Here is a 419062-nt window from a genome sequence, read left to right as displayed (position 1 = left end):
GGAAGAGAAGATGAGAGAGAGGAGGAGAAGAAGAAGAAGAAGTCCAGCCATATATATAGGGAAGAGAAAGGTATCGAGTGAAGAAAGACCATGAATCGAGACTGGGGAATGGGGAATGGGGAATGGGGAATGGCTCCTATAATTCATAGGGATAGAACTGTCACGGTGTGTGCAGCAATGATTCCAAATCACCTCTAGCACTTAGTGAAAGTACAAATCATAGTACATCCAGGGAATACTGGTATCAGAGCCTGTTCCCAAAGCGTTTCATAAGTGAGTCTTCCAGTCACTGCCTGATGGAGCTTGCCAGAAGGATTAGGGAACTACGAAAGGAAGAAACCGAGAATGCGTAAGGTAGTTAGGGTCTAAACGGATGATGACAGGTTAGAGGAGTAACTTGCCAGACACGTGGACTGCCATCACAGATGCTATAGAGTGGTAACGCTTCGATATTGATATTTACTACTTATACTATTCTGAGTCTGGATTTAGCTTTATACGTTGAGGGAAAGGAGACATAGTTGCGGAGAGCAGCATATATAGTGGCTGATTTTGACAATTGCTACTAGTACTAGTATATAACTAGCCAGCAGTAACAAGCAGAATAATGTATGAAAACAGAAGGGAGCATATACAAATACCACAAAACACCAATCCAAACCATCAACCCCGAGAATAAGTATTCAAACGGTCAGATCCCGTCCGACGCAGACAATGAACGCTTTTCCAGCATGTATATATGAACCAGACACACACAGCGTATAAACAATCAATTAACAATGCTTATGCAGAAATACTACGTACCCAAAATAAGCGAAAAGAAAACAATCATAACATAAACCCTATGCATGATACATAGATCCCATATCAAGCAACATCATGTTTCATGAACATTGAATCGTAAATGATGCGTAATAGTAATAGCTCAACAATAATCGCAGTGAGCTAAGCCGTTAAGTCGTCGAATCGATCAGATCAATCAATCGTAGTCTCGTAGTTTTCGTGACAGTATTGCTTCTAGGGAAGCGGTAGCTGGGCCAATGTCAAATTTTAAGCCTCCGCTTCACCACCACTTTCTTCATCGACTGCGCGTTTCCGGGAGTGCGCAATGCGGTTCTTCATCGTGTGAATGAAGTACCCTGCGATGGCGAGGATGATGAATAGGACGATGATGATGACAGCGATGGCGATGTTTTCTTGCATTTTGGTGGATTTTTCTTTGTCTTTTTAACTTTCAAGATTGGAGAATGAAGTATTGGCAGTCGCGATGCTCTCTTATGGAAAGAGATAGTATCTGTTGTGGTGTTGCTGATGATGGTGGAAATGCAGGTATAGATCCCCAATCACGTTATCGATAAGATGTGGATATGGATAGCCGACCGGAATGTAGATAGATAGTAAACAATGGGTGTGGAATTCCACCCTAACAGAGCTTGTAGTGTAAAGAGCCCTGAACAACCCCAATATAAGTAGGACGGGGAATGGAGGGGAAGGAAAAGAATGAAAAACCACGCAGCTCCCGGTTATAAAAGGGGAAATGGCGTGGACGTGGACGTTGGCCCAGCCATGTTGATTTTTGATCCCCTGTTGCGGGTGGCTGGGGATAAGAAACGGATCCATGATTGCTGAGCTTATTGGACGCTAACAGCGTTAGTGCACGGCTTGGGCGCAGTTGGAGTGATGCTTGCTTGTTCTGCCGTGTGGTGCCGCCTTGGTTGTTAGGAATAGCATCTTCACTATTATTGATCCTGACATGAAGTAATAGAATTGAGTGTACCAGGGGGATGGTGACTAAAAAAAGGATATTGATTTGGTTGTCTTTCATTTAAGGCCTAGTTCCCGGGATACCCTGACATTCGCGTTCCGCCTACTCAGTGAAAGTAAGCCGAGCCCTGTTTCTCCATCGACCGGCAGGCGAATCACCGGTAGTTCTTCCTTGGTCAACTAAGATGCTCAGTATATGCTCTCAAATAAACCCTCTGGCTTGTCTTTGACCGACTCTGAATGGCTCTATGTCTCTGGCTCCCCTCATCCAATCCATATGCTAGTGGTCATAAGCTCACTCAGGATAACCAGCGTCTTCACAGCTAGTAGTAGTGTAGGTTACACCAGGAAATGTAATACCAGCGGAGTATCTGATTCACAAAAACTGACCATTGCCTTTTGCTAAGACTCGGACAGTTCTTCTCGGGTGTCCATAATCAACTAGGCCGCTTACTTCAAAGACCTCAAGCTTCAATCTGGATATAGGCACTCAGCGAGGCAAGGCGCCCATACAGGCAGCCGAGAAATTAGTACTATAGCACCGAAAAGCAAACACCATGTATACTTCTAGTATATACCTCCCCTTTGCCCTGAACAACGCAACAAATTAGCCACTGCACCATCCAGACAAGAAACCAACCCGATCTTAGCAGCAAAACACACAATCTAGCCATGTTCACCACTCAAGCAATCCCTACTTCCTCGTCTCCACCACCTCCCCAATCATAGCAAAACTCAACATCTTCCGATCAAAGAATCGCTCCTCATCTTCCGCAATCTGCGCCGCCGCCTCAGGAGCCGTCACCTTAGCCATAAAAGCCTGGAAAGAAGGCTGATCAGCAAAGGTCAGCTCTGCCGTCGTATCAAAGTCAAAGTCCGACTGCTGGCCCTGAAGGATAGTCGCCGGGGTTGTGGCGTTGCGGGCCGTCGCCCCAGCAGGTGGGGTATCAACGGTTGTACGAGCTATATAGGTACGGCGGTGCGAGAGGGGGAAGTCTTCGCCGGAAATACGTCTCACGAGATCGATGTGTGCTTCGTAGCGCTCTCGGAAAGTGGACAGGGAGAGGCCGGGCTTGCGGTAGCCGTAGATGAAGACGCGGACGGTCATTGTGGTAGGGAAAGATGGTTACTATGGAGGAGGGAATGGGTTTGTTGCGGAGTTGAAGGGTATAGTTTGTGCTTGACTTTGGGTACATGAGTTGCATTGGAGGTGGGGTTGTCAGGCACGGATTATATCGGAAGTTGGTGCATGCTAAGTGCTGTTTCTTGGATTGGCATAGATGATGTAGTTCTCATTGCGGGGTTGTTGGGGCAGATGTCTTTGTCATTTTTCATTGTAGAGCTGAGATGGAATAGAGTAGCGGATAGTAAATACTACTGGATTGGGAGACTGGCATCCGGAAGGATGACCACTCATGGTGTGCGGAAGGATATCGATGTATAGTGATGGTTGGTGCAGGCAAATGTACATAGATGCGATAACTACAGATGAGGAGGTATACGGGTCTCCGGGAAGGATATAAGAACCACAGTATTTATTTCAGTTCATTAAAGTCAATAAAGACGAAAAGGAGAGGCAAAGAAGCATCTGTGTGTAGAAGAAAAAAATATATAAATAAAAATAGAATGACCAGTCTGGGGCTCGATCCCAGGACCTTATCGGTGTTAACGATACGTGATAACCAACTACACCAACCAGCCATTGTTGAATTTTTGGAGCAAATTATGTATTTATGTAGCTGTAAGGAGTCTCTACTCCTAAAACACGCTGGATAATCAAACGCGCTAACTCAAGGCCACCAATGAAACCTCCCTACTTCATAGTCGCATCGAACAAAGAGCGCCTCGTGAATGTCAGTTGTAATTAAAATTATGATCTGCGGTACCCGCAGCCGCTTACTCCCAACCGGCTTGGTATGCAGTTGGTCTGGGCTGTTCGGAACTTGACATTCCCCATCAACCACCGGATGTCACGGTCATAACATGGGAATGGCGTCACGACTTCCGCTTGAAGCTGGCATTCCGGCTCGACTGCAGGGGTTGACTTTGGGATTGAATAGTCAGGATGACTTAAATAATAGGTATTACGTCGAGGCGAGCAGTTACTTGGCCCCTCTCGCTTGCAGGCCAGACGGTTAGATATTTTAAGAACGACAAATATTGGTATCATCGCACATTAACCAGTCATATCACTCTGATGCGCACTACTGTGTACACCAACTGATGGCGCGGAGACCCGACGTTTCAGTGGTCGAACTAGGCGCCAACCCATGAGTTCCCCGGACCCTGGCTTCCGCGCGTCAGGGCTAGCACTAGGTGGACTAGCAACTGGCACTCACAGGAATTTAAGAATTCAGAACCGAAATACAACTCTAAAGTGACTCGAAGCCACTTACAAAGAGTCATCAAAGTGTCCAGACAAAATTCAGGCCAGACAGTCGAGCCCCGCCCGGCGCCGTTCCACTTCTTTAGCCCCAGATCTAGTAGACTAGCCACCTAGGCCTAGGCAGAGATTCAGGGGAATTGAAAGACTGGGGAGATTGCCTTGTCGCCTTTCACGATCCGGTCGGCTCTCAGTCTGGTCCAACTGATAATGTTTCTATTCACATCACAAAAACGGTTCGGCCGGCTGATTCTCTATGCGCTGGGGGTGCTCGGGATCATCCTCATTCTATGGCAGTTGCCCTATGCTCGGCCCACCGTGCGGATAGGAGCTAGAAGCGCCCGGTCTCAGCTCGAGGATATCAGGAACGAGACTTTGGGGGTACTTTTCTCCAATGAAGTTGACATTAGCCCCCACACTAATTTTGTATAGGTCCAGAAAATATTCGCGATCAATCTGCCTAGCAGGGTTGACAAGCGCGACAACCTTGTCCTTGGCTCTTCAGTCAGTGGGTTTAACATCGACTGGGTTAACGGCATTACTCCCGACGAGGTTGACCCCAGGACTTACCCTTATGTGAGTCCTTGACAACGCTATCCAATGGGATGCATGCCACTGACATTTCAGAACTGGAACTATGACCACAAACCTACCGAGTATGGAGCTCGACGGGCTCATGTGAATGCCATGCAACGGTATGCCATAAGCTGCCCCCTTCCTCATATATTTGGCTAAACATGCACCCCCAGAATTGTTCATGAAAGATTAGGAAGTGCCATGATCATGGAGGATGATGTCGACTGGGACGTAAACCTCAAGACCCAGCTACAAAGTTTTGCTCTCGGCGTACGGGCTCTCCAGGGTGCGGATAACAAGTTGACCGCTTCACCGTACGGTGACGACTGGGACATCATCTGGCTTGGTCACTGTGGAGTGTCATGTCGAGAAAACGATCCATATTACGTGAGCTCGAATGATACAACCGTCCTCCCGCCACATCACTTCCTGCCCTACTGGCGCGATCCACCCTCATTCGGGGTACCAGACTATAGCCGTCTAACCTGCGCCGTCGACGATGCAGTTTGCTCGATTGTCTATGCTGTGACCTACCGTGGTGCTCAGAAAATCCTGGCCGCTCTTTCCGTGAACCCGACAGGTCTCGCCGATAAAATCGACATTGGTGCTCAGTTCGACGTATCGCTCGGTCGCATGTGCGGCAATGGCTATCTCCGGTGCTTTGCAGTCTACCCATCCTTAACAGGTGGATATCATCCCGCTGGACCCTCCTCGAAGGAATCTGATATCCACGGCGGGAATGAGGACGTCCATCCCATATCCAGTCACGGGGTTATGTACAGTACGATGCTGAACATCAACCGCATACTGGCTGGAGAGGATACGGTTGTTTCCAATTGGGATGACGCCCCTGTTCCAGTGATTAATCCGGCGAATGTTTCAATGACTCGGGGATCAATGATCATTTCTGCAGAGAACGGCGAGTATAGCCCTTCAAATATCAACCCGTAATCAGAGGGAAACATATGCCGGCAGTTCCGAAAACCTTGCTCAATATTGTATATAGACTTGCTTTCCTTTAGAAGATACCTACAATAATCACATTTGACCTTTTGATTCCATCTATCCATCGACTTTGAGAAACCTCGATTCTCGCGTCACAAAAAAAAAAGATGAATCTAATAAAACAGGAGACTACGACCCAGCATCACGTTATTCTGTAGCACTTGCCTAACCAAGAACGCCATAGCCTCTGCTATATAGAAATAAAAACATAACCTCCAAACTAAACCCACCCACCCTCAACCTAGTATAACAATCATCATTATGGAATTCCACAACAGCATCCAAACCGTCCTCTCCGTCCGCACCATCTTAGAATACATCCTCCTCGAACTAGACATGCGCACAATCCTTACCTCAGCGTCCCGCGTCAATCGTTTCTGGAACTACACAATCAGTAATTCCCGTCCCATCCAACAAGCACTATTCATACAACCATTTAGACGCCGCAACCACAATTCCTCACAGGGAGTCCTCAACCCCCTACTAGCAGAAGCCTTCCCAGGGATCTTCCAGCGGAACAGTACCGTCTTCCCCGAGCACACAGAAAGCAAACTTACCTTCGACACTTTCCACATGGTCAGAGACCCCACCAGGACGGAAATATACATGCGAGAAAACGCAAGTTGGCGCCGGATGCTGGTCCAGCAGCCTCCTGCGCGTTCATTGGGGATCGTTAGCCATATTGGGGATGATACTGGGTTTCGAGAGAGGTGTGAGATACAGGTTAGTTAGTCAATCTGATCTATATCATTGGGTGGGTGGGGGTAGGTTTTAATGTGCGTTATTTGTTTTGTTAGAGAGTAAGCGAAACGGGACCAGGGCCGCGAGATGACGGTGTGCGCATGGAAATGCTTTTCGACATTCTGGTATTCCATGGCGAACTCCATGGCTTGATGGATTATGCTACTGTTTACTGGTGGGGAGATCGTTCGGGTTCTTGGGTATTGGAATATATGGAGGGCATGGGCTTGTGTAATGCCTCGACAGCGCCGGATCTTACATTGTATATCCCTCTGTTTTTACCAGGTCGTCGGGATATGGGTTCAGACATGGAGGTTAGTGGTCGTACACCGGCTTTGGATTACCTTCGTTCTTTTTATCAAGACAATGGGATAACTCCTAATTTGAATATAAGGGATGGGTGGGAAATTTTTGTCAAGAGACGGAGGAGGAGGTGGGCGTGATGCATGTATGCGGTATAGATACTATGTAGATAGGATCAGGCAATAGCATTCGTACGATATGTATGACAACGCAGTGGCAGGCCTTTGTCCAGACGCATTCCACTAGCCCTGGATATACGTGCGGAACAAATTCGCCAGTTCAAAGAAATTGGCCTTGTAGAAGCGCTCTTTTGTAGTCAAGTTGACATACTACAACGATGTTAGTATAAGCTTTTTTTGTACACAAGAAGTAAAACTCACCAGTATTCCAAATCTAACAGAATACCCAGCCCTCCACTCGAAATTATCAGCCAAACTTCAAGCCGAGCACCCCAGCAGTTTAACCCCTTCCTGAACAGCCATCAACATCGCCTACACATACTCATGATAATAGAGGGTCCTCAAAGGATCCGTTAGTATATCCTCGCGCAGATTCTCATACGCCTCAAACGGCTCCGAAAATCCCAACTCAGCAATGGCTATACAGTTCACGGGATTCCACGTATCTTGAATATAATGCAAGAACCTAGGCAGCCAATCAGTAGCCTCATAAGCCAGACCAATCCAGGGTCGGATGCTGGGCCAATAAGCCAACCACCTTCGAATTCAAGCAACGTGTAAGAGGTGTTATAGCATGAGGGGTGCAGGCTGTTTTTGGGGTCAACTAGACACCCCTCGATCCCTTCTCCAAAGATATTAGAGAGAAGTTGAGGAGGAGGTAACAAAGTTGATGGAGGACCGCGGGGAAAGAGGAGAGAAGAGAGTGAGGCGGAAAAGCAGAGGGGCGGCTTTTCTCTCTCTTCTGGATGCAGCCAAGCCATCTTCCTCCTCCTTCACCCCCCTTCATTCCATTACCCACAACTGCACCCCAGCAATGCTGTCAAAGGTGGAACAGACCATCCAACTGCGACATTGGAATTTGTCGCCTTGATGGAAGATCATCCAATTTAGGCTTATCTATAGAACAACCCAGACTCCTCTCCGAGTGGCTGATAGCTTCATACCTGGGCTGATTTTGTTTCAAGCAAAATGTGGGAAAGTACGCAAGCTGAGTCTCCCAGTTCTTGTCATCCTCCTTGCTTCAATTCTATGACCGTTACAATGCTTTGAGTCACTGAAGACAATGGAGGACTAATAGAAACCGCATCCGATTACCGATCTGGTCCAGATCCGCAGATGATGACCTCACCATGATCCACGGAAACTATCGACGACATCAAGCTTAAGCCATGGTTCATTCAGGGTCTTCTCCCACACCTTCTTCCATCATCCGAACTTATCTCATCACTTGATGCATGCTTATTCGATCCCCCGATCGGCATCTCGGTCGTCATGTTGTCCGATCCATACTTCACTCTGTTGGTCGAAAGCTAGAGCTCGGTGGTGAAGTTGCATCGGTCTTCAGCAAGCTCCGACAATGCCGGTACTTAACGCGGAATGTAGAGTGTAGAAAATAAGGGCACCCAGAAGCCCATTACATTCGCTCATCCCCCTGTTGTGTCTCTAGACTTCTATTTGAAGCCGACATCGGGTATTGTCTCCGCCGTTACTTTACTGATTGATATGTTATATTTCTGGTAGCTAGTGTCGCATCACTATCAACATGGACTCGGGACGCTCCCCTCCCAGCGAGCCACGCTTTGCTCCCAATGAAGACGAGAAAAAAGCTCCACTGGATTCTTCTTCCGATTCGAGCTCAAGCGCGTCGCGTAGCTCGGGCCTTTCGAGAAAGCAATCGGCTATACCTGTAGAGCATCAAGTCTCGAATGAAAATGTGATCCGACAGGAGTCCTCACTTCAGAGGCAGCTCACACAACAGGATATTGCTCGCGCCCTTTCTCAACGACGCAGCACTGGGGCCGCGGGGGCCGATGATACGGATCAGATAGCGAGATTGGTCTCGCGGATGTTTGGTCAGGAAAGGAAGGCCAACTCAGAAGAGGAAAAGACAAGACATCTTGGTGTGGTGTGGAAAGACCTGACTGTCAGAGGTGTTGGTCTAGGGGCGGCCCTCCAGCCCACAAACACTGACATCATCTTGGGTTTACCGAAATTGATCAAAGGCCTACTCACCGGCGGGAGGAAGAGCGCGCCACTGCGAACCATCCTGGATGACTTTAACGGATGTGTACGGCCGGGGGAAATGCTTCTGGTTCTTGGTCGTCCGGGGTCCGGTTGCTCTACGTTTCTAAAAGTCATTGGGAATCAAAGATCAGGCTACAAAAGTGTGGAAGGTGATGTTCGCTACGGAGGTGCAGACGCCGAAACCATGGCCAAGAACTACCGTTCGGAAGTTCTGTACAACCCCGAAGACGACCTCCACTATCCCACGCTCACCGTACGCGACACCTTGATGTTTGCTCTCAAGTCAAGAACCCCGGACAAAGCATCACGACTACCCGGTGAAAGTAGAAAGCACTACCAGGAGACATTCCTTTCTACCATCGCCAAGTTGTTCTGGATAGAGCATGCACTGGGGACTAAGGTCGGCAATGAACTCATTCGCGGAGTTTCTGGAGGAGAAAAGAAGCGTGTGTCTATTGGCGAAGCCCTGATCACGAAAGCCAGCACGCAATGCTGGGATAATTCCACCAAAGGCCTCGATGCTAGCACAGCTCTGGAGTACGTGGAAAGCTTGAGAAGCTCAACCGACATGGCACATGCCTCTACACTCGTGGCTCTTTACCAAGCCTCAGAAAATCTCTACAATCTCTTCGACAAAGTCATGCTGATCGAGGAAGGCAAATGCGCCTACTACGGGCGCACCGAAAATGCCAAGGCATACTTCGAGCGTCTGGGATTTGTGTGCCCTCCTCGATGGACCACACCTGATTTCTTGACGTCTGTCAGTGACCCATATGCGCGACGCATCAAGGAAGGCTGGGAGGATCGAGTTCCACGCTCTGGTGAAGACTTTCAGAGAGCATATCGAAAGAGTGATATATGCAAGGAGGCCAAGGCAGATATCGAAAACTTCGAAAAAGAGATCGAGTCGGAGCAGCAGGCGTGTGAGCAGGCCAGGGAAAAGAAGAAAAAGCAAAACTATACAGTGTCTTTCTATAAACAGGTTGTTATACTGACTCAACGGCAATTCCTCGTCATGTACGGGGATAAGCAGACGCTCATCGGGAAATGGGTGATGCTCACGTTCCAGGCTCTCATCATCGGTAGTCTCTTCTATGACCTGCCCCAGACTAGGTTAGCCCCAAGATCGATCACCCACGCCAATCGATAAGTAATATCTGACAACTTTATAGCGCTGGTGTCTTCACTAGAGGCGGTGTCATGTTTTATGTACTACTATTCAATTCCCTGCTGGCTATGGCAGAGCTTACGGCTCTCTATGGAAGTCGACCGGTCATACTGAAACATAAGAGTTTGTGAGTGGGACAAGGCATATATATTTTTGCAGTAAGCTAACTTTGCCAGCTCCTTCTATCGTCCAGCGGCATATGCCTTAGCTCAAGTGGTCGTCGATGTTCCCATTGTATTCGTTCAGATCACCATTTTCGAGTTGATTGTATACTTGTATGCAACTCTACCGCGTTTACTGCTGATTGAGACTAACCGATATACTCAGCATGTCCAACCTTTCACGGACTGCGTCTCAGTTCTTCATCAACTTCTTATTCGTTTTCATTCTGACCATGACCATGTACTCATTCTTCCGGACTATCGGAGCACTGAGTGCTTCTCTCGACGTTGGTATGTAAAGCTGAAGGCTATTCCTTGCGTGTGCTGACCGAGAATTTTAGCCACCCGTGTAACTGGAGTTTCTGTCCAGGCGCTGATAGTATACACTGGTAAGAGATATCAGCCACTTAATGAACATTCATACTGAAGATGCCCAGGATATCTCATTCCTCCATGGAAAATGCATCCGTGGCTCAAATGGTTAATCTGGATCAATCCATTGCAATACGCGTTTGAGGCGATCATGTCAAATGAATTCTATGATTTGAATCTGCAATGTGTCTCCCCGTCCATATTTCCTGATGGACCCAGTGCACAGCCTGGCAACCAAGTCTGTGCGATCCAAGGAAGTACGCCAAATCAGCTTGTTGTGCAGGGATCGAACTACATACAGACTGCCTTCACCTACACTCGATCCCATTTATGGCGAAACTTCGGTATTGTCATAGCTTGGTTTATCCTTTTCGTATGCTTGACAATGGTCGGAATGGAGCTCCAGAAGCCCAACAAAGGAGGCAGCACGGTTACAATCTTCAAAAAAGGCGAAGCGCCCGAGGCTGTGCAGGAGGCTGTCAAAAACAAGGAACTTCCAGGGGATGTGGAAACGGGAAGTGATGGAACAGGAACCACCAATGGGTTCCAAGAGAAGGATACAGATGGTTCCAGTGATGAGGTGCAAGGGATCGCGCGAAGCACGTCGATATTCACCTGGCAAGGTGTGAACTACACGATCCCTTACAAAGATGGCCACAGAAAGCTACTGCAAGACGTTCAAGGATATGTTAAGCCGGGCCGTCTTACTGCGCTAATGGGCGCCTCTGGGGCTGGGTAAGTGACGGTGTTCTAAGGTCTGTTGACAAATACTGATCATTGCCCAGCAAGACTACGCTTCTCAATACTCTCGCCCAGCGGATAAACTTTGGAGTCGTCACAGGTACCTTCCTTGTTGACGGAAAGTGAGTATCAGCTTGAAGACTGCTTTTCAAACAGCTGCTTACATTTGCAGGCCTCTTCCTAAAAGCTTCCAAAGAGCAACTGGCTTTGCTGAGCAAATGGATATTCACGAACCTACAGCAACTGTCAGAGAATCGCTCCAGTTCTCAGCCCTTCTTCGTCAGCCAAAGGAGGTACCAATCAAGGAGAAGTACGAATATTGCGAAAAGATAATCGATCTCCTCGAAATGCGGCCAATCGCAGGTGCTATAGTCGGCGAGGGAGGAGCTGGACTGAACGCCGAGCAGCGCAAAAGACTTACTATCGCAGTTGAGCTAGCAAGTAAGCCTCAATTACTGCTGTTTCTGGATGAGCCAACATCTGGATTGGACTCCCTCGCTGCTTACAATATTGTGCGTTTTCTTCGACGCCTTGCCGATGCCGGACAGGCCATTCTCTGCACGATCCACCAGCCGTCTGCCGTCCTTTTCGAGCAGTTTGATGAACTGCTATTGTTGCAAAGTGGGGGAAGGGTCGTCTACAACGATGAGCTCGGCACTGATTCCAAGAGGTTGATCGAGTACTTTGAGCAGAATGGGGCCAGAAAGTGCTCCCCTCATGAGAACCCCGCAGAGGTACTCTTTCATATACGTTTATCCATTAAATACGATGCTAACTTGTGGTAGTATATGCTCGATGTCATCGGTGCCGGTAACCCGGATTACAAAGGGCAGGACTGGGGCGATGTTTGGGCCAGATCTACCCAGCACAGTCAGCTTTCAGAGCAGATTGAGAAAATCATTCAGGAGCGACGCAACAAAGAGATTGAAGGAGGAAAGGATGACAATCGAGAATATGCTATGCCAATCTGGGTGCAGATATTGACTGTCTCAAAACGCAGCTTCGTAGCATACTGGCGAACTCCTCAATACGCTCTTGTATGTCCCAAAAGCTTACATTGCACCTATAACCAACCCTCTAACCACTCCACAGGGCAAATTCTTACTTCATGTTTTCACCGGGCTCTTCAACACCTTCACCTTCTGGCACCTAGGAAACAGTTACATTGACATGCAGTCTCGAATGTTCTCCATCTTCATGACTCTCACAATAGCGCCACCCCTGATACAGCAACTACAGCCACGATTTCTCCATTTCCGTAATCTATACCAGTCACGAGAAGCCGGCTCAAAGATTTACTCATGGACTGCATTTGTGACGAGCGCAATCTTGCCAGAGTTGCCCTACTCGGTCGTCGCAGGGTCGATATATTTCAATTGCTGGTAAGCATTTTCCCCTTCCGCTTCAATAGACGAATCCCCCTAACGCGCACCAGGTACTGGGGCGTCTGGTTCCCGCGAGATTCATTCACCTCCGGTTTTGTCTGGATGTTCTTGATGCTCTTCGAGCTGTTCTATGTCGGTCTCGGTCAATTCATCGCAGCCTTCTCTCCAAACCCACTCTTCGCCTCTCTCCTCGTGCCGACTTTCTTCACATTCGTCCTATCCTTCTGCGGTGTCGTCGTACCATACTCTAGCCTGAATGTTTTCTGGAGATCCTGGATGTACTGGCTCACGCCATTCCATTATCTTCTGGAAGGCTTCCTGAGCGTCGTCGTACACGGTGTTCCCGTCCGCTGTGTCCCCAGAGAGGAATCAGAGTTCAGCCCACCTTCAGGAATGACTTGCCAGGAGTATGCCGGTTCCTACGCAAGCCAGATAGGCGGATACGTCCAAGATGCTGGTAACGGTCTTTGTGCTTTCTGCCAGTACTCTGTTGGCGATGCCTTTGTATGTTTACCCTGTCTTATCTTGCTCTTTATATGAAGTCCGCAGACACTAATCATGCCTTGCTACCAGGCCCGAAACTTCAACGTTTACTACTCGCACAAGTGGCGTAACTATGTATGTTGTGTATCCCCCTCCTTCGAAAAATATGTGCTAACCTGAACCTCGATAGGGCATATTCTGGGCCTACGTGATATTCAACTTCATGGCCGTGTTCTTCTTCTCGTGGCTTTACCTTCACGGCGCAAGGAACATCAAGAGAAGTATCAGTGCACGGAAGTCGAAGAAAGCTGTCAAACAGTGATTGATTGTGTTGGTGTAATATGTTATGTTATCATTCCACTCCTATATCATCTACTAATACTATTTCATCTCTCCTCTCCCACACACACACACACACAAGTTCAGCAGCACCAGTTACCCTGCGAACCCAGTTGATTATACTATTGTCTACTTTCCAAGTAGTACTCAAGAATGTATAATGTTATCACATGTACCCTTACTAATATATATCAGTCCGGTGTGACCTAATGCTATAATCTGCACATTAAATAAGTAACTACTCTCTGCCAAGATTATTTTGTCTTTTTGCAATAGATGGAGAAAAGTGAACATGCAGCGGTGATGCCATTTTGGATATTTACATCCAGCAGAGAGTGTACGGTAGGGCCTCTCTCTCTTTCTCTTTCCCTCTCTCTCTCCTCCCAAAAGCTTGTATGGAACATAAGTTTGTATTGTTGTTCAATACCAATCTTCACAAATAAATTGGAGCCCTTGGTAGCTAGCTTGGTAGATCTCCAAGATCGTATGTAACAGCGACACATTTGATCGAATGAACACGCGCACACATGGCGGTACTCGCTCCTCTTTGTTTACGGGCTATACTCATACTCTGGAGCTGACTCCAAAGAGGATGTGATATGTCCAGTTGGACCCCAATGACAGTTCTTACCCGGAGCAAGACGGCGGAGGCGTGGGACCTGCAGGGTTGGCCGGGTTTGAGGGTATACCGGATGGTTGAGCACTAGTGCTAGTCCAGGAAGTAGTGGAGGGAGGAGCGGGAGCGGGTCCCTGGTTTGTAGCCGTTGTCGTGGTAGCAGTAGTAGAGGAGGAAGTAGGGCCAGTAGGAGCAGGTGCGCCGTCAGGAGCGTGCGGAGGGTTCTCGATGTGGTGGCCGTTCATCAGGCGAGGCCGTTTAGCTTGCGGGCCCTCATCGGGACTCCGGGTGCTGTCATGTTGGTGCATATAGGGCGAGGTCTGCTGGCTTGGAGGCGCGGAGGGTCCACCACTTGTGTTTGAGGGGGAAGGGCCGGGGCTCAGTGCCGAGGGGGGGTTCAACATCCTAGAGCGGGTAGGGTCATCGCTGGTGGTTGCGGGTGCGGTGGTGGTGGGTGGGTGTCTGGGTTCTGCGCTGCGATATTCATCCTGCATGCTGTTGGCGTAGCCAATTCCGACGCGGCCCATGCCTCTGTCGTGCATGACGACTCGTTTCCATTTCGCAACCACATTGTCGTAGTCCCAGCGAGAGGCCGTAGGGCTGATTTGGCTCTCCTTAGTGTCAAGTTCTCGGGCGACGTCTCGTGGGAGCGGGAGCGTGTCCGGGGGGAAGATCGCGAATTCCCTGGGCCATTGGCAGGAGCCTAGTCTTTCTACCTGGGCACGAAGTTGGTTTGCCTCCTGTTGGACGCGCGCGAGCTGGTCATCTAGCGACTTTCGTTTTTCCATTTCCCTTGCGAATGCGCGCGTGATCTCGAGCTGCCATGCGTCTCTCCTTGCATCTGTCGGCAGTGAGGCCCAATGCTTGAATGCCAGCTCCAAGTGCCGCAGACTTAGGTCTTCATGCTGCTGCGCGCTCCGGCTGATCATACTTGAGTCTAGACCTAAGCTTGGTCTCCCTGATTGAGAGTTGTTGTTGGACTCGGCCGTGCGCTGATCCGACTGCCATTGATCAATCTTCGCGCGAAGCGCTTGCCGGACAATGTCCAGATGTTCCACTCCCGGCGGCTGGAGTGGGAATGATGACGGAGACGGGAACGGGCTTGCTGCGAATAGACTAGGAGGGGGAGGCAGCAACTGCAGACAGAGGGAAGGGAAGGTTTGCGCCTGGATGTCGAAATCGAACGGGGAGAGTCTGGGACGCATTCTGGAACTATCAAGCATATCAAAATCAGCGTTCCAATCGCTCATAGACTAACAACGCTGTCGAATTCAAGCGCATAGTTAGCAATGCCAGGTGATGTACATACGTTGCAGCCTTGATATTATCCAGGACTTCGCGCAGAGCCAGCTCCAATGCCCTCATAGTATCCGGGTTATTCGAGCCACCTCTATCCGGAAAAGGGAGCGGCCCAGTGCGTGATTGCGAGGGCGCAATGCGCGAATGAGACGAGCTAGTATCCTGTGACTGGCTAGGATTGGGAATATCATTGATCACACCGGTCGCATGCCACGTAGGCGTGTTGAACATCATCCTATACGCGCCATCGCGTGACTTTGACCCCGAATCGCCAGGCGTGTAGGAGTCCTGCTGGCCTTTTCCTGTTGTTCTCTCGGGAGTATCGCGTCTGCCAGACGAGGTACGGGCCTGTCGGCGAGTGATACCGCTCCGAATGCGCCGGATTTCCTCGACATCATGAATACCGTCTGGTTTCTTCTTGAAAAGGAACTGATCCAGATGGCGACCGAGGGACGAAGAGGTGAACGCTTGATGGCAATACTGGCACTTCCGATCCTTCAAGGCCGGGTTCTTCGCGGCACTCGAGGCGGCATTGTGATCATCACCGCCGGCAGAGCCTTCGGGGGTATCTGTCGGACGAGAAGACGCGCCTTCTTCCATGTTTCACGGGGACGCGGGGGGTCGAGCCAGGAAAAGAGAGGCGTAGCGAATATGGTAACACTTAAAGGGACGCGTTCAATGGAGAGGGTAGTAGAAAGAGCATTCACTGGGTTACTGCAGCTCAATGCATGACCCTGGAAGATTGGAGAAGCTGCGTCAATCAAGAGGGATGACACAGTGGTATGGTAGGGCGTCGGGGACGCAGTAAGAGCTGCAGATGGACAGGCAAGGAAGAAGGGGAGGGTGGAAAGAATTACACGAGGGAAAAGTGAGGAGAGGAACGTGACGATCGAGCAAGAACCGCCAAGCTTCGGTCTTGTGGGGATTAAGAGCCTCTGGTTCTCGCCCGCCGATTTGACAGATTCACTTTCCCGATCCTATATAGAGCTTTTTTGATAGAGAGAAAGAGAGAGAGAGAGCTTTGAGAGCTTGAGCATTGACTTGTTTGTGACATGTTTCAGGTGTATGCTGAAAATCCAAGATCTGCTGTGTGGGGGGATTTATGGGTATTCACTACCACAACTATGAGTCCGACCAGCTTTCTATCTGTAGAGAATGTTGATCGTTTTTCCGCGGTTGGTGTATATTCTACAAAAAAGACGTAGGTAGTCTACGAAGGAGGGAGAGGTGGGATGTAGCATTGAAAAAGCAACAACAGACATTGGGACATGAAACACGATGCTCCAAAAGGTGTTGACTAGTACCTAGTTTTGTGGTGGCTTGTATAGCACATTTTACTCCTCCTCTCAACAAGTAATCCGATATGGTGTAGTGGCTAACATCGCCGTCTCTCACACGGCAGCCGGGGGTTCGATTCCCCCTATCGGAGCTCAAACATTTCCTTTTTGTTTTCTTCCTTTATAAATATTTGATACTATCCTGACTACATAGAAGAGTATCATGATGATGCATTCAATAAAGTAAAGTTCTGGGCTAATCTTTTTGCTTTTACATACTACTAGTTTATAAACATATATTTGGCAATCTCCCCCTTCCGTAAACACCTCAATACCGACCACAAATAACAATATCATAGCACAACTGCTTCAAGGCGGTGCAACTTGAAGTCGATCTGCTCAATAAATATATATTTGCGCTGAAAACTTCTCAACAGTTTAATTCCAGCTTTCTTTCTCGCCAATGTATATAATCCACCCTCGACTGCCAAATACTACACCCGAGCACAAACCCGAACCTAGGATCTGATATCGCCGAGTAAAGCTGGCGTAACCCCCGAATACTACCGATGCCAACCGTGCAAAATAATGCCCTACACTACCAAGTACTATCAATAAATGGAACAGACCCTCAACCCTGACCGCGCAACATTGTCAGTAGTTTGTTTCATCGCAACAGCATAACACTTCTTACTTGCTTTCAAGCGTACTGCATCCCCCATCGTAACCGGCTACATTAACCACCCATGGCAAAAAACACTTTCGTCACATCTACACAATGCATCCTATCTTGTCATCTGGCCATAGTAAAAGCGGCGAGGACAAATTCTTCGAACAAACATCTCCCCGCCTCGCTTGTCCCAGGGAACATGCTGAATCCTTCGTGTTCGGCGATCAGTCATTGGCGGAGGAAGCGGGACATGGATTGATTCCATCCTGTTGTAGTCTAGTAGGGAACAAGTCTCGGTTCCAACCTCGGGTTGAATATAGTTTTGCCGTGGCAAAGCTAGTATGGATAGATCGGCGGGCACATCGAGAGCTTATCGGGTATGACGGGGATGTCATTATATGATGGATGTAATTAGTCGCCTCTAGATCCCCGAGTAATTGCCGGCTGAGGTTTTCCTCCTGTATGAAGCAGTGTATGAACTGAGTTAAGTTTAAGGATATCACATTACACCTGTAAGATTTGCATGTTAATGTACAAGAAAAAATGAAAATACATCTCTGGAAGAACCGAAGATGAGTGCCGAGACGTCTCTTTTTTTGTTCGCCTCCGACAAAGCAGAAATACACAAGGATGCAAGGCTGTGCAATCCAAAATCGCCGGCAAAACCCTTTTTTTCTCAAAAACACATCTTTTAAGAGAAGGGATCGAAGCATGAATCGAAAACCTCTATACCATGCATCCTGAAATGATATGACCCAGCCAACACCAGAGAAGAGAGACACGAGGGAGGAATATAAATAATATGGCAATATTGCTGACAACGGCGGGGAAATCGTAGGTCTTAACGTGAAGCGATTGGTAAATTAAGCGACAGCCTTGTCGCCGGACGGAGGGGCAGGAGGAAGCTAAAGCAGTGGCAAGTCAGTGCTCAATAAGCTTCAGCGATGAGGTGTAGCCTTTGCAGGTCGAGTGGCCACACGACATCAGAGACAAATGCGGGGGATGATCTCACCTCTAGTTTTGTGTTGTCGGCCATCATTCTCTGGAAACCGATACCGACACCCTCAATGACAGCCAGGAAGACAGCGCACATGATGGCGGAGTTTCTGGCAGCCTTGACACCACCACGAACGGCCAAAGCACCACCAGTGAAGAAACCAGCAATGACTGCAAAGTGGATCGTTAGATATGACTCCCAATTCTAAGGCGCATAGAAACATCGTAGCCATCCCTCACGGATAGACCGGGAAACATACTAGCATTGTAAGGATCCTCCTTCTTTCTGATACCCTTGATCGCACAGTCGAACGTCGAGAACATACCACCCCAAACACCGAAGTTACCACCGAGAACCGGCGCACGAGCCTTGATGGCTGTGATGGCACCTATCCGACGCTCTCCGTAGGGGCTGTTTCTGAAACCCTTCACACCGTGCCAGACAGCACCACCAATTGCCTATAGAGACAGAGTATATTTAGCTTTTACCCTTTGGTGACAAGCACAATCGATTGGGAGAACCAGTGACGTACACCCATACAGAAAGCACCACCGAAGTCGCTAAGAGCAACCCAGGGGCAGGGATCTCTGGAGTGATCCATATCGAATATGAAGGAAGAAGAGAGGACCGGAGAAGAAGGAGGGAGGTGAGTGGAGTCGTAAGATCGAAGACCTGCTGTACTGGTCGAACTGCACGGATCAAAGGAAGTGTAGGTCGAAAGAAGGTGACTCCAAGCTTATCCGGACGAGGGTCGGAACGCTGGGAATGAGATAATCGATAGTCGGGTGATGAGCCTCAAGGGGCAATCGGGATAGGATGGAGGAGTTGAGGTCGGAGTGACAAGCTGGATGCTGTCTTTAAAGAACAGAGTCTGGGGTCCGGGACGGAGAGGATGGCGGATCGCGACAGTAAGTTTTTGGCTTTTTTCGCCGGGAAACGTGACTTCGGACGGGGGTCACAGTCACGTGCAGATAACCACCCGAAAAGTCCCATCCGGGCATCCAAACAGACCGCGCCCCGGTTTTCGTGGCTGTGGCAAGGACCTCTAGACGCCGGGATGACAATAGAAGAAAATCCAAGCAGGGATATGCAGGTTAAAGTTTTCCTGTGCTTTGTTTGGCGGAAATGACGCCCCGTGCATTGAGAAAAAAAAAGTGCTATTTTAATATCCAGAAGTGATCCCGCACTCCTTGATTTTGCTATTTACAAGAATGCTATGATGGCAGGTTCCAGATGAAGTTCAATGCTCCTCCTTCATATGCCGGAAATTGTCCACCAGTGCTGATACCGAAAGGTGCCATCGACGGATCAAACGGCAACGACAGCCAGTCGTCGGCGGCGATGCCGTTCAATGATGGTATGAAGTTCATGTCTGTCACATTCTGCGACACAGGGACGCCCATGATTGCGCCGTTGTCGTTTTCCATGCTGTGAGAAGGCATCATTGAGGGCTGCGTAGTTGCTCTATGGTTATGCTTCACCGATTTGGAAGAAGCCAACAGGTTGCGTCTTAAACGCGATACGTGCATCTCTAGTAGAGCAGCATACCGAGAGCTTAGATGAATGTCATCGAGCGCATTAGACTTAAGCGCCTGCACGCTGCGATCGAGAATGTCCAGCGATTCACGGAGCTTTGCAGGCCGGGTCCCTAAACTAAGAGCCTTCATCAGGAAAATGGAGGAGCTGGTGACCCGAAGGAATATTCGGACGGGGGAGAACCGCAGAGCCCCGGTTTCACCTAGTTGAGCCACTTTTTGTAGTATTTGACAGCAGCCTTCAATAACCTCTTGAATATACTCATAGTCGATCGGATCAATATTAGTGGCCCGGACGTCCTCCGCATTTGGTTCACTGTCTGCAACGGCACGTTCAACAACTGCCTGCATCCCTACCGAATGGGTATAGACGCGTACGAAATGGTACTCGATAAACAGAATATCGAAGAAGTGTTTGCTGAGTACTAAAAGATGTTAGCATTCATCGACGATGGTATGAGGGAGAAACCACTCGATTGAAAGTGACTATGCTTACCCTGTGGCCGGAGATGATCATCTTTCCACCTGACAAGTAGAGTACGGAAGTGATCCAACAAGTCGATGTACCTTCCACTATGGAACTGTTGTCGCGCAAACGATACGGAAGGAAAGAACGTATCAGTAACAGATTTTGCCAGCTTTGTAAGATCCATCCAGGAATCCATAAATGTTAGCCACTCGTCTCCCGGTTGGCTCAAAGCCCTGCTGATTTGTCGACCTGCAATAGCATGGCTTAGGCTTTGTGGCATAAGTGATACACAACCTATTCGCCAGGCTAGCTGGTTGATATATACGTATAGAAGCCGTTGTACGCGCTGCCTGCGGAGCTTGATTTGGTCATCAGATATAGACCCTTCATATACGGAAGTGTAGTCGCATTTCTTGTCATCCAGCTCGAAGATGCCAAGCTCATGCGCAAGCGATAAAGCAGAGCCAAGCAACATCCATGACATTTGATCTGATCTCTTGGCTGGCTCGATCATATCCTCGAGCCACCTGTCGGCTGATGAACCTTCCGATTCTTGGTGCTCTGGGGCCAGCACCAAGTCGGAATCCCATCCGTCGCTCTCGGGCGGAAAGTGGAGAGACCTAGGGTGCCATTCTGACATCAGTAAAAGAGCCTCGATCGTGCCTATGCTCCTTATCCGAGTGTGAGACGACTTCTCCTGGCCAAAAATTAGCCGCACCACCAGCTGCTGGCAATGCTGCCAGAGTCGATGGTGAATAAAGAAGTTTCTGGACTCGCCGCCAGCCCCTGGTAAGACATGGTATCGCGATGAAAGCATTAAAATTGTACAGCATAAGACAGGGTCCCGTGTCACGAGCCAGTGGTGATTATTGTGGTCCGCATAGAAGTTTGTTAAGATCGGGGATAGCGGTGTCATATTCTTGAAAAACCTGGCATTGTCAGTAATTTTCAAATGCGCGTCTACATATTTGCACTAACTGATCAATCAACGTGACTGCTTCTCTTGAAGTAAACCACCCCATCTTGACAAAGCGACAAGTCTCCCAAACACCGAGAACCTCTTTCGAGACAGGGGAAAGTTTGACTGGACGCTTTGCCTTGGCTATAGCCTCAGCAGCAAACATAGTCTGCGCATGATCACCAGAGTGATCCACGTCGCTGACTTGTGCCGTTGAAGTCTGTGTATTCCGTGAGTGTGTCTCGGATCTATTGGAGCTGTTCTCTTGGCTGTGAACTGCTGCTGCTTCGAAGAGAATATTAAGCGCATCGTTTCCACTTGAGACCACGGTACGCATCATGGAGTTTGCCAAGGTAGATGTGGAGTGATGACGGTCACGGCGTCTCTCGGGACTGTATGGCTGCTGCGGGCTGTTATAGCTATCCCCGCGTTTGCCATGATCACGAACCGGGCTGTCATCAACCACCTGAAGTACATCGTCCGGGATGTCTCTGCTACGTTTGGGAGTGGCTGATAGCCTTCGGCGTACACTTGAGGGTGGCGTGACGCCTTCTTCAGATGGTCCTACTCGGTGTCAATCATGCTGATAGTTATGCAGGAAGGGGTTGGCATCGCGCACCTCGCTTGTTTGTCCTCTCCCACGCCCTCTTCTCGCTAAAAACACACTCTCTCTGTTCTCTACGACATTTCGCACAGGGCGGTCCTAATGGGAGACCTTCCGAGTCTGTTCCAAGATCGCATTTTGCCTTTCTCTGACGACAGGAGAGACAGGCCTTGTAGGTCCGCTGGTATGCCCGGTTCAAGGCGTCTCCGCTGCGGGACGGCCCCCTAACTTCCATTACTGAACGCGTAGCGGCCCGGCCAATAGCATTTTCGTGATAAGATTGAGGTTGCAATAAAGAGACCCGGATATTTGGCTGGCTAGAAAAGGGCTAGATTAGGCGGGTATCAAAGGTTCGCTGGGAGCGGATATTGCAGGTGGGAAGGGGAAAAAGGGGGGTGCAGACTGGTGGGGAGCCGCAAAATACCCGCCGATTGCCGCGGGCGGAGGCCTGAAAATACCCGAGCCCTTTCACCAAAGCCGGGCAAAGGACAGAGATATGACAGCTGACCTCGTATACTCCTCCATAGATACGACCCATTGGACAGCCAGCCAAACACAGCTGGAATTCCAATCTCACTATCAAGGTCGAAATGGTGTCAAAGATGGTCGGTATTTGCTGCTCATGGTGTCATCGAGAATTGCTACGGCGAATTCCGTATACGCTGCATGTTATGTCATCGTCTGCACAAACCAGCACCATCTTGGTTATCAGACTTTATGCTGAATGCGACGCTGTATGCCAGGGGTATGCCAAACCTAAGAGTTTTGGCTCTCTGGGATCCAGATTTTAGCTCTTGTCTAGAACAGATCCTCGAACCAGGCAAACATGACTGCCGTGACGTCAACTAAGCCCAAGAAACGAGCAGCTCGAACTCGGGACCCGACAGCGCCCCCACTCCTTCATTCACAAAAAGAGGATTCTGAGTGAAAATCCAATTCACACCTATAATGCCCATGAATATCCTTGTCCAACCCGGCTGTCTGGACAAAGTGACTCCTCGGGAAGACGCGGCAACCCACGCGCGTAGCTCCCAGCCCGGGCCTCCATCCCTACGGAACGCTTCCGCAGTATACGACTAGCAGATGCATATGATTCCAACTACCACCACGAATATAATGGATATAGGCAATATCCCCCAAAGTAACACGGATATATTGTGTAAAAGAATGATCACACGCAGGTACTGTGCTACACACACCCCGCAGCGGTCCAAGCCCTCCGCACCTCCGCTGCAACCTAATACGTACATAGAATGGTAGCTGTAACCCATATAATCCACATACTAGCCTACTAGCTGCTACAACTACTGCTACTTGCTATACGCTACAAGCCTACAAAGCTACAAGCCTAAAACTACATTCTACATAGCCTACCCATCTACATCTCTACAAAACCAAAATGCCCGAACAAACCATAACCCTCCACACCTACTTCCGCTCCTCCTGCTCCGCGCGCCTCCGCATCGCCCTCAACCTAAAATCCATCCCTTACACCTCGATCCCCATCAACCTACTCAAAAACGAGCATCACAGTAACCAAAACACATCCCTAAACCCCTCCGCCAGCGTTCCAACCCTCATCATCGAGAACCCCGAACACACAAACGATGGAAAAACAATCATAATCCCCCAGTCCCTCGCGGCGCTGGAATACCTCGAAGAAACCCACCCAACAGCACACCCCCTCCTCCCACCCACTTCCGACCCCACCGCGCGCGCAACAGTCCGCACCCTAGCCAACATCATCGCCTGCGACGTGCAGCCGGTCACGAACATGCGGATCCTGAAGCGGGTGGCGCCGCTCGGCGTGGACAGGGAGACATGGTCGAAGGAATTAGTGGAGGATGGGTTCCGGGCGTACGAAGCTATTGCGGAGAAAACGGCGGGGAGGTATAGTGTTGGGGATGAGATTACCTTGGCGGATGTGTGTCTTTTGCCTGCTGTTTGGGGGGCGGAGAGAGTGGGTGTGGATTTGGGAGACTTTCCGGTTATTAAGGGGGTGAGGGAGAGGTTGGAGGAGGTGGAGGCTGTTAAGAGGGCGCATTGGAGGAGTCAGGATGATACACCGGAGGAGTTTAGGGTTGGTGATAAGCAGTGAGATAGGGAAAGGTTTTGGTTTGGAGGGGTGGGCTAGATAAGTGTGTTTGGGATTGAAGTGGTGGGTTTCATAGTTTTTCTTTTTCTTTCTCTTATCTATGTAGGTTTGGACTGACTTTTAAGTATATGTTCGGGTTTGGTGGGTCTGGATCTGGATCTTACGTCTACAGTTTGAATTGGCTCCGTGGCTCCGCGGACTATTAAGAGAAAACGGTCTGGACCAGGATTTTCTCTTTTGAATGCAACTTTGTCATTGTTGGGTCCACATTCACATCATGTCAATATCGAGGAATATAATAGGCAATGGGATTCATGACGTGCGATCGTGCGATAAGGGACTAAAAATTGCTAATTGCAGTCTAGAACTCCAGCTTCACCGCAGGGAGAATGGTGGCACTGCAGTCGCCAAATCCGACGTAGTTGCCCTCTGTGCCCGCCTTGCCTCTGAGGACGACGGTGTCTCCGTCTTCGAGGAATATCCGCTCCGAACCATCGGCCAGCTTGAGAGGCTCCTTGCCCTTGGTTTGCTCGAACAAGCTGCCCTGTGTCTGGGGCTCCGTGCCGGAGATGGTTCCACTACCGAGCAAGTCACCGGGCCGGAGGTTGCATCCCGTGATGGTGTGGTGGGCCAGCATCTGAGGGAAGGAGAACAAGAGGTTCTTGGCGTTGCTTCGCGAGACGGTGGTAGGCTGGCCGCCTTGGTTGGTGATCTCGAATTCGAGGGGAATGTCGAAGACGTTGTCGGTGCGCTTCTCGCGCAGGTAGGGCAGGACGTTTTCCCGGTTTTCGGGCTCCAGGCTGGGGACCCGGAAGGGTTCTAGAGCGTCGATCAGGACAACCCAGGGGGTGATGGTGGTTGCAAAGTTCTTGGCGTTGAACGGTCCCAGAGGAACGTATTCCCAGGCCTGGATGTCACGAGCGGACCAGTCGTTCATGAGCACCAAGCCGAAGATGTGGTCTTCGGCGTTGTTGACAGAGACGGGCTTGCCCATGTCATTAGGGGTGCTGACAAAAGCAGCCATCTCTAGTTCAATGTCGAGTCTCTTGCAAGGAGAGAAGGTAGGGACTTTGGGGGTTGCGGTAGGGTTGGCCAGGATTTGACCGTTGGGACGGTGAATGGGGGTGCCTGAGACCACGATGGACGAGGCGCGACCGTGGTATGCGACTGGCAGGTGCTTATAGTTGGGCTGCAGAGCATTGTCTGGTCCACGAAGCAAGACACCCAGGTTGTAGGCGTGGTTGAGGCCGGCATAGAAGTCTGTGTAGTCTCCGATTTGCATGGGAAGATGGTTGGTCACCTCCGATAGCGGCAGGAGGGCCAACTTTTGGAGGGAGTCATTGTCTTTCAAGACCTGAGGGAAAGGAGTATCTGCGCGGAAAACGGACTGAATGTATTCGCGGACTTGACGGTGAACTGGACGGCCCAGGGCTGCAAAGGCATTGAGGGTGGGTTGGCTGAACACGTTCAAATGGGGCTGGATCGCGGGCAGCTGGGAGAAGCCGCCGGATGAAGCAAAGGCGTTCAGGTTCAGCGCATAGTCACCGATAGCAATAGCTGCTACGCGCGAAGGAGCTTTCGCAGAGGTGATGATACCGAATGGAATGTTCGCCAACGAGAATGGCGAGTTCTTGGGGATCTGCAGCCAGGAAGCCATGATGAGAAGGGAGGCGGTTAAGGACGGGAGAAATGATGAAAAGAAGGGAAATGCAAGTAGTCAGTAGCTATCCAGCAGCAACACCGAGACAACTGCGATGCCGATGTTAAAAACGAATCCTGTAACAACTACCCCTCGAGGGGTTCCGATGGAGGAGAGGAGGGCAGCGGAATGGACTCCGCGCCCGCTTATTGCCGGCCGGCGCGGGCAGTTCAGCTTCCCCGCCGGCCCCAATTCCGCACCCCCGCAAATCCCCGGTTTTCCCAATTTGCTCCAGGAACACCGAATCCCGCGAATCTCCCGGAAATTGAATGGCTTTTGGTGGCCTTGCCGATGGCGCATTCCAATCCCGTGCTGCCCCCCGCCACCCATGCACATGACCAGGGGAGAGCGTGCGAGTTGTACAAGCTAATCCACTCTTATATAACCTCCTTGGCTCAGGAACGCTTTGTGTAGTGAAGCAGTCATAGAGACTGAACCACTGAACAGCTACCCACCATGCCCGTCACTAACTTCAAACACGCTGATCCATATTCCTACCAGAACGGCTTTGACTCGTACCATGAGTGAGTGCTAGGAAGCAGGGGTCTCTGGGTGGCGCTTGTCGATGTCAAGTCTGACTGATTCCTACTACTAGGTCGGAGGCTGTCAAGGGAGCTCTGCCTATAGGACAGAACTCGCCACAGAAGGTGCCTTATGGGCTCTATGCTGAGAAGCTCTCGGGGACAGCTTTTACTGCCCCTAGACATGAGAATAGACAGACTTGGGTGTACCGAATCCTCCCCGCGGCTGCTCACCAGAATTTTGTGGCCGAAGATGGCGACTCATACCACACCCACATGACCACCGAAACACAAAAGCTTCACCACATCCCAAACCAGCTTCGGTGGGATCCCTTCGACTTGGATGAGACTGTGGACTGGGTCCACGGTCTTCACCTTGTTGCTGGTGCTGGTGATCCAACTCTCAAACATGGCCTGGGCATAATTCTATACGCTGCGGGCAAAGACATGGGGAAGGAAGCCTTCTACTCTGCTGACGGCGATTTTTTGATCGTGCCGCAGCACGGTGTGCTAGATATCCAGACTGAATTGGGACGCCTCCTGGTTCGGCCCAATGAGATCTGCGTGATTCCTCGTGGTGTGAGGTGAGAACGGAGACTTACATGTCATTTTTGTAGAAGAACTTTTACTGATGCTCTACAGATACCGTGTGACTCTTCCGGCAGGACCGGTGAGGGGATACATCTGTGAGCTCTATCAGGGCCACTACCAGCTTCCCGAACTGGGACCCATCGGATCCAACTGCCTTGCCAACGCGCGAGACTTCCAAGCGCCGGTGGCCTACTTTGAAGACGAGGAAGAGCCATCTGAATTCCGTCTGTACAGCAAGTTCAACAATACGCTCTTCTCCGCCCGTCAGAACCACACCCCATTCGACATTGTTGCTTGGCACGGAAACTACTACCCTTACAAGTACGATTTGGGCCGTTTCAACACGATCGGTTCTATCTCTTTCGACCACCCGGACCCGTCCATCTTCACCGTCCTCACTGGCCCGTCCGACCACAACGGCACTGCCATTGCCGATTTTGTTATCTTCCCGCCCCGCTGGCTGGTGGCGGAGAACACATTCCGCCCGCCATGGTATCACCGCAACACCATGTCTGAATTTATGGGTTTGATCTGCGGTGCTTATGATGCCAAGACTGGTGGAGGCTTTCAACCGGCGGGCGCCAGTTTGCACAATGTGATGAGCGCCCACGGTCCGGACAAGGACGCCTTTGAAGGTGCTAGCAATGCTGATTTGAAGCCGCAAAAGGTCGGCGACGGCAGCATGGCCTTTATGTTTGAGAGGTAAGCAAACTTGTAGTTCAAGTCAACATCAGCTAATTCCTTAATAGCTGTCTCATGGTCGGCGTGTCTGAATGGGGCCTGAAGACCTGTCAGAAAGTGCAAGAACAATACAACGCACACAGCTGGCAACCGCTGCAGAGGCATTTCCGGAACCCGAACAATTCCGTGGACACAATGTGCAAGGACGACCATTAAGCACTGATTCGACGAAGTTACGAAAAGCGAAGGCATTTTTCAGATACCAGTGTAGTAGTAGTATTCAGTCATAGCCGAATGGAGAGTTTAAAACATCTATCCGCGTTCATCTGGGTATGTGAGACAAAATTGACGAATTGTAAGACACGACTGTAACAAGCATCCAAAACGAAACTGCACACCACCAAAGCACCCAAATCAGCTAATCTGAGCAAATAAATCAAATCTTCACCACATCATCACCCACAACCTCCTTCCTCAAAGCCTCCTTCACAATCGCCCCACACATCTTCGCATACGGATTCGTCTGCACTGCCAACTGCTGTGCAACCTTATTTCCATACCTGCCCCCAAAGAAGAAATCGCGACTAGCCATATCCTCCAACTGCTCCGGCTCCACGGCACGCAACTGTTCCGGGCCACCAATAATTTCCCCCTCCTTCCTCTCCTTCTTCACTCTCGCCGCTTTAAGTAGCAAATACCCGCGATGCGTATGCGCATCCGCCAACAAGCGCGCCTGGACCGTCGACACCGGATCAGCAGGCGACCGAGGCGTCGCTAGCGTAATGGCGTTCCCTAGGTCTGCTAGTAATGTGGATGCGGGCTCTGTGTTTTCGGGAGCAAAGATCTTGTCGTCGTCATTGTCTTGACCGCTGCTCTCAGTGGTAGTATTGGTCTTGTCAATTAGAATACGGAGAGTTTGAGCGCGGTTGACGTATGCGGATGGGTAAGTCGGATGTTGGGCGATAAGGGTATCGAGATCCTTAATCGCTTGTTGGATGGTTGAGATGTCCAGGGTGGTTTCGGATTGTAGGGTACGGATTATAGAGACCTCGCGAGATTGCAGGGTCTGGAGGAGTTCTGGGGTGATGTTGGGGTGGGCTGGATAGGCGGGGAGAGAAGAATTAATGGTGATAGAGTTGGAGGGGGAGGATTCAGCGTCGAAAAGAGCTTGGAGAACGGCGGAGTCGTTGGTGGTAAGGTTGGGTTTAGCCGTTGGGTTTGGGGTCATTTTGCTTATCGCCTTCGCGGGACTTTGGAATATTGAGTTATCTGTAGTTTTGGAATGTATATTGAGGTAAAGGGGATGTAGCTGATAATAAGGTATTGTTCGTAGCGAGGATGCTTGCTATCGGTGACACCGAAAATGGTGAACAATCGTTGGTATTTGAGTTAACCTACGCTCACCGATAGTCCGCGGAGCCATGTGGACGGAGCTTATCAAAGCCTATCTTATAACTAGATCCAAAACCAGGGACCGTGGCAATCACCGCATGCATCGGAGTGGATGTTCTCATGATGTAAACGAGGCAGCGGATGTTCCGTGGGAGTCGAAATACCCGCCGACAGCCGGGCTTCTCCGGGGTCAACCGACGACATCCGGCCCGGCTGGTTTACTATCCTGGCGTCCTGTAAGCTGCTACTGCTTGCCTATCCTCTACTCTTTCCCAAAACAATGTAATTATGATTCATGGCCGATTCTTTGAGTATTTCTTCTGGAAACGGACCCTCCCGATAACTATTGACTGTGTCAAGGGCCCGCTCTCATCCGGACTTATAAAGATGGTCCCGGGACCCCTTTCACCTCTCTGAAAGTAGACCCTAAGTAGCCAGGCGCATTCCTCTTCATGATACATAATATTTCCCTTTGATACCTCTCTCTTCTATACCCAAGTATTATAGAATCTCGTTGCTGTTCTTCATACAACATACACTCCCCATCACCATGGCACCCAGCGCAATCTCCTCTCCTCCCTCCCCCCAACCAGCTACCGCTACCACCTCCGATATCTCCAGCTATAAGGGGTATGACCACGTCCACTGGTACGTCGGCAACGCCAAAATCACCGCCTCATATTATGTCACTCGCATGGGCTTCAAGCGGGTCGCATATCGCGGCCTCGAAACCGGCAGCCGTGCCATCTGCTCTCACGTTGTCCGCAACGGCGACATCACCTTCGTCCTGACCTCTCCTCTCCGCTCCCTCGACCAAATGGAACTCCTCACTCCTGAAGAGCAGAAGCAGCTCCGCGAGATCCACGAGCACCTCGAACAGCACGGTGACGGCGTCAAGGACGTCTCCTTCGAAGTTGACTCCGTCGACGCAGTATATCAAGCAGCCGTGGCCAACGGTGCCAAGATTGTGTCTGCTCCACGCAGCCTCGAAGATAAGGACGGGTACGTTCGGGTTGCGACTATCCAGACGTATGGAGAGACTACCCACACCCTTCTGGAGCGCAAGTCATATTCTGGCGCGTTCCTGCCCGGGTATCGTGTTGAGGATGGGCCCGAGGACCCTATCACCAAGTATTTGCCCGGTGTATATTTGAACCGTGTCGACCACTGCGTCGGTAACCAAGACTGGGATGAGATGGACCGTGTCTGCCAATAGTAAGTTAACAACCTATTATTTCACGAGAGGGCGTGCTGACCATTATGCAACAGTTACGAGAAGGCCCTTGGCTTCCACCGTTTCTGGTCCGTCGACGACAAGGACATCTGCACGTGAGTGACCCCATACTATCCACATACTTTTCCTCTGAAACCGTAAACTCACGAGATGACAGCGAATACTCTGCACTCAAGTCCATCGTCATGGCCTCTCCTAACGAAGTCGTCAAGATGCCCATCAACGAGCCCGCCGTCGGCAAGAAGAAGTCCCAGATTGAAGAGTACGTGGACTACTACAACGGCGCCGGTGTGCAGCACATTGCACTCCTGACCGACGACATCATCCGGGACATCACCAACCTCAAGGCACGCGGAGTCGAATTTATCAAGGTCCCCGACACGTATTATGAGGACATCAAGATCCGTCTCAAGAAGACGGGCTTGGTTCTGCACGAGGACTTTGAGACCATCCGCAACCTTGACATTCTCATCGATTTCGATGAGGGCGGGTATTTGCTCCAGCTTTTCACTAAGGTATGTGCACCATTTTCCCACTTAAATAATTCAATGCAATATACCAATGAATATGATATAGCACCTAATGGACCGCCCAACCGTCTTCATCGAAATCATCCAACGCCACAACTTCAGCGGCTTCGGTGCTGGCAACTTCAAGTCGCTGTTTGAGGCACTTGAGAGGGAACAGGCTCTGCGTGGTAACCTCGTCTGATTCTTTTTATTTTTAATTCTTAGTACAAGAACTGCAAGACAGTTATTTGAAGGGGATGGTGTACAATTCGGCCAGGTTGCCAAGTACATTGATTGCTAGTTTTTATATTTTTCATGTTCTTTGGACTTACTAGTACTGTACTGGATTGAACTGGACTAGTTGAACCCAAACAACAAACAATACTTCAAGTAAAGAACGATTCGGGATACTGTGTAACCAATCCGTTATTTATTGAGTCTTTAATTTATTCTATCAATTAATGGGGTAGTTCGATTAATACGAGGTATATTGATAATAACAACAATTATCATGTAGTCGCTTTAAAACACATACAATATGTTCGGCAAGTGTGAAAGATTGTGGAATCTTTTAACTGTATGTATATGTGCCCTCGCACAAGTTTTTGTAGTAGTAACAGTTACTCCTCTTCTAGGCAAAGAAAGTGATATTCTTCAACAAGAATCCGATATGGTGTAGTGGCTAACATCGCCGTCTCTCACACGGCAGCCGGGGGTTCGATTCCCCCTATCGGAGCTTGATCATTTCTTTTTTGTTTTTCTTTTCTCTCCTCATGCCCGTAGCTTCTAGCTAAAGTACAGTAGTGGTTTTATTCATGTCTTTGATTTATTTTTATTTTTGGCTTGGTTGAAGAACTTGCTGTTTACTTCGTATGAGAACACAGATATCAAAGACTGGGATAGCGTGTCATTGAGACTCACTTCCAGGGCTCCTTTGGCCGATTCGTGGGTTATCTATCCATCTATCTATCTTATCAGATCGTTGACGGCTGTTTATGTGCTACTCCTGGGTTGTCAGCAGGCGATATTGTCTGGTCTACTGTGGTAAGGCTAAGTTGGGAAAGGTGCCTGCCTGAGCTTTCTGTGCAGTAGCATACACATTATCCTCTGGTTGTATGCGGCCTCTACAGGAGATATATGCATCTCCCACGTGGGAATATATTTTCATTCATCGTGTCGCTAGTATACTACTTCTTCGAGGAACTGGCACCGCCTGGTGTTGTTCCCCCACGACGCTTGTATTTACGTGGATCTATATCGATTGTCAGTCATCTGAAATGAACATAGATATGAATCCGAACATACCCTTCCGACTCATAAGTACTCTGTTTCTCGTTCCTTTTCCGCCCTCCCAGAATCCGCTACCGGCTTTGCCAATCAGCACAGCTCGGCATATTCCGCAATTTTCGGGACGGTAGATTTGCTCTCGTGAGCAGAAGCCGCTGTAGTCGTTAGGATCGCTTTGTAGACTATGTCAGGATTGAGGGCACATACCAAATCATACGGTTAGCATGCTCATTGGGATGGTCTGTAGCGGCATCGTGGCATCTGCTTATATTAGCTTTGACATGGGAAGCCAGCATGATTTCTCGTACTTATCGCAAGGGAAGACCTTCGCACAGCAGCTGAATCTATTTTATTGTTAGAGAATATCAATGAAGCACCTGCATGATGGGTATTACCTGAACCACCGATAACTCTTGCCGTAGTGCGTACAGCGGCCACGACGAGGCAATTCTTGACCAGCAACAATGCCGAGAACTTCCTTGGGCTGTCGATGACGATTAGCATAATTCAGAGGAAAGATATTATTGTAGCGGATTACCTTCTTCCGTGGAGGCTCGCGGAAACGAGATGAATCTGTCCGATAGCTGTCAGCATTCTGTCAACATTCATCTCATGGAGAACTCACATGCTGCCGACCCCACTTTCAGAAACTTGACTTCGGGAATTTTCATGACTGTAGTTGTAAGCGGTTGGTCTGTGTTTACGCGATCCAACACATACCCATTTTGCGGTGACATTGTCGGCAATTCGCCATGGCACTTTCGCCTCGAACTGCAACAACACCAGGCGCGGGAAACGCTGTTGAGCATTCTGCACAGGTCGGGATAAAGCTACTGCAGAGGTTGTCAGCGTTCTTAGTGGGCACAATGTCGAAGCTGTCATCCGATCCAACTTACCTAGGCAGAAGATCCACGACTGTGCACCCATCCAAGTCAAGATAGCCCGCACGAGTGGCGCTAGGATGCATAAGCTGTCGACGGAACCCTGGAGGCATGTTAACTCCCAATGATTCATACACTATATTGACGACATGTGGTGTACCTACCAAGACTCATGGTATTTGCGCATTTCTTGCAACTCTCGATCTTGGGAGACAATTCATCACTCTTGTCCTTGATCTGTGGAATATTTCTGACATCCAATTGCTCCTTGCATCGATCGCACTTAATGGTGATGTAGAGACCTACAAGCTCCAAAAGCTCGATTCCGTAGAGCTCCAGAAAAGGGAAAGAGAGGGCGACACCACGCTCGGTCGTCGTAGGCTCCGGAAGATCTGGAACGGGAGCCCCGCCTTCTTCCTCATCGTCGTCAGAAAACCCATCCTCAGACGGAGTCATCTCTGAGTCGTCAGTGTCATTACCGTTATCGCCCACTGCCCATTCAGGAGGGCGGGGCACAACGTGAACGTGTGGTTTATCTTCCAATGTCACTCCTTCTGCCTGAGATGGAGGCTCGCTGGGTACTATATCATCAGATACCACGGGCACAGGAGCTGGTTCAGGGGCTTTCAGCGGTGTTTTGGCGAATTTATGCATATTGCTGGTCAAGTAGTTCACTTGCGACACAAGATTCAACTGTTTGTTCCCTTCAAGCCACTGCGAGAAGCCAGCTTCCACAGCTCGTCCTTCTGGGCTATCAATGCCCTGCAAATGAACAGTGCTCGGTTCAAGAGGATACAAGCTAGGCACTAGGAGCTTCACTGTCTTGACGGAGCGAACAGAAATAGGCAGACGATCTAGCTTAGTCGGTTGGATTGGGATAACGAACGACAGACCGTCGCTGGACTTTTGAAAAAGAGGCAGCCTTCCCAGACGAGCGTCAAGTTGCTTCGTCTCAACTGTTCTTCTTTTCTCCGCCTGAGCCTTCTCTTCCGCGGTGTATACGGGTTTCGGAGGCTGAGGGCTCGCTGCTTCCACCTGAGTTGAGTTGGTCTCCTTCCCAGAAGACACAGCTAGAGAACTCATCTTTGACACTAGCTTCTGCTCCTCTGGCTTCCCTTTGCCGCCCACGTTAGGCACGAACTTCAACGTAGGCCCCCGTTCCGTAGTAGTGAGCAAACGCTCCAAATGCCGATCGAGACTGTTCATCCAGCTGAGCAAGGTCCCACGACTGCCACTTCTGATAGTGCTATCGACTATATCATCGAATCCTCTTGAGATATTTTCCTGAAACGCACTGCCCATTTCAGGATTGGTGACTTTGATAGACGGCCGTCCTTGCGCGGGATATGTCCCGGGAATATGCAAGATACACTGAAGCTTGTCCATATCAAACGGAAAGTCAGGATCCGAAGGAGCCAAGCCGAAACTCAATGTGGTTCCATCGTCATTGCTGGTTTCTGTCGGATTGAACCGTCTTCTGAGCTGGTTGAGCTGGAACTCTCGCGGGTTCGAAGCTTCTGCTTTGGACACTGGTCGTTGACCGGCAGCAGAGCTAGCACCCGCAGAGCTCCCTGTTTGTGCGTTGCTCATGTTGGAATGCCTTTAATTGAGCTGCTGTAGGATAAAACGAATAGACTGGTGAACTACAGAACTACATGGTAAGAAGCAGGTATCGGAGCGGATGTATATTTGCGGGCGGCGGGTGGAGCTCACGGGACAGCTAGTCCCAAAGGGGTAAGGCAGGCGAATGACTGTCTGGATTTGGCATTTTGAGTCAAAAGCTGGTCGCCATCATCATGACTCATCTTGAGTGGTGATGTCTAAAATCCAGTTGACTGTTTGATATCAAAGTGAACCGAGCAGAAAGCTCTCGAAAGCTAGGCAACCCACAGTTGAAGCCACATAGTGGCGATGCTGACGATAAAAGGGGTTAGTTTTGGAGACCCGGTCCAGGCAAGAAGGAATGGTCCAATGATGTGCGGGCGTATCCAATACGATGGCAACGATTGCCCCCAATCCACTAAATGCTCCAGACACAGCTGTGAGTGGCCAGAGTGACTGTCAACATCACTGGAGCCTTGCATGGTTCGACACTTTATCCAAAGGATCTCCAAGTGGTCTGATCCGGCTCAGGAACCACCGCGAGCAATGCCTCCTTCAATTGCTGACAGTATTTGCTAACCATTGCAGTGGAATGGACCGATGTAGCTCAGTGCCAGGGGTAAGATCTTGGGAGTGATATCTAATAGGTCGTGGCGCCTAAAGATGTTTACGTTAATCTTCAGACAGTCATGAGCCGACAACCACCTACTCCCTCGATGTCTTGCTCCTGAATTTCTTCTTTACAAACACCTTCCCCATCAATTGGTCCTTTTCTCTGCCTACGGTCGCTTCCAGGATGGCATATCTTGCTGTCGCAGGCGTCTACGCTTTCGCAGCGTTGCTCGTTGCGATAGTCTTGAATATCGCGCGCCAATTGCTCGTTCGCAACGAGAAAGAACCACCTGTTGTCTTTCATTGGATACCCTTCCTGGGAAGCACAATCAGCTATGGAATGGATCCCTATGCATTCTTCTTCTCCTGCAGGAAAAAGGTCAGTCACTGTGCATTATGCGATTGCCAATGATTACTGACCAAGGTGATTGAATAGTACGGAGACATCTTCACCTTCGTGCTGCTGGGCAAAAAAACCACCGTATACCTGGGCGTTCAAGGCAACGATTTCATCCTCAATGGCAAACTCAAGGACGTGAGCGCGGAAGAGGTCTACAGCCCTCTCACCACCCCAGTGTTCGGGTCCGACGTTGTGTACGACTGCCCTAATTCCAAGCTGATGGAACAAAAAAAATTCATCAAGTTTGGCCTCACGCAAGCGGCGCTCGAGTCACACGTCCAGCTGATTGAAAAGGAAACCCTCGACTATCTCCGGGACTCTCCACGGTTCAACGGCGCGAGTGGAGTTATTGATATTCCTGCTGCCATGGCTGAGATTACAATCTATACTGCTGCACGCGCGTTGCAGGGCGAGGAGGTCCGCAAGAAGCTTACTGCAGAGTTCGCTGAACTGTACCACGATCTAGACAAGGGGTTCAGCCCCATTAACTTTATGCTCCCTTGGGCTCCGTTGCCGCACAATCGGAAGCGTGATGCTGCTCATGCTCGGATGAGGGAGATTTACACGGACATCATCAACGAACGGCGCAAGAACCCAGACGAGGAGAAGTCCGACATGATCTGGAACCTGATGCATTGCACCTACAAGAATGGACAGCCAGTACCGGACAAAGAGATTGCCCACATGATGATCACTCTGTTGATGGCAGGGCAACACTCCTCTTCCTCAATCAGCTCTTGGATCATGTTGCGACTAGCCTCTGAGCCTCAAGTGCTTGAAGAGCTCTATCAAGAACAGTTGGCCAGCCTCAGCAACCGGAACGGGGTCTTCGAGCCGCTGCAGTACCAGGACCTTGACAAGCTGCCACTTCTCCAGAGTGTCATCAAGGAGACCCTACGGATCCACTCGTCCATCCACTCGATCATGCGCAAGGTGAAGAACCCACTACCAGTACCCGGCACATCTTACGTTATCCCCGAAGACCGTGTTCTACTCGCCTCACCAGGCGTAACAGCCCTTAGTGATGAATACTTCCCCAACGCAACCCGGTGGGATCCACACCGTTGGGAGAACCAACCCGACAAGGAGGAAGAAGGAGAGATGGTCGACTACGGATATGGCAGCGTGTCCAAGGGCACTGCCAGTCCCTACCTGCCTTTTGGCGCTGGCCGCCACCGCTGCATTGGAGAGAAGTTCGCCTACGTTAACCTGGGCGTCATTATCGCGACCATCGTGCGTCACCTGAAGCTATTCAATGTGGATGGCAGGAAAGGAGTGCCAGGAACCGATTACTCGACTCTCTTCTCCGGTCCCTTGAAGCCTGCTATCGTGGGCTGGGAGCGACGCGTCCAAGACAAGTCCAAGGGGTCCTTGAACTAAAGCCCGCTTCTCTGCAAGCTACCTTTCATCTCCAGTCTTTTCCAACTAGTACCTTTTAATAAGCATCCTGTATGATTAGAGCATCCAATCCATAGTCAAAAAAAGAGATATGACCGCTGCCCAGTCAGCACCAAGATCGAACACCCGAACCCTGAACCATGACCATAGTCCATAGTCCATAGTCCATAGTCCATAGTCCATAGTCCATAGTCCATAGTCCATAGTCCAAACCGAGGAAGAAAATGAACGAAGCACGTGAGGACCCTCGTGTCATTGTTCCACCACCTGTGAAACCCGCCCCCTATCCATCCGAGGGCTAACAATGCCCACCTACCCTGAAATGCGCATCAATACAGTGGCCATCCGCGTACCAGCAAAACCACGTATACGAAATACCAACCACAGGGCAAAAGAAAGAGCTGCATTGAGATAAGGCGCGCGCACATGCACACGGTGGCGCCTACAAAATCAACAAGGGGGAAAAGAAAAAGGCAAGTAGAACAGCGAGGATAAGGCTAGACCTCTCCCCCATCTCGCCACAAAGCAAAGCAGAGAGAGGCATTTGACCTGCTGTTCCGCGGATGAATGTACAGAATGCGACCCAGAGCCTGCTTTCGAACACTGAGGCTGAGCGCCAGCAAACACACACACTCACACATACAGCGCCACCTGCGGGAGAAGGGCCCGAGTATGTCAAAATAAGGATTACAACAATAATATGGGGAAGGAGGTTGAAAGGAGCGTGTGACTGAGCAAAAAAAAAAAAGAAAAGCTGCGGGCCGAAAGTGTCAGTCAGACCCAGTGATGTATTATGGATAGTTGTTGAAGGCCTGATAATAGAACAAGATAGAAGACCTAAATGGGATGAAATTGCGATCATAATGACATGAAAAAAGTACATGGGGGGTGGGTATTGGCGCTGATCGACAGGCCTGGACCTGGAATACGAAGCCCGGAGGAAGCATCCAGAAATGGATGAATCTGCACTATACCTAGTATACCTAATGTAGGGGACGGAGGCTCATGACTGACAGATTTGTGAATGTGAAAGGCTGACCTCATTGTCGAAACAGGACAGCAGTAAGTAGCTCTATCATCATCATCTCCATAATCTCCCAGGATTAGAATCCATTGACTGGGGCCCCGAGGACAAGGTATCCTGCTTGCTCCGGATCACGGGCGTGTGATGTGAAAAAATAATAAGGAGGGGGAGCATAAAATCGTAAAAGATCGGCGGGAAAGTCGCTAAGCAATATTAAGAAGTCACTGAATTGATGACTTGTCAGCGCGTAATCTCGGGATTCCAGGAGGAGCAAGGGCACATCCGCAATGTGATCGAATTGCCAACGCAGAGATCTGGTGACCCGGAGATCGACAGTCGCCAGGTCCTGGCCAACGGATGCTGGAGGGACAACACTAGAGACACAATCCTCCGGCTCTCATCACCGGCAGACATGGGGAGCAGATGAAAAGAGAGAGAAAAAAAAAGTACCTGATCTAGTAGAGGTTTGGATTCTCGTCGCGGGGCGTACAAATGATGCTGACTGTTGCAGTGATGCCAGCCGCCATGTGACCACGTGATGGAAGTCGGTCTGGCAGTGCTGAGTGTTTTTCAGGTCACCTTATTCGCACCTTTTTTTGGGCAGATGAACTGGATACGAATGCTAGGAGAGGCAATGCTCCCTCCCGTATTGTGCCGGCAGATGACGATCTTTGGGCATCGCGGGGAGAATCTGGGGAAACATCCACCTTCTGGATCTGTCAGAACCGACTGCAAGTATCGCCGGTTGTGGAATGGACATACTGTGCAATCTCTCGACTGTAACCATTTGACGTTGACCTTAACATGTCAGTGTGTCTATCTTTGCTTTTTCCCGGCCCCATGCTGGCATCTGGCGTCGTCTTGTGGCTTGTATGATGGGAGTGCGCATGTCCACTGATCTTCTTCACGTTGGCTTCCACCTACTGGACGTTATACTCTATGTGGACATTTACGTACCTCCCAAATAAGGCAGAACACCGACAGTTACGAGATAAGGAAGGTCAGTAGGTGGAACGGTTACCTAAAGTTCTAACCTAGTGTACCCAAGTTGTTGGAAGGGTCCTATATCAAGTCTTCGGCAGAGTTCCACCCAACAATGCCCACAGCACAGCTCCTGATAACCGGAAAATTGGCTCGCTGTTACCCTCCATGAAGAAAGGAAGTTAAACTTAATCGATCACATCGACACTTTGGATCCTCATTCACTGGGATTTGGCCAGCGATATTTGCCCGCGGTAAAGTCAAGCGGAGATAGCAGCCACAGATGATGCTATGATGATTCCAGACCAGGCGGTGATGATACGACTGTTGACTTGTTTTGCAAATGTACATTGGTTGCACAAAGCAGGTAAACTGAGGATTCTCCGGCTGGCATTCGCAATAGGAATATTCCCGGGGTAATGATGGACATGGGCATCCTGTTTCTCATCCACATCCTCCTAGAAAGCAAATGACAGCGAAGTGCAACGCTCCATCAGCCTCTCGAACCACTGTCAGCGACTTCATCTTCTAATTTACCCGTTTGGTAAAGAGCATAGGCCGGGCAATGCAAACGAGTCGAGTTGAATAAGCAAGCGAGTGGTACAGCACAAGTACCCCCGTATGTAAACGGGACTATTGATACCGACAAAAACCCCGTTGGAACCCGGGCAATACCACTAAGCCTAAACCCCCGCGGAATACCCGGTCACTTGGCTCCAAATCCCACCAACATTCCGATCTTGATATGCAGGGAGACACCGACGCCATTGTACCACACCATATGGTGACATTAATTTCCCAAGCCCTATGCGATCCCTGATCCTTCAACAAAGCCACAACTCAAATTATACCGGGCGTACGTTTGTCTGTGCTACGGTGATTGAATGGTGATAAGTCTCGCCGGGAGTGGGCAGAGAAAAGCCTCACTAAGAAACGCGTCCCCAACTTCCCCGCCAAATCATCGTCGTGACTAGGGCTTGCTCCCCGCGCCTCCCCCTCACTAACTAGGCGCACAGAGCGCTGCTTGTTCTGATTCGCAGGTGGCTTTTGCGGCTTAGGACGAATCGAGTAAGTTGAGCCCGGATGAATGTAACTTGGACCCACTGACGAGGATATTCAGGAGCGTGACTTGGGACCCTAATTTGAGGGTAATACAGCTAGCTGCCAGCTACGAGCCCCCCGGCTGCATAACACGGCATTCACAATGTGTGTGTTGGGTAATGGAACAAACCAAACAAGCGGTAGGCCTACATGTACGGATCGGGGTTTGGGAACGGTTGATCTACAACTGACTGCACCCAGCAAATCAAGCAATCGCCTGACTCTCAAGACGCCGTAGCTTCAAGTGTGAACCAGCAAATCGAAGTAACGTGAGACATATCATTGGTTGTGACCTCGGGATAGCGCGTATTCGAGGTACGCCGCACCAGAAAAAGTCATTGCCATCATGTGACTCCTAGCTCTTCCGGCTAGCTCAGAAAGGGATCAGTTTCTCCGTGATTACTCCGTCCATACGACCTGGCCCTGAGCCATCAGCACCAACAATACAGTAGTTCCTGAATCCAACAATCCATGCCTAATAGAGACTCATTTATACCTATTCTACTAAACCATTGAAATAAAGTCCCGATGCCCGGCAACCTTCAATGGTGTTTATTGAAACGACCAAACAGGTCACCTGGTATGCGGAATTCTGTGTGCTGGAATCCCGCATCCGACGGAATCTCGCCGCGCAAAGATACACGCTAGCCTCCTCCGGCAAGGCAGATACAACTAGTGCGGATCGTCTCGACCTTCGATGGACGGTTCCATGTTGTCTCTAGCGGGGTTCTACGCATAGCATGAACTCAATCGGAGCGACGTCCTCCGGGCCCGTAACTGACGTTAAACGGCTGCTCAGTCTTAATGCTGGGAGTGGCCTCGATGCACAAACAGCCACAGATGTGTTGTGTTGCTATACTTGGAAGGTGTTGATAACATGTTGTCCGCCTATCTCCATAATGACGACGAAGGTAGTGATGTGGCTTGTTTCACCCAAGGCCGAGATAGCAAGCTTTTCCTTCTCGTAAAAACAACAAGGAAAAAGCCCTTTTCCCAAGCTAACAAGTCAATTGGTATGCGCATGCATGTCAGGACGGCCACTAAGGTGAACAGGTTGGGCCAATCATCAAGTTACCCGAGGCGGTCTACACAATGTTCGGTATTCCCATGCACCCAGAATCCATATACATGGTCAGGTGAGAAGCACAATTTCAGTATCAACGAGCGGATACGAATGATCGTCCAAAAGATCCCTCTAGGCTACGACTATTCACCATCGGGCACCGATCTGGAGATCAAAATCTTCTTCCTCATAGCCCAATTATCCCCACTGTCATTGGCCTATACAGGAAAGAAAAGTCTGCTAGCCGCAACCTGAACCCATCGTCGCCTGTGTGTATACGCTAAAACAGACTAAGATATTCGATACAAGCTGATTACATACAACCCACCCCCGCCAAATACCGAAAATTACCAATACCAGCCCATCGGGCAAGTACACCGACAAATCCGTCCACACAAAACGAAAGTATAATACGGCTCTAAGCCAAATGCGTACTGCGATCCCCAAACCCCAAACCTCTTCTAGAAGACTTCTCGAAGGCGCACCACACCAAAATCGGCATCATCGGTTGCCTTGCGACCGTAAACGTGGTTAGCGCCAAACACTCACACATGGCATGTGATTGATTTTCGCCTCCCGATGGCATTTTTTCGCCTCTGGAAACAGCTGGTAGGTGGCTGATACTAGCGGTGGTTTGAGATTCTGGGTAGTCGAATCAGGATCTCGGGATGTCTGAAGGGGGCCAGCCGGTTGTCTGGGCCGTAAGAATGGATGTATTACTCTACATAATCCTTCCGCTAGTTACTCCGTGGTTAGTTCGCTTTACACAAGTCCTTTCTTTGTAAGACAACCAGAAGACAGACTTGATCCACAATTAATACAAATCACATTCAAATTATGAACACTCGTGCTGTTACGTATCCATCCACGCTTTGACCTGGACCTACCCACCTAGTAACCTCAAAAAGTGGCTGGTAATCGCTGCCAACGCCGCCCAAGTATTCTTTATCACGTGATCATCAGGGTTTGAGAAGCATAATCATATGCATTCAACAACACCTCTCTGATCAACCCAAGTATCTAACCAAAGATGTCATGGCCATCAGTATGGTAGCCAAGCTTTTGAATGATTGGCAGATCAATCTAGTCATAGTCAGCTTTGCCTGACTTCAGGCTTCAAATCATACCTCCAACTATGCCACTATCCAATTCAATAGTAACACTCTATCTTCGAACACGACTATGGCTAGGCAAAAAGCGCTATGGCACCTTCACGCCGAAGGTAGTAAGAGTCAGCGACACGCGACTAATCAAAGGACCATGTTTCCCCGCCGAACTAGAAGGCCTGCGATACGTCGCGCAACACACCACCATCCCCGTTCCCAAAGTCCACCGCACATACCCAGCCCCCGAGGGACGCGTCTACATCGAAATGGACTACATCAAGGGCGATACCCTCCAAGAAACATGGCGCAACCCCAATTTCACATCCACAAACAAACAAGCAGTGATCCAAGAAATTGCTAGCTACATCGATCAACTCCGACAACTCACACCACCACAGGAAGGCGTTGTAGCTTCCGCAGAACTAGGAGAATGTTATGACATCCGAGTGGGAAGCTGGCCGTTTGGGCCTTTCAAATCCATTAACGAATTTCATGAATTTCTGCGCGGGACGATTCCAATAGAAGATACTACGAAAGTATACGGCGAAGCTGTCACGAAGTGTCATGAACGATCTGGATCATCATACTATCGGACGTGTTTCACACATGCGGATATCGCTAAACGGAATATTATTGTTCGTGATGGGAAGGTTGCTGGGATAGTTGATTGGCAGTTTTCAGGATGGTTTCCGGAGTATTGGGAGTATACGAAGGCGTTTTATACGCTTTATGATGTTCCGGATTGGTATGGTGGGTTGAAGAAGGTGATGAGGAGGTATGATGATGAATTAGAGGCGGAGAGGGTGCTTTGGGAGAGGTTTGATCAGCCGGGGGATCTTCTTAGGACTAGGTATTATGGTGGTAGTAATTAATATGGGTAGGTGGATGTGTTCTCTCTTCCTTTATTCTCTTCGGTTTCTTTTCGTTCTTTTTGCTACGCTGGTTAATATTGTTGTAAGTTGTATAGATCTAAATGTTCTTAATCTGATATCATGTGACCGCCAAGTCTAGTAAGCGGGGGCCCTCCCCCGACCGGTCAACGGAGCAGACCAGTGCGGTAACTTACTTAACGACAGAGTGACAAACAAACAACCAAGCAAAATGAATACGTACCTAGCTCGGCATTTCCCCGATCAATGGATCCATGCACGCCCCAGTCAGCCTCAACGACCGTCGTCATACATACTCTACTGAGAAAAGAAACTAAATGAAAAATAATAATAGTTAGGCTGAAACAAACAACCTTTCTCTCTCCCTCTCTCCCCGCTCCGACCACGTGCCGAGGCATACTACTGCAATGTAAACTAAACTATCAAGTAGCAAGTAACAAGAAAAGAAGACAGAAAACAGGATAACAAGTTAACTAATTCTCCGAGTCTAGACAAGTAAATATAGCCAAGTCTAGATTCACCCACCCACCCACATAATTAGTGTGCATATGTTATATGCGGTCAAAAAAGTGAACACGTACATATGATGGGGCCGTGTGAAAAACGGTGAGCCAGCGAAGAAGGTAAAAAAGACAGTGTGCGGGAAAATAGAATTCAGAATGTTCTCGGAGAAATAGAAGAGCAAATGATATAATCAAGATAATTCGGTGTCTTAAGTTAGTTAAGTTTTTGTTTGGTATTGTTCCGAATATACCCCATTGTGTATGCAGGATGGAAGGAGAGGAAGTTTCGGCATGCCGAGCTGCATTGGGGAGTCGGGCCGGGTACTTAGTTGCCGGTTGCTGGTTGGCTCGCTCGTTGGTTGGTTGTTCAGTTGGCTCGGTCGGGCACCGTTGGTTATTGGTTGTTATTATTCATGGTACGTATTATTGTTTCAGGGCCTCGGTGTGTGTGTGTATCTCTCTACAGGGTAGGAAATAATGGAGAGAAATTTAGAACTATCTAGTAAGCAGGGTGTCGAGGGTTGATTGATTCAAGGTGATGTATGTAGTAGGTGTTACTGCTCCACTTCAAGCAGCCATCAAGGCAGTGAAACGAGCGTGAAGAAATCAAGATTATTAGGTTGATGGATGAATAGTCCGTATAGCGATCGATATGGAAGAGGGAGGCTGAAGGTGAGAATTAGTAAGGATGGATAGAATACAACCATCCCGAATCAGCCCGAGTACAGCACCTGTCACTCAGATACAGTGTCACTGTATAACAGCACTCACAGTACCGGTGAAGGCTACTTTGTTCCGGGGGGGAAACGAATCACTTGGCTGCCCGATCTCAAATTTCGCTCCACAAGAGAAAGAAGACCCGCAATTTGAAAAACTAAACTACTTAGCAACAAGGTAAGCTGGGAATTGACACAAGGGAAAGAGTGGAGAGAAACCACCCCCCCTCTCAGCTGACAAAAAACCACTCGCGCGGCGTCCACCCCGACTTTCTGTAGGGGCAGTAAACTCTTTTGGGCCAAGTTCCCCCTCAGCCGCTTTGCACTGGTGGTCGGGGTTGGATCCACCGCCGTGGTCTGGGTGTTTGAAAGAACCACGGGCTGGCTTTTGCTCCACGTTTTCGGGCAGACTCGGACGTCAGAGTTTGCAGGTTTGCCAGGGAACTCGAGTCGTCATTGGTGCAGGTGATCGGGAGATTCAGGGAGATATTGTGGAGAATTAAGAGGAAAATCAGGAGGGAAAAGCAAAAAAAAAAATAATGTAATTTCTCTTCTTACTTTCCTTACAGAGTACACAGTATGCTTTTCTTCCTTCCAATGGATCCGATCCGATCCTTTTTCGGGATTGTGCTTATGTTTGCTTTTTTGCGGGTTGAAATTCGGTTGGTTACCATTTGTGCGTGTTATTATTCTGGTGTCTACTTACTGCAGTGGTTAGTTACCCAGCTAATTTGATGACACCTAGTTAGTCTCAGCTAAGGAATGCGACCTGTTCGACATACATGAACGGATCACAGCGGTCCGAGGGATTCTGTTGAATGCAACAATCTACGGAGTAGTTAATTCACTAGTAAGAAGAGTCCACTCCATAGTACTACTTCAACTCCGGTTTTCCTGGGAGTACCCGCGTTACGTCATTGTGGTTGAAGCAATGAAGATGTCAGTGCGCACGAGACCAGGGCCAATGCAACTTATACCCAACTTTATACTGGGGATTAGTCCGCTATTCCGGTTGCATACCATTACACAATACCATATGCCAATGTGTCAACGAATATACCAAGTAGACAGAAGTAGACAGATACGAGATCCTACTATAGATAGTATTTGAATTCTTCTCGCCCAGTAAATCTGCAAGGCTTACGCAGATGACCTGCTTATTTCCAACGGCACTGCGCAATAGCCTCCACGGCAGTTCAATCGCATACGGCAGTTGTTGAGCTCGAGTCTTCACGGGAGAGCGAGAGAGAGTCTAGAACAGACAAGTTGAAGAATGCTTGCGACCGTTTTCCAACTCTAACAGGGGCTGATTACGAGCTGCTGCTGCACCTCATCCAGCTGAAGTTGATCTTGATACCTGACAAACAATATCTTTCACCAACTCATCATCCATCAAACTTCATCAAAAGCCATGCCATGCCATGCCAACTATAATAATACCTCGGACCAATATGCCTAACCCAAAACCAAAAAAAGCACATGGACAGAACAAAATAAATAGAATTAGAAAAAAAAAACAAAGTTAACCTTCCAAGACATGTACAAAGTTCCGACAAAAACCGCACGTCTAACTCAATCGAACAGCTTCCATCCAACAAGTGACGCAAATTCCCGACCGGGTTTTCTTGATCTAGCCGACCCCGATATACTTTCATGAACACATGCGCGCAAACACACACTCTCTCTCTCACACACACACACACACACACACTTTTCTCCCTGATCTGCATGTATCCATCCTTATTCCATCGAAAAAGCTAAATAGAACTAACTATACTAAGATCTCGTGGACCCAACACCACCAAGCTAATCGTAGTAATTTAAGCTAATCGTAGTAATTCGGTGAATCGAACTAGTTTAGATGATGATGTTATCTATCCAGCAACTATACTAGATGGGTTCAGACCATGATGTGAACCTGATGTGACCCTGGAGTAATAATCCCCATCCGAACCCGGTTCAGTCGGCTTTTCAGGCTTTTTTGTCCCCGTCATACCTAACCCCCCCCAATTCCCCTCTCCACACCCCCCTGTTTTCTCCAAGGGCGTAGCAGCAATCTGTCATCGAGTGTTGTTGTTGTTGTTGGTGGTTGGGGTATGACAAGGAGGTGAGTGGGGGAGGGGAGGGGACGGGAACCCCGAGATGTCTCTTTTTTGCCTTCCTTACCTTACTTACCTTCCATCATGCTTCTTCTTATCATCGTTGAAAACTCAACTTTGTAGTTAATATTGCGTAGATGGTTTTACAAACCATACAGAAATAGATACACCGATACACACACCCCGTCCATAGCTTCAAGCTTCAAGCTTCTATTTTCAGCTCCTTTTTCGCCTCCCCTCATTTCCATTTTTAATAATTTTGTTTTGAGTTCTTACTTTTCCTTTGTCACTATCCTATTCCCGTCCCGTCTCCTCATGGGGGGATCTTAATATCGGGCGCATGTGAAGGGTAAGGTAGGGTAGGGTAGGGAAGGGAAAGGGAAAGGGATCAGTGCGAGAGATTCTAGATCTCTGACCAGGTACGACTGGTGGTTCGAGGGTTGGGGGAGTTGGGAGTTCCCCTCACCTACTTACTTACTAAGTACTCTTCCCTACCCTCCTATTCAATTTTTATTATTTTTTTTATTATTATTATTTTGTGCTATTATTATTTTATTGTGATTTTTTTCTGCCCATGCTACGTGTCAGTGCGCCGTAGCCCAGGCCCGCCGGAGACCACCACCATGGTTTGAATAAATGGATGGATGGATGGATGGCTTCGGTGCAGAGTCGCGTCACCACACACACCACTTTCGCTATCTTCTCTATTTAGGGTTCTTCCTCATCGGTTTTACTTTACTGCTAGCTAAATCAAGGAATGTTGTATCTCATATCATATCCAAAGTGGATTTTCTATTTCGCTAGATTTCTTTTGGTTTGGGTTGGGGATGAGCAATCTCACTGTAGCATACATCGGTGATAACGTGCGCAAAAGATAGGCGGCGGAAAATGTGGAAAAAAAGACCCTGGAATGATATGGTCCGGATTTCAAGTCAAGCAACAAGTAGTGGTATCTGGTATCAAGAAGAGCTAAACTGGCTGTTCCCAAGATGCATGTTTGCAATGTTTTTCTGCCGCTTCAAAATAATCAAACGCAGGCTGTCTCACTCCCTGGCCCGATCACATCCATAATTAGAGAAAAACAATAAAACCCTCTTTTCTTTTCAGTATGTCCACCCATAAGAAGAAGTGAAAAAAAGAAAAAGAAAACAAGACAATGAAGACCGTATCCGACCATGCATCGCCAAAGAGGAAATTTCATCTGTACAAGTGAAATTAAGGATGTAATAAAAGGCGTTTGTCCCTCCCGTGGCCCATATATAATGACAGCAGACAGCCTCACAATGCAATGTTGAAAGATGGGGTAAGATGAAAGTAAAAGAAGAAAAGGGAAAAAAAGCAAAACAATGACCCGAAACGCATTAGGTCGGATATAACAGCCGTATGATCCCTAGGTGCGCCAATATGCAATGCAGTCGTGATGGTACGTGTCACAAGGATGATAATCAGTCGGCGGTCTTTACATGTTTTGGAAAAGAAAAGAAACGAGAAACAAGGAGTAGCCGTTCGAGTATCGGGTATCATAGTCAACAAACATTACCGATCCAGAAGAAAGGACATGCTTTGACGCAGATAATGGAAGGTGAAGACGGAAGTCGAATCATCAGTCAAGGGCTTCACCACCCCTTCACATGATATTCCCAAGGTCCAAAGTCGGTGTAATGAGTAAAGGATCCGGTTTTGTCCTTACCCTGACTGGTAGCCTTGGTTGCAGCACCACCGGCCTGGCCGGCTGGCTGTCCCTTAGATCCCTTCGGTCCAGGGTATTCTTGTAGATTGGCCATGTCATGTGCCGTATGTCTGCGCTTCAGGAACGCGTTGGCAGTCGCACTCTTCTGTTGACGTTCCCACAACAAGTGTCGGCGGAGAGACTCGGTCAATTCAGTAGCGAGCATGTTGCGACGAGTTGTCCGTGGGGAGTGGGCAACAGACTGCGGGGCGGGCTTCATGATGATGGGCTTCGAACGAGGCACGTCGGGACCACGCATCGTCAGGTTCTCATCATCGTCCTCAGGCGGCGATGCAGGGATCGAGGGACCGTTGGGGGAAGTGAGACGCGAGCGTTGGAGGGCTGGACTAGACCGGGTCGGAGCTCCCATCTTAGTAGGCTGATGCATCATCATGGTAAGAAGGGAGCGACGCGAAACAAGGTTGGGCCGGGAATCCACACGCTGGAAGAGTTCCTTCTCCTCAACACTGGATCGGCCGCTTTCCGTGATCGAATCTTCCCAGTCCGAATCCGAGTCCTCGATAGCACTCTCAGAAACCTCATCGTCCGTCTCGACGGCATCTTCGTTATCCATAGCACGTTCACGGATGGGCTTGATGATTTCATTCTGGTCCCTGAAGGAAGCCACCTTTTTCCTGAGATCCTGGCCACTAGCCGAAGGCTTGCTCAATTCATCAGAAAGAGAACTGCGATGGGGCCCTTGCATTGCCATGCGATCCTCGAAAGAGCTTTCATCGTCGTCACCCGACGAGCCTCCCAGAGTGAACATGCCGCCCTTCTTCTTGAAGGGAGTGGGCTTGAGCTGTGCTGGAGGTTTGGCCGGGCCAGGTTCGGCAGCCAATCTAGGTTGCGACCGGTATGACGAAGAGATGACAGAGGGAGAGAATCCGCGGACGATGCTTGGCGACTTGATCAATTCGGATCGGGTAAGAATGCCGGACGAAGAAACGCTAGTATCAGACCCGGCGGTATTGCCATTGTTATCGCTGTCATTGCATTCGGGCGCAGTAGTTGAGCAAGACTCAGTGGACTGATTAGGTTGTTGGCTGAGAGGGTACGGGGGCGGGGTTGGCGTCCGCCTCGCAGTAGAGACAGAAGGAGGGGTGGCGGGAGTAGGGGTCGAAGGACGTGGTGTGATATCGACGACAGGGGGCTCGACTGTCGACATGACGGTGGAGATGGGTTCAAGGTGTTTCTTCTCCTTAATGTTCAGCACCATCCGTTCCAAACCTAGAGATGTAATATGCTTTTCCTTTCCGCGAGCGAGGCTGGCCATAGAATCCTCACGCACCACCGCCGGCTTATAGTCCAAGCACTTCGGGCGTTTAATGTGATGCTCTATCCGCTCAGCCTGCTCCGACGCCGCCGATTCGACACTCGCGGAAAGTTCTGGCAAATCCCCAGCTTCGGAACGAAGAAGTGGCAAAACCGAGGTAGTGCTGGAGGTCTCCGGCTCCACACAGAAGGTCTCACGTGTCCAGAGTCGCCAGCTCAGGTTTTCTAGACGTCGGCCTTCCTCCATATAGTCGGCACATTTCGAAAAGACTAAATTCGGAGGTCAATTGTCAGCCACCAGACGCGACTGATACCCGCAACAAACTAGATGCACTTACCCATCCACATGCCATGAAGACTTTGCGCATTGGCTGTGTCGACCTTATGGATCTTGGCCGTATCCACCGTCAGAACGGGGGTTGAAAAACGCGAAGCCATTCTAACGACGCCACAATTTCGAATATGTTGAAGTTCCTCAAACGATTCTTTTCTTCCCCGTAGGAGTGTAGTTTCGGGGTCGCCGTCTCCCCCAAGCGTGGTCGTTCGGCGCGAGAAGTTGCGAAATAGACCTCTTCGATCCTCCAAGGTTACTGAGAGTAACGCCTCCAAGTTTGGGTTCTGCAGCGTGCTGCAGAAAGTCGATTGAGATTGAAAGTGGCGCCCAAGCTGCCTGTCAAGTGCAGCAGGTGTCGAGTTCAACAATTGCTGTGCGAGATGGAGGGTGGTATGGCGCAAGAGAGATCGATCCGGGGTAGGTCGATTGATCGAAGCCGGTTCCGTAAGCGGATCCTTCACACTTTCCAGTACTACCTATCCAAGAGAGAAACGACCGAAAACGAAAAACGGTCGGGGTGGGTGAAGATTGAACGAAGGTTCAGGCGTACTGGCGCGAAGTATGTAGATATGGCCGGTTCAGGGAGGTCGGGGATGGACGTGGGGATGAGGATTGAGGGTGATGGGCGAGAGGAATGAGTGAAGGAGGAAAGAAGGAAGGGAAAAAATCGAAGGGGAATATGGGGGAGGAGAACCTTAGTCTGGCTGGTGGAGCGGACGAAGAAAAGAGGAAAAGGCAAGATAGTTAACGGACGGGTCGGTGGAGAATTGGGGGGAAGAGGGAGGGAGGGTGGATGAGTGAGTGTCCGGTATGAACTGGTAACGGGTTCAGTACAAGGGGAAAAAAAGGGAAAAAGAGGCAGAAAATGGCAGAAAATGGGAATTTGACGGTGGCCACAAGAGAAAAGTCCGATGGGGGTACGTACCGAGGGAGAGGTACTGTGGTTGACCAGCGATGGGGGGGATGGCGGTAAGTACAAGGATGGGCTCCTAGCCGCGCCTCCTCCCCATCCGTGGTCCCGGATGTGTGATTAATCTTGGGATTATTTGCGTTCTTTTTTTTTTATTTTCCATTTTCCGATTTTTTATTTTTCTGAAATTCAAATTTCCCCTTTCGCAATGGTACATCCGGAGTACCCCCGTGGGTCTACTGGTATTTCATACATTGTTATAACACCGGTAATATTACCATCGGTCTGTTTCCGGAGTCCCACTTTGGAACAAAGTACGAAACTGGTATTGAAGAACAATACTACTAGTCAAGTAGGAAGGCAGGTACTTCACTAAACCCAGTAGGGCCAGCTATACATCGGTGAATGCGTCTACACCCACCGCCAACACTTGCAACCAGATGAAGCTTGACCCTGGATCTGGATAGATACATACTAATACCATCCAGGTATGGATAGCAGCCCCCGAAATGGATCACCTTTGAAAAAGCCTCAAAGTTTTTGTGACCTGATGCCTTGATTCACCCTGGTTCTCGCTTCATCTCGGACCGGCAGCACTATGTATGCATCACCGACAAAGCAAAACCCCTGGAGAGATAGCAATGACAACAACAGGGGGAGGGAGAAAAAAGGCCACAGGGGATCGTTCTAGACAAACATTCAAACAAAGATCAACCCGTCCTGTGACCATCGCCTCGGCTGACTAAGGACAAGGCATCTTTAACAGTTCACCAGTCAATCGATCGGGTCACTTGACTTCTCAAAAATGGGTCCCGAACGATTGGCCGAGGCGAAGTGCTGCTGATATCACTCCGCACTTGTCAATTCGCCAGGGCTGGCATACTGTAGGAATCGGGTTAATGATCACTACTATTGAAGACCTAACGATGATAGCCACTTCCATCATTGTACCCAGCATCCAGATCCATTTCCATCATTATTACTGTCAATCTAGGCACTGTGCCTAATCCCTCGCCTCGTCAGGGGCATTTGACACTTCACCCACCACCCACCGCTGGGCTATTATTGTTATGTCCTGCTGACTAGTGACTTATTGCTCGATTCAGTTCAACTGCTTTCGTCACGGACATGCTTAGTTTCGGGCAGATTCTTGATATCCAAATGTGACTAAGGAAACCATGGGTTTTACCGTCTACATTCTGGGCACCTCCCCAAGCCACGTTCCTGTTACCCGGTCTCTTGGACATCAACATCTTACACACAGACTACCCGACCTAGTTCTGAAACCGGGCATTCCGGCACTTGACCTCATCCCCAACTTATCGACCCTGATCCCCTTTTAGGCTCAAGCGTGTCTGATCGAAACTCTGACTTTCTACAACCATATGATATGTCGACGTGGATGGTTCAATCATCCCGGCTGAAATGGCCTGAGCACTGATCTTCCTTACTGTTTGTTCTTATTAGCCGGTGGTGGTATGTACCTTCGCAAAATGCCCCAGGCGGAGTCGCATACCGGGGAAAGAGCGCAGCGTTTCCGATCTGGATGATCATCTCACACCTACATAGTTCTCCTTCCTCTTATCAGTTCATTGCGCCCTTTGAAGTCTGCAGCAGTTATGTATGTATGTACCCTGAATCGCAAGTCTTCAATGCCCTTTTACCCTCCAAGCCACGATACCCCAAAGCACTTTTGATTTGAGAATTAAAGTACACATGTCCAATGACTATGTATCCCTTCCGAATACCGGTCTCAGGAGACTGGTATACCTAATCTGAGTGACCCAACAACAGAGTATTCGCGTTCGCTCATTCCTCACCCCGTCCATAGTCACAAGGCGAGAATCCTGCCAGCTGTCACTAAAGTACTTGTGATGCTATCTTTGCGAGAACGGTAGGTAGGTAGTAGTATATCCCCAAACAACATAATGTAAATAAAAAAATAACAATGGGAGGCAATACTACATACAGCACGTATGATACAATCGTTCACAAGGAGTAGTAGTTAGATACCTGGATTGATTACCCGCCTGTTCGGTTTAGCCCTTTCCTTCCCACCCTACCACCACACCCCCCCTTTTTTTTTCCTGTCACGGGGCCTTGCAAAAACTTCCCAAACGCCCCGTTGCGAATAATAACAATATCAATAATAGACTAAAACGCCACACTTGATCCTTCATCGCGGATCCCCGGGTGAGTGGTTCGGGGAACTAGGATTCAGAAGATCCGCCCGATTCACCATCACCACTGCCCTTTTGGAAACTGACAGCCAGTGCCAGCCAGTTCCCAAGCCGTCAGCCCACGTTTTACAATCATGTGATGTTCCACGTCAAAGGTCCAGGTTCACTACCCCGAACACCTGATGGATGAGTTGTAAACTGAAAATAAAAAGTTGCTGTTTCATCTTCGGAGTAAAAGCCGTCATCTGCTTGTACAGTAGTTAGTTGCTTCACTAAGGCGGGCTTCCCGTTGGTGTAGATTGTTTTTTCCATCTTCATCCAAACCATCTCCAAATTTTCTCCGATGTATGAAATACGGGAAGTTCAAAAGAAATTATCAAAAAAAAAAAAAAAAAAATAAAAATAAAAAAAAAATAGAAAAAGCAAAAGAAAAAGCAAAGGTAGAAGTTCAGGGGGCTGAATGTGGAGGGGTCGTGACCTCGTCGGCTTATTGGGGCCCAAAGGGAGTTTCCAAGCCTCACAAGGCCCTGTCGAGTTAGTACTGAGTAGTAGCGGCGACGTTGAACGATCTGCAAGGCGGTTCACATTGTGGTCACTTGCTGGTTAAAGTCGATCGCATTGCCGGATAGTAAACGTCTTACTACGGAATGCCCCGTAGCATGGGGAAGGTACTACTCTATACACCCTCATACACACTCTCCTATGTTAGGGAGGAGAAGTTAATATCGGGGGACGGATGGCCCAGGTAAACCCCGCAATGATATAAACTCTTACCAAGACTAGACAGGCGCTATTAATTAGACAGTGATAGTCAAGTACTAAGTCAAGATCGGCATTTGCGAACATAAGTAAGTAGATAGTAAGTAAAGCTCCATAGCTAATAATTGAGCCCACACCCGTCTTTCTTGCATATTCAATGCAGACAATAACCAGGAGCAGCATTATCTCCTAGGCACCAAAGCTCTGTTGGCAGGTGAAAATCAGGGAAACCCGTCAACATGGTGAGCTTATTCGCTTCGCTTGCAGCTGGGGGGCGGACACCTCCGCTTTCAATGATCCAAGTGCTCAGCTGCCATCTTTCATGCATGGAATCGTTCCACAGCGATGCTTCTAGAGGGAGCCACGTAGCTGCGCCCTAGCCCACTCGACCACACTCCGATTCATCAGGCGTACCTCTTGCAGGTGTGTGCCATGAAGAATAGAGGGAATTCCATGGATGACGCCCTTTTTCCAGAATTCTACGGAGCTACATTCTATCTGGGTACATTGCCTGGTTAAGCTTATGGGAAGTCCCAGTAATTCCCTAACAATGGGATGGGAAATGCTCCATACTCTCCGTGTTGTTGAGCCTATCCAGGTAAACTCTCCGGATGATGATGACGATGCTGCACGAGAGGTGAAATTATACCGTGGTTGGAACCCGCTATCTCATGATTCCATATGTAGGAAGGGCTTTACAAATTCTCGGGACATCAACCAACTGTTCATTGACAATTGGTTGTCATTGTTCGAGATGACCTCGATTGTTCGGGAGAATCCGTCAACCGATGAGGGCATCCGAGGGACTCCCGCGGTACACCAGTGGAAGGCAAGAAAAAGCAATCCACACTTGATCGAGGGAGCTGACGTCCATGCCGACAGAAAGTTGCCGAGGACCATTGACAGCATCAGGACGCCTACCTTGCTGGTAGAACAGGCAGAGGCGACTATTGCTCCGTGGCGTAGAAGCGAGTCGATGCAGATGCCACCTGCCAGAGTGCCAGTGTACAAAATACAGCTAGTTAGCTAGCTAGCTACAATAGTGACAGAGGACTGACTACTCCGTACTGACTGATGTTACCTCATCTCCCGCCCGCCCCCTTTAACGTGGGGGCAAAACTAAACAAACCCGCAGTGGCAAAGGCCCACCCCCGAGTCACAAGACAGCTCCTCCATCACATGATGTGGGGTCGTCCCGCGGCATTAATGCGCCACTGGTCGCGGCTGAAGGGGATTCCATGTCTATCTATCTCTCTCTACCATATCATGCTCAATCGAGATTGATACACCGAGTTGACTCGTTTACAATCACACACAGAATTGAACCGTACAGAAACAGTATCGCCCATACGGCCTTTACTCGGCCCCGCCATTGTCGACTGCTCTCCTGACCTGCGAAAGTGCCGACACACAATGATCGATTGCTGACTAGAAGCCAACGGGGATGGAAGGACGCTACTGGACGCAGCTGCATCACGTCAAACAGCGGCTTAGAAGCACCGGATAAGGCACCATGCATCAAGTGCAGCTTGCAGACAAAGAATGATAAACAGCAGGTGCCGCCGGTGTCTTACGGAGTACTCCCGCCCGACCTTAGTCACTACTAGAGATATCCGACAGGACGCGCAGGCTGGGAACAACAACAGGGACGGTGATGCTGTTGTGTGAACACAACGCCCGTTGCCTATTTCCTCTATAGGTAGTCTGCCATTCCTCCTTTGGGACTGGTCGAAGTAGGGCGTCAGCCAGGAACACAGTGGCCTCAACTTTACTGAGTACGGCACTGTAGATCATAGAACCGTCTGGATCTTGCACGACATGATCTACGGTATGTTGCTGTGGCTGGTGCCATACACTCAGGCATTCACCTGGAGTAGTAGTGGATTGGCCATCGACGTCTTCCATCCCATGAAGAAAGCTTACGACTTTGGGAACTTCTTACGATCGCCAAAATTTCCGAGAATGTTGTTGATACCATCCATAATCCCAGGGGTCACAAACTCATCTGTAAACCGTTTCACCAGGGCGATATTGCCTCATATTGGGATGGAATTGCCTCCTGAACTCTAGCCTTATTTTGAGACGATCTCAAAACTTTCTCTGGCCCTTGAATTCTTTATGCATAGCTTAAAGCTTGGATTGCGCACGGATATCGACTCCCGGGATTTGCATTTGGAAGGGATAACGACCCGGGCACACAGGGCAGCCGGGTACCACCAGTCACTAAGCCGGCCAGCACTAATGTATGGGTTGCTATGGAGCACAAAGCCCAATATACACACACGGTCTCTTTTTTTTCTTCAATCCCTCCCTCCTTCTCACTGTCTTTCACTGCTATTTCCTGCCTTCCCGTCAAATGCCATACGATGGGGAACCGACGTGGTACGTAGCACCGCCGTTTCTCCTGAACAAGTCACATTCCATAATTCCCGGGCCGCATCCCCCGGACCAGCCAAAACCCATGAACGATTCTTGTCATGTAACCCAGGAAAGGGCCAATCTACCAGGAACTGGTTAGCAAAATAGACCGGTTCAGAATCGGACCTTTGTTCGAGAACCCAGCCTAGCGGCTACCAGATCATGCAAATTCGCAGCTCTCGCTCGCTTTGACCTCCAGGGGAATGGTGGGTTCTCCACGTAAATGCAAGGGTTATAGCGCGGATCGCATTTCAAGGATCTGAGGAACAGGAAAGGAAAAAACAAATCAAGCCCACCCGCACACACACATCATTGATTGACTGAGTAAGTGCTCCGGGAAGCCTATTGCGGTAAATCTGAAATTTGCCCTTTCTTTCTTTCTTTTTTTCTCTTCCTTACTCCGTACCCTTCCCCTTCCCCCCCCCCCACCGAATCCTCAACACGCGATAAAACCAATATAAAACATAGCTTCAAACTCTCCCGACTGAAGAATGAGCAGTAACAACAGTAGTAGTCCTATTGGGCTGGAACACGGGGCCGGGACCTGGACTTGGACTTGGACCTCCTTTCCTTTTACTATTTCCATCTACCAGCCATCCATCGAAAAATTCCTCCCTTCTATCTCTCTCCTACCTAGCCACGTAAGCTATCCATCTATTCCTCATCTATCTGTCTTGAGAGCTCTTCCCCAATACTGCAAGGAAACCAACTGTGTATTCACCTACCTACCTACCTACTTGCCACCTCCTCTTCCATTCTCTCAAATCTGCAGCAATGAAAGGGCACGTTCACGGAATTACCCCGGATTGATCAACCTCCCCCCACCGAGGCGAAAACGAGGAACACAGTGTAACTGAAGTTGTGTGTGTGCTACAAAACAATACAGCTCAATACCTGAGTAGCTTACTATGTGCGATATTTAGGCATGATCCATGCATACATATGTTTGCCTTGGATTGATAGCAAGATAACAGTAACCTACGCCTTATCTATATTTACTACTACTAAGTACTCCGTACATAAATCACGCAAAGTTCTTTTCATTGACCGTAAGTAAAGTAGATTGGCCAGCGGGTTGTCTCTTTGGGTATGCCTTTGTCTTGCTGAAGAATAATAGTCAATTAGTTGGTTATTTAGTGGTAGTGGTTTATTCCTTGATTCAGGGACGGACGGACGTAATTCAAGTATGTATGTTTTGAAAGACAATAAATAATAGTAGATCATTAGTTATGTAAGTATGTATGTATGGACTTACATATTTTTCGATAATGTATTACTATACTATACTTAGGTGCTTGAATATACCCGCGCCTTTTATTTTCTATCGCTATACGAGTGGCTATGGCTTTAGATAGCCAAGTAGAAAAGTAAGTATTGTATTAGAAAAGTATGCTATGCTATCTCCGAAGAAGAATCAGAACCAGGATGAGGCAATAAGCCGAGCAGTAGAACAATCGTCATCGCATCTGCATGTCCCGGTATTTGGGTCAACAGGCATGTTCACAGATACCTTGTCCGGTTAGGATCGACCCCCACCCACCGCCGATTTGGACGTAAAACAACAACAACAACAACCAAATACTTACGGTAAGTGGCAGTGTGTTGCACCACCACACACCCACACCCCCCGCCACTCATGTAAGTACCCATCTAGGTACATATGTACATAACATACATGAACAGGTGTAGGGTCTAGAGTACTATCATGCAGAACTGTAAGTACGGAGTCCGTTGAGAAATCATCAGTTGCATGTGCAGTAAGTGACTAACTACTAGTTGTCTAGATGAGATTAGTTTTTCCGTTGTGCAACGTTTGCAGAATCCCGAGACCTGGTTCTAGGAAAAACAAATGAGGGGGAAAAGACTAAAACAGAAAAAAAGCAAATGGGGGTATTATAATTAGTAAGTTATTCCTTAATCGGGGTTGATGAGTGAGAGAGAGAGAGAGAAAAAATTCCTCGTGTCAGATGACAGGGCTGTATACTTCTTCCTTGCCTGATTTAGGGCGCTTTTGTTACACGTTGGCTGATACCGCCGTTGATGTGGGTTAATAGCTATCATAGTAACTGGTCCGGTCGCTGCAGGGTACAGGTGGGAGTCATCATTACGCATGGGCGTGTGTTGAATTGCTATGGTCGATCTATTATTCTAGGCCCTGTGGAGGTGAGACTCGTCTGTTTTTTGTTGAAAGTATGACTCTGTCTATATGCCGTGTCGTTCTGCTATAGATAGCTGTTGTTCGTGGATGATGAATGCGGCCAGTTGGCGGGCTGGGCCCATGGGGTTCAATAACTGGATCAGGGGTTTCCGGGGTTAGCAGTCCTTCCCCGCAATAGGCTGAGAGTTCGGATTAGGAACATCTAGTAGACTTGTCACATTGCTACTTGGGCGTGCTCTCATAACCGTCATCATCTGCCGATTGGGTATGGTCGGATAGCACACTCATAACAGAGAGTTCATGGGGCGGCCAAGTAAGTGTTGGTTAATAGCTGGAACCTTTCATGGCGATAAGCTGAAACAAAGACAAACTCGAGTTAGTGTAGCACGAAGAAGACATTGGTTCAAGTTTAGGCAGATCAGGCACCGATTCCGGCTGTCGCATGACCTTGCGATATAAGGTATCCCCGAAAGAGTCGGTAGAGTTAGGTTGACAGCCGCCATGTCCCATCCATGTGACTTGCACCTCGGATATGTTTCTCAGCTAATCGGCAGTTGCTGTGGGCTTCGTTTCATGTCAAAGGGGGTTACAAAGGCTATTGGCTTAGATCTAAGTGCTTTCAAATTAGAGCGAGATAAATTAGCCCGGGTTGGCTATCTCTATTGGTCCGGTATATAAGGTGTCGAGGGTGAACGGGCTAATCGGATCGCATAGCCAGGGGTGAGAGGTGTATATCTGGCGGTGCAGATGTGCCAATCAAAAAGGCCCCAGATGGTCTGGATCGGAGTTTGATGGTATAAATCGATATCCTCGTGAATGTTGAGATGTATGTCTTCACATGGCTGGTACCTGACTTAATGTAGTACTTTTGTGAGGTACCAAGAAATAGAGTGCATGGAAAAAGACAGAAAAACAGACCGACGGAAATTGTGTGAAATACTGTAAATACCCCAATTACGAGTTTCAACATAGTACAGTAAGGCTACAGAGAGACCAAAGAAAGAAAGGCACATACCAGAGGTGAGCATCATCAGATGCTAGGATCACCTCCTGCAGTCGTGTGATGCTGAAATTGCCCAAGTCCGAAGTAGCGGTATAGAAATAATGGGCGCCCAAGATATCGCTGTTAATATTGAAGCAGCGACAGGTGATTGCTTGACAGTGTTGTTGTAAGGCATCTCCTTGCAAACACGCCACGGCTTCTCGTTTGACGCCCTGATCGTCAGTTGCTGTCATGAGAAAAGGGGGAAGGATTATGCTCGGGTCCCACGAGACAGAATCATGGTGGACTTTGGCGCGAACGGAGGCCGGCCACGTCGATGCTCGCAGCCATGTGATGGCGGGTGGTAACCGCTGCGCATTGTCTCCTGGCGCTGCGTCGACTTTCTTTTTTCGGGACGTCGCCGCTTTAACCGAGGCCGGTTATTCATTCCTCTACACAATCGTGCATCTTTGACTTCGCTTCAGGGCTGTGCGCTTCCATCGGACATATCCTTGTCCGGGATCAGCATCATTCTAAGGAAGGTACTGTCTAGATACTTAGCAGTTTTCTGGTCACCTGCTGGGTAATCACCGAGGCTGTTACCATACACAAGCTACTAAGACAGTGTTCTGTTCATAGCACAAAGACGTCCTACGCTAGCCTTATTGCAGCTGATTCCAGATATGTTTGTTTCCCTTCGAGATGCCGTACCGCCAGAATACTCTCTTGTATGCACCATATCACATGATAAACAGCGGTGACAGATCGTAGATCGAAGTACCTTCCGAATGGAATCTTAGCCTTCCTACCTAGCTCTCGATATGCAAGATGCCACCCTGGCCGCGATCGAATAGGATTTCCATATCGAGTCCATGGAAGCCTGCAGTACCTGCAAAGTGAACTCATAAACTGCAAACGGCCCATGTCTGAGCAATAGTTCGGAAGGAAAGGTGAGTCAACAGCGGCCATGGATCATCCTCTAGAAGCGACATTATACTGACACTAACGATACTGATGCTGATTCAGTAAAGCCATGACTAGAAGTCATTGAGACAATAACCTCCGGACAGATCAAATGCTTCTGCATCTTCCTCTGGCCAGCCATAGGCGCAAGGGTGCTCCTTGCTCTAACATACAGCCTCTTCAAAATGATCGGATGAGGCGGCTTGAGGCACCAGACGAGTGTAACCCCATCGACATCCCATATACTTCTATCGAAAGGCAATTGGAAGTTTCGGCGCTTCCGTTCCCGCACACCGAATAGTATTGATGACTGAAAGTCATGGGACATCTGACAGAAATTCATATTCATTGATCGGGACTCTTTATCGAAGGATGGTTACTACAGACTGGCTTTAATGATTGGGATTCGAGAATCCCTTGCGGATACGCTCGACGTTTCTCATACAAAGCATGCCGGTCTACCAAGGCTTGGACGACCAAATCATACGAGATGCGTTACCTGCAGATGCAAGCCGCGGTTGCACATCAGTTCGTACGGTTTATTGCCCAGCCAAGTCCTCATGACTATGCTATGTCATGACCTTGAGAAAAAGTGTTTTGATCTTGGTTATATGAGCGATAACATGGCATCTGTATTTCCAACAACGACAGTATTGTCACGAGGACCGTTCAGAATGTGCAACCGATTGCCAGTGACAGTTCCCAAATTTACGGCAACTTGATCGGTGAATATACTCCTTCCTGGTTCCATGCCGTCGTCGAACTAGGCAGGATGAGATGTAGCTGGCTGCTCCGTTGTCCAATGTTGAAAAGATTGACACCAAGATTTTGCGATTACTGCATGCCTCCTGCCGAGTAATCAACTATGGCGGAGGTTGCTCATCGACGAGGCCCGATATACACAAGCGATAGAGGCTTAAGCAGTAGTGAGGGCGGATGTGGTGGACTAGAACCAGAAAAAATCCTTCGTTCCTTCGACAATGATGTCGTCTCAAGCAGCCTTGCGAATAGACGATGGACCCCTGTCGGGCGGCTATTCCTAAGCTCGTATGAGCAGAGCTTTCTACCGTTGTGCAGGGATCTCGAGGATTTTCCACGATAGCGACTCGATATTATTGGAGGGACCGGCTTCTGAACAAGGACCCCGGGAAGAAGCGCAGAAGCTGGCTTGTCCGGTAAAACATCAGCTGCATCGTGACGGCTGAATAGACGCGATCGACCGAGTCTAGAAGTCGGATTTGCTTCTTCTTGCGACGCATAGCTACGTTGCTATTTACGGGAGAGTTTCACTGCTGGTCATCTGAGCAAATGCATATTGCATCGGGCTTACCACGCCTGTGCGCTATCGATCATATCCTCCGCGACGGGTTGTGAGTGGATGTTGATGTGCAATGCCGTCTGTTCTTTTCTGAGTCGTCGACTAATGACAAAAAGTAGTCGCCCGGCCAATTGATGGTCGCGCTCCCCTCTCAGTCTAGACGAGGCAGCCGATTAACAATTGCATTATCGCCCGCTGATCAGACGACCGTCACCAGATCACTCTCACCCTCCTTCGTGGAAATCATTTCCACCCATTCTTATTGCCCCTATCAGATCGCATGGATAGCTCCAATTCATATGTTGTTTATAAAATGGTCTGATAAGGCTCAATCGACCAATGTTTTTGTCATCTTCTGGCCTTTTGCCGATCGTACTTTTATCACTCAATCACCGACTAACCCCATGCTGAGCTGTCAGCCCATTGTTCCTCTCCTTTTCCCGTCTCCACATCCCGCTGATCCATTTCTCCGTGTCTGAGCACACACAGCGCACATGGCCCTCTTCGCCCGAAATCGACCCTATCAACTTCACAGGTCATTTGGTTAGCAACCACGGAGCGCCATCACAGTCTTCGCCGAATCGGAACTCTGCACATTGTGAGGGGTTCGGCCAGTAGGATGGTATACTATGCATGGAATCTTTCATAACAGAACGAAAACAAAACTTCAATACTTCCAGGATCGGGCACATGGTCTGTCAATGCGGTGATGTGAAAGTCGCATTCGAGAAGGCCCCAAAAGGTTGCCCCGTACGTGTCACACTAACCCATAGTAGATAAATGCTATCAGCTGCTCAAGTACAATCTCAGATCATGATCACGCTAGATACAATACAACGCCAAAAGAAAGAACTCCTCCACCGGCGCGAAACTAATGCTGCGCCCCCCAAAACACACTAGCACGCCGCATGCTGTACTCAAATCCGAGGCTGAAATGAGCTAGTCTCTTGCTCCCCGACAACTACCCCGTTTCCTAGCTTCAAGCCGACTGGTAGCCCTCTGATGAACTTGTCTGTGTGCGGCAGCCCCCTTCGCACGGCGACAACTTCCTCGATGTCTCTGTGCATGTCATATCTGGTTTGATCGTCAGAGTCTGGACGTAGACAATGGCGCAAGAACAAAATCAGATGGGCCAAAAAAACTTACGCATTCATCTCCTCAATGGTCAGTTTCTTCTTCTCATCCTCAACCTTATAGGTGGCGGTGTCGGTATTGCTAGAGAAACCTGGATAGAGTAGTTAGGACCAGTATCTTCGCTACTTTAGCATCGTGGATCTCGCTTACCAATGCGCTCGTTGATATTATATGCTGCCTTCGCCGAAGCTGACTGAACCTTGGTGGCCCGGGGCAATCGGATTTCCTGGTAGATCGACAGCGCATCGGCGACATCGCCCTTGAAGTGCGCCCTGCTGAAGATAATCCCCAGGGCTGCAGCGTCTTCAATTGCCATGCAGGCACCCTGGCTCTGATGGGGCATCATCTGCAATGGGATGCGTTAATCAATACTGTCTATTGTTCAAATCCGTAGGTCAAAACATACCGGGTGCCCTGCGTCACCGAGAAGGCAAACCATGTTGCGGGAGATATATGGGTATGGTTGGCTGCCCACCGTTAGCGCAAACAACTTCCAAGCGACTGTGAGAGTGTATTAGTTGGGTACTCACTGCACCCAGAGACGCCATGGTCTGATTTCCTTGCCAATTGCCAGGTGCGAGAAGACCTGGCGATCGAGATGAGGATAAGGCGCGAGAAGTTCCTCGACGGGACGGTCTTCGCCACCCCAGGTCTGGCTTGCATAGTCTCCCATCTCGCGAGGGAAGAAACAATAGTACGACAGCAAGCGACCACCGTTACAAGGCGAGAGCACGATCTTATCCCATTTGCCTTCCTGGCCACCCCAGTACTCAAGCGCACTGTTCTTCGAGTAATCGACCAGACCCAGCCGAACAGCCTCCTCCGTCGTTACATTAGTATGCAGACAGCTGGAGGCTGCAGGCTTTCTTTCAGGATGAATACCAATAATACCACGGACAACCGAGCCGATTCCATCAGCACCAACGATCAAGTCATGCTGGGCAGTCTCCCCGTTGGCAAAGGTGATCACTCCGGAATTCAGATCAATATCTTTGCACTGTATAGTTCTCAACATTAGCATGCCAGCGATATAATCGGACCTTGCTCCAGAGAGCAAAAATAGCGTATGTCGCGACGAACCTGAAAATTGACCTTCAGCTTCGCAGGCGTTCCCTGGCCCTCCTCCTGCATAGCACAGTCCTTCAACATCGCATGCATGTATTGCCGATGGAACATGTTATAGACATAACCCCAACGCTTCTCATAGTCCCCCAAATCATACACACTAACAGGCTCTCCAGTCTTCCAGTCGCGGTTGATCAACTTGCGCAGAATAACCGGATCACCCTTAGCAACATCGACTCCCCATTCGTGCAACCAGCGAGTGCCATTCGCCGCGCACGAAATCGACGCTCCAACCTCACCCGCGAAATCATGACGCTCATAGATAGTCACATCATGACCTGCTCGACGGAGCGAGATGGCCGCAGCCATACCACCAATACCACCACCAACGATACCGACGCTCAGGCGGCGCCACGATGCTTCATCGTTTGATCCCATATTGATAGTAGTAGTAGTAGTAGTAGTAGTAGTAGACCGAAGTTATATATAGAAAGATGGGAAGTTTGAAGTAAGTAGTGGCAAGCAATATATATATGTAATCAAGGATATACTGATAACAAAGAAACTGAAGTTGAAGAATGAACAATCCAACACGATGTGACGTGGACGAACGCAGCTATTTAAACTCTCGTGATCTGAATAACCAATATGCAATACACTTTGACTCTCAAAGTTACCATTCTTTTCCTTATCTTGATTGAAGGCTTCCATCGGTTGGCACAGGCGGGCGGCTGGCTGGTTGGGGTGGCGGGCCGCGCACCTTCACTATGGGTGCAGGTGCATTATCCGCCTCGGGCGGATATGTTCCCTTCCTTTTTCCCACTTCCGCTCCGGGTTGTCTCTCTTGGCTAGATAACTACCTGTGATTAAGTGGATTAGATTAATCGGGGAAGACATATCTGATGTCTTGTGTTCGTTAATTGTGAGGTCTGATAAGGGAGTGATTATCGTATACGAAGTTGCGGTATCTTCCGACCTCGGGAGGCGGGGGAGGTGAGGGTAGGGGGGTTTGATGCTGAGAGTGACGGTTATAGTAGTCCATGTATGATTCACGAGTATGGAGGGAGTGGGTTTTGAGATACGGTGACTTCATAGTTCCATATAGTATAGAAGCTGAGCGCGTGATATTTGTCTGTCGGGTAAATTCCAACTACAATGCTAACTACATAGTAAGTAACTAATAGTATTATAAAGCCTAGTTAAGTGAAACTACTTATTAGTATTTTGTTACTTGGATAAGGACTACTAGAAGATGGTATTTTCAAAGTAGAGTTGAGATGTCCAGGATACTTTTATTCTATGATAAATGTCACTACAATCACAACTACTACTTTCGTCCACTCACTTCTATTTCAGCCTCATTTAGTAGCTAACCCATCATTCTTTGGTCCTTTGTTCTGTTTCTTAGGGCTTTGCTATCTCCTTCTCCTACATCTACTCCGGAACTGGTTGAATGTCATTTCTGTCATTTCACTGATTCTATGTAACTGCTATGTTTATCGTCCATAGCACCACCGAGACTGATTGATTACCTGCAAGAACTATATGTAGTATCATCGATTCCGCATGACTGCAACGCCAGTGTTTGTGTCACTTTTAGCCATCGAAACAAAAAAACCTGTATACAGAAGAAATCTAGAATTCCTGGTCCTCGTCGCCCGCAATGATGACGTTGTTGATCTGTTTCAGTTCGAGTTAGCTGCGTTTCCAGGACAAATAGGAGAAGACTGGTTGGACGACTCACCTTAAGGACCATACGGCAGAGCTGAGTAGCAAGCAACAGCTGCTGTTTCTTTCCGATCAGGGGATCAATGGCGAAGTGCTCTCTCATGTCTATAGATGGCTAATTAGCAAAAATGCCAGGGGTTTCAAGGAATGCCTTATACGAACCGTTGTTGCCGGTCATCATGCAGTCCACACCAAGGCGGGTGTTGTTCTCCTTGACCTGGCGAGACTTGATCGAAGCCAGGGTCTCAATGGGGCTGAGACCCGAGTTCTCAGCAAGTGCCATCGGGATGGCGTCCAAGGCGTCAGCGAAGGCACGCATGGCGTATTGTTCAATTCCGGGACTCTGTTGACATGATATTAGCATGTAATTAGACGCATATTCTAAGGACATCGACATACCTTGACAGCGGCATCCTCAACAGCGATGGAGCAAGCAATCTCAGCAGCACCACCACCGTAGACAACACGGTTGTCACGGACCAAGTTACGCACGACGCAGAGAGCATCGTGGAGCGAACGCTTGGCCTCATCAATGATCTAAGAGAGGGTCAGCATCCTGCACATGTCCCCTGATATCTCCTCGATATCTTCGAACTTACCATCTTGTTGCTTCCACGAACGAACACCGTCACAGCACGGCTGTTGGCGCAATCCTCAATGACGAGCATCTTCTCCCGAGTGGTACCGAAGGTCATCTCACGAACACGGCCTGCGGTTCCGAGTTTCTCCGAGCTCAGATCCTCGAAACGAGGAACGATACGACCGTTGGTCGCGATGGCAATCAGTTCGATCTCAGGGCCGCCGACCCAGCGAACGGCGGGGAGCTTGTTCTGGAGCAGAAGGTGGTTGGCCTCATCGTCGAAACCCCACTGGCAGATGACCAGGTTGGCGCCAGAGTCCTTCAGCTTCTGGATCATCTCTGTGAACTTCTCCCGCTCATACTCTTGCAACTTCTTGAACTCCTCAACCGACGTGATGTCGAGCTTGTGCTTGGTCTTGGGCTTCGGGGGCTCAAACGGGCAGGTCAGGATAGCCAATTTGGCATCCCGAACCTCGTCGGGCATCTGGGGGTGGGAGAAATCTTTGTCGACAATGACACCCTTCACGAGGAGGGAGTCCTCGAGGGCACCTCCAACCTTGCCGTCAACCTTGATCAGCTCGAAATCGACATCCTTGCGCTCGAGGTCGGCCACGGAGAGAACTGCATCGATAGCGATATTCGCAAACTGGTCGTGAGACTTGGAAACACTGTACAAGGGTCAGCATGCAGGGCCCAAGGGGCAAACGGAGAAATCCTCGTACATCTTGCTACCCAGACTGGTCTTGGCAACCTTGAGCAGGTTCGAAGTGTCCTCCTTGGTGAAGGGGATCACATCACTGATCTTGTCGAGTTCCGCAATGGCGATTTCGCAAGCCTGGTCGTAACCGTCTGCGATCCGAATAGGGTGGATGCCCTTGTCGATGAGTTCGGCCGCCTGTTCCAGCATAGCCGCAGCCAACACAACGACACCTGTCGTTCCATCACCGATTTCCTCATCTTGAGACTTCGACAGCTCAACAAGAAGCTTGGCGACGTTGTTCGTGATTTCCATCTTTCCAGCATCAACAGGTCAGATATATTCTCGAGTGTAGCGGCTGATGGTAAAGGACAAACCTGGCCGAGAATAGTGGCACCATCGTTCGTAACGGTAATATCTCCATCAGGGGAGATCAGAATCTTGTCGAGACCACGGGGACCCTATAAATCCATTAAATACTGCTTATTCTGCCAATCCGGTGACGGTCCGTACCAGGGAGGTCTTGACGATGCTGGCGACCGTCTTAGCGGCAACAATGTGTGACTTCACCGCATCCGTGCCATGCTGTCTCTTCTTCTTTCCTTGACTGTATTGTAGAACCGGATTAGCCACCTGCCCTGAAAGAAACCGTCCATTTGGTGTTGATATGAGTCGAAGATCGGAACGTACTCCCTAACGACGATGAATGGCCGACCCTGTTCATCCTTCATTACAGAAGCTGATGTAATGGTCAGCAACAGATATCAAAACCGAAGCAAGTCCGGAGCAACGAAAGGTCCCACCTTGAGAAAGATCAAGCTCTGCGAAAGAGGCCAAAGAACGTTAGTATAGTTGATGCCGAGTGAGGGGTATCTGCAACATACGCATCGCCATTTTGACGGTCTGCCACTTGGCAGAAATCCCACTTCAGAGAGTCGGAAAATAAAAGCCGGCAAGGGGGTCAATGATAGGAGTCAACGGATCGAGTAGACTCCCAGGACAGTTGATCGGAGCGATGGGGGGAAGGCAGAGGACCGGACGGCGGAGGGACTTGGAGGCACACTTGCAATTCGAAATTCTGGAGATGTCCAAAGCGGGCTAGTGAGCTGCTTTCTATATCGGGTATAGCGTGATTTTCCCACCGCGCGCCCGCGCGACTCGGCATTTCATCTGCGTCCAAAGCAACTTCACCATCAGCTACACTAATTGTCGCCTCATCGCTAATGTTTATTTCTTTGTCATTCACTCTGTGATCCTATTGATCCGTGGGCTAATCTCTCGCGAAATCCGCCAAGTTGTTTTCCCGACTTCTCAGCTTTGCTTCCTTCAGGACAATGCCCCGTAAGTAGCCGCAAACTGATGCATCTATGCTACCTTCGAGATCGACCGTCAAACTAACCATACTACAGCGCCGCTTCCTGACATTTCCGATGAAGAGTCGTCGAGTGGCGAGTCGATTCCCTTTAACGATGCTCGGTCAACAAAGAATGCCTCTAAGGATGACGATGAGGACGAGGACGAGGATGAGGAAGAAGAGGATGTGTAAGCTTGCGCGCGTGCGACCTTGTCGCAAGCAGGGATTGACATGAACAGATACGCTGTTGAAAAGATTATGAATCATGAATGGGCCAAGAAGGTGCGCGATTTTCTTTATATACACCTGTTCAATTGACACCGAGAGGACATGCTTTGGCTAATGATTTGGTAGGGCGACCTCCTTTTACAAGTCAAGTGGCAGGGCTACGATGACCCCGCTGACATGACATGGGAGCCAGAAGAGAATCTATTGTATGCTACTGGACGTCGCTCACTACAGCTTCAGCGATACTGATGGATCGTTTACAGAGAAGGCGCGAAGGATATAGTCGAGGAGTACTTTCGAGTCCTGGGAGGCCGTCCTGAAAAGCCACAACCGCAGACAAAGAAGCGCAAGTCGATGGGAAGACCTCCGAAGTCCGCCCCCGAGAAAACCCCCGAGCCCAAGAGACGCCGCAAGTCACGGGCTGAAACAACAACAGAGTCACCAGAAAAAGAGCAGGCCGATGAAGGTGAAAGCGACGACACATCCACGTGGGTTCCCTCATCTCGCAATTGGGAGAAAGAGGTCGACACCGTGGAAACAATCATACGGCAACCGGGAACGTCAAATCTGCTTGCGTTTATCAGCTGGAAGAATGGTAGAAAATCAAAGGTCAACATAGAGATGTGCTACGACAAGTGCCCGAAGAAGGTGAGTTATCTGGGATCCGTGGTTCTTTGTCGGCGCTAACTTGCAGGAAGATGCTTCAATTCTATGAATCACATCTGTAAGACATCCTCATTCATTGCCTTGTAATATGAGCATATGCTAAACTCTTTATTAGGGTCTTTAAGGAGGGCTGAACAATCCATTCGTTGAGGTTCGGGTTCTTTATCTATCATCGTCAAATTTACGACAGGCGCAATTGCAAAGTAGTCCTGAAGGAGCAAGCATATAGGGTGTTTTTGAAGTTTCAACTACTGGTTCAAGATAACCTAAGTGTAAGACAATGGCCTGGGCTAGTCTCGACATGGACCCCCATAGAGTTTTCCAGCTTGAAGAGAACCAACACCGGCATACAACGGAACTGGGCCAGCTGCACCAGGTCTTCGCGAACTCATTCGCACTACTGCTCTTTGGGTATCATGTGATTTCCGGATTTTTGTCTTTGTGTCTCTTTTGAGCGTTTCAGGATCCATGTACATTATTATTTATTAGTTCGCAGTTCCGGAATATTGAAATTGCGGCAGTCCTATTCATAGGGTATCCAGAAGACCGGCCTCTCTGACCATGCTGAGGTACTCCCAGCGATTGTTGAAGGCCTCCGTCCCATGCTTCTCCATGACTCGTTGGATGCCTCGAGTCTCATTTCCTTCTATGCATTTGTCATCTTCAGGTGTCCAAACACCGGGCATATCATCCGGTATAGGTTTCCCTTCTACTAGGATAGCCAGGACCCTGTCAGCTAATTCTGGATCCATGCTGGTGCACCGCAGTGCTTGGTGTATTTGTTCCTCATGCTGAGCCTTTCCAGTATGAAGTCGTTCATCGATCCATGCATCGATATCCTGCTCCATATCTTCGTCTTCAGGATCATCATCCGAAGGCAAGAATGGGAGCTCTAGAAACAAAGGGTCTGGCTGTGAAGGCTGGTGTGGCTCCTTAGCTGGGGCCTTTGATTCCTGAGTGGCCCCACGTTCTCTCGCCTCCGTTGCCCCAAGAGTTGGTCTCTGGCCGTTGGATGCTGTCGCTGAATGTGATACTGCAGCCACTTTTGTTTGAGGTTCGGAGATGAAAGGGTCTGGAAGGTTGATATTGACTTCGGTAGCTCGTTTCTTCAGACTGGGCTTGTTGGGATTGTCTACATTTCCTTCCTCAGGAGTATCCTCAGAAGCCCGTTTCCTCTTCTTGTCATTTGTTTGGATGGCAGTAGATGCAGCCCTTGGTGTAATTCCTCCTCGAGGCTCAGACTGGACTGCGCGAGTAGCTACATTGGAGGGCTCAGCAGGTGCAGGTTGTTCTGTTGATTCTGGCATGCCACCAGGGCGTGGATGCCCCTTGAGCCTTTTGAGGTACCGATCCCGATATGATTGATACGTGTGCCTTGGATGCTAGCAAATGACACTTAGTATGCTTGTATCTTCACAGCTCAGAGGTGGTTCTTGATACCTTCTCGGCTAGCTCTTGATAGATCTTATTTCCTCTAATGGAAGCCTTAGGGTTTCTCTCGTGGGGTTGCATCCAATCCCAGAGCAACTGGTCATCTTCAAGAGTATAGGGGATCTTGTGGCCTCTGGTGGGAATGTTGGTAGCCCCTACGGGGCGTGCTTCAGAAGGCCCAGCTCTATAATCATCTAGATTCTGTAGCTTTCCCCGGCGGTGTGAGTCTTCGACATACTTGAAAGAGTACCTATAGCTTGTAAGTGTCCACTGGATGATAGAAGCCTGAAATAGTATGCACTAGTTTCCAGCGATGCGATAACACAAGTGAGTCAAGGATGGAACAGGGAGGAAACCTCACGTGTCAGCGGGTAAATTCTTTCTCTTATGGTCAACCAATCTGATATCTGCATCCTTCTCTAGCAGCCGTATAGTACCGCCGTTTTTCCATAGATAAATCAGTCACGCGTTCATACTAGTGATGTATAGTTGTAGTACCTCAATCAATTCTTTGAACCATCTCCTTTGGGGGATGTTGTGAGACAACCAGAACTGCTTCCCTTGAAAAAGGGGCGTTGTTGCCTCTCCTGATACACCACTGTCTCCTGTAGTGCTCGTTTCAGTCATTATAATCGTCAGGTCAAAGGCGCGAACGTTTTTAGTTGTAGACCCGCAGGTATACAGAAACACGATATCACGTGTTCACGTGTCCGCGCGTCAAGGACCCTAAACCACAGATAAGGTGTGCATGTGAAGGTATCAATTATTCAGAAAGAGGACTAGCGTTATCGATATATATGAAACCCATGCAAAGAGTCAGGTCACAATTAGAGTTGAGGAAGAAAGTACAGGTAAGGTTAATTTGAATGGATTAAAATCATGATGTTCAGTAGTTACGCTCATTTTTTCCCCTTTGGGCAATTACGTCACGTGCTTGTTACTCGCAAATAAATACCCGGTGGACACTTGGGCGGCAGCTTCAGCAACATGGCAATAGTGGTTGCAAGCAGGCGCGCCAAAGCCTGTCAACTGATGATGCCAGCTCTGATCTAAGCGACAGGGTGGCATTATCCTCTTTTCATAGCTCTGGCCTGCATTACTGCTCCGACTACGATTTTGCCCCGTACTAACAAGGCGAGGGAGACAACAGACTAATCCAAAGAAATTCCCCAAAGATACGATCAAGAACCTATTAACGATGGGAGCCATAAGAACTATTGCACTTGTGATCCTCGGGATCTCTGGGTTTGTTTTCGTGGCGCTATTCGGGAGACTCCCTGCGTTTCGGTAGGCTGCAGCATTTCGTTGTAAGGGCCGTAACTGATAGATGCTTCCTGTAGCAAAACCCCCATTGGTTGGCTGTATAGAGCTCTCTGGATACACATCCCTAATGGGCTTCTTTACCTTGACAGTTGGCTACTCAATGGCTGGCTGTCTCACTGCTGGACTTGTTCTGGTAGTTACATTTTGCACGAAAATCACCCGTTGATCCTTGTTAGTCCATGTGTCTGATATCCAACGGCCTCCTCTAACTCTGAATATTAGATATTCTTCTCTTCCCTTATGATTGCAGGGCAATGTATGTTCATCCCAACTGCTTGGCCTAGGATTTCCACAGTCCACCATATATGGATTCCGATCCTTGCCACCATGCCCTACGTTTTGCTGTATGCAAGCGTTACGACCAAGTCATTCATCACCCCAAAGAATTACACAGTTGAAATGGAACGCTATCCATACGATAAGGTCATATTTCACCCAGGACAGCGTTGTCGCACATGTCATATTGTCAAGCCGGCACGAAGTAAACACTGCAGCATCTGCAAAGCATGCGTTGCACGGCATGACCATCACTGCGTTTGGCTCATGAACTGTGTCGGACTTCACAACTACCACTATTTTCTCTCCATGATCTTGTCACTATGTCTCATGCTGATCTACGGCTCATGTCTGGGATACACTCTCCTGTATCAAACATACGACAGACTGATACCACCGGGCTCACCTTTGCGGACGACTCGGCAAACCTGGACTGGATTTTGCAACATATGGGCTGTAGTTATCGCTGCCGATATTCGCATTGGTGCTATTACCCTGCTGATGACCATGACAGCCCCATTGGCGGCAGCCTTCCTCGTGTACCACACCTACTTGATCTGGGCTGGCATGACAACCAACGAAAGCTCAAAGTGGTCAGACTGGAAAGAAGAGGTTGCAGATGGCATGGCTTACAAATCTAGCAAGGCCGAAATCTATGGCAGCTCACCCTTGTTGGCCGAGTACCAGAGTGCCCAGTCCTTTTGGCCAGTGAGTAGTGACCAGGTACTCATACTGACCGATGGTGAGCCGCCTAAGGCAGGATGCTTGCTATCGCGGGATTCCAATGAGATCAAGCAGCCGAGCAACAGGGACGCACCAGTAGACCGGAGGTGGGTTCAGGTGCAAAGTATGAAGGAGATTGACAACATCTATGATCTGGGATTTTGGAACAATCTGCGTCATGTCTTGGGTTTAGCCGTTCGGCCGAAGGTGGTCTAAGTAAATAGTTTGCTAACATCACTTGAATGTACATAAATTATGACTTGCTAAATAAGAATGCTTCACATTCACTGGCCCTCGTGCATGTACCTTGTAAGATTACCCGAAAAGGCAGTTGCCGGGACGGAGCCGGAAAAATTCCCCTCGACGGTTCAATGATTCTTTCTCCACCGAGCGTCCCTCATTGTCGTTATTCCCACACCCCTCCCCGACTATAAATTGCGCGGTCAACGCTGGATAGCTGCTTGTGCTACGAACCTTCACAAGCATCGTCAAAAATGGCCGACCGCACGGCAGCGGAGATCAAGCCGAAATGCACCCCCGCGGAGCTCATGTTGAAGGTCATTTTGACGGGGACCTTGAGCCACTACGAAACCCGCGGGATGATTGACGACAAACGCTTAGAACACATGCTCTCTGCAGGGAAGCAGATTCTATACAAGACACACCAGGAGAGCGATGTCAGGTACGACGATGTTTTTCTCTTGTCTTGAATCGGAGTCACCGTCCAGTGGCCCACCGTCTCTCCGCCACCTACTTCCACTCCTGCATACTGACCATTTTCTCGTGTTACAGACATAACCTTGGCCTATCACCGGATATCTGGCAAGGCTTCACAGACGTACTGACGAAGGCGATCCCGGTCCTTGAATCCCAATCGTTTGCATGGAAGAGCCCCCCGACGGCAAATTACGATCACTCCTCTTCGAACCTAATAGCCTACAATTACTTTTCGCTAGTCAAGGACATTGAGCGCCTAAATGATCTCTGTACGATTGCCCGTAACCTCCTCGCCACCACGAAGAAGGCGCAGAACATGGCGGCGGAGAAAGGTTTCGATCAGAGAATCTTAGCCCTGGTAGATACTTGCGTTAGAGTAACCGCGCGAGGGTTTGACGGGGAGACGAATGCAAGGAACGAAGAGCGCTGGCAAAAGGTTGTCAACCTTTACAAGCGCCTTCTTATCACTTGCTTGCAGTTCTTGCATAATTTCATCATGCACAACGAACAACGCAAGATGGTGCTATGGTTAGATTTGTTTGGGTACCACTCAACGGGCGACTCGAACATTATCCAGCCCAGGGAGCCCCTTGACCCCGCTTGCAGTCAGCAGGAAGGAATGGCGCCTATCGTAAAGACCGGAGAGAGGATAGTAAATCCCCCGATAAGGGCTCTTTACGACCAAACCGCAGAGGATCTGCTCTTGGAAACCATCTCAAACTTCCCGAGAGAGCCTGCCACCATCAAGGAAGAGGCAGCCATGTTGCTTCTTGCTAACATCAAGGATCACATGGAAAAGCTGCTTGGACGCGATTTGACTGCCATACAGGAAATGGGGAAGGATCCAGAACAGGTGAAGGAGATTCGCGCCGCTCTTACCGCCATACTCGGTGCAAAGGTTGATGGATGGTCTGATCTCCAGGACAGGGCTAAGGACCTACCTCCTGCTCTGCCAGAAGATGAGCCGCCTCGCAAGAAAGCGATTGTCACGATTGATCGCAGCGCAACGGCTGGATTCCCACGTGTCTGCTGGACCGATCTTCCCGATCTTGGAGATTACGGTGCGCTTTCGGGTGGCGATGCGACTGTGATGGAGGAAGATATGAGCATGCCGCGTTCAGCACAGTCAGCGGCAGAAACCCTGCAGGAGGCTAAAGACGAGCTGATGGCCCGGTTGCAGGAGAGCTCGCAGATTGGCGACGGTGATCAGGACTACGACACTGGTGATGCAGGCACGGTCGGTGACGATGACTCGCGAAGCTTGGAGGCTGTTGCAGACGGAAGTATGGAGGAAGAAGAGGAAGAGGACGATGAGGATGACGACGACTATCGTGGCCGGCCAGGCGACCAACAGCGGGGTCTCCTGACTGATATTCCACTCGTACTGGGCCCGGCAGAGATCGAGGCACTGCCAATGATCATCCAGGCTGGTATCGTGGATAGTTTCGGCTTGAAGGGTGGGGAGAGAAGTGGTTCGAGGAATATGCAGGCCCTCAGATGTCACATTTTGCTCACTCAGGAGACGGGTAGGAACCTGCTTCGCGAGCTGTTGATCTTCATCGCTGCCTGGGATCTCCCTGACGACGAACTCTACTTCAAGATGATGGTTCAGATTATGGACGCGGTCTTGAGAAATGGTTTGATGTCTCATGCATACTCCGATTTCGGCCAACCCAAGGACATCATTTCGCCCGCGCAGGCAGTGGTTGTCAAGATTCTCACGCATATCTTCCGAGCCAAGTACTCCCCTGCATCGGTTACAGGATCAACCCAGCCCAACGGAACAGCGACTAAGAACCCGGCCCCGCTTTCTAGAGTTGACATCCTTACTGTCCGGTACATCTTCACGATCTTCCGCGGCAACATCATTCCCGAAACTTGCGCTTTGATCTACCTGCAGGGCCAGATCCGAGCTGGGCGGGCTTTGCCTGAGGACTTCCCGCTGAATCTGTGGGACATGGAGCGGGTCTATGAGGGTGTTTACCAGTTCCTCGAGTTCTTTGCTGTGCTCACAGAGAACAACGACTGGAAGAATCTGTTGGTCAAGTGGGAGATTGTCTACGACCTAGTCACGTTAATCAAGGAGCTCGAAGCCAGCATTCCCAAGGGTCAGCTGAGCGCGCTCAACCTGGGACACAACAACCCCTCCAAGGAGCCCCAGCACACGGCTCCCGCGCCGGTTGCAGTTGAGCGCCCATACGATCCCGGTGACCCGGACCCGATTGATGCCCCCGGCTCTCGGGCTGAATCACCGCCAATCACCGAAGATCCGTCCGAGTTTGAATGGCGCAACCTCAAGAAACTCGTCGTGCTTGTTCTGTCGTCTCTTGTATGGAAGTGCCCCGAGGTGCAAGACCAAATTCGTCGCTACGGTGGTGTCGAGACCATCCTGTCCTGCACCAACTTTGATGCGCACAACCCCTACATCAAGGAACACGCCGTCATGTGCCTGAAGTTCCTACTGGAGGGCAACCGCGAGAACCAGAAGATGGTCGAGGAGCTCGAAGCGCGGGAAGTGGTGAAGGATGATGCAGGGATGTTGGAACGTAGCGGACTGGAGGCAGTCATCGACAAGGCAGGCAAACTGGCCATCCGCACAAAGGATTGAGCAGACAAGCGGTAGCATCATCGCCATTCTTTCATAACGTGAACATGTACAAAAATATACACTACATACAGTAAATAGATATTACTATGCCATACCCAAAACTATATGCACGCATTTTGCTTCCCACCACACAACCCCAACTCCAACACCAACCACGTTTACCCCCAAACACAACCCCAGTAAACAAACGAGCCAGCGAATCAAGCATACATCCCATCCCACTCCTCCTCCTCATCCTCCTCCGCCAACTTCCTCCTCGCCTCAACCTTCTCCCTCTCCTGCTTGGCGAAATCCGTCCGATCAAGCGGACAAGTCCCCCTAAGCCTCAACCACGGCCTCACGCATTCCAAATCAAACAAATGCGTCGGATGACACGGCAACCGCACCACAAGCGGGTACTGATCCTCCAAAAACGGGTTATTGCATATCGGGCAGACCTGAGAAGAGTTCAATTGCGTGCGGGGGACGCGATCAAGCACTACACAACCCACCAAGTAAACAGTTAGCCAAACCAAAACCAATTTATACCAAACACCGAAGTTGTTGGGATAACGGATGGGGGAAAAAGAGGGGTATCCACGCACTATCACAAAACTCCTCACTCGCGCCTTCCACCTCCCTAGGAGGCATTTCCGCCGTGCTAAGCAGACTCTGAATCATCGTTGTGAGGAGGTCGTTCTCGTCGCCGCCTTCCACTTCTCCGATCGCGCTGGGGATAGCTGTTCCGCCGCCGCCGCCGTCGCGGCGCATCACGTCCAATGCCTCGGCTAGGGAATAGAATGCTGCGCTGACGTCTCGGGGAACGGGGACGGCATGGGGACGATGGCGCGCTTCGTCCGGGGTGATTTCTGAGAGGGCGGAGAAGAAGGTTGAGAGGTCGGGACGACGGTGGCGGTGCGGGTTGGAGGGGGTTGTGCTGGTGTTGTTGTTGTTGGGGGTTGTGGTGGAGGGGTCGGTGGTGTTGTGTTCCACTGTTTTGGTTTTATTTAGTTGTTAGCGTTGGGGTAGGAGAGGTTTTAAATGGGAGTGGTGGATTAGTACCTTCGTAGGTGGACATGGTGGTGGTGTTGGTGTTGGTATTGGTGTAGGCGCGGGGTGGGTGAGGGGTAGTAGTCAGTTATGTGTGGGTTGGATCCCGGTGGGAGGAGGTGGTGAGTTGTTGATGATGCAACGGGGGAATAAGATTGGTGTTGTTCGTGAGAATGTGGAAAAGGTACCAGGTGCAGGATGATGGAAGAGAGAGGAGTTCAAGTATCAAGGGCGATGCGGAGGCAGCAGCCCGATAACGCGTTTTTGCAGTTTCGGCTGCGGAGAAATCCTCGGGGACGGGGCTTATCACGCTACTGCTGATGGTGTGCTGACCGCTATGAATTTGGACTGCTAATGACTTAAGTCATAGTCAATATGATAAGAAAATAATTAATAATTTGTTCCAGGTCTATTCCAGGTGTATGTTAAGCATTGATGGGCTTTGGAATCATCCACGACCAAGCATCCACGAATTCATTGTACACGTTCTATAATACATTGATGGATATCCTATAATGTACAGCGTAGCAACCCACGCTTACCTGGACTATACAAGTGATATATAGCAAAGAAAAGTTCAGAATTATACACAGTGATCCAGCATCACCCACGTATCCGACGCAGATCGGTCTAGATGCGGTATGTGGAATTCGACGCCTCACCAGCTTGGCGGGGTCCTCGAGCGACCTTCGAGCAAGCAGTCGACAAGTGTCAACTAATGCGAGGCAAATGCAGGAGACAGCCCAATATGGGACCTGGCGAGAGATAGGGCAACATCGTGAATGCCATTCAAGCCCAGCTTCACTTCAACCCTGACGAACCTGACATAAGCAACCCGGCCCGTGTGCCAGTTCCAGTATTTTTTATTTTAAAAAGGGAAGAGATCCCCCCCCCTCCCTCCTCCAGCTTTGACCCCAGAATCTCGGTGCGGGACCCCCCAACCCGCCCAAGGTTCTCCGTCAAAGGACAAACACAAACATTCCCCCGTTCATGCATTGCACCACGGCTGCCCTCCCAAGTCCACAGAAAACGGTCCTAGTACCGTTCTGCGCGCAATCATGACAAAGCGCAAGGTGTATTTGGACATGGAGGACTTTCATAAAGGTAAGTTCTTCGCGGTGCTACCTCAGGGGCTAACGATCGTTTCTAATCCATAACGCGCTTCTAGCGTTGAGACTGTTGGATGCCAAACTCGGCACAGATCCCATGATCATGGCCTTCGCTCCCATCCGGATGATCGTGGCAGGGGGCTTTTTCTCTGTAATGTACCTGAAGAACAGAAAGACAACTACGGACATGGACTTCCTGCTTGACCCGGAGTGGGCCAACGATGAGGATATCAAGGTTCCGTTGCAAAAGTCCATCCGGGAAGTCGCCAATGAGGCTCACTACATGGAGGACTGGGCCAACGAAGATGTGGGAGTGTTCGTTACAGAGAAGACGCGGAAGATCCTGATGGAGGACGCCATCAAGCAAAATATTGTCCTCTGGGCCAGTGGCACCCTGCTCGTATTTGCAGCACCTGTGGAATGGGCGCTGGAGCGGAAGTTGCGCCGCATCTACTGTGCGGAGAGGGGGCGCAAAGCGGAGCTTGATCTGGCCGATGCCGTTGCAATGCTCAAGTTCATGAAAGAGAGGAAGGGGGGTAAGCTGGATAAGGAGTACTGTCGCACACTGAACAAGAATGGCTTTGACGTCATGCCAGACGTCGAGACCATGAACTGTGTGGCTGCTGCTTACAAGGCAACCTATGGCGAGGATGTGTTTCTTTGAAGCCATCTCAGTCCCTTGCAGGTGGGAGTTGAGTAATTGCTCCAAGTGCGGCATGATTCAGGTCCATGTAGTTTGAAAGGCTGTCGCCGACAGTCGGGTTGCGCAATGGGCTCGCTATGAACTCTCGACTGTACTTGGCAAGGAGTTACGTGCACACCGCCAGATGGTGAAGCGGATGGTCCCCTTACTTTCGAGACAAAAAACGTGGTAGCGTAGGGCTTGCGGTTCAGATCGTATAAAGCCAGCCAACATTCGTAATGATGTTGCGGCGCGCGAAGATTTTATTCAATCCGCCGTCCTCTAAGACGAGTTTTCCTTCCAATATGTAACGTCCGGGTAATCCGTCCAAGTCGCTGGCCGAGAGCGCCGGAACAGAGCCCGTCCATGCAGGACCTATCAGCGGTGTATACGGGGGCCACGGGTCGTCTTCCGTCTTTCGGATGATGTGCTTGCGGTTCCGACGCATTCCTAGACTTAGACGCCAATTAAACGCAACGACAAGTTCCTCAACGAGACATGCGATGATGGCATAGCGCACGGGATCTTCGTCCCTGGGGTCGCTGATCGACTGTAATGACCACCCCTTCTGATACCAAAAGTATTCAGTTTCGGTGCCTAAAACCTCGTATACACCAGATGCCATAGCTTCGTACATTCTATACAAACATCTCAAGGGGGTATCGCGAACGCGCCAAATCGGTATGCTCTCCAGGTCGATCATATTGTCGTGGCGAAGAAGAAGCAATTCTTCGTTTCCGATCATTTCCGCCGCCGGCATAACGTCGGACACGGGGAATTTCCACGAAGGAAACGGAATAAAAAGGCGTACCAGAGCCCAGACCGGGTGTCTCTCAAATGCCCGTAGTCTTGTCAGGCTGCCGCGTAGGTTTAATGGCGAGCGCCATGTGCGAAGCCGATGAATCCATTGTCGAATCCTTAGCGAAAGGGGCTTCTTGCGGCGGGGCGGCGGCATCTTCGTCTGTCTATCACGAGAAGCCGATTAAGAGTTAGAGATGATTGGTGTTGATGGGATAGACCCAGGATGGTTGAGGTTAACGAAGACACTCCATGCTTGTGAGGGTAATGTTCTGAAGACGAGGAGACGAAGAGTGAATTATAGAAAGTAAGGACATGTTTACTGCATCGGTTGGCGCCGACCGGCGAACAGGCGGTCAAGCATGGCACTACCGGTGCACGGACCATTCTGGGTGCCAGATGAGATCATCACATGCACCCTCCACTTCACCTGCAGCTGCTATAAAGCCCGTCTTATTGTTTCTTTGCTTCCCAATGCCAGATCCGCGCAAAGCGCCTAATGATTGCATGATGATATAGCCGGCATACAATGTAACTTCCTCATACCCCAATAGTACAGTGGACCAATCGAAATCGGACGGTTGAGAGAGGATGCCACGAATGTGTCACAAGACAGGGCCAAGATTGTATTCCCTGCGCTGTTTGATGCGTGCTTGAACCTCATGATCTAGTAGTATATATTTCGCCCAAAAGGACCGTCTCGAGTATATAACAGCGACAGACGGGGGTTTGAGTAAGAATGTAGAAGACCGTCAGTTTCAAAGGCGAGCTCTAGACCGTCTCTGTCACTCTGGACTGAAAAGAATCGCCCTTGAACTTGAGGAAAGCCTCGAGTATACCAGAGCGTCAAATCCACTTCCACCTTGACAATCGCCCCAGAAAATCTCCGCAAATGCCAGACAGCATACTCGGATGGCTAGCAGTTGAGCAAGTTTAGTGTAGGGACTGCCTCCATTGGCTCGCCCTAGATTGCGACACGTCTTCTCACTGTGGAAGCGAAACGTGTCTTAGTGTTCTGATGTTGCTCAATATGTCTAAGGTTTGACAAGACAGAATGGAGTTGACTTAACACCGTATGCATAGAAACAATCATTGCAGAATACTTCAGATCGATACGAATGCTGTATCCACGATGCTGTGAAGTGGCGGCATCCCGCAGGTGTGTATTGTGGGGGAGTACCTAAAAAGAATGACACGAAACAGCTAGATTAGAGCATCAACAGTTCTTTCAATAAATTTGGGAGCTACTGTTGGTAGCTTGATGTGGAGAGCTTCTCATTAGTATTGTTATCCCCAACTAGTAACCAAGAAACATACTAAGTGATTCATCAATGAGTTAAAAAACAAAACATCTTGCATCTATAAAGCTCTAGCATCCTGCTTTCATGAACAAGTGAATTCAAGATCACGCATGGTGTATTCATAGATAACATGGTGTAGTAAGTAGTAATAGTAGTAGTGAAGATGCCCACTGGGTTCCTGGGTGGATCCATGGACCAATTGGGCAGATGTCAGGCACGTGTCAACTGTCCTCCACAACCACACCAAAATGAACTCATACCAGGCTAACAATCTTTTAAAGGAGCATCAGCATCAGCATCAGCATCACTATCACGTTAGATTAACGGGTGGCCTGGGGGAGGCTGGAGAACAAGTTAAACTTCACACTGGCCCACAGGTGAGACGCCAACCGCGAGCCACGCACAGTTACCGGGGCAGATTCATCAGCAGCGGCGTCATCCTCCCCCGAACCGCTTCTTTCTTTAGCAACACCCGCAGTGGAGTCGCGATCGTCCACCACAGCGAGGCTTTGCTCTTTGCATGGCAACTCTCGTCCGTTTGCCTTTTGACTTTTCTCCTGTTTGTTGTCATCTCTCATTTTCCCTCACTTTCTGTTTCTCTTCCTTCCTCCATCCATTTGGTACATGAGAATATCTCAACATCTATCGCGCTGCAATCATATCGCAGCGGATCGACATCTTAATTGCTTATCGACGACTTGGATTCTCGATCTCATTCCACCCCACACCCACACCCGCCGCGATTGGGATAAGCTTCATCCCCAGCGCATCGCCAACATGCGGTCCAGAGCATCAGTCAAGCCATCCCAATACCCCCCGATTCCATTCCATACCATTCGCTTGTTCGGCCTGATTTCCACCTTCATTGTGGGCATTATCTTGGCCGTATTCATCAACCAACTGCATAGCAACAACTACAAGCTCCCGTGGGCTTTCCTAATCGTAAGGCAACCACATTACCCACCATCTATGCTATACACTTCACTAACACCCCATCTCAACTCATCAGCTCCTCATAGCCACCGTCTTCTCCCTCCTAAACTATATCCTCACCACCCTAACCCACTGCTGCTATGGCCTCTCTCCGCGCCTCAACCTCGTCACCAACAGCATCGTCCTTGTCCTCTGGCTCATCGCCCTCGGCCTCCTAAGCTGGAGCATGTCCCACACCATCCTAACGACCTGCAACGCAACCTACTGGGGCACTTCGACCGGCATCAGCGTCTGCAGGATCTACAAGGCCCTCTTCACCTTCACCATCGTCGCTGCGACATCCCACATCGCCGCCGCCACTCTGGACGTCATCGTCTACCGCCGCCAAACCCGCCTGGGCCAGTACGACCCCATGGCCAGCAGCACCGCTCTCAACGACTACAAGATGCACAACCGCGACAGCAGCATCATGTCCGGCGGCGTTGGTCCCTACCCGCCCGATGAGGCCGACCACCCCTATTACGCCAATCACCCCCAACAAGAACCCCTGTACCAGCACGCCCCGGAGCCGTTGTACCATCCCAGCCAGCGTATGCCGCCCCCTCCTGCGTATGGGGCTGGCTCGTTGGAGCAGCACCATGCCGATGAGGCGGAGGAGTACTCCGATGCGGCTCCGGTGCAGGGACGTCGGAAGCCAAGGGTGAGGTTTAGTGCTTACGGGGGTACTGCGGGTTATAGTCAGCCAACGGAGCAGACGAGTTATGATCCGGCTGCGTATCGGTGAATGGTTGTGTAGGGGTTGGGTGTACGCGTTCCACGAATGCAGAACGGTCACGCGACCCTGTTGGGACGATCATCTGCGTGTTGTCTCTGCGTGAGAGCCAAGTCAGCTTATCTTGGCTTTTTCATGCCCTTCAAACTGAACTGATGTGTTACGATCTTGCATTGTAAAATGGGTATAGTTCCTTGACTTCTGAATAGGCTCATATGCTGGCGGGCGTAATGCAGGAATTTTTTACTCTTCTTTTATTTGTCTTCAGCGATAATGCCATTTGTTCTGGTTGTTATATGACTTGGATAGCTTAGCATTAGATACCTGAATGCCTTATAGCAAGTACTTGGCCGATAATCCAGCTATGAACAGATATTAGCATATTATTTGGGAGATGTCCACGGACACATGATTAATTCATTCATGGTCCGTTTCTAGGTTGGAGCTAGATCTAAGCACGTAGTTTCGGCAATCCGACCGCCAACAAGGGCCTAGCCAGAATGGTCAAAGGGACCAAGGATAGAGGGAAAGAGAACAGATATCACATAATATGCATGTCACATCCAAAAACGTCACATGTTCCTTTTACATGATAACCTCGTTGGCGACGTCCTGGGAATATTGTTAGCCTCATGTTTCGAGATGATGTGGATGGATGGGGTTACATACGCGCTTCAATTCTTTAAACGGCAGGCACACACAGTTCTGTACCCGTACCTCGTCACCCACGGCACACTCCTTGCCCAGGATAGTGATGCTTTGGACCTTGATGCCGTGCTTGACAATGCTGGTCGAGTGGCTGCCCGTGGGGATCGGGGTACCCTCAACACGGGCCCAGGCACCAACGCGGCTGCTCCAGCCGATGATCGAATGCATCACGCATGCATCGTGCTTGATTTCGGCGTCTTCCAACACGATCGAGTCCTTGATACGAGCGCCTGCGCCCACGACCACACGGGGTCCAATGGAAACGTTGGGGCCCAACTTCGCTGTCGGGTCCACTGTTGCGGAGGGGTGGATGTAGACTGGGGGCACGATGGCAGCGGAAGGAGGGGTCAGTTCGTCAGATCCGGCCTGGAAGGCCTTCTGGAGGTAAAGGGCGTTGGCGGGGACGGCGGAACCGGCCGTCTTGATCTGGCGCCAGAAATCTTTCGTCTCGTGGACGAAGAAACGGTTGCTGTCGGCCAGATCGGAGAGGATATCCTGTTCCAGACGAAGGACTTCGCTCTTCTCTGCCTCGTCCTCCGCTGCGATGAAAGAGGACTCCAAGTTCTCGGACGAAGGGTATGACAGCAGGCGAGGGCGGGTGGTACGGCGCTTGATAGCACTGCGGATGGAGGGGAAAATGCACTCGGTGGCGAAGAGGTAGACACCGCAGTTGATGAGGTTGGAGATGTGCGACTCAGGCTTCTCAACGTAGTGCAGAACCCGTCTGGTATGGGAATCGGAAACAATGCAACCGAAGTTGGTGGCGGCATCGTTGTTGACTCTTGTTCCGAGGATGACGGCCTCCGCATCCTTCTCCTCGAACAGCTTGAGCATCTCGCCAAGGGGGAAGGAGCAGCAGACGTCAGCGTTGAGGACGAAGATGCGCTCGGGCTTGCCCTTCAGGATGGCATCGCGGAAATGGTAGAGACCGCCAGCGGTGCCCAGAGCCGTATATTCACGCAAGTATTGCATCTTGAACTGAGGGAACTCCTTGGCGGAGTCCTTAATGAAGTCGCGGAAGACAGTTTCATCGTAGTAGCCGACGAGGATGACCTCACGAATATCGGGGATCTTGGCGAGAGCTTTCAGGCAATGGTGGATTATAGGATGACCGGCGACTTCAAAGAGGGGCTAACAAGGAATCCAAGTTGTGAGTAGCGGCGACAAAGCTTGCGGGTGACGGAATCGAGGGTTGGTGCGGAGGGGTTCATGAATTGCGGGATAGCTAAGGCAGAGAGGGGCAACCAACCTTGGGCATGTCAAGGGACAGAGGCCTGAAGCGCGTTCCTCTAGACGGACCTCCGACCTAAGTAAGGCAAAATTCCGTCAGCAAGATTGATACAGGAGGCAGAAGTCACTAGCGTCACATACCAAGATCACAGCCTTGGTGGAGGCCACGTTGGTGTGCTCCCGCACTGGAACTTGAAGCATTGGAAAGGTGGGGGGTATATAAGTGGGGGTTGGTGTTCAGGAATGAAAACTGAGGCCAAATCTCGAGCACAGACAAATTGATAGATTAGAATCCGTAAAGATTTTGGGAAAAGGAACGAGGGGAAAAGACGCAGGACAAGGCCGAGGGGGAGCGAGCAGTAAGTTGTTGTCCAGGCCCACCGCCAGCTCTCCTTAAGTCTTAGCGCTCTCCGGAACAGGTCAGGAGAAAGAGAGAGCCTGAGAGAGTGACACGGGACTGAATTGATGGATTCAGGTGCCATTGGTTGGCTGGCGGCACCTGACTGGCTGACTCCTCTCCACCGCTTTCAGCCTGGGGTTTCCACTTTTCTCGGGACCATGATCTCTCTCCATCTATCTACTTACTTCCTCACCTTTGGTACTACGGTGTACGGAGTACTATCATATTACTTATAGCTTACTGGGTTGGGAGCGTAATTCATTGAAAAAGGATAGATCAACTCACTTGCAGCTCCGACATCATCACATACTTTTTTCAAACAGTGGCTGCTTCTCGATACTAACCCAGTCCTCCAATCATGTCCGACAACACAGCAAATTTTCCCGATTTGGCTTCGTTTCATGCTGCTGTCAGGGTTCCTGCAGATGTTAAATTGACCTCTCTGGCACAATCTTTCTATAGATCTCACTCTATTTTTGCCGTGTTTACACATCCATTCACTCTATATTTCTGTTGGTAAATTGATCATGGCCTGCATCTCTAGTTCTCGCTTGGACTCAAAACCTGCTTTGCCCCCTACCATTCACTGGAAAAGAAGTGCTTCATAACACTCCCCTCCCAACGTCAAATCTCTTCTTTCTTCTCAACTAAACTTTGTCTGTTCAAAACTTCTGTACTTCTATCACACAGCCAGGCTTTCAATAGCACAGTTTTCTCCATTAGTCTGAGATTCTTCTCGTCTCATTGTAACTCTCTGTTTCTCACTTCACTCACGCTCTTTCGATCCCATCAAGTCTCTAATCTCCTAGGCTCCTACGGACGGTTTATGTCATTACTCACCCTGGAGATACGACGGACCCCATTCAGCAACCAGACGGCTGAACGAGAAAGTATACCTCCCAGTGAGTCCTACTGACCGATTTAACTTTCAACCATCACTTACACCTTCTTAGCTGTCTCCCAGGCTAGCAAGATGGCTCCTCCCGAAGCCCTCGATGTGGACTCCATAGATCTGATTGCCAGCGACATGAAGGAGCTTGTCCGGAAAATCCAGGACCTACGCCACATCGGAATTGAGGACAAGATGATTGTGTTACCAAAAATCTGCGTCATTGGTGACCAGAGTGCCGGTAAAAGCTCTTTGATCGAGGGAATGAGCGAGATCAAGGTGCCACGAAGCGCGGGAACATGCACCAGATGTCCAATGGAGATCAATCTCTGTGAGGGGGAGCCTGACCAGCCCTGGACTTGCAAGGTCTTCTTGTCGCGGAAGTACATGTATGATGCCTCTAAGAAGATCGGTAAGATTTCGAAGAAGTCTCAGTCCCTCGGGCCTTGGCTGGAGCAAGAACAACAAGAAGACGAGCTTTTCACAACACTGACAGACAAGCTCGACCTCGTCGAAGTGATTAGATGGGCGCAGCTCGCCATTTTGAACCCAGGCAGACCTTCCAGCGAATATTTGCCCGGGCAAAACAGTGAAACAGATCCTGATTATTGTCAAGTGAAATTCTCACCCAACGTCGTGCGCTTGGACATTGCTGCGCCGGGTTTTCCTAACTTATCATTCTATGACTTGCCCGGTGTTATCAGCCAAGCTGAGCAGGAAGAAGAACGCTATCTTGTTCATCTGGTCGAGAACCTTGTCAAGCATTACATTTTGCAGAAGCACTGTATAGTTTTACTGACGTTGCCGATGACGAATGATGCCACAAATTCAAGCGCTGCAAGGATCGTACAAACCACCTCTGGAGCAAACGCAAGGGCAATGGGTGTTCTGACCAAGCCCGATCGCATTCAGACAGGAGAATCTTATGCTCAATGGATCGAAATACTCGAAGGAGACAAGTTCTCGCTTGGCCACGGTTACTTTGTTGTTCGTAACAACCCCGACCCCGCGGTCGAGCACTCCGTCGCTCGGGAAGAGGAAGAAGCCTTTTTTGCGGGAGAGCCCTGGGCCACTGATCTGGCTCTTTATCGAGACAAGTTTGGGACCCGAAATTTACAGGCGACACTCTCCTCTCTGCTTCTTGAGCAGATTCAAGGATGTCTACCGGACTTTATTGAGAAGATTAATGCCAAAGCAGAGAGAATTGAGGATGAGCTCCGGACTCTCCCAGACCCGCCCTCTGCGAATGTTCCATATATTATTTGTGGAAAGTTAAACCAGCTGAAGGAGCAAATTCGCGCTCATATTGATGGTGGGTCAGCAACTTACCGCATGCCGAAGTTATGGTCGCATATTGCCATGGATTTCAAACGAGCCCTGATTACGACTCGGCCCACTGTGAGAATGCTCTCTCCAAGTGATAAGTTCCCTGGCCCGACGGACCGCGATGCAGAGGGGAGCGATTCAGACTGTGAGATGACAACGGTCCCGCAGCCAGTCAAACGCAAGTCACCAGGGGAGCCTGGAAATATCTCAAGCGTACCAGAAGCGAGACAACAGCCAAATCCAGCTACAACCGGGATCAGAAATGGATTGTACTGGACAGACCATTTCGCCAAGTTCAACGCTCCGGCCCTGACGTTTACATGGGAGATGATTCGCGAAATAAACGAGGATTCGTATCGAGCTGGACTGCCGGATCAGACGGACCCGAAAGCCATTGAGATCATGAACCAGATGAGCGTGAAGCACTGGTACGACCCCCTGTCAGTGTTCCTGGTTGCCACCTATCGCCTTGTCCGGGAGATGCTGCACAGGCAGCTAAATGAAGTCTTTCTGCAATATCATCAGACGGGTCTCTATCGAGAACTCAAGCGAATCATTGAGAGCTTTTTGTATAAGCTACGAGCTGCTCATTTCGAGCATGCGCAGGAAAGCTTCAGCATTGAGTATAACAAACCATTTACCATGGCACTTTCGGCATTGGACCAGTCAATCAAGTCTGCTTACAGCTTTCTTGCGGAGAGGCGGCGTTTTGCTCGTGCTGGGTCCTACCTTGATGCTCAGGGAAAGTACCCTAGAGGAGACGCCCGACGGGAAGCTGAGCTTCGAAAGCTTACAGATGCCGAGCTGGGGCGCGACCAGTTCTCGCAGGAGCTGACCATGATGGCGGTAAGTTGATCCCATGCCAAAGCCTCGACTATAAACTAACTGCCCTGGCCAGACGAGTCGCGGGTACTACGACTTGGCGAGTTCGCGGTTCGTTGATTCAATATGCCAGAGCGTACACACTAAATTGTTCGCAAAATGCCGTGACGATCTCATCAAGGAGATCGAAAGAGAGCTTTGTATCTTCGATGAAAACGGTACGTTTCACTCATTCTATCAGGAGTTATATACTAAGATATTTTCTTGCCTTCAGCACTGGAACGTTGCCTAGAGCTGATGGAGGAGGACCCCGACCGCCAGAGACGCCGGCAATTCCTTCTCAGAGAAAAGGAGCGAATCGATAAAGCCCAGGAGTGGCTAAAGCTAGCGAGGAAAGAGGATGATCAGGAAGACCAATTCGAGAATGTGAGGATTAAATCCCAGCCTCCCGACGATTGGACTACTTGATTGCAGCTTGACGAGGTGTTGTGAGCATTTTCCTGTCCGCAGTGCGTGGTTACAACAGAATCTACTTTGGTGATCAAATGTATTAGGATGGTAACTGGACTAAGTGAGTGGGTATGCTGGAAAAAGATGCAGTTGAAGCTGGAATAGTGATGGATGATGGAGGGATTGACCGCAAGCATCGAGGCGGGGTATGGAACCCCACTTTGATGCCCTAAGCCCTAAACCCTGCTTGCGATAGACTCGAATGGTGTATGGCAGCGTGTACCCAATGGTAAAGGAGAGATGTCAGATAGAAAGATTAACAGCTCTAGAATGCAAAATAATGGGGAAACTCGGTACTTTTTGCTAGATTTCCGCAATGATGATAAACAGGAGGCCGAGTCCAAAGAACAGACGATTACTTAAGGACTGGCTGGGCGGGGGGGAAGCTGCCCCTCGCGGTGCCCAATGAGGATCGCGGGCGGCGACTCCCGCCCAAAATTCTCGCTCCCTCCGACTTCAGCCCACCATCTTGTGTGTCATCGATCGATCCCTCCACTTACCTTTCTTTCCCTTCTCATCGTCTTGTTCCCACGGTGATTGAGACTGAGCAATTACCCCCGTCCATCACCATGGCTGATAACAACGCTGTTAAGGAGGCCGAGGCCTCCATGGCCAACCTCCTCCTCGATGAGGTGACCGGCGAAAAGGTCTCCAAGTCCGAGTTGAAGAGACGCCAGAAGAACCGTGAGAAGGAGGCCAAGAAGAAGGAGAAGGAGGCCGCTGCTCCTCCCAAGGCCGAGAAGAAGACCTCCGCCGAGGATGAGGAGGCCAACCTCACCCCCAACGTGAGTCATTTTTTGCCCATTCGTAGCTGGGGGGCGCTTCTTTGTGTGGTGTCGGGGGATTCATTGTCGCATCTCTGCTAACATCCCCGCTCATTTCTGTACAGCAATACTTCGAGATCCGCAGCAAGAGAATCAACAAGCTGCGCGAGACCAAGAACCCCGACCCCTACCCCCACAAGTTCCAGGTCACCGACGATCTGCGCAAGTACCTCACTGATTATGAGGGTCTCGCCAAGGGCGAGCAGAAGCCTGAGGTCGCTGTCCGCATCGCCGGTCGTATCTACACCAAGCGTGCTTCCGGCGCCAAGCTGATCTTCTACGATATCCGCGCCGAGGGCGTCAAGGTCCAGGTCGTCGCTCAGGCTCAGCACGCCACTGGCGACGTGCCTTTCGAGGCTCAGCACGAGCACCTCCGCCGTGGTGACATCGTCGGTATCGTCGGTTTCCCCGGTCGTACCAGCCCCAAGAACCGTGCCGACGGCGAGCTGTCCATCTTCGCTACGGAGGTGGTCCTTCTTTCTCCTTGCTTGCACGCCATCCCGTCCGAGCACTTCGGTCTGCAGGACAAGGAGCAGCGCTTCCGCCAGCGCTACCTGGACTTGATCATGAACGACAGGTCCCGTAACGTCTTCGTCACCCGTTCAAAGATCGTGCGCTACGTCCGCAACTTCTTCGATAACCGCGACTTCGTCGAGGTTGAGACTCCCATGATGAACGCCATTGCTGGTGGTGCCACCGCCAAGCCCTTCGTTACTCACCACAACGACCTCGACATGAACCTGTTCATGCGTGTTGCTCCCGAGCTGTACCTGAAGATGCTGATCGTCGGTGGTCTCGAGCGTGTGTACGAGCTTGGTCGTCAGTTCCGTAACGAGGGTATCGACCTCACCCACAACCCCGAATTCACCACTTGCGAGTTCTACTGGGCTTATGCCGATGTTTACGATGTCATGAACCTGACCGAGGAGCTGGTTTCCGGTCTCGTGAAGCACATCACCGGTGGCTACGAGACCACCTTCCACACTCAGTCTGGCGAGACCTACAACGTCAACTGGAAGGCCCCCTGGCGCCGCGTGGAGATGATCCCCGCTCTTGAGGAGGCTACTGGCGAGAAGTTCCCTCCGGGTGACCAGCTCCACACCGCCGAGACCGGCGAGTTCCTCAAGCGTGTGCTTAAGAAGACCGGTGTTGAGTGCTCTCCCCCGATGACCAACGCTCGCATGCTCGACAAGCTGGTTGGTGAGTTCATCGAGGAGACTTGCGTCAACCCCACCTTCATCACCGGCCACCCCCAGATGATGTCTCCTCTGGCCAAGTACCACCGCAAGAACGTCGGTCTGTGCGAGCGTTTCGAGGCTTTCGTCTGCAAGAAGGAGATTGTCAACGCCTACACCGAGTTGAACGATCCGTTCGACCAGCGCCTGCGTTTCGAGGAGCAGGCCCGCCAGAAGGACCAGGGTGACGACGAGGCGCAGATCATCGACGAGAACTTCTGTACCAGCTTGGAGTACGGCCTGCCGCCCACTGGTGGTTGGGGTATGGGTATCGACCGCCTGGTCATGTTCTTGACGGACAACTACAGCATCAAGGAGGTTCTGGCCTTCCCCTTCATGAAGGAGGACAAGACTGCACATGATACCAAGCCCGCCGCGGAGGTGGTTGGCATTGAGCCTCAGGCTGAGGAGGGTATTGGTGAGTCCACCATTTTTATTTCTCCTGAGAAAAGAAACGAATAGCTAACGGACGATTACAGCCCACAAATAGATAAATGTGACGAACTGATTATTAGATGTTAGTATTTTCTGATGACTAGTTGCATGGTATTCGGATGTCAATGAAGAAATGCATAAAATGATTATAGATGCGAGATGTAGTAAATATCTTTTTTTTTCTCTTCTTATATGCCTACCTTATCCCTCTTATAGTATTTACCCCACTAAATATAGCAATGTCCCCCATGGAAGTCAATTAAAGAAAAAAAAAAAAAAAAAGAGAGAGAGAATGGCTTGTTGAAATCAGCCACAAGCAGGACAAGAGCGGTATCCCCTTTCGGGACCGCAGTCAAATGACCCTGGATAGCGGTGCCTTACCCCTCGGCCATCTTGTCTACTGTGAGAAAAGGACTAAAGTGTGCCTGGACGATTAGTTGCGGGGTCGGAACCTGTATTGCTGATGTAGGAGGATAATTGGTTGTTGTGTCGTCAGACTCAAATGGGTTGGATAGTATAGAAGTTGATGTAGAGTTAACGGGAGGGATGGGCAGATACAGACATGGGTACCGGATATGGTTTAGCGCCCGAGTCATGGAAACCCAGGACCCACTACGGCGGTATAAAGCGGTATACAAATCTGCCTTCACTCTCAGAACTAAGGCCACCAGAATCCTGCCACACCGCACCGGGATTTCAACAGAATTTCAGGTGAGTATTTGGGAACTGTATGTTTCCAAAACCCGCTAAATCCGAGATTTTTCGATCGAGGTTCGCTAGGTTCTGCCGCTTCTGGCGGTCAGTTAAGCGGTAAAGGGTATTTGCCATCAATCATTTTACCTCCCTCTATATGGATGCCTTAGGCAGATATGTATGGCATTTACTTCAATAACAGGAGAAGTAATGTAGAAGGAGCTTTAACTAATAAGTATGTGACTGCTACAAGTGTAAAGTTGTTATATGTGGCAGTTTCCGTAGAGGAATTATAGTGATGATGGTTCGGGATTTTCCTTGGGGGAAGTTCCCATTTAGACAGTAGAGAGATTTGATATCATGCTTGGTCTGTATATACTCCCTTTTTGCTAACTATAGCGAATTCTCTCTCTTACTAAGCTCACTACTTCAATTCATTTCCCCCGAGTGTCTTTCTTGTAACCTGGCGTATGTGTCCAGGGTTACTGGAGTCTTAGATCTACCTGCCGGTCACTTCTGCTCCGTACTGGAGCGAACGGGTCTATAAGATGTAGGATTATCTATAAGCAGATGCAGAAGAAGCAAATGTATGTGAAGCAGATTGTGTTCATTGTAATGATCTAAGTGTGTTTATGTAAGAGATATACAGATAATGATTGTTTGTCTGGTCTGTAACCGGAAGGGGTGTTTTGCCCGCTGTAGAATACTCCTTTCTCAGAAGGCGATGTCCCGACGCTGTTACTGCGCCTGGTCCGGGCGGGCGTTAGTATTCGGGTTGATGTTAGTATTCTGCGCGTTGGCATCCTGGTTTGTGTTGGTATTCTGCGCGTTGGCATTCTGGTTCGTGTTTGTATTCTGGTGGGCGTTGCGTTGAGCGATCGCGGTATGTATGGCCAGGCGAACCGCAGCGACACCATCCGGATTATCCGCGTGCTGAGCCAGTGCATGTATACAGACCTTTTTTAAGAGTATGAGTAGTTGTGGCCGATGCACCTCTCTTGCTAAAATCTCATAGTCACGAGACACGCGCGACATGCGGACTGCGATGTTATGGAGGTCCTGTTGTAGCCGACTACAGCGCTTGATTGTGCGGACCAAGGCCTCCGACCAGGTGCTGTCAAGTTGTAGTGGTGCCGCAGCCGTTCTAGCTGCAGGTGGAGCGGGTGGTGCTGGAGCAGGTGGTGTATGAAAATCATGCGCGGCCATGTTGGCCACGCGCACGGTTCTGGTAGCCACGTTCGGCGGCAGAGCATCGACATGCTACCATGTTTGCTCTGTACTGGAGCGAACGGGTCTATAGGATGTAGGATTATCTATAAGCAGATGTAGAAAAAGCAAACGTATGCGAAGCAGATTATGTTCATTGTAATGATCTAAGTATGTTCACGTAAGAGATATACAGATAATGATTATTCGTCTGGTCTGTAACTGGAAGGGGCGTCCTGCCCGCTGCAACTTCTCTACTAAATGAATGGTTGTTAGTAGTACTGGTTACTGTATTGATGAAGTAGTGGAACAACTGTAAGTTCCGTTAGAGTTGAAAGACAATGTTCAAATCCCAAATGGTTGGCAGGGGCTGTGTGGTTTTTTCCCAGTTCATGAGACATTGTAGGTGTTGGAATATCCCTCCAAGCCTAATAAGCCTAATCTTCATTTCCCTTCAATTATGATAAATAGACTATAAGCCCCAACGAGCATGTTGTGCATAACCCTCAAACTCCCCAAAGTACAACTCTATCACGTCGGCATTTCCCTGCGCAACAGCTGCGCGTCCCCACATTTTTCATTCCAGGACAAGTCTTCTAGAAGGCAGAGAAGAAGTATATATACTTCGGAGATTTATCTACAAATTGTACCTCAATTACACTTCGACCATTACAACTAGTAACACACGTGAGACATCTAGTATCATTACTCGTATCGCCATGGATCCCCAGTCCGCGAATCCTCCAAACGACACCGCCGCAGAGGCGAGCCCAGCCGCAGAAGTCCACACCGAGTTCCGATACATAGAAGCCTACGAAGACGTTTGCGACAGATGCGACCTCTTCAACATGCAGAATGCCATGTCGCAGTGTCGATCATGTGGATGGCGAGAATGTCGTGCATGCACCATCGAAACTGGTGGACGCCGAACCCATCGGGTCCAAGGCAGGACGCATTTCTCACCCGTTAATGTGACTGAGTTGATGGCCCAGGCGACTGATGATCATGAACAGAGAGTGGCGAGACTAGGGGGATGGATGGCAATGACTAGAGGGAGGAATCGTGCCAGAAGATGGATATATACTAGTAGAAGGAGGGAGGAAGAACAGCATAGAGGGAGGGGGAGGAGAAACCGACGAGGCCGCCGGGGAAATCGCCAACGTTGTCAAGCACCAGCACCAGCACCAACGCCTGAAGCTACCGCTGCTCCGTCCCCGGCAGCTGAGGGAGCAATATTGAATGATGCTCGAGCTCCCGAGACAGCAGAAGGTGCGGAGATGCTGTATGCTTTGGGGCTCGAAGACTCTGCTAGTCGCAGAAGTGAAAGTGGTAGGTGATAGACACTATGTAGGTCTGGAACGAAACTTCTTCTTACAGAGTTCATAGGATCCCCTGCCACTGAGGAAGAGAGACGAACTATACGTGCTCCTTTTCTCATCCTGGCCAAACGTGCCCGCGAAGAATTCGAAACCCAACAGACAGACAGGGCAAGTGAGGAGTGAACGTGCCACGTCAAACAGATAACTATCTGCTGATGTGCTGTTATTTGACTTTTGCCCCTGCAAGAAACTTATGCCTTTCGGCTTTTAATCGTGTGTCATGGTGGCGTGGCACAGATTCCCTTCAATCTCCTGAAGAATCGTTGGTTATTCCTTTCTCAAATGGCTTGCACACCGGGTGTGGAACACAGGCAAAAGAAAAGACATCCCGGTGAGAGAGATGAGAGCTGAATTTCATCAGAGGGAAAATACTCCAGAAAAGGTAGGCACCGATCCCCTCCGCCGTTCTCCAGGATGTCTGTCGCTCGACGCCAGCAGAAATTGGATTGTGGGTACTACTATGGCATGATTGAGCTAATACGCCAGAGGCAAATCCAGTGGTATGTGATCATATTATACAAATACGTGAAGTAGAGATTTTAGTAGACATACAGGGCCACTCCGTGGCAGTATAAAACATGTAGATGTAGTCCAGAACTCCTGCCTGTTCGTCATATTCCACGGTTGACCCTCAAACTCTCCGGGGAGCATGGGCCGCGGCATTAGCAAGAGCCTGTCCACGGGCCTTGGCTGCCATCTGAAGCAGCTTAGCCGTCCTAGACGGGTGCCAGACACGGCTTCCCAAGACAAGCACCCAGGTAAGAAGGAACAGACTGCCTGCCTGGTGGGCAGAGGCCAAAGGCGTGGGAACAAGGTAAAGAAGCGTCGAGATACCAAGACCAACCTGCATGCAGGCGAAAGCGACCACACCGTGAACACCCTTCTTTGCAGCGCGGGGTAAGAGGCGCTTCATGGTGGGAGATCTGCGAGTGTAGGCCCACAGAGCCATGATGCTCGTAAAGGTAGTCATGGCCAGGGTGCGGTGGTCCAGTTGCACCAGGGAGGGATTCTCCAGCATGTTCCTCCACCAAAGGTCCGACCGGTCCTCGTGGCGAGAGTAACGTTCATCAAACAGTTCAGACTTAGGAGGAGCCAGGCCATTACCCATGAACGGGAACTCGTTGTAGATGAGACCAGCATCCAGGCCAGCGACCAGGGCACCCGACATGGCAGTCACGAAAACCAGAGCAGCCAAAGCGGCAACGGAGCGACGGAAGATCTTGAGCTTAGGGTCACGAAGCGAGTCCAGAAGCTTAATTCCAGCTTCCGGGTCCGCGAGCAGACGGTGGGAGCGCAGAATGGCAAGTCCATTCCAGAGCATAGCAGTATAGCAGACGAAAGCTGCACCCAGATGCGCCGTCAGACGGTACTGGCTGACACGAGGGTGGCTACCGGGAGCAAACAGATCATCCTTCAAACCAGACTTGACCATCCACCAACCGATAAAACCTTGGAATCCAATCAAGCCCGCAATACCAGCGAGGCGCAGAGACATGGGCTTGCTGACCTTTTTCGTGGCAACGAAGTATACGGCCGGGAGCACGAACGACAGGCCGACAAAGCGGCCCCAAAGACGGTGGATCCATTCCATGTAGTAAATCGACTTGAATTCGGAGAGTGTCATATGCGGGTTCAGGAGTTGAAATTCGGGAGAGGCACGGTACTTGGAGAATTCCGACTCCCAGTCTTCGGCGTTCATTGGGGGGAGGGATCCGGTGACAGGGCGCCATTCGGTGATACTCAGACTACAACATGGCTGCGTTAGCATTGGTCTGCAACTTAGCAATGGAGGAGAAGATCCTACCCTGACTCAGTCAGTCTGGTAAGGCCGCCAAAAACGACAATGCCAAACACACTGGCCGCGCTGGCCAGCAGCCAGTAGGCCACTTTCTTATCGCTCACATCCGGAAAGCTAGACTTGGCTTTCGCGGCTCCTTCCTGGGCAGCAATTGCCTCCGGTGCTGCTGATCCGGAGACGTTTCTTCTCAGACTGGACGCAAAAAGCTTTCTCGCCCTGGACTGCAGGGCAGAGTTGGCTCTGCTGTTGGTGTTCTGGGCGAAGGGCAAGGCGGAGAATCGTCTGCGGAAGGCGGACTTAGTCGCGAAGTTCTGGGTACGGACCAAACATTGGCGGCAGGTGAAGAGCTCCCTCGACAGCCGGGGAGACAGGCTTCGCAGCAAGGGCACGGAAGGCCCAAAGGATGCCATGATGGGCGGATGAGGAGAGAATGAAGCTGTCCAAGGCTTGCCAGGCCAGAATTTCTGGTTGGAATTCGGCGAGTCTCGCGTTCGGAAGCCCGAAGGCCGAGACCTCGCCAACCAATCAGAGCACGTCAATTTGTTGCCGATCGATCAGCCCATACTACTAGTACACCTGGCCCTTTATACTTTCTAGGTATCTTACTTGGTAGCATCTTTACCTACTACTCAGCACCCTTGTCTATTACAGTGATGTGAAATTCTATCATATTAATTTACATTGAAGTTGTAATGTCACTCAGCCAATCTGGCTTGATATACAGAATGGTCAAGTCCCCTTGCTTGCTTCAAGCCGCCTGAAAAGTCCTAGCCTCGATGAATGATCACCAGTTGTTACGGTTCCTCTACGAGTGTGCAGATTCCACATTTCATTCTATCGCTGCATATAGGGCCGTTAAGACTCTCAGCGCGGTGTTGCTTCATCACTTTTAGTCCTGTGTCATGTCACAGACAGTTATTGGGTGAACTTGTGCATCGAGGCATATTTGAGTCACTTTCACACCCTGGAAGCCACAACTAGGCAAGCTTTAACCGATTTCTTCCAACAATAGTCTCTGTGACTTTCCATCATGCCACACGTTGCTTGAGGTTTTACCCATGGCTCCTTGAAAACAGCGAGGTTCAAGGTACCAGGTAAAAAGCGCCTGAAAAGCACAGCCACTCAACCGAAAGCTATTCCCCAAGTATTTAAGATACTGTTGCATGCATGTGAAGCCCCTTATATACTAATGGGCCATTTCTTGTCAAGAGGAAAAGCATCACCGTTGACTTGGCATGTGGACTCGGTCACAGGCGGGTCCGAAATTTCCCCGGTGCTGAAGATCATCACAAGTGTACATACACTGGACTTGCCCCCTCATTTGCTTTGGACTCCTCGCAAACTATTTGTGAAGTCGTGATAATATCGCTGCGGGGTCCTGCAGCATCAAGCCATCCTAGACTCCAGATGTTCCTCCTCTTTTTCTGTCGGAATGCCCGGGGCCCCGCACTAGTGGGGCCGAATGCAGGGTCTCCGACCCTAGATACTATTTCACCTCAGCTGTACGAATACGACTTCCTGTGATCGGCTACAATCAGACCGACCTGTATTTCTTTCATACGGCAGTGGAAAATGGTGAAACCTGCCACGCTCCTCGACTACTCAGCTCTCTGCAAAGACGACTCCCACTATCACACTGCAGTTCGATCCCCTCTTAAGCTCTATGCATTGCCGAGCAAGTCATCATCCAAAGATCTTCAGCATGACTCCTCAATTTCGGCTCAGCATTGCACCGAGCCAGCGTTCCCCTCATCAGATGCGGCAGAGTCGCACTGTGCGGACGGTCTATCAAAGGTATATCTACTAGTAGTATGATGTATAGTTTTCAGGTGCTGTGCCATCCACACCAGAGACAGGATTAGATCGCCAAAACCGAGGACTATGCATTTGCCATATCTTCTCATAAATACTGCTTTTCTTGCTCAGGCCGTGTGGACTATCGGGACTAATGATCAAGTCGAACCTGACATCGATTATGGCACCTTTCAGGATCCTTCATCCAACGTGAGACCACGATTCCGCTACTGGGTAAATGATGCGTCCTTAAACCTGAGCGTGGTGGCGGAGGATGTAAAGGCTATGGGTGAATCCGGGGTAGGGGGGCTTGAGTTACTCGGTTACTATCTTTATGGAGACACGCTGAATTATGGGGCACAAATGCAATGTCCTCTGCAGTCAGACTGGACTATATTCGGTTTTGGTAGCCCTGCCTGGAGTAAGTTTATCAACGCTATGTTCGGTGGTGATAATGCTAATATATCAGCCAGAGAGTCTGGCCGACACCATCTTGGTGACAGCAAAGAAATACGACTTACTCGTGGACTTGGCAATGGGACCAAACCAAGGCGCCGGTGTCCCAGCGCCATATAACGACGATGGCCTTCTTTGGGACTTACCCGGGTTCAATTCGACATTTCCCAGCGACAAAGGCTTCGATAGCATCATTCCAGGATGGGGTGCAGGGCCATTAATTGCAGCTGTTACCGCTCACGTTAGCTCGACTGGTTCGAGCAACGAAACATACAAAGTGCTTGCGGAAAGCTCTCTGTTAGATGTGACACATCTCGTCAAATCAAACGGCCATCTTCAGATACAGGCAAACAAGACTGCAGATAGTTCCGAGCAGCTCATCTTCGCTTACTATTTAGTGCATTCTGAGTATCGAGAGGTCGAGAGTCCTGCTAACCTTCCGACCGCTGTCCCCCAGTCACCCATCACCAGTTACGCACAGAACGGATCATGGGTGGTCGATCACTTCTCGCCCCAAGGCGCGTTGGTAGTTATAGACTTCTGGAAACAGTCATTGCTGGACAGTGAAACAGGCGCACTGATTCGTGAAGTGGGTAATTACCTCTGGGAAGACAGCCAGGAATACACCGTATCCACATTCTGGACCCCGCACCTCCAAGAGGTGTTCCAAACCAATCGAGGCTACAGTATCAACAGATTTATACCGATTCTGGTCGGCTCCGGCGGCGGGTCGACTCCTCAGATGACCTATGTTACTGATGAGCCTGATGCAGGCTCGAGCCATACAGTGGACTATCAGCAAACAGTTCGTGTGCCTCCTGTTATATGAGAAAGCGATTAGATGTTGACTTGCGTAGCTTACGGAACTGAACGCCGAGTATCTCACTTCTCTAACACAGTGGAGCAATGACCTTGGTATTCAGTTTTCAGCACAGGTGGTTTACAACTTGCCAATGGATATGCTTGCCAATGTTCCCTATGTCAACGGACCCGAGTGCGAAACCCTAGGATTCAGGGACAGCATCGACAGCTATAGGCAATTTTCAGGCCCCGCGCACCTTGCTGGGAAGCGCATCATTACCAACGAGGCTGGCGCAGAGATGGCGAAAGCATACCAGGAGCCTATACCCGAGCTTTTGTGGACACTGAAGCGTTCTTTTGCCGGCTCGGTCAATCAATTTGTGCTTCACGGATACCCTTACTCGGGTAATTATGGAAACACGACATGGCCTGGCTTTACAACCTTTTCATATGAATTTTCGGAGATGTATGGTCCACGTCAGCCGTCGTTTGCCTTTTACAGAGATTTCCTCGATTGGATATCTCGTACCCAGTTCGTGCAACAGACAGGTATTCCCAAGGCGGACATTGTCTTTTGGTCGAAATCCACCTCCTACAAGACCCTTCCAACTGTTTACAGTCCCGTTGATTTACAGAGTGCAGGTAAGGAGCTCTCTTTTGGACCGAAGTGTTGACGACGTTAAGCTAAGGTCTTAATGGTAGGCTATATATATGAATACCTTAGTCCCGACAACTTTGTCCTACCCGGAGCATATGTTTCCAACGGCACTTTTGCACCTGATCAACAGGCCTTCAGAGCGCTCGTGGTGCGAGCAAACGAAACTCTTACAGCGTCTGGAGTTGCTAAACTTGTCGAGTATGCTCATTCAAAGCTCCCGATTATTTTTTCCGGTGGACTGCCCGAGAGTTTCAGCGGGTACAATCCTAAAGCTGCGAGACAAGCTGTCAGTACGATTAAAAACCTAACTTCTTTGCATAACGTCCATACTGTGCCGTACGAGAACCTGGCGGCAACACTCAAATCTCTCAACATCCTGCCGCGTACATCTGTGGGCGCGAACCGCACCTGGTACACCACCTGGAGGCATGACACAAAGACGCTTACGGACTACGTCTATATTTACAATGATGCAGCCGGGGTCCCATATGGAGGTGGAATCTCTTCAGGAAGTATATCTTTTGAGACAACGGGAGCACCCTTCTTGTACGATGCCTGGTCAGGCGATATCATCGCCTTGTCTATCTACCAGAAGTCTGAGACCCATGTTACAATTCCTCTTACGCTGGCCGGAAACCAGTCCGTGATTATCGGCTTCCACAAGGACACCCAGCCAAGCCTCCACTTGCAAAATACAACAGACGGAGTTCTTTGGGCAACCAGTAATACGACACATCTCGCCGTTCTTAGATCTTTTGATCAGGAGTCTCGCGACGTCTACCTTTCAAACGAAAAGACCGTGACACTAGCCCCAATGCTAACGCCTGCATTTACGCCTGGGAACTGGACGTTGATAGTCGAGTCATGGACGGCGCCTTCGGACTTCTACAACGTTGAGTCGAGGCCGACGCGCACTAACCACACTTTTGCGCTTCCAAATCTATTGCCATGGAACCAGGTTTCAGCATCACTGACAAATGTTTCTGGAATTGGGTACTACTCGACAACATTCGACTGGCCTCCAGAGGCTAACAATGGCACGGTGTCTGGCGCAATAATCGACCTTGGGCCAATTGTGCACACGGCGCGGGTCACCGTGAATGGGCACGTGCTGCCCCCAGGAGAAATCACATGGGCAAAGTGGGACATTGGACAGTTGATCCGAAGGGGACGCAATTCTGTCGAGGTTGTTGTGAGTACTACACTCGGGAATGTTCTGCGGACATACTGGGATGAACTGGAGACTAGTGGGCAGCATGCATCAACGGTGGTTCCGTCCCCACCGGATGAGGCAGACTACGGATTGATTGTCCCGGTGAAGATTATTCCTTATCGTGAAGACCAGGTGGCTTAGATCTATCAGAGGACATACAATACTGTGCCAGCTGCGCACAAGAACTATGCCACGTCTGCTAAGTGCTTACCATGCCCATAGCAAGCAAACCAGATCTTCCATATTTCGCCTACTTCTGACAATATGCTCGTTGTCAAACATGATAGCAAGCAACCCATCTACACAACCACCAAGTCTACACACAACCCATCTTGTAAGCACACCCTCAAGCAGCACCACTCCTCAACCTCTCCGCCACCCCAACATACGACCCATACCTCACCTCCTCCACGATCCCAACCTTCTTCGGCACCCATCCCAGCACCCTCATCGCCTTCCCCCCAGAAGCCCTATTCTCCGTACTCAAAAACCTCGCAAAGAACTCCCCCCACACCCTCTTCGCCTCCTCAAACCCCACAACCTCAACCCCAACCCCCAAAACATCCGCCATTGCCCTCCCCAACTCCCCAAACGTCACCCCCCACTCCGAACACCCATTGAACACGTCCCCAGCGCCAGCCCTTTCCGCAGCAAGCAAATACAACTCGGCCGCATCCTCAACATGCACCGCGGATGTAACCACCCCCTCCGCCTCCCGAATAACCTTCACCTCCTTCTTCCCTCCATCGCCACCATTCCAAAACATCCCCATAAACAACCCCACCCCACTCCCTCCCCGTCCATACACAAAGGGCGGCAGCCGAATCACAATAACCTTCACCCCTTTCTCCCGCACCCACCTCAGATTCTTCCTCTCAGAAACAATCCGCTCATTCAGCGCCTTCCCTTCCTCCCATAACGCGGACTCCTCGTCCGTCTCCTTCCCCGTAGCAGCAACAACCAATGATCCGGAGGTCACTACAAGCGGCTTGTCGCTTCCAGCTAATCCCTCGGCGATGGCAGTGACTGCTTCGTCGTCGATGCGGATGCGTTCTTCGTACGGGAGAGAGTAGTTTCCTGCCATTGGGTCCGCTAGGTGGATGACTATATCTGCCTTTTGGCTTTGTTCAAGGAGCACGGAGAGGGTGGTGAGGTCGCCGCGGATGGGGATTGCACCGAGAGAGGTAATTTTGGCGTCGCTTTCGGGGCTGCGTGAGAGGGAGTGGATGGTGTAGTTCTTGGAGAGGGCGTGGGTCGTTATGGCTTGGCCGAGATAGCCGCTGCCGCCGGTTAGGAAGATCAGGGGCATGTTGATTGATTGATTGGAGATTGTAGTGTCGGTTTATTGGTAGTTGGGTCTGTGGTTGAGGTCTGGTGTTGTGGGATAATGTTATGGGTTTATATAGTATTTTCCTGCTTCTTGCTATGCGTGGTGTGTGAGATATGTCGGGGTTAAGGGATTTAAACTCCGGTGAGGATTCGGAGTTTAGGATATGATGTTATGGGATTGATTGGTTGGTTATGGGGTTATATGGGGTGTGGTGTACATACGGAATGTTGGATATCCGAGGGTGCTTATGCGGGAATGGAAGTATACTAGTATGTGTATATCTAGAGACTTGGGTGGAGGATGATAGGGCTTTTTGTGCGACAGATAGAGACTAAGCTCAACATTTCGTATGATAATGAAATTCAATATGGCACTCTACCAAACAGCGCAGCATGCAGCATTGTAGCAGCTTCATATACTAGTATACCTACCAATCAGAAAGGAACCTCGTCACCCCTCCAACTAATGAACCGGCCTCCAACTGTTTCTCTCGTGGCGCTTTCAATCTACTCCACTCAGTATCACGCCCCAATATATCAGACTCACACAAAGGAAAATACACTCACCAACTTCACCAAAGCCTCCGCACACTCCCTCGGCTCTGTAAAAGCCTCCTCTAACCCGATACTCTTCGCACACGAATTCCCCATCTCAGTCTTCACGAACCTACACACCACACATTAGTACCCCAAACTACCTCAAAGCAAAGATAATGATCTCACCCCGGATGAACCATAAAACAAACCATCCCCTCATTCTCAACATGCATCTTTCTCGTCACCCAATTCCCAGCAGCCTTGCTAACCCCATACGCTGCGCCGGGGAAAACCTCCTCCTCGAGACCGCCGATACTCCCCAGAAAGCTACTAACGGTGACAAACACCGGCTTCGTGCTCTTCTTCAGCAGGTCATATACTCCCTGAAACAGGCGGATTACGCCAAGTGTGTTCACATCGAAGTGCAACTGCACGGTGGAGAGGGGGATGTTGTCGACGCGGTGGGTGGCGTCGTTGTAGTAGCCTGCGTTGGAAATCACGGTGTCGATGTGCGTGATATTGTGGGTTGCTTTGAGAGTTTCGATGGCGTTGCTGATTGAGGTGGTGGATTGGATGTCGAGGGGGAGGAGGATAAGGGTGGAAGTTGGGGATGTTAGTGGGGGTTTAGTATAGAGAGAGTTGGTGGTGGGGTTGCGCATGGTGGCGATTACGGTGGTGTTTGGGCGGAGGAGGAGGGTTTGGGTGAGGGAGAGGCCGATTCCTAGGTAGTTTTGTGGGTGAGATGAACATGAGGGTGGGATCAGGAATGGTGGTGTGTACCTCTGCTGGCCCCGGTGATGAGGTAGATGGTTGGGGATGACATTGTGGGGGTGGGGGTGGGGGTTGCAGGGGGCTGGTGTTGCTTAGAGTAGACAGACCCTGAAAGAGAGATGTAGGAACTAAACGAATATCTGCGATGGGGTGTATAGAAGAGTATAATATGGTCCATCTTGGTGGAGGATAAGCGACGCTTTTATAGCCGTTTGTTTCTGGGTTAGCTAAGCTGAGACTAGGGCTGAAAAGAAGCTAACGGATTGTGGCTTGTGGTGGGATACGAATTTCGCAGTCTGGAGGCAAATTCAACTCTAGTTGAGGCATTACAGTCTCTCGTTGAAGCATCATTCGAGCCTTGGTCTACAGTGGACTGACTTGTACAAATTCAATTGCCCACTGTTTCTAGATCGCAGTTGTAAGTTTGCAGTCCCGCATATGAGCCTCATGCTATGAAGTTGAGTAGGGTAGCATTCGACTTCTATGTATAGTACATAAGATCATATTGGATCTGGCATTGTTTACTCTTAGTTGTTTATTGATCGTTTTCCATGAACTGATTATCAGACCTTCTGTATATCCTGCTGATGAATGCACAAGTCAGTTCAGCTACGATGAAGTCCACCTTCTGTACAATCTAGGATCTTGTTCGGTTGGGGACTAACGTGAGCCATATAAGAATAAGGTTACTTGCCCTCTTGGATATCTATCGAACGCTACAGTAGTAACAAAAGGGCTTGATTGAGGCGAAGGAAAATGTCATCGTCGTCGTAATGCCTCTGCTTTCTGTACGAGCGAAGCAGGGTAACTGCGGGAAGAGCTTCTATGGTCTGCTGGTGAGAGATCGTCTCTACACAGCACACATTCGCTTCAGTCCAATATCTTTCGGTGCCCAAATAAACAACAGAGCTTGTCGGGATCTTCACTGTATTCAGTACCTGCGCGGATAACATTTCTGCATAACATTCCCCCAGTCAGACAATGGTCCTATATAGGTACGATTGAACCCTTCCCAGCCCTGCCCATCGATGCCTGGGGTGAATCTGAAGCACTCCTTTGTGTCTCTATTGCTACCCGAGACTATAACCCACTCTTTCAGATGATTAAAACGTGACTGATGAGATTAGAAGAGGTATCGGCTCCAATGTAATGGGATCACATACCAGAAGAGGAGTAAGGAGCTTCTGAAAACAAGCCGTGGCGTGCTCCTCGGCGTCGGTGTCTGAGTAACAAGTCGAGGCGTACCGAATGGACGAAACGCGATTATCCTGGAATTTAATGTCTTCGAGATCAGGAAACTCCATTTTCCTCATGAAGATATCTACGTAACGTAATCTTGGGAACGGAACACTGTCCAGACCATCGGGTTTGCGGTTATGGTCTAGTAGTAGAGAAGCGCACTCAATGTATCTTGCATAGATATGCCGGCGTGCTTCTGGGATTTTGCCAAGCACGTCCAGAACATCATCAAAGCATTTTTCCCGGTAATAAAGAGGTCTGGGGTTGTGCCAGAGCCAACGGATTGCCTCCGAGAACCATAACTTGCTGACGAGGGCGCAAGAAAGAAGTGAACGCCCACCCCAACTACACGTGGACCGGCGGTGATGATAGAGGCACTCGAAAATGTGGCTTAAAACCTCGGGAATCGCCAGCGCACGCTGAACGGCTGAAAGAAGGGGTAGCTCATTGTTCAGAGCCATTTGCAGGTTGAACTATGTGACCAACTGTCAGCATGGCCAAGAGTAAGTATAGCTTCTTAGCGCTCTGTCGGTGATACCTTCTACTGTCACTTAGCTGATCTGATTATCTAGGGCCGGTGGAAACCATAGATACGCGAGTAAGTCCGGAAGATTTTGAAGGATCAGAACAAGTAGTCACAGATTAATGAGTTGCACGATTCTGGCCAGTTAAAAAACCACAATAGTCTTGATCAATAATGTTTGATGACAAGTATAAGTTTAAAAAAAGGATTGAGGTGTGGACAGACAATGACCTAAATAAGTTATAGGAACAACCCTGCAGTTAGGCATCTACCAGAACTGCGTTGTCTCTGCTGCCTGCAAGGCCCCCTTAGTTCTTCTTTGCTGAGGAGGCCCTTACTTATAGATATAGAGATCCAATCCAATGGATACTATCAGCCCTGTCCTGTGGGTCAATGCCCCTTTGGGAACATATCCATAGAACTGTAACGATGTTAATAAAGCTATCTGTTGTTGCTCAGATATAATGTTAGCAAACAAATTCACATAATAGTACACTGTAGTTCATGGCGATTTACCTGCAGGTCGAGCACCCCTCTCGTTGCCTCAGGCATGAACACGATAGCTCCATTTTGGGTCTAGCGCCACCAGCTCCGAGGCCATCCCCAAGATCCAGACTCCCTTATCTCAAAGACCACTTCAACTGCACAACACCATTACTTCCACGTGCTGGAAAATGTCCTACGCCGTTGAAACGAAGAAGCGCAAGTTTCATCGGGTTCTCGAGTCTCTAACCAAACCTACAACCTCCGAGTCCACAAAATCAGCTACCGCCGAAGCGCCTGCAACCATTCCAGACGCATCGAACAAAAAAGCCCGTCTAGATGCGCCCGGCTTCTCACTTGCACGAAACTCACTTCTAAAGGTCGCACGCCCTAGCTCCAGAGATTCGTCGTCATCGTCAACCTCGCGGCCCAGCTTTGTTCCTTGGGATCGCGAACGTTTCCTCGAGCGATTGGAAACCTTTCGTCGCGTCGACCGATGGGCACCCAAACCGTCAGCAATTAGTGAGGTGGAGTGGGCTAAGCGCGGCTGGATATGTACAGATGTGGCCCGGGTAACATGTGCTGGGAACTGTGGTGGGTCGGTTGTGGTCAAGCTCCCGGATGAGCTGGATGAGTTGGATGGGTTTGATGCCGAAAAGGTGCAGGAGAGGAAGGAAGTTCGTAAGTTTGTCAATTGCCGTGTCTGCTTCGTGTGCCTAATGGAGATCAGGAGCCAAACTTGTGGACGAGTACGCGGAAAGGCTGGTCAAGGGGCATGGGGAGACTTGTCCGTGGAGGAACAAGGGCTGTGATGGTGGGTTCTTTGATACTTGTGGTTGCCATTCGGGAGCTGACTGTTACAGCTACTATCCATCGATTGCCGCTAGCAAACCCCGAAATAGCTATATCCAGCCTGGAAAAACGATACTCGAACCTCGTGAAGATGGCCGATCAATTGCCGGCCGCAGACGTCATCCAAACGCCTCAGTCCTTCGATCTCGACATGCTAATTAAGATACTTCCAACAAGCTTCAACGGGTCCGAAGAAAGTACGCGCACGGAGAGCATTGAGAGCAATACTGAGGGTGAAGATGGGAAAGAGAACGCGCAGAACTCTGAGCCCGAGCCATCTGTTTTAAAGAACGCTTTCATACTAGCATTCTTCGGTTGGGACTCAGTCCCCGACGGGACAGCTGGTCTGGTCGGCTGTAGCGTGTGTTTCCGGAGATTGGGCCTGTGGATGTACAAACCAAAGCCCAACGGCGATGAAGCTCTCTACGAGTCATTGGAAGTGTTGAATGAGCACATGGACTATTGTCCTTGGGTGAACGGAAAGGCTCAGAGCGGAACGGGACGGGCCACCGAGAAATCAGAAGGCCTACGTTGTGGCTGGGAGCTGCTGGGCCAGGCGCTCAATGTGCGCCATCGTCGACTGAATCGTTCGACCATCTCGGGAGACAGTCGTGCTGTCTCCGAGGTACCATCCACGGATGAGCTTGTGGCGGACGATGTCAATCCCGAGGTCAAAAAGGCCAGTGACCGGGAATGGTGGGCCAAGTTACGCCGCATGCGACAGGTTTTGAATGTCGGTTCGCCTAGAAAGAAGCCGGCTTCGAAGTGATACTCTCTCATTATATTGTGTTTCTGCACATGATACTCCTCATTTGGTTGTTAATGCAGCGTGGCGTTCGGGCATTCTCATATCTATCTTCTCGATATCCTCATTACTACATTAGTTATGCTATAGCGAGCCTTTCCCTCCGCTTCGATAACTTAGAATACATCATACTAAATTAAAGAAAATTCGGAGAGCAGAAGTTATCATCTACTCAACGCATTGCTTTGGAGCCAGATGCTCAATCCACCAATCGTAAGTAAGGTGAGGATTATAAACACCCATTGCACCTGCCCTCTCTTCCCCTTCCGCTTGTACATCTCCCAGCCCGGTCCTGAGCGGCCTGGCAAAGGCAGAAAAGTAACAACCTCTGCATCTGCCATTACTTTTGATGCCAGGTCAGCAGGCAGGTTGCCAGCATATGGTGCCCAATATCGTCCAAAGACGGTGTTGAGGATGCCATCTCGGGCCTGAATTCGAGAGACTGAAGCCGCGGTGCGACACATGCCTACCATGCGAGTGTATCGAGTCTCCCGATACTGCTTGAGGAGATGCTGAATCTGGACATTTGATGGCTTGCAAACTCCGCGGGCGTTGACGAGATCATGTAGAAGGGAGGAGAGCGCGGCAGCATCCTCGATGGCAGAATTGGCTCCCTGGCCAAAGTTGGGCGTCATCTGGTTGCAACTGAGTAAGCCCAACGATCTCACTTCAATTTCCTAGCGACGTACCTTGTGAACGCTATCTCCAATCAAAACCATCCTATTATGGTGCCATGTCTCGAACACTCCCTCCTCCAGCGCTGTCATCGAGGACACCTCTCTGTTCTTCCACAAGTCCCCCACGCAGATGTTTTTCCAGAACCGCACGTGTTTGACCAGATCGAAGAGCTGTACGGCATCCTCGTCTGAGAATCGCGGGACATCAGGATAGACGTACTTCCTATCCAACTTCTGGATCACGAACCAGAACACCCGACCATGTCTGCCGTGGATTGTTAGAATGGATAGATGGTCGAAAATCCCGTTGATCTGTTCGCTTATCTCGAGCCCTGGGATGGCTGATGAGATCCCGAAAACGCAGACATATTCAACAGTCATGCCTGCTTCTATTAGTTCTCATTGCACCCAGCACAAAGAAGATGAGACTTTGTAGAAATATACTTCTTCTTTCACGTGTCGAAACCGATGCAGGCCGATTCTCCTCCGCCATCTTCCAAATTTCACTTCTCACCCGACTATGTACTCCATCAGCACCAACCACGAGATCGGCCTCATACTCTGTTCCATCAGCCACAGAAACAGCAGTTCCATGTTCCGTCTGTCGCACGCCGACTACCCTTTTTCGAGTGAGAACGTTCTGCTTCTTTCTAAGCCCTTCATACGCAATCTGCAGGAATTTCTGCCGGTCCAAGAATGCAACCGGGTATCCGAACCTATACCCTTAGTCACAACACCCTCCATCTTCTTCTGTCCGCAGGATAATTCAGAGACTGTTGACATACCTGTCGCCAAGAACCTTAGGATAGACGTTACTAAAGCAGAACCCATCTGGATAGCTGATATTCGCCTGATGCAACGGCTCGATCACACGCTCAATCTCCCCAAATAGGCCCAGTTGCTCGAGGATCCGTCCGCCATTTGGCATGATACCTATCGAGGCACCAACTTGCGGGGCAACATCTTCTCCTTTTTCGAGTATGAGGTACTCGATATTGGCGCGTTCGAGACAGTGCGCAAGGGTGAGGCCTGCGACAGAACCGCCCACAATAAGGACGCGAAAGGAGGGTTGCTGGGCATTGGCCATGCTTGCGAATCACGCCAGATACAAAGCCTAATTGAAGATAAGTCCTGCGTATGGTATATATATTGTGTCTCTTTGGTTGACTGGTTTTATATCAAGCCTGAGGCAGATGGATTTCAAACTGTACGGCAAGCCAAGTGTTTGCTATTCTCACTGCTGGAGCGAATGGACCTCAAGTGACAACCAGCACTGGCATTGTGGCATAACTGCGTAGTCAAGCTACTTCGGGCTTATGCAGGCCAGCCCCGTGGTACATGCGCTTGACCAGTAGTTGTTGTGTCACAAGCGTGGCTGTTCATCATGCCATCGTCTACTTGCAATCAAAAGTGGCAAAACAGTAGTATGCTTTACCTCTATTTCTACCCGAGGACAGCAATATATGTGAATACAGTATATCCACTGCGTTATTCTATCGTTGGGTGATGGTCTTTGTTGGCCCAAACATATTTACTATTACATGACAAGCAGAAACTCCGTTCTCATGAGAGCACCACAAAGAGTGGTACAACACCGTGAACTTTCTCCGCCATTCCGTCAGTATAAATCGCTGTTGTGTTACACACTCATCTATCTCCATGCCGTTCCTGGCTATCAACTTATCCCGGTGATATAGAATCTTCCCGCAGCTCATACTTGTCTGATGCATATACAACGCACAATAACTCAGGTAAGTATCTACCTCTCCTTGTGCTTGATTCCACACTGGGATCTTTCTTCTTGTCGCTTGACAGAATAGAATAACGCTCCATACAGAATTTCAAACAGAAAGAACATGACCACGGACCATAACACAAGCGGGCAGTTCAACCAAGAAAAAGCCTCCCACCAGCGAATATATCGAACAAGAGCAAAGCCAATGGCTGATGTTGATCCAAAAAACCTGGAGATCCTAGTGATTACTTAGCACAGCAAACAGCCTAAACAGATCAAACCAACGCTTACCATAGCGTCCATGACGCCCCTCGTGTGTTTCCCCGACTCAACAATTGAAACACATTCCCTATGCTGATAAAGAGCTGGCATGCAATTGCCCCCCACGTATAGGCTTGTGCGGGACCAACCTGGGAAGTAAGAGCCATGTGACCGCTCAGACAACAAATTGTCGTCGCTGCGAAGACGAGGGGCATATGGTCCCTCACCATTGCAGAGTGGTGCCACTCATTTGGGGCATTCTTGATTCCCGCGTAAATAACCCCAAGATCGAGAGAAATGCCCATGAGAAAGGCAACCCGCTCGACAAACCCTTTGGCAGGATACATTGTGCAGAATATGATTTCCCAGGCAAAATTGATGCAAAGGCCCCCGATGGTCATGCAGTATGTTTGGTCCTTGAACGATATGTGAATCATCTCCACATAGTGAGCAACCCAGCCAACAGCCATTCCGATGACGAAAATATCGGCGAGCCATTTTAGCTCGTTATATTCTGGTGGAGCAGTAGAATGGTCGAACCCATCCATTGAAGCGATACGAAGACACGATTCAATGCTTGTAGCGATTTTGTTGCCGTCAGGATCTGGGTCATTTGCGTTTTACGTGACATGAGCGTGCTTATATAGTGAGATGACTCGCGGTCACCCAGTGCTACGGCGCCCTGGTACTGTTCCGCTGACGATATGCCATGAAGGTCTGTCATTCCCTATGAGTGGACTGATGTCCGCACCAGGTAGGACCATCAGGAGTCTCGGTAATCATGTGTCACCGGTGTGCCATTCTCAAGCCGTTCAAAGACCTGCAAGTCAGCCAAGGGGAGTGCACCAGGTTTCAAAGGCTGTATCTCCTGTCGTGCCGCTAGAGGCATGTCGCCATACCCAACTGTCAGCTTCTCTCAAGAGCGAGAGTCAGGCAACAACCATTCTGGCCGGCTCGACCGCACTAAAAAGGAAATGGTGTAACTTGTGCGAAGCAACAGCTTACCCAGAGGGGACCCTGAGCTCTTGATGATGAGTGTACGGCTGAAGTATCCTACCCATAGCATACATATATAGACAGGACAGCGTCCCTTTGCGAGCTCATCGGGGTACCGCGCTGTCATCCGTTAACTTTCTCATCCTTGCACTTCGTCCCACTCAGGGAGGACCGAATCATGGCGGCACTTCCGGACGTTGCCTCCATTCCCATCCCTCTGGTGGCAACCCTAGGCATTGCCCCTCTAATTTTCTATCTCGTCCTTGATAGAATTGGTCCCTTGTGGCCAAATTCCAAAGCTTTCCTGATTGGCAAGAAGAAACCGGAGACGGTGACATCGTTCGAGTGCCCATATGCCTACATCCGTCAGATCTATGGGAAGTATCACTGGGAGCCATTCGTACAGAAGCTGTCTCCGAGGCTCAAGGATGAGGATCCGGCCAAATATAAGATGGTTCTGGAGATAATGGATGCAATCCATCTGTGTCTGATGCTAGTTGACGATGTACGTATACCTTGAATCTATATAAAAACACTCTAACATCAAGCAGATAACTGACAATAGCGACTATCGCAAAGGCAAGCCAGCAGCTCACCGGATATATGGCCCTTCAGAGACAGCAAATCGCGCTTACTACCGAGTCACCCAGATTCTCAACAAGACCGTGCAAAAGTTCCCCAAGCTGGCCAAGTTCCTGCTACAGAATCTGGAAGAAATTCTCGAAGGCCAAGACCTGTCACTAATCTGGCGACGGGATGGACTGGGTAGCCTTTCGACTGTTCCTGAGGAGCGAGTTTCAGCCTATCGTAAGATGGCGTCATTGAAAACTGGGGCGTTATTCCGGCTGCTGGGACAATTGGTGATGGAGGACCAATCGATGGACGGGACGATGACTACTCTTGCGTATGCCTCGTTTAATTCCTTACAAATCTACCATGTCTAGCAGGAACCAAAAGCTGACCCTGAGATAGGTGGTGCTCGCAGCTGCAGAATGACTGCAAAAATGTCTACTCATCCGAATATGCCAAGGCCAAAGGGGCGCTTGCCGAAGACCTGCGAAATCGAGAGCTCTCCTTTCCAATTATTCTCGCGCTGGAAGCTCCCGAAGGGTATTGGGTCGCCAGCGCTTTGGAGACCAGCTCACCGCGCAATATTCGCAAGGCGCTTGCTGTGATTCAGAGCGAGAGAGTGCGAAATGCTTGTTTCAAGGAGCTCAAGTCGGCGAGTGCTTCAGTCCAGGACTGGTTGGCTATCTGGGGACGGAACGAGAAAATGAATTTGAAGAGCCAGCAGACGTAGCCTTTTCTTATTTTGAGGTATACAGTTTCACTTCTCGTATGAGGGTCGAAGGATCATTCCCCTTAGGACACGTTCTGGGTTTAATTTGTGCCATACATACACGGTAGATCAAAACAGCATATATCAACATTTATACGTTGAGTTCGGTTGATTCATTGAGCTATGGACTGGTGTGTCGATGTTCCCACCAGCTTTGACACTTACATTGACCCTGGAGAACCGTACAGCCTGCTTCGGACGAAGTAAGGCCATAGATATAGTCCGAGCAGGTTGTGGTAGCATCGAGCAAGCCACAGAGGGGTACGTGCATGAACCATGTTACAGTTCGGACCACCATCAGCTGGAGTATACTATTCACCAACATTACTGCCCGATATTAGGGTAGTGCTGGCGCTGCGCTCACCCTAGCCATTATTCCTCCCACCCAGCCATTTTCGCGACAGTGTGATTCGTGTTCGTTGTCTATGTACAAGCTCTGTGGAGTGGTACATGCTCGCATGCTTAGTATATTGTGTCTATGCTTACTGCCCTGAAGCTAACAAACAGAGCTCATGCATGAACTGTCAGACCTGCCATGGTCTCTCCATACCTAATTTGCAATTCAACAACCAGGGTTTCTGACCTCCCCTATACTATACTCATCCCTCATACACGCCCCTACACTACAGATCATCCACCACATCCTCCCAAACACAACACAATGACTCCACCCCTCCTCCCAACAGCCCTCATCTCCGCCATTCTCGGCATCACCGCCCATCTAACCTACTTCATCCACGCCGACCTCGAAAAGCATGTCGTCTTCCTCGCCAACTGCCTCATCATCTGGCCGTTCCTCGGCTTACTAGCCCTCTTCATCCTCGGATATAAAGAGATATCCCAATGGATCGGACTAGCAATACTAACCTTCCACTCCTCGCTGCTAGCTTCTATAGCGATCTATCGATATTTCTTCCATGCGCTGGGCGGGTTTCCAGGTCCGAAGTTGGCAAGGGTCACAGCGTTGTGGGATTTCAGAAATACAGTGGTGGATGCGAAATGGTACCTTAAAGTGAAGGAGTTGCATGGGGTGTATGGGGATGTTGTTCGGATTAGTATTCTTCACTACCTTCGTTTCTCGTGTGATTTGTACGGTATCTGACGGACTAGATAGAACCTAGGGAGATCTCGATCAACGATCCATCTGCGATAAAAGATATATATGGTGTGGGTACGACATGCGTCAAGGGACCGTTCTACGATCTACATTACCCGCATCAATCATTGCAGATGGCGAGGGATAAGGCGTTTCATTCGAAGAGGAGGAGGTTATGGGATCGGGGGTTTACGTCGAAGGGTATGTCTCACACACATATCTGACAGATCGAGTAGCTGAGTGATATGACTAGCACTTGCCGGCTACGAACCATATCTCCTAGAGCACTGCAAAGATATAGTCCAGGTTATTGAATCCCGATCATCGCAAGCACAGGAGACCACAGCGCTAATTGATGGGTTTGCATGGGACTCGATGGGGATATTTGCGTTTGGGAAATCGTTCAATATGCTGCATGGGGAGCCGCCGAAGATGTTGCAGATGATGAGAATGATAGGGCGAGGGGCGAGCGCCTTGTTGAGCTCGATCTGGCTGGTTATATTTATGCGAGGGATGGTGGGTGTGAGGCGGTTTACGGATAGGTGGTTGGAGTGGTGTGCGCAGTGTGTGGAGGAGAGGAGTAGGGTATTGTTGCATTTACTGTCTCGTATCAGTTGTGGATGGTTTAGGCTGATGTGGTTCAGGTCGAAACTGATCGTCGGGATCTCTTCAGCTTTTTAATCGAGGAGTCAAGCTCGGAGGGAGACCGGTCTATAGGTGGCGTTGATGAGGATCTTGTTCGCGATTCAGAGCTCGCTATTACGGCTGGCAGCGACACGGCTGCCAGTACCCTCAATGCTTTGTTCTATCTCCTGGCACGACATCCGGAGAAGCTGCGCCGGCTGCAGGAGGAGATAGACTCTGCTGTGCCAGCTGGGGAGGAGCTGTGTCATGCGGCGTTGGTGAAGAAGCCGTACCTGGAGGGGTGTATCAATGAGAGTCTGCGTTTGTGTCCAGCTGTGTTGAGCGGATTGCAGCGTGAGACAGGGCCGGAAGGGCTTCGAACGGCGGGGGTGTATATACCTCCAGGGATGATAGTGTCTGTGCCGACGTATACGATTCAACGAGGTAGGCCATAGACCTTTTCCCTGAAGATAGTAGCTGACATCGTTTACGTCTAGACCCGCGCAACTTCCCCCGTCCAGACGAATTCATCCCAGAAAGATGGTCCACGCAGCCAGAGCTAGTCATCCACAAAGAAGCACTCAACGCATTCTCAAGCGGCACATATGCCTGTGCAGGAAAGGCATTCGCGATGATGGAGATGCGACTACTCGTTTCCACAATCGTAAGACACTTCGACATTGAGTTTCCCCCCGGGGAAGGACAAGAACCGCTAGATAGACTGGGAGGAACAGGTCCATTAGACTGTTTCACAACACATATTCCACAATATCGTCTCCTCTTCACAAAGAGATAGATAGATAGATAAATCCCAATACAGAACTGTGTCACACCACACTGAATAGTAGGATGTCATGTAGTAATTAATGATGGTAGGCATCTACCGTTACTGTTTCACTCCATTCACAGGCCGCATCCGGCCAGGCAGGAAACACGGTTCAAGGCAGGGGTTTCAACCAAGGAAACTCAACTTAAAGCAGCTTGGATTCCGTTCTGACTTCAACTTGCTTTATCCCTGCTACTAAGTCTACTACCCCTTTCATGGGAGGTATCATATAATTTATCCCTTTCACTTCCGTCTCACTTTGATCATGGCCTCTGAAGAGGAACAGCGCACAGGCCAACGGCCCAGCATCAGCATGTACGATCCCGCCCGAGACCGCTGGGAGGAGCAGCCTGTGGTTGCTGCTGAACCGGCGCCAGCTTCTGCTTCCATCGAAGCAACACCATCTCAGACGGATGAAGCGAAACCGGTGAGTTAGTCATTCCTTTAAGATTCATTACAGAGTTCTCTGCAGTGGAGAGAATAAGTGGAGTCCTGCAGTCTCTCATCCACTGCGAACTAAAGTGGCGCTTACGCTCGGCGGAGGCGGTGATTACTTATTCTTCCCGCAAATAAAAGACTCCGAAAAGAAAATGCTCCTGCGCGTCTGATTGTCTCGCGACATTCTCTTTTCAGTGTTCCATCTTTCTTTCTCCATTGCAGGATATCTGACGCTGATTGTGGATGTTCATTGGGTTTCTTCATTAGGTTCATGATCCTACTGTGATTTCTACGAGCGAATCTCTTCCTCTTCCCCAAACCACCGCTACCGATCCTTCTCAACAACCGGAGCAACAGCAGCAACAGCAACAGCAGCAGAAGCAGCCACCTATCCCAACACCTCCTTCCTCCCAATCACGTCGCAAACACAAGATAAACAAAATGGGTGACTACTCTCGCTCTGGCTCTGCCGATGTCTACGCCGAGCAGAGCTCTCCTGCGGCCGATAGCCACAAGCGCAAGCTCGAGGACGAGACATCGGAGCAGCAACCACCTGCCGACCAAGCGAACGACCGTCCCATTTCAAAGCGTAAGCGACTCGAAGAACGACACCAGAAGCTCCGGAAACGCGGGCAGGCACCTCCCTCGGCTTACTCGCGCCGCGATGGCGACGAGACAGCAGCACGCGCACCACCACAGCCCCGATCCCCCTCACCACCCCTTCCTCCGCGGTCTCCGTCGCCGGAAGTCCAAGCGCGTCAACGGAAACGACCCGGTGGCGGAGCGCGGCGAGGTCTCGTGGACCCGCAGACGCTGCGGCGGCGACAGGAGGAGCGGGAGCGCGCGCTGGAAGAAGATGCGATGCGCAACTCGCAGAGCCGGGGCGTGACGGATATCGTGAGACAGCATTACAATGCAGTTCCGCAGCGGGGGCGGGAGTGGCGCAAGACGGAGAGCAAGATTAAGGGGCTACGCAGTTTCAACAATTGGGTGAAGAGTACGTTGATTCAGAAGTTCTCGCCGGATGAGGAGTTTGTGGCGCGGGCGATTGGGACGAAGGATTGGGCGGATGGAACTGGGCCGCCGCCGATGGAGGAGAAGCGGTTGTTGGTGATTGATTTGGGATGTGGTAAGGGTGGTGATCTGGGCAAGTGGCAGCTTGCGCCGCAGCCGGTGGATCTGTACGTGGGATTGGATCCGGCGGAGGTGTCGATTATACAGGCGCGCGAGCGGTATGCGGGGATGCGTTCGGGCAGGGGACCGCGTGGTGGTGGGCGGAGGGGTGGCCCGCCCTTGTTTCATGGCGAGTTCAGGTCGAAGGATTGCTTTGGGGAGTGGTTGGGAGATATTGATATTGTTCAGCAGGTGGGAGTGGATCCGAATGTTGGACCGGGAGGGTCGATGATGGCGTCGCGATGGGGTGGGGGTGGGTTTGATGTGGTGGCGTCTATGTTTGCCATTCATTATGCGTTTGAGAGTGAAGAGAAGGCCCGACAGATGCTGCGCAATGTCGCGGGGTGTTTGAAGAAGGGTGGTCGGTTTATTGGCGTGTGTCCCAACTCGGACATTATCAGTGCGCGCGTGGCCGAGTTCAATGCCAAGCGCAAGGACCGCGAGGCGGCGAAGCAGGATGCTGAGCCGGAAGATGGTGAGGTAGAGGAGGAGGCCAAGGCAGAATGGGGGAACTCGATCTATCGGGTGAAATTCCCTGGAGATACGCCGGAGGATGGCATCTTCAGGCCGCCGTATGGATGGAAGTACAGCTACTTTATGGAGGAAGCGGTGGGCGAGATTCCGGAGTATGTGGTGCCGTGGGAGGCGTTCCGAGCGTGAGTCCATCCCATGACCACGAACTATGTATTACGATACTAATGAAGCAGGTTGACGGAGGAGTACAATCTGGAGTTGCAGTACCGCAAGCCGTTCATGGAGGTGTGGCGGGACGAGAAGGACGATCCAGAGCTGGGACCGTTGAGCGAGCGGATGGGCGTGAGAGATCGCACGACGGGCGAGTTGACGATGACGCCGGAGGAGCAGGAGGCAGTCAGTGAGTATTCCTTTACTGCAGCTGGAGAGGGTGTACGCTAACAGGACAGGTTTTTATCATGCGTTTTGCTTCTACAAGGTGTGATGGATACATAGTATTAGATGAGGGTAAATAGATGTAATGGACATGAAATGTATTTACTTCAAATTAACTATCATATAACTACGGAGTACTCCATACTCCAAATAAGTACGTAGTTGCAATGACACCGATAAGATAAAGAAACCCTCTTAAGACCATACTTCCCAAAACAGTCTAGCGCCACGCATCGCATCGCGTCGCGTCTTTCAACTTATCTTTATCCATCAGCCAATCTTTAGCATCAAAGAACATACAACAAAGAAACCCACACCTTATACCCCCCCTTCTTCATATCTTTACTGTCCTCCTTGCCTATACCCACCACCCACACCCATACCCACTTGAACTACACTCACCACACCACACCCCTCACTACCACTCAGCGAAAAGAAACCAAAATGCCCAAACGACCCACCAACACCCCCCGAAGAAGAGACCGAGAACGAGACCGAGACTCAACCCCCCCTCTCCCCCCCTACGAACCCCCGACCAGCACCCTAACAACCCTATCGCACCAACCCACCACCGCACCCGCCCTCTCCGCCCTCCTCGCAACACACACCTCCTCAACCCTGAAAACACATCTCCAGCACGCGCAGGAGAAACTCACCGATGCGGCGGGGGAGATCAACGAGCGGTTAACGGATGCGAAGGAACGGAGTAAGAAGGCCAAGGAGAGGAAAAGAAATCTACGCTCTCATACCTTCGGATATAATAATGGAGAGGGGGAGGAGGATGGAAGTGAGGAAGAGGAGGAGGAAGAGGAGGGTGGGATAGAAGAGTTCGAAGAGCGAGTGCAAGCGACGACGAAGATCCTGGAGGAGACGATCCGAGGGGTTATTGATAAGGAGGTTAGGGGGGAGGAAGTTGGACGGGTTATTGCGGGGTTGGAGGGGGGCGTTGTTGAGCGGATGAGGGTTCGGGGGGTGAGGAGGAGTCAGAGGGGGGTGCAGTTGAGGAGGAGGAGGAGGAGGGTGAGGGGTGATGAGGAGGATGGTAGTGAGGAGGAAGAAGAGGGTGGGGAAGAGGAGGGTGTGGATGTAGATGAGGATGAAGAGGGTGCGGTGCCGTTCCTGGCGCAGTTCGAGGGAGAATTACAGGGCAAGATGGAGGAGTATAATGGGATGAGTTTGACGAGACGGTATTTCCCCCCCATCTCCATAATACCATATCTTGCAAAGTTACTAACACTGCTTGTGGCGCAGCTACACAACCAACAACTCCTACATCGGCTTCTACAAAATCATCCACGAAGCGAAACACATCGGCGACGAGATCCCTCCTCCACCTCACCCATCAACATGGTTCTCTCATCTCGAAGATCATCATCCCCATTCACAACCTCCATCCCACCACCATCCATCTACCACATCCACTACCACCACCACCAATTCCAGAAAACCCACTCGCTCCCGCCCCCAACCATCTCCCTCTGCCTCGGAAGATAATGATGACGACGACGAAATCGCCATCCAAACCGAACGCATCTCCCTAAAATGTCCCCTCACCCTCCTCCCCTTCCGCGACCCCGTCAGCAGCACGAAATGCCCACACAGTTTCGAGCGCGAGGCGATATTCACCATGATCGGCGGGAGTAATCAGATGGTGCCTGATCCGCGGGGATCATCTGGATCAGGTTCTGGATCTGGAGGAGGTGGTGGTGGTGGAGGGAGAGCGAGGAAGCGCGTGCGCAGCGTCAAGTGTCCGGTGTGCGAGGTGCAGTTGACGGAGTTTGATCTGCGGAGTGATCCTGTGTTGGTGAGACGGGTGAAGAGGGCGGAGATGGCGGAGTTGAGGGAGAGGGAGAGGGAGATGTTGGGGGAGAGTCAGGATCAGGATGGTGATGGTGATCAGGATGAGGTGGGGGGTGGGGGTGGGGGGAAGAGGAAGAGGAGTGGGAGGAGGGGGAGTGCGGTTGAGGTTGATGATGGGGATGATGATGATGGTGAGAGTGGTGATGATGATGGGGAGGAGAGGATTAGAGTTAAGAGGGAGAGGGGGATGTCTGTTGCTGCGGCTGCTGCTGCTGCTAGGATTAAGCAGGAGAGGGCGGAGTCGATGGTCGATGTTGAGGAAGTTGATTTGGATGGAGAGGAAGAAGGGGAAGGGTATGATTCTATGTATGATGAGTGATTTAGTTACATACTATTGATTCTGCCATCAGAGTAGACTTTTATTGCCTATCTCTATTTAAATCACTAGGTAGCTGCAAAACACGGGTATAATAAATACAAACAGCCATTAAAACAACAACCATTCATCCATCGAAACACCATCCTCCATCCCATCCACAATCATTAAGGCATTTCGATCTTCTCCTGCATCTGTTCCAGACAGTGCAACCAGATCCGCACCTGTGCAATAATCATCAAACGACAGAAGCAGCGGCACGTTGTAATCAAATCAAGTCAAGTCAGGTCAAGTAGTTGAGGCAAGCAGCTGCACCCTACTTGGTAATCAAGTTCAGATAATCGGCCACGATAAGCGTCACCATCCTGTGGGTCTGGGGTTAGCCAACGGCACTAACTAACAGTAAAGGTGGAGACACTAACGCATGAGGAGCGATCCGCACATAGTACGTTCCGAAACCGCGGTAGAACCGCAACCAGCCCTCCTCCTGGACGACCTTGCGCGCACAATCCAAGACGCCCTTGTAAGGGAGCTGACCGGTCTTGGGATCCTTCTGCTGCTTCTGCAGACGGGTCTTGACAAAGTCGAAAGGCAGGGAGAGGAAACTGGCGAAGAATCCGGCAATAGCGGACGCGGCAAAGGTCTGGTTCTGAGTCGACAGGCCAGTATGCTTCTTCAGCTGCGCCTTGGACTCGGCAAAGAAGGTCAACTGGCCGACGTTGAGCGCCATGGCACGGATAACGGTGGGGAAAGCACCCGCCCACAGAGCTGGGACACCTTCGTGCTTGGAGATGCGGAAGAGCGCGTCCATGACGGAGCGGTAGTTGGCCCGCGCCTCGGGAGGCTTGAGACCGTCGGACTGCATACGCACCAGCGCCAGATCGGCCGGGTTGCCAATCATGGCGGCAATACCTCCGGCAGCGAGACCGGCTCCGGCACGTTCGGCGAAGGTGACGCTGCGGTTGGCGGCTTCGGCACGCTTGTTGAGAGTCTTGCTGAAGGTGTCGAAGAAGCCCAGACGGGCGGTAGTGTAGACGGCCTGGCGTAGCAGTCCAGCTGACAGACCGGTGTACAGATCGAGGGCCTTGCCTGAGGCAATAATGTCGCGGGCCACGCCAAAGGCAGACGGGCGAGGACCGGTGCGCACACCTTCACCAGCGAGCTGCAGACGGACTTTGATCATGTCGATGGGCTGGATCACGACCGTGGCGGTCATACCAGCGAGGCCACCGTTCACGAAGGGAAGAGCAGCGCGGGTGTAAGGGTGATGGAGGAAATCCATGGCCGGCTGGGGCTCTTTGGCCGCGGTGGGGGAGGCCATGTTGACGAGGAAGCAGGATTCACACCAGATCTAGAGAGGTGAACGAGGGTTAATGCGGAGATTTTTGAGGAGTGAGGGCGGATGAGACGCGCCGAACGAAGGATTTAAGAGGAGGAAGACAGATGAACGAAGGATGAAACGCGAATCAACAGATAACACGATACGCGGTGGGTGGGGGGGGCAGGGAGAAAAGACCATCTAGCCATAAGGATACGAAGTGCCTGGCGGAGCAAAGAAAAGACAGATTTTCTTTGCCAGGCACTCAGCATGACCGACCGTGACGTGAAAAGGGCGGGAGGGGAGATTCAACGTACCGTGGAAGCACAGTTGGGCAATGAGGGGAACCCGGTCGAAGTCACGAAAAGGCCCGACGAGAATGAGTAGGGAAGTGGTGAACCGGTTTTTGAGGAGGAGTAGAACAAGTTGGAACAGTCAGATGATGGGAAAGGAAGAAGTGAGGAGGCGAGAGAGAGAGAGAGAGTGTGTGTGTGTGTGTGTGCAGTGAATGGATTAATTTGTTGCGAAGGTTGTACAACTGGAAGCAAGCAAGCAAAGCAAAGCAAGTATCTTGGGTGGGTTGATTCTGAGATACTTATAATAACTTGATGCATGAGTCAAGGTAGCATTGACGGGGATTCGATGATGTATTTGTATACCATTGATTCATTCTATCCGAGAAGCCGACCAGCAATTACTTGACTGACAGTTGAGAATAATCTTCTCCAGACTGGGCAACTGTTTCCATCCCCACTTCTCTAGCCGATGCCAAACTTAAGGCCCGAGCGATCGATGAGGATTTAGTATATGATTCAGAGTAGTTGCTGCACGATGCCGCCAGCTGGAAAATGCGGGGTTGCCACGTCTGATGATGTTCCATTCATATGATTCTGTGTCTATGATGAAGTTGTTATTCTTGTCGCTACTGATAGATAACTCTCTCTCTCTCTTCTCATAACAGTATGATTTATTTCCAAACAGGCCGTGTATTGCAAATATTCAACAAAAAAAAAAGAAATAGATACAAAACAGCAAGCTAATACCAAAACGTCATGGCGGGGAATAATCATCCATCATACGTACATAAAGTAATTACCGTAATCTCCCCACACCCACACTAAACCCAATCGGGACTAACCACGAGAACGGTCCGGTTTGCGCTGCTTCTTGCCGCCTTCCCGAGGTTATCTCCTATCTCCTCTTTCCCCAGTTTGCCAAGTGGGTTAGTAATGTCGGTAGTAATAATACATCCTGAATAATAATATTATTATTTTTCCCCAAAGCTTGGTCTTCGTCGATCAGTCTAAGGTAGGTACTGTCTGTCACTTCGGAGATATCTGGTCGTATAACATATTCTTTTTTTCGACTTCACCAAACACTAGGATACTCATTAGCTACCGTTCAGAATACTAGTAGAGAAACAGCAATAGAAACACGGTATCACTCACAACATCATTTACAATAACAATAATGCACCCCCCGGAATAATCATATTCAGATCTCCTACTACATGCTGGATTATCTCCTTTCTCCCGATTCCTCCGACTTTCGGCCCTTCCCCCGTGCTGCCTGCCACTGTCAGCCGGAGAAGATCTCCTCCGTCCTCACTTCAGTGACAATGTGATGACTACACAACTATGATCGAATCGCAGGGTCCCAGTCAAGTAGCCGGCAAGGTGGATGACTCGGTTGGAAGGGTTTGTTGGCTGTATGCCGGAGCACTGATCTCCTAGCTCATTGCCTCTAGGAGTCAACAAGTTGTTGGGAATCTACATCTACCTGCAACAACAGACCCATCAAACCTAGCTAGTTAGTAGTAATACACGTCGTATCGGAATTACAATTCCAAAAAGGGTCCTCCCTATCCCCAACTATCCCAATAAGACTCAACTTTCTCCATACTGCATCTTCGATAGTGGATGAACTGGGGCGACGGATACCTTCGCGGCAACCACTCCCCCCTGGCGGCAGCACATCTCGGGATCCCGGAGCGGGTGAGGCGGGTATCGGTAGTCGCGCGCGGTGAGCTTCACTTCTATCCCTCGGGTACTCTCCCGGGACAGGACCCAGCAAGGAGTAATCAGCAACCTGCTGACTGGCTGGTTACCCTGTCAGGAGGCCCAGGCCCCCAGGCGGATTAGCTACTGGGGCTTAGACTACGATCCTGTCTGTGGGGACTACCTGCCACAAGCGAGCTGCAAAGAAAACAGCCGATTCTCGCTGGAATGCCCGTCTCATATCGGAGTATTGTCCTCTGCAGGCCATCATCTCTTCATCTGGCGGCCTATATTGCTCCTTGTATCCGGCGGAATAGCCGACTCGGTTTAGCTTCTGCTGTGTGTGCCCACGCGGCCGAAATTGAATGACCGGCCTTGTTCTTGCTGATGATCTGGTCGTAAAGTTGGAATTTCTGCGCGTTCGTTCGCCCAATGCCTGCCCCGCGTGCCCTGCCCCCATCATTGCGGCGGTCATGGCTGGCCGTCGCATGTCGTAGCTCTCCACATGATACTTGCCAACGCCATCTGGAGCTCCAGCTGCGCTAGGTGTCGCCCGATGCACGCGTGCCTTGCGAGAATGGCGCGTACTTCGCCGAGCTAACGCCGAGATTGATGTGTCTTTGACTCTGCTTTGTTGGGCAGCCATTGTTCCGGGGGGTACGTGTTTGGCGAGGGCAATGCAGCAGGCTGTGGATACTATTAATGCCCGTGCCGACGCTGCACCCGGCTATGATTTGATTGTGTCGTCTTCCTCGACCCGACGGTGCGGATTGAGATGCGTAGCTTCTCCCTGTTGCAGGCTTGAATGTACGTACATTGCTGCATCAATGGGCTGCTGCGGATATCACTGCCGTGGGAAATGCGTTCCGTATTTTGTACGCCAGTTTCTCGTATGCATGAGGTAGTTGCGAGGTAGATACTCGCGCATAGGCTGCCGGAAGTGGAATCCGAATCTGAGTATTGGCATCTACCGAGACAGGAGACCGAACAGCAACGGCGGGCCTTGGTCAACCGACTGAAGACGCGTATGGACATACTCGCCGCGTCTGCCATCATGCTATTGACCAGATGATAACGCGAGATATCGTACACCGTACATTGGGACTGCTGGCTGCAGAGCAAATTGCAAGCCTGCCGAATACAATATCGATGATTACGCCGAAAGCAAAGTAGCTGCACCAGTCTGACATGATCATGGGCGGTTCCCTGCCATCCGCATCTGTCTGCGCGAGATACAGGGTGTCGCGAAACCTATGAATATATATCGTAAAGAGGTAAGGGCGTTAGCTTGTTGACGATCTGATGTTTGCATTTACCCACCCCCACTGTCTGTCTAAATCGGAGGACCAGAGGTGAAAACACAGTTCTGATGACTCGGCACGTAGCATGTAATAAGTTTAAGAGAAGCAACTTAATTGTAGGCCAGTCATTGCAAAGTCCCTCTTCGGAGATTAAAGTACGTCGGTTGATGCAAGCCTACAGAGTCAACGTGGGCTTGCAACCAAATTTGCATGTTCAAGATTTAGATGGAAGGAGGTTGGCTGAGAAAACGCCTTGATGTGAAATTTGTTAGACTTGTTGGCTATAGCAGTTGCACATGGCATACAGATGGAGAGCAGCGTTGCAGAGAAGGAGAACAAGTCGAAGACGCTAAATGGCGATCACATGTGGAGTCAGAGATCGACCCCTGTTCATCCCCGTGACCCGCTGTGGATTCAAGGCTTGCTACGGTGATTCTCTTACAGTTCATTTTACGTGATAGATGTGATTGAAGGTATATTTTGAATTCAATTTCTAATTGTTACCGCGACTTCTAAAGAAGCCAAAACCCAAAAGGAAATGCCAATGGTATTTTCCCCGCCGGCCGGGGTAGGCCACACACATGGTAGTGGAAGATTCAAATGACCCATGATTGGAAACGCAGCACGCCATGCAAGATATCAAAAGCAGATAAAAGGAAATGGAAAAACAGAATGGGAAACAATTTACTGAGGCACCGGACCGGCCGCAATGACCTCGGGCGTCGCTTGGTCAGCGTACTTGCCGAAGTTGTCGTTGAACAGCTTGGCAAGCTTGTTGACCTCGTCGGAGAAGTTTGTCGAGGCGGTCCAGCTGTTCTTGGGGTTGAGGAGCTCGGAAGGAACACCGGGGCAGCTCTTGGGAACGTGCAGGTTGAACACATCGTAGGTCTCGTACTCAACCTGGTTGAGGGAGCCGTTGTGGATGGCGTCCAGGATGGCACGGGTGTACTTGAGAGGGCAACGCTTACCACCGGTGGTAGCGCCAGCACCAACCCAACCGGTGTTGAGCAGCCAGGCGTTAGCCTTGTGCTGCGAGATCTTGTCCGCCAGCATGCGAGCGTAGCGCATGGGGTGCAGGGCCAGGAAGGGCTGGGCGAAGCAGGAGGAGAAGGTAGCCTGGGGCTCGGTGACACCGTCCTCAGTACCAGCCATCTTGGAGGTGTAACCCGAGATGAAGTGGAACATGGTCTGCTCGGTGGTGAGCTTGGAGATCGGGGGAAGGACACCACGGGCGTCGCAGGTGAGGAGGATGATGTTCGAGGGGTGCTTGTCGGACAAGCAGGGGATCTTGGCGTTCTCAATGTACTCAATGGGGTAGGCACAGCGGGTGTTCTCAGTGAGGGTAGAGTCGTCGTAGTTGACAACACGGGAGATGGGGTCGAAGACAACGTTCTCGAGGACGGATCCGAAGCGGATGGCGTTGAAAATATCGGGCTCCTTCTCGGCGGAGAGGCCAATGCACTTGGCGTAGCAGCCACCCTCGATGTTGAAGACACCACGGTCGGTCCAGCAGTGCTCGTCGTCACCGATCAGGGCACGGTTGGGGTCGGCAGACAGAGTGGTCTTGCCAGTACCCGAGAGACCGAAGAAGACGGTCACGTCGCCATCCTTGCCCTCGTTGGCCGAAGAGTGGAGGGTCAGGACGTTGTGCTTGACGGGCATCTCGTAGAAGAGGACGGTGAAGACACCCTTCTTCATCTCACCAGCGTACTCGGTACCCAGGATGACCATCTCCTTCTCGGCGAAGTTGATGGCAACGGAGGTGGCGGAGGTCATACCCTCAGTGAAGCGGTTGGCGGGGAAAGAACCAGCGTTGTAGATAACATAGTCGGGGTGGAAGTGCTTCAGCTCCTCCTGGGAGGGGCGGATAAGCATGTTGCGCATGAAGAGAGCATGGTAGGCACGGGCGCAGACGACACGGACGCTGATGCGGTATCTCTCGTCCCAGCCGGCGAAACCATCGATAACGTAGATACGGTTACGGGTGTTGAGGTAGTCGACAGCACGCTCACGGTTGATGCGCCAGACCTGCAAATCGGGATGCCGTTAGCAACAGTCCGGATCATGGATGACGTCATCTGGAGAACCCCGACCAGGCGCAACCTGGTGAAACAAGCATTCTCAGGAACACAACCGGACAAAACCCAAACTTTTGTGTCGCACAGCAGTCGCAAGATTAAAAATGCCTCAAAAGTCTATAATGAGGCATTTCTTTCCTCCCGTTGTGCTGCCAGAAAAGCTTGGGTCCATGCCAGCTGCGGGTCCATGCAAGGGATGATCCTCATGCGCGATATATTGCACTTGCAGGAGAACCAAGAAAAAAGAAAACAACGGAAAGCACGTACATCAGGAGTCATGGGCTTGTTGACAGGTCCCCACCAGACATCGTTCTCGGAGGTCTCCTCCTTGACGATACGCTTGTCAGAGGGAGAGCGACCAGTCTTAGCACCAGAGTAGGCAGTCAGGGCACCGCTGGAGGTGATAGCGGTACCAGTCTCGTAGACCAGAGCATCTTCGTAGAGAGCAGGGACAGCAGGGTTGGCAATCTATCTTGGTTAGCAAGGGTCAAGAAACATTGCCATAGGTGAGCTTACAATAGCAACGCGGTCATAGTCAATGTGGGCGTGTTCGTGAAGCTCTTCCTCGAGCTCAGTGTGACCCTTGCCCGGCCTGGAAGGTCATGTTAGCATCGATCTATACCAGGCAAGGTCATGGCATGATATGCGACGCATTGCGCGAGTGGTTGAGGGTCACCCCGAGCAATGCGACAACATATTAAGAAAGGAACGGGTAGATAGAAGGAGAGGACAAGACATACTGAACACCACCAGGGTGCAGAGCAGTGCGATTCACCGAAGCAGCAACCATGTTTCTTAGTGAGGTAGAATGATAGTTATTATTTCTTTGTTTTGCGAGTTGCTGTTGGAAGAAATCTGAAGCAAGAGGACCAGGTTCGGCGGGGGAAACGGGGGGTATATGAATGTTTGTCGCAGGACTCATGATGGGAGATCCAATACGCCTGAATGTGTGGAATCGCAGCTGGAAATGTTTACTCCACCGTTCCACGGAAGATGTCGGGGCAGCAGACCGCGTCTCGACGGCGATGGTTATCGTGAAGAGTGGAAAAGGAAGACAAATGCCTCGAATCGAAGCCCGAAAAGTTCCGAACCCCAGATGTGGGCACGAGGTGGTCCCGGAAGGGATGACGGATGCACCAACTAGAGTTGAGCAAATAACACAAGCTTCGGAAACAGGATCAGAGATTTGAGGCGGTATCACGGATAGCGCGTCAGGGGATGATGAATTAATGTCTCATCAACGGCACTAGTGGGAGTTGGTACGCAGGTTTGGAGTGGTTTGGAGTACAGGGATAGACGCTTAAAGCTGCTAGTGATGCAGAGTGGGAATTCGTGGCCCCGGCGCTACGGGAACGAGGTATTTATTATTATGTGATGGTCTTGGAGCCTGCCGCGCGCAGCCACCACCGGATCATCGAGTGAATGGATGCTGCAAAGCGTTCATTCAATTACAATTTACTCAGTTCCAAGGACAAAAGGACCGTCTACTCTTTCTAGCTGGCCGAACAAATAACAATGGACGTAGGGAAACGGGTAGATGGAACGAGTTGGAGTGGTGACGTTGAATGAGCTCAATGCAAGAAGACGGAGTCTAGAGGCGATAACTAAAAACTCCCATAGCTAGACTAGGGAAATTGCGGGGGGGAAAAGCAGTTTTCTTCTTTTTTTTTCTTTTTCGGCTAGGAGGGCTGGACTATACCCGACCAGGCGACTCGTGTGTAATGCATTGCCAGGACTGGCTGCGAACTGACCCATAATGGAGACAGAGTTAGGACTGCATTCAAGTCTGGGCCCGACCAGAAAAGCAGAAGCAGCGATTGCGAATGGAATCTTTCCGAGTGACGAAATGCCGGGGGAGAATCTCGGGTTCCCCTCGTCCGCACTTTCCCGCTTCCGGTATCATCTTAGTCATCCCCTTCCCGAAACGTTCCTGCCAGCCACCAATCAGCATCAGCATGTGCGACCGATGGACAATCCAACGTCACTCTCATGGGCAGAAGATATTGCCGTCTTTTCGGGCTCGAGCATTATTTTCGGGTGAGCTGTAAATTGAGGCAGATGAGAGCTATCAGCTGGATCCGAGTCACATTTCTGGGATTCCATGTCATACCGATGCGGGTTTTTGCCATCGTTAACCCGCTACGTGGACCCTTGAAGGATGCCCGTCCGGTCTCCTTACTGCAGTAATATCCCTCATACATGAGTCTCAGTTCTTATCTACAGACGGTAGGTTTCAAATATGAGATGCATAGGAATTTGAAATTTCATTCTATTTTGCTCAGTAGATAAGAAAAGGGGGCTACCGACTTTGTAGCAACCACGATAATTGCACATGATAGATCAACTTGGCCCCTTTCCGAATTCCCAAGAATATCCGAGTTGCCGCCCCCGGCTTTGGTCAGGTGCCTGAAAGAACCCCCATTTTTGCCTCCCACGCGGACAATCAAAGGAATGGCGTATGACGACTTAGCCAAGAGCACCTAGCCCGGGATGTTATCACGGTAGATAGATGCGACGGAGAAATCGTGCCCTGGCATTGGAATCAGCCAAGATGTCATTGCGGTGTCTTTCCCCTATCGAGCCACAGCAACAATCTGTACCCCGCATCCGAGGAGTGCCGGGGCCACGCGGGCCTTTCCCCGGATGTTCTCGTCCCCTGGGGGTTGTCCGATTCTGGCTAGAGCGTAGTTAAACGCTTTTCCGGTTTGTGGATTCGGTAGTCTGATGGTTGGAGAGGGGTTTGTTCGAACTATTGACGGTGATGGATAGTCTATACGAGTGTTTCTGAACATTGTGGCCTCCCATCGCAAAAGAGTCACCTGTCCTACTCTGTGCTTATGTGTTACCTATCATTGGGTTTTCGTGTCGGATACGAACTGCAGTTCGGCTCCTCTAACGGGTTGTTAGCTTCCGTGCCTAATTCGATACATCTGCCTTCACCGACTTCTTTGCCACCACTTCATACATTGAGACCCTGCAATACATTTATCTGCAGTTTTTGTGTTATTTTGGAGTAGATGCTTTCAAGGTAGAAAAGAAATAGGGCCGCAATACTTCTAGTTTAGCCAGTAGCTTGGGTATCAAGTAGTCCATCTGTATCAGTACCCCATTATATATTTTCTCCTCCGCACTAAACACCCTTGGTCGTAGATGCGACAACATACTAGCTAGTCAATTCCATACAGTAGGGGTAGTACTTTTGATTGCAGGCAACAGAAACATGATTCAGTCGGATCTTCTAGTGGCCAAAACAGAAATTCCGTTTACAGCATAAAGTACAATTATCGAAAGCTAGCTCAAATAGTACGGCGGAGGAAGCGCAACCTGGCGAATTGAAACAGTCTTCTCCAATTCCCCCTGTGCACATGACATATTTCTATATTCGACATAGTGATATATATGGAAACAATTGTCGAGTCGAAGGATTCGGCTGGATTTAGCAAGAACCCCAGACCGAGCTAGTCTGCGAAGTAGTTCCAATCGCTCATCTAGACCGGCCACCACTATTTTGTCTCTTCCTAATTAAGACATCTGCCTATATTGTGTGCGCGTGATGGTTGTTTTCTCGGTGCCAATCCATGTTATCCACTTGCATCGGGTTTTTCTTACCAGTTCAGGCTAGTGTGGACACCTGCAGACTGCACTGACAGGTAGCTCCTGTGTGCATGCTGCATAGACTACGATAACCCGAGAAGCTTTGCTGTCACTTCGCGAGTTACTGTCAATCTGCAGGAGCAAATTGTATCTGCTAGATATATTGTGAATTGTTCGACATACTGTGTGCAGTGTCTCTCATTGTAGTCTTGTCCACACCCTCTTGTCTCCCAATGATACTTTTTGAAAAAATCACTTGAGCTGAGTCAATCTAATGAGTAAATTCTGCTTTGTTAAAGATCCGACTGGCTACGATACCTCATAGTCTGCTATCATGGAGAAGAAATCAAAATATTAGTCAAGTCCTTCGGCAAGACTCATAGCATCTGCCAAAAAATCAGAATACAAATCGGAAGTGGCTCGGTGAATCACGGGATATCAGTTGACAAAAGAAACTCAACTTATATAGTGAATCCGAAAAAGGAAACTACTGATTCAGGAAGGCCACAACCATCCCGCATCCAGACCTCCAGACTCGTCGGTATTCGAAACCTATTACATGCAAGTCCAGTAACTGCAAATGTTACAAGATTAGTCACAGTGTTGCATCTTCAGCTCTTGGCCTTCGCACAATACTGTCCATATCTGCGTATAGCAACCAGCTAGACAAGTTTCTCTGATGGCCATCAACAAGGTCGAGACAACTCGTCCAGATATCGATTCCTGACTCAATAAGCTACCTCTTCGACAAGGTATGACATACATCTCATCTAGCACAATCCCAGAAGCAATTTGGAACGCCATGCCCGTCACTAATCCTGAAACTTCGCGTCTCAACCTCGATTGCAACCTGAGTCCGCGCCTACCATGCCGTGTAAACGGCTGTCCGGCCTATATATAAACCACAAGGTTTATTCCACCTCGCTAATGGCTAACATTGTGTACCTTAGACAGCTAGTGTCCGCAGCAAGGTAAGCAGTACTACATTCTGTCTGGCTTCACTTCAGCAACAACTGACGAGATAGGCGCAGATCACTTCCAGGGATCAGCTAACCATAGCGCATTATGACAATCTCATCCAGAATTGCTTCTTTCGCGTCAGCTTTCATGTTTACCCCCAACAACAACAAAAGATTTTAGTATAGGGTCAATGAGAAGCTTCTGAGTGCCCGCACAGCAAGACAATAGATCCACAGCATCATTGCATCTGACTTAACGGTTCACAGATCGCAGGCCTGAAACAAGTACCCCCGTCTTTCTATAAACCAATCTAAACTATCTCAACCCCAATGCAGCTCTCGATTTCCACTCTCCTCACTACCATTACCTTCACCCTGGAATTTCCCCAAGGAGCTAAGCCCGCAAAGCTGACCTGAGCGAGACCATTTCATGGCCTCCCGTGACGGCGACATGAGCATTCTCAGCACGAGAGTCTAGGATCTGAACGTGGACAATGACTGGGCTGACTGCAATGTCTCCTGGTAAAGGTGTTTCCCTTACTTTCTGTCCCAAGCAACAGCCCTATCCCTGCATAGTCCTGTTAGGCCTATTTTCCTGACTTGACCCGATCTAACGCAGTACGCTGAAAGACAAGGAACGCTCTCGAGGTGATGCCCAACTTTCGGGTCTTATTGACAATATGACGTCGGATTCCTCAACGGACCTGGTAAGGGATTGGCTTTGTCATTACTAAGTTTGTGATGATGAGTGTGGATGTCTGGAGTTGTGATATGGAGTTGGAGAAAGAGACCGAGGGAAATGGATCTGTTATGGACGGTAAGTACGTATTGTCTGGCAATCATGGTCAACATATTTTCTGTTCCACAACTCGACAGTGAACCCCTGGGGTTTCCACTGCCACTCCATTACTACTATACACTTCAAGGCAACCAAAGAGCACACCATATCCCATATAACCTCTTGATCATTGAGCCAGGCAACCTTCGTCGATCACCCACCACCCCACTCACATGCACAACACTCGAAAGAAAATCATCAACAATATCACCACTACACATCATCATCACGATACAATACCCAGTCCCACCACTTCACAGATGAATTCCTAATGCACACCAGCTAACCAAGTCCCTTCCCATGACTTATCACCCACAAAAGCAACTCTTCACAAACAAAAACAAAAATAATCATCTGCGTCGTGCACCCACTCGCTTCTTGTCTTATCAAACAACCCCAGTAGCCAATCACGTCCCGCCGATCCCGCATCAGGCGGGGCAAAGTACTACTAAGAAGAATATCACGCGCTCGCTGTGGCGGGGTTTCGCCAGCACAGCACGGCCAGAAATGCGTGAATCATCGCTGAGGGATTAGTCAAAGAACTATTTATTTATCTAATTGTAGCTTCCCCTTTCTTCTCTTGCTTACCTTCTACGTACACTGTCGAGATCCTGCTTCCTAGCTTCATACACGTTTAGGTGAGTAGAAGGCAGAGACTTGGTTATTTTCTGGTGATGATAAGCATAATATTTATTGACTGACTAATGACTCATAGTTAACTTCATTTCTCTCCACGAGATAAACTCTACACTTCCAAACTATCAAAATGGCCGGTGCTCACCAAGCTTGCCCCTCCTGCGGCGCTGCCATCCCTGGCGAGACCAAGACCTGTGGATCTTGCGGAAAGGTACGTGGTTCTTTGTTCTTTTCTGCACAGTAAACGGGACTATTCGCTAATTACAATATTTCATGATAGACCTGCCCTGTTTAAACTACCTTCGGTTCGATCTGGAGATGATATATGGCGTTCATGGGGTTGTGGGCATGGGGATGTGATAAGTAGGCGAAGGGACGGGGGTGTGGCTGTATAACGCGTTGACGAGTGACGACGACGATGATGAATATAAGATGAGATGAGATGAGATGAGATGAAATGAATGATTAAGAGATGATTGCTTCGTTCTTCGTAGAGGCACAAAATCACACCAGATCTCTCATATCCACGGTTCTAATCGACCGACTGGACTGCGTTGACAGGCGCTGTATACTCCGATCGGGACTCTCTTCTCTCGATCGAAGCATGGTTTCCGTATCTTCTTTGTCTTCCTGTCCCTGGTCGGTCTCGCTCTCTGATGGCCGTGAGAACCGGTTGTTGAGGACCATCGAATGGCGTTGGGGGTTGATTGTGCTGTTGTTAGGGAGAGGTTCGTTCTCCGAGAGAAGGACGACGGTGACTGGGTGGTCGCAGATACGGGGTACGTTGAAGATGCTGTAGAGGGCGTTGAGAGCTGGTACTGACAGGCCGTGGACTACGATGGAGAATAGAACTAGCCAGTAGACGACTGTATGTCCATCAGTTAAAGGTTATCTGCAGTTTCTGAGTGCAATGCATGCATACCTGGTACCATCGCGGCTGTCATGCTGTTGATTTCCTCGTCGCTTTGTCCCGGCGGAGGGAATAGTCGACGAGTGTACTCGACGTAAGAGACTGCGCCGATTCCTATATCTATGTCTTAGCATGAGATGATCAGAGAAAGGTATGCAAACTTACCAATTGGCCCAAAGTGTCCCAGGAAAAGTGCCTCTTTCCAGTCGCTGCAGACCTTGGGCATGAAGCGATATCCCACCAGAATAGCTGGGATGCGACGAAATACCAGGACCAGGAATCCCAATGCAAAGAGCCGCCAGAGAGTTATCCCCGTACCATGGGGACGTTGGAAATATTCCCACGGCATGGTCGCCCCCAGAAACATGAACGCTGCGAAATTCAGCAAGGTCTCCATCGTCGAGTTGAACGAATCATGTCGAGCTTGAATCTCTTCGTGATAAAGACCATTCCAGTTCAAGACACACCCAGCGACGAAGCAGGCGAGTGTCTCATCGGAGCCGAAACAACCACACGTGCCAACAAGGAGCAATCCAATTGCCGCTGGGACAAGGGTAAAGCTTTCATGATCAATCCACCTGTGCTTGACCGCTTTCTTCAGCAACTTCTGGCACACGAATCCTACGAATGCACCGTAAGCTGCACCTAGTAGGATCATGTATAGAACTCCTTCAATAGCCCAGTGTTTGAGCGCCACGCCTGCGCCGCCGCCAAAACGTCCGACTCCAGTTGTCCCGAGAACATCTGGGACTCCTCGTTCCAGGTCAAACTCTTCCAAGCTGAGGGTGTTGGCTGGAGCTTCGGCGTATCGCAAGAACGAGACTCCGAGTAACAAGAGGGGAAACCCGAAGCCGTCATTGCCACCTGCTTCGGCGGAGATGAACTCTCGTAGTGGGCGGCGGACGAAGTTGTCAGCAAAAGGGCCTTTCGCAATTGCTTGTGACAAGACTGGATCGGTGCAGGTTACGCAAGCGCTGATAATGAGTGCTGAGAGCTTTCGTCGGGTGATTAGTCGCTTCAGGGTTAGCACAGTAGAGGCAAGGGTAGACGTACAAAGGAGATGTGCGGGATCACAAGCTTTACGCAGGCAGAAGTTGCTAGCCATGAGATAGTCATTAATGGTAATAGGCAGATGGTCATCTCCACCATGCGTTGCCTCAGGTATTTCTTGGGTAGTTCGTATCCCACTTTGACTAACTGAACACCAATAACGAGACGGGTCAAGCCCTGAAAGGTCAGCACTGTCTCTTCCAGTGTTTACCCGGTGGTCTTACGTAGGCTATCTCGCTGGTCTCGTTGGCACTATCACCTCCCCATTGAGAAACGTTCAGTAACTTAGCACCAGCTGGCCCAAAGCAGATGCCAACAACGAAGGCAGGCACTGGGAGGATCAGTATCGCGTCCTTTGATGTAGGATGTAGAATCATACGGGCTTCACCAAGATACCATCTTTGTTTGACCTTCAGGGAGACGAAGCCAAATAGGAGAATGTAAAGGCCTTGTAAGGGTGTTAGCTCCCCACTTAAACCATATGAATATGGATCGCTTCCCCTCACCTGTAACAGAAAGAACGAGATTGAAGTTGCTAACGTCAAGAAACGGATGCAACATCCCTGCTAACGCAAAACAGCTGTTGACTGGGTCCGGCTGGGGCAAACAAGCCTCACTCCCAAGTCGAGTTAGAGAAATCGCGCATGGATCCTAACAAAGATAGATACTGAGGACCATCAATCATTCAAAGTCAAGGTCTGGGAGACTGGTGTAAATGGGTTATTTGTGCCGGTCAAAGATACCAGTCAGATTCTGCCCTGGCTAGGGTAGAAAGTCGGGGGAGGCCGCCTGTTCATACAGCACGGCCAGACCATCAACGAACTCCTGGTCACCCCTTACTATACTGTACAAGAGCCTGGTGCTGTCACACCATTCCGACAGGATGCATACATAGTGGGTCCTGATACGCCTCCCTTGCAGGAGGGATTGCAGCTTCGAAGCTTGGCTGCGAGGCGTAGATAGGAATGAACCAGGAATGAAGAGGCCAGGCCGCATCCCGATGGGCGGAAGACAGATTTGCATGCCGGTCTGAGGTTAAGCTTTCGGTTCGTACGTACGTCTAGGAATGTAATAGACCGTGGGCAATGTAGCGTGTAAACGTATAGTCTATTAGCAAAGAAGGCTTATCAGTAAGTAACAAGGGATGGAAGGAAGCAAGATGTTGATAACAATAAGATTATGGAAAGACAAAAATAGCATACCAAGTTGGTTGATGATGCAGGTGGCTCTGGATTTGCCTGTCAAATGGTACTGTGGTACTGCAGCCCAGTATGCAAGACAGCTCGATCAATGAAGATATAAGGAGAAAAAGAGGGCAATTGTTGGTCAGGCAAGGTTCGATTGGCGACATATAACTGTTTTAGGAATTCCAGGCTCAATGGCCATAATAACCCGCTGGCGTTGAGACAAAGGCCAGATTATGCACTGTGGTGGGGAGGACTAGGTTGATTCAGAAACTGGCTGCTCTTGCTGCGAGTAGCCGCCAGCCTGAGTGCCTGAATGCGAGGGCTGCAAGGGGCCTCTTGCGAAACACGGCCAGTTGACATATCCGATAGTGGCTCGGACCTGCAAGTGTAGGGTGGAAGCGATGGATCAACTTCAGCCGGAAAATGGGAATAAATAAAGAGCCGAAAAAGAAATGGTATAACCGGAGAGTAACAGGTGCAACAGAGGATAAATGATATTTGGCTGAAGCAAACAAAGGGAATAAGCTCTAAGTTACATGAATCCGTTGAATAAATGGCTGGGACCCGCCTCGCACATGAAACGCTCAGTTAGTCCAACCCGTCAGTATTTGTCTCTCGCTTTGTCTGAGCACACCGATATTCACCGGCGTGTCAAATTCCAGTATCAATAACCGCGCAGACGGCGTTTGATGAGGGCCAGAAAGAACTATCTATAAGGCCTTGTTGATATCGATCTCCATGATGCAGTCCTAGCAGCGACCGCTTACGCAGTCTTCCGCCACTGGGACCAGATTCCGATCAAACTGCTGACCGTTCCTGCGAGACCCACAATACCGTCATCGAGAGATGCCAGTCCGAGAGCGGACACTGGCACGCTCAGGTCACAAAGGTCGGAAATAAGCTGAATGCGTGCGGCAGAGCGCTCCCTGAAAGTACAATGTTAGTACACTGATTCAGCGCGAGAGGATCAGACCAGAAAAAACACAACATACTTCTCAAGCTTCTTGGCTTCCACGACACCTTCGCCTTCCTTGCGGTCGAGGGTCTTCTCCTTCTCTCGCAACCTGAACAGAGTGTATACACCCGCGACAGCACTGCAGACCAAGCCCGCCATCCATGAGCGGTAAGCGTGCTCCTGCAGTCGCTTGGCCGAAGCGAGCTTACGAACACCGATCGTATCGATAACGGTGATTGTGTCGAGAGAGAGGTAGCCCGCGTAGCCGAGCTGACGGCCGACGGCGAGATAACGGAGTACAGGGTCAACAGGGTTCTTGTTATCGGAGGCCAGAGCAGCTGCCTTCAGATGCTCAACAAACTTGCCGATCCGCAAAATCTTCCGAGTTGTTCCGAACTGCTTCTTGACGGCGTTGAAAGGCTCGATGGCGGACTGGGGGCGGTTGGTGCGGTAGAGGTACCAAGCATAGAAGCGGGAGAAGTATTGCAAGGTTCGGAGGAGTTTATCGCGACCGACTGTGGAAGGGTTAGTGATATTCTGCAATCCCTTTAATTTATCCTCCAAAAGCACGAGAGGCAGGTCCCCTGCATTGAGGCACCTTGCTCTCTCCCGGCCGAGAAACCAGCAGCGCAGGACAGATAGAATGTCGGCACGTACCCGTCGTTGCGACAAAGCGCAGGTAATGCGCCAAGGCAGGGTGGTAAACCAAAGCGTCTGCGACCATATTGATAATGGCTGGTGTATGTGTTGGGTTGATGGAAAGGGTTCGAGAAGGTGTCGGTGACTTATTGAAAGGGTTGAAAAAGGCGGGAGTCGAATTCCGCGCGGTGTCGGGACGGCGTGGGGACGGTAAAGGAAGGCGAAGCTCTGGCTGGCTGGCGGATGGAGAGGAGAGGTTCAAGGTGTGATACAGACGGGAGATGAAAAGGATACTCCGCACCAAGGATGGAAGGAAGAAAAGATGGGGGAGGGGCGGAGAAAAGGATATTAGTAGTAGTAGGGGTCGAGGGCTGGCTGCTGGATGATAGGATCGGTAAATGAGCGGCCGGCGATCGCCCGTCTGTTGGAGGTGAAAGACTTCGGAAGTTGGAACCTCGGCTGGTCGGACCATCCAAGCTGTCAATCACAAGATCCTCCCTAATCCACTCTCCCCGCCATGCGAACTACGGGTCCAGCTCGTCTTCAACAATCACTTTTTTTGCTTGCTTATTTTCTTTCCTCCGACAAAAGAATATAAAGCATAATAATAGTATTTCTATACATTACATCACTGACACATAGTCATCGAGTCATTATCCATACTCTCTTAACTTATGATCCCGAGCATCCTTTCCAGGGGCTCCGATCGGGCGAATTGTTTGTTACCAAAATTGCGCTTCTGGGCGTGTTCTCTTCCGGGGTCGCTTGGGCATCTTCACACCAACATTGATTGTTGGTCATCGCGCATTCGCTGCTTGGGCTTTCTTAAAGGATGTTGCATGGGCCGTTCGTCTGTTGAAATGTCGCTTGGGGTACGGGAAGGTTGGTGCTTGTTAGGCTGGGACGTTGACCGGGCAAGCGGTTCAGATGCGTGGTTTTAGCAGGTCCGCAAGGCGCGCAGGTTGCAGGGGGAAATCGACTACCGCTCCTCTCGGTTGCCCATGGCAGAAGTGTCGTAACCATGAGCCTCTAGATAGGCCCGGAATTTGGCATCCTCATATGTGATGGTGTCCTGTAGGACCGATTAGCCTACTCTCGCCTGGGCGGAATCAGCAAATATGGCATACCTGTCCGATGTTTGGCAGGAGGAAAAAGGCCAAAGCAGCACTAAAGATGCAGAGTGAACTGGAGACGAAGAAGGGGTCCTGACCGGACCGGATCTTGTTAGGCGCGTTGTCTTGAATGATCGGGATCACATAAGTCCCAACAAACGCGCCTATCTTTCCAGCTGCCGCAGCGATGGCGTAGAACTGGCCTCGTACAGCGGTTGCGCTGCTCTTGGCACAGCACAGTCCAATGTTGTCGCCAGGGCCAAACTCACCAAGACTCGAGAAAATGCTAGGTTTGTAGTTAGCAGATGAGATTGTGAGGTGATACAATTCAGAGCCTACCCGAAAACCACCACGAATGCTGCGACATTCTTAGGCGTTGAAAGATACTCATAGCAGCCAGACATGATAAACCCAACAATGCCTTGCAGCAAGACACCGAGGGCCAGGGTATTGCGGGGCCCCAGCCAATCACTCGACAGTGCTCCTAGAAAAGATCCGGGAATGTAGAAGGTATATGTCAGTGTAGTCCAACCGAAGCTCTGCCAGAGAGGAGCACTGTCTCCCAGGATAATAGCGATCCAGTCAGACGAGTAGATGCTGAAAGAATAAGAAGAGAAATCATAGAGGAACCAGATCAATGAGCATATAAACTGTTTATGGTCAGTAATACTCTGCGCATTGGCTAGGAAGAGTCACAAACCAGACGCTTCCAATAGAACCTGTGAATGCGCGATTAGTCCTGAACGCAATAACTGATCATAGCCAGGCAGCTTACTTGATAATCAGCCAAAGAGGGAACTTGTGCATGCGCTCACGGTTAAACTCCTCGGGCTCCTCCAACTTCAACCGGAGATAGATCAGACTAAGAGGTGGGATGACACCGAGTCCCAAACCAATACGCCAAACCGCGCGCAAATGGTTTTCAGTGAAAATCAAAACCAATATCATTGAAACCAGGGCGGAGACAACATAGGCAAAGTCGATTTGGAAATTGGTAAACATCACGAACCATCGGTTGCGATGGCCTTGCTTGAGTTCACCAGTGTTCTCCGCGGCTGCAACAGACCCTGCAGGGTACTCGCCGCCAATTCCAATTCCCAAGAAGAAACGGTATGCAGTAAGGGCAGCAAACAGACCATAATGGCTGTTATGGTACCCATAGGCACCAGCACACAGAGCGGCAAAGAGGAACAGGATTATCGTAGAGATCATTAAAGACCATTTTCTCGACCAGTGATCACTTGTGTATCCAAAGATAAGCATGCCGACCACAGTACCGGCGAAAGTAATAGAGGATACATTTTGGCTGGCGGGTGAGTTGGAGTATTCTTCAGGGTACAGTCTCTTCAAGATGGTATTTACAGGTCCAATGATCTGTAGACAAGCCATATTAGCAAGACCACCAACGGCCACAAAAGTAATCCATGTCAAGTGAACGAACCCCATTGAGGTAGCCATCAGAGAAAAGACCAGCGCCGCATGCAATCGTGGGCCAACTGCGCTCCCAACGGCTCTTGCCAACCGCAGTTTCCTCCAGAGGAACCGCGTCAAGAGAGGCGGGGGCCTTTTCGGGAGGAACATCGACCTTGGACTCAACGTCCGGTTTTGGCTCCATGCTGACTGCTTTTGCAGGTCAATATAGGTTCGCAGCCTTGGATTGTTGCAAACGAAGAGAACTTGGTTCACTGTGTGTATACACAGAGCAATTGTCTTTGAGGGAATAAAGGTACTTTTGCCAAGATGAGGGACTCGGAAGCCAACGAAGGAGGAACAATTAAAGGGCGATTGCGCCTATATATCAGAGGGCGTGAAAGTAAAAGATCAGTGGAAAGGAGAGGGGAAGAAACAGGATTCTCGAGGTATAAGTACAAGGGAAAAAGGAACTGAAAAAAAAAACTTTGGGTGGGCAAGAGGACCAGCGAGAGAACAGCGTCAAGGCACATGATGGATTTCCTCTTTGATCCTTGGTCTTCCATTTCTCACGCTAAGCAGGCCGGCGAGGTTGTATTGGCCCCTCCCTGTGTAGCCTTAGCGTCAGTATCACCGCGGGTCAAGAAGGTAAGTGGATCCCAGTACCCCATCTTCCCTATCAAGCCCAGCTATGCACTATGCCTATTAAGGTGTAGTCCACCCCATCTCCATGTGCTGTTATTCGCTGATGCCTCAGTCTTGATTTGAACAGCCGAATCTCATCGAAGCATATGCGAGATTCTTTAGCCTCGTCGACCTTGTCTGGTCTGATACGGAAAATTTTTACTCGCCCCATAGCACGTGCTAGACGCAGCACTTCCTGTACGTTATTGCAAGAAGCCGAGCATCGCTCCAAGGTCCGAAAAATCCTTCATAAATGAGGTATACTTGGTGCTAAGTAAGGGATTATACCTTTACCAGCCACTTGCGGACAATGCTTTCCGACTAGTGGACAAACAGCCTTTGATACCGGAGTACCCCGAGGTAACCTTGCCATCCAAGTACAAGTTCGCATGTCAGACCCGATTACCACCTAGCCTACTTTACGGATATATCTGCCGCCTCTCAAGACTAAGAACAGACTACATCCCAGATGCAAATGATAAGCACCAAATGTCGGATGTGGCTTTCCGCCACATCTTCAGTGATCTGGTGGCAATTGCACCCTTAGCTGACCTTATATCGAACTACTACTTTGCAGGTATTAAAGCTCTCTTTCATACGAACTCGCCCATGAGTGGCAATTCAGTTGGAAGGAAGCAGCGTCGATGAACGGTATCCGTTACAATCCACGGTTAGCTCCGAGTGATCAAGCTGCGTAGTTAGTTATTAGCCTGCCATGAGCGCACGTGTGGTCCTCTATCCACCCAACAACTACTAGTATCTAGATCATCTTACTCCAGTCTAATCACGGAACCCACCAAAACAGTCAACTCCGTGGATGATCATCTGTACGTAGTATACGCGCAACATACCCGCGGTGACACTTCGGAAATTCTATAATGGTTTTACTTCGTTCGCAGACATCATTTCTACGTTTGGTATTCTGTCCTCGGTTGCTGTTCCGGAGTCCGCCAATTATACACAGTCATGTGACATCGACCTCTACATGTTGCAGAGAACAATTAGAAGGAAGCTATAATGGCTTTTGAACATCTCGTCTAATGATAGATGCCAAGCATAATAATCAAGCGGCCTAGAAGCATTCGCTCGAGTTGTCATTGACGGCTTGTCTTTGAATCGATACGATACGCGTTGCATTGCTAAAGTCCACCGACCGCAACACAACATTCGTAACTATTATATTGGGCAGAGCCCTTTATCCAGATATTACGATTTTATTTATGTCTCGATGGTGTTCAGCGTATGAATTGATGGAATGGCTGTTGAAACTTGGAAGCGGCTTCGGCAACCGGAACAACGTTTCCCCAGCTGAGCTCGGGTCAGCTACGTTCCATAGGTGATGTATCTGCCTCATCCATCATCGACCCCAGACCCTCTGCTCTCTTGACCTTCAAGCTTCGCTCCATAGCTCCTTCATTACATTGTCTATACGTGTCTCCTTTTCAGCTCAATATCTAAGCCCCCTTCGTCAACATGGGGTCCGATCCGCAGTACATAAAGTACCCTGATCTCAACCTCGCCCAACATGTCTTCAACCTCTCCAACCCTGCATGCCCCCAAACAGTGCGACAGACATCATTGAAGAGACTTCAAGATGTTATTTCCGAGAACAAGATGGCTCCCTTTTACCGACACCTCGCTCATCCCGTCGAAGGCATTCTGAACCACTCCGGTGAGGGTGTCGCCCAGCACCCGACCAAGTCCCTGATTACGTCAAATATGCTGGCTTCGCGGAAGTCGCCTCAGAACATAGACTTCCCCTGGGATGAATCTCTGTATCAGTCACTGGTGGAAGACAACCGAAAGGAGTTGGAAACATTCCAGAAGGAGGAGGACGAAGCTGAGGAAGCCGCCGGGGAAACTGAGGTGCTGGCCGCACGGGGTAAGCGCGCCGAGTTCTGGGCCCGTGTAGGCGATAAGGTATGTCATGAAAAGCTCTAGCTAGGAGTCTATTCGAAATCAGCCCCGCATATTGGTTGATATGCTAACCTCAATCCGTGGCTTGCAGGACAAAGCTATCGAATCCCACGAGGCCCTCCTTGAGAAGACGACATTCCTCGGAACGAAGATCGACCTGATGCTGGCCATGATCCGGATTGGTCTTTTCTTCGGCGATACCCATTCTGTCAAGAAGAGCATTGAGCGGGCAAACACTCTGATTGAAAGTGGCGGCGACTGGGACCGGAGAAACCGCCTCAAGGCCTACAAGGGCCTACATCTACTCACCATCCGTTCTTACAACCTTGCTGCCCCTCTGCTACTCGACAGTCTCTCGACCTTCACCAGCTACGAACTGTGCAGCTACTCGTCCTTGGTCATCTATTCGATCCTTGCGGGCTCATTATCCCTGAAGCGAGTCGACTTCAAGGCCAAGGTCGTGGATGCACCCGAGATCAAGGCCATTCTTGGACCTGGAGAGGACCGCTTGGCTGCTCTGACCGGCGAGGTATCCTCCGGGCCCGGAGCCCAGGATGAGGAGATGAAGGATGCTACTGTCACTAGAGCCACGCCAACCACAGCTACCACTGTGGTTAACCTCACTACTCTGGGAGCGGGATCTGGCATTCAGTCTGAAACCGAAGCGCCCGTGGACTTTTCGCCTCTTGCAAACCTGGTCGACAGCCTGTATACCGGCAACTACCGCACTTTCTTCGTAGCATTGGCAGCCGTGGAGGACAACTTCCTGAACCAGGACCGCTACTTGCACGAGCACCGCGCGTGGTTTGTGCGCGAGATGAGACTTCGCGCGTACCAGCAACTGCTCCAGAGCTACCGCGTTGTTGGCCTGAACAGCATGGCCAGCGACTTCGGCGTCACCGTAGACTACCTGGATCGGTAAGTCTGCCACTGAAGCATTGCTTGTTAGGTTGCATTGACTGACAACTACAGGGATCTTGCCAAATTCATCGCCAGCAACCGGATTGCATGCACCATCGACCGGGTCAATGGCATCATTGAGACGAACCGACCGGACGACAAGAACAAGCAGTACGCGGATGTTGTGAAGCACGGTGACGCTCTGATTACGAAACTGCAAAAGTACGGACAAGCCGTGCGGTTGCGAGGAAGCGAACGGAGCTAGGGGGGTTCTTGCCAGGGAAGGAGTGGTCTGATCTTGACTCACCAGACATGGTTTATGACTCGCTAGATGAGAGACTCAGTGATTTATACATCTTTTGACACCGTTGACCATTGACACTGCGAGCGTCCAGACACGTGAGGCTGCTGTATCATACATATAATGACCTGAAGACAACATGACCTCAAGGAAATCGGCGAGTTGTAGGGAGTGGGCCAAAGCTATTCCCACCGACATATGGTAGAACCAGGCAAGTCGTAGAGCCTATCTTTCTAGTCAAGTAGTAGATACTCCGTACCCGAGCCGAAGTTCGGGAGGCTCCGGAGAGCGTGTGGGATCATGGGGATGACTGGTCTTCATTGGACCAACCATAGCAGACATGGGTGTAACGCAGTCCTCAGCCACCTAGCCTCAAGCCACCAAAGAGTACGCAGTGCGACGCCCATCTGTACAGTTTACACATTTGCCAGTCGATAGATCAAGTCTCCATGCATAGAATCGACACGATCATTTCCTTTCTGACAATGCCCTTCACATAAAAGGAAAGGAACGGTTCCTGACCCGGTGAGGGAATCAGCTGAGTCATCTGCTCACCGCCCCGTGGGATTTCCCTCGTGGATTTCTGCTTTTTTTCTCCGTCTGGGATCTGCTCTCCGGCCCACGATCAGGCATTCTTTCTGTTCATTGTCGGCCTATCAGACGGCCTTGCCTTTCTCTTTGCTTCAAGGAGCACCCTGTCACGACGTCTCCCCGCTAGCCCCCCACGGTGGAGAAGGCATAATCGTGCAATTGGCCGACATATTGGAACAAGAGAGCCGACATAATGACCTGGCAAATTAAGCTCGCCTCTCGACTGCGGGCAACTCCGCTGCGATGCGCTGTTTCCCGGCCGAATGGTGCCTGGCTGTCGTGCCATCAGAACGGCCCGCGCCATTTCTCCTCCAAGGCAGTCTTACCCGCCGGCACTTTGCAGAGGGGTGAGTCTTTTTTTGTTTCTTTTTACTTCACCCCCTCCCGTGCTGCTGCTGGTCATTGGATGTGTCCCCCCCCTCCCCCATGTTCCGATTGTCAGACGGCCTCTTCCAGCTAGCCCCGATCTTGTGACATCCGGTCCCCCGTATACTTCCCATACAAATGGAACCTACTCCGCCATCTGAGCAGAGACCCTCTCCTCTGTTCTCGTCCTACAAAGGGTCAGTTAGCTAATCATACCCTACGACCACCACAGAGTCCACTATGACCGTCACCCTCACTGCTAAGCGCACCCTGACCGCCTCCTCCGGCGGTCGTCTCAACTTGGACAACATCAACCCCCACGTCAAGGCCGCCAAATATGCCGTCCGTGGTGAGCTGGCCGTCAAGGCCGAGGAATACCGTGTGAAGTTGGCTCAGGGAGACAAGTCGTTGCCTTTCGACAGTGTCATCTTCGCCAACATTGGCAACCCTCAGCAACTGGACCAGAAGCCCATCAGCTTCTTCCGTCAGGTCCTCAGTCTTCTCGAGAACCCCTCCTTGCTGGAGAACCCCGAGGCTCTCCGTACGTCGTTCGGCTACCAGCAGGATGTCATCGACCGGGCCAAGACCCTTCTCGCCGATGTCCAGAGCGTCGGTGCCTACAGTCACAGCCAGGGTGCCCCTATCATCCGTGACAGCGTCGCCAAGTTCATCGAGGAGCGTGATGGATTCCCCGCTAACCCCCAGGATCTGTACCTGACCGGTGGTGCCTCCTCCGGTGTCAGCACCCTTCTGAACGTCATCTGCGATGGCCCCAGTGCTGGTGTCCTTGTGCCCATCCCTCAATACCCTCTCTACACCGCTACATTGTCTCTTCTGAACGCCCAGTGCGTTCCTTACCACCTGGAGGAGCACAGGGCCTGGGGTACCGATGTGAATGCTATCCGTGAGAACCTTGCGCAGGCCAAGGCTGCTGGCACCGATGTGCGTGCCATTGTTGTGATCAACCCCGGCAACCCGACCGGTGCTTCCCTCAGTGCTGAGGACATCAAGGGTGTGCTCGACCTGGCCGCGGAGGAGAAGCTGGTGGTCATTGCGGACGAAGTCTACCAGACTAACGTCTTCACCGGCGAGTTCATCTCCTTCAAGAAGAGACTCCGTCAGCTGCAGCAAGAAGTGCCCGGCAAGTACGACAACGTGGAGCTGGCCTCCCTGCACAGTGTCTCCAAGGGTATGGTTGGTGAGTGTGGTCACCGTGGTGGCTACTTTGAGTTGGTCGGATTCGACCCCGAGGTTGCGGCCCAGGTCTACAAGTACGTCAGCATCATGCTCTGCCCGCCGGTTATCGGACAGTGCCTGGTCGAGCTGATGGTGAACCCTCCCAAGGAGGGTGAGCCCAGCCGCGCTGTGTACGAGAAGGAGTACAATGGCATTCGGGACGGTCTGCGCAAGCGCGCCTTTGCCCTGTACGAAGCCTTCCAGCGCATGGAGGGTGTTGAATGCCAGGAGCCTCAGGTATGTACTTCCAGTGAGAGTAGAGCATCGTACGAACGGTCCACTAACTAATGAATTAGGGCGCCATGTACCTCTTCCCCACTATCACCCTTCCTCCCAAGGCCGTCGAGGCCGCCAAGGCCGAGAACCGTGCCGCCGACGAGTTCTACTGCCTCCGTCTCCTTGACGCCACTGGTGTCTGCGTCGTCCCCGGCTCTGGTTTCGGCCAGAAGGAGAACACCCTGCACTTCCGTACTACTTTCTTGGCTCCTGGAACCGACTGGGTTGAGCGGATCGTCAAGTTCCACTCGGAGTTCATGGCCAAGTACAAGTAAGCAGAACTGGTAGATATACCAGCTGCACGTGTTATGAAGATATAGAACTATACCATATTCTCTCTAGAAGACGGACATACCAAATAGAAACCCATTAATATCCGAGAAGCTGCCGCTTTCCTCGGTCGTATATATCACATGCCTTCACAGCTCCATCATTACTAGACAGAGTAACCCAAACGAAGACAGACGACCCTAATTTACGTAAATGTGTCTCAGGAACCATCAGAGCAAAAGTTAGTATGTCATAGTATTTGCACAACACAACTAAATAAATAACTCACCTACTTAACCGCACCCACATTGCATCGACGTTAAGTTTTCCCCACGGGTCCATCCCCAAACATCGATCAATTGCCGTCCAAGTGGAGACCACCCACCACACAATAAATGACCCAGATTTTCTGGGGTGGAACCATTGAATGAGTGATTGAAATGATTCTGGGGCCGAGGATAGCCGATCCACTCTATCTTTTTTCTATCCTACTATTTCTTTTTTTGGGTTGGTTATGTGCGGGATTGTGGGGGGTTAAAGTAGGGTTTTTGACATAGGTCGGTTTGGTGGTGGGAACATAGCGACTTGGTGGTTTTTCCTATTTGGTGTCAGGGTACTTTGGGAAATTAAGACAGTTCTTTGGGTTTCGGTATCGATTATCACTGATTTTTATTCTAGACTAGCTGTCCTGGCTTGGTAGGTAGAGCGAGGTCTTGAATTTATGTGTAGAGTACTAGTCAACTTGTGATGGTGGAGTCTTAAAGATCCAGACATTGAGAAGCAGAGAGAGATGAATGGGAATTATCTTGGTGATTGGATTCCTTTCTCCTTCTTTTTCAATGCGGTGTTCAGTTGTTAGAAGTCATCTTGCTCGGAAAGACTTGAGCTTACAACTTATCGGGAAACTAGTAACACTGTGTTACTCAAAGTCTTGAAGTCTTGACGTGCTTGCTGTGAGTGATGATAGGGTACAAAGGTCGAATAATTTTAGGGCAGCACCTTCTATTGTCTAACATCTGGACTTACGCCATTGAAAATTCGATACTTGGGTCAGTATTTTGCAGTCGTCTAGTATGGGATTGAGAATTTGCATGTTATATCTATACTAATTAGCAGATAGCGATACTGATGTCACGAAGTACAAATGGCTAGCTTGATGGAAGGATGATCATTTGATGTCTGATGTGAGTATTGTGAGTCAGAAGTTGCAAAACACTTGTATTTAGTTACGACATGTGAGACCTCATATCATACCAGTTATTGTAATATGCAAAGATATCAAACATAATAAACATGTCGAGATACTAGATATTTTCTACATCTCGATTTCGTGATTCTCATAGTTTCATCCGTGCAATCGATCACAAGTCATTCGAAATGATTATGTCATCCACCCCCACCTTCAGGCGCAAGTTATCGCGAATTCCTCCCCAACAAAGTGCGTCAGGGAGCAGCAGTCTTGTGTCGCAAACAAGCACCAGCCAATCTAAACCTGCGTTAAATAAGGCATGCTCAAAAGACTCAACACCGAATACTTGTGGCACGTCATTGATTTCGAACATGGGTGACAAGGATGACGGTCCGCTCCAGGTTAGTCTGCCTAAAATTGTGCGCGCCTTGCACCAATACAAACCGCAAGTGCACAAACGGGGTGTAAACAGCTGATGCTGAGAACGAATCGCGTCGTAGGATCTGGAAAAGACGTACTGCCCTCCTCTGGACCCAGCCCTACTCACAGCCATCGCGTTCGACTATGACCTGACGGACTCGGCCCAACTTGGCCAACTTCGCGAGACTCTGGATGCGCTTCGGCTGTCTGCTTGGGAACAGGAGGATCTGCCCTTCGACCCTTCCGGCACATCCGGTTTAGGTGCAGGACATGGTCCAGAAGCAGATGGGTCGTCAGAGCTTAGTGAGTCCCAGGGAGACCGGTCGCGGGAGACAGATATCACTAGCCTCACGTCGGGGTTCTCTTCGGTCGGTATTAGGGACCATGTCTCGTATACTATTGGACCGGATGGGTCTCTCCATCTGTCTGGAGCGAATGAAGATGATAAGATTGGCTATTTGACTGAGATGTTCCCGTCAGTTGACCGGTTCACTATCCAGCATACGTTGAAGAAGTCTAATGGGAGCATTGATCGCTCGATGGACGTCCTACTCAACCTATCGTTCTTTGATGAGCAAGTACCTGACGAGGATGGGGTGGTCACTGTTCCCAAGGGCGTGGACGGCTTTGATGACCCCGGAGCAGGCAAGAAACAAGCTCGTAAGCGCAAACCCAAGAATAAGAATGCCCGGAGACAGGATGTCTTATCGTCTGCGAGCTCCGAGGCTAGCTTCGAGAATACAACGAACAAGTGGGATGCTGCTGGAAAGGACGTTGAGTTCATTCATGCGCGAACCTCGGCGATCCTGAAGAAGGAGACCGTCCGCTCAACTTATCATGCTAATGGAGCCTCACTTCCTGCTACAATCAGGGCTCTTGCCGATACACATGCTCCCAAAAAGCAGATCGATGAGGATCCAGTCACGGTCACGCAAGTGGCCGAGCTTACGCAAGAATTCCCATCGGTGCCACCGCTCACATTCGCCGGTTTGCTTAAGATCACGAGGAGTTCTATATCAGCCGCCAGTGAACTCGCAGCGGCTATGCTGACAAGCCCGGTGGCTCCGTCCTTGACTGAGATAATCAAGATCACTACAGCACCCCCACCAGTGGACGTTGACGAGGAGACTCCGAAACGAGGCGCTGCACCGGTGACCCGGGACCTCAACCGAGCGAGAAGTGCAGCAGGCGTGCACTTTGCAGCTGGTGCTGAAGCATTGTCGAAGGCATCGGTCGCATACCGGCGCGGTAAATCAGATCGGTTGATGGGAGGTGCGGCTGCCTACTATTCCGCTGTAGGACGAGATCACTTGGAACGCGCCAAACGCAATGCTGCTGCTGCTGCCGATGCTCTGGTCGACTCACAGTCTACATGGAACTCGCTCGATCTGCATGGTGTATCTGTGCAGGATGCGGTGCGGATCTCTAGCGAGCGGGTATCCGAGTGGTGGGACTCCCTGGGCGATGCAAAATACATGCGTGGCAGTGGAGCCAGCAATCCTGTTCAGGGTGGCTACCGCATTGTCACTGGACTTGGACGGCATAGTCATGATGGCACTTCCCGCCTGGGCCCGGCTGTTGCGAAGATGCTGGCCCGGGAAGGCTGGAGGGTGGAGATTGGCGCCGGAGTTTTGACCGTCGTTGGAGTTGTCCAACGTCGCTGATGCATGGCATGATGGATTTGTTTACCCTTTTATGTCCCCATTTAGCGGCTGATGCATACGAGATACCCGGAGGCGTTCATGTAGACAGCGGATCTGGAAGGCGCGCTTTTGCTAGTTTTGCTAGACATTTGTTGTACATACATGCGTACAGAGCTTGGAGACAGGCATTCTCATGATGATCTGATGAAGACTGAACTAGCTTTTGATGTTTCTTAATTCGTAGGCAATATCAATATGGGGGGAAATAGCAAGATTAAGAGAAGAGGGAAGTTTTGGTGTTTCCGTCCGGATGACGTAAAAAGCCCAAGCAAATCGGAGCTTCAGCGGCGACCATCAATGAAAGCGATTAACTAACTACTCTTCAATTTTCTTCCTTGCGACCTTCTCCTCGTCAGTGACTAACTGTCTTACCTATCGTCTATCTTCCATCTAATCATACCTTATTGATTAAAACCAGATGCGCTTCCAGGGCCTGATCCCCGCCCTCCGCATCTTCGCACTACCCCTCCGATCGCACTCCGCCCGTGCCCTCCAGCGACCTCCTCTCCCCATCCCCAGCGCGACTGTCCTCAAAGCCGGTCCTACTATCCCCTTCCTCGGCGCATTATTCGGCTCTAGCGCGAAAACCGACTCCCAGTCCAACAACATGTCCTATCCCGACCAGCGCAGTGACGATGCTTGGCAAGCTGTGCTAAGTCCTGGTATGTATAGCTTTACCCTCATTCTCTACCTATCTACCCCTCATCTGTTCCCACGGTGCTAGCTCCATCCTGGTATGAAGGAAACTAATGCAAGTCGACCAAAGAGCAATTCAAAATTCTCCGCCAAAAGGGCACAGAGCGACCCTTCACGGGCGAATACGATGCTCACTACCCTTCCCAGGGAGTCTATAACTGCGCGGGATGCGATGCGCCGTTGTACAAGGCAACACATAAGTTCAAGTCGGGATGTGGGTGGCCTGCGTACTTTGACTCCATCCCCGGAGCGGTTACAAGACATACGGATCGGTCATTTGGAATGGAGCGCACGGAGATTGTGTGTAGCAACTGTGGGGGACATTTAGGACATGTATTTAAGGGAGAGGGATATCCGACTCCGACTGATGAGAGACATTGTGTGAATAGTGTTAGTTTGCGGTTTAAGGAGGATGAAGGCCAGGGGAAGTGAAAAGGGGTTGGGTGGAAGGTTAATAGGGAATTTTCGGTGTAGAATACTGTAGTTGTATGATGAAGAGATGAAGAGATGAGACGAAGATGCATATGAATATGACGATCGTCGCTGTTTGTGTGCGACGCTGGTAACTCTCATACAAGAAATCAAAGGCAATCAATCTAAATCAAACTGCATCGCTGGCACGTGCCGCTCGCCGGTCGGAGGTCAACCCACCGCCTACCCAAGTGTAATGCCTGAGGCCAACAAGACACCGCAACCCGCCACTTGGTGGCCCTTGACGTCTCTCTCCCCGTTTCAACTCCCCTTAATTATTGTCTCTCCTTTCTCTACTCTCCGGTTACATTCCCGGTAATTCGACTCGGACTGCGTCCCTAGCTGTGATGTCTCGACGTGCCACGCCGTCCCAGGCTGCTCAGAACCAGCAGATCATCAAGAGTCTGCTGAAACTCGAACAAAACAAGATATGTGCCGATTGCAAGCGCAATAAGCGTTAGTGACCCCCCGCGGATAACGCCCAACTTACGCCTGTTGTGTTTTGCCGTCACATATATCATTCAATGCGAATGTCCGGTGCATAATGCGATCGCATGCTAATATTGTTTCATTTAGATCCTCGATGGGCATCATGGAACCTGGGAATCTTCATCTGTATCCGTTGCTCGGGCATTCATCGCGGCATGGGCACCCATATCAGTCGGGTGAAGTCGGTCGACCTTGACTCATGGACGGACGAACAACTTCAGAGTGTTGTGAGATGGGGAAATGCTAGGGCCAACAAGTTAGTGTCTTCCATTACACATTCGGTGTTCTGGGACTATTAAGCTCATTGTCTATGGCAGATATTGGGAAGCGAAATTGGCACCCGGCCACGTCCCCTCGGAAGCGTAAGTGGATATCTCCCCGGCATACTGGTCAACTTGATGGCATCGTGGCTAAGTGAATGGCGTGGACAGGAAAATTGAGAATTTCATCCGGACAAAGTACGAGTCTAAGCGATGGGTCATGGACGGCCCAATGCCCGATCCCAAAACCCTGGATATTGGCGACGACGATGTGGTAAGTTGTCCGAAGTTGTGTAACCTTATATGATGAGACTAACACATGTCGTCAAAGCCTCTTGCAGTGGTTCAGGAAAAAGCGAAGATTGAACGCTCCGCTTCTCAGCGTGTGGCTGCGTCCAGTCAACCCGCAGTCCATCGCCAGCAACAGTCCATCGATCTATTCGCCGACGACCCTATCGCCCCACCGGCGCGTCCGAGCACGACAGAGCCCACCCCCAGGGCACCTCCTAAGCAACCACAGTCTGCGCCTGCTCCCAAGCCAGCGGCTCGTCCCGGGGACTCGCTACTAGGCTTGGACTTCTTCGGAAGCGCTCAGCCCGCCCCTACCAGCCGCCCAGCTAGCACGGCGTCGACTCCTACCGGTTCGACCGGGATGTCTAGGCCCGACTTGAAGCAGTCGATTCTCTCGCTATACTCGAAGCCTCCGCCTGCTACGACGCAGCACGAGCGTACATCTTCATTTGGCGATCTGGCATCACCCGCCCCGGGTTCATCGGCCTCCAACATGGGTGGCCTGACCGATGCTTTCAGCGGACTGAGCATTCCCTCGTCCACTTCCCCTCCGGCTCCTAAACCAGCTGAGAAACCCTCACCTTTCGCCAATTTGACGAACTTTGCCAGCATGAAGTCTACTCCAGCAGCTCCCAAGGTGTCTTCGCCCACTGCCTCAGTTGGTAGTGCGGGTGGTAGTCTCTTTGATAGCCTCACGTCTCCCACTGTCCCCCCGCCAAAGCCGCAGTCCCGGACCGCATCAATCTCGTCGAACGGTTTTGACGCAGGATTTACCAGCTTTGCGTCTCCTCCGCCGCCGAAGCCTAACCCCCCTAAGTCGCCTTTGTCTGACGACTTGTTCGGGCTTTCTTCGCCGGCCCCGGCCGCCCCGGCTGCTGTGTCGCCTCCGGCGTTTACATCTACCTCTCCGCAGCAGGATTTGAAGTCTGCCTTTAACCTTACCCCAGCTCCCGCTCCGGCCCCGGCTCCTAGGCCATCAGTGGCTAGCACCGCGTCCGTTGCTAGCGTTCTTCCTCCAACTACCATTGATCCTTGGGGAGGTAACGCTTGGAACACTCCAGACCCTGCGCCCGCAGCACCTGCAGCACCTGCCGCTTCGGCTTCGATGATGAAGGTGCCGGATACCCTGACTGCCAATGACATTGGTGCGGGTTGGGGCGCTCCGGCTTTGTCGGCTAGTTCCAAGCCGGCCCCAACCGTTGCTGCCGATGAGGACTTTGGCGGATGGACCAGCGCGGCACCCATCTCGTCAACCACCACTACGACTACTACCACGAATGCTCCTTCCAAGCCGGCGGGCGGGTTTGGCGGAGCGGACGATCTATTTTCTAATGTTTGGGAGTAAAGGCTGTGCGCCATCTCGCTTTTGCCTTTTTGCACATATTTGGTGTTTATTGTCTATCTCTTAGACTTGAGCGGCAGGTTTCCAATGTCATTTCATTTCTATTCCGATCTCATTCGTTGTAACCGCTTCCTTCTTGCTTGTTTCTCCCTCTGCTTTGATGCCGTGCTTCTCTTCTGCTTTCCTTTCTCACGCATGCCTAGGGATGGACATTGGGTTCGGATTGTAAAATGGGTGGGGTTATGGGTCCATAGCTTAATGTAGTCATGCCATACGTGTCATGTATTCCCAATGCATCCTTGCATATGGACGACAGGGGTTTAGACTTGGGGTTGGATGGCTGTAGTTGGGTTGACAAGCTGTAGATATGCAGATATGCGGGCGCTCAGTCGATGCTGGCACCGGTAGCGTTTGAGTTACTCTGTCAATTTCGAAGTGCTCGCTCCTCTTAATTTCAGTATCACGTTATTCTACTACCATCTTTGCCGTATTATACACCCCCGGGTCCCCGGGGACAAGGACAAGCGTGTTTGTAGATGTTAATGAAGTGCAGGGCAGAAAGTGTGGGTCCTGAGGCCGCCACGGGCGATCCATCCATGGAATGGGTCCAATAATAATCATCCATCCTACCTTCTTCCTTTTGCTCTTCGGCTTATCTCGTGTCACTCTCCGTAATGTCTACTTCCTCCATTGATCAGTCTCTTCATCCAAGCTGGCCGATATGAGCCATGTTCAGCCCTTGTAAATTTCAACTAGCAGTCCATGATTTCCCGTTTGACCGGCCACTAGCACAAAATTGGCCCTTATGATAATGAATCATCCCGAACAGACAGCAGACGAAGCAGGCAACGCTCCGTCCGCACACTCCACCAACAAGCCCAAAGTGCGTCTGAGCTGTGAGACTTGTCGGCAGCGCAAAGTCAAATGCGACAAGCTGAACCCATGCACGAACTGTCAGCGTCTCGGAACGAGATGCGTCCCCGTTGAACGGGCACGTCTTCCGCGGGGCAGATCCGGCAGACCAGCAACGGAGCGACCAGGTGACCAGGATGCGAACCTGAAGGACCGTGTGGCGAAGCTGGAAACCATCATCCGTGAACTGGCTCGCGGGGGCAATCAGGCCTCCGCTCGCGCTATTCTAGCTGCTGCCGTCGATGAAGGCTCACAAGCTGGGTCGTCGGATGGGGAGCATGGCGATGACGATGACTCGCAGCCTGGTAGTGTCCGGACTCCGGATACGTACTTGGGGTCTTCGTTTTGGGCCAGTCTCTTGAATGAGGTGAGTCAATTACTAGAATTTTCTACACATATCCAAATATCTGGTTACTTGGCTAACTCCTGGACAGGTGCCGGATGTACATCCCAGTGAGCAGGGTGGTTCCAAGGAAGACCACCGTAATGCTGAGAACAGCAACCTAATCAACTACCGCCGACTTTTCTCCATGGCAAGCGGCAGTGACTCCACAAAAAGCAATTCTCCAGCCCCCTCACCTGCCCATCAGCAGCTATGCTGTATATTCATGCAGAGGGTGGACCTGCTCTGTAAGATTCTTCACAGGCCCTCGGTGAAGGAGTTCCTCGTGGATGGAAAGCCCTATTTGGACTACGAGCCAGGGCATCTGGCCCCAACTGCCCTCGCCTACTCTGTATATTTCGCCGCCTCATGTAGTCTTCACGACGAAGAGAGCATGCGCTGCTTCGGCATCCCCAAGTCATCCATGGTAGCAAAGTACCAAAAAGAAGCCGAAGCAGCCCTCGCCCGCGCTGACTTTATCACCACCAATGACCTCACCGTCCTACAAGCCTACGTCCTCTTCCTCGTACGTCCCCCAATCCTGTCCAGTTCACACTCACTAAACCTTCCATTATAGCTCGCCCTCCGTTCCCAAGACCAAAGCCGCCGCATGTGGACTATGCTCAGCATGGCCTTGCGTATCGCGCAAGCTCTTTCCCTCCACATCCCCGAGCCCCCATTCCACGTAACCCCCTTCGAGCGAGAACTCCGGCGCCGCGTCTGGCTCGCCATTGGCTTTCTGGACATCCAAGCATCCATGGACCGCGCTTCCGAACCGATGATGCAAGCCGCCTGGCTGGAATCTCACCCGCCAGCAAACGTGAACGATATCGACATAAGCCCAGCCATGACCTCAAATCCACCCGACTCCCCAGGCTTTACAGATATGACCTTCACAATGGTTACCCGCAAAGCACAATACGTAACCCGATCCCTCAACTTCTCCGACTTCATGGAACCCTCCATCAACACGCTCGCCATCCGCCAGCAACTCGTCCTCGAATTCCAGCAATCAGTCTCGAAACTCCTCGCTCACGCCTCCCCGGCAACCAACCCCCTCCACTGGCTCACAGCAGCCGTAGCAGAATGCACCCACGCCTCCATGCAACTCATCACCCTACGGCCCCTCCAACGCGCCCCAAACTTCACTCCGCCTCTCGTCCGTGGTGACCGTCTCCTCGAATTCGCAGTCAACGTGCTCACCGCCTCGTATCGTCTCCGCTCTGACCCCCGCTTCGCCACCTACAAATGGATAGAATTTGCCTTCCCGCCCTGGCATAGTCTCGCCGTTGCTTTGGCAGAACTCTGCGTCTGCGACGACAAAGCCGTCATGGAACGCTTCTGGGAACCAGTCGAATATACCTTCAATCAGCTGGGACGAGTAATCGCCGATTCGCAACGCGGGATGCTATGGAAACCTATGGTTAAGTTAATGGATAGGGCAAAGGAAAGACGGACGCAATTACTTTCTACGTCTTCTTCTACTCCAGCCGGCTCTGGCTCTGGTCCATCTTCATCCCACATTAATCCCGATTCAGCTATCAGCTCCGAGCAGTTCTCTCCGCTGGATCTATCTATCCAGCAACAACAACAACAGCAGGAGCAAGAGCAGCAACAGTCCATGGCTATGCAAATAGACGCGCAAAGCTTCATGCATACACCCGAGAGTCACAGTGGTCTTGACGGCGCAGCAGCAGCGGCGGCAGTCGCTGCGTCTGCGTGGCCGAATGTCTGGGACGCGGTTGATTTCAGCTACGCGGGACCGGGACTGGGGAGTATGCAGATGGCATGGGCGAATTACGAGAACTTTGTGGCGGATGTTTACGTCAATGTTGATGATCCAGAGATTATGCGGTGATCACAATCGCCTATCTATCATACATTCTAATGCTCTATGCCGAAGGGAGTACGAATCGGAACAAATGATGATGGAATGGACCCCGAACCGTGCAAACGGTACAGACATTTGGTCTAAGAAGGATATTGTGGGAAACAACTAACTTATCCCACCACCCCATTACCTAACCTGGTAGCCTACCTAACCTACTACTCCGCCTATCATACATACACTCGTCGAACCTAAACATGCAGCAGCAAAGACTGCGCGAGCGAAACAAGAATATTGTGAATGAAGCTCAAAGAAGAAAAAGAAAGAAAATCCCGGGATAACACAACAGCCCCATCACCAGTTCCACCTTCACCGATCAATCAATGAATCCTCCGCCACCCCGTTCCAGACGCCTAATTTATGTCAGATTGCCGATCAAAGCTCCCCTCTCACCACCGTTACGATAAAAAAAATAATAAGATAAAGATCATATCAAACTCCTCTCTCTCTCCAAAACGTCATGCCCTGGCTACTACCATACATAATGAACAGGAGTGGGAAAGGGAGGATTTATTGGAACTTAGTGTAACCCTTGACGGGGGAAAAGGGAAGAAATTTTGGAAATGAAAATGAGTTCACCACACCACCGAACGAAGAAAGGAAGAAAGAAAAAAAAAAAGGAAAAATTCCAGGGTATTTGTACAACAATATATCAAAGTAAAAATGGAATGAAACTCAGCAAATGCAATAGTTAGCCAGATGATGACGATAATGATGATGATAACATGAAAGTTCGTTCGTTGCTCGAGGCTCGCTGCTCGCTGCCCCATGTCACGTATTCATTTTCAATAGTAATCCTCTTTCTCTATTATCATAATCAACTCAGTGAGTTCCTTACGCAGCGACCGATTACGGTCCCACGTTTCCACGATCTTCGGCCGGTGACTGAGGAATACGGCTTTCTTCCACGAGAGCCCATTGTATTTCTGAGCCATGCCGGTCGGTAAGTTCCTGGCGATGTTGCGCAGGACCAACGCCGCCTTGTAGGCTACACCGAAGGGTTCGCCTCTCTCATTGACTGGCGTATCCATGTAAAACCATTTGCGGACGATCCGCTCTTGAAGTACAGCGCGCTTGGAGACTGGGGGCTCTGCATCGGCAGGGCGCTCTTCGGGCAGGTGTGATGCTACATGGCCGGCTACCATGGCGGTGTTGTTGCTGGGGCCGGATGAGCGGAACCGGGTGCAGTTGTCCCAGAGGCACGTGTGGACCGGGGATTCGGCATTGTCCAGGTTGTAGTGGCCCGGTGTGTCCGTGGGCTTGAGCTCCATGTGGTCGGCGAAAACATGGTTGCGGAGGTCGGTGGGGGTGGTGAAAGCGCGCTGGCAGGTTTTGGAGGGCTTCGAGTTATCTGCCCATTTGCAGTATTGGTAGGGGAATCCCTGGAAGGTGTAGGCTGTTTCTAGCGGACGGATGCCCTTGATGATGAAGCGAGTCGCCGCGCCAGGCCCGTTGATGACCTGCGCTTGCGCATTTGTGAATGTCGTGCTGACGTTCTTGATGAACTCGGCGGCCGGGAGGACACCACCGCCCGGTACCCGGGGGTCTGCGAATCGACTCTGGTATGCCTGCCACAGGGCTATTTGGGTGATTTCGCACTCTGCATCCTCAACGAAGCAACAGCGCAACCAGCGTGAGCTACGCTCTGGCTCTTGTAGCTCCATTAGATCTTTCAGTAGCTCTGCCGGCACACGAGGGATCTCGGATGGCGGCGGTGCGACTTTCTCTTCCTGGAGAACTGTCTCTTTCTTGCTAGGACGCGCCTCGTGTGTTAGTAGGGCGATCATTCGCGGAACGAACACGCTTGGGAAGTCGAAGATGTCAAGCATGGTCTCGATGTTCTCACGCGAAAGCGTGTACTGGTACCAAAAGTCCAGCGCTCCGCTTAGGATGTCCTTGTCTAAGTCCAGAAGAGTATGGAAGTACATTTGTTGCAGAGCTTGTTTTGGCATGCGTTCCAGTGCTTGGTTACCCTCAGAATCGTTAATTTCAGTGGAGAAATGGGTGAGCGCCCAGAGCGCCCGAACGACGTGGGCACGATCTGGGGACTCGAGGCATTGAAGGAGGGAGATCCAGAGCGGATCTTCTGGGTCGGTCCTCAAGAACTTGGTGACCTCTTCCGCGATGTCTAACGCATCGTTCTTGATTTCATTGAGGCGAGGCTGGTTGGGAAGGTTGAGCAGGATGACCAAGAAGTCCCTCAAAAGTCCCTTCGCATAACGTGAGACATAAAAAGCGTTATCGGGGAGTAGAACCATATTCCGGAGAACCAGGGTAGCTTCTTTCACATTCCGTAGACGGTGGTTGAATTCGTACGTTTCGAGAGTATCATTAGGCAGAGTGACGGGAATTCTCTTGATCCTCTCGAGCAAATCGCGCGTTCCGTGTAGAGAGTTGAGGACATTAACGCGCTCCATAGGATAGCGGTATTCATACTGGAGTTCCCATTTTACGCCCGTGCATATTATGGAGACATCAATGGCTTTCTCCATGAGAGTTTCGGCCAGCAAAGGGAACCCCTCGAACTTGAATTTGTCCCAGCGCTGGTTGGAAATTTGAACAAGATGGTACAGAGCGAAATCGACTTCGTCTGATATACCAGATTGCAGGCCGTAGTGGGCGCGCTTATAGATATGGTCCGCTATAGCGTGTCAGTGGTATTATTGTCATAATCATGGGTTGCTGTAAAGGCCTACGCACACTTGGGGACCTCGAGGTATCTGAGGGGAAAGTAAGGGTCATAGAAATCAGGTTGTTTAGCCACCTTGCCCGGCACGGTGAGAAAGAGGCCCGGCCTGTTGCCTGGCGTTGCTACTTCGCGTGTGTTCATAGGTACTTTCTGTTCTTTGCCGTCCCAGCCCTCCGTGGGTAAATGTGAATTGTTTGAGTTGGGCGCGGGGGAATTCGAATGCGTTTGTGACATCGAGCTTGGCTGAGGTGATTGATTTGAGTTGTGATGTGAGCGCCGAACCGGAGCAGTATCGGGAATGAATGGTTGATTGGCCTTGGGAGCCTGCCGCAAGCCCTCTACGGACGGTTAGCACTGGTTGTTCAACAAAAACGGAAGTGACACTGGCAAATTGAGAGTGGTAGCACTTACCTCGGAGGGACGTGCGGGGGGTTTGGGAAGACATGTTGCTTTGACTCGAGCACGCCAAAAACCGATTGAGAGTATCGCTCCGCGACTTCGAAGGGGATAACCGGTTCTCCTAGGGCGCCCTGGAATACCTCTGAGAAAGACCAAGGTTGACCCAACGGACCCAGTCTACTGATCAAGGGGGCCTTCCGCAAAAAAAGCGCGAGACCTCGCTATTAAACGCGCCAAAAAGAAGTTGGAGTCGAAAATGCTCCGTTTCTCGAAAGCCGTTCTTCCTGTTCTTCTGGAATATCGTTCCGAATTCCCTTTCTCAGATGATCGGAGTATGTTGACGTGGAATCGATAGTTCGTCGTGTTCCGGAGAGTTTGTTCGCCTACTAGGTTCGAGGGATGTTTTCCGGTGACGGGCTGAGAGCTGGGTCGCGATATGAAGCTATCGGAGAACTGCCTATTCGAAACCAGAGAGGATGCGACAACGGGACAACAACAGACGTTCGCGTGAGAAGCGCTCTGGAAATTTATCAAAAGAGCCGCTGCGAGGGTTATCGAAGAGTAGCAGCGACAGATATAACTCGAGGACAGGCGCCAATTCCTTTGTCAAAGGTCGGGGGAGAGAGGGCGCAGCGTAAATATGAAGACAAGCTGATCCTGCGATCGATCCGTCCGTCGTTCATCCGCAGGGCAAAAGTCCGCGCTGCTGCTCCTTCTGGCCTCAGGCGCGTGGCCGGAGTCTTGGTTGTTCCGGAATGTTCGTTTCCGGTCATGTTTGCTTGGTTTGTCTGGTCTGGCCTGATGAGTAATCCTCACCACAGGGGGTGCCTGAATGACCACCACATATATCAGGCACCCACTATACCGGTAGATCAGGGTTCGTCGATCATCATGGCTTGCATTGGTCTATCTCACTTCCTCTTCCTTATTCCGACCTCCAGTGTAGGAGATGCAGGAGCAACAAGCATTCCACTGATCTTGGTATTTTGTACCGCGTGCATTTGACTACTGATGAGCCCATTAACCGAAGCTTAGTAGCTTCTAGATGAGAAAATTTAATCCTCTCTGCCAAAGCAGCGCATTCGAGACCCGACACACTACTATTTGCTGTCTATTCTATTTCAGATTTTATATCTCTCTATTGTCTGGTATCTGATACTATGGTTGACTGTAAAAATATGTATTATCCGTGTTGGCAATACTAGGCTTAGCCTCCAGTCACCTGCTCTATACTTCCAAGCACCATGTCATTTCCTTGTCTCCTAGTGCCCCTCATCAGCTCCTTCATATCACTCACCATAGTCTGACTATTATAATAGTCTTTATATATTGCATTAACATTAACATAAGTTGTTCCTCCATATCCACATCTCAATCTGCATGATGCAAAGCCTGGCCCAACATCCTCCCGATTCAACCGTTCTCACTCGTCTGTCATTAGCCAAGTTCTCCCATACAACTACATCGCTTACCCACAGAGGCCCGCTCAACTGGAGTCATATTATGGGCAACGGAGATATGGCCGCTATATTTGAGAGGCGCACGATGACAAGCTTCACCCCAGACAGAGTACTACTGAAGGTCCTCCGTGTCCTTGAAAGCTTGGTAATACTCATCTTGGGGATAGGAGCAGAGGAAAGCCAGATGCTAATTGAAGTGGTTTTCAGGAAGAGATTGACCTCACTCACTTCATTATCGAAGCGGAAAGTATAACCCAGTCGAGTCAACACGCAGTATCCAAGCCAATATTCGCAGTGGTCGTGAAGCCCCCGTGCCTTGCAGTGAAATATCCACGGGGAAATACGGTACGAAATGAGGCTACCTGTTTCGACTCGTAACCAACACCATCATAGGTCCGCCGATTTCAAATCAAGTTCACCTTTGATTCCGACTACTACACCGCTTTGTCTATTCTTAGAGAATTAGGGTGTCCAGTCTCAGAGCCGAGCGTCGGAAATATGCGCAAATTGACCTCGTCACAATGGAACTCGGGCTCAATCGAAGTGACATCTATGAGCAGAGAACCTCCATATAGCTTGAGTAGTATGCCAGGTCCATCCGAGCCTGTAGGTGCTTCTAGTCTCCAACGCTCATCGACCACCGGTGCATCAGGTTCGTCATCTAGCGTTACAACTTGTGGGTTTTCCGTAGCCATTGGCACAGTACTATCTATCTGACCCCAGCAGGCAATTCATTACCATCTACATCATGGAGTACTGCTCAAACAAGTGATACAACCCGTGCTAATGGGAGCAAAGACCAAGTTTCCCTCGCAACAGCACATACACCATTCCAGTACACCCCAGCAGTCGGCCAGAAGGACGTGACAAGCTCCGACATAATCACATCAAGGCCCTTCACCTCGTCAGCTGCTGAACGTCTTCTCAAACCAGAGATAAACATACCACCACGGAGGGTTCTTCCATGGTCAAATACTTCCAAGAGTGCCAATGCCGTGACAAAAACACCACCCGCTGTCCCATACGCGACAGTCACCAGTGGTACCTCATCGAACATTGGTACGGATGCTAGATATAAACTCTGTCACATCTACACGTGCACTAACCCTTCATGGAAGCAACAGATACAACCAAAAATTCTCAAGTACCCACCAAACCATCCCAAATTGCCCATTCAAACCAAATGCAAATGCAAACGCAAACACGACCAGCCACATCAGGCGAAAGGATTACCATGCCTCGCCTACGACTACTCCCACCAAAATTACCCAACGCCAGAAACGACAGACAAAAGCCTCATCCAGAGTCAGAACCAAACATATCAGCTCACACGGGACCACATAATCAACCTCCTTGGCTAAAAGAAGCCAATCCGCCAGTTGTTCCATCTTGCCCATCTATCACTAGCAATCTACAAGCCGAGAGAACCGAAGCGAGCAAACTATCGACAGGGAAGCAAGGAGAGGCGCAACAAGCAAAGATTCTGGATGCTCTAACGACAGCAGATCTTTCTTCATATATATCCAACCCCACCGAAGAGCGTATGGCTAGTTTAGAAACGTGGATCTGCAATCAGCTCGAAGACGATGGGTTCCTCGAGCTTTGTCGGGATGTAGAAGGTATATGGCAGAGGATTGCGTTCGGGAGATAAGATAAGGGATTAATGATTAGTATATTGTTTTGTTGCTTAATTGTATATTTATATAGCATAATGGATTGATATTGATGAATTATGCAGTAACCAGAGATGGTTAAAGAACAACCGAAACCCTAAGTATACAGTGTACGGATTTCTATTTCGTCATTGCGCAAGATCATAACATTAGCTCATGACTTCACTAACAGACCTAAACATTCGGCATCGGAATCAGAAACCATGATCGTCCTCAGTTTGCGTCGGGGTTTTTTCTTCTTGTGCTTGCACTTGCCCAGGAGGCACTCTTCGGTATTAGCACTTTGGAGCGGTTCGGTGGTTGATTACGTTAAGATACCCTAGTATACTCTTACTAAGCTTAAACCCGGTGCCTACTACTTGGTACCCTCATCTCTCTGATCGCAACCACCCCTCATAGGATGCCCCTTTCTACAAGGTCTCCGTCAATGCTCGATGCGAACATTGCGAACAATCAGGCCATACCCTACTTGGCATCTACGAAACGCTCAGAATGCAGCTATCCTGGAAGACAGGATATTCTCTCTCCAATAAGCCCATAAGAAGGTCAGCAGCCCGTAGGACCAATAGGGGTCGGTTGGGAAACGCAGATGGACCTCAGCAGTTTGTGTTCGTTGCAGAACATCCTATGAGAGATTGTAAGACCATATATTTTCAAACTTAGCCATCATTTAACTACCCTCCGAAGCGCCTGTTGAACCTATTACTAATTACGAGGCAAAAAAGACCCCGAACCTGATGGTATTGTCCTGTCGTGTACTTTGTCTGGCTTCTGAAGACTAGTAATAGTTACGGTTCTTGGCTAACATGAAACTCGTTCTCAAAGTCGACGTTTGCGAGGAGGCCAGCCTCTCCGTACACACGCCATTGGAGGTCTCGGGTGATGCATCGCCAACTAGAGCTGCTGATCCTAGGACAGCTGAATCACAGCCACATCGCGATAGCAGCGAAGACCAAGGCCAACCCCCGTGTTCATTTACACCGACAGACAACAGACAGCTACAATTAGCTGACGGAGACGTCTTCTATGGATGGTCGAGTCAAGTCGCTACTACTACTACTATAGAGTCAAGTTCCATGGCAGCTTCAGACCTCCCCAACACTACTACATATATGCCACCGAGCGTACTGTACAATGACATCTGGCAGCGGTTTGGGCCTGTCCTTCAGAGATGTTCGCTTATTCTGCTCCAAGTCGCTCCTGTCAATGCCCACTAACAAGTCATAGACAATATGGAATTCTGCACGATCCCCTTAACGTTCGACTTACAGATGAATCCGTTTCGATACCACAAAACCATCGTTCCGGAACCTATGTTTCTGGTCCATGCGGTGATGGCTTTAGCGGGTCATCATGTTAAGAACCCATCAACCGATGACCATCACCATACAGCATTGAAACTCCTCCGCGAGAGTCTCCACGCAACCGGTAATGTGGAATATGGCTCCTCCATGCTTGATGCGATTATGATCTTGTTTTCCTTCGACGTTAGTTTGCACCTTTATCTTTGTTGCTCGGACCTAATCCAAGTTGATAACGAAAGCTAGGAAACTCAATCCACCCTTGGATACTGGAGTACACATCTCAAGGGGGCCTATGGCCTCATTGAAGCGTGCGGTGGAATCGAAGCATGGACCACGTCCGCTCAGGCAGACGCACAAATAGGATTGCTGTTGTGGTATATAAGTCCCCCACCCAACCAAAGATTCTACGCAAAGTCAGCCCGGCACTTCCAGCTAAACTATTTAGGTGGGATGCCATCATTAGTCTCCTATCCCGGGAAGACTGCGTGTTCCCGTACGCATACGTCGAAGCCATCCTATCGAACCCCGATGATCGGAAGTGGAATTTCTTTGACCTCTGTGGGTGCCCACACAGTGTGGTCACGCTGCTCATGCAAGTTGTGCGTCTAAGTGCCGAAAAACGCCAATCGTCGTCCATGCGGTACGTGACCTTCGACACCACGATGATTGCCCAACTCGAGCAAGCGCTCGAGACCTGGCATCACGTCTCCCCTGCCGCACTTGCCTTCGGTAGTAGCGAAGAGGACATCCAAAAAGACCAAGATTGTATGCACTGCTCGGAGGCATGGAGACACGGCCTGCTTCTCTACATATACCGTGTATTCCGATGGAATCCGGGAAGCCCGATTCCAACGCATGTTGTCCGTTGGGCCCGGATTGTTGTGGACCATGTGGTAGCGTGTCGCGACGAGAGCATGGTCGCCCGGCAAGCGTTGCTGCCACTCTTCTTCGCGGGCTGCGAACTACGCGATCGATCGGTACGGCAGAAGATCCTGCAGTTCTGCTCGGTGTGGAATGACCGGACGCGGTATCAGATGTTTGGGAGCACCATTCCGTTGCTTGAAGAAGTATGGGCGGAGCAGGAGGCGAAGGGATTTGAGAACGTGTGGTGGGGTCACGTCGTGGATCGAAAACATACCGTGTCTTGTTATCCGTTGCAAATGCGGCTTTGCTTTGGTTGATTTACACCAAAGGTAAATATACATTCGCGGTCAGCTTTTATTAAGGTGGATCTGGGCTGCTGGCTTATAAAGATCTCAACTATCTTTATCAGCACTCGTCATGGGGGTAGATACTACGACGGCCGGGTAGTTGAGCAAGTTCCACTGGATCCAGTACGGTGCTGTGCCATGCTTGGTGCAAGATCAATACCAGCAGGGCATGGAATCGCATCAAAGGTAGCGCCTGTAGGCCCTGGTTATCTATACACCTGCGGCCGCGGCACAGTCGCTCCTCCGCTCTACAGTGGCCTCTTGCATGAATGGGCTGTAAGATCTGATCTCTTTGCCCCATTGGAGGACCACAAAAGGAGTTGCCACCAGGGCCAAGGACACAAATGCAAGCAGCGAGCTGGCCCACTGAAATCCAATATTAGTGTACATGGCTGCTGCGGCCAGAGGGAGAAAGGCGATAGAGATGTTCTCGACGAAACCAACCGCCCCGAGGGCGCTCGCAGCATACTTGCTGTACGCGTCGATGAGATAGTTGGCATTGCCAACGATGACCGCCGTCGTCCCAAACCCCACCATCGCCAGGCCGACGGTAGGTGCCATCCAGTGTATGGAAGTGTACGATGTCCACCCATACACGAACATGCCGCCCGTAACACCAAAGAGTCCACCAATAATCGATGCATGGAGCCGAGCCTCCGGGATCGGCGTGCCCGGTGCCTCGATATTGCGGATCGCAGATGCATAGTACCAGGGATCGGTTAGGATGCAAAATCCACCGCCCAGGAGTTCCCCGATCACAATCGCAACTTGGACATATCCACACTGGATGGGATCCCACCCATATAGCTCCTTGTATACCTGCTCGACCGATTGCGTAAAAAGATATATCGTTCCCAAACTGAAGGCAGCCCACACCGTCGCAACGAACACGACCCCTTCAGTACATAGCATGTACAGAGGCCGTTGGACGCTCTGCAGGATAAGCTGAGGTAATGCTACCCGATCAATCTTCTCAGTCGTGTACGCATTCGTCCCCTCGCGGCGCAGTCGTTTGGCCTCAGCGCGCAAGATCGCCGGCCCACGGCTCTCTGGCAGGCCGAAGACCAGATTCGGAAATAGGGCAGCGGTCCAGATCAGTTCGATGTACCCAATCCAGCGCCATGACAAAAATTGCAGGATGGCAGAGCCAACCACCGGGCCCAGACTTGTCGCCGCCAGATAGACGGTCACGTACAGACAAATTGGGACACTCCGGGCTCGATCGCCGTGAAAGACATTCGATGTAATACCGGCAACGGCGTCGCTTATCAGCGGAACACATCCTCCGCTGAAGAATCGAACCACAATCAGGGTGGCAAAATTTGGTGCCAGCCCTACCGGAATCAAAAAACAAATAAAGCAAAAATAGGTGGTAAGAAGGACAGGTCGAACGCCAAAGTCCTCCATCACAGGAAACACAAGAAGCGGGCACAGCGCGGCCCCGACACCCCAAGATGTTGTTAGCCAGTAAGTATTGGGGAATGTCGCATCGGAAATATGAAACTCGTCCCCAATGGCCGTATGAGCCACCGTTAGGATGGTCCCATTCATCGAGCAGACAAAGCTCGCAAGCAAGCCAATGCCCGTGGCTTGCCATTTCTTTGAAAGAGGCCAGTTGTATGGATCTTTGGGGTCATCCTCTCCGTTCCACGTGACAATCATGCTCTCTTGGGCAGAGCTTGGGCCTGTGTGTCATGATGAGTGAGTGGAATGGTCTCGGTTGATAAGTTCAAGGGCATATGCATATCAACCTTCGGTACGAGGGCGCAATGCCGGGTACGAATCGATTTCGAGCTCGTCTAGTGTGATCGGTACGTTTCCAAGATCGGCTCTAGAGCCATCTGCTTTCGGTGCAATCTGTCGCTGCGAACAATCCGGAGGTGCCATCATAGCAGATATGGTGGCGCGAGAACGAGGTCACCCAAAGATGTCCAGCTCCGTATAGCAGTGATATGTTTGGTCGTTCAAGTGGTATAAATCAGGGCAAGGTGGGTAGCATGCTCAACGGTGTGGGAGGTAGTAGTTTGAAGAACGAATAGTTCAAAAATGAATATGAGAGCGTGTCTGGGGTTATTCCATTTTCTTTTTATATAATTAGTTTAGACTAACCAAGACTAATCGATTATATATCTATGTAGATAGGTATGTCGGTAGGTAGTTAGATGTGTAGTATAGGAATTGCACTAGTCCTAATAAGGTAACTATACTAAATAGGTAAGAGACCTAACTAGGAATTGGGCTGTATAAGGTAAATGACAAAGAATCATATGTAGATTGCTTGTCTACCTAAAGTCTCCACAAATCATACTTCGATCTACGTACAAGTCCAATGTGTAATAATGTCATTTCTGAATCGACATGATCATCCTTGCAGAAACCAAAAGTCCTTGGTGTAGGCAGACAGCCAGTATGATGTAGATGCGGATATTACAGGGACGGGTATCTAAAGCTACTATAAACTACTCGATAGGTTACGCTTCAAATACCCCATGGGGAAAGCAATAATAATATCCATTTAGCTATACAGGGGCCACGAAAAGAAGAGAATAGTTGCGCTAGTCACATAAAAGCAAATCATTAATATGGTGAGGTATTGCCGATAATTTTCTTTTTTTAGGAGAGATTTAAGAAGAGAAGAGAAAATCCAAGCCAAATTGAATCAACTCAATTTTTCCAAAAGACATCATCACTGAAATACACTCCTTGCAACCGATCCCAGTATATCACCTAGTTTACCGGCGACGGTAGATTAACCCGGAGAAGACGTTGAGGTAACCTTCCTTGGTGAGGAGAGTGAAATCCACGACCACGTGACCATGCGGTTGCGCGGATGATGTCATGTTTGGCGATGTGGCATTCAGGTTGTGTTCAGAGATGGCCGGGGGCGGAGAGGAGGCATTGGCGGCTACTTGGCCTTCCGCACCGACAGCCAGGTCAGCGAGGTGTTGGAGAGAGCGCTGTTCGTTCGGGCCCATCACAGGCGGAGCTGCAGAGCCGCTTTTTCCGAGGCTGGGGTCATGGAGCTGAGTCTCCTGAGCTTTGGTTCGTCTCCATTCCAGGAAGACGCGGATCTTCGAATCCCAACCGGGGGTGCCAAAGATGTCGCCGTATTCACCGGACTCGGCGGAGCGTTTGGAGCGGTAGTCGAGGATTTCTTCGAGCTTTTTGAGCGCCTCCCAGCATTGGTTGGAGTATTCGGGAAGCACAGTAGCCTCGAGAAGAGTCATGGATGCCAGCGCAAGACTATGCAGGTCGAAGGGCGTCGCCAGTCGGGACTGCATACTGGCCTTGTGCAACTCATTCATAACCTCTTCCGCGGCGTAAATGATTTCGTATGGACTATGTACGAATATATGCCGCTTGATCAGGAGGCGACTGGTCCAGTACAGCTGGTTTTGTAGACTTTCAAAAAAGCCATAAGATGTGCCATCCTCGGGATTCTCGTGCGGTTTGCGGAAATCTGCCACCTCGGCCAGACGCTCGAGACCTGCGACCATGTTCGCTCCAACCAGACGGCCCAGCCCTGTGTTGGTCTGGCATACGTTGTGCTCTTGAGCGACGAGAGTGACCATGTCGATGAGGATCGTAGAGTACGATGCAATCCCCGCGGTGGCTGAGCCGAGGACTCTCTCGTCCTCGCGGCCACCGATTTCGAACGTTCCCAAAACACTGTAATCAGCAACGCTGATTGCATACCAGCGAGACAGAAGGGCCAAGGAAACCCAACTGCGCCTTACAAGGTTTGCGTCAGAGTCAACGTCTGGATCAGACGATCGCTTGGTTCTCAGCTGTCCGAAGGCTTTCGCCATATCCGAGCCGAGCTTTGTCGCAGATTGAATGAGAGTGTGCTTGGGCACTCCATCCTTCATCACGAAGTTGTCTGGGCCCCGCGAGTCACAGTCAACAATCATGAGGAGTAAAGTCTGGAGCCAGATCAAGTTGATAGCTGCCGGGCGGAGCATGGCAGGCTGTCGTGTATAGTACAAGAGAAGATCCTGTGCATTGTCGAACGATGTTACCCTCTCAAACGCATTTGTCATGCGGTCCATGTTGGTACGTGTCACCGTGAGCAAGCTGTACAGGAATATCTCCTGCACCTCTCGGCTGCATTGGTGTAGAAGCTCAAGAAGCCGCTCCTTAGAGTGTGGCAAAATGGGCAGGACTGGGTGAATCTTTTGGTAGTACCTGTATGAGGTTAGAGAGCTTGCCCTGCAAATATTCATCTCTACTATGGAACTTACGCGTTGAGAGCGCCTTCATCCACATCCAAGGGTGTCATATCCTCATCCAATGCTTGCTTAGGCACTTCAGGTATGTCAAGCCCAGCCGGCAAGTCGGTCTCATTGCCAGTTGACCAGAAGAGATTGCCGGATTTGGGTGCGGTGTGATTCACGACCGAGGGATTGCATGGATCCGTCGCGCTTTCTCCAGCCTCTAGTAGTAGGGTCAGTCTCCCAAACTTACAATAGCGACGGGCAGGTGGTCACGAACCAAAAGCATTCTGAGAGCGAGGATTGAACGGCGCCTGCGCGAAAGATGAGCTTGGAAGCCCTTCAAACACGGAGTATGTTCTCTTGCGACCAATAGGGCCAGCGTCGATTGGTGGCGAAAAGTCTTGGTACGCCCTTGGAGAAGACACTTCGTTCATAGTCTGGTATGGCATGTCGGGGTGAACCATAGTAGGTTGCATCTGGCTTTCGAGGGTATGCAATCGTTCGGCAAGCTCTTTAATGTAACTATCATCGACGTTAGCCAAACTTCATCTTCAACGGCAAACCCATACGCGCATCGCGATCCTTACCCTTTGCTAGGGCCACGTTTCATGGGAACACGACTGAACTGGCATACGACTCCAAGCCGGCGACAATTTGAACAAGTTTCGACACCGGATTCCGAGCTTGCATCGCAACGGACCTAGTAAAAGTAACATGTTAGCTCACCCGGTCCCGCGTCGCGTCTAGATGAGGAGAATGGAAAAAGCGTGTCGAGTGTACCTTTTTGCGCCTGCACTCATCGCACGCCCGGGAAATCTTGGATCTCTTCCGTCTCGCGCTCTGGTCTCCATAGCTTAGGTCGTGGTTGGGGTCGACTCCGACTTGCTGGCTCGGGGTAAATTGCAGCATATGCTGTTGTTGGTGCTGGTCGGGGGAGGAAGGACGGCCCATATCAGCGCCACCAGGATTGGAGGATCCTAGAACCATCGACTGACCATGGTGGACGCCATTGCTTGAGCCATCGGCGAGGCCAGGTCCAGAGGTCTCGCGCGAAAGCTCAGCTGACAGAAGTTCGTCGGCGGTCAACTGGCGGTTGTAGTACTGCATGGCGCCTTGGCTCATCTGCGCCGCGTTGGGGGACGGGTAGGAAGGAGCCGGAGGCATATCGGCGTGGTCTCGAGAGTTCATTGTGGCTGGAGGTGATAAAAGCGCCAGGGACAAGCGAAGGTGGATGGTGGAGCGATGCTCCGGATGGTGGAGGAGAGAGAGAGTTGAAGGACGGAAGACGCGCGAACAGCAGGCAAGGTTTTACAGGCTAAAATTGCCTGGGCGGGGAGAAATTCGAAAGGGTTAGCGCCGAAGGCCGTCGGCGACGAGCAGGACACAGCAAACATGATCTCGCGATCGAATTGCAGGCATACCATCGCACCGAATCTGATGAGAATTCGGGGACGAGGATATAGTTTCATATTGGGATGATCGCGCCGACGCGGAGGGCCGGCTTTTTGTTTCTGCGTCCAGCGACGGATTAATACTATTTCCCACCGGCCCAGAACTCGACCATCGCTTCTTTCACTGGCGACCAGAAGTTGGTCTGATCAATAGTTTCATCGAGCTGGAAGGGTTTGTCTTGATGAAATCTGCTTGGATTTTGTCTGCCAGGATCCCTTTCCTACTATCTCAACCTCGCCCTGTTGATCCGGTATATGAGGCGATTGCCTGGGACTTGTGTGGTTGACCCGTAACTTCACCAGCCGTTGTCCTTCAGGTTCAGCTGCCAGCTAATGTTTACAATCACCACCCAAGTTCCCTTGAACACTCCTATTGATTCTCTAAGTCTGGACCTTTTCGCTACATGAGCACCAGAACTTCCGCTTCAAATATTCAAACTCCGGGTTCATGTGGTGAGCTCTCACGTGAGGATGCTGTACGACGCCTATCGCTCAAGGAGAGCTCACTTGCAGCCAACTCTGTCCTGATGCTGCACACTTAATCTCCGACTCGGTCTTTTAGCAGTCAGCATGCAATTGTTCAAACATTGGTCTGAGCTCTGAAAAGGAATCCGGTTGTGCAGTCCCTTTTTGCATCTGAACAAGAGCCTCAAGTCTAAGCTTTGGCGTGACATTCATCCTCTGGATCTCCTTCACCTATCACAACGATAGGTTCGGACGCTCTGTATATGTGACGTCCTAGCTATAATCGCTCTTGCTAATACAGCTCTTCGGATCAATTGGCCGTTTGAGGGCACTTTGAACTTTACGTTCGAGACACCTAGTTCCTACCGACGGAAAGATTACAGCTCTGCCACGTCGGCCAATGCATTGTGTCGGTCTTGGAAAAGTAACATGCACCACCGAGATTTTGCGGTTTGTTAAGCCTTCAGATCCACTGGCTTTTATTGTCAAAGTATTTATCGCATGACAGTGGTAGCATTACTTCATCTATCAATCGATTGCGGACCTCACCGGATGTGGATCGAGTGCAGCTCGCATTAGACTACCCCTTACGACGATCTGATGCCTTATAATGACGACCTCAGGTGCCCCTTATTCTCGATGGCATGATTATCACTCTGTGACTCCTACGGGATGCATAACACTAGACGAGGTATCTGTGCTTCGGCCTCAACCTCGGATAATTCGTAGGGTTGGCAGGTAGTTAGTCTTTGCCAATGGACTAAGTTACGGTACAATGCATAGGCCTAGTCGCTTTTTGCATCTATTTCCATTCACATAACCTAAGTACTGCACTAAGTGAACTCTTGTTGTTAAAGATCGTCAACAAATGTCCCCTGCATCGCCGATGTTCTGGAGGAAGCGGCTCGAGTCACCAATATACCCGTAAGCAAATCTGAGCTCATCAATACGGGGTACATAATTGATACCAAAAAAAAACTTTCAACACCCCAGCCGCCGATAACTGACCGACATAATTGCAAGACGGAATAATTTGATAGTAAGAACCATAGCGGCTCCCACAGTCTCGTTTCCACCTTAATCCAAGAGCGAGCACCAGAGACAAATACCTTCAATCACTTTCCTCCACAACGCGGGCACGGTCCGTTGGCTGGGGCTGACCGGTGCGCAGTAGGCTGAAACAGGTCCCACCGCGTCGTGTCTGAGCTAGTCTAGTCTACTTTGTACTTAGTCAGTTAGTAGACTACCAGGGAGCAAGCAAGCAGCTCAGCCTATCCTAAATTAAGCCCTGCATTTTGGGGGGGGGGAAAGAAAACCGCAAGGCGTAAATTCGCCGACGGGGAAACGACGGGTGTGATCCGTACGTAGTTGACAAAGCAATTCAATGGTTCCGGTTATGCGGTTGATACTTAGGTTGCTTTTTCTTTTCTCTCTTGCCTCGACCCTTTTCCTCACAAACAAGAATTAATTATTGGGGTGGGTTTGTTATCATTATGTAGACTAGAACGGTGATTCCGTTATAGCCACCACCGGGCTAAGTGGTTTGGGTGGAACTATCTGGGGAATAATCAATGGAGGTTCCAGTCCCGGGATGATGATCCACCCAGACAAGGCAAGTCAGCCTAGCCGTGTTGCTAACTAGTCAAGAGGAACTAACTAAAGATGATGCTAGTTAGTTAGGCTCCGGCTGGGTCATCCTAATAAGTCCTTAGTAACTAACCAACTAACTGTTAACAACAGACTGCGCCGAGTAGTAAGTGGAGGCGCAGACGGTCAGGTAATGGAATGGATCCCGTCTATCTAGCGTGTACGATTCACAATACGTTTGTGACCCAGGTTTACTTAACTTACTTGGTAACTGGCCCCGGTGTGTTCAGATAACCCATGTTCAACTTCCTACACTAAACCGTTGGCTACCCTATCATCGGCATGGTTGCCGGGGTGTTGGTGTTTCAAGTAATCTGCTTTGTTGGCTAGAATGCCTCCCTATCTGAAATAGTAGCTTCAGCTCTCTACTGCAGCAATGTGGAGTTGTAGTTCACATAGAGTATCTAGGGGACTTATGTACCTGGTAACTCCATCTTACTTATTGCAGCCGAGGGAGCGTTTCCCGTTCATTGGCGAGCTGACGACGAAGGATAAAAGGCCATACCGTGGGATTACCAGGGCGAGCTCACTCAGGGAGGCCCCGAAGGGACCCGACTATAGTCAGAATGGAGGGTATAATTGGCGGAAGAGAACATCCACCCAGCGCTGTGTAGATCAGGCCCCGCCGCATGACCGACCATCAAAACCGCTGCAATTGCCCCGAACAAGAAGCAGTGACGCCATCCCGCAGTCCCCAACAACCCGTGATTTTGACGCTGGGATCTGAGTCCCTAAGTGGACAACTGATCGGTGATGTAAAACATGGTCCCTAGCGGAATTGGTATCTTTTTCCTGACTCTCTGATAGGCTTCTTCTTGATGGGCGAAGTAATGAAGGGAAGCATTGTCACAATCTCAATGGTCGGCAATTCCACGGTGATCATATGGGGGAAGTTGTCAGGAATTTTCACACCGATACGATACCGTACGTCGCCAATACACCCTGGTTACAGCACAAAACAGTTGAACCTGAACCTGCATCTCAACCTGTGCTGCTGCGTACCTACTTTTGACTTCCTTTTTTGAACCTCTCTCTGGCCTCAAAAGGGAGGTTACCTCCTCCATTCAAGTCAGTAACACTGCAGCCGGTCGGAGTCACCGACATTATACTCCTTTCATAAGCAATATGTCAATAATTCTCCTGTGTGTGCACAATTGCCCCGGAGTACGGAGCACAGAATGTTCGGCATTAGGACAGGGGACAGGATCCAGGGCACATGCATGAAAGGTCGAACCGCTCGATGGGCACAGACTTTCCAGCCCGGGACGTGGTTCAGTCCACGGGGTCAACCATGGTCGGATTCCAGTGCCTGCCCATTCGCAAGCCTTTTTGTCCGGTCAGAACCGCATGAGTGGCTGGAGCAAAAAAAGAGTGGACTGCATAGAAGACTGGAATTTGGTTTTCTAGAACTTATGGCTGTGAATGCGTGTCTTATGGCAAGAAGAGGAATGACTGACGGGTGGCCTAAGGCGTTGAAAGCTGATTTACCACCGGAAGAACTACTATGTACTATTATTACTGACCACCACTTACTTACTTACCCGCAGCAGCAGCAGCAGTCCATCCACTACTTTGTTGTACCTTCCCAAGGCAGCAGGCATTTGCCCCAACAGTCATTGGTTCGGGACACGTCGCGGATTGTACCATGGCGGCTGACGCTAACAAGAGTTTCCCGAAATAACTATCAACACATAGTTCCCAGCTGTGCAGCATCACTTTGATACTGGATTCTTCTGGCCATGTCCCTGTCCTGCTGCCCACTGGAAGAGGGATCGGTGTCGGAATATCTTAGGCCAACCAAGGTAATATTGTCACTAGTGACCGGCCCGGTTGTCGTGCCCCAGAGTTTTCGTAACAGGATCCATTCGGCCCCTCAACAGAGTTTGGTCCGTTCTCCACGAAGCCTTTAGACCACAAGTTTGTAGACTAAGGCTCCTCGAGGCTTGGAAGTCTGAACCCTAACCTAAGACCTAAGGACAAGTTCCTGCCAACAGTCTAACCTTTTCTAGGCGGTCTAATTCTGAGCGGGCTATCTAGTCTATCCTGGCGTGAAGCGCGGCTAACCGACTTCGCTACGTTTAGAATCATCACTTGGATTAGAACAGGGGGGTGGGATGGAAAGATAGATCAGGATAAGAGGACGAAGCCAAGTTTCGGAAGAAATGTCTCCCCCCCGCCCCCCCTCTCAAAAAAGCTGTTGCGTCGTCGGAGATCCCTTGCATTGGCACATAAGGACTTGAAGGAGATAGCTGGGGGTCGAGTTCGAGATCTCAATCTCACCTGAAATGCTTGGTTTGGTTTGGATACCGTATGTTACGTCTTCCCGAGCCATCTTAGTAGTAGTGAATTAGCGGCGGTGCACACCGAGTATCAGCGCGCTGGCTGCATGCTTTTTAAGGTACCTTGCTCTGGACAGCAAGAAAAAGTCTCCTGCTGACGCGGCAAGAAACATGGCATTTAATGCACGACACGAATACCAGGTGAATTGGTCGGGATGGATTGCGAGTAAGAGGGGGTGAAGATCCAGGGGTAAGGCAACCAGATCATAGGTAGGGGTCGACAGAATGGTTCTGGAGTAACTACTGTAGGCTCTAGCCACAAGGCTGACTGACAAAATCCGGGATCGCATACCTGGGGGCAAGAGAGGGAGAGGGGGATCGATTTGCGTAAGAAATGGAATCGTGCGTGACAGCTTGGCTGTTCTGGCACGAGGCTTCGTCAGAAACAATTTATTGCCCAATTCTAGTATCCATGGAATGGCCCGTGGGCTATGTGGAGCGATAGGTTGTTCTTTCACCTGTTTCCTTTCTGTGCGTGTGTGTGGGCTTGTGGAAAGATAGTAATTCGTGTTCAGGGATCAACTACTGAGTTTTAAGGAATTAGAGGGAAGGAAGAAACATACATACTACAAATAATGTTCGGAAATTTTTACCAGCTACAGAATTGAGTGTCTATGCTATAAGTAGTAGCAGTAGTAGCAAAGAAAGCGTCCGATCAACACCGAACGTGGAAGAAAAAAGAAAAAGAAACCATACATAAAGTAACAGTAAAGGTGTTGTAAAGTAAGTAAGGAAAGAACTGAAATGAAATGAAACAAACCAGTAATGAATACAGTGAATAGTTCACACACTCCGGTTAGGTAGAGAGACCAGAGGTGCCACGCAAATCTCCTTGCGGGCGCCGAGTTGTTCCACTTTCCCTTCCACTTCGCCGCCCCCCTCTGACCCTCTCGCCGAAACCCAAAGCGACCGGACTGAATTGCGACTACTTCTTCCCGCTCCCCTCCCGCCTTTCTCCCCCCCCTTCTCTTCTTCTTTTTTTCCCTTTTCCTCTTTTCCACAGGGTTACTTCTGCAACTCTGCCTCGAGATCGATCGCTTTTTCTCTTTATCTTGGCCGCCACAGCCGGTATTTGGTGTCCTGTCTCACGGCCGGCGCCAAACGGTGCGTAGGCTTTGGCCCCCCCATTCCCTTCAATCCTCTTTCTCCTGATTCTTCCTTTGGGTTTTTGTGTATGTTCCTGTTGGGCTTTGCTCGTTCCGCTTCGAACTGCCCATCCCGCCCCTGGTACCTGGGTGTTGCCATTGTGTGAACAACTCGCCTACCCGCTTCTTTGTTCTCGCCTTTTTTACACTACTATACTATACTCCCTTCCCCGGGCTTCTTCTATCGGGCTTGCCAAATCGTACCGGCAGCCTACATCGACCTTCCCGACCTCAGTTGCGATTCGACCCTCTTACAGGTGAAACGGCGTTTCTGTGACCTCGTTCGGTGCATTGGGATATTCAAGCTGGTGATACCCTTGCTTTGTTGGAGTTTGCCTTGGTTTCTGCTGGTCCGATCTTTGCGACGGACCACACCACCTATACCTCGAATTTCTCGCCTTGACGGCCTCTTCGCTTTCCTCCGGCAGGTCTTCCTGTTCGGCTTAACGTCCTCCTACAAAACCATTCATATATAAAAGACCAAAACTAGGCGGAGAAGCGTGCGACTTCTCGGCCCCCACTCTGTTCACTTATACCCTTTTGATCTATATACCGTCGCGAATCGTCGCATGTTCCTTTCTCAGTAACCGCGGCGATGCTTATCGATGGCGAGAAGTGGGCTTGTGAAGCTTGCGTCCGGGGTCACCGTGTCAGCAGCTGTCACCACAGTGGTAAGTGCGGCAACTATCTCTGATGCATCACATCTTTCTCCCGTCGCAATTGCTAACGTGGCTTGGCTACAGACCGCCCCTTGACCCACATTAACAAAAAAGGCCGTCCTGTCTCCCAATGCGCTCACTGTCGCGGCCTACGCAAGTCACGGACAACCCACACTAAGTGCGAGTGTGGTGACAAGAAAAAGAATTGCCACAAGAATGACTCAGATCCCCATGTTACTGATAAGCGGGATCACAAGCGTGAGCATGATGGTGATGGTGAACTGGTTCATAGTTTTCTGATCTGGATTTTACAGAGGACTCCCGTCCAAAATGTGGCTGCACTCATGGTCAGCGCTGCACCTGTGCGCTGAAGAAGGAACCCCACCTGGATACCGTTCCGGAGACCGGCCTCCCTCCACCCCCAGCTGCGGCGCTGTTGGATCAGCCCAAGAAGCCGCAGCTGACATCGACCAAATCGGAGAGTACCTTGACTATCTTCCGCGATGGCCACCACAAGCCGGCTCATAAGCACAACGACATGGCTCACAAATGCGGTCTGCCCTACACGATACCCCGTTCTCATACCATCCACGCTGGCGATGTGGCCCGCCGCTCGGTCGACCACCTGCCTCTGGTCCAGCCCACGATACTCAACGAGGGTTTCGCGAACCAACAACAGCCTGCAGAACAGTCACCCGCGCGCGGACAACATCGCCGTGTCAAGTCTGAACATGGTTCTCCTGAGAGTGCCCCCGTCGTCTCGCCGGACAACGTCCCGACAACCGTTCCCCCACTCGACATCTCGTCCTTTTTCCCTCAAGTTCAGACAGCGGAGAACGCTGGTGACGTTGGCGTTCCCGAGCCGGTCTCGATGCCTATGAAGACCCCTCTGGACCCACTGGTCACGTCGGGGTTACCCTTCGACATGTCATCATTCTCATCCTTCCCAACAACAGCGACATCGCCTGTCAATTGTGTCGCATTCCAGGACCCCTACAAGGAGCCCTTCTTCACGTCCCCTGAGGGCGACGTGTCTCTTCAGTCGACCGCATTCAGCGCCCCTCCAGTCGATTGGTCAAGCTTCCCTCTGTACTCCTCGGAAGTTCCAGCCGCGACAAGCACTCAAGCACCCTCCTACGCAAGCTTCGATTACAACTCTATGGCTCCCGGATTCCCAGCCCCGTCATCGTCCGGTGACATCTCTGAAGCGGATGAGTTCGCGCCGATCCCTGGCTTGGGACGTACGGGCAGCGATCTGCACGATCTCAACAGCGTCAGCGAGGGCTCCGATATCGACCATTTCCGCATTAGCTCGGCTTCGTCATTCATCGGCCTTCCTCAGGCACAGCTCTTGGCATCGAATAACCTTGAGTCGATTGACATTGACGACTTCCTCAAGTCGGCCAACGAGTCCACCGCGGCGTTGGAGCATCAGCTCCAGGCCACCATGGGCATGGAAGCCAAGCAACTTCCGACCGAGGATGCCTTCGCCATGTCGAATGCTGAGACCTTCAAGCCGGTGACTACGCCGACTGCCAGCATGTCGATGGCCACGCCCCCAACCGAGGCCGCTTGGAACGTGGGACTCTTCGACCCCAATACTGCCCCCATGAGCGAAAGCAGCAATGGCAATTTCTACGTGCCGCCATGGGTGCAGTAGGGCTGCTTTTCGATGAGACGCGGCTTGCTACATAGTGTTGTGGTCTGTTCGCGGCACCTTACCACCACCTCCACACCGTCTGAGTGACACCCACGTCTTCATGACCTTGATGAGAGATGATGATAAATGCCTGATTTATCTGTGTTTTATTTAGCAGTCCGAGAGTGACACTAAACTATAGCATCCAATTTTATAAAGATTACTATTGCTATTTTATTTTTATTCGGGTTTTTTCACTACCCTCGCGGGTGTTGTCTATCCCTGTGTACATCTGCCTATTTTTACCCTCCCTAGGTCCTTTTTTTTTCTGGCTATTGTGTCAAGTCACTCGCTCTGCCTTTTTCACTACCCGCATACATAGAGCTGATTTCTGCAGCGTTCTTCACACGATAGACAGCGGGTCTCTTTGTCTCAATCAAGAAAGACTATACTTAGTTTGTGGAGTGCGATCGTTCCTTCCATGCCCCGATCCGCAGTGGATCGATCATTTTTCTCATCAGGGACAACGCAGATGCCTGTTAGACAGGTAGTAATCCTAATCGGGGATTACGTCAACTCAAGCTGCAGCGAACCAACAATAGAGCGCTAAGCATTTTGTACGACAGACGCAGACACCGAAACACTCTTTTCGGTATATACTCTGTAAAGTTACGAATAAATAAACCGGTTAGAAAGAATGAAATATTTGATAGATTGTCAATGTATGCATGATGTATTGAATAATGTACAGTAAAGTAAATATGTAAGTTGTTGTTATGTATGTATGCATACTTGTAGTAGCGGTGAGCAAAGCCGGTTCTAAGTCCGGCGGTGTGGGTTGTGGTTCTAAATTGTCATCATTTGTGGCTTGCTTGTGTTTGCAGTTCAGATGGTTCTAGGTTCAGCTGTTGATTGATGATGATGATGATCCCCGTCATCTGATCGATCATGCAGTTCCCCCATGGATTTTTACTGTAAGTAATTATTGTCGGATAAACCGGGTCGGTTTATACAGTTGTTTCCATACTTGGAAGATTTGTATAAAAACTGTGATACTGTGAATGTGGCGAGAAAAGAATAATGTTAGAACTACTTGGTAGTTACTGATGTTTAGCAGAACCACTGTCTACTTCCTAACATGAATAAGATATCATAATATGTTACTACATTCGCAGCGGGAGTATAGTAAAACCAATAACAATGATTCATCCACCCACACATCGGTCAGTTAGTAGTATAACTAGTAGTATCAATACACATAACCCCCCATCTAACCCCCATGAAAACAAATTCAATTACTTACATGATACTGTACAGTAACCTCCCCAGAGACCAGAAGAAACCGGAGCCAGTAAACTACGTACTTAATGTACAGGTAAGTAAGTAAGTACGAACAGACCAAAGCCAAGTCCCAACAAGCCTTGTCGAGTCAAAGCTTGTTTTGGGTCTTCTTCCCCTTGCATAAATTGGGGGGGGTTCCTTTTTCTTTTTTCGCAGGGGTGGTGGTTGGTGTGATTAAGAATTTGTAATTTATTGGTTGGTGGATGATGGATGATGTGCAGGAGAATTATTGAGTAAGTATATAGAACTAGTAGTATCTGGAATGAATGGGTGGGTGGGATAAATGCCTCATGTGGGGGGTTCCGGGGGGGTTACTTAGGTATATAGTTAAGCTTTTGGTGGGAATTGCTTGATTAGTTGGTGGTATTCTACTAATAAGTAGGTGTATGTTCATTATTTGAGGGAGTCATTGGGGATTTGTTTACTTCTGTTCTGCAGGTTCTGCCTGGGATTGTGTCTCTGGATGGGTTTCCTATTATGATTGATTCGGTGGGTCGGAGTCTGCAGTGTATGTTATATAGTATATATTTCTGATAAGTTATATGATATAATAAATGCATTTATACTTGCAATCTCCATATTAATAGTTGGTTTCATTAAATAATTCTCCACAATTTTATATATTCTAATGCGGGTAGGTGCAGACTTCATTATATATAACTAGTATTACTCTCTACTTGGAAACCCCTTCACTGACTACTACTATCCTCCTATAAATACCGAGGTCTTCTATTACATATTGGGTACTAATGCTCAATCTCAATAGCATATAGGTTTTTTAACTCAGTGTCTAAGAGGACACCATGGTTTCATTGGATTTTGATTATGCTAATAATCCGAAACGCCGCGAATCTATAGCTGCTTCAATGAGTGTATATATACTATGCTCACTTCGCCATGGTCGAGCCATTTAGTCTTAGGTAGGATCATAAATGCAAGAGCTACAATATCAAGTTTGATAGCTAAATTCATTCTTCAGCCTGAACTAGACCCAGCACGCATTATTGCAAGACAAAACATAAAACTGAATTGACATTATATTACCGAACGCTGAATTCGCTTCTACCTCAAATTTACCACTACCTTCTCATTTCTCATCCTTTAGAACCCGTGCCCACCCTGAGAAGCCCCGGGGTATCCGCCCTGGGAGCTACCCGTGGCAGGGTAGCTAGCTCCGGTGGAAGGACGACCCTCGGAATATCCAGAGCTGGGGAAGCTGCCCGTGGAGTGTCCGGAGGAAGGATAGGTGCTTCCGGACTCATGGCCTTCCGAATATCCAGATCCAGGGTAGGTGCTCGCGGAGTGACCGGTGGAAGGGAAGCTAGCGCCACTGGAAGGGCCCTGAGAAGAGCCCGAGACAGGGTAGCTGCCCGTTGAATGCTCCGACGAAGGATAGCTGGCGCCCGAAGTACCCCCAGAGAGTCCCGAACCAGGGTAGGAGGTGGTTGATTTCCCAGTGGAAGGATAGGTACCTTGGGAGGGGCCCTCGAATTGACCAGAGCTAGGATAAGTTCCTGCGGAGTGTCCGGATGAAGGGTAGGTAGCTCCAGATGAAGGGCCCTCGGAGTATCCAGTAGTGGGGTAAGAGCTTGTGGAGTGTCCAGTGCTAGGGTAGCCGTTGGTTGAGGGTCGTCCGCTCGACTGTTCACTGGGGTAGCTGCCGCCGAATGGTCCTGTTGATTCTTCACCCGGGTACACAGATCCGGAGCCAGAGCTAGGATATTGCCCACTAGTCTGGGAGTTACTAGGAGCGTATCCTCCTTTTGAAGGAACTCCAGTAGATTGGCCATAAGGGTACTCGCCACTTGTGCCCTCAGAGTGACCTCCGAAAGACGACCCGGTGGACTCACCACCAGGATACTGTCCGCTCGGAGGGTAGCCCTGAGATTGCTGACCTCCAGGGATGCCAGTAGGCTCACTGTTGGAAGGAACAGTCGAGTGGCCAGTTGGGGTGTATCCCACATAATATCCGTCTTCGTAAGCAGAGGACGTGTCAATGCTACCGGGGTCTTGGCTGCTCGGGACTGTACCCTGTGAGGGCGGGCCTCCAGAAAGACCGCCACTAGGTGGAGCGCCTTCGCTTTGTCCGTATGACGGGAAACCCTGGGAAGATTGGCTTTGAGGTCTTCCAGCGCCAGCAACTGGCCCGGCCGGAGCGCTCACTGAGGTTGCCGTCGGCCTGGAAGCAGCCCCATTGGCTGGCGGAGCATTGATAGAAAAGGGTCCATGGACTTGTTGGTCAGGGAAGGGAGTTGCGACAGGCCGTGAGATTCCGTGGAAAGCCCCCGACGGGACGCTAGAAGGGGTGCCCGAAGGAGTGGCTATGCTGCTGCTGCCAGGAGCTTGTTCCTTGGTCCCGTGGGAACCAACAGTGAAGGGGAACCCGCTCCCAAAAGGACTGGCGGGCCATTGGGGCTGGCCACTCGGAATAGCAGCCCGTTTAGCATTCGGGTTGTGGACAGGAACAGCGAGAATAGAGCTGCAGAACGACAGAATGATTGCCGCTGTTTGGGCCTTCATGATGATTCAGGCTTATTGAGGATTGCTCTGAATAATTCGAAGACAGACTAAGCCAGGCATGAAACTAGGGGAGTGACAAGCGATGAAGGGCAAAAACAAGGGTTGATTGGGGTGTGAACGAGAACTGCATAAGTGAAGACTAGAGTGAACAAGCCCTGGTTTATATACCATAAAAGCCCACTTGATCACGAAACATGATATGCTGATGAGGCATAGCGAATGAAATGCCTAGACTAAGCCAGCACACATAGCTAAACCATGGATCGCTGCATTCATCTGGCAAACCATATTCGTAACCAATTCTTTAGTGAGAGAAGCCATGCTGTGTATTTGCACCATCGCGCAATTGTGGGAACATGGCGATTGTTGGCATCCCCTTCATTGTTTTTACCGGCTTTTGGGCTTTTCCTAATAATGCTTGCAAGGGTGAGGAATCTCCAAAATTAGTTGATGTAGCACAATTTCCTCCCATGGGTGTGATGGGCTCCCAAGGAATGTGAGCACGAAGGGACGCGTAGCGGGTAAAAGGGCCTCAATTCGCCGTTAGGTGACACTTCTCAGACGCGAATTGCTTGAACCAAGGCCCAGCTTCACGGGAAGCATACCGATGAATGCGAGGGGGGTGTAGGACCAGGGATAGTATCGCGCGCGTCCTCGTGGTGGCACATCCCTAGATTCCTGCGCAAATGCATCCAAGAACGTGTCAGATCGTGACCCCTTGATCCCTGCCCCTCGGCTGCCCCACAGCCTGTCTCGATTAAACATGGGGAATATCGCCGAGTTAAAGTTGTATATAAAGCAGGAGCCGCGCAGCTTGAGTTAATTTCATACTGTGCTTGCACTCCTGTTGTTGTGAGCAGCATTTTTCCCATCTTCAATACGACATACGGGCAACCTTAATGCGTAGAAACTGATAAAAGTATAACAGCATTGTCGAAGAAGGCCTGGAACAGTGTATTCTGCTCTCAGTGCAAGCCTAGCCATTCTTGATAGCTGTGGCAGTGTTTATGGCGCAAACTGACTGCTTTTAATGATGAACATTGGCTGGTGCACGTCCGCATGAAGCTAAATTCAGCCTACTGCCATAATACCTCTATGGCAGACGAAAAGGTGGTTGGGCTGGTTCTCTAAATATGGGGATCAAATACTTTGGCGCCGACGAAGTCCATTTCAGCTGTCCAAAGCAGCGACACGCCAATTGCAGGGTTTGCCAACCAACCCCTACCTGCATCTGATTCGTTTCGTATGGGCGTTGGGTGGTTTCGTGTAAGTAGTCCTGAAACGAACTTGCGAGAACCCAAGCATGGTGGAGAAATTACGCACGGTCTCTTGTCCATCTAGCAAGCTGGATGCTGCCATGCCGACCAGACTGTCACTCGCTTCGGAATGGACTCTAGCCGCTTCTCTGGAAACGGCGTAGATGACTTTCAAGAGCCCTAGTCTATATCAATGGATTTATTAGCGTCAGCACACCGGCAAACTGATATGAGACCCTGCATCCGAGACGCATAAACACCGGTGTTTCGGAGCCTCTAAAGGTCCGGGGTAATGATGGGTCACAGGCTTATTGGAGTGGAGACTGCTCGGGCATGTCATCAGGATTAGACGTAAAGTCTTGGAAGATATGGTGTTCGGCCTTCGAGTGCATAAGCTCGGTACTTTTGCTAGACAAGATTTCTAGCTCCTTGATGCTAAGCACAGAAGAGCGTAAACAAGATGTACAGGATGCAGAGCTAGTTAGATGGATGCAATACACATTTTGTATGCGTCGGGTTCTTCCATTCTCCAGACGGCGCACACCCAGTCACGAAGCACCAAAAGAGACAATGTGCAGCTATTTGAAGGGGTGGCCATTCCGTCTGTTCTAGAGTTGAAACCCCAAGAAACCATATAGCATCATATTGAGCCGAGAGCTTTACTGTAATGATTAGTATCTCTGGTGCTCATATGAAGCTTTCTGACCTGGCATGCCGCCTCACTGCCATATAGTGATACCTGAATACTTTCCAAATAAGGCATTCAGTATCCCCTTATTAGAATAACATTTAACCACTGAATGTTGGATCATTTGACAGACAATTTTCATGGATTGAGATGTGTGGATCAATTGAATCTTAAATTGGAGAGGCTAAGACTGATCGATTGAGAAAACGTTGAGAGCGAAAGAGTTCCCCTGACAGGTGATGTAGCATGTGGTCACATGTCTGTTTGTCAGTTTGCTCTGTCATCAATTTAGTTGACATCTTCTTGAAGACAATTCCCCGACCCTCAATTCTCGAAAGTGTCGCTAGCCTACCTTCCATTCACCACTTACATATAGAGACTATGACGAGGGCTGCACCTCATATCGTCGAGCTTCCTTGCTCTGCATAACCCTACTGATTCTTCTCAGTACCTTAGGACTCTCTTGAGCGCCCATCATCAGCTATAATTAGCAGGTTGACACAATTGTTGGTCGTGCAGTTCTCCGATTATCCTTGATACACACGTACAAACACGCGTCCCAGACGGCCTCTAACAGGAAGCAAAATTCAATAGGCGAGTTCGTGCGTCGCCACGATATGACCTATCCAGTGCCCGCCATAGCTAGTGCGGTGTGATGTGTACGACGTGACTATCTACCTCTGTCCGTCTCCGACAGCAAAGGAGCGGGAGAACAGTAAGCGGTGTTTCCCAACTTAACATGCGCATATGCGCACGTAAAGGATAATTATCGTTGACTTTGCTCTTCCAGGGTCTAGGCTCGCACAATAACAGTCGACAGATGATCAGATGAGAAATCGAATATGCTTGTTTCACCAACAAGCAGCACCGCGTCATCGACATACAAGGTTGAGTCTAACGCCATCAAAGATACGCACCGTCATGATGTTTGGTGGCTTCCATATTATCTGGAGGGCCAACATGTTCTCGTGTCCAGATCACTATTTTTTTTTTCAGTTGGCACTAGTGAAACCTTTGCATACTATGCAGCCTGTGCTGAGTAGTTTGCAGCACTAGCGTCTCGAAACCTTCTGTAAAATGCATAGGATTCCTTCCATGACTATCCGACGGTATTGTTGCGCTTTAAGCTAATCTTTGACTGAGAACCAATCCGACGCACTATTCTGGGAGTTCCCTGCTGGTGAACAAAACGTCATAAACCCGAAAGGCGGAAAGGAGGGGTATCCTCGTTCTCCCTCGAAGGGGATAGCACGCCCTGCAACACGAGGTGCCCTATCTTTGCCGGGCGCGGATCCTCCTTTGGTCTTGGTGGACGGTTATTGAGTTTTACCATGCAGTTGCCGTCAAGATCTGCCCACTAGACGCGTCTCATGCATATCAAAACTCCTGGAGCCTCCCTGGAGAAGGAGATCGGGAGTACAGGACTGAAGGTTCGAGGAGGCGAACAGATCATCTGCAGCCCCCCTCGCATGCACGCCAGACCCTTGGCAGCAGGCGTGCCCGAAATAGACAACTTTTGGCTTTCCATCTGTTACTTGCCTTTCCCTCTTCCTATCGGCTGATATTACAGGGAAGCACAGGGGTACCAGGCAAGTAAGAAGGATCAAACGCGGCCCAAGCAGGCAGATATCGCCATGATGGACCCTTGCCATGAGGTGGCTCGTTGCGGTGTATCCTCCATCCATACATTTATAAGGCCCTCTCGACCCAGCTCATCGAACTCATCAATTCCCTCAAGCCATTAAATATCCTACGAACTGAAAACACTCGTTAGCCCTGCTATCGCTACTCTTCCATTTTAGACACGACATCCTTCGCCTTGAACAGCTTCACTCGTCGAAGATAGACCATCAAAATGCATTTCTTGAACATTGTTGTCTCGATGATGGCGTTCGCCGTTACAGCACTGGGTACATGTTCCTTTGATTTTGCATCATCTACCTTGGACTAACATCAGCATTCACAGCCATTACAATCACCCAGCCTAAGAATGGTGACCAGGTGGACTTTAGCAAGCCCTATACCATCAAGTGGACTACTGTGGCGTAAGTGAACATCGGCCCATTGACTGTCACACACAACTAATTCATTTCTTGGATTAGTTCTGACCCTACGAACTTCGACCTCATACTGGTCAACATGAACAGCCAGCCCACCGTCAGCAAGAAGATCGCCAATGTCAAGACATCGGATAGCAAATACACCGTTGACAAGGTCATCGGTATTCCAGTTGCGTATGTATCTTCAAACAGCCCAGCCGCCTTATTATGCCATATATTGTACGATCCTAACGAACGCGCATAGTGAGGGCTACCAGCTCAACGCCGAATCCAACACCACCCAGAACACCGGCATCCTGAGCCAGTCGCAGCAGTTCAATGTGACCAAGGTTGGCAAGGCTGAAACAAGTAAGGAAAATTCTATTTTATCATCATCACTATCGTCACCATCACAACCATCATCATCTTCACCATCATCATCACCATCACCATGTATCCGCCCACATACCAGCACCATCATCACAAAAACCACTTCCCGCCCCTGCATCAACCACCAGACTACTTCACCATCTAGCACCGCTCCCTCCGCCTCCACAACACCGGGTGAGTACGTACAGGATGTGAAATAGACGGGTCTCTAACCGTGTTCTCTTTACCTTACCTACAGCTTCAGCCACCACTAGCGCCACCCAGACAGCTGCTGCGTCTACCTCCTCGTCTGCCGGATCTGCCGCGTACACGGGCACGCTTCCTGGCTCCGCCGCCGTGATCGGTGCCCTCGCAATGGGCGTAATTGCCGAGATTCTGTAAGTGAAAGAAACAGGCACCTCGAAGTCGCACAAGCCGGTCAGCGAAGCGATCGATAAACCTGAATCGAACCGACCCGCACGACACGACAGCGACCCTCGTAACCTCGTTTCTCTCGAATGATCGACTCCAAGATTAGAACATGACACGCAGGCCAACCGAGCCAGCTTCATGTTTCAGCGATGAGTGTAGTACTATCTGCTACTCCAACTTTTCTTTTTCTCTTCTTTGCCCTTCCCCCCACACATTCTCCCTTCCCCGCTTTCCTTCCCCTTCCCCTTCCCCTCATTCCTTTCTTATTGTCTATCTTTAACGTCCTTCCACGAGTGATGTGATATTGGTACATTATTGGTTTCCCTTGATACATAGTTTAAATGCGCAGATGGAAATGGATTTATGGCACTGTTACACCTTCTCTCGTTCTCCACAATCATTTAATACAACATTTCAACCATGCGTTTTATCTTACTTAACTTTTCTTTAATGCCGATATTGGATATGATACATCACTAGCGAGGCACTCGCGATCATGCACGTCGGCGCTGGCAAACCTAATTCCTGAACACCCTGCAAGGAGGTTCACTCTGGCAAAAGACACTATCAATTAAACTAGTTTATCTACAGTTGTCTGAACACACCTCAGCATTAACAATAAACTCCGACTAGAGACAAGCTCCATGTACCTCAACCATGCACATATTCGATACTCACATCAATATTGAACGCCTCAACCCAAAATCCAAATGGAGATGATTCCACTGGGTTTTACGAATTAGCTAGCCACAGTAGTAATCTGCTCCGTACTACTCTACTTACCGAACAGGTCATTTACATGCAGTCTGTCCCGGGGACTCCGTTGCATGCAACTAAGTAGTACTCAGGTAACTACTAATCCGGGGCCACTCAGTCCCACTATATAGTACTAGAGAGTAAGTACTACTATTCCATACTTAGCAGCACATACTACAGGACATATAATGCACCCAGCCCAGTTCGAAACGCAACTGAGCCCCACCCAAAGCACTACTAAATGAGTGATTAGTTTCCATACAGTACCTTCTACATAAATATACTTGAGTACGTGGCTGCCTAATCTCATACTAACCTCATAGTGTGATAAGCTCTGGTACTTAATGGTTGCATCTCACAGCCCAACGGGGATCATATATGCTATGTGGCTGCTGAATTTTCTTTTTAGTTGCTTCTGTTGGCTCTCAGTAAGTACTTTAACAAGGAATGTCTCTTTTACTGTACTTTGTACATGATGGGGCCATATGTGTCATGTGTATCTTAGTTTAATGACCAGTATAGAGCCAGCCAGTGTGACTGTAACATCAACCAAGTAACTACTACTACTGCTGCTGCTGCTGCTGCTTACTTACTTGACTGGGACAAGTCGGTTCAGTCCGATATTTGCGAAACACTGCACAGTAATTACAGTATTACGAGTAAGTTAAGTAGTATGTGGCTGGTAACTAGCTAGGTCGATTGGATAGATCTTATGCATTGCAGCGAGTACTACGGTGTACTGCTACTGTTTCGTCAATGACACATGTCCAGGTAATCAAACGAGACCATGATACTACCGGTTAGGTTTAGAATTATGGGTATATTTCCTAATTCGATAATTGTTTACATACATATTTACAGAGCAGCTACAATATTGTGAACTACTTTGATAGATGGGCCGATCCTGGGGCGATAGTTATGTTCACAGTGATCCCATCATCGAGTCAGCACGACCGGACCCGGTGGCACTGGCACTGATCGCAGGCGAATAACTGTAGTTGTCGTTGATGCCTTCTCGGGGACGATCCCAGGTGCGAATGTGGCCTGGTTGATATGAAGAAAAAGCCGTTAGCAATCTTCTGACGGTTAAATTAAATCTAGGAAGAGATTCGGGCTGCGAAATACCTTCGAGTGAAGATGTCATGATGGAGTCTTCTTGGAAGCCTAGCCAGCAGATAGGGTCTTCACCAACGATTTTGGACTGCGCGAGTAAGTTAGCCTTTCTGAGAATTGCGAAATATACTCAAGGAGGTGATAGCTACCATGATCGGTGGTAAGAGGGCGGTTCGTGCTCTGGGTTCCACCGGATGACGAACGGTCGGATCATAACTATTATAGGTATCTGCGGTCTCCTGAGAATCGGATCGCGTTCGGTTTCCTCCGCTATCGGCTCGGTGACGGTTGAGGTGTTGCGTGTTCGAGACGATCATGCTGGTGCGTTGGCGGGCGTTGGCTTGATGCTGTTTCATGGGTTAGAACACTAGGAATCCGTGTCTATTGTTGGTAAACGTACTACTCTCGGCCGGTGCAGCATGCCCACGCTGAAATCCCATAGCAGCAACCGACAATCGTCACCAACGCTACCAAACCTGTAAGTACGGTCGTCGCAGCGCCATGGGTCAAAAGCTACCGCAGAGACCCAGGAGTTGTGGCCCTGGCAACGTGCGACAATCTTGCGCTCTGGTAACGACCAGATCGTAACAAGATCGTCTTGGCCTCCGGTTACTATGTATTTTCCGTCCGGCGACCAGCAGACGCATATTAACCCTCCGTAGTAGCTGCGGAAAATATCCAGAACCCTAGCAAGACGTTAGCCCACGCTTTCCTATACCGACAAGGTGGCAAGATTGTGGTCGCAGCATACTCTTCCTTCAAGTAATCCATAACTCGTAACGATCCATCCTCCAAGACAACAGCCAGGTGTCTGCGGTCCGGCGAGAAGGCGAATTGCGTGATTTTCTGGTTGGCGAGTTTCCACAGCGCAACCGGATTGGTCTTTTGATTTCTCGAGTTGACCGACTTCAAGATTTGCAGTGGTTGCCGCCCCGACGACGACTTCATCGTTTCAGCCGACGGACTGCCCAGTTCTGGTGTGAAAAGAGCGTCTTCTTTCTCCTTGTCGTATACCACCAGCTGTCCGTTCGCATGAGCAGCCATGAACAGATTCTCTGAACCAGGAATCCATTTGATATGCGTCACAGGAGAATTGTTGACGACTCCGTTCTTGTTGATACGTGCGTACTTCTGAGACATCGGCTCATACCATATAATGTCTCCAGCCGAGGAACCCATGACAACATCTATGTGTGATGTGCTCTTGGTTAGCTCGTTGATATCATGGCTTATCATGTGCGCTTTGGTGAACAGTATCTTGGTGACGGGCTCTTCCTTCTGCTTAGCACTGAGGTCCAGCCACTGGAAGGCACGATTGATGTTTGCAAAGGCAAAAAGACCATCCGGATTCCGATCGTTCAATCGCTTGGTTGCCGTCTCATGCGTAATGACCCGCGAGACGAATGACGAGCTGCTCTTTATGATATTGTTCTTCGGTTTCCTCCTCTTCAATCCTTCCTTCACAGGTGGTGCTGCTAGAGCTGGATTGCCATCTCCAAATAAAGATGCTGCGCCTGTGCCATCCACGGAGGGTGTGGGGGTCTTGAGCCGGCTACCGATGCTAACCAGCGAGAGCTTGACACCTGATGTCGGAGGCGCCGGAACGGTCGCAAGTGGATTGGGATTCATGACGGGGGCTTCGGAGGGATGTGGAGGAGGAGTGGCTAAGTGTAGGTCATCTCGGAGGAGGTAAGTGCCTATCGTAAAGTCCGTCAATCAGCAAATCCAAGCGACCTTGCAGCGACGTGCGTGAGCGAACACGCGCTCCTTCAGAAACACACCTTCTCCGGCTTGTAAGGGACAGCCACCCTCAGGATGGCTGATGATATTGTTGGTCTCTACAACTGGCACCGCCATGCCATTCGACGCCCCGGCCGCATAGGCGACGGGGACGGTATAGCGAGGCGGAGGTGGGGGAAGGACGCTGGATCAAGGGGTCAGCCAGGTGAAGAGACGCAAAAGAGTCGTCATAATAAATGTAGATAGGGCTGAAAGGTAGTGGCGCTCTTTGACCTCCAGGGAATTGAAGGCCGACCTATGATGCGCCCACGAGGCGGAGATAAGGGACCAAGGACGCTGATAACCGGGCTTTCAGCTTTGGGTGAGGAGGGCAAGTCTTACAACATGGCTGCGGATACCACCAGCAGGCACACCGGTCAATCAGCGATAAATTAAAAGGATTTTGGAGGGTGGTGTGACAGGGGCCTAGGAATGCGCGATAGGCTTGTCAGACAATCGTCGTAGCGAATTCCCTTCCCCCCCAAGAGCGGCACCCTTGACGGTGCCACTCAGGGTGGCTTGTAACGTTTCTAGGTTGTGAGAGGACTGGTCCGGATGGTGGAAGGGCTGGAAGCAGGTCGTCGTTGTCGTTCGTGCAAGGGAGAGAGCGCGGGACCGAGGCTCTCGAATGGGGCGAACGCTCTGCTGGCTAGTAGGACGAGGGAGATGATCGGGGGCGGAGATTCGCGGGAAAGTCACTTGTGAACTCGCGGAAGCTGAATATTGATGGGTTATATACCCCGGAGTTGAAGATGGAGAGGAGAGAGAGAGAGGCGGGGAGAGTCTCCGGGTAAGAACTTGCGCAATGGCCTTATAACCTGGGGGGGATCGAGCGACGGGGGATTTGAAGCCAGAGAGAAGAGCGAGCGGGCGGCCATTTCCGGGGTTGGTCGAAGTTGGCGCGTGGGGCCGCCAATCTGCCAGGCTTCAGTCAATCCTCTTCTTTCCCCCAATGCTAACGGCGCCAGAAACCCACACTAGTCCTCATAGCCCAAAGTCAATCACTCTTGCGTCGTGCCGCCCCGGTTCTATGGGGACTAATCTACTCTCGTGGCCGACATGGCAGGTTGAAATGAACGAGTGGATCATCAGCCGTATTTAGGCCGTTCATTATGCATCATACTTTATTACTTCGTACTAGTCGGTTAACTGGCGATACTTTGCCGGCAAACACACTGACAACCCAATATACAGACTCAAGGGTATCTATTTGACTCCACAGGAATACGACAGTAGTGTTCGCCCCGTCACACTCCGCTTCCACTAACTCTCCGCCAAATCATGACGGCCGCCGCTCCAGCGCAAACCACTGCCCCAAGAGCAATTCCCCATGCCATCCATTTGCCTTCCACATCTTCCTCGCTCCGCGGGAAGGCCGTACTAGGCTCCATTGCCGCTTCTGCAATGTGGACAAATACCTCCTGGATGGAGCTCCAAGTGGCACTGACATGAAGAGGAGGACTCGGCATATTCAACATAGCAGTGTATTCGTGGGGCTGATATTCGGCCCGCTGAGTAGTCCGATCCAAGTCTGCCTTGAGTGCAATAAAAACACTGGGAAGCTCCTCCAAGTGAGGATATTTGGCGCGCAGCGCTGGGATGTATGCAAAGGAATCGGGATCTGACGAGTCATACGTGTACACGATGACATCGCACTGGTCCAGCAGTTTTACCTGATTCTCGAGGAGGGCAGGCTCCAGTTCCCCGAGCTCATCGAGGATGAGGTAGCACTGTTTCCCTCCCGGAAGCTCAACTGTGTTCACAGCAGTTCGGGGCTGGATCGTGGGGCGATAAGTAGTACTGAATCCACGGGAAAGAAAAGCGTCAAGGAGTGCAGATTTGCCTGAGCCTGCAGCCCCAAGGACGTGACCAAGAACAACATTGCGGCCCACACGGCCAGGACGCTTGCGTCTCTTTCGTGGTCGCGTAACCTTCAGCGCTGCTGTTGTAGAAGGATTGCTCCGGTCGGACGACTCGAAACCCAGGTAGGCCAGATACTCCAATGTTGTCTTCGGCGACGTGAAAGTAGTCATACTCCATTGCGCAAGCCATCCTTGAAGTGTGACATGGCCAGCTTCGTTGCGGACGGTGGAGGAGGGGAAGGAACCGTCCGCCCATGAAGCAGGCAATCCCGGTGTGGGCGCAAAGAGCGACGCCAGCTCCGCATCATTCAGGCCTCCGTCGTTATCCTTGTCCGAGAGTAGGAAGAGGTTCACAAAGAATCGATATCCCTCTGGCGAAAGCTCAGCCGACGCATAAGGTGGTACGTCAAATCTCGGGTGAAGGAAGTTCTCCTGTAGTGATAAATTATCCGTATATTGGAATGCTCGTAGTATAATCCAAACAGTCTCGTGACGGCCTTTTTCCGCATACATCTTGTTCAGCTGCAGGAAACCGCGGCAATCGATGCCTGAGGGTGTCACTGAATGAGGATGCGTCCTCTGTATGGTCTCCTTGATGTGAATCAAATCTTCCTCACTCAATGGCTTCTCAAAGCATCTCATTTGAAAGTCCTTGATCTCCTTATCAGAGAGGTAACCATCCCTATCCTTATCGCAGAGGTAGAAAATTCGCTGCAACGCCGCGATTGCTGCCGGCTTCAGGGAGGATTCTTTGGAGTCAAACAGCGGTGCGATCGGATGGGTAACCGCTTTCTGGCAGAGGAAGAAGGCTTCGTTGACATTCCGATGTTCACGGGCACTGGTGCGGATGCAAGAGTCGATTTCCTTGAACTCCGCCATCAATGGCAGCATTTCCTCCTCAATGACCTGGGCCTCGGTGTGATCTGCAGCAAGATCGGACTTGTTCGCACATAGTACCACGGGGACATTGACCCCTAGAGAACGAAAGTATGGTAACCAGAACAGAGCGACTCTCTCATAGCTGTAATGGTCCGAATACACGAGTAGGATTACATTGGACTTCCGGATCTCCCTGGCCAGATTATTGCGCTCCTGCGGAAGAGCGGAGGTGTCCACCACCGTCGTTGTCGTGACATTCTCGGGGGTACCGATCGTAGGAGGGATGGTGATTTGAGGTAGGATAGGCTGGATCTTGTTTGTAACGAATACCCCCTTCACAAGGGAGGTGATGAGACTGGACTTGCCAGTGCCCTCATCACCACAGACACAGATTCGCACTGAGGTGCTGTTAGTAAGTAGATGAGTGAGCAGCTCAACGTAAACATATCGAACCTGTAGCCATTGTGGATCTGGAAACTTTCAAGGCGACTGGGGACGCCTTAATCAAATTATTGGGGCATGCTTCAGAAAGCTTTTGTTAATAACAAGGTCAACCCGATTTGAAAGTCCAGGCCAATCGAAACGCGATGTCACTAAGGACTCGGTCGGCTGGGAACTACGATGATCGTCGGAGCCTCGGCGGTGGCTGTGCCGTTCTTGCGGCCTCAGGTTCCAGCCGGTCGGGTTTCTTACTATAGGTGTGGCTGGACTAGTAGATACTGGGGATGAAACAAAGCAGGTACCTAGTAATAGCGGGTGGGATAGGGGAGTGCTTCTGAAATGGCTTCGAGTATACTACTTCAAGCTGATTGACCTGGAGAGTTACCAAGACAAGACCGAGGGAAGAAGCTGGTAGAAGCGGCCCCAGCCACACTTCCCCCCCGTATTCATTGATGCCGCCTGCGGAAAGTCCCCTCTCCGAGTGAGTACAGCCCCCTCGATTCCCACGGTTGCTGACCTTCCCCATGAATCAGATGAGTATATTATTCATCGCACAGGAACATTTTGAGAGAGCGATTTGCACAGTCACCGAACAGTACAGGGTCGTTGTGGATGGTGCAGAATTTAGATAATTGAGCCTTATCGTTTGCGAATCGCAGTTGGTGTCAGCCGTCATCTGGTTCCACTTCCGGTCGCTCCCATAGAGACGAACAGCCTTCGCAGAACATCCTACTATCAACATCCTTCTCTCTCTCCTTCCACTCCTTCTTTCCTACCCCCTCTTCTTCCATAACCCTCCCTTCACCCTCAGTTTCCGTCAAGCATAGCCAGGATGCCTCTCGGAATTCACAATCCGTTACCTTCATCGTTAGGAAGTATGTTCCGCGCCGCTTTCGTTCCAATTTCCCCGCAATTCTCTTGAACAGGTGGTTCGGCCTGCGACTAACAACCAGACAGGCGAATGTAGAAAGGCGGGCAAAATCCTCGCCTCGTTTGTCGATCCACGACAAGCTTTTGGACCCGATAAAGTGATTCCTCCGGAGATCCTGGCAGGAGCCAAGGTAATTAGCAAAATCCATACCCAGCTTGTTGCTCAAAAGTCGCACCGTCACTCACGGTTTCTTCCCTAGGGTCTCGCCGTTCTTACTGTCCTGAAAGCTGGATTTTTGGGCTCAGCTCGATTCGGTTCTGGTGTCGTTGTCGCTCGACTAGCTGACGGAACCTGGTCTGCTCCGTCGGCCATTGCCACTGCTGGAGCTGGATTTGGAGGCCAGATCGGGTTTGAGTTAACCGACTTCGTGTTCATTTTGAATGATGCCGCTGCCGTTCGGACGTTCTCGCAGGTCGGAACCCTGACGCTAGGTGGAAACGTTTCGATCGCTGCTGGACCGGTCGGACGAAACGCGGAAGCTGCTGGCGCGGCTAGCACAAAGGGTGTGGCGGCAGTGTTCTCATACTCCAAGACCAAGGGTCTCTTTGCCGGTGTCAGTCTGGAGGGAAGCATGCTGGTGGAACGTAAGGATGCGAACGAGAAGATGTACAACAGCCGGGTCTCGGCACGCCAGCTCCTCAGCGGAACCATTCGACCTCCCCCGGGCGCGGACCCTCTCCTGACGGTGTTGAACTCGCGTGCGTTCTATGGCAATGCCCGGAATGGTAGTGACATGTACAACGACATCCCCGTTTATGATGACAGCCATGACGATGTGGTTTGGGAGGGCCGCAGGGGCGAGGCGTATGGCGAAGGAACGCGGCGCGACCGCACTGGGTTCAGTGGCTCAGGTTCAGATGACTTCCGCGACCGACCCCGCCGTGCGAATACGTGGGCGGACGATATATACGATCGACCTGCTGGAGGGCTGAGCCGTTCGTCGACTACTCGGTACAGCGGTCGCAACGACACTTACGACTCATTCAACCGCAGCCGGAGCAATACTACCCCAATCGATGAGGACTATGTATATTCTGACCGGAAGCCTAGCCGACCCACAGCTCCGAAACCCGTGTTTGGACAGCGGACTGGGGCAGCTCCTACTCTACGCCAGGACCAGGCCGTAGCACTTTATACTTTCGATGCGGACCAGGAAGGTGACCTGGGTTTTAAGAAGGGAGACATTATCACCATCCTCAAGAGGACTGACAAGAAAGAGGACTGGTGGACCGGGCGGATCGGGGGCCGAGTTGGCATTTTCCCAAGGTAAGCAGACCTGGAATTCGCAGAAACCGTGTTTTCCTCGGCCATGGGAACTAACCATTACTATTCAGTAACTATGTCGAAACTGCTTAGGAGTCGGCGTGTCCTAGTTGGACTCACTCGGAATGATATTTGACGACGCGAGCACCCTTAACGCCATGTTCCTCCTTCACGAATGCTTTTTATGTTCCTCTTCCCGTTTGATACTCAGCTTCCATGTCATCGTTTAAGACTCACCCCCTTTAGTTTTTGTTCCCCAAGATTCTCTTTGCTTTTTCCTTTCGGCTTTTTGAGTATAAGCGCCGGAGTTGCCTGTTGGGCCGACCAGCGGATTCGGGGTGGCTTTTGAACGGATAAGTGACAAATCGGGACAGTTGCACCTGTGTATGTGTTCGCTTTGGCGATGGTTCTAGCTTTAGTATATGGCTTGTGTGATAGTGTTGGACCACCTTTGGGTTATACATAAGACTTCCCCCATGCTGTTTTGTTCTTTTTTGGGACTGCAGGTTTATAACTGTCAAAAATGGAATATTCCCTCTTTGTTGCTGCGCCAAGGATGGATTGGTTGGACACGTTTTAGATGATTGCAGCTGCTTCTTGGCCGATATGCTTCTCCCTTGCGAGGAAGGCAGGATTAGTGAGAATAAAGAAACGGGTGGCTGCCGTCAGAAAGGTCCGAGGAGCGTCAAGGAGTCGTCAGCAGTCAAGCTCCCAGCGACGTTCAAGTTCCTTGCTCATCGCATTGCAGTAGAAGCGGTCGGTACATTCCTCGGGAGACTCTCCTGCACCAAGTTGAACTCAACCGGGACCCATCCTTCTGGGCCATTGGACCTCGTGGAGCCAGCCCCTCCGCAACATCCTCGAAGTCATCGGATGAGGCCCGCTCGGCCAATAGAGGTCAGGAACACAAGGCACGAGACTCGCGCCGGGTCTCACGCGAGAAGGCAGAGAAGCAGTGCAATTGCAAATTGAGTCCATCGTGCGACAGACTTGTTCCTTCTCTACAGTCTTCTGGAAGAACAGCGGCATGCCATTCTCATGCCAGATAATCTCACTCATTTCCTAATACGAGGACGAGGCTATGGAAGGAAGATGGATACGTCAGCTGAGATTCTGAGTTGAAGATTACGAAATGACTCAGGCGATCATTTGTAGGTAAGTTAGACAGCAGGCATATGGGGAACCGCACAAGGTTTTGCAGCTGGTGAATGACGGTTTTCCCTGTCGATCTATGTATGGGATGCCGGAACAGACGCATCACCGCCATGGCGGGTTCACAACAAGATGAGCAAGACAATTTATGCATTAGACTTTCCCGACATTGCTCAGCCTTCTGAATGATGAATGGTGCTCCGAGTCCAGTGCATGGATTCTGCCGTCAAATGATAAGCTCATTGTGTTTCATTGTGCCCGTTCTATTCCCTCCCCCTCTTCTCATCTCGTGATTTGTTGTCGTCATTATTCAGTTGATTTTCAGCTTCTCCTCTTTCAACCTTTCCTTTGTCCTTCCATTGTAGTACTACTCTAAGCGTTCCGTGGTATCTCACTGCCAGTGCCTGCATTTAGGGGCGGGAGTTCACCCTAAAAGTAGTCTATAAGAACAGGGATCGACTCCGCATACGTGGGTGAGGGTAGTCTAACCAACAGTGGAGTTGAAATCCCTCCTTGTACAATCTAAAAAAAAAAAAAAATTAAAATTAAAATAAAACTCAGCTCTCGGATAGCCAGTCCACACTACCAGGTAGTTCCTCGACTCATGTTCTCCGAGCCCTAGCGAACTGAATAAGATTTGCTCCAAAGACCGTGCTACCGAGCATTGGAGTCCACCGAAAAAAAAAGCACGGGGTACTGCTGATCAGCGATCGCCCGAACGAAGAATCAAACGAACTGAACAAGGTATTTTACTAGAACCATCGAGTCACATTTCTCGAAGTGAACGGACTGTGGCCTGCCATCGAGATTGATCAGCAGTGGAGCATCGCGCTGACTAAGAGGACATATCCTGCCCAAGATCGATCCATCCGTGGAGAGAGTGAGAGAGTGAGCCTATACAATTTGCTTTCTCCTCCTGTTCACTGGCCTCGGATTCCCCGATTTAGCCGTCGATGGGTCTTCTCTTAGAATACTCTTTCGTCTAAAGTGTTTGTCTTCCTCGAACTACTTGTCAGAAACCTATTTTATTTTATTGTTTATTTTTTCCCTGTTCTTGTTCTTGCGGTGTTGTTCAAGGCCGACCACCACTTCCAAACTGAAGCGCGGCCAGCCCAGCCCAGCCAGAACCAGCCAACCAAAGCACGGCGGCCTTCCCTCGTCTCGTCCACCTTCTCCAGGTCCTTACTCTTTCCCAGCACCGAACTACTAACTCCCAACTCTCCCATCCCATCCTCTTTCTTACGGAAGAACAACTACCGCCCACCTCAGCCTCTCGTCACTCGCTCTTCCTTTTCAAAACCCTTTTCTACCTCTTCTCTCGTTTGTATCGTCGCCAAAATCGTATCATCGGCCGCCGGATGCCTAGCCGTCATCGCCCGCCTCTCTTTCCTCTCGTCACCCTGGTGGTTGCTCCTCTCCGTCGACGCTTCTTCCCCGCTCCCATGATTCCATGACTACCTTTTCTCTGCGTTGTCTTACGGCCCTGGTGGTACATTGACCTCCTCACCACCTAGCGACTTTCCTAATCCATAGCCAACCCCGGGGCGTTTTCTTCCTGTCCGGTCCCCCGGTTAATTTGCTCTCATGCAGGTGCGTCGCTTTCTTTATGTCCGCGTTCTACCCAAAAAAATTCCCCCCCGTTGTACCCCTCGCCTACAACAACACTCTGGGAAAAGCTTAAGGCTGCTCTCGGCCTTTGGTCTATCCTTACCGAAAGGTTTACCTGGCAAGAAAGCATCTCTTGTGCGATGCGTTGTGGACCCTCCAACCCCTGTTTCAATTGTATTATTCAAGGACTGTCTCTAAACATGCCGTCGTGAGTTTCAGGCTTCACCGAGCCCCTCTGAGCCAAGCGGAGGATATGCAACGAAAAGAGGCCATGTACCTCAACTGTCGATCAGTGACCCCAGTCACCATGTCACCGAAGCCATTGGCCATATGTACGATGACGATTACGACAAGCGAGATTCTCGACGCCTCAGTTTCATATCCTCCCCGTTGAGCGAATCCATTACTATAATTCCCACAAAGCTCGCCGGCTGCGAATCTCCTACCTCCCCACAATCTCTCCAGGTTCAAAACCACAACAATGATCATAATAGTCGGCAAGCGAACGGGCAACCATGGCCGCATGGGGCCAAGTCCGCCGAAAGTAGCCCGACGTCTCCCGCATCCACCACGTCCCCCGTATCGACCGACACAGCCACAACCTCCTTCCCTTTGAACGATGTCGACTATGAATCCGACCCGGCCGCCGTAGCACAAGAGCTGAACAATCTCGCCGCCATCCGGCGGATGTCTATGGATGTTGCTGCTACGGATGACCCCGATCTCCCTAGCTTCTCCGTTCCATCTATAGCGCCCTCCCCCTCCGACGACGAAAACGATGCATCGCGATTGTTTTGGGTTCCAGCCCGTTTACATCCGGAACTTGCCCCGAAAGAGTTCAAGTCTTTCCTTGAAAGTAAAACAGAACAGATCAAGCGGAAATCAGGCGACTTTTCTACCTTGGGCCCGGAGCGTGAAGGATCAATAGGGGGCTTGAGGCGAAAGCGGTCTATGCTATCCAGGCAGATTGACACCTCTCAGGGGTATACAGATGGCGCCGAACGACTCGAACGAAAACGCTCACAATCGAAACGCGATTCGTTGGGACCCAATCTGCATGAACTAGAAACAATAGTGAACGATTCGAAGCCGCGAGTTCCCAACGCAACGAATATCCTCGATGGAATCCAGAAACTTGGCATTTCCACCGACGAGGATAAACCTATCCTTCCCCCTGCACCTCCAAGCCACAGCCTCAGACGCTCGACAAGGACACAATATAGGAAGGCCGGAAGTCTGAAGAAAGGCGAGAAGGCACCGTATTCGAAGCGCGTGGCTAGGACTTCGGACGCAGATGAGAGGGTTACTTCACCCACTGGTTCATCTGGAGGTCAAGCAGTTTTGGGGCTTACACGAATGTCTACCGACCCAACACCGAGTTCAACGCGAGCTCAAGCTGCGGCCAAATCGACGCAAGGCGCACCCCAGGCCCCTGTTGCGACAGCTAGTACAACAACAGCAAGCTCCAGTGTAGACTCAGCGGTGGAACACTCACAACCAGCCAACGACCGCTCTCATGATGCAGCTTCGTCAGATCCGTCGAACAGGGCCAGCGCGCCAGCACATTCGCGACAATGGCACTCACGGATCAGCTCCAATGGACGGTCAACGGCGGACGTTCCACCGTCAGAACAAAAGATACCTGAAATCATTGAAACGCCTCCTCCCGGGACTCCCACCACGCCTTCAACACCGACCTCACAGTCACATGCGTCCCCGAAAGCACCTGCAGGCCAAGATAGAATGCAGGAACGAAGCTCAAGTAAGCGGTCGGCACATAGTCGCACTCAGAAGGAGACCACACCCACCTTCAATGACTTCGCCAATACCCCACAGCCTCTTCCTGGAAACACCACCCGAACGGACAGCCTGTCGTACATCCCAACTTTCGAGGATCGCAAGGCTGATTCGAAAGAGAAGGAGAAGGAAACAAAAGAGTCGAAGAAGTCAAAAGACAAGAAAGATTCGGAGGGTGGCCGCAAATCCAGCTGGCACTGGCTGCTGGGTTCCGAGGATAAAGATAAAGAGAAGAAAAAGGACAAGGACAGTGACTCGAAGAAACTCAAGGCCAAGATAGTGGACAAAGTTCATGAGACAGCGCACGCCCTGCCATCCTCAAGTGATTCTAGTCAGCGAGGCCGCGAAAGCGTTGCAGTGGATCGACTGGATCCCAAACTGGAAGAGGAGCGTCGCAAGGACAATGCGCGACGGACCTCTGGGGAGTCGAAGAAAGAGAAAGAGTCTGGGTTGTTCTCCTCCATATTCGGCGGAAGTAGGAAGAAGAGCAGTGGTGACAGTAGCCATCACAGCCATCATCACAAGAAAAGCGCTTCTCGAAACCTATCACCTGATCCGCCTGTGCGTGAGCTGCGGCCGGATGTTGATTACGCTTGGACCCGCTTCTCGATTCTAGAAGAAAGAGCGATCTACCGGATGGCTCACATCAAACTTGCGAATCCTCGACGCGCGCTGTACTCTCAGGTCTTGCTCAGCAATTTCATGTACTCCTACTTGGCGAAGGTCCAGCAGATGCATCCACACATGATGTTGGCTACTTCCGCTGCGCAAAGGCAGCAGCAGAAGCAACAAGAAGAGTATCAACAATACCAAAGATATCAAGAGGTGAGTATTCCGCGAAGATGCTCTATTGCCATTGAAGATTCTAACTGTTCATCGAAACTGCAGTCTCAGGAGCAACAATATACGGATAGTTCCTACGATGATCCTCAAATGTACGAATATACGGACGATGCACAGGATCATTATGGCACCCATTCGCAAAGTAGCAAGGGTGGCTACGAGAATGGAAATGCATATGGCCCGGGACATTACCAGTATGGTCACTCGACATTTGGCGACGACGTCCAGCTTGACGATGATGACGATGATATGTGGTAATAGGGAACAGACAACTGATTCCCTCTATTGCTGTTGATTCTATTGCAGCGCACTAAATACCCCTTGTGCCAAGTCTGGTCGGTTCTCACACTCTGTACACTGATATTAGCCTTTACTTCTTGTGTCATCCTCGCATTCTTTTTACTCCCTGGTGGTGGACTCTTCATTTTTTCTATGCACAGGGCATATAGGGTATACAGAGGAAGCCATTGAAGCTCCTCTATTCTCGTTTGAACACTTGTTGTGTCAACTTATATAGTGGTCCTTTGAATATTCCACGATGGTAGGGTAGGGCCTGACATAGCTTCTCGTCTTGGGTTTCTTTGTTCGCATAGCGTGTGGGGTTTGTCGATTGTTTTTCTGTCCGGCGTCAACGATGCCTTGTTATAGAAGTCTGAACACTCTAAATGGGTCACATGTTTCTGTGACACCAGTATTTCAGTCAATCCTCGTAACCAATGTGTAATTTAATACCTTCATGATTGGTCAACTGTACTGTAGAGAAAGATAATCAGACCTCCCCCTCAACTAGACACAGTCAAGCCCCTAATCCACGCCGTATCTATTCTAGCCGTCCCAACTAGCTATACTAAAATAGCCTCGGATCCACTCGACCCGCGGCCAGCCATCGATTCAATCACGTGACATGCATCTATCTCCCCACAGCCTCCACAGCGTCATCCCGACCTGGCTTGGACGGGACCATCACCTTCTTTGCCAACATCAAAAGGAGAACGAACTCAACACAGCCCGTATCGAAGAAGCAAACTCGCCAACCGATACAACGAGATATTTCACACCATAATCAACGAAGAACGAATCAGCAGATTATTGAGTTATACGAGAAGCGACACCTGACGCAAAATGGCCGACGCCTTCGAACGTGAACAGTACGAGAACCCACCCACATTACCTTGAATATTCCTACACGAAAAGGACGGAAGGATATTCTTTGGCATGGAAATACTAATGAATGAGGGTAGACAAAACAATGCGCTCCTAAACTCTCTCTCGTCGAAGGTCTCCGCGCTGAAATCCGTTACCATTGATATCTATGATAATGCGAGGGATCAGGATACGTTGGATCATTCGGTTCGTTGACCCTTTTTACTATATGCATTTGTTTCTTTGTGGATCCTTTCTATGGGAGAAACTACGTCTGCATAGGTATGGATGAGCATGAAAAGCTAACAATATGTTTTTTTCAAATGTCTAGAACCAAGTCTTTTCCTCCCTCTCCACGAATCTGAAAGGTAGCGCGAGTCGCTTAACTCGTATGGCGCGACAAGGTGATACCGTTGCGGTGTTGAAGGTCGCTGGTATCGTGGTGACGGTTGCGGTGGCGATTTGGATTATCCTGGGGTGGATTTTCTGATTCGATTCGATTTGATACTGGAGTGGTGGGTCGGTGGTGAGCATGATACTTTTATATTGTCTACTGGCTGGCTGGGAGGGTAAGTGGTTGGGTAGGAGTTGTTATCTGGGGTATTGACTCGCGGGCGAGTTGATACTCTTATCTACTACCTGTCTGCTCACTTACCTGCATACTTATTTTATTTTCTTAATTACTTATAGGTCATATTATTATATGTTATTATATGGGAATAGGAGGCGGGTTGTTTGCGTTGTGATGTGCATAGCTTTGTGTTTTGTTTCTTGTGATTGAATAGGGTGGGCAGATGAATAGAACGAATTCGTATAGATTTGGGTAGCTTTCACATGATTTTTCTGGAGAGAATATTCTCAAGTTCTATTCATATCAGTTATAACTTGAATACTTCGGTGAATCAAGACATTCATTAAGATAATAATATCTATTGTAGTCCCTTTCTGTCTTCACTGATTAGTGGTTAGATATAAAGGGTCTGGTTCCTGGCTTCTTCTTTCTTTCTCTTTCTTAATCTCTTCCATTACTTAAGATTATGAACAAGAAGCTTTGAAGATAAGATCCATACTATCGCTCTTATATACTCTATGGTAGTCTAGGCTGGATACACCTAACAAGTTTATATATCTTCGAAGAAGTGGTTTCAATAGAAGCTATAATGCATATTTTAGACACTTTATATGTGTTGGATACGAAGAACCACTAAGGGATGTGCCAAATTAGCGAGTACCATGAAGATATCAATTATTCCAACCGTCCTGAAGCCCACAGCCATAATCCTGTTATACAGAGAAGCTTATATAACTGAGACAATCAATCAAAATGGTGACGATATCCCTACAGAAAATGGCCAGTACGGGGCGGGATATTAGCAGATATGTGTGGGCTAGGAAAGACCATCGAGATGCTGGTTCACATTCTGCGAGAAGTGCCCGAAAAGGGTCTTTACAAGCCCACCCTTATCCTCTGCCCGGCCGACAAATACCATCCAACAGGGATCTGGGGATATAAGATGCCTCTATGATTCTATACTCCATGTCTCAGAATCTGCCGCTCTTTGTTGATATAATGTAGATGACTGGATGCTAAAGCTTGGTGTTGCCGACCTTTTCCAAAGTTTCCGACTGAACGGCCGTCAATTAGGCACAAATAGTACATGATACAGAAATTTTCGATTTTGCAAGAGGGTCGGTCTTCCTTCCTTCAATGCCAGAATGTATATGATCGACTGTGGTTAGGGCTATTATGCAATCGTCAGTTTGATATGTTATTGTGGCTACAAATGCACAGAGATGTAGACTGGATTGAAATCAAAGCTCGCGATAGAGCCACGCCCATTGCTTGTTTTCTACCAGGGCAATGATAGCCACAACCAGGCTATGCTGTAACCGAATCTACTACTACTAATGAAGATGTTGAGGCAGTCTTGGGACAGACACTGCCTAAGATGCAGAGGCACAAGCATCTCTGGGCCCTATGTTACTGATGGAGGTGTTACTGATGGGGGTGTTACTGATGGGGGTGTTACTGACCTGCCCGGAGAACCGAGTGAGCCCGTGGCCAAGCCGACCCCAACCAGCATGGCCGGCAGTGAGTCGGACCTGAGCCCAGCCCCGCCATCGCCTACAGAGCCAATGCCTTCGAAGAAGCGCAAGCGGCCAGTAAAAGCATTCCGCGAGGGCACGCGTAAGAGTGCTAGACACAGGTCCTAGCCCCATAGGAAGCCAGCAGGGTGCTGATCTCTTGTGATTTAAACCAATGATTAGTACCATTAGGAATATAATTGTCTTGTCTTCCTCAGACCACGGGGTTCCCACTATCCGACTGAGATAGTCCGACTACCTGCTGTGGCTCCGGTCGACGCACGTGGCTTAGTGACATGAACTGGACTGGCACTGTCTTTTTCCTGGGTTAACTCTGCTGGTGTCGACGAGTGGATGCTATATGGCGATTATAGTTGCTTCTCTCCGACAAACGCACCTTTTCTCCTTGATTACCTGCAAAATGCGCGAGTTAACGTCGCACTCGCGGCAGCATAGCTAACCACCATCACAATATCATCCAATACCGTCTTCTGCTTGATATCCCGGCAAAACAGCGGATAGTATTGTGGCGTATCATTTGTATACGCGTTTCCATTAAGAAAGTATCAGCTGGCCACTGAGGAATCTTTCTCCAGCCATATGTCAACAATAAGAAGGAGGAGGAGGAGGAGCTCCAGAGGAAGAAAGATAAGTCACGGCCTTGGAGGCCTCAATTCTGGCTGATGAGGCAGATGACAAGTTGATGATTGAGGAAACGGGCTTCCTTCTTTTTTTTTTTTCTAACTTTTCTTCTTTCATTTTCCTTTGTTTTTTCAACGTTAAAAAAAACCAATGGCATATTTTATCGCCCTATATATCCGGCATAAAAAGGAATATACTGCGTCTTCAATCTGTCGCCTTTTCCCATAGCCAAATGTGGTTTCTAATTATCTACGAGATTGGCGTACTTGCCTGAGTTATCCCAGAGCAGATCACTAAATTCTTCAGGAAAAGGGATTTCAAGGCATCAACTGCATTCTTTGGAGAATATGGTCATGCCAGGCTATTCGGTTATTGCAGGTCTTGAGCAATGGAATCTCACACACCAGAAAAGAGCTACACATCTACGGTGAATAGAATGGTAGGTTATGATTTATATCATACTTAATATCATATGGTTCTCTATGGGGTCCGCTTGATTGGTTCGCTATGTAATGGAAATGGAACACTTGCATGTGGTGAGCGATTTATGAATTACTAGGGGTTCGATACCAATTTAGCTCTATTGTCAATTATTTTTAGAATAGTATGGTTTCTGCTTCGTAATTATTCTCGTTGGGTATGACTAGGATTTCTTGTACAGTCTTGATAAGTTAAAGACGCTGATGGTCCATGGGACACAGCACGTATACCTTACTCGTCTGGTTCTCAATGATACCACACGACGATAAGCTCCCTGTCTCCGTAGGATATGATTCGTCTGAAGCAAAAGCCGGAAATCCTGTAGATATACCTAGGCAGTAATGAATGAGAGACATGGATAAGCTTTCGTGATAGGGATGAACGCCACCGATGTCGCGTCACATCCACAGCCTCGTTTCACGAATAGATAACGGTTCCACAGCATGGTCTCTTGCTTCTAGACCCTTACAGGGCTGTTCGGTCACGAACTTTCATGACGACATAATCGATTTCCATTCTATCCAAGTGTCAAATCTCGGTCTGCGCTATATACTGACCATTAACAGCGTCTGTTCACCAGCTGGACAGTGGTACCTGCAGGGGTATGTTGCTTTTCGAGCCTAGAAGGTTGTATTTTCCCTCGGTAAGACGTCTCAGCTATCGAACGGACGAGACCCTTCCAATATTCGGATAACGGACCTCTCGATCGCAATAACAGGGCTCCCGTCATGATAGGGTAACGGTCTGATCCCGATCGTTAAATCAGCCGATCAGCTTTGATAGAATGAGCCTATAGGATATCAGCCGGCAGAGCGCCCGAATGTCTATCTGTGAGCGATGTTGTCATGTGTGTGTTCCGGTAGCAGCACGTCATACATTCAGCGTGTGAGAGCAGTGCTCTAGATGCTACAGTACATGAACTTATCGTCCCTCTAAAGGTTAGCTCACCCAAGAGCTAGATAGAGATACTGCCATATCCGAAGAGCTAGCTACGAGTATGAGGCACTGGGCGGATCAAAAACTTCGTTAGGAAAGTCGCTGGGTGAAGTGCACAATTTCATTGTCCTGATCAAGAGAACTGCGATTCAGATGGGAATCCCATCGTTTAGTGTCGATGGATGAGCGCATATCGGGTAAGGGTTCGGCAGAGGACCTGAGAATGATGCCGAAGTAACGTGGCAACGAGCTCAGGCCATAGCGACAGCAAGGGGCAGTGCTGACGATCATGTTGATACGTCACGGACACAAAGTGCCACGGACCGAGTCGATCGATTAGACCTCAGCGCATAGTCGCACAGTGTTAAGTGTTTGCTGGGATGTTGTTGACCTCGGCCTTCAAAGAAGGTTGATACCGTGTAACCATCCTTCTTTTCTTTGTTCACCCTTTCAATGCACCAGTAACCACTGGGTTGGTATTATTTGTTAGGTTGGACAGACAAAGTACGAAAGATAACTACTAGTAGTCAAGTAGCTGAGAGATTATCTAAGTGGCAGTGAAGGTCGAGACCATCATGTCAAAGTATTTAGAATGTAGATCCCGGGCAGACAGCCGGCCAATTGCAAAAGCATCTGCCGATGCATGGGTGGCTGCCACGGAGAGGGACGAGCTATTTTCCAGAGGGGAGAAATGCAAGTCCCTTAGTGCCAGGTATGACCCGATGAAATTGCCGTAGGGCCAGCAATAACTAGCTAACTACTAAGTAGTCTAGTCAGTGGTGGCAGATAAGATGATGATTGCTCGTATCGAATCATACCGGATAAGGAAGGAAGAGAGAGAGGGAGAGGGTGGGCAAAGACAGTAGCGCTACTGTTCCTGCGATTCCTGCGATCGCATAACTCGGGTAAATAGGGAAATTTACTACACGAATGGGACTCGGTTCGGGCCACGTGCCGCTCAGGACCGCCGCCCGTTGGGTCGCAACTCGCAACACTGGAGGAAAATTCTCCGTCCACCAGAAACAGAAGGCACGATCATCAGCGAATTGGCGCGAAAACTATTATCCCTCATCCAGCATCCGGTGTACACTCCTTCGTCTTTTACCGACCTCCGATGCTCTAAACCCCTTGGTCCTCTACTTTGCATCGTCTAGTATCTGCACCGTCAAGCTTTTGCTGCATTGGGATCTCATGTCCGTCCAGGCAGTCATCAGTGGGACCAGCGGCAACTTCCGCCTCGGAGATATTCACGATGAGTTGCTTTACTTCTGCTTTGCGCTCAATTCTCTCCTGATTTTCCTCCTTCATCCTCATTTCAATTTACCCCTCTTCTGCCCGCGTTTGCAGATGCTAAAAAGGACACCCGACGTACTCCGTAGCAGCCCTGAGAAACCGTGGACAAGGAGCGGGAAATAGATTCCCACTGGCCGTGGACTGACTGACAACGCAGTGAGTCCGTGCCCGTCCCTGGTTCAGCCCATGGATGTCATCCATTGGTTCATCGCTCGAGACCAACGGTCGGGAATCAGGGCCCTTGACTGGCTTGTGGCTGTTATCCGACCGGCCAATGACCACGTAAGGCCTCAGGATCTGGAAGAACAAGGCTTTTTCATTTGAGGCATTTCCGCGCTATGCTGTACCAATAATTGTTTCTTCAGGTTGTCCTGATACTGTTTACGAATCTGTCTCACTAACTTGCCACGACAATCAACGCCCCCAAGGTAGTCATTGATTGTCTTGTCACCTGTGATTCGCCAACCTTGTGCTTAATAACGGGGCAGCGGTTCGTATGACGGAGCTAAACGCCTTAGACCAAAGTACTTTCGGCAAGCCGAAGGGAATTTTCAAGACCTACGGACCACGGCATTCCGTACCTAATCTTAGCTTCCGTATCAGCCTAGAGATGGTGAAACATGGCTGGCTGCACGTTGGCGGCCGCTTGCAGCATCAATCTTGGAATTCTATCACTCAGATGCCGTTATCAAACATCATTGGTCTTGTTTTCGGGGTCTGCGTGCTCCCGCTGATGAGCCTGTGATCGAGCTGCGTCACCGTTGGAGAAGCTTTGGTGCGATTAGCCATCACCAGAGTTGTTCGATGGATCCGGCCAGCAGGGATCATCATGGAGGCTGCCTACAGAAGGCTGGGTGGTGGGAAGGGCGTTAGAACAGTCCAGCACAACCTGCAATGGCGGGCTTCGACGCCGTACTTTGAATTTTTGACAGTCGAGCCCCAAATCTGAGAGTGGGCCCAGCTCCCTATCTTGGCCCACATTATTGACTTTGCTGGCCTGGATGATGTGATCACAGGTTAGTTCTGCACATCATACCCATCTGAAAATTTGTTCTGGAACCCTGACTCACCGACTCTATCCCACTCGGATGTCCACTTCAACCCTGAAGTGTCGATACGGTTGAGTCGTCCGTCAGTTGCTCATGGGGAGTGACAACGATACAGTGGGTCTCACATTCTTTTTGGCTATCCATGATCGCCCTTGCGATAGGACGCGTGCACCTAGGTCTCGAGCGCTCTTCGTGAAATCATGGTTTGCGTCAAGAGACCTTAGCGGTGTGTCTAGGCTACTGGGGAAGTTGCGGCCCGAAAGTTCCCTTCCCTTTGGAGGGCGTCACCATTACGGCAAGAAAACTTGGTAAATTTTCCGCTACGACCGCCGTGATTAGCTACGGGTAACAATGTCCTTGTCAATCCACCCAGAGTTTTTCTTTTTCCCCCCCGACATCGACGTTTGCGGTTGGCAGGACTCGTAATCGTGGTGATGCCGCTAAGAGCCGGGTCGCGGTAGTGGCGATTATCGGAGTTATGCGACTCTCTCCGATCACATGTTGGATGGCCCCCCGGAAGTACCCGACGGCGGTGTGTGTCCCGAAGGATAAGCGGGTGCCTTGTGAACAAAGTAATCTTAGTGTGAAGGGTCACTGAGAACTTAAGGTCAGGTACCAATGGAGATCTTATTGCTGCTAGTATTGCTAATTCTAGAAGCCCTATAGACGCGGTTTCACATGGAATCATCCAGCTCGCTTGGAAGTCCTCGTGTCAGCCAGCAAAATCTCGTTAACAAACCTCAGTCGGTGCATCCTTACTTCTACTACATGTAGCTATTATCGTCGGCTCGCCGACGGCTATGTCCGAGAGCCATGCGTGTTCTGCAGTTGATGCTATGCACCGCAGCACTCCGCATGGGGTACGTACATCAGTTTCGCGCTCTTCAGGTCTGAGGACGACAAAGCTTCGTAGATCATCGTCAGCGGTAGCAACACCGAACAGGGAGTAAAATCAGTCATGGGCAGGGGCCTTGTTTTCTGCAGAGAGCAGCGCTGCAGAGCACCTTCTACAAGTAGGATGGTTCCCGCAAAGAGCTATGAAGCGTCGTTGCTTTGCGTGTCTCGCGTCCACGTCAGGTTAATGAATGTAACGCTAAGATTCGGATCCAATATGGGGCCCTTTGATTTGGCAGTTCCCTCTGCATGGTTTATTACGCGATTGCGATATCCATTTCAAGGGTTTCATATCTCTCCCACCCCCCCTGTCCTAAATGGCCGAAAGAGTTTGTATATCTTCATTGGTGGTATCGCCCGGTAGCGTGGGCTAACTTGACTGTCCAGGATAGCCGTGGTGGAGTTGCGGTCGGAAGCCAATGGTCCTGCCGGAGGAGATTAGAATGGATGCGTCTCTCTCCACTTTCAGGCATTGGCTTGCGAAGCTCGACTTAAATCTTGGGCTGGAGCTGGCGTTAAAGATGCATGCACTATGTAGGATTCTAGACTGCTATAGGTACCGTGCCATGTTGCGTTATTGCCAGGAAAGGGTTGTACGCAAGAGGGGCGCACTGCCTCTTTTTGCGATCTTCTTAACCACTGGCGTTGCGCCTTTTACCGTGTCTCTTATCAGTGTCGGGCCGCACATGGCTTGATATTGTAAATGTCATGCCACCCACCGTAGGGCAAAATTTCTGCAGAAAGTACGGAGTGGTGGTGTGTGTCCACAATGGAAGGGAGGGATGGGGGTGGAATGGGGGGGGAGCCATGTTACAACAACATATGACACCCTAAACAGAGCAGAGGGGGAGAGAGAGGGTGCAGGGTTCAGAGTAGCATGATAAGCAGATCATCTGGTGGGGCATTCAGGAGTGACGAATACTAGGGTGAATTGGTCACGATCTCTTGCATAACTCCTGCAGCTGGAATTGCAAGCTGTTGTGCGACAACCCTGCAGGATGGACGCGCAGTCTTGGATGGCATCAGGGAAGGAGGGGGAGGGGTAATGGGACGTCTGAGCCCTCTCGGGACCATTCATCATGGTTTTGTTGCTCAATCTTAGTCTCTTCTGGGCACAGCTGAAGAAGGGCTAAAGGAAGGGATGATATCCTAGGATGAGCGCACAGGTTTTAGCAGGACCGGCTGTTCCTGCGGAATCTCTAACCCGATTTGCCCCCCGAAAGAAGACTAGATCGAGAATCATGCGGGAAGGATGATCCCGAGGCATGCACACACGCTATTGCATTGCGCAGGCCAACTGAACTGCTTTTGCCAGAGGCGGCGGGGGAGGAGGAGGGGGTGGTGGAATAATAATCATAAAAAAAGAAAAGGATAATAAATTAATGTTACTTCGATGATCGTCATTTGGCGACTATCATTACTGCCCGTGAATTTAATGTCATTTGCCTTGTGATAGCCACCGGGTAACCGGACTGCCGCCAAGGCCTAGGGCCGATCTTACGAGCAATGCTTCCGTGTAGATAAAACCGGACGATCCCAGACGATGATGGGCCCTTTTGGCTGGGTCTTGGATAAAAGTCTTGGTACATCTATCTTCTCAAGAAAAAGTCATTGACTATCTCTACTCCGTACTCTACTCCTTTTTACTCTTGTCTGTCATTGCAGGCATAGCCAGCAGCCCACTTTTGTGTGACCAACTTCCACGAGGGGAAAACCGAAACAGAAGTAATCAAATCACACACTTATCGTGTGATTATTACGGGTCACGATAACGAGTGGGATTACTACTGATTACTACTACTACTATTGAACCAAATCAAATCAATAATCTAGCGGGAAAAAGCACACCGTGACAGTTCACCCCTCCAGCCTTGTTTCCCTTACGAAAGGGAACTCCCGTGGACATCCTGGTTCCTGCGCCCGCGGCCTTTTCTCCGGTATGTTGGTGATGTAACGTACTATTCAGGCTGAACATTTGCTTTCGCCTCTCTCTCTGTCTCTCTCCATTGCTCTTGCTTTCTCTTGTTCACCGATTCTCCATTCTCAATCCCCATCACTCCGGCTCACCTTCTTTGTTTTACTCCGTTGTTACTACCCTTTGAGCCCTTTATAAAACATCATCCCACTGCACCCCCACATACACACTTTTCCAAACATTCAGTCTGGTCGGAAGCCTAGCTGCCATCCATCCACATTCCCCTTCGGCCTACTTCCCGCTTCTTAAATTCTCACTGTCTCCGCTGCCGATGCCGATACTACCCTTTCATAACCTTTCAAGACTTCTGCCATACTAACTCGTCGTTTCTCTTTTATTTTCCAAAGGCGCTGTCACGTCGTCGAGTCATCGTTCTATCTTTAGAGCATCGGGTTATTCATCAGCCTGGCTTAGTCAAACGCCGCTGGTAACTAATCGCATCATCTTCGGGAGGACTTAATCGAAAGTTTTTCCCTACCCAAGGACCGCCTTGCCACTCCCGGGGCCAAAAAGGTCTCTCCGAAAAGACCCAAAAGACGCAAGTGACGGAAACGGCTGCTTTTGAAGTCTCCACTTCACCAACTTCCTTGCTCATAGTGGGACCCGTTGTCGACCCGGTCTTGTCTGCAAATCTGGACAGTCCTAAGCAGATCAGTGGCAGGCTTTATTCCCTTTCGCGCCATAGTCCCGTCGCATTGTCGTGGTTCCTTGGACACCTTCTTTTTAAAATTTTCTTTTTCCATTTTTTCCCATTTTTTTTACGTTTTCTCCTTTTTTAGTTTGATTAAATACATCAACCTCCCGCCCACCCACTCCTCCCCCTTCACATTTCAACCATATCGACCGCCCTTATATTTTCTTGGCTCCCCCCATTCTACTAGCAGCTGCACACAAGCAGCTGTTGGTTTGACACAAGAACGTCATGGCTTTGAGTTTCTTTGGTGGCGGAGGCAGCTCCAGTCACGCGAAATACTTTGATATCCGGTGAGTCACGCCATTCTCGCACTTACTCCGGCACCCCGGCTTCCTTACCCGAGTGCAACGGCTAACCACCCTGTTGTCGCATAACAGTCTTGATGAAGATTACATCGTATTTCGCGGAGGCGAGGAAGAAGCGGCCAGTGCCCATCTGAGCGGAAAGCTCATTCTTTGTCTGTCGGAGCCCTTGTCCATTAAGCACATCAGACTCCATCTTACGGGTATATCTCGGGTTTGGTAAGTGCTGTCGCTAATCCCCCGATGCGACAAGAATCAAAACTAATCGAGCTTGGTTAGTTGGCATTTGCCGTCGAGTACTGCCGGAGGCGGTAGAAAGTCGTGGAGAGAACGTGTATTCTACGAGAAGACCTGGAGATTCAGAGATGCGGGCAAAAGCAAGACGGAGATTCTGCCAGCGGGCAACTACGAGTACCCCATCAACCTTGTTCTCGAGGGATCTATGCCGGAGAGCGTTGAAGGCCTTAACGACACCTACGTGACCTATCGCTTCAAGGCGGAAATTGGACGCAAATATGCCAAGGATATTATTGTTCGCCGGCCGCTCCGTATCATTCGCACTCTTGAGCCTAGTGCTCTTGAACTTGCGCACGCAATGGTGGGTTCCTACATATACTCCTAGCTAGTGGGGGAGGTTCTTTACTAACACTGATGGTAGTCCGTGGAAAATGTCTGGCCAAACAAGATTGAATACTCGATCAGCACACCAACGAAGGCCGTGGTCTTCGGAACTAGCATCCGTGTGGACTTCAAGCTGATCCCTCTCCTTAAGGGACTTCGAATTGGACAGATCGTTTCGCAGCTCATCGAAAGCCACGACCTTACCCTGAACCCCGAAGACCCTGATTCCGTCCGCAACACATACAAGAGTACGAGAACCATCCTGAACGATGAGCATGAGCTGGATGAGGACAGCGGTTTGGAAATCATCGATGAAATGGCAGAGGGATATCAGTTTTCGCGTCATCTGGATCTGCCCAAGACTTTGACTCGGTGCCTGCAGGACACTGACACCAGGGGCATCAAAATCCGTCACAAGCTCAAGTTCCGTGTTCAGCTCCTGAATCCTGATGGACATGTCAGCGAGGTATGCAAACCCATGGCTTGAAATTGGTACTGAAAAGTTTATTCTGACAATGTTGCAGCTTCGCGCGACCCTCCCCGTCTCGATTTTCATTTCCCCCAGCTTAGCCATCGATGAAAACAACAACCTTATCGACCAGACCCCTCAGTCCGCTCAAAGAGCGGTTGATAATCTCGCCCAGCAGGCTCCTCCCTTGTACGGCGAGCATCAATTCGATCAACTGTACAGCGAACTTGATCCTTCTGGATACCGGACTCCAGGCCCTGGAAGTGGCCCTGGCACTCCGTTCGGCACCCTTAGCCGTAATCTGTCGGCTGAGAACCTTGCTTCAATGAATGCATTGACCAACACCGACATTTCCGCTTCTGCCTTGCACACCCGTCTATCGATTCTGCGCGCCAACGGGAATGATCAGCCCTCCCCTACCGACCAGGAGCATCCGGAAAACGACAGCCGTCGCCTGGGTGTTCCTCCCGATTACTTCGGAGCGGGATCCGGTTCCAACTCGCACAGCCCCGCCAGCCCTGAGCTCTCCCGCCGTCCCTCTGACGAGGTCGAACACGACTACATCCATTCCGGAATGGCAACTCCCTACCACCCTCAATATGCCGAAGTCGAGACCCTGAGCCGTGTCCCAAGCTACTCCACCGCCGTCCGCACTACTGTCCGCCCCTGCGACTCGGAATTGCCTGATTATCAAGCTGTCATCGCCGAGGATGTTGTCATCTCCGCGCCCCAGTCGCCTCAGCAGGCTCATGTCCGCACCGCCGGCCGCGGGTCTTCATATTTCTCCGCTATCGATGCGCTCCACAGCCGGTCTGGTCTCCTCCACTCCACCTCCAGTCACGACGATGATGAACGTCGACTGCGTCTTGTCCAAGCTCGAGCCAGGGTCTAATTGGGTTGCAGATTTCATTAAGAATAATATTCGATCAAGTCTCCTCTGAGGGAACAGGTGTCGAAAAAGAGTTGGAGTCTATTTCTGCTAGGTCGGGGCACTCGGTGATCTGGTGAAGGTGTGACTGGCTCCGCCTGACCGACTTACCGGATAGAACACCACCTCGGCACATATTCATCGGTCCTCGGATGCTGGCTGTCCGGGGATACTGCGTTTTCGAACTCGGCCTATCCCATAAAGCATTAACAGCGTGTGCTGCCGTTTCCCTGTTACAGTGTGTTTCAGAACCAAACACGGAGGGTTGTCGTTGTGCCTCTGAATGCTAGTCGCATACATACTTAGACTCGTTGGGTGGGGATTTATTTTACTGGCGTTCACAACTAATAGACGGGATGGGTTGACTGGGAGGACAGGGAGTCCAGGATTTCTTTCTTCATTTTCTCCCCTGATCATCATCCATGATGAGATGACAGGCGCTTTACGAGCAGATATTTCATGACCCGGTGTCGGCACGAATTATGCACATGTTACCCCAAAAAAGACCTCTCTTCAAAGTGAGGGGCAATACACTGTACCTGTTAAATAATACTTTCATACTCTCATATGCATTAGCGTTACGACAGCAAATAGATCTAAACTCCATCATTGCAACCAGACTTACTTTATTAATTTAGTGTTAAAGAGTAAGTAGTACCAGGGATGCAGTGAAACGTGAAAGCCAAGAAAACCTTGATTGTGAAGCGTGAGTGAATGAGATTGTTTGGTTGAGCTCCCGGTTCTGACGTAGCCACAAAAGAACCAGAGGGGGGGAGAATGGCCATTGAGTGTTGAGTTTCCCCCTGGAAAAGTGTGGCTGAGTCGGGATCCGCTTGCGGAGGTGGCATTTCCGAAGTGGGCATGGCCTGATCATAGAGCAGACAATCGATGGATGATGCTACACGGGCCAGCACATCATCATCATCATCATTATCGTCTGCGATCAATCGACCGGAAGAATAACTTTTCACGGTGATCCCTTGCCGGAATCGGAGGGAACATCTAAGGAACGAACCAAATCGTGGGTCATCCTGATTTGCGCCATTGAGGGGTAAACTCCTTTGGGCGGTGACTTCATCGGTCGATCCTTTACTTTCCAGTTAACAATTCTTTCTACCTTTTTGATCACATTTATTGCTTTTGGCGCTTAGAGATTTATTCTCATTTATCGACGTCAATCACATAGTTTCATTCCCCTCCTCTTCCTCACTCTTTCAGATCCCGATTTCCACTTCTGTTCGAATCACACATATACTTATACCGCCTCTTTCCTACCTCCTCCTCCTCCTCCTCCTCCGAGCGTCTGTCTCGCCGGCATCTGCTTGCCCACGCCCCACTTCCTCCGCTACAACAAAGGCCAACAAGCCCCTAATCCGTCTGCCGATTCAACCGTCTTGACTAGTCGGAGATCGCGCTTCCGGTGTCCTCCACCTGTACCGCTCCGACTGCAGTTTTTATTCCTCGTGGGCGCGCCGTTCGACCGTCTTTTCTTCCCTTGAACAGCTGTGTCCCTGAGAGAGGTTGCACGTCGCATCTTTTTTTTTTTGTCTCCTTCCCCGCAGCAGCAACCATGTCGACTCCTGTCAGTCCCGTGGAGCATAAGCTCCCTCAGCGTTCGGGGACCGTCACTAGCGCCATGACTGGTGTCAGTCGTCGAACTTCCATGAGTGATGACGAGGCCATTCCTGGCTCTGATAGCAATGAGGTAGGCGATGGGAATACATTCTCTAGAATTCTGTGATAGATGGCTAATGATTTTGCGACTGTTTAGACCACGAACCTCCTCCTCGAGCGTCTCCGTGCTTGGAAGCACATGTGTGGATATTTGGAAGAGTATGTGTCTGCGACGGCCAAGGTGTCCAAGTCGCAGTCCAAGGACTTCGAGAAGGTTTTGAAGGTGCGCTTGGCTACACTGGGCTCAACTTGAAGGGTTGGCGGTCTCTTATACTAATACAATGGGTTCCTTGCGTGCAGACTGTGAACGAACCTCTGCGGGAAAGCCACCATTTCTCCCAGAGCGCTGGCGGCGTTTCTTCTTGGTTTGAGAACATCCGCGCCAACACTCAGGTAAATACCTAGTTACCCACACATACAATGACGACATCAGCTCACAGCTGGCTCTAGGGCATGGTGAACCTGTACCTTGACTCTGAGAGAAACCTCAAGGGCTCCGTGCTTCCGACCTTGGAACGTCTTCACAAGGAAATCAAGGCCAAGTCGAAGGAATTGCAGAACGGCGCTGCAAAGGGCGCCAAGTCTGTCGACAAGGCTCGCGGTGTCACTCAGAAGCACATTGAGCTCCTCGCTCAGCACACGGCCACACTCGACGCTGCGTCCCATAACAAGATCGACACGGCCCATGACCCTTACATTCTCCGTCGAGGTGTCACCCACCGCCTGAACAAGCAGGTTATCGAGGAGAACAACAACCGCCAGGACCTCATCGCTGTGCAGAACAACTTCCAGCAGTTCGAGGCCCATGTCCTGCAGACCGTTCAGGGCGCTATGGAGCAGTTCGTCGTCTACATGGGCGGCCAGCTCGACCGTCACCGCGCCATGTACACGGACATTCTGTCCTCCGCGCAAAAGGTTCCCCCGGACTTCGAATGGGTCAACTTCATGACCAGAAACGACCACATCCTCGTCAACCCCGACGCCCCGCCGCGCTCCCTCTCCAACATCACCTTCCCCAACCAGGAGCACCGCGCCACCAAGCCCTTGATCGAGGGCACTCTGGAGCGCAAGTCCCGCGCCATGCTCAAGGGCTACAGCAGCGGCTTCTACGTCGTTACCCCCGCCCGCTACCTCCACGAGTTCAAGGACAACGACGATCTCCGCCGCGACCCCGCCCCCGAACTCTCCCTCTACCTGCCCGACTGCATCATCGGCGCCATCGACGGCTCCAAGTTCAGCGTCAAGGGCAAGGACGTCTCCAGCGGCAAGGTCGGAAACGCCTTCCACACCAACACCGAGCTGAGCTTCAAGGCCGCCAACTCCAACGAGGCCGAGAAATGGTGGACCGTCATCAAGGACGCCACTCGCGCTCCGACGTTCGCTTCTAGCACCACCACCTCGCCAACCAGCCCTGTTGCGGCCGAGAGCTCCCAGCCCCCCGCTTACGTCGAGAAGGAATCCGCTGCTGCTCAGCAGGAATCAGCCACCGCTGCGTCCCCGACCACTCCCGCTGCTGTCTCTCGTACTAATACTAGCGGCTCTGGCACTCTCCCTACTGCTTCTGGTGCCGCCGCCCCGGCAGCTGCACCTGCTACCACTGCTACGGAGGATAAGGCGTGATAACTATTTATCTTTTCTTATTTCTGGTATATATGCAACTAACTAACTTACTTACTTAACTACCCGTATAATATTCCCTTTGCTGCATGCATGCAATTGAACTTTATCCTTTGGCTTCCTATTCTCTGTTATTTCTTTGCGTAATTGGTAGTGCGTATAGCACTTGGTATTTATCTTTCCATGTCTATGTGATAATCTTCATGTGGGGATTCTAATCTAGTATAGAAATATGCTGCTATCTCGAATGTACGTGAGTTTTTAAGCTGTTGCAATCTGGTTCGATGTACCACCAAAAGCAGGCTTTACTATTTTGTATGAGTTGCGGTTGGTTTCAAGTTGCGCTTCGGTGTTTATACCCTTTTCATTACGTATCTTCGTTGCTACTTATGTTTCTGATATCGAGTGTAATACAGAATGAACAAGCTAGTGTATTTAGTCATCGATTCATCCGAGTGGATGTATTTCTGGATGTATACATCGTCTTCAAAGATACATGTTTATTTCAATATATCGCAAGAGGATAAAAAAGGTAAGATAGATAGAGATAGAGATGTATCGCATCGTTGTAATAGAAACGCTCAAGGGGGTAAAAAAGGTCTGGGAGAATCGTGGGAGCTCGTATCGGATAGATACAGTTCGAAGGATATAAGTTAAATGCGGTTAATACAGACGAAGGTACGGGAAAGAAAGGTATTGAGGGTGAGAAGTAAAGTGTGCAGGCTTAAAAATCTTCAGGGCTTTCGAGATCTGCCAGTTTCTGGCCCAGGAATCTCCCTAGCGCTGCGGATTTGGACTCCAGCGCGAGCAGGATAGATGGTGAGGCGGAGAGGTTCAGGGTCGCTAGACGAGCTAGATCACTGCTCCGGTCGATTTCGTACTGGCTTTCGAGCTGCGCGTCCGAGCTAGGGCCATGGCGGCCTCCGTTGGCTGCTACAACACTGGCATATGTCCTCCCATCATTGGCAGCATCGTCGCCTCCGGGATGTGAGGATCCGTTTAAAAGACTCTGTGTACCGTTCGGTGTTGCTGCGTCTTCGGCATCTCCCAGTTTCGATGGCCCGACTGCGGCAAGAAGGACCTTGTCTGCGATCCTTGTCACGACCGCCACTAAATCGTCAAGTTCGAAAACAATAGACCCGACATCGCCTAGGGACACAGACGGGGTGGTCACGTATGATGATGGGTGACTGGCGGGGTTCACGCCAGTGAGGTTCCCACATGATGCATTCTTAGCGTAGCATGTGTACGCCGCACCGTATGTTGCGCTCAGATTGCGCAGCTGCCGGGAAGGGAGGGAGGATGCGTATGCGAAAATAGCGCCATTGGTAGCGAATACCCTGTAAAGCATGGTTCATTAGCATCTCCATCGCCGAGGGAGCAGGAATGTCCATACATCATAGAGGTGATTTCCGGAGGTGACAAATTATCCTCTAGGAGGTCGCTGAGCGCCTCCGCATCCAGCATTTTTATGTCCGGAAGACCGGGTATCATGTTGCCTTCGTTGTGCTGCTCGTAGCAGTCTCCAAGCGCGATGTCTTGTTCGAGTGTTTTGTTTTCAATAATCCAGCCCTTTGGCGGAGACCAAGAACAGTCTTCGGGAAAGAAGAAGCAGTTGTCCCAGTAGTCACGGTCGTTGTAATCGTATTCGATCGGGTCTTCGGAGTATCCGAGGAGGTCTTGCGCGTACTGAACGGGGCTTCGTGCCCAATAAGGACGATATGGGGGTTCGGGCTGGACTTTGGGGTTTTGACCGGGGATACCTGGCCGAACTGGATGATCATATTCAGCCATATTGTCTCAGTGAGGATGTATTATGGGATATTGAGAGTAGTAGATGATGATCGGAGTTTGAGAGCAGAGAAAATGGGCTTGATAAGGGGTTTTGTAGAAGGGTAGAAAGCAGAGTGAAGTGTCCAAGATAAGACGAAACGGCGGTAGTACAAAGGACGAACGTGAATCATTTTAAGGAGCCTCTTCTGCCACTTTGGCTTAAAGACACAACTAATCAAGTTGGATCTCCTGTCCAAGGCTGATGCCGAAGTCCGGATCTCATGGTCAAATGAGGCGTGGTATGATTCATCTGACGTTCCAGAACGCAGGAAGCGAGGCGTGGGGGATGTTTCACGGAGGAATGTCACAGCCGGGGGCCACTGGCCACGACAGCAATGGAACGAGGTAAGGACACGAAAATAGCATAATGTGGGAGGGAAAGGAGGAAAGGAAGAGGAAAAAGAAACAAAAGGCGGCAGTCAATGGCCGACAAGGCCGATGTCTGGGGCGAAAGCGAAGATCGCTTGGGCGGAGGATGACGATCCCTGGGGATTAAAGCCAAAGGGACACAAAAGGATACGGGAAGAAAAAGAAAAACACAAACCTTATAGAGGGCGAGAGCGGCCTGCGCTAGGGAATTGAAGACACGAGGAGGTTGCAAAGTGAACGACTAGGATCAGCCAAGGCGAGGGAAAGAGGGAGTTGGAGATGCTTTGTCGGAGTAAGTGGAAAGGTGGGCGGCAGAAAAGAAGTATGGGGTATCCCGCTTCTCACCGCCTTGCCCAACTGTCATAGATAGTAAACGGAGTATTAAAGACCGAACCATCTATACTCTACTACTAGTAATATGGTCTCGCTTGTCTCGGCAGGGAATTATTCCCCAAAACATGAACCTATAGTCGCAAGTAGTACTCTTAGCAGGAGGTTTATGCGATTCAGTGTGCAGTTGGTACTGAATTGGCAATTGTTCATTTAGTGTGTCATACTATCTATGCCCGCCGCACTAGTATATATCCTTCCCCTCTTTTGGTTCGGATTTCTTATCTCCACTGTTGGTTAAGTCTGCTCACAACACTGTAGACCTTTCGAGTATATAATAGATCTGGAGACTGCGCAAAGTATTCTAGAAGCCAATTTTAGACATTGACATATGCGAAATTCAAAAGAAATGCGATTATTAATGCAAGCTTTAGGCGGGCCTGTTTGGATAGCGTCATAGGCAGGTGGAACCCCCACCTTTTTTTCGGGTCTCCTCACACGCCGCTCACTAATCCAAACAAGCCATCTTTCTTTCTGTTTCCTTTTCCCCTCCTCCCTTCATGTTTTCGCTTCCCGCTTTTCGCTCATCTTTCCTCAGGGTCCTCGTCCCAAGATTCTCCATCGTCCCTGGTACGTGCCTCCATCATTTCCAGAGATTAGCTTCCCCACTCGGATCGATTCCAGAAGCTTACCACAGGAGATGTAGGAACCAATCGAACCCTCGCAACCATGGCGACAGACACTTCCAAGTATAAGCTTAACCGTTAGTGGCTCCCTTTGCCCTGATCATCAGTCCGGTCTGGAGCTAACAATGTGCCTGTACGACAGACACCATGCTTCGGGTCAAGGACCCGAAGAAGTCTTGTATGTTCGCCTTTCATAGTAGGCTTCAGAGGTGCCTCATATACTCATCTGTCGCTATCGCTTAGTGGAATTCTACCAGTACCTGGGTCTCAACAAGGTTAACCAGATCGACTTCCCCGAGAACAAGTTCTCCCTCTACTTCCTTGCCTACGATGGCCCTCAATCTCTCCAGGGTGACCGTCACTTCACCGACCGCAACGGCGTCTTGGAGCTCACCCATAACCATGGCACGGAGAATGACCCCAACTACAGCGTGGTCAACGGTAACACTGAGCCCTACCGCGGTTTTGGACACATTGCTGTCTCTGTGGACAACATCGAAGCTGCCTGCAAGCGACTGGAGGATGCCGGATACCCCTTCCAGAAGAAGCTTACCGAGGGCCGTATGCGTCACATCGCGTTTGTCAAGGATCCCGATGGATACTGGGTCGAGATTATCCGCCGTCACAATGAGGATGTTGGCACCACCACCGATCCCTCCACCTACCGCCTGAACCACACCATGCTCCGTGTCAAGTGCGCCGAGACTAGCGTCAAGTACTACCAGGAAGTCTTTGGAATGACTTTGCTGCGCACCATTGAGAACAAGGATGCTGGATTCAACCTTTACTTCCTGGGCTACCCTGGTGCCAACCCTGAGAAGCGAGAGGGTGCCACCAACCCGGTCTCTGAGTGGGAGGGTCTGCTGGAGCTCACCTGGAACTATGGCACGGAGAAGCAAGAGGGCCCGGTTTATCACAACGGTAACACGGAACCGCAAGGTTTCGGACACATCTGTAAGTCATTCTCTATGTTGACCCCGCCTAATGGGTCAGTTTCCCGCAGAGGATAGAGGACTCGCTAACAGCCGGTGGTTACAGGTGTCTCCGTCGATGATCTCAACGCTGCCTGTGATCGGTTCGAGTCTCTGAACGTTAACTGGAAGAAGCGCCTTACGGATGGACGGATGAAGTACGTGGCATTCATCCTGGATCCTGATAACTATTGGGTAGAGGTTGTCCAAAACGAGGCGCTTAAGCGTACTGGTAACTTGTAGTAGAGAGATTGTGTATCTATCCGGCCTGCCGCACATATACTGAAGATATTAGCACTGTTGTATTTGCCGGGAAAAGGCGCGATTTGCGCTGAATGTACTTGTAGAGATAAAGAAAGCGTCGAGTAGCGCGGGATTTCTTTCCCTTGAGGGATGCTTGGGGTTACCGAGAGGCTGATTGGCCCACTGGGTGGGGGGATATCCCCCGCTTCCCAGGGAGGCCCGCCTATCAGAGGATCGCCAACACTTCCCCAGAGCATCGTCGCCGACCGGGCTAAGACCCTCCCCCCCAGCACAAGAACTCCAGACCATTATTATTGACGGTGTGCGCCATCTCCGTCTGTCCTCATGACCTTCTTCCTCCCTGAATTGCATCTTAGACCATGCATGCTGTCCGACTGCCCTCAGTCGATGTTGGGTGACCGGATGCTTTCTTCTTCTCACCCTCCTCGTTGAACTTATCTCCCTTCACCCTCCCCCCACACCCCGGGGTATTCTCGCGCTGCTGTCGCACCAACTCAACAAATCTGGAAATCACCATGCAGCCGCAGTCTGAGAAGCCCAAGCGGGCACCTCGGAAGCATGTCACCACCGCTTGTGTTCCTTGTCGGGAGAGCAAGATCAGGGTATGTGAACTCTTCGCTTGGATCCTATCATCAGACTTGGTATAATGTTCCCCGGATGCTGACGCAATTTCGCCCAGTGTGACGGTGCCACTCCGAACTGCCACAATTGCGAGAAGAAGGGAAAGGATTGCAAATACCAACACGGTGATGATAAGCGGAAGTAGGTTTAACTCGCTCGCTGTTTCTCTGTTTTCTCCGTCGGCCTCGTTGAATTTGCCTCTCGTGTCCTGGGTATCGACCGTCTTATGATAAAATCTGGATGGAATATCGAAATTTCAGCGAACAGCGCAGGATCAAAATCGTCATTTTGTTTATCCGCGCAGCCAAACAAGGCTGACCGTACCCTTGCCAGAGTGTCTCTCCGCGCCGCGACGGAGTTATTTTCCGCAAGAATAGACCAACTATGCCAGTTCATCTACGATCATGGGTTGGAACCGCCCCCAATGAAACCCGAAGATGAGGCGGGCATGAACAGGGTTCTGGATACCCTGCAAATCCCTCGGGGGCTAGCGAAAAGGAGGGATTCGGTGGCGTCTAGTGGGAACAATGCGCAGCCCCAACCCGTTACTCAATCCCCGGCCCACACACCATCTCCTCTCCCTTCTTTGAGTCGTCAACTAGGTGGCACCGAGGATGTACCCAAGGTCTCCTCTCCATCGCACAGTGTAATTCCTAATCAGGGTCTCATACCACCGGTCGAGAAAAGTCAAGTGTCTATGAACCCTTTGGCGATGAACCCGGGGTTGTCCGCCAATTATCCTTCGACACACTGGGGGTTTACTCTTCCGACGGCAGAGAGCTTAGATGCTCTATACGCCAACATAGACGGCGCTTCTAATCGTTCCAACGAGAATAGTACTAGTCCTGATAGCCTCCAGTTCACACCAGACATCACTCAACAACCGGGCGTTTTACTGAGCCAAGCGTGGGACCGAGACAATGAGTCTGATAGTGGTGAGGAAGACGAAGCGGAAAAAGATGTCATTGAGCAGATTTCGCATCGCATAGGGACTTTGAAGATCGCCGGAGATGGTCACCTCAGATTCTATGGAGCTACTTCAAATCTCAACCTTGTGGACGTGTCTGCGACACAACAACGCCAACGCCCAGATGCACGGACCGTCCGTCATGACGGACAGGATATATTGAACCATCTGCGGGTGGGGCAGCCTGTTGACCAGGCCCTCGAGGACCACCTTGTCGAACTCTACTTCACCTGGCAAAACCCTAGCACCTATGTGGTCGATAAGGATATGTATATGGATGCGAGGATGAAATGGAGGAACGACTTGATTGACACACCCTTTTATTCGGAGGTCCTGACGAATGCCATGTAAGTACCCGCTCCTCTAAATTTGTGACCTGTTCTGACAATTTCTAGGTGCGCCATCGGTAGTGCATTCGAAGCCCGGTATCATCCCACATTCATCACGTTTCCAAAATCGCTTTCGGAGTTCTTTGCAGACAGGGCCAAGGCTCTTCTGGAGATCGAGTTGGATTCCCCTTGCGTTGCGACTGTCCAAGCTCTTGTTATTCTCAGCTCGCACGAGGGATCCTCCAATCGCGATGCCAGAGGTTGGCTCTATAGCGGTAAGCTTGACCATATCGGGAACTGCAAGTTTGTTACTGACTGTGTCTAGGGATGTCAATGCGACTTGCATTTGATCTCGGACTGCATTTGGATACGACACCTTACGTTGAAAAGGGCGACATAAGCGTTCATGAGGCCGATGTACGTAGGATTGCATTCTGGGGCAGCTATACTGCGGATCAGTAAGTATCCCCTGTGATGGTGGACCTATTTAGACCAAGACTGATTCGATGGTACAGTTTCTGGGGGTTTTATCTGGGAAGGCCCTTCCGAATGAACGCAGGGGATATCACTATCCCAAAGCCTGCTTCAGATCTAGGAGCTGAAAAGGAAGGCATGTGGCACCCGTATGGGCTCCCAATGAAGTCAGACCTACTGGAGAACGGATTGAGGAACCCGAATGAGCTGATAAGCCGCCAATTCGCTGTTCTTTGGGAGATCGTATCGCCTGTCGGCCACATTCTGTAAGTTCCCAGCCCCCGATGCCCTTCATCAAATGCTAACGCGGGATACAGCTACGGCTGCTCCGACATTCCACGCCATGATCTGCAGAGGCTTTGCCACAGGGTTACGGACGACCTTTTCGCTTGGAAGGCCAATCTGCCATCCAGTCTGGATGTTGACCTCGCAAATGATAATGTTCCCAAATTACCTCACCTCCTAGTACTTCAGTACGTTCGCGTCCCCCCACGACTCACTTTTGCTTATATTCGATACTAACACGATCATAGCATGCAATACCATCAAATCGTCATCTTCACCCACAGACCCTGGGTATCCAAGAGCTACATTCAACCCCGCAGCCCGCGTCAAGGTCCCGGCTATCACCACGCTCGACGGATGTGCGTCGAGTCATCAATAGCAATTGCCCGACTCCTCCATATATACGAGAAACACTATACATTCCGGCGTATGAACAACCAAGTCGTCGCCATGATCTTCAGTGCGGCGCTCATGCTCCTTTACGTCACCATATCAAGTTCCCGACCAGGCGGAGACACCGCTAGCAGCAACGCAGAAATGGTCGCCTACTTGAACCTCTGCTTCCGCGCACTCGACGAGATAGGCCAGTCATTCGAAAACGCTAAACGAACCCGTGACTTCCTAGTCAGTCTGCAACGGCGCTGGCAAGCGCACATGCGACGCTCCGGGGCACTGAAGCGCCAAACGAGTCGCCATCAACTCTCCTCTCAACAGCCCACAGGACGCATTTCAGATGCAGAGGCCTCGCGGAAAAAGTCCCGAGTTACCGCTCCGAAGAACCAAGCCGCTGTTCCTCTATCCTTCAACAATACGTCTTCAATCACAGCCCCAGGGCTTTCATTCAGCCACTCACAGTCTCAGTTGCATCAAGGACCGGGACAACCAGCCTCTGACCCGACACAGCAATTAGGTGTATGTCAGCCTGGGGAATTGGACTGGATCCGGGATTCAGATTTGCAGCTGCTCTCCGAGAATTTGGGCGATAGTGGATTCCCTCACCTGGGGAATGCAAGCACCGCGTATGGGAGTGACCCGACCCTGCCTAGCCTGACTGATATTGAGCCGTGGTGGGATTCGCCTAACGGGACCACTACTTTCGGAGGATCCTCGTTATGATATAGATATAGATGCCAAATAGCTTAATGATGTTCGATACTACTACTTCTCTTTTTTTCTCATAGAACTGGCTCCTAGTTTCTGTTGGTGACCCAGCCTACTGGTCTTATCAATGTTCTAGAAGCCCAAGGGTTTTACCTAACCATTCGCTTGCTTTGCGGCCTCTTCGTACGGTCCCTTCCTTATCAACACCACGTAATCTTCCTCATACTTAACACACGCCGTTGCATTGTGTGTAAGTGTAAATTTGGTCCAACTCGAATTAAATCGAATTAGTGTTATTTTGAACCGTATTTCGAGAATTCGTTTGTTGGATAGTATCCGTTCGTTGGGGATCCATTTGTTGGAGATCAGTACTATCCGCTGTGCCATTGGTGTTTTGCCCAGGATGGGCAGTCGACTTGGTATAGAAATATAATTTTTTCCCCCTTTTCTTAGAAAAAACCCAAATTTTCTTCAAACCTCTTGCGAGGGCTTTCAGGGCTTTCCACCCCGGAACCCCCCTCTTCGGACGCTCATTCATCGACTGAACTTCCTCCAGTGTTTGGGGCTGGTAGGGGGCAACAGGCACCCGGGGTGGCCACCTATTCAAAGAGAAGCATGGGATTCCATAGGTGGCCACCCCGATAATGGCTGGAGCCATGGGAGCTAAGAGAGTTTCCAGTCCTGCCAAATGTGGCTTGTTAGTTTCGCTCGGGATTTTTCCTTTCCTGTTATGCGCAGGAGTAACATGGAAGCTAACCTTGCCGGAAGGATTTCCCCTCGTGGATATATTGGCTTTTGCCTGATTTCGCGGGCGCGTTCATCTGGGCATGAGAGCCGGTGCTCTCCATGCAACATAATGAAAGGTTTGTTGCCTAATGTCGGCAATATGTTGGTTTGTGTTGCTTGGAGGTGTTCTGCCTCCGCTATGGAAGTACATCTGGCCCGGCGGGCACGCGTGCTGGGGGAAAGTAGAGAAGATGTTAGCTGTCTGATCGAAGAGACATAGTTGAGTCAGTCTAATGGGTGTCTGTCATGGACTTGGAGTATAACATACTAAGCATGTTATCGTTGCACCGCCAATGCTGTAATGGCTATGACCACAGGCTGAGGCTATGAATTCCAGTGGAATACTGAAGCGCTGTCGCTTTGGCCACTGGGTGCTGGAAGATAAAAGAAACAGAAGATGACTCTCAAAGCAACTTCAGTGTTAAACCAGTGTCGATGATGGTAAGTGTGTGTTAGTCTATAAGTTCCGTTCCTGGATGTTATGTTGCAAGTAACCTGGTTGCTAGGGAGCAAGTAGGAACGACTGTGTACTTTCCTCAATGGAGCCTTAATATATCCTTGGTTTCGATTCATGTGGCAGTTGCATTTGCACCATTACTAGCAGGACCTTCCATGTCAATGTCCAACAATGGCCTAAAAGTGGCAACTAGTGCAGAATAGGGAAGCGACGACGCCACGCCTGCCAGCTTCCTTCTTTCTTTGATATTGAGGTTTGCTCCAAGCGAAACCTCCCATAGAGGAAGTTACTAAAGGATTTGGTAATCAACATTGATAATCTACCAGGAGCAGTCAAGGAATGGTCATCTTTGTGACGCAATCAAGATGCGTAGACTTCCTCTGAGTAGAGGAAGGAGAGACAGGTGAGGTCACAGTAAGAGGGCGTTAAAATGAAGTCAGATTCGTCTTGATCGGCAAATTAAAGTTTTTGGCATATATCGAAGGCTACATAGACGATGGGATGTCTCTTTTGATGATAGAAAGCAGCAATATATATGTTCGTGTCATACAAAGATACTACAAGAAAAGAAGAATCTATAGCTACGTAACGAGGTGCGCCCGTTCACACCTGCTGTAGTAGACCATGCAGAACAACAACAATCAGCTTGTTCCCCATAAGATATTGCAAGAAACCAAAGAGCTAGGCCTTGCCTCAGTTCCGGCTGTTCCCATCTTATGCCACATTTGTAGAAGGCATAGCATCTGCCCCCAAAGCCCCAACGGGTTTATAACTGTATAACTACCAACTGGCCGTCTTAAATTCAATATCAGGACTTCCTCAAGAGTTTGGGGCGTGTAAGCCCTCAGTGGGGTTGGAGTCGGCTATCTATATACATAGATACATCGTAAATTAGCCCTGTCCCTCGTGGAAAACCCTCCAGGTATACTTGAAGGGGGAGAGAGGGGGAGGGAGAGAGAGGGGTCTGTCCCACAACATATTTTAAGTTGACGTACCTTCTATCAATGAACTTTACGGAAGCATAAATGGCCACTTCGAGGAGGAGCACCCAGGTGAGTAAAATGGCTGCACACAGAACAGCAACGAAGAGCTTGTTCCGTGCAAGATATTGCAAAGAATTGAGGAGCCAGGGCGGAGGTGATATGGAGATCCCCGGTGAGGAGCTAGTAGTACTGGATAACTTCATCTATCGGCTGTACCTTTTCTGAATCAGAGGAAAAACGGGCAAGAGCTTGTGCGACTTGTATTTTGCTGCGGTGTAATATATTATGCAGAACTAGTGAAAGCCCTTAAGATTGTTCAAACAGGTAGCAGTAGTAGTTGTTGAGGGATGTAAGTTCAATTAAGGACTAGTGCCTTCCTTCCCATTCGGAAGGTGCATATAGTCTCTAGAATGTCAAGAAGAGATGCCCTACCTCAGCTGGTATAGAGTGATCATGTCGGTCATCATCACGTCTTGATGAACAGTATATAGCTTCACAATGACATAATACTGCCATAATCGTCGACTCATAAATAGGAGAATTTTCTGAACAATTCGAATGCTTTTCTCAAAAAGATTCTTGCTAAGGAACCGTCTGATCATGATCTACCACAACGACCACCCCGATCATACATTCCAGATGAGTAGCTTACTGCGACTACTCAGACGGTCACTTGCCCGCCGGGCCGAGCCAGTTCTGATAAAGATAGAAAACCATCTCGAGCGTACCGGAAGATGGAAGACGGCTCAACGAATGCGCTATAAGCAAGTCATTTGGCAGATGATAGATTGCACAAAAACTTGCGAGGCTGTGCTTTTTCTGCTTGAAAATGATATGCGTCATCGTGAAATTCTGCAAAGGGAAGCATTCTTGAAAGCGGAATGTCAGCGAATTACTAAAACGCAGCTATCTGAGGATGAACAGGAGCAACTCGAGGCTTGGTACAAAGAACTAGATGAGCTGACTCGCGAGCTCTGGCGGACCGAAAGAGAACAATATATCTACGGTCTGAGAGTTCCAAATTCGCCTTGTGGACGCGCGCTAAGTACAAGATGGGAGCACCCTGAAGGGCGCATGACATTGAATCTTCGTCGGGACTGTGCTGGGAGAGGAGGATGCTGTGGCCGCGACTGTGGATGTTGTGAGAGGCCACGGAGCAAGGACCGACCTTATGCCTTGGGTCATTGTACGGCTCAGTGCGGATGTTGTATCCGGGCTCGGGGATTCGAGCTTAATACTCCGGAGGATCAGGGACTGGCAAGGGCTGGGTTTGATCGGAACAATTCCAGTGATCCGTATGCGATTGGAAGGGTTTGGGACTTTATATTTGGGTGCGAATTGGTCTAAAGGTCAATATCATCGTGACCATGATGATGAACCCTAGTCACACAAACCGGTGAATCTTAACAATACAAGTTGCTGACTACAATTCTTCCTACCTAAAAAGGCTCAATAAGCTTGAGATTATCAGTAGATATGAAATGGGGTTATTGACTGTCAATGATGGTAAGTGGGGGTTAGTCTACAAGTTCCTTTCCGCTTCGCCTTCCTTCCCGAATGGGAAGGTGCAGGCCTTGCCCGGGAGAGTTGATTATGTTCAAACAATCCTATGGGATTTTACTAGTTCTTCATAGTAACTACACTACTACATCAAGCGATATGTCGCACAACCTCGCTGTTGGTGCCCTGTGTGCGGGCCTTTGCTTCACCAGTGTGCTCCTCGGAATGGCTTGTTACGCTTTCGTGAAATACATCAATAGAAGGCACGTCAAACCGAAGTGTCCTGTGGCACAAGTTTCTTTTTCTCCTCCTTATACTACTTCTTTTTCCCTTCCTCATACTTCTAATATACCATTTGAAGGCTTTCCAAGAGCAATACAGCTAACTCAATACTATGTACCTATATATATAGATGGCCAGCTCCAGCCCCACAGAGGGCTTACACGCCCCGAAATCTCGATGAAGTCCTGAGACTAAACGCAAGGCCCTCATTGGGTCGTGATATCCCCTTGCGGGACTTCGAAGCTGACAATGTGCCTCCTGCAAACAATATGGTATAAGTAAGTAGGGGTCATGCATACACATAATGCCAAGACATAACTGGATGTTAACTGACTAGTTAGACACTAGCGAATAATCCCTTATAATAATCTATAAGAACTACTCTGTCTACCTAGATAGCCCCAATGCACCCTGAAACTACCAGTAGGTATGAAATGGTAGAAACATAGAATATGGTTATTGACATCCTCAAAGTACGCGGTCGGAGTTAAGTTAGGCCACGCCGAGCTGCGACCCGTAACGGGTATAGTTGCAACTACTACTCAACAGCTCCTTTTCCATCCTCTATCTCGCATCGTCTCGCTTCCACTTTATGACATGATTCTATGCAGGTATTCTGCATCAAAATTCTGTTTTTTCTCTCCTGCATTATGTAGCTACCGTGTCATACATGGACACGATCATCTACGATCTAGCAAATGGGTGCGACGCGCATTATTCTCCCATAACAGCCATAGTGTCAACATTCCAGTTGGAAACAACGGTTCCATAGCACTCAAGTAGGTTGATAGATATACCGCAGAAGACAATTCAGCCTCAGTACTGATAGCGAACGAAGAATAACCCCACCTAACTCTAACTCACTGACAAAACGACCCAATGAGCGCGTTATTATCAACCTTCCTGCAGGCCCAATCTTCAACCTACCTCATTCTCAATCATCTAGAGATGCTATTCCTCAGGCAGCTGATAGCGACGAAAATGCACCCACTGCAGAAGCTGAGCGACTGTCACAAATAGCGTCCATCACGTCCTCGACAATAGTAACAGTTAACTACCGTCTGGGAATTTCCCCAGCTACTCCCAACGAACTAACCCTCAACCAAAACCCATACAAATTCCCTACACCCATCCATGACACGCTCGCCGGGTTTGACTGGGTTCTGCAGACCCTTCAGCCCCAGCGCCTAGGAGTCCTAGGCACGCACATCGGCGGCTCGCTCGCACTCATGCTTTCCCTTACAGAAGCACGATCCATCCACGCAGTAGCGGCCATTGACCCCATCTGCGACTGGACCTCGCTTGATGAGCATTGCACTCAGCGACCGCCCTCCAATAATGCTAATGGAAATGTCCCAAGCAGAAGCAGAAAAGGCCCCCGCGGAGGAGGAACTGCGCCCCACGATCTTGTCCCTCTTCTTAAAGCAAGAAAAGGATTCTTCTCCACTCCCGAGAGATATTTCGACGCATTTGCGTCACCATTGCTATTTCTTCGCTCGCCAGGGAAGAATGTTCCTCGTTTCTTTCCGGAGTATCTTACCGGTCCGGAGTACCCGATCCCTGTTTTGAAGGCGAGAGAAAGTGTATCCACGGAGGATGATCTCATCGATTATTTCTGGGACGTGTATATCGGGGAAGAGGATAGCATGAGTGAGTCAGAGTCTACGGGCAGTGAGACGAAACGAAGTCCTCCTCGTCGGCGAAAGGCGCTCTCCCGATGGCCTCCTTTCGGTCTCGATTACGGGAATAGTGGTCCGGCGTGGCAGAGTCCTAGCCATGGGGTTAAGCGGCTGGAAATGGAACTCCCTTGGGTGAGAATATTTACTCAAGCTGTGCCTGAATCTGAGGACCAAAACGGCAACTCGGAAGGGAGGCAGCACAAAGGGTCCTCTACAAAGAGAAATAAAACGCCCAGTGTGTTGTTACAGCAGGCCCATGACATGGTCGATGTCATGCGAAGATCTTGCTTTTGGGGGCGTGAAAAGGGATACAGTGAGAGGAGAGTGACTCTCACTCGGTACTCGCAGGATGAAAGGGGATTGGCGGGCCTCTGGTTACGGGAAAAGACGTCGGATTGAAGACGTAGTATACTCCTTGCTACGCTGGATATATAGGGCGAATAAAATATGCCATTGATTGTTTTTTAACGTTGAAAAAAAAAAAAAAAAAAAAAAAAAAAAAAAGGAAAACAAGGAAAAGGAAACAAAAAAGAAGCCTCATTCTTCAATCATAAGTTTGTCGTCGGCCTCATCAGCCAGAATTGAGGCCTCCAGGGCCGCGATCTTCTCCCTCTTCCTCTCTAGCTCCTCCTCCTCCTTCTTGATTGCGGCTTGGAGGCGGGCAATCTCCTTCTTCTTTAGATCCAGATATTAGAATATGCTTATATTGACTTTATCTTTTTAAGGCGAGTTGATATTACCTTCTCCGCGGCGGACATCTTCGTGATGTCTCTCTGCTCTTTGGCAGGCTTCTTCGGCTTCTCAACCCGGGCACGTTTGCGGGGACCAGCCCCAGAGAAACTCCCAGCGAGGAAAACAGCGTTGTGGAAGATGGCCTATGCACGCCGCCAAGATTAGTATCATATCTTATAATGTAGTTCATATTCTTGAATAGATAAGACATACTTGGGTAGGATGTTCCATTTTTATCAAGAAGGACTCGATTTCTGGGAGGGAGGGGCCGATATAATAGTGACAGGAATTGAAGTAAGCTTCGAAGCTCCCTAATAAACTCAACAAAGTTCAGCAGGGTGAATAGTAGGTAGAATAAAGTAAGCCAAACCTTTACTACCCAGGCATGTAGGCCGTACACAAGATTTGCAGCACCTACTCGTAGGGGCAGATATAGGACAGACTAATTGCTCAACCTGCAAAGAGCAAGGGCTTAATATCAGTGGTGCATTTCTAGTAGCACGATGTTGAACATTGGGTCCTTCTGAGTGGAATATGATTGAGGAAGGCAACACTCATTTGTTGACGGTGAGACTTTTGGATGTTGGTGCTATGAGTGAATAAGATACTGAGTAGTGAATAGCAACAGAAATCCGAAACTAGTAGTCAGGTAGCACTATAGTTATGTTTATATACCGAAAAAGCATTCCCCACTTCTTGCACCTCTCTTGATTCGGCGTCTCACAACATTTCTTTCTCTAACAATCTTGCAAAAGGGATTCCTCTAAACGTCGACTCTCATAACATCAGTTCAAGATGCAGCAGGGTCCCCCACCTCAAACCTTACGGTACTACCAGAGCCCTCCGATCCGGAGGTATATATCGCAAATACTTAGCAATAGGCCAGCATCAGCCTCAGAAGCCGGTCGACCATGTCTGGCAGAATATCCTGCAGCATTACTTCCGAACCTCTCATTACACTGTAGAGAGGTAAGAATACCTTAATTACCCTCCGTCGAAGAGTAAGGCTGATGTCTCTATGGTCAATTCTAGGAACAATGGCTTCCACGAGGTCATAGTGGTCGAAGCCAAGAAGCCCACAGGAAGGGCCCCGACCCAGCATAAGTGGAATGGAGCCCGGCAACAGCTCCAAAAAGACAACATGTTAGCCTTCAGAAACAGGCTAGGCAACGTACAGACCATGTACGGAATTGCAGCAGTTCGGTCTCGTGCTCGATTTTACGTCTTATTTATTTATGAATCAGAATCAACACCTGATTGGGTTGGTTTCTGCGACGGCAAATGGGGATGACACTTGGGACATACTTTTTATCTACCAGGACTACGGGCTTGGTGCCGTCCGCTTGTCACATCTGTGTCATTTCCCCTCAGTTCGGCTGGCCCGGACTGGGGCATCCTCTTTTCGGCTTGTCCGGGAGCAGGAAGTCCAAGTACTTAGTCGGGGCAATGGGATATGGGGTTCGTCTCTGATGTTAGAAAGGCATCTTCAAGTATGCGTCACTAATCATTGTGGGCAGAAGTGCAATAGTTGTGTGTTTATAGGCCTTATAAACCACACTGATTATTTAGTATGGATATGAAAGCAATATATTGTGTTAGGCTCAATTAGCTGGGGCTGAATTGTGACTGATGGATTCGGTTTGCTGGATTGGATGAATACATTTTGTATACGAGCTATATTATATGCGCCGAGGTTGCCTACGAGATAATAGACAATGAGACAAACTGAAAACCGAATTCTATATAAATATGATGGAACCACATCTACAACCAATCCCCGGGCCAATTTGGAACTTATTCGGTAGCTGCACTCGCCGACGGATCATCCATGTCAAGTGACGCCTCGACATCATCCTCCGGCACGGGACGCAGAACCTCCAGAGACAACTGAGGATCTTTCGAGTAAACCCGCAAGCCAACCACACAGACGGCATTCCATGGATCGCTATTGGCATCGCCTTCGCCGGCGCTGCTAACGGATTTGACTGGTGTGCGGATTTCTTCAACTGGCTCTTCGTCTGAAGACATATCGAGTTCAGAGTCAAATTCGAATCCCTCCAGGAATTCGGCGTTTGCAGCATGATCTGAAGAAGGGTTCTTGACCCGGACGGATAGAGAAGTCTTGCTTTTGCTTCGAACGCAGTGGTCCGGGACATGACCGTCCTCAAGTGAGACAGAAGGTATAGTGGCTTTCCCAGGGAGCTCAAGTTCGTTGACGGGTGGTTGCACGGGCCCATCGGGAACAACTTCCTCAGACGGGCTGTCTTCCCTGATAAGTTGTTGCTGTTTTTTGCCAGATTTAGTAGCGAGTCTTGCATCGAGTCTCTTATGTCTGGCTTCGAGCTTCCTCGCCCGGACCCACTCTTTCTGCAATCTCTCCTTAGTCTCTTCTCTCCGTTTCCTGCGTTCAGCTGCTTTTCGCCGGTCTTCGCGTTCTTGTCGTGCTCGTTTCCCCTTTTCGGTTTCGTGAACGATACCCTTTGCGTGCGCTAGGTCGTAGGAAAGGCCGATTTGAAGTAGCTTGCTGCGCCGAGTGGGAGCTAGTCGACGGACGACTTCTTCGACAGGGGGCTTCTCTTTGTTTCGGTATGCTGTGACTTTCATGAGGACGTGGTAGCGTCCGGCTTCGAGGTCGACTTCGACATTAACGGATCGCCACATTAGCTCGTTGCCGTGGCTGCGAACGAAGTAGTCATCTTCGCCTTCTTTCTGGAGTCGGAATTTGAGGTCGAAGTCGTATTCGCCGGATAGACCTTTGTAGTATCGTTCGTCGAGCTTGGGGGTATGGTTAGTTGAGTTAGGAGGGTTGAGGTTATGGGTTGTGCGCACCTGGGAGAGAACGATCACGGCAGGTCCAGCTGTCTTCACTTCTAGTACAAACTTTGTGCTGTGGTACGTTGCCGACCACGGGACGTTCAGGCTTGTCCATTGCTGGGTTACGGTCCAGTCGTCGTTGAAAAGACGGATTCGGTCGAAGTGTTGATATTTCTTGAGGAGGCCATCGTAGGAAATCTAGAAGAACTTGGAACTGTAAGTATGGCTTTACACAAAAAAGGTAGGTGACTTACGCCGTCATTGCCAAACCTGTGTCCCAGTTTCTCCATCCATTCTGGTGTCCATTGCTCGGAGCCATCGCTCCACGCTCCTGTCCATTCCTTTTTACCCCAGGGGTTTCTGGATTGTGTAAGCTATCTTTCTATGATAGAAAAGTGCTTATACGTACCTTAGCCGTAACAAACGCTGACCATCAACTTCCCTCGCTTCCATAATCGAGTATGAGTGGTTCTCACAGATACCTTTCCTATCTCTCGGAGGCCCAGTATATTCCGGCTCCAGCCAGTTGGCAAATATACCCGTGCCGCAGCCGAAGAGAAACTCCTGGTTGACGTGCATGAGCTCTTTTTTCCAAAACCGGTCCTTATCCAGAATGTTGCTGGTGAGTACGTCAGATGTCACACCCCCGGTGAGGTCCTCGAGCGCCTCCCTGGAAAATGTTAGCCTCTGAGTGAAATAGATATCTGGGAATGTTTTACCCAACAAACCCGCCTTCGATGGCGGAGTAATCGCCGTGAGCCTTAGCATAAGCCTTTTCCAGCAACGGCAGCCAGGTCTCATTTTCATCTGCGCATTGAGCGAAATAAAGAGCCCGCGATCCAGTCTGCCAAACTTTACGATACTCTTCCTCTGTTATCGATTCGATTGATATCATCCCAGATTGATCGTTCCTCCACAGACTCGTCGTAATCGGCGGCACGAAGATAAAGTTTGTCATCCACGATGCATTGCTGCCATTCACCGTTCTAGGAGGAGGTTAGCGTTTTAATGCCCTTCAATCCGGACAATAGCTCACCTCTGTAGAACAAGAACCCATACACTCCAATTTTCTCATTGCGAGCGACACAGATCTTCTCGATCAACCCTTGTTTGTTGCCCATGGTACACAGCGCAGCCATGAACCAACAGTCGCCATCGCGACCTTGACGAACGTCCGAGGCAGTGGGCCCGTTGATGTAGAATAATTTGAACAAATCTGGATTAGCGTGTGAGCTTAGTAGTCCGTAGTATTCCTTCCAGCGGTCATTTTTACCCAAAGTTCAGAAGTACAACTAACTGGGAGTCAGTACAAAAAGCTTTTCGGGTCGAACGTTTCATCGCTCACCCCACCGCCCCCGCCCCCCCTCCCCGCCTCCCCTTTTCCGTTCAGATGATACTTGATAATAAATAGAGTACATCCAACACGGTCCGTCCACCTGCTGCCCACCTTACTTCCTCCAACATTCTCAGCTCTTCACCCACACACCCACACACCCACACACCCACACACAATGCCCCCTATTACCAGAGCGCAGGCGAAGCACAAATTCCCTGATTTCTTGCCCGAGGCTTCCCGCGATGCGTCACCATTCGCTCTGAGACAGCCACATACACATAGAACCGGACAAAACACCAAGTTAGTCGACTGGATCATATTGAACCCAGGTACAGGTGCGACATATCAGGATCCATCAGATCCCATTACTCAGCTCTTCCAACCTATTTTCGAGCAATGGGATTACCGGTTTTATCTAAAACTTCGACGATCTTGCCCGGTGGAAAGACCGCAGACTGAATGGCTCATGCTAGGTTAGTAGGATTCTCAGAAACCCGAGGAAAAGATTTTCTGACATTTTTTTTTCTTTTCTCTTTTTTTCTAGCCTGGAGCTCTGCCGATATAAGAAATAAATTTATCAACTCAGCCGAGTACCAGTCTCTTACCGAGATTCTTGCTACCTGGGCTTCCGAACGATCAGTCCAAATATCTTTGATCGACCTCTCCCAGACACTGGGAGCCGCATTTAGTGATGGTGTATTCCGGACCCAGTATATTGGCCCAATGGAGTACTATGAGCTTATGGCTGTATATTTTCCAGAGGACCTGACAGGCTCACATATTAAAAAGCTGAACCGCACAAATCCATTTAATCTAGGAAATGTGATTGGCTCTGACATGTATCCCTTGGCAGGGTTAACAGATTGGCAGCATGGATGGCTCGATCGACCTGTACTCTACCAAGGTCAACGCACCCGGTGTCTAATTTACTTCTTGCGGTGGGAGAATAGTGATCGTGAGCATGAGTATAAGAACTTTCGTGTCACATTTAATGGAAAGATTATAGATCACTGGGAGGAGTTTATGACCCCATTGAGGCAAAATAGGATGTTAGGTTATGAATCGCAACATGCATCATTTATCAGACAGCCGCTCGGTTCAGTGCTTGGGGACTAAAAACCATCCATAAGTTTGGAATTGAGGGACCAGGGACCTGTCGGTAGAAATATCTAAATAGATTTTATTCGCGCTGGCTTAGGTATGTGAAAGATGCAAGATGTATACATGAAGAAAGAGAGCACCCAAACCGGGGCTCACTAGATATTGCCAAGCTTTGAAGTAGTTCAAAGCACCTTCACAGTAAATAGTCAGTGATAACATCATCCTCATATTCTTCAAGGTTCCGAACTGCCGGACTTGCAAAGTCGCTGCGGCGCTTCAGACCATTTTCTTCAGGTATATATGAAGTAATATTGCCGACCATGCGAGATGAGACCTTGCTGCCGGTGTATGTGCCAGCAATTTCTCGAGACCAATCCATTGCAGGCAGATACATGGCGGTAGCGAACCATGCGTAACTGTCTGCGTTCAGCCTGGCATCGTCAACGCTCGACTTCGCCAGTTCAGCCACGTTATTTGGGAAATAGGCTGGTTTCTCTTGACCATCCACAATCACTTTCTTGTCCGTGATTACTAAATGTCCATCGTCAGTATAAAGTTTATTGTGGAGCACTCCCGATATCCGAAAATTGGACACCATGGTGGGAGATAGTCCAAGTAGAAGGAGCTAACTGACTTGATTCACTGGTGAGGTGGATCAATTCATGTAAGAATGTCCCGGGCAGAGAGTAAGCATTGTAGAAGGGTCTGCCATCCCTCATGACCCGCGTGCCGTCCCTCCACGGCTTCAAAGAGTCCTTTCTTCTCTTCCATGTCCAGGCAGCAGGGCAGATAGTAATACTTCTGGGGTCGGAAAGAAAGAAACCTAGAGTCGCTGAGTCCCCACAACCATCCTGCATACCAGCCCAAGTCTTGAAGCGCGGTGAATAGTACATATAACTGGATATGCCTCCTGTAGAATTGAGAGCTGATCAGCAACCTGGATAGAGCATACTACAACGACAAAAGTAACACGTAATACACCAAGGAGTTACATGAAAAGAGGTGCCTTCGACCTCGGGGTTGCGTACCTGATGCCTCTGACACTGTTCGCCCAGTTTGCTTTCCATCGACATATTCCATTGTTGTTTTCCACCGCCAGCCTCCATCGCAAAAGAAAGCGGGCTGCCGATCACTGCCATAGTGCAAGTTCCCAAAGGCAACCACCGTGTTGTAGGCTCCTAAAGAGATGTGTTAGGGGCGAATATTCCTTGATTTGTCGGGGGGGGAGCGGGTGTGAGCCGATCAAATTCATCGGGAAAAATGAACCATACGGACCCTTGATGTAGTTGAATTGGGAGGTATGAGCTGCCGAGACCTCGGTACCATCTGGTTTGATACCCATATATGTCTGAAGCGTCGCACGGATAACTGGGTTGCTGGCATAATTGTTCAAGGCCTCTAGTGCAACCTCCGCCATGTCTATGGCCTCAAGATATATATCGTTTAACACGTCCATATATGGGGCGCAGCTCCCGCCCAGATCACCACTCTGACCCGAGCGCGTTACTGGTCCCGTGGCTTTCTCGACCCAGAACTGCGTGTTGATATCGGCTGCCTGACTGGCGACGAGCATCGTTGCCAATGTGAGCTTGCCCAAAAGCCACATAATGGAATGAAGGTAGATGTAATGAAAAGGACAGACTTGATAAGATAACGCAGATTAACGAGCGACAACGTGTCAAAGAAAGACAATGCGCCCCAGCACCAAGGGATAGAGATGCAGCAATAGGTAGAAAGTTCAACAGAGATGAGCAACAATGAGCATTATATCTGATTTCTCTGCTCGGTGCTTCATCGGCGCCTTTGCATGCTCTGCTGGGATAGGCACCGGACCCGCCGCCCCTCCGACAAATTATTTACCATGATAGAGCCAAAGAGGACTAAACGATTTCCCCTGCCCCCGTTTCTCTGATAACTTGAACTTATTCTTTAGGAAAGATTGCTCACTGTATGAGGATAACATTACAGTCCCTTGATCAAGCGGCCCAGCAGGTAACATCTGTCTATTGGTTGAAAAATCGCGCAATTGCTTCAGAGAACAATCTGGTGTAAGAAGGTGCGAGGAGAGCCGTCCCATATCAAGGTTTAGTTCACTGTTATAGTCCATACTAGCTTCGCACCATCTAGTCCTAGCAACTAGTGTGGGTGCCCCTGCATAAGGAAATGAAAGGGTCCCGTCCGGCAAATTATCCTGATTTTCGAATTGGATAAGGAGGAGAGATACCGTGTAGGCAGCACGGGCTGTGATGGATGTGGTGGTGCCTGGCTACGGTGACTATCTCGACGGTTGATTCTGACCATGTCCTCCCGGCCACTACCAGCATCAGTTAGAATGAACTCGTACGCTGTCGCTCTGCAACACGAGGAAGTGTGGAGTTATATTAGGAAGTAATATTACTAGGACTCTCTTCACCAAACAGCAATCTACTCAAGGGAGCTCGAGTAGCAGAAGGATTTTGGTATGAAGCTAGGCCCTCAATCTAGGCCCGCACATTACCAACTAAGCATCCTGATATTGCAATAGGGATTTACTCGGATAAAGTTAGTCCTGTTTCACTGTCCACATCATCTGATATGCGAGGCGCACCTGCGGGACCTGGCTCACATGCTCGTGCTTGCGGCTGGCATGACCAGCAAGTCAATTTCAGGGTTCTCCACTGCTGCGCCAGTTTCCTTTTGCGGTTTTAGCGAACTAAAAGTTGCTGCGAATATCCTAATTAGGAAGCTCGGCCGCAGCCCATCTGAACGAACTCCAAAGAACATCTGTTAACCGGAAGGGAACATCCGGAAGGATCCCGCGACTGCAGGGTTTAAATATGGCTAGACCGTAGCCTTACACATCTGTCTGATACCACAACGTCTACTGTGCCTGTTGCGGATTAGGGTGCGGCCAATATCAAGTCTTTACGGCCCGAAAGATAACACTAAACGATTAGCGCGTGACCCCTTCATTTAGTTGGGCTAAGAGGTCCATCCTCTATCATTGCCCCCTCAACAATCCGCACCCCGAACATCTGGAGTTCCTTCGATGTACTTGGGTACCACGTATTACTATAGCTCTTCGATGAATATGAAATGCAACTATGCCGCCCGAGTCAAGTCGGACAGTCGGATGGGACGTTGAACATTTGGTGAATAGTTGCTACCCTTTCAGTGATCATTCTTGTTCTGCGAAGGCAATATTGCTTAGTGTTTGGTATCACAAGAGGACCATCAGAATTAGACCGGAGGCCCGTCTGCACCTGAACATTTCAGGCAATGAAGTGGTAAGTTTTGGTCGCCAAGACCGCCGGACACTACAATCATCGATTTCTTAGTAAGTCCAAGTGGAGCCATGGCTAGTGCTCCCTGCCTAAGATTTGCACTAACCCGCAAACATGAAACACAAGGATGTCAACCATACTCTGATCTGGCCGGCCGTGCGAGAAGAGCCAAACCGCACCCATAGTATCGTCGGAACGACTGGTACCCGACAGCGAGAAAGTACACAATGCCGAGGATATCAAGTATAAAAAGCATGTTGGCTGGTAGAGGAAGTGCCATGATAAGTACCAGTCAATTTAGTACTCCTTCTTGTCCAATTTCACGCGTGTCACTCGCTCTGCACGCCTGACTCGCCCAATAATCGCGACTTTCTTTTCCTCTCTTCTCGTTCCGTGGTCCTAGAAGTGACACTCTTTCCCCGGCCTAGATTATGCGGACATCACTCTTTTTCGACTTGGCTCTTATTCTCTCACTAGCCATTGTTGGAATATGTGATGATATTTCCTGCTCAAAAAGCAACCCATGTACCGAAGGCTGCTGTTCCAAACTGTCCGGTGTGTGTGGCTTCGGGCCAGACTACTGCTCCTCCCAGAACTGCATTGCTGCGGCCAGTACCAATGGAACCTGCTCCCACCTTGCTGAATGTGACCCGAGCGTCTCTGGCTGGACCACTGTTGCATGGGGTATGTTGAGCCGATCTTGAAGGATCCGGAATGACACATATTTTCGGACGACGACGTGGCTAACGTGCTTAGGCTCTGAGTATGCCTCCTCGGAAAAGTGCCCGTTGAACGTTTGCTGCAGTGCCTATGGATTCTGTGGAACAACCTCTGATTTCTGTGGCAACTCTACCGTTGCGGAGCCAGTGTGCGACGGTAATTCGGCGACCAAGAAAACAATTGCGTACTACGAGGGGTGGAACCTCGAGCGAAGCTGCGATACCATGACCCCTGAGAGCATTCCCATCGGCGGGTACACACACCTCAACTTTGCTTTCCTCTACATAGATCCCGATCTTTACACTATTACACCGATGGCAGCCGATCAGGAGGATCTGTACAGTCGAGTGGTGGCCCTCAAGAAAAGGAAGACTGATCTGGAGGTGTGGATTTCTATCGGCGGCTGGGCCTTCAATGATCCTGGGTCGACCGTCAACATATTTTCAGATCTTGCTGCCTCGAGCTCCAAGCAGAAGACGTTCTTTCAGTCGTTACTTTCCTTCCTTGGGGAGTACGGCTTCGATGGCGTCGACCTGGACTGGGAATACCCAGTAGCTAGTGATCGGGGAGGCTCAGATGCGGATTTCGAGAATTATGTGACCTTTTTGGCAAACCTGCGCACAGCATTGGATAGTGCGGGCAAAGGTTACGGTTTGACAATTACTTTGCCGAGCAGTTACTGGTATTTGCAACACTTTGACATTGTCAATATGGAGAAAAGTGTCGATTGGGTGAGTGAGCCATGCGTATTCCAGCGACGATCAGCCGTGCACTAACCAAACCATCAACACCACATAGTTCAACATGATGACCTATGACCTACGTATGTCCTCGGAAGCTCCAACCACTGCAGTATGTACTAACTATCTGTTGCAGATGGGGGATGGGATGCTGAAGACCCTTGGATTGGATCGATTGTTAACGCGCATACCAACTTGACTGAAATCGCCCTCGCAATGGACCTCCTGTGGCGCAATGACATTGAGCCGTCCAAAGTGGTCATGGGGCTTGGGTTTTATGGCCGAAGTAAGCTTCGACGTCTTCATCGTTGTGGCTGCAGCTAAGTTTCTACAGGCTTCACCTTGAACGACACTTCATGTGTAACTGCAGGATGTCCATTCAGCTCAACAGGTTACACTTCCGATCACCATCTCAGACTTCAAATGGATGGACTGACGTATGTGAATTTTAGGCAAAGCTGGGCCCTGTACGGCCAGCGCTGGTATCCTTTCCTTTACTGAGATCGAATCAATTCTCAAGGACTCCAGTCGTGGAGCGAATAAATATTATGACTCTGAAGCAGCGGTCCAAATCATCACCTTTGATAGTAATCAGTGGGTCAGCTATGATGATTGGGAATCCTTTGCCGTGAAGATGGACTATGCCAACTCACACTGTCTCGGCGGGTTAGTAGGGACCCATCAAAATTTGTACCTCTATGCCGTTTGGGTGGAAGCTAACCATCATTGATGCGTTGAATAGAACAATGGTTTGGGCCGTGACATATGACTCTGATGGTACCGCTACGAGTACGTAACACTTTGGAAGACTTTCCTGCTTAGACAGCTGTTAACGAGACTGCATAGACGGTTTGACCGGAGATTTGACCTTATTTCCCGGAGATGATGGCAGCAATGGCGGGGCGGGAGATATATATATCGGACCCGATCTCTGGAGCAATGCGAGCCAGGAAATAGCTTGCTACCCCCCATGTACCATGGTCTTGCCGCCCTATCCCCTGGACACAGGTGTCACCATAAGCTGGCCACCAATCACCACAAGTTTGGCTTCAAGCTCCAACGGGCAGACGTTGGTCAAGAGCACTGTTATCACGGTTCCGCCGTTCCAAATTACCGAGATTCCCTTTTGGCCGATTACAGTGCATGATAGCAGCATAGATCAGGCCTATATCAGCGCAGTGCAGAGTATCACACCACCAGGGTTGGTACTCACCTTGCCAGGGACCGAGGCTGAATTCCCTCTGTACCATACTAACTACAGTGCCCTGATGACACCAAGCGCAACGGCGACCACAACGGCGAGTAATATCACTGCCATAGGGGGTGGTGGCTCTGAAGGTTCCAGCGTTGTTACCACTCCCACGGCGGTTCAGACTGGGATCGCGTCTGACTGTACCGAGTTTTACTACGCCGTTCAGGGTGATACATGTGCGACGATCGCTGCTGCCTATGGTATTACATTGGCTGAATTTAACGTGCGCGTCCCTCCCTGTATCAATATACCGACTTGTTGGTTTGGCCTTACTAACTGCAATTTCAGGAATGGAACCCTGCGGTAGGAACAGACTGTGCCGGACTATGGGCTAAGGAATATTATTGTAAGCTTCGTGCTCTTCAAACCGCAAGCCACACGATCAGATACTAACTGGGGGGCCAAGGTGTTGCTGTTTCTTCAACGTCAGCGGTAGGAGGCGGTTCTCAAACTACACCCTCCGAGGGTTCATCTGCGGCAAAAACCACCGCTAGTACGACCACCGTGACACCAGTGTTCTATGCGAGCTCCCATGCAATAACTGTTCATGTACAGCCGACTGTCTCCCCGATCCATCCAAGCCCAAGTGTTCCTCCTTTGACTTTCAGTATCGATGCACCCCCATCAAACGGCGGCTGTAGCTCTGGAAAGAGCCTCTCACGATGTGGCAAACACGACTGTAGCGAGTATGGCTGCAGTGGTGAGTGTGGATTTTTCGGCTGTGATGGGGGCTGTGGGCTAGGATTCTGTGGGGGAGGTTGTGGTTTGGAAGGATGCGGGCCTGGCTGTGGAGATGGTAATCCCCCCCTGCGATACTTTCTGCCTCACCCATGAACAATGCACACGCTAACGGAGTGTTCATTCTTTACGGTATAGGTTCTTGTCTTCAGCCTGGTGGTGGAGGGGGTCAGGACTCTGAGGAAACGTCGACAAGTTCGTGCTCTTCCGAGGCAACGCCTACCACGAAGTCTTTCTGCGATGTCTCTTGCCCGGAAGCGTCTGAGACGTCCTGCGTTACGTGGTGTAGCACCATGACCCTAAGCTGTGAGCCGACCGGGATGGCTAATCTCCTAGTTGCAAATATGGATATCGACGACGTTGGCGATGTGATCTATTCAGCTGATGACAGCGCCGTGTCAAGCAGTGCCTGGTCCGCCGCTTCGTGGCTGAACCCTCAATACACGGGTTGGGATCCTATCACCGTCAACGGTACCACATTAGGCATTTCCGGCGCCGCACCCACCGTGGCTATGACCTCTACCGTGTCGAAAACGACCGCGACAGCTGTATCCGTAACCTCATGTGGCTTGCAGACCACCAAGGGTGCATCAAGCACGTCAACCTACTGCACCTGTAATGGCGGCTACGGAATTTCTCTGTCAACCAAGACGAACGCAGCCCACTCTACCTTTCTTATATGTGCGGCTGACCCTCCCTTGACCGTCACTACGATCACGCCAACGACTTCGACTACCCAGAAAAAAACCACTTCAACCACTACAACTACAGCAAGCAAGTCGAGCGAAACCGGCTTTGCCATTACCTACGTCAAGTGCTATAGCTCGACATGCCCCGTGGGAAAGACATGTGAAGCCGACGGGAGCTTTGACGTCATGGGGGTGCAGCCGTTCGGTGATGACGATGATGCGCAGATTGTGCAGATCTCGGGCTCCTACAACCAAGAAGCATTGGTGAATGGTGGAAAGGCCAAGTTCTGTGGTCAAACCTCCAAGTTCACGGTGAGTGGTGATAATGTCTCGGGCTCCAGTTCTAGCAGTAAATACGGAACCTACACCTGCCTGAAGTACAGTGACCCCACAACGGTGACTGTTCATGATAAGGATAACGGTATAACATGTCAATCCACACCACAATATGCGTGCCTGACGGACATATGCCTGTGAGAGCTATTGATTGTATTTAGCATTAGAAAAACCATCATTTACACAGTGTCCTAATATAGGGTTTAGAGGCCGCCTGGCTGGTGTGGCGGTAGCGCCTCTCCTTAAAAAACAGAAGAGGTGACCTTACTGATTATGCGAGAAGAGGTCTCGCTCATTCCCGGTGGAATCAAGCTGGCACAACATTTTGTCGATAAGAACTCACCCCCTGGGAAGAGAGAATATGCGAGCCGCAAGGCTGCCTCATATTTCGGGAGTTGATCGATGTCACACCCATAATATTGCTATTAAAAGAATGCTATTTTTCTTTTGGCAGTTACTCATTTATGGGTATGTACGCATAACTCAAAAACACTCCTTGTAATATCCAGTATCCTGATCTCGTCCCTTCCAGACCACTCCGCAAGCAACGCCATGAATAAAAGAACACATACAAACAGAAGGAAAACCTAGGGCATCACAGAAGATATAAAAATAGAGATACTGGGAGAAGTGCAGGCACTGGGACTGTAAATAAGCCCGGTTAGACCTGAATACCGTCCATTGCATCTGCCGCAGTTGTCCACATGATACGTACACCAACACTAATGGATGATGCGCAAGGTAGACCGGCTAGTTGAAACCATTCCTCCGGGCACGTCCTGAGTAGTAGGCACTGCCGTTCCGGAAGTAGGGATGCATGCAGGCCTGCTTGGCAGAAATTCGTCGTGCAGGATCATACTCGAGAAGAGCATCGAGGAGGTCCAGACCATCCTCTTCAAGGTCAGGAACGAGTGCACGGGTTTCATCACGTTTCCACTTAGGGAAAGTGGGTTTGAAGTCGGGGAAAGAGGTGACGCCGGGCCAGATGGCTTCATCTGGGGTACCGAGGAGACTGTGATCCAGGGAGGTTAGATGTTGGGCTGTTCGCACGGGAAAGAAGGGAAGCATACCGGAAGATCTTGAAGATCTCGTCGATCTCCGAATCACCAGGGAACAAAGGCTTGCGAGTGCACATCTCCGCGAAAATGGCACCACAAGACCACATGTCTACGCCGGTCGAGTACTGACGACCACCCAAGAGAATCTCAGGCGAGCGGTACCAAAGGGTGACAACCTGAGGAAGGTCAATAACACGTTACAATGAGACAGGTCTGATACGTTGTAGAAATACCTCATGGGTGTAGGTTCTCAGGGGAACACCAAAGGCTCTAGCCAATCCAAAGTCCGCCAGCTTAAGATTGCCATCACGGTCAATCAGGAGATTCTGGGGCTTGAGATCACGGTGTAGAATACGGTGGCTGTGGCAGTAACGAATACCCTCCACTAGCTGAGCCATGAATTTCTTGACCATGGCATCGCCAAGACCCATGTTCTTGCTCAAAGCAGAGCCCTCCGGAAGAGCTTTGCCTCGGCCACCTTCGCTGACAGGAAGAGCCTCCATATACTTCTTGAGGTCGAGATCGAGGAATTCGAAGACGAGATATAGCTTGTGGCCATCGGCATGCACAATGTTCAGGAGTCGCACAATGTTGGGATCGCTCATCTCCTTGAGTAGGGAAATTTCACGGATGGCTGTGCTAGGAACGCCTTCATCCTCCGCCTCTAGTCGAATCTTCTTGAGGGCGACAATCCGATTGGGATGGGTGAGCTCGCGAGCCTTGTAGACAACGCCATAGGTTCCTACAACAAGCAGATTCAAGTCAGTCTCGGATCCAAATAGAGGCAGGGCGATCGGATAAGAGTTGGATCAAGAGAAAGTACAATTGTTATCGGCCTTGAGGTGGACGTACCTTCTCCAATCTTCTCGATCTTCTGGTAGTTCTCCATGATGAAATATGTCGCTGATTTCCTTGCTTCCTCACACAATCACTTTAATCTGATATATCCGATAATTGAACTGAGCGTACACAGCGTGTTGTCCTGTCTACCAGCACGCGGGGTACAGGAAACAAAGGAGGCTGCACGACGACGGCGTTGGGTTGCCGGGGAAGAACAGAGGGCGTCAAGCAGAATGCGAGGAGTTTGGGAGCACAAATGGAGTTGACAGCAAGCGAGGCAGGAGTCAATTCCCAAATAAGAAGCAGACTCAAGGGTCCAAAGAGCGAAACCAGCCTCGTCCCGAGCGTGACTTACCTTAAACTTACCTGGAATGGGCTATGAGATTTGAAGCAGTTCAACTTGGAGTCTTTTCATCCCTGCTGGTGGGGAACCCAAGGCGGTCAGCAACGGCCGTACACAAACAAACCCGCGCGTCCCAAGGCGGTGAGCGCGTGGACAGCTGACCCTTTTTTTCGTTGGTTGCCGCCAGTGGCTTTTTTCTTCCCGCTTCAAGTTGGAAGTTTGGAACGAGCCCGCCGGATGGCAAACTTTCATTCTTTCCTCACGATCAAAGTTATTCAGATCGGTTCATTCACCTACAGGAAGGCGGAGTCTCTGGGCTTTCACGTAGATATGCAATAGTCTGGACAAGACTACGTGGACTAACACTACTACTGCGGCTGTCTATTGACTTATGAGTTGTCAGCTGCATAGTTTATCCTAATGCCGCATATCAAGGATTTGAACGCCCATGAGCGTCCCCCAGAGGGCATCAAGCAGCGTTATAAGCAATACCAGAAGTCCACGCTTACGGAGATAGAGTCTGACGACAGTATCATCGATCTACAGTCCTTGGACCCTCAAAATCTCCCAGAGGAAATCTCCTTAACGCAATGGATTTCCAGCGCAGATTTTGAGCCTGTATTTGACCAATTCCTCGGCACGAACCAGGATCTGCAGGGTGCTCGGCCTGCTAGGGATGTCCCTGTTTTCAGCCATCGTGCTATTTCCGGTTAGCATTATTGCCCCATGGCACTCCATTGTAGAAAACCTCTGTTGACATGCTGTAGGTCTGCAAGTGATTCCCTCGTTGCTTCCACCCGCAGTTCAGGTCGAGTTGTTATCTCGTCTGTTCCACCGGGATTTGTCTAACCCCCGGCATCAAACCAACCTTCATCTGCACTATGATATCACCTATCCTAGTGCGGTGAACGAGGTTGAAGCGGTCTCGGCCGATATTAGTCCAGTAGGCGCTTATCCTCCGTCTTTCTTTGGAGATGATCCAGCCCGTGCCATAGAGCCTAAAGATCCAAATGTGCACAAGCCACTTACTGTCCAGAGCATACTGAACAGAAAGCTACGCTGGGTTACTCTAGGTGGCCAATATGACTGGACCGCCAAGGTGTATCCATCGGAGCGTCCTCCCGAATTCCCCAGGGATATTGCAAAGCTCTTGCATGCCATGTTCCCAGCCACTGAAGCTCAGGCAGCTATTCTCAATGTCTACTCTGCTGGCGACCACCTCAGTCCCCATCGCGACGTCAGTGAGGATTGTGATGTAGGCTTGATCAGTGTCAGCTTTGGTTGCGATGGCCTCTTCTTAATCAGTCATGACGATGGCGAAGATTGTGAGATCATTCGCCTTCGCTCCGGGGATGCGGTGTACATGGATGGCACCTCACGTTTTGCCTGGCATGCAGTACCGAAGATTGTGCCGAACACCTGTCCTGAGTGGCTTGCTAATTGGCCATCAAACCCGCATGATGGTGCAGCTACCCAGTATGATGCTTGGAGAGGGTGGATGTCGGGCAAGAGAGTTAACCTCAACGTTCGACAAATGGAATCTGCGAAACCTCACGATTGAATTTGGGGCAAGGTCTTACAAAGTGCAACCATGATGGGCTCGACCAGGTGCAGCATAGCTTTGAATATATGCGACGACCGACCATTGGCAGCTTATCAAGCCGCGCAGTTCTTGAAAGCCAATGGAGGGATGGACGGCACTATTCTATACCGCAGGAGCAAGGAACTAGTGCATCTATTCTTTTGAGGTTTATCTTCTCCAATACTCATGGATATTGAGTGTGGGAAGTACGCCAAAGCTCTCTTGAAATAGGAGCTTTTACCCAAGACACGTGGGTTAAGAGTCGGGAATCCTGCTGTCGGCAGGGTGGTATAGCTGGTTGAGATAGAACCTTGGTCCAGCAGGCTGGCTTGGGTATTTACTGTTCGATGTAGCATATAGAAGGCCGTATATAGTCATGCCCAGAATTGTGACATTCTGAAATACCCGAAATGCGGAATGCATATTCCGCAGCAGCATCTTACAATATAGCGGGGTAGCAAATGCCTGTCAGCTTGGCATTCCATTCATTCATCCATCCATCCATCTGCCAGCATTCATTCAAGCCCATCTCTATCTCTCCCAACCAATGCATAGACTCCAAATGTGGCCGCTCCGTATCTCCCTCCTATCTAATTGAAAGATTGAATAAGTCCGAGCACTATCTGTCTCCGGGCCTCAAACAAGCTAACTCCCCCAAGGCAGGACGATAAGCAAGATATACTCCGCGCCATTGGTTCCACTTCCTGCAATCCCCCGCCTTCATATGATTGACGAATAAAAGGGATGGGTAAGACAACGGGATGATCATCCCACCGAACGCATTGATAAGATCCTATGGTCCACCCCCTCTTCCATCACCATCCTACTCCTAAACACACACTCCTCCCAACAACAAGAACAACTACCACTACGATTCCAAAATGGCCCTCACACCCTGGGAACAAACCGCAGCAACCAAACGGCAATCCGTCCTCGCCGCCATCCCCGAGAAATGGCGCATCAAGGGCCCCATCCCCTCTCCGACGGAGCAGCGCGACGTAACAGGCCCCTATATCCAGCAGTTCCTATCCCCACGCGAGATTGAAATCACCGAAACAGATGCCGTAGGGATCACAGAGCGCACCACAACGGGCCAGTGGACGGCTGTGGAGGTTACCGAGGCGTTCTGCCATCGCGCAGCGTTGGCGCATCAACTTGTATATTCCCTACTCACGAGGAGTGCTAGTATTCTCTTCTCTCAACTAAACAAGAACATAGGTAAACTGCCTACACGAAATCTTCTTCGACGCTGCGCTCGAAACCGCCCGTGTGCTCGACGATCACTATACCAAAACTGGAAAACCACTCGGTCCCCTTCACGGCCTGCCCGTCAGTCTGAAGGATCAATTCCATGTAAAGGGCGTGGAAACAACCATGGGCTACGTTGGATGGATTAACACGTTCCAAGGCAAGACTGACGACCCGCGCTATCTTACGCATGAAAGCGAACTCGTTAAAGAACTCCGCGCTGCCGGGGCAGTTCTTTATTGCAAGACTAGTGTCCCCATGACGTTGATGTCAGGTGAAACTATGAATAATATCATAACCTATACGCATAACCCCAAGAACAGACTTCTCAGTTCCGGGGGTAGTTCTGGAGGTGAAGGAGCGCTGATTGCTCTGCGGGGGTCACCGGCAGGATTTGGTACTGATATCGGGGGCAGTATCCGTGTTCCCGCGTCGTTTAATGGACTATATGGAATACGGCCGTCTGTAGGGAGAATGCCGTATGAGGGAGCGGCTAACTCTGGAGAAGGACAGAATACAGTGTTGTCGGTTGTAGGGCCGTTGTCTTCGTCGGCGAGAGGGTTGGTCCTGTTGTTCAAGACGGTGTTGGCGGCGAAGCCGTGGCTAGGAGACCCCGGTGTGTTGGAGATTCCCTGGAGAGATGAAATCGTAGAAGAGACGAGGAAATTGGTGCAGGGACAGCCAGAGGGACTAGCCTTTGGAATTTTCTACGATGATGGGCTGGTAAAGCCACAGCCACCAGTCGAGAGAGCGATGCGCATCGCTGCAGAGACGATCAAGAGTCTAGGACACAAGGTAAGTACCCTCCTCCTCCTTCGTAGTTGCAACACTGCTAATACCCATCCCAGCTCATCGACTGGCAGCCCCCCTCTCACCAAACAGCCGCGTCCATCGCAGTAAGCCCCTCCCTCATCCCCCAATCAATCCTTCACCACACCCCTCCTAACAACAAACCAACTAACCACCCCAAGAACCGCGCCTACAACCTCGACGGCGGCGCCGACGTCCTCCAAAACTTCGCCCTCTCCAACGAAACAATCCACACCTCCGTCGTAATCGACACCTCGGGATCCCCGCAAAAGACCGCACTCGAGATCGCCGCCCTAAACGTCGAGAAGCGCGAATACCAGAAACGGTACCTCGACTACTGGAACAGCACGGCGCAAGTGACGGGGACTGGCCGGCCCGTCGACGCGGTCATTTGTCCGGTGGCGCCGCATGCGGCGTGCATTCCGGGGAAGTATGCCACGATTGGGTATACGGCGTTTATTAATGTGTTGGATTATACGAGTGTTGTTGTACCGGTTACGTGTGCTGATCGGGGGGTGGATGTCTTGGGGACGGAGGGGAGGGAGTACTTTGGGGAGTTGGATAGGAGGACGGAGGGGGAGTGTAAGTTCCTTTTTTCTTTTCCTGTTTATTTTCTCTTGGGGCTGTTTGCTGTCGATGAGGTTGTGATTATTTGCTGACTGGATGTTGCTATCTAGACGATGCGGACGTGTTTGATGGGGCGCCGGCTGGGATCCAGCTCTTTGGAAGACGGCTTCAGGAGGAGAAGATTCTGGTTTTGGCTGAGTATCTTGGTGAGAAAATTAGGAAGGCCAGTGCTTGATCATAGCTAGTAGTATTGAAATTAGTCGATAGCTCTAGTTATATTGAAAGAATTGCGGTGACAACACAGGTTTTGTGGGAAACGAAGAAATATACAACGAAGCCGAAAAATGTAGAGTCGCAGGTATCATAGCATCATTATGATTTTACCATCCCTCTAACGGCGTTACTTTTACCAGGACCCCGTCCTTCGGGGTCACTGTTGCGGCTTCACGGAGTAGGAGCTCTTTATTAGGATCCTCGAGTTCGAACTGAAATTTCCCAACAAATGTGGCCAGCAAACAAGCCAGCTCAGCTTTGGCAAAGCCTTGCCCAATGCAACTGCGAGGGCCATGTATGAATGTCAGAAATGCGTAGTTGCTGGTGGCACCGCCGGTGTTGGCCTTGCCGGGGCCCAGCCACCGGTCGGGATTGAACTGGTCCGCATCAGGACCCCAAAGGGATTTATCGTGGTTAGTCAGCGCGGGCACAATCTGAATTACCGTATCCTTAGGAACCCTCTGCCCGCCGATTGTGGTGTCTTTATTGGCGATGCGAACAGTGTTCGGTACGGAAGGATGGAAGCGGAAGACTTCCTGGCAGACAGCATGGAGGTAAGGGAGGGAGTCGAGAGTGGCGGCGGATATGGATTCGGGGTTTTCGACCGAAATAGAGGGCAAGTTGGCGCGAATCTCCTCGCGCAGGCGGGTTTGAATGTCAGGATACTTGGAAAGGGCATACACACACCATTGCAGTGCTCCCGAGGTGGTTTCGTGACCGGCTGCGAGGAAGGTCATCATCTGATCGATGAGCTCCTCATCCGTGAAACCGCCGCTCTCTATTGCTACAGAGAGAATGTCCACTGCGTCTGTGGTTTGATGCGCTTTTTCGCCTTCAATTGACTGTCGAGCGTCGTGGATCATTTCTTGTGCAACGTTCCGAATGTAAGCCGCACTTTCTCTGATATAACGGTTGCGCTTGAATGGCAACTTGTGGACCAGGTGAGGGACGTTGAGAAGGAGTCCAATAACAAAGAGGCCTTTTTCCAAGTGCGTGGGAGGTACACTGTTGAGTTTATGGTATGCGGCTGCCAGCTTGTTGGTTGGATTCTGGAGAGAATCAAAATCGCGGTTCATGCCCGCAAGACCAATAATGTCAAGTGTTGCTCTGCTGCTCCAAGATGCTACGCGGATGACGTTGTCTGTCGGGTTAGCACGCTGTTGCAGGTCTGCTTCAATCAATTTCACCATCTCAATGCCCTTTGACCAGAAGATCGGATATAGATTCTTGATGTGGCGATATGAGAACGCAGGCATAAGCAGCTTTCGTTGTTGCTGAACGATACCCAAATCAGTTATAACGTATGTAGATAAGATAAATCAATGGTCATCCGACCCACCTTATGTTCGGCACCCTCTACTAGAAGCACGCCATGTTCCCCAGTGATGCGGCCAAGAGATCGCCGGACGATTTTAGGTTTCTCAAAGTCATAGACCTTCTGGACAAGTATTTCGCTCAAGGCTTTGGGGGTTGTTGCTATCGTTCGCTCGAGGTTGCCCCCCAAGTAGAACCTGATCAAGCCATCGTTCGGTATTTCCTGGTTCCATCGACGCATCCTGTCATAAGGGTTTACCAAGACGAATGAGCCATTGTTTCCGGTGAACCATGCTCGACCCTGCATAGAAGCCACATTAGAGAAGTCTCCATAGTTAGGGAGACAGAGAAGAGAGCTTACCGGAGGAGTTGGTATATGCTTGATCGGGGTGAAGTAGACAGGATAAAGCACCAGGCGGTAAAATATTCTCAGGACGAGGGTGACTGCAGAGAGTAGAAGGAAGTCCCGGAATGTCGATCGGAAGTAGGAATATATAGCGATACCGACGTGAATGGAGTTCCACGGAATTCCCGCCATGGTGGGAGCGACCGGATGTCGCTATAAACTGATGTGATGGACACGTGGGACTGAACCAGATGCAAACACGCGAACTGACAGTGAGAATGAACGCTAAGGAGTATAAGACCGAGGTGAAAGGACAACTATGTAAACAAAGAGCGACAGGCTAAGTGCTTAACCACTGTTGCTGTTGGCGGGCGAGCCAGCAGTGAAAGTATCACGACCACTGGCAACTTTATATACTAGTACACCGTGAGACAAGTGGACCAACGATCACGAGCCGGAGCTTTTCCGTCTGACGGTTCTGACGAAGCTGCGGCGCGATCCAGCCGGCTGGGGCATTAACGGCACCTTGGACACGATGGGCCGACCAGGTGGATAAACGATAATCGGCATAGCGCGGTGCTTATTCGATGAAACTGAGTTGGGTGGATGCCTGGATGAGTTTCCACCATCAGCAGCCACAGTGAGCGGCTCCCGATGCAACCCGGGTTGGGGGTTAGAAGCAATGAGAGTCAGGAGGTCGGCATCGGGATTTGATGGGCCGTGACCCTTGGCGAGCCATGGTACTGTGTACATATTGAAGGATAGATGGGCATAAGTAGGGATTAGACTGTCGCAGGCTCGGCAGGGAGAGAGAGAGACGTCATTAGGAAGAAAAGCTTAGTACTCAAAAGTAACCGTCGCGAGGCTAGAAAATGTTTCATTGGTAAGGCGACACGTGGGTCAGTGCCTCAGGAGCAACTTGCTCAATCAGTAGTAGTACGTAGTATCTTGACTCAACCATTTAGTTTCAAGTAGCACTGCGTAGTATTAGGTACTACCAAGCGACAAGCAAGATGAAGTCGCACCAAGTCAGTGCCGGTGGATTAACATCGCAGTTGCCGGTTTGGGAAAGGCGTATCACCTGCATGACGGCCGCTATTTTTAATCCCCGACCAACGGATGGTCCGCAATGTTTGCCCAATTCGGAAACCAGCCCCCGTTTCATTTCTTGGAGCCGACATCCCTTTGGTGGGGTGGCTAGTACATATACAGTAGTAGATAGGTGGTTGGATGGAAATCGCCAAAGCAAAGCATGCTCATTATGATTGTGGAACCTTAGTGGACAATAACAGCCAGGCTTATATGCAAACGCCATCTCAATCCCCATTAACATATCATTATAATACTCCTCGTCCAGCCATCACCAGCCACATCTATCCCAGCTCTTCCCAGCTAACTATTCACAGCCGCTCTGGCAGTTTCGAAAATACATACCCGAAAATTTCTCGACTCTTGTACAGATTCTCCACCCGCAACCGTTCGTTGTACAAATGGGCGTTATCACTGGCCTGTCCACACGGCAGGTTCGCCGCCGGCGCAGAGAACTCCTTCTCCAAGAAACGTATCGTCGGGATTGATCCACCCTCGCGGATATAGATGGGCCGCACGCTGGAACCAGACCGTCCTCCCGCCTCCGAACTGGACGTTTTCTTCCCGGTAGCCTCGGGGGTTGATGTGCCGGCAGGCTCATCGGTGACAGATGCCCCCGACTTGCTGGCCAGCGTCGAAGATGTTGGCACCGTCGTGCTCAAGGATGATCGCTGACGAGCCGTTTTCTCCGCCGAGGAAGTCGTTGTCGACATGATGATCCGGTCAATGTGAGAGGCCAGACTATCGCCGGAGTCCTTGCGCTGAAGGCTGGGCCGCTCCTTCGACGGCTTAGGAGTTGTTGACTCTGACGCCTCCCGTTGAATGGGAGGGTATGCATATCTCTGGGGCTTGTTTGTTGGTGACCAGGCAGCGGTGATTGCTTCAGCCAAGGTCTCGAAGATTTCATTGTCGGGATCTCCCAGCCACGGGTCCGATTTGCCCGTGATCTCGACGGTCAGATCGTTCTGCGATTCCAATCGATCAAACTGCTCTTGCACAAACAGAGTCAGGTTCGTGGCCACCTCATCTGCCTCTTGGTTCGGCACCAGTCGAATCGAAAGGCTAGCCTTGGCTTTGCGGGAGATTGTCGTGGTTGCGCTTTTACTGCTTCCAGGTACCTCGACTGCATGGATTGTGAGGGACGGCTCCCTCCAACGGTGCATGAGCGACTTGATCAGCGCATCACTATCCGCAATTTCGGGATGATGAGGCAGAAGAACGTCAGAGATCGCGGCATAGCGTTGCTTTTCCGCGTCGGTGAGCGGGAGGACCGGCTCTTGGAATCCGGGGAGGTTGATTCGACCCTTGCGACCGACCAAAGTGCCCAGAAGCATGGTGAGGTCTTTCAAAGGCTCATCAAGCAGTGCACTTCCATCAATACCACTGTGAAGATCAGGATGATCACTGGTCACGATAAGGTTGGCATGAACAACGCCACGCAAGCCATAAGTCAGGCATGGGTTGTGGTCATCCAGCCAATAACTGTTGGCAAGCAGAATCCAATCTACCGGACCAATTTGGGACTTGTGTGTACGAACCGTTTCATGAAAGTTCTGCGATCCAGACTCTTCCTCACCTTCGATAAGGAAGACGACATTGCAACGAAGCTCCTTTCTCCGCGCAAGGTCAGCCGCGGCATACAGGGCTGCTAAAATAGGCCCTTTGTTATCCGTCACGCCACGTCCGTACAAAAAGCCATCAATGGAGGTCAGTTGATATGGATCAGTATTCCACTTATCCCTGTTGGCATCCGCTCCAACAACATCGTAATGTCCATAGAACAGAATCGTCTTGTCCACCTTATTCGGGGCTGTGGCGTTGAACCGCGCATGCACGATCGGATTCGTATCCGCCCCAGTAGTCAGCAGATTCGTTTTGGCACCTAGGTAAATGCAGTGTCGGCGTAGGAATGCAGCACCTTGGTTGCATTCACCAGCAAATTTCGGACTAGAAGAGACCGTCTTGTATGCGACGAATTTGGCTAGGCAGTTGACCATCTCATCTGTACAATGCAGAATTAGTAAGCGTGATCTATGCCAATCACTCATAATCATACCGTTGTTAATGCGAGGCTGCTCAGGTTGCGCTCGAGACACATCGGTCAAATCCCATATACCGACAGTGTTATCATTTCCTCCACTGGCGTAGATGTACCGATCTTTGAAGCGACCGGCTGAGGATGCCAACATGGTGCCTCCGTGGGCCACCCAGCTACCGATTTCCTCGAACCGGGAATTGAACTTCTACAAACCAATGAGTATCGTATATCCAAGTCATGGCTCAAAGCTCCTACCTTAATGACACCGTTGGAGTCTCCGCACACTGCAACACCATGAATGATATCAACAGCCCATAGGTCACCTGTGTGCATCGAAATCCTCTTCACCAGTTGATGGGAGTCCAGGTTCCAGATATTCAAGGCGCCCCCTGCCAAACCACAGTAGAGGAATGAGCCCTCGACAGCGATTGAGAGCACCGGATCTCCGTTCTGGAGCTTCGCAATCTGCGAAGGGACAGCATTGTCCTTGGCTTGATCCAAGCGCCAGAGTTTCACAACTCCGTCGCCCGCACCGGTCAGAAGCACCTCCTCAGTGGGTGCTTGTTCAATTAGCCCTCTCACCAGTAGCATGGTGTAGATATAGCCATGGTGAGAAAATAAGCGGTGATGATCCCGCTTGAAGGTGAGAACTTGGCCGCCCGGGTGTACGCCATCTGCACCCGGGTCCGATCTGGGAGCACGGGAACCATCAGGGCCTTTGGAATCGAAGAATCTGTGCGTCCGTCGGGACAATTGAGCGGCCGAGCGTTGCGTCGAAGCCGCATCCGTTTGTGATATATCACACCACTGTTATTGTCAGTAGGGGCCAAACCATCATATGAAACCAATTAATTACCTGAATGCTGGTATTCTGACCACCACAGTAGATGGTCTTCCGAGTAGACGAATAGGCCACAGCAAAAATGTCACCAACGTCATGGTGGGAATGTATGGAGTAAAGGCGGTCGAAGGTCCTCGTGGACCAAACCTGCGGCTTGTTAACACTGCAGACGCATGAATAAGAATACGGAAGTAGCTACATTGACGATTGAATCACCCCCGCTGGAGAACAGAAGCTCTCCATCCTCAGAAAGGAATAGATCTAATACGCTCTCTTGATGGGCATGTACCGAAAGGACGAGATCGTATGTTTCCAAAGACCATGCCTATGATGAGTCAGTGGGTGGAGTCCTGCGGTGTCAAGGTACCACGTACGACAATGTCTCCGCCCTGAAGTCCAGCAAAGACGCATTCATTGTCCAAAACCAGGGCTAGGACGGATCGACTGGCTTGGACGCGGTGGCCGATGCCACACTCCGCCGGCAATGCCGCGTGGGCTGAGTCATGAGCGAGATGAGCCGTCACGGAGCGAGGATCGGACTCCCAGACCTTGGTTTGGTCATCGGTATCTGATGAGCTATCAGAATCTACAAGTACTGTGTGTTCCATTGCTCCCGCAATGGAGCCGAAGATCTCAGCTATGCTTTCCTCTTTCGATTGAATTGACAGCTCAGTGGTGGGATTCACGTGATGTGCTTTGATGCGAATATGTGAGGCTTGAATGGATGGGGCGGGTGGATAAGCAGCAAGGTATGGGGAAGAGACAATGAAGAATGCAGAACAGGGCTAATTAGCATCAATGGAGATGGGGTGAAGGAGGAGTGAAGCTGAAGGAAGCAACACGACGTCGATAGAGGTGAAACAACACAATTGCTTCACCTCCAGAGATGTCGTGATCGACCCGGTGAAGGTTGTCCAGGTGGACCAATCACGCGCCAAGGAAATTGCTGGCCCCAGCAAGGTGGGGCGTCCCCCAACTGTGGCGGTGCAAGCGTATCGGAACAGAACATCCACTTCAGTTGTCTTAAACTCTTTTTCCGACTCACCTGGCTGTGATTGTGTATAGTTGGGATGCTTCCAGCAACGCCTATCCCTGCGGTCAATGAGCGATGGGATCTTCCCCCGGCTTACATGGCATGTTGTTCTGGCCTCTTTGGCCCCCCAGCAGGGATGCAGGAGCTCGAATATGGGAACAGGAATTACTAACCTAGGTTTTAAAAGCAGACGTGCTATCAAAGTCTCAGTATTGCACTGCGACATGATTCATGAATATGCATTCAGCGAGTCCACGTTGGCTTTATTGGTGAAGGCATATGCGTGTCCTGATGAAGGAAGTGGCATTTATAGGAGACTGTCTGAATTAAGGGGTAGAGGTGTGACCACAGCTTGCGACAGACGGACTAGATACATAACGTGGGAGGTCGGGATTTGATAACGCGTCCTGACGCACTTGGTTTATTCAGCGCGCTGACTATCAACGACTGGTTGCAGATGGAGATAAAGAACGAGCTGTCGGAGCCCGTTAGTTGGGTCGCCATAATTAAAAGGTGTTCAGCTCTTGACAGGGGTTATGGGAAAACTTTGGCTCATCCTATTGATTGTGTGAACAAAAGGGAGAAGCGGGAAGTCTCTGGAAAAACAAGCTATTCGATCTTCATCTATGTTTAATATAAGAATACAGTAGTGGGTGGCGATTGCCACTAAAAATAAGCCTGAGAAATGCGACCACACTACTAAGTAGTAGCTGTTGCCTATACTCTGTAAGTAGCCTTGGGGTATCTACTACCTGGTGGTGGTAGTAGTAAGGACTCGAAGTAGGAAGAGTGTGTATGGTAAAGAATATAACCATCTATAATACTATGTTACTGACCGGAAAACCCGTGGACACTCCTCAGTGGGTGATGCACCAGCCACAGTGGCGGTGCCATAACTAACCAATCACGAGCTGCAACATCACCGCCATTCCTGCCGTCTGTCCTCAGGCACCTACCGTTCCCCTCTTCCTTTCTTCCTTCCCTCCACCCACAATCGGGGACTTCCCTAATTAGGCAATCCAGGTGTTAGTATGAGCGATAGTTCCACTTCGGACTAAGTAGATACGGGTACCTCCCCTGTCCCTCCTAGTCATGCTTTGATCAAATTTTCCCAAGAAATGCAGCGATGATCCATGCTCTTTTCCTTCCCTTAAGGCTGAGGGGGTCTTCAGGCATCCAACTGGGACTTGTGCTGCCGTCTCTCCCTGCATCCTTCGTCAGGTACACCCCCCAAGGCACCTCCCAAGAAGTAGTTTCCGACTTTCTGACCTCCCACGTCAGTACCCAAGCGCCTCCCCCGCCAATGGAGCGTCCCCTCAGTTGGATCGTGCGGTGACAGCAACACAGTCCCCACGGATCCGTGCAGCCATTCGGATCTAGCAAATCAATCTTTTTTGGCGCATTTGTTGCCTTGTTCCCAGCTTCATCGACACCCAACCGGTTTGCATTGGCAAGGCGGATACTTCCCCCCTGTTCGTTGCTTTATGCCCATCTTAGGCGCCGCCGCCGGTCTTGCGTCCTTTTAGATCCCCCAGCCCCCTCATATTTTTTTTTGGTTCCTTGTACCTTCTCTGTACTCTATTTCGCTGCCCTTATCTGTCAGCGTGGAAATCTCCTCTGTGGCGTGGTCATCCGCCTGCATGCTAGCTTCTAGTTACTGTTGGTTGCACCGTACCGGACCCTTCCGCAGCTTATCGTGCTTCTCCTTATAAACTCCGAATACAACCACAGCTGAACTGTGAACCTTGACCCCAGGCATCACTATTCAAATTTGCCATCAGCGCAGTTATATATCTGCGTTGCCCAGGTCCCTGATTTTTCAGTGATTTGTGTCGTCATCAAGGCCTGGACCTCGATCTCTAGTCTCGCAAACTTTGAGATCGGGCCAAATCTCCACCGCGACTCGACTAGTGTCGATATTATTCCATTTTTATACACTTTCGCCTGGTTGCGCTACACCGCTGGTCTTACGCTCGGGATTTTGTGGATCGCCAACCCATCATTTTATCGATGCTTGATCCTATTTGAATGTCCACTGGGCAACATCTCACAAGCAAGAAAAGGGTCAATTTGACATCGTTCACTCTGATCAAGTGACAGAGTGTTAAGCACATATTTATACACAGTCATCATGGCTCCTCTGGGCGAAACGATCGCTGTGATTGACAAGTCTGGTAAGGTGGTGAGCACGGTACGTATACGATCATACTCCCCGGAACACCGACTCACGATACTGACATATGATGGATCATAGAGCAAACACCTGTTCGGCGTGTTCAGTCAAGCCAAGAATGCCTACCGCGAGCGCAAAGCTCAGTTTCAGTCGGAACGGAACGCCAAGATTGCCGAGAAGGAGGCACTGAGGGCTCTTGAGAACTACCATATCGATGATGCGCCTTCAGTCGCATCCTCTCGGAGAAGCCGTTCACGATACCACTCAGGCCGCAGCCACTACGCTCGTGAACCCTCGGTCTATGAAGAAGATGTGCAATGGCAGGATCCTTATGCAGACCCATATGCTGTTCGACCAGGCGAAATGGTCCGCCGTCATACTACCCATGACGTCGCCATGCGTGGACCAGAGCGACCAACAACCAGCCGCTCCAAGTCCGATGCTCATGTCGACATGGATCTAGCATACGGCGACTTTCACCCTTCGGCCCTGGAGAAAGTGCCACCACCCCCCGAACCACAAAACCAGCTCCAGAGAATTGAGAACCCGGAACTGAATACTCTTGTGGATCGGGCGCAGTGGCTCTTAGAGGAAGCTGACTGCATGCAACATACCGCGACCGCCACGATCGCACATCTCCAGAAGAACCCAGATGCCATGGCTGCTGTGGCGCTCACCTTGGCCGAGATCAGCAACATTGCCACAAAGATGGCGCCGTCCGCGCTCTCCACCCTCAAGGCTGCGGCCCCTACTGTCTTCGCCCTGCTTGCAAGCCCACAATTCTTGATCGCAGCGGGTGTTGGTATCGGAGTCACGATTGTCATGTTTGGTGGCTACAAGATCGTTAAGCAGATTCAAAACGCCACCACTGCTACTCCCAACAGTCCCATGAGGGCAGCGGCGGCTCCAGAGGAAGATCCGGGCATGGATGACATGATGGAGTTCAACACTGAATGTCTAAGCACTGTCGAGATGTGGCGGCGCGGCGTAGCAGATGCCGAGGCCGACAGTGTTGGCACATCCGTCGATGGAGAGTTCATCACACCCAAAGCAGCAGCAATGTCAGGCATTGATGTGACTACGGCACGAATGTCACGGGACCCTCGGTTCAAGTTCGACGATGATGACCAGTCGATGGCATCCTCTCGCAGATCTCGTCGGTCACGCAGCCATCGTGAAGGCTCCCGCGCCAACCACCGACCAGAATCGCATGTCAGCTCGAGGACACCTTCCAAAGTTTTCTCTAAAGCGCCATCTAAGGCCCCGTCGAGGGCGCCCTCCTACGCACCTTCCAAGGCCGAGTCCCGTTACTCAGACATGGAGCCGAAGCCGAAGGAGAAGAAGAAGCGATCCAGCCGTTTGCGTCTGATGTTCACTGCTTGATATACTACGTCTATATTTTTCTTAACGACAGATCGACACTTTACGACATGTATATAATATTGTATATTCCGGTTTCGGATTACATTACGACAGGATGGATATTTGCTTGGCGCAGTTAGAATTAGCGAAACTTCTTCATTCTTTGACCTACGATTGGTGGTGAATTGTGTCTTTCTCCTCACTATCATTTGACATGATACTGTTGCACATTTGGCGTTTGATACCACTCCTTACGCATGTAGAATGCTTCTGATGTTAATTTTGTTTTCCAAACTGCATATACTTGAATTGTGACAATCTACCATGGGACATTCAGGATAGTGAAAAGTTGATACTGAATATGAAAATTTATAGTATAACTGAGTCTCCTTCTATGTTTCTTCTCATACATAACTTTTTGAGAGGTTTGCCAGTAACAACTTTTACTCTGAGTGTTATAGTAGCAGAATTCTATGTTTTTCATCCACTCATACTACTACTACTACTACTACTACTACTACTACTACTACTACTACTACTACTACTACTACTACTACTACTACTACTACTACTACTACTACTACTACTACTACTATTCACCCTATACGCACCATACAAGTCAAGTATCTTACACGCAACGGTTGAGAATGTTGTTCCATTCTATCATGACGAGTCATCGATACCTTCCACCCTAAATTGATCACTTCCCCGTCAGGGATGGTACGACCGAACATCTTACTTCGGTGTAGTAGTGTATGGGTAGTTTCAATAGATTTACAGTTCTCTGAGGAGCGGAACAAGAAATGACCGGTATGAATCTGCAAAGATCGTTGCTACTATCTGGGATTATATAGATATTGATAGGCTGCCAGTAGGTAGTGGTGACATCATGCTACTCCAGACCGGAAAGGAAGCATAATGATTGATTAGTAGATAGTCATTACTTCTATTATAGTCCGGTTGAGCCACCGATGGTATTGTAAGTGGCTATACAGACTTCTAGTAATTACAATATTAGCGGTGTCTTTTCTATTCCTTGGGACACTGCGCGTAAGTATATAACTAGTTGTAATTTGCAGAAGAAAGGAATGAAAATCGATCAGAACTATGAATTTCTAACGATATGGAAACAGCGGTAGATAGCTGAGAGATACTATATCCGAATCGTGTTTTCATAATCTTCTTTTAAAATCATAGTTGGAATACTACTAGTATTTAATATATATCCACCGTCTCTTCTCCGATGTAGTAATCATTTGTACTAGTGACTGCAGAATGAAAATATAGTAATACAATATATAATGAACATGAATGGAGTCTTCTGCCATTAGATCTCCCTTCATTATCGGCCAGGGTAGTTACTACTGCACCATCCCAGCCACCAAAATCTAACGAAATGTAGGTGAGGACGACCGCAATTTTGGATCTGATAGACAAGCGTAGTAATTTTGGTCCGCCTGGAGGTAAGTTCATGGTTTATGGAACTAATATACACTAGTACTCGTAGTCTAGTGACAGCAATACTAGTGGGCAGTGGGGCTACTATGTACTTCGGCTGATGTTGTTGCCGGTATAGTCACATGTTATTTGTACAGTCAGTGGTTTTGGCAAGTCGTGTGTATTAGGATGGGATGGATATACGGCATTTCTTATCTATACTCGCTAATGTAGTATTTGTGGGTACTGGGTACAATGGTGCCCTGGATATGAGTTATAAGGTGTGGTGCTACTGGTAGTAGTGCTTGGTATAGTAATATCTTTGTAAGCTTACTACTCTCTATAGGCTGGCAGTGGCCATCTGTCTTCTTCAAGCAGTGTGATTCTGGGTATTCCTGCCTTGATGCATTGCATTATAGGCCCCGGTGATTGCCGCATCTAGGCGGACTGCATCAATAATCAATGTAGGCAATAGTCGAATGGAAAGATTCGGTCACAATACAATGTTTACTGGAGGCTGAGGATATTGTTGACATGGCATGTGTTACTCTCTGGGAGACGAACTATGGGCGTCAATAGTTCTGCACCAGCTTTCATGCCAGGAGGATCCGGGAGGAAGACAACCTCCTGCGACGTAGGGGTTCTGGGCAAAGGGCATTATATTGCCTCTGAAGATGAGGAAAGGATCTTTTTGCCATTAATTATAGACTTTCAGCAATAACGATTTCACCTTACCTGCTCCCTGGATAGGGACTTCAGTATATAATCCGGAAAGTGTGTAAGGATTTGGGGAAGGGGGTTGGTGAGTCTATATGATACTTATGGTCTATGCAGCAAGTGAGGTTCCCATTGGCTCATGCAAGGACTGATTTGCTTCGTTTCCAAAGATGATCGCCCTTCAGTTGGCTGTTGGTGGTTTACCACGTCATGCCGAGTTCATGAACAAAGCAATGTGCAGGAGATTATTCTGGAAGAGGCTTCAACAATAGTATGATTGGTGGGTGGGTGACTATAGACTTTGGGCGGAACAGTCAAGCACGTATACGCGGCTGTTGTTGTTTCCGCAGCTTGCCGACCGACGCGCTGACGCTGGACGGCAGGGATAGACCTAGTTCTGAATGCAGGTACTGCAAGGTCGTCTATGGTGAGCAGGTCGTTATCTACATGATATCAAAGGGATTCAGCAGGGAGTCGACCCTGTTTACTCCCCCTAGAACCTCGTTATCAATTGTCGAGTCAGATCGCAACATAATGTTTGCGGTCAATCGTCCGATATCGGTCACGTCTTTCGGGCGTTGAGAGCATCTGCAACATACGCAGAACACAAATTCCCAGGTTACACAATCCTCGTATCCGTTGCAGGCAATCTCATCACACTGCCTCATGTAGTAGGCTTCGAGAACAATAGTGCGAAGCTAGAAGGTGCTGGTTATGCGTGGGTTGCGTATGGTATGCACTAGGCAGCTCATCACCTAGCAGTAGTTTCAGCATCGGCTGAGCGTTGCATTTCAGCTCGGCAATCATGTGGTAAGACCGGCAGAGAACAGCACAGCAAGTGTCAGAGAGAGATTTGGGGGGAGGAGGAGAAGAGATGATGATGATCCTGCTACTCAACCCACCGTGTAGATAGTCGAAGTATCAAATTGTAGTCTGGAATAAGGGCATTATGGAAGGGCATTCGGCAATGGGACGGGCAGGCGTTTGCCGCGCGAGGGCGGCGAGAGAAGCGAAGACGGAAACAGTGGAGAAAAGGCGGCGTGAACAAACAATGTTGGAGACCGGCAAATGAAGGCGGGCGAACAGCCGGCTTTGCATTCTTTGCACACCCAAATCACGTCCCGTGATTGGCTCCCCAGGAAAAACCGTTCGGCCATTCGCCCGTTTTGCTGCCTCAGCGCCTTCGCTGGCCTGCCTTGCAGCTCCAGACTCGCACACCATTCCGAGTCAAACACTAAGATCTGTGGTCTTACTAACCTCCTGTACACAATGCAGCGGACTAATTTGACATCATGCATCCTTAGTATCAGGTGGAGCCTCGCGCCCACCACTTCCGGGGTCGACATGACCCTCGCGGACAGTTGGCTTGCTTCTCCTCCTTTCGCCATTCAGGACCCAATAATGGTCCAATGATGCACTTCTGGTCTGACCTATACTCACCGGGGTTGTGGAGGGCTGGTCTGGTCTTGCTTCCTTCGGTGGAGAAGCGATCTGGGGGGTTCGCGTCCTGCCGTCATTTCCGGCTGGAGGAAGGACAACCGAAGTTTGAGCCTGGCTCTGGAATTCTTTATCAGGAGCGTGCTTGCCCATCTTGACATTCTCTGTTGTTGCTCTTGCTGTTGCCAGTTTATCAATCAATCAGTGTTTTCAATCAACTCCCGTACCTGAGTGGCGAACCCTCATTCATCCACGGATATTGTACGGCCCAGATTTGCCCTTAGCCTAGGATCTCCGAATTTTTCCCCTAATTTTTAAATCTTTATTTGCTGGCCCCGGCCCTCTTTTCCGCTTCCTTTATCATCTTTGTTCTGTTTCATTGTAATCCAAACTTTGTCAAACCTTTTGGATTTATTCGCGAATATGGAACAAGCAAAGACTCCTCTGCAGGTGATCGTGGTTGGGTAAGTCCGAACCCTCGTCTCGCCTGAGTCACTATGTATTGTTGCTGACATTATCCTATAGTGCCGGTAGGACTCTCTGTCTCATAGACCTGAAAGCGAAAGAAGCATGTGACTAATGAAATCAGGCATTGGCGGCATGGCTGCGGCCCTGACCCTGGGTATGCGAGGACATCATGTTACCATCCTCGAGTCCGCTCCCAAGGTGCGTATACCGCTTTATTCTGATACGTCTCGCTGACTGACCTTTCTTAGCTCATGGAAGTTGGTGCTGGTATTCAAGTCTCACCTAATATGCTGACGCTGTTTGACCGTAAGCGCCCCTTACTGCTCCTGTTACTTAACCCCATCTGATGATATGACTCAGGGTGGGGCGTCTCTCCGTTGATCCACGCCCAAGATGTTGCCCTCGAGCACATCCATGTAAGACGGTGGGAGGATGGTAGCATGCTCGGAACCTTGCCCGTGAACAAGACCTACGGCCAACAGACTGTCATTCACCGCGCAGACCTCCACAATGCCCTCATTGAACAGGCGCTGGCGCTGTCGAATGTGGAACTGCGTGTGAACTCAACGGTCACTGGAGTCCAGTTCGACCAGGCCGCAGTGCAATTGGCCAACGGCTCCATCGTTAAAGGAGACATCGTGATCGCGGCTGACGGCATTAAGTCTGCCCTCCGCGATCACTTGTTGGAAGAAGCATCTGTCGCTATCCCTACGGGTGATGCAGCCTACCGGATCATGCTGCCCCGTAGTGCTCTAGAGAACGATCCTGAGCTGAAGGCACTGGTTGATGAGCCACAAGCCACTCGGTGGCTCGGACCTGGCCGTCATATCATCGCTTATCCAGTGCGAAACCATGATTTGTACAACGTTGTCCTGCTTCATCCAGACAGCCATTCTGTCGAGGAGTCGTGGACCACCAAGGGTTCCAAGCAGGCCATGATCGACAACTACAAAGGCTGGGATCGGCGCGTGACGAAGCTTATCGACTTGGTACCGGACGACGAAGTCCTGGAGTGGAAGTTGTGCCTGCACGCCCCGCTAAAGACCTGGATCAGGGGTTCCGTCGCTCTCATCGGTGATGCCTGCCACCCAATGCTGTAAGCACTCCTTATGTTATGATAGCCTGTCTTGCACTAACGTCCCATAGGCCGTATGTCGCTCAAGGTGCCGCCCAGGCCGTCGAAGACGCTGCTGCCCTTGGTGTCCTGCTCTCCACCATCTCCTCCCGTGATGAGATTCCTCTTGCGCTCAAAGCGTATGAGAAATCACGGAAACCCCGCGCAGACACTGTCCAGCAATCTGGGTCGGAAAACCGCATCACGCTCCACCTGCCCGATGGCCCGGAGCAACGCGCGCGTGATGAGCAGTTCCGCTCCTCCCTGAAGAGCGGATCGAACCCCGACCGGTGGACAGATCTGGAAACACAGAAGTTCCTCTGGGGTTGGGATGCCGAGAAGGCAGCTCTGGATGCATGGAATGGTAAGTTGCCATCGCCATCCACTTCCTACCTCTGGTACGACATGCTAACAAACCTAGAACTCCACGGCAACCACGTGTCCGAATTGCGGCACCACCTGTGATTTGCCATCTGCGCAATGTCGCATGCACAAAACAAACACGTTCCTTCTTCAACATGATTGGGATTGATTAACACTTTTAGCCCTGGCGTTCTCATCAACGTTACAATTAGCGATTATCATATACTTTTATGAATAACTGTACATACATACCAACAGGCATATAGAATGCACATATGAACCTTTCTCTCTCTGCTTTGTTTTCTTTTTCTAAGCTGTTGACTTCTCGGTAACTGACGAATGATGTGAAGGGGTGCTGGCAATAGATAGGAGCTCGTGATGGCTTGTGACCGTTCCAGCTGACGTAGAGAAAACCAGAAGCAAAAAGCATGATGGAGAGCTGAATAGCAATTGCTTTTTGGACGAGGAAAGGATTTTGTTACACAGGACAAAAGCACAGAAGAGTAGAGGAGGGGACGATGGAACTTCGGCAAGCAGATAAGAACTAAAACGTGACCGATGGTCCGAACAGGGATAGTTAGCCTGACTAGACTATAGCGGATGACTAGTAATGGCACCGTTATACATATAGGTAAGAACTCATTGAATAGAGTGTAATAAATAATAATTACTCCTAGGATGTACATAAGGCTAATTACAAAGTTCTTTATCTACCATTTACCAGATTCTCTTAGCCACCATCTCGTAGCGTTGGACATGATCCATGTTCAGGTCTTCCTTGGTATTCTTGTCTTTCTCTTCTTTGGCCTTCAGCCGACGCAGCCCCTCAGGGTCGTCCGCATAGATCCATCGTCGATGGTCATCGTTGACCTCGACTACGCCCCATCCGCCGAATCGTCGGCCGCCTTCAACTGCGAATGCTCGTCCACGGGGTGCTGTCCCGTTGGATTCATCAGCAGGTGCTGCCGATGGGGCATTGGCTTGAGTTGATGTTTCGCGCAGCTTCATCGCCTTGTATCGAGATCGAGCGTACGCTAACAGGACCATACCCAGGAGAAGCTTCAGGATTAGGAGGACCACGAAGCCTGTTAAGATGAGGACTATGGTGAAGATGTAGACGGATTGGGCGGGCGATGGCATAGTGTTGGCTAGAAGTTGGCGGAAGAAGGCACCCACGTATGCGGTTGACGTTGGGATAAAGTTCCGCAGCGTCAATGGAGGAGGTGAGGGCATTGGAGCCGGCACATACTGGCTGTGGATAGCGGATAGGGTGGTGGCCTCTACAGCTGTGGAAGAGGGCTGTTGAGGAAGCAAGGCAGTAATGAACATCTGGTACGTTTGGACGGAGACTCGGAAGAAGAGACAAGACAGTGGGATCACCGGCAGACCTAAGCGACGGGTCAGGTTCTGGTCTGCAAAGGCGTTGGTGTAGTAGTCCTTCGCCAGAATATCCAGAAACCGTCCGTAGATGGCTGGCCGCGTGTTGTTGAATTTGCCAATGTAGGCATGCTTTAGCCAATCAACTAGCATTTCCGACCCTAGGACGACCAAGAACGGCCCCAGAACCTGTGCGAGTGTCGGCAGATACGTGTTCACCTGACTGAAGGACGCAATTATTGACGATGGCACAATTGTAAAGGCCTGTGGCAGGATAGATGAAGAGGTCCGGGGAGGAGTCGATAGGGGCGTGCTGTTGGTCCCCGTGGATGTGTATCCTCCAAGACTGAAGCTCAAGCTACCAAGGGCATTGAACGCTCCAGTCTCAACAAGGTTTCGCGACGCGATGATGGTAAGCATTAGCCAGAGCTGGAATCGCTCAACCACGTCTGCGCAGAGAAGCTGAAAGAGATTCTCCTTTTCGAATTTCTTGAACACCGTGGATTTGATCTCCACAAACTGGTTTGAAAGCAGCAGGGTAATGAGCGCATTCGAATACGAATTCACCGCGACGTTTAACGTCATCACCTGATAGAAGAGGGCCGTTGCGTGGATTACTGTGTATGCCAATGCCAGCAAGAACAGTCCAAATGGCCGGAAGACCTTGCTGCGCCCGTCCGGGCGACGCTCGAGAGCTTCCCGCGAAAATAGACACTCAAGCACGTCTTGCCCAATGGCAGCGAATAACCGATCGCTGACCTCTAGCACATTATAGATCACATAGAGTTTGATCGCAGCCTGTCCACGGATCCAGTGGTACATTCGACTCGCATCAAAGCGCATCAACACGCAGCAGGTTGATATGATGAGCAGCCCTTTAAGAATGTCAGCCTTGTCATCTGGCATCAAAGCTGACGGGATGCTCTTCTGCCGCCGGTGCTTATGGTGGCGCTTGCGCGGTTCTGTGGCCCGATTGCGAGACTCTCGTTCCAATGATCCGTTCTCCTGTTTCTCAGAGGTGGACCTTCCAGGGTCAGCAAGCTTTGAAGACTCGTCCGTCGATGATGCTCGGTGTCGCCTCCGCCACACCCGCCCAACACCTTTGAAGATGAAACCTGTCACATAACGAAACTCAACGCCAAGATTGACAGCCCATGACTCCAGAAGAATATACAATGCTTTGATAAAACGAAGAGGAAGAATGGTGAATGTATGCAACCAAGAATCGAGACACGCTAATATACCAAACCAGAGGACTCGTTCCAATGCGGGAGGCAGCATCAAAAAGTTCATCAGACGTTCAAGTTTGACCCGAGACGATTCATATGGAAAGTCGCTCATTGCGGAGCGGTGAATGTATAGCGGAGACGGTCGACCGGAGGCCAATTCTAATTGTAGGTATGTCGGAACGGACAACGGAGGGAGAGGAATGGTTGGAGGCATAGGGGACGGTAGAGCAGGCTCAGGGCCAGTGATGTGCGGCGACGGGGTAAGGTGTTTCCCATCAGACTCTCGACTGAGAGAGGCGCGCTCTTGCTTCCCCCGTGATGTCCAAGTCTGCGTCAGTCGTTCACTGGTCGTTGGCATGGTTTGCCGTCGCGAGCTGGGTGTAGATACAGCTCGAGAGCCTTGCGGCCGAGTCCGAGCAGGTTGCTTAGCTGCCGTGGCAGCAGAGACATCGATGGCTAGATCCTTGCTGGGACGAAGTTTGGGGACGCTGTCGCCGGTTACCTTATGCTCATTCGGTAGAAGAGTCGCAGATTGGTCGGGCTGCGAAGGTGAGATCGCTGCATGCATGCCATCTGATACTGCACGTCGACCGCGGTCCGACTCCGGGGGTGCTGCACGATAAGGAATAGACTGAGGGGATGATGTGAGTTCCTGCATCCTGGCCGGAGAAAGCTTAACTACCCGCTCCTGCTCCTTATCTTGGTTCCTGACAGGGGATGTGTTCTGCGACCACCGATGGACGACGGAAGCTACGTCGGGACCTTCGAAAACATCCACTAAAGAGGTCCTCGATGTCGTACGATGATCTGCGCTGTCCGAGCCCTCCAACGAGTGTTCGAAGATCATCCCTAGGGCCTGGTCAGAAGGAAGCGCTGGCTGACCGCTTTTCTGGTCGCCGTTCACCGTGGGTTGGCTGGGAAACCTATTTAGGTCGTGGTCGCTGACAGGCGCACCAAATCGGTGTATGGCTTCCTTCTTATTGCTCCGCTCGTGAGCACTCATAGTATCCGATGTTGGGGATCTTTCTTGTTGCATGGTTCGGCTTAATGGACCGTTGGCATGATCCTCCTTATCCTCGCGGTGCGAATCTACCGGTCTGCTTTGCCGAGACTTTTCAACCTCCAAGCTATGACCTTCGCGATCCATGCCGCTCTCATGTTCTCTCTTCCGGGGAGATACTGGCGTTTCCTGTCCGCCCGGTGCGGCCACATGGGTGATCGTGTCTGATGCTCGCTGGCTGAGGTGGTCGGGTAGTTCATCCATAATCGATATCAATGACTATTGACCATTATATAGCAGCGCAGGTTGGGTATTAACACCGATGTCATGATCCGAAATAGCCTCGAGGGATTCGTCGGCGGGGTTGGGGAAAGGCGAGGCCACGGTGGTAGGGGTGGATGATAGTGCCGAGCTGGCTGACTGCGCAACGCGACCAGCGGACCGAAGATTAAGGGGAATTCGGGATCATGCTGTGGGTAAACTGCGGACTGTCAAACTTGATCAAAGAAAATCAGCCCTTGTTAGGAATTGCAGAAATTGAAAGAACTCTTTCGTAGCGACGAAGCTGCTGATCATGAAAACCAGAAAGAGACCCTGGGGGCTTTGCTTGCGATCCCCGGAACCCCAAGGCGGTCAGCGGCCTGTCATCCCCAACCGTCCTTTCTCTCTTCGGATTTAATTCTCTCTAAGGCCGAGATCGATGAAACAGCAAAGCGTCATGTCATTCAGTGAGTAAGGAGTAGTGCTATCCACTTATTCTCTAACTACAGGTGCGCCTCCAGAGCTTTGTTGCTATCCTTATTTCTCAAGGCCTCATCGTCAAAGGGAACACTCTTCGGTCTAGCAGGCAGATCGAGCATATCCAAAGACACGGCCGGGGTAAATGTATGAGCCCATCGTTTCCACAACTCCCCTGGCATCAGCCCTGCATACTTAGTAAGCAGAAACTCCTTCAGCTCCGGGGTATCCATTGTGTCCAATCTCTGTCGTTTGTGTGTTGTTTCGATGATACTAAATGTGCGCGGCTCGCGAATGTTCTGCACTCGCTCAAACATTAACTGAATCTCCGACTGAGAGAGCGGGCCTGAGCCCGAGGCCTGCGACAACGCTGTCATCAAGCCATTCACCACGGCCGCGGCGCTTTCCAAAGCCTGATTACCCCCTTGCGCGGTAATAGGGAGGACCTGTACCGATCCCGCCAACTGGTTAGTCGCGGTGCAACACTGATAGCAAGGGGCCGGGTCTCCTCACCTTGTGGCAAGCGTCTCCAATAGTAATGATCCTTCCCAGGTGCCATTTCTTGTAGACGAACTCTGGCATTGGTGTATATATCGTGCTCAACTGACGCTTGTAGAGATCGGACAGGCGAACATTTGGCGTGACCTGGTCATTCCAATGCTCTTGAAGAGTGCGCTGCTTGTCTTCTTCACTGAATCGAGGGATGTCGGCACCGTAGTATGTCTGCTTCATCTTCTCCATCAGGAACCAATAGACGCGCCCAGCAGGACCAGCACCCAGCACATATGAGAAGCCTTCATTTGTCACAAATTCAAGTGAGCGACTAGGGAAGCCTGGGACGGGATCAGACATTCCAAAGAGACAGCTATAACTTGCAGCGACCTCTGCATTATGCCATATCGGTTAGATACCATCACATCCTATACATGTAAAGAAAAGGGGGGAAGGGCGGGGTAAGGAAGGTTTGTTCAACTGACTGTCTTCTTCTGCATAATCCTCGCTGAGCCCTAGGTCTTCGGCGTATCTAACCATTTCCTGCCTCAGCTTGGAATGGGTGCCGTCTGTTCCAACGATGATATCGGCAGAGTACGTTGACCCATCAGTTGTGACGACATCAACACTATTGTCGGTATGCATGACACTAGCTACACGCTTGCCAGGCAAAACCTTCGATTTGTCCGCAATGTTGTTGTACAAAACCTCCAGGAGAGACTTCCTGTCCATCCACATATAGGTATACCCATGCCTGTCATCCTGGTAAGCCTAATCCTTCAACGATTGAGTGACCAAGCAAGCAAGAGGGACCCACTTCGCAATACACGTCTCAGCCAATCCTTCATCCAGCCCCCAGAGCGTCTCTCCATCAGGCTTGCGAAAGTGAACTTGGTCCGCACCCTCCGAACACTTCTGCAGATCCTCATAGCACCCCAACTGTTCAATGATGCGGAGACCATTAGGAGCGAGAGCGATACCCGCGCCAACAGTAGCCAAGACTTGGGGGTATGCTTCTAGAAGTAGATAGTCAATGCCATGCTTCTCCAGCATAAGTGCCAGAGAGAGTCCGGCGACACCGCCGCCCGCGATAATGACCTTGCACGGTCTGAGAGCCATTGTATATATTTTACTGGTGTAGATAAAATGGTAGTAACAAAGATTGACAAAGAGACCTAATGGAGGAGCACACTGTTAGCTTTATAATCTTCGTACCTCACAAGTACCCATGTCAAACTATACAACTGCACGCAGTGATTGGTACGCTCGCCTAGATCTAGTGGCAAAGCCGTCACTCTTGGTTGCTGTTCGTAGCCACTTAGTGCTTACTTGCGGTCGCCTAATCCAAACACCAAACGGTTATTGGCAGTGATTTTCGGAAAGTGTAACAAAGAAAAACTCATGGTTTCCACTGTATGGACCTCAACTACGTTACTTGCTGACACCAATGGGAATACCCGTTGAGTTGTTGTAATGGTGGTTGCCGAGGCGGGAATGTTACAACTGGAGAAGGTTAAATCCCACAATAGACAAGCTGGACGCCTCAACCCCACTGCGGAAAACGTCTCCCTACATCCTTTTGGGCGCCAAGCAAAACATCGTCTACTTAATCTGAACGGCCAAATGTAATGACTCATCACATTCGATTAAATGTGCTAGGAATTGGAATCCAATTGAAAAGTGACATGCTTTCGCAACTTATTAACGCCTATGAATCTTGTTCTAGGATGCATGTTGATAGCTACTGCCCATCATCTCCGATATTCTGGCCCGCGTGTCCAACTCCGTCGGCGCCTGTTGCATCCTGTGTGGAACATAGCTTTCTTGCACATGTCCTTTGTCCATATAGAACCCCTCTTGAACGTTAGGAGCAGCAGCCGTAGACGCTGTAATTCTCCTGCTCCTCTCCCAGAGCGCCCACACAACAGCCGACATAGCCAACACTCCCAGGGGCACGCCCACACCAGCTCCTACAGCCGTCGCATTTGAGCTACAGTGCTTCTCACTGCTTGAACAAGTCGCCGAGGTCGCTAGCACGGTCTCGGTGGAAACCGTGGTTGTCGAAGTGGAACTGGCGTTACTAACTTCCGTCACATTCTCCAGCGCGGCCCGCCCGAGAATCATCTCCCCATTGTTCAACGTAAACGCTGTGTCGCCATCCACGCACTCCGAAGACCCGTTGTTCTTGACCTGAAAGCCGCAGCAGTATTGTGCATCTCCGGAGCTGTCGGTGCCGATTCCGATGATGGGTGCGCCGCCGCTAGGGTTTTTATTTACTGTTTGGTACGCATGTAAGTTGATGCACGGTGATAGGTACTAGGTGGTGGAGGGAAGGAAGCGAGACGACTTACCACACTGTGTCGGACAGCCGCTACCCCAGTTTTCGTCTGTACAAGAGCCCCGGAAAAAAACATATGGCTGGGCTCCGACTCCAACGCAGTAGCCATTAGACATGCAGATCGCATCGGAGTCGCAGCAATAGGTCGTGTCAGCGGACGTACAGGGGACGTTATTGGTGGCGACAGACTTGTCGGGGTGGTAGCATGTGCGGGCGGAGGAGAGAGAGATGAAGAGGGTGAGTGTGAGTGTGAAGATGAACATTGTTTTCGCAATTAGATTATAAGAAGCAGTATTATCGTAGGGTTGTAGGATGATTTGTTCGTTCAAGAGGAATTTGTGGCATTTTGGCCAGGAGAGTGCGCAACGCTGTTTACGAGCGGCTGGATGAGTTGATAAATGTTTTGCAGAAATCCTGCCTTGATTGTTGAGGGATCAAACTAGGCTTAGGGATAGTAGTGTTCGTATTTCTTGGCTAGTCCGCTGGTTAGACAAGTGGGCTAAGAGCGAGCCTAAGAGGGCTCTATACTAAAGCTCGTTGTCCCGCTGGACTAGTCGCGGCTTAGAGGGTAACATGAGAAGGTGCACTAGCAGCGCTAGCAATTCTTTGAATTGCAGAAGAAACTCTTCGTAGTTTGCATACTTCATCGAGCATTGAGTATTGTCTGAAAATCTTGACGAAGGTCCCTATGAAGAACTCAGCGTTGCGTCCAGAATTTGATGACAAGGCTTAAACCGAATTGCGGAGCTAGAAGCTTACTCTAATCGAAACTTCACGATAGTTATCGCGAATAAGGTCGGATGACCCAAATCCTTCGACAACTTTCGCAGTCTTAGCGCGGTCTCGGCTCAGGAGTGGGGGCCACGCAGAGTCATGGTGCGGGTTGCAGTGGCCACATTCACATATCAGGGCTTCATGGGTCCACGCTGCGGTGTATGAAGGACTGCCTGCGTGCGTTCGCCATATTTCCCATACTCTGTTTTCGTGCGCGGTTGCTGCAAGCCCAACAATATACTTTATTGATTGAAGACCATGTTTTTGGTGAGGAGTTCGAGAAGCATTAATATTGAAATAAATCAATTCGGACGGCAGCTGGAGATCGATTAAACGTACTTTGAGGCACTCGTTCGGTGGTCGTCCGAAAGAAGGTGGTCTCCAGGGGAAGATCCCGTAGATCGCTTGCTGTCAATCAGGTGATCCAGCCACGCACCGTACTACTATGGAGGACGGCTTCACTTCCCCTTTTCTGCTTTTGACCTTATGGTCTCCAGTCGGCCGTTGTGATCGAAACCAGGCACGATATCTGTTTTGCGACTTCATAATTTGTCCGGACGTTATGAGTTAGTGTTCTCCATTAACGTCTTTGCATCTCATCTACCATATTAGTGGAAATATTTGCGCCCGTTAATGATGCACGATCGATATATGGTGTAAATCATCGCAACCGTGTACCACTCCCCTGGGTTCATAATGTTGCACAAATCGACTCACTATTGATCTGAGGTTGCACAATTGATCAAACGGCGCCCAAGGATGAGGGAGCGCGCTTTTATATTATTGCCTATAACCTCTGCTAAACAGAGACCGATAGTGAACAGAGAGAGCTGATCATCGTGACTTGGTAATGAAAAGGAGAAATTCGAATCTGATTATTGACAGTAGGCCATCAATAAGGAGCACGCTGCATTAAGGAGAAGATAAGGCTGGTTCGAATGTGGACAGTGAATGCTGACAGGTCTACTGCAGGCCGAGGGCGACAAATTCGGCAGAATCTGATGACTGCTCATGATTCCCCAAGAAGTGGAGTGCGTTGATGACGGATAACGGCTGCCAGCGTTGAAGCAACTGTGGGATAATTACAAGGCGAGAGATGTCTTTCAAAACCGGAACCATGGGCGATGACTACTTGATAAGCGACTTGACTGGCAATGCTGGGCCCTTGCGACATGATCGCTGGATACACGTATCAAGACTCCATACTGGTGAATAAGGAGATGGGGGAATCGGAGAATTAGTAGCTATCGATTCAAATGGCGCTAACGCGCTCGACGATAGCAAAAGGAAATAATAGCTCGCCTATCCCGCCAAACAATGCCACATTGTCCTATAATCAGAGCCACAGCGCGGAGAAATCCAGAAAATTCTTTATCTTCACATTACCAGCTGAAGAACCCGAAAATGAGTCTGAACTGCATGAAAGTGGAGTGGTTCGGCAGTATGAGGATGCATCGCGTCTGGAAGTTGATACATCCGATCCGTGCGGTGCCTGGCAAACCTTATCAGCCACGCGAGATGGTGCTGTGCCACGGATTCAATTGGCTTCGATACTGCCGACTCTTACCAGGTTTTCGGCAACCTGTGAAGCAAGGGCTGCAACGCACAGACTAAGCTGCAACTACCGTTCCTCGTTAGCCTGTCAGTCTATCACTTGGCAGGGGGTTCAACGGTGTCTCAAGTGACTGATACATGTCGAATCCGAGTCCAGAGGGTCCCCCTCTTGGTTGCCTTGGAGTCCCTGCCCTCTCTCCTAGAGGGCGAACCGACGTACGGAGTAAACACCCCTTCGTGATCTTCAGTAGCCCTGGGCTCGGTATCTTCGAAAATGGACATACGGTGCTACCTAGTCCCCTCTTCGAACTCCTGGCTGGCCTGTCATTGGCTCTGCCGTGGAACAGGATGTGATGTATAGACACCGAATGTGCAGCCCCATGCAGATCAGGATACATCCAACGTCCCTTAACAACCAGCCCTTCTCCCTACCCAAAAATAGTCCTGTCAGAAAGTACTTAATGAGTTCGTTGGTCTGCAGTTTGCCTCGATTCCAAATACCAACAGCCACGAACTATCAATTACTTGCAGTCATTACCGACCCATACTCTAACCTTGTCTGTGCCCATAATGTCGCTAGAACAAGTGTCAGGTGGAGGCACCGAGGGTGACTTCCAGCACCCCAATGAGAACCTTCGTCGGTCTACCATTATTGCACTTTATTTTGCCTTTATTATGTCCACGGTTGCCGTGGCCCTACGTCTTCTCGCGAGAAAGATCACTGGGTCGCGGCTGTACTTGGATGACTATCTTATGATAATAGCTTTGGTATGGCCATCACTTGTATCTTACCTGGGATTCATGCTAACTTGTGCCTCAAGCTCTTCAAATATGGCTGTTCGATCGGTGTCACAATCCGTAAGTTATCCTCACCCAAGGATGCCCACGATATGTCTAACCGTTACAGTTCTATGGAACGGCCTCGGATGTCACATAAACATGATCCCGCAAAAGAACCTGACGGTTTACTTTAAGGTTCGTGTCTACAAATCCCCCTCCCATGGTGATCACTAATCATGAGCAGATCGGATGGTCCAACTCCTTCGTTTACACTCTCTGCGTCATGTTCATCAAGCTGTCTATCTTGGCAGTCTACAAGAGGCTATTTGCTGCTAGAAGCATGAAAATCGCAGCCAACATCGTTTCCGTAATTGTTGTTCTCTGGGCCGTGAGCATCAGCATCGGCGGTGTCCTGAACTGTGTGCCTGTTCAGAAATTCTGGGATCGCCCGGTCCCGGGACACTGCGTCAACACCGTGGGCTACTACTACGGCCAGCAGATCCCCAACATTCTCACGGACGTTGTTCTGCTCATTATGCCGCTGAAAAGCGTCTGGGAACTACCCATCTCCAAGACTCAGCGGTTGTTGCTGTCGGGAGTATTCCTGGTCGGAATTCTGTATGACCCCCACTTCATAAAAAGCAAGAGTGTCTAGTACTAACCTAACCCAGGACCCTGATCTTCGACATCTTGCGCCTGGTCGCAATGATCCAGCTGACACAAGCCGGTCCAGATATCACCTGTGAGTACATCATCGTGCCTCTACCCATACATCAAAGCGCTAATGAATCCCCTAGACAACCAAGTCCCCGTCGTCGTCTGGACATGCATGGAGGCAGCAGTAGGAATCACAGCAGCATGCATGTCTCACATCCGGCCACTATTCAACGTCAAGCTCTGGTCTCGACTCCGGTACTCCGACCAGGAGCCTGGAAAGGGATCAACCAACTCGTCGGAAGAGGGCTTCTCTTCTTCCGACCGAACCCTCTTTGATCCCTGCGGAACCCAGACCACCATTTCCGCTGGCCATGAGGTGCATGCTGAGCATGAGAAGCCTTGAGGTAGTTACTCCTAACTACTGCTGTCCAGCAATGTCAAAATCTAAGTCTTATTGTCATGTGTGAGGATCAACGTGGTGGTCATGTAATGGCTCTAATCTTTTCTGCATGTCTTATGTTACGATTGAGGAATCTTTATAATATTCGTGAGATGTATATAGTTAGTGATTTATTAATGCACAATTCTATGCTCATATCTTAGTACTTGCTTCTTTGCATATTAGTGTGTATAAGCTGAAGGGGACGACAAGCAAAACATGGTCGCATTAATTAGCCTCTTGATGTTAGAAGACTTCAATGACCGATCTCGAAAAACTGCAAGTCCACGACCTAGCTCCCAGTTACTCCTACTTCCTGCCTCCTGACCCCAAATTCCCCTTTCCCCAATGTTTCAGCTCCCTCCCTTACTTGCAAATTACCCTGGAGTTGAAGATCCCCCGCTTTAGTTTCCCCCTAGCATGACCGAACAACACCCCATCAGACAACCCCATCACCAGCCACCCTGTCCCTGAACCGCCCTGAGAAGATAGCACGCACCTCCTCAACATGGAGCTGACCACCAGTAAACCAAGCAAAACTCAACGCATCCACAGCACTAATCCTCATCTCAGGCTGTAACTTCAACATCGCCCTGACAAGTCCCATCCCCCCTTCTTCCATCCTAGGCATCAGTCCCCACAAGTCCTGCTCCACATACAGTGGGAAATCCGTGCGATACTCAGGCAACCTCGACACCCCCCTCCACGACGCCTCACACGGGGTTCCCATGACCTTGAAAATCTTCTGCAATTGGTCCTCGTTATTCGACCCCGGGAACAACGCCCGACCCATAGACATCTCCGCGATGATGCATCCAATGGACCAGATGTCGATGCTCGTGCTGTAGCTTCGACTTCCTAGTAATACGTCTGGCGCGCGGTACCACAGCGTGACAACCTCGTTGGAGAAGGTGTTCACCGGGATGCCGAATGCGCGGGCGAGACCGAAGTCTGCGAGTTTGAGCTGGCCCTTATGGTTGACTAGGAGGTTTTGGGGCTTGAGATCGCGGTGGAGGATGCGGTTCTCGTGGCAGAAGGCGACGCCGCAGATGAGTTGGTTTGCGAAGGATTTGATGATGGAGGGTTCGAGCTGCCCGCCGTTGGTGTCCATGTAGCGCTTTAGGTCTTTGTCCATGTATTCGAAGACGAGCATGAGGCGGTTCTCGGAGTGGATGACATCGTGGAGGCGGAGGATGTTCTCGTGGTGGAGCTCTTTCATGAGAGAGATCTCGCGGATCGCGGTCGAGGGTGTGCCTTCTTCTGTGTCGAGGGCGATTTCTTTGAGGGCCACGAGCTCGCCGGTTTTGGTGTTGCGGCCTTTGAAGACCTAGTTCAGGGCTGTTAGGTGGTGGTGGAGGGGATTGATGGTGTGGGGAGTGGGTTGGGGTACCGTGGCGTAGGTGCCTTCGCCGAGCTGGGGTGGTTAGCGGTGGTTCTGTATGGGAATGTTGCTAGGGCTTGGTGGTTGTAACGCTTACCTTTTCTAGCTGTTGGAAGGAGTTAGGTGATGTTCGTGTCATGGTGGTGGTGGTGAGGGTGTGGCTTTTGTGGAAGTGGTGGTGGGTGATGATGGTGGAGGATGAGTTAGTTTATTGGGGGTCTGCAGTAGTTGAAGGATCGACTGCAGAGAGTCTGACTGTCAGGCACAAACCCCGCGGAGTTTCCCTGCCGATGACATTGCCTGTGCACCGGAAGTCTCCAGGTCGATAAGGTAACTATTGCTAATTCATTAGGCCCACGGGTTGCGGAAGATGATGGGCTGCGGAATGCCATTCATTGGTGGACGGGAACTGGTCGGAGGCCTTAGCTCAGGCTGGGGTGAAGGGGAGTGCGTATGTCGGCTGACGAGTCCGTAGAGGGTCGGAGGGCTCAAGCTACGTTGTGTATACTGAGGAAATTCTACAGCAGGAACAAGTATGGTGGATTGGTGATATGATAGCAATATAGTACTACTTGGTAGAGATCACCGAGATGGATGTCAATCGCCGAATGGGGAGTGGACCTCGGTACTTCCCTTTTGGGTATCGCCATGTCCGATCCAAGGGACAGCAACCTTTTTGATTCTTAATTTTGGGCGATGGCAAGCCAGTTGCATCATTCGGTGCCGGCAGCGAATTAGGATAGTCGTCCCCATGCGATCGTCTGCATTGTCGGTGGAGAGTGACAATTGAAAGGGCAAGAAGATCTGGAGGCTGAGAGGGAAGCTTTGGAGTCGGTCTTCTGTCCGAGCGAGAATCCCCGCATTTGGTCTCCATCTCCAGCTTTGCTCCTCGGCTGCTTCTTTTACCTCCTGTTCTCTCCCTGTGTCTTACTCTTCTTTCTTCTTCGTCCCTCTTCCCTCTTCATCTTCTCTTCAATTACTGGTCTTTACTTGGACTTCAATCGCTTCTCTTCTGCTCTATACCTCTCCACTCACCTCTTGCCTGTCTACAACCCCGCATTATGGTCAGCGCCGTTCGCGTCGCCCCTTCGGCCGCCAGTAGAGCCCGCAATCTGCTGCGTACCGTCCAATACACTCATCCTCCATCATGTCCCTGTCATTCCAATCCCAATCACCATCATCACCATCGCTCCCCCACACTATCCGACCATGTGCGTCGTCATATGGCCACCCCGGTCGACCCCTCCCGTCAAAAGGAATACGCGTTTGAAATGGCCGCCTCCAGCATTCGTTTTGGACCTGGAGCCACGAAAGAAGTTGGCATGGACTTTGCCAACATGAAGGCAAAGCGGGTGTGCATTGTGACGGACGAAAATGTCGCCAAGCTGGATGCCATGAAACAGGCGGTGGAAGGTCTATCGCGTGAGGGGATTGAGTTCACCGTCTTTGACAAGGTCCGGATTGAACCCAAGGATAGCTCGTTCGTCTCCCATTGCATTGCCTTTCATCAATTGCTAAATGCTAATGATAACAGTGTTAAGGAAGCAATTGCATTTGCCAAGCCTTACAACCCGGACGCTTTCCTCGCCGTAGGTGAGTATCGTCCCCAGGTCATCCCTTGATCCGGCTAACGGCCCAGGCGGTGGATCGGTCATTGACACCGCCAAATTGATGAATCTCTACACCGTCTTTCCCGATGCCGATTTCCTCGACTTCGTCAATGCGCCACTGGGCAAGGGTTTGCCTGTTAACCGGCCGCTGAAGCCTCTGGTGGCTGTGCCGACCACAGCAGGTACCGGTTCGGAGACTACAGGAACTGCCATCTTTGACCTGGTGTCCAAGAAGGCCAAGACTGGTATTGCCCATCGGAATCTGAAGCCGACTCTGGGTATCTGTGATCCGATCAACACACGGACCATGCCGTCGGCGGTTCATGCTTCCTCTGGTTTGGATGTGCTCTGTCACTCGCTGGAGTCGTGGACGGCGATCCCGTACAATGAACGGACACCTCGTCCGACTAATCCCATCAACCGCCCCGCGTACCAGGGTGCGAACCCTATCTCCGACATCTTCTCTCTGCAGGCGCTGAAGAGTACTGTTAAGTATCTCCCCCGGGCGGTTAAGGATCCCGACGACTTTGAGGCGCAGTCCCAGATGCTTCTGGCCGCTACGCTGGCTGGTGTTGGGTTCGGAAACGCAGGCGTTCATCTCTGCCACGGCATGAGCTATCCTATTTCCAGCCAGAACCCGGGCTATAAGCATGCAGGTTACTCTGTGGACCACCCAATCATTCCCCACGGTGTGTCGGTGGCAGTGACCGCGCCGGCTGTTTTCCGATTCACAGCTGCCTCCAACCCAGACCGGCATCTGGCGGCCGCGGAGGCGTTTGGGGTTGACATCTCGAATGTCAAGCGCGAAAGCGCTGGTGAAGTCTTGGGTGAGGCACTGGCCAACTTCCTGGTCCGGCTGGGCGATCAGCCACGGGGCTTGAAGGATCTAGGCTTCAAGGCCGGTGACATCGACTCCCTGGTGGAGGGCACGATTCCACAGCAGCGAGTGCTGGCACTTGCACCGACGCTGAACAAGGAGTTGGAGGCAGAGAGGGCCGAGCTGCGGGGATTGCTCGAAGAGTCACTGGAGTATTAGCTAAAGTGTGTACATAGCCAATAGTCTGAAATTGCATGATGGTTTAAATGACAGTGATCAGATGCCAAGTGCACTAACCCTGCAGCTTCCCTGCCAGCGTCCCTTGAGATTGTCGATATTCAACTGAACCAAGCCACTAGTCCAATCAGCCGACCTTGTCATGAAGCGTATCGCATCCCCGCATTCTCACCCGCATTCCTGCAGCGATCCTCGCCCCTTCCTGCTTATATACCCAACCTCGTCTCCATTTCCATCTCTTCGACACGCCCTCTGCCCCCTCATGCCATCCACCCACCCTCACCATGAAACACCACTACAACCCATCCACCTACCTCTCCATCCTCCCCTTCCTTTTCCCCCTCACCATGTCCCACCCCAAACAGCCCCTCCCACAAAACCTCCTCACCACCACAACCTCATCAGTCATCAAAGCCGGCAACCCCGTCTTCCCAGGCTGGTACGCCGACCCAGAAGCACGTCTCTTCAACGCCCAGTACTGGATCTACCCAACCTACTCAGCCTACTACAGCGAACAAACCTTCTTCGACGCCTTCAGCTCCCCAGATCTCCTCACTTGGACCAAACACCCCACCATCCTAAACATCACGAATATCCCTTGGTCGACGAACCGTGCCGCTTGGGCCCCGTCCGTGGGCCGGAAGCTCCGCTCCTCCGCCAACGCAGCAGCAGCAGCAGCAGCAGAAGAATATGACTATTTCATGTATTTCTCCGTTGGTGATGGAACCGGTATCGGTGTTGCGAAATCAACCACGGGGAAGCCAGAGGGTCCTTATGAAGACGTCCTCGGTGAGCCACTAGTCAATGGCACGGTGTATGGAGCAGAGGCAATCGATGCGCAGATCTTCCAGGATGATGATGGTCGGAATTGGTTGTATTTTGGGGGGTGGAGTCATGCGGTTGTTGTGGAGTTGGGGGAGGATATGGTTAGTTTGAAGGGGGATTATTTGGAGATTACTCCGGAGGGGTATGTGGAGGGGCCGTGGATGTTGAAGAGGAATGGGGTTTATTATTATATGTTTTCGGTTGGGGGGTGAGTTGATCCTTCTTAGGTTTCTGTGTTCTTGGATGAAAAGGGCTTGCTAACGCAGCTTCGTTGCTGGGATAGATGGGGTGATAATTCTTACGGAGTCAGTTATGTCACGGCTGATTCTCCGACGGGGCCGTTCTCGAGTACGCCAAAGAAGATTCTTCAGGGGAATGATGTGGTGGGTACGAGCACGGGGCATAATAGTGTGTTTACGCCTGATGGACAGGATTATTATATTGTTTATCATCGTCGGTATGTTAATGATACGGCTCGGGATCATCGCGTGGTTTGTATAGATCGGATGTATTTTGATGAGGATGGGGAGATATTGCCGGTTAATATCACGGTGGATGGTGTTGAGGGGAGGACGTTATCTTAGTTTATCACTACTGACAGAGTGTTGTCGATACGATAGAAAGATTTCTTATGGCGAGGAATATATTTAGGAGATCCAAAACTCACTTGAAGCAGAGAAATATCCGCAATGGTCCATGAAAGTGAGCACAGAAGGAAAGCATTCAAATCATGTGTCACTCGAAATACGAATTGTTGTTATAACTGATCTCTCTTTAACAGAATTTGTATGAGGTCCTATTTATTTAAACATCATGGCGACATACCTTCTAAGTGATGCACCATGCAAAAGGAAAAGACAATTTAAGATATCAGCATATAGGTTCAGATCCTTGAGATCGTCCAAGGGTCCTCAAGAGAAAGAGTCAGACAAGGAAGGCCGAAGTTCAGGCACAGGCAGCTAATGATCCGGTGAAGTGCCTAGCTCCGGTGAATGCCTCTACAAACAAGGTGCGTCTCCACACTATCCTAGCCTCGACCTACTTTCCGGAATGATATCGATCACAGGCAATCTCCGTCCGTTTATCCGTTACGCGACGCGATTCAGTCAAACCAGCCTGTGAGTCTACTCACGATAGTAACCAGAAGATTCAAAGCTGAACAAATCCCAGGAACATTCCTTACTTTGCTGTGCAACTCGCGGAAGCTACATATACCCAGCAAACTCAGACGACCAGTATATAAACCCAATGCATCCTACACCGGCAATCCTCTACCAAAACCCAGTCCCCAGACCTTAGTTAGCTCAATCCTCAACCTCTGCCAGCATGTCCACAACCGAAATCAAATACCCCCTCGAGGGCAACACACGAATCGAAATCGAGGTGAGCAAAGTACTCGACGAAGCCAAGATCCCCAACTTCATCTGGGGCCAAGGCGTGCATCTCATGATGGGCATCAAAGATAAATGGGACACACCAGGCTGGGTAGTCCGCGACAAAGACATCCAACTAGCCGCGCATGTGTTGAGCTGTACCTTCCACACCGGAAAGCCCTATTCCGCACGCACGCCCGAGGAAAGAAAAACCCTCACGCCGGGCGAATACTGCTTCGAGTACGGAGTGTTCGGGGTGCAAGAGATTCATCTTCACAAGAAGAGTAGTCGATGTCCGAGTTTCCCTGACCCTCCGTTAGATAATCCGGGCAAGAATGACCAGTATTACATGCTCACTTCGGATAGACGTCTACCGGTGGGGCGTATTGTCAAGGTGCGCGATATGCCGCAGGAGAATTACTACCCTGTGAAGATGCCCGTGCCGGCGAGATACGTGGAGAATCTTGTGCTGTTCTGCGCGTGGAATCTGGCTGTGGTGGATATTCCGGACCCTTATTATGATATGCTGGTTTATCTGGCGAGGGGGATGGGATTGGATAGTACGAATTACTCGTATGTTGAGCCGAAGGAGTTGCAGCCTCCGTTTGATAGGTTCATGAAGATACTGGATCATGATGCTAGTAGACATGGCGAGGAGGGTCTTAAGCGTGATCTGTGTCATCGCAGGTCTTATCGGTTCCTGTGTGAGATTCTCATGGAATTGAGGAAGATGAGGCAGGTTCAGCGGGACATGGATGAGTCGCTACGCTACTGGCCGCCGATGGAACGGGGGCTAGAGGCCAAATGTGAGGCTATGGAATTGGAATATGAGGATCCGCAGGACCCGGACGAGACGCCCATGCTTCATCATGATTTGGTTGCGGCGTTGGCTAGTAAGAAGTGGAGGTATTCTCCGGTTGAGTGTGCTAGTACGTAGGATATACTTAGTTGGTTGGAATGTCAATCTGAACAAGCAGAACTGCAATGGCTAGCAATGAAATAAAACTCCTTTCCATCTAGACGAATACATAATCCCCAGAACATAGACAATATACCCTAAGAACCTAAGCCACTTCCCTCCCCCCCACCAAATCCCACACCGCAACCCTACCCCCATCTCCATCCCCATTCCCACCCGGTCCATCACTCCTAAACCACCCCTCCCCCATCTTCCTCCCCGCAAACCCCATCGCCGCATCCCTAACAACCCTCCACTCCAACACACTCCCCTTTCCCAGAACCTCATTCTCATCATCCCTAATTCTCTCTATGGCCCCCCTCACCCAAGAAACACAATTCCACCCTTCCTCTCCCTCTACCTCTACCCCCTCTCCTCCCCCACCAGGAACCGGAACCCCCCTCAATATCTCAACCAACCTCTCCCGATCCACCACCTTCCCAATAAATATCCGTACAAGAACCATCGTGTCGAGTGTGGTACTGCGCTCGTCGTAGGTCCATTTGAAGATCATGTCCGTGCTTGTGCCGGTGGTGCTGGGGATGGGGGTGGGGAGGTCGCGGACGTGGTAGGTCGTTCCAACGACCATAGGTTTGGTTTTTGGGGAGAGGTGCTTGTGTTTGGGGAGGATGGTTAGGGACCAGTGATACCTATATAATTTAATTAATTATTTGTTTTATGTATGTGTTTGGGGTAGTTGGGGGTAGGGGAGGAGATGAGGGTAGGGTAAGTAGGGTAGGGAGGGATTGTGTTGGGGCTGGGCTACTCACGTATCTTCTTTGTCGGGCATCTTGGGACGGATTCCGCCTCCGCGGGCGTGGAGGGAGATGTAGAGGCGGGGTTTGTTGGATGATTTCATTAGTTTGGAGTGTATGAAAGGGGAGATGGTGGGGGGTGGGTTGTTGGTTGAGAGGTGGGTAGGTTTTCATTCAGGTACTAACTACTAGGTTTTGTGGAAGGTTTGATATCACATGGGTACACCCTTGTCATCTTAGGCTGGGGAGTAGCCGCCAGCTTTGTTCGGGTTTGTCACTAGATCTCGGTTTGATATGCTTACCATGGAGTTGGTATTTTGTGTATTTTATGGTGAATTGATTGATGGTTGAGGCATTCCTACTTTACTGCAGCTTGTGTGGCTACTACAATAGGGTATTCTTTATTGAAAATGAATACAATGTTACTGAATTCCATCACCCGTACCTATCGAAGTTAATATTGACTGAAAGAAGCGAAGTCCGAGCAAAAAAGGACAAATCTATGTACAAGAAGAAATGCAAGCTGGGTATCAAAAACATGTACAGGAAGAAAATCATAACTAAAACATCGAACTCCTTTTCTTGCTCAGCTTCGCCTCATCAGCTGATGAACGTCGTAATCGAAAGAAACTACTTTTCTTAGGCTGTAATGCCGGTGACGATGCCGCCGGTCCCGGTGTCTCCGCTGGCAAGGCAAATCTCACGGCTGATTGGCGTCGCGGATCCAAGCCCGGAGCAGTCATGTACGGGCCTGCCTGTGGCCGTTGACGACCGTCTTGATAAGGATAAGAGTAATGGAGCTGGTTAGCCGGTCGTAAGGGGAGGGTTTGTCCGGGCTGCTGGGGACGAGGGGGCAGCGATGGCGTCTGTCTGTGTCTGCGTACTTGGTCTTCTTCTTGTCCGTAGAGCATCTGGAGACGGCGAGTTTCCCGATCGATTTCCGCTTGTCGCTCTGCCTTGCGTCTGCGACGCGCCTTTTCCTCTTCTTCGAGCAGTTGCTGGGTGCGTCGCTCTTCTTCGCGTTGGCGGTTCGATTTAGCGGGCGGCTGTTGTGGTGGTTGCGTTTGTGGTTGAGGTTGCGGTTGGGGCTCGGGCCTTGGTTGGACAGCGTTTAATGCCCCTGATGCTGCTGGGACAGAGGGGAGGGGCTTGGAGTTTGTCTTTGTCGGGGAGGGTGTACTCGTCATGTGGGCGGGTTTGGTGACGTGGAATGCGTCTTTCATTGAAGTAAAGTATACGTCGCGGATAGTAATTGCGCCAAGGAGGAGAACGACTTCGAGGCCTTTGAAGTCTTCCATTTCCACGCGGTAGAGATTCGGTTCGTAGAGGGTGAGTTCGCGGAGTCCCTTGAAGATGGATACGGTGATATCAGGCTCTTTGCTTTTCGTCTTGGATTCCGGAATTGTGGTCGTCTTGCCAGACAGGAGACAAGTCAGGTCTTTGGACAGCTTGCTATCCTTGCGCCAGGTGAAGCGCAGTTTCGGGGTGGTATCAGCAGAAGCCGGGTCAGGGTGGGTGCGGTCGAGGGTAGATGCGGAGGGCTGTCGGAAGCTGTGCTGGGGCATCTCGAAGGTCCATGTCGCAGGGCTGTTCCAGGTTTTGGGCTTGAAGTGCACCGTCACTTGCTGGTCGGGGTTGTAGAGGTTGATGGTGAAGCGGGAAGGAAGAATAGGTTCTGGCGGAGGCGGAACGCCGCCATTCTGGCGGATGGCCTCCGCAGAGAGACTAGGTTGAGTCCATTCCGGGATGATCAGGACCTCGCCGAAGAGGATGTCGGAGACGTAGGGGTCGTAGAGGGCGGAGGCATAGCGGTTCTGTGAGGAGGGGGAGGAAGGATCCGGGTAGCGGAGGGAGTAGACAGGTTCCGGATCGTTTCCGTGCTGGCAGAGATAGATGCTCCAAAGCTTGGATTGCTTGTTGTGCTTGAGATAGAAGGCTGCTCGGGTTAGCAAGCGACGTCAAGCAGGGAGGAGTGGAGTCAGGGAGTAATGCTAAGAAAGGGAGACATACTGGGAAGGTTCTCGTCTAGCATTTTTAGATCTGGGCCGGGATGGATTAATTCAACGGGAATCTCTGCGCGACCCGTGGTCCGAATGCCATTGGGTTCGTCTTATAAGAAATGCGAGGCGAGATGCACGAAAGAAAGGGCGATCCAAAGAAGAAAGAAAGACGTCGAGGATGAGGCCTAGTGTGGCCTCAGGCAGCGGAACAAGTACGGGGCACTGCCCCACCGCTATAAATAACACCCTCGCCCAGGTACCGCCCGGTATTGCCATGTGCCTTGGCAGGCAATTTAGCTGGGAAGATCCATGGCGGTACGGAAAAGTACCAGCGATCAGCGTACCCAGCAGTAATGGAGTGTACTGTAGGCAGCCATCATCGGATGGTTTGCAGTTTCATATGGTATGCAGACCCCATTCAAGGGTCCCAATCATGAAGGATCTCCGGTGGTGACGAAGCTGCCGATCTCCGGACTATCTCTTAGTCGGTCAAGTCGCACTGCCTCTTTCGAGCTTCTCTCGCAAAAGAAAAGAGTAAGCCTTGCAGGCAGATATTTTTCATGCCTTGATATGCAGAATATCTATCCAACATCAATCATCTGAATTGCTATATGGGCCCGGGAGCAAGCAAGCAAGCAAGGCACAGCAATCCACTTTAGACAACCATACTCAACCATCAATGGGACTCGTCTTTGCTTCGCCTGTATAACACAGACTACTAGACCCCAGCACCACGATGAGGTGCGAGTCCATGCTGGGGGCCTGGAGTCCGTTAGCCAAGCGGATAACGCTGACGTACCTCTGTATGGTGACGCGTGGGCAGTCATCGAATGCTCTTGGCTATTAGTATGATGCTTCGGAATCTAGAGGTTTGGATGCAGATACCAATTGTTTGTTGTTTAGGTTTTGTGGTGTGACGTGGAGCCGTATGTGGTCGACACGCATGTTTTGAACGTGAGCTTGCAACAAGATTGCTCTATGCATGACTGTGAGAGACCCATAGAAACATAGTGCTGGTTAACCGGTGATGCGCTTCGATGTTGTCTGGAGATGGATCAGTGATCACTACTATTGGGTTCGGAGAATTCGAGGGAGGCGTATCAATAAGATATGGCAGCCAGTATGGTCAGTAAGCATGTCGGTGGATTAATGTCGATGCCACAGAAGACACGGCATGTCTTTGAGATACAAGCTCTGTACATCATTAGAAGAATCAAATTGTCTTTGAAAGGCCATCCATTCATTCGAATGAAAGCTATGCGATCACCATTCTTATAGATCTACCTGCAGTCGATTACCTATGCACTTCATTGTGCAGCTTCTGACAACAATCATTGTTCCAACATCATGGGTAAAAAAAAGCAAGACAAAGAGCAATGTGGTCAACTCATAAGCCAATGCTTCAGATCTTTGATCTAAACCTGTATATCGGCATCTCCACATCACGCTCTATACTCTACAAAGAACTGGCAACAAGGGAATCTATACTCGAACACCATTCACCTCTGTACCTTCCGGCACCTTGGCCGCCTCCCGCTCTGCAATACTCAGCTGCAAGCCTTGGTCGTCCCATCCCTGAGTACCTTTCTCGTACAGTGTCTTCTGCTGCTCGCGGTCTGGCATAGGTCCAGACTTCCCGCGTCGCTCACGCGATTCAACCGTCTCCACCAGAGATGCATTGTCTCCGTCCAGCTCATATCCCTCGAGGTCATCTGTGTGGACTTCCTTTGTGAACTCGTACGTCCGGTACTCGGTGTTGACCCATCCGGTTCCTATTTCATCATGAGCCTTTGTCTACACTTGACACATGCGGTATTTCAAAGACATACCCTGGTACTGGCTGCTATCCTCCCAATCCTCGGTGAAGTAATGCAGGAAACCTCCGTGGGTGACAATCACAATCTCCTTCTCCGGTCTCGCCTTCAGCCAGCGGCGGGCTGCCCGCGCCCGCTCCTTGATGGCCTTGTGAGTAGGTGCATATTTGCCTTGCTATATGGTTGTACCAGGCCACTGGTCAGCTGAACCGAACCTATCGCCACTTGGAATAGAATAACAACCCACCTTGTTGTTCCAACCATCATGCACCAACCCCAAATCAATCGGGACGTTCTTCTCCTCCATCTCCTTGCGTAGTACCTCCGGGTCGCTTCCCGTGTCGCAAGCCACATCACTCGTCTCCTGGGCATCAGGAAGAGCGATCATCTTCATATCTGGGTGTGACTGGAACACGGGCTCGAAACTCTGCAGGGCCGTGTAGATAGTGCGACGGAGCGGGGAGGCTGTGACAAGGTCGACCTGAGTGTGGCGAGGAAAGCTATCGCGGAGTTTACGACATTGTTCGTTGCCGAGATCGGTGAGAAGGGGGTCGGGGATGACGTGGTTGGCGACGCAGAGGTTGTGCTCGCCCTGAGAGAAATTGTTAGCGACCGCGTCGATCGGGGAGAGAAGCTGCGGATATATAGGCGTACCTGGGCGTGACGGACGCAGTGGATAATGGGAGGCATTGTGTTGGTTGCGGCGACTGTTGACGGAGGGAGGCGAGTTAGCAGGAAGAAGAGCGAAAGGGCCGGAGAAGTCGAGGGAAGGGAAGAATGGAGCACAAACGTGGGGTAGCGGGGCTCGGTGATGGACAGGGTGCAAGCTGCAGTCCTTTAGCGTCTGTCAAACGGGACTCCGTGCACGATATTCTTCCTGGAGGGATTCTTTTAAGGCTGTTGAGGAGAGACGGTCGGTTTATATGGGTCCCGCGAAGAAGGGCCGTCCCAAGTCGTCTGCCAATCCAAGCGGACCACTGCACACCGTGTCGCCCAACCGGTCAAATCCCTCCATCGCCATGACTCAAATGGGGGGCGAAGGCCATCCAAAGCAGTGATTCCTTGCCCAGACCCGAGGGGTCCGGTCAGCGGGCTGATCACATGGAGAGCAAAGATTTCAGAGAGAAAACAGGAAAGAGACAATTTGATCTCCGATGGTATTTCCAGAGATAGACCGGGAGGGAAAAGCGAAGGGAAGTCGAACTTGGCTGTGGCTGTTGTTCCTCAATACGGGCTGCCCGGCAAACTTGCCCGACCGACCACTAACTATATCCACCAGGCAACTCGGGCGAATATTATCACCATCTACAATCTTTCTAACGAACTTGGGGAAGAACGACCGCTCCGGAAATAAATTCGTCCATTTGCCAGATGTGGCACCGGCCACAATCGGACTAATACTATCTATGTAGAATTGGGTATGTCAAGCACGGCATATACAGCAAAGGGTATGTCCATTCCAAAAACCGAGACCATCCAAACCAGTCCCCGAAATCAAGCAACGCCAAAGCCCCGGGCGTTCTCCAACGCCTTGCTCAACTTTTCCTCTAGGACACTACGGGAGGAGTATTCCGGCAACAGGAGACGTCCGAAGCAGGTCAGACTCGTGGGAAGGCGCTGCAACAATTAGTACTTGGCTCTGCAACACTGAAGGCGACATCACTTACAGCATCTCCTACTCCGTTCTTCTGAATCACAAACATGATGCTCGCAATCCCATTAACCGGTACCCGATCGCTGGCAGTGACAAACTCTAACAGCTGCGCCTTCTTCTCGGCTGGGTACCGCCGTACAACACTCCAGAAGTCCCTGATCACCCGGTGGCTGGGGTCAAACCCGCCCTCATACCGTGCGTGGCGCTCCAACTCTCGGATGTCAATTGTCTGGATTCCCTCTACCACAGTCTTCAAAGCCTCCGGTGTGAAAATGGAGAGGGCCGTCCGGTCGAGGCAGGTGTAGAACCCCTGAGCGAACGCCTCGAACTGAGGCCGGACGGACTTATCCGTTAGCCAGAAGATGTAGTCCTTGACGAACTGGGCACGGTTGCTGTTGGTCACCAAGCTGGCCTCGTCGGCGGGAGGTGTTGGCGACTGAGCTGGGACAACTGTGTCAATCGGTTTTGTGGCTTCCCCATATGAGCCCGCTGTCTCTGCAGCCATCGAAGACGGGGGGCTGAGGTCGGCGTGATCAGCAAAATGGCGGACCTCCGACCATGGAGGCGAGTACCCAAGGGACCGCGACCCGCTCCTGGCACGGGATGGCGTGGACGACACAGGCCAGGGAGCATCTTTGTCCACCTTTTGCATGTCGACTGTTTCTACAGCCCCAAAGGCCTCGAAGCTAAATTCGTAAGTCCGCATAAATATGTCGCCCACATCTCCATCCTCCCATGTAAGCAGATCTCCCAATCCCTTGCTGAGTTCTGGCCAGCCGTCCTGGATGTGCTCTAGGTGCTTCACCTTGAGCCCGAGTAGCTTGCGGTAAAAGGCAGTCGGGAAGTTGACCGGGAGCGTGAGACCATTATACACAGCCAGAGACATAAGGAGTCCAAGCAGCTCGAACTTGTACAAAGGCTCCCACGAACAAGGCTGGAACCATGAGATCCGCGTCCGCGCGTCCGTCGTGAACATGCCAAAAGACGGATCAAGTGCCTCTGCCATCAGAACTCGGAAGAATTCCTGCTGAACACCACCGTGGTCAAGACCCTCCTCACCTTCATCCATACCCATTTGTACCTTCAGTGGCCGCATAAGCTCCCGTCTTTCGCGGCGCCAGAGCTGATTGAGAGCATCCATAAGAATATTGTCGCGCCGCACCATCAGAACCAGATATGTAGACATCGACGTCTTTAGCTGTGCGAGTAACCCGACATCATCCTGAACCTGGATGGGGCCAAAGGCCGTTTGTGTCACGTGTCTCGTCGTAGTCATAGCGGCTTCGTAGTACTTGGACATGGCCGCGTAGTTGAGAGCTCGGAAATAGATCACCAACGCTGAAGGAGGGAAAAGGAAAGGATAGGACAATAGATGCATTGTCTTGTTGTTCGGAAGGCGACCCATCCACTCCACAGGCATGTCCAAAGGTTCCAACCTGTCGGAGAGAAACGGGGTGTGGAAGTCTTCGGGTACCAGGCCCAAACGACTGCGCTCCTTGTACAACAATGACAGAATCTGAACGGCACCTCCAGCCGAACTGCTTTTCGACAGTTGCGGGTTACCATCCCATTCCTTGAGGAGAAGGGTGCGAAGCCATTCAGCAATGAAAGCAGGCGCGCCAGGAGGGGGAGTATGATCCGAGTCGCCAATGGCCGCTGTCATAGCCCCGTAATGCTCGCTGAGATTGTTCACAATCAGATCCAGAACGCTGTTTTTACGCTGTTTTGGCAAGTCACGGGAGTACACCTGTCGCGCTTTTGATATTTCGTGGAACGCCATTCGTGCGGTGAGAGCGCGTACTAAGCGATCAAGTAGCCGGAGGGCCAGCTCATGCTCAAGCATATCAGTTGTTTCTACCACAAGACGGGCCCTGGGTATCGACAGCTTTTGCATGTCCGAACTCGAAGATACGCCCCCGGCCGCACGCATTTGGAGAATCGCTCGCCATGTTGGTGCATCTATCTCGGGAAGAGAGCTAGCCAGGGCAAAAATGGCGAGTGTAGCAACATCAGCAGCATTGGCATCAGTAAAGTGCTCATTGCCCTCCGAATCGGATCGACGAATGATCGGTGCGCTGGATGCGGCGTTCGTCAAGTTGCTAGACGAACGGCGGGGAAGTTTCCCTGATATCGAAAGCTCTTTTGGTGGGATGAATAGTGTCTCTGTAGCGCTCCAGAGACTGTGAAAGACAATATCCCGAGGGCAGATGCGGAGTAGCTTACGGAGCGATGGTTGTAATTGTTGGAGGTCAAGCTTGGGCTTAGAGCGGTTCTCATTCATTCCAGTCGGACCGGCCGATTTCTGGCGGAATGAGAGAAGGAGTTGCTTGGTATTCCCCAGTGCATAGAAAACGCTCTGTGAAACGAAGGAAAACACTTCACGCTGACGGGGAGTCGCAAAGCGCCACTCTGACTCCTCGAAGCTCCCGGTGGATTCCATGTAGGTCAGCTCGTCCTTCCACAGCTCTGCCTCGTCCTCAGAGAGTATCATCATTTGCGTCATGCCGTCAATTATCTCGTCCGTCAAATGTGATAGGGATTGGATGCTGGAAATGGCTTTGTTCTGACTCGAACTCCGGCGCTTCGGTTTCCGGGCACTAGGAGACTCTGTCTCCGGAGGAGGTTGTTCGTCGCTCTGAGGCTCGGGCTTCTCGAATTCGTCGAGCAGGACATTGTTGAGATACTTCGCTCCATCCCATGAAACACGTCGTTCTTTCTTCGGCTGCTCCTGCGGAAGGGGATAGTTTCCGTCTGCTGTTCTCCCTCGATGCTTCTGCGGACGATGCCGTAGGGCGGGTGGCGAAGGTACATTGTGTGTTTCATCGCCATTGACGTGTGTGTTCACGGTGAGCTTGCGGGCGGGTTTCAGCTCCTGATATGATTTCTCCTCCAAACTTGTGCGTGGGTTCTGGCGCCACTGGTCCACGTCCGTGAGCGACAGTCGCTTAACCTGCTGGTTAGGAAGTTTCAACTCCAGCGCAGCCAGCTGGCCATTCCCATGGCGCGATGAGGGGGTTTGGGGAGCCGCAGTTGCAGACAGAGTATGTTGAGGTGTTCGTTGTCGGGTTAGATTTGGCCTAGGTTTATCCGAATATGGATGTGTTCCATCGGAATCCGGCTTTGGTGATCGAGATTCGGGACGGGTGTCTATGCGATCTGAATCCGGACCGAGCGAACTTGGAGAGCGGCGTAGAGGTAACCATTCTATCATCCTCAGCGATAAGGTATCGAACAAGTTCTGAGTGAACGACTTCGGGTCTTTCATTCGTTGTGTTGCAGGTGCCTCCTCCGGTATAACCGCCGTCAGGTCCTGGGATTCCACACATGGAGACAAACTTCGACCATTTCGATCATTAAAGCTGGAAGAATGTACGTTCCGAACCGTCGATGGCCTTAGCACCCCATCCGCACCAGTATGGTCCCCGCTCCGTGACTCGGTACGTTCTCTCGGTAGCTCATTTGAAGGTAAGGTGCGGTTCCGTCGTTTCGATCGGCGTTGATATTCCTGGGGTGAAAGCTCATAAGGAACCCGAGAGAGATTGCGACACAAACCGTCCTCCGCGTTATCCAAGCTCGCCAAGTAGCAAGCCAGTGTGCGGGCGCTCAGCTCAGTATACCGGCGAAATGGCCCCTCCGTCACGCGTTTTCGATAGCTAGCGCAAGTTGGTGTCTGACAGCCGGGATCCTGACAGCCGTAGAGGAGTTGATTCTTGTACCTAGAAGCGTTCCCGTCAGCGGGGCCAGCGCACGCACGGCGTCATAGACGTTACCTGCGGACCAGGAGGTTGAACTGGCGACGGCGTTCATCTCTGCACCATAAAAGAACCTGCGCAGGGTCCGAGACGTCCACGGTGTTTTGAGCGATCACGTCGGGGGCGTTCGGAGGTAGCTTGGAGCGGTGGAACTGGGGTCGGTCGATGCCTCCATGCGAAACCTCATACGAGCTCACGGAAGCTCCGCGGAGCCTGGTCATCTTGACAGACTGCGGAGCATGCCGCAGCTAGCGATCGAGGAAAGACAGTGGCTTGACAAAGCACCCTCTCTATTTGTAGGTCTGCGCAGCGGAGAAAGGGGTCAAACTCGAGGCGAAGGTGGTTATGTGACTCGTTATTTCTGGGGTCTGGGGGTCTTGCGAGGCTGATATCACGAGCATTTGGGGGGGGGGCCTCAGGCGCCAAGACCAGCTCGGGTGATGAGTCAGCCAGTGGAAACACCAGGTAAGACGCCAGTCCCAATTCGGATAGTCCGGTCTTGTTGCTTGTGATCACAGGCTCTCACTTGTACTTACTTTGTACCCTCCGATCTACCATTCGTTATTATTAGCTATGGTGACACTTTCCTGTGGTACACCGGATTCCAGAAGGTTTTACTTGGTAGTTATATCCTTTTATATCCATCCCGCATTGATCGGCCTATGCACGGCCCTACGGAGGACAAGATAGATCTTGGGAAGCAAGGGAGCTATCTCTACGGCAGAAGTCCGCGCTTTGACTGGTGTATGATAAGTGGAAAGTCCATTATAGATCCTTACATGGGTCTCGACGGGGCTAAAAATGTTGTTCACGCTGCCAGCAATCAGTGCTGATGTGTAACACCTGATTTCCACAAGTCTGTACTCTGCATTTCTCAACTGTCTCGGCTGCTAGACCATGCCTGTAGAAACATTCCCCACCGATCTTCCCCTAGATTTCTGCGTCCTACCCCATGATGATGCTTATTATCCCGAATTAATATGCTGTGCAATGCTTTCGACAGATGATCTTAAAGGCTTCTGTCGAGAACACCTTTTCAACTGTTAACCCACATTCTGATGCAGCCACGACTCAAATCGCGACACTTCCCATGAACATCAACTAAAGTAAGAACAGTATCTACCAAGGCTACAACGACTGTCAGAAGTAACAGTCGATGATATCTGACTGCATTGATCAATTACAATGTGGCTACCACTATATCGCCCAAGACCAGGGTACAGCCTGAATTGTTCCATGACGATTGACATTAGATACCGTGATAGCAATCGCGGATTGACTACTCATTATTCTACTTCTCTGCTATTTTAGCTCTGGTCAACAATCTTGCCACTATTTATATTGCTCGCCCCGTTATTACCCCCCTCATCTGCGGAAGATATGGTCTAGCTTCTTGGCAAGGCATGTGGAGGCATGGTACAACCGTCTTCAAGATGTAGGAAGTTGTTTCAGTATCAAAGGTGGAGGCTTACGCTCTTCCAATCCCAATTCCAACGCTGGTTTGAAAGTCCGGCATTGCCAGGTTCTAGCCAACGCCATGATGTTGTGATGCCCTCTGCACTACTTGACTGGGTTGGTGACCCCTCGTAATGTCAGTGTTGGACTTGATGACCTTAATGCAAGCGAGTGCTGCACGATACAACGGAGTAATGCCAGCTAATCTGTTCTGTTGCGTATATCGCTAGTTAGAGATAACCACGCATGTATCCAAATCGGGCAGTGGACCAAATAACACAAGAGCGGGTGACAATATGCACATATATTGCAGCACTAAGTACTTTCAATCTATATTTCGGGCTCCTATTCCTCGATTCATCGTACACGCGCAGACCAAGACGACCCCCCTCTTCAGCCGTACGGGTCTTTTAATCTATATCACATTAAAGGCGTTATGGTTCACCCATAAACAGGCGATGTAGCGTGCATGGAAATATATTCCGTGTTCTAGCCCCACAGCTGCCCACTAGTCGGACGGACCAAGAAGACCAACTACTACCTCGATCCGGGCGATCAAGCTTTATATTCCCTCAAAGATGTCAACTTTGAAGGATTCTATTGGGAGCTGATAACATCATGGAGAAATGACAGAGCCAGCGACGGCAAATTCACTGCGTCGTATACCAGTGAACTCAAGGTTACCAAAGGCAGCGAGAACACTCTGAACGCGAACATGGGGATGTCGTTCGAAGGCCTGAGTGTCGATATCGACGCATCATCCAAGACCTTCCAACAGACAGAAACGACGACAAGCGAGACGCACACCGTGGAGCTTACGGTCCCGGCGCAAACGACCGTTCACCTTTATCAAATGGTCTACCAGTTCAAGACGAATATTTGGTTCATGAATGATGGACGTGGTGAATTGTTTCAGGTGGGGAGTCATAAATGTTATATTCCTGCGCATGTGGAGGGATATGTTGAGATTCATTCGACGGAGTATTTCTCTAGGGAGGAGGAATTGGAGGGTTTGGATAGAATCGATGCTCACTATTTGGACCCTGAGTGGCCGGGATACACGGCCACGTACTTTTTTGAGGATGCGACGGATGAATGCATGGACTATCCCTGGGATCATGGTGTCACTATTCCTACCTTGTAGGTGGGGGCTTTATCTTGGGCTGGGTTTTTCTTCTATTGGGGGTTTTACCATACCGTTGTGTGAACGCAGAGATGTCCGGACATCATGTGTATCTGGATCTGCTTAGCTTTGACGAAATACAGCCTCTTTGATCTCTACTGCACAGCAGTCAATCACTTAGTGCCATCCATCATAACCTAGGCCCCTGAATCACCATCTTAATCCCCTCTCCCCGTCTAGCAGCCTCCCACGCCTCCGTCGCCTCCTCAAACGGAAATACCCTCGATATCAAACCCTGAAGCACGACCCTCCCCCTCCTCACAAGATCCGCTCCCAAGTCAAAATCCCCAGCTCCATACCGAAAACACCCCTTCGCCACAATCTCCTTCTCACACATCTCGGCAATTGGAAACTCCATTATCCTCTTCCCCATCCCAGCCTGCACATACGTGCCCCCCTTCTTCAGCACAAACACCCCCGTCTGCACCGCCATCTCTGCCCCCGACGCATCAATCACGACATCTGCACCACCATTATCCCTCAATCCACCCTCGTTCAGTATCCTTTCAACATTGCCTTCTACCCCCAGATACCTATCCATAACCACCCCCTTGCCCACCCCCTCCCCAATAAACCCCCTCGCAAATCCCACCCTCCCCTCCACCACATCCACAGACACCACCACACTCGCCCCAAACTCCCTCGCCACTACCGCACAAAATAACCCCACAGTGCCTGCGCCAAATACCACGACCTTCTGTCCAGGCCTCACATCAGCAAGCCTCACAGCGTGAACAGCCACAGTCAACGGCTCAATCAAGACCGCTTCCTCTAACTTAATGCACTCAGGCACCTTGTAGCAGAAGTCTGCAGGGACGCGGAAGTACTTGGTCAGCGTGCCGTGCACGAATGGTGGGTCCGCGGCGAACTTCATCTCTGGGCAGAGGTTGTAGCGTCCGCTTTTGCAGGAGGTGCAGCGTCGACAGGGGTAGCCTGGCTCGATGGAGACTTTGTCGCCGGGCTGGAGGGTGGTTACGGCGGTGCCGATGGCGTGGATGATTCCAGACGCTTCGTGGCCCATTGTTAGGGGGTGAGTGGAGGAGACGTATGTGCGGATGCCGCCGTGGAGCCAGAAGTGGACCTGATAGTGTGGGTGAGTATGATATGAGGAATGTATGGGATAAAATGGGATGGATGGAGCTTACATCGCTGCCGCAGACGCCGGTGTATGCGATGCGGATGAGGACGTCGTGGGGGTTGTTGTCGAGGGTGGGAATTGGACGGTCTTCAAAGCGTGCGTCGAGTGGGCCGTAGAGAAGGCAGGATGGGTTGGATGGGTTGGGGTTCATGGTATATTAACTTGTGTCTGTCTTAAACCTGGGGGAAATGTGGTATCCAGATAGATTGGAGTCTGTCAATTTGTTGATCAATGGCACTCTTGGCAGTTTATGACCCCGCTTGAGATGTTCATATACATGCTTTCCATAAAGTGTCGGCGCTCTGTCGGCCGAGGACAGATAAGTGGATGGTAAGACTGACGTTCGTTGAAGCGCCGTCGGGGCAGGTATCCAGCGGCTGGCCGTGCTCCGATAGTCTGATAGTAGGTTATTATCCTCTCTGCTTTGGTAATTCTTGTTCTGCTTTTTCTTTGTTTTTCATATGATACTTCTCTTCCCTGTTAAAGGGTGTCATAAAACCAACCATTCACATTTGCCAATCCTCTGCATTGTCAGCGACCAGTGCAGCTCCTGAAACATAATCAAACGATTCAACTTCGTTCGTATTCGGAAACCCCTCGAGTCCTTCAAAGATATCCATATCAAATGACGTCGCATCAAAGAGCATCTGAAGGGAAGGGTCAACAGCAAGTGTGTCGAGACGCGTGCCAGTGCTATTATACTCCATTGGTAATTGTGCCGTGCCCGGGACACTTGTCGAGGAAGGCTCCCCCACTGCAGTAGGGCTAGCTTGTGACTGATACATAATCCGGTCAAGCACTTCCAAGCACCGCGCTGCAGCTTGATTCTTCTGGCTCAAATTAGCTAGGCAGTCACGCGATCTCTCTATGGAAGATATCCAGAGCTCGTGATTTGCCGCCGCCAAGCTTCTATCCAACGGCTCCTTTGGTCGGAGATGATAGATGCTGAGAACGACGGATGCCTGGAAGAGGAAGTATGTCGCGTACCAGCATAGGCCGAAATGTAGCGTATCCGGATAGTCAACACAGAAGGTAGTGATATCCTGGATACACTCTACGGCGGCATAGTGGCACATGTTTCGGGCTTCTTCGCTGTCTGACGGAGAACTGCATATACGCTGAGTTCCCCACCATAGCATCATTCGCAGGTTTTGTTCCTTCCAGCTGACTATTGCTCGAGGTCCGCGGAACCATGTTGGGACATCATGGGCCGTAAAGTAAAGCGGCAGTGAGAGTCTCCAGGCCTTGAGCTGATGATCGAGTGATCGTGGGGTCTTCATATCTAAGTCCTTCTTTGGACCTGCTATCACGTTACAGAATACGGTGTTTCCGATGCGTGATAATCGAGCCTGTGCTATTATCGCGGAGTATGTAGTTGGTTTGTCGATAGGGAGTGGGACTATGGAATCTAATGGGTAAGTCTGATGGTGATCAGTTAGCTACAACTTTCGTCTCTTTCTTTTAGCATGAAATCAGTTACCGAGTCTTCGATATTGCGAGGGAGTTGGGTTTCGATGAAACAGTCCGACGACATCAGGGGCCTTCCTGTAGTCAGACTGAATCCGCTGTCAAATGAGTAAACAATCCACCACACTACTCTTCTTCTTTCGCTACTCAAGGTGTCGTGCGTCGATTCCCTCGTTGGTTCACGATGGAGGCCCAGTCCAAGAGCCATTCGATATGCTATTCCAATGAAGTTGTATCCGGTATTTGGTCGATCCCGTTTTTGGAGAAAATTCCCCTGTGCCATTTAGCCTTGAAACATGCTTGCGATATACACTGACGCGCATTAAGGTGACCAACCATCAAGAGGAACGCTTGGACTGTGAGAAGTGCACCCGACTCCAGCAGACTTATTGACATACGCGATCGTGCAGCCATGTAATATCTGGACTCCTCTACTTTGGAGCCACCGGATATCACCCAGTCACCGATTGCCAGAACGATATAGAAGATCAAGTGCCATGTGGAGTGAGGTGGAGTATGATGGCGGTTCTGGTACTTCTCGCTGAACGTCTTTTCATGTAGAATTGGAAATGATTTGTTATACCACCCGAAATAGGCTTCAAATAGAGAGTCCGTGAGGATAGAGTTATCAAGTTTCCTCAGAATGTGCGGACTCGCTAATTTGGTCGAGTTTGCAGGGTGTTGCCCTCTTCGAGTAACCAAAGGAGCAGGATGCTCGGGTAGTAAATCTGAGATGGTTTCCAGTATACATGACCCAGATGAGTTTCCTAAAAAGCCACCATCAATCTCATTCATGGAAAGTTCCTCAAGCTACTTACCTAAGTAACCGGATCCTGACCCTTCGGTTGGCAGTGATGCCATTCCATCGAGAGACTTGTTTGGCGGATGAGACGAGGTCATTGGACCCTCGTTCCATTCAAAGTTCTCTAATGGGGTGGAACTTTTCACACCAGGGCTTACACCTAGCAAGCTGTTGTGGTTTGTTTCATTATCATCATGCGCCTGCCCGGCCCCTGCCAGTGATTTTAATGCTTCTTCGATGTCGATGTTGGGATCCAAAGTCTGGACAAGGGTCATCAACTTCTCACAGAGCTGCTCCTTCTCTTCAAGGTTCCTATGTACATACTGAGAATATGTTCCTTATGGTACACAGGGGCCTACACTCACTTGCGAGTCAACGGTGTCCGAGATGGTACACTCTCGAAGAGACATCGTTTTCTAGTCCTCGAGCAGTAAGAGCATGGGGCGGTTCCAGAACACTTGGTAGTACACTATCAGTATAGAAATAGCTAACAATATGCGGGTTGTTCTCGGGGTCATACCTTGCTCTTTCGTCTCTTGAAGCATGTCAGTACTTTATTAGCCACATGCGATAGCCCTCTAGTATACGACGGGTCACTCTTACCCGGCACTCTACACACTACTCGTTATTAGTCTAACGACAGGCTTCCTGCTAATGTAGTACACTTACTGCCCGAAGCTCCCGTGTCTCTGAATTTAGTCTCGTCCGTTTTGCCATGCTGGTGATTAATTCGTGGCAGGAATGTTTTTACATCAACATAAGGCTTATGCTCTAGTGATCGTTGTGGTCGGTCCGCAGTCGTCCGAAGGCCCCGCTGGATCGATCCAGCAAGTTAGCTTCTGATCTAGAGATGTCAAAGACGCCGTTTTTGAGAGCTTATTTTGATGCTTTAAGACGAGCAAAAAGGGTCTATCCTGATATCTCACATTAGTACAAAGAGCCCCTCGCTCTGTCAATTTTTGGATAGTCTTGGATAGCCCTGGAAGATCAGTATGATGTACTCCTAGATGCGGTTCTCTGGTCATTCATTCGCCGGTCCTTCCAGGGACATCTGTCACCTAGCTCGCTCAAAAAAATGCTTTGATAACTACTCGCTCTCTTGACTAGCAAACCTCAGATACTAAGCGTCGCAGTCAGCCTTTCATTGAGAGGCCCGAACGGTGCTAGTTGCAACGTGATTGGCCGAAATCGTGGCGCTCAATTGAGAGGATAAAGAAGTCGTGCGTCAGCACTAGCGATAGTGGCCGTTGCTCTGGCATCATGCGATCGGGGAAGAGTGTTTTCTTTCCTGATTATATCCAGCTCATCAGAATAGCATAATATTTGGCAGACACTGCGAATGATTGTAAGATTAGCGCCGTGCAACGCCGCAGAGCTACTACTTACTTAGATTTCAGATGTTAGGAATCAGTCCAATGACAGCCCGGGGGCTTACGCATGGAAACCACGAAGGATTCACTACTAATCAGACTGACCCCCCAGTAAGAATCCCATGAGATCCAGGGGTTATTAAAAGGTGCGACTACCCGGCCTGGCACTCAGTCAAACTTTCCGAGTTACCCATCTTCTCCACCATATTGACAACGCGTTGTCCGGCACGGTCGCATAGCGCACAGGCCGTCAACTGCAGGAGCTCGTCTCGGCTTCATCTATATCTCTGTGTTTGACAGCTCCGGTCGGAAGTCGCCGGCATTCAATCAGCCTGCGTGTACAGCTCGCAGGGTTCACACAACATGGAGGTCAACTCTCCCAGCTTCGCGTCGCCGCTCGCTAGCGTTCGAGCCAACAACTTGCCCATTCCCTCCCAATTCGAGGGTGTCGTTGATGCCATCAGCAATGCGAGCCCGTGGACTATTGCCTTTACGATTTTCGCGGTCCTTGTCGCTTATGATCAAAGTATGTCTTTTGACCGCTGATTATGATTCACTCGATCGGTCCTAAGATGCCTTGCTTTTCAGTCATGTACCTCATAAACAAAGGCAACATTGTGGGCCCAGCTTTCAAGATACCCTTTATTGGACCATTCTTGGAATCTGTCAACCCCAAATTCGAGGAATATTATGCCAAATGGAAAAGCGGCCCGCTCAGTTGCGTGTCCGTCTTTCACAAGTTCGTTCCCTGGGCGCATACAGATCGTTAGCATAGACCAGACTAACAAAATCCGGTCCAGATTCGTCGTGATTGCTTCAACCCGTGATTTGGCTAGGAAAGTGTTCAACTCCCCGACCTACGTGAAGCCCTGCGTCGTGGATGTCGCTCATAAGCTCCTGGGGAAGGAGAACTTTGTCTTTATGGACGGAAAACCACATGTGGATTTCCGCAAGGGCCTCAACGGCCTTTTCACAAGGAAGGCACTGCAGTCTTACCTTCCTGGTCAGGAGGGTGTCTATAATCAGTACTTCGAGCGCTTCCTTGGTATCACGCAAAAAGCCGGCGGCAAGCCAGTACCCTTTATGCCCGAGTTTCGCGAATTGATGTGCGCCGTATCGCTCCGCACATTCTGCGGCTATTATATTTCGGACGAAGCTGTAAAGAAAATCTCTGATGACTATTATCTGATCACAGAGGCAATGGAGCTGGTCAACTTTCCTATTATTCTGCCTTTCACAAAGGCATGGTACGGTAAGAAGGCGAGTGATATGGTCATAGCCGAGTTTTGCCAGGCCAGTGCGAAGAGCAAGGTCAGTATGGCAGCCGGCAAAGAACCAACTTGCATTATGGACGCGTGGGTCAAAAATATCCTGGCCTCAAAGCAATGGGTTGAAGCAGAAGCCAAGGGAATGCCAATGGAGGGCATGGAAAAGCCATCTCCTCTGCTACGAGACTTCGCCGATTGGGAGATCGCTCAGACAGTGCTCGCATTTTTGTTCGCTTCCCAGGATGCTACCAGCAGCGCAGCCACCTGGCTCTTTCAGACGATGGCACAGCGCCCCGACGTGCTCGATCGAGTGCGTGAGGAAAATTATCAGGTCCGTAACGGTAACGTCCATGCTGAGGTTGACCTGGACCAACTGGAGTCCATGACCTATACCCGTGCAGTCGTCAGGGAACTTCTGCGGTACCGACCTCCCGTGATCATGGTGCCTTATATGGCGAAGAAGCCGTTCCCAATCACTGACTCCTACACTGTTCCTAAAGGTGAGCTCTATAACATGAACCAAGACCTTAGCCGGTGCTAACTATCAACAGGAGCGATGGTTATCCCCACCACGTACCTCGCCCTCCGGGACGAGGAGGTATACGAGAACCCTGACGAATTCAATCCTGAGCGTTATTATACCGGGGATGCTGAGGAGAAGGGAAAGAATAACTATCTCGTGTTTGGAACCGGTCCACATGTGTGCATTGGACAGCACTATGCGCAGCTCAATCTGGTACTGCTTATCGGCAAAGCCTCGTTGCTGCTGGACTGGAAGCATCATGCGACCCCGCTATCAGAGGAGATCAAGGTCTTCGCAACCATCTTTCCCAAGGTAAGTGAGCAGTGAGCAAGAAGAAGCTACAAGTACTGATTGCTTGCCAGGATGACTGCCCGTTGACATTCAATAAGAGGAAGTGGTAAGGTAAAGTGGTGGGATAGTGGAAAGGGAGGAGGGGCGGTTGCTTACTGCCGTTTGACTCATTTGTACAGAATTCACAATACTTATATACATACATTGAGTGTCAGCTTAATATTTCGACTGTCTAATCCACGAAATTCTGTTTTTCCCAATTTTCATTCTACTGTTCACATACAATGAAGACGTTGTTGGATTTGTCCCATTTGCCCATATCATTGGCTCCTAGACCGTGCCCAACAATTGGTACCGTAACACTTTCAAATAACTGCTGCGGGTTTAAACCCCAGACACGTTCATGATATTCTCAGATCTTCGTTATATAGTCCGTTTATTGAATCTCAATAGTACTCCGGTAAGCAAATATCCCAAACTCCCAAGCGACAACTAGAATACCAGACCTCCACCTATCCACCGAAGAGAACTTCGTTAGCTACAACACCGCAGCACCTTCCTCATCAACATAACAAAAGGGAAAGAACATACCATCAACCACAATATCCACTCCATTCAGATAACTCCCTCCAACATCACTACACAAAAGCACCACCGGCCCCGTCAACTCCTGCGGCGACCCCATACGCCGCATGGGATTGCGATCAGCCCATACCGCACGATGACCTGACAGCTGATCCCCCTCATTCAGAACCGTATCCATATAGCCAGGCGAGATGGAGTTGACGTGAATGCCATACTGCGCCCATTCAGCGGCTAGACAGCTCTTCATATGAAGGATACTGGCTTTGGAGATATTGTACGCTAGCTGTGGCTGGGGATAGTTAACGCGGTGACCGCTGATAGAGGCAATTAAGACGATTTTGCCGCCTGTTTTACGGGAGATCATGTGTCTGATTTTGGAGTTATTATGAGTTGTTGAAGTACAAGTGCAAGTGGACTTACTTGGCAACAGTCTGCGCCATGATCCAGCTTCCTGTTGCGTTTACGTCTTGCATCCTCTTGTAATCTTCCAGGGACATGTCGATTGACGGGACGCAGTTGACTATTCCTGCGAAGCAGCATAAGATTCTCAAATCGCCGAGACGGTCTATGGCTGATTGAACTGCGGATTGGACTTCTGCTTCGATGGTCACGTTGCAGGGTATGGTTACGATTTTGGCGTTGGGAAAATCATGCTGTACGGCTGAGATGTGCTCTTTGCTCTTTGTGAGGGAGGTAGGTAGGTCTAGGAGAGCTAGGCCTTGTAGACCGTGTTCAAGGAGTGCTCGTGCTGAGGTGAGTGCTAGAGCGCCGGCGCCGCCGGTGACTATACTTTGTCTTAGTCCATTCGCTTTTCCTTTACACTAAGTAAAGAGAAGAGAGAAGACGAGATGAAATGGCATACAGATGGCATTTCCCTTCACTGCGAATCTCTGTCTCGCGTTGTCGGCTGCACTGTTACTCGACGGGAAAGGCGCAGGGGGTGGTGTAAGAGATGACTGAGGGTCAAGCTCTCCTAGTTGCATCCAAGGGATTGCTGGCGTATCTGAGTTGGATCCCATAGTGATTATAGTGAAGTCTTATTCTATCTTGTAACTAAGTGATGAGTGGAGCCCAGGAAATTGAGATTTAACAACGTCGACTAAAATGAGAGAGTGGGGTGAATGTTTGATCACTGGGTTCTGCGTATCAACTCAAAAGGGCAAATTATGCGCGGTGGTCCTAGGGTGTTTTCTTTTAACCATTAAGGTGTCTGCTTGAACCTACTGGTTCTCGGCTACCTGTCGACCGATGGGGTTTGGGGTGGAGTGCAGATGCACCGGGCTAAGCCCCGAGCGGGATGATTGAATGCGGGGACTCCGGCGGGATGCGGAGGTTGTCCGATTAGGTCCGAATGGCCACCAATGCAATGCTTCGGTTGTCTGTTGCCCGAGACCTGTTCTGCCCTTCTTTTCTCGTTGAAATTAAGTCAACAGGCTCGCCTTCAATGATTAGGAGCTTGGAACGGGGCGGAGTCTGAAGCAGATGATCAAAGATGGAATCAAAGCGCCAGTTTGGATCGAATATTGTTGGTTCGACGCTTGTGTACTCACTAATCCCGGATAGAAATCATTGGTTCGAAGACTAGGTCGGACCACAGTTACCCGAACAGGTATATCATGATGATTGAGATCAACTCCTGGCTCCTTCTAAGAGAGTGGGGCAACCAGGTTCAATTCTCAAAGGACCAGTATTTGTTGGTGCAACCCCGCTATCTCTGGTCGCGTGAAGTGAAAGAAGAGAAGCAGCAACCATCAAGGTAGATACCGTTCCAAGAAAAACATCTTAAAAGGGTACGGAGTACCTTCCAGTCTTATAATTGTCAGGCTTCATCTTTTGATACTTCCGCTTGAACCAGTCTTGAATTCTTTTCATTTGCTGCAGTTGTTAACTACCACCTCTGTTCAACATGTCTATGAGCGTAGCCGAGTGTGCCCCAGTCCGTGAGGGATACCCTCGCCCGTTCCCAAACACGCCAACAAATGTGTTGGCGCAGATGCGTCTGAGCGGAAAGGTTGTCGTGGTCACAGGAGCTGCAGATGGTATCGGCTACGCAGTGGCTGAAGCCATGGCTGAGGCTAATGCCGATATTGCCATGTGGTACAACTCGTAAGCTATGCCTTTTCTAGCATCGGAAACAAGATTCCACAGCTAACCAAGTCACGATAGCAATGATGCAGCCGTCGCGAAAGCGCAGGCACTGGCTTCTGCTCATGGGATTAGAGCTACAGCTTACAAGGTCGATGGTGAGGGTTACTTGTCATTCGTTATGAAAGGCATGGAATACTGATTATTCCAGTTTCGGATGCGGATGCCGTTCAACAAGCAATTGCGGATGTCGCCAAAGACTTTGGCAAGATTGATGTGTTTATCGCAAACGCCGGTAGGATGCCATTTTTGTCGCACAGTATATTGAATCGCTAACATTCTAAACAGGAATGGCCATTTCCAAGCCTCTCCTGGAGCAAACACTGGAAGAATATCGGAAGCAGATGTCGGTGAACGGTAATATGCTTCCTCCTCTGCTGTAAAATGGATGCTGATGTTGGTATACAGTCGATGGCGTTCTTTACTGCGCCAAATATGTTGGAGAGGTGTTCAAGCAACAAGGCTTCGGTAACCTGATCATTACCTCTAGCATGAGTGGTCATATTGTCAACGTCCCCGTTGATCAGCCCGTCTACAATGGCAGCAAGGCCTTCGTGACGCACTTTGGAAAATCACTTGCCCGCGAGTGGAGAGATTTCGCCCGCGTTAACATTGTCTCTCCTGGCTTTTTCGATACCAAGATGGGTGCCAGTCCGCAAACGGTCAACGAAGCTTATCGGATGGCGCCGCTTGGAAGGCAGGGCCATGTGAAGGAGATCAAGGGTTTGTATTTGTATCTCGCCAGTGACGCGTCTACATTCATGACTGGCAGTGATGTCCTCATTGATGGTGGTTATGTGCTACCATAAGTCAATCATGCTGCTGCTGATAGTATTGATACTAGTTCATTGTTTACTTATCAGCTGGATGCCATGTGGTAGACTGGTAGTTTTAGCTGGTGCTCCACAATGTTTGATATACTTATTAGAGAAATATATTCCGGCTGGACCATTACTTCAAATTAGTACTACTACTTTTTATTGGCAGGACGTCGGATTGCTTTCACATCCCCTAAACCACACCAACGGCTCTACTAGGATTTTCAAAATCATCTACCAAGCTACTTTCGGAGACAAGTGTCATTGTGAAACAGACGAAACAGAAGACAAAAGAACTCGTCGGCCGCCTGTGCATAAAGTTTTTATGATGACTAATACAGCACTAGAAGGGTGGATAATGTGTGGGCACGTGCATTGAACGTCATTGGGCCCAAAGCGGCAAGGCGGCGCAAATCTCGGTGATTATCAATAATTAATTCTGCTTCGGCGCTGAGGGGCAACAATTGAAGACTCATCCCGACTCATCCACCCTTCCCTATCTCATTTGCCTTCACTCGCTCGTGTGGATTGATCTCTCCACCCACATAAATATTTACAAGTGTCAACTGGGATAGCCACTTGTTATCTGATACCCAGCGGTCGCAGCATTTGAGATTGTGCCCCGCTTCGTCCATCCCACAATCATTTAACGACCTCTACACGACACTTTCTTTCATCGTGATACCCCTGCGTTGTTTCGCCGATTTTATTCAAGATGGACGGCCCTGCATCTTCCCTCCCCTACACCTGCAACACTTGCCTTGTTGCTTTCCGCGGCAGCGATGCGCAGCGGGTGCACATGCGCACTGACTGGCAGTAAGTTTCTTCATATAACCACTGGATAAGCCTACAGGAACTGATCACGTCTGCACTAGCTTGTATAACATGAAGCGTCGCATTGCCTCTCTTCCCCCAGTCTCTCAGGAAACCTTCAACGAAAAGGTGCTTGCCGCCAAAGCCACCACCACTGCCGCTGCCGCCAAGGCATCTTTCGAGACCACCTGCGTCGCTTGCCAGAAGACCTTCTACAGCGAGAACTCCTACCAGAACCACATCAAGAGCTCCAAGCACAAGGCTCGCGAGGCCCGCATGAGCCGGGAAAATGCCGACGAGTCGTCCTCCGTCATGAGCTCCACCTTCTCCCTGGGAGAACCCATCAACAAGCCCCGCGTCGGAGAGTCCGAGGTCAACAAGGTCGCCGAGACCCTCAAGGATGCTACCATCAAGGAGGTGAACAATGAAGACGAGGAGATGTCTGATGATGGGTTCTTTGCGTCTCGTTGTCTCTTCTGTCTGCAGAAGTCGGAGAATGTTGAAGAAAACACCGAGCACATGTTCAAGACCCACGGCATGTTCATTCCCGAGAAGGACTACCTCGTTGACATTGAGGGTCTTCTCCACTACCTGTGGCGCAAGATCAACGAGAACAGCGAATGCACCTACTGCCATATGATCCGCAACACCCCCGAAGGCATCCGCACCCACATGAAGGACAAGGGCCACTGCATGATCGCTTTCGAGTCTGAGGCCGAGCAGATCGAGATCGGCCAGTACTACGACTTCCGCAGCACCTACTCAGACGACGAAGAGTGGGAGTCCACCGGCAGCGAGACACATGAGGAAGGCGGCGTCAAGGTTGACGGCGAAGACGAGGGATGGGAGACAGACGCCTCATCCATGGACGAGGACGAGGACGACCTCGACAACCGTAAGCGCGCACCCGTCGTCTACGCCACCGACTATGAGCTGCATCTGCCCTCCGGTCGCAGCGTCGGTCACCGCTCCCTCGCCAAATACTACCGCCAGAACCTGCACAACTACCCCACCGCAGAGGAGCGTGCCGAGCGCCAACTTGCCATCGAGAACGGCGAGATCGAGGAAGAGGAGCCGAAGCCTCGTGGCCGCAACCTCAACCGTGCTCTTATCACCCGTGCCAATGGCGGTACTGGTATGATTGGAACGACGGATTCCCAGAAGAGGGACGTGATGATCAGCGAGCGCAAGGAACGCCAGAGAGCCATGCGACAAGAGCAGCGCTTCACGGCACGGGTCAACCGGCAAGCCAACCACCAGAAACACTTCAGAGTAAGCTTACCACCCAAGACTGTTTTGACTTTCATGATACTAACCAGATTGTATAGGATCCTCTCCTGCAATGATCTCATACATTTCGTCTTCTTGCATCGTATGTTGATGAGTCTATGAATCATTTCAGGCTATTTGTTTCTTGGGTTTAGTTTCTGCATTGCCGTGCTGCTGGCATCGTCTTGTTTATGGAGTTGTGGTTGGGTCCATGCACATACTTTATGATAAAAGTAGGGTGAATACAGATTTTTCTGGACATGCTGCGTACGGTAGACACTTTCCTAGTAGAAGCAAAGTAGTCAATATTGGCAAAATCCCATCACGTAGAACCAGACAGCCTACCTACCGAAAGCCCGAAAGATAACAATCATCAAAACATGTCAAGTCGGGCAACTAATAATGAAGATAAGAAAGATATAAAAGCAAAAAGAAATTCCTGTGCATCATCCGTGAATCGAACACGGGCCTCATCGATGGCAACGATGAATTCTACCACTAGACCAATGATGCTAGTCGATATATTATGCCGCATTTTACGCATATATCAGTGGTCGAAAGAATATCGAACCAACCAGTCCTCGACAGCTACACATACTTCAATATTCCATGACAGAAAAGATACTTATATTGAACATCCAGACTATATCTGCTCTAACTGTGATCACCAGCAATTATGATCCTAGTCCACGACTTACAGACTATTAAATGAATATTACTCCAATAACAGCATCGAACCCTGTACGAAAACCATCTAGGAGACCAATAAAAAGGTCAACCAAGAATATCATGTCATACAAAGTATTCCTACATTTCAGATTGATAAATGTCTCCTACAAACCAGCTAGCCATCCCAGCCCAGTTATGTTCCTGAATACGTTCAGGGATCATCCTCGTCCTTCTCCTTCTTATTTCCTTGGCAGATGTCCATTCCTTGGTGTTGTTACCTAGGTGTATATCATACTGATAATAAACCAAGAGACCTGATTAGAGTCGGAGTGAGTGAGTGAGTGAGTGAGTGAGTGAGTGTCGAGAGGGGGAGGATAACCGATTGCAGGAAAGAATGAAAGCCACGAAGCATAATATCCCTGAAATGTCATCATCCCTAGGGAATCAAGGAAGATTTGGCTATATTACATAGTATTATCCATCATGTGGTCTTGATCTTGCATGGTTTGACTCGGGGAATTATTTTATATTATGATGGGTCTACGGTTTGTGTTCTCGACCTACTATTATTCCCGGGGGTACAGTCGGCATTCTACATCAGAGAATACTTGAGAAGGATGGCTAGGATGCTGGAAAGCGGATTATCACCCAGTCTTGAGATGAGATGCTGGACGGATAGTGGTTCCTCCATCATCTGTACAAGCAAGTAGGGGCAAGATAGGGTCGGTGTTACATCTCATGCAAGGACCTATCACGAGAATGCCATTCCTTAAAGATACTACTGATCACAAATCTCATCTACACCGCCAGACCCCTCAATGCAACGACAAGTGTCAAGCGACCAGGTATTGGCACGCAGGGTCGGCTATGCATGGAAAATGAATATATGGTGAAAGGAAAGAAATACATCGGTTCCTCGGGAGCATGTGCATCACACACGACCGGCTGTTCGGTCGTACTTGTGTACAGGCTAAATTTTTGCAACGTAACAACAACAACAACTATCCACATGTCGCCCTGTCGCTCTGGCCAGCAGAACACTCGGAGCGTCTGAAATTATCTTGGTTATTGCGACAGTAGAGGGGTATTTTCGCCCGACTCCCCGTTCTTCGGGCCTTGTCCGCGCTTTCTGCGACGACGGCGTCTCTTATTTCCGGCGGACTGATTACTCCCCAGGTCGACGATGTCGCCTTCCTGGCGGACAGGGAACTCTGGATTTTCGCTCGTTCTCGGTCGTTCAGATTCAGATGAGCTGGTGCTTGTGGTATGGAGCACAACCTTGCGGATGCCGTTGACATCGACCACCTGCTCTGTGATGCTACCACTCCGAGCCGGGCCTCGATGAAGGTAACTGCCCGGCTTGAGATGCTCTGATTGCGAGTCGATGGACCGGGCACTGCCGGTTCGACTGCCCGCTGACCGAGGGTGATCATCCTGTTCTTCATGGACCGGTTCGGGTATCGATATCGGGAGACCATCCTTCGTCTGAGTACCGGCATCAGCCGGCGGATTGGAATGGTTCATCGTGCCATATCCCGCACGGACCGCATACACCCCATCACGGGCGTCCATACCGCTCTGTACAAGTCCGGCACCGATACCGCCCTGCAGGCCGATGGAATTATGTCTAGGTTGTACATCGGACATACTCTGGCTGGATTCAAGATCGGTCTGTCCGGATCGGGATGGCGAGGCACTCCGTTTGATCTTCACATTTTGGTATCGAGTTTGGCGCGGTCGGCTGGCCAAGTTTGATGGACCCAGGTGCTTCAGATGCTGTCTGATTTCATCCGTGGCCCCGCGATGCGTGAACAAGCCGTCTGTCGAGTCTGAGTTCTTATCTGAGGTGGGCCGACGGAGCTGGAACCGGGGCAAGGGTGCCTCTACGGAAAGCCGGCGATGGTCCTTCGGGGCCCCATTGGGCGGCGCAGGGGACTCGTTGTCCACTTCGACTAGAGTGGTCTCAGCCGGAAGCATGGGGGGGTCTTCGACAATCCGGCCCTTGGGAACGCGGGACTTGGGCGCAGGAGCCATACGGCGGATGGCCTTGTGCACATCCACGAAGACATCGGACTCGTCGATGATTTCCCTGCAGAGTGTCAGCATTGTTCGGTCCTTTTGGGGCTTGTCTGGTACGTACTCTCCGATGAGCTCCTCAATCACATCTTCCAGGGTGACCACACCCAAAGCGCCGCGATCCTCACTCGGATACTCCGACACCAATACCATGTGGGACTTGCCCTCTTGGAAGAAGTTGACGATATCCAGACAGCTTGTCTCCGGGCGGGTCTCGGGTAGCGTGGCCAGAGCAAAGTCCCGCACGCGCTTGCAATCTTCGGGATCATAGGTGATCAACATTTTGACTAACAGCATGCCGACGAAGTTCATCGGGTTGTCCGGAGCGTGAATAGGAATACGAGAGTATCCTTGCGACAGAATCAAGTCCATTGTGTTTTCGTCTAGGATGGTGTCGGCGGACATTGTGAAGACGTCTTCCATTGGGGTCATGATGCTGCCCACTGCCTTGTCCTTGAGGTCAAGAACAGCGCTGATGATGGTGACTTCATCGGAGTTGAGCTGTTCACCGGCTTCACCCAAAGTTTTGTGCAGCGTCACCAGGGTCTTGAGACCGGCCTTCTTGTAGATGGTGCCGTGATCCTCACCCAACAGCTTATCGAGCAGCTTCGCGACCGGGTAGGCGACGGGAGACATGAGGTACATGAGCGCTAGGACACATGGAGCCATCCAGGCACCAATGGGGAGACCGTAACGGACACATATCGACTGGGGGACGATTTCGCCGAAAATGACTAGACGCGACAGAGGGAATCATGGTAAGCAAGGATGCGAAGGCCAAGAAGAGGGATTTTTTCGGGCATACCAATCAAGACGGTACTGCCGAGCACCGCAGGCCAGCCACCGCCAAGTGAGCGGTCGAGCACGATTGGAAGCGTCTCGTTGGTGATGACATTGCTGAGCAGCAGCGTGACGAGGACCCAGTGCTTTCCTCGCTGCAACAGCTTCAGGACACTTGCGGCATTTTTGCGTTCGGAGCCTTCACCGGAGGTCTGAATGACTTGTAGGTAGACTTCATCCTGTTTGGGGAAGAAGGGAACTCATCAGCGTCATTGCACAGGAGCATGACAACAGTTCTGAGTGTGAGAATGGAGTTACCTGTCCCATCAAGGCGATGGTCAGACCAGCGAACGCACCGCCGCTGAGAACGAGGGCGGCGGCGACACCTAAGTACAGCCATAGACTAGGGTCACTGGGGGGTTTCGGGTCGACATCGGAGTTGATGATAAAAGTTGGGGCGGCGGAGATGACGGGCAGGTTGGCAACAGCCAAGAAGCAGAGCTTTGCTAAACCAAGGACGAGAGGCCGGGCGGCCAGGATACGGGTGGCAGAGGATATAGCCATCACCGAAGGGCAATGGAAGGAGGGTGGAAAAAAAGAAAGAAAAAGACAAGAAAGGCCCGAAGGCTACCAGAGGGGCATATTTGAGGAAAGAGACGACAAGAGGAGGAGTAGAAAGGGTACGTACGAATTGGGGGGGGGCGGCTAAGCTGAATTGGGGGGCGGGAAAAGCAGAAAGATGGATGGAAACGACGAAGTGGTAACCACTCCGAGTAAAGGTTCTGCTGCTGCTGCTGCTGCTTTGCTTAGTAGTGGCTGGCGGCGTAATCGGAACAATTTGATCAGTGCGGGTGGGTGTGTGTCTGGCCACTGCGTGACGTCGCCTACTTTTAGCACTTACATTAGTACGTAGGTAGTGCTATGTCCTCCACTAAATCCATCCTTCATTATATCATTCTTCTTACTGGCTTATACTTGTTTTATTTCCCTCAACAGGAGGATGGTGGAGGGTTCTCTAATTGATTGATAGGTGATGTCAAATAACTCACAATTCCAGCGTGATTATTATCCTCCCATCAATTGAGTCTGGTGTGCAGTTCTCAGAGATAGCACTGGTCACTGGACACACACGTCTGACAAGTCCACACCCGCTTCTAGTACTACTTCTGAGCTGAGTACGGAGTAACTATTTCAAGGGCTCCATCATTTCTGCGACTGCGAAGGTCCTCATCTTCCCGCCTCCCGACGGACGATCCCGGAGGCCCCCATAGGGCGAATTCCCGATGTCCAATGAGACCGTCTGTTGAATGCTGAGGTAAGAGATGAGTCATTCTATCGAATGATTCTAGACTGACTCGTTACAAAGTAAGTAGAAGTCATGAGGCATCAATATGAGTATCTGGCCGGGTGATCGAGTGGTTATTTCTGGCAGATACTGAAAAGATGTCTTTCATTAATTATCCACTTGCAGCTATATGCATGGAAGGATAGTAGGTAAGTCTACAGCCTAGAATTATATCAGAGAACAACGATATTTGTGTCATATGAGGGTAGTACAGATATACCGAAAGACTAGGCAATGTAGTTCTTACTATCCAAGGGTGTACCTCTTGCTATGAAGCTTTTTTTACGTCGCCAGCTTTTTCTACGGACTTCTTGAGTTTATATACCACTACCACGAACTTGACTAGCTAGTTGATCCCCAAGAGCAGGAAATATAGTGTTATCTTGGGATTCATTCCTTGCTACTCTAGCGCCAATTATTATCAGTACTCGTACTGTCATGATCGTAATTCCTTTTTATTCTGTGCTTCGAGCGTTGCCGACCATGCCAGCGTCTTTACTAACTCACCAACTTTTGAGCCCAGTCAGTTAGGTCGACATGTACTTATCTATCTATCGTCTTAAAATAGTAGGCAGTAAATTATCATACAAATCAACAAAGAAGGTCACTAATACTATCTCCAAGTAATAGCCGGAGAATCCTTACCTTCCTAGTTGTCTCGATGGAAAAATCTACGGATGTCCTCTGGTTTATCCTCGAAGTAGCAGTTAGGAGGAGCTCTATCAATTACCAAATATAGGACTACCGTAGAGTTGAACCCAACTATCGCGTTTCATATAGACCAGCAGATGCTGTAGCACTGTTTTCATCGTAACTACGAAGCATACCCTATCCTATCTTCACTTTCTTCACTAGAAACCGCGTAAGCCTGTACCCACCACTTCACCTACCTTGGCCAAAGGCTAGTGAAGTGCACGCCAGACCCGAAGGTGAAGGCGTCTCCGTGAAAGTTGCTGAATTGACTTTTTGCGCGGCAATTCTCATTATTCGTCTTGAATTCCCGCGTGTAGTCCCGTCATTGCCCATGACGGGTGGGAACTTCCTGAGCTCTCCACGGCATTTCCCATAGTTATTTATACGTAGACTCGTAGACTCACAACCAGCGGGATATAGCTTCTAACTACTTACCTTTTAATGGAGATATCCGAGACTTACCTGCAGCGCCATGGCTATATAATCTGGCGCATCTGTCCTCTCCTCTCTCCCACTTCAATCCAGTTCTCTTCTCTCTCCCAAACCGTCACTCATTTCTCCCCCCTGTATTGTGGTGGTAAAGCCTACCATTCACCTTCAGTAACGAAGCTGCTGACCCAGTCACCGTAGTTAACACTCACTGCCAACAGCTTCATTCACTGGACGGTCAGTCTCCTGCCCCCCCAGGACTCTCTGACCCGCCCACCATGTCTTCCCCTTCCCCCTCTCCTCTTCTCCCCTTCTTCCTCTTCCTCTTCCTCCTCCAACGAACTTTACCAAGATCGGATTCTTCTTAACTTCGTTGACACTCACAGTGTTTAGCAAAGCTTATCGCGGAATCATCTTCTTCGTATCTTCGTTAACATCTTCCTGTGCTTTTTCCAAAAGTACAAACCGCTTTTTAAAGCTTCTCTTCAAGGTTTGAGCTCCAGACCTACTACCGTTAGAATCTCGTAAACAACAAACTCACGCTGTACAGCATGTTTACCATGATGTCTCCTACGGAACAAGTCCTCGTGTACGGAAGGACCCTGAACCCGGAGTACGAGTCATTAGACATGCTCGACTTGACTGCAGGACTGGACACCGTCTTTGCAGCTCTTATTCTCTTCTTCTTCATCGCCGTAAACTGGCACACCCTCACCTCTGGCATCTCGTTCGGGGCCAAGCTGCTTGCAGCCGTTATCTCTCCCCTCGAATCTTTCGTCGCGTGCGTTGACGCGTTCAAGAGATGGATAGTCCAGAGCCAGATGGGTCGTCGCCTTTCCGACCTCCGTAACTGGTATTTCCCTGCCCGTCGTCCCATCGCCATGATCTCGCGGGTTTATGTCACAATCGTCACTTTGATGTGGACGAGTCAAGATCTTCTGACGCCCGGCTACCATGTCTTGTATGGCATGGCTGATGGTATGGGACCCGCAGGCTGGGACCACTGGGAGTACTGCCTGAACCTGGATCGTGGTTCTCCGGCAGGCCGGTGGTCCAGCAGTCGGCGGCTCCAGGGATTCCATTGTGACGGAGTCGACCTCGGCGTGGAGTTGTTTTCTGTCTGGGAAGACTACATCCCAACGTTCAGCGTTGGAGATGATATTGAACACCTCCAGATTTTCCGTTTCGTCTGTTCGGTTTTGGCCCTCTCCAGCATTCTTGCCGGGGCTGTTATCGCTATCCGTCATTCTTCTCCTGTCAAGGCCATTGAGACGCTTTGCAGCTGGACACGTTCGAAGTCAAAGAACGGTCCTGAAGATGAGGCACAGCACCAAGATACAGCGTTGCTCGAGCAAGTTGGACTTCTTTCGGCCAGGATTGGCACTTACGAAGCAATGCTGGATGAGGTACGAGGCCAGCTGGCCGCCAAAACCGAGCAGGCGAACGGACTGGAGGTGCGCTTTGACGAACTTCGGTCGAGAAATCAGATGCTGGTTGCACGTTGCGAAGAGGACAAGGTTGCCCAGCAAGAGAATCTGATCGCCGGTCTTCGTCAAGAGCTAGATCGGGTCAACTGTCGCCTCATAATGGCTAACGGAAGGGCGCGGGGGGCGCAGTATAAGTCTGACTCACGGGAGCAGACTCTCACCAACCGTGTCGCCGAGCTAGAGGAGCAGCTGGCTCGCAAAAGTGATGAAGCGAATGCCAACTCTCGCGGCATTATTGAATCGCTTCAAGCAGACCTCCGTAATCGGACCGATGAGCTCAACACCATGGCGCGCCGTCTAGAAGCCGTTGAAGCTCTGGCCGAGAGGACCTGCGACATTGAAAAGCTCCGTGTGACAGAGGAGGAGGGTCTCCGCAAGGATGCAGAGATCTCTAGACTCCAGGAACTACTTCTGGTTCAGGAGCAGCAGTCTTACGAGCGGGCGAGGGAACTTAGCATCGTCGAAGACCAGCTTTCCAAGCAAGAAGTTGAGATCCAGGACCTGGGCGCAAAAATCAAGGCCTACGAGGCAGCACCCCAGGTGCAGGCCACGGAGCCTAACGCCGCAGAGATCCGTGATCTGGAAGGAAAACTTCAATTTTTCCAGGCACAGTGTCACACGCAAGCAGCACAACTCGGAACCGCGGAAGCACAAGTAAATGTTCTGCAGGCCCAGCTCGAGGAATACTCGGAGCAGCTCCGGATCGCAGAGGCCGAGCACGTAAAGCTGGAGGCAGAGGGTCGCGCAAAGCAAGAAGAGATCGACTTCATGTTGCAACAGTACGACACACTCTTTGCCGAGCATTTCGACCTTACTGGACAGCATAAGAACCTTTCTGAACAGCATGAGAAGCTGCAGAGTGCGTTCAAAGGGGACGATGCTGCCCAGGAAATCCTGGGGCTGCGGGCCGAGATCGAGTCTCTGAAATCTGCGTTGGATAGGAACAGCGCGGCCCAGGAAACTCTGAATCTCCGGGTGGAGGTCAACGCGGTGAAGGCGGTCGCCGAAGAGAAGGTGAGGGAAGCCGAGGCGAAGGCGACAGAAGCCGAGCAGAAGTTGATGGAGGCTGAGGGGGTCGCGAATTTTCTCCGGCAAGCCGACGAAGGGCATCGCAAGACAATGAAAAGCCTGAAAGATGCCTACGATAAGGAGGTGGAGAGATACGATGACGAGGTCGCGGCGGAACGTGCGGCTGCCAAAGAGGCTCGGAAGCAGGTGAAGGGCCTGGAGGAGGAACTCAAGGAGATGTCGCGGCAAGTCGGCATTGCCTCCAGGGATGCTCAGCGTTTCCGGGAGCAGAAGGAGGGCACCGAGGCGGAGAGGGACAAGCTCACGGGCGTCAATGACGTCCTTGAGCACCGTCTGAAGTTTTGGGAGAACAGGGAGAGTATGCAAACGATCCCCAAGCGCCGTACGGGCGACTTGGGGTCTCTTGCGACGGCTCTGGACGAGGCCAGGGTCGAAATCTCCAGGCAGCAGACCGAAATCAACGATCTGCGTGCCAAACTCCAAGCTCAGACTGAGTCCGCCGCCTCAGCCGCTTCTGCTCCCTCCGACCAGGCCCTTCAAGACAGCGTCAACCGTTTGCGACATGCCATGGAGGTCGAGAAAAGACAGCGAACCGAGGACCAGGTTCGCTGGGGCCGGCAGGTCCAAGAGTTGCAGCAGGAAAACCAGCGGCTGCGGGTTTCCATCTCCAGCGCCGGCCTGGGTCGCGGCCGCGGTCGTGGTCGTGGCCGAGGTGGTTGACGCTGTCGCCTGTCTTCGGGGCCTTCAAGCCCCATCATCTTCGAATCGGCTTCCCTGGTGTGAGAGTGAGTGAGTGAGTGAGTGAGTGAGTGGGGGAGGGGCGGGGGAGAGAGAGAAAGATACTAATGATAATTGAACTCAAAAGGACACTCTGACTTGCGACCGGCCTCGCCAGGATTTCGGCATGAAAAGCTCGGGATACTGGCAGCCTGCTATATACAGGCTACTACTACTACTACTACTCCTCAACAGGCAGCGCAATGATTGGATGTCAATCATCATCGGCAGGGACACAAGGAACGATCGACAAACCAGAATATGGTAATAAGGCAGAGCAATTGGAAAGTCTAAACCGGGTGGAGGTGTTCGTGAGATGGCCACTCCGTATAGAGGGAGTGAGTTGTTCGATAATCAATCAATCAGTCACAGTGGAAGCGAAACGGTGTGGATCACGGGGTCAGTCGGGGAAAAGGTCCGTGACTGGCAGCGATAACGGATTCCCTTCCCTTTTCATCCTCTTCAACTTCATCCCACAAGAGAACCACAATTTCAACGGCCGGCTGGCATTAATTTGGGGGCACCTGCGTGCGGGAGAGGATCCTATCAGATCCACGCTGCGAGTAAGTACTTATCCCTCTTGGATCATAGCCAATGGATTGGGAAATTGATCCGAACTAACACTCAATAGTGGCCAGTAGTTCTCAACAAGCGCCGCGCTGTTTCATTCCCTCCCTTCCGTGCGTGTTTCACCTTGGGCCACCAAACCATGGGCGACCCCGTTCTTCATTCCACCAATTCCACCAATTGCTCCACATTCTTCCATGCAAGCCCCCCCTCCATTATCATACAATCCCGCCAACTCTCTTTTTTTCTCGCGTGGATTGCTCGGCTTCTGACCCTCAAGGGGTTCGCCTTTTCCCTGTGAACTGTCGTTCGTTTCTACTCCAAATTACCTCGTCTTTCCTTATTCCCATTGTGGCCGATATCTTGTCTCTTTCTCTCTCTCTCTCTCTCTCTCTCTCTCTCTCTCTCTCCCTCTCTCGTGTGCTTATCAGCAATTGCGATCGGTGTTGTAACCGCAGCAGCACGCGCCAGGACCCCCCTTCCCCTATCTTGGCACGTTCGCCCTACCCACTGAAGCTAGCCGCCAACGTCGCAGTTCAAGCGTCACCATAATCTTTTACAACACTTCAATGGCTATTCAGAATGGGTCCGCAGTGATTGACAGGTCGCTCGTTTGACCTCGGACTCCAGCAATCTCTCAGCGGTTATGCGCGATTGTTGTCGATAGTCGCTGGCCGTACTGCTGACGCTTTCCTCTCTTTCCTTGGCGCGGTCTCGTACATAACAATTTCGAGATCCTGGCTTCCTCTCACTCTCACACTACACCCTCACTCTTTAATCTTCGCTCTCGTTGCGACTTCGACTTCGCCCGGCTGGACCGACGAAGCATCACTCTTTTTCCCGTTGAGACCGTCTCCCTTCCCCTTCTTTTATCTCATTGTGTACTGGCGACACCGGATTGGTTATCGGCATGTTTTGTTCTGGAGACAGGGAGAAAGGGCCCGTGGCCTTGGAGGAACAGTGGGATTACATTGTGAGCTCAATTCCTGGATTGGTCCTCCCATGGAATTGCCGCTGACGCTGACTGTTTACAGAACCTCGATGACTTCAAGTCAGAGTCCTGTCTATCCCCGTTCTCATACTTCTTTCTCTACGTCTTCCTTCTTATCTCCATAGCCGTGTACGGAGTCGACACCTTTACTGCCGTCAATCTTCTTGCTTTCTCACGATGGGCGGGTCAAATCGAGCCTGCGATTCCTTTCAAAATATCGCGATGGATCTTCGCCGTTTGCATCATTATCTCTTTCGCCCTCTTGATCTACCGATGGTTGCGCGCCATTCGTGCAATCCGCTCCGGGAGTATCGCTCAGAGCTACCTCGACTCTCTCGCTGTGCGCGTTCAAAGTATTCGAATGGGAAGCAACGGTCGCGGTTGGAGGCGATTCCTCGTGTTCGGCGAGTTAACCAAAAGTAAGAAGGGCGCTGAATACGTCGCCCTCTTCGCATACTTTGCTTTTGAATGTAAGTTCACCCTGCCCTTCTTGCAAACACATGTTGACCTATCTAGCTTGGCTGAGCACTCTTTTTGCCGACGGCCCACGACAGGTCGTTAACGCCATTACCCTATACTCAGTGATGCAAATGGACCTTCTTCCCGGAGGCAGCAACACCACCGACGAGGGCGGGTCCGGAGCTTCGCAATTCTTTGACAACATGAAGGTGCTGGCAGAGGATAATACCGAACGTGCGGTTGTCCTGATCGGAATGCTATTTACCCTGGTCATATGGGTCTTGTCAATGCTCAAATTGATCCTGGCTGTCGTACTCTACCTTATCTTTCTCTTCCACCATATCCCTTCGGAGGATGGGTCATTGAAGGCTTATTGCAAACGAAAAATTAACAGCCGGCTCACTCGTATTGTCCGGAGGAAAGTCAACAAAGCTTTGGCTAAAGGCGTGGCCTTGCAAGATCGGAAACCGACCAATCCAAACATGGGTCTAGACAAACGGCCTACTCTTCCCTCACTGGGTGCTGGCGATGATGACAAGACACCTGTTGTCACCACGATCTCGCGCACTACCACACAAACCACTCTTCCGGCTTACTCTTCACGTCCTGGGACAGCTGCTCCGGATCGCAATCCCACCTTGCCAGATGTTGGCGCATTCAATGATAAACCTGGATTGAGCCGAACAATGACCGAATCTTCAGCATATTCTGATGCGGCTTCGTTGTCAGGAAGCACCGCGGTGTCAGCATACAGCCCACTGGATCGGCATGGTACGCCGGCGCCACCAGTGCCACCAGTGCCACCACTTCCGAAGCACGGCCCTGCCCCGATGCCACGCTCCCAGACTCCAAGGATGCCACAAAATTTCAACCAAGCGCCTGCGCAACCGGGATACAATAGTCCAATGGAGCGGTCATCACCGGCGCCATCAATGCCGCGCACCCAGACACCGATGTCACGTTCAGACTTCACCCCAGCGCCTCGTCTGCCCGGTCAGCAGCCGGGACCCGTATCGCGTTTGCAGACTCCAGTTTCGCGGCAAGGGTTTACACCCACACCTTCAGCTCCTGGATACGGCCCAGTTGACAGAGCGTCGGCAGCGCCACAGATGCCACGAACACAAACAACCGTCTCAAACTACACCCCAGGCCCCGGATACAGCCAGGTCGACCGTGCCTCCCCCGCACCACAAGTGTTGCGCAACCAAACACCCGTGTCGCGTTCCAATTTTACACCAGGTCCTGGATATGGGCCAACGGTTCCCGGAACAAGAGGTCCTGGCGAAGGTTACAGGCCATTTGAAACATACCAACCTCAACACGATCCTTATGGTCCTCCATCTAGCACTCCTTTCCGTCCATACAGTCCGGCAATTGATCCAAACACTCGTTCTCTAACTCCCGTGTCTGCCTTCCCTGGTGATAGAGCAGCAGCCCGAACATTCTCGCCCTTCAACCAGCCTGGCGCAGCTCCCTATCCAGCTCAAGAAAACGAATACCCGCTACGGTCGTTCAGTCCTGCTACTTCTCATGGCCTTCGCTCTCAAGCCGCTGCCCCCGCTGACGCACTGGGCAGGACGTTCTCACCAGTCAATGCAGCCAATGGAGACGGCTATGTGGCGTTTAGTCCTGTAGCCAATGCGTCACCCTCGCCTTTTGCTAGCCACGCCATTTCCGCACACGATGGATACAGCCATGAATCCAGCTATGATCATCCAGAACCTCAGGACTATGACATGCCACACAGCTCCTATAACTCACATGAAGAGCCTGAGAGTGGCTATATGGCGTTCAGTCCTGCAGCCAATGCGCCGCGCTCGCCCTTTGCTAGCGACGCAATCTCGGCACACCACGAAGCCAACCATGAACATTTAGACCACTTGGACCATACCATGCCACATGACTATAGCTCGCACGAAGAGCCTGAGAGCGGCTATTCTGCATTCAATCCCGCTGCTAAACTATCGTCCGACTTAAACCATGCTTCTCCGTTCGAAGATCAAGACGAATCGCATATCGATGCCGCCCATGAGTCCACAGGAAGACCAAATTCGGAGTCCTACGAAACGTCGCAACAGAATCATAAAAATGTTGCTTACAAACCTTCCGCTGGAAATGAGTCCCCTCTCGAGGGACATGCTGAGACGCATGAGAACGTCGAAATGCATACCGGCGCTGACGTGGCGGACAACTCGTACGAACACCGTGTGTCGAGTGAATCGCATGATGTGCTACAGTCCCACTACAACCATGATAATCCTACCACTTCGTCCAGGAAGTCGTCCGAGTCCGAAATCTCTTTACAAGGACATCACGAACAAGCGACTGCAGAGCAGATGCATGGATTAGAGGTTAGGCCTGTTTCTCCGCTGAGCTTGGGCGACTTGACGCATGCCAATGATGGCTTTGCAACTTTCAACCCCTCCGTCACCTCGCCTGCGCGAACTGAGACCGAACATAATTCCAATCACCACACACAAACAGGTGCTGTCGAGAACCCGTTCGAGAACTCCAACCGCCAAGAAACAAGACCCTCAGAAGGGTACAGGGCCTTTAGTCCTTCCGTGAGGTCACCCGCTACACCCACACTACCAAACATCGCGCCATACGAACATCATGGCCAATCACCAGCAAGGACGATGTCCCCTCAAGGCGAGACTTCACACGTGAAGCCATATCGGCCGGATTACATCTAAATTATTATCTTCTTTCGTTCACTAGCTGGACTTCTTCACGATAATAGGAGAGCTGGCTGTACTTTCTGTTACGATTGCATTCTACCAACGAGCAAATGCTCATGAGTTGTTAAATACCCTTTGTTTTCCCCAATCTTCATGTTCTTAACGTTTTGTATCTCCAATTGGGTACTCTAATCAGAGACAACCCAGGAGACCTTTCTTCAAAGCCTATGGCTGATTGACTTTGTACATACCCATGAGTTATCTCATATACAATGTAACTCACACTTACTACCCATTCATGGTCACAACAGTAAACATCATTAACCATCCCACCACAACCAAACCTACATACATACAGACACCCCCCTCCCCAACCCCACAAAGTAAAACCAATCTACCTCCACGTATCAACCACCGTCTCCCCACTCCCACATTCCGGCACAGTATACTCCCTATTCGGATCACTTTCCCAAGTCACACTCCCATCCTCCTCGACCTTAATAAACTTATACTCGAAGGTCGTCCCCACCGGCAACGACACAGTAACGTACCACTCAGGATTACTCGAGGTATAATCATCCGCGGACAACTTCACCGCATCGCTCGTATCCCACTCCCCGAGCTGGGAGATAGATCCGCTCAGGTAGATTTCTTCGCCGTAGGTGGTGGTGACTAGTTCTTCGAAGGTGATGGGGAGGGTGGTGGATGTTGCGGTGCATGATGATGAAGTAGTGGTAGTAGAAGAAGAGGAGGAGGTGGTTTTGGATGTGGAGGTGGAGGTAGCTGCAGTTGTGGTTGTGCTCCCACTCCCCCCACAAAGCGACGAACTATCAACCACCGAAGCAGGGAGAAGAACTCTAGGTAATCCCGAAACCATCGGAACAGGGATATCCCCGTTCGAGTCCACGGTCACGGACGTGCAGGTGTACGCTTCGATGAGCTCCGTGCCGGAGGTGTAGCCGCTTCCGCTGAGGGTGAGGGTGTAGCTGCTTCCGGAGGAGCCTTTGTTTGAGAGGACTGTTATGACCTGGCTGCCTGACGTGCCTTTGCGCATGGCGATGGTGTTGCTGTCTGTGTAGATTGGGTCGTTCTATTCCATTTTTAGATTTGTGTTAGAATGGGGGTTGAGTTCTGCGTAGGGGGAGGGCAAAGGGCATACCGCGTAAGTAATGTAATCCGAGTCCGCTGAGATAGCCAGTTTCCGGATCGCGTTCGTGGTAGCTATCCAGGTGTAGAGCTCCGCTGAGGTGTCGTAGCCTGATAGCCAGGTCGCTTCGCGGTTGTAGGGCACGTCGCCGCCGGAGTAGTGCTGTTCTTCGCCGGCGTAGACGATGGGGATGCCGTCGGAGAGGAAGATGTAGCTGAGGACGTTTTTGGCTTGGGAGTAGTCGGATGTGTAGCTTCGCTCGCTTGTTAGTGAGTGTAATCATAGGGTGGGGATGAGGGGGATGGAAAGGGACGTACGAGGCGAAACGGGGGTTGTCGTGGTTTTCGATAAAGTTGCCGAGGAGGGTCGGATCGGAGCAGTCGCTGGCGACGGATTTGATCATGTTGTAGAGGTCGCTGATGCTGCCGCTGGAGGATTCGAAGGCGTAGAGGAGTTGCCAGTAGCTGCAGCAATTGAGTTAGTGATGGTTTCAAAAAGAAAAAAAAAAAAAAAAAAAAAAAGGGTGGAAGGGGGATGTACATGGGATAGTTGAGAACGCCATCTAGATAGTCTTGGTATGGGCAGTCGAGAGCAGGGTTGCCGTTGTCGACTTCACCGACGCAGTAGACTCCTGCTGCTTCTTGGTAGCCCGGGAAGAAGTCTGGTTCGACTTCGAGGACACTGTCGATGCGGAGGCCGTCGACTGAGGTTTTATTAGTATGTGGCTTGGTTTTTTTTGGTTTGGGGTCGCACCTGAGTAATTGGATACAAGGTCGGCTACCCAGTCATACCAGATTGTTCTCACGGCGGTTTCGGTGGTGTTTAGGTCTGGCAGAGACACGATGGTGTCACCCTCCCAACAATCTTGAACCATGGTCAAGTTGTCCCAATCCGTGATGAGGCAGTATGGGTGGAAGTAGGAAGAGGAGTCGAAGGGGTCGAAGACGCTGTAATCGACATCGTTGCCGTTGCCTGCGTAGCCCTGGTACAGTCATCGTTAGTATTGGGGTCACTGGTGTATAGGTGAAGCAGCACTTACCATGTGGTTTGGGACGACGTCAACCATGAGGTACATTCCACGGGCGTGAAGAGCATCCGAGAGGGACTTCAGGTCATCTGCAGTGCCGAAATTGGAGTTCACATCGTATCTGCCAAGTCAGCCGCAGTCTGCAAATAAGCATACAATATGAATGCAATGAGCGCATACATCTTCTGCTGCCAGTATCCATGGTAGGCTTCACCGTCCGAAGTATCCTGGGGCAGCTGCTCAGTGATAGGCGAGATCCAGATAGCTGTAAATCCCATGCCCTGGATATAGTCTAGCTGCAGCAACAGTCAGAAGCGCCCAGCATGGATGATATGAACTGAGATACGAACATGGTTGATAATTCCTTGCCAACTTCCACCACAATAGATCTACTCACGTCAGTAGATGGATGATGAAAGTACTGCAATACCATACTTGGTCACCCGTATCGCACGTAGCTGTAGTCGAATTGTCCGCCCTACCGAACCGATCCGTCAAAAGGAAGTAGATGGATTGAGTGCGCCATTCTGCAGCTGAAAGCCCAAGGGCCAGCTTCCCAAGGAGGGACACAGAAAGGGCAAGGGTTGGAGTCGACACCCTCATAGCTGTGTATTAATGTCCGACGAAGCGACAGAAAGTGTCCCAAGCACAGCCTGACTATCCGAGAACTCTGTTCCCGATAACCATTCTTAAATATTCCCTTCAGCATGGCCCCAATTCCCTGAGCACCTTGCAAGGCAGATCAACCCTCCTACTACCTTTCTGATCACATCTGATGCTTGATGGATGCCAAGTGAAGCCGGCAATTAATCCATCAGCCAGGAACGGGCGTATACACAGTCTCTCATTGGTCAGAACTCCGATCAGTTCGGGGGCCAGGATTTAACCCTGGTCCCCTTAATTGTTGCAGAACAACAAATCTCCGACACGGACTACTCACTATTAGCTAAATACGCCCCTTAATGGGAGATGAATCAAGGCCAAACCTTGTTCTGACTCGTGGAGGATGCGACGGATTTCTCGGGCGGTGATATGCCGGGTGAACAGGGTAAGCTGCAGGTTACCCGTTAGGGCGCCTCGCTTGGCGAAGCGAGATGAATTCCTGCAGACTACCCGGGTCGACGCCATAGGGCCCTATGGGTGCGGAGAAGATATATTAAACTTGTATGTACGAAAAGTCAAAGCCCGTCCCATGTTGCACTCGAGCTGCAAGGTGATGGAGCGTTCAGCGGGATATCCTGGCCGGTGGCTTAAGCGGACAGTATTATTTACCGCATGCCCAGGCCGAGAAACTATTTTAACCGAAAGCTCGCATGATTGTGAATATCACATGCATTTATTTCAAAGAGCCGTTCGCTGATTCCAGTCACCCATCCGACCGGAGTAGGGCCTCAGCGCATCCCATACTGCTTGCGAGACTGCGGGAGAGATACGCGCGGCTTGGCTGAAGCGCTGACACATGCGCGATTTATAGTTCAGAAATTAATCAAAAGAAATATTATATTGCAGAAATAGTTGTCTATAATTCTTCTTCTATCGAATGCCAGCCTCGATGAAGCAAATTGCAGCTCTCGGATATTCCCTGCCGTGGTCATTACAACTGGTGTTTTCGGACCGTCCATGCAAGGATCGATCCTAGAAGCGAAAGGACGAGGGAAAATACTAGCAAACTGTCAATAAGGAGGTATGGGGAATATACCAAATTATACAACTCACGATAAGTGTAGCGGAGACCAGCCACATATCCTTTTACCACTACATCTCGGACATGACCCTGCAAGCCATTGATATAGCTCGTATCGGACAGCGCGCGCTCGATGATCTTTGAAAACCGTCAGTAAATACCTTCAGAAAGGAGAGGAGATACACACTTTCTTGGCCCCCGGGCCAGTCAGATGCTGTTCCATCTGGCGCTTGAAAACAGTCCCCAGCAGACTGTTGGTGACAGTCACACCCGCCGTCATGGCGAAGCTGAAGAGTAGGAAATAGCCTCCTGTCGCCATGGCGACTTCCTGCGGCATCAGAAACGCCGTCATACTGACGAAAGCAGCCGCTGAGCAGAAACCAGTACCCATACCACCGGGAATAATGTACAAAGACTCCCAGAATCCAGTGTGACCGTTCCAGCGGAGGAAAAGGAGTAGATAGGCGATAGACGCAACGAGACCGGCAAGAATCAAGAGGACCTTGAACTGGCCGGTGCGACGGATGAAGGCTCCCGCGATCAAGCCTCCAAGCGTGTTCCCGATCACGGCGGGAACTAGATGCCCTCCAGCTACGGTGGCTGAGGCTTTCGATGTCACCTGAAAATATAGCGGCACGGAGAACATCATTCCAACTTGGGCGGTGATCTGCAGCGATCCGATCAGGTAACTGGGCGTCACATTCGGCTTCCGCAGCATGCGAAGTTCGAAGATCGGCTCCGGGGCTACATAGAGTTCAACAAGAACGAAGGCGACAAATGCTGACAGACTGAGAGTTGCGAGGATTGCCGTTGACAGTGATGCCCATGCGAAGGACTGTCCTGCTTGGTCCATAATAACTGTGATTGTGATAATACCAGTGGCAAGAAGAAACGTTCCGAGAAAGTCGACACGGCGGATGCTCTTCTCAGTGACTGGATGGGCAAGCTTGAGTTTCCATACCACCAACAAAGCTGCCATAGCGGCCAAGGGCCCCTGGATTATAAACGACCTTGACCGCAAGTTAGCGAGAGAAGCGGCTACAGAGGCGCAAAGCATACCATCTCCATCCGATTGTATCAGTTAGCCATCCGCCCACTGGGCCTCCTGCGCTACGACCCAGAGTCATCGCGATGTTGATGTACGCCCGCCAATGGGCAACATCTCGGCGGGGAACAATATCTGCCATGTTCAGTGACGGTTCGTCAAGCTGTTAAGCGTTAGCCTACCTGTGATAATGATCGATCCCATCGCCATTGTTCCAGCACCCCCAATTCCGCTGATTGCACGTCCCAAAATAACAGTCGCCATATCTGGGCCAATACCGCTAGAGCAACCACTGTTAGCACGATCCAGCCTATCGGCATCTAAGAAAGAAGCCTACCTGATAACACATCCCACGCCGAAGAAAAAATACGCCCAAAGTAGCAGTGGCTTGCGACCGTAGATGTCACTCAGCTTACCGTACTATATGTCACCGTCAGTATATCCCGATCTTCCCGAATATTGTATGATAGCTGACCATCGGTTGTGCAGCGCATAATCCCAAGGTGTACGCCGTTGACAGCCAACTCGCATCGCGCAGTCGATTGAACTCAGAAGAGATTCTGCCTGTTGCCGCCATGACTAGTGTTGCGTCCGCGTTGGAGATGAATTCACCTAGACGATTGTCAGTCTGACTGAGCGAAAAGCCTAACAAGACCGTAAACCCGACATACCCAGCAACAACACGCCAATCACGGTACTTATACTGGTCAAAGCCGTCACATCTTTCCCAGGCGACTCGGGTGGATTGATCAACGGCTGTTCCTCATCGCTACCATGGCTGCTGTGCACGTCGCTAGTGAGCCCTTTTGTTATGCTGCTGTAGTCCGGGGTGTTTGCGCTGGGAGTCGCATGCTGCGCCGAAGAATTCAGGGGTGTTCTTTCATCGATATTCGCGTCCAGCGGATCTGGACTAGAAGCTGAGACGGCCATTATATCCGGGATCTCTGGCGTGTTCGAGGAGGGGTGTTGAGAACGTCACGAAGCCGGGAGTTGAAACCTTGCGTCGGCAGCATGGAAGTTCGGTGAGAGATAGAGTTACGGGCAGCAGGTGCTGATATGTTTTCTTTTCCCGGACCCTGCTTCGGCTGCGGGAAAAGAAATAATCTGTCCACGCAGTCATCCATTCCGATATTTCCGCTTATCTGGGGAATCTGGACCCTCCAGGAGCGAGTTCGAAGCATCAGTATTGGCTGGTGAAAGTGTCACTCAGAGCATAAGCGATGACACCATCGGGGGCAGATATACGATCGAGGGCTGCTAAACCGCATGAGGGAAAGCGAGTGCACGGATGGGTCAACGGACTGGGGCTATAATAGGGGAAGAAGCAGAAGCGCAAATGAAGTGGTGGAAGAACCAAAGTTGAGCTCATTGAAGTGGAGCAGCACGCCATGGCTGCTCCCGATGGCGAACCCATGGTGGGTGGGTGGCCTTAGCGCCTGGACCGTCAGGAACACCCGACATTCGGCTGTCAGTCATTCAACTCGACATTGGAAGCATGTCAAAACAAAGGTTAGTTATAAGCTTGAATGAGAGGAGATGTATGTCATTATTCAAAAATCCGTGGGACTGTTGGAGGTGCGACCGATGGCGACATTCCGCTTTGATCACGTGTGTACTTTGTACTGCCAGCAAACCATCTATACCAAAGGAGTTTTGTCAAGCTTAGTCTGGAATGCAATGTCATGTCGACGCATTCTCGCTGCATACCCCTTATTTACTCTCATCAACCCAATAGTATATGCCGAGAACGTCGACTATTGTTATCATGAGAATGGACTGAAAACAACATTGGTACCATGTTACAGGATGATCTGTAAGAAAGATATCATTGTCCGACCAAGCCGATTCGTTGGCTGGGAAGAGCTCTCTAGATTTGGCCGTAGTAGTCTCCCTCCATCGTAGAAGAAGATCGCCTAAACAGATCATTGATCATGGCAAACTGCTATATTTTCACCCCCAATAACCTCGTCTGAGACAATCCAGCTGGACCAATCCGATATACCTCGCCCAGACCCCAGAAACAAAGAAGTTCGATACTGTTGGGTTATAGTCCTCATCTTTGCCGGATCGTCTACCGAAATCCTGTCTTGGCCAGGTTGTTGATCCGTTCCCTCGTTTGTTTCAGGTGGAGAAACCTTATCCCCTCATGGATACTTATGACTTCAGTTAAATTAATAAAGAACTTAAGCAGATCAAGCAGGATGGCGGCAACGGTATATGCTCGCAGCCCATAGGGGCGGGTGGGAGATGAGATACGGTCCCTCAAGTGAGAAGTAGATTCACAACATCACATCACCCACTAGGGCTAATGGGCAGAGGCACTAAGACTGAGAAGTGATATAATATTGTAATGTAACCAATTAAGCCCTTGGACAACACGAGAATAATTAAAGAGGATTTTCTAGATTTATCGCATAGCGGAGTCCATGAGCTGTTGGTCGTAGCATTTGAAAAACAGAATAGCGCGGAGTCAGTCCCCTGAGAACCTTGCCAGGAACCTCTGAAGGAACAGTCTGTGACATATGCGTGTATAAACCGGCTTATGCCCACGGCGATGCCCAGATGCTCCTTGATCTCTGGAGCTTAACAGATGGATCTCGGATTTAGTCTTTGTGCAGGGAGTTGACCCACCCAGTACCCGCCAGCTTGTCATATTGGGTGCTGACGCAGTAGTTGTTAGTAGGCAGTGTTAACTATAGCCTGTTCCTGCTGACACAAGGAGATAGGCTAGCCTATTCATGACTTCACGGGGTGTCATCTGCTTAATATTTTAACGAAGCTACTATGCAGCATCTTGGAATGACTGGTGAAAGACAATGGACGGTGTGGAGGGTAGACGCCTCAGGCGACCAGATGACATTCTTGGCGGCGTCTGTGCTCACGCGTCGATCTCTGCCTTTTCCTTTCACCCCCCAGTTATTCAGCCGAGGTCTTCCTTCAACCTTGCAACTATCAACTTCGTGCGACATCCCTTCTTTCAACGACTAGACATCCATCAACCTTCCCATCTCATCTCACCATCGCCTCTCACTGTAAAATGGCAGACATCACGATAACAGAGAGCGAGTTTAAACTCGCGGACGGAACCGTCCTCTACCAGAAGACCTGGTCGGTAAGGGCACACACCCTCAATCACATGTCAAACATCCCATAAAGTCACCGATATCCTAACCTCTCCACCAGCCCGCTGCCCCCAAGGCCAAACTAGTACATTTTCATGGCTTCAGCGACCACATCAACAGCTACAATAACTTCTTTCCCTTACTAGCACGCCGTGGTATCTACTGCACAGGTATCGATGAGCGTGGCTGGGGCCGATCGGCCCCGAAAAAGTCCGACCGGGGAAACACAGGGCCTACCTCCTTGGTCCTGGCCGACATGGCCGCCGTCATCAAGGACCAGCAGACTAACGTCTTCCCTGAGCTCCCCTTGTTTATCAATGGTCACTCCATGGGTGGTGGATTGGTGGCTACTCTCGCCTCGACCAAGGAGTATCAGCCGCTGGTGTCCTCACTCCGCGGAATTATGCTTTCGGCTCCGTTGATGGGTCTCACTCCCGAACAGACTCCTAGCTGGATCACGGTATTCGTGGGCCGGCTGGCAGGCAAGCTTCTTCCCCGCTTCCAGCTCGTGGAGAAAATGCGGGTAGAGACGCTGGTGCGCGATCCGGCAGTGCAAAAGAGCCTTGCAGAGGACCCGTTGAACCATGCCACCGGCACACTCGAGATGTTTGCCAATATGCTGGACCGTATGATGGAGCTGGATCAGGGCAAGTTGACCCTTGTTGATGGAGTGCAGTCGGTCTTTCTCGCCCACGGAACTGGGGATAACTGCACCAGTTATGATGCGAGTAAGAGATGGTTTGAGCGCGAGACGGCTCGTTTCCCTGAAACGGCGAAGATGCACAAGTCCTACGATGGATGGAGCCATGTTTTGCATGCCGATCTGCCGGAGACTTACCCGATTTATGCGGAGGATATGGCTACCTGGATCCTTGAAAAGTCTGAGGCTTAGCCACTCACTTCTTAGAAGAGGGAGCACATGCCTCCATACGCGGGGCGCTGCCAATTGGCAAGTCTGAAGTGTCAGCTAGCATCATCGTTCGCACAATTGTTGCATCTGGCATTACCGTTGGCCGAACTTTATCATCTCGGGTCTATAGTATATATTATTTAGTACGTTTGGGTCGTGCATTCTTTGGTTGATCTTTTCTTCATTTCGGGGTTATGGTATATATCATGATTTAATGTTTTGGGCGATGGATCAACAGTGCAGCTCACCAATTCATGTCATCAGAAGTTTAGAACAAACAGCTGGAGCTGGCCTGTCGAGAACTTTTAAGATCACCGAGCGGTGTAGGGCCGTGTGGCTGTGCCTGACTAGAAGACAAAGAGAGTGTAGATCCCTCTTTCACCAAAGTTTCACAACACGAAGCCAGAGACAGACTAGCAGCAAGATCCCGTCAAAACCAAGGCAAAGGATGCCGGCTAGAGTGAAAGGGGAAACGCAGACCCTTAAAAGTTGCGGCTAAAATGCTGCTTACTGCTTCTGGTCAAGCTTTGGACCCCACAGGACCCCTCAGCCTCGTTCCGTTTTCTTTCAAAAGAATGCCGTAGGGTCTGGATTGTCTCCTGTCAACAATCTCAGAGTTGTATGATTCTTCTTCAAAATGCCTGTTCACAACCCGCTTCCCTCATCTTTACGAAGTACGTATTGATTTACTTTGATGTTGGCCTGAATGTTATGAATCGTCTCAGCTCTACGACAATCTGCAAAGGCACCATTCATTGCGTAACTCGAAACTAACAAAAGTTACTTGACAATCAGGCGAATGCGAAAAAGCAGCTCAGATCATCAACTCTTTCACAGATCCCGATGGCTTCAATAGCCCGGGACGTACCATCCCACGAAAGCTACTCGCTAGTGCCAAGGTATGCATTGAATAAGTGCTCGCGTCGCCACTACCTTGACTCACATTTCAAAGGGTCTCGCCATCCTCACAGTCGCCAAAGCCGGGTTCCTAGGGTCAGTGCGCCTTGGCTCTGGTATCCTCGTTGCACGTCTACCCGACGGGTCCTGGTCTGCCCCATCAGCCATCGCGTCCGTGGGAGGTGGCTTCGGTGGACAAATCGGTGTTGAATTGACAGATTTTGTGTTCATTCTGCAGAGCGACCATGCAGTACAAACGTTTGCAAAGCTGGGAAGCCTAACTCTGGGGCTCAATGTCTCACTGGCAGTGGGACCGGTCGGGCGCAGTGGAGAGATTGCGGGCGTCGTAAGCACCGGTGGTGTCATGGGAATTTTCTCGTTCGCGCAAACCAAGGGCTTCTTTGGTGGCGTGAGTGCAGAGGGGGGCATTATTTTTGAAAACAGGCTCGCGAACCGAAAACTGTACGGGGATATTGTCAAGGCACGGGAACTGCTAAGCGGCGACATCCCTCCGCCTGTTGAGGCTAACAGGCTTATGCAAGCGTTGCAATCCGATGTCTTCTCTGGTCATAGGTCAAATTTTGATTGTGAACAGGCATCAAAGGAGCCAACTGCGGAGACGGTTGCCATGCCACCGCAGTCACCCTCGTCTGAGGTAGCTGAACGAGTTGCTGTAATGTCGTCTGTGGCGCCTAGCGAAATTCATGAGGCACCGCCATCGGAGATCTCTCCTGTCGAGTCACCGTCAGTAGCAGTGGCACCACAGAGACCAGTTGAGCTGCCTGGTTCGATCCAAGAGCTGGACTCCACGCCTGCACAACCCAGACCTGCGGATCAGCATAGCCCCGTTTCTGCTATCTCCACTACTCACAATACTTGATACCCTTGACTAGCACTCGGAGAATGGACTCCGCAGATGCTTTATGTAAATTGCCGCCCATGCATGACAGCAGCAAGGCTAGGCTGTTTCTGCTGTCGGAAGCCATGATACAAGGGCGCTTAATTAGGAAACTCGCAGACGGGGCCAGATATTCGCGTCGATTACAGCTGATTAGCGACGACTTTACACCTGCTAATATACAAGCATGAGAAAGGGAACTGAATAATTAGCAACTACGAATCTAATACTTGGAAATTTAATGTCTATTCTACCTTTATACCACACGGGTCCTTAATAATAATAATGCGCATGCTGAATAATCTTCGGGGCTAAGATACGTTCCAATTACTAGCAAACCACTAATATATCATTCATATAGAAAGGGTAAAATATCAAACTCATTGACTAGTAAGTTCGCAAGGTTTCTCTTCTAATGAATTATACTATTGCTATTAAGGAACTAGAAACAAATAATAAACTTAATAAAAGTAAGTATAGGAGAAAGCATTGGTTGGACTTATTTATAAATTAATATATCATTTCCATGATTATCTATATTATTTTTTATCTCTTCTTAATTAGTATTACTTTGTGGTATTGAAAGTGGGACGTGAAGATCCACCTGGAATCACGAGATCAAATATGTTTTCATCTGCTGGTACTACTAAGTAGGCATGGACCAGTATTTATTGTTTATTCAGGGATGGTCTTACTCGTATTAAAGTTATAAAAGAATAGAATGAATAGCTACCTCTCCTGATATAGCACCAGAAATATCTTCAATACAATTTGGCTGGTGGTGATAAGATCCCGCTACAGCTTCTTAATGACTAAAGCCGGGATGAGTCAATCATTACCAGGGTGTTACTTCCATGACATTCGCACCTCTAAAGAATAGAATAAAAGTATGACAGCAAGGATTGCGAGGCTCAAGTCGAAATCCAGGAACACATCTTGGTTGGTCGGGGTAGTCCAATAGAATTTACGGGTGATGTTACTTTGTCCCACCTACGGGTATCACACCGTTTCACCAACCCTACCCGGCGCAACATGCCGATTCGATGTACGGGTTGCAACGTGCCAATGTAGCTGGGATAGCCGCCCCTAATTGTGGTAGTGTAGAGCTAGATTTAGTCAGTGACTGTGAACAAAGAAATTCCGGTTTCTTCCTGTCCCGTTGGTTGGAATTCGATGCGTTTCGCGTCTACTGGTTCTCTTTATCTCTCATTCTCTTACCGCAACATCTCACACTGCACTCTACGATCGGGGTGAATATTACTGGAATGTATATTGTACCAATAATGTCTATTCACGTTTAGAGGCTACCTATTCTCATAGCCAGGTTAATCACATGACGTATTCACACACCACCACGTGAGGCTTGCTTCCTGCCAGCGCTGGATCATTCTTTGGAAGGGGGTATGGTAACACTAGCAATTGAATATGCAGTAACTTTCGTTAACATATTATTCACCGTTCAGGTCGCGTTGTTTGAGGATCGGTGAGGGAGCTGGCAGACATAGCCATTGTGATCAGAACCTCCAAAGATCACAAGGATTAGACCCTTTCCCTTACAAAGATCAGAAGTTCCTATACGTCGCTCAATCAGCACTTTAACACCATGGGCTCTATCGCGAAGGAGACCTTGTATCTCCCGGTTGTTGTGGTGGACGAGATCATCGAGTATCTCGACCTGGAAACCATCAAATCCCTTCGATTGACCGACAGAACATGGAGCCAACTATGCTTGGGCCCACGCTTCAAATCCTTTATGCGCCACCAATCTACTGATCTGGCCCCACGGAGTCTGAAGTCCCTCAGTGCACTCTCCCGCCATGACATCCTGCGCCCAGCTGTCAAGGATTTGACCATAGTCGCCGCAGTCTACGACAGTTTTCTCCTCCAGAAGGTTCTCAGAACCAGCCGATGCGAAGATGAAGATAGTATTCCCTGGATAACAGCAAGAGATTGTACACTGGATGAGGTGGTCCAAGCAGAGGCAGATCTAGCATGGTTGGAGGAAGAGTCCGCGAGACACCAACTCGCCCATGAAGATCACGCCGTGCTGACTCTGACAGCCATATTAAACAATTTTGGAATGCTTAACTTCATTGCTATGGAAGCCAAAGTCATTTATTCACCACGGCCAGATTTATTCAGGTCCCGAGGTGACTGGCATGCTGTTTGGTGCAAAGCAACCCAGGTCTATCACATAGCCATGTCTGCTATTGCAAAAAGCACCATCGAACTCAATAGCCTCACAATATTCAAAAGCCCAATACGCTCAGCCATTCCAACCAACGAAATAACCGCCCAAATGCTTACCCTCGACACAGCCGCTTGTCACTTTACCTCGGGTCAGTCGATCAGGAACTTTTCAATAGATCTATCAACGCGAGTAGATGCTGATCCAGAGAGACTATCGAAACGGAAAGCCGAAATGGAACGATGGGAGCGTGAAACCCGCCGAAGCTGGCACGGACTCAGGCCGGGAGCTCTTCTTGCGAGTCATGATCCCGAAGTGAACTTTGAGAACAACTATCCTGGCGTCGCTCGATTACTGCAGAACATGCCAAACCTAGAAACCTTGACCCTTAGACTCCGTTGTACAGTGATTGGGGATGTAAGCCTATACCATCGGCTGTTTGAAAACATTGCTAGCAAGGTCCGTCTTCCACGGCTGAGGAGACTCCATCTGCTCGGTATCTACGCCACTTCAGACTCCCTGATAGAATTCCTACGCAACCATCCCGATATCGAAATACTGTGGCTCGAGAAAGTGAACCTTGTCTCTGGGTTATGGGAGCCTGTCTTCACGCGCATCAGGGAGATGCCGTCTTTGACGAGGGTTGTTTTGGCGAGTATTTCCGAGGCAGGTCAGACTTTGAATCTAAGACCAGCCGAAGACAATGACGACCGCAGTGACCCGAGCAATACAGATTACTATTTGTGTACAAGGGGTGTCTTTGTTCACAGACGTGAATTTGACCAATGTGATATCCAGAATGGATTTCAATTTAGCACAGAGTATCAGGGTGCACCCCAGGGAACACACGGATTCACTTCATTTCTTGTATTTGACCAGGAACATTATGGACTCCCTTAGTTAGGCTTTAGTGCTTCTACAGTTTCATCCGTATGCATACACCGAAGCAATACAATCTTTCATTTTGCTTTAAAACTCTTCGATTGATCCTCCTTGTCCACTTCTATCATTGCTAACCTTAAAGAGATTTTTGGCTCTAGTGTAACCACATAGCACCAAGGATTAATGGTCTTGCGCAAACAGTATCTTCCCCACAAACAACCGTTTCACTAGAAAATGCATGTCTGTCTCGGAAAGGTTTTATGAGTGTCAAAAACTCAAAAAAGATCGGGCCCGAACCGCGATTCGAACGCGGGGCCTCCTGCAATTCAAATCCCGAAGCAGGAATCATACCACTAGACCATCCGGGCTGATTTGAAAATTTATAAGCTGTATATGCTTTATACGCAGGGAGAGAAAATAGTAAGCTAGTTACAACAGAAGCTGTCTGGAAGCGACAGACAAAACCGGGTAAGACAAGAAATGTAGGTTTTCTAGCCTGGACAAATCCGAAAAAATTATCACCCTGGCTAAGGGTAAAATGGCAAGCAAGGCATTTCTTGTTAGTCATACGTGCAAATAGTAACATTATGTTCGACGATATGCACAAACACAATGTCAGAATTTATTCTCAACTACAACAGCTACATCCTTTCCCTTGTCGAGCATAGTGTGATGAAAAGTACCGGTCAAGGTGGCGTTCCAAATGACCCTTACATCCTGTAAATATTTCCTGATTCTATTCTACATGATGCTGGAATGACCTGGTAGTGTGTGCATCATGCCATTGGGGTTTTAGGTTGGGGGCCGATTCACGTCTCGCGGCAATATGAGGCATTCACCAAAGCTGGAATCGGTAATTAACTACACTCCAATGACTATTTTCAACCAATCCATTTCGCTCGCAAACTTGAGTTAACTCGAGCCCTAATTAACCCTCAACGAATGCTTGAATATCGTTAATTCCAGTAAGATTCACGGCTTTCCCTGTGCGTAGCTGTCGCTTATACCTATAAGCCAGTGCTACGATCGGCACAAACCGTTCACAACTACCCAGTATGCTTGGCAAATACATTCTAGAAGATGAGCCAGCTGCGCAGAGATCAGAGAATGCTTGGACATATAACCCCAGACGGGGTCTGCGATCGCTACTTAAGAAAGACTTCCCGAAGTTGTTTCTTAGCCAAGATCGTCTCCTGCAAAGTTCAAGATTTAACTACGACGACTTCATTCCTACCTTCAACATGGAATGCTCTTCTTCTGCAGCAATGACCCCGGAGTCTAACGTCTCCTCCTCCGTTTCAACCAATGATACACTGTTGTCAGCAATGTCGAAACTATCAATGGAAGAAAAGAAGGGTCAGAGTACTTCGAAAGCCCTGAACCAGGAAGACTTACTAAAGAGACTTCAGGCAAAGTGCCACTCACCGGCTCGTCTGAGGACCGAGGGCTTGGTCACAACTCCATGTCCAAAATCAGACAGTCCCCAATGGAAGGGGATAATCCGCTTGGACCTGTTCAAGCGCACACTGGGTGGCCATAATCATCACCACAAGGGCAAACCTGGCAATCGCACAGCTAGAGACGCAGTGGTCATTGACTGTGAAATGGTGCAAGCAGAAAAAGGACGGCGAGTTATCGCCTATCTCGCTGCCGTGGACTTTCTAACCGGTGAAGTCCTCGTCGACAGTTACGTTGATCCCCAGAGGAAAATATTCAACTGGTGTACTCGCTACAGTGGAATCACGTTTAGAGCTATGAAGAAGGCCAAAGCTAACGGCGATGCCTTGCGTGGGTGGATGGGGGCGAGACGGGCCCTGTGGGACTATATTGATAGTGATACCGTGCTGATTGGGCACGATATAAAGAATGATTTGAACTGCCTCGGGATGATCCATTCCAAAATAGTCGACTCGACTATTCTAACGGCAGAAGCTGTGTTTAGGCCGAGATGGGAAACCCAGCGATTTAGGAGGACTTGGTCGTTGAAGACGCTGTCGAGGGTGTTCCTCGATAGGTCTATCCAAGATGGTTCTAAAGGGCACAGTGCGCTGCAGGATGCTGTTGCCACGAAAGATATCGTTATTTTCTGCCTCGAACAGCCTGAATACTTGAAGAAATGGGCGGAGTTCGCAAAAGGAGGATGGGAGGATATACCCGATGACTTCGAGACACTGAAATCTATTGTCGACGATGGTGTGCAAATCTCGGATTACCTATGAGGTAGACTTAACTACTATATATTCTACTTCTGAGGTACGAGAAACTGCTATGGTTGATGTTGCCGTGATACATGGTATCGATTACAATATTGGTCAGATTTGCCTTCGTCTTTCTGACTATCATTTGCTCGGGACTCATTCAATACTTCTCTTGGTTATTGTGCGGCGCATGCTAGAATGGTCACGAAAAAAGGTGTCGAAAGATATTATTTTGTGTTATGTGTTATGGACTTATCCTATTGTCCTCGACAAAACTGATTTTCTACCGACAAAACACCAACTGATACAATAGACAAAAGAGCTAAAATTCAACGACGCAATCTTCCCTATCATCACCCTTTTGGATGGACTTAATCCTAGCCATCCAACATATCTCTGCAACCTTCTATTATAATATCTATGACTCACAATAATTCGTAACCATGTAAAGGGTCCTGATGACAGTGATCTGTGCCTTTCTGTTGCTCCGGGCTGGAGTAACCGATCTAAGTCTAATGAATGTAGAAAAGGATCCTTTTTAAGCAGAAGCAGATAGTTGATTGTGTCTTGTCTAGAGTTATCTAATAGAAGATAGTAGAAGCATTTTTGTTATCTTCTAATTGGAAAGATATGCTGTAAACTGCCGCTTTATATAAGCTATTATTCTTAACAGGTAATAATAATAATAAATATTTAAATATGAGTAGGAAAATATAATAAGTAAAATATAAGTAAGTAGTAAAGTATAAATAAATAGAAGTATTATCATAAGTGAGTAGTAAAGTGTAAATGAATAAGAAAGTAAGATATATATAGCAAGTAAGAAGTATATAAGATATATATATATAAAAAAAATCAAGATTTTATATTATAAAAAATATAGATAGGATATACAGAAAATATACAGGTCTTGGTAATAAGAATAAAGATTTAATTCTATTTAATAGTATATAAGATATCTTAGATGATTTTTTTACTGATAGTATTATCTAGATATAATATTATAGTTTTTCTGATTATTTCTTTTATAATTAAGAATAGATTTAAATTTCGGAGTTTGTTTCTGAAATATACTAGATATATAATAAGATTATCTATCTGTTGTTATATATTTACTATATTCTAGATTATTTTAAGAATAAGACAGATTCAGGTGATATTAGTATTATCTATAATTATTAAGAAATTAGAGCTAGTTACTCTGGAAGAGCCTATAACTAGCTTATAAAAATTATATAAAATCTTATTAATTATAAAGATTACTTTATTTTTTAAGTTAGCTGGTATAACACTGACTAGAAAATTAATAATTATAAAATATTTTATCTTAATAAAGAAGTCTATAATTATATTTAGAATATAGAAATAGCTTTACTTGACTTGATTAATATTATAAATATTTATTAATTATTTAGTAAAAGTGCTAGTGCTAATTATAATTATTTTATATATAATTATTTATTCCGCGGGGTACTTGTAGTTAATAATCTAATTTTTATTTTTATATATAAGATTTTTATCCAGTATATAATAGCTGTTAATAATAGAAAAATAATAAATATTTTTTTCTTTTAATTATACTGTTAGATTTCATAGAATATAATTAATTTATAATTTTTTTTTTAATAAAGTTAGCTGTCTAACGCTGGCCACAGGTAAAAGTAATAATAATATTATTATATAAAATAATATAGACTTATGTATTTATAAAATAGGTGTATATTAATAATTTAATATTATAATTAAAATTAATATTTATTAGTCAGTATGTTTACAGCTTTAATTATTATTTAGTAATAGATAAATCTGATTTTTCTTTATTAAATAAAATATTTGGAGCAGGCGGTATTCTGTAATACTAGATTAATAAATTATAAAAATTAATATTAATAGTTTTTATGAGTTTCCTGTCAATATTAGTTATTTTTTAATATAGAATTCTTATTATATCATCCTTACTGTTATTATTAGAGAGATTATTAAAGAATAATATATTATAAATAGAGAAGATACTACTTTACTTAAAAAAAATAAACTGAAGTAGAGACTTAGAAAAAAGTTAGAAATAAAAAAGATTAAAATAATATAAAAAAAAGAATGGAGTAATAAGAGAAAATAAGATTAAAATTAAAATAAAATAAGAGTTAAAATAAAATAAGAGTTAAAGTAAGATAAAGACTTACAGTAAATTATATAATATATTAGATTTTAATAGAATTAACTAGTTAATTAGTAAGTAAAGGAATAAGTAAAAAAAAAATAAATAAAATTAGTAAAAAGGAAATAAGTAAAATTAGAAAATAATAAATAAATATAAAAATAAATATAAAAATAAATACAGATATAGCAGCTTTTTATATATAATAAAATATTTATTACTATTACTGATTCTTCTGGTATATTTTTAATATTTTAAGAATATTTTTTTATATATTTTTTAATAATTTTTAGATCTGTTTTCTGTTCTTCTATTATAATAATATCTTATTAATCTTAATTTATAAAATATAATTAATTTTATATTTCTTATAGCTGTTGACTATAACTAGCAGGACTAAAATAATATTTAGTTTTAATTATTTAAAGTTATTCTTATAAGCCTGTTTAAGATGGATAATACTAATAACTAAATAAATAATCTAATCCTGTAGTAAATATAATTTATATACTAGTTAATTTATTTATTAAATAATATTAAATAGATCCTGTTTAATAAAAGATAATTTAATTAAATTTAATAATATATATTTAATTTCTGTTTTTCAGATAATCTTTAATTATATTTTATTTTTAAGTTTGACTGGTTTATGATACTTATTAAAGATATTAATTATATAGATTTATATAAGAAATAAGATATTTAATATTATTTAATAAATAATATTATAATTTTTAATAAAAAATATAGTTTGATTATCAGAGGACCTAAGCGGGTGTAGTATAAAATATAATTAGAACTTATATAAGATTTTAAAAAAGAAAATACTAGTTATGTTAGATAGAAGTATATTAATATTAAATTATATTTTATTTAAATACTATTTTTAAGATAATTTGTATTGCCCTGCTGTAAAATAATATAATATAATAATAATTATTTAATTTATTTTCTCTGCCTGGCCGTCTGTATTAGAATAGTATATAATTATTAAATAATATTAAATATATATTATTTTTATCAGACCATGCTATTAATTACTTATGAATTTATTATTATAATCAGAAATAATTATAATAAATAAATTTTATTTATAAATAATTTTATTCTAGATAGCTGTAATTTAATATAATATATTTTAATTTTCTTATCCTGGCAGCAAATGAACAGTATATATTAACTTATTTATAATTATAAATATAATATTAAAGTTATTATTTTTAAGCAAGCTGACTATAAAATCTATAATAATAATATAGAATAATTAACTGGGGGCCTCTATAGACTGTATCTGGTGTGGAAGCCGATCAAATAGTCAAATTTGGTACTATCTAACGAGAATTTCTAGCATGAGGAAAGAAAGGAAGAAGCTCAAGGAGAATATATAATTATATAAAGATAAGCAAGCCATATAAAGCAGATAAATAAAGTAAATAAAATAGAAGTTATATAATCTTGAGATATTATTTATTATTATATTATTTTTTTATTTAGATCTGACTGTTTTCAGCTAGAGATAAATTATTTTTTTTATAGTCTAGTATAAATTCATTAGCCTTTACAGCTGCTAATTATTATAAAAGATACTTGGAGGATCCAGGATAAATAAAATATTTTATATAATAATTTTAAAAATAAAAGAAGATATTCTTAAAATTTCTTATTAAATATCAGATATAATCAGCTATATTAAATATTAGCTATTTAATTTTATATTAAAAGTAATTATATTACAGATAACTGGTTAAAATATTTTTAATCTTTTATTTTATTTAATTATTAATTTTAATAAATATAGCAGTATCTTAAATCTGTTTTAATAATAAATTAAATATATTATATAAACAGAGTTTCTCAGGGTAAAAAATAGAATATATATATATATTTTCAGAAAAATAAATTTTATAAGTATTACTAATCTTATTAATAATAAATATAAAATTATATTAATTTTTTAATAATTTTTATAAGAGCTGGTCCTATCTCCAGTTATAAATATTAATAAAAATTTTATTACTAATATTAAAATTAATAAAATAATAAAATTAATTAGCTTATTATATCTACTGGTTTTATACTTTTTAGATTTTATTTTATATAAAAATCTAAATTTATTTTATATAATAAATAAATTTATAGACTTAGTCTCAGGTAACAGTATAAAATAATAAATTTATTAGAAAAGTTTAATTAAATAATATTTAGAATTTATATTTTTTTTTAATTATAAATAAAGATAATCTAGTAGATTTATAGGACAGAGCTGTAATAATAAAATTAATAAATAATAATAATTTTAATTAATTATTCTGAAAATAATTAATAAATAGAATAAATTACTAGACTATATATTAGTTAATAATTTCTATTTATTTATTAATCTATAGATAATATATTATTAAAAATTTTAATTTAATTTACAGGATTTGGTATAGTTTATTCTAAAAATTAATTATAAATTAATTTTTTTAGTTAGAGATAATGGTATCAGAGGACTTTATTTAAATATAAATTTAATTAATAAATAAATAAATTATATTTTATATAAAGATTTACTTTATACAAGAAATAAATATTATATATTTACTAAGATAATCTATTATTATAAAAATAATATTAAATCCATGGTAATTCTTTGGAAAAGAGTAAAAATTTATAAATATATATTATTATAACTAATTAGAGATCAGAAAGAATTAGAATAATTTAAATAATAAATTTTAATATATATTTTTTCTTTTATAAATTAAATAATTATTTATATAGTATTAGATATCTCTGTTCTAAGTATTCTAGAAGTATTATTATTTAATTAATATTATTATTTTCATTTACCCAGGGTGAGTTAGTGATAGTTATTAGTAAATCTTATTTAATAATTAAATTTATAAATTATTTTTATTAAAAATTACTAGTTTATTTTAATATAAAAATAATTTATCTTACAGGAAGTAGTCAGTTTCTTATTAATAGATTTATTTCTGAAAATCTTTTAAAGAGAAATAGATATAATTTACTTTTAAAATATAATTTATAATATAAAGATTTTATTTTATAAAAGTTATTAGTACTAGATTAAAGATTATACTAGGTTCTAGAAACTTAGACTTTAATAATATTTAATAATAATAATTACTAGTTATTTCTGAATTAATTTTTTTTTATATAAGATAGTCAGCTAGTATATTATTTTTTCTTAATTAATATTTAATAATAAAATAATATTAGAATAATATTTCTATCTAATAAGTTTACTAAATATTAAGTTTTTTAATAATTATAAAATATTCCAGGGCTCAATAATTTATAAAAATTATAAATTTTTTTAATTATTATAGATTCTCTAATTTTACTTTTTATTTTATAAGAGTATATATAATAGCCAGTATTTTCTTATTATAAATATTATAATTATACTTAAATAGAAATATAGTCTTTAAGTAATAAATTATAAAATATTATATATTCTTAATTTACTGATAAAAAATTCTTGTGATTATTTTATTAGCTGTATTAATTTTAATATATATAAATTTAAATAAATTATAATAAATTAATATAGAAGCTAATATTAGAATCTATTTTAAAATCTAGAAAATTATCTTATAAAACTAGTTTTAAATAAATAAAATATTTTTCTAGATAAGCTGATTTATAGACTTAATAATCTAATTATAATTTTTTATAAAATATTAATAAAAATTATAAAATCTGAGGAATAATTAGATTTCTTTAATAATAATTAAATATTATTATTTTATAATTATAGTAATTTTTACAAGATTAATCTAAATACTAGTAGTAGTAATAATAAAATCTAGAAATCTAATTTTTATTATATAAAACTTATATTTATAAATTATTATTTAAAATCTGGCTATCTGAAGATACTCAAGAATCTAATAAATATAAAATTTATATTTTATTTTATTTTTACTAAAGATTAATATATTATTTATATATACTATGATAAACTTATTTAGAAAATTTATAAGAATCTTATTAATAAAATACTAGAAGACTGCTGGTCTATTTATAAATTTAAATAATAATATTTAATATTTAAAGATTTTATAACAGGTTTAGAAAGTAGTTAAGTCTTTAGATTTAAAATTTATATAAATATAATAAAAGTCTTAACAGATATTAAATTTTATAAATATTTTTATATTCCAAAGATAATCTATTATTTTATTAATTAAAAAAATAAAATAGAGATTCTTGTGAATTAGAATATTAAATTTCTAATAATTAATATATAAATATAATTTTTCTCTAGATTTTTTTATTATTAAAATAGAAAAGGCAAACAGAATTATATTAAATATAATAAATTTTTTTTTTAAATTTTTAATAATATAATTATAAGCAGCTTTAAGTTCTTCTAAAGTTATTTTATAAAAAGAAATTATTTTTAATAAATTACTTTCTTCTAATTAGATATAATAGTCATGGAGTTAAAAGATAAATAAAATATTTAATTTTTTTTTAAAAAAAATATTTATTAGATTATAATAATATTTAGAAAGAATCTATTTTATCTTTTCTTTCTTAGTTAGTTTAAATATTTTATTATTAAAATTTATTTTCTTTATAATAATCTTCTTAATTATATTCAGAAATATAATAAATATTTCTGATTTAAGATTTTAAAAATATTTATAAAAAATAACAGCTCTGATAAAAATTATTTTAATTTTTTTAAAAATATTTCTTTTTTAAAGACTCCGGGGGGCTTTAAAAATTTAATATTAAAAATTTTAATCTATTAGATTTTAGTATATCTTAACTAAAGTCTTCTATGGAGTGCTTTAATAAATATAAAATATTTTAAATTTTATTTTAAAAAAAAATATTTATAATAAGATATTAATTATTTTTTAAAAATTATAGTCTTATCAGATAGCATTTTACTAATAACTTTAATTAATTAAATATTATAATAGAATATCTTAGAGAATTTATTATAATAATCTAATCTTAATTTTATTTTATAAAAAAAGATAATCAGGCTATACTAGCTTATTTTACTAGTAATTTAATAAAATTTCTTATTTTATAAATTATATTTATTCTAGGATAATATCATAGCAGTTTAATTTAAGTATTAGAAATAATATATTATAAAACTAGTATCTGTCAACTATAAGTATAAATTAAATAATATAAATTAAAAATATTATAATTTTATTATTAAAGCCTATAATAGTATAATTAATTTTAAAAAAAATAATATTAATTTAAAATCAGTAGATTATCTGAATAATAAAAATAATATTTATATAAGTATAGATATTAGCTTTAATATTAGTAAGAATATATATAGATATTACTAGTCTATTATTTAATATTAGAATTTTAATAGTAAAGTTTTTATTCTCTTAGCCTAGTAGATCTTGTAAATTTAATAAATTAATATTAATATTTATTTTATTTAAAAAAAAGATTTTTTCTAAATATTATTTTTTATTAAATTATTATTTTTTATTATTTTTAACAGCTTAACTTAATCTATTTTTTTTTTAAATAATTCTAAATTAAATATCCCTGTTCCTAGCAGATAAAGTAGTATTTTTTAATTATTATATAAGTATATTTCTCTAATTTTATATTAGTAGTGTAGTTAGTGTTACAGAAAATCTTAATTAAAATAAAAGAAATTATAATTATAATAGTAATAATAATTAATATAAATAACTAGTAATTTAAGATACTTATTTTATTATAATATTTTATTATATTATTAATTAAGTTTGATAATCAGGCATACTTTTTAATATATTATTTAAATATTATATTATTATTATTAAAGTAGGATATTGTCAGCTTCTATAACTTAGATAAAAAATATTAATAAAAATTTTCTTTTTAATAAATTTTAATAATATCTACTTTTACAGCGAGATAGCAGAATATAAATATAAAATTATAAAACTTATTATTAATTATTATTTTAAACTTCTGATATTATCAGCGCGTGTTATAAGATTTATTTAAATTAATATAAATAATTTTCAGATATTTAAGTATATTAGTTGTATTTATATAAAGATTTAAAATATTAAAATAAAATTAAAAGATTAAATACTTTCTAATATTATTTTTATAATAACTAGTTATATAAGCTTATTAGATAGTAGCTGTACTCAGGTAGTTTATATTAATTTTTAATTTTTATTATATTATAAAAAACTAGTTTTTAAAGCTGATAATCTTATTATTACTAAATAAAAATAAATTAAAAATTTTTATTAATTTTTTAAATTTAAGAGTCTCAGCTGCTCAGCTATTCTAATTATTAAATTAAAAAAATTAAATAATATATAAATTATATTTATATATTATTTTATTATAATTATTATTAAACTTATCCTACTGGTAAATAATTTTATATATTTTTATCTCTATTTTTTTTATAATATAGAGAATTATATTAAAGATTTTATCAGGATTCTTTATATATAACTTATAGAATTAGTTATAAATAATATTTTTTTTATTATTAAACTTTCCTTCCAGCAGGATTATTAGATATTATTAAAAATTTATAGTACTTGATGCTGATTTAATATAATTTTCTCTGGTTATTATAAATATTCTTACTAATTATTCTAGTTCAGATCTTAGTTAGATTATTCTGTTTTAGCTGTATTTAATATTATTAAATATATATAAGAAATAATACTAGCTGCCGAGCTAGATAGCTAGTAATATATAATATTAACTTAGAAAATAAAAAATAAAGTAATACTAGAAATTATATAAAAACTAATTAAATAATTAAATTTAATGCTATCTAATAAGAATTTTTAGTATAAGAAAAGAAAGAAAGAAGCTCAGGAAGAATATATAATTATATAAAAATAAATAAGCTATATAAGACAGGTAAATAAAATAAACAAAACAGAAGTCACATGACCCTGAGATATCACTCGCCGTCACATCTGGCTGTAAAACTTATAGTTATTATATATACTTTAAGTATATATAGAGCACTGCAGTATATAGTATTAGAAATTTTTTTTAATATATAGTATAAAGAATTCTTTATAAAATAGTATATATAATTTATTTATACTAAAATAATTATATCTATTATAATATATAATAAATATTTTTTTATTTAACATGCGCGGTATATAAGAATATAATAAATTATATTATATATTAAAAAACATGCTATTATATAACTTGAAGTTATAATATATTAATATTCTTAATATATTAGATTTAAGATTAAATTAGTTAAAAATCTTCGTGAAGATACAGTTAGAGGTGATATATTTATATAATTTTTATTAAAAATTAGAATCAAACCTGAGATATTTAATAATAATATATAGATTAATATTTTAAATTAAGTAATAAAAAGCTTGTATGATATCCGGAAGTAGGAGATTAAAATTATATATATTTAATAAAAAATAAGATAGTATATCAGTATTAGAATATAATAATTTTTTCTAATATAATATAATTATCTAGTCTAGATAAGATGCTAAGTATAATATCTAGTAATTTAGATAAGTATTATATAATTTATTTATAGTTTAAAATATATTAATTAATATAAAGTAATCTGTCATAACTGTAAAAATAATTTTATCTATATATTAAAATAATTTAGTTAAAATCTATATAAGAGCTGCACACTCTAACTTTATTATAATATAATTTTATTTTATAGAAAATAAGATTTTTAATAAATACATAATAGGGTGTTTAATTTTATTTATATTAGTTTAATAAATAATAATTTTAAAGTTCTATTTCTTACTTCTATCTATATAGAATTTGAATAGCTTAGAAAAGTCAGAATATATAAGTATTAAAATAATAATTAGTTAATTCTTTATTATATTTTATGCTTGTATACTCTATATAATTAGTTAATATAATATATTATTATTATTAAAAATAAAGACAGATATCTGGTTAATAAATATTTTATAAATATAGTTATTTCTTAATCCCGGATATAATTATAAAATCTTAAATTTATATAATGATTTAGTTATAACCGTAAAGTGTTTAATAAAATATCAGTAATAATTAAAAAAAATAATATCAATTTTAAGATCTCTGATTATTAACAGAAATTGTATATAATATATAGCTATAATTTTATTATCTATTATAGCTATATCTAGATATAAAATATAATAATTAAATAATTTAACTAACAGGTATGTAAAATAATATTTTATAAAAAATAATATTATTTTATTAATTTAAAAAAGGTTAAGAACTGAATTTAGATAATTTAAATATTTATTTAGAAAATAATTATAAATAATAATATTATTAATATATACTAATATAAAATTCTATAAATAATAATTTAATATAGATTTTATCTTCGCCTGAAAGAATCCAGGGGAAGAGATAAGTTTTATAAATATAATAATTAATTATTTATATTCTCGGTGCAGTATAGTAAATACTGTTTTTTAATAATTTTTATATTTTATAAACTATTAAAAATAGCTTTTAGTAATATTTAGTAATATAAAAATAATTAAGCTGTCTAGAGTTTTTAATATATTATTTTATTATAGTAGTAGATAAGTATTTAGGATCAGACATGTGTTAATATATTATAAGTTAATAATAATATAAGATTTATTATATTATTAGATAATAAAGACTGGTAAGAATATAGAGAAAAGCTTATTAAAAAATATTTTTTTAATTTATTCTGTTTTCTGTAAGAGGTCTAAGATACTATTTATTATTATATAATTTTTATATATCAGAAAATATAGATTCTGCTTTAAATCTCTGATATTATATTTATTATAAAATAAAATTATTATTTTTATATTAGTAAAGCATCCAAGCTCCAGTTAAAATAATAAAAAGTATTTATTTAATATAGTTTTTATATAGAAAGTATATTTATTTTTTTATACCAGTAATATATCAGTATCAGTTAGTAAGATAGAATTAAATTTAAGAATAGCTATAGATATTTTAATATTATTAAGATTAATATTATTCAGTGTCTTACTAGAATTAATTAAAAAATTATTACTAGTATTAATTTCTGACTTGGTCGCAGACTGTGTAATATATATAATAATTATTATTATAATTATTAATCCAGGATTTAATATATACTTTATAAGTTATTCTTAATATATCTAAATTTAATTATTTTTTAAATTTATATATAGCAGGATCTGATTATTACTTATAATAAATATACTAAATAAATTATTAAATAAATTAATTTCTTACTTAATTTATAGTATAGACTCAAGTTATAATAAAGTATTATCTAGAATATAATAAAAATATATTATTAGTAAAAGATATTCTGTACTAGAGCTTATTATTATATTCTAGTTTATATAAATATCTTATTTTTTTTTAGAAGATAGATACACACTATATATAAATTAAAAGAATACAGAATATATATTTTAAAATTAAATATATAATTTAAAAAAGTTAATAATAATATTATTTATATTATATATATTTATACTAAGTAATATACTAGTAAGTATACACTCAAGTACTAGAGTATTTATGTTTAAGTATTTATTAGTTAGTAAAATTCTGAGGAAAGTAATTCTGTTAATAGTAATATTAGATTCTAGTATATTAAGAATAGTTGATTAATATTAGATAGTAGTAGTAGAAAAATAAGTAGTAAGATATTTATATAAAATATATATAAAGTCAGAGCTAGTATCTAAGTAGATAAGAATTTTTTTACTAAATATAAATATATAAATAGTAAGTATCTATGATACTTATTTTATAATTATATAATTTAATATTTATTACTGTGTAATAAATACAGAGAGAGATTTAAATATATTTTTAAAATTTTTTATTTCTAAGAAGGACTTTAGTTTTCTGTTATAAAAAATATATTAAAATCTATATTAAGTTCTGATAAGTTTTCTAGATTAATATTATTATTAAAATTATTATTTATCTTAATATATTTCTTTATCAGATATATATTTCTATCAGACTATTTTTTTAGATATTTATAATCTTAATAATTACTATTATAATAACAACAGGACTAACTAGATTTTATATTATAATAATTAAAAGTTTTTACTGAAGGATTCTTATTCTTATCAGTCTGGTTATTAACTAGCTCTGAGTATTTATTATAATACTTATATTTAATATAATTATATAATTTAGTATAATTCTTCTTTTTATTAAATAATTATTACTGGTATTTTATACCAGTTTTCCTAGTATATAAATAGTGTTTAAAAACTTTAAATAACTTATTTTTTATTAATTAAATAAGATAAATAAGGTTGTTGTTAAGTTCTTTTTATAATTTATTTTTTAAAATTTCTTTATCTGCTGTGCTAGTAGCTTATAAAAAAAATATTTTCTAGATAAGATAATTAATAAGTAAAAGATTATCTATTTTTTTAAATCTAAATTTTAATTATTGTATCTCTTGCTGTGCTTTAATAATTAGATATCTAAATTTATATTTAAGTTTTTTATATTATATTTTAATCTTGTGGATTATTTAGTTCTAGAATATTTTAAATAATTTAATATATTATATAAGAATCTAGTTTTTAAAATAAAATAGAAGAATATTTAATATAAATTATTATTTTTCTTAAGTTATAATGATTTAAATTTATCAGATAAAGAATTTGATATTTATTATTTTTAGATTAAATATTATTATATTATTAGACTTCAGCTGACAAGAACGCTGTTCAGTAATATAATAATTAGTAAAATAATAATTAAAATTAATATAAGATTAATTTTAGTTTTATCTACTATTATATCTGTCTTGTTTATTATAGTTAGAATAAAAAGAATTTATTTAAATAGAATATATATCTGATATATAGAAAATATCTTAAGATTAATTATTTTTAGTATAAAAATTATTTCTTAGCATTGATAATTCTTTAATAATATTTTAAAAGAAATTTAAATCTGCTTGTCAGCCATAATAGTATTTATTATATTTAAAATTCTATATTAATTAGAATATACCAGGTTATTATTATATTATTTTTTCTTAGTTAAATTATTCTTGTAACATTTGTTCTTTATATTATATTTATTTTTAATAAATAATATAATTCTAATCAGATTACTTAAGTATTTAATTAAGATTTAATATCTGTTATTATAATTTTATAATTTCAGTATTTTGTTCTTCAGCTTATTAATAATAAATATATTATTTTTTATATTCTTTTTCTCTTATATTTATCTTATTGGTTTTATATATGTCTGAAATATTATATTTATTTAATATATAATAAGAAGATCCATATTTAAACTTTATTATAATATTAAGTAGTTTCTTGATGATATATTTAAATTAAGAAGAGTTAATAAGATTAATATTTATTATTATATGAATTTTCTGGTATCAGTTTCTGCTCAGAGTAGATATAATTCTAGATATCTTATTAATATTTACTATATATAATTAATTTATAAGATAAATTATTAGATCAGATATATTAAGATCAGATATCTTATTTATCTGGCTGTATTATTATATATAATATAATAGGATTATAATCTATTTATAAGCTTTTATTATTTAAGAATTATATGGGTAAAGAATGTTATTATTTTAAGTATTAGATCTGATTAAATTATTTTCTCTGGTATTATTATCTGATTTATTATAGATTTCTTTAATATTAAAAAAATTAGAAGTAGTTTTACAGGGATTTATAATATTTATTATTTTTTTTTTAGTATATAAGTCTGGTATGTAAGATATAATATTATTATTAATAATTATTTTATTTTCAGGAGTTGTAATTATAAAAGTTTGAATTTAATAAATTTAATAAAAAGATATCTGATAAATTGGCTTTTAATATATAATATAATAATTAAAAATTAGATTAAGAAAGTTCTAACTTTTTATGAAGTATTTAGCTGGTGCTCAGTAGTAAATATTCTTTTTTTAAAAAAAATAATCGGATGTGTAGTAAAAAATAAAATAATATATTTTTATAATTATAAGATATAAATTTAATGCTTATAAAAAAATTACTAATTAAAATAGTTTCTTTTATTCAGACTTGTTAAAGATATAGATGAGATAATATTTTTCTACTGTATTAACAGTTATGTGTAGTAATTATAAAAAAGAGAAATACTAATATTATACTTATAATAAAGATGCTTGACAGTACTTGTAGTAAAGATATTTATAGTAGAGATACTTAATTTTACTGTTATTATTAATCTTATAGTTCTTAAGAATAGTGAACTTGATCTTTTTAAAGATAATATAGATCTTCTTTTTATATTTTTTATTATTATTATATAGGCGCAACGCCAGCTGGAGGATAGACTCTATCTGGATATTATAATTTGAAGAAATATAGTTATTCTTGAGCTTAGATACTACTGATTAGGAAAGATATTCTTTCTGTATATTTTATAGATTATGGTTTATTATATAGAGAAAATAAAGATACTTTGAGAAGTGTTAGGATATGCTACTAAATTACTCTGGACTGGAATAACTAATCTAAGTTTAATAAATATAGAAAAGGATTCTTTTTAAGCAGAAGTAGATAGTTGATTGTGTCTTGTCTAGAGTTATTTAATGGAAGACAGTAGAAGCATCTTTGTTATCTCTTAATCAGGAAGGTATGCTGCATCTGTTATCATTTTGGGATAACACATTCCCATGAATGAGAGCTACCATCGCCCAAATAAAGACGATTCCGGAGAATTTCGGACATACAAAAAGAGAGCGAAATAAAACGAAGAGCGGGAATATACCCAATAAGAATAGCAAGTACGATACTTTGCATGTTGCTGATTCTGAAGTGATATGATGATTGATATATATACAAACTGTTTAATGGTAATTTACTAGTCGGGCTCTGAATAACCTCGGTAAAACCTACTCAGCCGCACACACTATGGAACACAATGCATATACTAGGTGGGGCAGCTGAACTGGGAATATCCTCATACTCTCCTTGGGATATAATAAAGCTTTAGATAAAGATGTTAATACTTTACAGTACAAGATCTTTACATAGTTATCCATGTGAGGCATCACGATAAAGAACTTTATACGTGTTGATTTTATAAGCAGAATACATTTAATCTAGCCTGATTCAGAAAACAGAACTAAATCTGGCTAGTGTATAATACAGGCCAATGCAAACTTCTGACCACTGTAGTATTGCCGACTATCACCGGCGCTAGTGGCGGATAATCCCATGTTAGAACCCTCAACCCCGCTGCTTGTCTGCAGATACTTGCTTCCCATAACTCTCCTCAGCGGCCACTGACTGACCCCAATTGCTCCATAGCAATGAATCATGCATATCTTGAGGCTGAGGGATCTTCAGTGCCTTCTGCAAACCCCGATCACCTTTCTAAATGACTAGTTCAAAGCACAAGTGGCTCTCTACTTGTCGCTATTCACGTAGTTTTGTAAAATACCAACCAAGTCGGAATGATTCCTTTGAACGAGACTTGCTATGTTGTACATTTTTCAAGCAGAAGCGCCTGCTTCTGATCTCACAGAAATTTAGGAAGCAACAAGAAATTACGGATTATTTTGGGAGACCAGCGAGTGCGAAGCAGCGTACGGATGCTAACAAGTCTAACCGAGTGTGTTCTTCAGCACCAGAATACCTGGGTTGCTAGCCACAGGAACCCCTGTCCATGTAACATTGTTATCGGGTCCGGGGGTGGATCGTGATCCACCGAGCGATGCTGCTGTGGGAAAAGTGAGCCTCTCGTACTACATAGATTGATGCAAGATTGTGATTCAACTTGCATCTAAAGTTGCCACGATTCTTCGGTATACCACGATGATGTAATTATCACGACGAGAAAAAGAAATGTTCATGCGGAACTTCTGAACTTGCTGACCAAGAGCTAAGGTATATGAAGCCCCTGCTCTCCTAATATTTTGAGCTATCAACTCAACCAAATATCTCAAAACAGTACACTCCTCATGAACGCATTACACAAGAACACCGAGGTCAAACCTCCCACCAACAATCATGAAGTTTCTCTCTACCCTCGTCGCCAGCACTCTGGCCCTGGCAGTCTCAGTTCAAGCTACCGACTGCACCAAAGGCATGAAGTACTGCAGTGGTGTCTTGCGAGACATCGGTAAGTTGTTCCCGTTATAAGCTCATTTTAATCAACATCTGTTAATACAGTCGACCTTGTTTAGACTACGCGAAATATTCCACCCTTATTCCGCAGGCTATAAAAGCGGCCGGCTGGGGTGATGGTGCCCCCCATCTCCAACTTATTTCTGTTTGCATGTGGCAGTGGTGGATCGATCACAGTTGACAGATTTTGCGCTTTTGGTTGTAACAATGCAGGTGCTGGTTACAATGATTTCTGTACTCTCTGAGTACGTCTCGTAAGGGCCTTCGGCGCGGCATCGTTTCTGTCATGGTGGTGGTGGTGGTGATGATGATGATGATGATGGTGTGGTAGCAGATAGACTCATTGTTGCCCTGTTGTGAGTGTTATGTTGTCTTTCGGCATAGTGTGCTTGGAGACAATGCCAAGATGTCAAATCATGCTGTACTTAGGCCTCTTTTATCAGAATGCCTGTTAGCATCAGGCACTATGCATATGGTAATTAAGCAGCCGTGTAGAGCAGAGAAGCAATTCTTTGTCAACTATATTTCACCTTTTGTCAATCATCGGGCCGTCTTACGCGAAAGCAGCAGTTTAGCTCACAAAGAATTGGTTGATACAAACATCACGTGACTTGGCGAATTGCAAGCAGATGTGCACTGAGATGAAGCAGCGGGAAGTCCCATAGAGGTGAGATACTCAAATTGAAGCATCTCCTGAGAATATATGTGCACTGCATATTGTGAATTATAAACTATAAAAATGGTGAGCCAGAGAGTGGATAGTGACTGCACCGTAGCTAGAAATAATATGTTCGATAGCCCCGGACTCTGCCTATGAGTATCAAAGTTGCATAAAATTCCATCTTCTTAGCTGGGGAAGTCTCCAACTTCTTCATCTAATGAATCAAGCCTTACACCATCGCGCTTTCGGCTATGGGCCGAATTTGTGGAGCCGCGTTCACTAGTTATCGATAATTTGCCATGGATCTTATGTGTTATCACCGAAGCCGAGGCAGCTCCTCAAGGTCCGGGCTATGTATTGATGAGAGAGCGCATCTAGTAATAGCTAATGCTCCACCAACATTTTTACTGCTTATTGGTCGCTTTTATTAGCTCGAGGAGCGGGGTTGATGCCCCTAGAACGAAAGGGGTATAAAGTACATCTTTGACTAATACCCTATCTCCTATGATATCAGATCATTGATGGTAGAAACCTTTATTCTGGCATGCCGACTGGGTCACCAAACTAGGAATGGATCTGCTCGTCTTCATACTTTCAAAATCTTGTCTATTCTGCAAAAGCACACACGGCGTCAAGGCGTGATGTATAGCTAAGTGCATAATGAAACACACCCTGTGAGGCTTATTTAGAATTCTGCTCCGACAAACCCATCAGAGCAGTGGATGCAGGCGAGGGCACAAATAAGCACAACAACGCAATTAACTGCGGAGAAAGTCTCGCTACGAGAATGTCTTTTCGCGACTCTTCTGAGGGCATTTGATGAGAAGGATGGCTTCTATAGAGTATGTTTCGTGGACATACTGGTAAGCCTATTCTCCAGAAGATTTATATTCCTGCTAACAGACTTGTCAGATTGATAAAGGCTTTACTTCTCAAGCGATTTGAAAGTTGCTACGTTGAAACCTTGACTAGATGTGTATAGGCTGCCTGTTGACTCTTCCGAAAATCCTATCGCTAGACTTCTCGCTAGTTCTTTGGAAATATGCAGTCCAAGTTAGACAAAATAAGCAGAGCAGTCTCCACTTTGGTACGGCGGCTCGGGCCCAGAATACTCAGACTTGAAGGACCGTATGAGAGCAGGCACACCCATTGTTCGAGTAGAGTTCCATGGGGTAGAGAAATGTGCTCCCCATTGTTATCGAAAATAGCGGGTGCAACTGATAGATATCGGATACCCCCAGAAGGGGCGCCTGGTGACAAAGAGCAACAAGGGATAGCGGTTGTTTGTCGCAGTGGCTCCTAAGGGCCAGCAGTTGGAATGTGACTGTGTTCGGGTAAAGGATTTCAAGATACCTCTGCTTATGGGTCATGCTAGAACGACCTAGTTTCATGTTAGACAAGATCACTAGGTCAGATCACCTTTGTCACCATATTTGTTGCCTTTTCACCCCTCCAGCCAAGTAACGGAGATGGCAACGATCAACCAGCGCTTTGACCCTACATCTCCCCCATCTGACTTCCCACGTTGTCAATGTCAAATCTTATCATCCGAAACACCCTTTCAGATATAATCAATGCCACGTAACTTGTAGTCTGTATTTAATCCAAATCCCGGCATTTCCGTTCAAGCTGAGCAAACTAACGCCACCCAAGGGGGAGGGCTGAATACCGGCCTCCCTGCCACCAATGGCATGTCCAGGGATAATAATACCGAGGCCGTTGTTCCACTTCAGCTGCAGTAGCTTAGTGCGCTATCACGATGGTGGCGCATCTGCACCCCTTCCAACCAATCCCTTTCTGCAGGATTTTGTTGGAATATGCAGCAGCAGGAACTACTAGCTGCTGGTGTCCCCGATTTCCCCGCCCGGTTGCCCTGCTTTGCCTCCAGCTTCAGCCATCGCTGCAGACACATGTTCTCAATGCTTCTCCCACATCGTAGTCCTTTTCTATTCTTTCTCACTGGCTTTCATAGCTTTGGACTGCAACCATGTTGTCCATAGTTAGCCTTCTGGTCGGATTCGCGTCCATCTACTTTCTCTATGTCTTTCTTGGACCTAAGAAGGCATCCGCACCACTGCCCCCAGGGCCTCCTCCAAAGCCCATTATTGGCAATATTAAAGACCTTCCGCCGCCCGGTTCTAAGGACTGGCAGCATTGGTTGGATCATAAGGAGAAATATGGTATCTTTCTCATCGATCATTCCCTAGAAGTGGCATCATTGATTATACTAACATTATACTTCAGGTCCAATCAGCTCCATCACTGTCTTCGGACAGACTCTTGTTGTCCTGAATGATCCCGACATGGCCCTGGAGATGTTGGAAAAGCGTTCTGCAAAACACTCTTCCCGACCCCATCTTCCCATCGCAGAGTTGTATGTTCCACTGATTAATCTACCCTTCAGTAGCAACAAAGGCGACTAATCTTCACACCAAGGTCCGGATGGGACAAGACACTTGGTCTTCTCCCCTACAACAACCGGTTTCGCGCCTACCGAAAAGCCACGTACCGCGAACTCGGTCCGGCCAACGTAGCAGGTAAATTCGATGGGATCATCGATAAAGAAGTTACTCGGTTCCTTCTGCGCGTGATACAATCACCGAATAACTTGGTTGATCATCTTCGCAAGTAGGTTTCCACCCTGCAAAAAGTTGCTATATGTCTAATGATACCATAGAGAGTCTGGTGCGATCATCCTGCGGATCGGATACGGATATACCATTGAGCCACATGCGAGAGATCCCCTGGTTGACCTGGTCGACAAGGCTATGGACGACTTCTCTCAAGTCGTTCTCCCAGGTGCTTGGCTGGTTAATTTTCGTTCCTTTCCGTTAGTCTGCCAGTATCCCTTGAATGACTTAGACGTTAACTTTCGCAGTAAAATACCTCCCCACCTGGTTCCCTGGAGGAAAGGAAAACCAGACAGCCAAGGAATACAAGGACAGACTGTCCATCATGCACGACAAGACATACGACTTCGTAAAGAGCCAAATGGCAAAGGGTACACATCAGCCATCGTATGTCTCCAGTCTGCTTGAAAAAGACACTGTTCTTCCTGGCTCGGAAGAGGAAATCGTAGCCAAGTACTCTGCTGGAGCTTTATACGGGGGTGGTGCTGATACGGTGCGTCTCGATCCTCCCAAAAATCACCATACCTCCGCTAACCACGCATAGACTGTCTCCGCTTTATCGTGCTTCTTCATGGCCATGGCCCTCAACCCGACCGTTCAGAAGAAGGCGCAAGAAGAAATCGATCGGGTCGTAGGGACTTCCCGACTGCCCGACCTCTCCGACCAGAATAACCTCCCCTACGTCAACGCCGTATTCCAAGAAGTGTTCAGATGGCACCCCGTCACCCCCCTCAGCGTAACCCACGCCTCTAGTGAGGAAGACATCTTCAACGGCTATCTTATTCCCAAGGGCGCCATCATTGTTCCCAACGTCTGGTACGCATCCTCCCGTCCTTGTTCCTATTCTCTCAACCAATACCTAACAAAGACCAGGGCCTTCACCCACGATCCTACCAACTACCACAACCCCGAAGCATTCAACCCCGATCGGTTCCTCGGCGCAACCCCCGAGCCAGACCCCCGACTATACGCCTTCGGATTCGGCCGCCGCATTTGTCCCGGTCGCTTGCTCGCCGAGAAGAGCATTTTTCTCACTGTGGCACGGGCACTGGCGGTACTGGATATTAGAAAGAAGGTACAAGATGGTAAGGAAGTGCCTATTCGGGTGGAGTTCTCCTCAGGGACCATTAGCCATCCTGTTCCGTTCGAGGTGGATCTGAAGCCGAGGAGTAAGGGGCATGAGGAGTTAGTAAGGGCGGTGGAGAGGGAGTTTCCGTGGGAGACGAGTCATGCGAAGGAGTTGGGGATTTGAGAATATGCAGAAATGGAATGCTAGAGGGAGATGTTGATGTTGGTATGTGGCGAAGTGTGTGAGGAACATTTTGTCTGCTTGAACAGTGAGATACACAACGCGTCGAGTAGGTTCGGATCAACGCGATCAGGACTGCCAAGACGGTCAGTATACATGAATAAATAAACACGATCACGTCTATTTGAAGCTAAGTAGAACGCGTTTGCTGTACCCTGTTGCACGCATAATGCAACCATAAACAAGATAAATAATTCAAAAGCAGTACCTGCTTGCTGTCCCTTACACTGAGTTCCATTGGATCCGATCTCCGATTCAACGGAACGGACCGACCGGATCCATTTTCCGTGTGATCCAGTCGCAGTTATGTGGGGAAAATTATTGAAGTGCAGACGCAAGGGCTTCACTGATGAAGAATTTGTGGCTGAGAATGTTTTCTAAATTGCTACGATTAGCAGGGGATCTAGATGTTGATGTTGTAAGAATGTGTGAAGGAGGTTAGGGTAGAAGGAAGAAAGAAGAGACTTAGCCATAGGAGCCAGGTAGGCCGGGCGGGAAAAAAAAGAAATGCCTCCACGCGGGATTGAACCACGGACCTCTTGATAACCGTAAAGGATACAAGTCAAGCGCTCTACCACTGAGCTATAAAGGCGATTCTTATAAATTTGGCGCAGGGTAAATGTCTATGTAGGGGAGGGAGACTGGTACCTGTTATTCGACTGGTCGGTCTTTCATGAACATATCTACGGATGGAATCGTGTCACATTGTCTTTACAAAAGAATCATGAGTTGATTGTTAGAGTATACCACAGCAGAAATCTACACCTAGTACTGTGCTAGTCTAGTCCCGGTGCCTAGGCGTCCGAGGGCTTAGTCTCACTACCTCGAAGGATCGCAATGTCATGCTCCAAATATAGATAGATGAGTAACCATCAGCTATGGTGAATGTCAGGCGACCATGACAAACACCGAATAACTGAAAGGCTCCACATACTCCTTAATATGACTCCATCCAACACACAGTAGGTGATGCGTCGGCTACGGAGCTACTAATAGCCCGGATATGTCGCATTCAATAGCGTCAATTCGTCTGTGCTGATACCTGCTAGGCTTAAAGCAGTGACTGACAAGTAAACTGGACTTAATACATCATGACATCTTGTCCACCCTGCACCCAGGGTCCAGAGACAGCACAAGAGAGCCTCTTACCCGTCAGCTTACTAGGGTCCCCGGCTGGCTGCCTTGCATATAAGCCAGGTCATATGAGGAGCCCCAACATATGACTTAGCATAAAATAAGCTTTGAATCAAGCTCATTGTAATAGTGTAAGATACTTGATGGCGTCGCACAAGAAGTCACACTGGTCTTTGGAAAGTTACATACCTCGTTCTTTTTCTCCTGTGTAGAAATATATCTTCTTGTCACCACTCCAAGGAAGTTAGTAATACCTAGGATCCAACATGCTAGAGTATACGCAGTCTCGCTTAGATCGACTTATTTATTATTTTCATATTTTCACTCTTATTTAGATACATCACGTATCCCTAATGTTGGAATACTGCCGTGTACCCAGAGCCTTTTATACTATCACTCTTATTGGTCGCAAAAACGCATGGGAGGCCTGATGTCTCAGAGCCGTGGCGGAGCCCTACCAACGATATGCCGCGACTCTATTCAAAATGGCTGACTGAGGTGCCTAAAAAAAGCAAGTAGTACAACATGAGGTGCCCTGTCTAGTTCTCGTGCATTAGTTGTTCTATTTGTAGTGGCAGCGTCTGTAAATATATAAAGACTCATTCTCCCGACCGATGTCAAGTTTCATCTTTACTTACTAACTTCTCCAGAACCCACAACATTTGAATTCTTCTTCCGATAATTATTAACTACCTATCCACCATGAAATCCATCCTCTCCCTCGTCCTCTACACAGCTACTGCCCTAGCCCAGGGCATCTACATCGAGTCCCCCGCCGCCGGCACGGAGCTGAAAGCCGGAGAAACAATAACCGTGCAGATCGGCCGTCCGGTACGTTCAGCCCACTCTCCACAACTACATCATACCTACTCCCTCACTCATGCTTTCCTTCTTGGAATAGGGCTTCCCCGAAAACATCGCCGAAATCGGTATCGCCATCGGCATCGAATCCTGCTCCGGGTCCTCAGGATGCACCGCCCCCGACTCTGCTATTGGAAATCTCCTATACAGCGGTCCCTATGATCCACAGTCTAATGGACCTCCCTACCCGTATGAGAACTTCACTGTCACGGTGCCAGATGTGACAGGGCCGGCTCAGATCGGGGTTGTTAGGCCGTATTTGGTTGGGGTAAGTTCAATTACTATTGATTTGTTAGGAGGGTTTGATGGTGACTTGCTGATGCGTGTAGCTTTCGTATGAGTTTGTTGTGGGGACGGCGGTGACGAATGTTACGATTGTTTAAGGGTGGAGGGGTGGGGTGGGTTTGTGGTAGACGATAGATGGTTGGGGTGGTGGTAGGTGGGAAGGAAAACAATACTGCCTATTTCTAAAACATTGTAGTATTGTCCCGCGTTGTTCTATCATAGAAGAATGAAGTAAGTAGGTACACGTGCTGACCAGCACAACCTATCCAACACATCTTATTTCAATCAATCCGGCATGTCTAGGCTGTACACGCTGCTCAGCGTGAATGAAGCCTTGTGCGGCACTTGGACCTGCCGCAGAAGTGTATATATTTTGATCGAAAGTGAATTATGAAATGGAAGAAAGAAAAAGACCAGAAGATCAAGACAGAACAGAGAGAAAAAAGAAAACATAACCACAAGTGAAGATAACCTGGTTTTGCAGGAGTTGAAGGATATTCTTTCTCCTGGGGTTCTGTCAGCATATCATACATCTCTCAATGCATCTGGATCAAACCAAACGAAGTAAATTCGGCCGGATTGAGCCCCAATTATAAGAGAATTCTCCCGAGTTGCCCATGCATCGTCAAATACGTTGTTTCGGTATTCCGGAGGCAACCAAATACTCTTTCTATTGTTAAGAATAACCCAGTCGTCCTCAACAGAGATCTTGCATTTGGCGGACATGTCTTGTTTTGTAGGATTGGTGCGAAGTATACTTCCAATGCGAGGATCGTAGATGCCACCAGTCTGTTCAGGGTGTCCTGTTTGTGTATTCCATACTCGAAATGTAGTTTGCCCAAAATTGGTAGCCAGAACTTGGTTTTCCGCAAAGAAATAGACCAGACATAGCATTTCACTACCATGGTCGAATTTCCATTTCTGTTGCCCGTTCTCGGTATCCCATACTCTGACTGTCCGATCAGATGAACTAGAGGCGAGTAGCTTGCTGCCTGGAGAGAAGGCAGCTGCTGTCACTTCGTCGTGGTGGCCTTTGAGGCTTCGCACCAATCTCCCATTCTCTGCACCCCATAATTTGACTGTGGAATCCAAAGAGTATGTTGCCACCAGCCGACCATCTGGTGAAAGTATCACACCTTCTATTGGCTCTGAGTGATAATCCATGCTTGGCTCCTCCCTCCCCTGGGCCACCTTCCATAGCTTGACTGTATTATCATATGACCCCGATGCCACCAACTGGCCATCAGGTGAGAAGGCAACAGTTGTAGCATGGTTAACATGACCCTTCAGTGTTTGTTCTAGCGTTCCAGATTTTGTACTCCACAGTTGAACGGAGTTTTGCAATGGACCTGCAGAGATGAGATTGCTATCCGGGGAAAACACGGTCAAATCAAGCACATGTTCGTCATGAATTGTGTGCTTGATATTCCAAGTCGCAGTGTCCCACAGTGTGATAATTCTATCATCTGAGGTACAGGCCAACATCCGGTCGTCAAGGGAAAATGCCACATTCGTGATCTTGCCCAAGTGAGCGAGCTCGTGCACTATAGTATCGGTCTCTATATTCACCAAAACCACTGTATTAGGAGCATAGGCGCGTATTGTAGCTGCTACCAATGCCTGACCGTTTAAAGAAATGGCCGTGGGCGCGAGCGATGACGTTGAGCCCGAGGGTCGCCATTCCCACCTAAGTCTCCACGTCCCCTTCTCCCACACCTTCACAACACCATTGAACGATGCAGACCCCAATAGCTGGTTATTCAGAGAGAACATCAGATGAGCGATGTCACCAGATTGCTCGAGTCTTCCTGTTTCCCGCCATGTGATTGTATTCCATAGCCTGATACTACCATCACTTAACCCAGAAGCTAGTAGCTTGTTGTCTGGTGAAAACGCCACAGCTCTAACCCAACTCGGATGATCAAGTATCTTTTGTAGATTCCCTGTGAACGAGTCCCAGACTTTAACCATTTTATCTGAAGAGCCCGATGCCACCAGCTGTCCATCTGTAGAGAATGCAACAGAGCACACCCGATCTGAATGCTCAAGTGTTTGGAGCAGTGCACCCCATTCTATATCAGCGCCAACTGTTCGTAGGATCCATTTGCAGACTTTCTTTTGGAATATGCACCTGATGATACTTCTCTCCGGCGAGAATATAAGACAGGAGACATAGAGCTGAAGAGGCGCTGCGGTCGCAATTGGCAGATTCTGCAAGATAAATCTTTCGGCGTCCATTAGAAATTCCAACAGTACCGGCACGTTCTCAGTCTGGTTAAATATTAGTATAAGTACAGGCTCGCTCATACCCACTGGCTTACTTCTGCATTGGATTTCAATTGACCGACAAGCCTCACAATATCGGGAAACAGCCCCAGCAAACCCATTGCCTCTAGCCAGTGAAGGAAGTGTGTGTTGAAGAACGAAAGGATATCCTCCATGTCTGTGAACGTGCAGCCACTTTGAACCAGATGATAGACCCAGTAGCGACATGCATACCGAACACAATTTAAAGGGTCTGGATTGGGGATTTGCACATCTTCTATCGCAATCCCGTAATGAGACACGCCATATATGTTTTGTTTCAAGTTCTTTCTCAAACCATGGAGGGCTCTTTTATACATTTGGTGATGAAGCGTGGCCGAAGAGACATTGTAGAGTCTTCGATAATGCTTTTGCAGATAATCTTGCGCTGATTGATGGACCAGGTACACGGTATTGTTTCGAATGGTCAGAAAGGAACGACATTCCTGGACGACTGCTTCCGCTGTATCCTCACCTTCTGGAAGTTCTGCGAGAATTTCAATCTCGGACAAGGCCAGGGGATCTCTGGCAATCATAGCAGCCATGAGGACATTCCTGCAGCATGAAGACATAGTTTCGGAGTTTAAATTGGCCAATCTATCGAGTAGGTAGCCATAGAGATCTTCCAAATCTTTTGGAATTTTGTCGACAATTTCGGCCCACATGAATTCATGGGCGTTAATGAGCTCTCTGCAGACTAATGACACCCAGATATAAGTATTGCTTGCTTCAGCTTTCAATTTAGCAGCTACTTCCTCGACACGATTCTTCTTACGTGCCTTATGCCTGAGCTGAACCATCTTGATATCGATATATCTGTCGATAGAGTGCGACATGTCATGTCCATCGAGCTTCAGAAGACTGTGTGTGGGCAGAGTGGGGTCCTGCACACTTGCTGGTATTTCTGGCAGTGGCCGGCTGGAGACGAGCCACTTTACATTGAGCAGCTCTTCTGCCGAGGACGCATTATCGATGAATCTAGTCAGTAATTCTCTGCTTTTCTCCTCGCATTCATCCATGGCATCAATGATAATGATGGCTCGTTTCAAAGATTTATCCTCCAGCATCTTTCTGAGGATGTCACGTAGAGTTGTGAACGCATTTTTATCCGTAAGCAGCCTGCTTGCCGAATGAAAGTATTCCTTCTGAATGTGTGAAATCAGGAGTGGTTGTTCCAGAAGCAACAGCCATATTAGACTGCGTAGAACCGCAACGCCGTTGTTGGCTTGGTCATTCGTGGCTTGACAGAAAAAAATATAGAATCAATGGACGTTCTGTATCAACAAGTCCACGAGAGATCAGATCTTTTATGATGCCGATCAAGAGCATCGTCTTTCCAGTTCCTGCCTGACCACTAACCCACAAACGTGCAGGTTTAATATTATCCCACTTGCTGAACTGTCTGTACTCATCCGTCAGAAGAATCCACGTATACAGCTCTTCTATGATGCTCTCATTTCGGGCTTGTATATCTCCGATCTCAGCACGAGGGTCAATCCAGCGGAGAGACTGCAGACAGTTGCGGTATTCGTCTAATTTTTTCTGGTGCTCACTGGCTATAGTTATCTGTCTGATCTGGTCCTTAATGTGTTCCTGGTTATAGAGAGTGAAGTCGTTTTGAAGCACCTTTTCTGCATCTTTGACAGCATTCAGGTTCCCGCTCCAATCATCCAAATCGAGAAAGCCCCGGAGCAGAACGAGAAGTTGACTTTTGTAATAGAAACAGACGCTTTTGATCTGATAGAAGAGCATTGACTCGTAGAGATCAACAATTCCAGTTTCGAGACTGTGATTCATCTCTCCCAGCGATGTATTGTTCTTGATATTCTGGTCACTCAACAGCTTGTCTACGGCTTTTGAATACCAGCTCATTCGGGAAACAACGTACGCCACTCCATCATACAGATCTGCTGCTGCTTTGGCTGGCCTGACCAAAATATAACAAGTCAACATGGATCCAGAACACGAGTTGGGTTTACTTACATCAATTGTGGAAGAAATCACTGCCCACGGAAGCGCGGTCTGTGGGATGCTTTGTAATGGAATGTCAAGAAATGCCTTTACTTGCGTTAAAACACCGGAAACATCATTCATTGTCTCCATGACATTTTTGTTATCTTCAATCCTTTTCAGGGCCCTTGCGACTATCGCTCGCATTCGTTCTTCTCCTAAATCTAAGCGAGGACCAATACCTTCACCAGCTGCATCAGAGATGGGCGTTTCGAGAAAGACCGCCAACACCAGTTTCTCGTATGCTTGCACATACTTTGCCTTCTTTGGATCTTGCAATATATTATTGTAGGCTTTGTTCCAAAGGGTATTGTGGATGGTGGTCAAACATTCTGTCGAGGTCACATTCTGGTCAGAATGATCAAGAACGTGTTCGTTCGCTTGTGGCTTTTCTTGTTGCGTGGCCCCGCTAGGAGGTACATGCCAATTCTCTTCCACAACTTTTGCAGTGTCATGATATTTAGATTCCCCTTGAGTCGGGGAAGTCGAATCATTAGTCGTGTGGGGACCTTCGGCCTGAGTGCTTTGCTTTCTCGGCTTTCCTCCTCGAAATGCTTCAAATCCCTGACGAACCCTTGCTCGAAATCCTGTCTTTATTGAAAAATACATCTTATCGTGTTCAAATTTGATGCCATAGTATAAATAATGTGGAAGCGTAGCATTTTTCGAGCTAAAAAGGTGGGCGAGACCGCAATTTCAGGGTTTCCAGCCACGCTATATCGAACCCCTGTCCGTGGATTATACGTGGGTTCATTTCAGTGGCTATTGTGACGCTATTGCGGGATCTTAGGCGCGTACTAGATCCATTTAAACTCCACCGGATGGGCGAATCGGAGACTTCCATCGGATAAACTGTTCTTAGCGGCCATTGTTTCTCCCCGTTATCTGTATATTTCAGCTTGCAGTCAACCCAAGGGAAAATAAAGGCTTGGTTCTTCTAGGGGTTCTTGCTATATTAGTTTCCTTGATCTTCTTTTACGTTCTGATTTATATTATAGATTTTGTTGATATCTAAGCAAATTACAAGCAAATTTGAGAGTTCCTTACATATGGTACTCATTATCGTCATGTTGGCTTTTCTCGCCATTGAAATGAATGTAAATATGTGTATATGAACCGATGAGATAGATATATCTTAAATACACAACATCCTATCTCCAAAGTCTTCAAAATTGCCCCGCACTCTTCCATACCTAACTATATACAAAGAGCAAATAGAGACAGACCGTCATCCAAATCAGCCTACAGAAATTCCCTATCACCTCCTCTTACTAAACACAACCTTCAACTCTCCCAGATTCGCTACAAAGGTATCCCTCGTCTCCTCCCTAAACCTCCTCCCATCCTCCCCATCCGCCAACCGCACATCAAATCTCCCAAACAGCATCGCCACCACAACCCTTAACTCAATATACGCTAGCCCCTTCCCAACACAACTATACGCGCCACCCACAAACGGGAAATATGCCGCTTTATTCATAATCCAATCTAGTTTCTCGTCCGTCCAGCGCTCGGGGACGTACTCCTCCGGGTTTCGATAGTACCGAGGATCGTTCTGGACGGGTAGAATCGGCACACTAACTATTGTATCTCCCGGGATGAAGGTGGAGGTACCCTTATCATTGGGGATGTGGATGCCTTCTGGTGGTGTTTTGCGCTGGATTCCACCGTGTACTGGTGGCTGTATGCGGAGGGCTTCGCTGACGCAGGCGTTTAGGTAGGGGAGGGAGGATATGGAGCGGTAGTAGGTGTCTTCGGGGGATTCAGTAGGGGACGTTGATTCTATCTGGCGCTTTTCTGTTGCGGAGTCGAGTTCGGCTTGGAGTTTGCGTTGGATGGATGGGTTGAGGGCCAAGTGGTAGATTATGACGCTCATTGTGACGGAGCTGGTATCTCTGTTCGTAGTTGATTAGTTAGATGTCAATGACAAATTGAATGAATGGTGGTGAGGCTCACCCTCCAGCAATAACAAGCAGCTCTCCCTCACTATACAACGCCTTCTTAGATAAATCGCGCATAGACGGAAGCATCCTCGTCATAATATCCTCCCCAGGCACTTCATTTATTTCTTCTTGCTGCCGCTTCTCCTGGATTCGATCTTGGATCCAGTTCCCATACTCTCGAATAGCACTACCAGCACCGGGCAGGCTCATCAACAAGCTGATAAGCCACGGCGTGTGAACCATGACATGCTGGCCATTCCGCATGTTCTTGACGAAGCTCAGACTAGAGTTCAATTCCCAGGTCTCGATATTATTGAAGGAATAGCCCCAGCCGACGACTCCCATGATATCGTAGCTGAGAAGTGACATGGTACTGGCGACAGAGAGCGGTTGGTTGACACGGTGCGCCAAAGCGTCGAGGAACGTTTCCGTCGTGCGGATGACCATTGGTTGGTAGGATTTCAGTGCTGTTGTTTCAGTGAGCACGATATAACACATCCAAGGGGGTATATCACCAACCTCTTCCACTAAACACCTTATCCCAAAGAGCCTTCCTTCGCTGGGAGTGCACAGCTGGATCCCGCATATGAAACACCGCATAGTCATGCGTGAAGTCACCCGAGCCCTTTAGACGATCATACCACGGGCCACGGGTACATTTACTTGAAGGTCCATAGATGACATCGATGGCTTCAGCCGACAGGATGCTAAGTTCCTGGGGCCCTGTTCGGACAATATCCCCGTATCGCCTATGTAGGTTCCATACACGCTCGAAGTTGCGGTTTTTCTCGAGATTCTCGTATCCGGTTACGAACTTGGAGAGTTTGAGAGAGAATGGGCCTGGGAAGTGATGTAGACGATGGAAAAAGGCGCGGTAGGTTAGGATCGAGGCGAAGAGGAAGACATAGAAGCAGATGTTCAGTATGGACACAGTGCTGATGCCTAGAGACCAGGCGTAGATACTTGTCCAGCTTCCGTGGTTCTTGACTGTGGTGAGTAGGGCTAGAGTATTCACGATCAGATTGGCATAGACCCAAGCACGGCCCTCCTTGGCGCCGCGTTCCCCTCGTGACCAGTAGAAAACATGGGCACTGGTTCCGGCAGCTGCCAGGAGGGGGCCTTTCTCTTTTACAGTGACCAAAAGATCAAGGAACGATGCCATTCTGTTTGGTCTGGAAAACTCCGGGGCATTGTGGTTTCTACTTATATATGCCTATGCTCTTGGCAGGATGTGGGGATCAAAGCGCCAAGACAAACATACCAATAAGGACGCTCTATTGCAATTCCGCTTCGAGTTTCTTCTCGGCATTTGCGAGACAGATCATCAATCCATATTGAATGTATGTAGGCTATACCCTTTCGGGAGACGGTTGCGACATTGCTGATTGGCTGCTCCGCCTAATTCTCAGTATCCACCATATATTTTGAAGTCAATGCACGCAATGCCGGTGGAGTCGACATTACTTTCCACAACAGATGATTCGTTGTGATATCCTTCAGACGGTTGGAAACATATATAGGGATTAAACACCCTTACTGTCAGGACTTCAATGAGGTCAGTCAGCCGTACTGTGTAGTGCAATTCAGTGCTTGATCATTAAGAACAGACCAGTGGAAACTGAAGCCTAAATGTGGCGGATAATGATAGAATGAAAATATCTCATCGCACTTGCTCTACTTTGACTTGGTAAAATTGGTAGAAAACTTTGGGAATATAGAATGTCACTATACATCTCCAAAATTTATAAATACACGTGCTGTATGACGCAGCTTTTATAGGGTTCGGAACAGGATCTCTGGAATATCACGAGGAATGCAAATTATCGTATCTATGAAATGCAGAAAGTAAAGATAAGCAAAGCTAGGCCGGTAAGGCCCTAAGGTTGAGGAGTAATAACGTCCCTTATAATCCTGCATCATCGGCTGCGCTTGGCCCCGCTTTTGATCAGAGTGTGGTGGTCAGAATAAGGTCATACAGACAAGCTTTCTGAGTTAATTTACTTATTGCTTGGATAAGACCTGGGTAGATGTTGCCAACAGAGAAACTTGAAAAAGAATAATATCTCGAACAGATCGCAGGTCGCTCGGAGTGAGACATGGCTGGGGATGGTACCTCACATTCTTGTACAAAGGGCGGACATAGCGGCGTGATAACGCGCTACTTCTCGTTTGGACTCAGCTTTCACACAATTCTCCGGACTTTTCCAAGATTTGCTTATCGACCTTTTCCGTAAAAACTTGTAAAAAGTTCTATAAGTCATCAAAGTATTATACATCCAAACCTAACGCCGTTCAAACTGTCAAATACACTAAAAACACCACAAGATGCGCCTCAATCATCCTATATACAATCCACCATTCTCGTTTCCGAGGAGCCAATGATACAACAAAAACAAAAGGGAAATATTGAAAAGTGGAAGCCATCACACCGCCTGCCTAACATCAGCACGGTACGCCTGCTTCAAACTCCCCAACGAAAGTTCATCGGCGGACCTTTCCTCCGGAAGCCTCTGTATCTCCTCATGATCAATCGCCGACCAACCGCGGTCCGCCCGACTGCGCGTCCCCTTCTGCGTCGACATTTTATAAGTCCCAACCGTGGGGTCCATCTTCGAGTTTGCCTGGGTAGCGTTCGACTTGAATATCTTTGAGACCAGCGGGCGCATGGAGGGCATGCAGGCCGTTATCATGGCGACGCATATCTCGACGGAGGTGCAGTCGATGGCGCCTTGCAGGTCCCAGCTGGAGTCGGTGGAGTTGAGGGCTTGAGCTTCGATGCAGCGGAGGATGGAGGCGATACAGGTTCTGTTGTTATATAAGATTAGTGTCATAATTTTGGGGGATGGGAAAGAACGGACCCAAATCCAAGAGCAAAGACAGACGCCAGCATGCGTTTCTTGCGACTGCTCATGTGTAGTTGATGGATAACAGAGAGGGGCATGCTCAGGATGATAAAGTCAGTGACGACGTTTGTCACGCCGCTGAATACCACGACGGCGTAGTAATCAATGCAGGTGGCGGGCACGGAAGGATCCCAGGCGTGAGAGAGAGGAACACATTGTAGCCAGGTGGCGAGCACGCTGCAGAAGTTGTACGCAACCACGACAAAGGCCATGAACCAGGTCATGAGGCGGAACCATCGCTGTGGGAAGATCCGACCGTAGAATGTTAGGATGGAGAGCTTGGTGAAGCAGATGGCGAGACAGTAGAAGCACTCGGCGATGGTTATAGACTGTGTGTCTGTATATTAGCGTTGTGTGAGGGTGGGGTGGGTGATAGAATTTAGTTTAGCTCACCAATGTTAGACCCTTCGCATCGGTTACATAGACAATGTGCTTTCCCATGCCAAAAGGGGATGGTTATGTAGATTGAGACGCTGAATGCAACGTTGAAGAACTACCAGCCTGGGATTATTCTGGCTAGGTTGTTGTGGTTGTTTGAAATGCGGTTGGATTCTGTTCATAAGGAGGAGGGGAACAAGAAGAAAGGGGGTGCAGCATGGGGAAGGAACCGGAGAGATGAGTTCCAGACACGCGATATGTTTACCAGTTCGCATGAGGGACCGATTGTACAGTTTCGCAGAAGGATATAGTTCCATGCCACCTTTTTTGATAATGATATACACAATTCTCTGTTTGTCACATATTATAGTAGCTCATATTCCAGTAAACTTCAAACTACCATCAATCGATTACTATTACGCCGGCAAACAAATCTACTCCAAGAACCCCTCAACCAACACCTCCCTCCACCTTTCAAACACCCCCTCAACAAAACTTCTCTCATAAAATGCCTCATTCCAATGCACGGATAGAACTAATTCCCCGTTGAACGTCCACACCTGCGTCAACAACAACCGATTGATAACCTCAATAGCCACCCACCACTCCTCCACCTTGACCTTCCTCTCCTTCCCCTCCACCTCTACCTTAAGCAACTCATTCACCCTTCCCATGGAACTCAGCTCGGGATGCGCAGGTGCAAGCAACGGATCGGGCGGTGCAGCGCCCAACACCTGCATAACTCGTCCCACATAGGTAGGCAGGAAATCGAAGATATTCTGCGGGGCCTCCTTGGCCAGGTTCCTCCGGTAGAGGGAGGTAAATTCCCGCGCAAGCCGGAGAAATTCTTCATGCTTCTCCACCTGCGTTGGGTAGAGCGGCATGCGGAACGGAAGACCTGTATGATAGAGCGAGACGGCGGCTGCAGGGCCGTTCCACGGCTCGGGGAGGTAGCGACGCAGGTCGAGAGGGTTGAAGCCGACGTAGTCGGGTTTGTTTTCTGAGTTGAGGGCGAATTGCAGGCCGGTTAGAGCGAGGGCGGCGTGGGTGGCGGCTGTGATGGTGATATTGTGGGCGGAGCAGGCTTCCAGGAGACGGGTGGTGGTTGCGCTGTCGATGTGGCGGAGGATGCGTCTGGGGTTGGTGGGGAGGACGTTGGGGAGAGTGGGAAGCATGAGGTTTCCATTGTCGGTCTGGGTGAGGCAGGGTTGGAGTTCGCGGTTTGAGGCTGCTGTGGCGGCGGGTTCGTCTAGGGAGGAGCTTGTGTTGGGGAGATTGGAGTCTGAGATGGCTTGATCCACGGCGGGACAGAGACGTGAGGGTTCGGTCCCGTCGATGGGATGAATGGTGCCGTCTGCGAGGAGTTGCAGGAAGGCTGATTGCATGTGGTGCAGGCCGATGCCGTCGATGCGCCAATGGGGGGTGCGGAAGACTACCTCGGAGGTATTGGGGAGGTAGTAGAGATGGACGCGTGGTGAGGGAGTTAGCTGCTCGTATAGATCATTTGAAGTTCGATTGGTGTCGATGTGGAAGGTCTCTTGGGCCCATGCGTCGAGTTGGGTAGTAGAGGTGATGGCTTCATACACGAAGCGCTCGCTGCCGTTGCCGTCTGCCTCGGGTTCAGCGGCCAATTGAGGGTAGACATGGCGGAGAGCTTTCCAGGCTTGCTCAATTGCACTGGTGGGAGGCAGAGGTGGTTGCAGCAGGAGAGTGCAAGTGATTAGGTAGTGTTCTTTGTTGAGCGGAGCACCGGCGGCAGCAACAATGCGGTAGAATGACTCGATGGAGTCGAAGGGACGCTCGTATCGGTTCGGGGAGACTTGTGTCCAGGACATCTCGAAAACCAAGGGAATTGAGAGTTGGGATAGTGGTTTGGGGGCAGGTGGCGGTGTCCGATCAAGTTATGATATGGCAGGAGAGAATTGATAGATTGTGAAATGATTGAGGGGTAAGACTTGAATTGATGGAGCAGGCGGGGGCGATAAATAACTAGGAAGGTCTTGTATCTAGTATCTACTGTGTTACACTACCAGGCAAAGTGGATCTCAGGAAACTTTGTAGCCTTGTAGGCTGACAGACAGTAAGCACTAAATATCATTGAGGCAAGATTTTATGGCCCCCTGCAGATCACTGGTGACTGTCGATACAAGTGTCACACTAAATGTTACTAGTCAATGCTTAGTGCGAGAGAGTGAGGCTTTGCTACGTAGGGTCCAAAACACAAACAACAGAAGAAGCGGACACTGACATTTCTCCCCCACTTATTATCTTTGCTCTTCTCCCCCTCCTTGAATCCGTTCCTGCTGCTCTCTCTATCCTCAAATACACTCTCTTCCCCCTTACCTATATACCAGATATCACACAAATAATATACTTGAACAATGTCCAGCCAACCTCTTACCTGGGTCGTCACCGGCTGCTCCTCCGGCATCGGCGAAGCCCTAGTCCGCGCCATCCTCGCCCAGGTGAGCACCCACCCCACCAACCTTTTCCTTACATATGTACCAATTACTGTTACTGACCAACGAATAATCAGGGCGACAAAGTCATTGCCACTGCCCGCGCCCGCAACAATGTCAGCGGTGCCGACCGTCTCTCGGCCCTCAAAGAAGCCGGAGCCGCAGTGGTCGAGCTCGACGTGAGCCGGCCCCAAGAAGAACTGGATGCCAAGGCACGCGAGATCTGGGAGATCTACGGCAAAGTCGATGTCCTAGTGAACAACGCTGGATACATTGACGCTGGTATTGTCGAAGAAATCACGTTAGCTTGCCCCTCTCCCCCCATTCGTCGTATACTGTCTTGAACCCCCACTAATAAATTCCCAGCGAGCCTTTCCTAATTGACGCCCTCCGCACCAACGCCTTCGGTCCCCTCAATGTATCCCGCGCCTTCCTGCCCCTCATGCGCGCCCAGAAATCCGGAACCGTGCTGTTCACTAGCAGCGTCGGAGTCTACTACGGTGCGCCTGGTGCATCATGCTACACAGGCGGCAAGGGTCTCCTGGAGGTGGTGGTGCCCAACCTGGCTCTGGAGCTGGCGGCATTCGGCATTCGCACTTCACTACTCACCTATGGTTACTACCGCACAGAGGTCATGAACCCTGGAAACTTTCACAGCCGGGCGCCTCGTCCTTTGCCGGAGTATGAAGAGCTCCGGGGTCTGGTGGTTGCTGGGTGTGCGGCTGCCAACCACAACCAGCAAGGTGATCCGGAGAAAGCGGCGAAGGTGGTGGTCGAGGCGGTTAAGGGAACGGGCAAGTTTGAGGGGAAGCAGTTGCCTTTGCGGTTGCCCATTGGTAAGGATGCTATTGCTGCGATGCGTAAAGCGTGCGAGGAGAGGTTGGCTATTTGTAATGAGTTTGAGGGGCTGGTGGATCAGACGGATTTCTAAATTTCGAATGAGAATTGTATATAATGATTAGCTTCGAGTCGGTTCAATTGACATTGTCTATTAAGAATTGGAACGAAATATGACAATCTATCAAGCACCATCCAGAGTCAACAGATCTCTCAGACCAAGCAGCTCCAGTCCCAAAGAATCTAGCTGACCTTTCTTGTGAAGCAGGAAAGGGCAGTGAGCAGCATAGATTAGTTGTGGCTAGCTCATATTTGATATCTCTTCATAGGGTTCATTTCAGCTGTAGCTTGACGTGTTGCGCGATGGTGAAAACCCGCGTCTGTTCCTTGAACAATGGATAGCATACGGAAAATCCACAAGTAAATTGCAATGTATTGATTTGTGTATGCGCGTGTATGTAAGCATATAGAGCCTCAGTATCGGCTCATAAAATTACAAAACCGAGTATTTAATGTGCAGTATGCTAAAGTCGATCAAAGACCACTATAAATTGCGATTCCCAGGTGAATTTATATAGATATGGATACTTTTATTTCTTATTTTTACTCTTATTATCTGCTTAACACACGACATAAAGCTGTTGAGCACACACAGGCATTGAAAGTTCGAAAATTTACTACCCAACAGACGAAACCCTCTCTGGGACCTGGAATCCACACCCCCAAGATTTCAGATTCTTCTGACTCATCGGAAACCATATCCCGACAAGGCTATGCTCGTGTTTTCCCCTTCCGAATGACGTATCTCCTACAGTAAACCTCTCGCCCGAGAGATCGATAAGATATCTCGGTAATGATCTCCGCCACTGGAAAATATGATTGGTGGAATAAGTTTTAGCGACGCCGACTCACGTCTTACAAGTCTAGAACTACACCGATATACTACAAACTCAATTCCCAAATGAGAGAATATATAGTGGACGGGCGCACTCACATTGCTTCCATGATAATATACCGCAGTCTATCAATTGGTGAAGAATGGCCAGTAGCGGATCAAACATGTCTACCACCACGCAACCCCCAGCACTATCATCCATCCTCTCCGCGCAAGACTTCGAAAAAGCAGCCTCTCAATCCCTCACACCCAAAACATGGGCTTTCTACTCCTCCGCTGCGACAGATACAATTACACATGAATCGAACAGAACAATGTACGATCGCATTCTTCTCCGGCCGCGAATCCTCCGCAATGTCACCTCTGTATCAATGGAGACAAATATTCTGGGCTGCCGCATGGATCTACCACTGTTCATGAGTCCCGCGGCAATGGCGACGTTGGTTCATCCGGACGGTGAGCTTGCATTGGCGAGAGGATGTGCGAGGTATGGGATTGGGATGTGTGTATGTTACCTCTCCTTTATCACTGTCGTAGCAGCGGTGTCTAAGGAGTATGATTCTAACAAAGAGTGTGATTAAATGCAGGTCTCCACAAACGCAGCCTACCACCTCTCGGAAATAACATCCGCCGCAGCCAAGCAAACGAAGAATAACAACATCCCATTCTTCTTCCAACTCTACGTAAACAAAGACAGAGAGGCATCGAAGCGCCTTCTCCGCACCGCAGAGCAGAACGGAGCGAAAGCGATCTTTGTGACTGTGGATGCGCCCGTCGCTGGGAAGCGGGAAGCGGATGAGCGGGTCCCGCTGGATCCTAACGATATCCGATTTAGAACGCCGTTACCGATGAGTGGGGCGTGCATTGGTGGCAATGATGAGAAGGGAGGCGGGTTGGGAAGATCGATGGGACAGTATATTGATGCTGGTTTTACGTGGGAGGATCTAGCGTGGTTGAAGGAGAATACGTTTCTGCCTATTGTGTTGAAGGGGGTGCAGACGGCGGAGGATGCGTTGTTGGCGATGGAGTATGGAGTGAATGGGATTGTGGTCAGTAATCATGGGGGGAGGAGCTTGGATACGTGAGTTCTTTGTCTTTTGTTGTCAGTTGAGGGGGTGTGGTGAGTCATACTAATTGTGATTGGCAGGTCTACCTCATCGATTGCTGTGTTGATGGAGATCCGGCGGAGTTGTCCGCAGGTGTTTGATCGGTTGGAGGTATTTGTCGATGGGGGTATTCGGCGGGGAACAGATATAATCAAGGCTATTTGTCTGGGTGCGAAGGCCGTTGGTATGGCAAGGCATTTCCTGTACAGCTTGTGTTATGGACAGGAGGGGGTAGAGAGGTTGATTGAGAGTATGTTTTCCGTACTTGATAGTGATAAGGTGGGAATGCTGACGATCGCAGTTATGAGAGATGAATTAGAGACGACCATGAAGTTGTTGGGGATTACGAATTTATCACAGGCTCACCCGGGCCTGCTGAACACATTGGATGTGGATCATTTAATAACAAAGCAATCTGCGTCGTTGCATGGCGAGCCAGCCAGGGCACGCTTGTAACCGCAGGGTCTTCAATTCGAGCTAGAAAGAAAGAGCTGGTAGTTAATGATGCATCTAGATTAATTCCTGTCTTTCAAACCAGTATGGCAACAGGTGATTGAAGCCAATGCCGAATGTCCCATCAGGATAACTAGCAATAGACGCATCGATGTCTGTCATCGGGTACTGTAGCAGTTGGCCCCAACCGTGTACTGGTACCTCGCTAGTGCTAGCCCAATGCAAGTCAGAAAGCATCTGCAACATGTTCATCAGACTCGTGCCCACGATATTACACGTATGCTCCTCGTTGAGATCGGCACCTTTTGTGAGCAGACACCGGGCTACGCGCATTCCAATGTGGACAATGCGCCCAGAATCAATAGGCAGCTTGAGTTGAAAAATGTCACCTGTAGCGCTGCCCGCCAGCCCCATATTTAATCCGACAATTCTCAGAAGAAAGGAAGCACAGAATCCCACCATCTGATGGATATTAATGGGAACATAGCGGAGATTTAATGAGAGATCACTGTCAGTTCCTATGACGGACAGTACTCTTATAGCAGCGTCAATTGCAGCACGCGCAGTACGGCAATGCTCGAATGTCCACGCTTCGAAGTTCGTCGGACTATTATTATAAGGAAAGATCCCACGAAATGCCAGAGAGTAGAGCTGAAACTGAGCAAAGGCGTGAAACACGTTCTTCAAATCCTGGGGGAAAGAAGAGTGAGGGTGGTCGGTATGGAATGTTCCAGTCGGATACTCCTGCAGACATCGCTTAACTGCGTCTTCTAACGCGCGTATTGTCACCATATCATCTTTTTTCAGTGGATATCTGCAATCTGTGTAGAAGGCCGCATGAGCATTTGCCAGAGTATCGAAGTATAGAGCGAGGGCGATTAGCCTTTGGTCTTCGTCACTGGCAAAATCTGGACTGGGAATCTGCGTCATATCCCAGATCGGCTTGTATTCAACGTCCTTTGGAGGACAACCACGCCCAGTGGTGAAGTATTGGCCGCAGATATAGACGAGACACCACAGCCGAACCTGTTCCATATCGGCTACCTCGCCTCGCATGTACCGATAGAAGGCTTCATCTAGGCTAAGCTCGCTTGAAATGTGAATGGCCTCGCTAGAAAGCTGCTCCCCCATATACTTGAAGTAGAATGCACCAATGCACAAAGCGCGAACATCGTCCAAGCTATTATGGTGAGGATCCATCAACCTCCGCATGAGGGAGAGAGATACAAAGGCTTCGTGGCATTTCTCGTATATTTCTGCTCGATCCGGAGCAAGTAGTGCAGCGACAGAAAGGATGGCTGCCGTTAGCATCGCCGATGACCTGCGGGTAGAGTCCAGAGTCTTATGTTTCATGAGAAGCCCATCCCATAGAAGCGGATTAACACATGTAGTAAACATGTTGAACAGGTCTTCTGCCTCTTCTAAGGAGACAACACCCTCTGATATGAGATCACTTTCCGTAGGAGCTGTACTACCTCCAGAGCCTGATTGGATGTGGAGATTCCTCAGACGGATAACTGCATCAGACAGGGACACTGCGCCAGGCGTATCTCTCAAGAATGTGTTGATTTCTTCTCGCAGGTCAGCGACCTCATTGATAAGTTTGTCTTTGGATCTACAGTTGTCAGTGAGAATTGTGGAATATATGTGGCTGTGGCATACTCTTTCTCATCCTTAAGGCGTTGCACCATTGCAAAATACGCATCGCATTCATTGAGCCCATGACGCGAGCATCTAGTACAGGCGGTCTCTCCTTCTTTGACCCTGCAAGTCTTTCCACGGATCGCACAGCTTCCACCTGAAGGAATTAGCTATGGCATGGAAAGTGGAGATAACTTACATGCGGTGCGTGCGCCGGGAGGGCCAGCGACATCTGGCTGCGTTGTCTCCATTGCTGCGGCAAGTGTCAGTGCCACAACACTAGATGGTTAAGTTATTTACCGATATATGATATTCCCAGGTCAGAAGGTTAAAGGTTGTTTCTGAGGAAGACCAAGGAATCAGAATGAGATGGCTTTATATAGCCATGGTCATGACTCGATAAGATATACATAATAGTTCTTCTTGACTGGGGGATTCCGATGAGACGGGTGTTGCTTCCGCAGGCGCAAATTGGAACGCAATGTAGGATTTCCAATATGAATAGATATGGCGGAGATTGTAAATGTATATCTAACATTCTGTTGAACAATACTGGCCTATATACTCGGCGGATACCGCACATGGGTGCTGTTGTAAGCTGATATATTCTTACTGTCCGAGATAACGAATGTTTCCACCGACTTCTACCATCTATAGAGTATCTTATGTGTGGAATAGACCCGAAATTGCCGAGTCCAATTGGAAAAGACGGCATGGTAGGTATCATATCTCACATTTCGGTATCTGCAGTTATCCCTCTGCCCCATATATGGGATGTGCCTGCTTTTGCTATTTCATGTACTTCAACACAAATGAATCATGCATGGCAGGACAAGCATTAATCTCGACAATAAACAATATTGACTAACGTAGGGTGAACAGTGGAAGTTTCCACAGACCATACTGAAACGCACGAGGACACTTTCTCTCCAACCTATCAGATTAGAAAGAGTGTTTTCAGCTGTGAGAATTGTGGAAATTACAATGCTTTGCAACTGCAGAGTTCAAAGAACCACCAGACACAAACTAAGATATCATTACTTAGTCACCCAATCCGTTTGCAAATATCCAATAAGGTAGTCAACCAATAGCTTAAACCAACACCCCCATCATCACAACCCCCAAACCCCAGCCCCATCCCCATCCCCCTACCTCAACCCTTTCCCCTCCACTCGAACTCCCACTCCCACTCCCCCCACCGCCAGCCGTCTGCGTCGCGGCAGCCAACTTCTCCGCTCCCGCTGTGACAGTAACAGGCATATACCAAATCTCACCTGACCCATACGACGTGCCAGAAGTAACCACAGACGAGGAGTTCTGCCCCCCACTCACAGTCCCATAGTACCCGATAGTGACAGAGCACGACGCGGCCTGCGTCGAGGAGGTGATATTGCACGCGTTGCTTTGGGAGGTTGTCACTGTAAGGCCGTTTGCGGAGCCGATGAAGGTGCCGTGCTCGACGTAGGTGGAGGGCGCCGCGGTGATCGTGTAGATGGATGGGATGGGACACGCGCCGTTGCAGGTTACGGCGAGGATGGTGGTGGAGGATGAGGCGGAGATGATGCTCGCATCGAAGGTAGCGAGGGTGGTTGAGGGAGTTGGGGTGGTTGTTTGGGAGGTTAGTGAGGTGGGGAGGATGTTGAAGATTTGGATTGTGGTGGAGGAGGTGGATGAAGTTGAGGATGAGAGGGTGGTAGTCGTGGTGGAGGTTTGGCCTAGGGCGTAGCCTACTAGGGGGAGGATTATGTGGAGGAACTTCATTTTCAGGATTGTGTAAATGATGTGGAGAAAGGAGGGAGGTGAGTAGATGAGTTTTGTGATAAGCTATCTGGATAGTCTCTGATATTTATGTACATCACTGGGATAAGTGGGGCTAGATCATGAGATCTTTGGCAAACAGAGTACAGACTAGTCCACGTCATGTCAACAAGCTTTATAAGCTTATCTCACTCTTGACCTAGTAAAGCTCCATTGGGAGGAATGTTGTAGCCTACGACACGAGTTGCAGAAGTATACGGTGGTGCGGAATTTCAATCTGTCCTGTGTTGCAGATGAGGTCATTCCCATCGTCATCTGAGCGCCTTCAACCCCATCTAAACTTCTAAAACCTCTTAATGACTTTCCCCAAGAGCGGCCTTAAAGAATATATCTAAACCCAGCATTGCGAGCTTCTAAATTACCAACCTCAACTCCTCCCCTGTCCTGTTCCGCCGCATCCAACGCCTTATTCATCCTTAGGTGCACAACACGAATGACAAAAGCAATAATCGCAACAAGCAGGGCTATCCCTGCCGTAGCACTACCACCGGCAATATATCTTGGTCCTGATGACGACGGCCACATATAACTTCCATAAATGGACGCTGTGTTGCCAATCATGTTTGCCGTTGCGATTGCAGCTGAGCGTTTTACCAGCGGGCGGGGGAAGGAGTTGGCCACCCAGGCAATGATAATTTGGTAGGCAGATACGGCGCCCATGGGCATTCTACATTATCATTGAGCTTGAATGCCAAAAAGGAGAGAAAAGGAATGGGGGGATGCTTACAGGAACATGCCAAAAAACCTCGCACCAATGTTCGTCGTAGCAGTGCATATGATGCATCCCACAACACTAACAAGCATCAACAAGATAATATGTATTCCGCGATCATTTGTCTTTCCAGATGTCCATGTCACGAAAAGTGATACGAAGAAGGTAGCGATCCAGACAGGTGCAGTTATTAGCAAAGTCTCGATATTTCCATAGCCGAGGGTCTCGACGATGGTGGGGAAGAAGTATTGGAAATTCTGCGAGAGGAGCGACGTATGCTGGAGTAGGATGAAAAGATAGATTCGCTTATCTGAGAACACTAGATAAAGCGCTTCTTTGATGTTGCTCGATGTGGCTTCGTCTGCTTCTCCAGCGTCGTGGATAAGTCGCCATTGCGCGTATAGCTTCTCCGTTTCGTCGAGCCATGAGGTGGTGGCAGGGTAGTTCGGCAGGAGTAGTCTATACAGTCAGAAATCACCATAACTATCAGATCGACATTGGAAAGCTCACGTTGACGTCAGCGATATCCCAACAGTAATGCACCCTTCGATGATAAAAAGCCATCGCCACCCTGCTATTCCATGCGCACCGTCCAAGTTTCCCAGCACCCCAGCTCCAATCAGACCACCAAACGCATTTGCTAGAGAGCTTCCAGCATAAAACCACGCAATGCGATGACTCAGCTATATCGGTCAGTTCAACATGTTATAGGTCAGACTGGCTTAATACCTACCTCTTGTCTGGTGTACCAACTCGACCTGTACACATTAGCACTGCACAAATGGGCTTATTGTTGCACAACTTACATCAGCATGATTGCACCCGGAAAGAATGGCGCTTCCACAAAGCCAAGGAAGAAACGAGCAAGGACCAATCCCGTGAATGATTGTGTTGCAGCCTGACAGGCCGAGATGACACCCCAAATAGCCATTGATGTCCCCAGGAATAATGACGGTCGCACGCGCGTAAGAAGGAGGTTCGACGGCAGTTGCATGAGGAGATACCCGACAAAGAGGATACTCGTGGCTAGATTGTAGTCTGTTCCTTTCATCCCGAGGTCTTGTTCGAGAGACCCTAGTCGGGCCTGTGAAAGATTACTGAGGTAGGTATTAGTCTAGGTTGGACTTGTCCAGTGCTGGGCAGAACGTACTTTCTGTCGAGAAAGTTGAGCAAATACATCACCACCAAGAACGGAAGAAGATGAATGTCCACCTTTCGCAGGAGCTGCTTGGTCATCTTCCGATGCCATTCGGGACTCTTGGCAACGTATGTCTGGTAGATGGCATCTTGGGTCGATTCATGGATCTTCGCTGTATCCTCGTGATATTCAGTATACTCTTCTGTTGGCTTAGACATGGCGAGAGATCCCTATGCAGTGGGAAAGAGGCAGGGTGCAAAGATTGAAGTGAAAACAGAGCAGGGCTTAAGTATCGGAGGATGTCCGTCACCCCGCATTTGCGGGGGCGGGGAGAACTCGGGGTAGCTCACCCCGGATCTGCATAGACCAACCTAAGAAGAGTTCAAGACATGGCTCTGAACCATACGAGAAGATGTTGGGTTGGTACTCCATGCAGGGGTCCAGCTGAGCTTCAGGGAAGAGCTCGGCAGGCTCATAATCACCAATCCTGGTGGTCAACTCCAAGTCGTTAGGTGCAGTTAAGGCGCACTAAAAAATCGAATTGGAAACAGATAATATTGTGCTATTTACCAAGCCCCTATCAAGCAATTGATCGTCATGAGCGAAAACCTTGTCGTACACCACAGGAAAATCCAAGTGAGAACATCAATGAACCCTAGCCTTGAGCTTGCACATAAGTGGAGGTTTCGCCCACAGGTTGTATGACTTCTGATTATGCCACTCCCGACTCTCCTCACACAATTCGATGTCAAAGTTCCATAGTACTCTGGCAAAAATCACACGCATTTCTGCATAAGCCAAGTTCCGACCTATACAATTCCGGGGACCGATTGAGAATGGCTGCAAAATTTCCCGATTATCATGATAGAACGGCGACGAAGGATCATTCTTCGATTCAGGCAACCAACGTTCGGGAATAAATTCTTCGGGTTTATAGAAATTAAGAGGCGACCAGTATGCAGCAGACTGATGAACAGATACTCTGGTCTGAAAGGTATTAGCATTGGATATTCCACTATTCTGAGTGGGACTTGCCTTTTTGGGGAGGAGATATCCCGAAATCTCAGTAGGCTGGTCTGGTATGTATCGCTGCAAGTGGCCGGCAACAGGTGGGTACATGCGAAACGCCTCATCGATACATGCCAACATGTACGGAAGCTTAGCTGTAGCATTGTTGACGGTGATAACTTCCTCAGTCTTCATGACAGATCGCACTTCGAACTTGACTTTCTCCATTTCCTTAGGGTGTTGTAGCAACCAGTACGTCAGCCCCGACAGAAGTGTTGCTGTGGTCTCACTGCCAGCAATGACAAGGATGCTTGCATTGGCTGCGAGTTCCTCATCAGTCAGCCCGTCCTTGTCGCCGCGGTGACGAAGCATGGACTGCATGAAGTCCGCTTGGCCACGATCTGTCTGGTCGTGCAACCGTGTCTGTACTGTATTCCAGCTATATTCATCCTGTCTTCTTTTCGCCTCCAGTAGGTGTTTTGGTAGGAACCGCTTCAGGGCGTTGAACACCATCGGATAATCATCTTTGAACTTAGTGAATGCTATGGCCTTGATGAACTCAAAGATAGTCGATACCCAGTAGTGGTACTCTGTTGAGTCCAGTCCACCGAATGATTGTCCAAACGCGAGGTCTCCAATCAGGTCGAATGTTGTAAGGTTGTACCACTTCGCCATATCCACGGCTACTTCTGACTCTGCCATGCTGTGCAGCTTATTGATAAGCTTGTCGACGTACTCCATGATGAACGGTTCTTGGGCTTGAAGGCCCTTAGCAGAGAAAGCATGGGATATCGCCTTGCGAAATCGAGTATGATCGGAGTCATTTGCACTGATAATGTCTTTAGGATTGCTCGCTGACCCTGATACCTTGGGCAACTGCCGATGTCCGTGGCCGTAAATGTCTTTCCATGCCTGGGTGGTGATGAAGGAAACCTCATTCGGGGTGAAGCGGACGGCCCCACCGTACGTCTTGTGGAGTGCTCGCATGTCCCTATCTAGTACTCCTCTCATGTTTGAGATGTAGCGCAAGATTGGAAAAGCCAGCCATAGCTTTGGTCCGGGGATCCGACGGAGCGGGTGTAAGTAGATGTTCCAGATGGCAGCACAAATGGTGTACGCGAGGTACGATATCCCAACAAGAGCCAGAACAGTAGGCATGATGTCTTAAATGAAGGCTTTGATTTGGTTGTCATGCATGCTGGAGGGCTGGGGTGAGGGGCGATTATAAGTCTTCGGGTCGGTCGCACCTGAGCTGCAATCGCGAACATACTGGCGTCACGACGCCGTGTCAAGCAGGAGGTGTGGGCAACAGCATGGAGATAGAAGCGGGGTAAGTATCGGACATATGTTGCCACTAAATCTAGGCGATGGGGCAGACAATGCCAGTTGATAGTGCCGCGATGATGCGGCATATGCGCCTGGCTCCTCCTGTTAGCCCCAGCATTCATAATTTCTTCTGTTGTTTCAAACTTGTCCACCTTCTAGTCCTCTGGTTGACTAAAGCACTCCATTGTTCACCTCACTTACCGTTAAACCCAGAAGCAATATTGAGAAGGCTGTGAAGAGGCTGTTAAGATGAAAACGGCAGACTTGCAGCTGATGGCATCGATTGGATGTTGAGCTGCAGATAGAGTGGAGAGGCGATCTGCACGCTGTGTTACGGTCCGTCCGCGTCCCGCGTGTCAGCCCAATAGGAGACACCAGTTAATAATGTGAGAGGGGCAATGATCATTCCAGACGAGGGCGATATGCAACTCGGTGGCCGGATGCCTCGATTCCCGCAACGGATACCGGAAGTTCGACTCTCGGGCTACCTAGCAGAGCCCTAGAAATTTCAATCGAACGGGGCAGCCTAAATGCACACGGTTACACGAAACAAGGATAGACCCCCTAGGAGCTAACAGAATGATCGCCCTGACAAATTTAGGAGGAGCAATAAGCTCTGTAATAGACAAATCGGTACTGGGTCATTTCTGAATGGCTGATTCGAGCGACACGACTCCTTGTTAGGGTGGAGACAGCTGTCAAGCTCGGACCCAGACACGCGCCTTCACCCGCTTCCTGGCACACCACATGTCCCTGAGCAGATGAGCAATAAGCAAGCACAAGATAACATGCCATGCACGTTGTAGCCATTGAGCTCAACAAGATAGAGAAGTAACTGGTATCAGTGGGTCTATTGCTAGCCAGCCACCACGCGTTAGTTTCCGAGCTCTGGCCAAAGTGTGCAACATGACCTCGATCTGAGGAGTGACCCCGCTTTTTGTGATATCATTTATGCTTCGCAAGCATTCATAAGTCGGTTATGAGCAACGGTGGCGTGGATTACCTCCGATTCTGCATGCCACAGAAATCTCCGCATCCACCGCATATTGCACTAGGCACATGCAGTTGCCAACACAAGAGATGAGATTATGTATCATAATGACGAGCTGGCAACACAGGCCCGTAAGGCGTGGTGTGGTCATATAAATGTGTCTGTCAGTTGTTCTTACTTGATGTGGATCAGAATATAAACCCCAACTGACTCGTGTTGCATTCGGGCATATCGTGACGGCCTTTCGATTCATACAACATGGAATTAATAATCTCGCCCACTTCACTCTGTCAGGGTAAGGTTGATATGAGAGTTCAGTGCTTCCTCACATTGTGTGTGGTGGGGGGGTTAATTTTCTGACCAGAGTAGGCCACGCAGTGCTGCCAAATTTAGGAAAGTTCGGATCGATATCTTCAAGGCAGCATCCGCAACTGGTACAGGTGGCTTTGGGTAGATAGTTGTTAATTAGCTGCAGAACTTCCTTACTGCCAACCCTTAGTACCAGCGGAAAGCTCGCTTTCAGATTAAAGTCTTAGATCAGCGGCACTCACAACGTGGTGAATGCGATTCTCCCATTGTGCTCGAAATACGAGCCGCGTGTCCTAGGTCACAATCATATTTTCCACATCTGTAACGGAGAGGACGGCATAAACGCGGTACATTTTGGGCCTAGAACGCCCCGTGACACACGTCATCGGGTACAAGAATCTCCACAAGTGCGAAAAGGGTATGATGAAGATCGTCCTATTTGTACGTCAGTGGGTTCTTTTTGTAGATGAATATCAAGGCCATCATTAGCAGGTTATTGAATTGTCGCAAAGAACTACCTAAGGGTCAACTATCGCAGCCAGAAGATCGAATTTTAGCTCAAGGTAAGCACTGAGTAGATGGATGGGGGAAATACAGAGTTGCTGATAAACAGCGGCAGCCATAAGTAGAACGCGAAGCTAGGACGTCGTATATTGTTGAAGGTTCGCCGATGTCGCCTGTATTTCTGCCATTAGAAATAGTGGGATTTGCTTTGGGTGTAAACCAAGTTCGTCACCTTATGGCTGAACTGGCTCCTGAGGCTATCCAGTGAGCAACAGTAGTTAGTCAGCGTTGAATATTCCTCGAACGTTTTCTTCAGACCAAAGGATCTTCAATCCTTCCTTCCTGCAAGACCATCGGTGACCTTCAGCACGATGTCCATAAGAGCCCGCACTAAATGTGTGCCGAGATAGCCCGTTATCGATATACATGTCTACTCAAGCTCGAAAATCCGAACGAGAAGTTAGAACCTCTCCAAGTTCTAACTCCTTATCTATCCCGCCTATTGTACCTATTGATTGTTTTTGGCTTTTTCTGCCTGGCAAATGTGCGCACCAATTAGCAGATATATATCAGTGAATGGTAATTCTTGCGTTTCCCTATAAAGGATGCCATCGTGTCAGGTTTCTGTTTCATGTGCGAAGACCGGACACTTTCTAAAGGATTAGGTAGGTGTTCATGCAGAAATGACAGTTAGAGTATGAATATCATAATTAACCACGAGGATAGTGGTGAAAATAAATGACCTACGTAGTACTGTGACCGCCCGGAGTTGCCAGCCCATAATATCGGGATGGCAAAAGCCAAGAATATTTAGCCCCCTAATAGTTATAGACCTGTAACCATTATTAAATCTGCTGCTGGATATCTTAGCGGATAATAAGCCTTTTAGTTCATTATAAGGAACCAGACCCTAATGATACGCCGGCCGGTCACTTGATGTCAGCGTGCCTCCATACCTGTCAATGAGGAGCTTAAATGTCGTGAAAGAGCATTGTGGGTGGGGTGGATTGTAGTCCGAGCGGAACAATCACTTAGCCCTACTTCGTAAGCTACTTCAGCATATGCGAACAAGATCTCCTCGAAATGAGCCGGTCATTTCGGTGGTCTGTGCGTGCGCACACACTGGGTTATGAAAGGCCACTCATCCCCTAGCACCAAATAGTCACTCTTTGGCTTTGTCTGCTAGCAGTAGAACATATGGTATATCGATCGATCTGTAATCCTGCTCTTCTCTTAAGCGTTAGGCGTGGTCGGGCTTGAAGAACTTCTGATCGTCTCATCACTTTCCGTTTCCTTAATCCCACCCAGCTCATCACGCCCTGGCTGGCGATGGGGAAATAAAGTATGCGCTTGCGGATCTACTGCAGGTACCAACTCAAGGAACTCTCTTATCGTGACATTAGTGAATGCGGCTCGAAGCTACAGACTAAAAGAGACCGCCCGGATAAGGGATTAGTGACTGAAACTCTGTGTTATACGAGGATCAATCTCCGTCAAACCTTGAATTATGCAGACATACGCTCAATCACATAAGTGAAACCTGCCCATTGTATGCACTCGCACGGCAAATCAGCATGTGTTGAAAGATCGCATGTGTCTGCGGGTCTTCCATTTTAGGACAGTAATAATGGGGCCTCTGTAGTCAAACGAGGCGGGCTGGATCTTGCATATAACGGCTCTAGTGCCATGAACCCCAATGTAGTTGCGTTTGTGCTCACCAGACTGATCTCTGCCAGATAATATGTTCTCTTTCTTGACCGGGGGTTGCTATTTGAATGCAATAGCTACCGATTATATATACCTTTTACCAGTTTTACAGAATACCAACTTTGAAAATCCAGCACGCTAAAGGGAAGGGGGTCTTACCAATCAACCAAAGCGGTGACCACGATACTGGAAATAGGAAAACAGTAAGAAGGGAAAGGGGAAGAAAAAGAAGAAAAAGAAGAACGGCAACATTTTCATGTATAATTATTTCATTCAAAACTGGCAGAATCCTGCCAGCCTGATGAATTCTCCTATACAGCTTGTCCTTTTACTTTCACTCTTTCTTTCTTTCTTTTGGTACCCTGACTATCCTCACAATCTGCCCAGAGAATTGAAGGATGGAGATAGATAGATAAGAATGTATCATTGGGGCACAAAATATCTTAAGATCTGCGCAGACGGGGACCCTGGTAATCGGTTGCGCCATTGTTAATGGCAACTATTCTCATAACTACTTGAAGTAATTACAGGGAACAGTTAGTAAGCGGATACCGGTGTTTAGGTTGGATCACTGTTATTCACAAAACCCGAGATTTGCTGTCTTTATTGGATCTGTTGTTAGTAATCTAGTAAGTGGTTTCAGCTGTCTATGATTGAGGTATAATAATTACTGTGGCCTGATTGGTTGGTATACAGGGTCTTTACTTTATCCGCAGCTCCACCATTGAGACTCGGGATGTGGACAAAATACCAGAACAACAAGCCGAGCGGAGCCTGCATCTTGGGTTATCTCCGCTGAGTAATGCACAGACAATTCACTCTTTCACCAACTGTGCGGTCTATATAAAATCATGGTGAACCCTGGTCTTACACCATTGAAAAATAAAACCTACGAGGAAGCCACGATGCCTCAGGCGGTTCAACTGACGTGGACCGATATGGCCAGTATGTACAAACACTTAATGGAGCAGGTGGCAGAAGCCCCCGCATCCAAAGGGCTCGGTATTATTTGTACAGCCGCCGTAGCCACCCTAATCACTGTCGCCTTCATCAAGCGCTTATATTATCGCAACTGGCATCCGTTGTCTCGCTTTCGTGGTCCTCCCGAGGCTGCTTCATCGCGACATTGGATCTACAGAGTGACCGACCGTGGCTTTCCCGAGGAGGACCTCGAAAAGCTTCACCAGAAGTATCGTGAGTTGCACCTAATCTTCGCTGCCTTTCACGATAATGCATGAACTTTGGGAGTTAGGTATGCTAAGTCGGAATATCTCTAATCTCGGATAGAAACGCAAGCGCTACGCATTGGTCCTAACGAGCTACATATTACCGATGTTCACAAGTACAAGGTCATATATAGTCAAAGCAAGCCGTTCCCGAAGCATGCAGAGTTCTATGAGGCTTTCAACACACCCCATACAGTCTTTACCGAGATCGATGAAGGAATGCATAAAGAGCGTCGACGATTACTGAATCCCTTCTTCTCCCGAGCAGGTGTCTTCAAACTCGAACCCATCATCCATGAGAAGGCGAAGATTTTGATGAATAAGATCCGGCGACTTGAGAATAGTCACACTGTAAATGTGTATGATGCTTTCAGGTAAGTGTCATTATATAGCTTTTCTGGTCGGAATTCTACGAGGGCATACTTATCCCAAATAACCGAGGACATGGGCGCGGCTGACACATCGGAAACGGCAGATGCCTTACAACTGAGGTCATTATGGAGTTCGCCTTTGCGAAATCAGCAAACATGCTAGAAGAGAGCGAAACTACTTTTGAGTCTTGGTTTTTAGTCGCCTTTGACGCCGTTGCGCGAAGCATATGGAAGATGCAGGAGTGGCCAATCGCTCGGAAAGCCTTGGGGGTTGTCCCCATGAATGTCATTGGACTGGTGGATCCCAATATCGTCAATGTCCTCAAAATGTTAAAGGTAGGTCCCGAGCTAGTATATTTTTGCCAGTTAACCATTGTATGCTAATGCCCTGGTCTTGTTTACTTAGTTTGCCAAAAGCTGTCTCCAACACTATGAGGTGCACGGAAATTCAACGACTCATCCTGTTGTATTCGAAAATCTATCTTCCCTGCCGCACGACCACAAGGTCACCGAGGCAGTTGACATCCTGATTGCAGGAGCTGATACGACAGCATCAACTCTGACTGCTGGCTTTATACATATTCTCTCGAATCCAGCTATCTATTCCAAATTAGTCGATGCTCTTCGAGGAGTGGACATCAGCGTGGATGATCCTTCAGCGGCTCGACTTCAGGAACTAGAAAAGATTCCTTACTTGGTACGTATAGACACCCCGAACACACAAATTATTCGCCTCGCTAACCGTCCGTTAGACTGCCTGTGTGAAAGAGTCTCTCAGAATCGCCATGCCGGTGCCTGGCCGCCTACCGAGAATCGTTCCCCAAGACCTCGCTGAGCCATTCGTTGTTGACGGACTGGTCATCCCGCCCGGTGTAAGTCTGGTACCAGATGATTAAATGCACATTATCTTATTGAATTTCTGCAGACTGTTGTCTCCATGTCAACATACACAATGCATACCAACGAAGAGGTTTGGGGTCCCGACGCCCGCGCCTTCAATCCCGACCGTTGGCTTCAGCCGGGAGCGAAATCGCTGGAGCAGTATCTTTGTACATTCTCCAAGGGCGCTCGAATGTGCATTGGTCAAAAGTATGTTCTCCTGTTCGCTCCCAACTAATACCTTATGCGATGGCACTAATGTCTGATGTATAGTGTCGCATACGCCGAGGTCACAATTGTCATGGCATACTTATTCAGAAACTTTGATATCCGGCTCCTGCCTGATTTCCGTCCACCCGAGAGAAAGGATCTGTTTACCATGGAGTACTTGAAACCTGGTTTACCTTTGAAGTTCTCCAGTGTAGAAGCAAGGTAGTATTGAAGCGACCCAAATGAATGAATTCCGTCCCGCCGTGAGGATCAGATTGTGAGTGTGAGTTGAGGATCAGATATAGGCGGTCTGGACAGCTAAACAAACTGCAGAGTAACACACTCTTGTACATACATAACTAGTTATTCCTATACAACTCCCAATTTCCCACCCCAACCTTAGTTAACCTATTGATACATGTGGTATTCGAAGAGCGCCATGAAGAAAGAATTTTCCTGCATGTACACGGGCCACTCGATCCCAGTTAAATACCAGAATCATCCTCCTCAATGCTGTTAGCAGCTGCATATTTATCCCAGGCATCACAGTTCTTCTCGAGTGCGGAAGTATCAATCATCGGCTCGAGCTGGGACATGCTTTCCACGAATTGCATGGCGAAACCCTCCGATTGGTGCCAGCCAATATGGCAATGTAGCAGCCACGCGCCAGGGTTATCAGTCTTGAATGCGATTACCAGATAGCCGAGGGCGGGGAGCATGGCCGTGTCGCGACGGGGTGGGTTGTAGGTGTTCAGAGTTGTGTTCGACGTGTAGCTTCCATCGCCCTGGGCGAGGATGAAGAAGTCGTGGCCCTGTGAGTGATCATATTAGCAACGGGTGTAAAGTAAACAGCTTTGACTTGGGTCAAGAAAACATACATGAAGGTGAATAGGATGAGGAACATTAATGGTCATTTCAATGTCGACAATCACCCACTTGCCGTTGCCTTCGACCTCAACAACGTGGGATGTGTTAGTCCATGAAGTGTTGCCGTTAGCGATCTGGAGCAGGGTCGGGTTGTCCCATTCTGCCTTGAACGTGGTCGGGCCCATGTACCACTTGTACAAGCCTGCACTGTTCATGATGACGTTCGCCTCGTTGTGGCTTCTGAAGCCGACGCCAGACGCGTCGATAGCAACCACCGGCACCATGCTACTCAACGGCTCGTCATAGCAGCTGTCGGTGTAGTTGTATGCTGTTGTTGTGGGAGTCGCCACAACAGTATTAGGCTGCTCGTAGTGGAAGATTCCTTTGATGTCGGTATTTTCAATCTCGGCACAGGCCTCCTGGGGAATGGCGCGCATCCAGAAGTCGGACCCGGCGTGGGCTTGGTTCGCCGTGACGATTACATCGTACCGTTGTCCTGCGGGTCTTAATAAGTTTCTCTTCGATTACTATGGAGCGTGATGACTTACCAACACCGATGTTAAGTGACGTCGTGTTGTAAGGCTCGATGGGGACGAAATCAGCCGCGATGACGGTCAAAGTGTGATCGTCGATCATGAATCGGAACAAATTGCTCATTCCACCGTTGACAAGTCGAAGGCGGTAAGACTGGCCAGCAGTCACATTCATGAGGAAGCGCTCGCCAACAGTTTCGTTGTTCTCCTTGACCCAAATGTTCGTTCCATTGATCAAAGCAGTAGTCATCTTGGGCTCGCCATCTGTTTCAGCAGTGGAATACATCTGGTCGGCCGTGCGGTGTGACCAGTCCATGAGCCAAAGCACGCCAGCGTCGACATCGTAGTTCGAACTGGCAGGTCCGTTGATCACAATTGCACCGTAGATGCCATCCCATGCTTGCAGAGCAAAGTGAGAGTGGTAGTAGGTTGTGCCGTACTGCGTAGCGCGCCATTCGTAAGTTACGGATCCTCCAGGAGGCGTGGGACATTGGGTAATCGAGTTTGTGCCATCTTGAGGGTTGGTGTGGTTTTGTCGGACACCGTGCCAATGGATGCTGGTTCCGTTGTTTTCCAGACCATTGTAGACATGAACTCGGACCCAGTCACCCCAATTGGCGTATATAGTAGGTCCTGGTGAGGTCCCGTTGATGGTCAGGACATCGCGAGGGACACCGTCCGGAGTGGCGGTGGTGTTTCCCAGCTCCAACCAATATTCGCGAACTACTCCGGTGTCCGGAGCTTCGGTATAGTAGTCGGTGTAGATGTCAAAATCGCACCACTGATCACGGGTTTGCGGTGTGTTGCCTGCACATGCTTGCGGAGAAGGAGAGGAAAGCCCGGCATAGGCGGTGCTGGCTGCGAGCCAGCCCGCTGCCAGGATGGTATGCAAATGCATTGAATTGAAGGACAGAGTATGGAAGAGATGCAAATGACTGATCGGAATGGAAAAGAGCGAATGAGATGTGGATTGACAGAGTTCAACGGCTCATGACAGCAGATTAAAATAAAGGATCGTCCTGTCTACCCCCTATCTCGTTCTAGACGAACGATGGAATATTCAGAACCTGCTCCATTTCCCGTTCCCGATAATTGTACCGGTGATCGGCACGCACGCTACCAACAGCATACATGCGCCATTTTTACCGCCATACGTCGTCCGCACAGACTCCGGTATTTACGAAGATGTCTGAATCAAGGACGAAGTGGACCTAGACATTGTTGAATTCAGCTAACCCCGAGACGAGATATTTCTGGGAAGGGAGTCAGGAGTGTAATACTGGGTTCGAGCGTCGAGTATACTTAGTCCGAAACGATGTCTGCAGAGTTGCGGAGTACCTTCTTCGGTGGACCCGGCAGGATTACGTAGACGGGAGATGCGGAGAATACGTACTATGTAGACTACCGGTTGCGACGCGCTCGGAGCTATTGAGGCTCGTTCAGAAAAACCCTGAGACTGAGCCCTCGCATGTGAGTTAACTGATTCAGTATAGTATCTGGTTGATGCCGAATCAGATTCAAGATCGATCATCTCGGTCTTGATCTTATCAAGCAGACCCGCTCCGACGTCGATCATTTCCCTTCGTATGATAGGCTTAACCTGGAAAGGAGCCACTTTGCGAAAATGTGGAACGTCCCACTGGTCCCTGTCGGCATTAAGCTGGCATCAAAACTGCCATCCGATATAGGCCGAGCTTGATTTCGCTAAATCCAGACGATGATTTGTTCCCTAACGTAACCGAAAATGGGGTGACCTTGCGAGTCCCACTCTACAAAAACTACGACCTCGGAGTTACTGGTATGCATGCCAAGACGTCTGGCTACGAGTTTAGATTATCACGTACAAAGTCGTTCACCATCAGAACCCTCATTTCATTCGGGTCTTTGGGGACGGGAGTGAAGTTAACCTAGTATACAAGACCGTCGGGACTTTGCGACATCCGGGACGCATCATGACACGGGAAGTAGTGGATGGAATAATTGTCTTTTGTAACAGTCTAATATATAGTCTAGTATTTAGAGGGTATTGATGATGGGTGACAGACCTACAGAAGTTGCAACGTTCAGTTTCAGTTTCTCCTGATATTTTTTTCAGTTTTCCCTATTGAGTATTGTTCTTCAAGTGCGTGATGAGATCTCACCATCTCTGGGCTGCGGCCCTTGCCCTGACGGGAACGGTTCAAGCCACCACATTGCAAGATGTGTGTACAGTTTCCTTCGCTCGAAACTCCTTACCGGACGACAGCGTATATCCTGGCGTCTCTATTGACAGGTCTTCTGTGAGTGCAGTGGCAGCCTACAACGTGTCGAGCACAGACCAAGTCTATTGGCCGGGCGCCACGTTCGACTACTGCAATGTGACCTTTGCCTACTCCCACTTGGGCCGGGATGACCGGGTGGTGGTTAGCTACTGGATGCCCGCTCCGTCGAAGTTTGCCAACCGTTACCTGTCGACGGGTGGCAGTGGATATGACATCACATTGGGAAGCACTTCCTTGCCCGGGGGTGTCATATACGGTGCTGTGGCGGGCACAACTGACGGTGGATTTGGTGGATTTGAGAATGGCTCGGACGATGTGTGGCTTCTAGCCAATGGCACCCTCAATTACGAAACGGTCTATATGTTCGGTTACCAGGCTATCCATGAACTGACCGTCATCGGGAAGGAGCTCACCAAGAAGTTCTTCAATATCTCCTCCATCTATTCTTATTATCAAGGTTGCTCTGAGGGTGGCCGTGATGGCTTCAGTCAGATCCAACGGTTTGCAGAGGACTTCGACGGGGCCGTGACAGGTGCCCCTGGCTTCCGGTTCACTTTCCAACAAATGCAGCACCTTTGGTCACCCGTTGTCGAGCAAACTTTGGACTACTACCCCCCTCCCTGTGAGCTTGAGAAGATTGTGAACGAAACAATCAAGGCTTGTGATGCCCTTGACGGCAAGAAGGATGGTGTTGTTTCGCGAACGGACCTCTGCAAGCTTCACTTCGACGCTAACAGCACGATCGGCGAACCGTACAGTTGTGGAGCTTCCTCTTTGACAACCTACAAGAGAAGAAAGCGATCGGAGACATATGCGCTCCCCGCCCAGAACGGCACTGTTTCTGCCCAAGGTGTGGAAGTCGCAAAAGAAATCATGCGGGGAATGCACGACACGAAGGGGAACCAAGTCTACTTCTCCTACCAGCCAAGTGCGGCTTTCTCCGACGCGGAGACCCACTACGACTACGATACCGGCTCTTGGACCCTCGATATTACCGAATCAAACAGCGAATGGGTGGAGAAATACATTAATCTCCTCAATGCCACTGAGATGCCTACGCTCAAGAACGTCACTTATGACAACCTGAAGGAATGGGTCCGCATCGGCTGGCAGAAATACGACGACACTCTTCAGGCAACTTACCCCGATCTGTCCCCCTACTCCGAAGCGGGCGGTAAGGTGCTTCACTACCATGGTGAATCTGATTACACTGTTCCCACTGCATCGTCTGTGCATTATTATGAGTCTGTTCGTCGTATTATGTATCCTGAAATGTCAACGAACGCAAGCTACGCCGCTTTGGGTGATTGGTATCGCCTTTTCCTTGTTCCCGGTGCGGCACACTGTGGCCCGGATGACTCCCAGCCCAATGGACCTTGGCCACAGAAGACGCTGGAGACTATGATCCGATGGGTTGAGGATGGAGTCTTCCCTGAAATGCTCAACGCAACGGTGCTGCAGGGTGAGCATGAAGGCGAAGAGCAGAAGCTCTGCGCATGGCCTCTTCGACCTCTGTGGAAAGACAATGGCACCACCATGGAGTGCGTGAATGATCCGGAGGGCATGAAGACTTGGGTCTATGACTTAAATGCTTTCAAGATGCCGGTGTATTAAAATGCTCAAGAGATAATTGAATCTGGATGTCCTTTCTTCTCCTGCATTCTGATCCCTCTTTTTCTTGATCACGCACGTTGACCAGTTATGCCAACTCCAGCCTGACTGAGACCTGTATACATAGTAATCGTGTATTATTGAGGCCAGTCGTACGCCTCCTTTTTGTCTGGAAACATGATTTACTGTGTCCTTATATTTTCTGAACCTGCTCTGGCAAGTTTTCTCTTCTTTTCTGTAAATCAAGTCAGATTCCTTCATTTGAATGTTTTCCTTTGTCCAATGTGAACTCATCCAGTAGCATAAGTACTTGGTATGTCATCAAAAAACACAGTGTCTTCAAGTCATAGTGAGTAGTAGGATCAAACTCCAATACGCCAGTGCACCATCGGATTTCTTTTGCACGTTGGCTGCGTGCCTATAGATTTATCTGTGGCACAATCTTTATCAGGGCTATAATTTCGAGCAGTAAATGACACCAAGGTATACCATCTCGGGAAGTATCGCACACTCCAGGAGACTGAATCGGTTCAGGAATACGAGACAGGCTTGTTTGTGGCTCGGCAGAGATACCCGCGACATCAGTAGCGATGCAACACAGTGACTAGTGTAATCTGAGCATAATCTCTGCAAGCGACTCTTCCCCGCAATATCCCCATGGAGATATTAAATCCGAGAATTTTGCCCAAAGGGTTGGACAGAGTGGGGCGCTAGCACAGCGCATAAGCATTAGTGTGCACCCTGCCCTTGTGGGCACTACTCTGTATGCAGAGGTAAGCCCATTTCCGGGGCCCCGAGTTTCGATGACTAGTACTTTCTTGTCAACTCATATACCGGATGTCGGGGGTGGTTGTTTTGGTTTGTCCGGTCCGCTTGGAAGACGTACCCTCAGATTGCTGGTTTTTCTGTTCGGTAAATTGTGGGGTGATGAGCAATTTCAATAGTATAAATAGGTCCTGTCGACATGGCAGGGAAGAGTAGTCGAAAAAGTTATTCAATCTCCTATACCGAGAACAACTCCTTCTATTCCCCGGCTACACGCGATCAAGCCATCATGTTACCCAGCCCGAACAAGCTGTGTCTGTTAACAGCAGCATTATTTGGACATGCCATTGCTCTACCAGCTACCGTAGATTATGACGGTGAGACCCTACCACACCAAACTTATACTATACCAATTCCACCAGGACCCAAAATATTTTAACCCAACTCAATTAGTTCTCCCTAGCACCGGCTCCGTCCTCAACCTCGACGTCGCAGCCAGTAACATCACCTATACAGTGCAAGGCAATGACACTATACACACCATAGCCGCCAAATACAACGTCGGCGCCTGCGACCTCGCCCGTCTGAACGTCCTCTCCGACCCGAACTTCCTATACGAGAACGAAACCCTCCGAATTCCCGCCCGCGCTACCTTCCCCGACGACTACTCCTGCTTCAGCACGAACAACACCGATGCAACAGCTACATGCATCTACGGCGGCCCTCACGTGTATACCATCTTACCCGGGGATACGATTCAGAAGATTGCGAACGAGCGATACAATATCACAACGGATTCAATCCTCAGCTTCACTGCGCAGACGGGCTACATTGCTGCTTTGAACCCCGGTATTTATGATGTGCTGGAGACCGGGCAGACGGTGAAGATCCCGAGTTGTGATAATTCGGCGTGCACGATGGCGGACTTTACGTTTACGTATGGCACGTTGCAGGATTTTGCCACGGCGTATAATGTTAGTGTGGGACAGATCATGTCGTTGAACTTGGGGTATAATCATACGGATTATATTGCGCCGTTGGGAGTTGTGTATGATTGTACTTTGTTGGATTGAGTGGGATATGGGGGCTTATGGTGTATGAACTGCCTAGGGCTATGAATGTTGCTTTGTTAGAAAAGCCTCAAGTTCGGAATGTTCCGGTCATATACGCGAGGTTTATTCACAGTCTTTTCACAAAGATCATTACCTCTTACTGCGGGTCAGAGTCCTCACGATGTTCAGTTTATATACATTGAAGATCGCTATGCGTCACAGCTCTTACCCGGTACGGACCATGAGATGAGGTGAATTATTCGATCATACCAATAAAAAGCTCTGCATGGGCCGGCTGATCCTGCCCACTCTGTTTCCGATCTCGGCATTCCTCTCCACGGAGCTGCACCAATTTCGTATCACGGTGCCTCCTAGCCTCCTTAATCAACGCAGCAGGGTTCCACATTGCCAGTGTCAGGCTAGCAATGAACATGACTAGTTCATCCAAAAATATTACATAGATCTCATGCGTGAAGAGATACCCCTCCCACCCATTCATCAGCTCCATGCTGCGGTAGATTCCCCGCGCTACCATGCACGTGCATGCGATCCTCAGGGAAGATGTAATCTTTCGCAGGGGTGGATTCCGTGAAATTTGATATATGGCACGTTAGATCACGTATTCGAGTAAGGTAGTAAAAACGCAGGTTGAGACGAGTTGCCAGATTATTCCTGTTACCATTGTGTAGGTTCCTGGCCAGTAGGAAGTGTGTGCGCCGAAAGCAGCACTAGTAATGCCACCGCCCACAGCTTGGAGAAGAAGACTCCAGAAGTCGACCGTCATGAAGATTACCAGGTATTGCTTTGGTGTAAGAGGGGATTTATCCTGGCCGATAATGAAAACGATCTGGCCGAGGACACCGTAGATGCCGGCTGTTGTGAAGGCGGGGGCTGTAGTGGTAGTGCGTTGGTCGCATCCAGTTTACCGAGACGAAATTCAAGGGATTAACAGACCCATTATCAGAGCAGCAAGCTGCATCTCCAGCAGCCTCACGGAGTATAGACAGCGCCAGGCTACTGTACGGGCGAGCCATCCGGTAAATTCCCCGAATGCACCTAGTGAGGAGGCCAACCCTAGCCAGAGGCTTTTATATTTAAGTCCTTGCCATACATGAACTGCAAAGAGGCCGGCGAAGAGAACCATGAATATGACACCTGCCACGATATAACCAAGAGACGTGACAATATCCGGGTCGTACGAAACGCATTGTGGCGTTGCCATGGCATCGGCAGGTCGTTAAGAAATTTGCTCGGATGGAAAAGTGGTGGCTCAACTGGTGGACGGAGGAAAGGTTCAGGATGGATGGAACGGAAGGGACCGAGGAGGCGATAGCAGGCCGTAAAAGGCCTGCTTCTACCCAGTCGCATGCTGGTCAAAGGAGTCTCAGGATTTCACTATTATTGGGCAGGATGCCACCGATTCCAGACAGCAGAATACATGCCCATGGCATGCATAGGTTGGTTCAAAATCAGCGAGCCCGACTGGGAGTAGCAGGGGTCCCCTGCTAGTCTGTATTATATTTAGTCTGGGTGGGGACGGACTGCGATACATCTATCATCTACCGCCATTCCTAGATAATATGTTGCTAGCAGTCACCAGGGCGCTAAGCGAAGGTCCACCCAAGATCAAATCATTCCCCGTATATACTTCTATGATAGTCGTCGTACGTGGTGTATTTGGTTGTTCAAAGCGGTATAAGCCGTGCGCCGCTTAAGTTTTATTGTACCTGTCATAACTTGGCGTGATCCTGTGGGACTGACATTGATATATGAGAAGACGTCCATCTAGTGACCTTATCATTGGAGGAAGACAGATGTTAGCGGCGAGCCACCTGGATCGACACCTAAGCTTTATTATACCACTAAATGTAAGCCTCACCTCATACTGGTCAGAGGCAGTGAATTTGGTGAGGACACTAATGCTTACGCCTGCGCCTGAGACTTACTAGAGGATCTGGTTAGTGTGCCATATTGAATCTACAAGTAAATGGCAGTGCCAAATGCCTGATCGGGTGGCAACATCTTTCCGCGACCATGGCAGTTTACTATTGTTTTCTGAGAACATGAATTCACCTAAGCCAGGAAATGGCAACCATATTTTCAGTAGGCACCCCGTAGAGTGTATGTTCTTTATCGTTCTTCACTAATGTCTCGCGTGGATGCCGAGGCCGACGACTCCTCTTCTCTGTACGTATTGGTTAGAAAATGCTGTAGGCTCGGGGAAGAACAAAATTATCCCAACGAACCACTCTCCGAGAAGAGTATCGAATGTGGTGTTGCTCATAGAACCAAAGTATAGCCGGAAATACCTCAAAGGGTACAGCCGACTTTGTCTCATTACCAGAATAGGAAAGGAATGTGATGACTTACGCCTCATTTTGAAAAAGTCCTTCCGGGGGGATACACTCGAACTGGCGAACATCAAAGTTTTCAGGAGTATGCTCCCACCTTATCACCTGAAGGACACTAACCGCCTCTCTAGCATTCCAATGATAATGAAGAGGGTTGTCGAGGGTTGCATACGCATATGGGATTATGTTCCCCATCATGGGCCGGTTATAAAACTTCACTTCATCACCATGCAGAATAATTCCCCAATAATTTATTGTTCCTGTGACCCATTGAGGCATCCTCATCCAGAAATCACGCAGCCAATGTTCTTTCCAAGCCATTTCCTCCGGAGACTGTTCGCCTTCCGAAGCAACAAAAACGAGGAACACACCAAACCCGCTGTTCCGCGAAACCAATATTATATCCGTAGAATCTATACCTTCGACCGTCGAGGACTTGAACCTAGCTTCAACAGAGAAGCCGTCGGGTCCCCGGAAGGTGTTTCGAAATCGGCTGATCCAGTATATAGTTCTCGGATTAGCTGGGAATATGGAACCCGAGGTGCAGAGAACATTGTTGGTAAACATGATGGTAGGAAAGCCAGCATCCAGCTAAGCCCGGTCAGGGAGATGAATGCTTGATAAGAATATAATTGCCGCATGCGTTCAGATGTGTCATTTATACTGTAGATCCAAGCAGAAATTCATATGCGGCTGCTATTGTCACTGGGGGTTTCCGTTATTACACTTTGGTTTTCGAATGCCATTTGGGACCGACCATGGCCTCTGTTGCTGTTAGAACGCTTCTCCCCGATAAGAATTGACTTTCTTAAGGAAGTCCCAAATCTGATCCATTTATGAAGGTAAATATGGCGTCTTAGAAGTTAGAGCCTATCTTAATGATAGAAATCCTCCGCATCCAGGTGTATCGTGGGGACATAATGCACTGCCTACAGCATAAACTCATACCAATAAAATGTGAGTTGGTGCGGCGGCGCCCCAGCTTGGCTCGAGGCTAGGATGATTCCGATCGAAAGTTTGCCAGTGGAAAGATGTGGCCCATCATTCCTCGCCCACATCCCAAATGTATTCACTAGTATGAAGCACGAGTTTTTCCTGTCTGATGTATAAGTAGTAGGAGTGGCTCGCATGCATTCCTGCTACCCCCGTTTTCCTCACGTTCCGTTATTGACACCTATATATATCGTCGAAGCAGTGTTCTAGGTACATCATATATATCGAAATGATCATAAGCAAAAATAAAGAAGGGAAGAATATAGATTTGGAGAAAATTAATTAGACGACAACCTTATGACTAGACTATAATACACAGGGCAAGCCATTAAGACCTACAGTAGTAGTAGTAGTAGTAGTAGTAGTAGTAGTAGTAGTAGTAATTATCCTCAAATTTAGCACAGCTATTGGCACTTTGTTGAGTCACTAATAGTTAGAAAGATCTTCTAACTAAGGCAGTCTCCTAGTACTCGCTAGTATTTTTCATCTTTGACTAGGTACAGGCGGTATATCATTTCATAAGATTTATAGAAGAATTACAATTTTATCTCTTATATTAGAGCCCGGTTCCTTAGCATTTTATGAGAAATTCCGGTCTATCAGCCTCTGTATATGATAAGTATAAAGGTCTGTAGAGAAGAACTGCATGGGGAAAAATCTTGAATATTCTTATTAAACTAACTAGAAATAAAAAGCATTATACTTCATGACCTCTCTTAATTTATATTACTAAATATATTCTTCCTGGTACTGGGCGGGTGTCTAGTCTCCTCTCTTTTACTAGTAGTTATAGCTGCAGGGGTTGAATCTACTACGCTGGCCTATCTAGCATAAGGAAACTCCTTTTCAGATGTTTCGTAACAGTATCATTCTGGGTGATTACCACCACACCACCTGGCCACCAAAAAAAAAAAATTATTGTGCATCATCCGTGAATCGAACACGGGCCTCATCGATGGCAACGATGAATTCTACCACTAGACCAATGATGCTTGAGCTGCGGACCATTGCGTTATCTGATTCGCTGCATCATTAAGACCCATAAATATGTATTCAAACAACTAGGTTTTCAAACCGATCGTTTTCGTACTTCTGGTCACGTGATTCGATTTTTTTCCAGCTAAAAGCAGTATGGGGAAACTTCCCGTCTTTCCCCGCATATTGGTTGCTGGTAATGAGTGGAAACGACTACCAGCTACTCTCCATCCCTCGGCACCCGCGAATGTATCCTCGATGAAGTCGCCGCGAGATACTTTTTCCTCAATTTAACTGGAGCCGGTACCGTGATGGTCAGGTTGGGTCATAGCCAGGTTGGACTTACTTCAGGGCCATCCTCTGGATTAGCCATATCACAGTCAATGGTATAGATACCGAAGCCGATGGGAGGCGCTATCCATAGCCGATCGTTAGTGCCATAACCGATAAGAATGTAGATCTACAACTTATCTTCTGGGGCTCAACTGCTACTATTTCTCATCAATTTACGGCTATAGTCCTATTGGTAAAGGGGTTAGAATTCATCAGTAGCCCGTATGAGCACGACTTCTCCGCGTAGTATCGGCAATGGATTGTTTCCCGCATAGTCTAGCTTCTCGACCTCGCCTGCCGGTATATAAAGGTGAACAACTTTTTTCATCAATCTTGCCCATCGTTAGCAATTCGCCAATTCTAACAACAAGCTTCACGTTTTTGTCTGTTTATCATTATTGCATCATTTTGCCTACCATGTCTACCACTTCTACCGTCACTCAGACTGTGCTTTGCTCTAGCCCAGACCTCAAGGTCATTAAAAATGGGTTCGGTGCCGAAATTACTGGCCTGGATTTCACTCACGGTGTCACTGATGAAGCGTTTCGCTTTATTGAGGATGCGGTAAAGAAGGTCGGTAGTAACTGGTAACAAAATCGTGCGGAACCATTCACTGAGAGTACTACAGTATGGCTTTGCCGTTGTCCGTGAGACAAACCTCGTCGACGAGACCCACCTCGAGCTGGCTCGCAAGTTTGGTGAACTTGACGATGTAACGCCCTACAATAAGGTGGGTCGTGTGCACCGTCTCAAATACAACGAGCTCTTTGACGTGGGTAACATCGAACTTGACGGCTCCATTGTGGACATAAACAGCCCGAGGGGCGAGGCGAATAAGGTATGTAGTTACTCTCCCATTCAGTGCCATACCGAGATAGAGAAAGACGAATAGAACTGACTGTCTCCAGGGTAACTCTCTGTTTCACACCGACTCTAGCTTCAACCCTCGCCGAGCCGGTTACTCTCTTCTACTTGCCCATGAGCTTCCGCCACCCGGGACTGGGGGCTCTACTGCCTTTGCCGACATGAGGGGCGCCTACCGTGATCTTGACGACGATTTCAAGCACTTTCTGCACGAAAGAAACTTCATTGCCCGTCATTCCATTCTACATTCCAAGAAGATGGCTGCTCCGGAGCATTTCAAAGATGTTAACCCTACAGATCATTTTATGTCCCGCCACTTACTACTGCAAGAGCACGAGTGCACCGGCATTCCCACTATTTACCTCGCCAAACATATCCACTCACTCGAAGGTGTCTCCCCGGAAGAATCTCAGAAGATCCTCGATAGGCTTTTCGAGCACTCCACTCAAGACAAGTACGTCATTGAAGTGGAATGGATGAATGTTGGTGATATGATTGTCTGGGATAATACATGTACGATGCACCGTGCCATCAGTGGCGAGTTCATGACCAAGTACAGGAGAGACATGCGGCGTGCTACTGTGCATGATGACAGCAGTTTAGCATGGGGCCTGAATCCCAAGAGCGATCAGCGGATGGGGCTCCCTTAAAGCGTCAACGTACTTTGTACCTAGATCAGGCCAATCACGCCATTGTCGCGACGAAATCATAGTGTAGCCAGCAACAATCAACCCCAAGCACCTGTAAATAGATATTCATGTTAATTCTCAGTGCGCAATCACCCTTACGTAGTGATAAGCAGTCTGCTTTGTTGTTGTCGCCACAATCCCGTAAGACACGGCTTCGGCAATGGTTATCGGCTATAGCCGAGATTCTCCACATCATCGCCCTCATACCTCTGAAAAGACCTCGATTCTAAAGATTTCTCGGAATCTTTACCTATTACCGATGCATAAAGGAATTCGGCAACCATGACTGCCAATACAGGTAAGAGGTCATCTCGTGCCTGCCTGCGATGCCGTAAGCGCAAGACCAGATGCGACCTGTAAGGATGCTCTTTACATCAACGACGACGCCTTCATCTGCCCAAGTAGCGGGCTAATATGGCTATAGTGATACCATCGGAGAACCAGGCAAAGCTCCCTGTGTCTTTTGCCATGATACTAAGAGCCAATGTGTCCTCATCAAGTCCAGGCGAGGGGGAAATTTTCGCCAGCATCAGCACAAGTCGGGCACTTCGCGACCGCAGAAGACTCCGCTGCCAACAAATTCCGGAGACTCGAACGGGCCTGACGTGGAACCGGCTAATAGCGGGTCTGATGTGACCGGAAGTTCTTCAGATAGTGAAGGCAGCGTTGGCAGACAGAATCCTGGAGATGTCCTAACTATGGAACTCCGGAATCCATCTGATGCGCTGCAGATACTAGCCATGTCTGGTCAGGTCCGGTCCGAAAGTCGGCTTCAAGCTCAGTTCACCAGCACGGCAAACTTAGAGGAACAATTGGACGCTGCAGCTCAAAGAGCAAGCGCGTCAGACACCAACCACTCTCAGGACTCTCAAGGCCACCAGAGGCCTCCGGCGACTATCTTTGATGACTACGAGTTGGTAAAGAGAGGCGTGTTGCGCCCGAGCCTAGTATTTGAGCTACTACATGAGTTAGCCACACTTCATGGAACCGCATCTGTGTCTACTGACGGAGACCAGGTATCACAATTATTATCATCCGTATTGTCCGATCGTCCCTTCTCATTTGCTGGTTTTATCAAGAATGAGCCAGATTCAACGGTCTGAATACTTTCTTCTCACAGCTATCCTCACCATTGCGTCGAGAGACAATCCCCACCATTCACTCACCCATCGTTATTGCTGGGATCACACCCAACGCCTCTTGGTTGATGTACTCCTGGCACACCCCTGGACCCAAACCCCAGCAACTGTCCAGGGACTGTTGCTTTTGGCGGAGTGGCTTCCCCATATTCAAGTTCAAGAAACCTCATTCGAATCCTCCAAAAATCTATTTAGCGAAGATAGAACAGCTTGGTCGCTTGTTGGGCTCGCAGTTCGGCAAGGCTATCTCCAGCGCCTCGACCAGGCCGCCTTTCGTAATTTTAGTCACAGTGGGTCAAAGCAACGAACAGAGCAAGACAGGATTGTCTGGGCATGTAAGTCTTTATATCTTTGACATTGGCTTTCAATGTATGTCCTGACATCAGTTCAGATATTTTTATTGCCGATCGTCAGATATCAGTCCGACTTGGGCAGTCATTCTGGTCCCGAGGCCCGTCTCTTGCCGCAAAATTCACCGCCGACGATTTCCCGAGTCTTCAGCCTCGTCCGGAGAACGACAATGAGGACTATGCATCATGGCTACAAGCCTCTATGGAGCTGATACAAATCTTGCATAATGCTCATGCAATTCTTTACTCGTCCAAAGACCGAACATTGGCAATGGTCTATGAAGGTGATTACGCCCGGTATCTTGATGACTTTCGAACTTCCGCAACCACGTGGCGCTCGGCATGGGGCAATTTAGCTGTGTCCGCTAAGATAAGGACAACTCTTCTTATCATGTACGAGTATATTTGCCTTTACACGAATGCCTTTTCCTTCCAGGCGGTCCTGACGAGGGCTTCTCGCCCACACGGATCATCCAACAAGGGACAGCAGAATGAGCGCCCATTTGCCGACATATTATCCAAAGGCATCATGGCATCCCCCGATGGTCGGTACATATCTGATGCTATCAGCGCAGCGATGAATCTGTTGGCTCTGATGAATAGTCTTGATCCGCAACATGTGCTATGCTACTTACCGTCTCGTTACTATTTGTAAGGCCTTTTACCATCCAGATTTACCTACTACTTACGCCTAGTGGCAGATATGGTGTCTATGCAGCAGTCCTACTGCACAAAGCAGACCGAGCAGGGGCGTTCCAATCCGAAGAACAGCACCAAGAGATTACCACCTTAGTCCAAAAATTCATATCTGCTCTTGAAAAGGGACCGTCGACCGAATCACACATCTGCCACAGTTACAGTCGGATGCTAAGGCAACTATGGAGCCGGCGAGAGAAGAAGAAAACTAAAGCTTCACGCAGCCAAGATAACATAGAGTTGAACCTTGGTGACCAGCACAATCTCTCAACACCCCCACAACCGTTTCTATTGGCTCAAGAGCCCGATAATCAGACATGCACCAATGGCACCTTGGGCGACGCCTGCATCTCACAACAGATAAGCCCTCTACCAATGGAAAATAATGTGGCAGAGTTTCCCTCTGTTGAGGGATATTTTCTTGGTTCGTTCATGCCTGGTATCGCTGACTTTAGCACTCCTAATTTCGATGAATACTTGGCCCAAGAATACTCCTTGATCGGTGGTGCAGATGGTCCCCAAAACTGGAACTCAGTAAATCCTAATGTGGATTCCCACATTCTTGATTTGTAGTACTACAATGACAACAGTACTTATAATCGTGGTTCGGGTTACTGCATCGTTTCGGGTTCAACGGAATTCCGACCACTTGCTCATTCATGTGGCCTTGCCTGTCCAACACACTTCATGTAGCTTGGATATTGCGCGTTATTGAAAGAAAGTGACAATTTTTCTTAAACTTTCAAGAGCTCGATCATGATAGGATAATTCGGCAAAGGTCCCACAAAGCTTCGCTCTCGCGATAAATGCTAGCCCCGCTTAGGATAGATAGCATCGGACACCCGCAGGAATCCCGGTTTTTTCCAGCTAGCCCTAAGCGGCCCATAACGCCATCACGTTTCGCGGGCCATGTGGCCTGAAAAGCTCTTACGCCCCCCATGTTTGGATGCCACTAGTCCGAGCTACCACGCTACCGCGCTACCTGTTTTAGCAGCAGATGAGAAGGCCAGTTTTACACTAAAATACCCCATTTGAGCTTCTTTCTATTTTCGCCCATATATCACCCAGTGGCCGAAGGTAGAGTGTAAAGAGTGATGAGTAAAATGCTTCTACGCACGACAGATGTCTTTGTTTTGCATACATGGGGGGATTTACTCACGGTTTAAATGGGATTGTCACCGCAGGAACATGGGGAGCGGGGATTTCTGCCGAGCCGTGGGTTAGTGTTGGTAGTATCCCGCTGTCTCAACCAGAGCGGGGTTGAATTCCCCGGCAATATCAAATGCCACACCGTCCAGTCAGATTATATTCCCTTATTATCTCTTCCTATCTTGTTTGATAAGAACCGGTATCAGAATCTTTCAGTCCGTTTATATCCGCCTCCTACTTCCTGTGGAAATTAACAGCTAGCAATGCGGTACCTCGCATACCTTGCTTGACCTACATATCCCTCTGAAGAACGCCACTAGCCTAAACTGATAAGCATACAAGCAAATCGGGTGCGTGTATCGAAAGGGTGTAGAACAAGTATCTAGCCATCCGTCCCATTGGCGGGATACCTCGCTTTTTCAGTTGATTGGCGCCGCCCTAATGCAAGCGGAATGCAAGCGATAGCGTCAGGTGCGTGTGTGTTATCTTGCACCAATATGGTGTGCTACAGCAAATCGTATTAGACACCTTCATGTGTCCAGAAGAGGAACAGGGGAGTTATTTTACATAAGAGCGCTCTCGGGAGAGTCCCAATTCTCAATGTTAGACATTATCACATCCTTCTGTATTCCCTCATGTATGATTAAAGCAGCCCACCACAGGGTCCACAGGGTACACAGAAGATGGCCGACTACAAAGATCCCATCTTCTTGAGCAGCAACTCTGATAAAGAGAAGGCGGATGCGACGGGTACCAAGATCGATGAGTCCGATCTGCAATCTCTCCTAGATCAATTGCGGCAGATCGTGGCTGAAAATGAACTTGACGTCAACTTCCCTGTTCAGATCATCGCTCAGGCGCGCGAGATCCTCGATGCTGATACCAAGCATATTGATCTCTCTCAGCTGCAGGAGGTTATTTCAGATATTGAAAAGCATCGTGACCTCATTGAGAATGACTCTCCCTATCCGGAGGTCCGCGCTGTGGTCGACCCAACTGATGACCCTGAAATCTCGGCCAATACTTTCCGAGCCTGGTTCCTGGGCATGATAGCTACCATCGTCTTCACGGGGGTCAACCAGTTCTTTACCCTGCGCTATCCCACTATTGTCATTTATTCCATTGTCGCTCAATTGCTGTCCTACCCCTGCGGGGTCTTCATGGCCAAAACCCTGCCTACGCGCCAGTGGAACCTGTTTGGCTGGAAGTTCAGTCTGAATCCCGGCCCCTTCAACCAGAAGGAACACATGCTCATCACTGTTATGTCCAATGTCTCCTTCGGCGGTACCAATGGCACAGCCTACGTGACGTACATCTTTCAGGTGCTGAAAGCCAAATCCTTCTATAACCTGACATCGCTGTACGATCAAGCCGGTTTCCAAATCCTCGTTACGCTATCCACACAACTACTGGGCTACGGCTGTGCCGGCGTGGTACGCCGCTTCCTAGTGTACCCACCGTCCATGATCTACCCCAAGTGCCTTTCAACCATCGCTTTGAACAAAGCCCTACACAGCGATGAAGGCCGCGAGCGGGTCCACGGCTGGAAGATCAGCCGATACCGCTTTTTCATGTACTGCTTCATAGGCATGTTCTTCTACTACTGGTTCCCAGGGTATATCTTTCAAGCCTTGTCGTACTTCAACTGGATCAACTGGATCGCCCCGGATAACGTCAAGCTAGCCATCATTTGTGGTACTATCACCGGGCTTGGCCTCAACCCCTTACCCACCTTCGATTGGAACATCATCTACGCACTCTACGACCCGATCATCTATCCCTTCTACGCATTGGCCAACATTGGTATCGGCACTATCCTGGGAGCCTTCTGCGTCATTGCCCCCGTTTACTTCAGCAACGTGTGGAAAACCGCTTACTTCCCCATTATCAGCAACGATGTTTTCGACGACACGGGCAACACGTACAATGTCACCCGCGTGCTGAACAGTAAGGGCGAATTTGACCTAGAAGGCTATGAAGGTTACAGTCAACCCTACCTGACGGCCGGGTACTCCGTCATGTTCTTTTTCTTCTTCGCCATGTACTTGGCAACTATCGTGCACGTCGCACTCTACAACCGGCGAGAGATCATGAAGGGATTCCGCACCATATGGAAATGGGGCAGTGCGCGAGAGGAGCACGAGGACGTCCACAATCGCTTGATGAAGCAATACAAGGAGGTCCCGGAGTGGTGGTACCTGGTTGTGCTGGCTGTCTCGTTCGTGTTCGGCTGCATCGGCGTCGCCAAGTACGACACCGGCATGCCCATCTGGGGTATCGTCTTCGCCATCATCCTCTGCCTCGTGCTGCAGATTCCATACGGCATGGTCTACGCCATAACCAACTCTGAGGTAACTAACAACGTTATTGCCGAGTTCATTGGAGGATACGCCATCACCGGCAAACCTGTCGCCAACCTCCTCTTCAAGGCATTCGGATATATCGCCTGTGCCCAGTCAGTCCAATTCGTGGCTGATCTGAAGCTGGGCCACTATATGAAGATTGCCCCGCGAGTGATGTTCGCAGCCCAGCTGGTAGCCACTATCGTCGGCGCATTTGTCTCCCTTGGAGTAAATGTCTGGGCCCTGGCCAACATCGAGGACGTGTGTTCCACCACCCAGCCGGACAAGTTCACCTGCGCCGGTAAGTGATTTTATTCCCCAAATTGATGTTTCCTCCCAAACCGTCCCACATTTCCATTTACTGAACACATACAATAGGCGCCCGAGACTTCTATACCTCCTCTGTAATCTGGGGCGCCATCGGCCCGCGGCGCCTCTTCGGCACAGGACAGATCTACAACCCGCTGCTATACGGCTTCCTCGTTGGCGCCCTCCTTCCCATCCCCTTTTACTTTATCACCAAATGGCGCCCGCGCTCCTTTCTCCGATATGTTTATATCCCGCTGGTGTTCTACGGAATCTGCGATATTTCGCCGTACAATGTCACGTACGCGTGGTGTCCGATGGTGGTGGGCTTCATCTTTAACTATTGGATCAAGAGACGGTGGCAGGCGTGGTGGGAGAAGTACGCGTATGTTTTCACGACTGCTATGTCTTGTGGAGTGGCTATCTCTGCCATTATTATCTTCTTTGCTGTCGAGTATAAGGAGGTCGATTTGAATTGGTGGGGGAATGAGGTTTCGTATGCGGGATGTGATAATGATGGGTGTACGTTGTTGGCGATTCCGGAGGGAGGGAAGATCTGAGGTTGGCTCTTTCTTTCTCTGAAGTCGTATGTGGGTTTTTTCTGTGTGTTTCCTCGATAGAGGAGATGTGTGTTTATGTAGAGGATGGTAGGAAGCAATAAGAGGAAGCTTGGTGATACATGCAGGGGCAAAGATCCGAAGCAAAAAAGGTCAAAAAAATGGGCGACACAATATTTCAGAGTCTAAGGCAAGGTCCTGATACGGATCGAACACGGAACCTCTCAACTAAGTGACATGAAAGACCCGACGCGAGTGATTAACCGTTAGACCACCCAGGTTTGCCCTGAGAGAGTGACACCGTGAAAGGATTATGAGTGGGCCTCCTTGTCTTGGGTCACCGCCTTGGGCAGGCTGCAGCTTGTTGATAGTGAATGGATTTGGGTCATGTGAGTCATTTTAGGAGTGCGTATGGTATCACTGCATGTATTAGTACCATATTCAGCTGTAGCAGACTACACGAGCTGGCTGTATTGTAATTGGTAAAGGGGAGAGGGCCTCTAGTAGATGCTAGCTATTGTATAGAACGTGATAAGAACATACAGATAAGGAGGGTGCGGATATTATATGACATCAGCAGTTTCTATCTACTTGTATTTATACTTCAGGTAGGATTCTAAGGTAGGCCATTGCAATCGAACACAATTTGTTAGATTTCGTCCTCGAGTAACTGCCAAGTTATTTAGCCTTTCGATCCGATAAACGGAAGGGACGGAACTGGACAATAATCTTGATTGAGGTTTCGCTATTTATACACTTTCTCCTCTCTAAGCCTCTCCAGCCGTTTCAACTTCCCTCGGAGATGCTCGATCTCGTCCTCCAGCTCCTCCCTCGAAGCCACCCAATACTTCAACTTCAATATCGCCGCAGAAATCAACAAAAACCCAATAGACACCAACGGAGACCACTGTCCCACTTGCTGCGGCGTCTCCTGTGATGGTCCATCTTCGTGGATATAATACTCAATCCACACTACAAAAGCAATGACCGTCAGCGGGCTCACAATGATGCTAAACACCAATGCACATAGGATTATAATATCGAGAAGAAGCCTCAGCCACGAGCCCAAGGCGTGTAAGGTAAAGAGACCCCCGGTAGGTCTCCACACAGAGAGCTTTTCCCTCGTTGAATCCATCAAATCGGTTCGATGAAGTTGAGACACATATATTGCGGAGCGGAAGTCCTTCCTTAACCCATTGAAGATGTTCTTCCTCTCGATCCAGATGCTGCGTACTTGAGCTGAGGGAAGACGTGATCGATACGGAAGGATCTTAAACAATAAGAGGAAGAAGTTCACGATAACAGTAAGGACTATGAGACTGTAGATGTAGCGTTTGGAATAGACGACTTCGTCCCAGAATTCGCTTCGTTGGTGAACGCGGTAGTCCCCCGTGGCGACAGTCGCCTCAAGAGTGGTCTGTTGGCGCAGAATCTGCGTCGTGTTGAAGCAGGGATAAAAGCAAACGCCTGGTAACTGATCGAACATGGTGCTGTTGCTGAATATTTCCCAGACACTGTTGTTCCAGGTTGAGGTGCGCTGCCATGCCTCCCATCCATCACTAGAGACGGTGCCCATGGGTGGAAGATCCGGGTAGCAAAAGGTGTATTGGATAGGGGTGTCGCGGAGAGTAGGCCAATATATCAGGGCACAGATAGACCCTGCAAGCATGAGAACGTGCCATAAGCCGAAAAGGATATAACGAGCTCTTTCATGGGAGAAAGCACGCGACCAGCATTGAAGAGGAAGGAAGGTGAGGTAAGCTGTTACTACTATGGCGAGAACGGCGTCGGCATCCAGCTCAAGTGCAGCTGGACTCAGTTCGATTTGATCGGCCTCGGTGATCAGCGATGGGAAGCTGTTCCATAGCGAGGTGTTATCGGAGACTAAGGGGATTGTTATGAGCTCGTAGGGATTGTGTTTCGCCGGATTGGAAACGAGAATGAAGGCTTGGATGGCGGCGGTTCCGGCATATGTTGCTGCTGCACCCAGGAAGACATCTGCGAGCCAGCCGGTCCAGCGAGTGACACAAGTGGCTAGAAGGAGGGCATAGAAGAGATAGCGCGGACACGAGTCGTAGAAGGTGCTGATGGGGTAGGCGCAGATAACCTCTTCCACTACGAAGAGAGGCGTCTCGCTTGTCTGGTTCATTCCAATGTGGCTGGTTGCATCCTCGCCAGGTATCAGTGTGTAAAATGTTTCCTTCGCACTGCCAGGAGCTGGCGGATTTCACCGATCCTCCCAGGGGGTGAATCTCGAAGAACAATTAAGGTTCATGGTTGAATCTTAGACCAAGTGGAGACCTCGTGATGTCATCACAACCGGCAGAACTTCAACCAGCCCTATCACGGAGACTATGCAGGCAGAAGCTCCTAAACCAAGTTGAAGACATTCAATTTCTGCTACTACGCGCAGAATTCGAAGCCATCCGACCGATTGTCCTTGTCTTATGAGGGTGTTCGTAACAAGTACCGCCGAATAAATTTGACCAGACTCACTGTAATTGGAGCGTCCGTAAGCAGAGCCACTATAGCGGGATCATCTAACAGTGGAGGAATATTTTACACATGCTAAATTTTTTGCTATTAAATACCTTGAAACTCGTATATAAATAAAAAGGTGTGAAAGTAGCGGCATACGAATCCGTGATTACTGATCTAACTTGCCCAAAGTTGGCCAGTCCTCCAATTCAGTGCCACAAATTGTAGTGCACTTCTTTCTATTCACCATTCTCACACCACGAAGAGGTGAAAGATAGAGAGAAGGGGGTAGTTATTAAAGAAAATAAATGAGAAAGAAAAATATCTCAAAAAAGAAAAGTACAAGGCCCGAGCCGCGGATCGAACGCGGGACCTCTCGCAGATATGCTTGGGTTTGTATCCCTAAGCGAGAATCATACCACTAGACCACCCGGGCTTGTTATGAGTGAATTTCTGAACAATGAAAAAATAAGCCTCACCAATACCTTCAGTAAATCAATCACCAAGTTAGGTCTGCGTTATGTTTGAAGGATAATGAAACTATAGGGGAACAGCTACAGAATGCGCCTTGCTAGACAATTGAAGGTATGTTCATCGACAACATTCTCGCTATCACCCGTATTTTGCGTACGTTTGGGGTTCACTCTGACCTTCTATAATGATATAGTATATATATGTAACTAAAGGTATTCCCAATCTTCTAGGTCCATACAGCTCACAGAGGATTAGAAAATCGTGGCCCTGCGAGCATTACGAGCGTAGCTTTAGGCACGATGAGTTAGGTAAACGGGGCCTGAGTCGCAAATGGATATGAACAACATCCCATCACAGGGGAGCATATGCATTCAAGAGGCCGCAGTAGGCGGAAAGGGAATCCGCAGCGGAAAATGCCCGATCACCTGGGAAATCATCAGATCTCCCAACTTACCAAGATAAGCTCCTCACAAACCGTCACATGACCTTATAATGTATATATCGGAACGCGAAAGACAGGGGGCAGCACTTACACGACCCTCCGTTAGTATTCGACGGGCAAAGCCAGCATTTGCCGAACTGACATGCTTATATTTATGTATACATATATACATAGTATATATTTGGCTGCCCACTTTCATCGGCATTCCTTAATACAGATGGACGAAGCAGAGATGGAGATCCCAGTCGACAACGCACGACCTCACGTTGTCGCGAAGAGACCAACTCCGGAAGGGCCAAATGCTCCCCCCGATGTCAAAAGAAGTAGAAGCTCTGATGACGGGGAGGCACCGGCGATCAGAAGCATTTTCGCGGCCACCCGGATTGTTCCTTTCCAAGAAAAAGTATGCTCGGATTTATGAAAATGTGTTGAAGCCATCTGACCATCTTGAAGCCCGCAGATGTAGAAGAACAGAATAATAAGATAGAGTTTCAGGTTCTTAATAATGATAATTCCACGGAGAGTATTATCATTTTAAAAGGTCTCAAAAGCCTGTTCCGAAAGCAATTACTGAAGATATATAAATCACTTTCCAAGAGATTCGACATGGCAGAATTGCCAAAATTATGTTCTGTGCTGTTTTATCAGACCATCTGGTAAAGGAATATGGAGCTCATCTCATGGCCCACCTCGGGGACTAAATTTAAGTATATAAACAAGCTTGGCCCTTCTTTTCTCCAGTCATCAAAGATAAAGTCCCAGATTATTACAAGGTCATTGAATCTCCAATGGACCTATCGCCAATGAAAGAAAGGTTAGAGTATAGTTTATATTCTCACTCAAAAGCCCAGGTCGACGATCTCAAGTTGATCTTTTGTAATTCTCAGCAGTATAATAATATAACAACGGTCTATGCCAAGTCTGCGTCCACACTGGAGAAATACTTGTATTCTCTGATTAAAGAGATACCGGGATGGTTTGACTTACTGGAAGATAAATATCTGCGCCCTAACTGTTCCCCTACATGTCAGCCTACTGCTAAGTGATTGAAGAAGAGTTTTGTAAAGTCCGGTTGGTATTTGCATTACTGAGTATAGGGCGGTACTGGCCATGAACTTGACAAGGCCAAAAATCTGTAGAAGATATAAAAACATACAACAGAAGGGATTCGCTGGTGGTCACCCACCCAACTACTAACCTCCCGGCGTGTGGCTTAAGTACGGCTGAGCGGACGGGAAGCCCTGTTTTCCACACCCTGTGGTCGTATGT

General features: G+C 48.8%; 146 protein-coding genes and 8 non-coding genes across 154 annotated transcripts; 77 read left to right on the top strand and 77 right to left on the bottom strand.

Annotated features, from left to right (window-relative positions):
• Positions 1 to 2458: 2458 nt before the first annotated feature.
• On the bottom strand, positions 2459 to 2872 carry BO79DRAFT_220878 (EthD domain-containing protein; the record flags this gene model as incomplete). Its single annotated transcript, XM_025683500.1, has 1 exon — positions 2459 to 2872. One exon carries the CDS (start codon positions 2870 to 2872, stop codon positions 2459 to 2461), a length of 414 nt encoding a protein of 137 aa, XP_025536287.1.
• Positions 2873 to 3391: 519 nt separating this feature from the next.
• BO79DRAFT_t203 lies at positions 3392 to 3465 on the bottom strand. Its single transcript has one exon. It is a non-coding gene; the product is annotated as a tRNA-Val (tRNA).
• An 892-nt stretch (positions 3466 to 4357) lies between these two features.
• Positions 4358 to 5772, top strand: BO79DRAFT_179537 (LPS glycosyltransferase; the record flags this gene model as incomplete). The annotated part of the gene is made up of 4 exons (XM_025680042.1): positions 4358 to 4528; positions 4580 to 4723; positions 4775 to 4842; positions 4897 to 5772. 4 exons carry the CDS (start codon positions 4358 to 4360, stop codon positions 5672 to 5674), a joined length of 1161 nt encoding a protein of 386 aa, XP_025536286.1. The 3' UTR covers positions 5675 to 5772.
• Positions 5773 to 5989: 217 nt separating this feature from the next.
• Positions 5990 to 6912, top strand: BO79DRAFT_231623 (uncharacterized protein; the record flags this gene model as incomplete). The annotated part of the gene is made up of 2 exons (XM_025684170.1): positions 5990 to 6451; positions 6526 to 6912. 2 exons carry the CDS (start codon positions 5990 to 5992, stop codon positions 6910 to 6912), a joined length of 849 nt encoding a protein of 282 aa, XP_025536285.1.
• Positions 6913 to 8494: 1582 nt separating this feature from the next.
• On the top strand, positions 8495 to 13608 carry BO79DRAFT_258444 (putative ABC transporter; the record flags this gene model as incomplete). The annotated part of the gene is made up of 13 exons (XM_025686303.1): positions 8495 to 10089; positions 10149 to 10271; positions 10321 to 10419; positions 10472 to 10596; positions 10647 to 10694; positions 10743 to 11412; positions 11463 to 11540; positions 11591 to 12152; positions 12204 to 12455; positions 12511 to 12800; positions 12854 to 13307; positions 13377 to 13421; positions 13477 to 13608. The coding sequence occupies 13 exons, from the start codon at positions 8495 to 8497 to the stop codon at positions 13606 to 13608; spliced, it is 4473 nt and encodes a 1490-aa protein (XP_025536284.1).
• Positions 13609 to 13888: 280 nt separating this feature from the next.
• BO79DRAFT_201258 (uncharacterized protein) lies at positions 13889 to 16363 on the bottom strand. The gene is made up of 2 exons (XM_025681557.1): positions 15551 to 16363; positions 13889 to 15453 (listed from the first exon to the last, which is right to left on the bottom strand). Exons 1-2 carry the CDS (start codon positions 16138 to 16140, stop codon positions 14253 to 14255), a joined length of 1791 nt encoding a protein of 596 aa, XP_025536283.1. The 5' UTR covers positions 16141 to 16363; the 3' UTR covers positions 13889 to 14252.
• A 534-nt stretch (positions 16364 to 16897) lies between these two features.
• Positions 16898 to 16969, top strand: BO79DRAFT_t204. Its single transcript has one exon. It is a non-coding gene; the product is annotated as a tRNA-Glu (tRNA).
• A 1028-nt stretch (positions 16970 to 17997) lies between these two features.
• Positions 17998 to 19360, bottom strand: BO79DRAFT_179527 (protein transporter TIM17). Its single transcript, XM_025680041.1, has 4 exons — positions 19017 to 19360; positions 18744 to 18942; positions 18500 to 18654; positions 17998 to 18392 (listed from the first exon to the last, which is right to left on the bottom strand). The coding sequence occupies exons 1-4, from the start codon at positions 19083 to 19085 to the stop codon at positions 18351 to 18353; spliced, it is 465 nt and encodes a 154-aa protein (XP_025536282.1). The 5' UTR covers positions 19086 to 19360; the 3' UTR covers positions 17998 to 18350.
• Positions 19361 to 19673: 313 nt separating this feature from the next.
• BO79DRAFT_201253 (putative C6 transcription factor) lies at positions 19674 to 22285 on the bottom strand (the record flags this gene model as incomplete). The annotated part of the gene is made up of 4 exons (XM_025681556.1): positions 19674 to 20444; positions 20516 to 21417; positions 21467 to 22010; positions 22066 to 22285. The coding sequence occupies 4 exons, from the start codon at positions 22283 to 22285 to the stop codon at positions 19699 to 19701; spliced, it is 2412 nt and encodes an 803-aa protein (XP_025536281.1). The 3' UTR covers positions 19674 to 19698.
• A 1072-nt stretch (positions 22286 to 23357) lies between these two features.
• Positions 23358 to 24469, top strand: maiA (maleylacetoacetate isomerase MaiA). Its single transcript, XM_025682914.1, has one exon. The coding sequence runs from the start codon at positions 23450 to 23452 to the stop codon at positions 24146 to 24148; it is 699 nt and encodes a 232-aa protein (XP_025536280.1). The 5' UTR covers positions 23358 to 23449; the 3' UTR covers positions 24149 to 24469.
• fahA (fumarylacetoacetate hydrolase FahA) lies at positions 24220 to 25899 on the bottom strand. The gene has a single exon (XM_025682913.1). It carries the CDS (start codon positions 25800 to 25802, stop codon positions 24507 to 24509), a length of 1296 nt encoding a protein of 431 aa, XP_025536279.1. The 5' UTR covers positions 25803 to 25899; the 3' UTR covers positions 24220 to 24506.
• Positions 25900 to 26261: 362 nt separating this feature from the next.
• Positions 26262 to 27939, top strand: hmgA (putative homogentisate 1,2-dioxygenase (HmgA)). The gene is made up of 4 exons (XM_025684973.1): positions 26262 to 26368; positions 26440 to 26949; positions 27008 to 27658; positions 27706 to 27939. The coding sequence occupies exons 1-4, from the start codon at positions 26301 to 26303 to the stop codon at positions 27851 to 27853; spliced, it is 1377 nt and encodes a 458-aa protein (XP_025536278.1). The 5' UTR covers positions 26262 to 26300; the 3' UTR covers positions 27854 to 27939.
• On the bottom strand, positions 27911 to 29036 carry hmgX. Its single transcript, XM_025682912.1, has one exon. It carries the CDS (start codon positions 28863 to 28865, stop codon positions 28074 to 28076), a length of 792 nt encoding a protein of 263 aa, XP_025536277.1. The 5' UTR covers positions 28866 to 29036; the 3' UTR covers positions 27911 to 28073.
• A 385-nt stretch (positions 29037 to 29421) lies between these two features.
• Positions 29422 to 31202, top strand: BO79DRAFT_201238 (4-hydroxyphenylpyruvate dioxygenase family protein). The gene is made up of 4 exons (XM_025681555.1): positions 29422 to 30244; positions 30299 to 30358; positions 30421 to 30778; positions 30840 to 31202. The coding sequence occupies exons 1-4, from the start codon at positions 29580 to 29582 to the stop codon at positions 30972 to 30974; spliced, it is 1218 nt and encodes a 405-aa protein (XP_025536276.1). The 5' UTR covers positions 29422 to 29579; the 3' UTR covers positions 30975 to 31202.
• A 234-nt stretch (positions 31203 to 31436) lies between these two features.
• Positions 31437 to 31508, top strand: BO79DRAFT_t205. Its single transcript has one exon. It is a non-coding gene; the product is annotated as a tRNA-Glu (tRNA).
• Positions 31509 to 31889: 381 nt separating this feature from the next.
• BO79DRAFT_289923 (uncharacterized protein) lies at positions 31890 to 34767 on the bottom strand. Its single transcript, XM_025688832.1, has 10 exons — positions 33105 to 34767; positions 32956 to 33043; positions 32780 to 32892; positions 32685 to 32732; positions 32598 to 32632; positions 32455 to 32543; positions 32368 to 32403; positions 32267 to 32320; positions 32078 to 32214; positions 31890 to 32024 (listed from the first exon to the last, which is right to left on the bottom strand). The coding sequence occupies exons 1-10, from the start codon at positions 34528 to 34530 to the stop codon at positions 31960 to 31962; spliced, it is 2091 nt and encodes a 696-aa protein (XP_025536275.1). The 5' UTR covers positions 34531 to 34767; the 3' UTR covers positions 31890 to 31959.
• A 395-nt stretch (positions 34768 to 35162) lies between these two features.
• Positions 35163 to 37079, top strand: BO79DRAFT_179509 (cytochrome P450). Its single transcript, XM_025680040.1, has 2 exons — positions 35163 to 35533; positions 35591 to 37079. The coding sequence occupies exons 1-2, from the start codon at positions 35339 to 35341 to the stop codon at positions 36932 to 36934; spliced, it is 1539 nt and encodes a 512-aa protein (XP_025536274.1). The 5' UTR covers positions 35163 to 35338; the 3' UTR covers positions 36935 to 37079.
• An 85-nt stretch (positions 37080 to 37164) lies between these two features.
• BO79DRAFT_47879 (uncharacterized protein) lies at positions 37165 to 37962 on the bottom strand. The gene has a single exon (XM_025689311.1). It carries the CDS (start codon positions 37833 to 37835, stop codon positions 37395 to 37397), a length of 441 nt encoding a protein of 146 aa, XP_025536273.1. The 5' UTR covers positions 37836 to 37962; the 3' UTR covers positions 37165 to 37394.
• A 347-nt stretch (positions 37963 to 38309) lies between these two features.
• On the top strand, positions 38310 to 38995 carry BO79DRAFT_47866 (uncharacterized protein). Its single transcript, XM_025689310.1, has 2 exons — positions 38310 to 38440; positions 38488 to 38995. The coding sequence occupies exon 2, from the start codon at positions 38515 to 38517 to the stop codon at positions 38872 to 38874; it is 360 nt and encodes a 119-aa protein (XP_025536272.1). The 5' UTR covers positions 38310 to 38440; positions 38488 to 38514; the 3' UTR covers positions 38875 to 38995.
• A 1342-nt stretch (positions 38996 to 40337) lies between these two features.
• On the bottom strand, positions 40338 to 41707 carry BO79DRAFT_231608 (uncharacterized protein; the record flags this gene model as incomplete). Its single annotated transcript, XM_025684168.1, has 7 exons — positions 40338 to 40430; positions 40636 to 40710; positions 40841 to 40849; positions 40887 to 40916; positions 41031 to 41056; positions 41443 to 41537; positions 41571 to 41707. 7 exons carry the CDS (start codon positions 41705 to 41707, stop codon positions 40338 to 40340), a joined length of 465 nt encoding a protein of 154 aa, XP_025536271.1.
• An 82-nt stretch (positions 41708 to 41789) lies between these two features.
• Positions 41790 to 43099, top strand: BO79DRAFT_247611 (aminoglycoside phosphotransferase family protein; the record flags this gene model as incomplete). Its single annotated transcript, XM_025685659.1, has 3 exons — positions 41790 to 41822; positions 41863 to 41872; positions 42279 to 43099. The coding sequence occupies 3 exons, from the start codon at positions 41790 to 41792 to the stop codon at positions 43097 to 43099; spliced, it is 864 nt and encodes a 287-aa protein (XP_025536270.1).
• A 4679-nt stretch (positions 43100 to 47778) lies between these two features.
• BO79DRAFT_47834 (uncharacterized protein) lies at positions 47779 to 50061 on the bottom strand. The gene is made up of 2 exons (XM_025689309.1): positions 49778 to 50061; positions 47779 to 49709 (listed from the first exon to the last, which is right to left on the bottom strand). The coding sequence occupies exons 1-2, from the start codon at positions 49875 to 49877 to the stop codon at positions 48052 to 48054; spliced, it is 1758 nt and encodes a 585-aa protein (XP_025536269.1). The 5' UTR covers positions 49878 to 50061; the 3' UTR covers positions 47779 to 48051.
• A 3440-nt stretch (positions 50062 to 53501) lies between these two features.
• Positions 53502 to 53942, bottom strand: BO79DRAFT_47805 (uncharacterized protein). Its single transcript, XM_025689307.1, has one exon. It carries the CDS (start codon positions 53803 to 53805, stop codon positions 53569 to 53571), a length of 237 nt encoding a protein of 78 aa, XP_025536268.1. The 5' UTR covers positions 53806 to 53942; the 3' UTR covers positions 53502 to 53568.
• Positions 53833 to 54525, top strand: BO79DRAFT_289919 (uncharacterized protein; the record flags this gene model as incomplete). Its single annotated transcript, XM_025688831.1, has 2 exons — positions 53833 to 54436; positions 54505 to 54525. The coding sequence occupies exons 1-2, from the start codon at positions 54080 to 54082 to the stop codon at positions 54523 to 54525; spliced, it is 378 nt and encodes a 125-aa protein (XP_025536267.1). The 5' UTR covers positions 53833 to 54079.
• A 365-nt stretch (positions 54526 to 54890) lies between these two features.
• Positions 54891 to 55951, bottom strand: BO79DRAFT_210905 (uncharacterized protein). The gene has a single exon (XM_025682911.1). It carries the CDS (start codon positions 55525 to 55527, stop codon positions 55216 to 55218), a length of 312 nt encoding a protein of 103 aa, XP_025536266.1. The 5' UTR covers positions 55528 to 55951; the 3' UTR covers positions 54891 to 55215.
• Positions 55952 to 58701: 2750 nt separating this feature from the next.
• BO79DRAFT_273578 (uncharacterized protein) lies at positions 58702 to 59434 on the bottom strand (the record flags this gene model as incomplete). The annotated part of the gene is made up of 2 exons (XM_025687519.1): positions 58702 to 59047; positions 59214 to 59434. The coding sequence occupies 2 exons, from the start codon at positions 59432 to 59434 to the stop codon at positions 58858 to 58860; spliced, it is 411 nt and encodes a 136-aa protein (XP_025536265.1). The 3' UTR covers positions 58702 to 58857.
• Positions 59435 to 62211: 2777 nt separating this feature from the next.
• Positions 62212 to 64244, bottom strand: BO79DRAFT_201226 (FAD-dependent oxidoreductase). The gene is made up of 6 exons (XM_025681553.1): positions 63676 to 64244; positions 63126 to 63592; positions 63002 to 63062; positions 62746 to 62941; positions 62608 to 62686; positions 62212 to 62535 (listed from the first exon to the last, which is right to left on the bottom strand). Exons 1-6 carry the CDS (start codon positions 64096 to 64098, stop codon positions 62379 to 62381), a joined length of 1383 nt encoding a protein of 460 aa, XP_025536264.1. The 5' UTR covers positions 64099 to 64244; the 3' UTR covers positions 62212 to 62378.
• An 880-nt stretch (positions 64245 to 65124) lies between these two features.
• Positions 65125 to 67700, bottom strand: BO79DRAFT_210903 (chaperonin-containing T-complex subunit CCT5). Its single transcript, XM_025682910.1, has 11 exons — positions 67550 to 67700; positions 67469 to 67486; positions 67356 to 67404; positions 67179 to 67272; positions 67043 to 67126; positions 66691 to 66980; positions 65988 to 66636; positions 65788 to 65925; positions 65551 to 65731; positions 65405 to 65493; positions 65125 to 65340 (listed from the first exon to the last, which is right to left on the bottom strand). The coding sequence occupies exons 1-11, from the start codon at positions 67557 to 67559 to the stop codon at positions 65296 to 65298; spliced, it is 1647 nt and encodes a 548-aa protein (XP_025536263.1). The 5' UTR covers positions 67560 to 67700; the 3' UTR covers positions 65125 to 65295.
• Positions 67701 to 67873: 173 nt separating this feature from the next.
• BO79DRAFT_201221 (chromo domain-containing protein) lies at positions 67874 to 69434 on the top strand. Its single transcript, XM_025681552.1, has 7 exons — positions 67874 to 68006; positions 68075 to 68207; positions 68259 to 68301; positions 68374 to 68453; positions 68511 to 68895; positions 68946 to 68971; positions 69029 to 69434. Exons 1-7 carry the CDS (start codon positions 68000 to 68002, stop codon positions 69045 to 69047), a joined length of 693 nt encoding a protein of 230 aa, XP_025536262.1. The 5' UTR covers positions 67874 to 67999; the 3' UTR covers positions 69048 to 69434.
• A 6-nt stretch (positions 69435 to 69440) lies between these two features.
• Positions 69441 to 70757, bottom strand: BO79DRAFT_156141 (putative transcription factor Rap1; the record flags this gene model as incomplete). The annotated part of the gene is made up of 3 exons (XM_025678807.1): positions 69441 to 70295; positions 70354 to 70594; positions 70690 to 70757. The coding sequence occupies 3 exons, from the start codon at positions 70755 to 70757 to the stop codon at positions 69441 to 69443; spliced, it is 1164 nt and encodes a 387-aa protein (XP_025536261.1).
• Positions 70758 to 71542: 785 nt separating this feature from the next.
• BO79DRAFT_239942 (uncharacterized protein) lies at positions 71543 to 76100 on the top strand (the record flags this gene model as incomplete). The annotated part of the gene is made up of 7 exons (XM_025684972.1): positions 71543 to 71631; positions 71685 to 71838; positions 71890 to 71923; positions 71963 to 72853; positions 72939 to 72968; positions 73150 to 73348; positions 73459 to 76100. 7 exons carry the CDS (start codon positions 71543 to 71545, stop codon positions 75989 to 75991), a joined length of 3930 nt encoding a protein of 1309 aa, XP_025536260.1. The 3' UTR covers positions 75992 to 76100.
• Positions 76051 to 77250, bottom strand: BO79DRAFT_179488 (uncharacterized protein). The gene is made up of 3 exons (XM_025680039.1): positions 77033 to 77250; positions 76576 to 76962; positions 76051 to 76469 (listed from the first exon to the last, which is right to left on the bottom strand). Exons 1-3 carry the CDS (start codon positions 77046 to 77048, stop codon positions 76192 to 76194), a joined length of 681 nt encoding a protein of 226 aa, XP_025536259.1. The 5' UTR covers positions 77049 to 77250; the 3' UTR covers positions 76051 to 76191.
• Positions 77251 to 77934: 684 nt separating this feature from the next.
• BO79DRAFT_210899 (uncharacterized protein) lies at positions 77935 to 79034 on the top strand. Its single transcript, XM_025682909.1, has 2 exons — positions 77935 to 78124; positions 78189 to 79034. Exons 1-2 carry the CDS (start codon positions 78079 to 78081, stop codon positions 78791 to 78793), a joined length of 651 nt encoding a protein of 216 aa, XP_025536258.1. The 5' UTR covers positions 77935 to 78078; the 3' UTR covers positions 78794 to 79034.
• On the bottom strand, positions 78934 to 79895 carry BO79DRAFT_47706 (DNA-binding protein). Its single transcript, XM_025689306.1, has one exon. It carries the CDS (start codon positions 79764 to 79766, stop codon positions 79020 to 79022), a length of 747 nt encoding a protein of 248 aa, XP_025536257.1. The 5' UTR covers positions 79767 to 79895; the 3' UTR covers positions 78934 to 79019.
• Positions 79896 to 81434: 1539 nt separating this feature from the next.
• BO79DRAFT_210898 (uncharacterized protein) lies at positions 81435 to 82971 on the top strand. The gene is made up of 2 exons (XM_025682908.1): positions 81435 to 81852; positions 81920 to 82971. The coding sequence occupies exons 1-2, from the start codon at positions 81688 to 81690 to the stop codon at positions 82625 to 82627; spliced, it is 873 nt and encodes a 290-aa protein (XP_025536256.1). The 5' UTR covers positions 81435 to 81687; the 3' UTR covers positions 82628 to 82971.
• Positions 82972 to 84923, bottom strand: BO79DRAFT_201209 (mannose-1-phosphate guanylyltransferase). The gene is made up of 4 exons (XM_025681551.1): positions 84695 to 84923; positions 84573 to 84629; positions 83285 to 84454; positions 82972 to 83227 (listed from the first exon to the last, which is right to left on the bottom strand). Exons 1-4 carry the CDS (start codon positions 84752 to 84754, stop codon positions 83201 to 83203), a joined length of 1314 nt encoding a protein of 437 aa, XP_025536255.1. The 5' UTR covers positions 84755 to 84923; the 3' UTR covers positions 82972 to 83200.
• Positions 84924 to 85926: 1003 nt separating this feature from the next.
• Positions 85927 to 88458, top strand: BO79DRAFT_156107 (putative dynamin GTPase; the record flags this gene model as incomplete). Its single annotated transcript, XM_025678806.1, has 3 exons — positions 85927 to 88014; positions 88067 to 88208; positions 88265 to 88458. The coding sequence occupies 3 exons, from the start codon at positions 85927 to 85929 to the stop codon at positions 88456 to 88458; spliced, it is 2424 nt and encodes an 807-aa protein (XP_025536254.1).
• A 519-nt stretch (positions 88459 to 88977) lies between these two features.
• BO79DRAFT_179477 (lysine--tRNA ligase KRS1) lies at positions 88978 to 91153 on the top strand. The gene is made up of 3 exons (XM_025680038.1): positions 88978 to 89285; positions 89390 to 90977; positions 91039 to 91153. Exons 1-3 carry the CDS (start codon positions 89070 to 89072, stop codon positions 91047 to 91049), a joined length of 1815 nt encoding a protein of 604 aa, XP_025536253.1. The 5' UTR covers positions 88978 to 89069; the 3' UTR covers positions 91050 to 91153.
• A 1272-nt stretch (positions 91154 to 92425) lies between these two features.
• On the bottom strand, positions 92426 to 92893 carry BO79DRAFT_258417 (uncharacterized protein; the record flags this gene model as incomplete). Its single annotated transcript, XM_025686302.1, has 1 exon — positions 92426 to 92893. The coding sequence occupies one exon, from the start codon at positions 92891 to 92893 to the stop codon at positions 92426 to 92428; it is 468 nt and encodes a 155-aa protein (XP_025536252.1).
• A 719-nt stretch (positions 92894 to 93612) lies between these two features.
• On the top strand, positions 93613 to 94395 carry BO79DRAFT_258416 (uncharacterized protein; the record flags this gene model as incomplete). Its single annotated transcript, XM_025686301.1, has 2 exons — positions 93613 to 94222; positions 94280 to 94395. The coding sequence occupies 2 exons, from the start codon at positions 93613 to 93615 to the stop codon at positions 94393 to 94395; spliced, it is 726 nt and encodes a 241-aa protein (XP_025536251.1).
• Positions 94396 to 94778: 383 nt separating this feature from the next.
• On the bottom strand, positions 94779 to 96494 carry cox15 (cytochrome c oxidase assembly protein cox15). The gene is made up of 2 exons (XM_025688830.1): positions 96077 to 96494; positions 94779 to 96017 (listed from the first exon to the last, which is right to left on the bottom strand). Exons 1-2 carry the CDS (start codon positions 96478 to 96480, stop codon positions 94904 to 94906), a joined length of 1518 nt encoding a protein of 505 aa, XP_025536250.1. The 5' UTR covers positions 96481 to 96494; the 3' UTR covers positions 94779 to 94903.
• Positions 96495 to 97951: 1457 nt separating this feature from the next.
• BO79DRAFT_179472 (uncharacterized protein) lies at positions 97952 to 101147 on the top strand (the record flags this gene model as incomplete). The annotated part of the gene is made up of 4 exons (XM_025680037.1): positions 97952 to 98285; positions 98338 to 99125; positions 99178 to 99763; positions 99824 to 101147. 4 exons carry the CDS (start codon positions 97952 to 97954, stop codon positions 101131 to 101133), a joined length of 3018 nt encoding a protein of 1005 aa, XP_025536249.1. The 3' UTR covers positions 101134 to 101147.
• A 191-nt stretch (positions 101148 to 101338) lies between these two features.
• nscE (NAD-dependent epimerase nscE) lies at positions 101339 to 102301 on the bottom strand (the record flags this gene model as incomplete). Its single annotated transcript, XM_025681550.1, has 2 exons — positions 101339 to 101902; positions 101954 to 102301. The coding sequence occupies 2 exons, from the start codon at positions 102299 to 102301 to the stop codon at positions 101339 to 101341; spliced, it is 912 nt and encodes a 303-aa protein (XP_025536248.1).
• Positions 102302 to 102691: 390 nt separating this feature from the next.
• On the bottom strand, positions 102692 to 103772 carry BO79DRAFT_201193 (SDR family oxidoreductase). Its single transcript, XM_025681549.1, has 4 exons — positions 103639 to 103772; positions 103045 to 103579; positions 102889 to 102988; positions 102692 to 102828 (listed from the first exon to the last, which is right to left on the bottom strand). Exons 1-4 carry the CDS (start codon positions 103679 to 103681, stop codon positions 102757 to 102759), a joined length of 750 nt encoding a protein of 249 aa, XP_025536247.1. The 5' UTR covers positions 103682 to 103772; the 3' UTR covers positions 102692 to 102756.
• A 2293-nt stretch (positions 103773 to 106065) lies between these two features.
• On the top strand, positions 106066 to 107649 carry BO79DRAFT_201191 (uncharacterized protein; the record flags this gene model as incomplete). Its single annotated transcript, XM_025681548.1, has 3 exons — positions 106066 to 106555; positions 106605 to 106688; positions 106738 to 107649. The coding sequence occupies 3 exons, from the start codon at positions 106066 to 106068 to the stop codon at positions 107493 to 107495; spliced, it is 1332 nt and encodes a 443-aa protein (XP_025536246.1). The 3' UTR covers positions 107496 to 107649.
• A 46-nt stretch (positions 107650 to 107695) lies between these two features.
• BO79DRAFT_273529 (FAD-dependent oxidoreductase) lies at positions 107696 to 109295 on the bottom strand (the record flags this gene model as incomplete). Its single annotated transcript, XM_025687518.1, has 4 exons — positions 107696 to 108166; positions 108221 to 108591; positions 108653 to 108924; positions 108994 to 109295. The coding sequence occupies 4 exons, from the start codon at positions 109293 to 109295 to the stop codon at positions 107696 to 107698; spliced, it is 1416 nt and encodes a 471-aa protein (XP_025536245.1).
• Positions 109296 to 109967: 672 nt separating this feature from the next.
• On the bottom strand, positions 109968 to 110758 carry pyr4 (meroterpenoid cyclase pyr4; the record flags this gene model as incomplete). The annotated part of the gene is made up of 2 exons (XM_025685658.1): positions 110235 to 110758; positions 109968 to 110172 (listed from the first exon to the last, which is right to left on the bottom strand). Exons 1-2 carry the CDS (start codon positions 110750 to 110752, stop codon positions 109968 to 109970), a joined length of 723 nt encoding a protein of 240 aa, XP_025536244.1. The 5' UTR covers positions 110753 to 110758.
• Positions 110759 to 111066: 308 nt separating this feature from the next.
• On the top strand, positions 111067 to 112500 carry BO79DRAFT_273526 (prenyl transferase; the record flags this gene model as incomplete). The annotated part of the gene is made up of 3 exons (XM_025687517.1): positions 111067 to 111705; positions 111752 to 112104; positions 112173 to 112500. Exons 1-3 carry the CDS (start codon positions 111379 to 111381, stop codon positions 112498 to 112500), a joined length of 1008 nt encoding a protein of 335 aa, XP_025536243.1. The 5' UTR covers positions 111067 to 111378.
• Positions 112501 to 113200: 700 nt separating this feature from the next.
• BO79DRAFT_231617 (cytochrome P450) lies at positions 113201 to 115100 on the top strand (the record flags this gene model as incomplete). Its single annotated transcript, XM_025684169.1, has 6 exons — positions 113201 to 113594; positions 113654 to 113836; positions 113889 to 114220; positions 114280 to 114703; positions 114757 to 114923; positions 115080 to 115100. The coding sequence occupies 6 exons, from the start codon at positions 113201 to 113203 to the stop codon at positions 115098 to 115100; spliced, it is 1521 nt and encodes a 506-aa protein (XP_025536242.1).
• Positions 115101 to 115350: 250 nt separating this feature from the next.
• On the top strand, positions 115351 to 117696 carry abd1 (mRNA (guanine-N7)-methyltransferase; the record flags this gene model as incomplete). Its single annotated transcript, XM_025684971.1, has 4 exons — positions 115351 to 115512; positions 115791 to 117352; positions 117404 to 117570; positions 117620 to 117696. The coding sequence occupies 4 exons, from the start codon at positions 115351 to 115353 to the stop codon at positions 117652 to 117654; spliced, it is 1926 nt and encodes a 641-aa protein (XP_025536241.1). The 3' UTR covers positions 117655 to 117696.
• Positions 117697 to 117909: 213 nt separating this feature from the next.
• On the top strand, positions 117910 to 119784 carry BO79DRAFT_247592 (SUMO ligase MMS21; the record flags this gene model as incomplete). Its single annotated transcript, XM_025685657.1, has 2 exons — positions 117910 to 118792; positions 118857 to 119784. Exons 1-2 carry the CDS (start codon positions 118050 to 118052, stop codon positions 119782 to 119784), a joined length of 1671 nt encoding a protein of 556 aa, XP_025536240.1. The 5' UTR covers positions 117910 to 118049.
• A 328-nt stretch (positions 119785 to 120112) lies between these two features.
• On the bottom strand, positions 120113 to 121434 carry BO79DRAFT_210891 (putative mitochondrial dicarboxylate carrier protein). The gene has a single exon (XM_025682907.1). The coding sequence runs from the start codon at positions 121100 to 121102 to the stop codon at positions 120161 to 120163; it is 942 nt and encodes a 313-aa protein (XP_025536239.1). The 5' UTR covers positions 121103 to 121434; the 3' UTR covers positions 120113 to 120160.
• Positions 121435 to 122842: 1408 nt separating this feature from the next.
• On the bottom strand, positions 122843 to 123742 carry BO79DRAFT_247590 (uncharacterized protein; the record flags this gene model as incomplete). Its single annotated transcript, XM_025685656.1, has 3 exons — positions 122843 to 122905; positions 123040 to 123207; positions 123281 to 123742. The coding sequence occupies 3 exons, from the start codon at positions 123740 to 123742 to the stop codon at positions 122843 to 122845; spliced, it is 693 nt and encodes a 230-aa protein (XP_025536238.1).
• A 1122-nt stretch (positions 123743 to 124864) lies between these two features.
• acuF (phosphoenolpyruvate carboxykinase PCK1) lies at positions 124865 to 127470 on the bottom strand. The gene is made up of 4 exons (XM_025682906.1): positions 127216 to 127470; positions 126992 to 127067; positions 126743 to 126943; positions 124865 to 126425 (listed from the first exon to the last, which is right to left on the bottom strand). Exons 1-4 carry the CDS (start codon positions 127395 to 127397, stop codon positions 125082 to 125084), a joined length of 1803 nt encoding a protein of 600 aa, XP_025536237.1. The 5' UTR covers positions 127398 to 127470; the 3' UTR covers positions 124865 to 125081.
• A 5536-nt stretch (positions 127471 to 133006) lies between these two features.
• Positions 133007 to 135023, bottom strand: BO79DRAFT_201178 (putative plasma membrane antiporter; the record flags this gene model as incomplete). The annotated part of the gene is made up of 7 exons (XM_025681547.1): positions 133007 to 133368; positions 133425 to 133526; positions 133578 to 134406; positions 134466 to 134639; positions 134687 to 134793; positions 134842 to 134910; positions 134969 to 135023. 7 exons carry the CDS (start codon positions 135021 to 135023, stop codon positions 133007 to 133009), a joined length of 1698 nt encoding a protein of 565 aa, XP_025536236.1.
• Positions 135024 to 136124: 1101 nt separating this feature from the next.
• Positions 136125 to 137611, bottom strand: BO79DRAFT_289896 (PEX11 family protein). The gene is made up of 3 exons (XM_025688829.1): positions 137262 to 137611; positions 136642 to 137119; positions 136125 to 136575 (listed from the first exon to the last, which is right to left on the bottom strand). Exons 1-3 carry the CDS (start codon positions 137326 to 137328, stop codon positions 136413 to 136415), a joined length of 708 nt encoding a protein of 235 aa, XP_025536235.1. The 5' UTR covers positions 137329 to 137611; the 3' UTR covers positions 136125 to 136412.
• A 194-nt stretch (positions 137612 to 137805) lies between these two features.
• BO79DRAFT_201170 (putative MFS phospholipid transporter (Git1)) lies at positions 137806 to 140244 on the bottom strand. Its single transcript, XM_025681546.1, has 6 exons — positions 139797 to 140244; positions 139131 to 139729; positions 139056 to 139074; positions 138695 to 139005; positions 138371 to 138641; positions 137806 to 138315 (listed from the first exon to the last, which is right to left on the bottom strand). The coding sequence occupies exons 1-6, from the start codon at positions 139968 to 139970 to the stop codon at positions 138223 to 138225; spliced, it is 1467 nt and encodes a 488-aa protein (XP_025536234.1). The 5' UTR covers positions 139971 to 140244; the 3' UTR covers positions 137806 to 138222.
• A 55-nt stretch (positions 140245 to 140299) lies between these two features.
• BO79DRAFT_273504 (uncharacterized protein) lies at positions 140300 to 141377 on the top strand (the record flags this gene model as incomplete). The annotated part of the gene is made up of 3 exons (XM_025687516.1): positions 140300 to 140413; positions 140624 to 140647; positions 140747 to 141377. 3 exons carry the CDS (start codon positions 140300 to 140302, stop codon positions 141095 to 141097), a joined length of 489 nt encoding a protein of 162 aa, XP_025536233.1. The 3' UTR covers positions 141098 to 141377.
• A 444-nt stretch (positions 141378 to 141821) lies between these two features.
• Positions 141822 to 143717, top strand: BO79DRAFT_210886 (proteasome regulatory particle lid subunit RPN7). Its single transcript, XM_025682905.1, has 3 exons — positions 141822 to 142369; positions 142458 to 143284; positions 143339 to 143717. Exons 1-3 carry the CDS (start codon positions 141923 to 141925, stop codon positions 143529 to 143531), a joined length of 1467 nt encoding a protein of 488 aa, XP_025536232.1. The 5' UTR covers positions 141822 to 141922; the 3' UTR covers positions 143532 to 143717.
• Positions 143718 to 144551: 834 nt separating this feature from the next.
• On the top strand, positions 144552 to 146447 carry BO79DRAFT_201165 (putative alanine aminotransferase). The gene is made up of 2 exons (XM_025681545.1): positions 144552 to 145997; positions 146057 to 146447. Exons 1-2 carry the CDS (start codon positions 144765 to 144767, stop codon positions 146309 to 146311), a joined length of 1488 nt encoding a protein of 495 aa, XP_025536231.1. The 5' UTR covers positions 144552 to 144764; the 3' UTR covers positions 146312 to 146447.
• Positions 146448 to 147866: 1419 nt separating this feature from the next.
• BO79DRAFT_201162 (Smr domain protein) lies at positions 147867 to 149661 on the top strand (the record flags this gene model as incomplete). Its single annotated transcript, XM_025681544.1, has 2 exons — positions 147867 to 147896; positions 147996 to 149661. 2 exons carry the CDS (start codon positions 147867 to 147869, stop codon positions 149577 to 149579), a joined length of 1614 nt encoding a protein of 537 aa, XP_025536230.1. The 3' UTR covers positions 149580 to 149661.
• Positions 149662 to 149944: 283 nt separating this feature from the next.
• Positions 149945 to 150846, top strand: BO79DRAFT_179432 (peptide-methionine (R)-S-oxide reductase). Its single transcript, XM_025680036.1, has 2 exons — positions 149945 to 150280; positions 150385 to 150846. The coding sequence occupies exons 1-2, from the start codon at positions 150037 to 150039 to the stop codon at positions 150744 to 150746; spliced, it is 606 nt and encodes a 201-aa protein (XP_025536229.1). The 5' UTR covers positions 149945 to 150036; the 3' UTR covers positions 150747 to 150846.
• Positions 150847 to 151072: 226 nt separating this feature from the next.
• On the top strand, positions 151073 to 153472 carry BO79DRAFT_201157 (stromal membrane-associated protein). The gene is made up of 5 exons (XM_025681543.1): positions 151073 to 151241; positions 151362 to 151530; positions 151592 to 151636; positions 151706 to 151808; positions 151866 to 153472. The coding sequence occupies exons 1-5, from the start codon at positions 151133 to 151135 to the stop codon at positions 153168 to 153170; spliced, it is 1731 nt and encodes a 576-aa protein (XP_025536228.1). The 5' UTR covers positions 151073 to 151132; the 3' UTR covers positions 153171 to 153472.
• A 506-nt stretch (positions 153473 to 153978) lies between these two features.
• BO79DRAFT_201153 (Zn(II)2Cys6 transcription factor) lies at positions 153979 to 156319 on the top strand (the record flags this gene model as incomplete). The annotated part of the gene is made up of 3 exons (XM_025681542.1): positions 153979 to 154446; positions 154514 to 154987; positions 155039 to 156319. The coding sequence occupies 3 exons, from the start codon at positions 153979 to 153981 to the stop codon at positions 156317 to 156319; spliced, it is 2223 nt and encodes a 740-aa protein (XP_025536227.1).
• A 706-nt stretch (positions 156320 to 157025) lies between these two features.
• Positions 157026 to 159659, bottom strand: BO79DRAFT_47502 (putative chromatin remodeling complex subunit (Rsc9)). The gene is made up of 3 exons (XM_025689305.1): positions 159450 to 159659; positions 159050 to 159376; positions 157026 to 158990 (listed from the first exon to the last, which is right to left on the bottom strand). Exons 1-3 carry the CDS (start codon positions 159481 to 159483, stop codon positions 157135 to 157137), a joined length of 2217 nt encoding a protein of 738 aa, XP_025536226.1. The 5' UTR covers positions 159484 to 159659; the 3' UTR covers positions 157026 to 157134.
• A 1161-nt stretch (positions 159660 to 160820) lies between these two features.
• Positions 160821 to 161614, top strand: BO79DRAFT_273499 (uncharacterized protein; the record flags this gene model as incomplete). Its single annotated transcript, XM_025687515.1, has 3 exons — positions 160821 to 161042; positions 161105 to 161242; positions 161291 to 161614. 3 exons carry the CDS (start codon positions 160821 to 160823, stop codon positions 161612 to 161614), a joined length of 684 nt encoding a protein of 227 aa, XP_025536225.1.
• Positions 161615 to 162908: 1294 nt separating this feature from the next.
• BO79DRAFT_273487 (fungal specific transcription factor domain-containing protein) lies at positions 162909 to 165055 on the top strand (the record flags this gene model as incomplete). Its single annotated transcript, XM_025687514.1, has 5 exons — positions 162909 to 163207; positions 163396 to 163743; positions 163798 to 164057; positions 164118 to 164256; positions 164289 to 165055. Exons 1-5 carry the CDS (start codon positions 163063 to 163065, stop codon positions 165053 to 165055), a joined length of 1659 nt encoding a protein of 552 aa, XP_025536224.1. The 5' UTR covers positions 162909 to 163062.
• Positions 165056 to 165295: 240 nt separating this feature from the next.
• Positions 165296 to 166972, bottom strand: BO79DRAFT_273481 (MFS multidrug transporter; the record flags this gene model as incomplete). Its single annotated transcript, XM_025687513.1, has 2 exons — positions 165296 to 166770; positions 166837 to 166972. The coding sequence occupies 2 exons, from the start codon at positions 166970 to 166972 to the stop codon at positions 165296 to 165298; spliced, it is 1611 nt and encodes a 536-aa protein (XP_025536223.1).
• Positions 166973 to 167594: 622 nt separating this feature from the next.
• BO79DRAFT_201146 (putative C6 finger domain protein) lies at positions 167595 to 170544 on the bottom strand. Its single transcript, XM_025681541.1, has 5 exons — positions 170080 to 170544; positions 169887 to 169999; positions 169577 to 169821; positions 169327 to 169519; positions 167595 to 169270 (listed from the first exon to the last, which is right to left on the bottom strand). Exons 1-5 carry the CDS (start codon positions 170485 to 170487, stop codon positions 167818 to 167820), a joined length of 2412 nt encoding a protein of 803 aa, XP_025536222.1. The 5' UTR covers positions 170488 to 170544; the 3' UTR covers positions 167595 to 167817.
• A 6153-nt stretch (positions 170545 to 176697) lies between these two features.
• BO79DRAFT_47465 (copper fist DNA binding domain protein) lies at positions 176698 to 178895 on the top strand. Its single transcript, XM_025689304.1, has 3 exons — positions 176698 to 177017; positions 177090 to 177263; positions 177320 to 178895. The coding sequence occupies exons 1-3, from the start codon at positions 176942 to 176944 to the stop codon at positions 178663 to 178665; spliced, it is 1596 nt and encodes a 531-aa protein (XP_025536221.1). The 5' UTR covers positions 176698 to 176941; the 3' UTR covers positions 178666 to 178895.
• A 2156-nt stretch (positions 178896 to 181051) lies between these two features.
• BO79DRAFT_273477 (uncharacterized protein) lies at positions 181052 to 182505 on the bottom strand (the record flags this gene model as incomplete). Its single annotated transcript, XM_025687512.1, has 1 exon — positions 181052 to 182505. The coding sequence occupies one exon, from the start codon at positions 182503 to 182505 to the stop codon at positions 181087 to 181089; it is 1419 nt and encodes a 472-aa protein (XP_025536220.1). The 3' UTR covers positions 181052 to 181086.
• Positions 182506 to 185618: 3113 nt separating this feature from the next.
• BO79DRAFT_47457 (uncharacterized protein) lies at positions 185619 to 186200 on the bottom strand. Its single transcript, XM_025689303.1, has one exon. It carries the CDS (start codon positions 186132 to 186134, stop codon positions 185793 to 185795), a length of 342 nt encoding a protein of 113 aa, XP_025536219.1. The 5' UTR covers positions 186135 to 186200; the 3' UTR covers positions 185619 to 185792.
• Positions 186201 to 186304: 104 nt separating this feature from the next.
• On the top strand, positions 186305 to 187259 carry BO79DRAFT_258384 (GPI anchored serine-threonine rich family protein; the record flags this gene model as incomplete). The annotated part of the gene is made up of 5 exons (XM_025686300.1): positions 186305 to 186359; positions 186416 to 186494; positions 186552 to 186683; positions 186754 to 187052; positions 187117 to 187259. 5 exons carry the CDS (start codon positions 186305 to 186307, stop codon positions 187257 to 187259), a joined length of 708 nt encoding a protein of 235 aa, XP_025536218.1.
• A 1612-nt stretch (positions 187260 to 188871) lies between these two features.
• On the bottom strand, positions 188872 to 194238 carry gem1 (ERMES complex Ca(2+)-binding regulatory GTPase GEM1). The gene is made up of 8 exons (XM_025688828.1): positions 194132 to 194238; positions 192189 to 194076; positions 190940 to 191082; positions 189910 to 190855; positions 189559 to 189844; positions 189308 to 189505; positions 189171 to 189246; positions 188872 to 189089 (listed from the first exon to the last, which is right to left on the bottom strand). Exons 1-8 carry the CDS (start codon positions 194139 to 194141, stop codon positions 188968 to 188970), a joined length of 3669 nt encoding a protein of 1222 aa, XP_025536217.1. The 5' UTR covers positions 194142 to 194238; the 3' UTR covers positions 188872 to 188967.
• A 560-nt stretch (positions 194239 to 194798) lies between these two features.
• Positions 194799 to 196663, top strand: BO79DRAFT_47422 (SYLF and SH3 domain-containing protein). Its single transcript, XM_025689302.1, has 4 exons — positions 194799 to 194994; positions 195077 to 195180; positions 195250 to 196316; positions 196385 to 196663. The coding sequence occupies exons 1-4, from the start codon at positions 194952 to 194954 to the stop codon at positions 196404 to 196406; spliced, it is 1236 nt and encodes a 411-aa protein (XP_025536216.1). The 5' UTR covers positions 194799 to 194951; the 3' UTR covers positions 196407 to 196663.
• Positions 196664 to 198682: 2019 nt separating this feature from the next.
• On the top strand, positions 198683 to 202380 carry BO79DRAFT_179406 (putative telomere silencing protein Zds1). Its single transcript, XM_025680034.1, has 3 exons — positions 198683 to 199055; positions 199293 to 201695; positions 201759 to 202380. The coding sequence occupies exons 1-3, from the start codon at positions 199050 to 199052 to the stop codon at positions 201969 to 201971; spliced, it is 2622 nt and encodes an 873-aa protein (XP_025536215.1). The 5' UTR covers positions 198683 to 199049; the 3' UTR covers positions 201972 to 202380.
• Positions 202381 to 202674: 294 nt separating this feature from the next.
• BO79DRAFT_289882 (SNARE domain- containing protein) lies at positions 202675 to 203661 on the top strand. The gene is made up of 3 exons (XM_025688827.1): positions 202675 to 202861; positions 202955 to 203063; positions 203188 to 203661. The coding sequence occupies exons 1-3, from the start codon at positions 202836 to 202838 to the stop codon at positions 203344 to 203346; spliced, it is 294 nt and encodes a 97-aa protein (XP_025536214.1). The 5' UTR covers positions 202675 to 202835; the 3' UTR covers positions 203347 to 203661.
• Positions 203662 to 204770: 1109 nt separating this feature from the next.
• On the top strand, positions 204771 to 205070 carry BO79DRAFT_258379 (uncharacterized protein; the record flags this gene model as incomplete). Its single annotated transcript, XM_025686299.1, has 1 exon — positions 204771 to 205070. One exon carries the CDS (start codon positions 204771 to 204773, stop codon positions 205068 to 205070), a length of 300 nt encoding a protein of 99 aa, XP_025536213.1.
• A 7973-nt stretch (positions 205071 to 213043) lies between these two features.
• On the top strand, positions 213044 to 215244 carry BO79DRAFT_47345 (arrestin family protein). Its single transcript, XM_025689301.1, has 5 exons — positions 213044 to 213194; positions 213282 to 213425; positions 213486 to 213804; positions 213865 to 214293; positions 214352 to 215244. The coding sequence occupies exons 1-5, from the start codon at positions 213133 to 213135 to the stop codon at positions 215186 to 215188; spliced, it is 1791 nt and encodes a 596-aa protein (XP_025536212.1). The 5' UTR covers positions 213044 to 213132; the 3' UTR covers positions 215189 to 215244.
• Positions 215245 to 216537: 1293 nt separating this feature from the next.
• BO79DRAFT_47324 (PH domain protein) lies at positions 216538 to 218659 on the top strand. Its single transcript, XM_025689300.1, has 4 exons — positions 216538 to 216929; positions 216996 to 217121; positions 217199 to 217291; positions 217349 to 218659. Exons 1-4 carry the CDS (start codon positions 216795 to 216797, stop codon positions 218516 to 218518), a joined length of 1524 nt encoding a protein of 507 aa, XP_025536211.1. The 5' UTR covers positions 216538 to 216794; the 3' UTR covers positions 218519 to 218659.
• A 289-nt stretch (positions 218660 to 218948) lies between these two features.
• On the bottom strand, positions 218949 to 220506 carry BO79DRAFT_247572 (uncharacterized protein). The gene is made up of 2 exons (XM_025685655.1): positions 219912 to 220506; positions 218949 to 219855 (listed from the first exon to the last, which is right to left on the bottom strand). Exons 1-2 carry the CDS (start codon positions 220307 to 220309, stop codon positions 219240 to 219242), a joined length of 1014 nt encoding a protein of 337 aa, XP_025536210.1. The 5' UTR covers positions 220310 to 220506; the 3' UTR covers positions 218949 to 219239.
• A 1234-nt stretch (positions 220507 to 221740) lies between these two features.
• On the top strand, positions 221741 to 223001 carry BO79DRAFT_210870 (lactoylglutathione lyase GLO1). The gene is made up of 4 exons (XM_025682904.1): positions 221741 to 221810; positions 221876 to 221911; positions 221977 to 222687; positions 222772 to 223001. Exons 1-4 carry the CDS (start codon positions 221777 to 221779, stop codon positions 222945 to 222947), a joined length of 957 nt encoding a protein of 318 aa, XP_025536209.1. The 5' UTR covers positions 221741 to 221776; the 3' UTR covers positions 222948 to 223001.
• A 345-nt stretch (positions 223002 to 223346) lies between these two features.
• Positions 223347 to 226793, top strand: BO79DRAFT_289877 (transcription factor domain-containing protein). Its single transcript, XM_025688826.1, has 8 exons — positions 223347 to 223570; positions 223648 to 223730; positions 223923 to 224903; positions 224952 to 225160; positions 225211 to 225343; positions 225401 to 225625; positions 225677 to 225832; positions 225893 to 226793. Exons 1-8 carry the CDS (start codon positions 223484 to 223486, stop codon positions 226758 to 226760), a joined length of 2742 nt encoding a protein of 913 aa, XP_025536208.1. The 5' UTR covers positions 223347 to 223483; the 3' UTR covers positions 226761 to 226793.
• A 4209-nt stretch (positions 226794 to 231002) lies between these two features.
• On the top strand, positions 231003 to 232831 carry BO79DRAFT_239906 (uncharacterized protein; the record flags this gene model as incomplete). Its single annotated transcript, XM_025684970.1, has 2 exons — positions 231003 to 231031; positions 231592 to 232831. 2 exons carry the CDS (start codon positions 231003 to 231005, stop codon positions 232829 to 232831), a joined length of 1269 nt encoding a protein of 422 aa, XP_025536207.1.
• A 138-nt stretch (positions 232832 to 232969) lies between these two features.
• BO79DRAFT_258372 (uncharacterized protein) lies at positions 232970 to 233395 on the bottom strand (the record flags this gene model as incomplete). Its single annotated transcript, XM_025686298.1, has 3 exons — positions 232970 to 233107; positions 233173 to 233307; positions 233378 to 233395. The coding sequence occupies 3 exons, from the start codon at positions 233393 to 233395 to the stop codon at positions 232970 to 232972; spliced, it is 291 nt and encodes a 96-aa protein (XP_025536206.1).
• A 564-nt stretch (positions 233396 to 233959) lies between these two features.
• On the top strand, positions 233960 to 234634 carry BO79DRAFT_220807 (uncharacterized protein; the record flags this gene model as incomplete). Its single annotated transcript, XM_025683499.1, has 3 exons — positions 233960 to 234133; positions 234165 to 234346; positions 234484 to 234634. The coding sequence occupies 3 exons, from the start codon at positions 233960 to 233962 to the stop codon at positions 234632 to 234634; spliced, it is 507 nt and encodes a 168-aa protein (XP_025536205.1).
• A 262-nt stretch (positions 234635 to 234896) lies between these two features.
• On the bottom strand, positions 234897 to 237180 carry BO79DRAFT_273452 (calpain-like protein). The gene is made up of 6 exons (XM_025687511.1): positions 237015 to 237180; positions 236698 to 236964; positions 236388 to 236648; positions 236233 to 236338; positions 235994 to 236176; positions 234897 to 235939 (listed from the first exon to the last, which is right to left on the bottom strand). The coding sequence occupies exons 2-6, from the start codon at positions 236934 to 236936 to the stop codon at positions 234959 to 234961; spliced, it is 1770 nt and encodes a 589-aa protein (XP_025536204.1). The 5' UTR covers positions 236937 to 236964; positions 237015 to 237180; the 3' UTR covers positions 234897 to 234958.
• A 245-nt stretch (positions 237181 to 237425) lies between these two features.
• BO79DRAFT_201112 (uncharacterized protein) lies at positions 237426 to 238503 on the top strand. The gene is made up of 2 exons (XM_025681540.1): positions 237426 to 237787; positions 237859 to 238503. Exons 1-2 carry the CDS (start codon positions 237490 to 237492, stop codon positions 238428 to 238430), a joined length of 870 nt encoding a protein of 289 aa, XP_025536203.1. The 5' UTR covers positions 237426 to 237489; the 3' UTR covers positions 238431 to 238503.
• On the bottom strand, positions 238503 to 240309 carry BO79DRAFT_239903 (uncharacterized protein). The gene is made up of 4 exons (XM_025684969.1): positions 239691 to 240309; positions 239444 to 239593; positions 239050 to 239325; positions 238503 to 238946 (listed from the first exon to the last, which is right to left on the bottom strand). Exons 1-4 carry the CDS (start codon positions 240019 to 240021, stop codon positions 238609 to 238611), a joined length of 1095 nt encoding a protein of 364 aa, XP_025536202.1. The 5' UTR covers positions 240022 to 240309; the 3' UTR covers positions 238503 to 238608.
• Positions 240310 to 241973: 1664 nt separating this feature from the next.
• Positions 241974 to 246496, top strand: BO79DRAFT_179382 (putative class V chitinase). The gene is made up of 11 exons (XM_025680033.1): positions 241974 to 242362; positions 242435 to 243129; positions 243197 to 243221; positions 243275 to 243424; positions 243473 to 243529; positions 243591 to 243804; positions 243881 to 243927; positions 243985 to 244613; positions 244679 to 244736; positions 244797 to 245186; positions 245267 to 246496. Exons 1-11 carry the CDS (start codon positions 242110 to 242112, stop codon positions 246292 to 246294), a joined length of 3546 nt encoding a protein of 1181 aa, XP_025536201.1. The 5' UTR covers positions 241974 to 242109; the 3' UTR covers positions 246295 to 246496.
• Positions 246497 to 246610: 114 nt separating this feature from the next.
• nimX (cyclin-dependent serine/threonine-protein kinase CDC28) lies at positions 246611 to 248413 on the bottom strand. Its single transcript, XM_025680032.1, has 4 exons — positions 248064 to 248413; positions 247445 to 247953; positions 247224 to 247387; positions 246611 to 247165 (listed from the first exon to the last, which is right to left on the bottom strand). Exons 1-4 carry the CDS (start codon positions 248098 to 248100, stop codon positions 246904 to 246906), a joined length of 972 nt encoding a protein of 323 aa, XP_025536200.1. The 5' UTR covers positions 248101 to 248413; the 3' UTR covers positions 246611 to 246903.
• Positions 248414 to 248634: 221 nt separating this feature from the next.
• alkB (oxidoreductase, 2OG-Fe(II) oxygenase family) lies at positions 248635 to 250367 on the top strand. Its single transcript, XM_025680031.1, has 2 exons — positions 248635 to 249103; positions 249162 to 250367. Exons 1-2 carry the CDS (start codon positions 248815 to 248817, stop codon positions 249953 to 249955), a joined length of 1083 nt encoding a protein of 360 aa, XP_025536199.1. The 5' UTR covers positions 248635 to 248814; the 3' UTR covers positions 249956 to 250367.
• A 349-nt stretch (positions 250368 to 250716) lies between these two features.
• gmdA (putative general amidase GmdA) lies at positions 250717 to 252909 on the top strand. The gene is made up of 5 exons (XM_025689298.1): positions 250717 to 251133; positions 251195 to 252019; positions 252073 to 252120; positions 252196 to 252616; positions 252712 to 252909. Exons 1-5 carry the CDS (start codon positions 250858 to 250860, stop codon positions 252834 to 252836), a joined length of 1695 nt encoding a protein of 564 aa, XP_025536198.1. The 5' UTR covers positions 250717 to 250857; the 3' UTR covers positions 252837 to 252909.
• BO79DRAFT_201101 (cytochrome P450) lies at positions 252824 to 254898 on the bottom strand. The gene is made up of 3 exons (XM_025681539.1): positions 254550 to 254898; positions 254214 to 254489; positions 252824 to 254148 (listed from the first exon to the last, which is right to left on the bottom strand). Exons 1-3 carry the CDS (start codon positions 254724 to 254726, stop codon positions 252982 to 252984), a joined length of 1620 nt encoding a protein of 539 aa, XP_025536197.1. The 5' UTR covers positions 254727 to 254898; the 3' UTR covers positions 252824 to 252981.
• Positions 254899 to 255772: 874 nt separating this feature from the next.
• Positions 255773 to 259338, bottom strand: BO79DRAFT_201098 (glutamine amidotransferase subunit DUG2). The gene is made up of 6 exons (XM_025681538.1): positions 258877 to 259338; positions 258702 to 258827; positions 258518 to 258649; positions 257917 to 258468; positions 257680 to 257866; positions 255773 to 257625 (listed from the first exon to the last, which is right to left on the bottom strand). The coding sequence occupies exons 1-6, from the start codon at positions 259108 to 259110 to the stop codon at positions 255935 to 255937; spliced, it is 2922 nt and encodes a 973-aa protein (XP_025536196.1). The 5' UTR covers positions 259111 to 259338; the 3' UTR covers positions 255773 to 255934.
• Positions 259339 to 261279: 1941 nt separating this feature from the next.
• On the top strand, positions 261280 to 263399 carry BO79DRAFT_179365 (uncharacterized protein). Its single transcript, XM_025680030.1, has 2 exons — positions 261280 to 261726; positions 261790 to 263399. The coding sequence occupies exons 1-2, from the start codon at positions 261667 to 261669 to the stop codon at positions 263089 to 263091; spliced, it is 1362 nt and encodes a 453-aa protein (XP_025536195.1). The 5' UTR covers positions 261280 to 261666; the 3' UTR covers positions 263092 to 263399.
• Positions 263400 to 266171: 2772 nt separating this feature from the next.
• On the bottom strand, positions 266172 to 267094 carry BO79DRAFT_239897 (uncharacterized protein; the record flags this gene model as incomplete). Its single annotated transcript, XM_025684968.1, has 2 exons — positions 266553 to 267094; positions 266172 to 266458 (listed from the first exon to the last, which is right to left on the bottom strand). Exons 1-2 carry the CDS (start codon positions 266812 to 266814, stop codon positions 266172 to 266174), a joined length of 549 nt encoding a protein of 182 aa, XP_025536194.1. The 5' UTR covers positions 266815 to 267094.
• Positions 267085 to 268872, top strand: BO79DRAFT_220796 (putative salicylate hydroxylase; the record flags this gene model as incomplete). The annotated part of the gene is made up of 7 exons (XM_025683498.1): positions 267085 to 267125; positions 267187 to 267191; positions 267251 to 267327; positions 267378 to 267435; positions 267490 to 268225; positions 268276 to 268607; positions 268865 to 268872. The coding sequence occupies 7 exons, from the start codon at positions 267085 to 267087 to the stop codon at positions 268870 to 268872; spliced, it is 1257 nt and encodes a 418-aa protein (XP_025536193.1).
• Positions 268873 to 269314: 442 nt separating this feature from the next.
• BO79DRAFT_239896 (TAPT1 family protein) lies at positions 269315 to 272766 on the bottom strand. Its single transcript, XM_025684967.1, has one exon. The coding sequence runs from the start codon at positions 272474 to 272476 to the stop codon at positions 269324 to 269326; it is 3153 nt and encodes a 1050-aa protein (XP_025536192.1). The 5' UTR covers positions 272477 to 272766; the 3' UTR covers positions 269315 to 269323.
• A 210-nt stretch (positions 272767 to 272976) lies between these two features.
• BO79DRAFT_239895 (FAD-dependent oxidoreductase) lies at positions 272977 to 274561 on the bottom strand (the record flags this gene model as incomplete). The annotated part of the gene is made up of 4 exons (XM_025684966.1): positions 272977 to 273414; positions 273464 to 273834; positions 273928 to 274196; positions 274227 to 274561. 4 exons carry the CDS (start codon positions 274559 to 274561, stop codon positions 272977 to 272979), a joined length of 1413 nt encoding a protein of 470 aa, XP_025536191.1.
• A 603-nt stretch (positions 274562 to 275164) lies between these two features.
• BO79DRAFT_239894 (uncharacterized protein) lies at positions 275165 to 276156 on the bottom strand (the record flags this gene model as incomplete). The annotated part of the gene is made up of 2 exons (XM_025684965.1): positions 275794 to 276156; positions 275165 to 275718 (listed from the first exon to the last, which is right to left on the bottom strand). Exons 1-2 carry the CDS (start codon positions 276041 to 276043, stop codon positions 275165 to 275167), a joined length of 804 nt encoding a protein of 267 aa, XP_025536190.1. The 5' UTR covers positions 276044 to 276156.
• A 2373-nt stretch (positions 276157 to 278529) lies between these two features.
• On the top strand, positions 278530 to 280095 carry BO79DRAFT_289863 (putative integral membrane protein Pth11-like). Its single transcript, XM_025688825.1, has 6 exons — positions 278530 to 278876; positions 278930 to 278966; positions 279016 to 279083; positions 279133 to 279506; positions 279560 to 279630; positions 279686 to 280095. The coding sequence occupies exons 1-6, from the start codon at positions 278679 to 278681 to the stop codon at positions 279946 to 279948; spliced, it is 1011 nt and encodes a 336-aa protein (XP_025536189.1). The 5' UTR covers positions 278530 to 278678; the 3' UTR covers positions 279949 to 280095.
• Positions 280096 to 280354: 259 nt separating this feature from the next.
• On the bottom strand, positions 280355 to 281590 carry BO79DRAFT_210859 (cyclin-dependent protein kinase). The gene is made up of 3 exons (XM_025682903.1): positions 281463 to 281590; positions 281375 to 281398; positions 280355 to 281311 (listed from the first exon to the last, which is right to left on the bottom strand). The coding sequence occupies exons 1-3, from the start codon at positions 281502 to 281504 to the stop codon at positions 280424 to 280426; spliced, it is 954 nt and encodes a 317-aa protein (XP_025536188.1). The 5' UTR covers positions 281505 to 281590; the 3' UTR covers positions 280355 to 280423.
• Positions 281591 to 282295: 705 nt separating this feature from the next.
• BO79DRAFT_210858 (hydroxyacid-oxoacid transhydrogenase) lies at positions 282296 to 284064 on the top strand. The gene is made up of 3 exons (XM_025682902.1): positions 282296 to 282845; positions 282900 to 282958; positions 283005 to 284064. The coding sequence occupies exons 1-3, from the start codon at positions 282427 to 282429 to the stop codon at positions 284009 to 284011; spliced, it is 1485 nt and encodes a 494-aa protein (XP_025536187.1). The 5' UTR covers positions 282296 to 282426; the 3' UTR covers positions 284012 to 284064.
• A 312-nt stretch (positions 284065 to 284376) lies between these two features.
• BO79DRAFT_156012 (glycoside hydrolase family 43 protein) lies at positions 284377 to 285438 on the top strand (the record flags this gene model as incomplete). Its single annotated transcript, XM_025678803.1, has 2 exons — positions 284377 to 285062; positions 285138 to 285438. The coding sequence occupies 2 exons, from the start codon at positions 284377 to 284379 to the stop codon at positions 285436 to 285438; spliced, it is 987 nt and encodes a 328-aa protein (XP_025536186.1).
• A 739-nt stretch (positions 285439 to 286177) lies between these two features.
• On the top strand, positions 286178 to 287164 carry BO79DRAFT_273431 (uncharacterized protein; the record flags this gene model as incomplete). Its single annotated transcript, XM_025687510.1, has 1 exon — positions 286178 to 287164. A coding segment is annotated over one exon (987 nt), but the record flags the coding sequence as incomplete, so codon positions are not given.
• A 127-nt stretch (positions 287165 to 287291) lies between these two features.
• BO79DRAFT_201075 (uncharacterized protein) lies at positions 287292 to 288096 on the bottom strand (the record flags this gene model as incomplete). Its single annotated transcript, XM_025681537.1, has 2 exons — positions 287956 to 288096; positions 287292 to 287835 (listed from the first exon to the last, which is right to left on the bottom strand). Exons 1-2 carry the CDS (start codon positions 288042 to 288044, stop codon positions 287292 to 287294), a joined length of 633 nt encoding a protein of 210 aa, XP_025536184.1. The 5' UTR covers positions 288045 to 288096.
• A 283-nt stretch (positions 288097 to 288379) lies between these two features.
• Positions 288380 to 290054, bottom strand: BO79DRAFT_179345 (uncharacterized protein). The gene is made up of 2 exons (XM_025680029.1): positions 289951 to 290054; positions 288380 to 289876 (listed from the first exon to the last, which is right to left on the bottom strand). The coding sequence occupies exons 1-2, from the start codon at positions 289970 to 289972 to the stop codon at positions 288501 to 288503; spliced, it is 1398 nt and encodes a 465-aa protein (XP_025536183.1). The 5' UTR covers positions 289973 to 290054; the 3' UTR covers positions 288380 to 288500.
• Positions 290055 to 291262: 1208 nt separating this feature from the next.
• BO79DRAFT_210854 (uncharacterized protein) lies at positions 291263 to 292720 on the bottom strand. Its single transcript, XM_025682901.1, has 5 exons — positions 292545 to 292720; positions 292409 to 292461; positions 292002 to 292346; positions 291770 to 291929; positions 291263 to 291712 (listed from the first exon to the last, which is right to left on the bottom strand). Exons 2-5 carry the CDS (start codon positions 292442 to 292444, stop codon positions 291423 to 291425), a joined length of 831 nt encoding a protein of 276 aa, XP_025536182.1. The 5' UTR covers positions 292445 to 292461; positions 292545 to 292720; the 3' UTR covers positions 291263 to 291422.
• Positions 292721 to 293099: 379 nt separating this feature from the next.
• On the bottom strand, positions 293100 to 297381 carry BO79DRAFT_289858 (HECT domain protein; the record flags this gene model as incomplete). The annotated part of the gene is made up of 3 exons (XM_025688824.1): positions 293100 to 293371; positions 293422 to 297124; positions 297179 to 297381. 3 exons carry the CDS (start codon positions 297379 to 297381, stop codon positions 293249 to 293251), a joined length of 4029 nt encoding a protein of 1342 aa, XP_025536181.1. The 3' UTR covers positions 293100 to 293248.
• Positions 297382 to 298749: 1368 nt separating this feature from the next.
• On the top strand, positions 298750 to 299759 carry BO79DRAFT_273428 (uncharacterized protein; the record flags this gene model as incomplete). Its single annotated transcript, XM_025687509.1, has 2 exons — positions 298750 to 298806; positions 299109 to 299759. 2 exons carry the CDS (start codon positions 298750 to 298752, stop codon positions 299757 to 299759), a joined length of 708 nt encoding a protein of 235 aa, XP_025536180.1.
• Positions 299760 to 299928: 169 nt separating this feature from the next.
• Positions 299929 to 301087, bottom strand: BO79DRAFT_155944 (NAD(P)-dependent alcohol dehydrogenase; the record flags this gene model as incomplete). Its single annotated transcript, XM_025678802.1, has 2 exons — positions 299929 to 300879; positions 300944 to 301087. 2 exons carry the CDS (start codon positions 301085 to 301087, stop codon positions 299929 to 299931), a joined length of 1095 nt encoding a protein of 364 aa, XP_025536179.1.
• Positions 301088 to 301442: 355 nt separating this feature from the next.
• On the bottom strand, positions 301443 to 303922 carry BO79DRAFT_201065 (Zn(II)2Cys6 transcription factor; the record flags this gene model as incomplete). The annotated part of the gene is made up of 9 exons (XM_025681536.1): positions 301443 to 301898; positions 301995 to 302357; positions 302417 to 302677; positions 302740 to 303170; positions 303222 to 303517; positions 303571 to 303674; positions 303726 to 303757; positions 303796 to 303823; positions 303875 to 303922. 9 exons carry the CDS (start codon positions 303920 to 303922, stop codon positions 301443 to 301445), a joined length of 2019 nt encoding a protein of 672 aa, XP_025536178.1.
• An 842-nt stretch (positions 303923 to 304764) lies between these two features.
• Positions 304765 to 306929, top strand: BO79DRAFT_201061 (cytochrome P450). Its single transcript, XM_025681535.1, has 5 exons — positions 304765 to 305101; positions 305164 to 305314; positions 305376 to 306343; positions 306395 to 306678; positions 306729 to 306929. The coding sequence occupies exons 1-5, from the start codon at positions 304939 to 304941 to the stop codon at positions 306765 to 306767; spliced, it is 1605 nt and encodes a 534-aa protein (XP_025536177.1). The 5' UTR covers positions 304765 to 304938; the 3' UTR covers positions 306768 to 306929.
• Positions 306930 to 307169: 240 nt separating this feature from the next.
• BO79DRAFT_247547 (oxidoreductase, short chain dehydrogenase/reductase family) lies at positions 307170 to 308357 on the bottom strand (the record flags this gene model as incomplete). Its single annotated transcript, XM_025685654.1, has 4 exons — positions 308105 to 308357; positions 307663 to 308026; positions 307249 to 307610; positions 307170 to 307195 (listed from the first exon to the last, which is right to left on the bottom strand). Exons 1-4 carry the CDS (start codon positions 308259 to 308261, stop codon positions 307170 to 307172), a joined length of 909 nt encoding a protein of 302 aa, XP_025536176.1. The 5' UTR covers positions 308262 to 308357.
• A 312-nt stretch (positions 308358 to 308669) lies between these two features.
• Positions 308670 to 310196, top strand: BO79DRAFT_239882 (short chain dehydrogenase; the record flags this gene model as incomplete). The annotated part of the gene is made up of 5 exons (XM_025684964.1): positions 308670 to 309348; positions 309409 to 309485; positions 309539 to 309622; positions 309676 to 309744; positions 309796 to 310196. Exons 1-5 carry the CDS (start codon positions 309149 to 309151, stop codon positions 310194 to 310196), a joined length of 831 nt encoding a protein of 276 aa, XP_025536175.1. The 5' UTR covers positions 308670 to 309148.
• A 480-nt stretch (positions 310197 to 310676) lies between these two features.
• On the top strand, positions 310677 to 312525 carry BO79DRAFT_179326 (putative C2H2 finger domain protein). Its single transcript, XM_025680028.1, has 3 exons — positions 310677 to 311021; positions 311081 to 312290; positions 312347 to 312525. The coding sequence occupies exons 1-3, from the start codon at positions 310921 to 310923 to the stop codon at positions 312362 to 312364; spliced, it is 1329 nt and encodes a 442-aa protein (XP_025536174.1). The 5' UTR covers positions 310677 to 310920; the 3' UTR covers positions 312365 to 312525.
• Positions 312526 to 312729: 204 nt separating this feature from the next.
• Positions 312730 to 312800, bottom strand: BO79DRAFT_t202. Its single transcript has one exon. It is a non-coding gene; the product is annotated as a tRNA-Gly (tRNA).
• A 906-nt stretch (positions 312801 to 313706) lies between these two features.
• Positions 313707 to 316532, bottom strand: BO79DRAFT_210850 (putative DUF21 and CBS domain protein (Mam3)). Its single transcript, XM_025682900.1, has 4 exons — positions 316131 to 316532; positions 315838 to 316051; positions 315097 to 315766; positions 313707 to 315045 (listed from the first exon to the last, which is right to left on the bottom strand). Exons 1-4 carry the CDS (start codon positions 316374 to 316376, stop codon positions 314022 to 314024), a joined length of 2154 nt encoding a protein of 717 aa, XP_025536173.1. The 5' UTR covers positions 316377 to 316532; the 3' UTR covers positions 313707 to 314021.
• A 2054-nt stretch (positions 316533 to 318586) lies between these two features.
• Positions 318587 to 322833, top strand: BO79DRAFT_247543 (uncharacterized protein). The gene is made up of 3 exons (XM_025685653.1): positions 318587 to 321507; positions 321768 to 322135; positions 322204 to 322833. Exons 1-3 carry the CDS (start codon positions 318831 to 318833, stop codon positions 322438 to 322440), a joined length of 3282 nt encoding a protein of 1093 aa, XP_025536172.1. The 5' UTR covers positions 318587 to 318830; the 3' UTR covers positions 322441 to 322833.
• A 172-nt stretch (positions 322834 to 323005) lies between these two features.
• Positions 323006 to 326555, top strand: BO79DRAFT_247542 (uncharacterized protein). Its single transcript, XM_025685652.1, has 3 exons — positions 323006 to 323112; positions 323174 to 323600; positions 323647 to 326555. Exons 1-3 carry the CDS (start codon positions 323050 to 323052, stop codon positions 326283 to 326285), a joined length of 3129 nt encoding a protein of 1042 aa, XP_025536171.1. The 5' UTR covers positions 323006 to 323049; the 3' UTR covers positions 326286 to 326555.
• A 109-nt stretch (positions 326556 to 326664) lies between these two features.
• On the bottom strand, positions 326665 to 329047 carry BO79DRAFT_201041 (putative alpha-amylase; the record flags this gene model as incomplete). The annotated part of the gene is made up of 9 exons (XM_025681534.1): positions 326665 to 327360; positions 327430 to 327670; positions 327735 to 327881; positions 327958 to 328120; positions 328171 to 328399; positions 328457 to 328565; positions 328625 to 328740; positions 328795 to 328833; positions 328880 to 329047. The coding sequence occupies 9 exons, from the start codon at positions 329045 to 329047 to the stop codon at positions 326665 to 326667; spliced, it is 1908 nt and encodes a 635-aa protein (XP_025536170.1).
• A 991-nt stretch (positions 329048 to 330038) lies between these two features.
• BO79DRAFT_273383 (multidrug resistance protein Fnx1) lies at positions 330039 to 332103 on the bottom strand (the record flags this gene model as incomplete). Its single annotated transcript, XM_025687508.1, has 8 exons — positions 330039 to 330106; positions 330161 to 330266; positions 330316 to 331138; positions 331188 to 331308; positions 331356 to 331453; positions 331511 to 331593; positions 331649 to 331785; positions 331845 to 332103. 8 exons carry the CDS (start codon positions 332101 to 332103, stop codon positions 330039 to 330041), a joined length of 1695 nt encoding a protein of 564 aa, XP_025536169.1.
• Positions 332104 to 334143: 2040 nt separating this feature from the next.
• On the top strand, positions 334144 to 335467 carry BO79DRAFT_239876 (acylglycerol lipase). Its single transcript, XM_025684963.1, has 2 exons — positions 334144 to 334285; positions 334357 to 335467. The coding sequence occupies exons 1-2, from the start codon at positions 334211 to 334213 to the stop codon at positions 335185 to 335187; spliced, it is 906 nt and encodes a 301-aa protein (XP_025536168.1). The 5' UTR covers positions 334144 to 334210; the 3' UTR covers positions 335188 to 335467.
• A 363-nt stretch (positions 335468 to 335830) lies between these two features.
• Positions 335831 to 337149, top strand: BO79DRAFT_179307 (DUF500 and SH3 domain protein). Its single transcript, XM_025680026.1, has 3 exons — positions 335831 to 335879; positions 336001 to 336104; positions 336158 to 337149. Exons 1-3 carry the CDS (start codon positions 335843 to 335845, stop codon positions 336980 to 336982), a joined length of 966 nt encoding a protein of 321 aa, XP_025536167.1. The 5' UTR covers positions 335831 to 335842; the 3' UTR covers positions 336983 to 337149.
• A 1454-nt stretch (positions 337150 to 338603) lies between these two features.
• On the top strand, positions 338604 to 340088 carry BO79DRAFT_231517 (uncharacterized protein; the record flags this gene model as incomplete). Its single annotated transcript, XM_025684167.1, has 1 exon — positions 338604 to 340088. The coding sequence occupies one exon, from the start codon at positions 338604 to 338606 to the stop codon at positions 340086 to 340088; it is 1485 nt and encodes a 494-aa protein (XP_025536166.1).
• A 270-nt stretch (positions 340089 to 340358) lies between these two features.
• Positions 340359 to 340438, bottom strand: BO79DRAFT_t201. Its single transcript has one exon. It is a non-coding gene; the product is annotated as a tRNA-Pro (tRNA).
• A 687-nt stretch (positions 340439 to 341125) lies between these two features.
• BO79DRAFT_258333 (uncharacterized protein) lies at positions 341126 to 342289 on the top strand (the record flags this gene model as incomplete). The annotated part of the gene is made up of 1 exon (XM_025686297.1): positions 341126 to 342289. One exon carries the CDS (start codon positions 341126 to 341128, stop codon positions 342287 to 342289), a length of 1164 nt encoding a protein of 387 aa, XP_025536165.1.
• An 18917-nt stretch (positions 342290 to 361206) lies between these two features.
• BO79DRAFT_156154 (cytochrome P450) lies at positions 361207 to 363101 on the top strand (the record flags this gene model as incomplete). The annotated part of the gene is made up of 7 exons (XM_025678809.1): positions 361207 to 361399; positions 361464 to 361593; positions 361656 to 361847; positions 361897 to 362039; positions 362098 to 362342; positions 362394 to 362665; positions 362723 to 363101. The coding sequence occupies 7 exons, from the start codon at positions 361207 to 361209 to the stop codon at positions 363099 to 363101; spliced, it is 1554 nt and encodes a 517-aa protein (XP_025536164.1).
• Positions 363102 to 363666: 565 nt separating this feature from the next.
• On the bottom strand, positions 363667 to 363750 carry BO79DRAFT_t200. Its single transcript has one exon. It is a non-coding gene; the product is annotated as a tRNA-Thr (tRNA).
• A 1198-nt stretch (positions 363751 to 364948) lies between these two features.
• Positions 364949 to 365541, top strand: BO79DRAFT_273379 (uncharacterized protein). The gene is made up of 3 exons (XM_025687507.1): positions 364949 to 365123; positions 365194 to 365421; positions 365483 to 365541. Exons 1-3 carry the CDS (start codon positions 364995 to 364997, stop codon positions 365534 to 365536), a joined length of 411 nt encoding a protein of 136 aa, XP_025536163.1. The 5' UTR covers positions 364949 to 364994; the 3' UTR covers positions 365537 to 365541.
• Positions 365542 to 365963: 422 nt separating this feature from the next.
• Positions 365964 to 370362, bottom strand: BO79DRAFT_273369 (Pfs, NACHT and WD domain protein; the record flags this gene model as incomplete). Its single annotated transcript, XM_025687506.1, has 3 exons — positions 365964 to 367709; positions 367760 to 368809; positions 369102 to 370362. Coding segments are annotated over 3 exons (4057 nt in total), but the record flags the coding sequence as incomplete, so codon positions are not given.
• A 648-nt stretch (positions 370363 to 371010) lies between these two features.
• BO79DRAFT_273368 (cytochrome P450) lies at positions 371011 to 372857 on the bottom strand (the record flags this gene model as incomplete). Its single annotated transcript, XM_025687505.1, has 3 exons — positions 371011 to 371647; positions 371709 to 372162; positions 372215 to 372857. The coding sequence occupies 3 exons, from the start codon at positions 372855 to 372857 to the stop codon at positions 371011 to 371013; spliced, it is 1734 nt and encodes a 577-aa protein (XP_025536161.1).
• A 1261-nt stretch (positions 372858 to 374118) lies between these two features.
• BO79DRAFT_258327 (uncharacterized protein) lies at positions 374119 to 375039 on the bottom strand (the record flags this gene model as incomplete). Its single annotated transcript, XM_025686296.1, has 3 exons — positions 374119 to 374500; positions 374554 to 374927; positions 374992 to 375039. The coding sequence occupies 3 exons, from the start codon at positions 375037 to 375039 to the stop codon at positions 374119 to 374121; spliced, it is 804 nt and encodes a 267-aa protein (XP_025536160.1).
• Positions 375040 to 375397: 358 nt separating this feature from the next.
• Positions 375398 to 376362, bottom strand: BO79DRAFT_210846 (uncharacterized protein; the record flags this gene model as incomplete). The annotated part of the gene is made up of 1 exon (XM_025682899.1): positions 375398 to 376362. A coding segment is annotated over one exon (952 nt), but the record flags the coding sequence as incomplete, so codon positions are not given.
• A 917-nt stretch (positions 376363 to 377279) lies between these two features.
• Positions 377280 to 378408, top strand: BO79DRAFT_289845 (SDR family oxidoreductase). The gene is made up of 3 exons (XM_025688823.1): positions 377280 to 377441; positions 377513 to 377736; positions 377802 to 378408. Exons 1-3 carry the CDS (start codon positions 377358 to 377360, stop codon positions 378364 to 378366), a joined length of 873 nt encoding a protein of 290 aa, XP_025536158.1. The 5' UTR covers positions 377280 to 377357; the 3' UTR covers positions 378367 to 378408.
• A 923-nt stretch (positions 378409 to 379331) lies between these two features.
• On the top strand, positions 379332 to 380729 carry BO79DRAFT_231509 (L-lactate dehydrogenase; the record flags this gene model as incomplete). The annotated part of the gene is made up of 3 exons (XM_025684166.1): positions 379332 to 379673; positions 379755 to 380248; positions 380315 to 380729. The coding sequence occupies 3 exons, from the start codon at positions 379332 to 379334 to the stop codon at positions 380727 to 380729; spliced, it is 1251 nt and encodes a 416-aa protein (XP_025536157.1).
• A 54-nt stretch (positions 380730 to 380783) lies between these two features.
• Positions 380784 to 382618, bottom strand: BO79DRAFT_258323 (fungal specific transcription factor domain-containing protein; the record flags this gene model as incomplete). The annotated part of the gene is made up of 3 exons (XM_025686295.1): positions 380784 to 382341; positions 382389 to 382524; positions 382567 to 382618. The coding sequence occupies 3 exons, from the start codon at positions 382616 to 382618 to the stop codon at positions 380784 to 380786; spliced, it is 1746 nt and encodes a 581-aa protein (XP_025536156.1).
• An 841-nt stretch (positions 382619 to 383459) lies between these two features.
• Positions 383460 to 384128, bottom strand: BO79DRAFT_289844 (uncharacterized protein; the record flags this gene model as incomplete). Its single annotated transcript, XM_025688822.1, has 1 exon — positions 383460 to 384128. One exon carries the CDS (start codon positions 384126 to 384128, stop codon positions 383460 to 383462), a length of 669 nt encoding a protein of 222 aa, XP_025536155.1.
• Positions 384129 to 384460: 332 nt separating this feature from the next.
• On the bottom strand, positions 384461 to 386262 carry BO79DRAFT_273356 (MFS transporter). The gene is made up of 6 exons (XM_025687504.1): positions 386048 to 386262; positions 385704 to 385994; positions 385631 to 385655; positions 385408 to 385580; positions 384913 to 385356; positions 384461 to 384852 (listed from the first exon to the last, which is right to left on the bottom strand). Exons 1-6 carry the CDS (start codon positions 386251 to 386253, stop codon positions 384504 to 384506), a joined length of 1488 nt encoding a protein of 495 aa, XP_025536154.1. The 5' UTR covers positions 386254 to 386262; the 3' UTR covers positions 384461 to 384503.
• Positions 386263 to 386680: 418 nt separating this feature from the next.
• On the bottom strand, positions 386681 to 388201 carry BO79DRAFT_156054 (cytochrome P450; the record flags this gene model as incomplete). Its single annotated transcript, XM_025678805.1, has 1 exon — positions 386681 to 388201. One exon carries the CDS (start codon positions 388199 to 388201, stop codon positions 386681 to 386683), a length of 1521 nt encoding a protein of 506 aa, XP_025536153.1.
• Positions 388202 to 392785: 4584 nt separating this feature from the next.
• BO79DRAFT_273353 (cytochrome P450) lies at positions 392786 to 394859 on the top strand (the record flags this gene model as incomplete). Its single annotated transcript, XM_025687503.1, has 7 exons — positions 392786 to 393074; positions 393168 to 393480; positions 393582 to 393813; positions 393884 to 394174; positions 394230 to 394349; positions 394403 to 394566; positions 394630 to 394859. The coding sequence occupies 7 exons, from the start codon at positions 392786 to 392788 to the stop codon at positions 394790 to 394792; spliced, it is 1572 nt and encodes a 523-aa protein (XP_025536152.1). The 3' UTR covers positions 394793 to 394859.
• A 192-nt stretch (positions 394860 to 395051) lies between these two features.
• BO79DRAFT_156040 (multicopper oxidase) lies at positions 395052 to 396864 on the bottom strand (the record flags this gene model as incomplete). Its single annotated transcript, XM_025678804.1, has 3 exons — positions 395052 to 395378; positions 395445 to 395929; positions 395982 to 396864. The coding sequence occupies 3 exons, from the start codon at positions 396862 to 396864 to the stop codon at positions 395052 to 395054; spliced, it is 1695 nt and encodes a 564-aa protein (XP_025536151.1).
• Positions 396865 to 398095: 1231 nt separating this feature from the next.
• BO79DRAFT_258317 (tannase) lies at positions 398096 to 399841 on the top strand (the record flags this gene model as incomplete). Its single annotated transcript, XM_025686294.1, has 1 exon — positions 398096 to 399841. One exon carries the CDS (start codon positions 398096 to 398098, stop codon positions 399839 to 399841), a length of 1746 nt encoding a protein of 581 aa, XP_025536150.1.
• Positions 399842 to 400892: 1051 nt separating this feature from the next.
• Positions 400893 to 401676, top strand: BO79DRAFT_156161 (uncharacterized protein; the record flags this gene model as incomplete). Its single annotated transcript, XM_025678810.1, has 2 exons — positions 400893 to 400980; positions 401057 to 401676. The coding sequence occupies 2 exons, from the start codon at positions 400893 to 400895 to the stop codon at positions 401674 to 401676; spliced, it is 708 nt and encodes a 235-aa protein (XP_025536149.1).
• Positions 401677 to 402265: 589 nt separating this feature from the next.
• Positions 402266 to 402877, bottom strand: BO79DRAFT_258315 (putative RTA1 domain protein; the record flags this gene model as incomplete). Its single annotated transcript, XM_025686293.1, has 2 exons — positions 402266 to 402546; positions 402610 to 402877. 2 exons carry the CDS (start codon positions 402875 to 402877, stop codon positions 402266 to 402268), a joined length of 549 nt encoding a protein of 182 aa, XP_025536148.1.
• Positions 402878 to 403785: 908 nt separating this feature from the next.
• On the bottom strand, positions 403786 to 404573 carry BO79DRAFT_258314 (uncharacterized protein; the record flags this gene model as incomplete). Its single annotated transcript, XM_025686292.1, has 2 exons — positions 403786 to 403840; positions 404026 to 404573. The coding sequence occupies 2 exons, from the start codon at positions 404571 to 404573 to the stop codon at positions 403786 to 403788; spliced, it is 603 nt and encodes a 200-aa protein (XP_025536147.1).
• A 1347-nt stretch (positions 404574 to 405920) lies between these two features.
• Positions 405921 to 405991, bottom strand: BO79DRAFT_t199. Its single transcript has one exon. It is a non-coding gene; the product is annotated as a tRNA-Gly (tRNA).
• A 733-nt stretch (positions 405992 to 406724) lies between these two features.
• BO79DRAFT_258313 (TauD/TfdA dioxygenase family protein) lies at positions 406725 to 407821 on the top strand (the record flags this gene model as incomplete). The annotated part of the gene is made up of 3 exons (XM_025686291.1): positions 406725 to 406880; positions 406936 to 407145; positions 407216 to 407821. 3 exons carry the CDS (start codon positions 406725 to 406727, stop codon positions 407819 to 407821), a joined length of 972 nt encoding a protein of 323 aa, XP_025536146.1.
• Positions 407822 to 408142: 321 nt separating this feature from the next.
• On the top strand, positions 408143 to 410618 carry BO79DRAFT_273348 (Zn(II)2Cys6 transcription factor; the record flags this gene model as incomplete). The annotated part of the gene is made up of 5 exons (XM_025687502.1): positions 408143 to 408216; positions 408285 to 408827; positions 408877 to 409334; positions 409391 to 410000; positions 410051 to 410618. 5 exons carry the CDS (start codon positions 408143 to 408145, stop codon positions 410616 to 410618), a joined length of 2253 nt encoding a protein of 750 aa, XP_025536145.1.
• A 1259-nt stretch (positions 410619 to 411877) lies between these two features.
• BO79DRAFT_231498 (OPT oligopeptide transporter) lies at positions 411878 to 414402 on the top strand (the record flags this gene model as incomplete). The annotated part of the gene is made up of 3 exons (XM_025684165.1): positions 411878 to 412332; positions 412408 to 413837; positions 413915 to 414402. 3 exons carry the CDS (start codon positions 411878 to 411880, stop codon positions 414400 to 414402), a joined length of 2373 nt encoding a protein of 790 aa, XP_025536144.1.
• A 742-nt stretch (positions 414403 to 415144) lies between these two features.
• Positions 415145 to 416636, bottom strand: BO79DRAFT_273344 (uncharacterized protein; the record flags this gene model as incomplete). The annotated part of the gene is made up of 1 exon (XM_025687501.1): positions 415145 to 416636. The coding sequence occupies exon 1, from the start codon at positions 416546 to 416548 to the stop codon at positions 415145 to 415147; it is 1404 nt and encodes a 467-aa protein (XP_025536143.1). The 5' UTR covers positions 416549 to 416636.
• Positions 416637 to 417222: 586 nt separating this feature from the next.
• BO79DRAFT_t198 lies at positions 417223 to 417313 on the bottom strand. The gene has a single exon. It is a non-coding gene; the product is annotated as a tRNA-Pro (tRNA).
• A 1190-nt stretch (positions 417314 to 418503) lies between these two features.
• Positions 418504 to 418839, top strand: BO79DRAFT_156149 (Bromodomain-containing protein; the record flags this gene model as incomplete). The annotated part of the gene is made up of 1 exon (XM_025678808.1): positions 418504 to 418839. A coding segment is annotated over one exon (336 nt), but the record flags the coding sequence as incomplete, so codon positions are not given.
• Between the last annotated feature and the right edge of the window lie 223 nt (positions 418840 to 419062).

Source organism: Aspergillus costaricaensis (genome assembly GCF_003184835.1).
Source record: "Aspergillus costaricaensis CBS 115574 unplaced genomic scaffold BO79scaffold_32, whole genome shotgun sequence".
Lineage (NCBI taxonomy): Eukaryota > Fungi > Ascomycota > Eurotiomycetes > Eurotiales > Aspergillaceae > Aspergillus > Aspergillus costaricensis.
Note: the sequence above shows the minus strand (reverse complement) of the source record. Positions and strands in the feature narration are given on the sequence as shown.

Excerpts from the sequence above, each read along its gene's own strand:
- BO79DRAFT_201258 (XM_025681557.1), bottom strand. The coding sequence starts at position 16,140 with ATGGAAGAAGGCGCGTCTTCTCGTCCGACAGATACCCCCGAAGGCTCT. Across the intron at positions 15,454-15,550 it reads GATAATATCAAGGCTGCAAC|TTCCAGAATGCGTCCCAGAC; the intron begins GTATGTACATCA and ends TATGCTTGATAG.
- BO79DRAFT_179527 (XM_025680041.1), bottom strand. The coding sequence starts at position 19,085 with ATGGATCACTCCAGAGATCCCTGCCCCTGGGTTGCTCTTAGCGACTTC. Across the intron at positions 18,943-19,016 it reads GTGGTGCTTTCTGTATGGGT|GCAATTGGTGGTGCTGTCTG; the intron begins GTACGTCACTGG and ends CTGTCTCTATAG. Across the intron at positions 18,655-18,743 it reads GGAGGATCCTTACAATGCTA|TCATTGCTGGTTTCTTCACT; the intron begins GTATGTTTCCCG and ends TCCACTTTGCAG.
- maiA (XM_025682914.1), top strand. The coding sequence starts at position 23,450 with ATGCCCGAACAAACCATAACCCTCCACACCTACTTCCGCTCCTCCTGC.
- fahA (XM_025682913.1), bottom strand. The coding sequence starts at position 25,802 with ATGGCTTCCTGGCTGCAGATCCCCAAGAACTCGCCATTCTCGTTGGCG.
- hmgA (XM_025684973.1), top strand. The coding sequence starts at position 26,301 with ATGCCCGTCACTAACTTCAAACACGCTGATCCATATTCCTACCAGAAC. Across the intron at positions 26,369-26,439 it reads GGCTTTGACTCGTACCATGA|GTCGGAGGCTGTCAAGGGAG; the intron begins GTGAGTGCTAGG and ends TCCTACTACTAG. Across the intron at positions 26,950-27,007 it reads GTGATTCCTCGTGGTGTGAG|ATACCGTGTGACTCTTCCGG; the intron begins GTGAGAACGGAG and ends GATGCTCTACAG.
- hmgX (XM_025682912.1), bottom strand. The coding sequence starts at position 28,865 with ATGACCCCAAACCCAACGGCTAAACCCAACCTTACCACCAACGACTCC.
- BO79DRAFT_201238 (XM_025681555.1), top strand. The coding sequence starts at position 29,580 with ATGGCACCCAGCGCAATCTCCTCTCCTCCCTCCCCCCAACCAGCTACC. Across the intron at positions 30,245-30,298 it reads ATGGACCGTGTCTGCCAATA|TTACGAGAAGGCCCTTGGCT; the intron begins GTAAGTTAACAA and ends ATTATGCAACAG. Across the intron at positions 30,359-30,420 it reads GACGACAAGGACATCTGCAC|CGAATACTCTGCACTCAAGT; the intron begins GTGAGTGACCCC and ends ACGAGATGACAG.
- BO79DRAFT_289923 (XM_025688832.1), bottom strand. The coding sequence starts at position 34,530 with ATGAGCAACGCACAAACAGGGAGCTCTGCGGGTGCTAGCTCTGCTGCC. Across the intron at positions 32,544-32,597 it reads GCGAGCCTCCACGGAAGAAG|CCCAAGGAAGTTCTCGGCAT; the intron begins GTAATCCGCTAC and ends CGTCATCGACAG. Across the intron at positions 32,404-32,454 it reads AAGAGTTATCGGTGGTTCAG|ATTCAGCTGCTGTGCGAAGG; the intron begins GTAATACCCATC and ends ACAATAAAATAG.
- BO79DRAFT_179509 (XM_025680040.1), top strand. The coding sequence starts at position 35,339 with ATGGCATATCTTGCTGTCGCAGGCGTCTACGCTTTCGCAGCGTTGCTC. Across the intron at positions 35,534-35,590 it reads TCTTCTCCTGCAGGAAAAAG|TACGGAGACATCTTCACCTT; the intron begins GTCAGTCACTGT and ends GTGATTGAATAG.
- BO79DRAFT_47879 (XM_025689311.1), bottom strand. The coding sequence starts at position 37,835 with ATGTACTTTTTTCATGTCATTATGATCGCAATTTCATCCCATTTAGGT.
- BO79DRAFT_47866 (XM_025689310.1), top strand. The coding sequence starts at position 38,515 with ATGGAAGTCGGTCTGGCAGTGCTGAGTGTTTTTCAGGTCACCTTATTC.
- BO79DRAFT_47834 (XM_025689309.1), bottom strand. The coding sequence starts at position 49,877 with ATGGCTTCGCGTTTTTCAACCCCCGTTCTGACGGTGGATACGGCCAAG. Across the intron at positions 49,710-49,777 it reads TCTTCATGGCATGTGGATGG|TCTTTTCGAAATGTGCCGAC; the intron begins GTAAGTGCATCT and ends CTCCGAATTTAG.
- BO79DRAFT_47805 (XM_025689307.1), bottom strand. The coding sequence starts at position 53,805 with ATGCTGCTCCTGGTTATTGTCTGCATTGAATATGCAAGAAAGACGGGT.
- BO79DRAFT_210905 (XM_025682911.1), bottom strand. The coding sequence starts at position 55,527 with ATGGAAGACGTCGATGGCCAATCCACTACTACTCCAGGTGAATGCCTG.
- BO79DRAFT_201226 (XM_025681553.1), bottom strand. The coding sequence starts at position 64,098 with ATGGGATCAAACGATGAAGCATCGTGGCGCCGCCTGAGCGTCGGTATC. Across the intron at positions 63,063-63,125 it reads CCATGGCGTCTCTGGGTGCA|CCAACCATACCCATATATCT; the intron begins GTGAGTACCCAA and ends AACGGTGGGCAG. Across the intron at positions 62,536-62,607 it reads ACCATTGAGGAGATGAATGC|ATATGACATGCACAGAGACA; the intron begins GTAAGTTTTTTT and ends CGATCAAACCAG.
- BO79DRAFT_210903 (XM_025682910.1), bottom strand. Across the intron at positions 67,273-67,355 it reads CCATTCATCGTCGTTAGGGA|TCAAGGAAAGAAGAAGAGAC; the intron begins GTACGTTCCGAT and ends TCTACAATACAG. Across the intron at positions 67,127-67,178 it reads GCATCGTCAAGACCTCCCTG|GGTCCCCGTGGTCTCGACAA; the intron begins GTACGGACCGTC and ends ATGGATTTATAG.
- BO79DRAFT_201221 (XM_025681552.1), top strand. Across the intron at positions 68,208-68,258 it reads GATGAGGAAGAAGAGGATGT|ATACGCTGTTGAAAAGATTA; the intron begins GTAAGCTTGCGC and ends TGACATGAACAG. Across the intron at positions 68,896-68,945 it reads ACGACAAGTGCCCGAAGAAG|ATGCTTCAATTCTATGAATC; the intron begins GTGAGTTATCTG and ends ACTTGCAGGAAG.
- BO79DRAFT_179488 (XM_025680039.1), bottom strand. Across the intron at positions 76,470-76,575 it reads GAGTGAGGAGTTTTGTGATA|TGCTTGATCGCGTCCCCCGC; the intron begins GTGCGTGGATAC and ends TGGGTTGTGTAG.
- BO79DRAFT_210899 (XM_025682909.1), top strand. The coding sequence starts at position 78,079 with ATGACAAAGCGCAAGGTGTATTTGGACATGGAGGACTTTCATAAAG. Across the intron at positions 78,125-78,188 it reads CATGGAGGACTTTCATAAAG|CGTTGAGACTGTTGGATGCC; the intron begins GTAAGTTCTTCG and ends ACGCGCTTCTAG.
- BO79DRAFT_47706 (XM_025689306.1), bottom strand. The coding sequence starts at position 79,766 with ATGCCGCCGCCCCGCCGCAAGAAGCCCCTTTCGCTAAGGATTCGACAA.
- BO79DRAFT_210898 (XM_025682908.1), top strand. The coding sequence starts at position 81,688 with ATGCGGTCCAGAGCATCAGTCAAGCCATCCCAATACCCCCCGATTCCA. Across the intron at positions 81,853-81,919 it reads TCCCGTGGGCTTTCCTAATC|CTCCTCATAGCCACCGTCTT; the intron begins GTAAGGCAACCA and ends TCAACTCATCAG.
- BO79DRAFT_201209 (XM_025681551.1), bottom strand. The coding sequence starts at position 84,754 with ATGCTTCAAGTTCCAGTGCGGGAGCACACCAACGTGGCCTCCACCAAG. Across the intron at positions 84,630-84,694 it reads CCACCAAGGCTGTGATCTTG|GTCGGAGGTCCGTCTAGAGG; the intron begins GTATGTGACGCT and ends TGCCTTACTTAG. Across the intron at positions 83,228-83,284 it reads CGTTTAAAGAATTGAAGCGC|GACGTCGCCAACGAGGTTAT; the intron begins GTATGTAACCCC and ends CAATATTCCCAG.
- BO79DRAFT_179477 (XM_025680038.1), top strand. The coding sequence starts at position 89,070 with ATGGCTGATAACAACGCTGTTAAGGAGGCCGAGGCCTCCATGGCCAAC. Across the intron at positions 89,286-89,389 it reads AGGCCAACCTCACCCCCAAC|CAATACTTCGAGATCCGCAG; the intron begins GTGAGTCATTTT and ends ATTTCTGTACAG.
- cox15 (XM_025688830.1), bottom strand. The coding sequence starts at position 96,480 with ATGGCATCCTTTGGGCCTTCCGTGCCCTTGCTGCGAAGCCTGTCTCCC. Across the intron at positions 96,018-96,076 it reads ACCAGACTGACTGAGTCAGG|TCTGAGTATCACCGAATGGC; the intron begins GTAGGATCTTCT and ends GCCATGTTGTAG.
- BO79DRAFT_201193 (XM_025681549.1), bottom strand. The coding sequence starts at position 103,681 with ATGTCATCCCCAACCATCTACCTCATCACCGGGGCCAGCAGAG. Across the intron at positions 102,989-103,044 it reads TGTTTTATGGTTCATCCGGG|GTTCGTGAAGACTGAGATGG; the intron begins GTGAGATCATTA and ends TGTGGTGTGTAG. Across the intron at positions 102,829-102,888 it reads CGGAGGCTTTGGTGAAGTTG|ATTGAAAGCGCCACGAGAGA; the intron begins GTGAGTGTATTT and ends TGAGTGGAGTAG.
- BO79DRAFT_210891 (XM_025682907.1), bottom strand. The coding sequence starts at position 121,102 with ATGGCCTCCCCCACCGCGGCCAAAGAGCCCCAGCCGGCCATGGATTTC.
- acuF (XM_025682906.1), bottom strand. The coding sequence starts at position 127,397 with ATGAGTCCTGCGACAAACATTCATATACCCCCCGTTTCCCCCGCCGAA. Across the intron at positions 127,068-127,215 it reads CTGCACCCTGGTGGTGTTCA|GCCGGGCAAGGGTCACACTG; the intron begins GTATGTCTTGTC and ends ATGACCTTCCAG. Across the intron at positions 126,944-126,991 it reads ACTATGACCGCGTTGCTATT|ATTGCCAACCCTGCTGTCCC; the intron begins GTAAGCTCACCT and ends TAACCAAGATAG.
- BO79DRAFT_289896 (XM_025688829.1), bottom strand. The coding sequence starts at position 137,328 with ATGGTCGCAGACGCTTTGGTTTACCACCCTGCCTTGGCGCATTACCTG. Across the intron at positions 137,120-137,261 it reads GCGCTTTGTCGCAACGACGG|TCGGTCGCGATAAACTCCTC; the intron begins GTACGTGCCGAC and ends ACCCTTCCACAG. Across the intron at positions 136,576-136,641 it reads GAAGCCAAGAAGCTTGAGAA|GGAGCGCTCTGCCGCACGCA; the intron begins GTATGTTGTGTT and ends TTGTACTTTCAG.
- BO79DRAFT_201170 (XM_025681546.1), bottom strand. The coding sequence starts at position 139,970 with ATGGAGCCAAAACCGGACGTTGAGTCCAAGGTCGATGTTCCTCCCGAA. Across the intron at positions 139,730-139,796 it reads CTGATGGCTACCTCAATGGG|ATCATTGGACCTGTAAATAC; the intron begins GTTCGTTCACTT and ends GCTTGTCTACAG. Across the intron at positions 138,642-138,694 it reads GCATTCGTGGTGGTTTTCGG|CATTTTCTCGAGTCTTGGTG; the intron begins GTAGGCTCTGAA and ends CTACAAACCTAG.
- BO79DRAFT_210886 (XM_025682905.1), top strand. The coding sequence starts at position 141,923 with ATGGGGTCCGATCCGCAGTACATAAAGTACCCTGATCTCAACCTCGCC. Across the intron at positions 142,370-142,457 it reads GGGCCCGTGTAGGCGATAAG|GACAAAGCTATCGAATCCCA; the intron begins GTATGTCATGAA and ends CGTGGCTTGCAG. Across the intron at positions 143,285-143,338 it reads ACCGTAGACTACCTGGATCG|GGATCTTGCCAAATTCATCG; the intron begins GTAAGTCTGCCA and ends TGACAACTACAG.
- BO79DRAFT_201165 (XM_025681545.1), top strand. The coding sequence starts at position 144,765 with ATGACCGTCACCCTCACTGCTAAGCGCACCCTGACCGCCTCCTCCGGC. Across the intron at positions 145,998-146,056 it reads TTGAATGCCAGGAGCCTCAG|GGCGCCATGTACCTCTTCCC; the intron begins GTATGTACTTCC and ends CTAATGAATTAG.
- BO79DRAFT_179432 (XM_025680036.1), top strand. The coding sequence starts at position 150,037 with ATGCGCTTCCAGGGCCTGATCCCCGCCCTCCGCATCTTCGCACTACCC. Across the intron at positions 150,281-150,384 it reads GCAAGCTGTGCTAAGTCCTG|AGCAATTCAAAATTCTCCGC; the intron begins GTATGTATAGCT and ends AGTCGACCAAAG.
- BO79DRAFT_201157 (XM_025681543.1), top strand. The coding sequence starts at position 151,133 with ATGTCTCGACGTGCCACGCCGTCCCAGGCTGCTCAGAACCAGCAGATC. Across the intron at positions 151,242-151,361 it reads CGATTGCAAGCGCAATAAGC|ATCCTCGATGGGCATCATGG; the intron begins GTTAGTGACCCC and ends TGTTTCATTTAG. Across the intron at positions 151,531-151,591 it reads GGAAATGCTAGGGCCAACAA|ATATTGGGAAGCGAAATTGG; the intron begins GTTAGTGTCTTC and ends TGTCTATGGCAG.
- BO79DRAFT_47502 (XM_025689305.1), bottom strand. The coding sequence starts at position 159,483 with ATGTCTTCCCAAACCCCCCGCACGTCCCTCCGAG. Across the intron at positions 159,377-159,449 it reads CCCCCGCACGTCCCTCCGAG|AGGGCTTGCGGCAGGCTCCC; the intron begins GTAAGTGCTACC and ends AACCGTCCGTAG. Across the intron at positions 158,991-159,049 it reads ATACCTCGAGGTCCCCAAGT|CGGACCATATCTATAAGCGC; the intron begins GTGCGTAGGCCT and ends GACACGCTATAG.
- BO79DRAFT_201146 (XM_025681541.1), bottom strand. The coding sequence starts at position 170,487 with ATGAACTCTCGAGACCACGCCGATATGCCTCCGGCTCCTTCCTACCCG. Across the intron at positions 170,000-170,079 it reads ATGAGTGCAGGCGCAAAAAG|GTCCGTTGCGATGCAAGCTC; the intron begins GTACACTCGACA and ends TACTTTTACTAG. Across the intron at positions 169,271-169,326 it reads GATGAAGGCGCTCTCAACGC|GTACTACCAAAAGATTCACC; the intron begins GTAAGTTCCATA and ends AACCTCATACAG.
- BO79DRAFT_47465 (XM_025689304.1), top strand. The coding sequence starts at position 176,942 with ATGCTTATCGATGGCGAGAAGTGGGCTTGTGAAGCTTGCGTCCGGGGT. Across the intron at positions 177,018-177,089 it reads CAGCAGCTGTCACCACAGTG|ACCGCCCCTTGACCCACATT; the intron begins GTAAGTGCGGCA and ends GCTTGGCTACAG. Across the intron at positions 177,264-177,319 it reads TGATAAGCGGGATCACAAGC|AGGACTCCCGTCCAAAATGT; the intron begins GTGAGCATGATG and ends TGGATTTTACAG.
- BO79DRAFT_47457 (XM_025689303.1), bottom strand. The coding sequence starts at position 186,134 with ATGGATGGAGGATACACCGCAACGAGCCACCTCATGGCAAGGGTCCAT.
- gem1 (XM_025688828.1), bottom strand. Across the intron at positions 189,506-189,558 it reads TGCTGCACCGGCCGAGAGTA|CATCAAGCCAACGCCCGCCA; the intron begins GTACGTTTACCA and ends CCCATGAAACAG. Across the intron at positions 189,247-189,307 it reads CCCTCTTACCACCGATCATG|TCCAAAATCGTTGGTGAAGA; the intron begins GTAGCTATCACC and ends TTACTCGCGCAG.
- BO79DRAFT_47422 (XM_025689302.1), top strand. The coding sequence starts at position 194,952 with ATGCCTCTCGGAATTCACAATCCGTTACCTTCATCGTTAGGAA. Across the intron at positions 194,995-195,076 it reads GTTACCTTCATCGTTAGGAA|GCGAATGTAGAAAGGCGGGC; the intron begins GTATGTTCCGCG and ends ACAACCAGACAG. Across the intron at positions 195,181-195,249 it reads AGATCCTGGCAGGAGCCAAG|GGTCTCGCCGTTCTTACTGT; the intron begins GTAATTAGCAAA and ends TTTCTTCCCTAG.
- BO79DRAFT_179406 (XM_025680034.1), top strand. Across the intron at positions 201,696-201,758 it reads AATACCAAAGATATCAAGAG|TCTCAGGAGCAACAATATAC; the intron begins GTGAGTATTCCG and ends TCGAAACTGCAG.
- BO79DRAFT_289882 (XM_025688827.1), top strand. The coding sequence starts at position 202,836 with ATGGCCGACGCCTTCGAACGTGAACA. Across the intron at positions 202,862-202,954 it reads GACGCCTTCGAACGTGAACA|ACAAAACAATGCGCTCCTAA; the intron begins GTACGAGAACCC and ends GAATGAGGGTAG. Across the intron at positions 203,064-203,187 it reads AGGATACGTTGGATCATTCG|AACCAAGTCTTTTCCTCCCT; the intron begins GTTCGTTGACCC and ends TCAAATGTCTAG.
- BO79DRAFT_47345 (XM_025689301.1), top strand. The coding sequence starts at position 213,133 with ATGGCTTTGAGTTTCTTTGGTGGCGGAGGCAGCTCCAGTCACGCGAAA. Across the intron at positions 213,195-213,281 it reads GCGAAATACTTTGATATCCG|TCTTGATGAAGATTACATCG; the intron begins GTGAGTCACGCC and ends GTCGCATAACAG. Across the intron at positions 213,805-213,864 it reads TTGAACTTGCGCACGCAATG|TCCGTGGAAAATGTCTGGCC; the intron begins GTGGGTTCCTAC and ends CACTGATGGTAG.
- BO79DRAFT_47324 (XM_025689300.1), top strand. The coding sequence starts at position 216,795 with ATGTCGACTCCTGTCAGTCCCGTGGAGCATAAGCTCCCTCAGCGTTCG. Across the intron at positions 216,930-216,995 it reads CTGGCTCTGATAGCAATGAG|ACCACGAACCTCCTCCTCGA; the intron begins GTAGGCGATGGG and ends GCGACTGTTTAG. Across the intron at positions 217,122-217,198 it reads ACTTCGAGAAGGTTTTGAAG|ACTGTGAACGAACCTCTGCG; the intron begins GTGCGCTTGGCT and ends CCTTGCGTGCAG.
- BO79DRAFT_247572 (XM_025685655.1), bottom strand. The coding sequence starts at position 220,309 with ATGGCTGAATATGATCATCCAGTTCGGCCAGGTATCCCCGGTCAAAAC. Across the intron at positions 219,856-219,911 it reads CCGGAAATCACCTCTATGAT|GGTATTCGCTACCAATGGCG; the intron begins GTATGGACATTC and ends CATGCTTTACAG.
- BO79DRAFT_210870 (XM_025682904.1), top strand. The coding sequence starts at position 221,777 with ATGGCGACAGACACTTCCAAGTATAAGCTTAACC. Across the intron at positions 221,811-221,875 it reads TTCCAAGTATAAGCTTAACC|ACACCATGCTTCGGGTCAAG; the intron begins GTTAGTGGCTCC and ends CCTGTACGACAG. Across the intron at positions 222,688-222,771 it reads GCAAGGTTTCGGACACATCT|GTGTCTCCGTCGATGATCTC; the intron begins GTAAGTCATTCT and ends CGGTGGTTACAG.
- BO79DRAFT_289877 (XM_025688826.1), top strand. The coding sequence starts at position 223,484 with ATGCAGCCGCAGTCTGAGAAGCCCAAGCGGGCACCTCGGAAGCATGTC. Across the intron at positions 225,344-225,400 it reads GGCAGCTATACTGCGGATCA|TTTCTGGGGGTTTTATCTGG; the intron begins GTAAGTATCCCC and ends TCGATGGTACAG. Across the intron at positions 225,833-225,892 it reads CCTCACCTCCTAGTACTTCA|CATGCAATACCATCAAATCG; the intron begins GTACGTTCGCGT and ends ACACGATCATAG.
- BO79DRAFT_273452 (XM_025687511.1), bottom strand. The coding sequence starts at position 236,936 with ATGACAAACTTTATCTTCGTGCCGCCGATTACGACGAGTCTGTGGAGG. Across the intron at positions 236,649-236,697 it reads ATCGAAGGCGGGTTTGTTGG|GGAGGCGCTCGAGGACCTCA; the intron begins GTAAAACATTCC and ends AACATTTTCCAG. Across the intron at positions 236,177-236,232 it reads ACAGGTTTGGCAATGACGGC|ATTTCCTACGATGGCCTCCT; the intron begins GTAAGTCACCTA and ends AAGTTCTTCTAG.
- BO79DRAFT_201112 (XM_025681540.1), top strand. The coding sequence starts at position 237,490 with ATGCCCCCTATTACCAGAGCGCAGGCGAAGCACAAATTCCCTGATTTC. Across the intron at positions 237,788-237,858 it reads GACTGAATGGCTCATGCTAG|CCTGGAGCTCTGCCGATATA; the intron begins GTTAGTAGGATT and ends CTTTTTTTCTAG.
- BO79DRAFT_239903 (XM_025684969.1), bottom strand. The coding sequence starts at position 240,021 with ATGTGGCTTTTGGGCAAGCTCACATTGGCAACGATGCTCGTCGCCAGT. Across the intron at positions 239,326-239,443 it reads AACAGTGTCAGAGGCATCAG|GAGGCATATCCAGTTATATG; the intron begins GTACGCAACCCC and ends TCAATTCTACAG. Across the intron at positions 238,947-239,049 it reads CCACCTCACCAGTGAATCAA|TAATCACGGACAAGAAAGTG; the intron begins GTCAGTTAGCTC and ends ATGGACATTTAG.
- BO79DRAFT_179382 (XM_025680033.1), top strand. The coding sequence starts at position 242,110 with ATGCGGACATCACTCTTTTTCGACTTGGCTCTTATTCTCTCACTAGCC. Across the intron at positions 243,222-243,274 it reads CATGATGACCTATGACCTAC|ATGGGGGATGGGATGCTGAA; the intron begins GTATGTCCTCGG and ends TATCTGTTGCAG. Across the intron at positions 244,614-244,678 it reads TTACATTGGCTGAATTTAAC|GAATGGAACCCTGCGGTAGG; the intron begins GTGCGCGTCCCT and ends CTGCAATTTCAG.
- nimX (XM_025680032.1), bottom strand. The coding sequence starts at position 248,100 with ATGGAGAACTACCAGAAGATCGAGAAGATTGGAGAAG. Across the intron at positions 247,388-247,444 it reads TGAGAACCTACACCCATGAG|GTTGTCACCCTTTGGTACCG; the intron begins GTATTTCTACAA and ends GACCTTCCTCAG. Across the intron at positions 247,166-247,223 it reads GAGATCTTCAAGATCTTCCG|TCTCCTCGGTACCCCAGATG; the intron begins GTATGCTTCCCT and ends CCTGGATCACAG.
- alkB (XM_025680031.1), top strand. The coding sequence starts at position 248,815 with ATGCCGCATATCAAGGATTTGAACGCCCATGAGCGTCCCCCAGAGGGC. Across the intron at positions 249,104-249,161 it reads CAGCCATCGTGCTATTTCCG|GTCTGCAAGTGATTCCCTCG; the intron begins GTTAGCATTATT and ends GACATGCTGTAG.
- gmdA (XM_025689298.1), top strand. The coding sequence starts at position 250,858 with ATGGCCCTCACACCCTGGGAACAAACCGCAGCAACCAAACGGCAATCC. Across the intron at positions 251,134-251,194 it reads CAGCGTTGGCGCATCAACTT|GTAAACTGCCTACACGAAAT; the intron begins GTATATTCCCTA and ends ACAAGAACATAG. Across the intron at positions 252,617-252,711 it reads TAGGAGGACGGAGGGGGAGT|ACGATGCGGACGTGTTTGAT; the intron begins GTAAGTTCCTTT and ends GTTGCTATCTAG.
- BO79DRAFT_201101 (XM_025681539.1), bottom strand. The coding sequence starts at position 254,726 with ATGGCGGGAATTCCGTGGAACTCCATTCACGTCGGTATCGCTATATAT. Across the intron at positions 254,490-254,549 it reads AGCATATACCAACTCCTCCG|GGTCGAGCATGGTTCACCGG; the intron begins GTAAGCTCTCTT and ends GCTTCTATGCAG. Across the intron at positions 254,149-254,213 it reads TAGAGGGTGCCGAACATAAG|CAACAACGAAAGCTGCTTAT; the intron begins GTGGGTCGGATG and ends GGTATCGTTCAG.
- BO79DRAFT_201098 (XM_025681538.1), bottom strand. The coding sequence starts at position 259,110 with ATGGAACACACAGTACTTGTAGATTCTGATAGCTCATCAGATACCGAT. Across the intron at positions 258,828-258,876 it reads TTCAGGGCGGAGACATTGTC|GCATGGTCTTTGGAAACATA; the intron begins GTACGTGGTACC and ends GACTCATCATAG. Across the intron at positions 258,469-258,517 it reads GTCAGAATACCAGCATTCAG|TGGTGTGATATATCACAAAC; the intron begins GTAATTAATTGG and ends TGACAATAACAG.
- BO79DRAFT_179365 (XM_025680030.1), top strand. The coding sequence starts at position 261,667 with ATGGCTCCTCTGGGCGAAACGATCGCTGTGATTGACAAGTCTGGTAAG. Across the intron at positions 261,727-261,789 it reads CTGGTAAGGTGGTGAGCACG|AGCAAACACCTGTTCGGCGT; the intron begins GTACGTATACGA and ends GATGGATCATAG.
- BO79DRAFT_239896 (XM_025684967.1), bottom strand. The coding sequence starts at position 272,476 with ATGGATGAACTACCCGACCACCTCAGCCAGCGAGCATCAGACACGATC.
- BO79DRAFT_289863 (XM_025688825.1), top strand. The coding sequence starts at position 278,679 with ATGTCGCTAGAACAAGTGTCAGGTGGAGGCACCGAGGGTGACTTCCAG. Across the intron at positions 278,877-278,929 it reads ATCTTATGATAATAGCTTTG|CTCTTCAAATATGGCTGTTC; the intron begins GTATGGCCATCA and ends TTGTGCCTCAAG. Across the intron at positions 279,084-279,132 it reads ACCTGACGGTTTACTTTAAG|ATCGGATGGTCCAACTCCTT; the intron begins GTTCGTGTCTAC and ends AATCATGAGCAG.
- BO79DRAFT_210859 (XM_025682903.1), bottom strand. The coding sequence starts at position 281,504 with ATGACACGAACATCACCTAACTCCTTCCAACAGCTAGAAAAG. Across the intron at positions 281,399-281,462 it reads CCTTCCAACAGCTAGAAAAG|CTCGGCGAAGGCACCTACGC; the intron begins GTAAGCGTTACA and ends TAACCACCCCAG. Across the intron at positions 281,312-281,374 it reads GCGAAGGCACCTACGCCACG|GTCTTCAAAGGCCGCAACAC; the intron begins GTACCCCAACCC and ends GCCCTGAACTAG.
- BO79DRAFT_210858 (XM_025682902.1), top strand. The coding sequence starts at position 282,427 with ATGGTCAGCGCCGTTCGCGTCGCCCCTTCGGCCGCCAGTAGAGCCCGC. Across the intron at positions 282,846-282,899 it reads ATTGAACCCAAGGATAGCTC|TGTTAAGGAAGCAATTGCAT; the intron begins GTTCGTCTCCCA and ends TAATGATAACAG. Across the intron at positions 282,959-283,004 it reads GGACGCTTTCCTCGCCGTAG|GCGGTGGATCGGTCATTGAC; the intron begins GTGAGTATCGTC and ends CTAACGGCCCAG.
- BO79DRAFT_179345 (XM_025680029.1), bottom strand. The coding sequence starts at position 289,972 with ATGCTAGACGAGAACCTTCCCA. Across the intron at positions 289,877-289,950 it reads GCTAGACGAGAACCTTCCCA|CCTTCTATCTCAAGCACAAC; the intron begins GTATGTCTCCCT and ends TAACCCGAGCAG.
- BO79DRAFT_210854 (XM_025682901.1), bottom strand. The coding sequence starts at position 292,444 with ATGCCTCCCATTATCCACTGCGTCCGTCACGCCCAG. Across the intron at positions 291,930-292,001 it reads ATGATGGTTGGAACAACAAG|CAAGGCAAATATGCACCTAC; the intron begins GTGGGTTGTTAT and ends ACAACCATATAG. Across the intron at positions 291,713-291,769 it reads GGATAGCAGCCAGTACCAGG|GAACCGGATGGGTCAACACC; the intron begins GTATGTCTTTGA and ends ATGATGAAATAG.
- BO79DRAFT_201061 (XM_025681535.1), top strand. The coding sequence starts at position 304,939 with ATGGAGGTCAACTCTCCCAGCTTCGCGTCGCCGCTCGCTAGCGTTCGA. Across the intron at positions 305,102-305,163 it reads CCTTGTCGCTTATGATCAAA|TCATGTACCTCATAAACAAA; the intron begins GTATGTCTTTTG and ends CTTGCTTTTCAG. Across the intron at positions 306,679-306,728 it reads TCGCAACCATCTTTCCCAAG|GATGACTGCCCGTTGACATT; the intron begins GTAAGTGAGCAG and ends ATTGCTTGCCAG.
- BO79DRAFT_179326 (XM_025680028.1), top strand. The coding sequence starts at position 310,921 with ATGGACGGCCCTGCATCTTCCCTCCCCTACACCTGCAACACTTGCCTT. Across the intron at positions 311,022-311,080 it reads CACATGCGCACTGACTGGCA|CTTGTATAACATGAAGCGTC; the intron begins GTAAGTTTCTTC and ends CGTCTGCACTAG.
- BO79DRAFT_210850 (XM_025682900.1), bottom strand. The coding sequence starts at position 316,376 with ATGGCTATATCCTCTGCCACCCGTATCCTGGCCGCCCGGCCTCTCGTC. Across the intron at positions 316,052-316,130 it reads CCATCGCCTTGATGGGACAG|GATGAAGTCTACCTACAAGT; the intron begins GTAACTCCATTC and ends TTCCCCAAACAG. Across the intron at positions 315,046-315,096 it reads ATTGAGGAGCTCATCGGAGA|GGAAATCATCGACGAGTCCG; the intron begins GTACGTACCAGA and ends GACACTCTGCAG.
- BO79DRAFT_247543 (XM_025685653.1), top strand. The coding sequence starts at position 318,831 with ATGTTTACCATGATGTCTCCTACGGAACAAGTCCTCGTGTACGGAAGG. Across the intron at positions 321,508-321,767 it reads CGGTCGTGGTCGTGGCCGAG|GCAGCGCAATGATTGGATGT; the intron begins GTGGTTGACGCT and ends ACTCCTCAACAG. Across the intron at positions 322,136-322,203 it reads CTATCAGATCCACGCTGCGA|TGGCCAGTAGTTCTCAACAA; the intron begins GTAAGTACTTAT and ends AACACTCAATAG.
- BO79DRAFT_247542 (XM_025685652.1), top strand. The coding sequence starts at position 323,050 with ATGTTTTGTTCTGGAGACAGGGAGAAAGGGCCCGTGGCCTTGGAGGAA. Across the intron at positions 323,113-323,173 it reads AGGAACAGTGGGATTACATT|AACCTCGATGACTTCAAGTC; the intron begins GTGAGCTCAATT and ends GACTGTTTACAG. Across the intron at positions 323,601-323,646 it reads CGCATACTTTGCTTTTGAAT|CTTGGCTGAGCACTCTTTTT; the intron begins GTAAGTTCACCC and ends TGACCTATCTAG.
- BO79DRAFT_239876 (XM_025684963.1), top strand. The coding sequence starts at position 334,211 with ATGGCAGACATCACGATAACAGAGAGCGAGTTTAAACTCGCGGACGGA. Across the intron at positions 334,286-334,356 it reads TCTACCAGAAGACCTGGTCG|CCCGCTGCCCCCAAGGCCAA; the intron begins GTAAGGGCACAC and ends CCTCTCCACCAG.
- BO79DRAFT_179307 (XM_025680026.1), top strand. The coding sequence starts at position 335,843 with ATGCCTGTTCACAACCCGCTTCCCTCATCTTTACGAA. Across the intron at positions 335,880-336,000 it reads GCTTCCCTCATCTTTACGAA|GCGAATGCGAAAAAGCAGCT; the intron begins GTACGTATTGAT and ends CTTGACAATCAG. Across the intron at positions 336,105-336,157 it reads AGCTACTCGCTAGTGCCAAG|GGTCTCGCCATCCTCACAGT; the intron begins GTATGCATTGAA and ends CACATTTCAAAG.
- BO79DRAFT_273379 (XM_025687507.1), top strand. The coding sequence starts at position 364,995 with ATGAAATCCATCCTCTCCCTCGTCCTCTACACAGCTACTGCCCTAGCC. Across the intron at positions 365,124-365,193 it reads CCGTGCAGATCGGCCGTCCG|GGCTTCCCCGAAAACATCGC; the intron begins GTACGTTCAGCC and ends TTCTTGGAATAG. Across the intron at positions 365,422-365,482 it reads TTAGGCCGTATTTGGTTGGG|CTTTCGTATGAGTTTGTTGT; the intron begins GTAAGTTCAATT and ends TGATGCGTGTAG.
- BO79DRAFT_289845 (XM_025688823.1), top strand. The coding sequence starts at position 377,358 with ATGTCCAGCCAACCTCTTACCTGGGTCGTCACCGGCTGCTCCTCCGGC. Across the intron at positions 377,442-377,512 it reads TCCGCGCCATCCTCGCCCAG|GGCGACAAAGTCATTGCCAC; the intron begins GTGAGCACCCAC and ends ACGAATAATCAG. Across the intron at positions 377,737-377,801 it reads GGTATTGTCGAAGAAATCAC|CGAGCCTTTCCTAATTGACG; the intron begins GTTAGCTTGCCC and ends ATAAATTCCCAG.
- BO79DRAFT_273356 (XM_025687504.1), bottom strand. The coding sequence starts at position 386,253 with ATGTCTAAGCCAACAGAAGAGTATACTGAATATCACGAGGATACAGCG. Across the intron at positions 385,656-385,703 it reads CCGGGTGCAATCATGCTGAT|GTCGAGTTGGTACACCAGAC; the intron begins GTAAGTTGTGCA and ends TAATGTGTACAG. Across the intron at positions 385,357-385,407 it reads GGGATATCGCTGACGTCAAC|ACTACTCCTGCCGAACTACC; the intron begins GTGAGCTTTCCA and ends CTGACTGTATAG.